We start from the raw sequence: 576,716 nt of genomic DNA, 5'->3' as shown, positions 1-576,716 counted from the left end.
ATCAAGTGGAGAGTATGCTTATACAATTTGTGATGACACTAAGGTGGAAGGGGTTGCAAGCACTTTGGAAGACAGGATTAGAATTAAAAGCAACCTTGACAACATAAATTGGTCCGAAATCAACAAGATGAAATTCAATAAAGATAAGTGCAAAGGACTAAATTTAGGAAGGAAAAAATATACAACTACAAACGGGGAATAACTGACTAGGTGGTAGAACTACAGGAAGGATCTGGGGTTTCTTTTCTTCTTATGTGGCATCTCCATTACTGTAGGAATGCAGCAATGGTAGCCCATTCTGTCTGATCCTCTGCTAACTTCTTTGTGGATAAATAATCCTTTTGATCCACCCAGGATACCATATTATCTATCCGAGAATTTTCTGCCTCTTGTTCTTCTGAAATCAACTTTCCTTTCCCTGGCCTGTAAACATGCATCACTGTAACTGAAAGTTACAGTGGATCAGAAATTGAACATGAATCAACACTTTCATGTAATTGCAAAAAAAAAAAAAGGCTAATATTTTGGAACGTATTAACAGGAGTGTCATGTAACACATGGGAGATAGTTGTCCCACTCTACACAGCAGTGGTGAAGCCTCAGATGGAATATTGTGTCCTATTCTGGGCCCGGATGCTGCATTTAAGGAAAGATGTAGATAAATTAGAGAAAACTCAGAGGAGAGCAAGAAAAATTATAAAGATTTAGAAAACCTGACATGAGGAATTATTAAACAAACTGGGCATGTTTAATCTTGAAAATGCAAAGTGATGGGACCCTGCAGTTCCAATCTGGACATCACTTAGTACTGGCAGACTGACAGTCTGTACCTCAGAATAGCACCCTGGCTCCCCATATTCACCATGGTGATATGATGATATGTTTTGTACAAAACATACCTTGTGATGTATCATTTTAAAGTCTTGATCTGCTGAACATTAATATCCTGTTGGACTTTACATGCAATCATTATATATGAGGGTATGAAGCATTGCTGTATGTGTCACTGAAATATATTGTGATGTTGGGAACACCCACAACCAGCCTTTCAGGTTCCATGGCTACTCCATGTTGTGAGCCAGACAGCGTTAAGGGCTCATCAACACCCGTCAAGGAAAGAATCCACTACCACAGAGGCTGTATACAATGGAGACTGCCTGATCCCCACATCAAAGAAAGATCTTTCCAGCATGCTGGAAGAAACTATAAAAGAGGGGAAGTGACATCACTTGGCCTCTCCCGTCCAAACTCAATACCTGGAGGAATGTCTGGAGGACAAAGACTTCGAACTGGGAAGTGTGGTTCCAGGCTGGGAAAAAAACAAGAGTCACAGCCTGTGTATTGAGGATCTGTAACCTACTTGTGCCATCTGTCAGGGTGAGATACTGCTTGATTCAAAGCCTGCTTAGTCTGTAGAACGTAGACTGCAAATTTATTTTTGTTTCTTGAGTAACCTAATCTGATCTCTATACCTGCTACTTATAATCACTTAAAATCTCTCAATAGTTAAAAAAAATCTGTTTTATATGTTACCTAAAACAGTGTGTTTTGTTTGAAGTGCTTGGGAAATTTCAGTTCAGTTTACAAAGGCTAGTGTATGTCCTCTCCCCTTTGAGGGATGAGTGAACTGGATAATAAACTTACACTAGCCAGGCTTCTGACCAGTGCAAGATGGTACAGTTCTGGGGTGTAAGGCTGGGAAGCTGGGGGAAGTTGCCTGGAGCCTCGCTATTGATGATTCACGAACAGCTGAGAGATCATGTAACACAGTTGGCTGACCCCTGCCTGTGGATGTCTGTGTAAGTGCAGTGCCTATCAGAGGTCTGTAGTTTGACATCAGCACCACAGTGTCAGAGGCAGTCTAGGTTGGTGGATTTGGAGAGCTCAGAAGTCCCACAGTCCAGCACCTCAGGGACCCCACCACAGAGAAAGACTGTCCAGAACGTCTGCTCCAGCTGACAATACACAGCCTTATGATCTGGAACAATCAATAACCATACATGTGAGCACAATAAAAGTGTTATGTGCTGTATCTCTAGGTATATGGGATGAATTGGAGACAAACATCTGAACATTATATCCTGCAAGCAGTGAAATAAGCAATAAGTAAAGGAGAGGGGGAAAAACATTTCTCACCTCCCTGCTCCCACTATAAAGTGAGCTCTCAGTGAGTCAGGAATGCTCCTGAGAGGGACACAGATCACGGTTACCACAGTAATAAGAAGGAAAATATTAGAACAAATACAGAAAGGGCACCTGGGAATGACCAAATCAAGGAGGAGAGCTAGAGAAATTGTGTTCTGGACACAGATGAATAGTAACATTGAAGAAGTGGTGAGCAGGTGTGGACTGTGTCAGAAATACAGAGATTCAGAGCAGAACGAACCAATTATACCCCATGAACCATTTGCAATTCCATGGGACAAAGTCAGAATTGACATGTTCAGCCTGCGAAGACATGATTACCAGGTTATAATGGACTGCTTTACCAATTTCCCAGAAGTAGTCACACTCTAAGATACCACAGCAGCTACAGTTGTCATACACATTAAATCTGCATTTGCACATCATGGACTTCTAAGAATTTTAATAACTGACAATGGGCCACAGTTCAAGAATAGGGAATTTCTGGACTTTGCTAACATGCTTCACTTTCAGCACGAGACATCTAATCCAGATATCTTCAACACAATGGATTAGCTGGATATGGAGTATATATAATGCAAAATATTACAATAAAGGAGCTTCCACAGTTAAAAAAACATTTTGTGAGAATTTGGTAAGGTCGGCACTAGCAGTCAAAGCTATAGTGCCCAAAGAAGAGTCACCTTGCTCATCCACAGTGATCACAGATTAAGGAAAATCTTACAAAGGAATCATAAGCATTGTGCAACATATCTGACAACTTGGCCAAAACAAGTGACGTGAAAGCAGACATACAAGGTGAAAACAGTTCACAAACTGACCTGGTTACTGACTGAAGAAAAGGTTACTTACCCTGTGCAGTAACTGTGGTTCTTCAAGATGTGTGTTCCTACAGGTGCTCTAATTCAGGTGCACGTGGGCCCCACATGCCTTCGATCAGAGATTTTCGCTAGCCAAAGAGACACAGCTAGCGAAAAATCTCCACTCAAAGGCATATGGGGCACACTTGCACCTGAAGCGGAGCACCCATAGGGACACTGCTCAAAAAAGAAATGTATTACAGACAGGGACTTACCTAATGAGGTCTTGCAATACAGCAGATCAGAAAGATTGCTGAAATGCCCTCAGAGACTGATTGAGACGTTAGGTTGTGTTTAAGGAACCTGAAGGTTTGCTAAGTCAATTATTTTGTCATAGTTTGTTAGTTCAATTTAATAGCGTGTTAGCTCAGTAAAGGGATCTAAACATAGGGAAGATGTGCTATAGAGTATGTCCTTCAGGAAGTGTAAAGGATGCCACACTTCCTGTACACTGTAGATGCAAAGAAGCTCAGGACAGGGTAGGCATAGGCAGCAGTCACACAGTGTAGTAGAAAGTTTCATTACCTCATTTCTGTACATAGTTCTATTCATAATAAAGGATTTATCTTGACACCCATGTGCTCAGCAGTAAAATACTAAAGTATAGTCAACCACAGCAACAAAAGCAGCCCACTGTAATTCTCAGAAAATGTGCCTATCCTTTGTTGCCATGGCTAGTGAACTGATACTGTGATTCACACACACAGACCCTCCAGTGATGAGGTGTGTCAAGGTTCCTTCCCCACTCTGAACTCTAGGGTATAGATGTGGGGACCTGCATGAAAACCCCCTAAGCTTATTTTTACCAGCTTAGGTTAAAACTTCCCGAAGGTACAAACTATTTTACCTTTTGCCCCTGGACTTTATTGCTGCTACCATCAAGCATCTAACAAATATATAACTGGGAAAGAACCCGCTTGGAAATGTCTTTCCCCCAAAATCATCCCAAACCCTACACCCCCTTTCCTGGGGAAGGCTTGATAAAAATCCTCACCAATTTGCATAGGTGAAAACAGACCCAAACCCTTGGATCTTAAGAACAATGAAAAATCAATCAGGTTCTTAAAAAAAGAATTTTAATTGAAGAAAAAGTAAAAGAATCACCTCTGTAAAATCAGGATGGTAAATACCTTACAGGGTAATCAGATTCAAAACATACAGAATCCCTCTAGGCAAAACCTTAAGTTACAAAAAGACACAAAAACCGGAATATGCATTCCATTCAGCACAACTTATTTTATCAGCCATTTAAACAAAACAGAATCTAACACATATCTAACTAGATTGCTTATTAGTTCTTTACAGGAGTTCTAACCTGCATTCCTGCTCTGGCAAAAGTATCCCAGCATATCCCAGCAAAAGCAACACACAGACAGAGAGAGCTCCTTGTTTCTCCCCCCTCCAGCTTTGAAAGTATCTTGTCTCCTCATTGGTCATTTTGGTCAGATGCCAGTGAGGTTATCATACCTTCTTAAACCTTTACAGGTGAAAGGGTTTTTCCTCTGGCCAGGAGGGATTTAAAGGTGTTTACCCTTCCCTTTATCATAGAATATCAGGGTTGGAAGGGACCTCAGGAGGTCATCTAGTCCAACCCCCTGCTCAAAGTAGGACCAATCCCCAACTAAATCATCCCAGCCAGGGTTTTGTCAAGCCTGACCTTAAAAACTTCTAAGGAAGGAGATTCCATCACCTCCTTCGGTGATTCATTCCAGTTTGTAAGCAGCCCAGTTTGTAAACTGAAATCTCAAAGCAATTTTTTTAATGAAGTCACAAAAATATTGGTGAGTAATTGCAAACAGAGAACAAATTAATAATTTTCAGAGTCCATTTAGCAAAGAGTACACAGAATAAAGTGTTTATTCTGAACTGTTTACTCAGCTACAGTCCCAGTAGTGAGTAAAGCTGGGTGTGACAGATTCTTGGTTCAATTTCTGCAAATTGCAGAAAGATAGAAACTTCATATGTAGCTGCTTCCTATTCATGCATTATTTCCAACTGCCCTGCCTACAAGTGCTGCAGCCCTGGTTCCCTTTAGGCAATTAAGCATGAAATTCAAAGCCAGAAGATACAGCAGTTTGAACTATCAGACTGGTCTCCATTTTGGAAACAAATGAAGGCAAAGGGGGTTTGGACTAGATGATCTCCTGAGGTCCCTTCCAACCCTGATATTCTATGATTCTATGATCCACATAAGAAATCCCAGAGTTCTAAGTGACCAAGTCGTTAAAAAAACCAACAATAAAAAACACTTAATAATCCACCAATCTGGCAGCAGCAGTTGGAGCAGTCAGGGATTGCTATCCTGATTTTCTCAGTATGCACTGAAACACGATTTGGTGGCATGCTTTGTGTGGCTATACATACAGTAGAACCTCAGAGTTACAAACACCTCAGGAACGAAGGTTGTTTCTAACTCTGAAATTTACATAACTCTGAACAAAACATTATAGTTGTTCTTTCAAAAGTTTATGACTGAACATTAACTTAATACAGCTTTGAAATTTTACTATGCAGAAGAAAATGCTGCTTTCCCTTTATATTTTTTTAGTAATTTACATTTAACACAGTGCTGTGTACTGTATCTGCTTCCCCCAATGCCCCTCTGCTGCTGCCTGATTGCATACTTCCAGTTCCAAATGAGGTGTGTGGTTGACTGGTCAGTTTATAACTGTGGTGTTCGTAACTTTGAGGTTCTACTGTAAAGTGGAAACATGGATAAACTGGGGGGGGGGAAATGTTGTAGTTGAGGCATAACAACGGTATTTGTAAAGCAACAGATGGTCAAATTAGAAACTACTTACACTAAGTCAGTTCTAATTGTTGCATAGATCATCATTTATCAACTGAACAATACCATATCTAAGATAGTAAGTGACATAAGGCAGAGTTTTAAGGAAAATTGGTTAGGTCATAATTAAATTGAGTACGTGTCTTTTCACACGCAAAAAGGGATAGAAAAAATAAACCAATATATCCTTAGACCATGTTAGTCACTGAGACTGTCCATAGAATGACAACGCTGCACAGGTTTACTCATTGATTTCTTATTTAGTTAAATGACAAGAAACAAATGGATTAGGCGTCACAGACTGTGATATTGTGAACAAAATCAGCAGCTGCCACTATTTACATATTGTAGACACAAAGTCAGATGCAGAGATTTAAACAGAGATGTAAAATGGAAATGCACATGGATAATGAACTGGATTAATGTAGCAACTGAAGTTTATTAAAATGAATCCTTGCTGGAAAATCAGAAAAAAATAGGAAATAAAAGTAAAGTCGGGCAAAGGAGGATAGTAAAGGAGGATGAAATAATACAAGTACAACCTTGGCCAAATTCTACGATTCTTATTCAAGTTAAACTCTTGTTGACTTCCATACTTTGAGTAAGGACTGCAGAGTCAGGATAAATCTGTTCAGACTGAATGGGAGCAGCAGCAAATCTGATATCTTTACCATTTTAAAAGTGATTTTTAGATGAAGGCTATGTGACTTGCACTTCATATGCTTTATGAAAATATGCTTATGAATGTGATTATGATGTACTAGAATATGCTTTATGCAAAAGGTCTCTTGTAAGGCATCATTACAAAGCTTATAATCTACTGAGTGTGTTCATCCTATTTGTTTGCATGCATTATTTCTATGTCTGGAATCAGGAGAATAAGATATATACTTGTATCACTGATGTAAACATTTTAAGTGGAAAGTATCAGAGGGGTAGCCATGTAAGTCTGTATCCACAAAAACAACAAGGAGTCCAGTGGCATCTTAAAGACTAGCAGATTTATTTGCGCATAAGGTTTCATGTTTCATAAAAAGCCACTTCTTCAGATGCATGGAGTGAAAATTACAGATGCAAGCATAAATATACTGGTACATGAAGAGAAGGGAGTTACCTTACAAGTGGAGAACCAGTGTTGACAAGGCCAATTCAATCAAACAGGATGTGGTCCACTCCCAATAAGGAGGTGTCAATACTAAGAGAGGGAAAACTGCTTTTTTAGTGAGCCAGCCACTCCCAGTCCCTGTTGAAGCCCAAATTCATGATGTTAAATTTGCAAATTAATTGTAGCTCTGCAGTTTCTCTTTGAAGTCTGTTTTTGAAGTTTTTGTATTGCAGAATGGCTACTTTTAAATCTGTTATTGAATGTCCAGGGAGATTGAAGTGTTCTCTTACTGGCTTTTGTATGTTACCATTCCAGACGTCTGCTTTGTGTCTATTTATTCTTTTATGTAGAGACTGTCCGATTTGGCCAATGTACATGGCAGAGGGGCATTGCTGGCACACAATGGCATACATCACATTAGTAGATGTGCAGGTGAATGAGCCCCTGATGGTGTGGCTGATGTGGTTGGGAACTCTGATGGTGTCACCAGAGTAGATATGGGGACAGAGTGGGCAATGGGATTTGTTACAGGGATTGGTTCCTGGATTAGTATTTGCTTCAGGTTGCGAGGACTGACCTGCCTCCCAAGGTCTATGACAGTGAGGGATCGTTTTCCAGGATAGGTTGTAGATAGTTGATGATGTGCTGGAGGGGTGTTAGCCGGGGGCTGTATGTGATGGCTAGTGGTGTTCTGTTATTTTCCTTGTTGGGCCTGTCCTGTAGTGGGTGACTTCTTTGTACCCATCTCGCTCTGTCAATCTGTTTCCTCACTTCCCCAGGTGGGTACTGTATTTTTAAGAATGCTTGATAAAGATCTTGTAGGTGCTTGTCTCTGCCTGAGGGATTGGAGCAAATACGGTTGTATCATAGGGCTTGGCTGTAGACAATGGATCGTGTGATGTGTCCTGGATTGAAGCTGGAGGCATGTAGGTAAGAATAGCGCTCCGTAGGTTTCCGGTATAGGGTGGTGGAAGCCAATAAGGTGCTTCAGAATCAGTGAACTGCAAATGGCTCTGTTTACTTGCAAGCCTTCCTGTGTACATGTGGGCCAGCCCAGGAAGAATGGAGGCCAGGGTCTCACAGGACATGTGACTATGTCACATGATGCTGGGAGCCATCTTAAATCTGGTACTTTTCCATTTAAAAGGAGGGGTGGGGACGCAGAGAGACAAAAGAGTCTCGCCTTGTGCCAAAGCTAAAAGGGGGTGGAGTAGGACAAAGAGGCTGGCAGTCATGAGAAACCTCTAAGATGTCTGCTGGAACTAACAAGGACTGTACCAGGGGAAAGGATTAGGCCCAGACTAGGAAGGAATCTAATCTGTGAAAGAAGCTTATTGGAACATCTCTGAGGGTGAGATATTACCTGTAATCAGTTTCTTAATGTATTAGGCTTAGACATGCGTGTTTTTGCTTTATTTTACTTGGTGACTTACTTTGTTCTGTCTGTTATTACTTGAAACCATTTAAATCCTACTTTTTATACTTAACATCACTTTTGTTTACTAATGAACCCAGTAAGTAAGTGTAAGTGTAGTAAGAGTAAGTGATTAATACCTGGGGGAGGAAACAGTTGTGCATATCTCTCTATTAGTGTTATAGAGTGTGGACAATTTATGAGTTTTCCCTGTATAAGCTTTATACAGAGTTAAATGGATTTATTTGGAGTTTGGATCCCATTGGGAACTGGGTGTGTGGGTGCTGGAGGCAGGAAACCTGAAGAGCTGTTTTCACTTAAAGCCCGCAGCTTTGGGGCCAAGGCCCAGACCCTGGGTCTGTGTTGCAGCAGGCTAGCATGTCTGGCTCAACAAGGGAAGGTTCTGGAAGTCCCAAGCTGGCAGAGAAAACAGGCTCAGAGATAATTCCAGCACTTCAGCTGACAGTCCCAAGGGGGTCTCTGTGACTGAACCCGTCACAGGCTATATAACATCCAGGGTAAGTTTCAGCAATGCAAAGAAGTCAAATACTCCACTGATTAAATGTTACATCCTTGGCTGATTTTGCACTTGAGAGGGAGACATGGATGGAGCAGATTGTGACATCCCAGCCCTGCAGTGCACAAGGAAAAGCTCCCCGGGAGGCTGTGCTTGTCTGTGGCTGGTCTACACAGTTTAAAGAAGTACATAACTACATTGGTTTAGAAACTAAGGGGTTGGATTGCTTTAGATACATTAGTGTTGATGTAGTTATATTGTTATAACTTCTTTCTGATAAAGAAACAAGCTATAACAATATAAGCACCTTCATTCTTGTATAGCTGTGTCCACAGTAGAGGGTTGTTCCACTTTAACTATATCTGTTTCTAAATCCATTCAATGCCCCCGCCCAAAAAACCCCCATAAACCCCTTCCCCTTACTGAAGCCCCAAACCCTTAGTCCCCAACTCCTCTTCCCCCTAATACTTCCCTCTCCCAGGAAGCATTCACATGTCCTTCTCTCCAAATGCTTCTGTAACCCTTCTGCCAGTCAGAGTTGGTAACAACAATGGTTGGGTTCAGTATCTAAGGGGTTCCTTATCAACAATATAACACAAAACCAGCTCGATGCCCCACCCAGTGACCTGGGACAATTACATACCACCTCCTTGGTGCCTCTAAAAGGCAATACTTCCCCTCTCACAAGCACAGGGTCTGAGTGTAGCAAAGAAACTTTTAATAAAGGAGGAAAGTAATCCAGCATTATTTGGGAAAATGCCATAAACAGGGTTCATAAACATAAACCATGAGCAAAAGAGCCACCCCCAAATAAGTTGCTAGTGTCCTTTTCCCTCAGGTTCTTAAGTCCAGCAACCAAAAATCCCTTTAACATGCCTGTCCCTTCTCTGCACCCCACTCACAGTTGTTGTCCTTGGTCATTGCAGACCCAGAATCCAAAGGTGCATCTGCAGAGTTCCCCTCCCATGCTGAGTGGGGTGGGAGGAGGAAGGCACCTTACTTGCTCTGCTGCCTGGACACTCACTTGTCATTCCTTTCTGCAGCCTCCCTGCTGGCTGATCATTGTGCTGCTCCTATCTGCCTGCCAGCCAATCACTATGCCTCTTAGCTGGTCTCCACTATGATCCTTTCTGCCTGCCACCCTACTGGTCAATCACCACGCCTCTCTGCAGAGCTCCACTCCAGTCCTCTCCACCAGCTACCCTACCAGCTGATTGCCAATCCACCAGGATGTCTTCAGGTCCCACCACTTAACACTCTCAGTGATTTCAGCAGTTAGTGGGGGACCCTCACTGCTGGTGCACGCTAGGTACTCTCTTGCATTAGAGACACTGTCCCAGAACAGGTCTAATGCTTAGATCTAGGTATCACTGATTTCAGCTCTACAATGTATAACAAGAGACTCTCAATTGAATCTTAATCATCACTGTTATTTCATAGTGGGACAGCCACCACCCACACCACCAGGTACAAACATCTTTTCCCCCACCAGGCTTTGAAACCCATGTCCCCTGCCTAGCGAGTGCCATTTAGTTGAGGGAGAGTCCCTCAATCAGGGTATGCCAAGCACTGTTCTGCTGACCTTAATGCACGCAACAAGGTAAACAACCTTTTATTACTCCTTCCCCATTAACAAAGAGACTCGGGATCCAACACCAGCCCAAAGTGATTATTTAGGCAAGCAATCCCGTCATGCTGAGTACTTAGGCAGGGTGGGTGTGCCTATGCAAACAAGATCAGCTCCTGAAGTCCTCTTCTACAGCTCATCACTAGATGTCAGGGGAGAGCTCATTCAGACTCTGCTTACACTTCTTACATTCTCCCTTCCCCCTCCCCCCAATAAAAAATTGCCACCCATGATTCAAACTGCAGCAACTTTCAGCCACTCAGTTCAAAACTCGTAGATGTGTTAACTGAAGGGTGAATTCACAATCAAGAGATCTATGATTCATCCAGCCATTATTACCTCTTAGTTTAACAGTACAAGTGAGCAGAAACCATTGGGGGGGGCTATAACCCAGGAGTCCCTTGGCTAAGTGACCCCCAAATATATGGGTACTGCCTATAGTATATTTTGAGAGCCAGTGCTCTTCTCTATGGCAAGCTGTAGATTGTGGTGGTGAGTGACAGAGCTCAGTACTCATTTAGTTAATTTACAATGCTCAATGTTCATTTTCATTCATGTCAAAATGCTGCATGTTTTTACAATTAAACACAAGCTAGAAAGAGATTGGTCATGTAAGCAGTGGGTGAGCCTTTAATTCCCTTCATCATGTGACAGCTGATTAGACCACAGTCCATTGTCCTTTCCATGCAATATATATCCTAAAAACACCCATGCTGAGTAAATGTAACCACATCCAATTCCTAAGGGCACAGAAAATGGCAACAATGATTACTGGTTTAAATAAATATAGCAACAGTGGTGGCAATTCAATCTATTCCCACAGTGAATGTAATTTAACATCCCCATTCAGACACTTCCTGTTATCCATCAATTACCAGATCAGCAAGAAATAGCATTCTCGAGCAGATCCACTTGTATAAATGTACTGTAGATGGTATCTATGCTTTTTAACCCAGCTGAGGAGTTGGATGGTTTAAAATCAGAAACAAGGCAAATGGTTTCAGCTTGGAAATCTTATACCTTAATGTCTCACAATGAGCACAGAATGATCTGGGTTTGTTTTTTTAAAAAAAAATCTGATTCACAAGAAGAGTTTCTAAAACTTATGCCTCATATTCATAAAAGTTGGAAACAGAAAAGACCAGTTAGGCCTCCTAACATAATACCATTGTAGTATTCTTGCCTACAGTGCTTTTAAATGAGTGCGTTATTTTGAATAGCCAAGTGACAGGGCTTCCACCGCTTGTCTTGTGTGTTTGTTCCATAGACTAACCCTGTCACAAAGCTTTGTTCTGGTATTTAATGTAAATGCCCCTTTTCTGAACTTCACCCCATTACCTCTTTCTACCAATTTAAATAATTCCCCATGTTCCTCTCACATTGGAAGAGTGAATGTATAGCCCCACTTGAGCATTCAGCTAGCTCTTTGCTGGTTGCTTTTTGAAAGGGAGTGGCAATTTTGTTGTGTGAGTTAACCAACACTCAACTAGCTGAAATCCTCAGCTGAACACAGTCCCCAACTAGCATCCAGCCAGCTGAACAGGCAAGCTTCCTTCTCTGAAAACATACAGGTGAAGAAAGTGGTCATGAAAAGTAGAAAATGGACAAGATGAGAAATCAAAAAGCAAAAACCTGGGACAAATATCAATCCCGTTTTCAATTAAATTGTTTCAGTGTGGGAGTGCTGGACATTTAGGGTACCTGCTGCTCCTCTTACACAATTCAATGGCCAGAGAAATGTGAGTCCTTTTGGCACATCCCTTTGGATAATCCTTACATATACTAACAAACACAGAGACCTATGGGAACTGAAAACAGTTTATAGATTTATCAGTTACATCTATTATTCTAAGGCCAGAAGGCACCACTGTGATCATTTAATCTGACCTCCTGTATACCATAGCTCATAGGTCCCAGAACTTGGGCTCCAGCCCAAGCCTGAACATCTACACCTCAGTTTTGCAGCCCAAGCCCACTGATACCAGCAGTGCAAGTAGAATTCATTTCTTACCGGTATGCTGTACCAGCTAAAGGGGGGGGGCATGACCTTCCCATGTGACTCCTCACATGACCGCCCCCCCCAAGTCTGGGCCCTGTGCTCTCCCACTTCTCTCCCCATGATCCATCCCATGTTACCTGAGAGGGGCGCTCTGTCCTCCTCCCACTTCACCAGAGACTTCTCAACCACAGGGCTCTCCAGAACTGCAGAGGTGAAAGGAACAGAAAGTTGGGCCATCAGGTGGCCCCATGCCAGCAGCTCCTCTAGCTGTACCACCCCCAGGGTGTTGTGGGGTGAGGCTAGGGGTGGTACTGCCATGCCAGAGGAGCACAGAGGAACTCTGTGGTTCAGAGCTCTCCTGGGAACCGCAGCGGCAAAAGGAGCAGAACTTGAGGCCAACAGCAGCTCCTTTTGTGCGGCTGTACTGCCCCAAGCCCTATCCTCTGGCGGGGCTGATGTACAGATCCCAGACAGGAGACACAGGCACACAGCTGCGTGGAGGGGCTGCCGGTGTGGGGCCGTTCTGCCCCTCCTGTGCCTTTCCAATATGCTGTACTGGCTATAAATAGTTTACTGGTATGGTGTACCAGACCATATGCCCTACTCGCACCACTGGCTGATACGGGTGTATAAATGCAGTGTAGATATGCCGTTAGTGAACATGTTACATAGAAATGGCCCAAACACCATCCAAGCAGCACTACAGTAGGGCCTCAGAGGAATGTAGGCATCTGAGTTCAGCCACCAACTATGTTTGAGACTCCAGGCCCAGATCCCTTCCCCATCCATGGAACCTAAGTACCTTTGAGGATCTGAGCCTAGATTCTTTCCCCATAGCACTACGGCACAATTCCACCTATCAAATTCCCCACTATTAGCTTCTGTATTTCAGCCAGTGTTTTACATTTTAAAAGCATGGTGGTGCTTAATATTTTACTGTAGCATACAGTGCAATCAGATCTTGCTTCCTTTTCTTTTTTTAATCCTTCTCACTTTGAGACATACATTGAGTTTAATCATTTTGTGACCAAGAGCCCCTCACTGCTCACATTTGCATTTCCATACAGGAATGTCTCAAGAATTTCTAGCCTGTCTTTTGCAAACCAATCTACTCTCTGCAGGACTAGAAACAGTTGTGCAAAACCCATCTGAAGATGACAGAAGTAAGACTAGAAAGATGCCATAACTTAGAAATCATAACATTATTCCAATAGCTGTTAGTTTGGAAGAGAGATATGTCCTCTCTCTCAAACCATGATTGAACCAAGGTTGTGGTAGCTCTGAGACACACTTATTGCAGAAATCTGCTCGGTTGAAAGTAGGGTTGGTAGCTAAAGCTAGCTCTCGGAACACATGACAAACTACTGGTGTGTGTCCTTAGGATGAACTAGTCTCCAGGGAGACCACTGCAATAAAGAGATGGTAAAACCAAGTTAGGACTCTTACCTGCACTGAATTCTAGTTAGACTTGCTTCCCCTCTGTTGCAAACTTCACATCCCTGGCTGTCAGCTGCTGCCTCCCCTCACAAGAAGCAAACATCAAAGGATAGGCAGCAGACGCCAGAGTGGGGGATTTCTAGCATGAAGCACCCATCTACTCACTCTGAAGCCAAGAGGAATTGGGGATGCTCGGAACATTCCAGAGTGCATTGTCATCATGAAAGGTTTTCCTCCTTTCCCCCCCGCGCTGCTGGTGAAGTTTCATCTTAAGCGATCTCTCTCCTTACAGTGTGTATGATAAAACCCATTGTTTCATGTTCTCTGTGTGTGTATATAAATCTCCCCTCTGTATTTTCCACCAAATGCACCCGATGAAGTGAGCTGTAGCTCATGAAAGCTTATGCTCAAATAAATTTGTTAGTCTCTAAGGTGCCACAAGTACTCCTTTTCTTTTTGCGAATACGGACTAACATGGCTGCTACTCTGAAACCTGTCATTATGCAAGGCACTGAATTTAGCCGTATAGAGTGGAAATCTGTCAACTTCATGAAAAAACTCGTACAGATACAGACAGACATCATCTTCCTCTCCAAATGCAAACAGATGGACATCATACCAAAAGGACTGAAGGTAAAAAATCCATTACAATCTACATACCACACAGACTATGCTGACAGCTTGTGCCACGCACTCTCAAAGAAACTGAGGAACCACCTGATCAACATCTTCTACAGCAAACAGGGAAAGATTAAGAATGAGCTCTCAAAACTGGATACTCTCATAAAGAACCAACCTTCCGCACAAACTTCCTCGTGGCTGGACTTTACAAAAACTAGACAAGCCATTTACAACACACACTTTGCTTCTCTACAAAAGAAAAAGGACACTAAGCTATCTAAACTACTACATGCCACAAGGGGCCACAACAGTGGTTCCCGTAACCCACCCAGCAATATTGTTAATCTATCCAACTATACTCTTAACCCAGCAGAAGAATCTGTCCTATCTCGGGGCCTCTCCTTTTGCCCCTCCACCCCCACGAACATGATACAGTTCTGTGGTGACCTAGAATCCTATTTTCGACGTCTCCGACTCAAGGAATATTTCCAACACACCTCTGACCAACATATTAACCCACGGAGACCTTCCTATCAACACTACAAAAAGAAGGATTCTGGGTGGACTCCTCCTGAAGGTCAAAACAGCAGACTGGCCTTCTACACAGAGTGCTTCCGCCGACGTGCACGGGCTGAAATTGTTGAAAAGCAGCATCACTTGCCCCATAACCTCAGCCGTGCAGAACACAATGCCATCCACAGCCTCAGAAACAACTCTGACATCATAATCAAAAAGGCAGACAAAGGAGGTGCTGTCATCATCATGACTCGGTCGGAATATGACCAAGAGGCTACTAGGCAGCTCTCCAGCACCACTTTCTACAAGCCGTTACCCTCTGATCCCACTGAGGGTTACCAAAAGAAACTACAGCATTTGCTCAAGAAACTCCCTGAAAAAGCACAAGAACAAATCCGCACAGACACACCCCTGGAACCTCTGGAGTATTCTGCCTGCTACCCAAGATCCATAAACCTGGAAATCCTGGACGCCCCATCATCTCAGGCATTGGCACCCTGACAGCAGGATTGTCTGGCTATGTAGACTCCCTCCTCAGGCCCTACGTTACCAGCACTCCCAGCTATCTTCGAGACACCACTGACTTCCTGAGGAAACTACAATCCATTGGTGATCTTCCTAAAAACACCATCCTAGCCACTATGGATGTAGAAGCCCTCTACACCAACATTCCACACAAAGATGGACTACAAGCCATCAGGAACAGTATCCCCGATAATGTCACAGCTAACCTGGTGGCTGAACTTTGTCCTCACCCATAATTATTTCATATTTGGGGACAATATATACCTTCAAATCAGCAGCACTGTGATGGGTACCCGCATGGCCCCACAGTATGCCAACATTTTTATGGCTGACTTAGAACAACGCTTCCTCAGCTCTCGTCTCCTAATGCCCCTACTCTACTTGCGCTACATTGATGACATCTTCATCATCTGGACCCATGGAAAAGAAGCTCTTGAGGAATTCCACCATGATTTCAACAATTTCCATCCCACCATCAACCTCAGCCTGGACCAGTCCACACAAGAGATCCACTTCCTGGACACTACGGTGCTAATACGCAATGGTCACATAAACACTACCCTATATCAGAAACCTACTGACCGCTATTCCTACCTACATGCCTCTAGCTTTCATCCAGATCATACCACACGATCCATTGTCTACAGCCAAGCTCTACGATATAACCGCATTTGCTCAAACCCCTCCGACAGAGACAAACACCTACAAGATCTCTATCATGCCTTCCTACAACTACAATACCCACCTGCTGAAGTGAGGAAACAGATTGACAGAGCTAGAAGAGTACCCAGAAGTCACCAAATGAAAGAATTGTTTAAGATTCCATGATTGAAACATACTCTACTCATGTGGAGACAAAGCTTGGCTGTTCATTGTTCTTCTGACAGCACATTGTGAAGACACATTCTGAAATCCAGTCGAGAGTTTCATTTCTCAAGATCTCTATCAAGCGTTCTTACAACTACAATACCCACCTGCTGAAGTGAAGAAACATATTGACAGAGCCAGAAGAGTACCCAGAAGTTACCTACTACAGGACAGGCCCAACAAAGAAAATAACAGAACGCCACTAGCCATCACCTTCAGCCCCCAACTAAAACCTCTCCAACGCATCATCAAGGATCTACAACCTATCCTGAAGGACGACCCATCACTCTCACAGATCTTGGGAGACAGGCCAGTTCTTGCTTACAAACAGCCCCCCAACCTGAAGCAAATACTCACCAGCAACCACACACCACACAACAAAACCATTACTCCAGGAACCTATCCTTGCAACAAAGCCCGTTGCCAACTGTGTCCACATATCTATTCAGGGGACACCATCATAGGGCCTAATCGCATCAGCCACACTATCAGAGGCTCGTTCACCTGCGCATCTACCAATGTGATATGCCATCATGTGCCAGCAATGCCCCTCTGCCATGTACATTGGTCAAACTGGACAGGCCCCATGCTTTGGGGGGGGGGCCCTGTGGGCCAGGGCAATTGGCTGGTGCGGTCGGTCCCAGAAGAGACTAATCCATCACTTCCACCCCAGGCCCTGCACTCCCCAAGGAACAGCTCTGCAGGCTGCCTACTAGTATCTGAAGAGTTTTCAATTGAATTCACAATATGTTTTTAAAAAATTCTACATTTTAATGTAAATTAAAATATTGTTTGGGGGAGAAACGAATGAAAGCCAATTGCAAAAAGGTTATTTTGGGAAGAGGGGAAGATTTAAGCTTGTTTCCTCATGTCACAAAGGCAAAACCTCTTCAAAAGACAATGGGCCAGGTTAAAAAAAGCTAATTCAGGCAGGTTTGAAAACAGACTCCACTCTGCACTAGTGTAGCCTCTTGCATCAAAGGGGAGAACGACTAGTGCAGACAGCAGATAGTAATTCTGAGCTGCCCTGCTGTGTATGGTTTCTATCATGGGAATAGGAATTTTATCAGTGTTTATAGGAAGAGTTTTGCTGCTGCATCTCTAAATACAGACATTTAATTAGTGCACTGACTGAGAGCCTTGATCATGTCCACATTTTAGGAAGCACCAACCACTTTTTGGCTGCATTGGACTCATATAATCTCCCTCCCACTCACTGAACATAAATTGTTGTGTGCCTCTGCAACATGGTCCCCCAATGTAGTTGTGGTTGCCATCTCTCTGCTGTTTGCTAGCATAAAACAGAAGTGAATGTGCTCCAATGGATTTATACTCTTTTCTACAGATTCCATATGTATCCTGTCTTTGCATCCACCAAAATGAGAATGCATGTTGCTTATGAGAATAATGCAGACCAGTGCATTTTAGTGCCTCTTTTTGTTCTGAAATCAAACATTTAAGATAGCTTCATAGTCTGGTCCTTTCTGCTACCTGTTTCCCAAGATTCCTTTCTCACCTATCCATTTGAAGTAATGGACAAGACAAAAATTCTCTGATAAGCTAACCCTTTTGCATAACTGACTCTTTATACTCAGGGCTGATTCTCTTCACTAAAGCCCCTTCACCCTACTCAGGCAATGTAAAAAGGCCTGAAAGTAGGTGAAAATGTGATTTATAATCATTTTAAAGCCCATTTATACTGATCTAGTGGTGTAAAAGGGTGTTAGTGTAAATGAGAATCAGATCCTTCCATAGGGATAAACCCAGGGATGAGCTGCCAAAATCTTAACAGGTTCCCTCCTCACCTCACAAGGGGGTTGTGTCCACTCCCACCCCCTGGGACTCCTGCCCCATCCAACCCCCCGCGTTCCTTGATGCCTCCCCGGATCCCTGCCCCATCCATCCCCCTCCCCTGTCCCCTGACTGCCCCCAGAACCGGGTAAGAGGGTCTTGTGGGCCACCGTAGTAGGTGCCCACCCTGCCCCTAAGAGCCAGAGGGACTTGCCGGGGGGTGAGTTGGGGAGTCCCGGCTGTGCTTACCTGGGGCAGCTCCCAGGAAGCATCCAGCAGGTCACTCTGGCTTCTAGGGGAGGGAGAGCGTAGGTAGGGTGGAGCAGGGGGAGTGGCCGCTCCCCCCCACTGATCACATCAAAAGTGGCACCTTAGGCACCGACTCTGTGGGTGCTCCGGGGCTGGAGCACCCACAGGGAAAATTTGGTGGGTGCAGAGCACCCACCGGCAGCTCCCTGCCCTGCGCCCGGCCCCAGCTCACCTCTGCTCCACCTCCACCTCCTCCTCCTCCCCTGAACTCCCCACCCTGTTCTGCTTCATGGCCCCCCCTGGCTTCCCGCAAATCAGCTGTTTCCCCCGAACCTTGAAGATGTCTCTTCTTACCAGCTCTTTTTCTCCCCCAAATCTTGTCCTCCTCCCGCCCATTTAGTTCCATTTATTAAGGAACCAGAAAGGCACTGTGGTTCTCCCAGCATGAGGACAGCGTTTGTAGTCATCAGCATGCTCCTGAATTTCAGTTTTTACCAGGTTACCAGTAATTACCATGCATCACACCACCCTGAGTGCCATTATGCAAATTTGTATATGGCTCGTCTGCACTGCTTAAACAAATATTTATCAGCCTTTAAAGCTTCCCTTGGAAAGGGGGAAAACAGAAGGTATGACATCCTGTCATATAATGTGCAGTGTGATTTGAACTGCAAATGGGTATTTCTGCATGTGCTCTGGTGGCTGGAGTCTGTGGAGAAACTTTTCTTGTTATTCTAGAAAACTAAAACATTGAAAGTCATCTGCTATCATTTTGTACTAACCATAAACCTAATTACCATCACATTTTACAGTCCAACAAAAAAATCCAGACTCCAGTTATTCTGGCATGATAGTGCTATCCCCTCCATTGCTGTGCAGGAGCACTCTGGAATACTCCACTGTTTGCCAGTGGTGCTCATATGCACATTACAAGCATGACAGATGCTCTTAGGAACCAGACCAAATAGGATGGTGACTCACTGCACAAGTGTTGCAGCAGTTTGATAAACTTTGTGTGTTTCATCAGGCATGCGCTGCATGAATGTTGGATGCTGACAAAGTCAAAGGTTGTGTCAGCAACTTCCTTTCAGATGGGAAAACTCCACCTCTGTTGTTTAGAATGGAACACTTATGTGAGGAAGGATTTAGATGTTAGTCTCCAAATAGGAGAGGTAGTTAGAGAAGGAAGAAGATTTTACTTGAGTCACTGCTGCAGATTGAATTGACTTATGGCTGCCTGTTATGTCATTTCAGCAGCCCTGCCTAGCCATACACAGTGTACTTCAAATCACTCCTCTTGCTGCTGGCATACCCCTATGCTGAGGGCTGCAAGGAAAGGATTGGCTGTATGCCAGCTGGGACAGGCCCTGGTGTTAGGAGGCAGCCCAACTGTCTTTTCTACTTGGGCTTTGGCCGCTGAATATCATCTGAGTCCTTGTACAGGGGTTGCACATAAGTCAGAATCAGGGCCTTTTATTCTCTCACAACACTTCCTGATTCCTCCCCACTAACTGGAGTTACAGCAGAAGTACAGGGCTTCTTCTCACAGACATGATACAGCCTGTAATCACTGCTGTACCACCACCTAACAAGAAGGGGGCGGGGGGAGAAGAAACCAGACTGACTGAGTTATAAAATATTTAAGTCTAATCTTATCTAAGACTCCCTGACCCCAGTACAAGAGATGAGATAACCAAGGAACAGAAGCTGCAAGAAGAGAATTTAACAACCTGCACAGGTTGGTGATCAAGATTACCTCAAATGAATGAAGCACAGGACACAATGGCAAACAAGTTCAGACAGAAAGTTAGGCTGCATTGAAGAGATTTTGGTCAAAGAGGTGAGGGGAGAAATCATATAGAGGAAGAAATCAGTAAAATATAGATTCATTCATTTTCTTGCCTGTTTTTCCATAATTGTCTTTTGTCACACAAAATTTACAACCTAGGTTGAATCAGACATAGGAGGAGGTAGTTAATGGCTCACATAAATCAGGTAAATTAGCTATTTTTACCATTTTTCTTCCTGAAAGCTTCTAAGATCAATTTGTGCTGTTCCCCACTTAGAAAAGAAATTTCTGTGCTGTGTGAGCCATTGTGATAAGCAGACTGGTGCTTGCAGCAAGGTTTTCTAATAATTTGGGGTTCACCCACTACAAGGCTAACAGATCCTGCTTGAGCCCTACACAAGGATACAGTAAGAGAAGTGGAATGTGTGTAAGACAAATTCAAAGAGTCAGGTCATTTGTGACAGGAAAAACTGGCCAAGATTTTCCAGAGTGACTAGTGAGTTTGGCTCCCTCCATTTTTGGGTTCCCAATTTCAAACTTGCTCACCACCTGCCATTTGGAAATCAGGCCCCTTTATAGTGTCTTGAGTTGGGTTCCCAAAAACTGTGGGACTCAAAAGTCCCTGGACAATTCTGAAATCTTTTGAGATTTCCCTAGGAGAATTTTTTTACCAAATAAAAGCTCCCAGATGTTTTCCTCATAGGAGAAAAAACAAAAACGTATTGCTTATATTTGCCTTTTTATCATCCAATGATAAGTTCATTTTATTCTTAATATTTGTATTGCAGTAGAGTCTAGAGACTAATTGGGGATCAGGATATCAACATCCACTAGATAGTCCCTTCCCCAGAAAGCTTGCGGTCTAAGTGCAGATGAGAGATAACAGGTGGATGCAACAGAGAAATGGAGAGCACAAACAGACTCAATGATCACCACAATGAGGAGCAATAAGTAGTAGTCAGGGAATTGTTACATTTCTATGCAGCTTAAACAATTGACCCGGGAGTGCCAAGGCATTACTATCATCTGATTGCAGAGAACATTTGATAAAGTAGGTTTATGTATAAAAACAAATGCTGAGCAACACCAACCTGGATGTGACTGATGTGCACAACCCACACTGAGGTATCCAAGTCTAGTGCCATTTCATATTTTTAGTATTAGTGACAAAAGAGATAAGCATGTCAAATTAAACAGTTCTTTGCAATACCTCCATCTCTCTGATATGGAGAATTGCCCCCTCATGCAGAAAGGGTTATAAACAGGCTTCGCAAAATTCAATATTTAAATAGAATTTTGACAGATAATGTTTATTTTAAAGCATTTTTTATATTTAAAGTTTGTGTTTGTGGAAAATTAAGAAGTGGGTCACACAATAGTTATTGAATGACACTAGGCAATGACAACATGAATTGTCAACATCACATGTCAAAATATACAAAGTAAATATCCTTACATCTAACTAATAAATAATTAAGCAACATTTCTTATTTTGCCTGTGTGTACATTTCATGATTATCAATGGAAATATTTTGTCTTTGGTTTGTGTGTGCAAGGTGAAATCAACATTATTGACATTTACTGATAAAAATCTAATCCTTTCAAGCCTAGTTATAATGCTGAGGAGTCCAGTATTAACTGGAATGTTTAGCTGTTGTCTATGGCCAGAAGGACACTGTTAGGGCAATCAGCATGTGTTCCATACCAGATCCAGGTATCAAGCCAACCCTAGAAAGGATCTAAGATTTAGCAGAGTTCAGCTGTTGCTGGAGCTGTCTCACCACCTGTCTGGCAATTGTATTGCCCAAGAAAAATTACAAACAGTGAAGTGGTCAATGAAATCACTGGTGTCAAGATCTTGTGTGAACAGGACATATGTAAAGATGGCTGTTAGTACTTGAGTCCACAATGCCTCCCTTGTGCTTTCACCATCCTCACAAGGCATGGATCAGTGTTGGATGTGACGACACAGATTTCCCTCAATTTCAGAACATCTGTTTGCATGACTGGGTCAAATTCCATCAGCAAGGCTGGTAAAACTACCTCTGTCTCTTCTTCAGAGCTGGAGAGACTGTTTCAAACTCAACCGAACTTCTCTGCGAAGTAACACAACTGCTCCTCACATCAGGAAGCAAAGGCCGTCCAGGCTGATTAGAAGTCTCACATTCTGGAACAATTCTGCTGGTAGAGACATGGCAGAGGAGAAAGATCTCTTGTCCTCCTTCATAATCACAGCAAAAGATCAAACAACTTCTGCCACAGCCCATCAGCTTTATGCTACCAGCATCCCAATTTCCCACCTGCTCCTGTTTCCATCTGTTACATGTTATAGCATCATCATGGCAATCTGTTTCCTGGAGAGTAAAACATGTAGGATCCAGTGTATCTATGACTGTGGACGAGAGAAAGTTGTAATGTTCTACCAGCCCAGTCCAGGAATCTATCTTAAATACTTAAAGATTGCAAGGCACTTGGGTTATGGGGGCCATGTACTTACCTACACACCACCTTGTGAATTAAGAAAATGCTATAATCTCAGTTTCTACAGATAGGGAATTGACAGAGAAAGAGACCAAGTGACTTGCCCAAGGTCATGTAGGAAATCTAGGGTGGCGGGGGCATTGAGCTCCGGTCTCCTGAGTTTCAGGCTAGTGTCCTAACCACTGGACCATCCCTTCTCTCCAAACCAAAATTAATCTGTTCAAGTTTTGCCAAACCGCCCCCTGCTTTTGCAGATCCATGGACTTTTATTGTAGGAGTGCCAGGGGACAGATGATGTCTCTCAAACACCTTATCACAAAGACAGCTTGAGCATTCACCATCTTCAACCCTTCCTGTTCTGAACATAACTTTTCCACACTAATTTTACCATGCAAACTTTCACAGGGCATGTAAATTATTTTACATAATTTAAAAATGCCTAGAAAGTGCTGTAGGGTGACTAATGTAAAAGGACATTAATGGTGACAGAATGAAAGATATTTTAGAGTTGTAGTGAATTCAGGTTGGAGGTTCTACAATAGATGTCAGCAGTTGCCTTTAAAGAATTGTTGTGGAGCTAAACTGAAGTACATGTTCCCAACAGAACCTTGAAGTCACTAAGTAGGAAAAAGAGTTCATCACACTCAAAATTATTTCTTGTGGCCAACAAGAAATTATTCAGGATGTGGAGGAGCTGTTGGCAAAATGATCTGTAGGTTAGTCTTCCACCACTGCAAAATGCACTAGAACAAAAATTAACAGCCATGATGGAGAGTTAGCTTTTCAGACCGAGTGCTGTAGCTCTCAAAACTCCACAGAGACAGAAAACTCCTCAATGTCTGCAGTCTACCAAGATCTAGGAAGCTGTTTCCTTGGCAACATGAGGACAATCATAATTATTCCCCAAAGGTGAGAAGTGGAAAGCGATGTTTTCATGCTTTTACATCATGTTTCCTGTTTTGATAGGCAGAATTTATTGTGTTAACATTCCTAGAAGTTTGGCTGGTACTTCTGGTACTGTGTGTTGTTTAGAAACAAGAAAAACAGTTTTAAAACTCCAAACGACTTGGTAGTTCAAGTTTAAGGGAATGGAAGTTATATTTCAGAGTGAAACTGGGACTACTTTAAAATCTTCTCAAACTTTAGAACAGTAAATAGTCTTTTCCAATTCTGTGTCATGGAAATGTATAAGGCTATGTCTACACTAGAGAGTTTACAGCAGCACAGCTATACCAATGCAACTGCTCTGCTGCAAGATCTCATGCAGCAGCTCTATGCTGATGGGATAGCACTCTCGTCAACATAATTAAACCACCTCCAATGAGCAGCGCTCACTATTTCGGCAGTAGAAGCTCTCCATTTGACATAGTGCTGTGCACGCTGCTACTTATGCCAGCAAAACATATATTACTCGGGAGGTGGAGAGGGTTCACACCCCTTAGCAACATACGTTGGCAAAACTTAAGTGGTAGTGTAGACATGGCCTAACTTTGTTTCAGAGGTAGCAGAATACCTATACATTTCATTAAGTGGAGCCTTAGTGTTGGTTAGTATTTCTGCTCATCCTGAGGTGATTATAATTTAACTTTCACATCCCTGAGCATGTTAGAAGTCTTTTATGACTCTGCTGGGATTGGATTAAAGGGTGCGGGCCTAATAATTAGTAGAGTCCTCCAAGCAAGTAAGCTTTGATATATTCAAATTCCTTTTGTAATTATGCCCTAGTATTTTCTTTCTTCTGAATAATTCAAATCTGGAACCTGTGAAGCAAGGCTGTTAGACTGAATCTGCAATCCACTATTGTGCTTATTAGAACTTTGAGAATACCTTAAACTACAGAGGCAGAGAGAGAGAATTAAGAAAACCCAATGAATACAGAAAGAAAGAAAACATGGCCTCCACTGCAGAGAGGTTTGAAAGTTGGTGCCCCTTTAAAAGGAAGTTGAATGTGTGCCTGCAGCTCTGGCACAAATCTATTTTACACTTGAAGAACGAAATTCCCCCTGGGTTTGGGCTGCTGAGAAATCACAAGTAGGTGAGAATGGGAGGTCAGTGATCCACATTAAGAATAAAAGTTACTACCACCAACTATAAAAGGCTCTATCTACATTATAGACTTGCAGCAATACAGCTGTACCGCTGCAGTTGTTCCGCTGTAAGGTCTCCTATGTAGCCGCTCTGTGCAAGAGAGAGAGAGAGAGAGAGAGAGAGAGAGAGAGAGAGAGAGAGAGAGAGAGCGCAATGCCTGCCAACAGAGAGCTGTTCACACTAGCACTTTTGTTGGTGAAACTTGTGTCAGTCAAGTTTATTCACACCCCTGACTGACAAAAACATTACCAACAAAAGTGCTAGTATAAACAAAGCCTTAATGACATAAATCCATGTCAGAATGAATGTCTGAGGATGGCATTGTAAAATCCCATTTCCTTATCAAGAGGTTTATTCCCATTGTTCTAACATTAATATGATACCCTATTTCTTTTTTAAAAACACAAACAGTACAAAAGTTAACTGAAAAAAAAACATAGCAAAACCCACAAGTTAGCAAGGTCTACATATGCTTACAGACATGATATACCCATTGAGACACCCATGTGACCCTCCTCGAGCCTCCCAGCACAGTTACTCCCTGTTATGTTTGTGGGACTGACGGCAGTTTGTGGGACTACACTTCTTCAGTTTAACATGTGAGCTACCCCAACACTTGTGTTTCTCACCATCACAGCCCCTATGAGGCTTGTAGCAGCTGAGAATGGTCAGGGCATGGATGTGCCTCTGCCGTGCCTCCATCCCATTCCCTCTCCCCTTTGGCTTCCCAGGGGCTTCTGCAGACGCTGTGCAGGGCTGAAGGGGCTAGCTTTGTTCTTGGTATTCAGACCCTGTGCCAATGCTATCTGGAGATGGGCCTTAGGACCACAGGCATACTGAATGCAAAGGGCAGCAGGGGAAAGGTGAATCTGGCCCTCAGTCTCCAGCTTAGGAAATCAGGTGCCTGATGGCAAAATTACCCTTGATAAGCCAACAGGATTTCTTGAGCAGAATGCTGACAAACCTAACCACATAGCCGAGGGGGTCTCTTGTTAAGAACTGCATAAACGAGCTGCACAGAAGAAGCCATTTCCAGTGCACAACACTCAAAGAAAGACTTAGTTTCTGTTCCAATTCAGGCTGCAAAGTTGAAATATCCAAAAAATTCCACCCAATGAAAAATTCTCAACAGTTTCAATTCAGAAATGTCAAAACAATGTCAACATATTTTATTAAAATAGAATGATTCAATGTGTTGAAAAACATTTTTCCATTTTGAGCTGACACAGAGGCAAAAAAGGTTGTTTTTAATCAGTTTCATTTTAAAGTGACGACTAGAAATGTTTTGTTTGATTCTCTTGAGCAGAAAATATTTTCAAGTCAGATTTGACATTTCCTATGGAAAAGTTTGACAAAGACACATTTTCTGGTGGCAAATTGAGAGAGACAATATTTGGCCAGTTGATCATTATAATATTATGGCACTTCCAATACACACACACCCCTTCCCCTCCCCTTTTGATTGAGCATTCAGGTAACCTCTCTGGCTCCATGAGAAAAGGTTAACTTTTGTTATGCCCTGTTCCCTGCAAGGTCCATCCACCCCATAGAAGCAGGTTTGCTATTGGTATTTTCACTGCTTCTTGGTACAGTGGGCATATCTGAGGAGTTAATTCTTGCAAAGAAAGGTATAACATGATTCAATGGCTGCAAGTTGAAGCTAGGCAAATTCAGAGTGGAAATAAGGCACACATTTTTAAACAGTGAGACTCATTAACGACTGAAGCAAGCTACTGAGGGTCATGGTAGAGTTTCCATCACTGACAATTTTAAAATCAAGATTGGGTGTTTTTCTAAAACATTTGCTCTAGGAATTACTTTGTGGACATTTTGTGGCCTGTGTGGTGCCAGGAGGACAGCCTAGGTGATCACAATGGTCCCTTCCGGCCTTGGAATCTATAAAATTGGAGCAATCAGTGATGTTTGTTGAATGTTATAGTGCTGGAACCCCACCCCTCACCCCTCCATTCCCCACTCACAGCTGCCCCAATCTTTCCCCTCACCTGTCCCTCCATTGCTCACTGGTGCTCCTCACTCCTGTCCCACATACTACTCACCCATCGGCATAGCCATCTGGTGAAAATATTCATAGGGGTTGCTGAGTAAAAAAACAAAAAAAAAACAACCACCCACTGTTCTCTGGTGTCTGTGTATGGGGGCAGAGGGTCACTGTGTCTGTCCCAGCCTGGTGTGGAGGAGAGGCCCCAGGGAAGGATGGGTTGGAGAGCAAGACCCCCCCACCCACTCACTCCCACAGTGGTGGCTCCTGTCCAGTGGTGCAAGTAGAATTTATTTCTTACCAGTACACTGCGCATTGGTGACTCGTGGGAGGGATACAAAGGGGGGCACCAACTAAAGGGGGCACCAGCTAAAGGGGGCGGTAGGTGACCCCCCCATGTGTCTTCTCCCCACCACACCCCATCCAGGGCCCCCCCCCATGCTCTCTCCATGCCATGTTACCTGTGGGGGCGGAGGGGCTCTGTCCTCCCGCTACACCGGATAGAGACTTCTTAACCCCAGGACTCTCTGGAACTGCAGTGCAAAAGGAGCAGAACATGGGGCCAGCGGGCAGCCACTCGCTGGTAGCTCCTCCGACGCAGTTGTACCGCCCCCAGCCCTGTCCTCCGGTGTGGCTGTACATACCCCAGACATGGGACGCAGCTGCATGGAAGGGCTGGGGAGGAGGGCTGAGGGCAGTTCAGCTGTGCCAGAGGAACTTCCGGCTTGAGGCCAACCAGCGGCTCCACGTTCTGCTTGTGTCTTTACAGTACGGCATCCCAGCAATAAATATCTTAATTGTACGGCCTACCTAACTGTACTGCTCTACTTGCACTACTGCTATTCTCTCATGGGGTTGGGCCCAACTCTGGCCTGGCAGCTCTAACCACTCACAGACTTGCTGTAGCTGACTCCTCTGAATGGGGGTGGGGATGAGCAGGGCTAGTCATCTGACCACCCCAAAAAAGCAAAGAATGGGAAGGTAGAAGAGGGGGAAAGGGCATCAGTTTCTAATGTGAACATGGGATGCTGATGCTAGGGATAAAGGGGTGAAGTCCTCGGTGGGGGTTCCTGGGTAAGCCATAGGGGACTGGAGAAACCGAAGTGGGGGCAGGTGCATCTAGGAGTTGCTAGCATTTGGGCTGATGGACTTGGGTGTCAGGTTTATCAGAAGGATCCTTGGGGGACTAAGGGATGGTGGAGAGGAAAGGGGAAGGGAAGTGGTTTGGGGACAGTGTGGACTGGGGGATGGGACAGCAGGAGAGGATTTAAGAGGTGGCTTCCTGGGATATGGGGCTGGGGAGCAGTGACAGAGGAGGTTTAGGGTGGAGATGTGGGGCTTTGAGGGTTATTTTTATGGGTGTGTTCATATGGGGGGGTTGTGTGACAGGGATGGGTTTATTTGGGGAGATAGAGGTTGGTGTCGCAGGGAGGTGGGATGGATGGGTAATTGTGGCAGGAGGAGTTTTGTGGGTTGGGGTAGCAGGGTTGGGTGGCTCTACACAAAAAACAAACAAAATCCACACACCCACAAAAACTTTTTGGAAAGTTGTCATTTTCCAGGGCTTATGTCTCCATAACCCCTAGATCAAATGACCCAAATCTGGGTCTTTAACCCTACTCTGCACCCTTCTTAGCCGTACCAAATTTCAAAGGGATCAACCTTCAAACAGACATCATGATGCAACTTTCACTATAGTGGCACGGCTGCACCACTATAGTTCTGGTGATAGAGGTATTACTTATGTCTCATTTTAAGCATAAGAATGGAGAAGGGCTCACCAGTCAATCACCCCCTTATGGCTGGGCATGATATAGCAGGCTCTCTTCCTGTGGTGCCAATGATGACAGCCGCTCTGCTCCTGTGGTTGTCAGGTTTTTCACATGACTCAGCCCTCCACCCATTTCATGTTCAGTCCCATTCCTTCTCAAGCAACAGAGTCCCACAAAAAAAGACTCCAATGACTTGACATCAGATCTCTGGACCAATTCTGGGGGTTTACACACCACCTGGCCTAGTGGCCAGTAGGAGAACCCAGCCCCTTCCTCTATTCTGGGTTCCAGTTAAGGTACCCTATAGCAAAGAGTCGCTCCTTCAGACATCTTCCTGGCTTACTTCCTACCTCAGCCAGTCGCTAAGGCCCTTTTCTTCAGCACCTTCTAGAACTCGCTCCTCTGCAGGCTCATCCCCCTTCCCAGCCTTCATAGAGTTCTTCCCAGTTCCTGTACTGAGCAATGCTTCCCAGAACTCTCTCTTGAAGCCTGGCTCCCATTTGTCTCTCTCAGGACTGTCTGTATCTGTCTCTTTCTTCTGGAAACCCAAACCGCAGCCTGCATCCCTAGAATCTGCCCTTTTCTCAATGCTCACCACAGAGGTTCACTCCATCCCAGTAGCTTCCCAATGTCTCTCCTGACCTACTGGCAGAGGTTTTTCCCTCTCAGGAGAAGACCCCCAAGGCCTACTCTCCCGTTAAGTCTTCTTGCATCTCTTATACTGTCTTGATGTCCTTCTTTTATTAGTCACCTTGCTCCTCTCAGCTGAGATTCATCTTAATTCACCCACTTAGTGCCTCCCCAGCTGAGCCTACTCCTAAATTTGACCTGGCCCATCCTCTAGCTGCAAATGAGTGCACTAATTGCTCTCTGGTTACAGTTATTTCTTTCTCTGCCAGTGTGAGCTATATACCCCTTCATAAGGGAAAATAGGGGGAACTGCTAATACATCTAAAGCCTCAATGAACATTTTAACTTTGCCCACTGTGTAAATTACCTGTGCCCCCAGGACATGTCGTGCTGAATCCTTCGAGTTTTATTTTATTTGGTTGTGGGGTTTTTTGCAAGACTAAAACCATGAGCAAAATAAAACCCAAGTAAATGTAGGGTTTGATTATGAAACAAAGGAGAAAAATGTCTCTTTTTCTAATTGAAGAATTATTACAGCCAGACTAATTATTTCTCTAACTTCTTGATTATTATTTAGAAAAAAAAACCTACAGATCAGGCCCTAACCAGCCAATGGATCTGTACTGAACTTACCTTCAGCCACCTCTGAGTTCTTTCTTTGATAGTCAGAAGCCCACAGCAAACACCTTGTAATCATATTCATCCTTCTTGATATTTCCGAAGAACATTTTGCCAATTAAAATTCTCTTCATGCCCCTTCTATCACTGGGGCTCTCCAGTTTTCATATGTTCATCCTTTGCCATTATTATGATATGGATATTTTTCAGGTGCCATTATCTCCTCTCACAGCACAGCTAAAGCATCTTGACTGAGCAATGGCATGCAGAACACAGAATGATTTGATTAGGTTCTCTTTTTAAAATCTGATATAGGGAACCACTTTTATATTATCCTGTAATGTGAAAACTAAATGAAAGGCTGAAATTAATAGGCTATGGAGAATTGCATCAGCTCCATGAGAGAGATGCTAACATTAGAGCATGCTATATTTAACCTTCCCCTTCTAAGGAGGAACAAGAACAAGTCAACTACATACAGTAGGCCTAGTAGTTGTTTTCAGTCTCATATTTATTCACAAGCCTCAGTAGGTTTAGGTACAATCATTTGTAATACACCAAAAATTTAAGTTAGGTGGACAGATTAGCCAACCTGGAAATCCTAGGAAAAAATAGCATTGAGCTCTAATAGAGTTTTACAGCAAGAAAGTGACAATGTTTCTGACATATGTGTTTTCCACTTCAAGATTGATATACTGTACATTAACTGTAAGGTTTCAGAGTAGCAGCGGTGTTAGTCTGTATTCGCAAAAAGAAAAGGAGTACTTGTGGCATCTTAGAGATTAACAAATTTATTTGAGTATAAGCTTTCATGAGCTACAGCATCCAATGAAGTGAGCTGTAGCTCACAAAAGCTTATGATCAAATAAATTTGTTAGTCTCTAAGGTGCCACAAGTACTCCTTTTCTATTAACTGTAAGGCGTAAGATATACGTCTCAAGATATAAAAGCAATACAGAGTGGCTTACTGCACGTGGAAGGAACTGAGTGAAGCATCACAGAGCTCTGTCAAGAACCAATGGAGATAGAATTTGAATTGCAAGATGATAAGATGGCAAAAGTATTGAGGGATGTACTACTTATTAATTATTATTTTTATCATCATGAATCTGATACCATAGATATGCTGCCCTAGTTACACCTCTGAACACTGATTTTCAAACCAGAGAAAAGCACAAGCTGTAACATGATGCTGGAAAAACACCAAACTATCTCGGACCATCAAAAATAATTTGTCACTATTTGACAAATGCAGAGGGTCTTCATTAAAGACTTAAACTTCATTGTGGGAGGAGCAGAGTTACCATGAATAAACAAACCAAAGTGTTTTAAAGGCAAACAAAAATGTTGTACCACTTAGCACAGTGGGATCAAAAATAGATCTTAAGAGGGGACTTCAGTAACCAATAACATGCTGGGGAAATGATTCATACAATGTGTGTTTCCTTGTGCCAGATAATAGTTGAGTCCCTACTGGTCTGGGGTAAACTGACCTATTAAACTATAGCACTCAATTAGGCCTGGGCAACAATAAATATTTGGCATTGAAGACAAGATGGACCCCAGGATGTAAAATGTTTAAGTTTACCCTATTATATTCAGATGCTGATGCAGGTGCAGACAAAAGACCTCAAAAACCAGACAGGGCTCTAAGAGTGATGAGTGAACAGCTGAGATTATAGACAGAGCTGACATCAAAAACAAAAATGCATTTATTCCTTTTCTAATCTACTTTGTTTTTTACAGCACACTTATCCCTGTGGGATCAGAGCCCCATCCAGTGTTAGACACATACCAGATGATCTGCTAAATGACTTACACCCACAAAATCAGGTTTCCTTAACTTTCTCGCCAACTGTGATAAGCAAGTTTTATCATTTGTACAAATCTTTATGTAAATGCTATTCAGTTCTGAATGCCTGTGTGGTGGAAGAAGTGAGTTTTGTGTTTGGACCTGAATGCTTATGGTCTTTCCTATTGCCTGCAGGAGTGAATTCCAGTCTGAGACCAGCTTCTAAGAAAAATCTGTCTCCTACACAAGAGTATCGCCTTAAACAAATGACTGAAGGATACCTTTGCCCCAGAAGAGGGCCAGAAGTGAGTGGGCATACACCATGCTTTGCATCTTCCCCTGTCTCCTGAAGATTTCACAAGAGTTGTATCCCATGTTTTCTCCACTGGGAGACAAAGGAAAGACTGATGATGAAACAGCACCAAGGAGAGCACATTGGTCAGCCTCCTAACTCCTTCAGGAGCTCAGCTGTGATACAACAGCATCTAAGTGTATATGTGTGCTATAGCGTGTCCTTGGGTTTCCTTTAGAGGTGCCCCAAGACATTACCATAGGCAATGGCACATGACTCCGCGATGCAGCATTATTTTTAACCTCCCCCCCGCCGCAAAGAACTATACTTTGTGAATGCCAATTTCTCCTTTGTGTGTTTTTCATTTCTTCCCCAGAGGTATATTTGAACAGTTACCCTGTCCTCAGGATCACTACCAGCAACTCAGTATTAACAGCGGTAACTCCTTTCTACACCCCCATCCGACATTTTTAGGGAACATTTTGCAAATACTTCCAAATGAATTGAAGAATCAACATTACATATAGAGAAAGCAATTTTGTACAGGGTAGGGGAGGAAGAAGTGTTAAGAAAATTGCAGAGCAGGGAGGTTAACAATACCTGATTTTGCACGCTTGACAGAATATTTGTGCTTTTGGGGGGAGGGGGGAAATGAGCAGCATTCAGCGTAGCTTTGCTGCAATTGTGGTTCAATGAAACCAGGAAAGCCATGGAACAGGAAGATAATGTTGGTGTAATCTGTGACTAGCAGAGACTGAATCCATTGAGAGTAAAGGCAGGAAAAATGCTAATATAATTACTTTCCTTTGGAACAATACAGTCTAAGTGAAAACCCATATCTTTATTTTTGGCAGTATTTTGTGTACAACAGTTATTAATATAGGATGGCAATGTGTTTAGATATTAGAAACATGAAGTTTTCTTTTATCATACTGAGAAAGCCCTGTACGATGCAGCAATCTGCTTTCTATATATATATTTTTGAAGCTGAGTTCTGCACAAAATAGGACTTGATTGTCATTGTTACTTTACAATCTAAACATTGGCTTGCATAAGGATGATGTAATACAGATGCCCTCATTGCTTACAGCTCCCAGAGGATGTCTCTCTTCCTTAGGAAACAATACATCTTGTGAAAAGCAGCAGCCTTAAGCTAATTATTTTAACACATTGTAAATCAACCATCAGCAGTTTTATAGATTTTAAGGTAAAAAAAGACCATTGTGATTATGTAGTCTCATCTGCTGCATAATACAGGCCACTGTTTGTAACCCAAAGCCAAACTTAGTAATTGTAGGTATCTAAAGCTAAATCAAACTGGCCTGATTTTCAGTGCGCTTATCTATACATCCGGCGAAACTGGCATTGCTGCAATCAATGCAGTGGTGTCAATTTAGCAGGTTTTGTGAAGACAACCTAAACTGATGAGAGAGTGCTCTCCCATAGACATCTGTACTCCACCTCCCCAAGATGTGGAAAGTAAGTTTGCGGGACAGCATCTCCTGTCGACATAAGCGATGTCTATACCGCGCTAAGTCCACCTAAGTTACCTTGACTTCAGTTATGTAACTGAAGTAGCGTAACTTAGGTCAACTTACAGCTTTAGTGTAGATGAGCCTGGTTTGTTGAGCATTCACTACTCCTAGTAAAATAAAGAGGAACTTTGAGTGCTCAATAGAGCTCATTGGAAAAATTCCAACAAAACTTTTTTTTTGGTCAGAAGTTGCCAATTCATCAAAATATTTTCTGGAAAGTGGCACAGGAGACATGGAACAGAAGACCAGCTGAGGTGACATAGGAACAGTTTGTCTGGCAGGACTTTGTTATCCCAAAAGTGGGGGACTACATGGATGGCCAAGTCATAAAAAGGGAACACCCCGAGTCACAGAGAGAGAGAGAGAGAGAGAGAGAGAGAGGGGCCATAGCATGACTATGGCTGGTGGCATAGCATGGCTGGTGGCACTAGATGTGGTGAGAGTGAATTCCCAGACCTAGCTACAAGGAATCACACTTGAAGTGAGTGGATTCCTTTACAGGGACCGATCCAGATCAGGATCCCATTGTGCTAAGCACTGTAGAGATAGAGCAGTAATCAGTCCCTAATCTAAAAATGTGGGCCCAACTATTGTCACATTTTAAATATATCCACAAGGTATTTGGTATTTTGTCAGAAACATATGGAACTAGGGAAGGGGGAGGAATTATAAATACAGTAGATAATTTACAAGTTCTATAAGATTTTTACAACTTTCATTTCTGAGCAAACAAGGTGAATGCACCAAGAAAAGAAAAGTGCCCAATAAAAATCATTTGCATTAGATTACATTCAGTTCACCAGGAAAAAAAACAAAGCATGAGCGTATTTTATCTTGGTGTGTTTTTCAAGGACACAGTATGTGTAAGTCACCTATAATAATGCTGGGTTTGCAAAAGTACATTAATTAATCAGCTTCACTGGCACAACATAGGTTTCTGATACTAATAAATTATATTCAAGCTGGTGATGAAGATGGGGCTTTTACTTTACATTTCAAGCACCCACTGTAAAATGATTCCTTTCCTCTCAGTGAATTAAGAACAAGCCTATACCGCACATCAAAGATTCATTTGCATACATTGCCTCATTATTTTACACCGGCTACAACCTCCTACTTTTTGTTTGCTGTGTGAAAGAAAGATTGAGTCCTTGAAAAAGCTTTTATTAGGCCTGTGAAAGGAAATAGCCTCAGGCCCATATTACTTTGAAATCAAAGGATAATTCCACAGTGTGTCCTGTATGAGACAAAGGAAGCTAAAAGTCTTAATTTAAATTTAAAAGTGTCAATAATGGGACTGCAACTTGCAGGAAGAACTTCTATTTTGTTTAAAGGAACAATAAATTAAATCACAAGAACCCAGATTTTGTCCTCCCTTAGCTCATTGTGAAATTCTACTGTGAAGACATTTAAATCCCAATCATGTTTTGGCTAAACTACTTTACTAGTAGCATAAATCTTTACCCATTAGCAGTTAGACACCTAAATACCTTGGGGGATCTGAGCCCAGCAGGTTTGGAATGTCCATGAATAGAATACCTAACAAAAATAGATAAATAAAACATGGACCCAATATAAATATACCCCAAACTACCAGGAAGGAAACCAGAACACAGATGTCCACAACATCTCTCTCTAATATAATGCTAAGGAAAACTGAAAGGGAACAAACAGGCCTTGAGCCTCAGCCTGATGTACTTGAGAAGGGTGCTGGCTAGGGGCTGCTCTAACTTAACTTGTGGCTGCCTACAGGCTATGCAGCAGTCCAGCATCCTACACAGCACTCAGGACCCTCTCTCACCCTCAGTGCACCTCTTACACCAGGGTTTGTAGGAGTGAGAAGTGGCACTGGGCCTCCACTGCTCCTTCATCTCAGCTGAATTCTCCCTACAGTCCCTATTCACTATCTCAGAGGTGTATAGGTGTCAAAGCAGGGATGCTAAACTGGTCACCTACCTCTTAGAATCATAGAATATCAGGGTAGAAAGGGACCTCAGGAGATCATATAGTCCAACCCCTGCTCAAAGCAGGACCAATCCCCAAATTTTACCCCAGATCCCTAAATGGCCCACTCAAGCATTGAACTCACAACCCTGGGTTTAGCAGGCCAATACTCAAACCACTGAGCTATCCCTCCCCCACATCTTTAGTAGATGCACTAATACAAGTTATGCTGTTCAGTGAGAGAGGGTTTTTCGCTCCCGGTTTTAGAGTGCTTTTCTGAATTGGAAATTGTTAACATCATCCAAGTCTGAATTTCCTTGAATGTGAGAACTCCTCCAGATGGTTCAATGTACTTTAACCACTGCTTGTAGACTTCCTGTTTCTCTCTTGCTCCTCAGACAACTCTCAGGTGAGGAGTGTTTGAGTCATACCCAGAACTTGTATCTCACTAAAATATGTATCACCTGACTACAGAACAATAAACATGGATTCCACCAACACTTTAACTGAACCAGGATAACCTCAGCTCCCTACCCCCGCATCCCCTCTGTTGCAGCTATAACCCAGGGCTAAATGTATCTGCAGAAAATTGTTTCTTCAGGAATTTAATTTCCCTGTTCACTAGTTTTATACCTATTAATTAAAAGCAAAATTTTAGTCACGTTTTCAGTCACAGCTTAATTGGCTGGGAGAAAATACCTTCATATACAAGCCTTTCTGAGTAAAAATCCCTTTTAATTTCAACACAGACCGCCTACAAGAACCTCTGTTAAACCAATGCTATCTACCTTTGTATCTAGCTGTGCATTTTTCTTGCACCCATTGCTGTAGTGTTTAGGTATCAGCCAAAAGGCTAAGATCCACAATACATTTTATCCACCTCACCTTTCCCTTGCTTTACAGAAAGAGAAGTTGGGTTTAGAATTGTTTTTATGATTATCATTCAGCACCCCCAGTGCTTTTTAGTATTAATAATGAGAACCTGGGTTTCCCAGGACAGGACTACCTTATTAGGCCCCTCTGATGCTTCACTAAGTGGGGAGGACAAATACTGCAGAAAACTTTTCACAAGCATCCACTTAAAATGTATTCAATTACTGCCATTCATCGGTATGAGGCTGCATAGGGATAATGCGCTGAGGATAATATTGCTTTTTCCCTAGTACTCCACTATCAACCATTGACAGAGTGATTGATGGTCAATGGAAATGGGAGTGGAGTGCAGTGGGGCAAAAGGAGACTGACCTAATTCAAAACCCTTTCCCCTCTCTCTCCATATATTCCAGGAAGCAGAAATAATTCCCCTGGTTATTTTCTGACATGACTCACACATGGAGCACCTACCAGCTAAGCTACCAGCCAAGTTTAAGTACCTGTGTCTTGTTGAGATGGTAAACTCATTTATCTCTGATCTCAAAATGGGGCCACAGTCACCTATTCACTACCACCAGCTGCTCATAAGCCCAGCTTTAGTTTCTGGTCATTTTTATGATCACTGATTAAATCCATGTCATGAGCCAGGATGTCAATCTCTGACCTGGGGTAGCCTTTCAGCCTCTGGTTGCCCGAGTATGTAAAGGTCCCCTTGCCAGCCTTCTCTTCCTCCCCAAGACCTACTAATTTTACAGGTTCCAGGTTGGCCTTCCCCGTGGCTCCTTCTGACAAGTGATCACTCCATGCTCTCAACACTTCTCCCAGGGGTTTCCAATCCTGGCCTTGGGTGTCTGGATAAGTGAGCTTCGGTTTAAGGCCTACCAGGAGAGGCCTGGTGTGCCTCCCTACTGTCAGTTCAGCCTGCTGGCTGGGGAAGGTTGTCACATCCTTGTAGACATGTTGTAAAAATAAAAGATATTTCCAGTAACCAGATATTTCCAGGACAGGAATACATTATTAGGCCCCTCTGATGCTTCTGACACTCTAATCTGATGAACTAGACTGGAATCTGTAGACCCAGCTACACCCAGGGTCCACTAGCCCCACTCCTTCTGCCCCATTCACCTAACAGGGACAATTAGTTTAGCCAGGCCTTGCTTGCAGGCCTATGTTTTGCCAGTCCACACGTCTGTATACACAGTCTATGGAGTTTCCCGTCATGTCTGTGGATGGTTGTATCACCTGCACCTTCTGCATCGGTCTCTGCCTGATAAGGATGGCTTGACTCCGCTGACACAGCTGTGCTATCTGCTGCAACTTTTGTTGTCTCTTTTGGAAATGGGTTCAGATCTATCTAGATTCTAGATGCCCTCTAAACCCTGTCAATGGGGTAGTATATATATTTAATGTCACATCTTTCATCAGGACTGGAAAGATATCCATATTCTCCACTACTTGTGGCAAAGTGACTTACCAGCTGGGTGCAGCATTTCAGGGTTTCATTCTCTGCCACCTGCCACCTTGGTTCTCTAGAGATCCCCTTTTGCCTTGTGACTCAGCCCTCTGGTTGGGTGACCTGTGGCCTCACCCGTTTTGGGATAAACTAAGGTTTTCCCCTAATAGTCCCAGGACCTCAAACCAGGTCAATGGCCTGGTCCAGGCCCTGGTCCTGTGTGTCTGGGGTCTTCCTGTTAGTTTTCTGGGGGAAGCTGTAAGGGACCCAGTCCCTCCTTCTATCCTGGGGTCAAGCCCAGGGACTCTTGTGGCAAGTGGTTAAGGCCTGTCTGGTCAGACCTCTTGCCTCTTCCCTGGACTACTTCCTCCAAGGCATCCATCTTCTCCTCAGAGGGCTTGCATTCTCAGGAAGGGTCTGCCCAAGGGCCAAGCCCCAAGTCTCAGGCCTCAAGGTAACAAAGGAAAAGAAACAAATGGTCAGAAATAAAGAATGTCTCCAGCTTCTCTGTTCATCTGGATCCTCCAGCCATCTGTCCTACTGCTCTGTCCAACTTACAGCAGGCTGGCTCTCTGCCATGTTTCTCTCTGGTAGCTGAGGATGAGAGAGGTCTGTCCACTGACCCAGGCTAGGCACCTTCTGAACTGAACTTCTCCCTTTTTAAGGCTCCTCCTCTAAGACTGGCATGCCTCACAGGTGCCACAGGGACCACAGCTGATCTTTAACCTTTTCTTGCCTGGTGCAGGGTTTGTATATCCCATCAAGGAGGGAAAATAGATGCAAGTGTTGTGAAGCCTAGTGAGAGCGTGTTTAGATGAGTCTCTTGAACAAAGTTTTCAATTTCATAATTGCTTTCTTACCCCTTAAGATGAGGCAATTTTCCCCCTAGCATCAGCAAGAATGGATCTTCAGCTGCACATCTGTATTCAGTGTGCACATTAATGAACATGTTAATCCTGATCTTCTGATTGTCTCTGAAAGTAGAGTCATTCCCAGAAATCAAATCAATATACAGACTTTTCCTAGATGACTTGTTGTAATGGTGGTGGCCACCTCTTGCAAGCATCCCCTGGTTGAGTGTGTGCAGTTTTTGCAGTTTTCTCACTTTCTCAGCTCATGGTGCCCTTGTTGGCCACTGCACTTTTCAGGTGGGTCTTTGGTGCATACTCCATGTGCAATCAAACAAAACAAACCCCTTCAGGGGTACACTGTCCAACCAGGCCTATCTCAAAGTCTCAGTAATGTCTTGTACTGGGATCAGTCTCTTCACAGTCCAACAGGGCCCATCATGGTACCTTTCCATTGACAATGTCTCTGTAGCCCTCCCCAGCCTCTAGTCCTCAATCTGACCAACAGGGCTTATCTCAGTACCCTAGTTGGCCAGCTTACGTGCAAAGGTTCCTGCTCTGGGATGGAGCAAGACTCCCAAGGGCTTCCTCCTTGGAGACTCTTCGCCTGTCCTTTAGTCCTCTGACCCCAGCTCTCCAGCTGGATTAGTCTCAGTTCAACCCCCTTCTGGGGGTGACAGTTCCACATACAGTCCCTTCCCTGGACCTGTCTAAACTCCCTTCTCTGAGGGCACAACCACCTCCCCAATGGCTGTAGGAGGGGACCCTTGTGCACCCACTACTCCGGGTCCCAGCTCAGGGACCCTCTAAGTAGCATCCACCTGCCACGTCCCTTTAACTACCAGCTTTTTCCTGGGCCACTTCCCCATAGCCCATCTTAATTGAGTCAGTTAAGCTAACCAGAAGCTACTGACTCGCTTCCCTGGTCCCTGCCAGCAACTACCTACCTTAGCCTTTGCAGCCAGCCACGAGCACCTCTTGCTCCCCTGGTCCCTGCTAGCAAACTGAACTCATTCTGGCCCTGCAGCTCCTTTTATATGGACCTGATGGGCCCTGACTGACTGCTCCCTGAAGCCTCTCTCATTGGCTGCTTCCCCTGCAGCCACTCTATCTCACTTGGAGGACCTCTCCACTGCTCCTGCCCTGGGAGGGTGTGACAGGACCCTGAGGCCTCCAACCCTGTCACACTTGTCCCTTACAACCAGAGCAAATTACTTCCATCTAAAGTAATGCAATATTCTCTTTTGGGTGGCTAAATTACATAGCTAATGACAGGCTTTGCCCCCATTCCTTTAGGAAAGTGCAATTATAAATAGAGAATAATTGTTTCCTATGGGATATAAAGGTAGTAATGCTAAAATACTTATACGCAAGGATGATGTTGAATTGCATAAATATCACCAAGGCATTATGAAAATGAAGAGTTTGACTAGACATTAATTTTTCTGGCCAGAGTCATACCAGGATACAGAAAGAAAATCAGTTGATGTATGTTATGCAGAAGCCTCCAAAACATCCAAGAAATTATTCTATGTCATCCATGAAAAAGGGCACTTAAGCCCTGGCAAAGGGCTTTTGCAGAAAAGGGTAAATAAATGTCTCTAGTTGTGGTTCATGCTTATGACAGGTGGCCAGAAGTAGGAGACCTCATGGAACCATCTGCTGCTAAGATTATCCAGACATTGTGTAATGTGTTCCCAATACAGGGGTGACCTGAAGAGATTCTCAGATGACAACCTTCAAATTTTTTCTGATGAAGTTCAAATAGTACTGTGCAAACAATTCAATAAATTACATTAGAGTCAGTGCTTAACATGAAGAATCACATGGGTTAGCAAAGAATTTGTACAGACACTTAAAAGGACATGAGAGAAAAATGGAAGTAAAATCCTTCAACAGTACACTGCAAACAGGTCTATTCCACACCCTATGACAGAGAAAAGGTTGAAATACTGGCCCCACTAAAGTTGATAGCAAACTCTTATTGACCTTGATGGGGACCAGGATTTCACTCCAGGATTATTACGTCTTTAATATAATACTTAGGCTTAAATTGGCAAAAGAAAAAAGCTCAGAGTGAGGAACCCCACAGGATATGCCTGACAGGGTTTCCTACTTAGACAATAGGGGTTTGATATGAAAATACAGGGGAGAAAGGAAGTAGGGGGAAAGGTGTTGTCAGGAAGTTATTTAGGCTAGGGGCTTGGTAGAAGACAAAAAAATGGGTACTTACTTTCTCATAACTATTATTTTTTGAATGATTGCATATGTACACTATGCTAGGTGTGTGCATGTCTCATGCACCAGTGCCAGAGTGTTTCCCCTAGAGTTTTCTTGTAGGGTTGGCCACCCTTGTGTTCTGGTAAATCTCAAGCTTTGAACCGAGGGTATAAAGGGCAGAGATGTCCCACCCATTCCTCAGTTCCTTTGAACTGGACTCTTGGGTGATAGTCTCTGATGTGTTAGGGAAGGAGAGTGAGTTGTATAATGGACAAATGCAACACATCTCCAAAAACAACAGTTACAAGAAGGTGAGTAGCCTTTGAATGACTGTATCTGTCCATCACACTAGGTTAGAGGTCCACAAACTGTGGGGCACATCCCCCCTAAGAGGGCACAGAGTGATGTTCAGGGTGTGTGTGTGCAATGAGCCTGGGCCAGCCCCCAAGCAGGGTGGGGAGGGACTGCCACCCTGCCCCCAGATCTGCTCCAGCCACGCACCCCAGCTGCAGCCCCAGCTCCCAGCCCCATGCCTGGTCCCATCCTCCAACCCGGTGCAGCTCTGTTCCTGGCCCAGGGCCAGAGCTGGGGGCAGGGTGGGGCCAGCAGCGAAGCGACACCTGGCTGAAGGCCCAGCTGCTGGCCCGCACTGTGGCCCAGTTGCAGCTCCGCTTCTGTCCCCACCCAAGACTCAGCCTCTGGCTGTGACTCCGTCCCCGGCCCATGGCCCCAGACCTACCTCCAGGTCCTGGCTTTGGGGAGAGGGGAGGACAGTGGAGGGGTCAGACAGGGATAAGGTGGCACAACCCCCAAAAGTTTGAGGACCACTGCACTAGGTGATGCCCAAGCAGTTTCCAGTGGAGATAGGGTTAGAAGTCTCCTGGAAGAGGGACTGCAGAACTGCTTTCCCTACATTTGCATCTTCCTTTCACGTGGTAGTAATTGCATAGTGTCTAGCATGGATGAGGACTGAAGATCCCATTGCTGCTTTGCAGGTGGCTGCCTTCGCTGAGAGTTGTAACAATGAACAGGAGGCTAACAGTTCAAAAGGGGGACCCATAAGGGCTGATGCCCATAGGGTTAGAGAATACAATCCTTCCCATAATATGGAGGATGAAATGCTGACATTGTGGCCAGCTGCATTTTGATGAAAACGATCAAACCTGAGTCTTCTATGTGGAACAAAAAATGCAAAATCTTAGATTGCATAGGAGACACATTGTGTGCCTCCTGTAGGTTTAGCCACTGAGGAACTAGGCCTTGAGGTATAATGACTGAAGGTTCAGATGCAACATCTGCCCATGAGTCTATGATATCAGGTCCTTTCCTAAAGGCAAAAAGAGTAAGGGTTCCCTGATAGAGAACCTGTGGAGTATAAGAACCCCAGATGCCTTTCCCAGGCAGGCACCATCAGTATCATTTTGGCTTCACTCTTGCTTCATGTTGAAAATTATCTTGGGAATCAGTAGCACTGGAGGGTTGGTGTAATGCATGCTCTTGACCCATGGGAGGCAAAATGCATCTAAAATGGACTAGGGCAGTGGCCAGCCCTGAAGAGAAAAGGGAATATTTCCTGTTCTGATGGGTTGCAAATAGTCACTGATGGCACTCCCACTACTAGAAATATTAAACTTAGAAGGGTTATGTTGAGTGACCATTCATGCTCTGAGCTGAAGGATCCGCTTATTTGGTCTATAAAGCCATTCTGGATCCCCAGTTTTATGATATTATGAGAGTCAGGGAATTTCATATGCAGAAATTCCAGATCTGACTTCCAACTAGCACAAGATGTTTGATCTGAGATCCCCTGTTTGCTGAAATAGAACACCGATGCAATATTGTTAGTAAGTACTGGATAGTCCTGCCCTGTACATGAGGCAGGAACTGGTGGCATGCTCTGGTGATTGCCCATAACTCTAGAATGTTTGTGTTTAGCCTGACCTCTTGAGTAGACCACAGGCCTCGAGCTTGCAGGTCTCCAGACGCACTCCCTATCCCATGGCAAAAGCATCTATTACCAAAGTCATAAGGATATAAGAATGGCCACATTGATCCATCTAGCCCAATATCCTATCTTCTGACAGTGGCCAGTGCCACAGAGGAAATGAACAGAACAGGGTCATTTTTAGTGATCCATCCCCTGTCATCCAGTCCCAGCTTCTGGCAGTCAGGGTCTTAGGGACACCCAGAAAATGAGGTTGCATTCCTGACTATCTTGGCTAATAGACATTGATGGACCTATCCTACATGAACTTATCTAAGTCTCTTTTGTAATTTTGGCCTTCACAACAAGTTCCACAGGTTGACTGTGTGTTGTGTGAAGAAGTACTTCCTTATGTTCGTTTAAAACCTATTGCCTATTAATTTCACTGGGGTGACCCTTGGTTCTTGTGTTATGTGAAGAGGTAAATAACACTGCCCAATTTTCTTTCTCCATACCATTCATGATTTTATAAACCTCTGTCAAATTCCCCTTAGCCATCTCTTTTCTAAAATGAACAGACTCAGTTTTTAATCTGTCCTCATTTGGAAGCTGTTCCATACCCCTAATAATTTTTGCTGCCTTTTGCTGTACCTTTTCCAATTCTATCTTTTTATGAGATTGGGTGACCAGAACTGCATACAATATTCAAGGTGTGGGAGTACCATGGATTTGTATAGTGGCTTATGGTATTTTATGTCTTATTGTCTCTCTCTTTCCTAATGGTTCCTAATTTTCTGTTCACGTTTTTGAGCGACATTGCAGATTCAGCAGATATTTTCAGAGAACTATCTATGATGATTCCAAGATCCCCTTCTTGAGTGGTAACAGCTAATTTAGAACCCATCATTTTGTATGTATAGTTGGAATTATGTTTTCCAATGTGCACTACTTTGCCTTTATTAGCATTGAATTTCATCTGTCATTTTGTTGCCCAGTCACCCAGTTTTGTGAGATCTCTTTGCTGTCAACTTTGGACTTACCTTGAGTAATTTTGTGTCATCTGCAAGTTGCGCCATCTCACTGTTTACCCCTTTTTCCAGATCATTTATGAATATGTTGAACAGCACTGGTCTCAGTGCATATCCTTCCATAGAGGGAGGAGATGAGGAAAATGGGAGTCTCCTGCAAATATTGTCATTTCATCCACCAATCCAGGGACCATAGGACCTTGTCTCAGATACATATTAGAATGTCCAGGTGATGTACCTGAAGGTGGTTACACTGACTTGAGCCAAGTCTGTAACTGTCTGAGATATAGCCTGGCATGGAGGAGTTAGATAAGTGCATGCTAACATATGCCCCAGGAGTGCGAGGCAGTTCCTCACAGAGGTTTGGGGATGGTCCTTGAAGGACACACAGAGGTCTTATAAAGTTATAAACCTTGGTATTGAAAGAAAAGCACTAGCTAAGGTTGAATTGAGGACTGCCTTGATAGATTCCATTCTCTGGTGGGATATGAGGATTGATTTCTCTTTGTTCACTTCCAGACTTAAGCATGAAAATAGGTAGAGTGTTCGATGAATACCTCTCTCCTCCTGCTCCAGCCCGCCATCCGGGTACGGGTATATCTGGATATCCTAGCAGCAGAGGTAGGTTGTTACCACCTGCCGAAAAGCCTAAGTGTGGATGTTAAGCCAAAGGGTAGAACTGTGAACTGGAAGTGGTTTCTTCTTACTGCGAATCATAGAGGCCAAGGTGGATTGCCACATGGAAATAAGTGTCCCCCTGGTAAAAGGCAACATACCAATCTCCCAGATCTTGCAAAGGAGTTATAGCTGTGCAAGAAGTCATATGGAACCATAGCTCTTGCTGTGCTTGTTCAAGTTCTGAAGGTCCAGAATTGGCCTGAGACCCACTCTTGCCTTGAGCATTAAATAGCAAGAGTAGAATCCCCTGCCCTTCTCCTGAGGATGCATTTCTGTGGCTTGTATTTCTCCCAAAGAACATGGAGTCTGCACTTCCTGCCTTAGTACAGAACAGTGCGATGGGTCCTGAAAAGGGACAGGAAAAGTGGGTGGGAAATTGGGGGGAGGGGGAGAGACAAGAAATGCAGGGTTTTACTTCGCTTTTTTACTGTGCTTAACACCCACTTGTCTGAGGGGATGGACAGCCACGCACTTAGGAAATGTCACAACCTGTTTCCAAAGGCAGGGGTAGATTCTCTATAGATCTGGCATGCTATGCCATCCTCAACAGGGGATGCTACTGTGAGGCATGAGGCTGCTTGGAGGAAAGATGGCATGGGCCTCATTCTTTGCCATTTGTACTTTAACCTATACTGATCTGCTGGAGGACAAAACTGTGTGTTTTGCGGGGGGCTGGGGTATACAGACCGAAGGACTTCAACACCGCCCTCTAATCAGTGTTTTATTCATCTTCGAGGAAAACAAGGCACAACTCTCGAAGGGGAGATGTGTGATCTGTTGTCCCTCTACAAGAATCCCTGATGACTGTAGCCATGACTGGCAGTTGAGTCTCCAACGTCCAAGTCTGTAGTGTGGAGCATGAGACCAGCTACACTATTCACCAGGAGAGACTGGAACTCACTGTTGGAGACGCTGGAGCAGCATGTCGAGGAATTTGGACAAAGCATTGCAATTAGAATAATCATAACAAGTCAACAAGGCCTGATGATTCGTTATGTATAGTTGTAATGCCTCAGTTGAAAATATTTTCCACCAAAGAGGTATAATTATTTTTGCACCTTTGTCTTTGGGAGTTTCTTTTAATCTAACTCGGTGTCTCATTTATTGCTGCCACTGTCAGGGAGCCCGGTGTGGGTACTACAACTAGTGGACAATATATAAAAGAAAGAAAATGGAAGAAAAGAAAAGGAGTCCAAGGAACAATAACAAATGCCACTAACAAAAAGAACTAATTTTAATGGCAAGTTCACAGAAGAAATGAGTGTCAGCGTGCTTCAACAACCAGCCAGGGACAGTAAGAAGAAACTCAGGGATTGTGGGAGAGGAGTGGCTACACACTTTATAAGTTTAGTTCGAAGCACGAGGGATACCAGAGTGCACGTGTGGCCATCCCTACAGGCACCACAAGGGAAAACTCTCTGGCAAAGGTGCAAGAGGCAATCACTTGAAGAAGAATTTGTGGAACAATTATAACAAAACAAAGGTTTAGAAAAGGCAGTGACCTGTACATTGACACCGAGGACAATTTAATCACCGGAAGGGAAAATGGTTAAGGGTCAGGGGAATGTTTCTGCAGAAGGATGAGGAACTAGAAGAGGAGCAAGTCCCATCTCTCCTTCCAGAAAGGCACTTTTGCCCACAAGAAAAAACATATAACAATAATTTAAAAAAAAAATAACAGGGGAGCACTGCGGAGCATGCAGCTGTGTAATAGGGAGGAAACAGCCATTTTCTTTTCCATGCAGTGAACCTATAAACATGAGGCATCTCTCTTTTTGGGGAGCAGAGAGGCCAGAGTTGTACTGAGAGGCAAGTCAAGATGAGAGGGTTTTACAGCATGGGTTTATTTTCAGAGATTTTATTATGAATTTGCTCTTCCTTAATTGGAAGTAAAAGCCATGTAGACCATAACTATGTGCTTTGCTCTTTGTGCATGGAAAAATATAACACCATATCTGGGATCTTGGAAGCCTTTCAAAACCTGTTCTCTTAGCTGGAGGTAGATGCCATGAGCTATAGAGCTTAATAAAACAGTCCTGACCCAAGGTTTACAACACTAAATTGCACACTAGAGGCTGCATTAGCAAAAACAGATGGGCAAGATGTAACATTGCATAGGGTAATTGGGCGCCCTGTTGGTGAGCACTTTCCATAATCGGGGGGGGGGGATAGCATGACATATGTTGATCTTTCCGCTCTTGTTTGGATACTGTTTTATTATACACACTAATAAGGCACTTGGTCATGTAGTTTCTGTGGTTTAAATCCTTATTTGGATGTTCACCTGCTGGGCACAACCTTTCATGGTGACAAAACAAAAATATTTTATCCTGACCGTCTGGAAACTATAATTATCAGAGTTATTAACATTTAGGAAAGTCTCTGCCTTGGCTAAGATTGGCTGCTGGACTGTTTCTAAGTGCTTTACTGAGGAAGAAAGGTGATGGCTGATAGAATGGCAATGGAATGCAAGAGCTTGGGAATGAACTCTCCCATGTGAAGGGCTGACTTTGTCAAAACCCCTCACATCTCCGTTTGAGAAGGCTGAAAAATTCCATTCGGTTTTTGCAGTTTTAAGCAACTCCACAATTCTGTGTCTGGGGCGTAAATGCTCCAGGATAGATAGAGAGCGTACTTGTTGTGTTTGTGGCCTGTCTCAGAATAGGTAATGTTGGAAATCTCATGAGAACCCGTTCGGATGAGATTTCAACCCCTAGAGTTTCAGATAAACAGCCAAATTTGTGGGAGATTATCAGAAATGAACCCAAACCTCCGAACCTCCTGAGATTTGTCCAGATGGACCTAATCCAGATGGACCTAATACTCAGGCAAACCTCTCACTGAAATCAAGAGCAGATGAGAGAAGGCTCAGCACCTTGCTGGGTCAGACCCAAGGGCTTCAGAATCCTAAAGCTGAAAAGTTTCAAAACTAACTAGTGACTTGGGGTGCCTCATATTTTTGGGTGCCCTGCATAAGGCACTTTGAAGGGCACTAGTTTTTTAAAGTGCTAGGCCACTGCCTTCTGAAAGTCAGGGCCTTTTAAGGTATTTCAAGAATGCCTTTTGAAAATGTAGGCCAAAATCTAAAAGGTCACATTATCATTTTTTCATTAAGAAAAATGAAATGAAACAGATGGGCCTTGAAGAAGCCACTGCAGAGAGATTACTCTATATTACCATCGAGCTCATAAAGGGCTAGACTGTAGTTTAATAAGGGAAAACACACAAGTACATTTGTCTTTCTTCTACAGAAGCATCAGGAGCATCATCCCAGAAGCAGACCAGAGAACGTATTCTGACTCAGAGTCAGATTCTTCCGCTTGCTTTGGGGGGCCAGTGAGTAACTTCACCCCTTTCTGTGGAGTAGCTTTCTCCTCAGTGCACACCTGATCAGCTGCTTTGGCTGATGAGTAGAGTGGGAGGAGTCAGGGCTCATCTCGCTTCTTGATCCTCCCTGTCCATTGCCTCCCACACTCAGGTCCTCACTTGTGGGAAGCACTGGGCAAGCAGCCTCTGAGTTCTGTCTGTGGGCTGGAAGCACAATTTGATCAGGGCAGTAAAGGAACCTTGCTGCCCTGCACAGCTGACTAAGGGCTTTAGGGCAATGATAATATAAATCTAAGGATCTGGTTCCCTGCATAAACAAACAAACCTCAGCAAGCTGAACAATAGTTGAGCACCCTGGATAGAGTGACTGCAATGAAATGTGTATTCACAGCATGCACCAACAGATAAATCCTGTCTCAGAACCAGGAATGCATTCCACACATTACATGTGCCAAAGGAATAGCATTTAGTGGGGTCATTTATGCTTTACTGGAGTGGAAAAAGGAAAAAAAACAGACCTTGTTGTAATGAATTGGGTCCCCTGGGTACTGCAAAGAGTCATCAGCTGGGCATCAGAGGGTAGAGAATCAGACAGGTAGTGAGCTGTGGGAGGAAAGTGAGCAAGGAGAAGCCTTGGAGGCCAGATGTGCAAAGCTAGGCACTGGAAGTACACACAAAATGCACATTACATCCTGAAATCCCTGCATTTAGCCTCACAAATGTGTACCAATGACAATCTCTTAAAGTAGACTTAGAGGAACCGTGAGGAATTTTATCCCACTCCCCCATAGCCCCCAAATGAAATGGTATTTTTAGAATTAGAAATATGCTACCAGTACAGTAACAGCTCCATTCTTTCTGATGGGTAATTCATTCACAAAATAATTGCTAACATTTACAGCACTCCAATGACCTTCTCTGAGGGATTACAGTGGAACACACCGACTCTGAAAACATCCAAAGGTTAAAGGAAAATCTATAGTATGTTTCAAGTGATGAATTTTAGCCATCCACATATTACCGAGATAAATTACCCTTGGATACAGAAGAATAACACTCTTACTCAGGATAAAATATTAAATGCTCCTGATGCTTCTGTAGAAGAAAGACAAATGTACTTGTGCTCAGCAGCATACATTTCCATACCAATGAAACCTCAGGATCAGATTCCACTGCATGCAAGCATTAGAAAAATTACCATACCTCCAGATATTCTGGCTCAGTTGGAATTCCAATCTACCCTTCTGAATTTACAAGAGACATTTGAAACTTGATTGTCCTATGATGATTTTTTAACTTCAATGTGGCAAAATGGCACAGTTTTCAATAGCACCAACATAAGCCTTATTACAGATGGGTCAAGGGACTCCAATCAAGGTGCAGGAGAAAACTGCATATTCATTAAGAAGCAGACTTTCTCTCTTAGCAAAACAATCTGTGCAAGAGGAAAGAACTAAAATCTCCAGTTGAGACAGACAGTGGGGTTAGTGGAAAGTGAAGTAAATATCTAGCAATGGCTTTTAAGAACTAGAATGATTTCCTGAGAAGCTGGACCTGGTCTGTAAATATGACAGAGAAGATTCTCTAGTGATAAAATCCACCTACTAGTTCTAGGTGATGAAAGAAAGTTCTATACTTTTTCCTAAAGACACCTGAAGTTAGGCAGGAGAAAAACGTCCCATTCCTCACAAGCCCTTTTTGAGGCAGGAGAACAAGAGGACCTTGTAGACTAATAGGCACAAATGGAATATTATCCTTATCAGTCCCCACCCTACAATACCAAAAGATCCTGAGCTGCTACTGTGAAACATAAACTGCAGGAATGCTAAGCGCTTCATCTAAACCCTCTTAGGAGTGAAGGAAGATTGTGTAGGGGAGTTGAGAGTTCATTTGGGAGCAGTCCAGGCCATTGGGAATAGGGCAAGGTAAAACATTTGGCCACATGGTATTCTGTGGACCAGCTTCAGCAATAGAGATGGACCTTCCACGACTTGATAGAAAATGGATCTTTCTGGGTATTTATCATTTGGGGCCCACAAAATTTCACAAAGAAGGAACCAATGATCAATGAACAGACATGAGAGGGAGAGAGGAACAGATGCTTCGAAGTGCAGCTGACCTGAGCTGTGTGAGATTTTTTTTCTCAAGACACCAGCAGGACAGAAATGGTTTATGAGAGAGGAGGAAGACAAAAGCAGAACTGTGCTGCCAGTCTGTATTAAATTGCAAAATTAGTCAGACATTAAAGGCCAAATTCAAATCTGTCATAATGGGACAACTCTGGATACCAAGACAGACATATTTGCAGTATGATATGGCCTATCTCCACAAACCAAAGACCCCTTCCCAACCCAACTGAATGCCGGCAGAGGACTTCTATCTCCAATGAGTTGACAGCTTGTCGTTGCCATCTCATCCCACCCCCACCACTCTTGTATCTTTAGAATATCAAGCCAGATTCTCTGGGCCTTGCTAAGCTCCATTCCTGCTGCTGCTGGACCTTGGATGCTCCTCTCTGCATAGGGAAGTTCTACTGGTATAATACAGAGAGAGAATTTAATGTGTTATACCAGAATAACTCCCCCCATGTGGGCACTTTCCCATTTGTAAAAGAGACAGAAGCTATAGTGGAAAAAGGCAATTTTACACCGGAATAAGAGTGTACACACAGGGAGTGATACTAGTATAACTATAGTGGTTTAACTATACTGGTATAACTGAAAAAAATATCTCATATAGACATGCCTTGAGTGAGGCAAGGGCTTTGTGCATGTGTAGATGGTTGGGGACTTGACAACAGAAGGGAGAAAGGAACAGTAAAGGCTGGGTGAGTGAGAAGTGTTTATGGCGGATAGAGATCAGGTGAAGATTTCCTCCTCCCAACACCCCTGGCCTCTGTGTCACAACACCCCCTAGAAGGACTCCAAAAGCCTTTAGGAAGCTGGCTATTCATCCAGATGTTTTACATGGTAGGATTAGCCAAGGTCCTAAGGCATAAGTGACTTGCCCAAGGATCTGCATGTCACAATCTTGCCTAGTAACCAGTTGGATGGTCACCAGTCTGTTGTGGTCAGACCACAATGGTCAGACCATTTGCTGGTTCCCACATGCTTCTAAGCCAGCTATGTCTGGGCAGAGACTAGTAATTGTTTCTAGCTCTAGGTCTATATAGGGCACACTCCCAGGATCAGATCTCTTCTCTGAAACCCTTTTTTGGGATGTGGGTCTCCAGCGACCCTTGTCCACCTGCTCCAGACCCTGCAATCTGTCAGACTTCCCGAGCCCCCTGTCACTTACACATGATCCCTCAGAGCTTCAGTAATCTGAGAGCACTTGGAGCTTCTAGTTTAACCCCCTCAGGTACAACATGGCAGGAAAATGAAGGAAAGGGGCTCAGTGAAGTAATTTCTTAATCACAGTGACTTCACACTGAAAGCTCTTGAGAGCTACAGCTCTTTGAAAAATAACAAAAGTCCTGAGACCCACTGTCACCTAGTCTATTCTCATCCTTCCTGTGAGTCCAAGGTTGGTCAGCATTTCAGGTAGGGCAGAGTCCCTTCTGTCCTCTCTTGTTTCAATGCTGTGATGGTTGTCTCCCTTACATCGAGTCTCTGTCTCTCTTGCCATGTGTTCAGCTGGAAAGCTCCAACCCCCTCGCCCAGTCATTCTGCCTTACCTGTGTAGAAAACAAATAGTTCCAAGGGGCTGCACCAGTAGTTGACAATCAGAGACAATGGCCTCAGACTGGAGTCTTGATAGCTTCTTCATACTTCTGGTAAGTTTTCTGTTGGGAAAGGCTGATTCAATGGAATTGAAACATTTCATGGGAATGTGTTGATTCCATAGAAAGTTTAACAGAAGCCAGGCAGGAAGGCTGGCTGTCCCTGCTGCCTGGTTTACTACCATCCCACCCAGCTACCAAGTTCTCTGGGCTGCCCAGCTCCCCATCTCCGAGGGTCCCTGGCTCCCCACCTAGCCACTTCCTGGGCTGATCAGTGGACTGACAGGGACCAGGGTTTTCCAGGGAGTTGGGCAGCCTACCAGGGTGCATATTACATTTTGGAAACATCAAAATATTCTTGCTTCCTGGGTTACCCAGGCAGCTGGAATATTTTACTGTTTTCAAAACAAAATATTTTAAAATTTAAATCCTGTGAAAATATTTAGATTTTTAATTTGTCATCCTGATGCGGGATTTAAACCTTTCAAAAACTGACAACTTTTCATGGGTTGGAAATTTTGTTTCACAGCCAGCTCAACTTCTATTATTCTTACTAATATTATTTTGTGTTACTGTAATGCTTAGAATCCTTAGTCATAGACCAGGACCTCATTTTGCTAAGGGCTGTGTAAATACAGAAGAAAAAGAAAGAGCTTATAATATAAATAAAAGACAAGATACAACAGATGGATACGGACAAATGGGAAACACAAAGAAATAAAGAGACAATATTGTCTGAATAGACAAGATAAGCACAGGGTTGGGGGAAAGGGTACAACAAGTAATAGGGCAGATAAAAAATAATTACTTAAAAATGAAAATTGATTTTTAAATATTAAATTAGACTCTTATTACTTCAATTAAATACAGGTTTATTTAAAAAAATAAACATATTTAAAATTAAATTTTAAATTGTCATCCTTTGTTGAGGCCTAAATTTATTATACTCCACTCCATTAAAATTAAATACAAAAAATAATGCTAAAGATTGCATGTTTGCTGACAAGTTTTAAAGAAATTTCGAACAGTAGAATGGTTTGAATCACAGGCTAAGCACCTGGCACCAGAATTGCAGAAATGCTAAACCAGCTTTTGACAGCATTAGCCTCTTCTGCAGGTTCAGAGAAAATATTTTCTTAATTTCAGTTTACTAAAACAATTCAGTGCAATGAGCAGTTCATTCAAAGTTAAACCAATTGGGATTGAAAAAGCAGGAAAGTTTGCTTTACTTGTCCAATCTATGAATAAAAACTAGATGTTAGAGGATGAGATCAACTATTTTAACATCTTGAAGAACATGGTGATCAGATATAATCAGTTCAATTCACTAGCTGCAGATAATACTTCCTTTGTTAATAAATCAGTTCATTTTAAATGCAAAACATGTTTGATATACTTTTTGATAAGCTTTTTTTCTTATGTATCCACCACATATAAAGTAGTTTTATTGAATTACAGAGAAATTAAAATTCTGGTTTTGTGTTTTTTAAATTTAATTTGCATTTCTATCAAATAGAGCTTGATACAAATTTTGAGTAAAAAATAATCATTTAGATAAGAACTGCAACTTTCACCATTTTCTAATGTAATAAGAAATGTAAAACAAGAATCTGAATACTGGTAAATTAAATTATATGTTTGCTTAAATTAATGTGCATATATATAAATGTATCCTCCTGGTTAGCAAAGAAAACAAAAACAAAAAGCAATATACACAGCACCAAATTTAGTGTGAAGGTATATTTAATTGTAAATCAACATGTTTTAATGGTTAGTGGCCAATGAGAAACGATCTTTCTTTAGGAAAATAACTAAAATGTACAAATGCAAAACACAACTAAAATTTCTGATTTAAATCAAGGTTTTCCACTTGCTGATGTAAATTGTGATTAAAATCAGTGATTTAGATTACTTTGACTTAAATCAACCCATCCTGACACTCAAGCAGAGTGAAAATGTGACAGTGGCAAACGTCATGTTAGTTCCATGTTTTTGTTATTTATTTAATAGGGAGGGCTGTTACTTAGAAGGGGATCAGCTAACTGGAAAGAAAAGAGAACAGAAGGTGATTGAGGGGGACAGGGTAGGAATAGGGTGAAGCTGAGGTGCAGAGACTGTGAGAGAGGGTGAGTGGGAAAGGGAGAGATAAAGGAGGGGGGAGCAAACTGCCAGTCAGCACATATCAGAGAAAGTCAGAACATTCTGCAGTTTTCACTGCAATGTCCAAAGTTCCAAAGGTTTGTGCTTTGGCTGCTCCTGGTCCTACTAGATAATATCTGTGTCTGGATCCTCTGTACAGCCCGCATGGCAGGAGGATGAGAGGTACGCTTAGGTCCTAATACCTCCGTGGTGTGGGAGGTCTCCTCTGAACAATTCTGGGTCTAGGGGGTTGCTGGTCCTTCAGCGAGGGACCCTTTCCTGGGCAGATTGGCTCTCTGATAGACAGCTGCAGCGGCACAGGAGCTAGCAAATAGAGCTCTAAACAAGGGAGTTTGAGTGGGAGTTTGCAAGCGGAGTTTGTATTGTGGTGCTTGTTTGGGGTTTGCTTTTGCTGGGGGGAGGTGGTCTTTTTCGTGTGGCTTGTGTTTCCCAGATTAACAGGATTTAGGTGGGAAGGCGATGACAGATACAGAGGCAACTGTGGGAGTGACTCCTGTAGTGGAAGACACATTGAGGATGACTGGATGTAGAAGCTGTGATATGTACATGATCCTGGAGGGGGGAACCGGTAAGAGTTTTTTCTGCATGAAATGCCGTCTGATAGAGCTGATGGAGGAAAAGATCCAAAGTTTGGAGATGCAGGTGGAAAGTCTCGTTGAGTTTAGGAAGGGGTTTGAGCAGATGATGGAGCAAAGATATGAGGTATCTGAAGGGAAAAGCTCAGACTCACGGATGGAAGCAGGGCTGGGGAATTTTGAGGGGAGTCTGGGTGAGGAAAGTGGTCAGTGGAAGCATGTGACTAAAAGAACCAGGCAGAGGAAAAGACGGGCTAGTGAAGGAGAAATAGAGCTTAGGAATAGGTTTGCAGAGTTGGGAAATGAAGAAGGGGCTCAGCAGGTACTTGTTGAAGGTGGAAGGGTAAGGAAGAAGAGAAGAGAGGCTAGTCCTATAGGAAAAGCGGAAGAGTCAAGGGAGACTACACCAAATATGAGCCCCAGGAGGATACAGGATGGGTTGAAGAGGATTATAAGGGAAAATAGGAATGGAAAGAACTTGCAGCCAGAGGGAACAGGGGAGAGACTGGAGAATAGCACCATCACCAGGAAAAGGCAGGTCTATGTGATCGGGGACTCTTTATTGAGAAGAATAGACAGGCCTGTAACTAGAGCTGATCCAGAGAATAGAAGGGTGTGTGGATACTAGTCTAATAGGTTATACTGGCTGTAGAATGACTGTGCCTAATAGGGTACAAAATGTGAGCGAGGCCAAACAGCAAAAATTAAGATGTTTATTCACCAATGCGAGGAGCCTAGGTAACAAAATGGAGGAACTAGAGCTACTGGTGCAGGAAGTGAAACCAGATATTCTAGGGATAACAGAAACATGGTGGAATAGTAGTCATGACTGGACTACAGGTATTGAAGGGTATGTGCTCTTTAGGAAAGACAGAAACAAAGGTAAAGGTGGTGGAGTAGCATTGTATATCAATGATGAAGTAGAATGTAAAGAAATAAGAAGCGATGCAATGGATAAGACAGAGTCCGTCTGGGCAAAAATTACATTGGGGAAGAAAACTAGTAAAGCCTCTCCTACGATAGTGCTTGGGGTGTGTTATAGACCTCCGGGATCTAATTTGGGTATGGATAGAGCCCTTTTTAATGTCTTTAATAAAGTAAATACTAATGGAAACTGCGTGATCATGGGAGACTTTAATTTCCCAGATATAGACTGGAGGACCAGTGCTAGTAATAATAATAGGGCTCAGATTTTCCTAGATGCGATAGCTGATGGATTCCTTCATCAAGTAGTTGCTGAACCGACTAGAGGGGATGCCATTTTAGATTTAATTTTGGTGAGTAGCGAGGACCTCATAGAAGAAATGATTGTAGGGGACAATCTTGGCTCAAGTGATCATAAGCTAATTCAGTTCAAACTAAATGGAAGGATTAACAAAAATAAATCTGCAACTAGAGTTTTTGATTTCAAAAGGGCTGACTTTCAAAAATTAAGGAAATTAGTTAGGGAAGTGGATTGGACTGAAGAACTTATGGATCTAAAGGTGGAGGAGGCCTGGAATTACTTCAAGTCAAAGCTGCAGAAGCTATCGGAAGCCTGTATCCCAAGAAAGGGGAAAAAATTCATAGGAAGGAGTTGTAGACCAAGCTGGATGAGCAAGCATCTTAGAGAGGTGATTAAGAAGAAGCAGAAAGCGTACAGGGAGTGGAAGATGGGAGGGATCAGCAAGAAAAGCTACCTAATCGAGGTCAGAACATGTAGGGATCAAGTGAGACAGGCTAAAAGTCGAGTAGAGTTGGACCTTGCAAAGGGAATTAAAACCAATAGTAAAAGGTTCTATAGCCATATAAATAAGAAGAAAACTAAGAAAGAAGAAGTGGGGCCGCTTAACACTGAGGATGGAGTGGAGGTTAAAGATAATCTAGGCATGGCCCAATATCTAAAGAAATACTTTGCCTCAGTCTTTAATAAGGCTAAAGAGGATCTTAGGGATAATGGTAGCATGACAAATGGGAATGAGGACATGGAGGTAGATATTACCATACCTGAGGTAGAAGCAAAACTCAAACAGCTTAATGGGACTAAATCGGGGGTCCCAGATAATCTTCATCCAAGAATATTAAAGGAATTGGCACCTGAAATTGCAAGCTCATTAGCAAGAATTTTTAATGAATCTGTAAACTCAGGAGTAGTACCGAATAATTGGAGAATTGCTAATGTAGTTCCTATTTTTAAGAAAGGAAAAAAAAGGGATCCGGGTAACTACAGGCCAGTTAGTTTGACATCTGTAGTATGCAAGGTCCTAGAAAAAATTTTGAAGGAGAAATTAGTTAAGGACATTGAAGTCAATGGTAAATGGGACAAAATACAACATGGTTTTACAAAAGGTAGATCGTGCCAAACCAACCTAATCTCCTTTTTTGAAAAAGTAACAGATTTTTTAGACAAAGGAAACACAGTGGATCTAATTTACCTAGATTTCAGTAAGGCATTTGATACCGTGCCACATGGGGAATTATTAGTTAAATTGGAGAAGATGGGGATCAATATGAACATCAAAAGGTGGATAAAGAATTGGTTAAAGGGGAGACTGCAACGGGTCCTACTGAAAGGCGAACTGTCAGGTTTGAGGTAGGTTACCAGTGGAGTTCCTCAGGGATTGGTTTTGGGACCAATCTTATTTAATCTTTTTATTACTGACCTTGGCACAAAAAGTGGGAGTGTGCTAATAAAGTTTGCAGATGATACAAAGCTGGGAGGTATTGCCAATTCAGAGAAGGATCAGGATATTATACAGGAGGATCTGGATTACCTTGTAAACTGGAGTAATAGTAATAGGATGAAATTTAATAGTGAGAAGTGTAAGGTTATGCATTTAGGGATTAATAACAAGACGTTTAGTTATAAGTTGGGGACGCATCAATTAGAAGTAACGGAAGAGGAGAAGGACCTTGGAGTATTGGTTGATCATAGGATGACTATGAGCTGCCAATGTGATGTGGCTGTGAAAAAAGCTAATGCGGTTTTGGGATGCATCAGGAGAGGCATTTCCAGTAGGGATAAGGAGGTTTTAGTACCATTATACAAGGCACTGGTGAGACCTCACCTAGAATACTGTGTGCAGTTCTGGTCTCCCATGTTTAAAAAGGATGAATTCAAACTGGAGCAGGTACAGAGAAGGGCTACTAGGATGATCCGAGGAATGGAAAACTTGTCTTATGAAAGGAGACTTAAGGAGCTTGGCTTGTTTAGCCTAACTAAAAGAAGATTGAGGGGAGATATGATTGCTCTCTATAAATATATCAGAGGGATAAATACAGGAGAGGGAGAGGAATTATTTCAGCTCAGCACCAATGTGGACACAAGAACAAATGGGTATAAACTGGCCACCAGGAAGTTTAGACTTGAAATCAGATGAAGGTTTTTAACCATCAGAGGAGTGAAGTTTTGGAATAGCCTTCCAAGGGAAGCAGTGGGGGCAAAAGACCTATCTGGTTTTAAGAATCTACTTGATAAGTTTATGGAGGAGATGGTATGTTGGGATAATGGGATTTTGATAAGTAATTGATCTTTAAATATTCAGGGTAAATAGGACTAATCACCTGAGATGGGATATTAGATGGATGGGATCTGAGTTACCCAGGCAAGAATTTTCTGTAGTATCTGGCTGGTGAATCTTGCCCATATGCTCAGGGTTTAGCTGATTGCCATATTTGGGGTCGGGAAGGAATTTTCCTCCAGGGAAGATTGGAGAGGCCCTGGAGGTTTTTCGCCTTCCTCTGTAGCATGCGGCATGGTTGACTTGAGGCAGGCTTCTCTGCTCCTTGAAGTCTTTAAACCATGATTTAAGGACTTCAATAGCTCAGACATAGGTGAGGTTTTTCATAGGAGTGGGTGGGTGAGATTCTGTGGCCTGCGCTGTGCAGGAGGTCGGACTAGATGATCAGAATGGTCCTTTCTGACCTTAGTATCTATGAATCTATGAATCTATATGCAGTTCAATAATCTGCCTTGGGCAAGTTCAGACATGTTCAGCACTGTGACACAAAGGCACATTGGTGTTCACTAGTCTGTGTCAGCAACCCTTGTCAGGCCTGACATACGCATTACACCTAACACACAGTTGTTATAATCTGGATATAAAAGTATCATGTAAGGTTTCATATATAAATGGGTAACATACTGGTCCTGAAAAATCATTGTGTGGTGCATGTGTGGGGTGTGTACAATGAGTTATAAATCTTTGCTAGCATTATGGTCTTAAAATGTGTTTGGCAAGCAATACATAAGCTTAGTCTGTCCTGGACAAAGGAATGTGTATTTGCTTGTCTGACCTGCCTGGTCATCAGGCAGCAACAATGAAAATACATTTGCATACAAGGTAGGCAAAGCCATAAGGCAAACCAGAATAGAGGATGGTCATGTGACACGCTCGGTGGGTGAAGGAAGCTGCAGCTCCAGAAAACCTTTCCACCGCCTGATGCAAAGTCGGGAACTTTGGAAGATACAAGCAAAGCCAGAAAGCCATTTTAGCATCCATCATTGGACAGACACACAGGCCAGAGCTCTTATAATCTGAGAAAGATAGACCCTTCAACTAAGGGGCCTGAAATCTCTGGGAACTGACTATAGGTGAGAAACCTGCTGAGACAAAGATTTTAACTTGCGGAAATTAAATTTGAGTTACTAGAAAGCGTGTTGTGTTTTGTTTGTTTGTAACTATTTCTATCTCAATTCCTTCTCCTTGGTATCACTGAAACCTGTGTCCTTTTCTTAATAAATTTAATCTTGTTTTATGACACAACCATCTCAGAGCAGTGTTTCAAACTGAAGAGTAAAATCATCAGCCTGACGAACAGACTGGTGCTGTGTACTGTCTCTTTAAAGGAGCAGTGAACGTAAAAAGGTTCTGTGAGTGCTACAGTCAGAGGGGCTGAGCACTGCAGAGAATGATATTTCTGGCGGGAGAACTCAGGGCTAGAAGGGTGGTTAAGTTCCCCCTCCAAAAAGTAAATGGATGGTGGAAGCTAGGGTGTGACCTGCATGCTTGTATGCTGGCTGTTGGTGTCAGGGCTGTGAGACACAGCAGGATAGTATTTAAGGCACGCAGAGTTTCAAAGCAGGTGTTGATGGAACCCTTACCAGCCTGGGTGAACCCCCAAGAGTCACAAGCACACAATACAAAATGGAGTTCCTAATTCAATATAGAGTTCAGAGCCTCGCGAACCAGCTGAGCGGCAGCGAACCAGCGGAGCAGCGGGGACAGCAGAGCAGCTCACAGCAGGAGTTTGCCTGGGACTGGTAAGTATCCGAGTGTGTGTGTTTGCTTGCTGAGGAAGTATCCGAGCGTGTGTTTGCTGGGAGGGCAGGGAGAGAGCCTGAGTGAGTGTCTGATTGGCTGCTAGCCTGCAGGGGGCGGGCATTAGGGTGTCTGTGTGTTTGCGTCAGGGAAGCCTGGCTGTTTGAAAATAGCCAGAGCCTCGCGAACCAGCTGAGCAGCGGGGACAGCAGAGCAGCTCACAGCAGGAGTTTGCCTGGGAGTTCGCCTGGAGTGAGCCCAGTGAGGCTTACATCTTGCCAACGTCTCTGAGGAAGCTCATAGTAGGTAGGTGATATGGAAGGGGGGGATTCAGCTGTTGTGACCTGCACTGGATGTGCCATGTTTGTCTTTCTTCCACAGGACAGAAGCGACTTTGTCTGTACAAAGTGCAAGCTGGTCTCCATATTGGAAGAGAAGATTGAAGGTCTGGAGCAACAGGTAACGACCCTGCGTTGTATACGAGAGACTGAGGATTTTCTGGACCAAACTCAGGATAGCCTTCTAGGGGCACAAAGCTCTAAAGATATAGAGCAGGTTGCACAGAGGAGCCAAGAGGCCAGTGAAGAAGCTTGGCAACATGTGACCTCCAGAAGAGGTAAGCGGAATGTCCGGGTTCCAGTAACACAGACACAGGTAACTAACCGCTTTCATGTTCTCTCCACAGGTACCAATGCGGAGAGTGGACCAGATGATATGTCTGGGGGGAGAAAGCGGAAGGAGACTCCGCTGGTTGGGAGGCATGAGATGCGATGTCCTGAGGTTGGGGGTTCCACGACCACCACTCCCAAGAGGAGAAGGCGGGTGGTGGTGGTCGGGGACTCTCTCCTCCGGGGGACTGAGTCATCTATCTGCCGCCCTGACCGGGAAAACCGAGAAGTCTGCTGCTTGCCAGGGGCTAAGATTCGTGATGTGACGGAGAGACTGCCGAGACTCATCAAGCCCTCGGATCGCTACCCCTTCCTGCTTCTCCACGTGGGCACCAATGATACTGCCAAGAATGACCTTGAGCGGATCACTGCGGACTACGTGGCTCTGGGAAGAAGGATAAAGGAGTTGGAGGCGCAAGTGGTGTTCTCGTCCATCCTCCCCGTGGAAGGAAAAGGCGTGGGTAGGGACCGTCGAATCGTGGAGGTCAACGAATGGCTACGCAGGTGGTGTCGGAGAGAAGGCTTTGGATTCTTTGACCATGGGATGGTGTTCCATGAAGGAGGAGTGCTGGGCAGAGACGGGCTCCATCTTACGAAGAGAGGGAAGAACATCTTTGCCAGCAGGCTGGCTAACCTAGTGAGGAGGGCTTTAAACTAGGTTCACCGGGGGAAGGAGACCAAAGCCCTGAGGTAAGTGGGAAAGCGGGATACCGGGAGGAAGCACAGGCAGGAATGTCTGTGAGGGGAGGGCTCCTGCCTCATACTGGGAATGAGGGGCGATCAACAGGTTATCTCAAGTGCTTATATACAAATGCACAAAGCCTTGGAAACAAGCAGGGAGAACTGGAGGTCCTGGTGATGTCAAGGAATTATGACGTGATTGGAATAACAGAGACTTGGTGGGATAACTCACATGACTGGAGTACAGTCATGGATGGTTATAAACTGTTCAGGAAGGACAGGCAGGGCAGAAAAGGTGGGGGAGTAGCACTGTATGTAAGGGAGCAGTATGACTGCTCAGAGCTCCGGTATGAAACTGTGGAAAAACCTGAGTGTCTCTGGATTAAGTTTAGAAGTGTGTGCAACAAGAGTGATGTCATGGTGGGAGTCTGCTATAGACCACCGGACCAGGGGGATGAGGTGGATGAGGCTTTCTTCCGGCAACTCACGGAAGCTACTAGATCGCATGCCCTGATTCTCATGGGTGACTTTAATTTTCCTGATATCTGCTGGGAGAGCAATACAGCGGTGCATAGACAATCCAGGAAGTTTTTGGAAAGCGTAGGGGACAATTTCCTGGTGCAAGTGCTAGGGGAGCCAACTAGGGGGAGCGCTTTTCTTGACCTGCTGCTCACAAACCGGGTAGAATTAGTGGGGGAAGCAAAAGTGGATGGGAATCTGGGAGGCAGTGACCATGAGTTGGTTGAGTTCAGGATCCTGACGCAGGGAAGAAAGGTAAGCAGCAGGATACGGACCCTGGACTTCAGGAAAGCAGACTTTGACTCCCTCAGGGAACAGATGGCCAGGATCCCCTGGGGGACTAACATGAAAGGGAAGGGAGTCCAGGAGAGCTGGCTGTATTTCAAGGAATCCCTGTTGAGGTTACAGGGACAAACCATCCCGATGAGTCGAAAGAATAGTAAATATGGCAGGCGACCAGCTTGGCTTAATGGTGAAATCCTAGCGGATCTTAAACATAAAAAAGAAGCTTACAAGAAGTGGAAGCTTGGACATATGACCAGGGAAGAGTATAAAAATATTGCTCGGGCATGTAGGAAAGATATCAGGAGGGCCAAATCGCACCTGGAGCTGCAGCTAGCAAGAGATGTCAAGAGTAACAAGAAGGGTTTCTTCAGGTATGTTGGCAACAAGAAGAAAGCCAAGGAAAGTGTGGGCCCCTTACTGAATGAGGGAGGCAAGCTAGTGACAGAGGATGTGGAAAAAGCTAATGTACTCAATGCTTTTTTTGCCTCTGTTTTCACTAACAAGGTCAGCTCCCAGACTGCTGTGCTGGGCAACACAAAATGGGGAAGAGATGGCCAGCCCTCTGTAGAGATAGAGGTGGTTAGGGACTATTTAGAAAAGCTGGACGTGCACAAGTCCATGGGGCCGGACGAATTGCATCCGAGAGTGCTGAAGGAATTGGCGGCTGTGATTGCAGAGCCCTTGGCCATTATCTTTGAAAACTCGTGGCGAACGGGGGAAGTCCCGGATGACTGGAAAAAGGCTAATGTAGTGCCCATCTTTAAAAAAGGGAAGAAGGAGGATCCTGGGAACTACAGGCCAGTCAGCCTCACCTCAGTCCCTGGAAAAATCATGGAGCAGGTCCTCAAAGAATCAATCCTGAAGCACTTAGAGGAGAGGAAAGTGATCAGGAACAGTCAGCATGGATTCACCAAGGGAAGGTCATGCCTGACTAATCTAATCGCCTTTTATGATGAGATTACTGGTTCTGTGGATGAAGGGAAAGCAGTGGATGTATTGTTTCTTGACTTTAGCAAAGCTTTTGACACGGTCTCCCACAGCATTCTTGTCAGCAAGTTAAGGAAGTATGGGCTGGATGAATGCACTATAAGGTGGGTAGAAAGCTGGCTAGATTGTCGGGCTCAACGGGTAGTGATCAATGGCTCCATGTCTAGTTGGCAGCCGGTGTCAAGTGGAGTGCCCCAGGGGTCGGTCCTGGGGCCCGTTTTGTTCAATATCTTCATAAATGATCTGGAGGATGGTGTGGATTGCACTCTCAGCAAATTTGCGGATGATACTAAACTGGGAGGAGTGGTAGATACGCTGGAGGGGAGGGATAGGATACAGAAGGACCTAGACAAATTGGAGGATTGGGCCAAAAGAAATCTAATGAGGTTCAATAAGGATAAGTGCAGGGTCCTGCACTTAGGATGGAAGAATCCAATGCACCGCTACAGACTAGGGACCGAATGGCTCGGCAGCAGTTCTGCGGAAAAGGACCTAGGGGTGACAGTGGACGAGAAGCTGGATATGAGTCAGCAGTGTGCCCTTGTTGCCAAGAAGGCCAATGGCATTTTGGGATGTATAAGTAGGGGCATAGCGAGCAGATCGAGGGACGTGATCGTTCCCCTCTATTCGACACTGGTGAGGCCTCATCTGGAGTACTGTGTCCAGTTTTGGGCCCCACACTACAGGAAGGATGTGGATAAATTGGAAAGAGTACAACGAAGGGCAACAAAAATGATTAGGGGTCTAGAGCACATGACTTATGAGGAGAGGCTGAGGGAGCTGGGATTGTTTAGTCTGCAGAAGAGAAGAATGAGGGGGGATTTGATAGCTGCTTTCAACTACCTGAAAGGGGGTTTCAAAGAGGATGGCTCTAGACTGTTCTCAATGGTAGCAGATGACAGAACGAGGAGTAATGGTCTCAAGTTGCAATGGGGGAGGTTTAGATTGGATATTAGGAAAAACTTTTTCACTAAGAGGGTGGTGAAACACTGGAATGCGTTACCTAGGGAGGTGGTAGAATCTCCTTCCTTAGAGGTTTTTAAGGTCAGGCTTGACAAAGCCCTGGCTGGGATGATTTAACTGGGACTTGGTCCTGCTTTGAGCAGGGGGTTGGACTAGATGACCTTCTGGGGTCCCTTCCAACCCTGATATTCTATGATTCTATGATTCACAATTTAATAGACATCTCTCAAGGCGTACTGGAGCCCAAATTAGTAGCGAGTGCTTGTCTTACAGTCCTGTGCTCATCCCAGTAAACCATACTCTTTCATAGCCAGTTGTGGACTTGACAAGCTAGATTTGTCTCGCAAGGGGTAACAGGCAGATGCTTTAACAGCTTCTCCTGCAGTAGCGAGGGAGACAAGAGAAAAAAATATGGTAGCTGGAAGGAAGCTGTGGGAGAAAATATATGACGCAAATTGTGGTCTTCCAAAGAAGAGTTGGTTACTGGACATCAATGTGACCATTCTGGTATCTTGAAGATGGGGGAACTTGCTGGGAGGAAGAGGAGAAATCAGGTCACAAATAGAAAAACACTGTATTCTTAGTACAGTACTGTGAATCTCAGTACCAGGAGAAAAAATGTTGAGTTTGAACACAGCTGGGATACTGTATGTGGTCTGGGTTCCTTGAGGCTCATGCACACCTGCCAGCCAGACATTAAAAGTGATAGCTCAACAATTGCCTACATAAATCCAAACAGGGACATGAAACTTACTAGTCTTCTTCTGTCTTACTGTCTTCTCAGTGCCAGTGGTTTAGAATAGCACATCTCAATCCTATCTAACCTTCCTATGTACTTATAATGTGTTCATCACTCTATCCCCTGAGTCAAGTTGTAGAATGAGGTAGTCAGCATTAGACTCACAAGACCAAATTCTGCCCTGACATTCTGCCAGTAGAAGCCCATTGAATTCAGACATCCTTTACAACTCACACAAGTCCAGGGAGTTCGGAGGGTGGCGGGGTGGGGGGGTATACAGGCTGTAAGTCTGGACTTGCATTTGGTCCCCGCGGTCTATTTCTGTAATACTGAATCTTCTTGAGGTGTATATTTTCAGCAATGTTAAATACCTATTTAATAACAGCTGTATAAAAAACACACTGATCATATTTTAAAGTGTCTAATGATGTGACCATTCACTGCTAAGGCAGCTTAGTTAAAGATCTTTATATTTAGGTGACCCGTTCACATAACCAATAATGATATTATGGAATGACTCTCCTGTTTGACTAAAGGGACAGCATGGGCGGAAACTACAATAAACAGAGGAAATTGTATATTTGTTCACAGCCACAGGAGCTCTGAGGCAAATCCTGTGCCTGGATTTTTAAAAAGGGCTGGATAATTTTATGATGTATTAACATTTGTAACTGTGCAAGTGAAGACAAGATATGGGCAATCACATTTTATGCTTCAGGATACTAGCTGATCACCTGTGGGCTTCAAGGAAGGCATTTACCTCCCCCACATCTCCCTAAAGAGCACTGACCAAATGCTTACATGCATTATGGGATTGTTTTGTCTGCCTCTGAAGCATCAGGCACTGCTCAGTGCCAGAAGCAGGATGTCACAGGCAGGGCCCAATCCTACAAACACTCATGTTTTACACCTGTGTAACCTTACTCAGGTGAGTAGCCAATGCTAGGTGGGCAGCCCACAAGGATTACTAATATAATTAATCTCTCTTATTTATATGTCACGATGTGATGGAGAGACTGCCGAGACTCATCAAGCACTCGGATCGCTACCCCTTCCTACTTCTCCACGTGAGCACCAATGATACTGCAAAGAATGACCTTGAGCAGATCACTTCAGATTATGTGGCTCTGGGAAGAAGGATAAAGGAGTTTGAGGTGCAAGTGGTGTTCTCATCCATCCTCCCTGTGGAAGGAAAAGACATGGATATAGACAATCAAATCATGGAAGTCAACAAATGGCTACGCAGGTGGTGTCGGAGAGAAGACTTTGGATTCTTTGATGATGGGATCACTGTTCCCTCCAAGCTGTGTGTGTGTGCATGCACGCACAGATCCTAAACCCCGCACACATGGAGAAACACAGCGCTCACAAAAATTTGCAGAGAAGCACAACAATTTGCACAGAAGACATTTTTTGTGCACACAGCCTGTCAAAAATTAGAGGGAACATTGCATGGGATGGTGTTCCAAGAAGGAGGAGTGCTAGGCAGAGACGGGCTCCACCTAACAAAGAGAGGGAAGAACATCTTCACAAGCAGGCCGGCTAACCTAGTGAGGAGGGCTTTAAACTAGGTTCACCAGGGGAAGGAGACCAAAGCCCTGAGGTAAGTGGGGAAGTGGGATACCGGGAGGAAGCATGATCAGGAGAGTGAAAGAGGGGAAGGCTCCTGCCTCATACTGAGAAAGCGGGACGATCAGCCTATACACAAATGCAAGAAGCCTGTGAAACAAGAAGAGAGAACTGGAAGTCCTGGCACAGTCAAGGAATTATGATGTGACTGGAATAACAGAGACTTGGTGGAATAACTCACATGACTGGAGTACTGTCATGGATGGAAATAAACTGTTCAGGAAGGACAGGAAGGGCAGAAAAGGTGGGGGAGTTGCATTGTATGTAAGGGAGCAGTATGACTGCTCAGAACTCAAGTATGAAACTGCAGAAAAACCTGAGAGTCTCTGGATTAAGTTTAGAAGTGTGAGCAACAAGGGTGATGTCGTGGTGGGAGTCTGCTATAGACCACCGGGCCGGGGGGGGATGAGGTGGACGAGGCTTTCTTCCAGCAACTAACGGAAGCTACTAGATCTCAGGCCCTGGTTCTCATGGGAGACTTCAATTATCTTGATATCTGCTGGGAGAGCAATACAGTGGTGCACAGATAATCCAAGAAGTTTTTGGAAAGTGTAGGGGACAATTTCCTGGTGCAAGTGCTGGAGGAACAAGCTAGGGCAGAGCTCTTCTTGACTTGCTGCTCACAAACCAGGAAGAATTAGTAGGGGAAGCAAAAGTGGAGGGGAACCTGGGAGGCAGTGACCATGAGATGGTCGAGTTCAAGATTTTGACGAAAGGAGAGCAGCAGAATACGGACCCTGGACTTCAGAAAGACTTTGACTCCCTCAGGGAACTGATGGGCAGGATCCCCTGGGAGAATAACATGAGGGGAAAGGAGTCCAGGAGAGCTGGCTGTATTTTAAAGAATCCTTATTGAGTTTACAGGAACAACCCATCCTGGTGTGTAGAAAGAATAGTAAATATGACAGGTGACCAGCTTGCCTTAACAGTGAAATCCTTGCTGATCTTATAAACAAAAAAGAAGCTTACAAGAAATTGAAGATTGGACAAATGACCAGGGTGGAGTATAAAAATATTGCTCCGGCATGCAGGAGTGAAATCAGGAAGGCCAAATCACACCTGGAGTTGCAGCTAGCAAGAGATGTTAAGAGTAACAAGAAGGGTTCTTTTAGGTATGTTAGCAACAAGAAAGTAAAGGAAAGTGTGGGCCCCTTACTGAATGAGGCAGTGAAGGCAATCTAGTGACAGAGGATGTGGAAAAAGCTAATGTACTCAGTGCTTTTTTACCTCTGTCTTCACGAACAAGGTCAGCTCCCAGACTACTGCACTGGGCAGCACAGCATGGGGAGGAGGCAACCAGCCCTCTGTGGAGAGAGAAGTGGTTCGGGACTATTTAGAAAAGCTGGATGAGCTCAAGTCCATGGGGCCGGATGCCCTGCATGCAAGAGTGCTAAAGGAGTTGGCGGATGTGACTGCAGAGCCATTGGCCATTATCTTTGAAAACTCATGGCGATCGGGGGAGGTCCTGGACGACTGGAAAAAGGCTAATGTAGTGCCCATCTTTAAAAAAGAGAAGAAGGAGGATCCAGGGAACTACAGGCCAGTCAGCCTCACCTCAATCCCTGGAAAAAATCATGGAGCTGATCCTTAAGGAATTAATTCTGAAGCACTTAAAGGAGAGGAAAGTGATCAGGAACAGTCAGCATGGATTCACCAAGGGCAAGTCATGCCTGAATAATCTAATTGCCTTCTATGACAAGATAACTGGCTCTGTGGATGAGGGAAAAGCACTAGACATGTTATTCCTTGACTTTAGCAAAGCTTTTGACAACCTCCCACAGTATTCTTGCCAGCAAGTTAAAGAAGTATGGGCTGGATGAATGGACTATAAGGTGGATAGAAAGCTGGCTAGATTGTCGGGCTCAATGGGTAGTGATCAATGGCTCCATGTCTAGTTGGCAGCTGGTATCAAGCGGAGTGCTCCAACGGTCGGTCCTGGGGCCGGTTTTGTTCAATATCTTCATTAATGATCTGGAGGATGGTGTGGACTGCACCCTCAGCAAGTTTGCAGATGACACTAAATTGGGAGGAGTGGTAGATATGCTGGAGGGTAGGGATAGGATAGAGAGGGACCTAGACAAATTAGAAGATTGTGCCAAAAGAAATCTGATGAGGTTCAACAAAGACAAGTGCAGAGTCTTGCACTTAGGACGGAAGAATCCCATGCACCGCTCCAGACTAGGGACCGAATGGCTAGGCAGCAGTTCTGCAGAAAAGGACCTAGAGGTTACAGTGAACGAGAAGCTGGATATGAGTCAACAGTGTGCCCTTGTTGCCAAGAAGGCTAATGGCATTTTGGGCTGTATAAGTAGAGGCATTGCCAGCAGATTGAGGGACATGATCGTTCCCCTCTATTCGACATTGGTGAGGCCTCATCTGGAGTACTGTGTCCAGTTTTGGGCCCCACACTACAAGAAGGATGAGAAAGCATTGGAAAGCGTACAGCGGAGGGCAACAAAAATGATTAGGGGGCTGGAACACATAACTTATGAGGAGAGGGTGAGGGAACTGGGATTGTTTAGTCTGCAGAAGAGAAGAATGAGGGGGGATTTGATAGCTGCTGTCAACTACCTGAAAGGGGGTTCCAAAGAGGATGGATCTAGACTGTTCTCAGTGGTAGCAGATGACAGAACAAGGAGTAATGGTCTCAAGTTGCAGTGGGGGAGATTTAGATTGGTTATTAGGAAAAACTTTTTCACTAGGAGGGTGGTGAAGCACTGGAATGTGTTACCTAGGGAGGTGGTAGAATCTCCTTCTTTTGAGGTTTTTAAGGTCAGGCTTGAAAAAGCCCTGGGATGATTTAGTTGGGGATTGGTCCTGCTTTGAGCAGTGGGTTGGACTAGATGACCTCCTGAGGTCCCTTCCAACCCTGATATTCTATGATACGTTACAGATATGCAACCTCTGATCCTGCCAAATGTTCACATATGAAGGCTATGAGACATGGATACTAACCCACCAGCATTGCTACTCTCCTTGTCCCTCCACTAGTCATTCTGTTGTGTAAGACACTTACTACAATGACAGAGAGTTTGTTATACCCACTTGCATCTCTTCCTAATGGAGGGTCTGATGCTGCAAGCCTTTACACATGAATTACTTTACTCATGTGAAAAGTTCTATTACATTCAATAGGACTAGTCACATAAGTCATGTACCAGTGTAAGCATTTGGAGGCTCAAGCCCTAAGATTGTTAGTACTTCAGGGCAGGGATTATCTACATACAATGAGATCCAGATCTGCTTAATAACTATATATAACTATATAACTATATATGGTGTATAAATATGGTGTATATGTATTATAATAGCCCTGTTGACTACCTGAAGTTACTCACAAACATAAGTGTTTGCAGGATCAGACCCTTACATGGAATAACAGTATGATTCATTATAGCAACTCCAGCGTGTGTGCGCATGTGTGTGGTATTGTGAACTGAAATAAAACGTAAAGGAAGATAAATTTTACTGGGATTTTCAGATCATTAAAAGACAATAACAGCCAGTTTCTGATAATCGGATTATCAGCCTGGTTGACTAGAACGCTCAGCTTCTGTGATTTATTGCTAGTTTCAAACAGCTGCTGCTCTTATTATGATCAGCATTAACAAATTAGGATCCTGTGAGCTGTGGAGGAAAAATATGTCCTTAAAGCACTGTCTGCATTCCTAATGGCCATTAATGTATTCCTAGATCTCGTTACATTTACATTTTTAACTGAATTACTGAGCCTGTTAATATGTGCAGCAATTAGATTTTTTCTTTCAAATAGAAATGGTTCCAGGAGGAATCTCTTCTTTTAGTATCCACTCTCACCATTGACCGGAAACCATTCTCTCACTCTTTCAAAAAGTCTGTTGCACTTTCGCAAGGACTTCACAAATTCAGCACCACTAAAATGGTACTGCTGCTTCTTGGATTAATGGCACCCATCAGATGGCACACAGGTCACCAAGACAAACACCTACTCTTACAAGAACAGCCAGTTTTTAAGGTCTTATATGAAAGACCACTCCACAATAAACTGCATGAAATTTAGTTTATCTGTAGTGGTTGCCTTTAAAAAGGCAACTGCAACAAACAGGAGGGTGCTCTTTAACAATTATTAATACTGTAATCACCCTTTCTAATAGTCACCTAAAAGCTTACACATACAGATCATTAAAAGACAATGCCAGAGCAAGGAGCCTTAAAGTCTCTCCTTGGACAGCACCTAAACCAGTATGAACAGGGAGGTTCAGAGAGAACTAGACTGAGGCCTTCTCTTCATGGCCAATTAAGGTGTATTTTTTAACCATGAACTACATGTGGGACTTTGCTATTGCTATCTATTTTCCATGGAAGATTCTCAGATACTATAGTGATGGGCAGCATAAAAAAAAAAATCTTAAGATAGAGAGATAGTGTCCATGAGTCCCAGTCTAAGAGTGAAGGAATCATGAGATCCGACCCTGAGATAAGTAGGGGTAAGATGCTGAACACCTGAGGTGGGTGCTTTCAGAGACACCAAAAAGGGGGCAGAGGTGCAGCTGGTCCCATAACTGTAACAACACACAAGACACCACACAAGACAGCACACAGTTACCCCCACCATCTCATATTCTAAATAGAGGAGAAAACTGTAGTGGCCTCAGACACCACTGCATGATAACCACTGTATACCAGATGCCTGAAAATCTTTCTAGAATAGCAGAGATGTTTTTGTCTTACTCATAATGGGTTTTAGAACAATTAATGCTTACCACTGAAGAGTGATCCTTTTCACAGGAGGAAACAGAAGAGCATGAGGGTCCAAAGTTGTCAGGGCTTTTTGCCATGTATCTGTTTTTCTCTTCTCATAGTCAAGCTCACACCAAAGGGTGGCAAAGTTATTTGAAAACATCCAGAAGTGTGTGAACAAACTGATTAGTCACTGTAAGAAACAAAGTCCTCCATTTTCCTGCCAGAGATGGAGACAAGGTTGGACTTTAATTGGGTGAGTATTACCTGGGTCAATGGAGTGGTATGCCCGTTCAGTCAGTCCTGGGTGGCCGAGAACATCGGCGCATAGCTAGTGCACAGCTCCTGGATCTGCTGTCGCTGCATACGCCCAAGGGTCATGGAGAGGTTCAGCTCTTCCACGCCACCAGCACTTTTCCCTTCATAGTAGACACCTTCAGGCAACTCAGCATCATCTCCTCCCTGGGCTGTAAACTGACAAACTTTTAATTCTCTGGAATAAAAGGGCTTTAGAGAATTAATATGATATACCCTAGGCTTTCAGTTGGAGGTGGGGAATGCTATGAGATAATTAACAGCTGCCAGGCACTCCTGGACCATGAATGGCCCTTCCCATGACGCTTCCATTTTATGGGCCTGGAGCGCTTTTAAGACTATGAACTGGTCTCCTACTTTGAAGGAACACTCTCTGGCATGTTTATCATACCAGGGTTTTTGCTCTTTTTGAGCATCCTGTAGGTTTTCTTTAGCAAGGGCTAGAGAGGTTCGGAGGGTGTTTTGTAGGTTGGTTACAAAGTCCAGAATGTTAGTTCCTGGAGAAGGTGTAAATCCCTCCCATTGCTGCTTCACCAACTGTAATGGCCCCTTAACCTTGCGGCCATATACAAGTTCAAATGGTGAAAACCCTAAACTAGGATGTGGTACAGCTGTGTAGGCAAAGAACAACTGTTGCAACACTAGGTCCCAATCATTTGAGTGCTCATTTATCAATTTACTTACCATGGCCCCCAAAGTTCCATTAAACTTCTCCACCATGACATTTGTTTGATGGTGGTAAGGAGTGGCAACCAAGTGATTTACCCCATGAGCTTCCCAAAGGCTTTCCATAGTTCCTGCCAGGAAATTAGTTCCTGCATCTGTGAGGATGTCGGAGGGCCAACCTACCCTGGCAAAAATGTCTGCTAGTGCCTGGCACACACTTTTAGCCCTGGTGTTGCTTAGAGCTACTGCTTCCGGCCATCGGGTGGCAAAATCCATGAAAGTCAGTATGTACTGCTTTCCTCTGGGTGTCTTTTTCGGAAAAGGACCCAGAATATCGACAGCTACTTGCTGAAATGGAACTTCAATGATGGGGAGCAGCTGGAGCGGGGCTTTGACCTGGTCTTGGGGTTTTCCCACTTTTTGGCATACCTCACAAGACCGGACATAGGTAGAAACATCCTTGCCCCATTCCCTCCCATTGGAATGACTTCCCCAACCGGTCTTTGGTCCTGTTCACCCCAGCATGGCCACTAGGATGATCGTGGGCTAAGCTCAAGAGCTTGACCCGGTACTTAGTTGGAACTACCAACAGTTTGAGGATGCCAGTCTGTACAAAAGTCCTCTTTCTACAACAAACCTGGATCAATTAGAAGAGCTGAGAGGCGGTGGGTTGCTCCGTGCCACCATCCAAGCTCTCTGGAGGTTTTCATCCACTTCCTGTTCAGCCTGGAACTGTTCCCTTGATGCTGGAGACTAATCCTCATTGGATTGTGGACGTAGGCTTGGTCCCTCTGGAAGCGATGTAGGGGATGGGGCTGTTTCCGTTGACTGTGAACCGCTCTCCACTGGTGCACTATGTTGGGGTTCAGGCTCCAGCTGAGCCTCTTGTGTAGGGTTATCAGCTGCTGCTGGTTCAGGTTCGGTACGGCCCTCTGGTTTTGGGGTTGCAAGTACTGGATTCAGTGCTCGCAATGGGTCTGGTGCTGGTTGTTCCACAGGTTCTGCTTCTGGGACTGTCTCTGTCTGGGTCTCTGGGACTGGATCCACTACTGATGTTGCACACATTGGCCTGGGGTCTGGGTCCATCACCTCTGACTGGGTCCTGGTAGAAGTTTCCAGAACAGCGCTAGGCGTGACGGCTGGTTTAGTCTGGCTGCAGGTGACCATTCCCACCCTCTTGGCTGACTTCACATGATTGGCCAAGTCTTCCCCCAACAGCATTGGGATGGGATAATTCTAGACTGCAAAAGTCCACATTCCTGACCAGCCCTTGTACTGGACAGGAAACTTGGCTGTAGGCAAATTGAAAGAGTTGGACTTGAAGGGTTGAATTGTCACTTGGATCTCTGGGTTGATTAAATTGGGGTCCACTAAGGAAGCATGGATAGCCGACATCTGTGCTCTGGTGTCCCTCCATGCGGTGACCTTCTTCCCACCCATACTCACAGTTTCCCTCCGCTCCAAGGGTATCTGGGAGGTATCCAGGCCTGAGGACCTCTGGTGTGATTCTGGTGCAATGAACTGTAATCTGTTGGGATTCTTGGGGCAGTTGGCCTTCAAATGCCCCGGCTCATTACATTTAAAACGTCGTCCAGCTGACGGGTCACTGGGGCGAGGTGGGTTGCTGGAGAACAGTGTGGCGAGATGATAAGCTGGTTGGAGGGTTCCTTTGGGGGTTGGAGGGGCCTTGGGCGGCCCCCAATAGTAGGGGGTGGTCTGAGGTTGTCCCTTCTGGTATCTGCTCCAACTGCGACCAGTTTTTTTCTTTTCTGCCACCTCCACCCATTTGGCTCCAATCTCCCCTGCCTCGATTACAGTTTTGGCCTTCCCATCTAGGATTTCTATTTCCTCAGGAACACCCTTTAAGAACTGTTCCATTTGCATTAGGAAGGGCAAATCTGCTGGAGATTTAACACTTGCTCCTGATATCCAGGCATCCCAGTGTTTCACAATGTGGTAGGCATGTCGGTAAATGACACGTCTGGTTTCCACCTTAGGGCTCTGAACCACCAACGAGAATGCTCAGATGTTAGCCCCATTCTGACTCTCGCCTTGGTTTTAAACAGTTCATACTTGTTCATGTGTTCCTTAGGCATTTCAGCCGCCACCTCAGCTAAAGGAAAAGGAGTACTTGTGGCACCTTAGAGACTAACAAATTTATTAGAGCATAAGCTTCCGTGAGCTACAGCTCACTTCATCGGATGCATATGCTGTAGCTCACGAAAGCTTATGCTCAAATAAATTTGTTAGTCTCTAAGGTGCCACAAGTACTCCTTTTCTTTTTGCGAATACAGACTAACACGGCTGCTACTCTGAAACACCTCAGCTAAGGTTCCACTGAGCTGTGGCCTCAGTTCTACCATGTATTGGTCTGTAGAGATGCTGTACCCAAGGCAGGCCCTTTCGAAGTTTTCTAAGAAGGCCTCAGTATCATCGCCTGCCTTGTAGGTGCGGAACTTTCTGGGATGGGAAGTGGTACCTGGAAAAGGATTGCTAGGGTTTGTTGGTATATTCTGCTAAGCCATTGTCTTTTCCATCTCCAGTGCATGCTTCCTCTCTTTTTTCTTCTCCTCCTTCACATACTTCCTCTCTTTTTTCTTCTCCTCCTTCACATACTTCCTCTCTTTTTTCTTCTCCTCCAGTTCTTTGGCCTGTGCCTCCCTTTCTTTGTCCTTTGCCTCCGTTTCTCTCCTGTGAGCAGCCTCTCAGTGTTGTTCTGCCTCTTTCGCTGCCTCCATTCTGGCTAACTCCAATTTGTGTAGTGTCTTGGTTTCTGTCATCTTTACCTCTCTGTTTTCTACTAACTTTGCACCTGAGAGTTAGAAATAAAACAAACAAAACTTGGCTTGTAAAATTTTGCTGTGCTGTAATAGGATACCTATATTCTCTGATAGTGATTGTCAGCCTACAGAAAAATCCAAAAAAAAACCCTAACACCTTTGGCTCCAGCCAAATAGGCAGAAAACCCCTCTAGTTGCTCTTAGGGGAAAAAAAAAACTTCAGGTCTGTGAAGACTTGTGAATTTACCTGCAGGATATTAACTATCCTGCCTTTAGGTAGAGAAAACTCGAGCTCACAAAAGACAATTCCCTTTTGTCTCTGCTCTGGCCCCAAAGCAGAGAGAAAGACTCCAACTACTTCCAGTTGGAAACCTGCTTTCCAGCAGCCCAAAGGAAAAAAAAATCCCTTTTAAAATCTGTGTTTCTGGTTCAAACAATCTCAAATTGATCTCAAAATGATTTCAAGTTAATCCCACCACTCTGCCACCATGTCAAGGTTCCTTCCCCACTCTGAACTCTAGGGTACAGATGTGGGGACCTGGTTGAAAACCTCCTAAGCTTACTTTTACCAGCTAGGTTAAAACTTCCCCAAGGTACAAACTATTTTACCTGTTGCCCTTGGACTTCCACTGCCACCACCAAACATTTGACTGGTTACTGGGAAAGCATTGTTTGGAAACGTCTTTCCCCCCAAAATCCTCACCAAAACCTTGCACCTCCTGCCAGGGGAAGGCTTGATAAAAATCCTCACCAATTTGCATAGGTGACCACAGAACCAAACCCTTGGATCTTAAGAACAATGAAACAAAAGCATTCAATTTCTTACAAGAAGAATTTTTATAAAAGAAACAGTAAAAAGAATCACCTCTGTAAAATCAGGATGGTAAATACCTTACAGGGTAATTAGATTCAAAACATAGAGAATCCCTCTAGGCAAAACCTTAAGTTACAAAAAGACACAAAGACAGGAATATCCATTCTATTCAGCACAGCTTAATTTTCTCAGCCATTTAAAGAAATCATAATCTAACGCATATCTAGCTAGATTACTTACTAAGTTCTAGGACTCCATTCCTGTTCTGTCCCCGGCAAAAGCATCAGACAGACAGACACAGACCCTTTGTTTCTCCCCCCCCCTCCAGCTTTGAAAATATCTTGTCTCCTCATTGGTCACTGTGGTCAGGTGCCAGTGAAGTTATCCTAGCTTCTTAACCCTTTACAGGTGAAAGGGTTTTTCCTCTGGCCAGGAGGGATTTTAAAGGTGTTTACCCTTCCCTTTATTTTTATGACAATCTCTTATTACCACAATGAGAGCAAAGACTCTACCCCTCCTCCCAGTTATCCTGTAAAACATCTGGTCCCTTGAAGATGATGTCAGGGAGACATCATGCATGATCATTTCCTTGTGTCATGTCCCAGGAGTGATGGCAGATTCCATTTCCTTGCCTTTCTGGTGACTAATAATCAGACAGGAATAGATTTAAAGGGAACATGAACCTCAAAATCACATACCTGATTGACAGCTCTGAACCACAGTTCAGCAAAGATCCACTGAAGAAGAATAGGAAGAAAAAAAGGGCCTATTGTGATAAAGATCCCTGCTTCTTAGGTAAATGGGGAAGGAACACAGAGACTCCAACATCACTAAAAAACATAGGGGCCCTGTTTCTATCCTATCCCCTGTCCTGCTGGAGCAATAGAGGGATTATCACAGAATTCAAGAGTTTTTCCACTGACCTAATTACTGCCTCTCAGAGAGGTGGATGTACTGCACTGAAAGAAGAACTCCTTCCATCACTGTAGTGTCTACACTACAGCAGCACAGCTATGGTGCTACAGTTATGCCACTGTAGCATTTCTAGTATAGACATACCCTGAGAATTTTGCTCTGTGCCACTCTAGAATGGTTGTGTAAGACACTTACTATAGTTACAGAGCAGTTTTTCCATCGCTGTAGTAATTCCACCACTCTGAGAGGAAGTAGCTAGGTCAAAGAAAGAATTCTTCCATCTACCTAGTGATGTCTATACCACGGTTTAGCTCGGCTTAACTACATCGTACTGACAGGTTTCAGAGTAGCAGCCGTGTTAGTCTGTATTTGCAAAAAGAAAAGGAGTACTTGTGGCACCTTAGAGACTAACAAATTTATTTGAGCATAAGCTTTCGTGAGCTACAGCTCACTTCATCAGATGCATTTGGTGGAAAATGCATCCACCAAATGCATCCGATGAAGTGAGCTGTAGCTCACGAAAGCTTATGCTCAAATAAATTTGTTAGTCTCTAAGGTGCCACAAGTACTCCTTTTCTTTTTACATCGTACTGGGCATGCATTTTTTCAAGCCCTGAACAATGTAGTTAGGTCGACCTAACTTTGTAGCGTGGACCAGCCCTACTTTGTATGAAGTCTGGATGATACCAAGCTGGGAGGTGTTGCAAGTGCTTTGGAGGATAGGATTAACATTCAAAATGATCTCGACAAACTGGAGAAATGGTCTGAAGTAAATGGAATGAAATTCAATAAGGACAAATGCAAAGTACTCCACTTAGGAAGACACAATCAGTTGCACACATAGAAAATGGGAAATGACTGCCTAGGAAGGAATACTGTGATCCACTATGCTCACTTTCCACAAGCTAAATGAGAGTCAACAGTGTAACACTGTTAAAAAAAACCCAGAAACAAACATCATTCTTGGATATATTAGCAGGAGTGTTATAAGCAAGACACGAGAAGTAATTCTTCCACTCTACTCCGTGCTGATTAGGCCTCAGCTGGAGTATTCTGTCCAGTTCTGGGTACCACATTTCAGGAAGGATGTGGACAAATTGGAGAAAGTACAAAGAAGAGCAACAAAAATGATTAAAAGTGTAGAAAACATGACCTGTGAGGGAAAACTGAAAAAATGGGTTTGTTTAGTCTGTAGAAGAGAAGACCGAGAGGACACATGGTAACAGTTTTCAAATACGTAAAAGCATGTTTCAAGAAGGAAGAAGAAAAATTGTTCTCCTTAACCTCATTGGATAGGACAAGAAGCAATAGACTTAAATTGCAGCAAGGGCGCTTTAGGTTGGACATTAGGAAAATCTTCCTGTCAGAGTGGTTAAGCACTGGAATAAATTGCCTAGGGAGGTTGTGGAATCTCCATCATTGGAGATTTTTAAGAGAAGGTTAGACAAACAACTGTCAGGAATGGTCTTCTAGATAATACTTAGTCCTGCCTTGAGTGCAGGGGACTAGACTAGATGACCTCTTGAAGTCCCTTCCAGTCCCACAATTCCTTGATTCTATGAATTATATAGAATCCTAAAATGTGCTAGGCTCTTTACAGACATAGACCCTCGGTTCATGCACAAAGGAGCTAAACAAATGGGATGTGGATTTTAATGGTGTTGCTGGAGGAGGAACGAAATGCATCCCCCTTTTCTGGCAGCTGACAATTAAGAATGGGGAGGGAGTAGAACCCTTTCTCACACTCCAGCCCCACAGGGCCTACCAGCCACAAAGAACAACTGGCCTTGTGCATAGCCAGTGTGCCTGATCATGAGTCCACTAGGCCCTTTACTGCTGAATGCACTGGCTTCCGGATTTGCATACCTTCATACTTCATAGCAGTGGTGGGCAACCTCTGGCCTAAGCCGCTTCCCACAGCTCCCATTGGCCAGGAACGGCAAACCACAGTCGCTGGGAGCTGCAGGTGGACCTGCCTGTGAACGGTCAACGTAAACACTGTCTCGTTGCCTGCCAGTGGATTACCCTGATGAGCCTCATGCAGCCCACGAGCCACAAGTTGCTCACCACAACTTCATAGATGCTGTTTTATGTGAAGAACAAGGGATCTTTAATGATTGTGTTAATTCTTTCAAAGAGCTGGGATATATATTTAGTGACTCATTTCAGGCTACCTTGATGGGATGGAGAGAATGTTTTAGAGAGCCATTTGTGAACAAGTTCTCACCTTTGTCCATTTGCACTAGCAATGTGTGATTATTTTTAAGGCAACTTACATTTCATGTTATTTTATTTTATTTTTGTATCTAAGAGGATTGCGAGGTAGTGCTGTGTGTTTCATTGAGAACTTGTTCTGTCACGTTCTAAATCAAAACATTTCTCCTAAAACTGTCTGACTTCCATAACCTTTATGGCAGCCTTGTTGGCTTTGATTATACAAATGGACATGATACCAGATGCCAAGAATTTTCTTGTCATCTCCATTGTAAATTCACTTTGGTATGCTTAATGGGCTACAGAAATCTGTCACACACTAATCTGCTTGAAATGTCAAGAAAGCCTGAGCTGAAGCCTTGATGTATGAATCTTCTATGCTGATAACTCTCTGCTGAGCTTTGATGAATGCATAAAGAGCTGGCAGATGAGTGGAGTTTTTGATTAACTGTGCTGGTCTATGCACACTCAGGCTTCAGTGAGATCATATATTGTCAGCCTGCTGTCTCCTGTGTGCGGAATTCTCTTTTAAGCTTTTGTATTTAGCTGGAAATTCATTCACTATGCAGTTTAAAATGAAGTTCAAATCAGACATAATTTACAGTGTTATAACAGCTATGTAATATTTTCTGTCTCTAAGTAGCTTTGAAATGGAATTACCATTAATGTTTATAACCTTTTGTATTCACATTTGCATTAATTCATTTTCCTTAACAAGATAAAAACATTTATCCTCCAAGCACATTTGTATGGCGTTATGCTCATGCATATTTTTGACCCACGTACCGTGCTGCTCCAGTTCTTCTGATTCTAACTTTCTTCTTCAACCAGCATCTCCCTTCTTCTGAGAGAGAAGGTTTTCTCTACACTGTCTTCCTTTGGAGAGCTCCACCCGACTAAGAGGAATACCTGCCCCACGCAAATTACAGGGCTCCTGGTCCCATGCCCTTAAAGAGGCAGTGTCCTGGGGTTCCCCTCCCCATTCAACTACTAATTCCCTGGGGCTGCTTCTTCTCTTCCGCTACAAGGCCATTTCTTGGTTCTTTGTTCATTCCAGCTTCCTGGAGTGGTATCTTCTGGCCCCTCTACTCTTAGGGGCTCATCATATACTTTTACAGTAGCTTTAACATGCCATTGTGTATTGTTTTATAATAATTATGGTAATACATTGTGTCATTACCATACACAGACTTCTAATCTATAATTCTACAAGGGATATTTTCTTTACATAAATGCTATTTTATTCAATTATTTGTGTAAGAAAATCCTCTATTATTTTAGTTGTGTTAAACAGAGCACAAAATGCAACCCAATGCAATATAAAACATCACAATAGAGCAGTTTGTTAAGGCAAGTCACAGCATGATACATCCAGGCATGTAGAAGCAAGAGCGAAATGAGGCGTATTAGGTTTTACCAGACACATTTAAAATATTTCATTGTACACTTTTCAGTTTGTATCCCTCCTCCGAATTCCTCTGTAGCAGTTTTCATTGCAGTAGGTAAGGCAGCTCTTACCATCCATAGGATTCCCTTGTGGCAGATATCCTTTACAAGCTACTCAAGACTCCAGTCAGTATTTACAGCTGAGGGTTGTTATCAGTGTTTTTGCTATCGTTCTAATCATGCAATATGCTGTATATTAATAATATTGAAAAGGCAGTAGTTTACTCTCTCCTTATATCCTCAACACTTGTTCTTATTAGAGGGACACTCTAGTGATTTAAAAGCAGAATGCTCTCCAGGATTGATATCACACAATGCTTTGGAAAGTCTATTGCCCAAGATCATCCTTAACTTCCCTGATTTACAGGACAGACAAGGTGTCTGAGGTAATATCTTTTATTGGACCAACTTCTTTTGGTGAGAGAGCCTGGCTTTCAAGCTTACACACAGCTCTTCTTCTCCGTGTAGCTCAAAAACTTGCCTCTCTCTCCAACAGAAGTTGGTCCAGTAAAAGATATTACCTCACCCACCTAATCTAATATCCTGGGGCCGACACAGCTACAACAACACTGATTCACAGGGACATTCCTATTTAAGACTAAGGGTGGCATAATGCCAGGGCTAAAAGTCCTAAGCAGACTATGAGAAATATATGATTTGGGGTTGAAACCTTTCTTTCTTTATAGTTAATATCTTCTAAATTCTGACTTCAAATGAGTTTGAAAAATCAGATTAAATATCATCTGAAACCACGGAATTTTGCCTGGTTTGAGATCAAAATGTTTATGTTCTACTCTACCTGGCAGCCAAAATTTGACCCATTTGCACTTAAGACTCAACTTGGGTTAACTGTAAAGTCCATGAAGTCTTAAATGGGACTTCAGAGAGACTAAAAGAAGGGAGAAGGGTGAAGCTGAAAACACCATATGTTTTGAGGTAATTCATGCTCCAATCTGCAATAGTTGAACAAAATCTAACATTCCCAACAAATAAATTTTAAATGTAAATACTACTTTTCATTTTAAGATGCATTTTTTAATTATCAAGCATTCCCGGAGATACATTATGATTTTGAGCTGTGCTGACGCACTTTTCCATCAGCTCTTGTGCCTGATAATACCCTGATTGTGCATTCCTACCATACTTATTTAAAGAGATACCGTCAACAAGAAATTTAGTTGATTTTTAAAAAATTTTTAGTTGATTTTTATGATTTGAAAATAGCTTCAGGTACTTCTTGCTTATTCCAAGTCGCTCTGCCATATTTTGTGGGTTTACAACCTCTTTTTTTCTGATATTTTCAAGGCCACAATTTTCACAAGTGACAGTAATTTTGGGTGCCTAAACTGACATGCTTTAAAAGAGCCTGTTTTTCAGAAAATGACAGGCTCTCTCTCTGATAATTGATGCCCTTCAAAGTGTCTCAATTTCGGCAACCATAATCCCTGGTCACTTTTGAAACCAAAATCCCTGGTCACCTATAAAACACCCACACAAATATCAGAAGAAACTAACTTACAAACTGAACTATTCAGAGTAAACAGTGAAAGTGACTGACTCAAAGTGCTGTCAAAGGTAGAAAAGAAACAAATAGAAGGAAAAAAAGAGGAAAATCTCTCTCTCTAATCTCTCTCAATTAGAGTGTCCTTGGGTGTTACTGGTAACAACAATAGATAAGAAGCTTTCAGAGAGAAGACTGACAGCATAACTTTAACTACAGAAACAATCAACAGGAGCTGCTGGCTGTTGAAAAACCAATGCACCTAGGGGAATGTCTTCGCTGGAGAGTTAACTCAGCTGATTGGCACCAAACTAAGTACCCAGATTAGCCTACCCAGGGTGTGAGCAGCCACACTGCAAAGCCCTGCCTTTTTAAACTGTGCCCTCACCTTTGCTGCACTACCGATGTGTGCGCTAAGATTTCTGGGGAAAATCCCACATTCTTTGTCCTGTAATAAGCTGATCAGCTCTATAATACTTTCCCATTGATCTGTGGAAGAAATTTCTGTGCACACAAGGGGAATTGTGGGAAGCTATTGGAGGAATATCAGCACTCGAGTGATTTAGCCTGTGTCTTCACTGCACAACGCGTATGAAAGCAGAACCTGGGCCTGGGTTCTAAGCCATACCCTCAGCCGTACCAGCTAGCCCAAGTTTAAAGCACCACTAAACTCAGGTGAGAATTTTTTGTATGTGGAGGGGAAGGGGCTTATTGGACAATATTTGGCTAAGAGACCGAGAACTCTGTAGCGAAGACAATACATAACCAAAGTGAGAGTGTAATGGTCCCTCTCTCTCCCATGGGGAGGGAGGCCACTCAGTCTGGTCCCATCTGGCCAGAACCAGAATGCACAGGTCAGTCAAGAGCCCGCAATAGGGCTGGGCGACCAACAGTCACAGTCAGGCTTTAGCCTGGGTTTGGGTGGCTCAATCTGCCAGCTCTTAAACAGAGTCTATACCTGAGCTGGGGCGTGGGCTTGAGGAGGCTCAGGCACCCAGCAACAAACAGTCTAACAGTGGGCGGGGGCCTGGGTTTAAGGAGGCTCAGGCTGCCAGCAAATAAACAGTCTTAAGGCTGGCTTTAGCCTGGGCGGGACTCAGGCAGCCAGCAAAGCAACAGTCTATAAGGGCGCTGGTAAGGGAGGCTCCTTCTTCAGAGCTAGAGTTTCCCTGCACAGTGTAGGGAGTGGGGTAAGGTGGCAGGGGGACATGGGCCCACCCTACTCCACCCTGTCCCAACCCAGGGCTCTGGCAGTGCCAGGATTGGCTGCCCCTGCATGGCCCCACCCTGGCTCTGCAGCCAGCTGCTCCATGGCTGCCTCTGGGCCACTTCCTGCCTCCCCAGGGTTTGGTACCTGTGGCCTCCAGGCCTCTTCCGGCTCCTTGGGATATACAGTGGCAGGCACTCCGGGCCAGCCCTCATTGGCATCTGGGGATCAGGAACAGCCAGGCGTAGGTTCCTCTCTGGGATGCTGCAGAACACGCAGAGCTTCCTTCTCCTCCACAGGCTCTGCCCCAACTATGCGGCCGGGCCTGCCTTTTATACTTCCAGCCACACCCCGATACTTCCGGTGAGGGGGCGGGGCGATCTAGGCTCTGCCCTCCAAGGGGAGTGTAATGGTCCTTCGATCTCCTGCTGGGAGGGAGGCCACTCGGCCTCACTACAGAGAGGTGTTGTGAGCTGAGCTTGTGTGAAAACTTGACCCTAAAAGCACATGATCGGATTTTCAAAATGCCTAAATCAGTGGAATTTATGCTTATGAGTTCTGCCCAATAACTGTCAGAGTCTAAAATTCCATCTGTTCATCTCCCAAGGATATATATTCGTGTTTGTGGTTGGACGTTTGATTATTATATATTATGGGAATAGAATGCAGTCATTGTACTATCTGGCTTTTGGATTTCTTTCAGTATTCATTGCGCCTTATTTTATAGTAATTTTGGTTTTAGCAAATTTTCCATTAAGACAGCCAGAGGCCTGTGGTAATTTGTAAGGAATGATTGTGTGATGAAAAATGATGGCATATACACTAATAAAAACAAGGGATACATTGTTGTCAAGGTTCCTTCCCCACTCTGAACTCTAGGGTACAGATATGGGGACCTGCATGAAAACCTCCTAAGCTTACTTTTACCAGCTTAGGTTAAAACTTCCCCAAGGTACAAACTATTTTACCCTTTGCCCTTGGACTTCCACTGCCACCACCAAATGTCTGGGTTTATTTTTTGAGAAAGAGTTGTTTGGAAACTTCTTTCCCCCAAAAATCCTCACCAAAACCTTGCACCCCCCTGCCTGGGGAAGGCTTGATAAAAATCCTCACCAATTTGCATAGGTGACCACAGAACCAAACCCTTGGATCTTAAGAACAATGAAAAAAGCATTCAATTTCTTACAAGCAGAATTTTAATATAAGAAAAGGTAAAAAGAAGCACCTCTGTAAAATCAGGATGATAAATACCTTACAGGATAATTAGATTCAAAACATAGAGAATCTCTCTAGGCAAAACCTTAAGTTACAAGAAAGACACAAAGACAAGAATATTCACTCTATTCAGCATAGTTTAATTTCTCAGCCATTTAAAGAAATCATAATCTAATGCATATCTAGCTAGATTACTTACTAAGTTCTAAGACTCCATTCCTGTTCTGTCCCCGGCAAAAGCAACACAGGGACAGACAGATCCTTTGTTTCTCCTTTCCTCCAACTTTGAAAGTATCTTGTCTTCTCATTGGTCATTGTGGTCAGGTGCCAGCAAGGTAATCCTAGCTTCTTAACCCTTTACAGGTAAAAGGATTTTCCATCTGGCCAGGAGGGATTTTAAAGGTGTTTACCCTTCCCTTTATATTTATGATAATTGTCATTTTACTTTGACCCCAAAAGGTAGTTCATCTGGGTTGAGGTTTCATGCTTCACATTGTAGGATAGTTTGAATGTCTTGCACTATGCATCCTAGTATCATCTTCATAAAGAATTTCAAATGCCATAATTTGTGGAATCATTTAATCAGAAAAACAATTTATCTAAGGGATGCCTAAAATTACAGTTACACTTTGGAGGAAAGGTTATGCCATATATACTCCATACGCATAGACTCTGCGGGCCTAATTCTCCCCTTTGTGGGTCCACTGGAGTCAACTGGAGTTGCATCCATGCAACTTGGGGGAGAGAATCATGGCTTTGTATACAATACCAACTAATTCCAGTGCAGTTTTATAGTACAATTTAAGACTATGTCTACACTGCTCTGCAGTTCATACTACAGGGGTATGAATAGCAGTGCTCATCAATGTGCTGCGTTGTAATACCCCCCGTCCCTCCATGTGCATGCTGCGGGTGCAAAGAGGAAGTTACTCACCTTGTGCAGTAACGATGGTTCTTTGAGGTGTGTGTCCCTATGAGTACTCCATTGTAGTTATGTCTGCGTCCCTGCACCTCTGATAGGAGATTTTAGATAGCATTGTCTGTTCGGCCTGCACGTGAGCTCTCCCTTTGCCTCAAGGATATCTAGCATTGCACAGGCAAACCACCCTCAGTTCCTTCTCTACACAGAGTCCTGTATTGAGAACTCCGAAGTAGAGGAGAGAAGGGCAAGTTGTGGAGCAACCATAGGGATAAACATCTCTAAGAACCATTGTTACTGACAAAGTGAGTAACTCCCTCTTCTTCCTCAATGTGTGTCCCTATGGGTGCTCCAGTATAGGTGAGTCTACAGTAGTATCCCTGATGAAGGGCTGGTGCTTTGGAGCCAAACTATTACTGATGACTTTACAATGGAGCTGAAGTTGGCATCAGAAGCTGAGTCTGATGTAATTGCATAATAGTGTTCTGAAAAAGTATGAGCAGACACCCAAGTTGCTGCCCTGCATATTACAGTTACACTTTAAGATGAGATGAGAACAAGCTGGAATAAATTTTGGATTAGGTCAGTCAAAATGTTTCCTTTCAATAATTTTGAAACATTTGTTTGGATTTCAATCTTTTGAATTCTTTTAACCTTTAAAAATATAAATTAACTAAAATTTCTAAACACAAAAGTATTTCAAACTGAAAAAAAAATTTTTTTCATTTGAAAATGTCAAAATGCAAAATGGGACAACTTTGAAACATTTTTCAAAATTATTTCAGGAGATTCATCTAAACTGACCCTTTTCCAAGAGCAGTTTTGGTTTTGACAAACCAGCATTCTCTGACGAAAAACCAAGGAAACCCAGGCAGACCCATCATACTGGCCGTGGCACTCTTACTGAAAGAATATTAGGAATCATAGAAACCATCTTGAAACCGCTCAATACACAAAGGGCCAGCTTCCTCCAAGACACTACTGATTTCCTCCAGAAACTTCACACCTTTCAAGATTCATGGATCCTACACATGCCAATCACAACATGTGGTGTACCTCATCCAGTACATCAAATAACCCAATAACAACTATGGGGGTGAAACCAGACAGTCACTACACTATCAAATGAACTCACACAGAAAAATAACAAAAGATAGAACCACCCTATGACTTGCGGGTGAACACTTTTCACAAAGCCATAACTCCATATCTGACCTCTCAGTCTTTGTCATCAAAGGAAACTTAAAAAACCAAGCCTGGAAACTTAAATACATAAAATGAAAAGGAGGACTTATGGCACCTTAGAGACTAACAAATTTATTTGAGCATAAGCTTTCATGAGCTACAGCTCACTTCATCGGATGCATCAGTGGAAAATATAGTGGGGATATTTATATACACAGAGAACATGAAACAATGTGTGTTACCATACACACTGTAACAAGTGTGATCAGGTAAGGTGAGCTATTACCAGCAGGAGACCGGGGGGGGGACCTTTTGTAGTGATAATCAAGGTGGGCCATTTCCAGCAGTTGATAAGAACATCTGAGGAACAGTGGGGCGTGGAGAAAAGGAATAAATATGGGGAAATTGTTTTACTTTGTGTAACGATCCATCCACTCCCAGTCTTTATTCAAACCTAAATTAATTGTATCCAGTTTGCAAATTAATTCCAATTCAGCAGTCTCTTGTTGGAGTCTGTTTTTGAAGTTTTTTTGTTGAAGAATTGCCACTTTTAGGTCTGTAATCGAGTGACCAAAGAGATTGATGTGTTCTCTGACTGGTTTTTGAACGTTATAAATTCTTTACATCTGATTTGTGTCCATTTATTCGTTTACGTAGAGACTGTCTAGGTTGGCCAACGTACATGGCAGAGGGGCATTGCTGGCACATGATGGCATATATCACATTGGTAGATGTGCAGACTCCAACGAGAGACTGCTGAATTGGAATTAATTTGCAAACTGGATACAATTAACTTCGGCTTGAATAAAGACTGGGAGTGGATGGGTCATTACACAAAGTAAAACTGTTTCCCCATGTTTATTCCCTCCCACTCCCCGCACTGTTCCTCAGACGTTCTTGTCAACTGCTGGAAATGGCCCACCTTGATTATCACTACAAAAGGTTATTTCCCGCCCCCCCCCCCCGCTCTCCTGGTGGTAATAGCTCACCTTACCTGACCACGCTCCTTATAGTGTGTGTGGTAACACCCATTGTTTCATGTTCTCTGTGTATATAAATCTCCCCACTGTATTTTCCACTGAATGCATCCGATGAAGTGAGCTGTAGCTCACAAAAGCTTATGCTCAAATAAATTTGCTAGTCTCTAAGGTGCCACAAGTACTCCTTTTCTTTTTGCAGATACAGATTAACACGGCTGCTATTCTGAAACCTATAGTATATGTGAATGCCTTACGTTTATCAGTCTGTCCCAACTTGTGTTTAGCTTAGACACTCTGATTATCTCTTCCAAACCTGAGGAAGAGCTCTGTGAAGCTCAAAAGTTAGTTGATTTCACCAACAGAAGTGGATCCAATAATTTTTTTTTACCTCTCCTACCTTGTCTTCTCTCATATCCTGGAACCCACATGGCTACAACACTATATAAAGAAGTCAGGAGCTTCTGTTCTCCCTGTCTCATAACACAAGAACAAGGGGACATTTAACAAAGTTGAAAGGTGGCAAATTCAAAACTGATAAAGGAACTACTTTTTCACACAACATGTAATTAGACTGCGAAACCCTTTCCTTCATTTTGTTTTCCTTCCATTTTAGCTTTCTGTATATTATTCAGACCCTTCTTGTCTTTCCGCTGTTCCGTGGTTTCTCGGCTTTCAGTTGTCACTTGTTTTTTATTTAACTTCAAAACTTCAATCCAGTGCATTTTTAGATCCTTTTCAGTTTCAAAGGCTCAGACCTTTTCAGTTCCATCAAATACAGTTGCTGAGCCCTGACCAAAAAAAAAAAAAAAAAAAGAGAGAGAGAGAGAGAGAGAGAGAGAAAGAGAAATTTTAAAAGTATTTGACTTTCTAAACAGGTAGAGCAAGTTATATTTAAAATGTGCTACACATGGGATTAATTTCTTTGGCACTTCAGACACATAAAAGGGTCAATCAGATTGGCCCATGGTAGTACAAGAGTTTCAAATCTTATCAGTGCATTCTTAGGGGCAGACATTCACATGGAAAGTGGCCAGCTTTGAATCCTCTGGTCTTTTTCTTGTGGTTCCCAGAGCCCATGAAGAAGTTTGGTCAATATACCATTGTTTGCATTATTTCCTAGAGAGATGTCCTCTCTGCCCCAGGCAACCCCGGGAAGCAGCTAGGATGTACAAGCTATTCCTTTATGTGAATAGGATTACATCTGCCAAGACAAAAAAGACATTTCATTCTCCACACGTAACTGCTACCTCACTTTAACAATTCCAAGCCAGAAGTAGCAGTAATATGGAGGCACATGAATCTCACCTTATCTTACTGAAAATGTCACTGTCTTTGTATTGATTACTTGAGAAAGTAAAGCAGTGTCACCTGTGAGTCCAATCAATCATTTATTAAACATAAGAAAGGCCATAGTGGGTCAGACCAAAGGTCTGTCTAGCCCAGTACCCTGTCTTCTGACAGTGGAAAATGACAGGTGTCCCAGAGGGAATGAACAGAACAGGTAATCATCAAGTGATCCATTCCCTGTTGCCCATTCCCAGCTTCTGGCAAACAGAGGCTAGGGACACCAGCCCTGCCCATTCTGGCTAATAGCCATTGATGGACCTATCCTCAAGGAATTTATCTAGTTCTTTTTGAACCCTGTTATAGTCTTGGCCTTCACAACATCCTCTGGCAAAGAGTTCCACAGACTGACTTGTGTTGTGTGAAAAAATACTTCCTTTTGTTTGTTTTAAACCTGCTGCCTATTAATTTCATTTGATGACACCTAGTTCTTGTGTTATGGGGAAAATATAACACTTCCTTAATTATTTTCTCCACACCTGTCATGATTTTATAGACCTCTATCATATCCCCCCCTTAATTGTCTCTTTTCCAAGATGAAAAGTCCTAGTCTCAATAATCTCTCCTCATACGGTAGCCATTCCATACCCCTAATCATTTTTGTTGCCCTTTTCTGAACCTTTTTCAGTTCCAATATATCTTTTTTGAGATGGGGCGACCACAACTGCATGCAGTATTCAAGATGTGGGCGTACTATGGATTTATATAGAGGGAATATGATATTTTCTGTCTTATTATCTATCCCTTTTTAATGATTCCCAACATTCTGTTCGCTTTTTTGACTGTCGGTCCACATTGAGTGAAGGTTTTCAGAGAACTATCCACAATGACTCCAAGATCTCTCTCTTGAGTGGTATCAGCTAATTTACACCCCATCATTTTATATGTATAGTTGGGATTATGTTTTCCAATGTGCCTTACTTTGCATTTATCACCATTGAATTTCATCTGCCATTTTGTTGTCCAGTCACCCAGTTTTGTGAGATCCTTTTGTAGTTCTTCGCAGTCTTCTTGGGACTTAACTATCTTGAGTACTTTTGTATGATCTTCAGATTTTGCCACCTCACTGTTTACCCCTTTTCCAGATCATTTATGAATATGTTGAATAGGACTGGTCCCAGTACAGACCCCTGGAGGACACTACTATTTACCTCTCTCCATTCAGAAAACTGACCATTTATTCCTACCCTTTGTTTCCTGTCTTTTAACAAGTTACCGATCCATGAGAGGACTGTTGCTGCTAGCAGGCTGGCTTACAGGACAACTGAAACAGTTGCTGGTAAAAAGCACTTTATTTCCCTTCCCACAGCCATATATATACAGCACTTGTTTATTCCTTTTCTGTAGTTTATCACCCAATGATCTCATCATTCTTATCTTTGGGTTCCATTATCTTGTGGTGGTAAAGACTCTCAGGTGCTGCTTATATCATTAGTCCTCAGTTCAGCCAAAGTTTTCTGGCCTTGTCCTTCAACTTGTTACCCGCAGCCCCGCCTCTTGTTCTGTTCTTTTCCATTACTTGGTACACATTTCTAAAACATCTGATACTCAGCATTTCCCACATCTCCCCCTTTTTGTTTAAAAGCAGCTTGAATCATCCGTGACATTCCCCAACGCATACATTGAATTATACATGGACCACACAAACAAATTATACAAATACAGATACCAATTAATAAAAGGGCATGCAATAACGAAGTTATCCAAACAGGCCATCCAAATCCCGACAACCAATCCCAAATAGGGTTGGTCTCCTTTGTCAGCTTATGAATATTTTGTTCTAATTTTGCAAGTAATTCATGAACAGAGTGCGAATGATCTGACAAATTAAAACAACACATACCCTCAAAATCTTCACATCCGTGTCCATGTGCTAATAACAAAAATTCAATTGCAGCACTATTGTATAAAACTGCATGGCAAATGCTATCTACATCGATTAATAACTCAGTTAATATTTCAAAAATTAGATTAAACTATTTAATACTCCAACACACTAATTTCTCTAAATTAAAAGCATTTTCCATAATAGCAACACCAGGGGCAAAAAACGCTGCAAATACCTTTGAAGGAGTGTCCCAAAAAGTCACCGTATCCTTACAATCTGGGGTAAAATCTTCCAGTGCCCTCTTGGTACGATTTGATTGTTGACTAAGTATTCTACGACTAGGGGCATAAAGTGTAAGCCTGCCCAAATAACATGGTCCGCCTATAGGGTAACTAGGAACACCTTGCCAGGCACGATTCCCGCAAATAAGGAAGGTACCCGGCGGTAAGGCCTTTGCAGACCCATTATTCCAAATTCCCTTAGGTGGTAGTTGAAGACCTATATTAGCCCCACCAGCGTGACAATAATTGCCTGCCACAAACGAAGCCATAGGAGTGAGATTTTGCATATTATGATACATTGACATATCCATCTTCCATCCATACTTGTAATATAATACAGGAAATTGCCCTCCAAACTCAATGCAACCCATCGAATAATTATTAGTATTATTAATCGTAGCTGGTAGGGACCCCAATAAGGTTAACTCTTGCGGGGGATTGTACAAAGTTCGGTTTAATGAGTTTATAATAGTTCCCTGTAGGAGTTCCCAAGCTATTCCCGGGCATAGTGCTCCTGGTGCTCCATTATACATTTTATAACACGTATCATTAATGTTAGTATGATTATAATTACTTGATTGTAAAAGAGTATTATTATTTACATAACCTCGGAACCTTTCCAGATTTATACTAGGGTAACCAATAAGGCATGTGCTAAAAGGGTCTGTTGGTGTTGCCATTGACAAACAAAATGACGACTGCCCCGTCTGATTTGCCCATGTTACCCACACATTCTGGCGTGGATCAATTCAAGTAGGGAGAGAAGAGGCCGGCCAAAACAGCCATAGGGCTATCAACAGGAACAGCAGTTTCTTTTCCCAGGATCTCTATCCAGGGCCGCACACACTTCGCAGGTATCCACCGAGGACCTACATCAAGGGAGACACAAGCATAACCCCGTCCCCAGGTTAGCAATTGTGCTGGCCCCTTCCATTGTTGAGAGGCATAGTCAAACCATTTCACCTTAGGCTTCTTCTGCTCATGTTCTATCCCAATACTTCCTAGATGTCTTTGCATTGGAACATGATTATTATCCGCACTACTAGGTTGTAACCAATTAAGGACATATACCGCCTTAGCTAAACGCCCAGCTGGTGTCTGAACTACTGCATCCTGTCCAGTTTGTGCTTGCTTATCCAACATTCCTTTCAAAGTACCATGAGATCGCTCAATAATGGCCTGGCCTGTCGAATTGCCTGGCACTCCTGTTTTGTGTGTTATCCCCCACATTTGCAAAAAGGTTGTGGTGCGCCTGGACACATACCCAGCTCCATTGTCTGTTTTTATCGATCGGGGCACCCCTAATGCAGCAAAACATGCCTGCCAATGTTTTATCACTTCCTTACTGCCCATGGACACGTGGGGTGTAGCCCAAATAACTCCAGAGAAGGTGTACTGACACATGGATGTATGTTTGCTTTCCGAATTGGTTATATTGGGTGACATCTGACTGCCATAATGTTAAAGCCTCTAGACCTCGGGGATTAACCCCGGCGGGAAAGGTGGGTGTCAACCTATTACATTCTGAGCAAGAGGCTACAATACTTCGGGTCTGGGATATAGGTAGAGAGAATTGTCATGTTAGGGCTTTCGCAGATTGATGGAAAAATCCATGAGACAGGCGAGCTTGCTCAAACCGATTGGGTACTACCACGGATCCCACCAGTGCATCCGCCTGATCGTTGCCCGTGCTTAAGTATCCAGGCAGGCCAGTATGGCTTCTTATATGGCCTACAAAATATGGATACCTTCTTCCATTGAGTCGATGCCAGAGGCGCAAGAGTATCTGTTGCAATGCTGGATTATGAACCTTTCCCAGCATAGCTCTCTCCAACCTATTTACTAACCCCATGGCATATTTAGAATCGCTCATCACGTTGAGTGATTCTTGGTTCCAGTGATCAAATGCCAAAAGTATAGCTAGGAGTTCTAATATCTGTACCGACCCCTCACTAATAACCTTCTTATGGGCCCAAGTATGTCCATCCCACCAGACTACCCCTGCTCTCCCTGTTCGCCCCGCCGCATCGGTAAATACTGTTATTCCTGTCACTGGATTCTCCTGTCTCATAAGGTGTTTTTCCAACTGCAACGGGGAAGAAAATAGGCTGTGGGGAGGGTAACGACAACTCAATTGTCCCTGATAATTTGCTAGGGCAACAGCGAACACAGTGTCATACATCAACAGATGCGTAATCATTGTTTTTGAAAATGGCAACAAAATCTGATGCAGATCAATTCCTGTCATTACAGTTACTCTTTTCCGAGCTTGCACTATTAGCATGGCTACTGCTTCAATTCTGGAAGTTACCATACGCACATTTTTACACGGTGGAAATATCCATTCCAAACCGACTAGGGGGTCTTTAGCCCTTGTATCCCACTGAAATAATAGCGCTTCCAATACTGCATCTAGGCTAAAGACCGCTACCACGAAGGGTAAGTTTTCCCGATATCTCCCGGAATAACCCTCCCCCACCTTCTGTCCTATTCGTTGTAATGCTTGCTTCTGTAGTACCGACAGTTGTCGTTTATCTCCAGGGGCTCTTCCTCCTTCTAATAAAGGAAGAAGAGGAGTTATATCCTGATTTGTGATGCCACAAAGGGGGCGAAGCCATTGCAGTTCACCTAGCAGTTTCTGTGCATCATACAGTGTGCGAACATGAGGAGAAATTTTCAACTGCTGGGGGCGTACGGTGCAGTCAGTGACCCGAAGTCCCAAATACAAAAAAGGGGCTTTAGTCTGAACCTTTTCTGGGGCCACAAACAGACCAGCTTCTGCTAACGTGGAGGTGATCTGTGTTATAACCATGGGTTCAAAAGCTACTGGTGCCGCAAATAAAAGATCATCCATGTAATGATATATTTTCCATTGGGGATATTTCACTTGGATTGGGCGTATTGCCCATGCAACGAAGAGCTGGCAGATGGTAGGGGAATTTTTCATTCCTTGGGGCAAAACCTTCCACTGATACCGTACGGAAGGTGCTTCACGATTCACCATCGGAATAGAGAAAGCAAAGCGCTCTCTGTCTCTCGGGTGTAATGGAATAGTAAAATAACAATCCTTCAGGTCAATGATTAGTAATGGCCACCCCGATGGGAGCATGGATGGGGCAGGTAAACCGGGCTGTAAAGCACCCATGTCGACCATAATAGCATTAATGGCACGCAGATCTTGGAGCAAACGCCATTTTCCTGATTTCTTTAGGATAGTAAATACAGGTGTATTCCATGGACTAACTGAGGGTTCTAGATGGTCAAGACGTACTTGCTCCTCTACTAGTTTTGTTAATGCGGCAAGTTTTTCTGTTGGCAGCGGCCACTGAGCAACCCAAATCGGCTCATCGGATTTCCATTCCAATGCCAGGGTTGACCGCTCCTCAGTGGCCGCTACTAGAAAGGGGGGGAGCTGATCACCACCCCCCATTGACTCAAGAAATCCCTCCCCAACAGCCAAATAGTTGTATCGACAAGGTAAGGGCGGACTGACCCCTTCAATGCATTATCGGCAGCATCAATAATGTCAATAAAAAATTCACTTAGCATGGGCTCACGCTGTCCGCCAATGCCCTGAAGAGGTGTGGTTACCGGTTGAAGTGGCCATGTCACCGTCCAACCCTGCAGGGGCAACACCGTCACATCTGCCCCAGTATCGATAAGGACCTGATGCTCGAAAGAATCACCATCTGGGCCCTTAAATTGAACTAATCTAGTGGGACGATCTTGTCCCACTGACAAAACAAATGCTGTTGTTAGTGGTGTGGGGTCTACCTGACTGGACGACCCGAAGCCCCCAGTTCCTCTTATCTGGGATGACTTCACAGGAACATTCGCACAAAAGGGTATTAATTGTGCAATTTTGGTTCCGGCCATTACTGTAATAGGCGGGCATATAGCTCGTATCATAATCCCAATGTTCCCTCTATAATCAGCATCAATTAGCCCTGGAAGCACAAAAAGCCCCTGTAAGGAGGCGGATGATCTACCTATTAACAATGCGCTTAACCCATACCCCAACGGTCCAGATGCTACCGATGGAACGAGCGTCACCCTATCATTCTCTAGGGAGACGTCGGCGGTGGTGGCCAAATCAACTCCGGCACTGCCGGAAGTTGCCCCACGGAGGCTGTCCAAGCAGCCGGCGTATTATTTGTCCTCACGCCCTGCCGGCTGGCGCTCCACGGGGCGTTTCCCGGCCCCGACAAAGGTGTCCCATCTTTTTTAAACCGGGAGTGACACTCAGTAGCTTTATGACCGAATTTTTCACATCGATTACATGTCCCGGGAAATGGGGAGGGAAGTGCATTGTTTTGTGCCTGACCTCTTTTCTTGGGGCAATCCCATTTTAAATGACCCATCTTTCCACACTGATAACACGCCCCCTCCCTTCCTCTACGCCAATTCGACTTGGAGGTATTCAAGGCTACCGCCAAGGCGCGTGCATGAATCTTTGCCTTATCCTCCTCCTCCACCAAGGGGGCACGAGTGCAGGCTTCAATCATGTCAACTAGAGAGGCCGATTTTGGTAAAGTCACCAAAATCTTCTTACACGTGGGGTTAGCATTTTGAAGGGCTAAATCTACCCCCAATGCTGATCTGGCGTCTGGTGTTAAATTAGGGGCCCTATCCAATGCCGTCCTTAGGCGGTCCAAAAAGAGGGCAAAAGATTCGCCCGCTCCCTGCGTGACCTTTAAATAAGGGGGTGAAGGGGTGCCCAAATCAGGGAGCTCTTTGAATGCCTCCAATGCTAGAAGCTGAGACTGTTGTAATATCTGGGGTATCAACCGTGCTGTAGCTGAGGCTCTTCAAATCGCCCCTGTCCCAACAACATGTCTATTGATGCCACCTGGAGAGGGTCGTCCCGGGGTCTATCTAAATTAAGCATTGCCGCGTGCTCAGCCTTTTTTCTCCATGAATCCTTCCATAATAATCTCTGTGTGGGTGTTAACAACATATCTGCAAATTTCTGGGCGTCAAAGGGACACATCGCTTGCCCCGAGAATATTTGTTCTAATAACGCTTGTACATACGGATTTTTCAAGCCGTAAGCCACAATAGCTTTCTGAGCCTCCCTCATCAATTTCCAGTCTAATGGCACCCAAGATTTAACCCCCTCCCTTGATACCGATACCGGGAAAGTAGCCGGCATGGCATCCAAAAATTCCCCTTCAATTATAGCATCCTTTATCAATCCATGCCAGCGCTTAATTGGGTCAGGAGATCCCGCTCCTCCCCCCCCATCCCCTGTTCTTCTTGCTCTCGTCCAATTGGAGAATACGTAGGTGGCAGAGGTTTCACTTTTGGTCGAACCGGTTGCATAGCGGGGGCATCAATTTTGCGATATTCTTCCTCTGCTGTCGGTCGTAACTCTCCCTCGGGAGTGAGGTGCTCCGTACAATCATAATACCCACACAACCTGCAAATATGGGGCAAACGTGAGGGGTCAGGTATGCCGTGCTCTTGAAGCTGTTGCAGCAAATGTGATCGTGACGATCCTTGCGGTCTGTTTTCCTTTCTATCCAGCTCATCCATCATCTGTTGAGCTGCAATACCTTCCTTATATAACCACCGAATTATCTGGTCCTGCATCAAGTTATCAAACTCTCCAGTTTTAGGTAAGTCAGTAATCCGAACTTGTCGGGGAGGGGCTGATGGCACAACCGCGGGCGGCAATCCTGACTCCCCTTGTAACGGGTTCTTTGGATTGCCCGATGACGATTCCCCCAACACCGCTGATCCACGGCCATCGGTTCGCCCCGATCTGAGTCGTCATCCTCCAAGGGCAACGGTACCTCACTGGGGTCCAACGGCGCCAAAGGAATCATAGGCATTGTTTTACCAAACAAGTCTTTCGCTCCTACCGTGAAGGCCCCTTTCGCTGATGATTCTAATGCCTCGCGTAATGCAATACGCGCCCCTGCCTGAGCCGCTGCGGTGGTAACGGCTCGATGAACAGTCCGCCAGATAGGGCTCAAGGCAGTAGCTTCTTTATTTTCGACCCCCACAGAGTCCCACATGTCCTCCCCCAATGTTTTCCACACCGAAGAGTCAAACACATTCTTTGCATTAACCAGGAAACCCCGTCGCTTTCCCCACCGAAGCAATTTTTGCAGAGCTTCTGGGGAAAATTTTTCTCCCTGGTTATTAAGCAGATTGCTTAAGACCTTAAACACGGCCTGCTCATCTGCCGATGCTGCCGCTCCCATTATGAGAGATATTCCCCACCGCTCACCTTTCAGTGGGAGCTCTCCCGCCTCAGTTGGGCATCCCGGTTCCTCACCCGAACGGAGGACACCGGCAGCGGCGGTCCCTGCTATTTCTTCCTCCGTCCGTGGTACCAAATTCACAGAATTCTATCACGTCGGGGTCACCATTTGTTGCTGCTAGCAGGCTGGCTTACAGTACAACTGAAACAGTTGCTGGTAAAAAGCACTTTATTTCCCTTCCCACAGCCATATATATACAGCACTTGTTTATTCCTTTTCTGTAGTTTATCACCCAATGTTCTCATCATTCTTATCTTTGGGTTCCATTATCATGTGGTGGTAAAGACTCTCAGGTGCTGCTTATATCATTAGTCCTCAGTTCAGCCAGTTTTCTGGCCTTGTCCTTCAACTTGTTACCCGCAGCCCCGCCTCTTGTTCTGTTCTTTTCCATTACTTGGTACGCATTTCTAAAACATCTGATACTCAGCATTTCCCACAGAGGACTGTCCGTCTTATTCCATGTCAGCTTACTTTACTAAAGAACCTTTGGTGAGGAACTATGTCAAAGGCTTTCTGAAAATCATTTCTTTTCCATCTTCAAGGAGGATCAATATTTCAGTATTTGAGATACCGCACAGGCACACGGGAGACAAGGAGAGGTAACAAGATAACCTATATCCCTTTGGAAACACTGGAGCAGAATTCTAGCAAGTTACTTGGCTCTCCCATCATAAAAGCACAAAAAGTTGCTGATCAGCTTTAAGTCAATGAAGTTGATGGAGCAATGATGATTTGAAGATCTGGATTCATGGCTTTGACTGGATGATCTGGCAAAGATAGTACAATTAATGTAGATTTCTGCTGGGTGTAGTCTGACATTTTTCTATATGGTGACAATATGTTTTGCTTGGAATTTGTATTTTGTCGAAGTTGGATAAAGCACATTTGGAACAAATCCTCAGCTGCTGTAAATTGCTATACCTCTACTAACTTCAATGGCGCTATAATGATTCACATCAGCTAAGGCTGTAGCCTTTTTGCTCACTGCAAAGACTTTCAAGAATTTATACGAATATTAAAAATGGTTGAAGGTCACTTGATTTACTGGCATTTTCTAAATTGGCCACCAAACCTCATACTGGGAACCCACCTGTAATCAAATATGGTATTTCCAAGCTCCCTAGCTACCCAGCTGAGTTCTGAAGGTACTCACCTCACTGCGTGGTTAGAGAGAGCCAGTTGCTCTCTCATCTCTTCCCCACTTTTCTGTATGGCTGTTCTTCTCAACCTTGGCTCCCAATATTGTTCGCTTTCCTCTGCTGGTCCCTAGCCTTAGGGAGGAGTTGGGAACTGGATACAGATCACCTCAGAGGCAAAGAGATGAGGAGGCAAGGGGGAGTCATGGGACTTCCTCCTCTCCAGAATCCCACCATAGTATCACCTCCTAATACCCTGTTCCTCTTCCCCCATCAACTGCCCACCTCTATAAACTAGACACTGAATAGCCCCGAGGTGTTAAACACACCTAGTTGGGGACTAGCCAGAGTCTGCAGAGATAAAACTAGAACTGATAGCGACTCCTCCTATCATCCGTTGAATGATAATCATTCCTATGCATGATTGTGGTGAGTCATCCCTGAGTTACTGCTGAGCCTGCTTAATCCTGAAGAGTCATCCCGAGCCAGAGAGAGGGATGAATCATCAGAGGCAATTACTTATTCCTACAAGTCTTGTGATAGGTCCCACGCTATTCAAGCAGGGTTCAGGAAATACAGAGGCAAAGGCCCACCCAAGTGATCTCAAGGCAGGTATACAGGCTCCTAAGGGACACAGTCTCTCTCATCTGCTCAGTGTCACTACCTGCCTGAGAACATTTCCTTTGCTGAGTAGTTCTGACAGTTTGCACCTGCTCCCGTCTGGGCCTATTTCTACACTAGCCAGTCCCTGCATCTGCTCCTTCCTCAGCTGGCCACCCAGTGATTCTGACAATGTCAGACGCCAGTATCACACGAACCTTCTTTGTCTGATTGGCAATATAAATGATAACAAGTGCATTGACTGACAGAATTTGTTTGGTATGAGCCTGGCTGGTCTCCCTCATAAGGAATATTTAAGTCAAGTCATGCTGAAAGCAAAGAATAAACCTTTCTTTAGAAATAGCCTTACACATTTACTGCAGCATTATGAACTGACTTACTACAGAAGTACAGCTTTGGGGAAGATTAACTCTGATGACATTCAGAACCATTCAGCTGATGAGTGCCTACTCCTGAGTTTGGTTATTGTATATGCATAGAAGGCAAGCAAAAGTTGGGTGAGCTGGTTTCTTTTCAAGTGAACTACCCCCTTAATGTATTGTTGCCCTTTGGCTGAGTGCTAGCATGATTCAGGGCCTTACAGGCCAGTTTCCCATTTGGAGCAGTATCAGTGATGGTCAGGGGATTTTCTCAATGTAACTTATTAATTTTCAGAATATACACAAGCCCTGCTTCCTTGGGCAGAGGTGGCTACACACCTCAAACACACTCTTCCCTCCTGCAGAAGCCTCCAGCCAGGCACCTCTGCTCTGTCCCCAGAAGCAGCTGTCCTGTACCTCCATCTCTCTCCAGGGCCTCGCACAAGTTTAACCGCTTAACAGACTGTACCTCTTTTCCTCCCTCAGTTCCTGCACTTTCCGCCTGGGAGGCCACTAGTCGAAGGTTGGTCATGGCCTGGAAGGTGAGCTTGGGCATCTAACACCGCTTGTGTGCATCTGCTTTGAGACATGATAGTGGCAGAATGTGTAACGGCCCAGACAAGAAAAATCCTTTAACCTGCACAATAGCCTTAATGACTCACTGAGTGCAATTACTGTACAGTATCTTTAACTACTTCTACACAGAATTTTCATCCTGGGTGCTTATAGGCCAATGAACCCAGTGGGCAAGTTGTTAGCATCTTTTTGCAATAATATACTAAACATGAAAGATGAAAGAGTACCATAAAGCACTGTAGTGAGGTGGACTGGCCCTCCCCAGACAGAGAAAGAGGGCAGCTCCACCCCCTCGTGGGCAGAGCCCTACCCCTATCTCCACCCCCCGCTCCCCAGAAGCCAGATCACCTTACTTCACTGGATTAGTAGGTACCCTGGGAGGGGGAGTGCGGAAGTGGCCCAGGGGTAGTAGACCCCTGTCTGGCTATAACGCTGGCAGAGGATGAGTCAGTGTGTTGCGGCTTGGATCCCCGCTGACCCCTCCGCCACCCTTAGGGCCCTTGGCCGGGATGCAGTGGAGTGGGAGGGCCTGCGTCTCCCCTGCCACCGAAGCGGTGGGTGGAAGTCTCCCCCTCCCTCAGGCTAGCAGAAGGAAAACCTGAGGTAACTGACTTTGGGTACAGGCCCAAGCTGAGGGACTTTGTTTTCCACCCAGCTCTGAACCAGAGCCTGGGCTTGTTAACTATTTGCAGCCCCACCTGAGTATATAGGGGGAGCTGAGAGACTTTGCTTATTGTCCCGCTCTGAACCAGAGCCTAGCCTAATTGACTATTTGCAGCTCCACCTGAGGGCAGGCTTGAGCCAAAGGACTGCAGCTAGCTCTGAGTGAGGGGTTGGAGTACCGGCTCTAGCTCGCCACTGTGAGAAGCTGGGTGAGGGACTGCTGATTCCCCCAGAAGTGGTGGAGATGATGGAGTTGGGGCACAGCCCGAGGGTTGTGCCCTGAAGAGGACGCCGGGGTCCGGGAGCAACATGGGCCCCCACAGAGAGAGGATACAGCACAGCAGACAACGGGTGAGTTACCACCCGCAGAGGGCGCTCCAGAGTTGGACAGAGTTAATTCCTGGAGCAACCAACCGGAGGCACCGCGGTGGTGAGCGCAACCTGTTACAAGCACCTTTAAAGAACCACTGGCAAATGTAAAGAATTCCCTGGGCAATTCTGCTGATATGTTTTCTGATTCTCTTTTGTTTTTGCCAAGGAGTTTATCTTGGTTCCTGGGTCTTGATGTGATTGTGTAATGGGATCTACAAACCACATACTGAGCACAGGCAGAAGTGGGAGGGAAGCTTCTCCTGCTTACAGGCAAGCAGCCTGACCACACCTCCATGAAGCTGCCGCAACTGCCAATCATGGAGGCAGACACCCTCAGCTTTAACCAATATGGAAAACAAGACCTGCTATAAAAGGAGAAAGCTTAGAGAAGAGGGAGGGCAGAAAGGCCTGGGACAGCAAAGGGGCAACCAATACACCTGCACCAGGTTGCCTCCAGAAATATGGCCCAAAGGGACTGAAGCAGACCAGTAGGTCTAATTAGAGACCAAGAACTGTGCTGAAAGGGGCTAGCCAAAGAAAGCCAGTCAGGAGGCAGTAGAGACCACCTGAAAGATCACATCAAGGACCGGTGACAACCTGGTACCAGAAATGGGGTTGTGCATCAAACTGTCCCTGAAGAGAAGGGAAACAAACAACAACAACAAAAACCTAATAATTTTTTTCTTCTGTCTTTCTTCTGTATATGTCAGAGAGTATGGAGGTGAATCAACTCCTGCAATGGCTGGCAGACTCACAAACCCAACAACAGAGGCAACAGCTATTCGAACAGATGGCAGCCCATCAGCAACACATGTTAAAATGGATGGCAGAGCTAGAACCAGCCATTACCCCTCAGAGTCCTGCCCCTTTTGGAAAATGCATCACTCTTAAATCAGGGAAATGCTCCAGCCTGACAGTCCCTAAGATGACAACAGACGATGACACAGAATCATTCCTGATAACCTTTGAGAGGGTAGCCACAGCTTTGCACTGTTCCCAGGCTCAGCGGGTGATCTCCTTTACCCCATTTCTCATCAGGGAATCTCAAGCTGCATAATGCGCATTTGAAAATATGGCAGCCCAAGACTATGAGCAGATGAAGGCAGCCATAGTAGACAGACTAGGTCTAGACAAAGAAGCCTACTGCCAGCTTTTTCTCCATGAGCGCTACCCCCACCCCACAATGTGTGACCTCAGACAATCACTCAAAGGTTTAAGAATTTCTGCTGGCACTGGTTATAACTAGAGACCCGATGGAACCCCAGCTAGTGGAAGTCATGGTCCTAGGCACCGGCATGGAGGACTATATGGTCATTCAAGTCATTCGAGGACTAGCCATGGAAAGAATGACAGCTGTAAATTCACTGCAGAAGGACCTAAAAGTGGTGGTCCGCCTTGAATAAACCCCAGGAAAGCTCAAGCAGCTGGCTGGCCAATGGATAGCATAAGAGCAGGGGCACACCTTAGGGTCTATGGGTAAAATTTCCCCACAACAACATACCCACGCCCTTACACACCTCACCAGCTCCTCGTCCCATACTTGCACAGGAGCAAGGACTGACTGAAACCCAGAAAAAAGGTGACACAGCCACTAGAAAACAAAGGACAGACGCAATAACCTGTTACTCCTGTGGACAACAGGGGCACTGATTTCTTTCCTGCAATTACATGGAGTGTAACTTCGGGCAGGTCTGGACTGGTGAGACTAGGGCCTGAAGGAAAAGTCCAGAGAAACTCATAATCCCAGTTGAAGCAGAGAGCCAACAGACTCTGGCACTCGTAGACTTGGGGTGTAACCAGACATTCGTCCGACAATGGATAGCTGAGATAACAGGGAAACCCGAGAAGGGAAAAAACCCTATTAAATATATCAACGGGGATGTTTTACAGTATCCCATTAGGACAATAAGACTGACTGTCTATGGCAGAGGTGGGCAAACTATGGCCCGCAGGTCACATCCAGCCTGTCAGACCATTTAATCTGGCCCTCAGCTCTCACCGGGTAGCGAGTTCAGGGGTTTGCCCCGCTCAGGCACTCCAGCCGGATAGTGGGGTCAGGGGCTTTTCCCGCTCCATGCAGCTCCCAGGAAGCAGCTGACATGAACCCCCTCCAGCTCCTAAATAGTACACAGAGGTGTGGCAGGCAGCTCTGTGCGCTGCCCCATCCGCAGGTGCCAGCCCCACAGCTCCCATTGGCCGCGGTTCCCAGCCAATGGGAACTGCAGAGGTGGTGCCTGCGGACAGGGCAGCGTTCAGAGCCACCTGGCCGTGCCTTGGAGCTGGAACAGGGACATGCTTCCGGAAGCTGCTTGCGGTAAGTGCTGCCCGCAGCCTGCACCCCTGAACCCGCCCCATGCCCCAATCCTCCGCTAGAGCCCTGATCCAGCCAGAAGCAGTGTAAGGATGGGAACGATTAATGCAAGTGGTTTGTTTCTTTGTTTGTTTATTTGTTCCAATAGGTGAAGGGGGCACTAGAACAGGGTAGCAACCTGTAATTCTCCATGCCATAGCCTGTGAGTTGATTTCCGGTCACATTCTGTTGTTGATTTACAGGCTTAGGCGGAAAAGCCTGGTTGAGTAAAAAGATATGTCAGAAGGACAGGGAACATCTGGAGAGAAAGAAAAGCTAGAAGTAGATTTGGATAAGATCTTGGCAGATTTCATGCAGGTGCATGATAATGGGATTTGGAATCCTGGGAGTTGTACCAGTCCCGAAGCATTCCTGAAACATTGTAAGCAGATGGTAGAGGTAAAGGCAGAAATAAAGGAGTTAAAGAAAGAGAAAATTAAGAAAGATAAAGAAATATCAAGACTGAGGGCAGCTGAAATAGTGGTACTGCAGAAGCAGGAGTGTGACAGCAAAGTGAACTACGATGCACTAGAGATCTCCCTCTGTGTGTGCTAGGAGGGCACAATCATCCACAAAGAGTGCTTCTCTTATTTGTAGTTCTGTTACTTTTGTTTTTGCTTTAAGCCTTATAAGATTGGAGTCTGAGCTGTCGTGTCTGTATCTGATGTATTTGCTTCTGTTGAGCCCGTTTGTAACATCGTTGAGAATTTGGGTGACGAATAGGTTGAACAGTACAGGGGCAAGGACACAGCCTTGTTTGACTCCATTTGAAATGGGAAAGGAGTCAGTGAGATCTCCATTAAAAAGTACCTGACCTTGGATGCCCTCATGGAATAAATGAATGATCTTTACCAGTTTTGGTTGGCAATCAAGTTTGCTGAGGATCATCCATAATCCTTCTCTATTGACTATCAAATGCTTTTGTCAGATCAATGAAGATGCTGAACAGATCCATGTTTTGTTCGATACATTTTTCTTATATTTGCCTGATACTGAAAATTATGTTTATGGTGCTACAACCAGGTCTGAATCTACATTGAGCCTCAGGTAGATTGGCTTCTGAAACAGATGACATCAGTAGATTGAGGAGGACACAAGCAAAGATTTTCCACAGTAGTTATCACAGACTGTTTTGCTGCCTTTATTTTTAAATAAAGAAATAATTGTGGCATTTGAAGTCTTGTGGCATTTCTGTGTTGTCCCAGATGTCAGTAAGGATCTTCTGGGATGTTGTTACCATCTTTGGATCAGCAGATTTATATATTTCTGCCAGTATTCCATCTCTGCCTGAGGATTTTTCTGAATTCATTATATTGATTGACTTTTCTGTTCTTCAAGTGAGGGTGGTGAGTCAAGGTGGTGTAGAATAAGATTTTGAGGTTTCTGGTTAATAGCACTTGTTTCAACTGAGGATGATCTGTTCACTAGTTGGCTAAAGTGTTCAACCTATCTCTGTTCCGTGCCATGTTTGTCTTTGACTGTTCTGCCATCAGCCATCATGAGTGAACCTGTGCCCACCTTTGAAGGTCCATAAACTAGCTTCAAGGAGGCAAATAACTTCTTTGTTTCATTTGTTTCCCCGTACATTAGAGTGTTTCCTGTTATATTTTTCCACCATTTATCTTCTAGTAAGCATAGTTTTCATTGTGTCTTGCTTTGCAGGTGTTTAAATCTGTCTCTGTTTGAGTTGGGCTGAATATCATTTGCCAGTTTTGGAAAGCCTAATCTTTTTCTTTCAAGAGTACTGTGATTTCCTCCTTGTTTTCATCTAGCCAGTCATAGTGAGCCCTTTTCTTCCATTTGAGGATGTCAGTTGTAGTTTTTTTGTAATGTCTCTCTGAATTCCTCCCATGAGACAAGGTTATCACCAAGGTTGGTTTCTAGTGCCCTTTCTAGCTTGTCTCGATAGGATGCATGGTTTAGTTTAGCAAAATCAGGGGACGTCTTGATTGTTTTGGGCCATTTCAGGTGTGGGGGGGTATAATATGTAGATTCAATATTGACCTAATCATTCTATGATCCGTCCAACATTCTGCTCCACGCATGGCTCTCGTGATCCTGACATGTCTTATGTCACATTGTCAGACAATGATGTAACCTATTAGATGCCATTGTTTGGATCTGGGGTGTGTCCATGTACTTTTATATTAGTCTGCCTGTCTGAAGATGGTATTTCTAATTGTCAGGCTATGTTCTGCACACTTGCTTAGGAGTAGGAGACCATTTTCATTCATTTTTCCAATGCCATGTTTTCGAATGACACCTTGCCAGTTGTTGTTATTTTTACCTACTCTTACACTGAAATCTCCTAGGATGATTAGTTTGCCACTTTGCAGTGTTGACTTGATGAGAGAGTTGAGATCAGAGTAGAACCGTTCCTTAGCCTCGTCAGGGCTTGTTAATGTGGGCATATACGCACTGATGATGGTAGCAAATCATGACTTATTTAGCGGTAACTGGAGTTTCGTGAGTTTTTTGTTGATGCCTATATTGCACAAGGGGCGGAGGGAGATGAGGGCTCTGGCTGGGGGTACAGGCTCTGGGTTGGGGCTGGGAATGAGGGGTTTCGGGTGTGGGAGGGGCTGAGAGCTAGGGCAGAAGGTTGGGTGTAGGTTGAGGGCTGCGGGGTGGGGCCGGGGATGAGGGGTTCACAGTGCAGGAGGGGGCTCAGGGTGGGGCAGAGGGTTGGAGTGTGTTGGGGGGGTGAGGCCAGGGAGCGTAGAGTGAAGCAGCAGGGCAGCCATCCGCTTGAGGCAGGGGTACTCTGGGGCCCAGGGGAGGTGCGCAGGGGCAGCAGGCAGGGCCGGAGGAGAGACCTGGCTCCAAAAATTGGTAAATCTGGGCCCCCAGGTCCTGAATATTCCTGGAGCCCGGGCACCACAGGCCCATATAACTCACTGCCCCTGGGGGAAGTGTCTGAGAGAAAGGGGGAGCTGTAGAGTCCAATGATTGACAAGTAAAAGCCTGAGAAGAAGATCTACCCTGGCCAATAGGAAGTGAAATGCCCACCTCCAGGAGCTCTGTCAGAGTGGAGAAGCTATTTCAGAGGAATCTAGAGCCAGGCACTGAAAAGGAAGGACTGGCAGTGTGGGCAGCTGGTGAGTCCCTGGCCTGCACGCAGGGTTCCCCCTAAGAACTGGCCTCGGGTACATGGAAGCAAAATCCCTCAGCTTGGTCCTTTCTTTCCCTCTTCAAGGTAACTTCCCAGGCTATAGAATTTGGTTAGGAAAACTCCTCACCCACTCAGGCTGGGTTAGCCCCTTGAACTAGCTTTCAGCTCCCTTGATGAAACTACTTACCAAGTGGCAAGTTCCGCTCTTGCTGCTAGCTCAGGGCTGCCTACCTGCTATGACTGTATCTGAGCTCTAGGGTATGAGATGAAAGTTAGGATTTTAGTAGAGTTATTATTATTTTCAACTTGAGCCCTGCATCCTGTAGTGGTGATGGGAAATCTTGGGAACAGAAGCAGTCTGATGCCTGCATGAAGAGCATGCTTGCCAACAGTGATCATCAGCCCTTCTGCAGTTGCTGAGGTGTCCAGATTCAGCGCTGAACCTGAGGATCATTCACAGAGTGTGAGAGCACCATATTTTAGTTAGCTAGTCAGGGAAATTGTTTGGGACCTCTCCTACTGCCTGAAACATGCCAGAAAATAAGGGTTTGGGGATTTTATTACCTGCTGCCTATTAAATCTGCTTCTGATCTTATCCCACTTTGAGTTTTGTGGGCTGTCCTGAACCCAGCCAGCCAAGTTGCTTTGTTGCTCCAGAAGATATAATTGTCATAGATCATCAAGGGCTCCTGTGAAGAATGCAAACCAATGGAACACTAAATTTTACTCTTGATCTATCAGGTCTGGGGGAATTCATGGGTATTATCAGTGTGGGCAAAGTGATTCTGAGAGTGGTATTTTACCCGTTATATTTTTACTTTCTGTTTAATATAATAACTGTATTGAATATATTGTATGTGTTTGTGTTATTTCTTGGGAGTCTCCACTTATCTGCAAATAACCTGTGTTATTTCTTGGGAGTCTCCACTTACCTCCACTTACCTGTGGTTAGAATTTTCCTTCCAAGCTGTCCTGGTGACCCTGCCAGCAAGAAATGAGGGGACTGGCGGCACCGCCAAATAAATTTGTATGGGAAGAAAATTAGGAAGTTATACCCTGCTGAGCTGGGTGTGGGATACAGATGAACCCAGGTCTGTCTATCAAAACCTGTAAGGGGATTGGCATTAAAGTAGATAACCAGGTGGATGAGGTGCTGTACTTATATTATAAAGGGTTGAAAATGTGATTGCAGTGTGTATGTGCTCATCACTCCTGCTCCTTATTCTTCAGGGGACTGTGACTTCACAAGAGGAGATGAACTAGTGAGATGCAGAGATCCTGCTTTCTTGCCAATGTCCTTTTCAACAATAAGGGTCAAACTGCAGGCCTGAGAAGGGAGTGGTGCTGTCTCTGCTTCATGAGGACTTTGGGGAGGAACTGTGCCTCTGGGAGCCTGATACTCCTTGGTCTGGCCAGCACTGTGGGAGAAGCCACTGCTCTCTTCAAACAGGAGAGAGAAAGAAAGAAACAGACTGGACACAAAGGGATGCAAGAAGACAGGAAGGAGAGAGGGCCCCAGAGAGAGGGTATATCCTGGGACACACTGTGTTCCAGATGCTCAGTGGCAATAAAGGTCAGTCTTTCAACCACACTCTTATGTGTCACACTCTTCTTGTTAGTGCAGTCAGGTCCGCTAAGCTACTTGTAAAAGAGTACAACTAAACACAGTAGGCCAGTGTCTGCCCTGATTTATACCCACTGAAATCAGTGGGGATGCCCAGTTGTCAGAATGGTTGGGGTCATCATTAGGATGTCTAATTTCTCCTGCTGCTGGGTGTTTTTTCATAGCATTCCCTAACTCTGCAGAAGAAGACTTCCTTGCACCCAGCTGAGTGTTCCTGGAACTTGCGTCTTCTCTGAATGGGCTCTGCTATAAACACCAGCATGTGTAGCTATACGTATTCCAGTTAATGAAGGAAAATCCCTCCTAGACAGATGATAGTCAGGGAAACTCTTGTCACGTTAATTTTGTGCTTTCCAACTTGAGTGCACCAAGGTTAAATGCAGCTTCTCCCTTTGAAGAACAGCTCCCAACAAAGAAATCCCACTGACAAAGCAATAAACTCTCTGAAAAATGACAGATATGGGTTGAAACTTCTGAAGTTAGAATTAATTCCCTCTCTGTTACCGCATGTACCTGCTCAGGGCTCGCTGTTTGTTCTTCCTTTCCCATATATCTGAATTCTTATGATACTAAGAGCAGAAAGTTACTGGTACAGTTGTTAATTGGCTAGCAGTTCCAGTATCTGATGCAGGGTTCCTGTTTAATCTTTCAGGGAGGTGTAAACCCTAGTAGAGATAGCTTGGCTAGTTCCTCCTTGTTTCCACAAAAAGAAAAGGAGTACTTGTGGCACCTTAGAGACTAACACATTTATTTGAGCATAAGCTTTCGTGAGCTACAGCTCACTTCATCGGATGCATACCTAATGTAATACATGCATCCCATGAAGTGAGCTGTAGCTCACGAAAGCTTATGCTCAAATAAATGTGTTAGTCTCTAAGGTCCACAAGTCCTCCTTTTTTCTTTTTGCAGATACAGACTAACACGGCTGCTACTCTGGATCCTTGTTTCCAGTAACTTTTATAGCCCACCTGATTCTTCTTTGCAACAGAGACTGAAGACCTATAGGAGCAGCTGGAAACAGGTAAAAGACCCAGCACTATGTGATCAGTCAGCTCCCTGTGGACTATGGAACACAATTTGTGTATCTCTGCTTTAGGCAGCAGCTGCAGCTAAGAAATGATTCAGGAAGTGAGGGAAAGGCAATAAACTGTTTTACTTCCAAAAAGAGCTACATCACAACTAACTATAAGCATTGCTCCAAGATTCATCTGCCTATGCAGTAGAGCTGCTCAGAAAATTCCTCTTGAAACAAATTTTTGATGCAAAGATGGAAACATTTTATATAATTTTTACATTTTTTTTTTTGCATTTTCTGACTAGCCCTTCTCAAGTCATTATAAGGCTCTATGTCATAGTACCATCTAGTGGCATCCAATAATATTACATTCCTCATCACAAAAACTCTTAATAGCTTGTGGAAATGGTTGGCAGCGTCAGCAGAGACATAATGGATGGAATGGATGTAGAGAGTGAAATAATCTCTAACCCTTAGAGGTGGTCTCTCTATGTCAGAGCTTAAACATGTTGATGGGGTAATGTGCAGGGAGTTCTGCTGCTACTGACTGATGTGCCTTAGGTAATTCGTTTGGCAGAGCTGTCTGTCTAGAACACTTCACAAGCACTATATTGCAGATTGCCTTTTCTGAAGAAGTGTGAAACTGATGAAAAAACTCTTAAATGCTGCTGTCTGCAAGAAATGGAGAAAAGTTATGAACCTAACAATGGAAAAGGAGATGCAGGAACTTTCCACCTGTGCTCCTAATATTTCTTTTTCACTAGATCCCAGCTTTTGACTTTTCCCTGAGAGATGGCGAGCGAGTGACTCTTCTGACAGGCTTTTACTTAGAAGCTGATCCCAAAAATATGAGATGCCAGGAGTGGACTTTACTTTACACATAACTGGTTATTGCTATTTGGATAAAATCCTAGATGGGACCATCAAACTGTAATTATCCCACCACAATGTTTTTCCACTGTAACTGAATCTTACAGATTCTCAGTTAACTTACGTCTTCATCAGAGCAGAGGAATGGAAATGTTTTTGACTACAAGAATGTAATAGCCAATTCTACATGTTTTAATATTACTTAATTGTCAACATTTGTTGCAGTAAATGGTCTCTAGGCATCTGTTTTGCACATAAAAGCCATTTTAGAAATCAGGCTGTGCAAAGATCCTGAACATGTGCTTTTTTAAAACATTGTAACTTGGCCAAATCAAAACAATTTTTCAGCAAAATGAAAGGTACTTCTGTGACCAAAGGATGCTCTGTCTGCCAAATTGCACCAAATTGTTGACGCTCTGGTGCTGTTCAAAAAAGAGGAACAATGGCTTTTATTTGTTGACCTTCCTAATCAACTGAGTGAAAATTTTGGCAATTATATAGCAATGTAAGTCTTTGTGTTTTCTGGACTTTATACATAGGCAATGCAAACAACATTCTGTTCTATGGTCCTCACTCAAACATCTTAAGTAGGGGGCATGGATTAGCAATTAAGAATTTTAAAGATGCAGGAGAGGATGTCCCAAATGCCATCTTTTTCTGGCTTCTGCTGTATTTAGCAGCCAGAAAACATTTTACTGGAAATTTTTCCTTCTAATAACTACACTTCACTATAAAACAAAACTAAAGAACAATAAAGGAAAACCCTACAACAAAGAGAAAACCCTAAACTAGAGGAATAAACAGCTGAAAAGCTAAGGAAGAAGGAGAAGAGGAATTGCTGCTTGGGTTGCTAGAAGGAGCTGAGGACACTACCTCCACGGAGCTATGATTCATCAAATAACTTTGTATGGATAGTTCGGGGCTTGAGGCAGGGATGCATGGCCCTCCAATACTCAGAGCTTCCCAAAGAGTTGCAGGCTTGTGTGGAGCATGCAGGTGCATTCCAAGAGTGGGGATCTGTACTGAAAGCATTCAGAGGAGAACAGAGTTTTATCAAGGACTCATTTATAGCCAGGACCTGCTGGGCCAAGGCTCTCACCTGTTCAGCGAGATTATTCTTCAGCTGTGACAGTCTTTACATGTAGTTTGAGTCTGTCCTTTACATCTGGCTTCTCATTCACATCTCTTGTCTTGTTCCCATGGGATAATGCAAAGGCTTGAACAGAATGTTGTGAAATTTTCCAAATATTCAGTGCTTGGCTGAGACCAAGGATAAGAAATATTAGTCCTAATGGTACATCATTTAAAGAAAACTATAAGCAACAGAAAATATTGGTGTGCACACTATCAGCCTTCATTATGCAACTAAGGGTATGTCTACATTACAAAATTAGGTTGATTTAAGTCAACATTGAGCCTTCGATTTAAGCAAGTCGATTTTGCATGTCCCAGCTATGCTCATTGTGTCGGCAGAGCGCATCCTCACTAGCAGGGCTTGAATAGACTTTTGGAGTGCCACACGATGGGTAGCTATCCCACACAGCAGAGAGCCACATGGAACATTGGGGTGGGCTTACAATGTCTCATGGGATCAAAACATTTGTGCGGGTGGTTATGGGACCATGGTGTGAGCCTCCCATGATGCATTTATCTCCCTCCCTCCCTGAAATCAATGGCAAACAAACCAAACCTTTTTTGCACCTTTTCCCCTAAGCCTGGGTTATCCCTGCAGATGCCATAGCACAGCAAGCATGGACCCTGCTCAGTAGTACACTGTTGTTGAGAGCATTACAAACACTTCGCATCTTATCCTGCAGTATTTGCTCAGCTGCCACAGGAGCTGCCACGTGAAACAATGTGATGCCACGGAAGCAGTCCTGCTGGAAGCCATGGGCCCGGGAAACAAGCACTGACTGGTGGAACTGCATGGTTGTGCAGCTATGGGATGACAAGCAGTGGCTGCAGAACTTTTGAATGCACAATGACAGAACAAGGAGCAAAGGTTTCAAGTTGCAGTGGGGGAGGTCTAGGTTGGATATTAGGAGAAACTATTTCATCAGGAGGGTGGTGAAGCACTGGAATGGGTTACCTAGGGAGATGGTGGAATCTCCATCCTTAGAGGTTTTTAAGGCCCGGCTTGACAAAGCCATGTCTGGGATGATTTAGTTGGGGTTGGTCCTGCTTTGGGCCAGATGACCTCCTGAGGTCTCTTTCAACCCTAATCTTTTATGATTCTAAGGACATTTAGATGGAACTGTGTGAAGAGCTTTCCCCAGCCCTGAAGTGCAGCAATATTAATATGAGAGCTGCTGTGACAGTTGAGAAGTGAGTGGCAATAGCTCTTTGGAAGCTTGCACTGCCAGACTGCTACAGGTCAGTGGGGAATCAATTCAGAGTGGGTAAATCTACTGTGGGGTCTTCTGTGATCCAAGTTGCCAGGGCAATCGATAGACTTCTGCTAAGAAGGGTAGTGACTCTGGGCAATGTGCAGGACATAGTGGATAGTTTTGCTGTGATGGGGTTCCCTAACTGCGGTGGGGTGATAGACGGAACGCATATCTCTATCTTGGCACCAGATCACCTTGCCAAAGAGTACATAAAGTGAAAGGGGTACTTCTCAATAGTGTGGCAAGCACTGGTGGATCACAGGGGCCATTTCACTGACATCAGCATGGGATGGTTGGGGAAGGTGCATGACGCTCATCTTCTTTAGGAACTTCAGTCTGTTCAGAAAGCTGCAAGCAGGAACTTTCTTTCCAGACTCCAAAATAACCGTTGGTGATGTTGAAATACCAATCGTGATCCTGGGAGACGCATCCTACCCCTTGCTCCCATGGCTCATGAAGCTGTACACAGGCAGCCTGGACAGCAGTAAGGAGCGGTTCAACCATAGGCTGAGCAAGTGCAGAATGGTGATGCAATGTGCTTTTGGTCATTGAAAAGCCCACCTGCATAGTTTGCTTACTAGGTTAGACCTCAGTGAAAGCAATATCCCCATTGTTGTTGCTGCGTGTTGTGTGCTCCATAACATCTGTGAAACAAAGAGAGAAATGTTTCCAGTGGGGTGGGGGGTTGAGGCAGATCGCCTGGCAGCCAATTTTGAGCAGCCAGACACCAAGGCAATAAGAAGAGCACATCGAGGTTCACTGCATCTCTGTGAGGCTTTGAAAACTAGTTTCATCAGTGACCCACAGTAATGTGACACTTATGGTGTTGTTCCTGTCCCCTTCATTGCATGTACTTCCCTATAAACTCCACCCCGGTAACCACAGTGTGCTGAACAAATAAAGAGCCTTTTCTTCTCAATCCATTTATTTTTATTATCCTCACAAGCACACAGACAGACAGCAAAGAAAAGTAAGGGGCAAAAGGGCTGATAACACTGGGGAGGGGGGAGAAACAAGGACAGCTTGCTTACAACTGCACTACATCAAAGGTGTGGGAATGGGCGCCTTCTGGTCCCTGTATCCTCCCCTGGAGTTGAGTGCAAGGGATACTTGACTTCCCCCCCATCCCCACATCCTAGGATGTCTGGGAAAGGAGGATGTGGATCTTGGCGACAATGCAGCAGGTTCAGCATTGCTGCAGCCGGACTCTAGCATCCAGCTGCTTTTCTTGAACCAGACACTCAACATATCCGATTGCTCCCTCATAATCTGAACCATCTCTTCCTGCGTGTCATGCTCTTATCCCTGCATGCTCTCCTGTCCCCGCAGTCATTGTGCAGGCTGTCGGGCAGTGCAAGCCTCCATGTGCTGAGCTCCGTCTTGTCACTTTTGGAGGCACGCATTAACACACTGAACATGTCCTCCCAAGTCTTCTTTTTCTGCCTTCTAATCTGGGAAAGTCTCTGTCCTGGTGTGGAGGAAGCACCTACGGACAAGGTTTCAGCTGCAAAGAATACAAAGCACAAGAAAAGGAGTACTTGTGGCACCTTAGAGACTAACAAATTTATTTGAGCATAAGCTTTCGTGAGTTACAGCTCACTTCATCGAAAGCTTGAAGTGGAAAATACAGTGGGGAGATTTTATATACAGGGGAACATGAAACAATGGGTGTTACCATACACACTGTAACAAGAGTGATCAGGTAAGGTGAACTATTACCAGCAGGAGAGAAAAAAACCTTTTGTAGTGATAATCAAGATGGGCCATTTCCAGCAGTTGACAAGAACGTGTGAGGAACGGGGGGGGGGGGGGAAATAAACATGGGGGAAATAGTTTTACTTTGTGTAATGACACATCCACTCCCAGTCTTTATTCAAGCCTAATATAATGGTGTCCAGTTTGCAAATTAATTCCAATTCAGCAGTCTCTGGGAGTCTGTTTTTGAAGTTTTTTTGTTGAAGAATTGCCACTTTTAGGTCTGTAATCGAGTGACCACAGAGATTGAAGGTTCTCCAACTGGTTTTTGAATGTTATAATTCCTGACGTCTGATTTGTGTCCATTTATTCTTTTACGTAGAGACCGTCCAGTTTGGCCAATGTACATGGCAGAGGGGCATTACTGGCACATGATGGCATATATCACATTGATAGATGTGCAGGTGAACGAGCCTCTAATAGTGTGGCTGATGTGATTAGGCCCTATGATGATGTCCCCTGAATAGATATGTGGACACAGTTGGCAATGGGCTTTGTTGCAAGGATAGGTTCCTGGGTTAGTATTTTTGTTGTGTGGTGTGTGGTTGCTGGTGAGTATTTGCTTCAGGTTGGGGGGCTGTCTGTGAGCAAGGACTGGCCTGTCTCCCAAGATCTGTGAGAGTGATGGGTCGTCCTTTAGGATAGGTTGTAGATCCTTGATGATACGCTGGAGAGGTTTTAATTGGGGGCTGAAGGTGATGGCTAGTGGCGTTCTGTTATTTTCTTTTTTGGGCCTGTCCTGTAGTAGGTAGCTTCTGGGTACTCTTCTGGCTCTGTCAATCTGTTTCTTCATTTCAGCAGGTGGGTATTGTAGTTGTAAGAACACTTGATAGAGATCTTGTAGGTGTTTGTCTCTGTCTGAGGGGTTGGAGCAAATGCAGTTGTATATGTGACCATCGCTTATTAGCACTGTAGTGTCCAGGAAGTGGATCTCTTGTGTGGACTGGTCCAGGCTGAGGTTGACAGTGGGATGGAAATTGTTGAAATCATGGTGGAATTCCTCAAGGGCTTTGTCATAAATATAAAGGGAAGGGTAAACACCTTTAAAATCCCTCCTGGCCAGACGGAAAATCCTTTCACCTGTAAAGGGTTAAGAAGCTAGGATAACCTCACTGGCACCTGACCACAATGACCAATGAGGAGACAAGATACTTTCAAAGCTGGAGGGAGGGAGAAACAAAGGGTCTGTCTGTGTGATGCTTTTGCCGGGGACAGAACAGGAATGGAGTCTTAGAACTTAATAAGTAATCTAGCTAGATATGCATTAGATTATGATTTCTTTAAATGGCTGAGAAATTAGACTGTGCTGAATAGAATGAATATTTTTGTCTTTGTGTCTTTCTTGTAACTTAAGGTTTTGCCTAGTGGTATTCTCTATGTTTTGAATCTAATTACCCTGTAAGGTATTTACCATCCTGATTTTACAGAGGTGTTTCTTTTTATCTTTTTTATATTAAAATTCTGCTTGTAAGAAATTGAATGCTTTTTTCTTTGTTCTTAAGATCCAAGGGTTTGGTTCTGTGGTCACCTATGCAAATTGGTGAGGATTTTTATCAAGCCTTCCCCAGGCAGAGGGGTGCAAAGTTTCAGTGAGGATTTTGGCGGGAAAGAAGTTTTCAAACAACTCTTTCTCAAAAAATAAACCCGGACGTTTGGTGGTGGCAGTGGAAGTCCAAGGGCAAAGGGTAAAATAGTTTGTACCTTGGGGAAGTTTTAACCTAAGCTGGTAAAAGTAAGCTTAGGAGGTTTTCATGCAGGTCCCCACATCTGTACGCTAGAGTTCAGAGTGGGGAAGGAACCTTGACAGGCTTCTTTTCCATGGGTCCAAATGATGAAGATGTCATCAATGTAGCGCAAGTAGAGTAGGGGCATTAGGGGACGACAGCTGAGGAAGTGTTGTTCTAAGTCAGCCATAAAAATGTTGGCATACTGTGGGGCCACGTGGGTACCCATAGCAATGCTGCTGATTTGAAGGTATACATTATCCCCAAATGTGAAATAGTTATGGGTGAGGACAAAGTCACAAAGTTCAGCCACTTGGTTTGCCATGACATTATTGGAGATACTGTTCCTCGGAGATACTGTTCCTGACGGCTTGTAGTCCATCTTTGTGTGGAATGTTGGTGTAGAGGGCTTCTACATCCATAGTGGCCAGGATGGTGTTTTCAGGAAGATCACTGATGGATTGTAGTTTCCCCAGGAAGTCAGTGGTGTCTCGAAGATAGCTAGGAGTGCTGGTAGCGTAGGGCCTGAGGAGGGAGTCTACACAGCCAGACAATCCTGCTGTCAGGGTGCCAATGCCTGAGATGATGGGGTGTCCAGGATTTCCAGGTTTATGGATCTTGGGTAGCAGATAGAATACCCCTGCTCGAGGTTCTAGGGGTGTGTCTTTGTGGATTTGATTATCACTACAAAAGGTTTTTTTTTCTCTCCTGCTGGTAATAGCTCACCTTACCTGATCACTCTTGTTACAGTGTGCATTGTAACACCCATTGTTTCATGTTCCCCTGTATATAAAATCTCCCCACTGTATTTTCCACTTCAAGCTTTCGATGAAGTGAGCTGTAACTCACGAAAGCTTATGCTCAAATAAATTTGTTAGTCTCTAAGGTGCCACATGTACTCCTTTTCTTTTTGCGGATACAGACTAACATGGCTGCTACTCTGAAACCTGTCATTATGCAAAGCACAAGAGTAGCACTGACAGCGCATACGTTGTTTCTGGTGCAGGTTAAATCTTTTTATAAAAGAAACATCCCTCAATGCACTTCCCTGCAAGTCACATCATCATCACAACTGCTGGCTACTGCAAGAGTCGGTTTGCTGCTCCAGCCATGGTGAGTGAGGCCACGAGGCATGGGCGATAGGTCTTGTGCTACAGCTTTTGTTAAGACACCCTTTGGATCAATGGTTCTGACCTCAGTACAGCCCCCTTTCCCATAGCAACCTGGTTGGTAATTGAAGACAAACACTAGCATAAAGCCCTACAAGTAGTTTGTTTGTTACAAAAATGGAACTGGGTTGGAGTGGAAGGGAGACAAACAGGAAATGTCGCCACCCCCTTCATTAAATGCTGGCTGCAATACGTAGGCAAGAGACAAAATGTGGGATGTAGGTGGTTTAGGGGAGTGGGGCAGGTTTGAAAGGAAGAGGAGCTTCCTTAAGAAAAGCAAACTGAATATGGTCAACCCTTTCCCACCCCCAAACAAACATCAATTAAGAGAGATATGGCCTTAATTTTAAAAAAATCGGTATGGGCTTATGCCAGTTCTACACTGGTGTATCTACATTGCCTCCTGACTTACACCAATGTAAAAGAGATCAGAGTCAGTCCTTACACTTTTCTTTGGGAACTATTTTTGTAATGCAATAAATTCATTCTTTTCTTGTTTTCTAAAATAATCTTCATAAAGTCATTCTACAACCATAATTAGATATTAAGATGAGCATCATGATGGGATTTTGTTATTCTTGGATGGTTTTGGCTCATCTCATTTGGCATTGTATCTAACAGCATACCCAAAGTATGGCACTATCCCAACGTGACACACCATCTTGTGTCATATTGCTTGGAGTGAATCAGTGTGCGTCAAACACCAGTATCCTGAACTGGAGTCACTTGATGCCAGGAGCCCATAAACACAATTATGTGTCTCTTATGTCAGCCCACTGCATGGTGAAGGTCTCTTCAGTCTGACTCAGTATTTTATTGACATCAATGGCAGCCCCTCTTTTAGACATATTAATAGATAAGGAAAATGCAGAGTTTTAAAAAAATTCTAATTTTGAACCCATTAGCATTCACATTAACTTGTTCTTTTATATCTACATTGTTTGAATTCCGTCCGGTTTCATAATTCTGTGTTCAGCCATTTCTGTGTGATAATTACAATGGACATAGGTCCCAACTCATAGCACACAAGGATTGCATGAATCTCATGTAATTTACTGATCATGCTCAAATAAAATGTGATTAGTTAAAATCATTACAGTACATTAAAAAAATAAAAACAAAAAACTTTCAATTTGTGCATAAAAAGACTGCTTAATCATAATAAGGCTCATCAACTACTTTTATTATATAATAATTGTAAATATAACATATCAAACAGAATACAGATATAAGATGCAAAAATAAGCACAACAAAGAAAACATATTTGATTTTCACTTCTGTTAAATCTCTGTGGGACTGCAATAGTCAAAATATAAGATTGCAACAAGTTAGAATAGAAAATAAATTACATTACAATCTTGAGAAACTGCCACTTGTGTGTCTGGCATTATAGTACGGCAGATCATTTTTACATCACCTCACAAAGATGCAATGTATTCCAATCCCAGGTCATCTTTTTCAAAGTTGTAAACATTTTTGGGCTTTATACACCTCTGTTTTAAAACTAATATTTAACATACAATAAAACCAAAGTCATTGATAGCAAACAGCTCAGATGTTAAAAAAACCTAACTGCACAAAGTTAGTGTACTTTCATCTTACTGATTTTTTAAAAATAATGCAGCTCCACATTGGATCCACTGGTCTTGGTTTCCTCCACAGGGTACATCAATATTAGTCACCACACAATCCCTCTCAGCACTAGTATAGACTGGCAGGGATATGCACTCCTCCGGAGAATACGGACCGTGTGCATCCTGTCAACAAACCACCCATTAGTTATAATTTAAAAATACAGTAGGTATATTAACATGACACAAGAACAGTCTTGGATGACACTGTATCCAAAGAAGAGTCAGAAGTTATAATGTGATAAGTGCAACCTTTGGTAGGTGTCAGAAGAATAATCTGTTGGCTAAGACTAGGAAGAGGGAGGAGAAAGCAAAGGTTTCAGAAAAAGTATTTTTCTCTAGACTTCTGACACAACTCACCATTTGAATTCTCTTTACTGTGTCTGTTGGATTTTGAAGAATAAATTGATAACATCTGACATCATATAACACCTGCACCAAAAATCTAAAGCAGGTTGAATTAGCTCCCATGAGCACAGCTCCAACACTTTCCACTTCAAAGATTTTTAAAGTCTGCTGCCAACCAAGTTACTCTTATTTAAGCCATTTCTGTCCAAAGAAACATTTACATATTTTAACAGTTACACACACATATTCTTGGTTTTTGACCTGCAGTGAGTAGAAAGAGACAAAGACAAAGTAGTCTTGTTTTAAAATTCCAGAATAGTAATTTCTAAATTCTGACATATAGTTCAGTCTGTGCAGGACTGATGTGCAGGGTTTTATAAGTGACTGAGTTCTTACTCATCCTTGTACTCACTGAAGTAAATGTCTTCAGCAGTTTCAGCAGGTGTATGATTGGGCCTCTGTAGTACAAGAGCTGCTGCAAAAGGGAAATGGTTATGAAGGAGAATGGGCTGTCCTGGATGATATGACTTGTCACACATTCTGAGATGCACAAACTGATGTGCAGCAGCCATCGTTTGTGTTTATTGTGACAAAGCTCTGTCCTCGTCTCCATGGGTCCCGCATTTCCTGGCAGATTTCGCTAGCCTCAGAGGCTCACTGTGACCCTCCACGTAACTCTTCTCTCTCTAGAGACGAGAGTCACAGTCTACTGAGCCATTTTCATCATAAGCCAGCGAGGGAGGTGAGGAGAAGTTATCCTTCCTTGCACAGTCTCTGTTGTCTCCCAGTCTCAGTGATTAATCAAGGAGCAAAGCAGGGGATCCCAGGCCCACCCTCTACTCCAGGCTCCATCCCAGGGACCCTAATAGTATCAGCTATGGTAGCTGACCTTTTAGAAATATGACACGTACAATTCCCTGGGCTACTTCCCCACAGCAGCCCCCACTTCCTCAAGCCCCACTTCACCCTTACCTCAGGGCCTCTTTCCTTGTGCCTGATATGGTGTGTACTGCTCAGTCTCTCCAACAGCACAACTTCCTCCCACAGCTCCTGACATCCACACTCCCCTGACTAACTGGGAGGCTTTTAACTAGTTTCAGCCAGCCCGATTGGCTTCAGGTGTCCCAATCAACTTAGCATTCTCCCTGCCTTCTGGAAAGTTCTTAATTGGCCCCAGGTCTTAATTGACCTCGAGCAGCTGCCATTTCACTTATCTTGGTACCAGGGATTTGTTTAGCCTGGAGCTAATATATCTATCTCCCACTACTTTTCTATAGACCGGCAGCTCCTTTATCTCCATCTGAGAGGTCTTCTGCAAGACCTCTCTGGGCTGCCGGTCTTCTACCAGGACCTCCTCCGGACCTGGAAACTCTTTACAATGACCAGGTCCGTGGCGGCCACCGAGGGGGCAGATCTCCTCACGGAGCCCCTGCTACACAACCCTCAGCTCCGTGTGCAGGTGGCGGAGTCCCGCTCGGTGCGCCAGAGTTTGGTCCTGGCAGAGGTCACAAGAGTCGGAGACCTCCTGGACTATGACCGGGGAGACTGGCTGGATCCCCTAAGCTTCGCTCAGCGCATGGGACTTTCCAGACTTTGTACTCCCCGGCACATACTTCAGGAGGTGAAGGCCGCTTTGCCGCCCGCTGCTTGGGTTTATCTCGACCGGGTCCTGCACGAGGGCACACCCCGCCCACCCGCTACCCCAGGCCCACCGGACCTTTTAATTAGACCCCTGCCCCGTGGACCCAACCGACCCCTTCATCCCTTCACTAGAAGCCGGCTGCACGAGATGCAGCCGGTCTGCTTTCAAACCGCGCCAAGAAAACATCTCTACATGCTCGTGCTCCACACCCTTCACGCCCGCACCCTTGTGTCCCGCCCCGATACAAAATGGCGGGACCTCCTGCCACCTTTGGAGGGTGAGGAGCCCCGGTGGGCCAGCCTATATTCCACCTTAGTCCCAAGGCCCGCCGGGGATGTCAGTTGGCGGCTCCTTCACGGAGCCGTGAGCACGGGCGTGTACTTGGCGCGGTTCACTTCAATCCCAGACACCTGCCCCTTTTGCGGCGTGAGGGATACCCTGGCACATGTATACCTGGAGTGTGCCAGGCTGCAGCCCCTATTCCGGCTCCTCACCAATATTTTATTACGTTTTTGGTTGCACTTCTCCCCTCATCTTCTCATTTATGCACTCCCTATCTGTGGCCCTACAAAATCACGGGATCTCCTGGTCAACCTCCTCCTGGCCCTAGCAAAAATGGCCATCTACAAAACCAGAGTGAGGAGGTTGGCCGATGGGAGTTTCCTGTGACAGTGGGGCCTATTTCCGATCCTCGGTCCGTTCACGTATCCGGGCAGAGTTCCTCTGGGCGGCGTCCTCTGACTCCCTTGACGCCTTTGAGGAGCAGTGGGCGCTATCCGGGGTTCTCTGCTCGGTGTCCCCGTCCGATTCCCTTCGTTTGACCCTTTGACCGCACTCCTGTCCCTGTTATTTTATTAGTTGTCCCCTGGAATTTTTTGGGTATCTAGGTCCTGTGGATCCCCCTTTTAGGCTGGGGGGGATCCTTTAGCGGTGGACGGGCTTCGCCTGCCCACTTCCCGGATCCCAATAAGACTACTTTTCTATAGCCATCTGGCCTTGCCCTGACACATTATGTATAAAAAAAATCCTCTTAATCCTGCCCTTGGGCATTGGGCAGAGACAGAACACAGCTCCACACAAATTCCCCTTCCCAATTGTTGCAGACTACTTTGAGGATTTTTAGTGTTTATTAGGGCATTGTTTAAACAATGAATTGTTACTAGGAGGGCTCTCCAGGCCACAGGGAGCTGCTTTAACTTATACCAGTGATTGACATGGTCCCCAGCCAGCAGCAGGACAAAGGGATTACAAAGTTCATAAATTAAGCCAGACCAGAGGATCTGGCCCACAGCGTAAAACCTGCCTACTGTTTCTTCCATGCTCTCTTTATAACAGACAGACAAGAGCTTAGATAGAAAGGGAATCAATCACAAGTATAAAACAAAAAAACCTTACATGCAATAATATTTAAAATGATTGAATATTAGTTAAAACAAGAAGGGTGGATGCTTTCCCTAGTCATATACAGGGAAATGCATTAACTCTTTACAGCAGTAGTCACTACAGCGGCATGTGGTGGTGTTTGGCACCTCTGGAAAATAGACCATTTCCATTAGGTGCCTAAATAGGGATTTATCAAGTTAACTTTAGGCACCCAGGTTTAAACAGTTTGAATGAATTTATTTATAATCAGATATTCAGATAGGCATATACTTACTTCATTACTGTGCAGTATTATCAGCATTGCTGTTACATGAATATTACAATTATATACTAAATTTTGTTATGGAGGAACAAGTGAACCAGGGGTTGATGGAACCATGGCTCTGCCTCCTCTTCCCCCACACTGACCAGTAGATCTGGATGTAGCCCAAGAAGTAAAATATTCCCTCCCCACTCCTAGAGCAAGAGGGAGCCAGGGAGAATTGTGGCTGATGCACTGTTCCCTCTGAGGGCTCCTCCTGGGGCACTGCAACTATAAAGGACTGAGTTTAAAGGCTCATTCTAGCCCCTACTCTTCTGTGGCATTTAACTCAGCCTTTAAAACACAATACAATAATCTGATTTAACGAAATTTGATAGAATTCTGGGCAATAAGTGCGGTCAGAAAACCATACTCCGCACAACACTCAAAATCTCATTTTATATTCTTGGAGAGGTGTCAAAGATTTTTGTGAAACAAACAAGCCATTTGACTTCTGTCAGTAAAGAATTGGAACAAATAACAAGCATGAGTGAGTTAAGTTTCATTATTAGAAAACATAAAATATCTCAAAACAGGAAAGTAGTTAAAGTGCAAACAACGACTGTTTTCTGCACTTAGACCTGAATGTCTAGCCATTTTTTAAGATTTTTACTGCTGTTGTAAGTCAACTTCCCTCCTCTTTTCAACACCAGGGGTGAAATCTTGGCTCCAATGAAGTCAGTGCGAGTTTTGCCATTACCTTCAATGAGGCCAGGAATGCATCCCACAGCTTTAAGTCCTAATAACTTCATGGGACAAACATATCACTCTTACTTTCCTCTTCTGGAGATAACCTTGTTTGCCTCATGCCCTGTTTTGTCGTCATTACATGTCTGATTAATAGAGCATAATGCATGCAGCATATCTATCTGTGTTCATGGCACCTGCAATTGCTAGAAGAGGAGGGTCCCCTTTAAAGATCATATTAATTCTATGCTTTGGTTCCACCAGTAACTGTACAAGGTAGATACGAACTTACCTTTCCACCTCCTAACGCTAAATAGGTCACCTCTGTTATGTTCCCAAACACTGGTGATCCTAATTTTGAAAGGCTACTTTCAAAATAAATTCTTTTGAACAAACCAATGACCAAGTTGTCTGCAGATACTCTTCATTCATAAACAAGAGCTTCTTGATTTTGAGATGTCTACCAGTATAATTTGTTTCTCAGGCTTAAATTTCATAGCAATGATGGAAGAAAGAAGATATGCCTAATGAGAATAAAAAAATATAATATGCTAACACGTAGACAGTGGCACACAAACTGAATATTGGTGTGCACTGGGAAGATATCACAGTGATGGATGTGTTGTAAGACTTTAAACAAACTATAATAGATTGAAGAACTGACACATGAGAACTGTATTCTTTGCATAGGTCTTTAAACCATATTTGGCTTATCTTTTCTGATAACTGCATCTGTTTCTCCATCAATTTAAATACTGCAATCTTAATAAGGCCCACCTGTGGCATGCATTATGCTACAGTATTTAATTCCAGGATCACATACTATTTTTTTCCACAGGGCCCCCAGTCAGTCTGTCACTGGATGGACCGTGCACAGGGACGGAATCAGGATTATGTAGTTAAATAAGGTTGTTGTCTGTAGTATCCCAGACTCATTTGTTACAGAAGCTGGAAGGTGTGTAGTGAATGAGACAGTGGAGTGCAGAAAGAAAAGGGAGCATCTCATGGTTAAGACAGATGAATTACACCCTGAACAACTGGATTCTGTTCCTGCTTCTGCCACAAAATTCCTATATGATGCTGAACAACTCATTTAAACCATTTCTTTTTAAACCAGTGGCCACTAATCGTGTGTTCCTGGTTTTCTGGGCGTCCAATTTCAGATACTTCAGCACAGGATTAACTTTAATACGTGGTTGAGTGCTTTGCTGAATAGGAATGGGATTACTCACAATATTGCTTAAGGTTAAGCATGTTGGGTAAGTGCTTTGCTGAATCGGAGACTCAATATAAAACAATCTATATTTTCCCCAGACTCAGTAACTCCTAAGTCTAGAATAACTGTATTTAGCAAAAACAGCACATTTTGGAAAGTTTAGGAACCTGTTCTTTTCATTAACAAAACAAGGATTTGTGAACTACTAAAGCATTTTTTACTTGGTGAACTGAAAACTGCTTCATAGCCTAGTCTATATTTTTTCTTCAAATTTTCAATCATTGTAGCATCATTGATGATAGCAATGGTGGGAGATCCAGTGTAGACCAGCTGCTAGCATTTTAACCACTGTGTTCTCTAACTAAACCTGGCAATTAGCCTATATTCATATTTGACCTGGCAATTAGTCTATATTAATGCTTTCACCATGGACATCACTAGTGTAGCAGCACTGGTGGTAGCAAAGTATTGGGACATTTTAAGAAAAAAGTCTAGTGTAGGTGCAGTTAATATGTTTCAGCTACAGAGCTTCTGTTTAATGTCTGTTTACAGATATTCAATTAGAGGCACTGTTACTTCTTGGTCAGGAAACAGAACATCAATAATAATGAAATATCTAATGTGATCCTCAACATGTTTAATACCTAGTACTGGCTAAATTTATGATTCCCAAAAAGCTAACTTTGTCTGAAGAGTTCACCAGGTTGACACATACCAAAAACAACCGTTTGCCACTTCCATTTGTTGTACAGGACTTTGTTTTCAGGATGGGAGAAAAAGTGACACAAAACAATGGAAAATAATGTACTGCTAATTGAATTTACTGTAATACAGAAGTGGAAAAAAATCCAGCCCTACCTATATAATTTCTATATATCTTCCATAGTTCTGTTAAGATTTTTAGTTTGCTTTTTAGCTACAGCTTTTATAAGCTTGTGATTTTGTAATGCTAGCCCATGCTTTGAGAAATTGCTATGTAAGACAAATTTCTTTGCAGCTTCTGATTCCAGTATTTAACAAAGATTATTATTGTAATTGGAAAATTGTACAGGTTACAATTCTGACTGTTTGGATTACTTATTTTGCTTTAATCTAATGCACTTCAATAATCACTGGAATTTATTTTTCATTAGGGCTTCATAAGAAGGACTAAGGGGTTTTTTTTTCCCTGCAGCTCATAAGATGTTCTTTACTTTAACTCAATTTTTACATTATATGGTGTTAAAACTCTAAGGGAAAAATTCTTTTTTAAGAACTTCCACATACTTTTATAAGTTTTATTAGATATAATTTTGAAAACATATGATCATATATTTGAAGCAGAGAAAAAAATAATAAAAGCTTTGATTTGAATACATTTCCTCTTTACAGTGTCTTTCTCTTCATTTGTTTTTTACTATTTAAAAAATATTGGCCAAAATGTAAATAAATCTGCCACGTTATACCTGACTGCGTGTTCTATTAAAACTGGGAGGTTTCAGAGTAGCAGCTGTATTAGTCTGTATTCACAAAAAGAAAAGGAGTACTTGTGGCACCTTGGAGACTAACAAATTTATTTGAGCATCAGCTTTCGTGCATCCGATGAAGTGAGCTGTAACTAATGAAAGCTGATTTCAAATAAATTTATTAGTCTCTAAGGTGCCACAAGTACTCCTTTTTTTTTAAAAAACTGGGAGGTGATTGTTTTTTAAAAGAAGAAACAAACAGGTTAGGAATATCATACTGGAAAGCTATTACACAGAAGAAACGAAACGATAAAAGTTTAGGTGACTTAATAATTTAGTACCTGTGGAATCCAGCCCATGTAACAAGGGAGAACTGATGACACACTGGGAGAGTCATGCTGGTTTTCTGAAAGTCGACGTCCATCAAAACTGCAACCTTCCAGTTGCAGGCCACTTATCTGTCATGGAAACATACAAAATATTCAGATATATATTAGAGCCTAAAATGTCAGTAATGATTATATTGTGCCTTAACAAAGGCATCGATAGTCCTCTCTATTGTGACCAAGTTCTAAATAATAGAAAACTAATCATCATAATGTTGCATGTGAGAATAAGAAATATGATTTAAAAAGAAGATCTAGACTATTCTTCAGAGTGAACTTCCTCTGGTTTGGTTTAACATTCTTTGAAAATGCTAGAGAACAATACCTGTAAATGTCATCATTTATGAAACTGCAGGTGCCCTGGCATTAGACATATAGTGGCAACAGCCAAGTAAACATTTATTAACAATGTCATAAAACAAATTTATAAAAAATAAAACTACATAACAATAAAAATACAACAATCACTGAAAAGACAAAGTTCTTGCTTGGAAGTTTGACCTAAGCTTTCAAAGAATGGAATAATCTCCTGTATGTTTTTTACAGAAGCAAATAAGACAATTTTCTACTTATATTACATTCAGAAATAGTATGTGGGGGTAGGGAATGAACAAAATAAATGTTAAGCAATACGAAATGAGATTTTAGGTTAAAGTGCTATTGGGTAAAACAAATTCTAACGGGTTGTCATAAACATAAAGGGAAAGGTACCACCTTTCTGTATACAGTGCTATAAAATCCCTCCTGACCAGAGGCAAAGTCCTTTTACTTGTAAAGGGTTAAGAAGCTCCGGTAACCTGGCTGGCACCTGACCCAAAATGACCAATGAGGGAAAAGATACTTTCAAATCTGGAGGGGAGGGGGAGGCTTCTGTCTGTCTGTGTGATACCTTTGCTGGGAACAGATCAAGGATGCAAGCCCTCCAACTCCTGTAAAGTTAGTAAGTAATCTAGCTAGAAAATGTGTTACGTCTTCTTTGTTTTGGCTTGTGAAATTCACTGTGCTGGAGGAAATGTGTATTCATGTTTTTGTATCTTTTTGTAACTTAAAGTTTTGCCTAGAGGGATTCTCTATGTTTTGAATCTGACTGCCTTTAAGATTATCTTCCATTCTGATCTTACAGAGTTGTTCTCTTATCTTTTTTTGTTCTTCTAATAAAATTCTGTTTTTTAAGAATCTGACTGGGTTTTTGGGTCTTAAAAATACAAAGCTGGTTTGTGCTCATCTTGTTTATTCTCAAGCCTCCCCAGGAAAGGGGATGTAAGGGCTTGGGGGGATATTTTGGGGAAATAGGAACTCCAAGTAGTCCTTTCCCTCTTCTTTGTCTAAATCACTTGGTGGTGGCAGCATATTGTTCAAGGACAAGACAAAATTTTTGCCTTGGGAAAGTTTTTAACCTAAGCTGGTAAAAATAAGCTTAGGGTTTTTTCATGCGGGTCCCCATATCTGTACCCTAGAGTTCAGAATGGGGAAGGAACCCTGACATGGGTTGAATGCATAAGTAACTATCTCCATATTGTTCTACTTGTAACATATTTTAAATGAATGATTTTAATAAATGATGATCAAATCAGCACTTTCAGCCTCTGAACTAAGAAAAACTATTTTGCATGCTTTAAACTGAATTTAAGCTCTGTGTGGATTAATGACAAAGGAGATCTAGTGTGTGTGGAACAGCAGTTCTAAAAACATTTCCTTTGAAGATCTACAGTCTTGGAGTTGGGTACTTTCCTTTACTGCAACATATGGGCAACTACAAGTCAACATGAAAAAAACAAAATTAATGACGCTGCAGAAAGCTCTCCCCCTCAAACAATGAAGTTAACCAAAACAGAGTAAAATTGTTTTACAGAGACATGGAGATTGATCCTAAATTACACATACCTGGGCCTCATAAAAAATCCATTGTGGGATTCAGACTGGCTGTATTACCATAACAAGAAAAAGCTCTGAAGGCTTTCTACGGTGTAAAGAAGCTGCACCACTAGGTAGCTACAACTACTGCTAATTCAACAGTATAATTAAGTCATTTTACATTGTAAGAATGAAGTGTGGAGCTCATCTTAATAGGTTATTACAGTGACTGGGATAAAACCACAATAAAAACTCAGCACCTGCAGTTCTGCAAACAAATGCTCCATGAACACAAAAACTCCAGCAACAGCAGCTTCAGACCAGAATTGGGCCAATTGCCCTTGCTAATCAACATGCAGAAAAAATATTCAACTCCTGGTGCCCTCTCGACCAAGGCATCAAATATTCTCTCTCGTGTGGCTTTGTTTGTAAAATGTGTGATTTTGGTATGTTTACTGAAAGAAGGCAGACTAATTCGAGGAAGTGGATTTTTTGTTTTATTCTGAGGTGCTCAAGTTCATGGTCATGCTGAACACCCATGGAAGCGAGTTCCACAGCAGTGAACTAGTGCTGAGAAAGCTCTATCTACCGCACTCAAGATTCACTCTTGAGCTTGCGTTCATAGTCATGCAAAATAATAAAATGTGGCCCTCAGGGAATGTGGGCCAATCTCAATAAGTACCTTGAAGATGAACACCAAAACCTTGAATTTGACTAAATCTTCAGTGGGAAGCCATTGAAGAAAGCAGCCCATTGGGGTAATGCACTTTCAGAGGTCAGTATTGTTAAACAAATAGTCTGTGATGTTCCGAACTGAGACTCCTGTACACCATACAAAAGTTGTGCAGAGGAGTTGCAATTAGTACAACAGCTCATGGACTGGAATAGCAGTCAGAGGAGGGGTTCACTGTACCTCTGCAATCCAGATCTAGGCCAATGGGAGGAGGAGACTGTGGATTTTACCTCCATAGTCCACTGGTATTTCACTCACACAAAGCATGAGTTACTTGTGTTATTTACAAGTGGAGCAGATTTCACCATAAATGAATAGCACCTTGCAATCTTTTGCATTTTATTACTTTCTGGCAAATTTGCTCTTGCATATTAGGGTTCACGTTATTTTAAATTAATTTATGGGAAGTGAGCTAATATCAAGGTTTAAAGACACTGTGTCTCCATAAGACCATGTTCGCCACAATAAACATTTCCTGTCTATTAAGTGCCATCACTTCCCACAGGACAATACAGATCTTAGCAGGAAACCAATTGTAATTTTCTCCACAGGCTGCATGGTTCTTGGTGCTTGACAGAGGCAAGCTGTGTAAAAAGTGCTTCCTATGAACTCTTTTAATGATATCTTTATAAACATCTGGAAACTTAGCTTTAATATGTGTTTTATAGCTTCTCTTGAGTGGCTGGATATAACATTCTTGCAATAATATTTTGTTTTACAGAATTTATATTCAGCTTTACCTGAATTCATAGCATTTACTATCAAAAAGTCCTTTACTATGCTTCTTCTGTTCTTGTCAATCATTTGGTTCCAAAATGATTGAAAATGGAGGACTTATGTCAAATCGGATAAGACCAGCTGATTTCAGATGTTGACAGACCAATCAGTGCAAACAGCAAATAGGGCAGGTATATGTGCGTAGCAATGATGATTCTCAGGTGAGAGCCAGACATTTTCAGAGTCTCTGTCCAAGCAATTCCAAGTGCCATTAAAGAAGGTGCCATTATATACAAATTGGTTCTGAATCAGGTATTTTTCACATCCCTACTAGGAAGGAACTGCTACTAATCATGCCTTTTTGTCATCTGACAAATTAATCATCCATTTCAGAGTTGGTAAAATTTATTTCTCCTCCTCTGTCACTTCCACCTGATAAATCCTCATCTTATTCAAAAATTGTGTGCATGTCCTTGAACTTTGCACTATGAAGTCTAATCTCATTGCTATTATCCAGCTTTCAAGGTTATCCAAATCTTGTTGCATGATTTTTCAGTCCTGCTCACTATTGGCAATATCTCCCAATTCTGTGCCATCTGAAAATTTTATTAACACACTCCAAATTTTTGTCTTAAGGTTGTTAATGAAAATGTTAAAAAGACTGATCCCAAGCGTGATCCTTGAGGACCGTCACTAGTAATCTACAGAATGATTTGTTGTAGTCTCCCCTTTAACCAGTTCCTCACCCACCTTTTGATTCCTGTATTAATCCTCATCTTCTCCAGTTTAACTAATAATTTCCCACGTGGAACTGTATCAACCGCTTTACTGAAATCCAGGTAGACTAGATATACTGTATTTCTTTTGTCTAGAAAATTAGTAGGGCTGTCAATTAATCGCAGTTAACTCAAGTGATTAACTCAAAACAAATTAACTCAATTAAAAAATCAATCATGATTAATCATAGTTTTAATTGCACTGTTAAACAATAACAGAATACAAATTTAAATTTATTATGAATATTTTGGATGCTTTTCTATATTTGCAAATATATTGCTTTCAGTTACAACACAGAATATGAAGTGTACAGTGCTCCCTTATATTATTTTTTATTACAAATATTTGCACTATAAAAAAGAACAACAAAAGAAATAGTATTTTTCAATTCACCTGATACAAGTACTGTAATGCAATCTCTTTAACATCAAAGTGCAACTTACAAATGTAGATTTTTTTGTTACATAACTGCACTCAAAAACAAAACAATGTAAAACTTTAAAGCCTAAAAGTCCATGGTCTGATGGCAGCATTGTCTCCTATAAATGTAAACAAACTTGTTTGTCTGAACGATTGGCTGAACAAGAAGTAGGACTGAGTAGGATTGCATGCTCTCAAGTTTTACACTGTTTTATTTTTGAGTGCAGTTATGTAACAAAAAATCTACATTTGTAAGTTGCACTTTTATGTTAAAGAGATTGCATTATAGTACTTGTATCAGGTGAATTGAAAAATTCTGTTTCTTTTGTTGATTTTTTTACAGTGCAAAAATTTTTTAATCAAAAATAATAATATAAAGTGAGCACTGTACCACTTCGTATTCTGTATTGTAATTGAAATACATATATTTGAAAATGTAGAAAAAATCTATTATTATCACACTATTCTTTAACAGTGTGATTAAAATTGTGATTAATTGCGATTATTTTTTTAATCTCATGATTAATCAGAATTATATTTTTTAATCAAGTGATTAAATCGCAGTTATTTTTTAAAAATCATTTGACAGCCCTAAAAATAAGTGCACCTCACCTGAAATGGGAGGGAACGTTGTCCAGGCTTGCCGAAGAAAGGCAGCAGTGCTTTATGGAGGCGGCAGGATGGGCGGGGGGGAAAGAAGGTCAGAACCTGCTGCAAAATGTGAGTGGTGGTGAGCTTTGTGGCGCTGACTCACCCCCTGGGAATGTGATGGTGAAAGGCTTTAAAAGGTGCAAGCCCTGGTCGTTGAAAGCCTTTTCTCCACACAGCAGGCAAGGCAGCATCAATGCTCCTTCCCTTTGAAATGCTAATATCCCGGTGGGTTAGGACCTGCTGTGGGCATTGCACTAGTCATTCCTTTTTAAGGAGGTTCAGAAGAAATTTTCCCCTCACCACTACGGAGTGAGTTTTTTTGCCTTCCCCACAGTGAGTGTCAGGGAGGACCTTTTCTGGTGAGGAGAAAAGGTGGTAGGCCATATGTTGCAACTTATTTTGTAAGTGAGGGGCGGATGTCTAGTACAGATACTCCAGAGGGAAGGCATCCAGTGGCCAGATAAATGGCCTGGTAAAGGACTTGAAAGGAGGTGCTGGATAAAGGATCGGAACGGGGAACTGGGGGTTGGGGAATCCTATGATTGGTACGGTAGGGGGCCAACCCCCCTTTCTTATAGCCCACCTTAACCCTTCTATGGAGGGAGGATGGTAAGGTCCAAGCCATGGATTGGTTGGGGGACCTGGATGGAAAATGAAGGAGTGCTGGTGGAAGCCCCAGGTAGTTATTTGAATAAACATGGATTTGCCTGCATTGTACACTTCATCTGCCAAGTAGTCACAGACATCTATACAATAAAGTTATGGCCTGATTAAATCCATATCAAGTGTCTCCTGTCCTTTCAGCATCCTTTTTTCTATTCTTTGTAGGCTCTCTCTTAATAACCTATTTGAGATGCTTGTTCATCCAATGTGGTCTGCGACCCTTCCTTATGAGTTTTTGCCTTTGTTAGGGATACAGGCTCCAGATAGTTTCTGCAACTTTGACTTAAAATAATCCTAAAACTCCTTCATATTCAGATACTTGAGTTCTTCACTCCAGTTAACTTCCTTAACAAGTTTCAGAGTAGCAGCTGTGTTAGTTTGTATTTGCAAAAAGAAAAGGAGTACTTGTGGCACCTTAGAGACTAACAAATTTATTAGAGCATAAGCTTTCGTGAGCTACAGCTCATTTCATCGGATGCATTTGGTGGAAAAAACAGAAGGGAGATTGATATACACACCCAGAGAACATGAAACAATGGGTTTATCATACACACTGTAAGGAGAGTGATCACTTAAGATAAGCCATCACCAGCAGCGGGGGGGGGGGGGGAAAGGAGGAAAACCTTTCATGGTGATAAGCAAGGTAGGCTATTTCCAGCAGTTAACAAGAATATCTGAGGAACAGTGGGGGGTGGGGTGGGGTGCGGGGGAGAAATACCATGGGGAAATAGTTTTACTTTGTGTAATGACTCATCCATTCCCAGTCTCTATTCAAGCCTAAGTTAATTGTATCCAGTTTGCAAATTAATTCCAATTCAGCAGTCTCTCGTTGGAGTCTGTTTTTGAAGCTTTTTTGTTGAAGGATAGACACTCTCAGGTCTGTAATCGAGTGACCGGAGAGATTGAAGTGTTCTCCGACTGGTTTTTGAATGTTATAATTCTTGATGTCTGATTTGTGTCCATTCATTCTTTTACGTAGAGACTGTCCAGTTTGGCCAATGTACATGGCAGAGGGGCATTGCTGGCACATGATGGCATATATCACATTGGTAGATGCGCAGGTGAACGAGCCTCTGATAGTGTGGCTGATGTGATTAGGCCCTATGATGGTGTCCCCTGAATAGATATGTGGACAGAGTTGACAACGGGCTTTGTTGCAAGGATAGGTTCCTGGGTTAGTGGTTCTGTTGTGTGGTGTGTGGTTGCTGATGAGTATTAGTCCCCCAATCTGAAGCAAATACTCACCAGCAACCACACACCACACAACAGAACCACTAACCCAGGAACCTATCCTTGCAACAAAGCCCGTTGCCAACTCTGTCCACATATCTATGCAGGGGACACCATCATAGGGCCTAATCACATCAGCCACACTATCAGAGGCTCGTTCACCTGCGCATCTACCAATGTGATATATGCCATCATGTACCAGCAATGCCCCTCTGCCATGTACATTGGCCAAACTGGACAGTCTCTACGTAAAAGAATGAATGGACACAAATCAGACGTCAAGAATTATAACATTCAAAAACCAGTTGGAGAACACTTCAATCTCTCTGGTCACTCAATTACAGACCTAAGAGTGTCTATCCTTCAACAAAAAAGCTTCAAAAACAGACTCCAACGAGAGACTGCTGAATTGGAATTAATTTGCAAACTGGATACAATTAACTTAGGCTTGAATAGAGACTGGGAATGGATGAGTCATTACACAAAGTAAAACTATTTCCCCATGTTATTTCTCCCCCCCACCCCACCCCACCCCACCCCACCCCACCCCACTCCCCACTGTTCCTCAGATATTCTTGTTAACTGCTGGAAATAGCCTACCTTGCTTGTCACCATGAAAGGTTTTCCTCCTTTCCCCCCCTGCTGCTGGTGATGGCTTATCTTAAGTGATCACTCTCCTTACAGTGTGTATGATAAACCCATTGTTTCATGTTCTCTGGGTGTGTATATCAATCTCCCCTCTGTTTTTTCCACCAAATGCATCTGATGAAGTGAGCTGTAGCTCACGAAAGCTTATGCTCTAATAAATTTATTAGTCTCTAAGGTGCCACAAGTACTCCTTTTCTCTTTCCTTAACAAGTTCCCTTAATTTTTTAAAACTTGCCTTTTTGAAATCAAGGATCCTAATTTTAGACCTATTTTGGTTTATCCTTCTATTTATCTTAAACTGAATTAACTCATGATCACTCAAACCAATATTGTCCTCTACAACCAGTTCTTCCATGGGGTCCTCGCTACTTACCAATACTACAATCTAAAATGGGATCATCTCTTGTTAGTTCAGTGACTATATGGTGAAGAAATCTGTCCTCTATCACATCCAGGAATATCAGGGCCCTACCATTATTACAGGTTTCAGAGTAGCAGCCGTGTTAGTCTGTATTCGCAAAAAGAAAAGGAGAACTTGTGGCACCTTAGAGACTAACAAATTTATTAGAGCATAAGCTTTCGTGAGCTACAGCTCACTTCATCGGATGCATTTGGTGGAAAAAACAGAGGAGAGATTTATATACACACACACAGAGAACATGAAACAATGGGTTTATCATACACACTGTAAGGAGAGTGATCACTTAAGATAAGCCATCACCAACAGCAGGGGGGGGAAGGAGGAAAACCTTTCATGGTGACAAGCAGGTAGGCTAATTCCAGCAGTTAACAAGAATATCAGAGGAACAGTGGGGGGTGGGGTGGGAGGGAGAAATACCATGGGGAAATAGTTTTACTTTGTGTAATGACTCATCCATTCCCAGTCTCTATTCAAGCCTAAGTTAATTGTATCCAGTTTGCAAATTAATTCCAATTCAGCAGTCTCTCGTTGGAGTCTGTTTTTGAAGCTTTTTTGTTGAAGTATAGCCACTCTTAGGTCTGTGATCGAGTGACCAGAGAGATTGAAGTGTTCTCCAACTGGTTTTTGAATGTTATAATTCTTGACGTCTGATTTGTGTCCATTCATTCTTTTACGTAGAGACTGTCCAGTTTGGCCAATGTACATGGCAGAGGGGCATTGCTGGCACATGATGGCATATATCACATTGGTAGATGCGCAGGTGAACGAGCCTCTGATAGTGTGGCTGATGTGATTAGGCCCTATGATGGTATCCCCTGAATAGATATGTGGACAGAGTTGGCAACGGGCTTTGTTGCAAGGATAGGTTCCTGGGTTAGTGGTTCTGTTGTGTGGTGTGTGGTTGCTGGTGAGTATTTGCTTCAGATTGGGGGGCTGTCTGTAAGCAAGGACTGGTCTGTCTCCCAAGATCTGAGAGAGCGATGGCTCGTCCTTCAGGATAGGTTGTAGATCCTTGATGATGCGTTGGAGGGGTTTTAGTTGGGGGCTGAAGGTGATGGCTAGTGGCGTTCTGTTGTTTTCTTTGTTGGGCCTGTCCTGTAGTAGGTGACTTCTGGGTACTCTTCTGGCTCTGTCAATCTGTTTCTTCACTTCAGCAGGTGGGTACTGTAGTTGTAGGAATGCATGATAGAGATCTTGTAGGTGTTTGTCTCTGTCTGAGGGGTTGGAGCAAATGCGGTTATATCGTAGCGCTTGGCTGTAGACAATGGATCGAGTGGTATGATCTGGATGAAAGCTAGAGGCATGTAGGTAGGAATAGCGGTCAGTAGGTTTCCGATATAGGGTGGTGTTTATGTGACCATCGCTTATTAGCACCGTAGTGTCCAGGAAGTGGATCTCTTGTGTGGACTGGTCCAGGCTGAGGTTGATGGTGGGATGGAAATTGTTGAAATCATGGTGGAATTCCTCAAGAGCTTCTTTTCCATGGGTCCAGATGATGAAGATGTCATCAATGTAGCGCAAGTAGAGTAGGGGCATTAGGGAACGAGAGCTGAGGAAGCGTTGTTCTAAGTCAGCCATAAAAATGTTGGCATACTGTGGGGCCATGCGGGTACCCATCGCAGTGCCGCTGATTTGAAGGTATACATTGTCACCAAATGTGAAATAGTTATGGGTCAGGACAAAGTCACAAAGTTCTGCCACCAGGTTAGCCGTGACAGTATCGGGGATACTGTTCCTGACGGCTTGTAGTCCATCTTTGTGTGGAATGTTGGTGTAGAGGGCTTCTACATCCATAGTGGCTAGGATGGTGTTTTTAGGAAGATCACCAATGGACTGTAGTTTCCTCAGGACATCTACCAATGTGATATATGCCATCATGTGCCAGCAATGCCCCTCTGCCATGTACATTGGCCAAACTGGACAGTCTCTACGTAAAAGAATGAATGGACACAAATCAGACGTCAAGAATTATAACATTCAAAAACCAGTTGGAGAACACTTCAATCTCTCTGGTCACTCGATCACAGACCTAAGAGTGGCTATACTTCAACAAAAAAGCTTCAAAAACAGACTCCAACGAGAGACTGCTGAATTGGAATTAATTTGCAAACTGGATACAATTAACTTAGGCTTGAATAGAGACTGGGAATGGATGAGTCATTACACAAAGTAAAACTATTTCCCCATGGTATTTCTCCCTCCCACCCCACCCCCCACTGTTCCTCTGATATTCTTGTTAACTGCTGGAATTAGCCTACCTGCTTGTCACCATGAAAGGTTTTCCTCCTTCCCCCCCCTGCTGTTGGTGATGGCTTATCTTAAGTGATCACTCTCCTTACAGTGTGTATGATAAACCCATTGTTTCATGTTCTCTGTGTGTGTGTATATAAATCTCTCCTCTGTTTTTTCCACCAAATGCATCCGATGAAGTGAGCTGTAGCTCACGAAAGCTTATGCTCTTATAAATTTGTTAGTCTCTAAGGTGCCACAAGTTCTCCTTTTCTTTCTACCATTATTAGTAGCATTTGTCCTCGAATCTGTGTCTGAGAAAATAAAGTCTCACATAATCACATAATTCCCAGTAGCACTTATTTCATTAAAGATTAAAGAGGTCTCTATCCATATCCAAATCAGATCCCATGGAATCTGTAGCAGACCCCAAGCACTATCCCTGTGGAGCCTGTTACCATTCTTTAAAGTTATTTTGACCCAAACAGATGCATTCCATCACATCTGATTTCTTTACATTCTATCTCACCGTTAATATGCAATGCTACGTTACCATCTTTACCTTTATTTCCTGAACAGCATATACCCTTCAATATCTGTCTACCAGTCATGACTACAATTGCACCATACTTCCATTATCACTATAATATCTCTTTTTTTCCCCTTGTGCCAGTGCTCTAGTTCCTCCATTTTGTTACTCAGGCATTGGCGTACAATACCAACATCTTAGTTGTTTCTGCTAAGCATCATCCAATTTCCTTGCCAGATTAGGTATAGTCATTTTATTGCTAATATTGCCTCCTGACTGTTACTGGTGTTTGTATTATCTTTACTCTTGTTGTCCATTCTCCTATTCTCTGTTGTTTCTTTCTCCATTGCTGTATCCTCTTTCACTTGATTTTCCTCTAGCTGAATATTAAAATCAGTGGTGGAAAATATATGAGCATCTCCCAACCATCTGCCCCACATTCCTAATTTAAAGCTCTTTTGATTAGATGTGCCAGTTTCCATCCCAGAAGTCTATTACCCTCCCTACTCAGGTGCAAACTATCCCAGAAGAAGTATCCTCTGTCTGTGAATGCCTACTAGTAGTCCAACATCCCAAATCTCCCCTTATAGAACCATTGCCTGAGCCATATGTTGATCCTCATAGTCTTGTCTCGCCTTCATTCTCCTCCTCTAGGGACATGAAGAATCCCACTGAAGATCACCTATGCTTCCATTTCTTTATGTATCTTCCCCAGACTGGTGTTGTCTTTCTTGATAGCATCCCAGCGAAAATCTAGCAGTGCCATTTTTTTCCCATGTGAAGGAAAATCAGTGAATTCTTTCCTGCTCCCATCAGGATCCTCTTCAGCCTGAGGTCCACATCCCATATCTTAGCTCCTGGTAGACAACACACTCTTCTGTTCTCTGAATCAGCTCTGGTGACAGGCCTGTTTATTCTTATTAAGGAGTCCCCAATTACACAAATCAGACTCCTTCTGGTGTTGGTTCTCAGGTCTTTCCATTTTCATAGTTTTATCCCTCTAATCTTATCTACCTATGATCTTATCCATCCATCCATCCATCCATCCATCCATCCAAGTACTTATATAGAATTTCAAATTAAAAACCACAACATTTTGAAATAAAAGTAACAGCATCCTTCTTTCTGTTTTCTCAATTGTAGAAAAATGAACTTGGTTAGATTATAGGATCTTAGTGTCTGTGTTAGTGTGTGTATAAAGAATTTATGAAGGAGAAAGCTAAGTAGAAGAAAGAATTTTGAAAGTTAGGTCTGCGACTTTCTTATCTCTAAAGACAGAGAGAGTGCCATAATCTTGAACTAACTCTTGTGAGAGTTCTGTCTCCTTTGCTCATAAGCCTCTCCCTGTTGGTTAGAAGTTTCATTATTCCAAAGGAATGTAGCCTTGAGAGCAGCAATCTCTCAGATAGTTTGGGTCAATTCCATGGGAAATACTGAGTTTCAGGACAGACACCTGGAACCTGAATCATAGAAATTAAAAAGCACTCTCATTTTAACAGTAAGGCAAGGCAAGGTTGAGCACACTGGTGGAATGATTTCAGGTAGCCTGTATTGCTGCCGCCTTGCTTTACATGTTTTATGCACTAACACAGGATTTCACTGTCCAAGGCTGTCAGTTCAGCTTCTTTCTATGAACACTAAATTCACAAGCACCTTCTTTAGAGAGAAGTTTCTAATTGTTATTTTAACATACAAGACAAAATTTTCAAAGAAGCCTCTGAAAACTTTGCACATGAAGATGCTCTTTTTTGAGTTTGTGGGAATTCTATACATGAAAACAGATGTCCACATTTGGTGGCATAGTTAAGGAGACTCAATGTCAATTTAGCCCAAAGTTTACAGAACTTGTCCAACTTGTCAACTGAAAGTTAGATTTGCATTACCTCCTCTCAGCTACTATAATTATCCACATAATGATGAAGAAGATGATTCTGACTCACTTACTACAGCTATAGTCTGGTATAAAGTATTTAGTCTTTAATTATGTGATACAGTATGTATTTTGGATCATATTTTATATAGTGTTTAATACACAATACATGAGATTCCTTTACAAAAGAATGCCTTAGATACTGATTGGGTACAGATTGTGCTGGCAATGTATCAGTGATTAGAGTTTGGATTTTAAAGAGGACTTAAAGAATTAGCTGCCCATTAAAAATCAACGAGATTGAGTTACATTATAGATACTGAAAGTCAATGGGGTTTAGAGACCTAACTCCTTTAAAAATCCCAGTTCAGAAATTCAGCAATTCCTTACACGCAGTGTTGGACATTAGAACCTGTTTTCCTAAAAAAGGAGATGTTCACCATGATGCTAAAGTTACTTATTTTTATGTCCCTTTACATGTCTTGTTTAATGTCACAAGGTCTTTAAGTATTGTCTGGACAACTGTTAAGAGATTATCAGACAGGGTTATAGTTTAAATTCTTGTTTGAATGACCATGAAGAGAACAGAAGAATAACAGTTGTAAGATGATAATTATAACTAAAAAAAAAAAGACACTCCAAAATTAAAACTAAAAACAAAAAACAAAATTGTCCCTATCCTCTCCTTTACCTCTGAAGAACATTAATAACAACATTCTACTGTACTAATATTTGTACCTGTAAATTACTGAAGATCCTTTGTATCTCAGGTATAGTACTTCACCTGGCAGCGATCTTTGTTGGAAAGATCCCTTGATTCAGTGAAACACCAGGCTTTGATTGCCACAATAAGACATTTCAGCAACACTTTTGTAACACCTATATTGTGATTCTAACCACTATTTTTCTGTTATGTATAAGCTCCAGAAATTCAGATGGAAATCTGAATGGGCATAGTACCTTAACTTGGAGTTTTGCTTCTTGTATTTGACCTTTCCACGATGCTACAAATGTAAGGTTGTCCACCGAACAGCTCATTACCCTAAGAGATAAACAAATATACCCTAAATGTCACACACATGTAATAGGAAATTCAAATATAAAAACAGGAATAAGTTGTTCACACTGTTTATTGCATCACATAATACAGATTTAAAAGAAAAACACATTTAGAATTCTACAACAAAGTAAAGGATTTTTTTAGCACTGAATTAACAAAGTAGCTATTTTACCCCAGTGTAAATAATAAGAAAATAAAATGATTAAGAACACTATTTTGAAGTGTAATATGTTAAGTGTGCTTCTTGACAATGAAGGCACAGTAATAAAAAATGAATATAAAGGGGAAAAATGGAACTGAGAAATGTGTAAATAGGCTGCTTCATGTCACGTACCTTGCAGTTTCCTGGCGTAAGGCATTAAGAAATGTGCCTGGATGGAAGAGCTCTGAGAGGTCAAGGGTGTCTGAGAGCAGTGTCTTTTTTTCTGCTTTATCTACCCAGTTCTAAAAAAAAATGTATTGCCCATTAATTGGGAGAACAATTAAACCAGTTATTTATTGCTTTGTCATCTAGCACTTTGAGTTGGTGCAAATTTGACAGCTATCTTTAATGCTAAATGTGTTAGTATAAATGATTAATGGTAAATGTATTAGTATAAATGTACTATAATCTTAAAAAGGAACACTGATTCGTGCTATTTGGTACTGGCAACCAGAAAATAAACAAAACCAAACAGCATTTATCATTTTGAAGACCGTAGTTTATTTTGTATGTCTCTGAAGTGACTCACCAATCTGAATAAACTTAAAAAGCCTTCCAACCTTTGTACAATGCAGCCCACTCATAGAACTCAGCTCTTTGCATACCAATACTGACTTTTTAGGGTGTTCTCTAGCATTTCTATTTCACCTTTGGTAACCATAATTTCTAATTAAAATTATTTCCAAATGGGGATGTGTGCCACAAAAATGCCATCACCATTACTGTTATTAGTTTATTTAGTTTGGATAGATTACTGAATTTCTTTCAATTTATGACCTCTGATTTTCTTTTGTGAAAATTACCTTTTAAATTCAGAAAGTTTGATTTTCGTGCTGCAGTGTGAAAGAAGTATTTTAAAGTATATTCCAGTAATTTCCCTTCAAAATATCTGGTATGATTATACAAAGAGTATCTAATTTTGATAGGAATTAGATTATATCTACATTATAATACAGAGTTACAGGATATAATGCTGGAAAAGAACTCCTTAGTCCTCCATTTCATCCTCTATCCAGAGTGCATGGTTTCCCTTTACTCTGAATCTCTTAATTTCATAACTAGTCTGCTCTAGTAATTAAAAATGATAGTTTCCTCAATGCTACATTGAGCACTTTCTTCAAGGATTCTTGAACTACTGAACGATGCAACTGCAAAATTATTTTGGTCATAAATCCTTGCAAGGCCCCTTTGTTTCTATGATACTCTATATTGCAGCATTTGAGGCTTATAAAGGTGTTATTGAGGTGGTGTTTCGCTGAGTCATGTTTGGTCATGATTTCTGACCATGGACCTAGTCTCCTTTATCTCAATTAGTAAATAATTGATTTGAGAACAAAATTTAATGAGATAAAGTATTGCCACAGTTACACACATATCTTCATCCCCACTGAAGAAATAAGTTTCCATGTGTATGACTCAGGGTAACATCTGGCTCATGGTTTCCTTGAGAATTGCAGATTCAGCATTTTCAACTGCAGGTTAAGCTCTAAACTTCTTAGATATGTCTTCTCAATGTAATTGGTGAGGGCAACTCCAGATACTTTGATAACTGGACTAGGGACATGAAATGAAAATTAAACTTCATAATCTCTGTCATTACAGCATTTAATTAAAATTAATAGTAGTTACCGCACCCCTGAAACTCAGGAGGTTTATTTAGGTGCCTAAGTAAACATGCAGATATGTAACTGTGGGCATCCAAGTTTGAAAATTTTGGTTTTACATTTATTGTGTTCTTAGACTATTCAACTCTTTTATGATCTGTTAGCTGAAGAAATGAGCCATTTCCTTCTGAGCTACATTCTCTGAACTTCCCACCATTATATCAATAAAATGCCATTAAGATGCAAGACATAACCTGTGTGTCTTACTTTTCAATCTTTACAATTGCTGTTTTCATTATTAATTATAGTGAACTGCTGAGCTGTGTCTCCTACTTTCCATTATTTTACTCCAAATGTTGTTAAAAGACACAAATACAAAAGGTGTCTGCAATCTTAAAAAAACATAGGCTATTAACTACCCTTCTAGATATTTTTCCACAGCAGACATCTCTTGAACATTTTACTCCTACTTTAATCACTCACTGAAAAGGTCTGAAACTCTTGCCAAAATCTAGCACACTAAAAAACATTTTCAGTGAAAACAGCTCACTATACATGAACCAGTGGAATTATCTTTCCTTCATGACTGAACATATCCTTGATCAGGAAATAATGGAACTACTCATATTCATAAAGTTAAGCAAGTGCATAAGTGTTTGCAGGACTGGGGCCTGAGCATCAAGGACCTATCCGCTGCCTGCAGTTATTCTAGTATTGCTTGTCTCTGACAAAGGAATAACAATTTATTTATATAAATATTACATTTCTGTTTAGGGTTTTTTGGTTTTAAGCTTTTGTTTTGTTCAGTACAATAATGCTTAATCACCGAGCACTTGCTCACATTGAGCACTCCAAGACCCTTTCCCTCTGCAATTTTAATGCCAAACCATACATTAACAACAATTTGAAATCAAGGAATCTGATATTCTCAAAATGTAGATATGAACTGTGAAACAAATACTTGCTGAACTGTGATCTTTCAGATTTAAAATTTACTCAACTTGGTCACAATGCTGTGTAATGTAAATAAGTCTTGGCCAAAAATGTCCAAAACCAGGATCCTAAAGTTAAGCTCCTGAATGAAAGGCCCAATTCTTGAAAGTACTGAGAACCCAGCAGTTTCCACTGATGTCAGTGGGTGTTGCTGGGTGCTCAGCACTTTTGAAAAAAGTTGCTAGTTGGTTAGGTGTCTGAATTAGGATTTAAGTGCCTTAACTTTTAAGATCCCATTTTTTAAACTCTGGGCCTTAGACTGTAAACCCTTCAGGACAGAGAGGATATCTTCATATTTGTTTACACAACAGGGCCTCATTCCTGACTGGCTTCTCCATGTTACAGTTATATAAATATTAAACAACAGCATACACTTCTAAATGTAGTTTAGTGGTGCAATTCTATAAATAGTCGCAAGTCACATATTTGTATACAGAAAAGTTAATGACTAATACTAAACCAATAAATACCAGCTCACAAATTCTTTATGTTATCACCATATAGAAAGGATAACAAGTTGTGCTCTTTGCTAAGTACCATAATCCGTGTAACTGTGCCTATGAGTCTATTCTGGATTCTGAGTGAATAAAAAAAGCTGTGAAACTACATAACTTTTGTAATTGCAGGTAGCACTTACCAGACGCCCACATCTTGCTGAAAAAAAGCATATTTCTCTGATTTCTTTAAATTGCTAATAGGCTGCTTCCATAAAATTAGCTTAGAAATGGAAAGTCATCTAAAATACATCTAAACTATCACTTAAATAATTGTAGTTTTTTCTCTGTCGAAGTGTCAAAAGAGATCTCCTTCATGTTTCTACCAAACTCAAACATTTAATTCAGTGACCTTTAAATCTGTCACAACATAGATTATGAGCTCTCATTCCAAACAATTATGACAAGTTAGTTTTTTTGCTTTCCATTTTCATTAGCTAAAGATATGCAGTTAATTGCTCTTGTCTGCACACTTCTTTTACTGACTCTAAATAACAGTAATCCCCTTTATTGTACAGTAATAATCGTGGATGATGATTATGACAGACTTTAAATTGCCAAGCATACTATGAGGCCACACAATTATTTCAATTTATATTAATAAATACATTTTATTAGTGTTTTCAAATAAACTTTTAACTGTTAATGAGATATATTGGCAGGAATATATATGCACATGTTTAATCTAATTAAAAAGGCCGGCACAGTTGACAATCAGATTTCACTCCATTAATGTCTGAATGAATATAATTAATTATGGTTGGGAAGACTGCAGTACCAAAAAGTTTTCACTAGATCATAGAAGTAAACATGAAATTGCTACTTGCATTGGTGTACAGTACAGCATGGGAGAAGGATATCCTTTATACTTTTAAATTAAATAAAACTTTTAAATAAAGATACAGGTAAAATACACTTATAATTAGGGCTGTCAAGTGATTAAAAATGAATCATGATTAATCGAGTGATTAAAAAAATCAATTGCGATTAATCATGCTGTCAAACAATAATAGAATACTATTTATATAAATACTTTTGGATGTTTCACATTTTCAGATATATTGATTTCAATTACAACACAGAATACAAAGTGTACGCTGCTCACTTTATATTTATTTTTATTATAAATATTTGCACTGGAAAAATACAATAGTATTTTTCAGTTCACTTAATACAAGTGCTGTAGAGCAATCTCTTCATCATGAAAGTTGAATTTACAAATTTAGAATTATGTACAAAAAAATAACTGCATTCAAAAATAAAACAATGTAAAACTTTAGAACCTATAAGTCCACTCAGTCCGACTTCTTGTTCAGCTAATCACTCAGACAAACAAGCTTGTTTACATTTGCAGGAGATAATGCTGCCCACTTCTTGTTTACAATGTCACCTGAAAGTGAGAACAGGCGTTCTCATGGCACTGTTGTAGCCAGTATTGCAAGACATTTACGTGCCAGATGCGCTAAAGATTCATATGTCCCTTCATGCTTCAACCACCATTCCAGAGGACACGCGTCCAAGCTGCTGATGGGTTCTGCTCGATAATGATCGAAAGCAGTGCAGACCAATGCATATTCACTTTCATCACCTGAGTCAGACACCACCAGCAGAAGTTGATTTTCTTTTTTGGTGGTTTGGGTTCTGTAGTTTCTGCATCGGAGTGTTGCTCTTTTAAAACATCTGAAAGCATGCTCCACACCCCGGTCTGATCTGATTTTGGAAGGCACTTCAGATTCTTAAATCTTGGGTCGACTGCTATAGCTATCTTTAGAAATCTCACATTGGTACTTCTTTGCGTTTTGTCAAATCTGCAGTCAAAGTGTCCTTAAAAAGAACAACATACTGAATCTTCATCCAAGACTGATATAACATGAAATATATGGCAGAATGCAGGTAAAACACAGAGCAGAAGACATACAATTCTCCCCCAAGAAGTTCATTCAAAAATTTAATTAATGAATTATTTTTTTAACAAGCGTCATCAGCATAGAAACATGTCCTCTGAATGGTGGCCAAAGCATGAAGGGACATATGAATGTTTAGCATATTTGGCACATAAATACCTTGCAATGCTGGCTACAAAAGCGCCATGTGAACATCAGTTCTCACTTTCAGATGACACTGTAAATAAGAAGTGCGTAGCGTTATCTTGCGTAAATGTAAACAAACTTGTTTCCCTTGGCAGTTGGCTGAACAAGAAGTAGGACTAAGTGGTTGTAGGCTCTAAAGTTTTACACTGTTTTGTTTTTGAGTGTATGATGTTCCCCTCTGGTGTTATCTGGACCGGTGATCTGTGAGGTCACTCCAATCCTTGACTCTGGGATCCAGCCTTACCCTGCTCTGCTGTGAGAACCCCTACTCCTGGGTGTTCATGCATAGGCTCTGGCATGTAAGCTGCTCCTTGGATTATGTAACTGAATGACACTAGCCAATATCTCCGGCCCCAGACACGACCCTAGGAACTTGCATCTCGCAGTCTCCAGTTATGCCCACTGGACACTGCAAGCTTATATGAGTTTGTCAATTTTACAAAGAGATCGATATGTACCAGGCTTGTTATCCCAAGGAGAGTCTTTGACATGCTTCAAACCAAACACACTGCTTCAGGTAGAATAAACAAACACATTTATTAACTACAAAGATAGATTTTAAGTGATTATAAGTCAAAGCACAACAAGTTAGATTTAGTCAAATGAAATAAAAGCAAAATGCATTCAAAGCTGATCTTAACACTTTCAATGCCCATACATATGTAGATGCTTCACACCACAGGCTGGCTGGTTGCTTTTCAGCCAGGCTCTCCCCTTTGATCAGTTCTTCAGTCACTTGGTGGTGATGGTGTCTGTAGATGGAGGTGGAAGAGAGAGGAAGAGCATGGCAAATGTCTTTCCTTTTTATCATGTCCTTTCTTTCCTCTTGGCTTCCCCCCCAGAGTCAGGTGAGCATTACCTCATCGCAAACTGACCAAAGGAAGGGGGGTGACTCACTAGAGAGTCCAACAGATATTTTGTTGTTGCCTAGGCCAGTGTCCTTTGTTCCTATGAGGCTGGGCTAGGTTTCTCATATACGTGTCCTGATGAGATATGAACTGCCCCTCTGCTTTTGGAGAGTTTTTGTCTGGGCTTGTGTTAAGCTTATGCTCAAATAAATTTGTTAGTCTCTAAGGTGCCACAAGTACTCCTTTTCTTTTTGCGAATACAGACTAACACGGCTACTACTCTGAAACCTGTCAAAATTTTCAACCTCATAACTATATACATGAAATTATAACCTATAATATTACTATAACATTACTGTAACAACAATTACTATAACATCACTATAACAACAATGCTCAGTGCATCATGAACCTTCCGAAGACACCCGACATGACAAACTTTGCATTGGATACCACACAATCATTTTATAAGGATGAACATGGGGCTGTATGGTGTTGCCCTGAGATACAGAACGTCACAGAGTGCAATTATGTAACAAAAAAAAAATCTACATTTGTAAGTTGCACTTTCATGATAACGAGACTGCACTATGGTACTTGTATGACGTGAACAATGCATTTGTCAGCTCCAGGCTGGAATACTATAAATGAGTATATCTGAAGCTGAATGTAAACACAATTATTAAATAATAGAAATGTAGGGCTGGAAAGGATCTGAGGAGGTCATCTAGTTTAGCCCCTTGCATTGAGGCAGGACAAGTATACCTAGACCATACCTGAAAGATGTCTGTGCAATCTGTTATTAAAAAATTTCAGTGACAGGAATTTCACTATCTCTCTCAGTAAAAAGAGAAGGAGTACTTGTGGCACCTTAGAGACTAACAAATTTATTAGAGCATAAGCTTTCGTGAGCTACAGCTCACTTCATCGTATGCATTCACTCTATACGGCTAAATTCAGTGTCTTTCATAATGACAGGTTTCAGAGTAGCAGCCGTGTTAGTCTGTATTCGCAAAAAGAAAAGGAGTACTTGTGGCACCTTAGAGACTAACAAATTTATTAGAGCATAAGCTTTCGTGCTTATGCTCTAATAAATTTGTTAGTCTCTAAGGTGCCACAAGTACTCCTTTTCTTTTTGCGAATACAGACTAACACGGCTGCTACTCTGAAATCTCTCAGTAAACTTTCCAGTACCTAGTTATCCTTATAATCAGAAAAATTTTCCTAATATCTAACCTAAATCTCCTTTGCTGCAAATTAAGATAAGTACGTCTTCTCCTTTCTTCAGTAGACATGGAGAACAATGGATCACCATCCTCCTTATAAACAGCACTTACATATTTGAAGACTATGATGTCCCCACCAAGTCGTCTCTTCACAAAACTAAATATGCCCAGATTTTTTTTTAACATGTCCCCATATTCAGGTTTTCTAAACCTTTTATTATTTTTGTTGATCACCTCTGGTCTCTCTGCACTTTCTAGAAGTGTAGCACCCAAAACTGGACACAATACTCCCCTGAGGCCTCACCAGTGCAGGGTAGAACAGACAATTACCTCTCATGTCTTCCATGACAACACTCCTGTTAATACTCTGCAGAATGACATTAGCCTTTTTTGCAATTGCATTATATTGTTGGCTCAAATTCAATTTGGGATTCATTGTAACCCTCATATCCTTTTCAGCAATAATTTACATTTGTCTTTTTTTGATTTCATGTTGTTGATTTCACACCAATTCTCCAGCTTATTAAGATTATTTTCTCATTCTGTCCTCTAAAGTGCATGCAACTCCTCCCAGAGTGGCATCCTCTGAAAATTTTAGAAGTGTACTCTCGACTACATTATCTAGATCATTAATGAAAATATTGAAAGTATTGGACCCAGGACAGGCCCATACAAGACCCAACTAGATGCAGACTTCCAGTTTGAGAGTGAATCATTGATAACTACTTTTTGAGAATATTTTTTCATTCACATTCAAGATGTGACCAATCTTATAGTAATTGCATTTAGTCCATATTTCCCCAGTTTTCATATTAGAATGCTGTGTGGGACTGTGTCAAAATTAAGATATATCGAGTCTACTACTTCCACTGTTGTAATAATTGGGCTTATAAAATTACCTTATGTGTAATTTAACTTTTAAAAGGTGAATGATAATTGATAAAATGTCACAATACCTTTAACAACAGATGTTAATGGGAAACGGTACAAAATAAAAACAGAGATTCAATTAGTCTCCCAAAGAGAGGCCTACTTATATAATTCAAGGACTGTGTTGAGATCATGCTTGGTAAACAAGTGTGGGACTGGAAATGAATGGACCAAAAACTTGTGTTAGAAATTAGGCCTAATTGGTGGACAAAATAATGAGGGTGTATGGGCTATTCCACCCATCACTCCCCTTTTGGGGCAAAAAGATGGCTACTATGATGCTGGCTGACTGAAAGAAGGGAAAAGAAGTGAGGTTCAACCATTGTGGCCATCGCCTCAGTATCCTGGGACCCTGGGATAGTACATGACAATGTTGCACCTTTGTCGTCCTGATCCTGAGAAATGTCCTGACTATACCAGACCAGAGATGGGACAGAGATGACACCGTCACCTCCACTGGCTCTGGCTAACTCCAAAGACCACCTAGAATGTGCAGCTTTGTCACCTCCTCTTTTCCCCTTTCAGTGTGTTCTTTTCCTTCCCTACCTTCTTTCTTTCCTTTCCTTTCCTTTCCTTTCCTAGCCCTCTCCTTTTTCCTTCTGCCTAATAAAAGTATGGTTCACCCACCAAGATGGTATATTTTGCAACTCTGCTGTGAGCCTGTGACTCAAAAGAGAAAGCTAAAAGCAGTGCCCTAAACAGCCCAATGCTGGTCCAAGTTTACCAGGTCTCAGAGTGGTTTATAAGACCATGTGCTGTACCTGTGTTTTTCCAGCAGTGAGATTCCTAGTCAAAATCAATACCAGAGGGAGAAGCTGCACTTTTCTTTCTTTACTATTCTTTTTTTCTTCCCTCTTGTATGTGTTTGTCTTGTTTTGTCTTTAGGAAACACAATCTGACTTTAACAGCAGCAGCAACATCAACGGCTTCAGTCCATCTCAACTAACTTTTTCTCTTTTCTCCAAAAGGGACAGTTACTACCATCGAACAGACAGTCAAATAGTGGGGTTTTCTTTCTAAAAACACTCTACAGATAAAGGGGAAAAGGAATGTTGTTAAAATGAAAGCTTTATTTAATGCTTAACATTTCAAATGCTCTTTTTTCATTTTAATAAAAGGTTAAAAGGACTTTTAATGGTATTTGCATCATGGTAGTAAGCAGGCGGAAGTCTCTGTATACCAAACCCCAGACACTATTTCATGTTGGACAATGACTGGGCTATGTTAGCCCATATATTCCATCTAAATTAATACAACAGCCTTAGTCACTAGACTAGTAACCCTGTCAAAGAAGGAAATTAGAATGGTTTGGCATGATTTGTTCTTGTCAAATCCATATTGGTTATTTCTTAAAACCCTATTAACTTCTAGGTGCTTACAAATTGATTTTTTAATACTTTGTTCCAGTATCTTTCCAGTTAGGATGTCTGGTCTACAATTCCCCGGATCCTCTTTTTTAAACATAGATACTATGTTTGCCCTTCTCCTATGGTGAATTTCATCAGGCCCTATCTAAATATTCCTTCGCCTGTTCTTTCTGACTTGTGTTCCTTATCCCTTGCCATAAATACTAATTGTGCTAAGCACCTGGTGACAATTAATCTTTAGTCAAGACTTAAACAACACAGCATCTTGATCTCGCCTGTTATTAGCTGTCCTTCCCTGCTAAGTAGAGAACGTACACTTTCCTTTGTCTTCTGCTTGCTCCTAATGTATTAATAGAACATCTTGTTGCCTTTTATGTCCCTTGCTAGGTGTAACTCATTTGGTGCCTTAGCCTTTCTGATTTTGTCCCTCCGTGCTTGTGCTATTCTTTTATTCTCATCCTTTGCAACATGTCTGTGTTTCAACTTTTCAGCAGGATGCCCTTTTTTGATTTTCAGGTCACTAAAAAACTCCTGATGAAGCCATCTTAGCCTCTCACATTGCTCCAGTTGGTACAGAATCTGGCTGCCTGACTCCTCCTCCATGACTTCGGCCACGAGGAGCACATCAGGCCTATGTTCAAGTCCCTCCACTGGTTCATAGTCAGTTTTGGATGCTATTTAAGATTTTGTCTTAATCTTTAAAGCATTTAATGGATCAAGCCCCAGCTACACTAAAGCTACATTAAAGACCAAATTTCATGACTGGTGTGTTCTCATAACATAAGAACTAGGGGACAACAAATTAAAGTAATATGCAGCAGGTTTAAAACAAACAAAAGGAAGTATTTCTTCACACAACGCACAATCAACTGTGGCACTCTTCCAGAGGATGTTGTGAAGGCCAAGACTAGAACAAGGTTCAAAAAAGAACTAGACACATTCCTGGAGGATAGGTCCATCAATGGCTATTAGCCAGGATGGCACGGATGGTGTCCCTAGCCTCTGTTTGCCAGAAGCTGGGAATGGGCGACAGGGGATGGATCACTTGATGATTACCTCCTCTGTTCATTGCCTTTGGGGCACCTGGCATTGGCCACTGTCGGAAGATAAGATACCGGGTTAGATGGACCTTCGGTCTGAACCAGTATGGCCATTATGTTCTTCTATCTATGAATTACTTACACAGTTTTTTCCCTCTGGGACAGACAATACAGTTTATAAAGCCCAGCATGAAGTGTGTGAGAGCTGGGATCAAATCATTATTGGTTGACAGCGTCTGACTATGGAATAAAATTCCAGAGGATATTAGGTGACTCCAGAGCCAAAACATCTTTAGAAATGTTGAAGTACCTTCCTCTTAAAAAAAAAAGTCTCTCTATCATAGCAAGAATGACACTTGTAACTTTGAATCTCCCACATACCCAAACACATTCCCCACAAAAATAAAAATAAAAAGTTGTAAACACAACTCTATACAATTGTTGAGATAAGCACTACTTTCATATTTTTCTAAAACAATGTTAGATTTCTTATTGCTGTGGTCAAACCAGCTTTTAAAATATTATAAAAAATAGCCTGTTGTAGATTAATTTTGCATATGAGGGTTACAAATATAGTATGAAAAATAACTTGGCAGACACATCAAAAGAGCTTTGCAAAGCAATTCCTACGAGAATATTTTAAAGCTTTTCATTAATCTGAGTTAGCAAAGCAACACTTTCATTATATTATAAATATAAGATTTTCTTTTTTCCAAAATAAATCTCCTAGGATAGTCTCAGTTGGTTCAAGTTAACATCCAAAACGTGTATTTTCCATTTTAAAGAAAAAGCTTTCCTTAGCTTCTACACTCCCCAAGCACTCCCCAAATGAACAGCAGCCACCATATTTGCACATTATCATTGATACAACTTTAGGTTCATATAACTCCTTTACAGTATAAATCAAACACTTCCCCTCTTAAGTTTTGACTAATTACAAATGTATTCTCTACTATATTATTTTTACCCTTTGTCTGATCCCCAAGGGGTTTTCTGTTGAAGTAGAAAATGATATAAAACTACAGGCTCATCTATACTGGGAGTTATTCTGGAATATATATTACTGATTAACTCCATGTATGGAGGCTCTTATTGAGAAATAAAGCACTCTTATTTCAGAATAAGAGCATCCACACATAGAATTAAGCAGCAATAGCTAATCTGCTTTAAATTCACACCCTATTTTATTCCGGATTAACTTTAATTTTCATGTGAAGACAAGTGCAGAGGAAGTGAAGCAATTTTTTGGTAACACTGGCAACTGCCTGAAAACACTACAGTACAATTCTGTTTTTCCAGTGGTTTCAGAGCAATTCAAAGCCTTTAGAAAAACAGAAATTTGGGTAAGCAAGGCAGTAATGAATGATAAATACTGCTGTTGGAGGACAGGTTGGTATCCAGCTGTGCAGGAGCTTAGGTTAAGAGAAGTTCAATTAAGCAGTTATACTCTATTTCCTTTTTCTTCAAAATGCAAATTTCAGAAAGGATAAATGTACAACAGTTTAAGAGTCAATATTTACTCTCAGACTCTAAGATACTTCTGTTATTTCCTTCTCTAAGTACAAAAAATATGAAATATTTCAGATATATGATAAACTGTGGGAAAATAACTCTTTAATGGCAACCACTAAACTTGTAATTAGAATTTTCTGAAAAAGTGTACTCTTTTTGAATATACATTAGAGGGCGTGCAGCAAGCACTCCATGAACTCACCTCTATACAAGGACACAGGTGGGTGTATCTCTCCATCTCTGCTCACCTGACCCAGGTCTAACCACACGGAAGCTAATAATTTAGGTAAATATGTATAGTATACTAGGGTTGCCATTTTCAAACCTGGGTGACCAAAGTTAGACACATGTGCACCCCTAAGGATTAAGCCTCTTTTACTTAGCTGCCTAAATATGGATTTAAGGGATCCAGGTTTGAAAACCTGAGCTTCTGTCATGTGTGAACAGGTGGATATGGTTCTTAAACTACATGAATTAAGCTTTTAATATGACTGCCTTATACAAAGGGACTTACTGAGATATCAATTGCTCCCTCAGTGCCATCTGTGGAGTCTATATAAGCTAGAAGGAACACATACAGAATACTAATCTTTAGGCAAAAGGCCATCCCTGAGGTCAAATCATATACTAATCATATTTTGAGACCTAAGACAATGTAATTCTTTTTATCTTCTTTCCAATTTTGCCTTTGATTTTTTAGTGTCTAGAGACTAAAATTACTATTCACTGCTTTCAAATAAAACACCATTTCCCCATTTCACTTTGACATGCCTCAGAAACCATGTTTGTACAGTAAGGAAATCTGAATAATAGCACAGAGTTTGAGCATAAAATTTCTGAGTTCATTAGGATCAACATGCTAGGTAACAATGTGCCAGAAGCAGATATGCAACAAGGCCTAGCTGAGCAAATATGATCTAATTTCAGCTGCAGTGGTAATTTACTTTTATCAAACCAGAATCAACTTTCCATGGGTTACTGTTTTCTGATATTTAATAAGAATAACACAATGCTGAATATAGGTATAAACTTTAAATGTTAGTGAACACATTCATTTTAAACATCCTAAAACAAGTTGAAGATTAGAATACACCTCTAAAAAGATACTTTGGGATATTTCCTCCATCTATTGTCATCAGACAATGTATCCAGACAGCATTCTTACCCTATGTTTTACTAACCTTTACTTTCTCTGAAGCTAAATACACTAGACATACAAGACTAGACTGTGTCTGCAAGGGGGAAGTGGAAAGAAAGGGTAGTGAGACACCATTGTATTTTTTCTTAACAGTTGCAGGTCCTAAAGAGTGAAAGGAGCAGGGAATGGCAAACTCTTCTAGCAACTTAAGTGGCCCCCAGAAAGGGCCATGTTCCTGCTTCTCAGCCCCAACACCAGCAAGAGTGCAGTCATGAACAAAAACTACTCCGTTCCTACAGGATTACTGGTAAATACTGCATACCATGCTCCCTGGGAGAAATTAAAACAACCACAGTTATACTGACTTCTTTTGCAGTATTTTGAAGTGTGAAGTGCTTCCCTTTTCCCCATGATGCACATCAAATCTATTTTGTGCAATTACCCTACATGCTGTGAAACAAGATTTAAAGTAAGGAGGAAGCAGCAGGGAGGTCAGCTCCTTCTTCTCTGTTAACAGAAGAGAGAGAATAACTCTGAAGGAGGGCAGTTCTCCTAGAGTGCCTTCTTCTCCAGCAGCAAAAGCTGGTGCCTTGCTGGAGAAATGCCATGGTTCCCACCCTTCTGGCAACTAGATGATGTGACATTTAGGCACCTAATCCTTTTGTGAACCTAGCCCCTGAAGGATATTTTGAAACCCAAACCACAGATGAACGGCACAGATGTCCACAGTGGATTTCCACTGCTCACAATAATACCCTGAGCTCATAGGTGAATAAAGCGTACTCAATATATCAAAATGATCAGACCCGTAAACATGCTTTTATGCATGCTCCTTCATAAAAATGCAAAAGGTCTATTCACTTGACTGTTTATTTAATCTTATTCATTTGAATAATTTAATCTCATCTTACCTCACGTGTTTTCCTGTAACAGAGAACTCTAGTCTGAGACTGACTGAAGGGTTAAAAATAGGCCCAGAAAGGCACAAAAACAGCTTAAACTGTTGGTCTGGGGTGGGCTTCCCTAGGTCATTCTAGATGTGACTCATGCCACATTCATATAGAGCAACCTTTGAATAGTATGAATTACGCTGTGTTTTTCTGTCCTCTTTACAAGCAGGTCAGTTAGAATAACCATAACTGTAGGAATAACCACCCAAAGCATCTCATTTCCTTGTGGCTATGCCCCTTTTTCTCCACTGTTGTGCTTGCTGAATAACTCACTGGTGTTGACTGCACTATGAAGAATTCTACACAGGTAGAGAGTCATACCACTGCACACTATGTCTCATCACAGAGCCTACTCAAGGTTTAAGGCAGGTTCAAAGTACCTTAATGCACCAAAGATCTGAGACATGCTAAAATGTTAATGTGTTCCGACCAGTCTTCATTTTAATGTGAATTCCCAAGAGTAAAATTATTCATAAACAAATACTTGTAAATAAAAAATTAAAATACTTCTAATTATAGATATTGCTAATGCAGCATGACTTATCCATATGAAATTCTATGATGCCTTACTGCCTTTCAATTACAGTATTTATTATCACAATTGATTTCCTTTCCCTAGATCCTCTCAAGTCTACATTTTGTAAGACCAACTTACAAAACTGTATCTGCTTTTAAAATTTTTTTCACAGATACAGTCTTCATACATTTGCAACTCATGCATCCTTTGTGGAAATTCAAGTTACAACTAGGGCTGTCAAGCGATTACTAAAATTAAAAAATTATTTGTAATAAAAAATATAAAGTGAGCACTGTACACTTTGTATTCTGTGTTGTAACTGATATCAATATATTTGAAAATGTAGAAAAACATTCAAAAATTAATAGCAATTAATCGTGTGATTAATTGTGCTGCTAAACTATAACAAAATATCATTTATTTAAATATTTTTGGATGTTTTCTACATTTTCAAATACATTGATTTCAATTACAACACAAAATACAAAGTGTACAGTGGTCACTTTATTTTTATTACAAATATTTGCACTGTAAAAAACAAAATAAATAGTATTTTTCAATTCATCTAATACAAGTATTGTAGTGCAATCTCTTTATCATGAAAGTTGAACTTAAAATGTAGAACTGTGTACAAAAAAACCTACGTTCAAAAATAAAACAATGTAAAACTTTAGAGCCTACAAGTCCACTCAGTCCTACTTCTTGTTCAGCCAATCACTGAGACAAACAAGTTTGTTTACATTTATGGGAGATAATGCTGCCCGCTTCTTATTTACAATGTCACCTGAAAGTGAGAACAGGTGTTCGCATGGCACTGTTGTAGCTGGTGTCATAAAATGTTTAGGTGTCAGATGTGCTAAATATTCATATGTCCTTTCATGCTTCAACCTCCATTCCAGAGGACATGCATCCATGCTGATGATGGGTTCTGCTTGATAACAATCCAAAGCACTGAGGACTGACGCATGTTCACTTTCATCACCTGAGTCAGACACCACCAGCAGAAGGTTGATTTTCTTTTTAGGTGGTTTGGGTTCAGTAGTTTCCGCATTGGAGTGTTGCTCTTTTAAGACTTCTGAAAACATGCTACACACCTCATCCCTCTCAGATTTTGGAAGGCACTTCAGATTCTTAGATCTTGGTTTGAGTGCTGTAGCTATCTTTAGAAATCTCACATTGGTACCTTTGCGTTTTGTCAAATCTGCAGTGAAAGTGTTCTTAAAATGAACAACATGTGCTGGGTCATCATCCAAGATGCTATAACATGAAATATATGGCAGAATTTGGGTAAAACAGAGCAGGAGACATATAATTTTCCCCAAGGAGTTGAGTCACAAATTTAATTTACACATTTTTTTAACACATGGAAGCATGTCCTCTGGAAGGATGGCTGAAGTATGAAGGGGCATGTGAATGTTTAGCACATCTGGCACATAAATACCTTGCAACGAGGGTACAAAAGTGCCATGTGAATGCCTGTTCTCATTTTCGGGTGTCATTGTAAATAAGAAGTGGTCAACATTATCTCCTGCAATGTCAACAGACTTGTTTGTCTAAGTGATTGGTTGAACAAGAAGTAGAACTGAGTGGACTTGTAGGCTCTAAAGGTTTACATTGTTTTGTTTTTGAGTGCAGTTACGTAAAAAAACCCTACATTTGTAAGTTGCACTTTCATGATAAAGAGATTGCACTACAGTACCAGTATCAGGTGAACTGAAAAATACAATTTCTTTTATCATTTTTTACAGTACAAATATTTGTAATAAAAATAATGTAAAGTGAGCACTGTACACTTTGTATTCTTTGTTGTTACTGAAATAAATATATTTGAAAATGTAGAAAAATATCAAAAAATAGTTAATAAATTTCAATTGGTATGCTTGGTTTAAGAGTGCAATTAAAACTGTGATTAATCGTGATTTTTTTAAAAATTGAGATTAATTTTTTTTAGTTAGTTGCTTGAGTTAACTGTGATTAATCAACAGCCCTAGTTACAACCTTTCTTGAGTTAAATAAATATTCTGTTTATCCAATGTAAGTATGGTCAATGCTCTCAAAGAGTACTCCATCTACATTAGTCCTTGGTCTCCTCTTATTTGAGTACGGCATGCAACATCTGGAAGAATGTTTTGAGTTCTTTGATCAATGATCTTATAAATGAGGATTTGATTTCCACAAAGAACCTCTATGCTGTATAATAAGTATGTTGTGAACCCAGCACCAAGAACATGTATAAATCCCAACAAAAAATACTAAATCAGGGACTCTGCTTCCGACATTCATGTTCTGAAGTTAACTACATTCATCTTCTATTCATATGAGCTCAAAATATCCCTCCCAAACTATTCTCCCTAGAGGTCCCACTTTTAAGAAAAGACTAAACAGGACCAAACAGGTACTTAGGTACACAGGTGATTTTCTCCTAATGTAAGGTGCTAGATGATAGTCCTGGAAACTGAAGACTTCTCTTTATCTATAAAAGAGGTACTATATGGGTAGTGGCAGTGCAAGCTTTCTATACACTCTCTCTCCTACATGACTCAAATTCCACTAGAAAGGAGCTTCTTTACAGAGGAGAGTATAGATTGGTTTTGCCAGAAGCTGGGAATGAGCAACAGGGAACGGATCACTTGATAATTACCTGTTCTATTCATTCCCGCTGGGGCACCTGGCATTGGCCATGTTGGAAGACAGGATACTGCGCTAGATGGACCTTTGGTCTGACCCAGTATGGCCGTTCTTATGTTCTCTTTTTATATTATTAAATTCTTGTCCTCTCTGATGAGGTAACAAGAGTGCTAACTAGCAAGAAGTGAGCTGTAGCACATGAAAGCTTATGCTCAAATAAATTTGTTAGTCTCTAAGGTGCCATAAGTATTTCTTTTCTTTTTGCGAATACAGACTAACACGGCTGCTACTCTGAAAACTAGCAAGTGTGTTTTTTTGTAATATGGAAACTTGTTTCTATTACAAATTGGATGTCTGTCTTTTTTCACATATATATACCAGTCTTGATTTCATAGACCTCAATCATATCTCCCCTTAGCCGTCTCTTTTCCAAGCTGAAAAGTCCTAGTCTTATTCATCTTTCCTCATACGGAAGCAGTTCCAAAGCCCTAATCATTTTTGTTGCCCTTTTCTGAACCTTTTCCAATTCCAATATATCTTTTTTGAGATAGGGTGACCACATCTGCCCACAGTATTCAAGATGTGGGCGTACTATGGATTTATATAGAGGCAACATGATAATTTCTGTCCTATTATCTATCCCTTTCTTAATTATTCCCAGTATTCTCTTTGCTTTTTTGACTGCCACTGCACAGAGTGGATGTTTTCAGAGAACTATCCACAATGACTCCAAGATCTCTTTCTTGAGTGGAAACAGCTAATTTACACCCCATCATTTTATATGTATAGTTGGGATTGTGCTTTCCAATGTGCATTACTTTGCATTTATCAACATTACATTTCATCTGCCATTTTGTTGCCCAGTCACCAAGTTTTGAGAGATCCTTTTGTAGCTCTTCGCAGTCTGCCTAGGTCTTAATTATCTTTAGTAATTTTGTGTCATCTGCAAATTTTGCCACCTCACTGTTTACCCTTTTCCAGACCATTTATGAATATGTTGAATAGGACTGGTCCCAGAACAGACCCCTGGGGGACACCACTATTTACCTCTCTCCATTCTGAAAACTGACCATATATACCTACCCTTTGTTTCCTATCTTTTTAACCTATTACCAATCCATGAGAGCACCTTCCTTCTTATCCCCTGGCAGCTTACTTTGCGTAACAGCCTTTGACGAGAGACCTTGTCAAAGGCTTTCTGAAAATCTAAGTATATTATATGCATTGGATCCCCTTGGTCCACATGCTTGTTGACACCCTCAAAGTATTCTAGTAGATTGGTGAGGCATGATTTCCCTTTACTAAAGCCATGTTGACTCTTCCTCAACAAATTATGTTCATCTGTGTATCTGAGAATATTGTTCTTTATTATAGTTTCAACCAATTTGCCTGGTACTGAAGTCAGGCTTATAGGCTGGTAATTGTCGGGATCACCTCTGGAGCCCTTTTAGATTGATATCACATTAGCTATCCTCCAGTCATCTGGTACAGAAGCTGATTTAAATAATCATAGCATTCTTACATATAGCTGCTAGATACATGTCACTTTAAAGTAATAAATCTGAAAAGATGTCATGATAAAATATTAATAAAAGTTGTGCATTTAAATTGTTAAAATTTAATTTGCAGACTGTTCAGTTTTGAATCCAGAAGAGCTATTGCTGGGAATACAATCATAGCCTGAATTAATAATAATTCTTGTATCTCGTATTACTTTCAATTCTCTCTAGCTGTGGCAAAGTCCTTTCAAGCTTGCAAACAATAGAAAAGCACTCATGAGAAATAGGGCAATCTCATCTGTCTCCCTTTTTCCGGACCTAGCCGTCCTCAGACTGATCATCCCCACTTCAGAATGTTAACTTGTATTCTTGCCGTTTTGAAGACTGCTGCTCCTGTCTCCCCTGTGGAACAGAGTGAAATTTCTTCTGACTGTTAAAGGTCATTCAATTCAGTACCACTCTATGCAGCCATCCAGCCCATCTTCCCCATCCTCTTAGTGTATATGTTAGCAACTGCACCAGTTCAATCATTACTAAATTCTGTTTTGATACTTTAAATAAATGTTCTTCCACCCAAGAAATGCAAACAGCCTCTGAAATGCCTCAGTGAATATTGGAATTTTGCCCATATTTTTGTGACTACCCACAATACATTTTGTTAGGAAATAGGGTGCTATGATGACCTGCAATAGATAAGGCACAATGTAAAACTGATAGTGTTCTCTGACAAAAGCTGAAACGATAGGTGAATTTTAACGTATGCGGTAGAAAGGAATTATGTGCCATTTGCATATGAAAATGATACCTCTTATGTTATGCTTTCAGATTCATAGATATTAAGGTCAGAAGGGACCATTATGATCATCTAGTCTGACCTCCTGCACAATGCAGGCCACCTAATCTCACCCAGCCACTCCTGCAATAAACCTCTTACCTATGTCTAAGCTATTGAAATCCTCAAATCATGGTTTAAAGACTTCAAAGTGCAGAGAATCCTCTAGCAAGTGACCCGTGCCCCATGCTGCAGAGGAAGGCAAAAAACTCTCAGGGCCTCTTCCAATCTGCCCTGGAGGAAAATTCCTTCCCAACCCCAAATTTGGCGATCAGCTGAATCCTGAGCATGTGGGCAAGATTCACCAGCCAAATACCCAGGAAAGAATTACCTGTAGTAACTCAGATCCCACCCCATCTAACATTCCATCACAGGCCATTAAGCCTATTTACCATGAATAGTTAAAGATCAATTAATTGCCAAAATCATGTTATCCCATCATACCTTCTCCTCCACAAACTTATCGAGTTTATCAGTATTTATCCCTCTGATATATTTATAGATAGCAATCATATCTCCCTTCAGCCTTCTTTTGGTTAGGCTAAACAATCCAAGCTCCTTGAGTCTCCTTTCATAAGACAGGTTTTCCATTCCTCGGATAATCCTAGCAGCCCTTCTCTGTACCTGTTCCAGTTTGAATTCATCCTTCTTAAACATGGGACACCAGAACTGCACACAGTATTTCAGATGAGGTTTCATCAGTGCCCTGTATAACTGTACTAATACCTCCTTATCTCTACTGGAAATATCTCGCCTGATGCATCCCAAGACTGCCTTAGCTTTTTTCACGACCATATCTCATTGGCGGCTCATTGGTCAACCAATACTCCAAGGTCCTTCTCCTCCTCCATTAATTCTAATTGATGCATCCCCAGCTTTTCATATTGATCCCCAGCTTTTCCAATTTACCTAATAATTCCCCATGTGGCACGGTATCAAATGCCTTACTGAAATCTAGGTAAATTAGATCCACTGTGTTTCCTTTGTCTAAAAAATCTGTTACTTTCTCAAAGAAGGAGATCAGGTTGGTTTGGCATGATCTACCTTTTTTGTAAAATCATGTTGTATTTTGTCCCATTTACCATTGACTTCAATGTCCTTAACTACTTTCTCCTTCAAATTTTTTCCAAGACCTTGCATACTACAAATGTCAAACTAACAGGTCTGTAGTTACCCAGATCACTTTTTTTTCCTTTCTTAAAAATAGGAACTATGTTAGCAATTCTCCAGTCATACGGTACAACCCCTGAGTTTACAGATTCATTACAAATTTTTGCTAATGGGCTTGCAATTTCATGTGCCAATTCCTTTAATATTCTTTGATGAAGATTATCTGGGCCCCCCGATTTAGTCCCATTAAGCTTGTTTGAGTTTTGCTTCTACCTCAGATATGGAAATATGTACCTCCATATCCTCATTCCCATTTATCATGCTACCATTATCCCTAAGATCCTCATTAAAGACTGAGGCAAAGTATTTGTTTGGATATTGGGCCCTGCCTGATTATCCTTAACCTCCACTCCATTCTCAGTGTTTAGTGGTCCCACTTCTTTCTTTGTTTTCTTTTTATATGACTATAGAACCTTTTACTATTGGATTTAATTCCCTTTGCAAGGTCCAATTCTACTTGACTTTTAGCCTCTCTCACTTTATCCCTACATGTTCTGACCTCAATAAGGTAGCTTTCCTTGCTGATCTCTCCCATCTTCCCTAGTATGGGAAGCATACTCCCTGTATGCTTTCTCACAGGTTTCAGAGTAGCAGCCGTGTTAGTCTGTATTCTCAAAAAGAAAAGGAGTACTTGTGGCACCTTAGAGACTAACAAATTTATTAGAGCATAAGCTTTCGTGAGCTACAGCTCACTTCATCGGATGCATTTGGTGGAAAAAACAGAGTAGAGATTTATATACACACACACAGAGAACATGAAACAATGGGTTTATCATACACACTGTAAGGAGAGTGATCACTTAAGATAAGCCATCACCAACAGCAGGGGGGGGAAGGAGGAAAACCTTTCATGGTGACAAGCAGGTAGGCTAATTCCAGCAGTTAACAAGAATATCAGAGGAACAGTGGGGGGTGGGGTGGGAGGGAGAAATACCATGGGGAAATAGTTTTACTTTGTGTAATGACTCATCCATTCCCAGTCTCTATTCAAGCCTAAGTTAATTGTATCCAGTTTGCAAATTAATTCCAATTCAGCAGTCTCTCGTTGCAGTCTGTTTTTGAAGCTTTTTTGTTGAAGTATAGCCACTCTTAGGTCTGTGATCGAGTGACCAGAGAGATTGAAGTGTTCTCCAACTGGTTTTTGAATGTTATAATTCTTGACGTCTGATTTGTGTCCATTCATTCTTTTACGTAGAGACTGTCCAGTTTGGCCAATGTACATGGCAGAGGGGCATTGCTGGCACATGATGGCATATATCACATTGGTAGATGCGCAGGTGAAGGAGCCTCTGATAGTGTGGCTGATGTGATTAGGCCCTATGATGGTATCCCCTGAATAGATATGTGGACAGAGTTGGCAACGGGCTTTGTTGCAAGGATAGGTTCCTGGGTTAGTGGCTCTGTTGTGTGGTGTGTGGTTGCTGGTGAGTATTTGCTTCAGATTGGGGGGCTGTCTGTAAGCAAGGACTGGTCTGTCTCCCAAGATCTGAGAGAGCGATGGCTCGTCCTTCAGGATAGGTTGTAGATCCTTGATGATGCGTTGGAGGGGTTTTAGTTGGGGGCTGAAGGTGATGGCTAGTGGCGTTCTGTTGTTTTCTTTGTTGGGCCTGTCCTGTAGTAGGTGACTTCTGGGTACTCTTCTGGCTCTGTCAATCTGTTTCTTCACTTCAGCAGGTGGGTACTGTAGTTGTAGGAATGCATGATAGAGATCTTGTAGGTGTAGAAATACCATGGGGAAATAGTTTTACTTTGTGTAATGACTCATCCATTCCCAGTCTCTATTCAAGCCTAAGTTAATTGTATCCAGTTTGCAAATTAATTCCAATTCAGCAGTCTCTCGTTGCAGTCTGTTTTTTACAGACCTACAAGATCTCTATCATGCATTCCTACAACTACAGTACCCACCTGCTGAAGTGAAGAAACAGATTGACAGAGCCAGAAGAGTACCCAGAAGTCACCTACTACAGGACAGGCCCAACAAAGAAAACAACAGAACGCCACTAGCCATCACCTTCAGCCCCCAACTAAAACCCCTCCAACGCATCATCAAGGATCTACAACCTATCCTGAAGGACGAGCCATCGCTCTCTCAGATCTTGGGAGACAGACCAGTCCTTGCTTACAGACAGCCCCCCAATCTGAAGCAAATACTCACCAGCAACCACACACCACACAACAGAGCCACTAACCCAGGAACCTATCCTTGCAACAAAGCCCGTTGCCAACTCTGTCCACGTATCTATTCAGGGGATACCATCATAGGGCCTAATCACATCAGCCACACTATCAGAGGCTCCTTCACCTGCGCATCTACCAATGTGATATATGCCATCATGTGCCAGCAATGCCCCTCTGCCATGTACATTGGCCAAACTGGACAGTCTCTACGTAAAAGAATGAATGGACACAAATCAGACGTCAAGAATTATAACATTCAAAAACCAGTTGGAGAACACTTCAATCTCTCTGGTCACTCGATCACAGACCTAAGAGTGGCTATACTTCAACAAAAAAGCTTCAAAAACAGACTGCAACGAGAGACTGCTGAATTGGAATTAATTTGCAAACTGGATACAATTAACTTAGGCTTGAATAGAGACTGGGAATGGATGAGTCATTACACAAAGTAAAACTATTTCCCCATGGTATTTCTCCCTCCCACCCCACCCCCCACTGTTCCTCTGATATTCTTGTTAACTGCTGGAATTAGCCTACCTGCTTGTCACCATGAAAGGTTTTCCTCCTTCCCCCCCCTGCTGTTGGTGATGGCTTATCTTAAGTGATCACTCTCCTTACAGTGTGTATGATAAACCCATTGTTTCATGTTCTCTGTGTGTGTGTATATAAATCTCTACTCTGTTTTTTCCACCAAATGCATCCGATGAAGTGAGCTGTAGCTCACGAAAGCTTATGCTCTAATAAATTTGTTAGTCTCTAAGGTGCCACAAGTACTCCTTTTCTTTTTGTATGCTTTCTGTTTTTCTTAATCACCTCTCTGAGATGCTTGCTCATCCAGCTTGGTCTACAACTCCTGCCTATGATTTTTTTTCCCCTTTCTATGGATGCAGGCTTCCGATAGCTGCTGCAGCTTTGACTTGAAGTAATTCCAGGCCTCCTCCACCTTTAGATCCATAAGTTCTTCAGTCCAATCCACTTCCCTAACTAATTTCCTTAATTTTTGAAAGTCAGCCCTTTTGAAATCAAAAGCCCTAGTCACAGATCTATTTTGGTTTATCCTTCCATTCAGTTTGAACTGAATTAGCTCATGATCACTTGAACCAAGGTTGTCCCCTACAACCATTTCTTCTATGAGGTCCTCACTACTCACCAAAAACAAATCTAAAATGGCATCCCCTCTTGTCGGTTCAGCAATTACTTGATGAAGGAATCCATCAGCTATCACATCTAGGAAAATCTGAGCCCAATTATTATTACTAGCACTTGTCCTCCAGTCTATATCTGGGAAGTTAAAGTCTCCCATGATCATGCAGTTTCCATTAGTATTTACTTCATTAAAAACATTAAAGAGGGCTCTCTCCATATCCAAGTTAGATCCCGGCGGTCTATAACACACCCCAAGCACTATCACAGGGGGAGCTCTAGTAGTTTTCTTCCCCAATGTAATTTTTGCCCAGACGGACTCTGTCTTATCCATTGCATCGCTTCTTATTTCTTTACGTTCTACCTCATCATTGATATACAATGCTACTCCACCACCTTTACCTTTATTTCTGTCTTTTCTAAACAGCACATACCCTTCAATAACTGTAGTCCAGTCATGACTACTATTCCACCATGTTTCTGTTATCCCTAGAATATCTGGTTTCACTTTCTGCACCAGTAGCTCTAGTTCCTCCATTTTGTTACCTAGGCTCCACACATTGGCCGATGTTAAATTCCAACCTCTAGATACTGCAAAAGTGGCAGTAAAGCATACTAATGTAACAAATTGCAAATACAATCCACCAATCGTTTCATTTTACAATATATATTGATTACTATAACTTTTATTCTCCCTGCCGCTAATTACATTGAGTTTGATGCTAATAGGGGATCTATTAATGACTGCCAATTTATTCAAAATCATTTGTGATAAAGTAAGTTGTTGTGCTTAATTTATTCCTTTATTTTCATAACCAGACATGCCTGTCAGATATTCTCTCATTTTAGAGTAGTGACTCAGGTATTGCTAAAGAGAAACTGTTTTTATTGATTTTATGTTTTGTACTATGGACACTTTGGTGGGAATTGGATGGATCTGGGGAACTGGCAATGGTCAAACAAACATTTTACTTCTTGGCCACTGGTTATAATTTCCCTAAGTCAGAGGTGATTCAAAGTTACCATCATTTGACAACTGTTTATTTGCCTATGTGAAATATATAGAGAATGTACAGAGAAAGTAGATAAGGAAGTGTTGTTTACTACTTCTCATAACACAAGAACTAGGGGTCACCAAATGAAATTAATAGGCAGCAGGTTTAAAACAAATAAAAGGAAGTATTTCTTCAGACAACACACAGTCAACCTGTGGAACTCCTTGCCAGAGGATGTTGTGAAGGCCAAGACCATAACAGGGTTCAAACAAGTACTAGGTAAATTCATGGAGGATAGATCCATCAATGGTTATTAGCCAGGATTGGCAGGAATGGTGTTCCTAGCCTCTGTTTGCCAAAAGCTGGGAATGAGCAACAGGGGATGGATCACTTGATGATTACCTGTTCTATTCATTCCCTCTGGGGCACCTGGCACTGGCCACTGTTGGAAGACAGGATACTGGGCTAGATGGACCTTTGGTGTGACCCAGTGGGAACATTCTTATGTTCTTATTGGATCAAATAAAATACAGCAACTGCAGCTTTAAAACAGACATATATGTACAATTTCTAATAAATTATTGTAGTGGTTCTCAAACTTTTTTTTCCCCACGGACCACTTGAAAATTGCTGAGGGTCTCAGCGGACCACTTACTGATCTTTCCAAATGTTATTTGTACCATTAGCTAACTATTGTAAAGTAGTTTGGATAAAAGTGCTATATAAAAAAAACTGAATTAACATGTTTTGTTCTACAAATAAAAGCACACAACTCATATTTTAATATCAGTGGTCTTACCTTTCTAATGTGATGGATGTGCCCTCTCTCCCTTATGTTCTTAAGGCCTTGTAGTTAAAGGCAGGTCACTCAATAGCAATGAGCCTTGAGAAAAACTTCTCCAGTCAGGAGGTCGGAGACACTGATTTCCTTAGCTAACTGTTGTGTATTGTGTGCTTTATAGTAGAAGTCTGTAACCACCTGTTTCCAATCATCATTTGAATCTCTTTTCTTTCATAATAAACTTATTCTTGTTTTCATTGTTCTGTGTGTTAAGTGGAGTGGTGATCCTAAATTAAAACTAGTAAGCTGGTGTGTGCTATTCCTTTGAGAGCAGAGAATCAGAGTTCTGTGAATGTTCAGTGGATTAGGGGCTGGGGACCTTAGATGGATGTTCGGAGGACTTGGGAGTGGTGTGTGTCTATTCAGAACCTGTACAGAGAGAGCAAGGCTTGCAGAGGCCTAGAATGGAGTGCTTGTATTGCCAGAGACTGGTGGAGTCAGGGAGCTAATCCACAGCAGGCACAGACAAGACTTTGTCAGGCTAAGGGCAGGTGGTAGCAAGGTGCTTCACAACCCTCGGTAGTGTCACATGTGCTCTATTACCAGAAAAGATAAAAAAGGATAAAGGAATACATAACACATTTAGAAGTAAAACATATGAAATGTAACCAAATAAAGATTTGTAACAATTGGTATAATTATTTTTAGCTGAAGCCTGCACACAACCAGTATTCATTAAATAGTTCATGGTCCATGACTCTGAAAATAATCTTCATGCTTCAGATGTTCACCATATCTAAAGTTGTCTCTTGATTGTCAATGGGGATTAATTTTTAAATAAATAGTCATCTGATCATAAACACTATTCCAAAAAAAAATGCCTGCTCTGTTTTATAAGTTACTCCAAAGCTGGAATGATCAAAAAAATTGAATGAAATATTTTATTGTCAGAAAGTGGAGTTCTTTTGAAATCAAATTTTCCATTGGGAAAACCCATTTAGTTTTGGGTCAACTTGAATCAAAAATTTTTGTTTCAGTCTGCTGACCCTCAATGAAGCATTCTGTTTCATGCCAACATTAATCTTTGGCTGAGCTTCTGCAATGCCTCATGAGAGCTGAAGTTCTGGTCCTTCTTCCCCCCATTCTGCTTTATGGGCATCTCCCTACATCTTCTCAGAGGGACTACATTTCCTATGGTACACCGATACCTGTTGTGGAGCTGCCATGATGCGTTATGACAGGGAAAGGTTGTGATGAATAATGGGTAGGCTTGAAAGGATTAGATTTTATTTTTGTTTATGTTGATTTCACCATATACACACAAACCGATGAAAAAATGTTTCCATTGATAATAATCAAAATGTACACAGAGAAAATAAGAAAAAATGATTCCTGAAAACTTATTAGCATTTGATTTACTTTGTATATTTTGACACATGCTTGACAATTTGTGTTTTAATGGTTATAAAGATTTAACTTTTTGAATCTCAATGTCCACTATTATTAAATAATTATCGGACCCAACTTAATTTCCTGCAACTGAAAATTTAGAATGACAAAAATTAGAAAAAATAAACACCGACATTATGTGTCAACATTATAAAAAAATAAATATGGGCTTTTTCCTAATCATGGGAGATGTAGTACAGCTGGGGAGCTGCACTCATATGGGAGACTGGGGCGGGGAGGGGAGGCATGAGGGGCTCAACTACAACTTTCACAACTAACTGTTACAGCTCAGGCAGATACATCGTTTCATGTTGACCCAACACAAATATTTCAGGTCAATAAACTGTAAAAAAAAGTTTGATTTGGGTATTTTGTAATGTTTTGTTTTGAGTGAAAATGTCTATCATTTTCATCATACCACATTAAAATTTTTCAATATATTGATTTTTTGCCCCATGTCAAGACAAAAATAATGTGCATTTTGATCAGCTCTATTCACTCTATAATGTCTTGATTGATAAATTCTTTTGATTGGCATGGATTTTTTACTTTGGCATTCAGTGAGTGTATTCAGATTAGAGAAAATGAAAACATTACCTTAGTAAAATCCTTTATCTGGGTTTTTGTTGTTGTGCACTGCTCTACAAACTTTGTCATGTTTGTGTAAATCCATCCTAAATGTGACCATACCACCTCAACCATCAGGCCTATGGTTCTTTTCCTAAGAGGATTCTTGAAAAATATGTCTAAGTAATGTGGGTTGTCTTTACTAGTTAGTGCATATCCAATAGTTTGGGCAGCAAATCTCCTAAGGATACAATTAAGCCTGTATCCTTAGTATACATATATTTTTAGTAGGAATCAGCTTTTACAATATCTCACTCCTCCTCTTGAAGAATACCTCAATCAAAGCTGCTTTTGTCAATAAAAAAATCTGTAGCCAGACAGATACAAATAGTTAAATTACAGTAAAAAAAAAAAATGTTTAAGAGCAAACCAAAATTTCTTTTCACCAGAATACCAAACCAGAGGGCCAAATCAGCAGAAGAGAAGGATGCCGGAGAGGCACGGGAAAAACTGAGTAGTAAGACAGAGATGGCATATTAAAATTATCACAAAACAACACCTTTATTAAAGTATAAATCTGAAGATTATTTTTCACAATGCTGATGATGGAAATCTATGAACCTTTATTAAATCTGTGATAGTTTGCAGATGGAAGGAACCAATGATGAGCTAATTTTATTAAATTAATAATGAAAATTTACAGAGAAGGAAAGTTCATTAAAAAGCATTTAAGGATAATCAGAGTCTCAGCGTAATATGCATAAGCACACATTGGGGTCAAAGTTGAGGAAAAATATGTGCAAAGTGAAATGCACACTTTCAAATAATAAATGTCTGTTAAATCCATAAAAAACAAACAAAAAAGTTAATTGGAGTAGCATTTGTGGAGGGGTTCTCACTAGGATCCTGGGGAACAGGTGTGTCTTTCTGTATTGTTATTTAGCCATATTCCAAATACAAGAATATTTTATATTTAACATTCTAAGGTCATTTAAAAAAAAAGTAAATTTTATCCAATATTCTATCATCCATCACTATTCTCTACAGTCATTGACAACATAAATGGAGGTTACTTATCTGTAACTGCAGGTTCTTTGAGATGTGTGGTCCTTATGTCCGCATATGCATAGCTGTTTTCCTTGTGCTCTGAATTGAAGGTATAAAGGGCAGCATGACACCTCTTGTGACAGAATGTACCTGAGTCCATACCCTACAAACTAGTGTAATAATCTTTCTACAAAGTATGCCTTGTGAGGTATCATTTGAAAACTCATGATTTGCTGGTAATTATTGTCCTGGTGAAATGTGTGGCAAAACTGTATGGAAATTAAAAGATTTTCCTGTATGATGTTATTAAGATATGTTCCAAACCACAGCCCTACCCAAGCAGAAGTAAGCGAACAGGTCTGTCCTAAATAAAGGAATGTGTGCTCTGCTTAATTTACATTTAAATAGTAAACAGAGTCATCAAGCAGGCAGGAGGGACAAAGGAGGCTCAAACAGGTGAGAAAAAAGCATCAGGAAACATCCTTCCACACAGACTTTTTGTCTCCTGATACCCAACTGGGCATGTTTTTCAAAAAGGGGACAAACTATAGAAAGGAGTAGTAAATATCCACGACACCCCTCCTCCCTGCCTATCACATTCACAGCACCTGAAGCAACAAAGGAAGCATTCATTGGATTCTGGGAGAAGGGTTTAAGAAGTTTGTTCAGTAAGACTGCTAAAAGCATATGGTGAGAAAACTTTGCTTTGAATTTAGCAGTTTGTTAAGGAAGGCACCAGTTGCATTTTATCTTTACTTTTCTTGTGACCATTTCTGATTTTTATGCTTCATTACTTGTATTCACTTAAAATCTCTCTTTGTACTTAATAAACACGTTGTTTTACTGTTTTATCTAATCCAGGGTGTTTAAATTGAAGGATCTGGGAAACTCCATTTGCGGTAGCAAGTTGTGTGCATATTATTTCTATTAAAGAAATAATGGACTTTATATAAATTTATATTGTCCAGAAGAGATCTGGGTAGCATAAAATATACACATCGGGGGGGGGGGGAAATCTAAGAATGGGAATGTGTTGGGGGTATCCTGCAGTATCACCAAGGCAGAGCCAAGGCTGACACACAAACATAGCCGGGAGTGACTTGCATGCTGTAGGCTGTTCCTGAGCAATCTAGGCTGGAGGCTACAGCAACAAAGCATTGTAAAGGGCACTCCAGATTAGAGGGCAGTGACAGAGTTAGTCATTAGTCTGCTATGTCTGGTATGTCACAGCCTCTCCAGTTCCTTTTCTGGCTGTGAATCTGGTCATGATCTGCAGCAGAAGGGATGGAAAGTGGGCAGCGGAATACAGATAGGGACCACAAATCTCAAGGAATCTCCAGTTACAGCTAAGTAACCTCCATTTCTTCTTTGAGTGATGGTCCCTAGGTGTATTTCACATTTGAAAGATTAGTAAGCAATAATTAAACAAGAGGTGGGTGTGAGGATGCAGATGGTATGGATGTCTGTAGTACTGCCATCCCGAAAGCTTTATCTGTAGAAGTCTGGAACAATGCATAATGTCTTGTAAAGGTGCGTATGGAGCTCCAAGTCACCACTCTGTATATATCTAGTAAAGGTACATTTCACAGAGATATCGTAGAGTTTGCTTGCACTTTGGTGGAGTGGGCTCTCATCCCCTCTAGGGGGAATGTGAGCTAGTTGGTAACAAAGGATGATGCAGCCCGAGATTCACTTAGAGAGTCTTTGTGAAGATAGACAAAATGGACATTTAGAGAGGGAAGCCTTCTCTCCTCATCAGAAGCATGATGTTTTGGGAAAAAAATACTGGTAAGTGGAGGGTTTGAGTCATGTGAAACTCCAAAATGACTTTAGGGATGAATTTCTGGTGCAGGCAAAGAAAGATGGTATATGTCTGATCTGCCCTGAGGGCTTCTTGCTCACTCGCCCTCCTGGCTGATGTGATGGTTAGTCATCAAGAGATGGGATACAGAACAGATAGCTAATGGTTTGAAGGGAGATTTGGTGAAAACCTGAAGGATGAGATTGAGATCCTATTGTGGTGTTGATTTCACCACTGGTGGAAAAGTTCTAATAAGTCCCTTCAGGAATCCAGTCATCGTAGGACACGTAAGCATGGGCAATGTGTAGTACAGGCAGGGGAAGGCTATGTCTCCATAAACAGCCTGGTGTGGCCCTGCCCATACTCCGCCCTCAGCCCCTGCCCCACTTCAGTTCCCTTCCCGCTGGTGCTCTTCCGTGGCCAAGAGGCTGGCTGGGGCCAGTGCAGATAAGTCCCAGAGCTGAGGGCACTGGGGCTGAGGCCATGCTGTGTCACCCATCAGTCCAGTGCTGGGGGCACTGGGACCACGCTGCTGGGGGCGCTCCAGGGCAGGGGGCACTCTGGCCGCACTGCCCGCCTGCCCAGTACTGGGGCTAGGAGAGCTCTGGCAGCCCTGCCTGTCCAGCATTACAGGGCTGGGGCTGGGGGAGCTCAGGCTGCCCCGCTTGCCCAGTGCTGCGGCTGGAGGCACTCTTGCTGCATCGTCCGCCCAGTGCTGGGGCTAGGGAAGCTCCAGCCATGTCGCCCACCCAATGTGCTGGGGCTGGGGGAACTCCGGCCGAGCTGCCCGCCCGGCCTGCTTGGTCTGCCTGTCTGGAGCCAGTTGTTGAGATATGGCAAGACAGTAAAGCAGTTTCTACTCATGCAAGCCACCATTGAAAGTTCTTTTGTAAAGATGATTGGTGCTGTATCTAGTCTGAATGGAAGGACTCTGAATTAGTAGTGATCTTACTCAGTGAGGAACCTGAGAAACCTTCTTTGGGATGGATGAAGGTCTATGTGAAAGTAAGCATCGTTCACATCAAGAGCTGTGAACCATGTGCCCTCTTCTATAGAAGGGATTACTGATGCCATTGTGACCACATGGAATTTTAATTTTCAGGTGAATACATTTGGTTGGCATAGACTGAGGACCAGTTCCCTTCCCCCGTTCTTTCTGGGAACCAAGAAATATGGGGAGTATAATTCCTTCCCTTGATGCTCAGGTGGCACCAGTTCTATACACCCTTTCTGGAGAAGAGAATTTACCCATTGAGATGGATCCAGGAAGGGCTTTCTGATGGAAAGGTAAAATAAATTTGAATGTGTAGCCAAAGTGGATGGTATCTAGTACCCACTTGTCTGTCACTGCCCCCCCAGTTATGAGCAAAGTGGAAAAGGCAGCAATCAAAGGTCCGGAGGCCAATAAGGCATGACATTTTCAGAATGTGAGCATGCCATCAGAAGAACCCTTTGGATGATGGGTGGGGCTGGACGGCAGTTGTAGAGGTTGAGGAAGAGTTGGAGGATCTTTGAACCCTTTGTTGTTTGCATGGAGGTCTGGGCCTGTAGATTTGCTCATGGTGTTTCCTCTTCAGGACTGGAGTGTAAATGCCCAGAGAGTGCATAAAGCCATTAGACTCAAAGAGAAGGTCCTCGATGGTATTCTGGTGCTCCACTGGAGAACGCCAAAGATTTCAGACACGAATCATGCCTCATGACTTTAGCTTTGAAGATGGCGCTAAAGGCAGTGTCAGCTGTCTCTACTGCCACTTTGAGTGATTTCTTAGTCACTAGCCTGCCTTACTCTGTGAGGACTTGGATCTGGGTCCTCTCTGCCTAAGGAAGTTTGTCTTTAATGTCTAGAAATTTTAAATTAATCAGGAAATATTTTGCTAACAGCACCTGGTAATTAGCAACTCTGAATTGGAGACTAGCTGATGCAAATATTTTCCTTCCCAAGAGCTCAAGGTGTTTACTGCTTTTATCAGTTGAGGTAGTCTTGGGGTGCTGAGTCCTGGACCACACTGTGTGCCCCGGACCTCCTTAAGAGGTATGTGGAGCTTGACTGCTACTCTCTGTAACAGCTCCTGGTACTGCCTGTGGTTGTTGGGCTAGGAGGGAGATGGTTTAAGTGTTTTATTCTAGAGTTTGTGCTTTGAGGGGTACTGCTTGCAGTCTGAGGCTGCTGTAGAGGGGGGCTCTCCCTGACCTTGATCCAAATGGAGCCTCATGGCCTACTCCATGAGGTGCTTCTGCAGACAGATCTCTCATCCCTTGTGTGTTTAGAGAGAAGGAGCAGCAGATACAGCACTTGGTGGCGACATGAGGCTCCCCAAAGCAAAAAAAGGCAGTGCTGGTGTTCGCTGCTGATGGAGAAGCAACGGGGCAGGAGACACAGTTCTTAAACCCCAGGACTCCTGGCATAGTCTCTCTCCATGAGCAGAAGCCCCTCAAGGCAGAGCGAACTAAGCTAATTATGCTGACTATAAAAACACTAAGTCTACACTCTAAAAACTATTTACAATTTATATTTGCAGGTATTAAAGTAGAGAAAGATTGAAGTGGACATAGAATTCTGACTCAGACCATGCAGTGGTAAGAAATAACTGGAGATACACTAGTCTGCACTGCCCTTTACAGCCTTGGTTCAGAGCATGAGGAGGACCACTGCATGTGTGTGGACCAACAGACCCTGTTTAAAAATTTACAGGCTTAGATGCATAGTGCGCATGGGTATCCATGCGTGGAATACACATAGGGACCATTGCTCAAAGAATTATGGAATATGTTCATGTCTATAGACTTTACTGGGTGATGTTGTAGTTGGAGCTCTGCATTAATGTTCTGGCCTAAACTCTAGGAACAATGTAAACAAGTTTGTCTCTCTTCTGTGTTCAATTAAGCATTTTTGCATTCCCAACAGTTGTTACACATCACAAGCACATATAATGAGAGGTAGTATCTGTCAAAAATAAATAATTAAACAGATTAACAGATTATAAATCCAGAATAGACCACTGGGATCATCTATTCTGATCTCCTGACACCCTGACCGCATCTTTGACATAGCAATCTAGCACTTTAGCCAGTGATAGACCATGGCGATATACTGAAATGGAAACTTTTTTGATACATTTACTGGAAAAAGCAGGTAGTCTACTACTTCTGCCAAAAACGAAGTTGCATTTTAAAAGTAAAGTTCCTTTGATAACTATGATTAATGATAACGACCAAGCCTGTCTAGTTCCAAGACCCAAGTTATGTCTGTACATAAAGTACTAATTTGTGGAACTGAAATTTTTACATTGTATCCTCTGCTAATAAAACTTATTCTGCTATTAAAGGTACACATCTTATCTCTTTCTAAAAATAAACATTTCCTTTTAATATGGCTATTTTAAGATTATGAAAGGTTATTAAATTAAGGTTATGAAAGGACATTAAATTGAGGTATTTCACACATTCCCTCAGACCGGCCTCCCCTCTCACAATCGAAACTAACTAAAACCACAATTTAAACCTACTCTACCATTTTCCTTTAACTTCAGTTTTTCCACCATGCACCTGAAGACCAGTTCAAAATAGATATTCAGATATTATCTAATCTGCAATTCCAATTTTTCTCCCTACAGTACAATAACTGCTCAAGGAAGTTTAGTATTCCTTGCATTGTCCCCTTTCACATACATTCTTCCCTCCCCATGTAGGGTCTTCAGATTTTCCCGTGTTCACCCACTGCAGCCCTTTCCAATACTGTTTAGCAGGATACAACTCTGCCCATGCCCATCTGACCGAGGCCATGAGTGTGACACTAGGTTCCACAATCTTCTTACCCTTCAGCACCTTTCTCTAGAGGATGAGGAATTCTCATCTCATTTGGGGCAGTCTGTGTGAAATTACCCAATACTATAGTAGTCAAACATAAATCTTGGCTTTAAAAAGACAATTGATGAATTAGGTAGTTAAAATAAGTTAAATTAGAGAGAAAATGTTAGTGAATCAAAATAAATGGTTTGCATAACAAACCTCTTCTGAATAACTTGCAAAGCCCAATAATGTAAGCATCCCTTAGCTTTATTACAAAAAAGAAAGAAAGAAATTGTATGTCTCTAGAAATCAAGTCCATCTCTGAACATTTCCTGTTCAGCCTGACAGCCACACTATGATGTCCAGACAAATCTTCCTGTGACAAAGGGACTCACCAGTTAGTGTGCCGTTTTATGGCCAGGAATGATATTGCAAGGTTTCATTCTCTCTAATCCTGCCAACCTACCTTCTGACTTGGCCCTCTGGACAGGTCAACTTTGGTCTCACCCCTTTTGAGGGAATCCAGGATTTTCATCTAGTAGTTCCAGGACCTTACACCAGGTCGATGACCCCAATGCAAGCCCAATAAACCTTCTGGCACTTTGCATCTTGGGTCTTGCTGCTCGTCTACCAGATGAGGCTATACAGGAATCCAGTCTTTCCTTCTAGCCTCAGCCCAAGGATCCTTGTAGCAAGTGGTTAAGATCTGTGTGGTCAAATCACTTGATTCTTCCCTGGGCTACTTCCTGCATTGGCCCACCTTCTCCTAAAGGGGTTCATATTCTCAGCAGGGTGGGGATTCTGTCTGGAGCCCAGCCTCTAGTTCCAGTTCTCAATGTATTGAAGGAAAAGAAACTAAATTTACAGAAATAAAGAGCAGCACAGTTTCTCTGTCCTATCCAGATTCTCCAGCCACCTATACCACTTTGTGCTCACAGGTAACCTCAGGTAGTTTGGCTCTCTGCTTTTAGAGTAGCAGCCGTGTTAGTCTGTATTCGCAAAAAGAAAAGCAGTACTCGTGGCACCTTAGAGACTAACAAATTTATTAGAGCATAAGCTTTCATGAGCTACAGCTCACTTCATCGGATGCATTTAGCTCACGAAAGCTTATGCTCTAATAAATTTGTTAGTCTCTAAGGTGCCACAATTACTGTTTTTCTTTTTGGCTCTCTGCTGTGCTCCTCTTTGAGAGCTGAGGACTCTCTGTAAGAGACCTCTGTAAGAGGTCTGTGTCTGCCCACAGATTCCAAGTACAGAAGGGACTATTATGACCATCCAGCACTTCCCCCACCTCACTCGTAGAATTTCTTCCAGAAGCTGCATTAAAGCATATATCTTTTAATAAAACATATAATCTAATTTTAAAGTGATGGGGAGGCCACCACCTCCCCTGGTAAAATGGATATATCCAGTTTCTATTTTAGCTGATCAAAGAATAGCATGGATTTATCTCTTTTAAATGTCCTCTAATCAATTTTCTTTTACCATGAAATATAAGTTATTGTCAGACCCCAGGTCCTCTTTCACATAGCCTTTTAGAATTAGAGATTATGAATAAGATTAGAGAATATGAATACATTTTCTCTGTTTCAAAGCAAAGGACAATTTTCTCTTATACACTGCTCTCATCAGAATTTTCTCTCTCTTTTCTCTCCCCTGCCCATTTATATATATATATATATACACACACACACACACACACACACACACACACGTGTGTCCATTAATCTGTGTATATGCCTCTATAACTATGTACCTTCACTTAGCTATACCACATCTGTCTATTCTTTCATTAGCTATGTCTAAAATCTGTTTGTCAGTTTCTTCTAGATATTTCAAGAATAAAATAACTATCTTTCAAAATGGTCTGAAATTTAATGTGGATTGTGAAAAGTGGTTCTGTAGATGAGATGTAAACAATTACCTTTACTGGAAGTAATAATATTATTCATGTGCTGGAGCACATTCGAGCATATGGTGAAAACTGGGCTCCTATACAATGAAGATGAAGTCAGGTTAAAGAGAAAAGTGCACCCAGTTTTCCAAGCAACAATTAGAATTATTAGTATGAAGTAAGGAAGCAATGACCCACAGGAAATTATTCTCTAATTCTAAGAAAGTATGAATTTTAAAAAATTGGCAAATTAAGTCAATCTAGGAGGGAACATAAAGATGGCTCAAGTCTCTAGACCTAAGATTTGAAACAGGAACAAGAACTCAAGATGAATATCACAAATAATATTTGACAAATGTTTAGCAAAATATCCAGGATACTTCTAGTTCTAAGATTTTACCAAAATGAATTTCTAAATTTGTAATAACTGATGCTAGGGTGACTCTTTCAGGTTAACTGAACGGAACACAGCAAATGTTAACAGATACCATATTAGAATAATAGAAATGTAAGAATGGAAGGGACCTCAAGATGTCATCTAGTCCATCCTCCTGGTGCTGAAGCAGGATTAAGTATACGTAGACTATCTCTGACAAGCATTCTCTAACCTGGTCTTAAAAACCTTCAATGACTGGTTTCCACAGCCTCCCTAGGTAACCTGTTCCAATGCTTAACTATCCTGATAATTAGCAAGATTTTCCTAATACCTAACCTAAATCTCCCTGGCTGCAAACTAAGCCAACGACTTCTTGTCCTACCCTTAGTGGATTTGATCACTGTCCTCTTTATAACAAGATTTTACATAGTTGAAGACTGTTAAGATGTCTCCCCTTGGCCTACTCGTCTCTAGACTAACATACCCATTTCTTTCAACCTTTTCCCACATGTCATGTTTTCTAAGCTTATTTTTGGTTCCTCTCCCATAGACTCTGTCTAGGTTGTTCACATCTTTCTTAAAGTGTGGTGCCCAAAACTTTTTCCATCTGATGTCTCAGTGCAGAGCAGAGCGGAAAAATTACTTCCTGTGTCATATATAAGACTCCTGTTAATACATTCCAGAATGACATTTGCCTTTTTCTCCCAACTGCATCATACTATTCACTCATCTTTAATCTATGACCCACTATAACTATCAGGTCTTTTTCAGTGGTATTACCATCTAGCCAGTTATTCTCCATTTTTCATTAGTGTATTTCACTTTTCCTTTCTCAGTGTAGTATTTTGCCCTTGTCTTTACTGAATTTAATCTTACTGATTTCATTCCAATTCTCCAATTTATCAAGATCATCTTGAATTTTAATCCTGTCCTCCAACATGCTTGCAAACCCTCTCAGCTTGATGTCATCTGCAAATCTTATAAGCTCACTCTCCACTCCATCATCCAAGCCGTTAATTAAAATATTGACTCGTATTGGATTCAGGACAGATCCCTGCGGAACCACTTGATATGTTATCTCAGTTTGACAGCAAACATATTGTATATAAGCCATAAATTATGTTCCTATTAGAATAAACAATACCAGGTATTCTCTTTTGTCCTAGGAACGACCATACAGCCCTCACCAGAACTGTGCCAATTAGTCATAAGGATCTGAATCTGCCAAACAATAATGTAAAATGGATTTCTGTTGCAGTGACAATAGCAACCATGTTAAATTGAGAAAATGGAAATCTTAAGCTTCTATAATGAAAGACCGACAGGGTGAAATGTAAAACAAAGCATTAATGGAAACATTAAAACTATTTGGGTAAAAAAACCTAGAAAAATACATCAGCAGATAGGATCAAGTAGGAAAAAAGTGACATGCATTGTAATAGTATATGTTTGGAGTATACCTGTTCTGACAGCCTCTCTAATTTACCGGTAAATTAAGATGGTTATTACACTGTTTGATCTCTTATGATTAACTAGGATATAAAAATATCTCACTTTCTTTTTCACATGTATTTATGAGAACAATGATTAGATACTGTTGTCAGAAAGCTAAGCCAGACACTATTGGAAGGTTGGTATTAGGCCCCTTCTTGGAATTGCCTCCTCCCCCTGTGATCCCTGATATATATGAATAATTTTGCCTGGGAGTTATATTAATGATAAAGACTGCACCCCCGGCTATAGGGGAAGTTGATGCCTATGGTGTGCCCTTCCCCCAGCCGTGGCAGGTTGGCTGGGGGGGGGGTTCCTGAGCAGCTGCACAGCGGACCATGGAGCTTACAGGGAACTTAGGTCAAGGTGGTATTTTATTCACAACCGTGACTGACAAAAGTTTTGCTGACAAAAGTGTTAGTGTAGACAAAGCCTAACACAAGTTAGATGTCTTCAGGTTGGGAGGGCCTGATGAAATACATCTTGGAATGCTTAAGGAATTAGCAATTGTCTTTGAGAACTTGTGGAGGATGGCAGAGATCACAGGGAATGGAAAAGGGCAAACTGAGTAATTATTTATAAAAAGTAGGACAGTCAAATGATTAAAAAAACCTTAATCACGATTAACTGCAAGATTAAAAAAATAGTTGTGATTATTTGCAGTTTTAATTGCACTGTTAAAGAATAATAGAATACCATTTATTTAAATATTTTTGGGTGTTACTTACTTCTGTGCTGCTGCTGTGCGTGGTGGTGCCTAGCAGTCAGCTTGCAGCTCAAGGCAGGCTCCATGCTGTTGCATAGGGCTGCATCTTGCCAGAGCCCATAGCCATCCACATCCCTTTGACCACTCTTGGTTCACCATGGGCACCATTTCATATTTTGGTTTGGTGTGTGTTTGTTGGTGTGTGTGTGTGTGTTTGTGTGTGTGTTGGGGGAGTGCTGTCTCTTTAAGCAGAGCACTCAGAGAGCTGAAAGCATTTTCAGCCAGCAGCAGCTGCTGCCGGCAGCACTCATTCCTGAGGTGGCAACAGCAGCAGACAGGCTGCCTCTATTCCCTGACCTAGCTCCGCGGCAACTGGGTACATGGGCAGGGGGAGGGGGACATCAGCCTTTCTGCCCCCGCTCTGCATGGGTCCAGAGCAGCTTAGCCAGTGGCAGCTCCAGGGGGAGTGGGAGAAGGTGGGAGCAACAGTGGCGCAGGGAGGCGGGAGAAGGGGCATTCTTGTCCCGGAGGAATGCAGCAATGCTCCTCTGCACATGCTTGTTAAAAAAAAGCGCATTAATTTGTTTTGAGTTAATTACACGCATTAACCACCATTAATTGACAGCCCTAATAAAAAGGGGAATAAGGACAACCTGGGGAATTACAGACCAGTCATCTTAATGTAAGTATCCGGAAATGAAGTAAATGATCAAACAATCAATTTGTAAGCATCTAGAAGATAATAAGGTGATAAGTAACAGTCAACTGGGATTTGTCAAGAACGGATCATGTCAAACCAACTATCTCTGACAAGGTAACAAGTCTTGTGGATGGGGAAAAACAGTAGATGTGACTTTGGTAAGACTTTTGATACGGTCTCGCATGTCCTTCTCATAAACAAACCAGAGAAACATACCTTAGATTAATCTATTATAAGGTGGGTGCACAACTGTTTGGAAAACTGTACTCAGAGAGTAGTTATAAATTCTACACAGTAAATCTGGAAGGGCATGTTGAGTGAGGTCTTGCAGGGATTTATTCTGGGTACGGTTCTATTCAGTATCTTCATAAATAACTTGGATAATGGAAATAGAGAGTATACTGAGAGTGACAAAGCTCTGTCCTTGCCTCCGTGGGTCCCGCGTTTCCAGGCGGATTTCGCTAGCCTCAGAGGCTCAATGTGACCCTCCACGTAAGCCTTCTTTCTCTAGAGACGAGGGTCACAGTCTACTGAGCCATTTTCATCATAAGCCAGTGAGGGAGGTGAGGAGAAGTTATCCTTCCTTGCACAGTCTCTGTTGTCTCCCAGTCTCAGTGATTAAAAAGGGGGCAAAGGTGGGGGGAGCCTGGACCCACCCTCTACTCGGGGCTCCAGCCTATGAACCCTAATAGTATCAGCTATGGTAGCTGACCTTTTAGAAACATGACATGTACAATTCCCTGGGCTACTTCTCCCACAGCAGCCCTCACTTCCTCAAGCTCCACTTCACCCTTACCTCAGGGCCTCCTTCCTTGTGCCTGATATGGTGTGTACTACTCAGCCTCTCCAACAGCGCAACTTCTTCCCACAGCTCCTGACATGCACCCCCACCTGACTGACTGGGAGGCTTTTAACTAATTTCAGCCAGCCACTGATTGGCTTCAGGTATCCCAATCAACCTAGCCTTCTCCCTGCCTTCTGGAAAGTTCTTAATTGGCTCCAGGTATCTTAATTGACCTGGAGCAGCTGCCATTTCACTTATCCTGGTACCAGGGATTTGTTTAGCCTGGAGCTAATATATTTATCTATCTATCTATCTCCCACTACTCTTCCATAGCCATCTGGCCTTGCCCCGTCACAATACTTATAAAGTTTACGGATGATACCAACCTGCGAGGAGATGCAAGCACTTTGGAGAACAGGATTAGAATTCAAAAAGATCTGGAAAGCTGGATAAATGATCTGAAATAAATAGGATGAAACTCAAAAGACAAATGCAAAGTATTACACTTAGTACACTTATGCAATCAACTGCACAAGTACAAAATGAGAAATGACTGTCTAGGAAAGAGTAGTGCAGAAAAGGATCTGGGGGTTATTGTGGATCACAACCTACATAGGAGTCAACAGTGTAACACTGTTGCAAAAAAGCAAACATCATGTATTAGCAGGAGTATTGTAAGCAAGATATGAGAAGCAATTTTTCCACTCTACTCAGTACTGATAAGGCCTCAACTGGACTATTGTGTCCAAAACCAGGCACCACACTTCAAGAAAGATGTAAACAAATTGAAGAAAGTCTAGAGGAGAGCAATAAAAATGATTAAAGGTCTAGAAAACAAGACTTTGGAGGAAAGATTTGAAAAAAAAGGAGTTGTTTAGTCTGGAGAAGAGAAGACTGACGGGGGACATGATAACAGTCTTCATGTATGTGAAAAGTTGTTATGAAGAGGAGGGTGATAAATTGTTCTTCTTAAACACTATGGACAGGACAAGAAGTAATGAGATTACATTGCAGCCAGGGAGATTTAAGTTAGACATTAGGAAAAACTTCCTAACTGTCAGGATAGTTAATCACTGCAAGTTATTACCTAGAGAGGATGTGGAATCTCCATCACTGGAGGCTTTTAAGAACAAGTTAGACAAAGTATCTGTCAGGGATGGTCTAGAACTTAGTCCTGCCTCAGTGCAGGGGACTTGACTAAATGATCTATCAAGGTCTCTTCTACGCCTACATTTCTAGGATTCTATATATATGTGTATATAAATCTCCATACACACACTTTTTTAATCATGTCCAAGAAAAGGAAGATTCCAAGGTATTTCTCTCTATGCCCTCCTCTAAGGGGATTTGTGACGGGATGGGTCACAGAGACCCCCTTGGGACTGCCACATGATGTGATGAGACCTCTGAGCCTGTTTTCCCTGGCAGCTTGGGAGTTCAGAACCCTGCCTTGTTGAGCCAGACATGTCAGTCTGCTCCAACACAGACCCAGGGTCTGAACCACATTCCCTCAAAACTGCAGACTTAACTGAAAACGACTTAAGAAGTGCTCCTGTCTCCAGCACCCAGATACCCAGTTCCCAATGGGGTCTAAACCCCAAATAAATTCGTTTTACTCTGTATAAAGCTTATTTAGGGTAAACTCATAAATTGTTTGCCCCCTATAACATTGATAGAGAGATATGCACAGCTGTTTGCTCCCCAGGTATTAATTACTTGCTTTGGGTCAATTTGCAAATAAGCAAAAAGTTATTTTATTAAATATAAAAAGTAGGATTTCAGTGGTTCCAAGTAATAACAGACAGAACAAAGTAAATTATCAAGCAAAATAAAACAAAAACATTCAAGTCTAAGCCTAATACAGTAGGAAACAAAATGCAAGTAAATCTCACCCTCAGAGATGTTCCAATAAGCTTGTTTCACAGACTAAACTCCTTACTAGTCTGGGCCCAATCCTTTCCTCTAGTACAGTCCTTGTTTCAGTTCAGGTAGTAGCTATGAGATTTCTCATGACTTCCGCCTCCTTTGTTGTGTTCCACTCCCTTGTACAGCTTAGGCACAAGGTGGGAATCTTTTGTCTCTCTGGGTCCCCTCCCTCCTTCTAAATGGAAAAGCCCCAGGTTTAATATGGATTCCAGTACCAGGTGACATGGTCACATGTCCTGTGAGACCCCCAAGCCTTCATTCTTCCCAGCCTGACTCACAGGAAAGCTTACAAGTAAACAGAGCCATCTATAGTCAATTGTCCTGGTTTATGGAAACCATCAAGATTCCAAACCACCATTAATGGCCCACACTTTGCATAATTACAATAGGACCTCAGGTTTCAGAGCAGCAGCCGTGTTAGTCTGTATTCGCAAAAAGAAAAGGAGTACTTGTGGCACCTTAGAGACTAACAAATTTATTTGAGCATAAGCTTTCATGAGCTACAGCTCACTTCATCGGATGCATCTGGTGGAAAATACAGTGGGGAGATTTATATACACATACAGAGAACATAAAACAATGGGTTTTATCATACACACTATAAGGAGAGTGATCACTTAAGATGAGCCATCACCAGCAGCAGGGGGGGGAAAGGAGGAAAACCTTTCATGGTAACAAGCAAGGTAGGCTATTTCCAGCAGTTAACAGGAACATCTGAGGAACAATAGGACCTCAGAGTTATATTTCTATTTTTCTAGTTTCAGATACAAGAAGATACATTTATACAAATTGAATGACCACCCTCAGTAGATTATAAGCCTTGTAATGATACCTGATAAGAGACCTTTTGCATGAAGCATATTCCAGTTACATTATATTCACACGCATTAGCATATTTTTATAAAATCATATGGAGTGCAACATCACAGGATTCTTAGCTGTCATTTAAATATAACAATTACATTTCAAGCCTGGTTCACGGCAAAGATAATCTTGAAACAGTCAACTGATTACTAGTGTTGAGTGCTTGTGACTATGGTTTCTGTATCACCTGCGATCATGGACTAATTCAATGCAATTTCATCGGGGTAAATTTAACCCACAAATTAAATGAAAGCAGATAATAGAAAGCATGCCATCAGTATGGTGTCTAGATTACATCGCTGTCAGGATATGAATAGATATGGGACAGGAAGAAGAGTCAATGCAATTTTCTCTGGTTTCTCTGCAGTCATCACTGAAATCTAAGAACATATCTGTGTGATACTTTTCTTTAGAACTGTGTGACCTGGTTTCTCTTAGAAAGCAATCCTGTAAGTATGAGATGTGCTGGTTTGTTTGAGAAAAAGAGCTAGGGAAATATTGGCCTAGAACACTATACTTAGTATTAGAAAGGTTGTATGGTGACATGACAAAGGTGGGGACAAAAGCCAGTGAAACCATCTGTGTTTTCTCAATATTATAATAAACTTCTACTTCTACTCTATGACTGCTCCTTTAAACTGAGTTACCCTCATTTTTCTTGGCCTTAATATTTGTCTCCAAAAATGCATAAGGAAGAACATTTTATGTGCTTTATAATAAGTATAAAAATATCCCCAGACATTCAGACCACAGATATAAACGCTTAAGAGATAATATTCTGCTAAGGAACTCAGTTTGATAGCTAGAGAAAGGTTCTTTCACTATTTCCACTTTTAAACTTTGAAAATGATTGCCATACTTTTGTTTTCAAAGAAACCTGAATTATTGAATGGATTATATAAGGTTTCAGGTATTTTCATAATGTTTGAAATTTGTATTCCTCAACTTAATAGGTTTACAATTAATTATGAAATGCTAACATTACGATTATTGGGAGAGTTTCAAAAGACAGTTTCCTTTTATTAAAGAATGTATATACAATTGCATTTTATTGAGGCGCTTTCAATAAAAGCAATCCTCACAAGAAAGGAAATATTTACATCGATGAAGTGAGCTGTAGCTCACGAAAGCTTATGCTCAAATAAATGTGTTAGTCTCTAAGGTGCCACAAGTACTCCTTTTCTTTTTGCGAATACAGACTAACACGGCTGCTACTCTGAAACCTTACTTTGCTTTGTCTCTCTTTGAAGAACTGCTTGCTGAAGCAGCTTTTTCTTTGGAGGATTTTCTATTTGATTGTTTAATTGCTGGGGTTACATGTCCTAAAAATATGCATGTACATGTATCTAGTGACTTCGATGGTACCACCTGATGCTATGCACTTTTCAAAATGGGGAGAATGTAGGCATCCAAATCTAGGGACTCATTTTTAAAAAAACTGGTGGACAACCTTACTTTTATACATGATATTGCTTTTGATCCCCAAGTGCTGTCTGAATGAAAACTTATATAGGCATAAAGGGTAGGATTTTACCCTTTACCCAAAGCACAAAAGATTAAGGAGCACAAGCCCTACTGAACATCAGTGGGGCATATTCTTCTAAATCCCTTCACGACTTGAGAAAAATCTCTCCCAAAAAGCAATACTTTCTCCACCAGTTACCTGTATTTTTCAAAAATGTCCAGCCACAATACAGTTTAAACTAGAAACTGAAACTGCAGGAGAAATTTCACTGGAATTTGGCCAAGATATGGATTTATACCTTTAATTTTATGAAGCGTTTCTAAGTTTGAATAACAATATAAGGTATATAGAATTATACAACTGTAAATTATACCCTTAGTAATTTTTGTCGCCATTTAAGAGAGGTTGAAGCTCAAATAGCTTATCAGATTCACGTACAGTATTAGTAGGTGGAAAAAAAGATATCAAATATGATACATTAAGTATGAATCAGCAGCTAACTATTATTAAGGTGACATGACATATACAAATAAATGTATATGGAAATGAACTTTATATAAACACCACTATTGATTTCAAGAGTGCTACAACTGGAATCAATGAATGCCCAAGCATATGCTGTGTCAGTTTCTTCATTTGGATAAGTATTATTTCACTTCTCCTCTTAGGATTGTTATTTATAATGTATGCAACATAGCTCAAAATGCTCAAAATGTTTTAGGCAATGCTATCATACAAAGAGATACCTCATAAACAGAGCTCCATGCAAATCTTGATAATTTTTCATTTTATTTTTTTTTAATTTCATTTCATTTTGTTTTATCCCCCGTGGGAGGAGGTTAGGTCCTGTCCCCAGGAGATGGGAGTCCCTGGGTGGGATGCTCGAGAGTAAACCCACCTTGTCCCCGTGAGGAGGGCAGGCCCCGAGGATGGATAGTGTTGGCGAGCAAGCCTGCCCTACACTCACCCACAGTGTTGGTTCCTATACCTCTGGCCTTGGCCTGGCTTCCTGCTCTGGGCATTCCAACCTGGTGCAACCATGGGGTTGCAGTGTAGCTCAAGTTTGATCCTGCCATCCTTCTATCAGCATGGGGCTGCTAGGCCAAATCTGAGCTGCTCTGCAACCCTGTGTACCATGTTGCAAAGCCACTCACTAAAATTTGGCCTGGCCACCCCCTTGTTATCACGGAGGAGTGGCAAGGCCAAACCTGAGCAGTGCTGCGACCCCATGTGCCAGGTCACAATGCCTGGAGCAAGAAGCCAGGTGCAGCCCTGCAGGACAGGAGCTGCTGCTGTGGGATGAGTGCATTTTATTAAATTTTATTAATTGCTTTTCTTTTTCTTTTGTTTTATTCATTGTTTTTCATTTTATTTCATGTTACTTCAGACTTGCAGAAAGCATGGGGCTCTAACTATAAACAATATTGTTAATTCCCTACCTAGCCTTATGAAGTGTTTGAACAAAAGCAACAATACCTAAACATACCAACCGTCTAGACAACAAGAATAATGTATCAAAAAAACTTATGGAGTATAAGTAATAGTAAACATTCTGTCAGAGATTTATACAATATCTCTAAACTGCAAAACAAGACAGGAAATGATTACTGACAGTGGGAAGATGCTTTTCTCCAGGTATACGTATAAATATACATGACCTTACATATCTGTGTACACACATATATTTCTATTTTCTTAGACTTACAGATTTGAATCTAATTTTTACATTGCTCCTCCTAAATAAATGATATCTCAGTCATCTGCTACCTGAACAGACAACAGCCATATCTGCTTTTTGCATGAGACATGAAAGTGGAGTAATTCATGTTAGCATTTTAGTCTGAACGCACTTCTCTACAGCCATATGCCATTTCAAATACATGCTAGACCATATGGTACAGTCCTTTAGAAAACAAATTCTGTAAAGTCATCTCATAACAAGCATTAATTCAACAGACTGAAGAACAGCATTTATTGTCCAATTATATTTTTCCTTGCTGTTTTTCTCAGAGCAAGTTGCACAGAAATTAAAGACAAATTTGCAACTAAGTAATACATTCAGGAAGACACCTAGGACAAACACATGTAACCATCCACCCTATTCCATGGAATAAAACAGTGTGTCTTCAGAAACTCACTTCATTTAAAAAAACAAGATTATTGGATTGTGAAATTTATTTCATGCTTTGATATGATTGTCTAATTTTACTTTTTTATCCTCCTGTCCCAAACTCCTTTCCCACAGCTCATTCACCCAGTTCTCAACTTATGAAGGAATTTTAGTTTGCATTCTAACATAGGAACGCCACCTTCAAACATAAAAGTTTTCGATTTTTCAAGAATGTTGTAAAACTGCATATCAAACCATACCCTAGTTTCACTGGCAACTATAATGAAGTCTCATAAGGGACCATCCTTTCTACATATAAAGGTTCAGTTTTATTTCAGAGAGCATGGCATTTAAAAAACAACAGGAGTTCTACAAAGACAGTAAGAAAAACAAAGATCTTCCTTCCTTCTCCACAGATCCTGAGTTAAAACTTTGATTGAAATTCAGGACAGGTTAAAACTGCAGTAAAAGTGAACAGCAATGTTGCTGCACTCTGAAAATAAAGTTTCAGGGTTTACTGGGACAAAAATTTGAGGTACTTATGTTGTACCTCCATGTTTATGGTTTTTAACATTTAATTATTTACACACAAGTTCTAAATCTCTCTCAGACAGCAGCTTGGAAGGCCCTACTATAGAGAAGTATACAGTATATTATGGTATAAAAAGCAGTAATGTTCTGAAGTTAACTGAGTCTTCTACTTTACCTGGATAGCAAGTGCTCGAGCTACAAGCCCTCTGAGGTATTGTAAAGGATCTTCTGGGCCTTCCCACTTACTCTGCCATGTGAGGGGACACTGAAATAAAAACAGATTAATTGGTTATGCAGTACAATTCAAAACTACAGATATTACTACTGTTTTAATGCAACTATTTGTATTACATTTAATTATCTGGAGACCAAGTGTAGTTTAAAAAGAGAGCAAGTATCATGATCTGAGCATACAACTATGAATTCCCAGCTCTAATGCAAACTCCTTACATGGTGCACAGACACAATGGTGACGGAGGCCATAAAGAGACTCTGTTTAACAGATAAATGTGACCTACCACTAGCATTATCCTTTTACAGTAAGGACAAAAACATTAACAGTACCTACTTGACAGGAGTGAGGTCAGTATTAACCAATGCCTGTAAAGTGGTGTGGGTCTTGATTCTGCAAGGTGCTCCCCCTTAATTAAATGGAAGTTGAGGGCACTTGGCATCAGACAGGAGGTACTAAGCACCTTGAAGGATCATGCCCTTGAAGATTAAGGGCCAGATTTTCAAAAGAGCTCAGCGTCCAACAGCTCTCATTGAGAACAGCATCAGCTACTGCATGCTGATGACATTTGAAAGTCTGGCCATTAAAGCATATAAGAAAGGATGACATTCGAAGTGAACTAAACAGTGCTAACTTTCACTGAATAAACTTCATCTTAATACAAATAATAGAAAAACTTTGGGTCTAGAGACTTTGGTATCATTTAAATAGACCAACAAACAAAAACAAGACAAAGAAAATAAAGAAAAAACATTATCTCTGTGGACGCTTTTGCTTAAAAAGCATGACTTCTGAAAGAGAGTTATAAAAAATAGTTACTTGCCCATTTTGTAACAGTTGTTCTTTGAGATGTGATTGCACACATGTATTCCACTTAGGGATGTATGTGTCTAGCGTGCCAGAGCCAGAGAATTTGCTGCAGCAGAACCAGTCAGAGCAGCATATGTGCCCTGCACACTGCTGTGGCCCCTGCCAAGATTATAAAAAGGTGGCAATGCCCTAACCGGGCTTCAGATCCTTCACATCAAAACATAGAAAAATGGGATCCAGAGGGGATGGGTCCTGGAAAACCTGTATGCTACAGCATCTCTAAGAACAACAGCTGAAAAGGTTACTTATCTGACTTATTTCTTCTTCAAGTGGTTGCACAAGTGTGTTCCACTCAGGTGACTCACAAGCAGTACCGTTAGGTGGTGGGGCTCAGTGTCCACTTAAACATGGCCTTCCCAAAATTTGCATCAATCTTTGAAGCAGTCATGATGGTATAATGATGAATGAAGGCACAGAGGACCAAGTGGCAGCCCTATAAACATCCAGTATTCAAACATCCTTTAGAAAAGCCACCAACGCAGCATGAGCGTTCATTGAACGAACCAATAGTCTTTGTGGCAGAGGGGTGTTTGCCATGGTAATACAGGAATTAATCCATCCAGAAATTGTCTGTGCAGGAACTGCTTGACCTCTCATTCTATCAGCATAAAAAAATAAATAGCTGGGGAGAAAGCTCTTAGCTTAGCCCTGTCCAGATAAAAGGTTAATGTTTACATTCCATTCAAAGTATGTAGATATTGTTCATCCTTATGTGAGTGTGATTTTGAGAATAAAACATGGTAAGTATATTGTCTGGTTCCAATGAATAACTGATACCACTTTGGTTAAGACCTCCAGATATGGATTCAAAGCCACTTATCTCTGAAAAATACCACTTATGGCAGGAGTGGCCAAAGTTACTGACCCTCCGAGCCACGTACGATAATCTTCAGAAGTTCCAGAGCCGGACGCACCTACCAGGGCTTGGGGCTTCTGCCCTGTGGCAGGGTGGTGGGGCTAGGGACTCTCACCTGCAGGCACTGCATCCTGCCCCCCTCAGTTCCCATTGGCTGGAAACCAGTGCTCAGGGCCAGGGCAGCGTGCGGAGCCCCGTGGCCCCCCTGCCTAGAAGCTGGACCCACTGCTGGCCACTTCCGGGTCACAGTGTGGCATCGAAACAGGTAGGTGCTAGCCTGCCTTAGCTGGGCAGCACCACCGATGGGACTTTTAACGTCCCGGTCGGAAGTCCTGACCAAAATGACTCAGTGCCTGACATGCTGTGATCCTGTACTGGGTCGTGACCCGAAGTTTGAAAAATGCTGATCTAGAGAGAGAGGCTCCATGTTTCAGAGCAGCTCAAAGTTATCAGATGCAGCAGAAGGGTCCAGGATGCCCCAGAGGCCTCTGATCCCAGTGCAAAGAATGCTTTGTAGTAGTGTGGAAACTGAGGCTGCGAAATGTGTTTAGGGTTTATTATTTTTGAATAGATTTGTGTATTTCTCATGCTATTAAGTAAAGAGCAATTTTTTTCTGAGTCTGTGTGTGTTATGTAGTACAGTAGTTCTCAAAGCCAATCCGCCGCTTGTTCAGGAAAAACTCGTGGCGGGCTGGACCAGTTTGTTTACCTGCTGCGTCCGCAAGTTCGGCCGATCGCGGCTCCTACTGGCCACAGTTTGCCGCTCCAGGCCAATGGGGGCTGCGGGAAGGGCAGCCAGCATGTCCCTTGGCCCGCACCACTTCCCGCAGCCCCCATTGGCCTGAAGTGGCAAACCGCGGCCAGTGGGAGCCGCGATTGGCCAAATCTGTGGACGCGGCAGGTAAACAGACCAGTCCGGACCGCCACGGGCTTTCCCTGAACAAGCGGCGGACCGGCTTTGAGAACCACTGATGTAGTATACCTATCATGTGCTCTTAAAGAGTTAACCATTGGATCCAGAATGTCCAAACTGACAGAGTTCTGGCAGAGAGTGTGTTTAAACTTCGGGGAAGTTTGGGGAATCAGCACTGGTCCAAGGAACTAGATTGCAGAGGTCTCATCTCTCAGGAGGGGGTACTAGAAAAAAGATCCCAAGCTAGGGGCAAGGCATGGATTCTGTTCAGACTCAAGGTTTAAAGCACATACAGATTCAGGATCTGGATCAGTCTTCTGAATATCCAAAGACAGATTGTGCGGGTACATTTTCTATTTTTTAAGGCACACAAAATTGTAAACATTTGCTGGCCAAATCAATGTATTACATTCTCTACTCTGTGTATTAAAAGACAGACTCTACTTTGCAATAGTATCATATTCTTTTAGAGATGAGTCAAAACAAAATCTGTGATCTGGGTTTAGAATAGAATTTGTAACTTCACTCCCTTTTATAATGTGATGTATTTGAGTACCTCAGACATCAGAAATATTCCAGTCCACAGTTAAGAGTTCTGCCCATTAGAGAGACATGAAGCTTGGGTTGGGCTTATTTTTTATTAAATATGCTCCACTTTCACTAGTCAAGTTGCCCCTTTATTCTTCTTAATGGTGTAACTAAAGCAGCCACAATGGCTGGTAAAAAGCAACTCACTTCTGAATTTTGATTTTTAAGTTAAGCTCCCCCTTGCATTCATCCCCAACCCAGTGTCTGGTGTCTTCTCTTCTTCCATCATATTAAGTCTTATGCAACCTGGACTGGAAATTCCTTGTGGCAGTGACTACAAATCACAATCTGATATCACTTACACTGGTGAGAATGAGTTTTACAACGGAGATGAAAATTGTCTGTGTCTTATTTGCCTGTATAGTGTCAACAACATATTTAATACTATTTACATTAACTACTACTACTATTACTACTGCAACTAATAGCAGTAAACAATTAAATATTCCAGAGTTTGCCTTTATTAACAGGTCAAAGCATATTCAATTTATAAGTCATATTCAGATAATCTCTTAAATTACTTAGCAAGGAATTCTTACATCTCTGTAAGATATTATACATTTTAGATTTAAGGTTTTTATGAGAAGTGGAGACAGACTGGACTCATCACACATTGCCCTGGGTATTCAGCTGCAGTAACTGTGTTGTCTTCTTCAAATGACATCTCTGATGTGGACATTATCAACCATCACCTTCCATCTTTTGAAGTTGTAACAGTGTTGGAAAACTTCCACTCTCCTTTGGATATCAGTCCGTATCATGACATTTCTGACATAACTGGCACTCTTTCTTCCTCTTCCTGGTTTGCATGTGATCTTTCCTGATGGCATGAGTGCTGGAAACATGTCACTTTGTGATCGGCAAGCTATGTGTCCAAAAAAGAGGTTATTCTTTTATCTAGGGTCTCAAGTAATTGTACTCTTTTAAAATTTATCCTTCTCAGCACTTCTTCATTTGTAGTTTTAGTTATCCAGCTAATTTTTAACATTCTTCTATTACACCAAAACCTGAATGTTCTGAGTCTCCTCCAAGTGTCCTTTTTAAGCATCTGGCTCTCACATCCCTACAGGAGAGTTGATCATATGTAGCACTTCAGCAATCAAGTGCAAATATGCAGTTTTAACTTTCAACAACACAGAAGTCTTTGAAAGTTGTTCTTCGTCATATCTTCCGTTTCTTGTTATTAGACTCCCTAAACAGGGGAACCTATTCACTTGTTCCATCATTCAACCATTGAGGTTTAGATGTTGCCTACCTTTTGCTTAATTATTATAAGACCTTCTCTTCCTAATGTTGATCCTCATTCTGTATTTCTTGCTGACACTGTTTACAGTAATACACAAGTTCTGAAGTTCTTCCTTAGTTGAAGCAATGCAAACTAGGTCATTAGCATATCTTATGTTGTTGATGTATACGCCATTGACATGTATGCCCTGGTTGGTGTCTTCTAAACTTTCCCTCATTATAGTTTTTACATATACGTTAAATAGTTGTGGAACTAGAAAGCAACCTTGATGGGCACCTGAAACTGCAATACTCATAGTTCATAGTTAATTTGGATTGCGGTTTTCTGTCTCTAGTATAGGCTTTTTATTAATTGTATATCTTGAGAGTCAATAATACATTCTTCAAGAGTAAGAATAAACGTGTCATGTTGGAATTTATCAAATACCTCTCATAATCTATGAACCTTCGCACGTCTCCCATGCTCACAAAAGATCCTCAAGGAAAGATTGCCTCCCTCTTGCCTATTCCTGGGCAGAAACCAAACTGACTACCACTAATTATGTCTTCAGATGGAGAGGTATTTATGTGCCAACAATTTTCAACAAAACTAAGTGTGTGGCTTATCAAGCTTATAGTTTGCAGTTGTTCACATTCTCTAGCATTAACCACCTTTGGTAGAGGAACAAAGACTGACCTCTTAAAGTCCTCCAGAAATTCTCCTGGTATGTATGTTTAAAAAGGCGTTCTAGCATTTCAATTGCAATACCATCCTCCCCAGCCGCTTTTCCTCAGTTTATGCTTTTTAATGTTCTTTCTGGTTCCCATATTGTAAAATGTTTGCTTTTTCTTCTCCTCTTTTGATGTCTGTATGTCCTAATTTTTCAAAATCATCAAAAAGTTCCTTCATGTATTCCATCCACATTTCCAGAACGATGATGTTTTCATAGCATGGCCTGCCATCCTTAGTTCCACTGAATTCCTTCAGTTCTTTTCTTGACTTCTTTATTTGTCTCAGTTTTTTGTGGTGTGATGAATCTTTGTAGTTCTTTCTGGTTTCATATTCTTTGATTTCATCACATCATAACTATGTACAACCTGCTTTTTTACCCTCTGACGGGTTGCTCTACTTACCTTCTGGTGATGCTGGGGATTAGCTTGGTCATGAGTTTTAAAAGATATATACCCTTTAATTACACAACTGAACATAAAGGTGAGGAAAGGGTCTCAGGTAGTTAGCTAAGCCAGTGCAGAAACATCAACAGCTAGTCAGCTCAGTACTTAAGTTAGGGAAACCAACAGTTTCTAGTTTTCCTTACAATTTTTTCTATACTATGTTCTTTATTACTGTCATGATTTTATGCTATTTTTAAAACCAAACTGCTTGCAAATAACAGTGGCAAAATCTAAATGTCAGACATCTACAATTCTGAATGTGGGATCAATGTAACTTTCCTGTGTTAGTATGGTACGTTGACCATTTGTGAATGCTCGCTATTTATCCAACCGATAACAGGCCTTATGCAGCTGTTACAGTAGAGCATATTTATATGCACAGGTTTCAAGAGTCATTTTAAAAACCTTTAGGAGTGAAAATTCTCCTCTATCTGTTTTGGAACATGTACTAAGCACCTATACTTTACAGTTCTCTTTATAAAACAAACAACAAGATACTACATATCACAGAAAAAACTGAGGAAAAGAAAGTAATTTGGGATGTCTATGTATAGAAAGTGAACCTATTTAGATTCACAGATACTAAGGTCAGAAGGGACCATTCTGATCATCTAGTCTGACCTCCTGCACAACGCAGGCCACAGAATCTCACCCACTCACTCCTACGAAAAACCTCACCTATGTCTGAGCTATTGAAGTCCTCAAATCGTGGTTTAAAGACTTCAAAGAGCAGAGAATCCTCCAGCAAGTGACCCGTGCCCCATGCTACAGAGGAAGGCAAAAAACCTCCAGGGCCTCTTCCAATCTGCCCTGGAGGAAAATTCCTTCCCGACCCCAAATATGGCAATCAGCTAAACCCTGAGCATATGGGCAAGATTCACCAGCCAGATACTACAGAAAATTCTTTTCTGGGTAATTCAGATCCCATCCATCTAATATCCCATCTCAGGGGATTAGGCCTATTTACCATGAATATTTAAAGACCAATTAATTACCAAAATCCTGTTATCCCATCATACCTTCTCCTCCATAAACTTATCCAGTTTAATCTTAAAGCCAGATAGACCTTTTGCCCCCACTGCTTTCCTTGGAAGGCTATTCCAAACTTCACTCCTCTGATCGTTAGAAACCTTCGTCTAATTTCAAGTCTAAACTTCCTGGTGGCCACTTTATACCCATTTGTTCTTGTGTCCACATTGGTGCTGAGCTTAAATAATTGCTCTCCCTCTCCTGTATTTATCCCTGTTATATATTTATAGAGAGCAATCATATCTCCCCTCAACCTTCTTTTAGTTAGGCTAAACAAGCCAAGCTCCTTAAGTCTACTATACTAGTTTCTAAATCAATTTAGTTAAATCAGTGCAAATCCTGTGTTTGAATTTGTTTAAATTAAAATTGGTTTACGTTTACTTTATAATGACTTCCCTTAATTCATAAACAACCAAACAGCTTCAAAACATTGAGGAAAGTGAACTGTCAGTTGGTCTTAATAAGCCATCCAACCTAGCCCAAATCCATCCTGGACTGTTTGTGTTGATGAAGACTGGTGGAAGCACAGAACCTCCAAAAGAAGACAGAAAGTAACCGCTACCACTATAAAGTTCCCAAAATGTCTCGTGGAAAAGACAAAGACTAAATTATGCCTCATGGTCTGATAATCCATGCTCAATTGGCACTGAGGTAGTGCTATTCTAATATGTGCATTTGGGGAGACAGATACAACAGGTTATGAGCCAAAGTAATCTTGGGGGTTTAGATCTGGAACAGATGGGTCCTAACAGATTTAAGCCTGGAATAGAGTTTGTTATGTTCTGTTTAATACTTCTGATCATAAAACCAAATCCCAGAAAGGGGGTAATGTTCAATTTATACAAAGTATACACTGCCTTTTGCTGTAGCAGGGACGGAGACTCCCCCAATGTACAGGAATTCATTTAACCAAGTAATAATTCCAAATATTTTGAATATTAATGGACTGTACGTTGTAATGCAAAGCGCCTGACAAAGCTGGCTGAAATTTTTACTGAGCATTAGAATTGCTCTAGATTAAAAAAAATTTCATACTGCTTATGGACAGCAATGCAATCTGCACTACATAAGCAAAGGGTGCCGATATATACAGAAAACTGTTGTATTTACCACTGTGAAACAGCAAAAAAATAGAGAAGCAGCAGCATTTTATACTAAAACATATTTCCTAGGATATCCTATTAGCAAAATTATCTCCAATATGTTTTAGTTGTAAATGCAAGTTTCACTAAAAGGGGTGTGATGCTCTATGGCTGAAATACGATCATTTATATAATTAATATTGTCACTGTTTAGACAACTGCAACAAAATTTGTACAAAGTATATCATGTAAGGTGTCAACAGAAGAGATATGATTTTCTAACTAAAATTATCCTGTTTAAATTCATGTATCATCAATGTAGATGAAGTTATGAATATTGGCTATAGATCTGTATCCCAAATGTGTTTGTTCTAGGGTAACACTCACCAAGTATAATCTACAGTGAAGCCAGACCTCTTTGTATTGAAGGCCCATGAAAGACTCTCACAATGGTCCATAGAAGAAACTCATTCCGCCCAAGATGGCTCTTCCTGCAGACCCTTTGGCCTGCAAGTGACCAATGGCTACCTCTGGGAGTCAGCAAGCCATGTAAGGGCATGTGACTTGCTCATTTGACTGTGCACTCCATCTTGTGCCTGTGACTTTCTACAAGTAGACTGTGAGCTTTGTTTGGGACAGTAAAATTCCATTCACATGGCAAAGGATATAAAAGACCCCGAATCATCTCCTCTTTTCTGCTCAGATTCTCTAGACTATGACTTACAACTAAAAGGAGCATTCAAATCTATGAACTGAGGACCTTCCAAGCTTTTGGAAGTTACCAAAGACTTTAGAAGCCAACAGTCTGTAACATCACTGCTACAAACCTGAGATAAGAACTTTGCAATTATTGTAGGTATATGATCTATTAACCATTTTAATGGTCTTCTTTTCACTTATAAATAAACCTTTAGATTTTAGTTATTAAAAGATTGGCAGCACCGTGATTATTGGATAAGATCTGAGTTATATATTGACCTGGCTATGTGGCTGATCTCTTGAGATCAGAAGAACCCTTTGTTTGATAAAATTTGTTTTCAATAACCACTCATCATAAAGTCTAGTGTCTGTGTGGTGAAATACATCCTGGAATGCCTAAGGAGACTGCATTTTTGACTTCTTGTTAACAAGTGTGATGAGACAGAAGTTTACTTTTGTACTGGCTTGGTATATCTAATCATAGAATAATCACTAGTTTGGAGTGGGTCTGCCCTATTTCTCAGCAGTTTGACCTGAATCTGGCATCCTCAGCTGTGACCCACTGAGGCACGTTGATGGGGATGGAAAACGATTCATATATTTTAAGGGATAACATGAATGATTTAGTTTGTGAGATATTATGAGATTTCAGCTGGAAATGCTATTCCAGGATCATTAATTCTACCATCTTTGTATATCCTTCATAGAGAAAAATCAGCTAATGTGCATAATATGCTCAGAAGCCCACACTGATTCTTAAAGCCAATAATTTTTAAAGTTTTCATTCTGAAAAGCCACAGTTATGTTTTCCTTAAAATAGTAATATTTGTATATTTTAGGATAGTTGAGTAGTTTGCGGGTTTTGTTTTACTATTTATCCTAATGTCAATAAAGAATTGTGCATACTCAGCACCTCTCAGTCCTTAGTACTCATCAAAGGTGCCAGAGTGATAGCACTTAAGGTAGAATTCATTTTTCTGGGCATGATGGCTGCACTGCCAATGTCTTTAAACTTCTAGGTATAAGAAAGTAGCTCTGTTTTAATTCTTGGACTCTCTCCTTATCCTACTACTTAAGAAAACCAATTAACAGAGCAGTTGTTTGTAAGGCAGATAGCTAACCACTAAGCAACAGATCGACAATTTAGTACAAAGGGCACTAACAGCCTTTAAATGGTAACAACATTTGGTGCTAAAACCCTGAACCAGTTTTGAACTATAAGTGACCAGACGGTGAAAGGTTCCTTATTTGATTAGGAATCCCCTGAAACATCTAATCTACCCTTGTGACAATTTTAAACAAACAAACCAAACCAAAGGTGAAATGTATATATGTATCTGAATTTAGCCGACTTTTGTTCAATGTCATAGTTACAGAGTAAGGATTTATAATGCTTAGTTAAGTGCATAATTTCTTTTTTCAAATATTAACTTACCTTCTGGTTTAATAAAGCACTTGCTAGACTTTGTACTCCAGAACTCAATAGTGAGGTGCCTCTGATGACTTTACTGAGAGCTGCAAGTGACTGATGGACACTTTGCACTAGGAGAATGGCATTGAATTGTTCAAGAATAATGAATGATAAGATTGGGGATCCTTGTTGCTCAGTAGGAGGAGACACCTTCTGATGAATCAGGTTGGAGTTCTAAAAATAAGAAAGTAGAATGCTCAATTAATAAACTCAAAGTGATAACTATATTATTATCCTACATATTGTTTTCTTTATACTCTCATTCATGATTATTTACTATTTGTAGTATAGAAGTCCATAGTAGTATTGTGCTAGGTGTTGCACAAACACAATAGTAAGAACAGTCCCTGCACTGAAGAGCTTACAATCTAAACAGACAAGGAAGACAAAGACTGGAAAGAGAAACAGAAGCATACAATAACTTTCCTAAAATTACAGTAGGCCAGTGGCCAAAGTAGACATACAACTTAAGTCTCCTGACTCCAAGTCTAAGGTCCTATCTGCTGGACTTCTGTGTCTTTTTAATGTGAGACAGGATGTACAGGACATATATTCCATTGTGTATATACAGTCCTATTAATATTTTTCTCTTCAGTATTTTTCTCTGTCACTGTATCTTTATTTTTTATAATACAATGAAAGGTTTTACTATGGAGATTCTTTATGACAATGTTAAAGTGGAAGCACTAATTCAGAATGGAATATGAACTCCGTTTTTAAAATTAATGATACAAGTAGTGAGACTGTTGGGTTAAGTAAAGAATATTGTGCAGATCCTCGTTTTTCAGTAAGAAAAGATAAAAATATCAGGGTTTTTTTTAAATACATTACTTTAGACAACTGCCATTTCAATCAAATAAAACATGCAATTTCAGGCATATTGTCACTTCTTTTATAGAATTCAAAGTCTATTTAGTGAAGTAGTGGGGTCCTGGTTCCAGTAATACAATTTCTAGTGCTTACTGGCCCATATGTGCCTCTCACTGAAGCACTGTCTTTTATTTAATATAGTTATTACACATATACAATGACTGTATATGAAGCTTTATTTTTCTAAATTGTTTATAGCATTTTTTTCTGCAAGACAACCAATTTTTCCCCATCAGGACATTAAACTTTCTACTAAATAATAACGGAAATACTGTTTTCATTGTTCTTATGCTTTCTTTTCACCTTCCCTGTCCATGCTCACTTCTCCCTCTCTTCCGCCCCCCACCCTCTGATTTTCATTTTCAATGGAAAGTAGCTCAGAGACAAATGACACTGCCAGAAGAAACTCATGGGGACTGTGGAAAGTCTGCTGGCATGATCTCCTTCACTCCAGGGAATGGGATGTTCCTGGCAGTGCTGGAAGAATCATGATCCTGCAGAAAATAGTCAGGAGAGAGAAATCAAAGATACTGGTTTTCCTTGTGTATTCCACATTCAATTGAGTACCCATACCCTCATGCTCCTTTTACAAGCTTCTTTCTTCAGAAGTATATCTTCTTTCATACCTTGTGCTGGATAGTTGTGGGAAGGTTAGCAATTGTTAATGGTTTATACAAATGTTCAGTTTTCTAGGGGTTTTGTTGCTGCTGCTTTTTTTTTTTAATTTTATTTTTCTGTTTCACCAACATTGGAGTTGTAGTGAGCGCAACATGGATGTAAACATTGTTCTTTTTTCTTTTCTACTATTAACAACGCCAAGATCAGTCCAACAAATGAAAGATGTATTACTCTATTCAGAGATTCCGAAGCCAGAAGATTGGTGAAACATCCAATTATGATTTTAAAATTGTCAGTGATGGAGAATCCACCACTTGTTAAATGTAAATCTTATTTCCAATCTGAATTTGTCTAGCTTCAACTTCCAATCATTTGATCATGTTATACCTTTCTCTGCTAAACTGAAGAGCCTATTAAATATTTTCCCCCATGTAGATACTAATAGACTGTAATCAAGGCACCCATTCTCTTTGTTAAACTAAACAGATTGTGCTCCTTGAGTCTATTAGCTAAACTGAAGTTAATTAAACTAGGCTGATTTACACAAGCTGACGATTAGGCCCAGAACTTTTATATCTTATGAAAGTGGAACTTTCAGTCACGTCTTGTGAAGCAGAAACCTCTTTCACGTGGCTAATAAGTGGTACTGGTATCAATTGCCCCTTCATTGTAAGAAAAGCTTCATGGGGAGGGTATTAATCAAACAACAAAGGAAAGAAGAAAAACTCGGAGGGATAAAATAAAACGGGGAAACATATATGAAAGTGTATTTATAAGGATAACAAGTAAGTAAAATAGAGGTATTCATATTAAATCTTGCCAGTCTATTTCTTAGTACAGTGCTGTAAATATACTTAACAATATTTAACTGTATGTTGGGGAAAGAAAGGGTACAGGCTGGGCTGATAGGTACTGATTCTCAGCCTTGAAGATGTGTTCAAGATGATCATGATATTTAATATAACATAAGTTGGGGGATGCTTGGATCTGAGTTTTTGGATTTGGATCATTTTAACTATAGAAGCCACTTGCAAAGTTCAGGTCTGGGTTCAGAATTTGAGTAACCTCAAAATTCTCTGGTATTTGCAACTGGGATTTTGATGTTGGTCCATCCCTAAAAATCATGTTTGGCCTTGAATGATCAGAATCAGAAAATTCCACTTCTGTGAGGAAAGTGAGAAAATTGAAATTCAAATAGGCTATAGTAAGAGAATTACATGGTGTAAATCTGTAATACAGATTTTACTAAAACAAGGTTTTAATGCTCTAATTTTAAAGCAACTAATTACCTCTTCCTCTTCAATAATGAATGCTCTTAACTTTTCACAACTTTGCAAATCACTCTTAAGTAAAGCCATTAACAGAAAATTACTTCTGACATAATTTTCTAAGGATCTTGATTGTTTAAAAATGATGCAGTGCAATGATATTACTAATAGATAATGAAATAGAAAATGGAACCAGCAAGAATAAAAGACTCTTCTTAAACCATTACTTTATATCAATCAGAATTTATCATTCAATATGTAGGCATAGAATAAGATTAGACATTTAACTAGGTGGTATAGTGTGTGATAACTCTAGATGACGTATTCTGATTTTCATTGTGCTTGGGCACTAAAATAAGGACATAAAATTAGGTTTATTGAGTTCTCAAGATCAGTTATGTACCATATGAAAAAGTGGTTTTCCTTTCCAGTATATTTACTGCATGATTTCAGAAGATATATCAATCTTGTTATAATTACAACTCTAATGAATACTAATAATATTTTATTTTTATCTTAAACAGTTTCAGTTTTATAGTTTAACCTGTGCTATACAATCTACCTACTACATTATGCTGAAATATTTGTAGCGTTGTGTTTTATGGAACAAGGCACAAACTAAGTTACATGTCCAAGTAGTTATCTCTCTCCTAGAAGATGAAAAAGTAGGTAAACTACATTTGATTTTACACTGACCTTCCCTACAAAACACAGAAGGAGAGCTAATATTCTGGTATTAGTTTTTCACAATTTAAATGTAAAATGAAAACTCTTAAGAGATATTCATGTTTTCAAATACCCACTGTCATCTTTATTTCACACTTTTGTTTTGAGTTTATTTTAGAGCTATTCACAATTCAAATTTATTCATCACTTGACTTATTATCTTGAGGTATATTACCAGTTTGTAAATATTATTGTACATGCAGATTATTACCCAATCCATATTTCTGAAGCAACTGTTCTGAGATAACAAACTCAACTCATAGTAACAATATACTGTATTGAATCTTAATCATGCGATGAATACACTTTATAAAATATGTTCAATAAGCCACATATACCTCAAAATCACTATTTTGCTAATTTGCAAAATATTTTTGTTCACATGATCATTTTCCATTGATTTCCTAAAGGTAAAAATCAGAGAAGTACCCACGGTGAAAGTGACTAAAGGCCCTGGCTTTATTTAAATTAGATCAAATCAACATCTAAATCTGCTTTGCAGTTCAGGTGACGGTCTACTTTTCTATTTCATCTGTGCTCACAAGGAGCTGTAGCTCACAAAAGCTTATGCTCAAATAAATTTGTTAGTCTCTAAGGTGCCACAAGTACTCCTTTTCTTTTTGCAAACCACCTTGTTATCACATCTATTCTATCCGTATTCTAGTGCATCACTAGTGAATTTATAGCAGCAATGTCTGAGAACTAAACAGCTCACCAAAAGAAAATAGTGTGAGCAACCTGTTTTCCCTTTCAATTTTCTATTCTTTATGACTACTCACATGGGGAGGAGTCAGAAATGCATATGAAAATTAGACATGAGAGATGAAGTGGGGAAGTGGACTAACTTGGAAAGAACTGCTGAAGTTAAGTGTGCTCTTTCTAATCCAAAACAATTAGGGTATATTTGTACCTTTAACCTCAAATACCATTTTATGTGTTTCATAACCAACTGTGCATCATCAACCTTTCTGTCCATCTTTGATACCTGCAACATTGCTTCTATTTCACCTTTGCTGAAATCTCCACAGTTAGAGGGCCTTCCCTTCACCCTCTCTCCGGTTCTTATCACGCAGACAGAAAGCAGAAGATCAGAAGTCCAAAGTAGGCAATGCAATGTTTATTGGGGTTAGTTTCAAGCAAGTATATCCACAGCTCTGATGCCGCAGAGCCTTGTTTTCCAGTGTACCATTTACCCCCCTCCTTAACAGGCCTTAATATAGCTGTAATACACGCTCCGGTCCTACCTCTTTCAATTTATGGTCATAAAGGGTTCAGTTTTGTGGGGTCGTGAGTCTGCGGTCTTCATACCACCTCTTTTGTATCCCTTGGGATGGGTAAGGAGTAAGTCTGTGTTCTGGCCAAGGCCAGGCTTTTCTTTGGCTTTTAGTGTTTCTTATGCCTCCCCCCCCCGCCCCTGGTAACTGGTTGCTTGATCTTGGCTTGACAGAGGAGCCAGGCAGCTTTTCAGTGTTTGCTTGTATATTACACTCCCACCATGCCGGTAACACTTTAAGTGTTCTTATTTGTTAAACATGTTAACTGTTCTTATCTGTTCCCATTATACTAACAAACACATCTGGCCAGGCAAAACCAACACACATAGTGTCTTTGTCCTTTGTTGACACATATTAGTATAAAATATAAAAGTATATACATATAAAAATATCAAAAATCAAATGGAAAACACAAAATTCTATCTCAATAAAAAATACAGGACTGAATCTTACATTATTACTAGCACTCCTAACATCCACCTAGACTCCATATCTTTTCATCTAAAACTATTCCAACTCCTCTATCACCTCCCTTCAGCTATTCTTTTTCAGATGTGTATGAAGTAGGATAATGAAATTGCTTCCTTTCCCAAATAACTTCACTGGCTCTGCACTGGCTTCAAGATCTAATTTATATTTTTTTCTTATTTTTATAACTTAACATCGACATATTGTAATTCATAGAATACATAGAAATGTAGGGTTGGAAGGGACCTTGAAAAGTCATCGAAGTCCAGCCTCATGCACTTTGCAAGGACCAAGTGAACCTAGATCATTCCTGACAGGTGTTTGTCCAACCTGTTTTCAAAAACTTCCAATGATGGGGATTCCACAACCTCCCTTGGAAGCCAATTCCAGCGGTAAATTACCCTAATAGTTAGAAAGTTTTTCCTAATATCTAACCTAAATCTCCCTTGCTGCAGATTAAACCAATGACTACTTGTCCTAACTTCAGTGGAAGTTTTTATAACAGCCCTTAATATATTTGAAGACTGTTACTAGTCAGTCTTCTTTTCTAGCTCTTTCCCTGCTAAGTAGAGGACCTATTTCCCCCATCTTTTTCTTACTCCTAAGTCACATAGTACTACCCCCAAATAGATAGGGTGACCATATTTCCCTATGCTGAATATAGGACACTTGGTAAAAGTAGTCGGATTCAAGCGAGTTCAACAGCAATCAGTCAGAACTATGCATTACAAATGTCAAAATTAACATCAAGTTGACTGAGCCTCTTTAAAAAGAAATACTGCGCAGTTGGATTCTTTTTATTTGCCTTCTTATTCTTTAAGGCTTTAGGGTTCACATGGGAAGAGGTGACACACACACCCCACCCCTACACACACAGGGAGAGGTGACACGAACACACTCCCGTACACCTGTCTCATATGGGAGCAGGGGATGGGTTGACTGACAGACCTGACTCTCTCTGTCTAGTGTTCTTTGCCCTCCATGCCTGGCTGGGTCCCCGGGGCAGACGCACCTCTCCTGCTACCTAGCACCGTGTCTTCCCGAGGCAACATGTGGTGGGGGCATGCAGGGTCACATGCCCCCCCCCAGATTTCTGCCAGGGTTCACACCACAATGTGGTCAGCAGCAGCCTTTTGGCACTGTGAGGAAGGGAAGGGACAGGAGCTACATTCAGCCGTGGGGGAGGTGGGGAGGGGAGGCATGACCCGGCCCATGTCTCTGCAGAGCTCATCCCTCCCTCCCCCACCCCGTCCCACTCTGCTGTGGCTGGAAACAGCTTGTCCCTTCCTGCCCACACAGTATTGAAAGGCAGCTAACACCCCCAGGCTGTTGCTGGTCACTGACATAACCCAGCTGCCTCCTGTCCCATGGTTACAGCACAGGCAGGAAGGGGTTAAGCCTGAAGGATGCATTGTGCACCAGGGCCCAGGGAACATGACTGCAGGGGCTTCAGTGAACCTGGCCAGACAAGCTGAAGCTTCACCCTGCCACCAGCCTTGCACACCCACAGGGTTGGCTATTGGATCCCCCCCTCCCACCACTAATGGGTGGGTGGCTGCAAGCCGGGATCCAGCCAGCAGCAGGACCCACCAGTACTGATGGGGGCGGGAGGGAGAGAAGACAGAAAATACGAGACAATTTGCCCATTTTTAAGAAAAAGTCAGGACATCTGCAGGAAGGCTTAAATACTGGACTGCCCCCTTTAAAAACAGGATGTCTGGTCACCCTATAAATAGCTCAGTGGTTTGAGCATTGGCATGTTAAACCCAGGGTTGTGAGCTCAATCCTTGAGGGGGCCATTTAGGGATCTGGGGCAAAAATTGGGGATTAGTCCTGCTTTGAGCAAGGGGTTGGACTAGATGACCTCCTGAGGTCCCTTCCAACCCTGATAGTCTTATTTTAGTGGGGAGGGATAGTGGTTTGAGCATTGGCCCGTTAAACCCAGGGTTTGCTACCATGTCAGAATCTAAGATCATGCAGTGACTTAACAATGCCTATTACTCACAACATACACTGATTCTTCACAAATTTACATACTAGTTTACTAGTTTCATTTAAGAAGTGCAAATAAATCCTATGTGAAATCCTGGTCCCACTGAAATCCATGGGATTTTTCCCATTGACTTCAATGGAACAAGGATTTCACACTCTAGGACATTACATCAGGCATTATATTAATCTAACTTTGTTCATGTACTATATATTTTTAAGGAAGAAATGTCTGCTTTTTGGCAGATATAAAAAAGAAGCTTGGTGCTCAGAGAAATATGACATCAGTAGTAATGTATTGTTTAACAATCTACAAAATGTTAAGATAATCATGGCATGGAGATCACATGTGCACACTTGTAGCTTGTGAATAGTTATCACAACCGTTATTTCCAGGACAAACACATGTCAACTGGTAATTTTTATTATGTTCTGGAAGCATCACCACTTTTGTAATGAATAATTATTGTCAAGGCATTTGTAAGTTGGACGGAAACAAAATCCCTTTGGACTAATATTTGGTTCTTTTTCTTGACAGACTATTTTTAAAAATATGATTTACAGTTAATCTTGGTCTGGATAATAATTTAATTGGCTTCTGAAGATTTTTGCTCCTGGTGTCAGGGGTGGGTGCCAGTAGTCCAGCTCAGTGGTTAAAACAGGGCTGAGGGAAACAGGAACCAGAGCCGGGGGCCAAGGGTCATGCCAAAGTGGGAAACCAGAAACAACAGCCAGGCATTGGAGCCAGTCACAGAGCCAGGCATTGGAGCCAGGAAGCTTTCTTTGACAGGCTAACAAGCCTTGTGGATGGGGAGCAGAGAGGGTAGATGCTGTATATCTTCACTTTAAGAAAAGGAGTACTTGTGGCACCTTATGATGGTATCCCCTGAATAGATATGTGGACAGAGTTGGCAACGGGCTTTGTTGCAAGGATAGGTTCCTGGGTTAGTGGTTCTGTTGTGTGGTGTGTGGTTGCTGGTGAGTATTTGCTTCAGATTGGGGGGCTGTCTGTAAGCAAGGACTGGTCTATCTCCCAAGATCTGAGAGAGCGATGGCTCGTCCTTCAGGATAGGTATCCTTGCAACAAAGCCCGTTGCCAACTCTGTCCACATATCTATTCAGGGGATACCATCATAGGGCCTAATCACATCAGCCACACTATCAGAGGCTCGTTCACCTGCGCATCTACCAATGTGATATATGCCATCATGTGCCAGCAATGCCCCTCTGCCATGTACATTGGCCAAACTGGACAGTCTCTACGTAAAAGAATGAATGGACACAAATCAGACGTCAAGAATTATAACATTCAAAAACCAGTTGGAGAACACTTCAATCTCTCTGGTCACTCGTTCACAGACCTAAGAGTGGCTATACTTCAACAAAAAAGCTTCAAAAACAGACTCCAAGGAGAGACTGCTGAATTGGAATTAATTTGCAAACTGGATACAATTAACTTAGGCTTGAATAGAGACTGGGAATGGATGAGTCATTACACAAAGTAAAACTATTTCCCCATGGTATTTCTCCCCCCCACCCCACCCCCCACTGTTCCTCTGATATTCTTGTTAACTGCTGGAATTAGCCTACCTGCTTGTCACCATGGAAGGTTTTCCTCCTTTCCCCCCCTGCTGTGGGTGATGGCTTATCCTAAGTGATCACTCTCCTTACAGTGTGTATGATAAACCCATTGTTTCATGTTCTCTGTGTGTGTGTATATAAATCTCTCCTCTGTTTTTTCCACCAAATGCATCCGATGAAGTGAGCTGTAGCTCACGAAAGCTTATGCTCTAATAAATTTGTTAGTCTCTAAGGTGCCACAAGTACTCCTTTTCTTTTTGCGAATACAGACTAACACGGCTGCTACTCTGAAACCTGTCTCATATGACTTTCTCATAAACAAATTAGGGAAATACAACCTAGATGGCGTTACTATAAGGTGGGTGTATAACTTTTCCCTCTGTTGCAGACTGAAGATTTATGCGTGTTAACCAAAGCAGTAATCAACTCATCTTCTGCATTTCCAATTCCTATATTTTTATTTAATGCTTGTGGAGCAACCTGATGTTTTTCATCCAGTGATAAGTGGCGAAAGGAATAGAAACCATTTTTTAATTTCTTGGGGTTATTTCTTTGTGTTAATTTTTGTATATTTGCTGGGGAAAGAGTGCTTTTAATTGTGAAACTGTGAAGCTCAAAAACATTTTAAATTGTTTCTCTTCAATGGTTAACCTACATTTGAATTGTTTAAAGGGCATAAATTCATTGTCCTGAAAGCAGCTAATGATCAAAGCCCTTTGATTGTCCGCTCTCTGAAATATGCTTGAAACTTATTTATTGCAAGACAGCACAAGATAGGTTGCAATGTACTATACTTAAGAATTTCGGTGCCATTTTTGAATAGGAACAGTAAGAAGCTTAGATTTTGTCATGGGGTGGTTCAGAAGTGGCACTGGTCGGTAATGTAGATAAAGTAATAGGATGTACTGTATGTTGTTCTATGGAAAGCCTTTCAGGTTTTCATTGTAAACGTGGAATACAATGACTTAATTACAGTGGTATTCTTAGTTGACCAGCAAAACTGTGTAATTTTCATTTAGGATGGAAAAGTTCTCCTTTTTCATTAGGCAACTTCATTGTCAGAAGATTAGTCCTTATTTGTTTCTCTTCTACAAAAGAATGTTAGATACATTTATCATATATTTTTATATGGTGGTGAGAGGGTGGTTTATTTTCATGAGGTGGATGAGGCCCTAGAATGAGGAGTGGGGAGATCCTGCCTTTTAGCTAGACCTTTTGTAAGAGAAGGAAAACGTTTTGAAAAATCTGTAAATTCACTGAGACATTAAATCCTGAATATTTAAAACCATTTGGGACAACTTAAGTTCAAAGTCAGGGTGTAGACTTTTCCTGGATACTTACACACCTTATTTACGACTATTTCAGATTTTCCCCATCACTTCAATAAGTTATTGAGATGGGAAAGTGAGGTATGAATGGAGTTCAGATAACATCACTGCAAATAAGGATATTTTTTGTTTAAGTGATCCAGTTTGAATACCACGTCCATCTGGACTAAATTGGATGGTTATTGCTGATACCCATTACAGAGGAAAAGGGATAAGATGCCTCTAGGTGTGTTCTTCTGTTCCTATAGTTCCTATATTCCTAAAAGTTTGCAGTCACATTTAGGAGTGTGAATGATCTATAAGAAGCACACTGTATAACAAATGCACCAGAGATTTTTCAGAGTTTATTTTGGGCACACTGCCTACTGGGAAATTATCAAAGCAGAATATGGGTTGTGTTTGTGTTTTAAAATTCTGATCTCACTACTGGCTGCCCAGACATTGAAATTTGCAAAGGCTCTCTGCTATAGGCAGTGGTCTTCTATTTCTTTTGTTACCGTATCCCTTTCCCTTCCAAACCATTCAGTGTCATTCAGGATGCTTCAGCAATTGTCTCACAAATGCCTGAGAAGTCCCATAAATAGATTAAGGTGAATAGCTAGTTATTTTTTAGAAGTGCTAATAGAGTGGCATTTCACCAATGTAGCAGAAATAGAATATGAAGATATTCTACATAATATGGCCATAATTTTCAAAAGTTTGGAAAAATTAAAATATGGCTTAACTTTGAGTTGGGCACATAAAGCATTTTCAAGGCCATTGTCTAGCCACACCTAAGTTGCTAGAGCACAGAGTGCTCAGTAAAATGTTCAGCTGTGAACATGCAGATTTTTGCATGTTCAAAGCTGAATGGAAATCCTGACTAGCTGAACACTTGATATTATAAATATTTCCCAATACTTCCCATTATAAATCTCTGTTTCTAGCTGCTTATAACTGTGCCAAAATTTAACAATTAAGGCTGAAATTTTACGTTGTGAGTATCTGCCTCAGGATGAATTTGTTTGAAATTTTTCCTTTTTTGTCATCTAGAAGAACCAAACTGAATAAAATTACACACATGTTCTTGCAAGGCAATAGTCAGTATATCTATGGACATACATATTTTAACAGCACATATTTAAAAGAATTACAGCAATGTAAAAATTCTGTCAGTTCAGGAGAGACAGTAAAAGCATAGATAAAAGGTCACTAATGTCACATGATAATTAAGTTCTTAAATTCTGCAAAAATATTCTCCATCATGAATGTGATTGAAATGATTGAGAATAAATAATCCTCTCTTTGATGGACACTATTCAAAACAATGTCAAGTATGTAAAAGCAACATATGTATGGGGATGTCAATGAAATCTATAAGGAAACAGAACAACGAATGTGGCAGTGAATGTTCAGTGCGATAATCCAAGAGTGTTTTGTCCCATTGCTGCTTTTATCGAGGAACATAAGAGTGAGGTACAGCTTTCCTAGCACTTATTTTGAAGATATAATTAACAAAAAGGCTACCACTAATTAGATGTAAGAACATAGGCCTTTAGAGAAATATGGGATAGTTTAATGTAGCTGGTCATTCCATAATCCTAATTAAATTATATAACAAGTGTGTTGTCAGTAGAATGCTGATAAAAGGGTTTTAAAATCAATAGCATTACCAGAAGATCTATCCCTATTTTGAATTATGGATACACACTGAACACACATGAGTGAACAGACAAAAACAGTACATACACCAAAAATCTTTTCTATAGTATTTGGGGTGCCAAAAAAATCCTAGATTGTTTGGCAAACAGTGTTTATTTGTGTTCCAATAAACATTTTCAACTGCTAGACAGACAAAAATAAAAAGTAATTTACCAGATAAGTGATGAAGACTGCCTAGTAATTAGCCTTCCTTTTAGCCTAACTGGGAAAAATTAGTCAAGACATTTATTGGAGTATCCTCTTTTGCTCCCTTAGACTGTTCCATGTAGGTAAAACCTTGTATTGCAGGTTGGTGCATAAATAACATTATGCATAAGGGAAATTGCATAGTTTCCTTGGCTGTAATTTACTTCCAATTACTTTTAAAAAAATAAAAACATTTTTAAAAGCTGTATTAGTGTATTTCACATTAGTGTAAAACTGAAATTGTAAGCCTTCATTTATCTAAGTAGACTTTACTTAAATGAATACTCCATAGATGTCAATGGCATGCAGGCAGCGTGCAGAGCCCCCGTGACCATCCCTGTGCCCAGGAGCTGGACATGCCAGCCACTTCCAGCAGCTATGCGGAGCCAGAGCAGGCAGGCTCTGCCTTACCCCTGCTGCGCCACCGACCGGACTTTTAGAGGTTGAAAACTTGGCAACCCTAATTCAAACAGAGAACCACCACAAAACACACACATGTACAATTTATGACGAACAGTCAAATGCAAAAACTTTACATTCACCCCAGCCAAATAACATAATGTGATTAAAAGACATAGGTGTAGTGTAATATCCAAAAGAAAACAGGATATTAGTGTTAGAATATTGCATTTCAATGCTGCTGCCAGGAATTGGATGTATGTGTTTTGAGTAATTCTATTTAAGAAAAGACAGTTACCTTTTCTGTAACTGGTGTTCTTCAAGATGTGTTGCTCATGTCTATTCCACAACAGGTGCGCGTGCTCGCCATGTGCACCGGTGCCGGAAGATTTTCCCTTAGCAGTACGTAGGGGGGAGCGCCTCCCCCACCGCAACCTCTGGAGCGGCCCCTAAGGAGGGCTGCGCTCCCCCCACCCCCAGTTCTTTCTTGCCAGACAACTTAAACAGAGGGGAAGGAGTGTGGGATGTGGAACAAATATGAGCAACACATCTCGAAGAACACCAGTTACAGAAAAGGTAACTGTCTTTTCTTTTTCGAGTGATTGCTCATGTGTATTCCACAATAGGTGATTCCAAGCTATATCTGTTGGAGGTGGGTAGGAGTTCACAAGTTCTCGGGACAGAGTACCGCCCTGCCGAACCCGGCATCATCCCTGGCCTGGGAGATGATCGCATAGTGCGAGGTGAACGTGTGAACCGAAGACCACGTGGCGACCCTACAAATGTCCTAGATGGGGACGTGGGCCTGCTCCTGAGTCGAGTATGCCCTCACAATAGGTGGCGGGGGGACCCCCGCCAGCTCATAACAGAACGGATGCACGAAGTGATCCACTTAGAAAGCCGCTGAGTGGAAATTGACTGACCCTTTGCACGCTCAGCCAAAGCGACAAACAGTTGCGAAGACTTTCTGAATGGCTTGGTCTGCTCGAGGTAGAAAGCCAGAGCTGGAGGGGCCTCATTCTGAGTCTGGCATGATGGACCACATATGTGCATGCAGACATGTAACCCAGCAGTTGCAGGCAAGCCCTGGCCGTCATCATTGGAACCTTGTAACTGAGTCGATGAGCCCTTTCAGGGTCTCAAACCTGTCTGGTGGGAGAGAGGCCCGGCCGACATTGCGTCCAGTAGCGACCCGCTAAACTCTATGTGTTGGATTGATACTAACGTGGACTTGGTGTTGTTTATCAACAAGCCCAGGGCAGTACACGTGAACAGGAGGAGCGAGTGCCACATGATCCCTCACCTGCCACCGGGAGGTGCCTTTGATTAGCCAGTCATCCTGATATGGGAATATCTGGACCCTCTGGCATCTGAGGTAGGCCGCTAAAACCACTATACACTTTGTAAAGACCCTGGAGGCAGTGGACAGACCAAACGGTAGGACTGTGAACCGCTAGTGACTCTGTCCCACCACAAGACAGAGGAAACATCTGTGCCCCTTGAATACGTGGATGTGGAAGTACACATCCTATAGATCGAGGGCAGCGTACCAGTCCCCAGGATCCAGGGAGGGGATGATGGAGGCCAGGGAAACCATGCGGAACTTGAGTTTCACCATGTAGTGGTTCAGGCCTTGCAGGTCCATGATGGGCCTGAGCCCCCCCTTTGGCCTTCGGGATAAGGAAATACCGGGAGTAATACCCTTTGCCAAAGAAGTCCTTGGGCACTGCCTCCATAGCTCCTAGGTCCAGGAGCAGCCCCACCTCTTGCTCGAGCAGAGCCTCGTGAGAGGGGTCCTCCAGGAGGGACAAGGGCAGAGGGCAGTTGGGTGGGGAGGAGGTAAACTGAAGGGTGTAACCTCGGGAGATGGTGTTGAGGACCCATCAATCAGAGGTGAGCTGCAACCATTCCAGGAGGAAAGCACACAACCGATTGGAGAAAAGGAGCTTTATTGGGGGTAGGTCCCTGCTGAGAACTGGTGGGGTACCCCTGACCATCAAAAATGCCTTTTCCCTGCCTGCCTGCCCTTAAAAGACCCAGGCTGGGGGGCAGGCTGGGATTGCCGTTGCGGGTGCTTTCTATAGGGTTTTGCTGGAGGAGGGACATAGAGGCCAAGGTCTGGAGGGTCGTGTGGGAGTCTTTCATGCCATGCAGCCTTGTGTCTGTTTCCTCAGCAAACAGAGCCTTCCTGTTGAAAGGGAGATTCTCCATTGACGACTGTGCTTTGCTGGAGAGCCCAGAGAGCAGAAGCCATGACGCCTGTCTCATGGACACCGCTGAGGCCATGGACCGTGCTGCCATGTGCGCTGCATCTGAAGCAGCCTGCAGGGATGCGCTTGTGGCTGCCGCCCCTTCCTCCACGAGCGCCTTCTTAAACTCCTTCTTATTGCGCTCCCGGAGGGAGTCCTCAAACTTGGGGAGGAATTCCCAGAGGTTAAACTCATAGCGACCCAGGAGAGTCTGATGGTTTGCTACTTGTAGCTGAAAGCTTGACGACGAATAAACTTTTCTCCCGAGAGTATCCAGCCTCCTAGAGTCTTTGTTCTTGGGAGTCGGGGCTGGTTGTCCCTGCTACTCCCTGTGATTGACTGACTCGACCACCAAGGAGTTGGGCTCTGGCTAGGTATACAGATACTCGTGTCCCTTTATGGGTACAAAGTACTTGTGCTCTGCCTTTTTAGAGATGGGGGCCAATGAGGCTGGTGTTTGCCACAAGGCATTTGAAATTCTTGCCACCCCTTCATGGAGTGGCAAGGCCACCCTGCCCAGTGCTGAAGGGGACAGCACATTGAACAGCGAGTGTGAGGGCTCTTCCATCTCCTCAGCCTGGAGGTTGAGGCTCGCTGCCACCCTTTCTAGGAGGTCTTGGTGGGCCCAGTAGTCCTCCTGTGGGACGGAGAGGGGCAGGGCCACAATCAGCTCATCCGGATGGGGCGAGGCTGGTGCGGTGCTTTGGGTGTCATCCATCACCCAAGGATCCACCACCTGGTCGGACTCCGGGCACGGTACCGAGGACACAGGTCCGCCCGACCTTTTTTCTGGCGGTTGAAAGATGGACGCTGATGGTGCTTTGAGGCCCCAGCCACCAAGTAAGCTCCGACCGGGGGCTGCGCCGGAGGCCACAGTGCCCACTGGTACCACTGGGCTGGTATGACGCTTAGTGCCATTGCGCTTGCTGAGGCACCAGCGGGGCCGGCTGTTCGGGCTGGCTAGCTTGGCCTGTAGATGGGCAGTTGTGAGGGGAGGCCATGCTGGCATATGATCCGCTGCTGCCTCTGGACTGGGAGTATCAGCGGTGCCGGGATCTACATCGGCCGCGGGACTGCAAGCTTGACACAGAGGAGTGGCACTGACAGTAGTAGCTGCTCCGCTACTACGGCCTCGATGGGCAGACCCACGTCGGTGAGATGCCGGCGATCGACACCTGGGGTTACGGTGCCTTGATGGGGACTTGGAATGGGAATGGGGACTCCGAGCGAGAACAGCGTCGACAATCGTGTTGCAACCAACTGTGGTATCTCCTGCGAGACGAGGACCATTAGCGATGTCCACCACAGTCCCATCGGTATTCGCTTCGCGAAGACGAGTGGTGCCGGGAGTCCCAATTGGATAGCACCCATCCTGACAGTCTGGCCGGCGTTGAAGGCTATCCAAATGGACTGATCCCTGAATGGTCGCTGGGCAGTGAGCGGTGTCGGGAACATTTCCTCAACAGAGACCGATACTGGGCTGGTGGCGACTGCGATGATCCCAGTGACGGCTTGCCTCTGGAGAGTGGGGCTGACATTGGCGGAGCTCCAGGCACTGGCACGGACATGACTTTCCTGGCTGCCTGGAGGGCTTTCAGCGTAGATGGCATCCAGACATCTGGAGAGGCCTGCTCCAAAGGGGCTGGGCTACTCCACTCAACGTGAGTTGGAGGCCTAGAGCCCGATGGGGATCGAGGACTACCCGACATGGGCCTAGCCTCTGTCCCAGACTTCTCTCGGTGCCGTTGCGAAGAGGGAGTCTTTCCGGTCCTCTTGGCGTGCCCCATGGACAGGGAGTGGTGCCGACTGGACAATGGTACCAGAGGGTCTCCACGTATCAACGTCGCGGTGCTGGGTATTGGTTCGGAGCACCGTGCCTGGGTCAGGGCCAGTGCCAACTCCATCAGGATGGCCCGGAGCCTAATGTCCCTTTCTTTTTCGGTCCAGGGCTTGAAAGACTTGCAGATCTTGCACATTTCGCTGATATGGGTTTCTCCCAAGCAGTGCAGACAATCCATGTGCAGGTTGCTCCTTGGCACAGAGCACCAACAAGAGCAGCACGACTTAAAGCCTGGGGCGTGGGACATGCCCTAACCCGGGCTCAATGACTAACTAAACTAACTGAATTAGCTAACTGACTACAGGTACTATTGAACAAACGAAGAGTTCTGGGGACAAGCTGCAGCAAAGCTGGAGCCGAGCAGTTCTGACGCACCTTCACTAGTGGTAAGAAGGAACTGAGGGTAGAGGGAGTGCAACCCTCCTTATATCGTGCCAGACAGGCACCGCTCCAGGGGTTGTGAGGGGGCATTCCCCCCTACGGGTACTTCTAGGGGAATAACTTCCGACACCAGTGCACGTGGCGAGCACACACACCTATTGTGGAATACACATGAGCAACCACTCGAAGAAGAACTGAAAGTGGTTTATTGTGCAATACAAGGTCCGTGAATGAGTTTTGGTAGCAAAAAAAAAAAAAAAAAATCACAGAATCATAAAAAATAGGGCAGGAAGGGACTTCAAGAGATCACCTAGTCCAGCCCCTGGTGCTGAGGCTGGACCAAGACCATCCCTGTCAGGTGTCTGTCTAACCTCTAGTGATGGGGATTCCAGAACTTTGCTTGGAAGCCTATTCCAGTTCTTAACTAACTTTATAGTTAGAATGATTTTACTAATATCTAACCTAAATCTCCCTGACTGAAGATTAAGCCAATTATTTCTTGTCCTACTTTCACTGGACATGGAGAACAACTGATCACTCTCTTTATAACCTCTTTTAAGATATCTGAAGACTGTTACTAGGTCCCCCCAGTCATCTTTTCTCAAGACTAAACATGCTTGGGTACCCTGAAATGGACACACTACTCCACTGAGGTCTCACCATGGCAGAGAAAAGTGGGATAATTGCTCCCATGTCTTAAATAAAAGATTCCTGTTAATGCAGCCCAGAATGATATTACCCTTTTTTGCAATTGCATCCCGTTGCTGGTTGGCTCATATTCAATTTGTGATCCACCCATATTATTTTCAACAGTACTATCACCCTCCGTTGTAGTGGCACATTTGATTTGTTCTTCCTAAGTATAGTACTTTGCACTTGTCTTTATTAAATTTCAACTTGTTGATTTTTGATCAATTCTCTAATTTATCAAGGTCCTTTTTCAATTCTAATCCTGTCCTTAAAAGTGCTTGCACCCTCCCATCTTGGTGTCATCTGTAAATTTAATAAGCATATTCTCTACTTCATTATCCAAGTCATTAATGAAAATGATTAAAAGTATCTGACTGAGGACAGACCCTTGCAGCACCTCACTAGACACCTCCTCCCAGTTTGATAGCAAATCATGGATAAATACTCTTTGAGTACAGCCTTTCAATCAGTTGTACTCCCACCATATAGGAATTTCATCTAGATCACATTTTTCTAGTTTGCTTATGAGAATGTCATATGGGACTGTATCAAAAGCCTTTCTAAAATCAATATATATCTCATCTACTGCATCCCTCATCCAATAACTTGTTAAAGAAGGATGTGATGATTATCAGGGTCACTTTTTTCCCTATGCTGCCTCCAGTAAGAGGGAGTCTTGATAGTGCTTAACTGGGTGTCAATTCCCTGACACCTCCAATCTACTCACCACCCAAAAAATCTCCTCAAGGCTATGCCAGCCCTTACATTTTCCTGCTGGTTAACCATAGGTGCATCCCAGTCTCAGAGCCCCTTTGAAGCATTCCCCCGTGATATCCAGCCCTGTCACTGGCTACTCACAGAAGCTATCCCCAAGGTGACAGAGTACAAACTAATCTGATTGATTCAACGGATATCAGCTCCTGTATAACATCACTTCACTGAGATATATTTACCACAAAAACAATCATAAGTTAATTATCAAAAATTAAGATTTAAGAGATAGTACAGATAATGGAAACAGAAAAGTTACCTATAAAACAAAATCAATACCCGTTTTCTAAAGGCTAATCTTAATAGACTAACCTTAAGTCTAAAAGCAGTCTAATCTCACCTAAATGTCCTTTACAGTGCTTCCAACCAAGACATGTTGGGATCCCATTTTTATGAATATATTCACACTGTCAGAGTACTTCTTCAGGTGCAGGATAAAGGGGTATCTTATGACTTTTCCTTATATCCCCACAAATTCATTGTTTGTTCCAAGAAGATTTATTCACAAGATTTATTCCCTGTTGTGCTGACTTCATGTTGACTTCACATCCTCATGTTGACTTTGAATGCAAACAGGGTTTCCATTGTGTTGGCTCACAATGCTTAATTTACTTGTGAACTGAGGCACACAGATGAATATATATCCTTTGTCTGGTGGAAACTTGTGTCAACCTTGCCTTGATTCAGACTTTTTTTCAGTACTTATATCCATAACTTCTTACATGGTATTTGTATGTACATTTCACAATAATCTTAATGACCAGTGTGTCTCTGGCTTTTATTAACGCTCACACATGACTTTCTTCTTTCTTTATGGATAAGTACTATGAAAGCACTGTGCTAGGTGTAATTAGTTTGTTAGACCTGTCAGGAGTTACTGTTTTAGAACTGTTTCGGAGTAGCAGCCGTGTTCGTCTGTATCCGCAAAAAGAAAATGATGAAGTGAGCTGTAGCTCACGAAAGCTTATGCTCAAATAAATTTGTTAGTCTCTAAGGTGCCGCAAGTACTCCTTTTCTTTTTGTTTTAGGTCCTCTTTGTTCTCCTTTTTAAAGATAGGTATTATGTTTGCCCTTCTCCAGTCCACCTGTCGTCCATGAATTCGCAATGACAATGACTAATATTTTGGAGATTGCTTCAGTTACTTCCTTAAGTATCCTAGGATGAATTTCATCAGCCCCTAATGGCTTGAATACATCTAATTTATCTAAATATTCTTTAATCTGTTCTTTGCCTATTTTGACTTGTGTTCCTTCCCCCTTGCAGTCAGTATTAATTGAGTTGATATCTGGTCACCATTAACCTGTTTAATGAAGACTGAAGGAAAATAGGCATTAAAGACCTCAGCCTTCTTGATGTGCATCAGTTATTAGCTCCCCTTGCCCGATAAGTAGAGGGCCTACACTTTCCTTTATCTTTCTCTTGCTCCTAATGTATTTATTGCCTTTTATGTCCCTTGCTAGGTTTAACTTATTTTGTGTATTAGCCTTTTGATTTTGTTCCCAGATGCTTGTAATATTCTTTTGTTCCCCTCCTTAGGAATTCCTCTCTGTTTCCGCTTTTTGTAAAATTCCTTTTTGATTTTCAGGTCATTAAAGAGCTACTGATGGAGCCAAATTGGCCTCTTACTATTCTTCCTATCTTTCCTTCACATAGTGATAGATTTCAGAGTAGCAGCCGTGTTAGTCTGTATCCGCAAAAAGAAAAGGAGTACTTGTGGCACCTTAGAGACTAACAAATTTATTTGAGCATAAGCTTTCATACACTAAGCTCACTTCATCGGATGCATACAGTGAAAAATACAGTGGGGAGATTTTATGAACATGAAACAACGGGTGTTACCATACACACTGTAACAAGAGTGATCAGGTAAGGTGAGCTATTACTAGCAGGAGAACGGGGGGAGAAACCTTTAGTAGTGATAATCAAGGTGGGCCATAACCAGCAGTTGACAAGAACGTGTGAGGAACAGTGTCAACTGATGGAAATGGCCCACCTTGATTATCACTACAAAAGGTTCCCCACCCCCCGCCACTCTCCTGCTGGTAGTAGCTCATCTTATCTGATCACTCTTGTTACAGTGTCTATGGTAACACCCATTGTTTCATGTTCTCTGTGTATATAAAATCTCCCTACTGTATTTTCCACAGCATGCATCAGGTGAAGTGAGCTGTAGCTCACGAAAGCTTATGCTCAAATAAATTTGTTAGTCTTTAACGTGCCACAAGTACTCCTTCACACAGAGATAGTTTGCTGTTGCACCTTTAATACTATCTGTTTAAGAAGCTCCTTCTTCTCTTAGATTTTCTTCCCAGGAGACCTTGCCTACCAATTCTCTGAGTTTCTTAAAGTCTACTTTTTTGAAGTCCATTGTCCTTATTCCACTACTCTCAGTCCTTCTTTTCCTTAGAATCATTAAGTCTATTATTTCATGATTACTTTCATTCAAATTGCCTTCCACATTCAGACATATAACCAATTCCTCCCTGTTAGACAGAATCAAGTCTAAAATGGTTACTCCCTAGTTACTTCCTCCACCTTCTAAAACAAAAAACTGTCCCTATTAAATTCTAAGAACTTATTGGACATTTTGTGTTTTGTTGGAGTACTTTTCCAACAGATGTCTGGGTAGCTGAAGTCCCCCATTATAACCAGATCTTGTGTTTTGGATATTTCTGTTAGTTGTTATAGAATTGCCTCATCCACCTACTCCTTTTGATTTGAGTGTTGAATGGATGGAAAGCCATCTAGGGATATATATATTTTCTCTTAGCTGGTCATTTCCTTGATTTTTAGTGATTGTGCCTGTGGAATTTGCACTTGAGCAACAACTGTGTATCAATAAAGGTTTTACATTTGGAGAGTTTCCCAGGTTTTTAAAACAGTATATCTCAATGTTGATATTTAGTCACATAAATAATTATGAACATTGATATCCTCGCTGTTCCGCCCTCAAGGAGTCCCGATGTGCCTCCCTTTCTTAGCCCTACTTCCAAGACCTTGTAGAGTTGAACTCCTTCCCTATATACTCCTTGCACAGCTTCTTTTCTCCTACACACTGTGAGGCAGATAGGCATGCATAAAAAAATTAAAACTCCAAAATTGTGACTTTTAAGAGAAAAATATATTTTACTGTGAATTAAAGTTAATCTGTCTCCCATATTTTGTATGTTAAAAATGGAGTTCAAAATAGCCACTGAGTAACAAAATATAAAGGAGAATTATGCGCATCTGTCTATAGAACAGGAACTGTCCCTCCCAGGACATGGCTGAATGAATGTATGATTGGCGTATCCCTATGATTTCTGTTCCAGCTTTACATTTCTGAAATTGTTCTTCAGACAGGACTTTTTATGATGGTTGAGATAATGCCTGTGAATTGACCCATGACCTCAAATATCTCAAAATACCTATGAACCTGCTGATGGATTGGGTATATTTTTGGATCATGGACTTTCCAAGCACAAAGAAATAGAGGTTCTTCTTTTGCACAAAGGTGACCTTATTGGACGCCATTTTGTGACACCAGTGACTTCTGAAGAGAAGTGTCCCTTTCTGATTTACTAAGAAGCTCCTGAGAGGAGTTCCAAGGGGGAGAAACCAGCCAGGCCACCATCTTCAAAACGGAAGGAAGGGAAGAGGTTTTTTCTGCTGCTGGCTTGCCTACTTCTGGCATGTTTAATTGCAATGGCTGCTGTGGCCATTGGTTGCTAGTTTCTGGCCATGGCATAACACCATGCCTGGGAACGAGGTTTGTGCTTCCTCCAACCTCCCAGTTGGCCACTGAGGGAGAAGTTGAGAAATGGGAAACATGTAAGCTTCAACAGACATCCAGCAAGTCAAACAGAATTAAACTGCTAATTTTTTCGAACAGGTGTTAGAGGGCTTTCCCTTCACCCTCTCCCCTGGTTCTTTTCACAAAGACAGAAAGCAGAAGACCAGAAGTCCAAAGTGCAGGCAATGCAATGTTTATTGGGGGTTAGTTTCCAGCAAGCATGTATACCATAACTCTGATGCTGCAGAGCCTTGTTTCCCAGTGTCCCATCCTCCCCACAACCCTCCTTAGCAGGCATAATTATACCTGAAATGCATGCCCACAGTCCCATAAGTTACAACTTATGGTCATTTCGCTGGCCTTTTACTGTTTTACACTCCCCGCAATCCCTCCTTGCCTGTCCCGACTGGTTGTTTGACCTTGACTTGAGATAGGAGTTGAAGCAGTCTTAAAGTGTGCGCTCATATATTAGATTCCCACCATGCCCAGTAACACTTTAACTGCTCTTATCTATTTCTATTATACTAACAAACCCATCTGGCTAGCCAGAAGCAGCATACACAGTGTCTTTGTCCTTTGTTTACCCATATTAGTTAGCCTCCTTTTGTTCACACATATTAGCAAGAATGTATGTGTATCAAAAAAATCAAACAGGCCTGCAAAACCCAAAATACTATCTCAGGCAAAAACTCTGGCCTAAATCCTACATTGGCACCAGCACTCCTAACAACACGTATCAGCTTCACGAATTATAGGTCACAACAATCATCCTGCATAAGTATCAATCTTTTGAGTTTTATTCTGCTAACCAATCTATTATTAGTAGAGGGATGTCTCTCCCTCAGCATTCTTGCACTTGATTTTAATTCCAGCAGATGGCTGGTCATTTGTGTGTCCGTGTGTACGTATATGCAGGAGTATGCAGGACTAGAACCCACAGAACTTATCTGAGAACAACATTTATACAATAATTCCTCAAATACTTAAAACAGCCCTAGGTTAAACAATTTTGCTGTCTAAAAGATCAGACATAGAGGTATTTCATGGATTAGCAGTTGCATGTTTAATCCTGAGACACCATGTCGAATACAGTATGCATAATAAATGGTGGGATTTGTTATAAGTTTGAATCAGAGTATCTTTCAAGATAACTGTGTTAACTTACAATTAAGATTCCCAAGATATTGATCAAGTATTTGAAAAAAATCATACCTAAATATAAACATGACTAAAAAACCCTGTAGTACTAAAAAGTTAGAAAGTGCTATGCTAAAATATACAAAAACACTGTTTACATGTCTGTTACACAAATAAAGTAATTAAAAAGAAAACCCAGAACTTTTAATTGTCCATGTGTCATGTAAATATTAGAGTAAACAATAATTAATGTAAAATTGTATCCATTTATTTCACTGTTATGTGTATAGTGTTTTGAGATATTACATTTTTGAATATAACATACTGTATATGTAAATGCTTTTTAAGTGCTTAGCAGGTGAAAAGTATCAGACTTTTGAAACTCTAAGAAAAATCCTTTCCCTCCCTTAGAGTGATCACAACAATTTTCACATAGTCATGACTAGTATTGCAATTAATTCAAACATTACAGTGGGTGGTATTGAGGTGATTTGCCAGTTTCATGCAAAAGAGCATAATGTGCATAATGTTGATGTGTTTGAAGGTAATGCAGATCTAGGGCCAGATTCATCAGTATGCTCTTGCTTGCTCAGGCTGATTGTGCTGTAAACCCATTTTAGCTGGCCAACTAACCCATGTTTATAGCTCCTGTACTTCAGGTGTGATTCAAAGTAGTCAAAGTATCCTGATGAATCTGGCCCCTAAACTTTTTCCAGATTATAAAAATAAATCAAGTTAAGGTAGTTGTAAAAGATAGCATTATTTACAACTTCAATTATGAATTTTTTAAAAAATTACTAATTCCTTACAAAACTACCGTTCTGTACTTTGGCAATATTACACAGAAAAATCAGTGTCAGTGCTCTACAAGCATCTCATTTACATACATCTCAAATAAATTTTAATAATTATATCTTAAATAACTTGAGACACATGGGAGACGAGAGTGGGGAAGAGTTGCATAAAGTGTCAGTGGTTTCTTAATTATAATGGCAATGTTTTAAAATCTAAAATAATCTCTACTAGATGCCACAGAAAATGAGCAGATGGAGTTTGAGACTTACACATTTTACTGTAGGTTTCAAAGCCACATAGGAGATCTTATTCACACACTTTGGGACTGTGCAGTCACATCAATATGAAGAAAAGACTGACAGTGAAGATGATTATCATCCTGAATGTGTACTTTATCCGTAATCCAACTGTATGTATTCCTTATGATACTTCTGATTTCAAATACATTTCATTTACATTATTGTTGTAGTGTCCCATTATTAAAAAAAACATATCTTAAAATTTATTATGTACTTCTGAAGAGAAACAGCAGTATTTTTAACAAGCTGTTTTCTTACCTGATTAAGTTTCTTCCATAAATTGAGAACAGGAGAAAGCTCATTAGACCAGATTTCTCTGTCAAATTTGCAGCCAGCAGTTACTGACCTGCTCAGGATTCGAAGCTGTGAAATGACCTGAAAAATGAGAAGATAATATATAAGGAAGGCCATATATATATGCCAATCTTGAACAGGATTAGGAATAAGATCAATAAACAGAAACTTACTCCTTTATAAAAATACAACACAGAAGCAAATGAACTGAAATATGTCCAGACTACAATTTTGTGTACAATTAATTTTTAATATTGTGATCTAAGCCAAACACAAATCATCCCTAGACCCAGTTATGCCTATTATTTGAGCCCTATTCATTACAAAATAATCTTGGCAATGTCCTTACCTCTGTCACATTCCTGGTGTCCAGTTATAACTTATACACTAATGAGGTTTGTAATTAATTAAAGCTTCTCTTTTTCCTAAAATATACAACAAGGTGCAAAATTCTGACCTTAACAGAACTCTGTCTGTGCTAATGAAGGCAAAATTTGGCCATATATATATATAAACAAACTCTCAGGTATGCACATCTCTGAAGGGACATAAAGTCAATTAAAACTCATTTATTCTTATTTCACATTGGAGCTCTGTTGTTTACTTAGTTACCCACACCTGCTCAAACTATTCTCCATTTATTTTAAGGAAAGAGAAAAATAAAAATGTTTATGATAATATGGATGATGAATTGGAGTTATAATTTAGTACAGGAATAATGTAATGGAGTTCTGGAAAATTCAGCCTTGGCCCTTCTGTGTTTGTAAATATCCAGAGTGATTTCTTGGCCCCACTGAAGTCAATGGCAGAACACCCATGAGTGTCAGTGGGGCCAACATTTCATCCCAACTTTCAGGATTCTTCACTCTTACAGCACAGCTGTTGAATTCCCTTTAAACATGTTTTTGTAATAAATCTTCTTCGATGGCAATACAGTGTGCCTCTGACACTATACGTAAGGTAGCAGTTTTGCTGAATATGCCAAATGATCTTCTGTTGATATGTTAGTTTAGACAGTCAATTCCTTTATTGTTCTCAAATCATGTGATTCTTGTTTGGTTTGACTTCAAAGAACTAAAGTTTGTAATAAAAAGTATATTAATCTTTCAAAATGACTGGACTATATAATTGTTAAGCATTCACAATCATGCACTTGAATTCAAGTTGTTTCTGCATTTTTGATTGATTTTCTAACCTTGAAAATGTGTAATGATGCAGTGTTTCATTTTCTTTTGTTTCCCTGATAAATTATTTTCATTTGCTTTGGCTGAACCAAAACAGCAGGATCTAATTTGTCAGCCTTGCTACAGCATAAGGCATCATTAATTGGTAGAGTATGGAAGTGTTATTTTAACTTTTACAATATTGACTATCATTTATTCTTCTTTTAAATTTGCCAAACATGACAGAAAATGAGTAAGAACTTCTGAGAAACATACACAAAATGGCAAAGGCTTCATATTATGTTTTTTAATTAGGCTAAAAAAGGCTTTAAATTTTTGTGAAAAATTCACCATTTTATTTAATGTTAATGTTTTATTTCCTCAAAAATTTTTGAAGAAAAGTAAATCAAAACAACATTTTATCCCTTTTGCCTGTATAGTAGAGAGCATAAATGAGGAAAAATTGTTTTTGTTTCATTATTACCTTGATAAGGAATTGTAAAAACACAAAGTCCTACGGAACACTGTTATCTGACAAGGGTCAGAGCATGTCACAATAAAATACATTGGTCCCGCATCTTACAGTGGAAAGGAGACTTACTCACGCACAGTGGTCTGCCTGCGAGAAGCACACTACAGTGCTCACCTCTTACTGCTTGCCTACATTTAATACTTAGGGTAAATGGTTTGACTAAATGTATCTGAAAAAGTACAGAACTGAAAACTACCACTTTGTTCTTAATGCCTTTTTAACTGAAATCATCAATATGTTTTCAAATTCAATGAGTATGTACCTAACCAAGAAAAACTTCTTATTTAATTAAATATTCTTGAAAATTGTCTGCTCCTATTTTTCATCACTTCCATCTTTACAGGAATTCCCTATTTTTGCTAATTTTCTTTCTTAACATTGACTAGAGATTATTTTATTCTGCTACTATGACTTTCATTTAAACCATTCTCTAGTCTTCTAACACCAACACCCTTAAAAGATGCTTTGGAATGTCTAGTTAATTTTATTAAAAAAGAAAAGATTCTTGTTTAACTCAGCCAAACTGATTTTTTTCTGACTACAGTAAAGGCTGTTTTATCTTGGCATCTTGGGGGAATGTGCAGAAAGAATAGCAAATATGGCAGGCGAGCAGCTTGGCTTAACTTAGAAATCTTTGGTGAGCTTATAAAAAAAAGGAAGCTGACAAGAAGTGGAAACTTAGAGAGATGACAAGGGAGGAGTATGAAAATATTGCTCGAGCATGCAGGGGTGTAATCAGGAAGGCCAAAGCACAATCGGAGTTGCAGCTAGCAAGGGTTGTGAAGGATAACAAGAAGGGTTTCTACAAGTATATTAAAAAGAAAAGGAGTACTTGTGGCACCTTAGAGACTAACAAATTATTAGAGCATAAGCTTTCGTGAGCTACACAAGTACTCCTTTTCTTTTTGCGAATACAGACTAACACGGCTGCTACTCTGAAACCTACAGGTACATTAGTAACAAGGAGGTCAGGGACTTCTTACTGAACGTGGGAGGCATCCTAGTGACAGATGATGTGGAAAAAGCTGAAGTACTCAATACTTTTTTTGCCTTGGTCTTCACAGACACGGTCAGCTCCCAGACTGCTGCACTGTACAGCACAGTATGGGGAGGAGGTGAGCAGACCATTGGTGAAAGAACAGGTTAAGGACTATTTAGAAAAGTTGGACATGCACAAGTCCATGGTCCAGATCTAATGCATCCGGGGGTGCTGAGGGAGTTTGGCTGATGTGATTGCAGAGCCATTGGCCATTATCTTTGAAAACTCATGGCAATCAGGAGAGGTCCCGAATGATTGGAAAAAGGCAAATATAGTGCCCATCTGTAAAAGGGGGAGGAACGAGAATCCGGGGAATTACAGACCAGTCAGCCTCACCTCAGTCCCCAGAAAAATCATGAAGCAGGTCCTCAAGAAATCCATTTTGAAGCACTTGGAGGAGAGGAAGGTGATCAGGAACAGTCAACATGGATTCACCAAGGGCAAGTCATGCCTGACCAACCAGATTGCCTTCTATGATGAGTCAAGTGACTCTGTGGATATGGGGAAAGCGGTGGACGTGATATATCTTGACCTTAGCAAAGCTTTTGATATGATCTCCCACAGTATGCTTTCCAGCAAGTTAAAAAAGTATGGATTGGATGAATGGACTATACGTTAGATAGAAATCTGGCTAGATCGTCGGGCTCAACGGGTAGTGATCAACAGCTCTATGTCTAGTTGGCAGCTGGTATCAAGCAGAGTGTCCCAGAGGTCGGTCCTGGGGCTGGTTTTGTTCAACATCTTCATTAATGATCTGAATGATAGGATGGATTGCACCCTCAGCAAGTTCGTGGATGACACTAAGCTGGGGGGAGAAGTAGATACATTGGAGGTTAGGGGTAGGGTCCAGACAAATTGAAAGCCATTCATTGATTGCCCTGGCTTCTGTAGAATCTAAGACCACTTCCATAAACCCTATTCTCTGAACAGGTGAGAGGATAGATTTTCCCTCACTGATTAGCAATCCCAATGAGCTGAAAGTGGACTGGATCTTAGCCACACTGGACACAACCTGGCTCTTGGATTGGAGTCTCACCAACTGGTGATCCAGGTACAGAAACACTTGAACTTCTGATTTCCTCAGGAACACAGCCACCACTGCCATGCATTTTGTAAAAACACACGGGGCCACAGAAAGGCCAAAAGGCAGGATGGCAAACTGATGGTGAGATTGTTGACCATAAATCCAAGGAATCTCCTGTGTCTTTTATGTATTGCCACATGGAAGTATGGGTCCTTCAAGTCAAGGGCAGCATACCAATCAATAGGATCCAGGGAAGGGATTATGGAAGCCAGAGTGACCATGCAAAACTTTATTTTCTTTATGTATTTGTTCAGCCCTTGCAGGTCTAGTATGAATCTGATACCTTCCCTTTTGCTTTTGGAAGTCCATCATGAATAAAACCTGTTTCCCCTGTGTAAAGGAGAAACTTCCTCTATGGCTCCCAAAAGACAGAGAGATTGTACCTCCCAAAGGAGAATTTCCTCATGAGTGGTCCCTGAGAATGGATGTGGAAAGGAGATGTGGAGGGGTTAGAAATTAAAAAAAATTAAACTAACAGATACAAACTTTAAAACTCTAGAATATAAAATCTATTTACATATATCTTAATATATTTTCACAGATAAGGAAGAAAGCGGAACCTCCGGACACTGGAGGTTCTGATCCTGACCATACAATGGTGAGAAGGAGCTGGATAGGTGGTCAGTCTGCCTCTCCCTTTATCTCCTTATTGGGAGGCACACAATGAGCCAGGGCTCATATGCAGACTTATGGACACCACTTTTAAAATTCTTGGGCTTCAATTGCATGAAGCACATACATAACCACGGTGGAATACACACAGGGACCAGCACTCAAAGAAGGAAGTCAATTGTAGATAAAGAAAACTAGCACCATCCATGGCCTGATACACCTGAGACATGAATAAATAACACTGCCAGTCTTGTACTAGCATACCTCATCCCACTGGGACACATGGTACAGCAAAACCCTGTCAAGGTGTACGTCAATGCCTACCCCCTAAAACACACCACTTGGATGTGTACAAGCAGTGTACAAGATACAGGACAAGTCCAATATGGTCCACCCTTTTATATTACTGATTGACATCTCCACTTGTTTCATATTTGAGTGTCAAAACCTGTTAGGCTCACCTAAATAACACCTTAAATAAAAAGCCTGAAGTCTAACGTCCAATATGAGTAAGCCTCTTATCCATTTCAACACAAAGGAAAAGAAAAGATTCAATATATAATGAATCATACTCAATAATAATCAAAAAAAGAAAAGGAGTACTTGTGGCACCTTAGAGACTAACACATTTATTTGAGCATAAGCTTTCGTGAGCTACCGCTGTAGCTCATGAAAGCTTATGCTCAAATAAATGTGTTAGTCTCTAAGGTGCCACAAGTACTCCTTTTCTTTTTGCGAATACAGACTAACACAGCTGCTACTCTGAAACATAATAATAATCAACTCACCTCCCAATCTTTTTTCTGATAAACTACACAGATTGAGGTCTTTAAGACCATCGGTATAAGGCATTTCTTCCATATCTCAAATTATTTTTGTGGCTCTTTTCTGCACCCTCTCCAATTTTTTCATCATCCTTTTTAAAATGTGGACAACACAATTGGTTGTAGTATTCTGTTCACCAATGCCACAAACAGAGGTAAAAATCACCTCCCTACTCCTATTCACTACTCCCCGGTTTATACGTCCAAGGATAACATTAAGATAATATTTTCAAACGTACTAAGCATACACCATCTCCTTGAAGCAAATACAACCTTATTTTTATGAAGAGATGGAACAGTAATCAGGATATTATGATTTTTCCTTAGTCTTTTGAGAAGTGCTGTGGGACCTTTCATGTTTACCTGGACAGTCACGAAAGATGGCCTTAAGAGTCCTCCTATTATTTCATCTGAAATATAGCTTCTCTTACAGTAAATACATTTTATATTGTATGACAGTGTCAGCAGTGACTGTGAATCAATGTCCTGGTGCAGAATTTGAATACAGGAACTTTTGCATACAGGCATATCATAACTGTCTTGATCATAATGGTCCCTTTTGGGCGTAAAATCCATTAACCAAATATTAGAGGCAGAGATGGTTATCACCACCTTGTAAGGTTCTCCAACACTTCCCATTATAAGACCCCATTTTTAGTTGCCTAGTGATATTTTTAAAATCACCTAGGAGCCTAACTCATATAGGTATTAGAGGACTGGGCTTTCTTGAAAAATCATACACTAAATATTTTTAAAAATCTGGCTCTAGGGCTGGCACTGTCAGGAGTAAGCTAGCCTGCTTACCTGCTAGTTTAACTCCCAGACAGTCTAACAAGCACAGCTGGGCCCCAGCTGAGCCACCTGACTGGCCAAACCACCTGATCAGCTCTTAAGATCAGTAGCAGCTGAGGATACTGGCTACTCAAAATATTCACCTTTGGCTGAATTAGCTTCTTTTCCTGTCTTGTTCCACTTCTGATCCTGCGTTGCCTCACCTCAGGTAGCCTGACTCTGACCTTCCACTCTGATTCCTGACCTTGGCTCCAACCCCTCACTCTGGTATCTGGCCTCTGACTTCAGCTCTGACTCTCGGCTCCTATTCTTGACTTCAGTTCTGATCCTTGGTTCTGATATTTGGCATCTAACTCTGGTTTAGAGCTTTGGTCCCAATTCCTGACTTCTGACTCCACTGTGACCCTTGCTCCTATTCCTGGCTACCAACGCTGGTTCTAGCCATTACGCCTGCCTCCTGCTCTAATCACTAGGCACAACCCCCCTTGTCCCAGTTCCCGACACACTAAACATAGATAAAACAATGCAGAATGCTGTTCATTAACTAAGCAATGTCCATCCTGTGCACTGAATGAGAAAGGGGTCCTGTGGAAAAAATAGTATATGATCATGTAATTAAAGACCATATCACAATGCACATGCTCAAGGGGGACAAATTAAGGTTGCATAGGCAATGCTAATTCTGGCATCTCCTAACTTCTGAGTGTTTGACTTTGCAATCTTGAAAATATTCTTTTAACATAGTTTTTTTTGTGTGTGTAATAATATTATATGCCATAGTAATACAGTCCAAATATATATGCAGTATGTAAATTACTACTCTTCAGTATAAAAAATCTGCCATGACTAAAAGCAAGAGAAGGAAAGAAAACAAGGTAATCCAAATATAAAAACTGCCAACAATAATAATAATCAGTTTTTAGCATGGTGAAAGGATAATACAGAACCATGAGAATTTTCAAATAATCAACCTGATTTATATATGGAAAACTAGGCAAAGCAGCATTTATATTAAAAATCAAAAGAGAAATTTATTCATTAATAGCTCATCTAATATATATGGAAACTACTGAGAACTTGCTATGTGATTGAAGTTTTCCATTCTCAGTGAAACCATCTCATATATCAGATGTACCATCTTGTTCTTGACTTTAGGAAAAGTGAAATGTACACATTAACATAATTAGTAAAGGTATAGTGATCAACTGAAGAAAGTCAATATTTACCTATCCACAATTATCAAAATTTAACAGTATCTGAGATTCTAACATTACTGCATATTCTAATTATGAGAGCACATTCTAGCTTAATATTGACTACTGCATTACATTAAAAGAAAATAAATTCTGGGGAATTAAGAAATGTAACAGACATGATGTGATGGGACAAAGTATTAAATCTGTAAGGGGAGGAGGCTTGACCTTTGTAAAGATGTAATTTTTCCTTTGAAAAAGAAAAACACAAAGGATAGTAAATAGTCTAATGTGGCTTCACATGGAACTCCTCACATACTTTTGGATTTTAAAATGGAAAAGTGGGATGGAAATAAAGAATAGTCAGGGCTAGATCATTGCTTCCCACGGAAAACCCATAGACAAGGAGTGCTGGGGATGGGAAAGCTCCGAAGTTTGCCCCTCCCTCTACTGACCCACACAACAAACAGGAGGATCTGCCCTCAAGAACTTTCAGTTACAGCAGAAAATACTGTTTCTCAAATACATATGTGATCATGTGTTACAGGTTGAGTTAAACCTTCTAATGATCCGGGAGTAACCACTGCCTTATATTCAGGATAAAGGTAAAGAAGCCATTGTAAAGAATTCGCTGAAACAACAGTAGTGGCAACCGAAACACTGGCACATAAAAAAGCTTGATTAGAAGTTGAACTAAGTTGCCCAAGGGGTTTCAAATGCCAGAGCTAAGGTTTGGATTGGTGGAACTGATTTTGTCTGTATGTCAGAGAGAGAAAGAGAGAGAGAGGAGGAGAAGAAGGGAAAAGACACACAAGAGACAGAGTCAGAAGGAGCAGAAAATGAGACAGCCTGAACAAGCATCTGGTACCACAACCTCGAGAAAAGCATGGAGAGCGAACTTTTGTCGGTTATAGGATGACAGAGGTCTGGTGCCATGACCAAGAACACTGTCTTCTGTTTGGTTCCTCTTGTGTTCAGAGAAAACAGGACTTTGTATATTCTTCATAAATAAACAAGACTGCATCAAAAGTACCAGATTCCTTCACCAATTTCTCCTCCAAACTGAACAACCTATAAGACCCGGAATTTTTGGCTAGCCGTTTGGGTCCAAAGGAGCAACACATGTAATAGGACTATATTGTAATTCAAAAGAAAAGAGGTGCAGAGCAAATGTAGCAGACACATTACCTGAATTTTGTGCACTTAATGAAGCAACCGTAACATTCTTTTAAGACATTTTTATATGAAATAGATGTGCTTATTTTTCCAATTACAGAAAAGCAAGAAAATACATAATTTTATTGGTCATTTTTTGTAATGATTCAAAGAAAAAAATTAGCATAAAAAATTGCAGTTAGGAAATTAAAAGTTTGTAAGAACATAAGAAAATATATGTAGTCTAGTAAATTATTTTTCCCAAAGAACTGTTATGTAATATCAACAAAAAGTAATGTCCCCTACAGCTGGTTATGCTGAATAAAGCAATATACTCATCTTGATGTACAGGGAATGCAATTGGATTGGCAGGCATTTCTGGGGTTAGGTTGATGTCATGGCCACTTTAAGGCAGGTTCAAAAACTAAGTAGGAAGAGAAAATTAAATGTTTCTAGACTCAGTTTTGGGAAAGCAGCACAGTCCTAAACTACAGGTTCCAAATCAAATAAAGCCATTGCAGGGCAGTTTCCTTCAGACCTATGAAAGCCTGTCTCTCTCATCAACAGAAGTTGGTCCACTGAAAGATATTGTCCTCATCCACGTTGTCTCTCAAGTATCCTGGGACCAACACAGCTTCAACAACACTGAATACAGACTATGACATTACCATCTATCAAAGAAAAATGCTAAAATTATGTTTCATTAAAGCTTATAGAGGACAATTTTCTCAAAACCCCTCTGAAAACTTTTTAAAAACTAGGAGAGAGAGAATAGGGATTTTTATTCTGCTCTACAAAAATTAATAACCTTTTAAAATCTGTAAATCTACACATATACAGGCAAGTACTCTACTTCCATCTAACAGATTTAATGTAGAAATATATATCTTTAGCACAGGAAAGCTCTTCCTACAGGTTTAGTACATCAAAATGAAACTATAAATCTCTTTACCATGTTGTTTTGACACAATTTTACAGCTCTAAATAAAATATGACATTCTCAGAATGGTCTCATTTACTATTTCTATAACTAAAATTATGGTATATATCACTTAGTAAGTGCCTCTCTAATCCATGCATGGAGAAAGAGGGTGGGGAAGGAAGAGTCCTTTCAGCCACAAATTTCTTCTGTGGGGAAAAGGGCGTGATCCTCCCACACTGCAGTATTCATCCACTTCCCCTTAACCTCAGAGAGGACTCTTTAAGGGTCTTGGGATCTGCACAGGTGGAAAGAATGAAGAACAGATGGGCCTAGAGTGCCACACATTATCTCTGCACTGGGCTTGTTGGGATTCCAGCTGCATTCTCTTTCCAAGGACGACATCTGTATTAAGGATCCTCCATTATAGAGATCATCAGGACAGCTGTTGGCTGGAGAAGCACTAACAGCGCAGTTCTAATGAATACACCCTACCAGGGAGTAGGGTTAGCAGGAGGTCCCAGCACTGATGAGGAGGCCAAAGGCGTGGATAACCCTGGCCAACTGTGAATCTTGGGGAATTCAAGAAGTTTTGGGGGATAAACTGCAGCTTTTTCTGGGAGGAGGGCTAATTCACTACCCTCAGGTGAACAGCATCATTCTAATGAAAATTAAAAAGGATACTTGAAGTGCTGCTTGGTGACAGTTCAGCCACAAAACAGACTGAATTCTCCAAGACTACTGTGGTATGGTAAATTTCTTTTATGTTGTACTCGTGGAGTATGAAAACTAGGTATGGAATACTTTCTGCATTTTTAGGATGCTAGCTCGGCAGAAATGTTCAGGTTGCTCATTAACTGATTAATGTTACCCACAGCTGGATATTTCACAACCCATCTAGCTCTATTAAAGCCTATTAATCATATGTACGTGATGGCAGATTTGTTAAATAAATGTCATCAGTGAATATTCTTTCTAATAAAAGATTCTGTACAATTTACATAAGGGTAACAAGCTGGCTAAATTCCTCTTAAAGGAATAGTGCATTTCTTAGTTCTAATACTGTCAATAGTGTTATCAATATTTATTTAACAAGATATAGGAATGTTTTAAAATTGTGCACTTTAAAAAATACCTGTTACTGTTTTAGTGTCTTCGTAATTGTGAAGAACACTGTCTTTCAGTAAATGCTTCCATTTTTTTGCTATAGTAATTCTAATCAGGAAGTGCTCAACTCCAACACTGGACTTGATCCTATAAACTCTTAATACCAGAGGCAGACCTTATTCCTCTGAGTAGTCCCATCATTGGGATGCAATGTTGGAATTACTCACAGGAATACACCCTACCAGAGAGTAGGGTTAGCAGGAGGTCCCAGCACTGTCGAGAAGGCCAAAGGTGTGTATAACCCTGGCCAACTGTGAATCCTGGGGAATTCAAGAGGTTTTTGGGGATAAGCTGCAGCCTTTTCTGAGAGGAGGGCTAATTCATTACCCTCAGGTGAGTGTTTTAATGAATGTTTGTTGGATTGGAGCCATAATTTTGAAAAAGGAAACTCTAGTCTTCAGAAAAATGAATGAGAGGCTATAGACTTACTATTTATATTACAATAACACTGAGAGAAGCCCAAAAAATAGGGTCCCACAAAGTTTAGCACTACACAAACACATAGTGAGGCAGCTCCTGAACCAAAGAGTTTACAATTTAAATAGACAAGACAGACAAAGAATGGGAAAGAAAACAAAAGACACAGAGGTGAGTGTGACTTGCGGTAAGTCATACAGCAAGTCAGTGACAGAGGTGGAAATAGAACTCCAGGTTAAAATTTAGCCTAATGAAGTCAGTGGCAATACTCCTATTGACCTGAATGGGCCAAGATTTCACCCCAGGTTTCCTGATACTCCTTTCAGTGCCCTGAGCACTAGACCACTCTGTCTTACCCTGCTGCTTTAAGATATCCAGTATTCACTTGACTAAAACAATTATTTACTATACAAATAGTATTCATAATAAAGCAGTAGTAAGTTTAGCAAACAATACATGCTAATAACTAACTAGTTAAGATTACTATAAAAATCTCCAGCCTGTCTTATGATTTAAAATGCATGGATACAAATGCTAAGTATTGTACCACTTTCTGACAGGCTTCCTATCTGTTAAGTAATTTTAACTTTGATCTCTACTTAGTAGCTGTATTAAAGATCTAGCCTTTTTGACATCTAAAGTGATTATATATGTTATAAAATAATTTGCAGTTTTCCTTTAAGCAAGAACATCTATAAAAGGAATGTATCTAATATACAGCTCCATGTAGCTGTAAGGTTTGCATTATGTGTAAAATTAAACAGCATATTCTTGACTGATTTTGTGCACCCAGCTCCTATTGTCAAATTCTTTTTCATTTATCATTATTTACTTAAGTCACCTTGCTGTAATATATGAATGCTATCTGTGTCAATATCAAGTTGATGTTAGGAAAGGCAACAATACAAATTTCCAAACTGTTCAGATGCCATTCGTGGCATAAAGACACAAAATACAGACATAGGATAAGGACACAGATTACTTCTACTTGCTTTTAAATACTCTTTCTAAAAATATGCATTCTAGTCTTGCACATGTCCAAATTGTAATTTGTGGTGATGATTTGCAAGATAAGATTTTTACTACGTATCAGAAGTAAAATGCACACACTCTATCACTCTATACTATGTAAAGCAGGGGTTCTCAAACTAGGGGTCGTGACCCCTCAGCGGGTCACGAGGTTATTACATGGAGGGATTGTGAGCTGTCAGCCTCCATCCCCTAAACCCTGCTTCGTCTCCAGCATTTATAATAATGCTAAATTTATTTTAAAAAGTGTTTTTACTTTATAAGGGGGGTCACACTCAGAGGCTTGCTGTGTGAAAGGGGTCATCAATACAAAAGTTTGAGATCCGCTGATGTAAAGGAACCACATCCACATATTTTTCAAGGGAATTAAATCTTTAAAGCTTGAATGGAAATCACATGAAACCTGTTAGGTTATGCAATATTAACTTAATCAAATTAAGAGTGAACCTCTCCATCACTGAAGCACATTCTCGTATTGCCATTTGTCAATGTGTCTTCAAATTTCAAAACGTACTACTTATTTGTGTGTGAAAGGCCATATACCTCACTATATTAGTAATACAGTTAAGTAACTGAGGGCAAAATTCACCACTGGTGTACATGGGAGCATCTCCGCTGATTTACATAATATGGTGATGGGCACTCTCAGAATATTTTCTATCCAGGATTCAAAATCCTTTGATGACACATAGCATGCTGGGGTGTGCTGGGTTGCTTTTCCTCTCACTTCCTCATATACTGTATTCTGCTGAAGGTTTGGGGGAGGGAAGAAGTAAAAATATTTCCACTTTTAAGTGTAACAATCATTTTCATAGTATGCTGAAGAGGCCAATTGCCCAGGAAGAGTGCCTGGTGTATTGGAGACACTTCATGGGAGGATAGAAAGAGGCAGCAATCAGCCACTAGCATTCTAATTTTGGGTCATGTCCATGGATTGAGAAACAATGAAATCAGACAGAAGCACCTGCTTACACCATCAATTAATTCTAATAATTTAAGTGTCTGAGAGCAACATGGGAACAGTTGCGAGCAGTAGACACAGGAGCAGGAGTCTGGAGAACCTCAGTGAGAACACGCCGCCCCTCTCAGGTTCTAGCAGGGTTTGAGGAACCCCTCCTCCCCATCCTGGGGACTCAGCAGCCCTCCCCTATTGCTGGGGAAATCAGAACAGGGTCACCTAGTAGTAAAACTTATCCTGGGAGCAGAAGAAATAATCCCAATAACCGCAGTGTACAGTGAGGCCCCTTCATAGCTCCCAGGCACCAGTGCTGTCTGAAGATTGATTTTAAAGTCGTCACTCTGGTTATTTGCTCTGAGATCATCCCTGCCCTTTCCCTGAACCACTGTTGCCACATTTGCTCTCCCTAAGTTCCAGGATTGTCTGCACCTTTCTGTCTTCCATCTATTTCTCTTCTCTGCCCTCCTATTCAACATCCTTTTCCCCCTTCTTCCCACTCCTTTGCCCATTTTTTTTTTACATTTCATCTGTGATTCTCCATCTGTTGCCTCTCCCATCATAACAAAATTGAAAAAAGAAAATAAGCTAACAAGACATTTTCTCATCATTACCCGGATCACTTTGCTTATTCACAGCATCTCTTTCCTATAAGATTTTTCTGGAATTTTGAGTCTTTATGAGAAGATCTTCAGGATAGGGGCCATGGGTGGGATTCACAAAGAGGACTTAGTCTGAGCATTACAACACCTCGCTTCTAGGTGCCCGGCTCCCAAGTGGAATTCACAACCCCTAGTTAGGCACCCAGACACCTTACACAATACATGGGGAGAATTAGGGGCCTAAGAATGGGATTCCCAAAAGCCAGCCCACTGAGCAAAAAGTAATCTAAAATAGCCAGTCAGAAATGCCAATGGAAGGAGTGTGAGCTAAGCTCCACCCAAGGAGTCAGACACTTAACTCCAAGCCAGGGAGTTGAACCCAGGTCTCCCACAAGAGTGCCCCAACCACTTGGCTATGGAGTGGCCTGGGGTGTGTCTCAATATCTTCTGCTGAAGCTGTTCCACTTTGTATAGTTAAATAGTCATTGCAGCAGGGACTTCAACTAGGGTCTCCTATATCCCCAGTGAGTATCCATGGGGTTATAAAGTCAATTTCTCTCTGGCCCAATGACTATTTAAGTATTTTATACAAAGTGGAACAGCTTCAGCAGGAGAGATGTGGGGGAGAGAAAGAGAGAGACACCTCCACCCCCACAAAACCCCACAGCCATGCTGTAGGGCAGTATCTCAGCACGTGTGCCAGATCATGCCCCATTGGTGAGATGGCAGGGGAATGCCTACTTTGTGAATACCGCTGGGGCTTAGGCATGTGTTAGGTGCTGGGCTGCTTCGCAGTGTCAGGACTGAGGCAGCTGTGTGCATACCCAGCAGCAGAAATGTAGGTGCCATAAGGATTTTACCAGTGGAAACATAGATGCCTAGGGTGTTTAGCTGCCTACAGGATTAGACTGTAGTTGAATAGGGGTTTTAAAGATCTAAATTTTAGACTCAGGTGCCTAAAGAATGCTAAGTGACTAAATCTCACTTGTAAATCCCATTCCATATCTTTATTGCATATTTGAACATTAGTCAGCACAGTGCCAACCCAGTCTTAATTGGGGCTTCTGAGTAAGACAGTAATTCTACTACAATCATTGTCTTTCCATGTGTTTGTACATCATCCAGCACAACAGAGGTCATCCTCCTGACCAGGTCCTTTGGGCACTCCCACAATATGGCAAACACTAACTTGCTCTGTGGAGCAGATCTTACCAAGCTCACTACTCTGTGCAGAGGATGGAGAATAGGACATATGCAACCACTGCCTTCCCTCTGTGGAGGTAAATGGGGATTGGGCAAAGACAAAATGTAGGAGAAATAATCTGTCTGGTATAGGGCTGGCATAGATTATGGCTCCCCCACAACCACGGGAGAATCTTGGAAGAAACTGTGAATGAGTTAAAGTCCATTTACTCTGGAGTAAATAGACACTGTTCCTTATATGGGGGAAGACAAATGTTCAATATTGCTGTATATCAAAATCATCAAGACTTGTTTTTAAGCTATGTTTTAATTGAAGTATAAAACTAACAGTTAAATACAATAAACCATCTCTCTGTCTTTATATTGCCTACAAGAGACCATTATTAATTACACAGCAAAACACACAACTTAGTTAATATACTTCAGCCTTATTAATTGTCCAGATCAGAGAACAATAAATGGAGCAAGTAATAACACCTACTAAAGAGACAGGAAGGGAATATTTTCTTAATTATTATTGTAAATAGTCTTTGCCATTGGAGAGCAAGGACTTAAGCTTTAGTAAATTAAAATGCTTTATAGCTTTTTGCAAAATGAACAGAATCTAGCTGTTTATCATCAGGGTACTGGAGATATTAATTCAGAGAAATGTAAGTTATATATGTGGGCAACCTAATTACATATTTTTTATTTTAAATAGAGAGCTAAATTCTTGGTATTAAAATAGGGACAAGTACAAAATGAAGACTGATCATAATCAGAGCATCCACTTTTTCAATGCTGTAAAATTTTATAAAGTGTGAAAACCAAATACAGAACTAGTTTAAAGTAGAATAGCAGTATAAGATTTTATAGTATTCCTAAAGCAAATAACAGAAAATAGAAGTCTAAGGTGATACAGCATTGTGTGCACTAGAATGTAACAAGCTGTAAGTCTCAGTATCTACCCCCTATTGAGTTGTTAGCATTATGACAGCCCATTACAAAATTCCCATTTTGCTTTGTCAGCTTTTATAAGCCTCTTCAAAATGTACATGATACCATGTACATGATTTTGGAATTCTTTGAAGGTACGTGGGCTATAATCACCACTAATAGTCTCATGCTGATAAAAGACATACAGGGCAGGTACTGTATAGAAAGTGAATGAGGAACAAATCTGAGGATATTCTGATGACATTTCCTGACAGGGATGTGCAGGCAGGAATCAGTAAGAAATAAATTCCTGGTGAAAATATGGCTGGCGTCAAGCATAAGGTCTCTATCTGGAATCTTGCTTCTTGATTCTGCTATTTAGATTATTCATGTAGAGGGTAGCTCTGATCATTGTTTCATGTTCTCTGTGTGTGTATATAAATCTCTCCTCTGTTTTTTCCACCAAATGCATCTGATGAAGTGAGCTGTAGCTCACGAAAGCTTATGCTCTAATAAATTTGTTAGTCTCTAAGGTGCCACAAGTACTGCTTTTCTTTTTGCGAATACAGACTAACACGGCTGCTACTCTGAAACCTGTCCTATGGCTCTATTTTTCATAATAAAAATATGTAGTATTTAAGCATTGAGATCTTTTCGGAAGATCTAGAATTCCCTTCCTAGAATATCTTTCTTTGTTTTGGCTACAAAAAGGACTAGTGGAGCTATGAGGTTCCTGAATCTGAATAAATTACAGGTTGTAACAAAGCGGCCTTTGGCAGGACACTACTGAGAGTATCAATTCAGGACAAATTGCTTAGAGAAGGGCAGTCACAGCCCAAAGCTGGGGGTCCTTTGCACACCAAACCAGCCAAACAGAGAGGACTTCGGTTTTACCCCACATAACCAGAAGTCATACACGCAATTCCCTTAGACACTCCAGCTTCCCAGTATCACCACCAGCACCACTCCTTATGGGGATGAATGGTTATGAAAACCAATACCACAGTAAAAGAAAAAAGGTTCTCCCGATCCCAAAGGACCATGCCCCAGACCCAGGGCAATATACAAGTCAGATTTAATTCACAAATCACGTTGTTGCCAATCCTTTAGAATCTAAAATCTAAAGGTTTATTCATAAAAAGAAAGAAATATAGATGACAGCTGAAATTGGTTAAATGGAATCAATTACATTCAGCAATGGCAAAGTTCTTGGTTCAGGTTTGTAGCAGTGATGGAATAAACTGCAGTTTCAAATCAAGTCTCTGGAGTACATCCAAAGCTTGGATGGGTCATTCAGTCCTTTGTTTAGAGCTTCAGTTTGTAGCAAAGTTCCTCCAGAGATAAGAAGCAGGATTGAAGACAAAATGGAGATGATGCAGCTACCTTTTACAGTCCTTTTGCCATGTGGCTTGTGCTTCCTTTGTTCCAAATAACAAGCTACCCAGCACATGGCATGGAAAAACCTTAGAATTCTGTCCAGAGGCATGTCCCTGTATGCCTTGCTGAGTCACAAGGTGTATCTGCTTTTTCTTAATGGATCAGTTGTATAGCTGATGGTCCTTAATGGGCCATCAAGCAGGCTAGGCAGTGCTCATGCCAGATTGTCTGGGGTGTCACTCAGAAGCATAGCACAAGTTTGAAATACAGACAGTAAAGAGCAAATACTTATAACTTTAAATACAAAAATGATACATGCATTCAGATACCATAATCATAACCACCAAATCAAAAAACTTTTCAGAGACACCTTACTTGACCTCCTTCGTACAAGATTTGGTGCCACTATATGACCTGTGTTGCAACAATGGTTTATACGTCACAGTTCATGTCAATAACGTCACACAGATATTGACAGTAAAGTCTTTGTTTTATGAGGCTATTCCCACTCTTAGCTGGTAACCTCTCTGAAATAATGATGGAGAGGCACATTTGCATTTAAAGAACAGATACTTGCTAGGAAGATCTCTATGCACCTATTTCTCCATGTTGGATGCCTATGTCACTAATGACTCTTTCAGATGTTCTGGAGAAGGAAAAAAAAACTGACAACTTTGTTTTGTTGAAGCTCTTCCACCTCTGAAGCAGACCATTCTCTCCCTTTGAATTAGATGGGAAGGAGGGGGAAGAAACATGATGCTTTGATATCTTTTTAACAGATATATATTTCTTTGAGTATTAAAGGGTACAATGGGGTTCACATAACATTTTTAGGAATCTCCTTTTTCAGCAGGGACAGAGCATATGTTTAAGGTGACTTAAGAAGGAATAACCCTTTTTCTTCCTCATCTGTGGAGAAGGGACAAAGGAAGGTGACTAGTTCTGTATTTTTGTGCTTCCAAAGTACTTGATAGGTGGGGAAAAGGGTAGGATGCCAACTTCCTTTTCCAGAGATCACGTACATAGATGTTATGGAATATTAGAGTCCAAAATGGTCACTTACCCATATCCAAAGAGTCCTTATACCTAGAGATCACAAATATTTTTGGATTTAAAAGCCTGAGCTGTGGTGAGACTACTATCTGTGTGCCGTTGGGACCCACCATCTACCCAGACTCTGACACAGCAATGCTAAGACAGGGCACTTGTCATCCGTAGAAACCCTTTCCCAACAGGGCACATTTCTCAGTTGTAAGGCATATGAACTTCACATAAGAACCCAAGAATGCCCATAATGGGGTCAGACCAATGATCCATCTAACCCAATATCTTGTCTTCCGACAGTGGCCAATGACAGATGCTTCAAAGGGAATAAACAGAACAGTGTAATCATCAACTGATCCATCTCTTGTCATCCAGTGGAAAGCTTCCAATATTTTGAAAAAAAATATAGTGGGTGAGATTTTTCAAAGCATTGATTTTTTTTCAATTGGGATTTGTGCCCCTAAATTCAGAGATTCTGAGGCCAAAAGGAATCACTGCCATCATTTAGTCTGACCTATTGTATAACACAGGCCAGCAAGCTCCCCCAAAATAATTCCTAGAGCATATCTTTTAGAAAAACATCCAATCTTTTTTTTAAAAGTATCAGTGATGGAGAATCCACCATCACCCTTGGTAAATTGTTTCAAAGGTTAATCACCCTCACTTTTAAAAATTTACTCATTATTTCCAGTCTGAATTTGTCTAGCTTCAATTTCCAGCCACTGGATCATGTTATACCTTTCTCTGATAGACTGAAGAGCCCATTATCCAATATTTGTCCCCCAAGTAGATATTTATAGAGTGTAATCAAGTCACCCCTTAACCTTCTCTTTGTTAAGCTACATAGATTGATCTTCTTGACTCTATCTCTATAAGACACGTTTTCTAATTCTTTAATCATTCTCATGGCTCTTCTCTGAACCCTCTCCAATCTATCAATATCCTTCTTGAATTGTGAACCCCACAACTGGACACAGTATTCCAGCAGTGGTCACACTACTGCCAAATACAGCGATAAAACAAGCTCTCTACTCCCTGTAGCGATTCCCCTCCTTGTGCAACCATGAGATCACAATAGCCCTTTTGGGCACATGTTCACACTGGGAGATCATTTTCAGTTGACTTTCCACCATGACCCAGAAATCTTTTTCGGTCCCTGCTTCCCAGGATAGACTTCCCCATCCTTTAAATGTGACCTATGTTCTTTGTTGCTAGATGTCTACATTTACATTTAGCCATGTTAAAACACATATTGTTTCTTTGAATTCAGCTTACCAAACGATCCAGATCACTCTTTGCCACTGACTTGTCCTTCATTATTTGTCACTCCTCCAATTTTTATGTAATCTGTCATTTCTCAGTAACGATCTTATGTTTTCTTTCAGGTCATTAATAAAAATGTTAAATAACATAGGGCCAAGAACTGATCCCTGCAGAAACCTACTAGAAACATACCCACCTGAGACTGATTCCCTGGTCAGTTACATATTGAGACCTGTCAGTCAGCTAGCTTTTGATGTTTGCCATATTAATTTTATATTGTTTTAGTTTTTTAATCAAAATGTAATATCAAGTCAAATGCCTTACAGAAATCTAATTATATACATGAACAACCAAACTTGTAATCTCATTAAAAAAAATCAAGTTAGTTTGACAGGATCTATTTTCCATAAACCCATTTTGACTGGCATTAAGTATATTACTCTCCTTTAATTTTTTATTAAATCCCATTATCTTGCCTAGGATCAATGTCAGACTGACAGGCCTATAATTACCTGGGTCATCATGTTTACCTTTTTTTAAAAATTGGCACACCATTAGCTTTCTTCCAGTCTCCTGGACCTTCCCTAGTGCTTCAAGATGTATTGAAAATCAACAGTAACAGTCCAGTAAGCTGCTCTTTTAAAACTCTTGGATGCAAGTTATCTAGACCTACTGATTAGAAAATGTGTAACTTTAGTAGCTGCTTGTAGCGGGGTGGTCACCCGCTCCGGCCTTAAAGGGCTTAAAACAGCCCAGGAGAGGGCTGTGGCTGGGAGCAAGCAGTTCCCAGGCTGATTGGGGAAGCAGGTGCAGCTGTGGCCACACCCCAATCAGGGCTCAGCTGGCCCTTATAAGAGGCTAGTGGGCCAGGAGCAAACAGAGTCTCCTCTAGCTGTGGAGGGAGATGGGCCTGGCTGCTGGGGAGTGTACCAAGTACCTGAGGTGGAGCAGGGCTGGGGGAAGGCCAAGGAAGCCTGGAACCCCGCAGGCTGCAGGCCTAGTGTAAAGCTGGATAGGTACTGGGGTTGCAGGGGACAGCCCAAAGGTAGGCAGAGGCAGCAGGTCCAAAGCCCCCTTGCCTGTGATGATTGGCTTATACACTGCAGTCCGCCCCAGTGTGCGGGGGCTCAGTGGTGGCAGTAGCCAAAGACTGAGGTGAGGTGGGGATAGTGGGTGGGGGTCCCCTAGGGAGGGGAGACCCAGAGACTGTGGGGGTACTTCCAGGGGACAGCACCCTGGGTAAAAGAGGCACTGTGGTCTGGGAGGGACACGGGGGCCAGCGGCTAGTGGGACACCGGCCTGCAGAGGGTGCTCCGGAGGCTGGAAGAGCTAATTCCCTGAGAGACCAGCAGGAGGCACCACAAGGGTGAGTCCTGCCCCCGTTACACTGCTGTTTAAAATCCTCCTGAGAAATCACTTAGGCACTCTTGAAAATCCCTCACAATATAAACAAACAGAAAAACACAACCAACTTCTGAATTAGCAGAACATTTTTAAAACTGTTAAGCACAATGTCAATTCTACTGCTACCACTAGCTGGTAGGATAAGAACTCTTGAAATGCATGTCATACCAATAGTTTGACTCCTTTTCCAGTACCTATACTAGACATTTCTAGCTTAGTCCCGGGAAAGAGAAGAGCAGACTCAAATATCATCAAGACAGCCACCTAAAATATCTAATACACTTGATACCAGAGACCATAAGAGAACTTGTATGTTCATGGAATCATGTTCATGGAATCACATCATATTGCTATATCACTGCAATTACACTTTTCCAGACTACAGATATCAAACAAAAATCTAGACTAACATGTAGGTTAAAACACACACCCAAAACAAAACCCAATAGATTGTCAAACCTCAGCATCAATCCAGTATTACACAAGCACACATGTACCTGACATCCTATATCTTGTCCTTGGTTTCTTCTATGAGATTCAAACTAGTTTAAAGTAGAATAAATTGACTTAGATTGACAATTATTTCAGACTTGAAACTATTAAAATAACTCTCTTCAATAATATATCCAACCAAGATATGGTCTCCAAACTAGAATGGACTGGAGAACAAATATGTGAACTAATGTCAAAATCTGAAAATGAATTGCATAAATTCAGAAAAGCAGGCATATCAAAAAATTGACATCCTCTAAATGGCTCAGAATAGTGATGCTAGAGAAATAACAAAGCATAAAAGAAAAATAAAAGAGAAATATGAAACAGAATTTCTGGGTATAATAAATATCTTCAGGCCAGATAAGATTAAAATTCACAAAGCACGACATCTCTTACAGGGAGATAAATCCAATGGAAACAAAGCCATCAACACCCGAGAAATCACCAACAAAATGAAATCAACCTCCCAAACTCTGCAACTAGACATATCATACTTTTTTTGGTTGGAACACCCATATTTTTTGTCATACGTAAAAAAGTTATAGCAAATATTTGACATATGATACATTGATTAAACCCCTACCTATTATCTAAAGAGACATTTTCCACAAAATTAAGAAATATTTATTCAGAATATCAATAGGAGGAAGAAATATGAATCACCAGACTACCGAGAAAGGTCAGCAGTTACTTTGCTAAACAGAAGTCAAGAAGTTTATGGAATAGATAAATATTTAGGTTTAGATATTTGGAAGTATTTGTCTTTAGCCAATAAGACACTTATAAAAGTGATTAATCATCATAGCAATAGTGGTTCTTCTAGATTACTGCTTGTGTGGACCCTCACTCTTGGGAGCTGTGCTCCCATGACATGCAAACTTGGAATCTTTTAGCCATACATCCTTTGGGATTGCCCATGAACCCTCCCTTATGTCATACACTAAAACCTGAGGGTATAAATGTATGTGGCCCCAACTGTCCTAAAACTCCTTTCAGTATTTCAAGAATCCACAGTCAATACAGTAAAAAAGCAGAGAATGTGGGCCATTATATCCTTATGAAATACATTGTACTTCAAAACAGGTTGTCTGGTTTCCTTAAACCTGAGGAGGTCTAGGAGACCTGGATAGGGTAGAAATTGGGAGAGGATAAGGTCCTCTACTGTTATATCCAATAGAGGTGGCTGTGTCCAAGTAGCAAGGGACCTTGAATCAAGACTCATTCATGATGGCAGTGAGACCGTCTCCTGGTCCCTTAGGCCATATCTCTACCAATAGAGGTTCTGGTGCCAAAGACAAGCATGAAAAGAGAAAAGGATTCCTGCTAGGGTCAACAAGGAACGAAGAATAACATCACATAGGTGTTCAGTTCTCCCTTGGGTTAGAGGACGTACCAAATGGGGTCATTGCTGGAGCCTCCACATCCCTCAGTGCTGAGGGTACTGTTCCAATTTCTGGTTTCAGAGTAGCAGCCATGTTAGTTTGTATTCGCAAAAAGAAAAGGAGTACTTGTGGCACCTTAGAGACTAACAAATTTATTTGAGCATAAGCTTTCGTGAGCTACAGCTCACTGTTTGCCCTGGAAAGACCTGGACACAGAACCATGACTCCCCAGTTGTTCAGCCCTGATTATGGGCTAAAACACTCTTCATTGTGCACTATACAGAAATATTTCATTCTCTTATACAGGGTTCAATTGTGCCTTGAAGTACTCTCCCCTGAACAGGGGATAGTGTGGAGACACAACCAGCCAGTGGATCTCAGGAATTGCACAATGAGCTTGGTGACACATACGGTGTGAGCACTCATTTACAGCATATTCACACTTGTGTCCTTGGTTAGGTCGACTCCATGTTTCCTCCCTGCCTCCTTTAGAGTGTCTTGTGTACAAAGGGAGTTGTCCCAGCAGGTACGAGGAAGAACTCAGGGACCGCAACTGTGCCCAAGTAGTGTAAAAAGGAGTCAGAGGGTGGGAGTAGCTATTTACAACCCTCCACTACTTACATAGCCATAGAACAACAGAGCATGATCTGTACCATATTGAATAAATAATACCTGCATGCCTACCCAAGGCTAAAAATTATGTCCAAATACCTAGGTACATACCCACTTTATGTATAAAAACCTTAACAACTACTTGTGGATTTATCAGTTTATAGCAATGTAACATTGTATAAAATATTTGTGTTCTTAATTGTATAATTGTATAACCTTAATATCTGTCTAAAACTTTTTTATGAGTACTTTTATGCAGGGGACAGTATGGAAGTAGAAGTGAAATTCATTTGCAGTAAAACAGCAATACTTAGACAATACAGATTTTCAATGTCTTCATTATTATTTCTTTATTATAAAAAAATGTTATGGTGTTCAGTTTAACTCTGTAACCTTGCTGATGTCCAATTAATCCTCTTTATTTCCTCTTCCCCCAACATACACAGATGCTACACTGCTTACCCTTGGAAGATGTTATACATTATCAGAACTACACATGGCTTCCTTTTGAGCCCATCAATGCCATTCCTTAAATTAATACGAACATTTCCTCATCTCAGGAGCTGAGAGCATTCCCTATGCAGCACTACTGGTCCTTGCCAATAAAGGGAATGAGAAAGAGGTTATAAAAACTATTAAATGCTCAGATTGACTAGCAATATTGAATATGATCAAAACTACTCATATACCTCAAAAAAGAGAAATTTAATGTTTATATGAAAATGCAGCCTTTACTTTTGAAGTAAAGCTGCTTAATGCCCTATAAATCACTTTCTTATATAAGCATTAGTAATATAATAGGACATTTATAGTAAAGATCCCTTGACTGCAGTATGCTGCATTGGGCTGCAGCAAATCTCTATCTTCTACATCACAAAGTCATGCTGCAGCACTAAGAACTTTCTAAACTAAAATATACTAAGGTGTAAACATTCTAAAAATGACTGAGTGATATTCACAGAAAGCCAACATAAAGCCAACACTTTTATTAATCTCCTACATGTCCTGGCTTTTGTTAGAATGAGAATTTTATAAAATACAATTAGATACCAATTAGCTCACAGACTCACTTCCATATTTACTGTTTATTTAATAAATTACAATATTGTACTGTCTTAAATACTTGTTTAAAAAAGCTCTGAAACAATGAAGCATGGGATATAACAATTTCTGATTTAAAAATCAGCCTAGAATGAAGACTTTAAAAAAAATCTTTTACTTAAATCAACTGGCAACAATTTTGACATTTCTCTTCTATTAAATCTAAGTGATTACAAAATACCTCATTTAAGAAAAATCCTGCCCCCCACTTAAGTGGACTTACACTTTGGCTCTCTTCACAGCAGGGCAGAGGGATGTTGGTGGAAAAAAAACAAAGTAAGAAGCAGAGCAGGAGTGTTAGAAACCACTACTCAGCATAAGGCAAAGAAATTGTGTATGAAACTCCAACTCATTTCTGCAGTGAAAATGAGGTTAAGGGACTTTCATCTTTCTGCAGTTGATGGTAATGGCAAAATGGCTAATCCAGATGGTTGCAGAATCTTCTGAACTTCCTCATTTTTATGCCTCTCTTACTCCATACTAAAAAGAAAAGGAGTACTTGTGGCACCTTAGAGACTAACAAATTTATTAGAGCATAAGCTTTCGTGAGCTACAGCTCACTTCATCGGATGAGCTGTAGCTCACGAAAGCTTATGCTCTAATAAATTTGTTAGTCTCTAAGGTGCCACAAGTACTCCTTTTCTTTTTGCGAATACAGACTAACACGGCTGCTACTCTGAAACCTGTTACTCCATACTTTAACTCTGGAGTGAGTACAGAAGAGAGGCTGTACTAGAGGTCACTTTCAGTTTGGTAGGCATACAACCAGCAGCTAACTTCACAGCTGCTAGTTATAGAAATTGGATAGGATTTGGGTCAGTGTGATAACCTGAAAGGTCTCAGCGTCCCAGGGATGCCAAAGGGACCGGAGTGGGTAAACATCCCTTTTTAGTAAAAACTCCTATTTGGACTACTTGCACTTCCCAAACTAGAGGAGCCAATATGATGAGAAACAATTATATGTTAATCAATGTTGATCAATATGTTGAAGAAAACAATCTTTTTCCGGTAAGATATACAATTGTTAGAAATTCCCTATATTTAGTGGCTCAGCCAAAGATGACACAACTATTCTGAGATGCTCTGGTTGTAAAGATCTGCCAACACAGGATATTCAAAAGGGTCTGTTGTCATAAAGTGACATTGAACAAACTGTTCAGAATCAAAACTATAATTAGAATGCAGTCAACCAGGGGGAAAAAAAATCTTATGTTTGCACATCTTTCCTCAAGTATGCTAAAAATAAGACTACCATATTCTGCTTCCTGTAGAATGGGAACAGATTTCTAGTGAAGGCCTAATCATGCTATGAATATTAATGACATTTTGAAAGAACTGTATTTCAAACATGGGTATTTTACAAGATATGTTTTTTTATTTCAAAAATATAATTATTTCCACTTATAGACAAGGAAAAGACAAAGAGCCAAATTCAGTCCTGGTGCAAGTTAACATCGATGCCTAATTTGGACACAAGAATTTGGAAAATATGATATTATAATTTGGGAGTTCCTGAGCTCAATCCACTAGATTATATACTTCTCATATACCTATTAAAGCACTCTTTTGCATTTTATTGATTGTAACATGCTTACTTGAAAAGAACTGCTTTAAAATGTATGTATACCTAGATGTGATCACAAAAGGGATTAAATAAAAATTCTTACGTTTTAAAGCCATTCCTGCAGAACCCAGGACATAGACCACCAATGATTCCTGCATCAAGCCCATAACTTCTAGCTCAGCTACTGCACATCTTTAGAAAGACATGGAATCCTGATTTAAAGACTTCAGATTATAGAGAATTCACAATGTGCCCAGGTAAACTGTTCCAATAGTTAATTACTATTAAAAATGTGCCTTATTCTAATCTGAATTTTTCTAGTTTCACTTACCAGGCACTGAATCTTGTTATGCCCTCCAATATCAGAAATCTTACAGACCATGATCAAGTCATCTTTTAATGTTCTTGTTGATAAACTGACTACACTGGACATTTTTAATCCCTCACCTGATTTCCCAATCTTTCTTGTAACTTTTTCTGAACCCTCATTAAAAAAAGGATGTTAACCATTTGAAGGGTAGAAACCAGAACTGGATTCAGTTTTCCAGTAGATGTCTCACTAATGCCATATATAATGTTAACACCTCCACACATCCATATTCCCCTTATACATCATAGTCACCAAATTGCATTGAAAGGCCATGTTCAGCTGATTACCCACCATAATCCCTATGTCCTTTTTTGAGTCACTACTTTCCAAAACACAGTACCCTTCATACGTAAGTGGGGACCTAAGTTCTTGGTTCCTATATGTGTACCTTCACATTTAGCTGCATTAAAACACATATTATTAGTACTAGTATATGAAGTATGGTACTACAGAGGGGCCAACTGAGCACGGGACAGTTGTTTAATGCAGCTAAATGTGAAGATACACATGTAGGAACCAAGAACTTAGGGGCTAGGCACTTTACAGCATAGTAGAGATGCTGTTCATGTGAATCCAGTTTACCGTATGATCCTTATCTATCTACAAATCTGACCTGTCATTATTTACCACTCTACTAATTTTTTTTATCTGCCAACTTTACCAGAAATCGATTGTTTTTTAAAAAAAATTGAAGTTGTGACAAATATTGCAACCATATGCAGTATCTTTGGGGACAATATTGTATTTTATGTTTAAAGCATTAAAACCTTTATATATATGTTGAGAACCTTTATATATATATATATATGCCAGACGGTATAAGACATGGAAATATTCATAGCCCTTTGTACCAATACAGGTGATATCTGTGTGTATGTTCCTGACACACTGGGAGGGCTATCTGCAGAAAATTTGATCATGAAGAGGTGATTAATGCAAAATCCCAAGGTTAGCTACACAGACACCCAGCCTTTGAAGCCTGACCATCAGGAGAATAGGGAGAGGTACAGTTTTACCTGTTTTCAAGAGGCTGAGAAGAAAAGGGCTTGGGATATAAAGGCTGAATTCAAACAGACTCAGGATCTTTTTGATTCAGCAAACTGATAAGATCCTTTTGTCCACAGGGAACCCAATCCTGCTTGAAGGTTTGGAAGGAGTAGAGCCTACCACAATCACATATGGAAGATGGGCAATTTCTGTTAAGTTTAGTGTGCATGTAAATTTATTATTTTTATTGTTTCTATATGCTTTTGTATTGAATGAATGCATTCTGCTTTGAAAGAGCTGTGTGATCACTGGCAAAAACACTGTCCTTGTCCTTGGAGAGAAACTAAAGAGAGTCGAGGGCTGGTGGTTGTCAGATCTGCTTGGAATAATCATAGTGAATTGCAGACTACAGAGGGGTTATGAGTCCCTGCCCATAGAGAGGTGAAGGTTACAGGTCTGAGATCTGAAGTGGGTGCCCTCGAGGAGGCAAGGGTGTGTGTGTCAAAGATGAAGTTAACCCCAAAACTGTGTATTGCATTCCAATATCTGACTTCTCATCCAGATTATTTTTTTGAATGCTAAAACAATGAAAATGCATATTAATTACCTCTAATGATTAGGCTGAAACCACCAAATTGATTCCATTTGTGAGATTAAACCAGTTTGATCAATGCCTTCAGAGATGATGGATATGGGCACCCCATATTTGGAGCCAGGAATAATCAACCTAGGCATGTGCCTAGGGTCCAATTCTTGGGTGAGGGAGAGAAGGGAGCATCCTCAGGGGCACCACCACTGTGTGTGCCAGGTTGCAATGAAACTAACACAAATTTGGCTCCCCCCACCCCCCATGATGATGGAGATGTGAGGGCCAAACTTGAGTGGGCAGTGAAACGACCAGCACTGCTCCTCCTTTCCACAGCCATGGGGCTCTCTCCACTCTTCCCTGGGGCCTGCCTGACTTCACCTTAGCCTGTATCCCCTCTGCTCTGTCGACAGGACTTCCTCAATGATGTCTCAAGGCTAGCTACAAGTATGGGGAGCTGTGTTGAGTGCTTGCACAGGGGAGCTGGCTGGGAGGTGGAAATGAGGGGTTTTGCTTAGGGTTCAGTGATGGGCTAATCCAGCCCTGCCCAAACTACAAATTGTTTTTTAAAAAAGGAGGGTGACCTCACTTCCCCCGTCTACCAGCATAACCTGCTTTCATCCAGGTTGAGGCAAAGCCACCTTTCATCCAAAGCTTCATTCCAGAAGACATTGGGGAAAAAGTGCTCCAATGAATTATAGAGTAATGATCATCAGCTGCATACTGCAGGTAGCAAGCACACACCACTTCACTATCTCCCTTAGTAGTCTGACAAAACAGAACTTTGTTGTTCTTTCTCTAGCTAGGTATAAGAGAGCATACTGATCAAGTTTGCAGATGACACCAAATTTGGGGGTTAAGGGGTTGCCAATAGTTTGGAGGATAGAGCTAAAATTCAGAGGGATCTTGATAAATTGGAGAACTGGGCTATAGACAACAAAATGAAATTCAGCAAAGACAAATGTAAAGTGCTACACTCGGGGAAGAAAAACCAAATGCACAAAGACAGAACGGGGGGAAACTGGCTTGGCAGCAGTACTGCAAAGAAGGATCTGGGAGTTGTGGTGGATCATAACCTCAACATGAGTCAGCAATGCGATGCTATTGCAAAAAAATTAATGCAATATTAGGTTGCATTAGCAGAGGCATAGCATGCAAGTCACAAGAGGTGATAGTACCACACTACTTGGTGCTGGTTAAGCCTCAGATGTAGCACTGGGTCCAAATCTGGTCATTAATCTATAGAAAGGATGTGGAGAAACTGGAAAGGATCCAGAAGTGAGCAACAAAGATGATCAGAGGGATGGCATGCAAGCAATATGAGCAAAGTCTTAAGAAACTGGGTATGTTTAGTTTGGAAAAGAGAAAATAAAGGGGGATATGATAGCAGTCTTCAGATACTTAAAAGGCTGCCATAAAAAAGATGGAGAAAAGTTGTTCTTTTTTTGCCATAGAGGGCAGGACAAGAGAAAATGGGTTAAAACTATAGCACAGTAAATTTAGATTAAATCTCAGGAAAAATTTCCGTTGTCCTATTGTTCTTACAGTTAGGAATGGACTGCCTTGGGATGTTGTGGAAGCTTCTTCATTGGAGGTTTTCAAAAGGAGGCTGGATAGCTACCTGTCTTGAATGGTTGAGACACAACAAATCCTGCATCTTGTCAGGGGGTTAAACTAGATGACCCTTGCAATCCTTCTAACCCTATAATTCTATTATTCCATGAGAGAAGCCTCAGGGCAGACAGACACAAATTTCTGTGCTCTAGTTCCTCAGAAAAACAAACAAACAAACCAGAGCCGCTTGGGAGAAACTGCTAATGCTACCATTTACTACAGGTATAGCACCAGTATCTTGTTGTTGACAATGTTACAGGCAACTGATAGATCTAAAAGAAGTAGTGTTTGTACAACACTTAGCACAATGGGTCCCCCACCACTGTACTAAAAATAAGTAATCAATATTTGATTTTTGTTGATAACTAGAAGGACATAATTGACCAAAATCCAGTTCAAACTCTAAGATGTATCCAAACCTGAAATTACACTGATAGAGGTCAATGAAAACGGTGGATTCCACTATTGCCACAGCTTTCTTGCAACAACTACTGCAAATAAACTGATCTTTTTTTGTTTGCTGGCCAAACTGAAAAATCCAGAAAAAAAGTGTTTAGCTTCAAACTAAAACTGTATTTTCAGTTTTCTCTTGACAAAACAATCAGTCAAAAAAGTATCTCTGGAGGATGTTAAATAGAAGCCACTAAAGATGGACATTTTAAAACCAGCAGGTATCCAACAGCTTGCATCCAAGAGTTTTTAAAGAGAAAAGCTGAGAAGTGGCTGAGAATCTCACTGGACCATTGGTGTTGCTTTTCAATAAGTCTTGGACACTGGGAAATTCTAGAAGACTGGAAGAAAGTTATGTTGTGCCAATATTTTAAAAAGGTAAATGGAATAACTTGGGTAATAATAGGCCTGTCAGACTGGCATTGATCCTGGACAAGATAATGGACTAGCCTATGCAGGACTCAATTAATAAAGTACTAAAGGAAAGTAATGTAATTAATGCCAGTCAACATAGATTTATGGAAAATGCATTGTGCCAAACATTGAATGGGGTGTGTTTCTATTCCCACGGGGATTGTTTCTTCATCCTGCACTATTAAATGTTATCATCAATGACTTGGAAAGAAATATAAAATCATCATTGATAAAGTTTGCAGAGAACGCAAAAATTGGGGAAGTGGTAAATAATAAAGAGGACCTGTCACTGATTCAGAGTTATCTCGATTGCTTGGTAAACTGAAGGCAAGCAAACAATATGGCTAAATGCAAATATATACATCTAGCAATAAAGAATGTAGACCATACTTACAAAAGGGGGACTCTATCCTGGGAATCAGTGACTCTGAAGAAGATTTAGGGGTTATGGTGGATAATAAGCTGAACAAAAACTCCCAGTGTGACACTGTAGTCAAAAGAACTAAAGCGATTCTGGGGTGCACGAACAGGGTAATCTCGAGTAGGAGTAGAAAGATTATTTTACTTCTGTATTTGGCACAGGTAAGACCACTGCTGGAATATTGTGTCCAGTTCTGATGTTCACAATTCAAGAATAATATTTGGAAAGGGTTCAGAAAAGAGCCATGAGAATGGTTAAAAGATTCTGGGAGCATGTGCAATTCCATGGGCAAGTTAATGACAGAAAGTCAGGAAGGTGCTATTTGAGTCATAAAAAATTATAGAATCATAATTTCAATGGTATCATGATCTACGGCATGGCTGGGGGGGACTCACTGCCCACCCATGACTTCCAGCTCCAGGTCCTTTAGATCAGGGGTTCTCAAACTGGGGGTCAGGACCCCTCAGGGGGTCATGAGGTTATTACATGGGGTGTCATGAGCTGTCAGCCTCCACCCCAAACCCCGCTTTGCCTCCAGCATTAATAATGGTGTTAAATATATTTAAAAGTGTTTTAATGTATAAGAAGGGTCACACTCAGAGGCTTGGTATGTGAAAGGGATCACCAGTACAAAAGTCTGAGAACACCTGTTTAGATAATACAATGTCATAAAAATGGATCAAGTTGTGTATCATTCAAAAGCCCTTTCTCCCACCAAAAACAAAGGTAGCAAACATGACAAACCTAGAATAAATATGAAGATATATATTTGAGAAAATGTTTAAAAATAAACATTTTTAAATTATACTTAACACAGCCATGCCAAAAATACAGCCCCCACAAAGACAAATTGTGGCCCTTGACTGACAGTACTGTTGTCAGATAATGCTCAGAACATTATACCTGATTAATTTTTTTAATGTTACACATTATTATAAATGGAAGGAGTGCTTCAAGTTAATTGGCCATTATCTGCACGCAAAAAAAAGCGGTTCAGGTGTATTGATTATCTACTTTATTTATTAACCAGAAGAGTTTTAATGAGGCACTGGTTCAAACATCAGCATCCAGCCAGAAATTGCTGGAATCCATCTGCAAACTAAATGCACATAGTTACATAACATAATTAATTACAATCCCAAATTAATTTCTCACAAAATCTTTATTTTTACGTATATCTTGATCATTTTAGGCATCAGTAGGGAGAGAGAGTTCCGAGATTAGCTGAATCTTTGGAGAATACTACTGGGGAGGATTTGATTAAACATAATGCTCAGTGGCACCTTATATACTACAAGAAGTGCACCCATAAACTGAATCTGGCAAGGCTGGAGAGGAACTACATTGAGTCACAGGAAAAAGTTGAAGAGGCCGGGACAAGTGCCAGCTGTGGGCAAGACTAGTTCCATACTCCAGTGTACATTCCTCTCTCAATGACCTTTTGCACATGATGGAGAACTGCAATATCACAGATCAGATTAAGCAATTTGGTGAGAATGAATTGAAAAGAAAGCACAACTTTCAGGATATTGTGGCAATACATGAAGATGGTTGAGTCTTTGCTATTCTTTATGCGATCTGTCAGGACTGCTAATTGAAATTTGCACTTCACAGCAGTGGAAGACTTAGTGAAATACTTTTTAGTTTAGATTTAACCAACTGTTCTGTGGTGATTGCCTTGTACCTTGCTGAAATAAGAGGCATAAAAAAGTCTGATCTTGACATATTGGAGGAATTGTGAAAAAAGAAATTGGGTTGTTAAAATGTCACCAGTTCCCTTCTATGCATTTTGTGCAGATGAAGCCCTAAAATACCACTGCTCTATACTGGGCATAAGTCTATTCTTCCATTTTTGTAAAATCATGCATTTTGTGATCATTGCAGCTCTCAAGAACCAAAGTCTTTTTGGTGGAGTTAAATCCAATTTAGCGGGTAAATAACCTAGGATATAATTTTCGGCTGAGGTTTGGTTGCTTAACTGCTTCCACTTCAACCATTGGGACTACTCTTGTAAATACTATTCTTTGTGAGTAAACGTTGTAGAATTGGGCTCTAAATTCTACTGCAATTATATGGCAGATAAAAGTTAGGTCAAATTTTTGGCCTAAACTTTAAAAAAGTGAACATTTAAATAGCTGATAGTACTCTGACTATTATGGAAAAAAGCTGTTTTATTGTCCTTTAGAGATGTAATGTAAAATAAAATGAAAGCCAAATTATACATACTGCAACATGCTACAAGTACTTAGATATTTGTAACAAATACTTGAGAAGGAATAATAAAACACCAATGCTTACACTGGTCTGCCTTTCTGCTGTTAATATTGTGTTTCAAAGCGCATGCAACAGTCCCTTAATTTATTTCCTATATGGTACATTGAAGCCTGGAAATGAAAAACTCATAAGTAAAACTAAAAGTTCCTCACCATTTTCATGATGAATTTGCAAGCCTACAGTAAATGAACACTGGGTAATTAGAAAAGGAGTACTTGTGGCACCTTAGAGACTAACAAATTTATTAGAGCATAAGCTTTCGTGAGCTACAGCTCACTTAAGTGAGCTGTAGCTCACGAAAGCTTATGCTCTAATAAATTTGTTAGTCTCTAAGGTGCCACAAGTACTCCTTTTCTTTTTGCGAATACAGACTAACACGGCTGCTACTCTGAAACTGGGTGATTAGTCACAGTACTAATGGGATTACTAAGTAACTACTTTTCAACATGAATAAGAGTTGCATAATTGGGCACTAAGAGTAAGAGAAGCACAAGAATTTTGTTTTTATGTCAACTCTAAAAACGTCTGGTTATCTCTGAAGCAGCAGTTAACAACAATCACTTTCAACTCAGTTGTGCACAATCCTCTATGTCAGTCATACTCATGAAAATGTTGTTGGCATATGCTTAATTGAAAACAGAACAAATGCTGGGTGAAATACTCTGCGTGTGTGTTTGTATGTGTGTGTGTGTGTGTGTGTGTGTGTGGTGCTTACTACAGTGATTGTACTACAATAGGTAGTAATAATGATAAGAAAATATATTTCACTTTCAAGTTTGAATGCATTACCAACAATGATTAAAAAGCACAATTTAGTGCCTCTAAATATGATGCAATACCAAATATCTCTACTTTTGTGAATAATTAGTGTTCATTTAGAATTGTCTTGCAAATGTATCATGAAAATTTACCAACCCAGGTATGAAGTCTACTCAGTCACCTTGTCCCATTATGGTGATAATGAAATGGGAAATTTCTTACCCTGTAATTTCTTTTCTGCTAGCTGTGTCTCATACAATTTTGTGATGACTGGACTGTTCCCCTCCTCTCTGCAGTTCTAAAGTTTGTTCACTGTTGCAGCACAGCTCTTTTTGGCCACACCCCCTTTTCCAGTTTGCCACCAGAACAATTCATATAATATGCAAAAACTTAAAATATAATACCAATAACATTAAAGTCACCAAGTGAACTATGTGCAGCTGACTAACTGGAGACATATAAAAAATAATGTTGTTCCTTGGCTAATGAAGCCATTCCAGGTTGGATACAATTTTGAGAGATACTGCTAGCAGAAAGGAAATTTTCCCTAGTACAACTAACTATATATCAGTTCTGTGATGCATGGGAAGTATTGAGCAGTAAAAATTAAACAGGGAGGGATAAAGAAAGACAAATAGAGAAATTTTCCCTTGAAAGTAAATGCCTGAATGACAAGTTACTTTTGCAATAGTGCATGCACCACCTTTGTTCAGAAGGAAGCATCTTCAGAGGACAGAAAATCCACTTTGTAATGTTTAATAAAAGGTATTGCTCAAAGATCATATTGCTGCCTTACAGATTTCTTCAGCTGAGGCACAAGTTTGTTCTGCCCATGATATCCCCAGAGATCTTGTATAGTGTGCCTTGATTCCTTTTAGGATAGGCTAGTCTGATGGCTTGAATGCCTCCACTATGCACAACTTAATTCTTTTGGCCAGAAATAGCTTGGATGCCCAAAGACCTTGGCACTTTTGGTGAAAGGGCACAAATAAAGAGCCTAATCATCTCATCAATTCAGTGCGCTTCAGGTAAATCTTTAGTGCTGTACATACACCCACATTATGGTACATGTTTTCAGTAGGATGCTGTTGATCTGGACAGAATGATAGAAGAATCATGCAAGAAATGGAAAGAGGAATTCACCTTTGGTAAGAAAGACTGTGGGAGTCCTTAGAACCACTATGTTATCATGAAGCACATCATGTGGCTCTTGCATGGATACAGCTGCTAACTCAGATTCATCTAGCTAACATGATAGTGACCATAAAGTAGATTTTGATAGATAAAATGGTATGACCATTGCCTACAGGATAGGTTGTTAGGGCTTTTAGTACCAATAGTAGATCCTACTTAGGAAAGACTGGTCTGCCTTCAGGTCTAGCCAGTCTGACTGCTCTGAGAAATCTTGAGACTTTAGGATATTTGGCTAAGAACCTCAGAATCCTGCTTGTAAATCACTGATTATGACTGCTTAAAATGTTATGGTGCTGAGTTGAAGACCCTTGTCCAAACCATCCTGAGGAAAATCCAGAATAGCTGGAATTGCAAAATTCTTGGGGTTTGTTTTCTTTTTGGCACCATAAGCTGAACCACTACCAGATTGAGAAGGCTTTTAGTGTGGAAATCTGTGTGGAGGTCAGCAGAGTTTCAATCACTTTGGAGGATAATCTGAGTGCAATTGATGCTTCACTCCCAATAGCCAACCTGTGAATTGGAGAAAGCCTGGATCTGGATGGAGAATGGGACCTTGATGAAGGATGTCCTTTTTCACTGGTACATACAGGGGAGGTACAAATACCATGTCTACTAAGTCCAAAAACTATGATGTCCTCTCCTGGCATGGAGCTAGAACTATCAGCTTTGCTTCCCCTTGCCTTATCTTCTGAATCACCATCTCTAGAAGTCGATGTGGTGGGAATGTATAAAGCAAGCCCTTTGGCCACCTGTGTGCAAGAGCATCCTTCCCCAGTGACCTAGGATATGCTTCCCTGCTTCTTTGCCATTCGCAAGAACAGGAAGTTGCCAAACAGTTTGAGTGCCAGAATGCCAAATTTGTGGCCAGCACAGAGCCTAAATCCGAACTCTTTCCTTTCTCAGTAGAAAAGTATTTGTCTGAGGATGACTATCTCTTAGATGTTTTATATATTTTTTCTTCCCCTTTTTGTGCTTCCTATGGTGTGTGGTATTTTTTTTGGCAGCGGTGGGTGGGAGGGTCTGCTTTACAGGAATCCCTGTATGAGTGTAGCCATGGTAGGGCGTGTTGCATCTCTTTTTATAAAAAGCCTTGACTCCTCTAGATATTCTTCCTTCTGTGTCCTCACACTCGGAGTCCCAGTGCCACTGCTTTTGGAATGGGGTCTCATTCTGAGAATCCCAATTCACACTGGGAATTAGGAAGCTGTGTAGGAGCCCTACTATTTCCCCAGGGATCTGAGGACCCACTTTAAGGGGTTAAAGTTGGATCACTTAAGAGATTTTTTCTTCTGGCTAAGGTCTTCAGGGTAGGGAAGAGGGACCCGACATGCTAGTCTGTCTCTGAGCCCTGTGCCCTGGCAGTGTGAGAGTCAGCTTGCTGTGAACAGCTAGGACATAGTTCACCCTCTGAAGAGTCTGTAAATGTAGCTGTGCATACAGAGCACTGCTCTGATTTAGCTAGTGTTTGTGGGACAGCCCTGCCATAGCCTGGGAGTGGGGTGATAGAGGATACCAAGATGGGTAACACTGCAGCGGTGGATCTGGGAGGCTGAGACACCTTTGTGCCAATTACCCAATCTGGTAGAGGAGGAGGAGAAGGAAAATAGCTTCATTGCTCACTACTGTCTGAAAAACAAATTAAAAGTAAAGTGGCAAAGGAAACAGTGTCTGTTTGCTTTGCTCCTGACTAGCTACTACCGTGGAGGCAGTTCTGGTCTCAAGTCGAAGAAGGGGGATAGCCAGTGTGGGGTATGCTGTAATGTTGAACTGCCTCCAGAGCTGCAGAGAGGGGAAAAGACCCTACTTCACAAAATTGTAGGAGATGCTTGGCCATCAAAGCAAGTTATTCGTTCTAAGTAAGTAGTATTTCAAATGTTTACACTATTTAAAACATTAAGTAATGTCTCACAATTAACTCCCACCGCAGAATAGAACTCAAAACTTGTGAAGTGACCCAAATAAACATTTTACTTGTATTACCAAATAATTGCAGAAGTTATTTTTAAATACTTTCAACATTCTGAATTTATAATGAACACTACACAAAAATTTTCAACATGTAACAGGTAACAAACTAAAAATGTCTGAGTGCGATTTGATTTTCTTATGGAAATGCATATTTATGAACAGATGTCTGGTCTCCTGGGCTGGTCATATTTCAGATAATACTAACAAGCAGTGCAAAATTTAAAACTTACCAGGGAACTGATCATGCGTTGAGAAGAGCGTGCAATATTGGCAGGCAGGCCAAAGAAATCGGGTTTATCGTTTTCTGGAAGGCTTTCAATAATATCACGGTAATCCTACAAAAAAAAGGTAGAAAGAATACAGATAATTGTAAAAGTTTTCTGTGCAATCACAGCTCATGAAAATCATCAGTATATGGTCAAGAGAATTCCAGCAATATATTTTCAAAACATAAACTCTCATTTCATAGGATTTATAATTAATTGAATAACAGCATTTTGTGGACATCACTAAAATAGTACCAACTCTAAAATGAAGAAATGACTTAAGCATATGAACATATGACATGATATACCATAGAAGCTGCTAATATTGAAACACTGTAATGAAATAGAACAGAAATCCCCAATTGCTTCAGTTTACAATCAACAGACTACAACTCCAATAACAGTGAAGTTGTGACTTCACCAGACAAAGGCTCTCTGCAGAACAATTACAAGACTTCCACAGATCAGTTTGATGTATATCCTACATTGCTATTAACACCACTTTTAAAGTTTTTCACTATTTGGAATTTGAATTTGGAACTATTAGTCATGTCCTTTTTCGTGTTGTAGTCCATGGCAAGATGCTTCAACTTACATTTAAATTTTTGATAAGCTACCATTTATTATACAAAGTATGAAATGTGTGGCATTAAAAGATATGGTTATATGGTGATAGGAGGGATAGAGTAGAACCAGCTCTGTGTCTAAAAGACACTCATGCTACTGTTGTGGTACAAGGCATAAAGGCTCACTATGGGTGAGGCTGGAAGGAAAATGAAACAGCGTATCTCTTACTACCTCTTACTATTAGTGTTATAGGGCATAGTCCTACAGGGACTGAATATCCTTCAGCTCCCATTAATTTCAGTGGGATTGAAGTGTACTCAGGAATCTGCCTTTAATTAGTATGTTCATTTGCTAATTTAGTACTGTAAGAAAAAGAACAAGATTTGGCTTCCATGTCTGATAACAAGGCAAGCATACATACCAAAATGCTGCAGGAATTGGGTAGAGAGATGGAATATGGGAAGCTGATCATCTTCTTGCCCCTAACATTTAAACCTCCAATAACTCTGGAATTAAAAAGCTGCTCCAGATAGGTCCGAAGGACTCTCATATCAAAGTAATTATCTATGCGGCCTCCATAAATAGCATTTTCAAATAGGCCATGCACAAATTCCCACTGAAAATCTTTGGAACCTGTAAATTACAAAATATTACTATCACATTGACCTTTTTTTTTTTTGCATAGTGTGAGGAACATTTCCTCTTATTATAGTTAACCTTCAGAGAAACAAGGAAATACAAAGAAACCCAGTCAAGTAATACAATCATTACTAAGCAATTTACTTCATAACTCTAACCAAAAAGTAAAATAAAATAACTGTAAAATGTAAAATATTAAATGTTCCAACAGCTGTATTGCAGATGTTCTCAAATATATTTTCATGTGATAAGAGTGTAATTGATGTGTTTTAAATCCTACTGAATGATATAAATATTGCAGATGTCTTGGGGAACTTTTTATCGTAGACCTCACACATATCAATCAACCCTATTTAGTTGGAGAACAAAAGCACCTTCTCACTAGAGGCTATTCCATATTCAATTGTGGCCTCCTACCTCCTAATCCTTTGTCATCAACCTGTTCAACTGCCCTACCTCCAATGGATCTTTAAGTTTGTTACAGCCATATCACTTTGTACAGTGATCTCATCAGGCCTCATAAAATAAGCAGGGTGACTGAATAATTCTACCATGCCAAAGGAAGACATTGTTACTGAGATGCTGGCTTTCTTATGTGATGTAAAAAGAGGTCCAGGTCATCTGTGATAATAAAAGATCACACAACACTGTGTTTAAAATTAAGGATGTTAACTTTGGTGTTCTGACCAAATGGTATTCAATAAATTACATTCTGCCCACTTAATTATATCCTACGGTTTCAAATAAAATGTCTTTCCCCTTCACTTCTTTGTCCCAAACTACAGAGAAGGGTTAAATCAATGCCACATTTCATCCAATATGTGATTGTTCAGCATGGGTGAAGTAATGATGGTGGAAAAGAACCTTGAGATTCTTCAAATGAAAAGGTGTGGTATTACACTTAAGTTATTAGTGTTCACACTCACACTCCAACTACTGCAAGAAAAACTACCTCAACACAACAGTTAATATCCAGAGCCCAAAGTCTCTTGGTAATATATTCAAACTGTTAAGTCTGCATGTACACAGAATGAATTCCAAAAGATCTAGCCACATATAAACCCCATTTAAATCAATAGGAGCTAGAGATATTGAACCCTTTTGAATACTGGGTCACTAGTTTTATTGGGATTTGGAACTTAAAGGCCTTACCCAAAAAAACCTTTATATTTTTCATTTAAGTGAGATAAACAGAGGATCCAAATTAGAGCTGGTTGGAACTTTTTCAACATAATGAAATTTTGCTGAAATATGCTGTTTTGTGGATGTGTATCATTCAATCAGGGCAGAGGGGTGAAAAGAGACACACACACACTATAGCCTGGTAGCTAGGGCACTGGGATGGGAAACACCCAGATTCAAGTCCCGGCTTTGCCTGATTTCGGGTCTCCTACATCCCAGGCCAGTGACTGAACCCACCAGGCCACATACAAGCACACACGCTTACTTCTGTGATAATGTTCAGAAGATTTTGTTTTTGATCCAGAAACAGAACTGTAGTGGGGTGGTCACCCGCTCCTGCCCTGAAGGGCTTGAAATCAGCCCTGGGAGAGGGCTGTGGCTGGGAGCAAGCAGTTCCCAGGCTGGTTGGGGGAAGAAAGCTCAGCTGTGGCCAACCAGGGCTCAGCTGGCCCTTATAAGAGGGCAGTGGGCCAGGAGCATAGAGTCTTCTCTAGCTGTGGAAGGAGACGGGCCTGGCTGCTGGGGCGCGTACCAGAGTATCTGAGGTGGAGCAGAGCTGGAGGAAGGCCAAGAGATCTAGGGAGCTCCGGCCTGGAAACTCCCCAGACTGCAGACCTAGTGTAAGGCCAGATAGGTACTGGGGTTGCAGGAGACAGCCCAAAGGTAGGCAAAGGCAGCAGGTCCAAACCCCCCTTGCTTGTGATGATTGGCTTATACACTGAAGTCCACCCCAGTGTGTGGGGGCTCAGTGGTGACTGGCAGTAGCCAAAGACTGAGGCGAGGTGGGGATAGTGGGTGGGGAGACCCAGAGACTGTGGGGGTACTGCCAGCGGGCAGCATCCTTGGTAAAAGGGGCACTGGGGTCCGGGAGGGACATGGGGTCCAGCAGCAAGCGGGACACCGGCCTGAAGAGGGCGCTCTGGAGGCCGGAAGAGCTAATTCCCTGGGAGACCAGGAGGAGGTGCCGCAGGGGTGAATCCTGCACTGTGACAAGAACAAAAAAAAAAAATTAAAAATCTCAACAGTTGCCACGAAACAGAATTTTCATACCCCACTCAGCACTAACTGAAATAGCCAAATAATTAAAAAAATAAATCATTCTATGATCTGCTAATTTTATAAAGATCTTAAATGGAAGACACTCAAATATTGGACTAGGCAAAGAAAGGAATCCTTAAGGAGTAACATACCATCAAAGAGTCCATCAATAACGTCATACCCTGCACGGAGATCAGATAAAGAAAATTCATAAAACTTGGTCCAACCCTATCATTAAAACAAGCAAACAAAAAGTTAATATGAGTTATGAATCAATGAGCATTAAATGAACATGAAAAAGTAAACAAAAATAGCTGCTTACAGAATATATATAATACGTAACACCCTGAGAAAAAAATCTACATCACTGGTTTGAAGCCACCTTTCTAGGCTGCTGCTCAGAGATACAGAAACAGGCAGCAGAAAGACAATATGAAAAACATCTCTATCAATGTGTTTAATTTTACATAGGCATACAGGCTAGATGCCATCAGGTGTATGCCTACTTGTGTAGCAACTGAGAGTTTTTCTATAAAAATAAATATATTTTAAAAATCCTAAACTAACCAGCAAGGCTTCTGGAAAATGATGGACATGAGCATACAACTCTCTCCCTTCCCTAACAGTGCTTGTTGCAACAATGACTCATTGAGAATTATGACTAGACACTTCTCTTGCTTACTCTCAATGGCTTTTTTGAATTTCATTTTCCTTTCGGACTTTGATAAGTATGTCTGCTTCTTTTAACCACTGCCTATAACACATGCCAACCATTCTACTCTTCATCTTATTTTACCTCTATATTAAGAAAAAAAAACAGAAAAAAATGCAGCAAGCCATCAGCAAGCAAGCAAGCAATGATGCCTTCAACATGTACGTTCTTAATCGCTGGCCCAGTCCTAGATCCTTATTTATTGGTAACTGTATTATTCTTTGTATAGTATTAACATATACTAAGTAATTTACAAACAGGTATAAAGACAAAACGTACCTGTCCCAAAATGTTTACAAGACAAAGAGGCATATAGGCACAAAGGGAGATATACACCATATATTAAATAAATTAAAAACTAGCTGACTCGTAAATCTCAAAACATAAATTGTTAATGGAGATCAGCAGCAAATAGCAGTGTTTCTGGTGGGGGTTCTGCAGGGACCTATTCTCACTTCAACACTATTAAAATTTCTAAGTTAAATTATCTGGAAGAAAATATAAAATCATTGCTGATAAAGTTTGTAGATGCGACAGAGACAGGTGGGATGGCAAATAATGATGAGAACGGGTCATTCACACAGAGTAACCTAGATTACGTGCTAAAATGGGGGCAATCAAATAACATGCATTTTAATACAGCAAATGGAATGCCCTACATCTAGGCACAAATACTGTAAGCCATACTTTCCAGAATGCAATCCCGCATCCTGAAACAAGAACTCTGAAAAGGACTTAGAGGTCATTAGAATCATAGAAGATTAGGGTTGGAAGAGACCTCAGGAGGTCATCTAGTCCAACCCCCTGCTCAAAGCAGGACCAACATCAACTAAATCATCCCAACCAGGGCTTTGTCAAGTAGGGCCTTAAAAACCTCTAAGGATGGAGATTCCACAGCATCCCTAGGTAACCCATTCCAGTGCTTCACCACCCTCCTAATGAAATAGTGTTTCCTAATATCCAACCTAGACCTCCCCCACTGCAACTTGAGACCATTGCTCCTTGTTCTGTCATCGGCCACTACTGAGAACACCCAAGCTCCATCCTCTTTGGAACCCCCCTTCAGGTAGTTGAAGGCTGCTATCACATCCCCCCTCACTCTTCTCTTCTGTAGACTAAACAAGCCCAATTCCCTCAGCCTCCCCTCGTAAATCATGTGTCCCAGCCCCTTTATTATTTTTGTTGCTCGCCGCTGGACTCCCTCCAATTTGTATGCATCCTTTCTGTAGTAGGGGGCCCAAACTGGACACAATACTCCAGAGGTGGCCTCACCAGTGCTGAATAGAGGGGAATAATCACTTCCCTCAATCTGCTGGCAATGCTCCTATTAATGTAGCCCAATATGTCATTGTAGATAACAAACTGAACACAAGCTCCCATTGCAAACCATCTTTCAATATATAAAAGGAATATTGAGCAAGAATAAAGAGGTAATATTACTTCTATGGTTTACTAGTGGCACCACTACAGGGATACTTGTTCAGTTTTAGTGCCCACACTTAAAAAAAATATGCTGAAAAAATCAGACAAGGTTCAGACAAGTGCTACAAAAATGATTTGGGTTCTGGAAAATATGCTTTAAAAATACAAGACTAAAGGAGCTCTGTCACAGAGGTTGAGAGGTGACTTGGTCACAGTATATTACCCACAAAGGGAGAATATAACTGCTACTAGAGGTATCTAATCAAGCAAAGATATAACAAAATTCAATGGCTGGAAGTTCAATTCAAAAAAATTCAACCTGGAAAAAGATGAAAAATTTTAACAAGGAAGGTAATTAACTAGTCATCCAAACAAGTTACTAAAGGACTTGGTAAATTCTCCATCATTTTGAATCTTTAACTCAACCTCTGCTCTCTTTTGAAAAGATATGCGATAGTGTCAGCCAGAAGTTATCAGGCAAGATGCAGGTATAACAGAGGAAATTACTTGTGTCAAGAAGGAAGTGAAACTAGACGAACATAACTGGTCCTTCTGGCTTTAAAATCTGAGTGGTGAAGTTAAGCATATTTTTTATTATTTCCATGATTTCTGTGAGGACTGTTCTAATTTGAGGTTAAATTTTACGTCTTTTGGTAAATTAACACATCTCTGCATAGAAGTCTGCTTTTAGAAGTCTTTATGGACAAAGTACATTTTGAGAAATGACTTGAAGGAGGAAAGTGTGGAAGCATGGCAGATTGGAACAGGTGGTAGGTTTTAGCTTTGGGAGCCAAAATCAGAAAAGGCTCACAGACAAGAGTGAGATTTCATAATGATTAAGTGGGGGTAGGGATAGCTCAGTGGCTTGAGCATGAGCCTGCTAAACCCAGGGTTGTGAGCTCAATCCTTGAGGGGGCCATTTAGGGATGTGGGGCAAAAACTGGGGATTGGTCCTGCTTTGAGCAGGGGGTTAGACTAGATGCTCCTGAGGTCCCTGCCAACCCTGATATTCTAAGTGATCTTAATTTATATTATACTGTTTTTAACAAGAAACAATATTCTATATTAATCATATTTTTTTCTTTTTTCGTGCATCTTTCCATGTTCTGGATCAGAAATTTTTATAACCTACTTCCCAAACTCATGATTGTATGCCTGGTTGTCCTGCAAATTGGATTATCTAAGGTCTGCTGATATCCGGTTCATGTGCCAAATCTTTGGCCTCTCCCTTGGACTTTTCTGTCCATGATCATTGCAAGGGACATCCTATCTATATAACACTCAGGTCTCAGTTGGATATGTCCACACCAAAGTACCTTCACCTCCTTCAATTTCCCTTCAACTGGAGCAAGCTGCATTAGCCCTTACCCTCATTTTATTTCCTGGAGTGGCCAGCCAATTGACCACCTCAATATCTTCATTTCCATAATGGAGAGTATGCTTATTTCTTTGCTTATGGCAGGCCATGTCTCCGTTCTGTATACATCTGATCAATGTTATTTTACAATATCCTCAAGTGTTCTATTGTTTGGATGACACATTCAAAACCAACTTCCAGTCATAATATTACTGCAAAAAGAAAAGGAGTACTTGTGGCACCTTAGAGACTAACAAATTTATTTGAGCATAAGCTTTCGTGAGCTACAGCTCACTTCACCGAATGCAGCCGATGAAGTGAGCTGTAGCTCACGAAAGCTTATGCTCAAATAAATTTGTTAGTCTCTAAGGTGCCACAAGTACTCCTTTTCTTTTTGCGAATACAGACTAACACGGCTGCTCTGAAACCTAATATAACTGCAGTGACCCTGTAGGTCCTTCAACAACACCATCAGCCACCTCTGCAGTTAGGGTCATAGTCCCTTTAAACAATGACCAAAAAGAAAAAGAAAGCAAAAACAAAAAAGACACCAATCATTCCAGCCTAAATCAAAGGACAATAGAACAGTCACGGGACAGGTTCATTTGGCCACGTGTCCAAATAAAAACAGACCAAATGCAGGGAAGCTTCCTTTTCTCTAGTCTAAGTGCTCACAAACCATGCAGGGCTGCTCCCTTCAGCCAAGGATCCAGTTGGAAAACAAACAAACCAGGAAGTTCTTACTATGGTTATAGTCTCTAGGCTTCAGTATAATTCTTCTCAGTACAAGCCAGATAAATAATTCCCCAATTTTATCTCTCCCACCCAGGATCTAGGTTCAGGAGGAGACCAGACATCACCCTCCTTGCCTTGGAAAAGCCAGTTCGTCCCTCCAGGTTTGCCAAGTTGGTGATCTTTAAGGGCTAGTTTCTACCTTTCTGTTTGGTGAAGAGGCTTTTAATGCTTTCTTGAATCATGCAAGCAGCACATACACTTTGTCACAGGGCCCCAGACGTGTATCAGGATCAGCTAGGTCAGATCTCTAAGCCCATGAAGAGTGCCACTGGAACCAATGGGACTCTGAAAAGCTGTAGGTGTCTGTGCTGTTAAGCCCCAATTCTGTACTGAGGCCATATCCAATCATTAAGATCTCCAAATTAGTAGCCACCAAAAAGTTCCACATCAGTAGCTATTGTGACAGGGTCAGGCCAGATGGCTACAGGAGAGTAATAGAAGGCAGATATATTAGCCCCTGGTTAAGTAGGTCCCTTTTCCCTGCGTAAGGTAATAGGGAAGGTTCCAGAACAATCAGGAACCGTCTGGAGACAATTAAGACAGACAGGCTGATTAGAACACCTGCAGCCAACCAAGAAGCTGCTAGAATCAATTAAGGCAGGCTAATCAGGGCACCTGGGTTTAAAAAGGAGCTCACTTCAGTTTGTGCTTCGTGTGTAAGGAGCTGGTAGCAAGAGGCGCTAGGAGCTGAGAGTAAGAACGCATACTGTTGGAGGACTGAGGAGTACAAGCAATATCAGACCCCAGGAGGAAAGTTCTATGCTGAGGATAAAGAAGGTGTTGGGAGGAGGCCACGGGGAAGTAGCCCAGGGAGTTGTAGTTGTCGCACAGCTGTTCCAGGAGACACTCTAGACAGCTGTATTCCACCGGGCTCTGGGCTGGAACCCGGAGTAGTGGGCGGGCCCAGATTCCCCACAAATCTCCCAACTCCTGGTCAGACACAGGAGGAGTTGACCTGGACTGTGGGTTCATGAAAAAGGCCAAACCGAGGGCTGCCGTGAAGCTCCAAAGAGAGCAAATCCACCAATAAGCACAAGACTCACCAAGGTAGAGGAGGAACTTTCTCACACTATATTTATCACTTCTGCATGCCCCAACATACAAAAAGGTGCATATTTTATTTTAAACAGAAAACTTAAAAGCTGGTAAATATGAAATGATTTCATTATGAAATGAAAGAAAATATTTTAGTAAACCGAATATTGGCAAGAAGTTACAGTACTTACCTGAGGGATATAATTTCTTCTTTCTTGGCATGCAGCATGAAACCATGCCAAACTAAAGAGTGCATGGGCTCGAGACAAATTGCCATTTTTACTAATCTGCTCTGGACTCCATGATTCATAGGTTCTCATCAAATTCTTTTTTAGGCCTGGAGGGGCCTAGGTAGACAAAAACAACATAGTTGTGCGTGTGTGTGTGTGTATGTATATGTGTATATACAATATAGTATATATAATATAGTTAAACAACAACATCAACAACAGCACATATTTATACACATTTATACATATAACATATACAAATAACACTAATTATTTCCTAAATCTTCAAAATTAACTTAATTAGATTTGGAAAATAAGACAAAAGGCTGATTAAAAACATTGTAGTAGGTGGCCTAATAATAGAATCATCTTAGACTGGAGATAACGTTGACTCACTGAAGGGAATTCTGAACAGAACAATAAACAAACTGGGGGACTGAAGTGCAGTATAAGAAAGATTAAGGGAAGGCCATCAGCTTGACATATGTTAATTTAAAAACAGACTGAATACAAATTTGTTCAAATATGAATCAAAGAGTTTCTTGTTTTAAAATCAGTATTACTACTTATTAGTTATGTTTCAATGAAGCCTAGTGGTCTTGATCAAGGATCAGGGCCCTCTGTGCTATGCATATAGGCATAGTACATACATATGATAAAAAGATACAGTCTCTGCTCAAAAGTACAATTCAAGAGACAACACACAAACATAAGATGTGGGAAGCACAAGGTAACAGTGAGAAAATTATGATTACTGCAATAAGAAGGTAACACTACGTAACAATTGCCAATCCATTATCAAGCATAAAAAAACTACAAGAATGGCCATATTGGCTCAGATCAATGGTCCGTCTAGCCCAATATCCGGTCTTCTGATAGTGGTCAGTACCAGATGCTTCAGACGGAATGAACAGAACAGGGCAATTATGGAGTGGAGAAGTGGTGTCAAAGGGAGTTAGGTTTAAATCTTTTTAAAGATTTTTTTCCTCTCCTTTGAAAAAGAAGATTTTTTGGCTAATTTCTCTCACTTACAGCAACCTTAAGGTTACTTGTAACAGTGGCAAAATATTTTCTGACTGTTTTTTTTAATAAGTTGGTGATTTGCCTTAAATAAATATGTATATCTTGACCAGATGATGATTAAGGGGCTTTGACAACCAAATAATAATCACCAATGAAAACAAGCCAAGTGAACAACTAGTGTCCTTAGTAAGAACAAGATGTTGGGCTTACAAGAAGAGATAAGGAAAAGAATCAGTGCAATTATATCACTGATTTTAGATGTGGTGGATCCAACACCACCAAGGAGCTAGAGCATCAGGAAAGGGCCTAGAATCTCAGAGAGTCTGTGGCTAGTGTGTTATTAAGGCACGCAACATTGGTAAGAAGGAGTCCCTATCCTAAGTGCCTAAAGTAAAAACTCCACTCAGTATGGAACTGCCAACATTTTGGAATACAGAACACAGAGCCATCAGACTTTGTAATATGGAGCTGCTGGGGTCTAACTGGAGGAAAACTCCTGAGCACTGTTGGTTCAGGTGTTCCTGAGAAGAGCATCTGCTCTGTCCACTCCTTGAATTACCTCCTTTCTGTGGCACAGGACCATCTGCTGTCAGAGAAGAAGAGCTAAACAGTGTAAGAAGCACCAAGGACAGCAAACTGCTATGCTCCAGTAGGTAGCCTTAGATCACCAAAGACATCAGTGAAGCATGCTCTGAAGATATGGTAATCCCACAGGTGCCTTGGAAGATAGCTCAATACACTGGAAGCTCTGTCACTATTCTAGGATAGCTTGCAGCTATAAACTGACTTGGGCAATAAAGTGTGATAGCAAAAACCTGAACAGGTGCCAGTGCTCAGAAGTGTCTTTCCAAATTAAAGCATCAAGGGAGCCCTTCTGTGACAGATGCAGTCAAGCAATTTCCTTTCAGTGAGTACCATCAAACAACGGAGGGTAACTAATGCTCAAATATCACCCCAGCCTTCTTAGCATCTAAGGATAGGGGACACCAATATCTTTAAAGCATCTCCATGCCAAAGTGTAAAAACTTGGGGTATGTCCAAGATGCCAATGCCAAAGAGCTAACTTCTGGTGGACCTTATCTACAGGTCTGATGGTTGAGATCTCACCTCTGAAGCTTGTGTGGTTAGATACCTCACCTTCTGGCAACTATACACCAGCATGAAGTGACACCTCACCTTCTTGGCACTCACGCAGCAAGTTTAAAGCACTGGCATGATGAGGCACCTCAGCGATACGCAATGCACCTCACTTCTATATGCTAGTGAGCTGCCTTACTCCAAAGATGCACTAGGGTGCTTTATCTGCCAATTGTTAAGGTATTAGTGCCAATGTGCTGAGGTAGGGATGCTGAGGCACTTTTCCTGACTGGTGCATCCAGGCAAAGATGCTGATGCATTATATTGCGTATTCTACATTGAATAGCTAAATCTGAGTCTCCTTTGACTGGCATCAATGTATCCACGCAGAGGTGTAGAAACAGAGTGTCACCCCTACCTCAGACTGATGTAACGAAGTTAAGGCACAGATAACCAATTGCCTGGAGCTGATACCTCAGGTCAGATATGCAGGAATGCCTCTTCTGCATGTCAGATTTCTGTGTCTTCAAGTTTCTGGGCTCAAGAGTTCCTGCAAGTCTTGACCTCAACACAGAAAGATAAAGCATCTACAGTCTCTAGATCCCTCCCAAGCCCTTAAGCTGGACAGCATGCATTAACAACTCCAGCCAGGAGTAGAACTGGAGATTTTATTAGTCTTGTGGCAGGGACCTAAGAGTTTGCCATCCAGAAAGTATCAAAGGAAACCACTTAAATGTTGTATTGTGAGGTACTGGTGAAAGGAATTTTCATTTGAAATGAACCCTTGAAAAACAAGATAGGAGAAACACAAAAGAAAACAAAGATTCAAAAACTTAACCTACAATTTGTCTGATAAATCAAGTGCCCTCAGTCCGGAAAGGCAGACAGATACATCAAGGGCAAGCAACTGCCCTAAGCTGTCACAGGCAGATAAACTTCTAAAATGAAGGTACTGCTCTGTGTTTCAATTGGTAGAAAAGAGCAGGAAGCGGCTGCATTGAACTGCAGATTTACTCCAGCTCACAGAAAACAACCAAAGCTTTGCAAGAAGCTACCAGTTAAGCCTGAGACAACAGGTTCAGCACCAATTGAAAACTGATTACTTGGCATGACTGAAAGCTAGAGAGCAATAAATGATATTGTGAAACTACCCAAAGTCAAACTGCATGTAAAAAGAGCTGAAGCAGCAAAGCTAAAGGTCTGGCAGGCGACTTCTGTGGATCCTACCTTGACTGACTGAGATTAGAAAAGAATGAACTGAAAAAGTGTTAACAGGGAGCTGTGGCATTGGCAGTTGGAGTGGAACTTATATTTTCCACCTGATGGGTTTTAGATGAAATACGCACCCTTGGGCAGAGGCTCTTAACTTTAAGTATGGCTGCCATTGTTGCCTTTTCCATTACAACATTTTCTTGACGCAAGAATTTAAGATATTGCAACAGGCATAAATCCCACCTATTCACATTGATTTTGGATATAAATGTTTATGTAATTTTTTATATTCTAAGAAGAGGAGACTCCTAGAGAGTGAGAAAAACATCATCCTACCTAACAGAACCAATTCAGAAGAAACCAGTGTCTGCACTGTCACAGATTGAGTCATAGAAAGATTATCATCCCTGGATACTCTGAGAGATCACTAAATAGGAACTAAATCACTAGACTGCAGACTCAGAAAAAAAACATATTATGCAAAATTATGTAAAGCATGATACAGAGATTCAAGAGCAGCTTATAAGACAGGAACATTAGGAAGTTATCACTCTTGCCATAAAATATAAAAACAAAAAAGAAATTCAGAAATAAATCTTTCATTCTGTTAACTCTTCTGTTTGTGCTTAGACTCTATAGAAACTTCCGTATGATCATGCACTGTTCTGAGGCAACGACATTACCCAAGCATAGTAGGACGCAATAAGGATAATGTAACAGCCATAAGTCTGAATTTCCACATTTTTGCTTGCTTAAATCAGCTACGATTTTAAACATATATTTGACATTGTAACCACTGATTCACTATGCTATCTTTTAATAAAGTTAATTTTTCTAAGTCCAATTTGGGGAAAAAAATCTGGAAGTCTTTTAAACAACTATATTATTTCATGGATCAGCAAGTTCTCATACATGATCATACAAATGATCACTACAAATATCCTAAGGTAAATGAATACCAATGTGTTTCATTCATATTTTAAAAAATGACAAAATCTAAAAAAAATCCCCATATTCTGTATTAATTACAATTTGCTGAACTTTCTTCTATAAGACATATGCCTGTTGTTTCAGCTCTCATGAGTACTTGTTTGTAGCTATTCAATAAAAACGTTCCTTAGAAATCTTACCTCATATGTTATTTTCAGACTTGACTGAAGCAAAATCGGAGTAAATTTTGGATGAACTTCAGCAGTAAGCCAGAGACGAAAATTAGGTTGGGGCTGAAGAGTATTCAATTCCTATTTAAAAAAGGAGATGTACTATATTAAAATTATGAATATTTGATTTTTCAGAACAGTAAGAGTTTAAAGGAATACTATCAACTTAAAATCATACTTCTGTTTGAAAACACCTACTGTTGTTGCAAGCAACATCTGGGATTACATTAATTGACAGAGATTGGAGAAAATCATTTTTTTCAGGTTGGTTTACTTTGTAGATTTCACAGCACTTAGTATATAGCTATTTCACTATTACACCTTTATATCAGTTTTCCCCTGTCTGTGTGAGTCTTTCACACAACATGGAAGAGTATCTTTTTGTAAATATAGGAAAATATGATTACAAAACAACAAAAAACAGCAGGAAGACTCAGGGGCAGGTACAGTACTTAACTAATTTAAAAAAAAACTAGATTCTGAGCTGATGCTGTTGCTTTAAGCAATACACATTCTCAAGCATGTATGGGTCACAATAGGACTCCTCAAATAATTAAGTACTAATTCATCATATGGGTGGCAGAATAGGGCTCTAAGGAAATAGTTCATTTTCTACAACTCAATAAAAATTAAAGTAAAAAACACCTCAAACGAGGTGTGTTTCTCTTTGATTTCAAACATGTAATCACACTGGTGACTAGGAAACCTGTAAATTTGTGTTCCAAACCCTTGTTTTCCGGTCGTCAACTTTGCATACTTAGAATAGAAGTTGCCAGATGTTTCTGAAATAACGCAGATGACTCTGATGCAATTATCCTCACCTTTTCCAAAATAGGAAGCCAAGATACAACAAGGTGCAAGTTCTTCAAACAAAGCCATTCTCCATTGCGTGCACATTCTTTTAGAGTTTGAATGGCTAAGTCAGCTTGGCCTTGGCCCATGGCAACCTGCAAAAAGAAATACATTTGTCTTGGGAATTTATTATGCCTTAATATTTTGTTCAATAGTGAAAACAAAACACTAACTAGAATTCTCTGAATGTTTTGCTTTTGAAGATCCCCATTGTAGGATTAGAACAAACTGCACGAATCTCCCAAACACTGCAAACATCTGAGTGTTAGGGAGCGTACACGCATCAACACACAGAACTGAGCATTCTAGACAAGATGAAAGGGATTTGATTTAGGTGGTACATCCTTTATGATCTACAGGAACCATTGGTCTAATGTAATTATGATGGGATTAAAAAGGAGTCTGTTGCCACATAAGGATGAAAATGGAGATAGGTCTTTGCATAAGATTGGATTGGAGCTCACTAGCCAAAATATCAAAATCAGTGCTTGGTACTGAAAGAGCTGATGATGTTGGGTGATGGCAATGTTGTTTCCCTTTTAGGTTGACATACAAATTGCTTTGTTAGACACTGAACTTTGATAGTGTGACACTGCTGGTACTGAGATTACTGATGCCACCTTTGGTAGCAAAAAAGATGGACTTGATTCTCTTCTACTCACATGGATGTAAATTAGGAATAACTATATTGAAGGTAATGGAGTTACATCAGTGTAAAACTGGTAAGGGATAGGAGAAACAGCATGTTTTCTTTCTATGAGAAGAGTGGGGAGATACAAATGACCTAACATAGGACCTTGTCTTCTTCATTTTCTTAAGAGTGCTGTCTGTTCAGCTGCTAAATAAATTAGGACTTCCAAATGGAAAATCAAAAATCTTAAACTGAATTTTCTGAGGAATGATGTATGAAGACAAGATTTCCCTTTCCCCATCTCAGTGAAATTGCTGAGTTAGTGGAACAGGCATCTGTGTCAGATGCACTGTACGCTACTCAACAAATATTCAACCAAGCTCCCCTACCATCTAACAGAGACTGTCAAATAACAAGGAACTTGGTGCAAGATAGGTTAAGAAGATGCTCAAGTGCTTCTGAGGGAGCTACTAAAGTCTGTCTTGGCTTATCACTGATGAAACAGGTAAGGGGAACCATGACTCTCTGGCTAATTCCAGTAGACAACTATTGATGGAAAAGTAGTTGTGCTTTTTATCCTTGAGTTCGAATAAATCAAAGAGTTTGAGGGCCTTCTCTTGGACTGGTGATGCAGGGATGTCCAGTGTATAAGCCAAACATCTGATACCTCATCTTAGAATGCTTTTGAATAATCAGGAGGAGATAAGGAAAAGGTGATCAAGTTATCAGGTGAGGTGGAAATAGATGCTAAACCCTCAGTGGTCTGTTCCCTATCTTTTACCATTGATTCAGAATTACCCTGTCAGCTTTCAGAGATGATTTATGAGATAAATAAAAAATCAGATGTTCTGTCTCCTGTGTGGAATGTTTGGGGAAGATGATTTTGGAGACTTAGTGCTTCTCTTCTAATATTTTTAAATAGGACAACCTCCAGTAGATTTACCATAAGGATGTCACTCTTTGTCCAGGTTTCAGAGTGGTAGCCATGTTAGTCTGTATCATCAAAAAGAACAAGGAGTACTTGTGGCATCTTAGAGACAAACAAATTTATTTGAGCATAAGCTTTTGTGGGCTAAACCCCACTTCATTGGACACATGCAGTGGAAAATACAGTAGGAAGATATATATATATACACACAGAGAACATGAACAAAGTGCGTGTTGCCATATTCACAAAAATGAGAGTGATCAGTTAAGGTGAGCTATTATCAGCAGGAGAGAAAAAAACCCTTTTGTAGAGATAATCAGGATGGCCCATTTCCAACAGTCGACAAGAAGGTGCGAGTAACAGTAGGGGGAAAAATAAGCATGGGGAAATAGTTTTGTGTAATGACCCATCCACTCACAGTCTTTATTCTTGCCTAATTTAATGGTGTCCAGTTTGCAAATTAATTCCAATTCAGCAGTTTCTTGTTGGAGTCTGTTTTTGAAGTTTTTTTTGTTGTAGTATTGCCACTTATCGACCTTTTGTTGTTTTGCAATCATGTTTTCCTATATTTACAAAAAAGATACTCTTCCATGTTGTGTGAAAGACTCACACAGACAGGGGAAAACTGACTATACAGGTGTAATAGTGAAATAGCTATATACTAAGTGTATTCTCGATTACAGACCTAAAAGTGGGGTGTATATATCTATATCTATATCTATATCTATATATATCTGTCTTCTTACTGTATTTTCCACTGCATGCATCTGATGAAGTGGGTTTTAGCCCATGAAAGCTTATGCTCAAATAAATTTGTTAGTTTCTAAGGTGCCACAAGTACTCCCCTTACTCTTTGTCCTTATATCATTCCAAAACATTATATGGGATGGCCAAGAGGGAAGGAACATTCTTGGAGCTAATCACACAGAACTAATGTCAGATGTGTCAGAAGATGAAGAGTGAGAAAGCTGCCCTTGTAGATATTAATAACAAGATGGGATCCCAGAGAGACTTGAATCTTTAGAGTATGAGAGGAGGGACAGATCACACTAGCGTTCAGTAGAGAAAAAGGTACAAATTCAAAGACTGCTGAGAGGCAAAATTAAACTGCCCCTATCCTGTTATGCTGTTATCAGAGGAGTTGAGGAAGATTGCTTCATATCCAAAGTGGAGTACTTCATATTCAAATACCCATTGGGGACGAGTGCATCAGTTTTATGGGAAGACCTTAAAGGTTAACTGCTATCAGGTTACACACATATCATGGACCCAATTGTAGCTAATCTTGGTCAGCTCTAAGCAGCTACCTTTTGAAGATGAGTCCTTCTCATCCTTACTGGGCATCTTTTTAAGAGCTGCATTCAGTGGTACCAAATATTATCTGTACTTGAAACCGAGAGGCTTAGAGAAGGTAGGAATCTTCTGTTTATTCAGATGCAATCCAGAGTCAGGCTATATTGTGCTGATGGATGGGCTGATGAGACCTGCTCTTGAAAAATGATCTTCAGACTCCTTTGTCAAATCAATTGACCTTTTGTGATTAAATGCAGTGTAGAGCAAACAACATGTGGAGACCTTTTCAGCTTTCACGCAGGCAGGAAAGCATCTGTTGTGCTGGTCAGTGATAGACTTCATGCTGTCACAAAACATGCACCTCTTAAATCTAAGTGCTTCCCCAGAGAAGCCATCTTGAATGATCTACAGGGCAGACCTGAAAGAGTAAAGTACTGTACAAAAACTATCAGCTATCAATTAAGTAATACCTAGTTTTTAAGATTCTCAAACTATTTTACAGAATTTTTCTTAAAGAAAATGAAGATCGGTAGTACTGAACATTACTTTAAATTTCTGATTTAACTTTTTCAGTTAAAAATAGAAATTAAAAACACTGCTATGACCGTTGTAACATTTTAAACACAAACATTATATTGTATCATTTTGCGTATCTGAGACCAACCTGGTGGTAGCACTCTCCATTTCTTTCCACACTGGCAAGTTCTTGTAGTTCTTGAGAAGGATCAGCACCAGGAGAAATAATTATCAAGATGGGCTCAATTTCCAATGTCTCTTTATACAGACGTTTTAGATTCAGAGGTGGTGGGGACAACTCTTTTATTCCTGCAATTGGATAAATATTAAGAAAATAAAGCAACAATAAAGAATAGAATGTTCCTGAGAAATAAACTTCTTCTACTCAAAGATAAACCAGCTACATATATAGCTGGAAGAAAACATCATTTCCTAAAAGACTAAGGTTTTTTTTAAAAAATTTCTGATTCATACAAAAGACCCACTTTGGTATATAAAATAAGGTACTGTAATACAACAAATTCATATTTCAAAATTAAACAGAAAGACAAATAAGACAAAAATAATGAGGAGTCCGGTGGCACCTTAAAGACTAACAGATTTATTTGGGCATAAGCTTTCATGGGTAAAAAACCCGCACTAATACAGACTAACATGGCTACCCCTCTAATACAAATAGGACAGATGCTATTATGGATATGGGACTGCCTTAGTTGCTGTGATTGAATTTAGTGATCACAAAAATGTGCCTGTGTTAGAACCACATTATCAATAGCAATCAATTGTTTACACATTTATACAGATATCACATATGTTGGGGGGATCAAATCTGAAACCTTCAGAACTAAACAAAACAAAACAAAACACCACCACCCACGGTAACAATAGGAGGAGATAAAGAGAGATGAAATTTACTTGTAGATGATAAGCAGAAACAGTGCTTATCCCAAGTGCACCCTAATATTGGGAAAAGATTTCTTCAAAGTTCACAATCTCAGGAAATGATGACATGTGACAACCCTTTAATTGAGGCCAAAATGAAATTGCTTTGATTTCAGAGAATAACACTTCCTTGCTGAACTTTGAGAGACTGCACTTCCTTAGAGCATTCAACATCAGTATTTGATAAGGTATCATGATCTACCTCACCAAGCATAGGGACTCTTCAGTTATTTGGATAGAAAATATTTGGTCTTACAATGAGAAAGATCTGGGGGCACAGGAAGAAGCTCTCATGACCCATCCATATGATCCAAGCACAAAATTGATGCTCCTAAACTGGATCAATGAGAAGTACAAGAGTGTTGTGTCTCCTTATCTTCCAGGTAATATATAGAAAGAGAAGAATTGGAGTAAAAGAATACAGGAAGTTTTGACATAGGCTCAGGTTAACTCCAGTGTGGCAGTACCACCATACAAACCTTATGGACTTGTCTTGCTTGTGTTGAGGGCCTAAGTGATTAGGATGACCTTGCACAAGCCTGCTGCACTAGGATAAATTTCATCCATAATTTGCTGCAGCATGTCACTTTGATGTTGAGCACTTTGACCTAATTCAGCAAAGCATTTAAGAACATGCTTACAGTTATATGTATAACTGAAGACTCACTGATGTAAAAAGGATATAACCACATGCTTCAGTGATAATTCTGTGCTTGGAAACCCTGCATTTCTCTCACACATCTTAACCACTTGAGGAAAACTGCCGCTAAGGTGAGGACACACAACAACTTTCTAAGCAAACTGGCCAGCACTTCTTAGGGAACAAACGCTCAAACTACCCGATCATCCGTTTTAGCCTACTGTTACTCTGCACCAAAATACAATGCTCCAATATAGCTCCATTCAACTCACGTCAAGTTGGTTGACACAAAACTACGTTTAATCGTGTGCATTGTAACTGGGATGATTAGACCCACACTAGTACCATGACTCCCCATGTTAAGCAAAATCACTCCTCCACACATTTGTTGTGAGAGTGCTACAGCTAGAATGGTTGAGAAGATCAGGGCAAATCCTACTACCACGAGCCTACCACTACACACAGACCTCTTCAACCACACAAGAGCGCACTTGTCATCAAGGCACCCACTGTGGGCCCACTTGTCCTGCCCAGATTTCTCTGTGAAGTCTATGCAGTATGAAGAATGGTCTGCAGCTGACGTCAGAAACCAGTCTCTTATAACTGTCCTGAGCATATGTGTACCTGGCTTTGATTTGCTATGCCACTCATCAAAACCATTCTTAACTGATTTTGATTGGGGAAGGGTTAATATGCAGACAACCTGCACACTTTGGTCCAACAAAAGGATCCCTCATTCAGCTGGGGCCAAAGACAGACAATGTCACAGACCGATGACTGCCCTCTGACCAGATTTGATGGTGGACTGAGGGCTCTCTACACTTTGCTGATGAGGCTGCTGCAAATTGGCTTTGCAAATTCTGCATCTTGTAAGAAAAACTGAACTGGACTTAAGATACTGAGGTGTTACGTGCTATAGAAACCCTACGATGACAAATCAACAGATATGCTCCATGTCAAACATTAAACCATTTTTAAAATGTATTTGAGTTTAAATAAGTGGGGCAAATTTTTAAACATATTTACCTCATTTTAGTCGAGAAGCCTATATTCTATAGTGCTTTAAATTGTTAAAAACAATTTTACTAGACACTCCAGAATATACATTAAGGTCCTGTAACACCAAATTTGGGCAGCCTCCCAGCTCTCAGTTCAGGTGCCAGACAAGGCCTCGTTTGTAGCAGACCAGAGCTGCAATTGCAGGGAAAGTCCTGCTCAGCTGCTGTTGCAGTGTGCTCAGTATAAGAAAATGAAAGAGCAGAGGCTTATCATTGGAGTGAATGACAGAATATCAGGGTTGGAAGGGACCTCAGGAGATCATCTAGTCCAACCCCCTGCTCAAAGCAGGACCAATCCCCAATTTTTGCCCCAGTTCCCTAAATGGCCCCCTCAAGGATTGAACTCACAACCCTGAGTTTAGCAGGCCAATGCTCAAATCACTGAGCTATCCCTCCCTCCTCAGGGATAAGCTTTTGATAAGCACTGTGTCAAAGTGTTTGAATTCCATATTCAACAACTACCACAATTTTCTCCTATACAGTGATTTATAGCATATGACTACGGACACACTCATTTCTATTGGTTAATATTCTCCACATCTACTCATACAGAAATTCAAAAATTACAATGAGTTATAGTCTTTTTTCCCTATAAGCTATATCAAGTTTTCAAAACAATAACGTAACTGGGCCTAATTATCAGTGGTAGCCCACTAATCACCACCCTTCTTGGAAAACCACTCTCTGCTTTCAATATTCAAGCCAGCTCTTTTTTGATACTGACTTTTCCAACATTACCTTTCAGATCAGGAACTATGTTTTATTCTGTGTTTGTACAGTCCCTAACACAATGGAGCCTTGATCCTAACTAGGCAAACTGGGCAATAATGTAATAGAAGTAATAAGCAGTGTGAAGAACTACGAGTGCAATATGGATATATTCCTAGTTTCCTAGAGATCCCATTAGATCATGGGAATATCTCATGTGTTCGCCTTGAGTGAAGCATTCCTGTAAGATTCAGTTATTCTTCTAGCTCACAAGTCAGCGGCTGCATGACATGTACCAAAACAAAGCTGGCAGAGATAATTTCAGGCTTACCAGCTTTGATAGAGTTGCTTTTAAAAAGAAGAGGTTGCTAGGAAACAAAGTTAAATAAATCACTGAAAAAGAACGTGACAGCTATTCATGTTCAGATGATGACAAGAAACAGAAGTACTGAGAAGGTATCTTAATTAGTATCATCAGAATACCTTAAATGAAAGACACAAAGCTATCTCATTTCTCAAAGTGGGAGCCTATTTCTTTCCTCAGAATAGATGAGAATTAAATGCTAAATAAGTAATAATTACCTAGGCTATTGTAATAAGCTAAAATAATTCAATATTAACCAAAGGCAGTTTAATACACGCTGTACAAAACTCATTCATGGAAACAATCCATTTAAAGTGTACCCTCCCACCAACTTATTGTAAAAACCTTAGAAAAATATATATTTAAAAATAAAACTTAAAAAGTTAACCCATCCTGTATGTTTTCATCTTGTAAAACATGCAAAAGTATGTGAAAGAATGATGTTTGGCAAATCATTAGCCTTCAATATTATTTTATCACTTTTTGCTAATTAAATAAAACAAAAACAGCACTCCTACAATTACAACTAACCTAATGGTAGACATTTCAATGAGTCTACCTGAATAGGAAACAAGAAGACACCAGCCAAGGCTCCACTACAATGTTCAAGAGCTGGGAGAACCAAGGCATCCATATTCACCTGGGGTTATCAAGCTTGGCATTGTCTGCTTTTCTTCAAAATCCTTGAAATAAGGCAGGGAAAGTGGGAATAGATATTCTATTCCCAATTCCAGAAGAAGGCATCCCAGTCCAGCGCTGAAGGGTCAAAATTTTAGGGGGAAAATGCAAGGAAGCTTTGTATTATTTCTTGATGTGAGAAAAATCTATTGACTGTATGCTGTGCAGATGATAAATTCAGTGAAAAACTTCAAATGCTGTTCACCTGGGGCCAACGACCGATGGCTAAGAAATTCATTGTGACAATTTTCTTCATTGAAGATCAACAGCTCAGAGAAGATCATTTAATTTCTCCCCAGGAACATATAGCTTTGCCTTTCAAAGAAGTAAATTGCTTTTCATTCTTTGCTTTCCAGCAACATACACCACTTCTGTGTGATTTGTTAGCTTTGCAAAAGCCCACCCGATAGATCCAAAAGGTTGAAGATACGCTTTTACTTTTGTTAAGACCAGGTGTCACAGCATGAAATGTTACTTTAGATGTACTCTCCACTCCTGGAGACTGGCATCTATGGGATTTAGGGTTGGATTCCAGAGTTCTGGAGAACTGCAGGCGCTGGTCAAAAAGCAGTGCAAAGACCACCAGCTCAATTATTACCAGAGCTTGGAAGCAATGCAAAGGGAATTCTACCAGGACTGAAGACTGATTCACCAGTTGAGAAGGAAATTTTACATATACTACGTAAGTGTGCTCAGAAAAGCAATACCCGCACAGGTTGCACAGTGACCGAGTCAGCAAGGAACAGACCTGGTTGAGGTTGTATGGCTGCCTAGGACAGATCAGTTCCAATGTTCTAGGCCTTTTTTTTGAACCAGTCACCAGGTTGATGAGTATTCACAATAGTATCAAATTGGACTTTACCAGATTCTTTATGGAGACATGTTGGTTTAGGCAACTCAGGACCCTGTCCCTGTACAATCCCCAAGTGAACCATCCCTTATGAAGGTATTTCCAAATGGATTCACTCCAATGATAAGCCTTAGCTCTATCATTTTCTTACACTGTGCCAATCACAATGGCATTCAACAGAAAACAAAAATTGGAGAATATAATGGGAATCGGGGAAGAGTGTGTCATTTTTGGAAATGTGCTTTGTGAAGTAGTTCAGTGTCTCCTGATAGGAAGAAGGATGCACTCCAGGAGGTACACCTACAGCCCACCACAGTGCTTTTTAATAGAATAATGAACGATGGAGGTACCAAAAGATCACACTTTGATGTGAGCACTATCAAATGCTGAGTCAGAGGATAAAACTGACACCTGAAACAAGTAACATATATGACCCATCACACTGTGGTGAGAACTAAGTTCTGAAATTATAGTGTCAAATGGGTGTGGCAAGTTGAGCTGCATAGTTCTGGAAAGAAGGCTAAGTGAATGGACACCATGAGAAACTGGGCAACAATTTCAAACATCCAATAGAGGGTACAATTAACTATCTTCATGGTGTTATGAGAGATGGCCATAGAGTTGGAAGGGGGTACTGACCAGGAGGTGAACTGAAGACCTTTGTATTCACCTTTGGAACCTCACAGGATTCTTGTAAGAGGTTGCTTTAGAGAGAACTCAATTTGTTCCCATTCATAGCTAGTGTCCTTGAAAAAGACTGTATTAGTTTTTACAGGTTTCAAGAAGCAGAGAAGGACATTCCAGGAGCCCAGAATCTAAGACCATCACCAGGTTAATAAGTCTTTGCAAAAGTTTCAAGTGCTCAGTTTGCAAACGTGACAAAAATGGAAAGAAAAACTGGAATTTGGAGTTACAGTGCTGAAGGATTACATAGCCATTGTGAAGTTGTATGATGATCAGAGGAAGTACAACAAAAGCAAAAGTAGCATACGGAACCCAAAGCCCATAATACAGATCTGCCTGTGGTGTTGCAGGCTGAGGCAATTAAAAGTTCCAAGGTCAAGAATACAGAGCCATTATCTCTGAAAAATTGTCCCGAGTATAGAAAAAACGGGAGGAGAAAAAAAGTCTGACGTCTAAACACAACAACATCCAGATATAACGAGCCAAATTCTCTGCTGGTGGAAATTGGTGTGGGTCCAGTGAAGTCAATGAACAATTTTTCAAGGCAGCTATGTTTTAAAGTTAATGCAGCTATGCCAATTTATGCCAACAGTAAGCATGGCCCAATTTTTTTAACCCTTTTTATCAGGGGTCTGTGGGTAGTAATGTTAACACTATACAACAGACTAACGTTATTTATAGTTGCAAACAGAAATAGCAGATTTAATTATATTTGTTTTAGCAAATAATTATGATTTACCTAGATGCAAGGGGACCAAATGAATTCCAATGTGGTTCAGTTTTAGGAAAGTGCTTGTGATAATGAAATCTGATGTGCTGCTTAGCATACATTTTATTTTATTACTGCTTTCTTAAAGAAAATGAAGCTGTAGATAATTAATGTCAAGCCTCTTTAAAAATTGTATTTCCATTTTAGACAGATTTTTTAAAACAATAAGTCACCCCGAATGTGACCATTCTACTAGTGGTCCTGGACTATCTGTTGACTCTCAAGAAATCGGGTCTCTCTATCAGCTCGTTAAAGGTTCACTTAGCAGCAACTGCAACCTTTAATCTTTAACCAGCAGGTAGAAGAACAATCAATTTTTTCTCATCTGACCACAAAGAGGTTTCTCAAGGGCATACTGAACCCCTTTACCGAACCCAGACTTCCCACTCCTCAATGGGATCTCAACCTGATGTTAAAAAGACTGACTAGACCACCATTTGAATGCATGGCCACTTCTTCATTAACTCATCTTTCAATGAAGACCGTGTTCCTGATCGCCATGACCTCAGCAAGAAGGATATGGAGAGAGAGGCCCTGATGGTGCATCTCCGCTTCACTGTGTTCTTCCCTGACAAAGTCACTCTTACACCACATCCGAAGTTCACTCCCAAGGTGACTTCAGCTTTTCATATAAATCAGCTTATTCAACTTCCAACCTTTTACCCTAAACCTCATCAAGATAATAGGGAAACCATCCTACATATGCTCAACGTGTGGGAGAGCCCTGGCATTCTATTTGGACAGAACAAGAGTTCTGAAATAAATCTCTGAGACTCTTTTTTCTGTTGCAGATAGATCAAAAGGTGCAGTGATTTCAGCTCAAAGGCTCTCCATATGGGTCATGAACTGTATCAAGCTCTCTTACCATTTGCATAATGTAGCACCCCCATTTTCAATATGCACACACTCTACGAGATTGGTTTCCTTTTCTGTTGCATTCTCCAAGGATATCCCTATATCAGCAATCTCCAGAGCAGCTACCTGGGCATTTGCACATATCTTTGCAGAACATTATGCGATCCTGGGAAGTCACTGCTGACACCAGATTCAGTGCCATGGTACAGATAGCGTTGGTACCGGAGGTGGTTGTTACGGCCAAAAGGCTTGCACTGATGGGTTCAGAGATGCGGACCTGGCAGTGAGGTCTGCTGGTGCCAGGTGCACCAGAGTTGGTACCAATACTGATGGCCGTAACAACGAAGCCTTCCCCAGGGAAGATCCCTTATGTTTTTCGCGCCCCCATGGTACTTGTGCTTCTTTGCCCAGACCCATCAGATATTTGGGCAGCCCAAACTTGCTGTGTGTGCTCGGTAGTGTGCATGTCCTGGGCACCAGCTTTAAACAGCTTCGGTGCCATCAGTACCGATGATACTGATGGAGCTATACATGGGGACTCACAGACCTTTTCTTAGAGACCTGGTGTGAGTGGCTTGTCTCTCTGGGCTCACCCCCCTTCGAAGTACAGGGTTCTGGTGAGAGTTCCCACCGGGACTCCAGGGGTTGAAGGGCAAACTCCATGAGTAGGATTTTGAGTCTCTGCTCTTTGTCTTTCCTGGACCTGAGCTACAGTTGTTGACATATGCCATACTTTTGTGGAATGTGTTTCTCTCCAAGGCAGCAAATGCACTGCAGGTGTCCGTTAGTCACTGGGACAGATTAGTTGCAACTGAGGCACTTTTTGAAGACCGGGGAGCCAGGCATACCTTTGTCCAGGGGGTTCCCCCGACAGGTGTTGGTAGGAGGCAAGCCCTTTCTTCTTTTATTTTATTTATTTATTTATTTATTTAAAGGCAGGACCAAACAACAATACAAAGGAAGTAACAAATAAAAAAGGCTTCAATGGAAGCTAAAATTAGCAAAGGGAGTTAACGATGGACCGCTCTAGCTCAGTCTCTAGCCAGGGGCGGTTAGAAGGAACTGATGAGGGATTTCCCTGCACGCTGTGTAGCCTCTTGAGGGGAGCAGAGCAAGCACAGGTGGGATGGACTGATACCAAATTTCTCCAATCAGCAGCACAGGGACGCAGACACACCTACATCACCAAGGATCTACAACCTATCCTGAAGGACGACCCATCACTCTTACAGATCTTGGGAGACAGGCCAGTCCTTGCTCACAGACAGCCCCCCAACCTGAAGCAAATACTCACCAGCAACCACACACCACACAACAGAACCACTAACCCAGGAATCTATCCTTTGCAACAAAGCCCATTGCCAACTGTGTCCACATATCTATTCAGGGACACCATCATAGGGCCTAATCACATCAGCCACACTATCAGAGGCTGGTTCACATGCACATCTACCAATGTGATATATGCCATCATGTGCCAGCAATGCCCCTCTGTCATGTACATTGGTCAAACTGGACAGTCTCTACATAAAAGAATAAATGGACACAAATCAGACGTCAAGAATTATAACATTCAAAAACCAGTCAGAGAACACTTCAATCTCTTTGGTCACTCGATTACAGATCTAAAAGTGGCAATTCTTCAACAAAAAACCTTCAGAAACAGACTCCAATGAGAGACTGCTGAATTGGAATTAATTTGCAAACTGGATACAATTAACTTAGGCTTGAATAAAGACTGGGAGTGGATGTGTCATTACACAAAGTAAAACTATTTCCCCATGTTTATTCCTGCCCCCCATACCCCACTGTTCCTCACACGTTCTTGTCAACTGCTGGAAATGGCCCACTTTGATTATCACTACAAAAGGTTTTTTCCCACCTGCTCTCCTGCTGGTAATAGCTCACCTTACCTGATCACTCTTGTTACAGTGTGTATGGTAACACCCATTGTTTCATGTTCTCTGTGTATATAGATCTCCCTACTGTATTTTCCACTCAATGCATCCGATGAAGTGAGCTGTAGCTCACAAAAGCTTGTGCTCATATAAATTTGTTAGTCTCTAAGGTGCCACAAGTCCTCCTTTTCTTTTTGCGGATACAGACTAACACGGCTGCTACTCTGAAACCTTAAAAGAATATGACACATAAGCAAGGAATTAAGAGTTTTCAACTCTTATGCAAGCTAATGTCTAGTCTAAACTGTTTAGCATGCTAAAGCAACATAAGGCCAAATGCTAATAAGAGTGAAAAATGAAAAACAAAAAAACCCCCAGCATTTGTACCTGCAAATAGACTTACATGAAGAAAGATCATAAAAATATTTTTTCAGGCATCACTATTGAACCTTTTAGTCAAAATTTGGCCCATCAAATCTAAGCAAAATCAAGTTCTAGGTCAATAAAAAAATGAAAATTGTTAAAATACTGGTGTAAGCCACAATGGTGAGTTTTACCAAACTCAAAAGACAAGAATATATTCCCTCAAATCCCCAGGGCTGGCATAAAAAACTGAGACATAACTGTGTAGTAGATGAGACATTATACACACGGAAGAAGAATGCTAATTTTTGACAAAATATGGGACCTTTGCAGTATACTAACTATGCCAAGCTGTTCTTCATAATCTAAAAATGTTACAGGTTGAAACAAGCTGTTGTTGATGTGTATTGTCAAGGTTCCTTCCCCACTCTGAACTCTAGGGTACAGATGAGGGGACCTGCATGAAAGACCCCCTCAGCTTATTCTTACCAGCTTAGATTAAAAGCTGCCACCACCAAAGTGTTACACAAAGAACAGGGAAAGAGCCCACTTGGAAAGTCTTTCTCCCAAAAATCTCCCCAAGCCCTACACCCCCTTTTCCTGGGGAAGGCTTGATAAAAATCCTCACCAATTTGCATAGGTGAACACAGACCCAAACCCTTGAACAAGGAAAAAGAAATCAGGTTCTTAAAAGAAGAATTGTAATTAAAGAAAAAGTAAAAGAATCACCTCTGTAAAATCAGGATGGTAAATACCTTACAGGGTAATCAGATTCAAAACATAGAGAATCCCTCTAGGCAAAACCTTAAGTTACAAAAGGACACAAAAAACAGAATATACATTCCATTCAGCACAACTTATTCTATCAGCCATTTAAACAAAACAGAATCTAATGCATATCTAACTAGATTGCTTATTAACTCTTTACAGGAGTTCTGATCTGCATTCCTGCTCTGGTCCCAGCAAAAAGCATCACACAGACAGAAAGGACCCTTTGTTCCCCCCCGCCCCGAGCTTTGAAAGTATCTTGTCTCCTCATTGGTCATTTTGGTCAGGTGCCAGCGAGGTTACCTTAGCTTCTTAATCCTTTACAGGTGAAAGGATTTTTCCTCTGGCCAGGAGGGATTTAAAGGTGTTTACCCTTCCCTTTATATTTATGACATGTATTAATAGGCAATAGGCCTTTCACAGAAACTCAGAAAACAATGAAGGGCATTGCTGTATTTTTTAGATATGGCTCAACAGCTACTGGACTGACATTACAAACTGCTGATTACCAGTCCATGCAAAATGCCAATCTACAAAAATGTTGGCAGCATCATGTCACGCCTCAGCCTTTGAGTCCCTTTACCAGCTCCCTTTTACCTTCACATTAGACAAAAACTCTAGTCCTTATTTCTAAATCTTTCACAATTTAGCCCCTCCCTGCTATTTATCCAATTTCTTATCCCACCATTCCGTAAACTGTTCTCTTTCCCCTACCAATAACAGCAGCCTTTTTCATCTGCTTATCTACTTCCCTCACAAACACTTTTTTCCATGCTGCCTTTTATGTATGGAACAACCTGCACAAATGGGTTTGCACCGCCACTGCCCTGGTGTTCATTCAAATCCCTTCTCAAGGCCTGTTAGTATTGTGACACCCAGGTAAACTGCCTAGTGATAACAGCTAAGGAAGTAAATTGACTGTTAGAGATTCACTAGCAGTTCATCCTCTTTTCTTGTTAATGAAAGCTTTGAAGACTCCAAACTGTACACTTAAGATTATATGCAATTTTGTGTTCCTGCTTCTGTCACCACTCCCATCATTGTGTTCTATATCACATATTGCATCTTTTCCCTATTTAGAGTGTAAGCTTACTAGGGCAAAGGGTGACTTTCACAAATATACAGTGCCTAGCATGGCAGCCTCAATAATAATGCCTCTTCTGTGTGTATACCTTGACTGGTTGTCAGACTCCTAAAGCAAGTCTTGAATGAGCTGTGTTGCAAGGCTATGAATTTGCTGAGTTTTATATGTCAGAAACAATGACTATGACATGTCTCAGATTCAGACATACCTGAGGCCTGGTCTAAACCTAAAACTTAGGTTGACCTAGCTACATCACTCAGTTTTGGAAAATTAAAGCTACAGGAAAATACTGCAGAATAAAACTGACACAAAATCAGCTGCCTTCCCCTCCAAAGAACCTGTAGAAGTACAGTAATAGTAAAGAAGAGCAGAATAAACAAATTTAGTAATTAAATTTGTAGCTACTGTTTTAAAAACACAGTATAAACAAAAAAGTAATTATTAGCCTTTTGTATTAAAAAAAACCCCCTATATACTAGAAAGAAATAAGCAAACCTAAATCCTACTGTGCTCTTAAGTTCTAAGATTTAAGACATAGATTGCAACTTTAAAATAAAAAGAGCACATATTTTATACTGCAGAAAAAAAGACATGCTACAAAAGCCATCAAACTTACCTAGGGCTTTACATGCAAAAACGGCCATTGAACTCTGAAGTCTGTCTGGTCTGACAGCCTGGACCACAAGGACCTTAAGATAAAGTATATTCAGTAAGAGTCAAGTATATTAGAAGAGCTATTAATACATAGTACCAATTCTAAACCTGAACAGCAGGCTTACAATAATATAATAAAATAAAATCTTTTGGGGGAAGAGGGAAGATTCTTCTTAAAATAACTGAATTTTAAATGTTTTTTCGAGAACAGGTTTATCGACTTTTGATATATAATTATAAATCATCTAGTAAAACTATTCCAATTCAAATATAAACAGCTAACATAACTGTTCCTTTTGGGTGCAATTCATCCCTGTGTAGACAGCTGCAGAAGCACTATGGATCACCTAAATTCTCCCCACACTAGCCCAGAAAGGCTTAACAGGCTCAGGTAACGTGTGAGGACACATCTGAGAAAGAATTAGGGTTGATAGGCAAGCTTTCATTGAGAATGGAGCCCAGCTGGGCATATGCAAGTGGGACTAGTATAAGGCCAAGAAACAAGGACAGAAGGGGCTGCAGTGTGGAAGCCTTCAGTCACTCTCTGGGTTTAGAGAGGGAAAGGAAGAAACCCAGGGAGCCAGTAGAAGCCTTGGGATCCTAGCCCTGAAGGAAGAGTTTACCCAGAAGGGTGATGGAACAGAAGCCAGATAGAGACATAGTAGGAAAACATCCAGGGAAACGACAGCAAGCCTCGGGACAGTGGATACCTTGGTTTCTGATTTCAGGGTCCCTGGGCTGGTACCCGAAGTAGAGGGCAGGCCCAAGGTCCCTACCTGCCACTGGATAAATGGCATTGTCTTGAATTGGAGGACTGAAATCATACCCAATCAGCCAGTCCAATGAGATTTTTATGGAATGGGAAAACTATAGTGAGCTGGCTAGAGGGCCAAGCCACAAAGAGGGAGCATTCTGAGTCACGAAGGAGAAGCACTGCAACTCTGGAGTGTGAATGAAACATGGAAAGGGGTATCAGACCAGGCAGAGCTATTCCCCAGATGCAGTCACGAGGAGGTGCCCTAATGGTGTATAGTGAACCCCATTACACACCTGAAAGGCTGGAACTGCTTGTCCAGTAAAGAGAGTGCATTATGTGCGTAGTTAGAGTGACAAACTCCAAGATTAGCCTTACTTTTGCTAATTTGCGCATGAAATATATTTGTCTTCTTAGCTGCTAATGTTAGCATCTTGCTGCCCTTTGATTTGTTAGAGCAGAGTTCAGCATGCAGAGGTAACTCACCTTGTGCAGTAACTGGATTTCTTCTATATGCGTGTCTCTAAGGGTGCGCTGTGTCAGGTGCACGTGTCCTCCATGCCTCTTTTTGGAGATTTTTTGTAGCAGTGCCTATTCAGCCCACATATGTGCCCTCCACCTCTTCATGCCCTATACCAAGGATATACAGGGCTATGTGGGCAAACTGCCCTCAGTTTCTTTTCTACTACAAAGTCCCACAGAGGAAACTCCAAAGCAGAGAGGAAATGGGGCTGGTAGTGGAGCACTCATAGGGACACATCTCAAACAACTATAGTTACTGCATAAAGTGAGTAACCTCTGTTTTTTCTTCAAGTAGTCTCCCTCTAGGTGCTCCACTTCAGATGACTTCCAAGCAGTATTCTCAGCAGAAGGAGGTGGCTTCCATTACTGAAGACAATACTGCAGTCCTGAGGACAGTATCTGGTTTAAGAGAGTGAACTAATGCACAATGCTTGGAAAAGATATGAATTGAGGACCAAGTAGCCACCTTGCAGATCTCAACAATGGAAACGTGTTTAAGCAGTGCTAGAGAGATGAACAGAGATCTCATGGAATGAGCTAACACCCTAGAAGGAGGTTGTACATCAGCAGATTCATAACAAGAAGTTATACAACTATAAATCCACCTCAGAAGTCTTTGGGTGGAGATTGCAGCCCCTTTATATTTCTCAGCAATGGAAATGAACTGGCTAGTAGACTCTGTAAATGATTTTGTTCTGTCGAAACAGAAGGCTAATGCCCTCCTGATGTCCAATGTATGGAAAGCTGCATCCTCCCTGGTATGGTGTGGATTTGGGGGGGGGGAAACAGAGAGTTGAATAACTTGATTAATGTGAACTTCAGACTATACCTTGGGTAAAAATGTAAGATGCAATCATAATGAAACTTTGTCTTTGAAAAACAACTGTAAAGGGAGGGTCTGCCATTAAAGCCCTTATTTCCCCAACTCTTCAGGCAGAAGTGATGGTCACCAAGCAGGTTTTCTCATTGATAGGTGAAGAAGTGAACAGGTGGCCATCAATTCAAAGGAAGGTTTCATAAGGCACTTAAGAAAAAGTTTAAATCGCAAAGAAGCCTCAATCCTTTAATGAATCTGATCACTGTGGGGTTAGCAAACACCAAATAACCAAAAAAATGGAAAAATGGAAGGCCGTGAAAGCTGCCAACTGTACTCCAATTAAACTCATCTGGTAATTCTAACAGATAGTCAAGAACAGATGAAAGGGAAGAATGAATGGACAAAATATGTCAGAGGATAAACCAGTGGTTGAATCTTCCATTTCTGAAGGTAAACGGAACAGGAAGTTTGTAATCCCATGAGCCATGGAATAATCAAGCCTTGAGGTGAAGAAATCCGAAATTCTGATGGAGAGCATGAAGTGGTGTCTTGAAAAGGGAGGTGTGGAATGGCAAGGTGAGTCCAATAAGGGTACCAAGACTGTCTGTGCCACATTGGAACTATTAGTATGAGATTGGCTTTGCTTTATTTGATCTTGTACATCACTTGCAACAACAGGGATGGAGCCATAGACTGGGGCTAGGCTTCATGGGTCTTGGGTAAGCAGTTGGCAGCAGGCTGCCAAGTAGAGGGTTTGCGTGTGACTGCTCCTGTGAACCCTGTGGACTTTGGTTGAAACCCGTGGGTCATGACACTGGAATTGCTTGAAGTCACTAGACAAGGAGGATGAGGGAGATATCACAGCCTCACCTTAGTATGATGAGATATTGGTTTGTGGAGTAGTCTCTTTATCTGCTCTGACCTCTTGCTCCTCAAAGCTTTCCTCCTGCATCTGAGGTGGTTGAGGAGGAACAATAGGAACAGGAAACTGCCTGTCCCAACAGTCCACATGAGAAAGGCTAGGGGCTCTTGAGAACTGTTGTGGGTAGGCAGCCGAAGTGTCCCAATATTGGCCATGAGGGTAGTGTATGTGTGGGGGAAACGGGACCATAAGGCATTGGAGGTGACACCCATTGATGCTCATACCATGGACGAGAGCACAAATATGTCTGACTTGTGAGAAGTCCTTCTCTCTGTAGGAATCAGTAGGGAGCCATTATAATGATAGGTAGGGGAACCTTGGATTGAGATATGCAAGCCAGATGAGTTATCCTCTTCAATCTCCAGAGAGGGAGCCCTACCTGGCTTCAAAAGTGCTGGGGAATCAAGCCGTACTGGAGAGATCTATAGTTCCAGCAACTGTGACAATCTTGGTATTAAGAGGCACTCAATACTTTTAGAAGGGGAGACTCTGGTTCATTGGAGACATACAGATGTTTTGGAACATCTAAACTCCTGCGGCTCCTGATGAGTCAAAGAAGACAGAAAGGAATCTGCTTCACTGAGTCCCTTCTGGACTTTGGTACTGATGATGCAGACTGCCTGGAAGAGGGTCTAGTATGGAATGCTTTCATTTCTATGATACTGAGGGAGTCATATGTCTCAGTACAAAGGGTTGTATAGTTGGTATGGCCTTGCTCATAGTGGGGTGTTTTTCCTTGCGGCCTCGATCATGCTCAGACAGAATCAACGGTGGTTTAGGCACCAAAGTATGCTTGGAGTTGTGGCTCCTAGATAAACTCAGGATTTTGGAGGCAGTCTTGGTACCTGAGGAACCTGGAGCCCCAATGATACCTGACAAAAGACCCGAAAGCTCAGAAATGGTCAGTTTTAGTGGAGACTGAGACTTCTTCAAAACAGGCTCTGTGTAAGGAGAAGTAGAACTCCTGTTCTTAGAAACCATCCCAGTACCTTCTGATGATTAATCCTATGAAGGTCTGGGAGAATATGGTGCCAAGGTCAGCTCCCAGATTGCTGCACTGGGCAGCACAGTACGGGGAGGAGATGAGCAGCCCTCAGTGTTGAAAGAACACGTTAAAGACTATTTAGAAAAGCTGGACATGCACAAGTCCATGGGGCCGGATGCAATGCATCCAAGGGTGCTGAGGAAGTTTGGCTGATGTGATTGCAGAGCCATTGGCCATTATCTTTGAAAACTCATGGAAATCAGGGAAGGTCCCAAATGATTGGAAAAAGGCAAATATAGTGCCCATATTTTAAAAAGGGAAGAAGGAGAATCCGGGGAATTACAGACTGGTCAGCCTCACCTCAGTCTCCGGAAAAGTCATGGAGCAGGTCCTCAAGGTATCCATTTTGACGCACTTGGAGGAGAGGAAGGTGATCAGGAACAGTCAACATGGATTCACCAAGGGCAAGTCATGCCTGACCAACCAGATAGCCTTCTATGATGAGATAACTGGCTCTGTGGATATGGGGAAAGCAGTGGACGTGATATACCTTGACTTTAGCAAAGCTTTTGATATGGTCTCCTACAGTATTCTTGACAGAAAGTTAAAGAAGTATGGATTAGATAAATGGACTATAAGGTGGACAGAAAAGTGGCTATATCGTCGGTCTCAACGGGTAGTGATCAACAGCTCGATGTCTAGTTGGCAGCCGGTGCCCCAGTGGCTGGTACTGGGGCGGGTTTTGTTCAACATCTTTATTAATGATCTCGATGATGGGATGGACTGCACCCTCAGCAAGTTTGCGGATGACACTAAGCAGGGGGAGAAGTAGATCTGCTGGAGAGAAGGGACAGGGTCCAGAGTGACCTAGACAACTTGGAGGATTGGTCCAAAAGAAATTGGATGAGGTTCAACAAGGACAAGTGCAGAGTCCTGCACTTAGGATGGAAGAATCCCATGCATTGCTACAGGCTGGGAACAACTGGCTAAGTGGCAATGTTTCAGAAAAGGACCTGGGGATTACAGTGGACGAGAAGCTGGATATGAGTCAACAGTGTGCCCTTGTTGCCAAGAAGGCTAATGGCATATTGGGCTGAATTAGTAAAAGCACTCCCAGCAGACTGAGGGAAGTTATTATTCCCCTCTGTTCGACACTGGTGAGGCCACATCTGGAGTATTGAGTCCATTTTTGCACTCCCCTGCCCACTACAGAAAGGATGGGAGAAATTGGAGAGAGTCCAGCAGAAGGCAATGAAAATGATTAGGGGGCTGGGACACATGAATTAGGAGGAGAGGCTGAGGGAACTGGGCTTATTTAGTCTGCAGAAGAGAAAAGTGAGGGGGGATTTGATAGCAGCCTTTAACTACCTCAAGGGAGGTTACAAAGAGGATGGAGCTAGGCTGTTCTCAGTGGTGGCAGATGACAGTGGGGGAGCTCAAGGTTGGATATTAGGAAAAACTATTTCACTAGGCGGATGGTGAAGCACTGGAATGGGTTACCTAGGGACGCTGTGGAATCTCCATCCTTAGAGGTTTAAAAGGGATGGCTTGAAAAAGCCCTGGCTGGGATGATTTAGTTGGGGTTGGTCCTGCTTTGAGCAGGGGGTTGGACTAGATGATCTCCTGAGGTCTCTTCCAACCCTAATCTTCTATGATTCTACAGTGGACAGGGCATTAAACTCACTTGAAGGCTGATGTTCCCTGGCCTGGATCCAAGGCAAGTCAAAGAGAACACTCCATCATGAGGAGTTTCAGCCTGATCTCTTGATCTTTCCTGGCCCTGCCCTTGAGAGCTGTGTAAAAATTACATTTTGAGGAATGTGTGTGTGTGTGTGAAGAAGTTTACCAACTCTGCACTGATTAAAGAGTTGCTCTAGTCCCAAGAAACCACACCCCTTCACCTCTGCTGGGCATGCTTCAAGATGAGGGAGCATTTTAAAGGGAGTGACTCAGCTCAGTCTGGGCCGAGCGTGGAGGAGAGCAGTTAGGTGCAGCAGCTTCCTGCCAGAAAGCCGCCAAAGCTCCACATTGCCAGGACAGAGCCTCATAGCCAAGCCAAGCAAGTTCAATAAGTGTGGGAGCTGAGCGTAACAATTCACTGGCGCCAGCAGAAGAGATTCCAGAGACAAATCAGAGGGGAATGCAACAGACACCCCGAATCCAACTCTATGACGCCAGAGAGACTGAAACAAGGGTAGGAAGTGACCCAGGGAGCATGATTAGGGGTATCAGGCCCTGAGCCCTGTGTGAGGGCCACTGTTTCAAAGGACCCTGGACTGGAACCCCATGGAGTAGGGTGAGCCCAGGTTTCTCTATCATCCTCCCACTCTCAGCAGTATCCTGAATCATAGCCACTGAGCAAGGTGGTCTTTGGACTCTTGCCAGTGGGCAACTCTACCCCGAATCATAACTACTGGGTAAATCAACACTTGGACTCGCCATTAGGCGTTATGCCCCAGAGTATTGCCATTAGGCAGTACTGCCAGCTTGGACCACACAGCCGACCCCCATCAGCATGTGTCCCAGACAGCTAATACAGCTGACTGTTATAGCGTCCCAGCAAATAAGGGAATGCTTGAATCCCAATTATGCTGGCATACCCCTGCAAGGGAGAAAAACAGCACCCTCTGGAGGGAAGTTAGGGGAAAAGAAAAGAAAAGAAAAGAAAAGAAAAGAAAAGAAAAGAAAAGAAAAGAAAAGAAAAGAATCAAAACACTATACTGAATTAAACTACACACTAATAAACAACTAAACTAGACTAGAAGGCAATTAACAGTTAAGCGGACATGGTAGATACTCTGTCTGAAGCGAAGGCAGTTGAGAAGGAAGTGACGGAAGGTTGCCCACGTAACAATATATATCCTTGGCACAGGGCATGAGGAGGTGTAGAGTGCAGGGCAAATGGGCACTACTACCAAAAATCTCCAATCAAAGTTGCACAGGGTGCATGCACACTGAAATGGATAGAGGGACACTTGAATTGGAGCATCCATAGGGACATTAGTTGAAGAACTATGTGTTTGTCATGAAAAACAAACTAATATCATAACTGTATACCATCATTTCCTGCAGCTGGAGTTTAGTGGAGCACACCTCCTCTGTTGGGTGAATTTTTAACAGATATAAAGCTATGTATGTTAGTCAGCACTGACTTTGTTATACTAATGTGCCTGTTCTCAATGTGTTTTTATACTAAAATAATCAATTTTGAAAGCATCTCCGCTTGGTTTAAGATAAATAGCACCTGTAATCTCTTTATTCTGAGATACTTCAACTATGAACCTCTACATTACACAAATGTTTTTATTACCAAAAATACCAAAAACCAACCCTATAAAGCACATATAGTTGATTCACCCAGTCCCCTTGTCTTTCACACTTAGGCTGTGATGCATATCAATTCAGTCCAAACCAACAAAGGTGTTTTAGGTTCCTAATTCCAATGAAATCAATGGAAGTTAGAAGCCTAAATACCTTTGAGGACCTGAGCCTTCCCTACTAACTATCCTCATAAGGATCTTTCACAGGTAGCTTCCTGCATTCATACATTATGATGTATGCTTTAAAGTTCTCTACACTGGTGGCTCTGGGACAGACTGTCAGCCACGCCCAGTTCAGTTTATAGTTCCTTTCCTCAGGGCTCTGTTTATTCTCCAACACAAAACAAAAGGAAATGTAGAATAATAACAAAAGCAATAGCCTTGTTCTTGGCTGAGATTGGGGAGCCCTCTGGCCTTTGGTAACTAACTGGTCTGGACCTCACTGGCCTAGGGAGGCCCATGGGACCTCCTTGCAGCCTTCTCCTTGTCTCTGTCTCCTCCTTCTCACCCCTGTCTCCCTCCAGTGGAGATGGGACCCTCGTTTATATCTTCCAATTAGGAATCAGGCCCAATCACTGGGTGCTCTTCAGCTGATTTCCTCCAGAACAAGGACAGCTGTTCATTGGAGCCCCTGGCCTTTAAAGGGCCAGTCCTCACTGTTACAGTTACATGTACCCCAGGAATTCCCAAACTGTGGTATGTGGGGTACATGAGACATCTCGGGGCGGGGGGAGAGGACTTGGGAGAAATTGTGCAATGGTGGATTTTATTTATTAATCATTGCATTTTCATAATAGGCTGTTCAGACAATGCTTTAAAACTGTGGGAATTTGTTATATAAAATATGCTAGTTAATTTACTTCATGATGTATCAATGAGAACAGAGATACAGAGAGACGCTGATGTACAGAGCCCTCAACTCCAATCACCATACAACACAGGTTCAGTTGTCCAGCAACTGTCCAGTTTAGTTGACCTCAGAACTTAGTCAGGGTTTTGGGGTTTTTTTTTCCAGCTGCACTATAACTATATTTGTACATAACAGTGAAATATAGACAGATGGCTAAAGACTGGCAGTATTAAAAAGAACACACAAAGTATCAGTGATGAGAAGAGTAGGGATACACAGACAACTGGTAAATCTGGAAGGGGGTAAGCAGGCAGCTGGCAGATCTGGAAGGGGGTACATAATAAGAAAAGTTTGAGAACCTCTGCCCTAAGGGTGTATCTACACTGCAATCAGACACCTGCAGCTGGACGATGCCAGCTGTCTCAGGCTCATGGGGCTCAAGCTAAAGGGCTGTTTAATTGAGGTCAGAGGGTCCCAGAGCTCAGGCTGCAGCCCAAGCCCAAATATGTAAACCACCATTGAACATCCCCTTAGCCTGAGCCCCGTGAGCCTGAGTCAGCAGGCACAGGCCAACTGCAGCTGTCTAACTGTAGTGTAAACATACCCTAAGAAGGATACACTATTTCTTAAAAGATACATCATGCAAGAAGCTAACCTCTGAGTGGGGCTTAAATAATTCTGTGCACATGGTTCCTCCCATCACTGTTGCGATACATTTTCACTACGTTCCAAAAGACAAAGATACCCTTTACACTCATCATACTGGTGTTTGAGGGGGTTTTTTTCTTTAGTTTTTTTTTTTAATCCTCTAGAAACTGTGATGAAAACACAATGGGATCATATGAAGTATTGTTCTGAATGTTATAGAATGAAGCGTGTTACTCAGATAAGAGCTTTTGTAAAATGGTTTGTTTATAGTTTATTCATAATTTCTGTGAATGCTGTTAAAAAAGTTCCCTTCTTCTTCTCTCTTTTTTTTTTGTGCTAGATACCTGGTGGCTGTTTTTTTGAAAGATGAATTCATTGAGATACTTAGGGAAAGCTAAGTGATTTATGTGCTCTGGCAGTAATTGCAGGATGTTTAATTTGTCAGAAGTACCCGACCATGGTTTTGAGAAGTAAGAGGCCTTTGTCATTCCTGCTAATCAAGTTTCTGTTGTTTACTGTGCATAGCAACATCTGGTGGCAGCACAACTTAGAGGAATTGGAAATAGAAAATCCATTGTAATCAAGTTTTCTATTTTCATTTGTGTTATATATAGCCTGTATATTTCTAAGGCACACAAGATTCCCTACATGCAGACTTCTGTATCCTGGTCTGGGTGGGAGGGATGGTCTTGGCTCTTAAAAATATTCTCAGCATACTTTACACAGAGAAGTCATGCACACTAGTGTACTGGCAAGCTCCCCAGGGCAAGGGCCATGTCCTATATGTCTGTATAACATTTACCACAATGTGGCCCTAAGATCTATTTGAGTCTCCACCTCCAGACACTACCACAATACAAATAACATGGGGACCAATAGGCAGCCAAGTAGATTTTGTATATTTGGGGAATCATAGCAATGGCTGAGCTGTTGAATGTGTTCTGTATGGTTCTTTGCAGAGGGTTACAGCTGACTGTGCTCTCCACAATGGCTAACTTTGCTTAAGGAGTTATCATAGATTGGGAAGTGGTGTGCCTTTCTTTAGGCTAAAATGGTTGCTAAGCCCCTTATTTTCATGCTAGGATCAAACATAACTATCTGACTCCTTATCCTTCTCCAAGTCCACTTCAACTCCATCTACCAGAATGCTTACTTTGGGAACTTGTCACTCTTCGTATGTGTTCAGAATCTCACTGGCAGTGCTTAGCATCTCACTGCATTGAGCTCTGCAGTTTTAAAACATTAAACCTTCAGACCTAAGCTACAAAAAATATTTCAAAAACACAATGAAGAGGGGTTGGGGAGAGATAATGAAAAAGGGCAAGAGGACCTTCTATAGGACAGGAGGCATTTATCATATAACTGTACACCTACAAGAATAGAGCCATTGCAAAGTATGAAAATAAATAATACACACTGCTAACAAACACTTTAGCAAAGCTTTGCTCAGCTGCTACCTAGTAATCTAGAAGTGCACACTTTATTAATGATGTTGATAGGCACCATCTAACTTTTGCCAGATGATATCTGTTGTTGTAATTCTAGAAGTGAACGATTTCCTCTCCCCTCACCCTTTAAAAATCTTTGGAAATTAAATGCAACTTCCCAACAAAAAAACCCACCCACCCTATTTCAATATAATATTAACACTGTACATTAAACATTTAAAAGTCTAGAAAAGCAAAAATCAAAGTAAAAATTAATGCAACGTTAACTCTGTCTCTTCTGTATGTACATTATAATATGATCATATGTTATTGTAGATACATAAAAAAACTCTATATAAGGTTGTAGAAAAATTTATATATAATCCTATTTTATCATCTGAAAACTAATACTGACAGCAGCATTATAATATTTAGCACTTACAGGATTTTTTTTATCATACTTTAAAGAACTTTTGCAGGTGAAAAAGTATCATCAGCTCCATTTTACAAAGAGGAAGACTTGAAGGGTAGACAGTTGAGAGACAGATGAAATTGTGAATCAATGACAGAGTTGGAACTAGAACCCAGTTCTCTTGACTGTGAATTCCATGCTCCTATTCACTGGATTGAATTGCCTCCCTAATGTGAATTCAAACTATATAAATAAAGATTTTTGTGCAAAAATGGGCAGAGTTCATGTTGCATGTTCAACCTTAACTGTTGCATTTCCTAACCTTTCAGTACTTAATTTGCAACCTTAATGTTGCATGAATGTAGGAGATTTTACATTTAATGTTGGGGTAATTTAATTATATCCGGCTTGACAGGCTGATAAATACTGCAAGAAGGCACCAGTGACAAGGAAAGGAGAGTATCACCTGTCTGGAAAATGAAACTTATACGTTTTTATGAACAATCTCCTATCCTAAAGCAGATGCTCAGTTTGAGTACTAACCCACCACCACATACATTAAAGACCTTGGTACAACGGTAATGGACATTAAAAATAAATAAAATTAATAAATAAATAAATAAAAAATGGACATTAAAATAAATAAATAAAATTTAATTAGCTAAACTAATCAGGATCCCGTTGAAGACAACATAATTTTAGTCAATGATTATTGTTAAACCAGGATTGAAGTCTAATCTCTTAATCGTGAAGTAAAATTGAGTTTCAACACTGAGAGAAGTATTTTCAAAACAATTCAGTATTAAAATATTACCTGTTGAAATAGGGTAATATTCTTTGCAACAATGGATGGAAAATCTTGTTCACACGTAGAGCTCTGAGAGAAAGTACGCCACAGATCTGCATCTTCAAAGCAGAGTGTCTGATATAGAGCTGGGATAGAGATCTACAAAGCAAATAGTGCACATTTAACAGTAAAAAAAAAATAAAAGCAAAAAATAAAAGCAACAATTTATAGCCTGACACATTCTCTGTATTATTTTTATTCTCTCTTTTTAAAAATATTTTTCGTTCCTTTCCCTTCCTCCATCCCAACTCAGTCCTTTCCATCACCAATGGATAATTTATTTCACTCAATGCATTAACTGTTCTCTGTCCCAACTGCTCCCATACCTACCCCCAATTGCTTTTGATCCCTACAGAAGGGAGGAAGTGAAAAATAACCAACATTGAAGTATCACAGTTCTAGCGTTCTGAAGCTTGTTAATTTATCTCCCTCATGAACTCTCAGCCCTTCCCTTCTTGCTGGTGAGCTTTATGCAGTAGGAGAGTAGCCCTAGATCAGCACTTCAGAGATTGTTACTTTTATTTCACCCCTTTCAGCAGGGAAACAGACTGTCGTAAGAGACATCAGCCCAAGAAAATGTTGGGACTTCAAATTAATATGAAGCTACCCAATCTGACCACTAGGGACCTCAAACAGGCCTCTAATGTTTGCATGGAAATTTAATATAGCTAGCCAATTTATGCATGCAAAATTGTAGATACTAATTTTTATTCTACTTATGAAAATACAGTCTTGCATTCTAGAAATGTGTATGTCAAAATGCTAAGTAATTTTTCTACTTCTAATTTTGAATATAGTTTAAAATAACTAAAACTGCAGTCAAGTTGGAAAATATTTAGTTTATTTTCAAGTCCATTTTAATACTTCCGAATAAATCAAGACCTTTCAAATTGATTTTAAATCAGATAGACAATACCTTCAGAGATGCTACTGCCCAAGTTCGTTCCTGTTCTATCCAAGATGGAATTTGGTCACGGATACCTCTTTGTGAATCCTGATAAAACAAAGCAAGCTATATATTTGTAAAATTCAAACCTACAAGTTGTTTAATAACTAAAGTTTCAAAATGAAAACAGATATGAAAACACTGGAAACATCCTTTACAAGAATCTTGTAATGGTGTTTTATTGATAAATTTATGAATAGTGTAGTAATGTTTGTTTATTATTTTTATTTTATAAAGTTATTACATTTTACTTATACAAGAAGCACCTCAGACTTGACTAGATTTAGTCCTCCCCCTTCCATCTTCACAGCAGATGAGTACTTCTAAAATATTGAAATCTAGATACTTTAATAATACATTAAAATAAACTTTACAATAATGTTTTATTGCCTCGTTAAAGCACAGTCATGATACACATGGACTCTTACGAGGCCACTGTAGAAGAATCCACAGGATTTATCTCAATTTAGGGCAGACTGCAGGAGATGTCATACTGAGAAAGGAAACAATCTAGTCAGAAATGTTCCAGTCTGGATCTTGACCTTTCTCTAAGACATCTGGTGTATACAAAGCAGCAAAAAAAAAAAAAAAAAAAAAAAAAAAAAAAAAAAAAAAAAAAAGATTCATTCAGGAACAAGATTTCTAAAATGTTGTATAGTTGACCATGTAGTGGGACACCATTACATGATCATGTAATGATATGACCCCCATTTCAATCAGGAGATGGATAACAAGCTCCTCCGTGCTCAACTGTTACCAGATAGACACACCTGCAGAGCCTACTCCAGCTGGAGGATGCAAGCTTTAAAAGAAGATGCTTGTCACAGGAAGGCACGGCAACTAGGAAGAAAGCTGCTGAGCCTCAGGAATAGATGGTCCTTGCTACAGAATGAAAGAGGAAAACAGTTGGCAAGCCTCTGTTGCCCACGAGACCTTTATAAGATACCTTATAGCATGTCCCCTTAAACAGGAGGAGGACCAGAAAGGGTGGAATAAAGCTCCCGAACAGGAAAAGGACTCTTAAAGGGGAAGAGACTCCAAAGTTTATGATCCAGATAAAGACCCAGCCTATCACAGTCCTTGCTACAGAATGACAGAGAGGAAAACAGTTGGCAAGCCTCTGCTGCCCACGAAAGCTTTATAAGGTACCTTATAGCATGTCCCCTTAAACAGGAGGAGGACCAGAAAGGTGGAATAAAGCTCCCGAACAGGAAAAGGACTCTTAAAGGGGAAGAGACTCCAAAGCTTATGATCCACATAAAGACCCAGCCTATCACAGAACACCATTTGGAGCAATTAGCTGCCGAAGGAATTTTTCCCTCCAGAGGAAAGAAGGTTTGACTGTAGTACTCAATAAAAGTGTTGATGGATGATCAGGTGGCAGTGTTACATATTTCCTCTGAGGTGACTCGCACTCTTTCTGCCCACCATAGCACCACAGTATGTGCTGAATAGATTCTGCTCCCTTTTTGGACTAGTTTCTGTAAACTTCAGTACTTCACAGCACGATCCACCTGGCTATTAAGTATTTAGAAGCTTGCAGACCTAAGCACTTTTAGTGAAAGGAAATAAATAAAGATGATGTTTAAGTAAATTCCATCTTAATGTCTCCTTCCACATCAGGAAGATGAGCTTCCTTTGGGCAAACCAAAGGAAAAATAATTCCTGGTAATGTATGGAGAACAGCGTTTATCCTTGTGACAGATGATTCTGAATTTGGAAGAATCTTCTCTTCATGGGCCAGTGTGTTTTAAGAGCATACATTTTGAAGATATTTCTGGCTGTTCTGCTTGTAACCAGGAAACATGGCATTAGAAGCCATTAGTTTGAAATATTTGGTTCTGACAGACTTTAGCCCTCTGGACAGATCCCAGATAGGGAAGACAAGATTTTGGTTTGGACAAATGCTGCACAAGGACATTTATTATTCTTGGATGATCTGCCAGAGATTTAGATGAGCCCTTGCGTAATATGCTATTTAGTGTTGGGTCATCAGCAATGATGGTGGAAGGTCTTAGATTAGGTCATTCTGTAAAATTCCAGAAGAGCTATAATGCTTGTTTTCTTGGGCTTGACTATCTTGACACCAATGGAAGGACACTGTCCAAATTCTTGCACAAGCCAATGGATAGACAAATGGATTCTTGCACAGGCCAATGGATAGAAACTCTTTGGAGTATCTATGAAGCTATGAAACACCATTATTTTGGAGGAATCGATTATCTTGTTTAGTACCCGTCATTACATAGCCAATATGTCACTCAGTCTGGATTAAGATGCAGTAGCAGGGTATAACATAGCAGATGGAGTGGAGATCCTTTATGACATCTTCACTAGGTCCAAATACCGTGGACTTCTTGGCTGATTTTAGAGCAACAACAATTGCAGTTCCCCCTCCCTTTTTAAAACTTCTGTAAGACTCATTCTAGTAGTAAAAGGGGGGAAGCATAGACAAGCAAATTCAGCTGTTAGTGGATGTTACTGTATGTTTCCAGTTATCTTGGGTGAAGAAAATCATTGGTTTTTTGGTGTTCTGACTGAATACAAATAGGTACCCTTGGTGACGGCTTAGCTCCCTGGATATGAGCTTTTTAGCTTTTTGGACTGTCTATCTGCTGAAAGCTTACCCAGTCCACTTGTATCATCAATATGCCCCTTTTATACTGATCGCTATTATTAGGTGAGGTGACCTTCTGCCCAAGAAAAAAAAGTTATTGTTTGACATTTAGATTTGCATTTCTTCTGCCCTATTCCTGATTTATATATTCCATGGTCATTGTGAAGTCTCACTGAACAAGAAAGTTCTCCTTTCTCAAGGGCTCCTGGAATTCTGATGAGCCATGCTGACCATCTCTAGGAAGTTGATACTGTTGAGAATTTCTGACGTTGATCATGTTCCAGGATGTTGTCCCACGTGTAATCCCCATCCTGGAAGACTGGCATCTGTGGTCAGGGTTTTGGACTCAAGATTTTGCAGTAAGAATGCTACCATACCATCCTGTTTCCACCCAGTGATAGGCTGAATGTTATCTTTATTTTCCTCTAAATCTCTAATTTGGAAATGGTTCCAGGTTTTTAAGAGTAATCCCAAAAACTCTCTCATGTGCAGTCTTGTCCACAGAATAATGTTTGAGGCCAAATGACCAAAGAGCAGCAGGTAAATATGGATGAAGGATACTCTGTTCCATAACACCCCGGACATCAGTGCCTTTGTTTTGTTAAGTCTTTCTTGTGTAGGAAATGTTCTGGTTCTCTTTGTGTTTATCTCGACTCCTCAAATACCTATGAAAATCCTATACTAGTGTAGCGGATAGGAGGGAAGCAGTAGATGTGATAGATCTTGATTTTAGTAAGGCTCCCACATGACGTTTTCTTAACCAAACTAGGGAAATGTGGTAGAGATGAAAATATTATAAATTAGGGGCATAACTGGCTGAAAGATTATACTAAAAGAATAGTTCTCAATGGTTCGCTGTCAAACTGGTAGGACATATCTAGTGGGATCCTGCATGGGTCTGTCCTGGATCTGGTACTTTTAAACACTTTTAATAACAACATGAATAATGAAGAGGACTATGTTTATCAAATTTGTGGCAGACACCAAGCTTCGGGAGGTTGCAAGGACTTTGGAGAACGGAGGAGAATTCAAAATGACCTTCTCAAATTGGTCTGAAATCAATATGATGAAATTCAATAAAGACAAATGCAAAGTACTACACGTAGGAAAGAAAAATCAAATGCCCAATTACAACATGGGGGGTAACTGGTTAGGCTTTAGTGTTGCTGAAAAGGATCTGGGGCTTATAGTAGATCACATATTTACTAAAAGCCAAAAATGTGATGCAGTTGTGAAAAAGGCTAATATCATTCTGGAGTGTATTAATAGGAGTGTTGTATGTAAGACATGGGAGTTAATTATGCCACTCTACTCAGCAGTAGTGGCACCTCATTCAGAGTACTGTGTCCAGTTTTGGACTCCACACTTCAGGAACGATGTGGACAGAGGAACAAAAATTATAAAAGTTTAGAAAATCTGACCTAAAAAGAAAGGTTAAAAAAAAAATGGGTACATTAGAACCTTATTTATCCAACCCTCCCTTAACCAGCCCTCCATAGTTACCAGACAACCAGGACTTTGGGGCCAGAAGTGAGTGATCTCTCCTCTGGCCACTAGGTGGCACTGCAGCATCACATTTTCGCACTCTCCGATTTACCTGGAATTAGGATTATCTGATCTGGCCCTGATCCCAATTAGATCATATAAACCGGGATCTACTGTAAGTTTAGTCTTCTGAAAAGAAGACTGAGTAGGGATCTGATAACAGTCTCCAAATATGGTAAGGGCAGTTATCAAGAGAATAACTGCTTAACTGTCCTCCATATTGGGCTGCATTAATAGGAGCATTGCCAGCAGATCAAGGGAAGTGATTATTCCCCTCTGTTCAGCACTGGTGAGGCCACATCTGGAGTATTGCGAGCATTTTTGGGCCCCCCACTACAGAAAGGATGTGGACAAATTGGAGAGAATCCAGCAGAGGGCAATGAAAATGATTAGGAGGCTGGGGCACATGAATTAGGAGGAAAGGCTGAGGGAATTGGGCTTCTTTAGTCTGCAGAAGAGAAGAATGAGTGGGGATTTGACAGCAGCCTTCAACTACCTGAAGGGGGGTTACAAAGAGGATGGAGCTAGGCTGTTCTCAGTGACAGCAGATGACAGAACAAGGAGCAATGGTCTCAAGTTGCAGTGGGAGAGGTTTAGGTTGGATATTAGGAAAAACTATTTCACTAGGATGGTGGTGAAGCACTGGAATGGGTTACCGAGGGAGGTGGTAGAATTTCCATCCTTAGAGATTTTAAAGGGTTGACTTGAAAAAGCCCTGGCTGGGATGATTTAGTTGGGGTTGGTCCTGCTTTGAGCAGGAGTTTGGACTAGATGACCTCCTGACGTCTCTTCCATCCCTAATCTTCTATGATTCTACGTACACTGAAGGTAGGCCAAGTAGTAATGGGCTTAATCTGCAGCAAGGGAGATTTAGGTTAGATATTAGGAAAACCTTTCTAACTGTAAGAATAGTTAAGTACTAGAATAGGTTTCCAAGGGAGGTTGTGGAATCCCTTTTATTGTCTAACCTGTTCTTAAAAACCTCCAAACACCTGTCAGGAATGGCCTACGTACATTTGGTCCTGCTTTAGTGGGGACGAGAGGGGAAGAGGGACTGGATAAGATGACCTTTCGAGCTCCCTTCCAGCCCTTCATTTATGATTCTATGAGATATTTTCAACAATCTCTTATTTAACTTTATTACAAATAATGTGATTGGGTCCTATGGGTCATTGGCTACAAAGTCCCTGGGAATGACGCTCTGATAAGTGTGCCATCTAAACCATGCGTCAGATGAATCCCTGGACTGATCAGCTGCTTTATTACCATTTTCAATAGCTTTGTCAACATCCTGGTGGAGGACAACACATAGTAATTGTGTTGATTTTCATAAACAAAAACAAAGAAACTGCAGTTGACAGAACCTTGACTTTGCATATAAGTCTCTGCCTATTCCACCTACATTAAAAGATCTTCTTGATACATAGCAGCAACAATAGAAGCTGCTCTCGCTATCCTCAGTTTTGTCTTCTTCAAGAACCTCACAAGCCTTGTGACATTTAGGATGATGAAGACTTCTAGAGATCTTTTTCTTACCATGAAGATTATTGAACGAAACTCTGAGAAATTTTGGTTGACGGACAAGTTCTAAATCTCAAGGAAATGGGAGAACTTCTGCAAGACAATTTTTTTCTTCTCATCATCTCTTGAGGTTGAAGAGAGAATAAAAAAGGGATGTGGAGGAGTCTGAAATTCCAGAGAATATCTGTATCACTTGTCTGAAGTCAACCGGAATTATGTCTGAAAACTGGGAAATTCTGCTTGTTCGGCCTATTTCTGGACTGAGACAGGCACTGCTGCAGTCAGAGTGATAGCTTGGATTGGAAGGAGAGACTGAAAGCATTCTTTGATGTGGGCTTCCCTATGCTATGCCAGGTCTTACCCCTGCAAAAATAAAAATCCCTTCCCTTGGTCCATCATTGTGAGTAACAACAAAAGAGCTTCTGACTTTATATTACAGCTGACAGTCCACCTCAATTTTGGGGGAGGGGCTAGAATTTGTGAAAAGAAGTGAAGATCTGGAATGCTTTGGGACTTTTTTTTCCTTTTGAGTTTGGCTTTTTGGGTTGTCCTTGGGAGGTGATTTCTCCATTGAAGGACTGGTCTCTTATCATGTGATGCTGTTTTGCCCCACAGCCTACATGGGGTAGGATCTTGAACCCCATATTCATCATCCAATATATAATCAGAGAAGAGGCCCAAGAACTTCGCTAAGAAATCCTTGAGAAGAGGCAGAGTCCAAAAAGACACTAAATTCCTTGACAAGTCAATCAATTATCCACATAAAAACCTGGGAAAGACCTTAGCCTTTGTTCCTTTAGATGTGGATTGGACCAAATGGTCTGGAGGGTTGGACTTACCCTTAAAGAGTCCTTGCTGGGTGAGTAAGCCCAGTTTGCTGAATCCAAGGACTGAAGTTGACTGACCAGCCCTTGCAGAGGTGTCTTTGGAGCAATCTCTACTGATGTGAGGATGACACAGAGGCCTCAAAATCCATTTACCATCCAAATCCCTTCCCCTCTCAGAGCAAGGTTAGACTCATAGACTTTAAGGACAAAAAGGACCATCATGATCATCTAGACTGACCTCCCACACATTGCAGGCTACAGAACCTCGCCCACCCGCTGCTGTAATAGACCCATAACCCCTGGCTGAGTTACTGAAATCCTCAAAACATGATTTAAAAGACTTCAAGTTACAGAGAATCTGCCATATATACTAGTTTAAACCTGCAAATCACGCCATGCCCCATGCTGCAGAGGAACGTGAATGTCCCTGCCCCCCGATCGGCCCCAAGGGTCTCATTAATGTGACCTGGGGAAAATTCTTTCCTGACACAAAATATGGTGATCAGTTAGACCCTGAGGAGGTACAAGACCCAGCAGCCAGACACCTGGGAAAGAATTCTCTGTGGTAACTCAACCCTCGCCCCCATCTAGTGTCCCATCACGGGCCATTGGAGATATTTGCTGACAGCAGTCGCAGATCGGTTACATGCCTTTGCAGCAGTCTCTTCATACTGTCCCCTCCATGAACTTATCAAGCTAAGTCTTGAAGCCAGTTAATTTTTTTCTCCGCTGCTCCCTTTGGAAGGCTGTTTTGCATTTGTATTGTGAGCAATAATGGCAGAGTTTCCCTTCTGTGGGTGAGAGTGTTCAGTTTCCTTTCTGCCTACACAGTCAGAGACAGAAAATCTAAGGTCGGGAGGAAGGGTTATCAAAGTCTCAGAGCAATGTGGACAAGGTCTGATTGCCTCTGGTGTTTTTAAAAGAGAGATGCATCCAAAATATTTTGTGCTGGGGAGAAGTCAGAATCTAGAATTCCCTATTTTAGAGAGGGTGGATTTACTGCATTTAAATATAGTTAAATTTACATTTGGGGACAGTACTGCAGTCACACAAGGAAAAATGATACAACTTTATCAAAAGTAAAAAAAAATACTTACTATGTTCACATATTTTTAAATATTTCTATTGCTATAAAATAGCTCATCTGTTCATACTATACATACATACATACATATATTTATACAGTAAATAACATACAATACATTTGAGCATAATCTTTTAGGATTCTATCAATGCATTCCTTATTTCAGAATAAATAAATAAATAAATATAGCTTACTGATTTTCTTAACATGTCTCCAATGATCACACCTGTAAAAGTATCCCATTCCTATGGAAAAAAAATCAAATAAAACAACTTAGACAAGACATAGGGATATCTTAAAGCACACAATATAATAGTTACAGGTAAAGTAAAGGGAGATCTGAGAATAGTAATAACAATTATGAATGGATTTTTAAAGGGGCCTAAGGAGTCACCCAGCTCCTGCTGATGTGAGTGCTTAATTCCCTTTGTAAATCCCAAATAAGGTGTTGGAGGGATGGATTTATGAGAAAAAATAAAAGAAGCTAAACACACGTAACTTGACTAATCAAAGTATAGGATGTAGGGGCCATGATATACATTAAAGCCAAGAACTTAGTAGGATTCAAACAGGCACTAGAGATTTCTATGAATAATATGATCATCAAGAATTACAATAGCATGTACTAAAAAACAAAAACAACGTCTACAACAAAAAAGCCTCCTAAAAATTATCAAAGGAATATAAACCACCATGCTTCAGTACATAAGCCAACTGAAAGTTTTCCTGTGAGTAATTTCTTCACTCAGGAACCTATTTTCAAAGGTATTTTAGGCACCTTAAGATGTGTGTAAATCAACGGGAATTATGCGCCTAACCTGTTCAAGGAATTTTGTAAATCCCACTAGGCACCTATCTACATCTTTAGGCATTTACCTAATTACTTTTGAAAATCTTACCGCAACTGCCTGCTTCTGGAGTTCTTGCATTTTCCTCTGAAGCAGCTAGTACTAGACTGATCTGATCTGCTTCCTATTACCATTTTGCAGTATTTGAAAGGTATAATCACCAAAGAGAGGGTTTATTTACTGTCATACACTGTGACATAACAGAGTACTCTGACTAAATTAAGACAGGAAAAAAGTAGATACAACTTCTTGATGGCAAGATCTATTAGACTGTGGTATAGTCATCCAAGATGAGTACTTTGGGTCACTGTAGCTTAGGCCAGATATTTTTAAAAAAATATTTTTGCTGGGCACAATCCTTCAGGTAGAGAGGAAAGGGGTAGACCAAATAACTTAATAGTATAGGTATTTTACATCTCTAGTATCTATGATTCTATGGCCGGGGCTAATTTATTATATTTTAAAATATATATTAAAACAATAATCGATGAAGTGAGCTGTAGCTTACGAAAGCTTATGCTCAAATAAATTTGTTAGTCTCTAAGGTGCCACAAGTACTCCTTTTCTTTTTTAACAATAATAGAAGTTTTCTTATTTAAGGAAAATAGCATTTCTCTGACTTCAAGTAGGTCAATCCACACATCCACTGGGCTTTTGTCTGTGACATTACACAATCAAAAGTCAACAGCATCAACAACATAGCAGAGCAGTTCTATGGATGCTAGAGCGTTAAATATTGATGCCATTCCATCTCTCCGAAGATTCTTTACAGCCAGTGACTTAGCTAATTAGAAGCAAATCATTTATAACCATCCAAACATAAAAAGGCATATACATATACACATAAACCAGATGCAGCAAGAATCAGGCTACAAAGACTAAGAGGGACTATTTCTTCCTCTACAAGTGTGCCCCACTCCCATAATAGATGTGTTCCTCTTGAACCACAAAACTGTTGACCAGTAAGGGAAGACTCATGAACACATGAGGCAGAATTTTTACACTAGCAGGACCTATGCTATAGAACTCTCTAGCAAAAGAGATGTAACTTTTAACTTTGCCACATTGAGAGCTAAACACAAAACATCTCTTTCACTTTGATTTCCATCAATAAATTTGTCTCACAAATACTCAACTAATCAAACAACTTACTTCTAGCTGAAGGGAAAGAAGAGAAATATAGATACTAGTTACTTGTTTTAAATCTTGGGAAGTACTTGGATACTACAGGAATGTGCACCGTATATGCACTGATGTTAGACAGGCAGAAATTCTAACAGCTAATACAAGTGCATAGTAAACATATGTAATCAAGATATACATTAGTATATCTTAGTAAAAAAGGGAAGAAGGAGGATCCTGGGAACTACAGGCCGGTCAGCCTCACCTCAGTCCCTGGAAAAATCATGGAGCAGGTCCTCAAAGAATCAATCCTGAAGCACTTAGAGGAGAGGAAAGTGATCAGGAACAGTCAGCATGGATTCACCAAGGGAAGGTCATGCCTGACTAATCTAATCGCCTTTTATGATGAGATTACTGGTTCTGTGGATGAAGGGAAAGCAGTGGATGTATTGTTTCTTGACTTTAGCAAAGCTTTTGACACGGTCTCCCACAGCATTCTTGTCAGCAAGTTAAGGAAGTATGGGCTGGATGAATGCACTATAAGGTGGGTAGAAAGCTGGCTAGATTGTCGGGCTCAACGGGTAGTGATCAATGGCTCCATGTCTAGTTGGCAGCCGGTGTCAAGTGGAGTGCCCCAGGGGTCGGTCCTGGGGCCCGTTTTGTTCAATATCTTCATAAATGATCTGGAGGATGGTGTGGATTGCACTCTCAGCAAATTTGCGGATGATACTAAACTGGGAGGAGTGGTAGATACGCTGGAGGGGAGGGATAGGATACAGAAGGACCTAGACAAATTGGAAGATTGGGCCAAAAGAAATCTAATGAGGTTCAATAAGGATAAGTGCAGGGTCCTGCACTTAGGATGGAAGAATCCAATGCACCGCTACAGACTAGGGACCGAATGGCTCGGCAGCAGTTCTGCGGAAAAGGACCTAGGGGTGACAGTGGACGAGAAGCTGGATATGAGTCAGTAGTGTGCCCTTGTTGCCAAGAAGGCCAATGGCATTTTGGGATGTATAAGTAGGGGCATAGCGAGCAGATCGAGGGACGTGATCGTTCCCCTCTATTCGACACTGGTGAGGCCTCATCTGGAGTACTGTGTCCAGTTTTGGGCCCCACACTACAAGAAGGATGTGGATAAATTGGAAAGAGTACAGCGAAGGGCAACAAAAATGATTAGGGGTCTAGAGCACATGACTTATGAGGAGAGGCTGAGGGAGCTGGGATTGTTTAGTCTGCAGAAGAGAAGAATGAGGGGGGATTTGATAGCTGCTTTCAACTACCTGAAAGGGGGTTTCAAAGAGGATGGCTCTAGACTGTTCTCAATGGTAGCAGATGACAGAACGAGGAGTAATGGTCTCAAGTTGCAATGGGGGAGGTTTAGATTGGATATTAGGAAAAACTTTTTCACTAAGAGGGTGGTGAAACACTGGAATACGTTACCTAGGGAGGTGGTAGAATCTCCTTCCTTAGAGGTTTTTAAGGTTAGGCTTGACAAAGCCCTGGCTAGGATGATTTAACTGGGACTTGGTCCTGCTTTGAGCAGGGGGTTGGACTAGATGACCTTCTGGGGTCCCTTCCAACCCTGATATTCTATGATTCTATGATTAGTACTCACAAACATTTAAGAAGGCTGAGTAGCCAGGCTTTACTTTAGTCAGAAAAATACTATTTGCAAGTACTTGCCCTGTAGAATTTATAATCTAAAAGATTAAACAGAAAAGTCAAAACCTTCTCAAAAACTGAGAGAAGGATAAATTTGAGTCACGGCCTTTAAGTTGGTGAGTGTATCTTTTAAGTCTTCATACCCTAACCTTGCAACCTTTGTACAATCACTGTCTCCACTATTTCTTTCAACTTTCCTGTCTTTTTTCCCTTCATTTATTTCTCTATAACAGTTCTATAATTCATCTCTCACTCTCACTACTTCCAACACCCTTGTTCTTGCCTTGGTAATCTTCCACCTCCTCCCTTCTTTCTGGTCTGAGTCACATCTTGCATGCTAAGGGTAGATCTATACTTATGGCAGCGCGTAGAATATAAACACTGCATGCCAGTTAGTATGGGTATAAATAGCAGTGTAGACAGTGAGGCACTGCTTAGGTGAGCAGACAGCAGACATGTCAGAACCCTAGGGTTTACTATCATAGAAGAGTAGGACTGGAAGGGACCTCAAAAGATCTTCTAGTCCACTTCCCTGCACTCAAGTATTAACTAGACCATTGGTTCTCAACATATTTACCATTGTGGGCCACATATGCAGCTCTCTATGTATTATGTGGGCTGCATCCTCACAGTATATATACTACCTCTATAGTCCTGAGGATGTTATATGGGCCGCAGCTTTGTGCTGATTGGGCCACAAGCAGGCTGTGGTTGAAAACCACTGATCTAGACCATCCCTAACAGGAGTTTGTCTAACCTGCTCTTAAAAACTCCAACGACAGAGATTCCACAACTTCCCTAAGCAATTTATTCCAATGCTTAATTACCCTGACAGTTAGGAATGTCGAACCTAACCCTCCGTTGCTTCTTGTCCTATTCGTATAGGTTAACAAGGACAATTTTTCTCCCTCCTCCTTGTAACAACCTTTTATGTACTTGAAAACTGTCATCATGTCACCACCTCAGTCTTCTCTTGTCCAGATAAAACAAACCCAATTTTTTCAATCTTTCCTCATAAGTCATGTTTCCAGACCTTTAATTGTTTTTGTTGCTCTCTCCTTTGGACTTTCTCCCATTTGTCCACATCTTTCCTGAAATGTGGCACCCAAACCTGGACACAATACTCTAGTTGAGGCCTTGTCAGGGCAGAGTAGAGGGAAAGAATTACTTCTTGTGTTTTCTTGTTTACAACACTCCTGCTAATGTATGATGATAGCTTTTTTTGCAAGAGTGTTAACTGTTGACTCGTATTTGGCTTGTGATCCACTATGATCCCTAGATCTCTTACTTCAGTACTCATTCCTAGGCAGTCATTTCCCATTTTGTATGTGTACAATTGATTGTTCCTTCTTAAGTGGAGTACTTTGTATTTGTCCTTATTAAATTTCATCCTATTTACTTCAGACCATTTCTCTAGTTTGTCCAGATCATTTTGAATTTTAATCCTATTTTAATCCTCCAAAACACTTGCAACCCCTCCCCGGTTGGTATCGTCTACAAGCTTTATAAGTGTGATCTCTATGATATTATTTAAATCATTGAAGATGATATTAAACAGAACCAGACCCAAGATGGACCTCTGAAGGCCATTTGATATGACTTTCCAGCTTGACTGTGAACCACTGATAACTACGCTCTGGGAATGATTTTCCAACCAGTTATGCACCTACCTTACAGTAGCTTAATCTAGGTTGTATCTCCCTAATTTGTTTATGAGATGGACTTGCGAGACAGTGTTGAAAGACTTACTAAAGTCAAGATATATCACATCTACTGCTTCCCCCCTTATCCAGTAGGCTTGTTACCCTGTCAAAGAAAGCTATTACGTTGATTAGACATGATTTGTTTTTGACAAGCCATGCTGACTGTTACTTATCACCTCATCATATTCTAGGTGTTTGCAAATTGATTGCTTGATTATTAGCTCCATTATCTTTCTGGGTACTGAAGTCAAATGCTACATGGCTTTCTACATGCCCAAACAGTGCCTCCCATACCTACACTGCCTTTTTTAGCAGTGAATTGTCCCGCTTCCGGAGCCTTTCCCTGCTGCCTCTCCACAGCCAAAGCCTTTTCTTATCACATGTAACTAGCCACACTGCAGTGTAGATGCAGCCTGCCTTTCACTGCATCATGTACTATACGTACCTTACACACCACCACAAGCTAGACAAGGCCTAACAGTTTATCTCAAATGCCATTACCAAACTCATCTTTCTCTCCTGCTGCAGAGGCCATCTCACTTCTTCCAATCCCTTAACCTTCTCAACATATATTTCCACATCAGATTCAAACTTCTCATCCTCACCATCACCCTACATCATCTCTGTTGTTTTCCACCTCTCTCCTAATTGGGATCTGCACGCTAACTTGGATCACCTTCCTGTCAGAGCTTTCTCTAACAAACACACTGAACTTTCTTCCATTCTCTCTACACTCCCACATGTTCATCCTGGTCTTGGAAGCCATGCAGCTGCCTTCTCCTTAAAACCCCTCTTTAAAATGTACTTTTCCACAATCTCTCCAACGATGGCCTATATTTCCAACCTAATACAATTAAAGTTAACACCCAAAATAAGAAACAATTTAAAATTATCACACAGAAATACAAGTACATAAATACAAAAATAACCACTGTATATTTACTACACCAGGCCACTACGCAAATGTATGAATCCTAATTTACATTTATTTGGCTGTTTTAAGATCAAGGAAAACACCTGGATTTGTTTTTTTACTGTACTTACGTTATCTTGGAAAAGTTCAGGGTGCATTCCTCTTACAAAATGCAAAGCAAACATTAGTTGATCAGCCTGAAATAAGAGCAAGAAAATGGATAAATACATTTTTCAGACATCATCATCCTGCTTTTCTAATTTTACCTCTGAGTAAAGCTAGCTAACAGAACCTCAGTCACTAAGCACCTATCCTGATCAGTACAGCAGCAAATGTTTTAGTTTAAGTAACTGGTGACATGGAACATCACTCAGATACACTATATATCACCCCAAGATAGTTAACTGGAGACAGACTCAAACCACAACTCCAGATCTGAATACACCCAAATTTTGCAGGAAGAGAGGGGATGGAGTTTTAACCAAAAAATACACATTATTTTAGAAACAATAAAAATTAGAAATGTTTTGAAATAATGTGCTCTGCTGACGCAGGAGGTAGAACTTCCAGCAGTAGCTCAATGGGATAAAGGAAGCAGATATCTAAGCCAAGATTTTCAAAAACAGATGTCTAAAGGTTGTTATGGTCATATTTAGATTCCTGAATAGGCAGTATGTTATGCAAAGATTGTGAGCACCCAACAACTCCCACTGTAGTCAGTGGGGAGATGCTGGAAGCTCAACACTTTTGAAAATAATATATGCATTTCTTTACTTTCTAAATATGAACTTAGAAGCCTAACTCTAGGTCCCCATTCTGAAAAATCTGAAACTGGAAGACTCTTTTCACCAGACTACAAAAATTTCCAGGTATGGTAAACTTTGGGATGAATGCTTTTCTCCACTAGAGAGGGGAGCAGGCACAATAAATCTGTTCCCTCATCTCCTGTTTGCACCTGTGAATGTTACAGGTAAACTTCCTTCCCATCAAGTCCAGCCGTTTGGATTCTTTATTTGATGAAGAGGGCCTAGATTGAATTTGATGGTTCCTCTTATTCATAACCTCCATCACAAGAGAGTTCGGATTAAGGTGGGAGAAGAATTACCCTATTCCTTTGTGTGGGATGTAGTATTTCTTATTTACACACTTACATGTTGGTGGAATTGTGGCAGGTGTTTGCCTCAGGGCATGTGCAGGAGATAAGAGTGCCTCGCTGACAGGCAGGGCAACCTTTCCTTGGGGATTGATGTTCATGATATCAACCAGGGAATGTTTGGACTCTTGCACCTCCTCAAGTGGGACTTGAAGGGAGTATGCTAGACTTGTCATCTACCTAGAAGGGTGGTGGTGGTGGCATTACAACCTTGTCTGGAAATGAACAGGACTTTCCAGATGAAGGTGAGATCTCCTGAGACTCCTGTTCCTCTTGTATATCTTCCAGTACCTGAGAAGTGTGAGTACTGAGGTGTGTGGTGCCAATGTTCACTTTATTATAGGATAGTCTGTAGGAGCCAGTCATTGCTATAGTACTGGTGGTTACCAGTGCTTTCTCTTAGGCATCCGATGGAGTTGGTTGCCAAAGTGGCCCCACGGGTCCCTGTAACCTCACTGAGGAGGTGTACAAGGGAAGGGACCCCAATGATAATCATAATCCCTGGGTCTATGATGTCTTGTAGATTACCCAGAAGCAACTTTATGAAAGGGGATACTGGGGATAAGGTAGAATGCTACCAGGATGGATCCCTGTACCAATCTCTGAGTCAGAGGAATCTTCCCCTGCATTAGAACATCCTCTGATGTTCTAATCAGTACCGAAGGCCGGAGTTTTAAATCAGTCCCAACATGCTGCTTTTGTAGCTGTAGTGTGAAGGTGAAGCTGATAGATCCTCCCATAACTGGAGATTCAGGTTAATGAGAAATAATGAGATACTCTGAAGAAAGGAACCTGGAAAGGGGTGGATGACTCTGATATCCTTCACCCGAAGTCAGAATTAGGATGGTGAGATGGAAGCTGTTGTGGTACTGAGATGATTGAAGGGGCATGTCCCCTTTCAGAGGCACTGCAAGATACCATTACTAGGGCATGAATGGTAGCCCTGTCAGTGTCTCTCGGAGCCACAATGGATCAAAAGGTGCCACTGTGGTAGTTGCTCTTGTGTAGGCACCTCTGAGCACAGCTGCTTCCTCAGTAGTGATGCTATGGTACCAGACTCAGCAGGAGACTGTATCCTTACAGAGATGAGAAGTCTTCCAAGAGTGGGTCTTATGTGATGATCTGCCTCTCTTCTTCATTTCCATGCTGAGGGAGGTATGGTTCCTCTTTTTTGAACTTAAATTGGCTGGGGGTTCAGACAAAGCAGAAACAGTGACCAACGGTGTCTGTGCCATAAAGGCCGATGTATGGGGAGGGCAGCAAGCGGACACCTCAGGAGCTAGGGCATATTCATTAGTATGTGCTTAAGTCTAACCTCTCTGTTGTTCTTGGATCTGCTCTGAAAACCCAGACATTTGGCAGGGGAAAAGGACCTGCAGCAAGTCTCACAGGTCTTAAACCCTGGGGTCTTCAGCATAACAATTATGCTCCAGCACATAAACTTGGAGAAAAGGAGGAGCTGCCCCCTCTCTTTGACCCACAAAAAATAAAGTGAAATAAAGGTATTGTGAAAATAAATAATGCAAAAAGAGAAACAACTAAACCAAATAAATAAAACAGTCATTCACAAGTTAAGGCAGGAAGCTGAATACAGCAGGCAGAAGAACTATCCATCTCAAGCTGCAGGTGACTGAGAAGGAACAGAGTGGTGCCTACCTATATACTCTCTTTCAGAGCACGAGGCACCATTCTGCACAGGCACAAGTCCCCAAATACTACTTTGCAGTCTTCGCTTGAGAGTGCACAGGCAGGCACAAATCCTCCAGTGGAGTATCCGTAGGAACATATATACAAAGAATAACAAGGGGATAATCTCTCATCAATCCTGCCTGTAAGAAATCTAAGGCTTGTGTCGGTTATGGTCTGAAGTCTTTCATGTTACTGTCCTTCCTTAGGTTGTGCTGGCTTTGCTGCCAACACAAGGATAAATTCACATCTTTGTTCCAGGTTGACTCTCAGAGCATGAACCACTGGAGTAGTCTGGAGTGACTCTGTGCTCAGAGGTCCTGGCCATTGCATCGAACCCTTGTACCCAAAAGAGAGGGGACAAATCTCATTAGGGTGGCAAGGTCCAAAATACAGGGGTCACTAGCTGGTCCAGTTTCTGTAATCTCTCCTCTTATAAGAAATCCCTTCTCTGTTTTTGGTGTTTATCAGAGGCCCATATGGATCACTTCCTATGAGGGGATGAGAACAGGCTTCTTGTGGTTCAGATCAAAGAATGTACACCTGCATTCCAGCCTGTCTCAGGTCCATACTACTTGAGTATGCCTCTTTTTAATGATGTATATGTAGTATGTGTTCATTTTTTAAAAGTCAAAACTAAATAATGCAAAGAATGTCTGACTCATTTAATTTACCATGTATGCAACTGCTTTTGTTTTTATTGAAAACATCCTTTACTTAGAAATCATTACATATAGAACAGTTTAGATGTTAAGACATCAGGCAATGCCACAGTTCAGCCGGAAATCAACTTACGAACTTGTTCATTTCTGCACCAAGCCACCATATAAATGTCAGTTTTTCCAGTAAATTCACATTTAATGCTAAATTATAGCATTTTAAATTCATCTATAAACCCTGACAAATCAAAGGGTCGGATGTGGTAACATCAATGATCTCACAACAAAAGTAAATGATAATGATTCATTTTCAGGCTGGAAAGTGGTTGAGAAGTGCACATGAGGAAAAAAAAAGTCTGATTAATGATTTGCTGAGCTTCTCCTTAACAACTGCAAATTTCTATAGCTAAATGAGATAGAGGAGAAAGTAAGTAACAACAGTGTTCCACATTCAACTGGGATAAAAACACCAATAACAATTACTAGTTTCTATGTGTGCCTCTGCTTCTTTATTTGAAAGCTTGGTGGCTGGGCAAACAGCTGAGGCAGTGAGCTAGTGCTGAAGATGGGGTGTGGGGGCAGACATAAAGGCCTATGACTTGGTGGAAGTAAATAAGAGAAACAGGAGAGTTTTGATGGACTTACCAAGAAAGTTCTAAGAAAAGGAGTTTAAACTGCTGACCCTGATAACAGCCAACAATGAAACTCAATTCAAGAAATAACTTAACTGGATATAGAACTAATTTCAAAAGAATCAAGGTCAGCTGAGGTGGAAGCTGCATGAAACTTTTTCAGGAATGAAGACTAGGAGAGTTACATTCAAATCAAACTAAAACTGATGTCCTTTCTGATTGGAAATTAGTACATGGACTCTGAGTAGCAAGTGAACTTACTAAGCGAACACAAGAAAGCAGTCATATACAGTACAAAGAGTCAAAAGCATCCCAAGGTGAAACAATACCTGTGATAACATTGAAGAAACAAGAAAGTAAACTGTGGCATACAGGAAAAACAGTAAGAGCAAAGGGCAAACATCTGTGGAGCCTTTTGACCCAGTCACCAACAACAGATATATTACTCTTGGGAAGAAAAAAGAAGGGTGCAGAAAAATAACAAAAGGGAGCTAGAGAACTTAAATATGGACAGAAAACCCCGGGGATGATACTGGACAGCAAATTACATAAGAGTTGTGATTCAATAACACAACAACAAAAGATGAATATAATTATGTAGCAATATGTTGCTAAGGAGATAGGTAATATTCCTGTCTTTATACAGTTCTGCAGTATAGCATTCAATTGTGTAAATCTCAGAAATATATTGACATATTGAAGGCAGTGAACTGAAGAGCAATTAGATAATCAGATAAAATTAAGACTTTGAAAATTTAGGCTAAATATCAGGAAAAAACTGCCTAACAATGAGCTCTATTACTGTTTAGAATAGTTTCCCAAGAGAACTGATATAAGATGCATTGCTTGGGACTTTTCAACAAAGTCTGGATGAAATATTAAAAAATGTATCACAGGGAACATTATCTAAGTGTACTATAGGAAAGAAGATGAAGTATGTGACCTAAGACATCGATTTCATCTCCCACATCTATGATTCTAATAAACGGGATAATTTAATTTTACTTTATATTAGTTGTGTTAACCAATATTGTATGCGATTAATAGAAAAACAAAATATGCTCATTGGCTTTCTTATACAGATTGTTTTGCAAGCCTGATCTGGAGCATTAGGTATTTATAATCAAAATATGTTGGTATTTACCAATGAATGAGTCTATGTCACAAGATGAAACTGTTACAACAATAGATATGCTAATGCTGATATTTAGGAAATATATACTGTAATATGCCATTTAATTCCATTTAAAATACTTTTGGGATTTTTGCAGACATTCAGAGTCAGCAGTGTATTTACCACAAGTTGTTATGGTGATTGAGGGACATAAATGTTAATGAGTATAAGATGAACTAACAAGTTAACCTTTGAAAAACGGCGCACCCGAAATGTAGTAGGGTGTGGAAGTATAGATAAGGGAAAGGAATTGAAATTTTCATAACTATGTCTGAACCTCAATGGGCATCAGCATAACAAATTATAAAAGTGTATTCCAGCTTGCATGCCTTGGGACACACCAGCGTGACAACCATTGCTGATGATGACAAGGATGATGACGAGGAAGATAATGACTTACAATCTGGGTTTCCCAAGCAGGAGATGTGAGTGAGGGCTGAACATTTTGTACTATTGCTCTATCTGCTGTTGTATTTCAGGGCTTGTGGGATTGTTCATCTGTTTGGCAGATTTGTTAATCAATGGACTGGTGATAAATTGCAAGGGTTTCCTGTGTGATCTTCAAGTCTCTCATTCTAACAATATTAATAATAATAATCTTCCTGATGCTGAGGAGACTGAACCCTTACCAACTACTTTAGTTTAAGAGATTCATCAATAATCAATACACTAATCCATCAGTTAGGTTAAAACACTTCAGCATGTTCAAATGTCAGATTGGTTAGTCCATTTTAAAAAAAAAACAATGTTATTAAAAAGTCTACTGTTACAAAAGAGGTCAATGATTTTTCAGTGTCTTTTCACTTCCTTTTCAGTCCACTGTGTCTAGCATACTAACATATAAAATCTTACTTTCTCTCTATTCTTAGATAGTCCAGTGGTGTCATATTGCTGTCAATTGACACAACAGAAAAATTAACAGTGAGGCACGCTCAAAGCATGCCTAAGCAAATATTCCTTTAATGACCTGCAACAACAGAGGAAAACTATTATTCAAGCTAAATAGAAAAAACAACACTGCACATAAACCAAAAAGTGTATAAGGATGCTCGAGCAACTCAACCACTTTATCTTTCTTTGTGTGCAGTAGAAGTACCTTAGGTTGCATCTACATTTCCAAATGTATTTCTACATTTTATTGCAGAATCTAATCATCAGGGTGCTTTTAAAAAAGCCCTAAATATTTATAACTATTAATATTAAATTTTCTGATTCTATGCCACACTGTGTGAAGTACTATTCAGAATAAAATTCAAGCCAGTGAATTTTGTGTGTGTGTATGTTTTTTTAGTTGTGTAAGTATTTAGTTATTGCTGGTATTACTGTGGTAGTGCTGAAGAGTGAAAAGGTTCCAATTAGAGATTAGGGACCTATTATGTGGGACACTGTACAAGCGCACACACATAAAACAAAAAAGATTCAAGAAGCATAGAGAGCCAAAGCTATTTCTGCTTCTTCCTAAACAAGAACTATGTGTTTGATGGGGACAAACTTGTATCCACTGCTGCAGTTCTGCAGAGGCTAGTGCAGCCTCAGCACTGAAAGAACCCCATGATCTCTGCATAGGGTTAAAAGAGCGACAGTACATGTAGTAGATTGCTGATGGGGCACAGAGGTCATTTTTTCTTCTAAAGCAGCCACAAAGCTGCTCTGTTTTAGTGTATTACCCTGCTGGAGAACAATTACATGATACAAAGCCAGCTCCCAAAAGCTAATGCACCCCATCACTCATACACACCCAGAATTTAGCATTGTAGTATATACAGTGATCCAAAATAATGCATATGTGAAGCAGGCCAAGTTATGGTTGCTGTGAGAATATAGTTTCACATTTAGTACAGAAAAGAGCAAAGAAAATGCATCTTACCTTAAACAAGCAGCGACAGACGTATTCATACACCATATGTTTTAATGAGCTGATAAGAGACATAATTCTTTCTTCAGTATTTTCTGAATCCTAAAAAAAAGTAGTTTGAACATGAAAAGTTCAACTGGACAAAAACATGTATATATGTGCAAATACCTAGAGTGCACAATGGGCACTTAAGACTGAGGATCCAGACCATGTGTTTAAAGTCAGACACCTAAATAAAAGGCCTAATTTTCAGAGTTGCTGAGCACTCAGATTTCCTACTGAGCTCACTTGCAGCCCCCACTGACTGTATTTATGTCCCACAATATAGATTTAGAGGTCTAAATTCATATATGAACATTCTGGCCTTAATCATGGAAATCAGGCTGAATATTCAAAACATCTGTGACAAATTCCAAGGGATCTGAACCTGCAACCATTTGCACATAAACTATTACGCTTCCCACTGCTCTACTCAGATACTACACCAAGGAAAATAGACTAAACTGACAACCCAGGAGACTGTTTCTCTAAACCACAGACCAGGTACATCGCAGGAAGCGATAACACAAGTTACTCCACACTGCCCCACCCATGTTTTATCCTGGCCTTGGAGGAACCACATTCAAGAATGAAAGAATAGTTAATTCTCCATACTCATTAAATCCTTGGTCTCTAACAGCCTTCATACGCTGATAGCTTGGCCTCACTACTGACTTATTAATTATTATATTATTTATTATTATTACACATTTAAATTGCAGTTGCATATAGACACTCAAGCTGGGCTGGGCCACACTGTACCAGGCATTATACAAAACATATAGAAAGTGACAGTCCTAGCCCCCAAAGCATTTACTATCTAAAAGACAAACTTAGCAGGAGGATGAAACAAACTAGGTATCAGGGTGAGGGTAGAGGAGATGGTGAGTGTAATAAAAATAATAGAATCTGTATAGTTTTTGGCTAATCTGCAGCAGTAAGCACAATTTGCACATGCTTAGCCATTATCAGGTTGCAGTGTACTATAAGCATTATGAGGAAGGACTTGAAGAAGGATAATGTGGCTTTACAGATTGACTTGATGGGAATTTTCCCACATCTATAGGGCAACACAGGAGAAAGCTTGAAGACACTTGTAAGAGAAGCAGGTAATCAACTTTACAATAGGATATTAGGGTGGACAGGTAGTATGATGCTAAATTGTGAAAGATTTTGAAAATAAAGACAAGAAGTTAGTGTTTGATGTTATGGAAAGAGGTGAGGCCAGTGGAGGATTGTAGGGAGGGGGATTTATATAGTCAAAGTAATGAGCCAGCAAAATGATTTTAGCAGCAGCATTTTGAATGGCCTTGAACGGGTGACGGGAAGTAAAGTTGAAATCATTGAAGCCAGAGAGATTACAGAATAGAGGTGTGACACAATCAAGGTTTGGACAAGAGTTTTGGAAGTGGGGTTGGGGGTGGGGAGAGGGCAGAGAGAAAAGGTCCGATCTTGGAAATGTGGTTCAGGAAGAAGTGGTAACATTTAGTCACAGCCTTAATTTGTGGGGTTAATGAGAAGGCTGATCTGAAGATGAATCTGAAGATGAGCAACCGGGAGGATGTTTGTATTATCCACTACAATAATGGGGGGAGAGAATGGGCTTGTGGGGACAGGAGCAATATTTTGGTCATGCTAGATTAGGTTGTATTCAAACTAGTGAAAGTTTCCATTTCCTCTTACTAAACTACTGAAACATTTAGAATCCCAAGCCTTTGTTTCTTTCCTTATTCTGTCCCTTATGGGTAGCATTTGCTTTATTCACAGATTAGCTAATCACTGAAGAGCCTAAAATTAAATAAATAAAATCTCAAGATTCCCTATATTCAACCTTGCTTTTTCATATGTACTGTAATCTTAGCCAAAGAGCTTAAACTACAAAAAAAGAGGTTACTTAGGTGGTGCAGTAACTAGAGTTCTTAAAGATGTGTCCCCTTTAGGTGTACCTGCACCTATGCTTTTGATCAGAGATTTCTGGTAGCAGTACCCATTCAGCCGGTGCATATGCCCCACATGTCCTTGTGGCCCAGACTGAGGCTACATGGGACTCTGTGGGTGAACTATCCTCTGTTACTTTTCCACTGCAAAGTCCCACAAGGGAGGCTCCGAAACAGAGGGGAAGGAGGACAGGTAGTGGAGCACCCACAGAGACATCCATCTGAAAAAATTCCCATCACTGGAAAAGGTGAGTTACCTCTCCTTCAGGTGACTCACAAGCAGTACTCCACTAAAGAGGTGGGAGGTTCAGAGCGGAGTCCAATATAGAAGAATTGCATTGCCTACATCAGATTCTGATCTTTCCCCAGGCACTACGGCATAATGATTAGAGAAAGTATGAACAGAGGAAGTTGCCACTCCACAAACGTCTGCAATTGGTACATCCTTTAATATGGCCACAGATGTAGGTAGTGCTCCTGTGGAATGTGCTATCACTCTCAAAGGAGGCTGAACATGAGTTCTGTTGTAACAGATCTTAATACAACCAGAGATCCACTTTGATAACCTCTGTTTTGAAATTACTAAACCCTGTTTCTGTCAGCAATGGATGCAACTAATCTAGGAGATCTTCTAAATGGTTTGGTCTTATCTACATAGATGGCTAATGCCCTCCTGACATCTAGGGTATGGAATATGGCTTCTTGACTAATCTGATGCAGTTTGGGGGAAAACACAGGAGATGAATGGTTTGATTAATATGAAATTCTAAGGACACCTTAAGTAAAAATCTTGGATGAGTCCACAGTGACACTTTCTGTCTGGTGAATAACGTAAATGTTGGTACTGCCATTAAAGCCCCCAATTTTCCAACCCTTCAGGGAGAAGTGATACCAGGAAGGCTGTCTTCAAGGACTAGGTTCAGATCCCAGCTAGGAGTAGGATCTCTGACTTTTGGGGAGATATTTGAAAAACCTCTTAGGAATCTTGCTATAGTGGGGTGAGCGAAGAGTGAAAAACCCTCTAGGGGTGTGTGAAAAGCTGTTTTTGTTATTAAGTGAACATTAATGGAATTCAAAGAAAGACTGGATGTTTTCTAACTGGTAATCCAATACCTTGGGAAGAAGAGAGCAAGTTGGAAAAATCTGATGATAGTTACATCAAAGATAACATTGTTTTCATTTCTGGAGGTAAGTATTCCTTGTAGATTCTTTTCTGCTATTTAATACAAGGTGTTGTACTTCTGACAAACAGGATATCTATATTCCTGAGAACCATCAAGGATCCATACGTGGAGCCCTAGAAAGATCCTGTTAACGGGGGTGAAATGTTCGACTTGCATCCTAAGTCACTAGGCAAGGACCAAGTGCAAACTGCTATTAAGAGTGAGAGGTCAGTCTCACTAGACAGGAATACCAAACCTGTCTTGGCCATGTTGGTGCTATTAATGTGACTCTGGCCTGATTTTGTTTGATTTTGCTGAGAACCTTTAATGGTGCTGGTGGATACATGTAGAGAAGTCCTTTCATCCATGAGATGAGAAAAGCATCCCTCAGGGACTAGGGAATAAGACCTCCTCTGGAGAAATAGGTTTCAGAGTAGCAGCCGTGTTAGTCTGTATTTGCAAAAAGAAAAGGAGTACCCGTGGCACCTTAGAGACTAACAAATTTATTAGAGTATAAGCTTTCGTGAGCTACAGCATAAGCTTATGCTCTAATAAATTTGTTAGTCTCTAAGGTGTACTCCTTTTCTTTCTGGAGAAATAGCTGATGCAATTTGCATTGGCTGCCATGGCAAACAGAGTGATCTCCAGGAAACCACAAGCTAAGAACATCTTGTGGAAGCCTTGGGAGTTGTTCCCATTCATAATATAGAAAGAAATGAGTGCTGAGGTTGTCTGTCCTGGTGTTCTGAATATCACAGAATCATAGAAGATTAGGGTTGGAAGAGACCTCAGGACGTCATCTAGTCCAATCCCCTGCTCAAAGCAGGATCAACCCCAACTAAACCCCAACTAAATATGTGTGAGGTAATAAGCTCAGATGACTATCTGGTTGGCTATGCACCAGTTCCAGACTTTGACCAATTCCACACAGAGAGAAAGGGACTATTCTCTTCCTTGACAGTTGATATAATACATTTAAGCCACATTGTCTGTCATTATCCTTACTGACTTGGATCTGATAGGTAGCAAGTGTATGCAAACTGTGACAAAGCACTGTCCTTGCCTCCGTGGGTCCCGCGTTTCCTGGAGGATTTCGATAACTTCAGAGGCTCACTGTGACCTTCCACGTAACCCTTCTTTCTCTAGAGACAAGGGTCACAGTCTACTGAACCATTTTCATCATAAGCCAGTGAGGGAGGTGAGGAGAAGTTATCCTTCCTTGCACAGTCTCTGTTGTCTCCCAGTCTCAGTGATTAAACAGGGGGCAAAGGTGGGGGGGGAGCCCGGGCCCACCCTCTACTCCGGGCTCCAGCCCAGGGACCCTAATAATATCAGCAATGGTAGCTGACCTTTTAGAAATATGACATGTACAACTCCCTGGGCTACTTCCCCCACAGCACCCCTCACTTCCTCAAGCTCCACTTCACCCTTACCTCAGGGCCTCCTTCCTTGTGCCTGATATGGTGTGTACTACTCAGCCTCTCCAACAGTGCAACTTCTTCGCACAGCTCCTGACATGCACACCCACCTGACTGACTGGGAGGCTTTTAACTAGTTTCAGACAGCCCCGATTGGCTTCAGGTGTCCCAATCAACATAGCATTCTCCCTGCCTTCTGGAAAGTTCTTAATTGGCTGCAGGTGTCTTAATTGACCTGGAGCAGCTTCCATTTCACTTAACCTGGTACCAGGGATTTGTTTAGCCTGGAGCAAATATATCTATCTCCCACTACTTTTCTATAGACATCTGGCCTTGCCCCATCACAAAACATATAAGTGAGGCCACCTCTAGTGCCAGCAATGGATTGTGACAGGGTTCCCTGAAGAGCTATGGGGAAGATGAATGAATAGGAGGGATAGACTTGAAATCAATAGTGTAATCAGATGTTATGACTCCCAAAACCCATTTGTCTGATGTTACATTCTCCATGCAGCCTGAAAATGGGAGAGGCAGCATCCATAAGGAGGTGGGGGGGGGGAGGGGAGGTATGATGTTGCAACTGTAAACCCTGTTGATTGGATGGGTGTGATTCTTGACCAAGCCATCAAAACGGTTGCATGGAAGTTGTAGATGGCTGAGAAGATGTAGCTATAGCTGAAAGAGGTTCAGATGGTCTATGATAAGTTGCATATGGGGCTGGGTGTGCTCTTTGTGTTATCTGAAACCTATTAAATCTCCTCTTATTTACAGGAGTATACATACTTTTGGATCACAGCAGGGTTCCTGAGTCCTTTAAAGTGTGGAAAGATCTATCCATCAAGTCTTCAAAAAGCTTGCAATTGCAAAGGGGAGGTCTTTGATGGTACTCTGGACCTCTCTGGGGAAGCCTAATACCTGGAGCCCAAGACACACTTCTCATAACCAGAGTAATAGATATAGACCATGTGCAGTATCTGCAGCATTCAAGGAGGTCTGGGGCGATGTCTTTGCCAGGAACTGACCACATTGTATAATGGCCTTTAATTGGTCATAATGTACCTCTAGCAGGTGTTCAATAATCCAATAGAATTGGTTGTAATTTAAATAGTCTTATATGGGTCTGAGTGCGTAATGGTTCACTATTCTGAAGGGTGGCTCAAGAGTAAGATTTGTGTCCAGAAAGATCAAGCTTCCTGTGATCCTTAGTGTACAGGGCAGGCTTTGAGCTATGTTGTATGCCTTGTTCATTAATGGTCTCAACTACTAGGGAATTCAGTACACAGTAGACTCCATCTCAGGCCAAAGGTGGCTGAAAAGGAACTGAGGGCAGTTTACCCACGCAGCCGCATGTAGCCTCGGAGTGGAGCACAAGGATGTGGGGGGCACATGCACAGGCCCAATGGGCACAGCTACCAAAAATCTCTGATCAAAGGCACAGGAGGCAAGCACACCTGAAGTGCAGCACCCACAAGCATACTACTCAAAGAAGAATGGATGTTACTTGATTTTGAGTGTTGCAACAAGGATATGACTCCTACATACTGAAAGTAAATACATATATTTGGAATGTATAATGTATACTAGTACAACCTGTTCCATACTAATGTTGTGTTATTCTTTAAAAACATCTAGAGCACTTATGAATTTTTAAAAACCACAAGCGTATTGATCCCTCTCCTGAATTCACAGCTGGAAAAAAACAGGACATACCTGCTTGCTTTGCAAAGCCCGTTGGAAAAGTCGTAGGAAAGCAGCCAAACTAAAACGGTACATGTTATTAATTTTGGACAAGTCAGAGATAATAAAGTACATCTTGCTGGCACTCTCAGCTAGAGGGAGATAGGCATCCCTCTCCTGTGGATAAAAATTAAAAATACTCAGGATCAGTACTCTACTGCCATCTAAGGGTCACTGAATAAATACTTGTTCAACCTAGCAAAAAAACACTCAAATGCATTCTACAACTTCAGAATATACCATATCCAATCACATTAAAATCAAAGATATTTTGGTTCCTAACATACTTTAAACTCTACTACACTAAAAAATTAATCCACATACAAATATGAATTAAACAAGTTTGTTTGTGTTTCTAGAGTTAAAATTATGTTTGCACTCTTATTATAGGTTTCAGAGTAGCAGCCGTGTTAGTCTGTATTCACAAAAGAAAAGGAGTACTTGTGGATGCATCCGATGAAGTGAGCTGTAGCTCACGAAACCTTATGCTCAAATAAACTTGTTAGTCTCTAAGGTGCCACAAGTACTCTTATTATAAGCCCTAATGCTTTAATTTATAGTATTCTAATTATAACCCCCCCAGTTTTAGGGCATATAATCCAGACCCTTATATTAGTTCCAGTTTGAAATTTGGCATAAAACATGTTAGTTCAAAATTACTTTTCTATTCTTTTCATTTTAACCATTTTTTTATTTTAAAACTATTGTTTCAGTTATGTATTCATTCAAGAAGTGTAAAACAGATAAAGTGTAACACTTAAAAATGCTTTTGGTGCTTGTATATCTGAAAATATACCTTACTTCAAAGAAAGAAATAAGCACAGCACTACCCATACACATGGAGATGCATGCATGAAATCTTGGCTCCATTTAAATCAATGGCAAAACTCCCACTGACTTCAGTGGGACCAGGATTTCACCTCTGATTTGTTCATGTCCATCTTTAAACATCAGACACAATAAGTGCTCTCATTTTAGCATTAGACATGTAGCTAAATAGCAAGTATAAATAATACAAAAATAATAACTGACCAACTAAAGCAGAAAATAACGTATGTAGGAGATAAACCTACATTGCAGGGCTGGTCCATGGACATCAATAGGATTACACAGGAGCAATAATGTTATTTCTGACATTGAAAAAATAATAAAAAGAAACATTTTAAGAATAGACATCACCTGATCAAGAGAAATCTGAAGTTTGTGAGACTCAGCAAGAGATTCTTGGATGAGTGCACTACTTGCTTTGGTCTGATTCAAAGATTCAATCAGATCCTTATTTTCAAGTAGGTTGCCTTGTGATGTTGCAAGAGTCTGAAAAAAATTAAAATTAACTTGAGTAATAAATTAACTCATAAGTTTACACTTCAGGAAACTGTGCAGTATATAAATGGAATATGATGCTGATACCAATACCAAAATTTATCTTGAGAGAGAAATTACTTTTATTTTTGCAGGTGCCTCTAACATGTTTGTTAGTCTTGAAACAGATAAAAAAGCATATTGAAGATAAGATGGTCAGTCTGAAAACTGAAGTGTTATGTTAGTGAAGCAATAAAACACATGAACAATCTACAAAAAAATCGAGAATGCTCAGTTTGGAGTTGCTAGCTTTTATTGGGCTTATAGAAAAAGATAGCCTCATAGGCAGAGCCTTATCCACCCCCCCCCCACCCCAAAAGGCAGATCTGAGATTCAGATGCAGGAATTATTTAATAGCTTTCCTTTTACAATTTTAACCTGCAGTTGGCTGGCTTTTATAATCTTGCAGATTATAAGGAAGTTTCTACCTAGCTACTTTCTCTCTAAAGACACTCAAGTGTCAACCTCTAAGATTTACTCCTCCTCTTTCCCAACTGCAGTTGCTGTGATTTAATACCAACTAAAACTATCCCAATTATACAATCAGAACTCCTCTCTGAAATCCCAATGACCATTCCATAATTTTTTTCTGAATTTTCTTGTACAATTCTCTTTACTTCATGTTAATCTAGAAAGTTTGAATGCAGCACTATTATTTGGGGTTGGGGGGAGAAATACCAAATGATTTCTTTTCTGGGACTAACATTTTCCCGAATCTGCCTTCTGATGGGAAGTTAGATTCCTGATGGTCAGATGAATGCATAACATTATTTAAGTCAGGACATAGTGACCTTGGCAAATCCAGTAGGGATAAGGAGGTTTTAGTACCGTTATACAAGGCACTGGTGAGACCTCACCTAGAATACTGTGTGCAGTTCTGGTCTCCCATGTTTAAAAAGGATGAATTCAAGCTGGAGCAGGTACAGAGAAGGGCTACTAGGATGATCCGAGGAATGGAAAACTTGTCTTATGAAAGGAGACTTAAGGAGATTGGCTTGTTTAGCCTAACTAAAAGAAGGTTGAGGGGAGATATGATTGCTCTCTATAAATATATCAGAGGGATAAATACAGGAGAGGGAGAGGAATTATTTCAGCTCAGCACCAATGTGGACACAAGAACAAATGGGTATAAACTGGCCACCAGGAAGTTTAGACTTGAAATCAGACGAAGGTTTTTAACCATCAGAGGAGTGAAATTTTGGAATAGCCTTCCAAGGGAAGCAGTGGGGGCAAAAGATCTACTTGATAAGTTTATGGAGGAGATGGTATGATGGGATAATGGGATTTTGGTAAGTAACTGATCTTTAAATATTCAGGGTAAATATGCCAAATCCCCTGAGATGGGATATTAGATGGATGGGATCTGAGTTACCCAGGAAAGAATTTTCTGTAGTATCTGGCTGGTGAATCTTGCCCATATGCTCAGGGTTTAGCTGATTGCCATATTTGGGGTCGGGAAGGAATTTTCCTCCAGGGCAGATTGGAGAGGCCCTGGAGGTTTTTCGCCTTCCTCGGTAGCATGGGGCATGGTTGACTTGAGGGAGGCTTCTCTGCTCCTTGAAGTCTTTAAACCATGATTTAAGGACTTCAATAGCTCAAACATGGGTGAGATTTTTCATAGGAGTGGGTGGGTGAGATTCTGTGGCCTGCGCTGTGCAGGAGGTCAGACTAGATGATCAGAATGGTCCCTTCTGACCTTAGTATCTATGAATCTAAATCAAACAGTGACAAGCAATGCACAAAGGGCAGTTTTGAAATCCCTCCTGAAAACACTCTAACTTTCTATCAATTGGTCTTTGAAGAAAAAAATTCCCCCTCTGAGGAAATGACCATGTCTATTTCTAGGGAGGATATGGTCCTGTTGGCCTTAAATAGGGCCAGGATGGTATCCTTTGATTCCTGAATCTTAGACAACTTCAGAGCCTGCTTTCTCAGGTGTTTTTATTTGTATGGGTTCTCACATTCCTCCCTTAAGACACTCTTCAAGGACAGATGGAAAGGAAATGCAGACTCTGCTTGGGCATTCAAAGATACCGGGGTTTGTCTGCAGATTCCTCCTTTTCTGGATGATTCTCTATTGCAGCCACCACTTTTTTACACTTGTTGGCAATTTTTTTTGTTTACTGGTTCAATTGTGGTGCCTGCTCTTGATCAGACTGAAAAAGCTCTCCTTCTTAGACTGAGAAGCTGAAGGAGGAGTGGGGGAAGCTTTGCAGTGCTTCCTAGGCTTTTTCTTTCCCTTTTTTGGCTTCCAAGGGTGAGCAAGTTCTCTTCCCCTCCTTGATGCAATTTGACACTCTTGGTGGTATCTCTCTCAGACTGATTTCCATAGATTTCTTGGAATTCATCCTTAGAGGATAGGTAGATTGGCAGGATGACAGCCTACTTTTCCAAGGACAATAGCACCCATTTCAAGAAATGGCAACTTCAATGGCCTGGGGAGCCACAGTTTCACCAGTTCCATTCCCTGGAAGTAACAACATCAGTGGTCTGAAAGTAGGCAGGACACAGTCTATCTTCCACTGAGCCTGCTAAGCTAACCTCACAGATGGTGCACTTTTTGGCCTTGTCTATGTTTCTTAGGATACCGAACCATGAAAGGGAGATGAGAACCAAGCAGGAAGGATGTGAGTGGTGAACGGTGGTTGGATACTAATGTGAGGGAGACTAATGTGAAGACCCATGCATAAGAATTCATTTAGTGTCTCTGCAATGGCCTTATCTTCCTTGAGTGCTCCCTTGATCATCCAGTGACTCCATTGAGTGTTTGGCAAGCTTCCTGCTTCTGGTGTACTTTAAAAAAAAATCTGTTAGTTTTTTCGCCTTTGGCTAGGTGGTCTTCAAATTCCTTTTTGGACTGTGTAATTATATTATTACACATGACTTGCCAGAGTTTATATTCCTTTCTATTTTCTTCAGTAGGATTTGACTTCCAATTTTTAGAAAATGTATTTTTGTGTCTAACCATCTCTTTTACTCTATTGTTTAGCCATAGTAGCATTTTTTGTCCTCTTACTGTTTTTTTAATTTGGGGTGTATAATTTGAGCCTCTATTATGGTGCTTTTAAAAAGTTTCCTTGCAGCTTGCAGGCATTTCACTCTTGTGACTGTTCCTTTTAATTTCTGTTTAACTAAAATGTACTAATGGAACCATAGTATACTGATATAATCTCATGTCAATGAACAAGTGAGACTTCCATATAAATCCTTGTACATCAAGATGTACAAATACCTTTAACAAGGGTATGCTGTGTCACTGATAAGCCCCACAGTTTCAGGGAACAGCTGCTTCTCTCCCCTGCCCTCCAAAGAACAGCAACCAGGAGGAGAAACCCCTGAGGGTGGAGAGGTACAAGGGAAAGAAAGGTGGAAGGGGAGGGAACCCTCAAGGAAAGAAGAGTCCTCCAAAAGAGCCAGTGGAGCAGGAAGATCAAGGATGGGGAGAAGATGCCCTTAGTGGGGCACTTTATGGGGAAGACCAGGAAAATTAACAAAAAAGTGGGAAGTGAGTGCGACTGACCATGGACAGCAAGCACAAAGAGGTGTAAGGGATACACAGAACACATATGCCTTCAATATTAATAACTACAAATTCCTTCTGGCCTTCAAAAAGTATGAATAGCTATCCACCTTTGTTTATCCCCAAATAGGATCTATCTAAGAAGTAAAGACAATTTTTAAAATGTTTCACATAATTTGAGACACTTTCTCTAAGGACCCACAGGATAAGCCAAAGTTGGGAGTTCCTTTCCCAAGAATAGAAACTAAAATGGCTAAGAGTATTCTTAATAACCTAGGCAAAAATCTCTCATTATTTGCATATGGGCAAAACCGCTTTCTCACTCCCAACCTCACTAAAAAGAACTCCAAGTTACCAACCAACCGTCACACCCTGTTTTCCTATGTAATGTGGCCTATTGCACCTTTTGACTGGCTCAAGAGATGGGTGGGGAAGCTGCAAGTTAAACAAACAAGAAGTATGGCTGCAAGATTGAAGGGCAAACTGGGCAAACTGCCTGTCATCCCAAGAAATCCAAACCATGTTTTCATCCCAAATTATGAACTACACATCATTTTCCTTATTAATCAAATATACCAGGAATAATCCATCTTTCACCTCAAATTAGAAACTACAGATTTGTTTGTGTTGAAAGTCAGATCTACCTCATTCTATATGTGGAAAATATCCCTTGTATTGTAAGTCCTAAATAATGTGAAATGCTTATGTACAATCAAAGAATCTAAAAACAGTAGAACAATGGAACAAATTGCCTAGGGAAGTAGTGGAATCTCATTCACTGGAGGTTTTCAAAAGTGGATGGATAGCCATCTGTCTTGGATGGTTTAGACACAATAAATCCTGCATCTTGACAGTGGGTTAGAATAGATGACCCTTGCGATCCCTTCTAAATCTATGATTCTACGAATGTACAGAGTATATCCTCCAAATTAGAAGATTATAAGAAATATTGTTAGTTTTCACTGTAAATAATTGTTGTACTCTAGAAGTAATAGGATTTGTCTGGTACAAGGAAGAAGAAATGTTAGAAGATATAAAAAAGGATATAACCTTTAAATATGAAAAGAAATTACTTGGGGGAGGGGAGTACTCCAACTGACAGTGGGGGCAAATAATGAAATACAATCCTTTGAAATGAATCAAACTTAAAAAGCCTCTGATAAAAAAAGATTGAAGAAATTTGTTATACCTCATCACCATCTCCTGGATACCAATGCAAACAGCAGAAAAACTAAGGATATGTCTACAATGCAACGTAAGTCCAGAGTTAGGAGAACCCAAGTTAGCAGACCCTGCATTTGTTAGCCATGGGCTTGATTGTCTACACTCATCTGCAAAGTTAAGGTTAGGAATTGCTGAACCCTGGGTCCCAAGCTGGGACTCCAGCATCTTACACTGCATTATGCCAGCTCAATTCCAACCACCTACACCCCTGACTTCCCAGTGCCTTCCTAAAATGTGGTCGCTCTAGCCCTTTGTTTGTGCTGCAGTGTGGGAAAACTTGACTGAACACAGGACAAAGAAAGTCAGAGCATGAGATTGTGGAACACTTTTGGCAGACTCCGAGAGCACAAGTGCAGTGAGGCTGCATCTACACTGCAAAGCAATAAGGCTTGAACCTGGGTCCCAGCTTGACTCAGACTCAGACCCTCCCCACTGTGGGGTCCTGGGACCCTAGGTCCAAGCCCTGGGTTAGCATGATTTATATGTAGACAGAAGGGGTTAGGCATGAACCCTGAGTTTGAATCCTGGACTTACACTGCAGCATAAATATACCCTAAACTGAAATCTGAGCACCCACTTGGCATGTGTCCCATAAGAATAAGAGAATGGGCCTCTCCAAAGAGCCCATAAACTCTAGTATCTAAAACTGAGGTCACCATGTGCTCAAGAAAATTGACTGAACCCAACAAGAAGCTGCAGAATCTTAAGAGCAACTGCCACGCAGAAAGGACTCTCCTCCATCCCAGGGTGAACAGGAAAAGAAGTGGTGAGGTTTCATTTCAAAGACTATTTCCCCTTCTATTTTTTCACATAAAAATAACTGTAGGTTATCTTGATAAGTCTACACACACTCTAGTAAGACCTCAAGTAAGCATATATTAGTTTTTAACTCCCTTCTATGTCTAAGCAAATTGGCCTAGAGACTGAAAACAATAACTTTAAGCAATTGTTTTTAATATTCTAAACTTGTCCACTTTTGGATCAATCTAGTCCAGGGGTCGGTAACCTTTGAGAAGTGGCATGCCAAGTCTTCATTAATTTAAGGTTTTGCATGCCAGTAATAAATTTCACATTTATAGGGCCCCCCCCCCGATGGAACCCCAGACCAGCAGCAAGGTGAGCGGGACCAGAGGCTGGTATCCCAGGCCGGCAGCAGTCAGAGCAGGGCTGATGGCCGGGATCCTGGCTGGCAAGGGGCCAGTGGCCAGAACCATAGACTGTCAGTGGGCTGACCAGGGTGGCAGACAGAACTTTCTGCCGGTCTGGGGTTCCGTCCGCCTGCTCCTGCCAGCCAGGGTCCTGGCCACCAGCCCCACTCAGCCTGCTGCCGGCCTGGGGTTCCGTTCGCTCAGGCCGGCAGCAGGCTGAGCGGGCTGGCGGCCAAGACCCCAGCTGGCAAGGGACCAGCGACCGGAACTCTAGACCGTCAGCAGGCTGAGCAGGGCTGGCAGACAGAACCCCAGATCGGCGGCGGGCTGAGAGGCTTAGCCCACTGCCGGTCTGGGGTTCTGTCTGCAGGCTCCTGCTCAGCCCGCTGACGGTCTAGAGTTCCGGTCGCCGGCCCCTTGCCAGCTGGGGTCTTGGCCGCCGGCCCTGCTCAGCCAGCTGGGGGTTCCATTCACCCAAGCCGGCAGCGGGCTGAGTGGGGCCAGCATCCAGGACCCCGGCTGGCAAGGGGCTGGCAGCTGGAACCCCAGACCGGCGGCGGGCTGAGTGGCTCAGCCCACCGCTGGTCTGGGGTTCCGTCCACCGGCTCTTGCCAGCCGGGGTCCCGGCTACCGGCCCCGCTCAGCCTGCTGCCGGCCTGGAGTTCCATTCACCCAGGCAGGCAGCGAGCTGAGCGGGCCCAGCAGCCGGGACCCTGGCTGGCAGCAGCGTGCCAGTAAAAATCGGCTCGCATGCCACCTTTGGCACGCATGCCGCAGGTTGCCGACCCCAAGCTAGTCAAAGAGTACTAACCACAATCAGTGCCTTAAAGACAAGTGAATCATTGAAAGTGTGATCAATGTGTTAGGAATTGAGAATTTATGATCATAAGTAAATGTAATAAAAAATCTTGATAATTTGCTTTGTTCCTTGATATAACTCCTGAGCCTCAACTCTAGTCTATGGTAATTGCTTGCAAGACTGTACTGTGTGTGTAATACATGCCTAGAAGATTGGTATTATCTACACACGAGTTGTGAACTGTGGCTGATACTAATATGGTTCTGGATAAATTAATACTTTGTTGGTTGGTTAAGAATAAGCTAGTGATAAGAAATACTGTTCGAGTTAAAAGCTGACTGAAAAAGAACCTAGTATGAAAAGTAGCAACATTCCCTGGACTCAATAAAAAGGGGTTCTTCTATTAATACTTATCCAATTGGCAAACAAAGTTTGTTAGATTTCAGCTTGAAAATCTAACTAGCAAATTCATAAACTTATTCCCCTTTCCTGCTTACAGAGGTAAGTAAATGGACAGTGGAAGGATATTATTTACTTTTTTTAAAGAGAAAGTTACTCACCTTGTGCAGTATCTGAGGTTCTTCGAGATGGCTGTCCCTGTGCATGCTCCACTTCAGGTGTCTTGGTGCCCTGTGCTTGTAATCAAATATTTGTAGTAGCAGTGCCCTGGTTGGCCGCTCATGCATGGCAGCCGTCTCGTGCCGCTCCAAGCAGCTACCTAGCATGTGCAGCCTACCATCCCCCAGTTCCTTCTCTACCCCAGAGGATCAGTGTGAAATTCTGAAGTAGAGGGGAGGAGGTGGGGTAGGGAGCACCCACAGGAACAACCATCTTGAAGAACCTCAATTACTGCACAAGGTGAGTAACCTTCTCTTCTTCTTCAAGAAGAAGGTGACTGTTGAGCAGTGCCCCTCAGTGGAGGGGAGGAGCTTCAGAGTTGGTTTATGTATGGTGGATAGCACCAAGAGTCCAAACGGAGCATCTGCAGTTGACTGTTGTTCTAAAGCATAGTGTTTAGTAAAGGTATGGGCTGATGCCCAAGTAGCTGCTTTGCAAATGTCCACGATGGGCACATTGTTGAGAAAGGCCATAGATGTCAACATTGCTCTGGTGGAGTTTGTGCATACTCCAGAGGGAGCTGTCAGATTGTGGTTTTGGTAACACAACTGGATATATGTCAGTATAGATTTGGATAGTCTTTGTCTGTATATAGTTTGACCTTTTGATCATTCTGTTGCGGAGACAAAGAGTCTGGATGATTTTCTAAATGTTTTTGTTCTTTCTATATAGAACGCTAGAACTCTGTGGACGTCCAGAGAGGCCTCCCTGCTATCAGTGTGTGGTTTCAGGAAGAATACAGGTAAGTAAATGGGATGATTTAAATGGAACGTTGATACGACCTTGGATATGAATTTAGGATGTGGTCACAGAATTAATTTGTCTTTGAGGAATGTTGTGTAAGGTGGGTGTGCCATTAGGGCATCTAGTTCCCCCACCCTTCTTGCTGATGTGCTAGCTACTAGGAAGGGCATCTCCACAGATAAGTGTAACAATGAACAGGTTGCAAGGGGTTCAAACAGTTTCCCCATGAAAATGCGGAGAACAAGGTTGAGGTCCCACATAGGAGTCAGGTCTCTTAGTGTGGGATAGGTGTTATGCCTTTAAGGAAGCATTTAGTCAACGGATTAGCAAATATGGTGAGTTCGTCCACCTTGGTGTGGAAGGAGGTGATGGTAGCCAAATATACTCTGAGAGAGCTGTTTTTTTTCCCAGATGTTTTAAGTGCCAGTATATAATTGAGGATACGGGGTAATGGGGACGACTGCGGAATAATATGGTTGTCTTGGCACCAAGTACAGAATCGGTTCCATTTATGCGTATACATCTTTCTTGTTGTTAGTCTGTGGCTGTTCAGTAGTACGTCTTGTACTTTAGTAGAACATTCCCTCTCGAGTCCTTTCATCCATGGAGTAACCAGGCCTTGAGGTGGAGTACGGCAATGTTGGGGTGACCGATACATCCCGCATCCTGTGTCAGCAGATGAGGCACTAGGGGAAGGGTTCATGGTGGTTTCACTGTCATCTGTTTCAGGTATGGAAATCATGTTTGTCTGGCCCATATTGATGCAATGAGAATGACCCTGGATTTGCCTAATCTTGTGAAGGATGCGACTCAGCAATGGGATTGGAGAGAAGGTGTACAATAGTGGAGCTTCCCATTTCGGAAGGAAGGTGTCACCCTGGGAGTTGTGCCCCAGTCTGGCCTGGGAGCAGTACTGTGGACACTTGGCATTGTGGGCAGTAGCGAATAGGTCTATTGTGGGGAATCCCCATTGTCTTAATACGGCTTTGAGGATTCCGGGAACCATCTCCCACACATGGGTTTGGAAGAAGTCTCTGCTTAGTTGATCCGCTGTTGCGTTCTGGCATCCGGGCAAATAGGATGACAGAATGTGTTTGTTGCTGGTGATGCACCATTGCCAGAGCCGAACTGCTTGTAAACAGAGGGGATAAGATCGAGCCCGCCTTGGCGGTTTATATAGTACATAGTTGCTAGATTGTCAGTGAGAAATATGGCTCATAGGCAATCGGTACCTTTATACTAATGGTAGAGTATTAAAAGTGAGAATCACATTTTCTGAATTCATTTTCATATTTTAATTTTTTGAGATCTTACACATTTCCTGTATTTATTTTCAGAAGGCACAAAAGTAATACACAACTCAGTCTCTATACATCCTAGTGGATTTTATTTTTAATTTCTACATTTCAACATACATATCTTGATTAAATTGGGTACATACCCTTTGTGACTGTCTCCTGACCGAAAATATGGCAATTTTTCATCACTCAGAATAAGAGAAGTAGTATTTTCTAAACTAATAAACATTTTCCGTTTTTCAACCCACTTCAGTAAGAAGTGGTAGCCTGATATATGAACCTCTCCTACATCCAGCCACGCAATTCAAGCACTAACTGGATATTTGATCCTAATGTGGCTGTGATAATCTCGAATGTCCTGAAATGCTACAATTCACCCTGGAATTACACATTTCCTTTCCCCATCCCTCCAAACAAATTCTTAAGCTCATTATTGCTCATAATTTTAGTATCTGGCTTTTAAACAGATACCAGTATTAGATCTACTATGTTAATCTGAAATCAGTAGGACATATTTATTTTACCTCCAAAAGAGATTCTTCTAGTTTAGCTAATTGTATCTTCTTCTCCTCTTCTTGTTGCAAGAGTTTTGTCTTCTGGTCTTCCAAATCTGGTTTTTCGTGCTGGATAGTTAAAGCTAAAAGCTAAGAGGAAAGCAACGTATTCAACAAGGAGAATACTAACCTCAGTAATATATATGCATCAATTTTGGCCATGTACATTACCCAACATTTTTAACACATGCTTAAACACTAGACTCTAAGTCCAGTATCGTAGCCCTTGTGTATATAAAATACAGTGATGATAAATGGAGTACATTATGAGAACAGGAGAAAGAATGGACTTCAAAGACTACATCTACACTCCAAGCTAGGGGCGTGCTTCCCAGCTCGTGTAAACTTACTCATGCTAGCTCTCTGATTTAGCAAGCTAAAAATAATAGTGTAACTACTGATGCACAGGGAGCAGTGGCAAGGGCTAGCCAGATGAAATACAAATGCACCAGAATACCATGGGTACATATTTGTGGTGACTAGTCCATACCACTGCTGCTGCTCCTTGTGCTACTGCAACTGCACTACTATTTTTACTGTGCTAGCTCAGATGAGAGCTAGCACAGGTATGTTTATCTGAGCTGGGAAGCACGCATCTAGCTCATAATGTAGACATAACCAATAAGTAGATCCAATAAGAAATAATGGTAATTTCTTACCTGTTTATTTGGCTTCTTCCAGCAACTTTATGCTAACTCAAACAGCCCTCCTACCAATGCTGCTCAGCTGTTTTCCTGTTTTCAGCAGGCAGAGATGAATTGTATGTCTGGTTAAGCTAGATATTTAGTGTTTTACCTTTTTCTCCAATGTCAAATTTTATGTTTGTTAGTTTTGAATAAACTAGCTTCCCAATGAGTAATGTTTTGAAATGATGAGGGGTTTTATTTTCTAATTCCTCATTTTTTCTAGTGACCCTCTATTTGTCCCATTTCTCTCTAAATGTTATAGACCAAACTCTCAGCAACTCCCTGCAATTTGGTGGAAGACCTAACACATTCAGTCTTTAGATTTCATTGACCTCTTCTTCACCACAAGGCAAAGTATTTTGAGACCAGCAGTACAGTTTGGCAAGGATAGAAGTCTGGAGAACTGTTTTGCTAAAATTTCAAAAGCACCATGAATGCGCTTACAAATGTAACTAATAATTTAGGGCTTAATCTGACTCAGTTAAAGTCAATGGAGAACTTCTACTTATTTCAGTAGGTGTAAGATGGATGAAGACTTACACCTGCCAGTCTATGATTTGATTGTAAGGTACATAAAAAAAAAAAGCTACAATTTTTAATTTAATTTAATTAATTATTTTAATAATGATTTTATTGTTTAAACTTTTTTGATGCATTATAACCTCCTACTCCTTACAACATATCGGAGATTGCAGCTATATTCTGTCAATGGGGGCCTCTGTCAGGTCTATGTTGTCAGAAGTCAAGGTGTATCCAGAGATGAATGCAGCCCAATGTCTATTAATTATTATTATTTTATTATAAGAAATGTTAAATGCCTACCTGTCCTCTTAAACCACTTCTTGTTGTAGTAAAGTTAACTTCAGTAATAATAGAAGCTGCATCAGGTGGAATAAAGGGATTTGGGTTTCGCGTTGACAGAAATAGGCGAAATTCTTCATTATAGTCAATAATTTTGTCACCTATTTGTACAGCATATCGTGGTCCTATTAAAAATACATACATATTATCCTAAGTTTGATTAGGAAATTCCAGAATTGTCTGAAAATAAATACCTACCGTGTGAAAAAACTTAAGAACCAAATTTTAGGTTTAGTTTAAAAGAAATAGTCTTATAAAACTAACAAAACCATGTTCATAAATATTATAAAAAATAAATTAAAATATTTTTATGAGATTAACTTTCCCCTATATTGTTGGAAATAAAAATACAGCAGCATTGTAGAAGTGCATTAGAACCAGATACTAAAAAGACTCAGATCAGTCTGCTTTAATTATCCAAATACAAAAAAGTAAATGAAAAGCATAAATGGCAAAAAATTACATTAGAGGTAAAGTAATAATAATAATAGTCAGAGCCTCAGCCAGGTTAAATCTTCTTTGAATTGCTGCGAATGATGCAAAGTGTACTTAAAATCATTCCAAGTTGCACAACTGGGGATTCTTTCTACAAAAGAGGAATCCTCTGGTGGTTTATATTCACTGACTCATCATCCCAAACAGGAGGCATTTGGGACACATTGGAGGGCAGGTGGGGGCATAACATGGGCACTCTGCCTACCCTGGGCCCCTGAAATGCTCACAGCTGATGTAAATTAGAGCAGCCCTAAGGTTACTGTAACTTGTTCTAGGGGTCATTCTCCTCTTCCTTCCCACCCACCCCCATCCCCGCCCCGCCCCCCATCTGACCCAGGATCCCTTCCTTTCTTCCTCTGGTGCTGAAGCCATGTTCAAAAGATCCTACAATTTGAGGCACATTACTTGTAACAGTACTGAGATATGCACCATTCTAGAAATGCACAGCAGGTATAAACCCAGCTTAATTGGCTAGTTAAAATGGGTTAATACTCATTTTGTGTTTCTGGGAGTGCTGGAAAGCATTAGGAGTTTAGCAGTGAACCTGGCCACATTGTCTGTGGAAAGTCTTCATGTGAAACCTATTGGTGTTGTGTAGTATTAGTAGTTCCAATATGATTTCACCACTCTCTGTTGTACATTTATGCCAAAATGCACAGTTTGAAACTAAAGATGCTGTGCTACCTAATTATCAGACTATGAAGGTAAGAAGTATTCCATTAATCACTACAGGTGGTTCTTTCACTAAATATATTTAATTTAAACACAATGTGCAAGAAACAGTTAATTAACGCAGCTGTAAATGTACATTACTGAAATTTCTGTCTATACCTAAACAATCAGAAGATATGCCTGATATAAGATCCAATTGTGGACCAGCCTGATGCGGCCACCCAGAGAAAAGAGGGGATATAAGGCTTATCACTATCTCACTGGCTAGCCTACAGATCATCACTTTGGATGTGGGGAGAAAGCAGATGTAGTGTGACTTCTACTTTCCCTCAGAAGCAGGTGAATAAGGAGAGGGCACAGTGGGGCAAAGACTTGATTTTGCCATGAAATGCACAAATCAATGGATTTGGCAGGGTCTATGGGAAGGGAAAAAAATCTACATCTGGTAAAGGGATTGCACAAATTATTCCCTTCTGGAAGCAACAGAGGAGCAGGGAAGGAATTGTGATGGGACAGTACACTCAGGTACCTCTGTATTTTCAGGGCTAGGAGAAAAGGGTCAAAGTAGCCCTAAATAAGAATCTGTTACTAGATTGCTGTTGGTGATGGCTGTGTTTAGATTCTTCACCAGGGACCAACATAACTTTCAGGCCTCTGTTTTAAAAATGTCCAATCAAAAATACAAGTACAAAGTAAGTGCAATATATCAAACCACCTTTTTTTATTAACAAGTAAAGAAAAGTTGTAAATCATTCCTTTAAACTGAATCAAAACAAACCACTATAAGAACATATGAACAGCCATACTGGGTCAGACCACAGGTCCATTTAGCCCAGTATCCTGTATTCCGACAGTGGCCAATGGCAGGTGCCCAGAGGGAATGAACAGAGCAGGTAATCATCAAGTGATCCATTCCATTGCTCATTCCCAGCTTCTGGCAAACAGAGGCTAAGGACACCACTCCTGCCCATCCTGGCTAAAAGCCATGGATGGACCTATCCTCCATTAATTTATCTAGTTCTTTTTTGAACCCTGTCATTGTCTTGGACTTCACAACATCCTCTGGCAAAGAATTCCACAGGTTGACTGGGCACTGTGTGATGAAATATTTCCTTTTGTTTCTTTTAAACCTGCTGCCTATTCATTTCATTTGGTAACCCCTAGTTCTTGTGTTATGAGAGGGAGTAAATAACATTTCCTTATGTACTTTCTCCACAACAGTCATGATTTTATAGACCTCTATCATATCCCCCCTTAATCGTCCAATCTTATTTATCTCTCCTAATACAGATGCTGTTCCATACCCCTAATCATTTTTGTTGCCCTTTTCTGAACCTTTTCTAATCCCAATATATCTTTTCTGAGATGGGATGACCACATCTGCAAGCAGTATTCAAGATGTGGGCGTACCATGGATTTATATAGAGAGAATATGATATTTTCTGTATTTTTATCTATCCCTTTTTATTGATTCCCAATATTCTGTTAGCCTTTTTGACTGCTGCTGCACATTGAGTGGATGTTTTCAGAGAACTATCTACAATGACTCCAAGATCTCTTTCTTGAGTGGTAACAGCTAATTTAGACCCTACCATTTTATATGTACAGTTGGGATTATGTTTTCCAATGTGCATTACTTTGCATTTATCACCATTGAATTTCATCTGCTATTTTGTTCCCCAGTCACCTAGTTTTGTGAGATCCTTTGCAGCTCTTCACAGTCTGCTTTGGACTTAACTATCTTGAGTAGTTTTGCATCATCTGCAATTTTTGCCATCTCACTGTTTACCCCTTTTTCCAGATAATTTATGAATATGTTGAATAGGACTGGTCCCAATACAGATCCTTGGAGGACACGACTATTTACCTCTCTCCATTCTGAAAACTGACCATTTATTCCTACCCTTTGTTTCCTATCTTTTAACCAGTTATCAGTCCATGAATGGACCTTCCCTCTTATCCCATGACAGTTTACTTTGCTTAAGAGCCTTTGGTGAGGGACCTTGTCAAAGGCTTTCTGAAAATCTAAGTACACTATATCCACTGGATCCCCCTTGTGCACGTTTGTTGACCCTCTCAAAGAATTCTAGTAAATTGGTGAGGCATGATTTCCCTTCACAAAAACCATGTTGACTCTTCCCCAACAAAATTATCTTTATCTGTGTGTCTGACAATTCTGTTCTTTACTATAGTTTCAACCAATTTGCCTGGTACTGAAGTCAGGCTTCCTGGCCTGTAATTGCCAGGATCACCTCTGGAGCCTTTTTTAAAAACGGGCATCATATTAGCTATCCTCCAGTCGTTTGGTACAGAAACAGATTTAAATGATAGGTTACATAAACCAGTTACCTACCTTTCGTAATTGTTGTCCTTCAAAATATGTTGCTCATGTCCTTTCCATTTTAGGTGTGTACGCGTCCATGTGCACAGTTGCCAGATATTTCTGCCTTAGTGTTATCTGTAGGGCCAGCTGTGGCGCCCCCTGTAGTGGCGCTCCCATTCAGTGGTGTATCAGGCACTGCCAGACCTGTGCCCCCTCAGTTCCTTCTTGCCAGCAACTCCGACAGCGAGGTAGGAGGGCGGGAAATGAAATGGACATGAGCAACACATCTCGAAGAACAACAGTTATGAAAGGAGGTAACCTTTTTTCTTTTTCGAGTGCTTGCTCATGTCGATTCCATTTTAGGTGACTCACAAGCAGTATCCACAGAGGTGAGCTCAGAGTTCACAGTTTAGCAGCTTGCAGTATTTCCCTGTCAAAGCCAGCATCCTCCCGGGCTTCTGGGTCAGCGCATAGTGGGACGTAACGGTATGGACAGAGGATCAGGTGGCTGCTCTGCAGATGTCCTGGATAGGCACATGGGCCAGAAAACCTGGTGAGGAGGCCTGTGCCCTGGTAGAGTGGGCCATGACAATCGCCAGAGGCAGCACGTTCACTTGGTCATAGCAGAAGCGAATACAGGCAGTGATCCAAGAAGAAATTCTTTGAGTGGATACAGGGCAACCTTTCATCCTGTTCCTGATCCCTGGAAGGTGAGCGGCTACGAGATGGACATTGTGCTCCAGGCAAAAATCCCAAAGCCAGAAGGCTTCCTGGCAGAGGGCATGATATGGCTCCGCCCTGCCTGCTGATATAGAAGACTGTAACCATATTGTCCGTCAGGACCTGAACCACCCAGTCTTGAATCTGAGGAAGAAAAGTTTAGCAGGCCAGTCAAACCACCCTGAGCTCTCTGACATTGATATGTAGAATGCGATCGCGACTGGACCAGTGACCTTGAGAGCTGAGAGAGCCCAAGTTCGCTCCCCATCCCAGGTCTGAGGTGTTGGAGACCAGGGTCACTGACGAGGCCAGGGTCGCAAAGGGAACTCCCTTCAGCACCGACGCAGGATCCTGAAACCAGGCGAGGGATAAGAGTATTTCGTCCGGGATCCTGACCACCTTGTCCATGCTGTGGCAGTTGGGGACATAGGCTGACTCTAGCGACGCTTGAAGGGGTCTAAGGCAGAGATGCGAGTGCCGGACCACGTAAGTACATGCCGTCATGTGGCCAAGCAGTCTCAGGCACATATGGGCGGCAGTGAGCAAGTGGGCCACCCCAATGAATTCTATGCATTGTACTGGGTTTAGGGTTGACTTTCTCATTTATAATCAACCCCAGGTCATGACAAGTGGAACATACCAGGTCACGATGCCTCCGTATCTGATCCGGGGACTGTCCCTTTAACAACCAGTCATTGAGGTACAGGTATATCTGGACCCCTCAACGTCTCAGGTAAGCAGCCACTGGCACTATGCATTTTGTGAATACCCTCGGGAATGACGAGAGACTAAAGGGCATAGCCGTAAACTGGAAATGGCACCTGCCCAATGTAAAATGGAGGAAGAGCCGGTGCCCGGGAGATGGAGATGCAAAAGTATGCGTCCTTCAATTCTAGGGTGGTGTACCAGTCTCCCAGATCCAGGGAGGGAATGATGGAGGCTAGGGAGACCATGCGAAACTTCAGCTTCTTGAGAGACTTATAGAGGCAACGCAGGTCTAGGCTGGGTCTGAGGCCCCCTTTTGCCTTCGTAATTAGGAAGTAATGTGAATAAAAGCCTCTGGCTTCCATGTTCCACAGGACTGTTTCCATTGCCCCCAGGTGTAGGAAGTTTTCGACCTCCTGTACGAGAAGTTGCTCATGAGAGGGGTCCCTGAAGGGGGATGGGAAACCGGGGGTGGAAGGGACAGTCGGCTGCAAATTGCAGGGTGTTGCCTGAAGAAACCGTGTCTAGCACCCAACGGTCTGAGATGACCCGGGACCAGACCGACTGGAAAGGGCAGAGGTGGTTGAGGAAAAGGAAGGGTGGATGCGGTGCACTGGCTGGGGCACTGTCCTCGAGCATGTCCACAAAATGATTGTTTCTGGCCTCCCTGACTCTTGGGAGGGTCAGGCTGCGCAGATGAGCGAGAGGCAGATAGGTAGCACTGCTTAGGCTCTTTATCTTTGTCCTTCCTCCTGTAGAAGCCAGATCTGGGAGCTTCCCAGGACCGAGACTGCATCAGAGGAGGAGGAGGCGGAAGGCAGAACAGTTTCCTGGACTGCTGCAGGGTGTGCAAACCCAAAGAACGGAGGATGGCTTGGGCGTTCTTGAGCCCATGGAGCCTAGAGTCAGTTAGCTAAGGAAAGAGCCCCAAACCCTTGAATGGCAAGTCCTGTATTGTGGTCTGTATCTCCTAGGACAGCCCAGAAGCTTGCAGCCAAGCGCTGCGTTGCACGATCACTGCTGTCCCATCCCAGGCCATCTGGAGGACTCCGGGGGCTACTGCTGTGCCTTTGCTCAGCAAGGTGGAGCACTCTTAGGCACGATCCTATGGGAGGGCCTCCATGAACTTATTTAGGGAGTCCGACAGGTTAAAGTTATAACCCCCTAGCAGAGCTTGGTGGTTGGAGACCCAGAACTGTAAGCTGGCCTTCGAATAAACTTTCCTCCCAAATAAGTCGTCTGTCTCTTTGCCTCTTTATTTCTGGGCGTTCTGCTGGGGTGGCCCTGTCTGTCCCTTTCGTTCAGCGCGGACAAGACCAGGGATGCCATGGGGTGTGGGGGGTGAGTATACAGATATTCAAAGCCCTTTGCAGGGACACAGTATTTCTTTTCCGCCTTTTTGGAGGTAGGTGGAATAGATGAGGGGGTTTGCCACACAGACTTGGCTAACTTGAGCACCTCTGGGTGGATGGGCAAGGCCATCTTTGCTGGAGTGGTGGCTGAGATGACATTGAAGAGGTCGTCTATTTCTTCAGTCACCTCTTCAATCTATAGGGACAGATTCTCCGCCATCCGTTTAAGGAGAGCCTGGTGCTTTTTAAAATCGTCCGGAGGACTGCTAGGATGGGAGGGACCGGCCACTGCCTCGTCTGGGGACAACAATGATTGCACTGCCTCCGGGAGGGTGCTGTCCCCCTCTTTCTCAGTGTCGGGGTTTGGTGCGCTGCCTCGGCACCACACTCTGACAGTGGTGCTGGTGGTGCTGCAGTCAGCTTGTCCGATGCGGCCAGGGACAGTTGAGAATACTGAACCGGTACCATCAGCACCCCACACTAGTCCCAGTACTGCCACTGGGGAGTCTACTGTCCTTATTGCACTGGCACCAATACCGGTGCCACTCCGGACTCCCCAGTTGGTGGCAAGTTGACCCTTTTGGGCGATGGGCTGAAGTTTCGGTCTGATCCCAACCACTGCCCCTCTGGAGACAAGGGCGGGGCCAATGAGGCCTGCATCTATCTGCTGACCCTGGTGGACAAACGCTGGGGCGATGAGAAGTAACGCCGCTTGTCTAAGGACCGGTACCAGGGCGAATGAAACCGGCGCCAAGACCCCTAACGGCCCCTCCTAGATGATGACCAACATCGAGGGGACCGCTTGGACGAGGGCAACCGATGCCTGAGACTCTAACTGCTAACTAACCATTATACTTAACAGCTACTTGACTAACACTATCAACTAACTATTTACAGAAGGCCCTAAGGCATGAAGTTGGACAAGAAGAAAACCGCTAGCCCTTGCTACGCAAGGAAGGTGCTCTGACTAACCACCACGGGCAGTAAGAAGGAACTGAGGGGGGCACAGGGCCGCCGGCGCCTGATATACTGTAGCATGGGAGCGCCACTACAGTGCCCTACGGCTACCGCTAAGGCAGGAATCTCCAGCAACTGTGCACATTGGTGCGCGCTACCTAAAATGGAATCGACATGAGCAAACACTCGAAGAACCACAATTAGTAGTTCTGCGATTTCACATTTAAATTCCTTCAGAACTTTTGGGTGAATACCACCTGGTCCTGGTGATTTATTACTGATTAATTTATCAATTTGTTCCAAAATCTCCTCTAATGACACCTCAATCTAGGACACATCCTGAGATTTGTCACTAAAAAGAATGGCTCAGGTTTGGGAATTTCCCTCACATCCTCAGCCATGAAGACCAATGCAAAGAATTCATTTAGTTTCTCTGCAATGGCCATATCGTCCTTTAGTGCTCCTTTAGCATCTTGATCGTCCAGTGGCCCCTCTGGTTGTTTAGCAGGCTTCCTGTTTCTGATGTACTTAAAAAAATTCTTGCTATTACTTTTTGAGTCTTTGGCTAGTTGCTCTTCAAACTCTTTTTTGGCCTTGTCTATCTTCTTGAATATACTATGAAATGTATATCAATTTTTCTTGCACTTTATCCCATCAGCTCACTGGACCTCACAGCCTGTGGATAACTATTTTACCGCTCCATCCTCATTTTGATGTTTCTCTTTTTCTGTAGTTATCTAATAAAATTAAAAAGAAACAGCAATACTAACAATCTAAAAAGCTGATTTCCAGCCCTAGGTTAAGACACTTAAATTTTTGGACTCTGTAAGGGTTAGCGATCCCAAACAAAAGCATGTACTTCAAAGTACGACTTGGAAATCAACTTAAACTTTAAAATGATTCAATGTACCTTGTTTTATCCTATTTGAGAGAACTTTAACTATACTTAAATATTTCCAACACAGATCACACATTACATGAGTAGCGGAAGGTCAACATAAAAGAGCAAGATCCTAACCAACATTAATGTTTCTATAAAGTAGTAAGTTAAAAATTAGATTCTGTACTAGGTACATTGATTTAATTCACAGATATCTAAAACAGCTCTCCCGCAAACTGTCAGGCACTTACCTTGAGCAACAAGATCTTTTCTTAACAGCGGATAAAGAACTGGCTCTACTCCATCCATCTCCTGTAGAATAAGTGTTTTCCCAAATCTCACTGCCAGCTCAAGAACAGTAATGAAACTAGCATCCTGTGTAAATAAAAATTAATGCCTATTAATTTATTTAGTTTCTTAATATTAATATATTTTAGTCAATTGTGGAAATACTAAAAATTGTGCAAAGAATCTATATCTCTTTAAGGATGCACACCGTAAGATGCTTTTGTCAAAAAAGTATTATAGTTACCCGTAACTGTTATACATTAAATATATTTGTCTCTGCATTCACATTCTAGGAATAACATGTCCTGCCAAGCAAGTCACTGAAGAATTTAAAGCAGTAAAACTGATATGCCAGGGACATCAGATCAAGTGATCTGCAACCAAGACCACAAAACACATCTTCACTTAACTATATTTTGGTACCTCTCTACTGCCAGTGTCAGGGATATATACCCCATGCAGGCCCAGCAATCAAGGGGTTAATTCAGATACTGCAGCCAGACAGGCTTAAGGGTCTTGACTTGGAACCCAGTGGAGTGAGCAGGCCTGACTTCCCCTACCAACCCCTGAGAGACTTAAGAACTGAAGGAGTTTCTAGACCCCCTAAGCACTAGACCAGCTGACCCAACCAAGTATAAGGGGAAAACCCACATACCCCAGGGGGACTCAGGCAACAGGAACTGACTGACTGCCCCACCAGAGGGAGCCAACTCCGAGGCAATGCTCCATCTGATCAAAAGCGGTTCGGTTGTATCAATACACCAGCTCACAACCAGGAAACATTATTAATAGTCAAAAGCAGAGAAACAGTGTATTTGGGAATAACTATTATGTAGTCTTCTTTTCTCCTTTGTGAAGTTGCGTCTGTGGCTCTCCACTGTAGCAGTCCAGCAGACATTGACACTGTTGAATAGCGGAGATACTACCTATTCAAGAGAACAAGGACTGCTCTCCCAAAATGAGCATCTGCTCATGTCTCAAAATAAGAATAATGCTAGAGTGACATGAACTTGACATGCTATCTTTCCAATTTCACCTTTAGACATATTGTAAAGACAAACTGTAGAAACTGTTACTACTCTAGGAGAATGGACCCTGAGTCTTTCTTGCACACTCAATCTGGTGAAGCTGAGATAGTTTCTGCCCCAAAATAGCAAGCTCTTTGGTTCTCTTTCCAACACCACAAAACGGCTTTTAAGTATAGTTCTCAGGATCCCAGCAAGGACAGTCAGGGCACAGGGTCAGAACTGAGTCAAACCAGAGGCTGGGAGCAGTGCAGGAGTTCATAGTCAAGTTTCAGGACAGGGTCAATACCAAGATTCAGAATCTGAGTCAGGTTTCAGGGTCCGGTTCGAAGGCAAAGTCCAAATCAAGCCAAGGTCAAAGCCAGGAGCTCAAGAGCAAGGAACAGGAATGGTCATGAAAGCTAGAGGAGATCCACACTGTTGCCTGGACATTCCTGGAATGCCCACTGTGTTTATATAGGGTGAGGAGCCCAACAGGAGCAATGAGGTTGCTGCCTGTCAGACCCCTTAAGGCAATACTATCCATAGTTTATGTCCACAGCAGGTCATGAGCAGTGGAGCACGTGCTGATTACAGCTGTTGCTGTGTGGCAGCATAGCGATGTCAGCAGCCTAGCAGATCTACAGGTCTCAGTTCTAGACCCAACGGGGCCTTACAGTAAGTAGTTCTTCATGGTAACAACCAATAGCCTTTTTTACATCTAAGCTATGAAACATGGCTTTGTCTGGTAAATCATAGGACTTTGGAAAATCTTTAGTAAAGAAGAGATTAATTCAGATTAAAAAGACTGAGACTACTTTAGTCAAAAATTTTGGATGTGGTCCCAAAACACCTTCTCTTTATTTAAAAAAATTAAAAGAGCATGAGAAAAGTTCACCATAAGAACTTGCTGCTATGAAATCATTCTGTGTGGAAGGAATATAAAGCAGGTGACAGGGTAAAGGATCTGGCCCTATAATTTTAAATAATCTGATGTCTCTGCTACTCAAGTCAACCTATCATCACTATTAAAACTGTAAATACGAATAATTTTATTTTTAAAATTAGAGCACCAAATTTGTAACAAGTAAACTTGTAACAAGTTTAACAAGTAAACTTTTTAATGTTAAAAGTATGTAAAATGTTAATTGAATTTGCCAATTTTACATAATCTTTTGGTATAATATATATAGTAAAAGGGCTTCCCAGTAGTTTTAGAAAAAGTGAGCCAGCATATGTAGTTATTTCTTCCTAGAACATTGTGTGAAATGACATAATCCCAAGAACCTGGCTCCATTATCAGTGAATACCATCACACTTCCCCTCAATCCACACTGTGGGGTCCTGGGGCCAGCAGAGCCCAGCCAGAACTGAAGATCTAGGATTAAGAATAAATACTGGACCTGTTGGTTAATAACTTCCAAGCGAGATTCTTTCAAATGTGTCTTCAACCATTCTGTAGCCCTTGAAGAAGGATCGATCAAATAGGGACAAATTCGACTCTGAAAAAAAAATTATTATATGCTACAATCTGGTTTTAGGAAGAAAATATGAAATTAACATATTTCTTCATTTCCAAAAAATATAAATAACACTGAAGAGTCAAAAATTTCAACAGCTGTTATTATTACTGAACTGCTTGATCAAAGGAGGCAGCCTAATAACAGAACCACAGCGACTGAATTTGGCAAAAGAAGACAAATATTTTGTAATACAATTATATTCCCAGATGGTGGGTCCACTGAAGTTCAACACATCTGTTCCCTCTCTCTCTGCACTATTACTATATTGTCATTTACATCCACTACTACCACCACTTTGTGCCTTGTTAGCAGTATGTCTTCTTCTTTCAGCCCCACAGTTTTCTTTTCTCTCTGACAAAAATATAGCCCTTTTCATCTGTACATCTGAGGGCACTTTACAAAGGAGTATTATTATGGTCATTTTACAGACAAGGAAATAGGTAAAGACTGTTGTTTGCCTATAGTCACAAAGAAAACCAGTGTCATAATCCTGCAGACACTATTATGTGTAGTATTCTGTATTATAATTAGTACCACTAAGTCATCATCACATTATAACCTTCATATTAATGATGTGGTAGGCTTTCCTTTTAATAAAAACTCATTTAACTAATAGCTGGTGCCCCAATGGAAAACCATTCATTATCTATATAAGAATGAATCTTATATATACACAGAATCTGGATAATAATAAGCTGTGTTAGCGATTAGTAAGCTGGAATGTATATTATGACCAGGTCTGCCATGCTAGAAGGCTGCAAACAGATGTATGGGATATATTCCAAACACTGAGATTTTAACCCTTACTACATTGTCTTATACTTAAGTGTTCAACACCTTAATTGCTGGTCATTTCCTAAGTATACAGTGACCATTCAAAGAGTGCTGTTGTGCTAAGTGGAAGGAGAGTTTGTGGCTGCTGAGAGGTACAGCCAGGTTTGGACTCCTGTCTTCAAAAAGTCATGACCAGCCCCATTTCAACCAGCTCAAAAAACTCTTCCTTTCTTAGACTGGTCTGTTTTAGACAGGATTACAGGAGGAAAGAATCTAGCATATTGCCAGTAACATGTTTGTATAAAACCAAGTCTTCAGTATGAGGCTCTCTGACTACATCCCACTTTGGGGTCCGATGTAGTGAGAAATGTGGAGTTTGAAGAAGACAAATTAACAAGAAGAAAGGGAGACAGGGATTCTGCCTTGGTGAGATAAAGAATACTCGGCTCCTGTATATCATCTTAAAAACAAAGGGCCAGATTGAAAATGAACCTTGATGCACACGTCCAGTAGGAAGGTGAAGTAGCCAGATTTGCCACGGTTACTTGACCCACAAAACAGCCAGTCATAATTTCAATTGTAGAGGCAGAAATGCACATTGCTTTAAAGGGGATGAAACTACTCACTAGAATAACCTCAACACATGAGAGATAATATGTGAGAGACTATCCTAGAAAGCAGTGATTGAAAAAGCAGCAACTCTGAGAAAAAACAGGAGTCATAGTGGAAAAACAACTCAACATGAGCTACCAGTATGATGCTGTGCCAAACATCGCTAATGTGATCCTTGGATGTATAAAGAGGGAAGCAGTGATTCAGAGCAGGAACATGATTTTACCTCTGCTGAAATACTCTGTAGAGTTCTGGTGTCCACACTTTAAAAAAATGATGTTGAAAAACTGGAGAGGTACAGAGAAAAGCCACAAAAATTATTCCAGGGCCAGAAAAAAACCTACAATTAGAGGCTTAAAGAGCTTACTCTGTAAATATGATCAAAAAGAACACTGAGATCTGACATGTTTACAGTGTAAAAATACCTTCATAAGAAGAAAATAACAGGTACTAGGAGGCTCTTTAACCTAGTGGGAAAAGGCATAACAAGAATTGATGGCTGGAAGTTAAAGCAAAACAAAGGCAAATTTGAAATAAGGCATAGATTTTTTTTTTTAAACAGTGAGGGTGATTAACCACTGGAACTACCAAAGGAAGTGGAGAATTCTCCTTTTCTAGATGTCTTCAAGTCCTCAAATCAAGAGCAAATACCTTTTTAGAAGATATGCTTTATCAAGCACAAGTTATTGGGCTCAATACAGGAGTAACTGGGTGAAATTCTATGTCATACGTCTCATATTAGATAATCTAATTGTCCCTTCTGGCCTTAAAATTATGAATTTATAAATCTATAAAAGTGTTTGCAGGATGTGGCATTTTTTATATTTCTTGGCAATCAAAATGACAAAAATGCACATTTACAACTCAGTGGATAATTCTCAAAAGATTGTAATAACGCTAAAGATAACTCACGTTTGGCCTAATTTGATAGACAGAGAGCCTTTCCTTTTGGATTTTTAGATTAAAATGATAAAAGCAAAAAAGCAAAATGCATAGATGATGGAACAGTTTTGTTCCTTTCATTTTAGACAAATCAGAGTTGTATATATAAACAAGTAGCATAAATATTTTATTTCTGTAATGTCTGTGCCTTCAGAAGTACTAACAAGATAATAAAGATTGAATGAGGTTATCAAAGAACCCAGAAAAACAACATGCTTCAACCAGTTACAGAGAAAATGTCTCCAAGAAAAGAAACAAAAAATTCAGAACTGTTTACCTGCAAGATCACAAGAGCATTTTCTATTGAAAGGTCATCTGAGGGTAAACCTTCACTTTTCCAAATTAGTTGCTCACTCTCTGTGCACAGAAACCGCCTCATATCAAATTCTGGCAAATTAAAGATGGATTTGTTAATTATATACCATGTACCTGTGCTGACATTTATATTCTGTTTGTATTATATGTCCCCAGTCACAAGAGATTCTGTATACAATACAGTTCTTTATATTTCCTTCATAATTTTTTTTAAATTACTGATATTTGCTATATCTCTGATGTTATAGGAGAGTGTTATTAATACATAAAGGATAAAGAAATGATTGCCATCAGACCATCCCTCATTTTTGGGATAAGCAAATTAACAATATTCCACCAAGTAAGAGGATCTATACTTTCCACCATTTATTTCTCTGCAGTGATTGTGTGCCTATATGCAATCAAAAGACATTACAGTCTGTTCAGGTTTATGTTGTTGTGAATTCTTGGGAAGACATACACCTGGAAGAAGAATTAATCTTTGGCATTTTCCCATCCGGGATAGCAAACTGAGATCACTGATGATTGCCACAGTTGTGCCTACATGTAGCTAACATACATAAGAACGTAAGAACAGCCATACTGGGTCAGATCAATGGTCGATCTAGCCAAGTATCCTGTCTCTGACAGTGGACAGTGCCAGATGCTTCAGAGGAAATAAACAGAACAAGGCAATTTTGAGTGATCCAACCCATCAGTCAGTCCCAGCTTCTGCAAGTTGCAAGTTTAGTGACATACAGAGCATGGCTAATAGTTTTTGATGGACCTGTTCTCCATTAACTTACTTCTTTTCTGAATCCAGTTATACCTTCACAGCATCCCATGGCAATGAGTTCTACAGGTTGACTGTGCACTGTGTGAAAAATTACATCCTTTTGTTTCTTTTAAACCTGCTGCCTATTAATTTCATCAGTTGACCCCTAGTTCTTGTGTTATGTGAAGGGGTAAATAATTTCTATTCACTTTCTCCATACCATTAAGGATTTTAAAGACCTTGATCATATCCCCCCTTAGTCTCCTCTTTTCTAAGATGAACAGTCCCTTTCTTTTTACTCTCTCCTCATATGGAAGCTGGTTCATACCCCTAATCATTGTTGCCCTTCTTGGCTCCTTTTCCAATTCTAATATTTTTTTTAAATGGGGCTACCAGAACTGGATCTGGTATTCAAGGTGTGGGCAAATCATAGATTTATATAGTGGCATGATGACATTTTCTGTCTTATTATCTGTCCCTTTCCTAATGGTTTTTAACATTCTATTAGCTTTTTCGAATAAAGCTGTACACTGAGCATGAGTGTCTCCAAAGAATTATTAACAATGATCCCACGATCTGTTTCTTGAGTGGTAATAACTAATTTAGATCCCATTATTTTGTATGTATAGTTGGGATTATTTTTCCCAATATGAAAGTAGTTTTATTAATCTGTCAAAGCATTATGAATTTCCAAAAATTATAAACAAAAATATGTATTAGAATTATCAATATCTCTCACTTTGTAAAATTAACAATATCTCTCACTTGTCTTCATGTCAAAGAAAACAAAATACGTACTTTCAAGACCAGCTGATTTTGTCCATTCATCCAAACTAATTTTTCGCTGATCCTCTGGAGCAGCAGAAAGATAAGTAATAAATGCAGCAGCCAACTGAGCTCTTTTAGGCAGAGTAGTTAGTTCATCTGTGATCTCTGAAACCTTTAAAAAAAAAAGGTATGTAGTGGATTAATGACAGATGGCACCGTCAGAGACAAATGTATGGAATGATGACCAACTTGCCACCCTACAAATATCCAGACTTGGCACTCGAGCCAGAAAAGCCACGGAAGACACCATCAACCTGGCCCAGTGAGCCACCACTTTATTAAGAAGTGCAACATTGGTCAATCAGTAGCATAAACAAATACAACCAGAGTTTGAGTGGTAGTTCTGCTGGAGGAGAAGGAATTTGTACAGGCTTGTTTGACTTTGGATAAGACTTTGGGCAGGAATGCAACTGGAGGGAGGATATACAAAAGGCCTCTTGACCAGGCACAAAAAAAGACGACATTTTTTGTTTTCTCTTGTTGCAAACAGATCCACTTGGGGAGTTCCCTACCCCTGGAAAATGAACCTGGAAATGTCCAGTCGAAAAGACCATACATAGTGGCCTGCAAACAATCTGCCAGAGTGTTCTGAGCTCTGGAAGGTAAGCAGCTTTCAGGTTGATGAAACTGGTGATGCAGAAATTCCACAGAAGGTTTGCCTCCTGTCATAACTTTGTGGATTGGGCCCCTCCTTGCTTGTTTACATAAAAGCATAGATGCTGTGTTGTCCATGAGCACCAATAACTTCCTCTCTCTGATGTGTGGAAGGAATGCCATAAAAGCCATAGCCATATGGATGACTCATAGCTCCATGATATTTATATGGAGACTTGGATCCTGGGGAGTCCAAAGGGCCTGAGTCTGAAGGTGACATAAGTGAGCTTCCCAAACTAGATCCAATATGAGGCTATCCAACCATGTAGATGTCTGATATAGATGTAGATGCAGTCTTAGCATGCTGCACCACATAGATGCACACTCCCATGTATCCTAAAAGTTTGAGACATTTCCAAACTGTGATGTTAGGGTGCACCTTTATATCTAGAGCAATGAGTTACATTGTTTGGAACATCTTCTGTGGTAGGAAAGCCCTGGCCTTTGTAGAGTCCAGGACTGCTTTAATGAATTCTATTATTTGAACAAGAGACAGGATGGACTTCTCTGTATTAATTAGTAGCCCTAGCATGTCAAAAGTGGATTAAATAGTGGCTGAAAAGTACCTGAAACCTGGATCGGCTTCTGACTAGCCAGTCATCCAGGTAAGGAAATACATCCAATGAAGTGAGCTGTAGCTCACGAAAGCTTATGCTTAAATAAATTTGTTAGTCTCTAAGGTGCCACAAGTACTCCTTTTCTTTTTTGCGAATACATGGAGTTCTGACTTTCACAGGAATGGCACTTCTAAAGCCATACATTTTTGTGAAAACAAAAAGCGCTGCTGATAGTCTGAAAGGCAGCATTGAGAATTTGTAGTGGAATCCGTTTACCATGAACCTAAGAATTTTTCAGTGGCTCTGGTGAATTCCCACGTGAAAATAAGAATCTTTTAAGTCAAGAACAGCATACCAGTCCCTGGGTCTAAGGAATTGATAATAGACACTAGAGTGACCATCTGGAATTTCAGATCTAAAATAGGCCTGAAAATCCCCTTCCCCCCTTTGCCTTTGGGATTAGGAAGTAGTGGGAATAAAATCCCTTCCCTCTGAATGACATGGGAACATCCTGTATGGCCCCCACAAGGAGAGACTGAACCTCCTGAAATAGTATGCTCCCGTGAGAGTGGTCCCTGAAGAGAAGTAGGAAGGGGGAGAAGAAATAAGAGTGTATCCCTGTTCTACTATGCTTAAGGACCCTCTGATGCAGGTCCAAGCACGTAGGAAGCATGATAGGTGGCTGGTAATAATAGGGGTCGGGAAAGATGAAACAGTGGGGAATGCATCCGATGAAGTGAGCTGTAGCTCACAAAAGCTTATGCTCTAATAAATTTGTTAGTCTCTAAGGTGCCACAAGTACTCCTTTTCTTTTAGTGGGGAATGGTACACTGCTCTCAACCAGTGGGTCGAAATGACTGCTAGATGATCCACGTTGCCTAGAAGAGTTGGCAGCTGAAGAGAAGGATGGAGGAGAAGGATGAATCTTGCAACCCTGCCCCTCTTTTTGGACAGGTCCTGGGAATGCAGCAAGAATAGCTTGCACTGTTAGGAATGCTGTGGAAGGAATGGCTTTCTTTTTGCCACCAGTTTATAGATCCCCAGAGACTCAAGGGCCGTCCTTGAATCCTTAAGGCTCTGAAGCCTTTCATCAAGTTTTACTGGAAAACAGCGAGAGGCCTTCAAATGGGAGGTCTTGAATTGTTTGTTGCACCTCTGGGGAGAGGCGTGACTCCTGCAGCCAAGATGAACATCACATCGTGATGGCAGAGGCAATAGCTCAAGCTGCGGAGTCTGTCACATCCAGGCTCACCAGCAATGTTGTTCTGACAACTAATTTGCCTTCCTCCACCTAAGCAGAGAACTCCTGCTTTGCCACATCAGGAATCTTGTCTTTGAATTTCAGGATATTACACCACAGGCTGAAGTCATAACAACCCAGCAGAGCTTGCCGGTTCACAATCCTGAGCTGTAAATCTCCCGTGGAATAAAATTTCTGGACAAACAGATCTAGTTTTTTTGCTTCCTTTCCCTTTGGAGTAGAGGCCTGGTGTCCTTCCCTTTCCATTTCATTGGCAGCCATGACCACAAGAGAGACGGGAAGAGGGTGTCTGTAAGAGTGCTTGAATCCCTGTGAATGGACATAATATCTCTTCTCCACCCTTTTGGCAATGGGAGGCAGAGAAAAAGGAGTCTTCCATAAAATCCTGACAGGCTCCAGAATAGCTTCATTTATAGGAAGAGCTACCCTAGAAGGTCCTGCAGATGCTAAAATGTCCACAAGCCCGTGTGACCTTTCTTGTACCTCTTCTGACTGGATATCTAGAGTTGCAACAAGTCTTGATGAGCTCTAAAGCCATCAAGAGGTGGGAAGGTAGACTCAGCCACTACTGCCTCATCGGGAAACAAAGAAGGGGGATGACTATGAGCCGCCAATGTGATATGACCATGAAAAAAGCTAATGCGGTCTTGGGATGCATCAGGCGAAATATTTCCAGTAGAGATAAGGAGGTGTTAGTACCATTATACAAGGCACTGGTGAGACCTCATCTGGAATACTGTGTGCAGTTCTGGTCTCCCATGTTTAAGGATGAATTCAAACTGGAACAGGTACAGAGAAGGGTTACTAGGATGATCCGAGGAATGGAAAACTTGTCTTATGAAAGGAGACTCAAGGAGCTTGGCTTGTTTAGCCTAACCAAAAGAAGGCTGAGGGGAGATATGATTGTTCTCTATAAATATATCAGAGGGATAAATACCAGAGAGGGAGAGAAATTATTTAAGCTCAGTACCAATGTGGACACAAGAACAAATGGATATAAACTGGCCATCAGGAAGTTTAGACTTGAAATTAGTTGCAATAGGGCTGCAAGAGTAGAAGTGGCCAGTACCGAGTAGTGCTCTGGGTCCGCAGGAGTGTGGGTTCCAATATCTGTTCCATGCAAGGCTCCTGAATCATGGGAGAAACCAGTACCAACAAGTTAAGCAATTCTCTGGTTGCCTCAAAACCCTTGGATGTTGACGGCATTGGAAAGGGCTGCCAAGCCTTCAGGGATTATTCTCAACAGGCCCTTCCTGGGTTCCAGAGTCAGCAATCTCTGCTGGCTCACAAATTGCTTTTGGGGGATATGACCCAATGTTTGGGATGTTTGGAACATCCCACTGAGACCTTGTGAACACTCAGTGCCTTCCTCTTCGAGGGTCCCAGTACCAAGTCCTTAGGAGACTTATGAAGTCTCTTCTTAAGCACCAGCAATGTAGATCTGCCTGAGGACTCTGTCAGAATGGGAGGAAGCATTCCTAACATACTTGGATGTGCTCTGTACCCATTCAGAGCAGGAGAGTTCTGATGGAGGACAAAGCGCAGACTCCATGAGTAGGTACCTGAGCCTGGCAACCCTGTACCCTTTTCAAATGGGACTTGAACCCTCTACAAATGCAACATTTGCCACTGACATGCACCTCTCCCAGCCACTTAAGGCAGCTGGTATGTGGGTCACTCACTGGCATAGATCTGTTACATGAACAACATGCCTTGAAGCTAGGAAAACAGGGCATCAGTCCAGTATCACACCCAGTGTCCAACTAGGCACCAGTAACTCCACACTAAAAAGATAGCACATTCAAAACTTAATCCTATAACTATAGATATACCATACAAGACTAAAAACTAATGCACAGCTACTATTTACACTAAGGGAGGGAAAATATGAAGAAACAAAGATCGTCGCTCCAACAACAACCATCACTAGTGATAGAAAAGAACTGTGGTGGGTCGGGGCAGTGCAGCCCTTCATACTTGTGTGCCGTGGCACCAGGCACCGGAGGGAGCTAACACTTCCCCGACAAGTATTGCCAAGGGAAAAATTTCTGACAACTGTGCATAAATCACATACACATGCCTACGGTGGAATGGACAATTGCAATCACTCCAACAACTATAGAAATGTGACATTTTCATGAGTAGAAAAGCCAGAGGATCACTTTGGGGGCTAGATTCTCTTCAGCGCCCAGTTTCTGCTTAGTGTAGCTGATGGGGCATCTCCAAAGAAGCTAGTTGCAGCTTCACGATTCTAGAGAAAAGAAATCCTTAAATGAGGATTAGCACGGATGGCTTGAGAGAAAAATATTCTTTTTTCTCCCCAGTGTCACTAATTACCAAACTGTGATAAATCACATATGCCAAGATTTCATAAGTAATGCATGATTTTGGGTGCCTCAATTTCTGAGTTCCCAATATGAGACACATCAAAGCTCATTTTGAGAGATTTCTGAAAAATCAAGCCTGTTCAAGATGTCTCAAAATTGGGCACCCAAACTCACTAGACACTTTTGATAATCTTGGCCATAAAACTATCATGTGACTGCTGAGACTCAAAACAGTTTTACATCAGAGAAATTATAATGCATTTTGTGCACATTCAGACCTTATCTGCCAAGAAAAGCTAAATAATCGAATAGGAGAAAGCTTCAGAAGAAATTTAAAATAAAGCTTTTGAGTGGTGACAACAGCTTTTAAATATAATGGAATAAACATTCAGAAGCTACAATAGAGTGCCACATAATTTATATTCCATAAACACATTGTATGATCAACAATTGCCTTCAAAAAAAGAGAATATAAAGTATTAAATCAAGTTTTTAAACAGTAGCATCTATTTTATTAAAGTTTCTGCAACAAACCTGTGTGTTCCATCTCTTATGTTCCCTATCAAGTTGATTAATCAGTATCTCTGCAGCTTTGAGTGTTTCTTGCGCTTTAACTACTTCTGCTTCAAGGTTAGCCGCTTCAGCTGTTCTACTCTGGAACCTGTAAAAAAACTATACTTTTAAATTATTGTCAAGAACCAATTGGTATACTTTTTAAAGTCAAATTGAAAGGCTTTTTTTAAAAAATGGAAGGTTTTGTTTAAGTTTTGAAATAATTCATCCCACAAATCCTGATCTAAATGCCTAGTCCAAATAACTAAACTGGTAACTGTCCAGACAGAGGGAAAGAATCCTCCACCCCCGACTACAGAGCAAACCCTACTCCACAATGTTTGATGGTAGGTGGATCCAGGCAGTGGTAGATGCACTGGCCCCAGCCCAACTCCCTTATGTGACAGCAGACAGGCAGCACCCACAGAGTTGGACTCCACATCACACAGAAGTTGTGTATTCCTACACAAACTCCTGGAATCCTGCTCTTACATCTCTGAAGAACAGAACTGTATTTCAGCCCTTCTGCATCTGAATGGGAGGGGGCATCAGATTTTCCCCAATGTACACAGTTGACATTTGCAGATAGAGTAAACACACTATATAACATAATATATGCAAATCATTTCCTCCTTTACTTAACAGTTGATACCTGACTTGATCAGTTTATGATTTTAAGCCTGATTCAATGCCCACTAGGTCAATGAGAGATTTTCCATTGACTTCGGTGGGTATTGGATTAGCGCCACTCTGAGGGATAGGAAATGCCAGCTCTCTGAATTTCTGTTTATATTAGTAATAGCATCAAACATAACAGGGGAAATAGCAAAATACTGAAGTCAAGTCTTGGCAGGTAACAGGCTTCTCTAATCTCCTTAAAACTTGTAAGAAAGGCTACAGACACAAATTAACTATTTTGGCTAAGAAATATCTCATATGGGAACTGCATACACTTTGAAATATGGATTAAAAAGTTGTGTAATTTTGCCATGACTTTTATAAGTACCACTGTATATATTTTCTGCTGAAATACACTTTACAATACCTTTATAAAGGAATTCTCTTTGGTAAATGTCAGTGAATAACTTTATAGAGTAGAATCTTGCTAACTCACACTGGTGACTCCACTACAGTGCAAAACACTGAATTTTGTGAATTACTAATGAAAAAAAAACCAAACTCCAATCAAAAATCAAGGTTAATACTTCACAAAATGTAGGTGTTCATTTAACTGTGCTTCATAATATGTGCTAATTATACATCCAAATATGCTAGTAAATTAAATGCAGTATATTTTGGAAAAATAATACACAACTTATTTGTAAAATAAGAGACTTCACTGAATCATCTAGTTTTAAATCTGTGCTAAGTAGTTGGGAGAAATCACCAATATTTTTGTGCAAATGATGTAGTGGGGTTTAGTAACATCCAGATTAGTGAGGCTTTAATGTATTTCTTATTGTAACGGGACATAAATAGCATCATTTTTCCTTTTTTCTAATGAAGAAACTATCTTCATAAAAGCCCTTACATCAGATATTTCCCTCTCCCTCTTTGCATGGTGCTAGTTACACTTGGAGCTGTGTGCACAATTTTGGGTATTCTGGGTACAACAATAAAAGGTTTGTTTAAAAATGAATTTGAGTAAAGAAATTCCACCATCGATTAGAAAAAAAGGCCATTCTGTGCCACTGTGGAATAAGAGTTCCTGATGGGATGCTACAAAGAAAAAAGGGAGGTACTGTCACTGGTTGGTCCCAATAATGAAAAATTTCTTACGAATAAATTTCCTTTCTGCTAACAACATCTCCCACAATTCTGGATTTCTAGGTTGCTCTCCTGTCTCTGGTTTCAGAGTAGCAGCCGTGTTAGTCTGTATTCGCAAAAAGAAAAGGAGTACTTGTGGCACCTTAGAGACTAACAAATTTATTAGAGCATAAGCTTTCGTGAGCTACAGCTCACTTCATCGGATGCATTTGGTGGAAAAAACAGAGGAGAGATTTATATACACACACACAGAGAACATGAAACAATGGGTTTATCATACACACTGTAAGGAGAGTGATCACTTAAGATAAGCCAGCACCAACAGCAGGGGGGGAAGGAGGAAAACCTTTCATGGTGACAAGCAGGTAGGCTAATTCCAGCAGTTAACAAGAATATCAGAGGAACAGTGGGGGGTGGGGTGGGAGGGAGAAATACCATGGGGAAATAGTTTTACTTTGTGTAATGACTCATCCATTCCCAGTCTCTATTCAAGCCTAAGTTAATTGTATCCAGTTTGCAAATTAATTCCAATTCAGCAGTCTCTCGTTGGAGTCTGTTTTTGAAGCTTTTTTGTTGAAGTATAGCCACTCTTAGGTCTGTGATCGAGTGACCAGAGAGATTGAAGTGTTCTCCAACTGGTTTTTGAATGTTATAATTCTTGACGTCTGATTTGTGTCCATTCATTCTTTTACGTAGAGACTGTCCAGTTTGGCCAATGTACATGGCAGAGGGGCATTGCTGGCACATGATGGCATATATCACATTGGTAGATGCGCAGGTGAACGAGCCTCTGATAGTGTGGCTGATGTGATTAGGCCCTATGATGGTATCCCCTGAATAGATATGTGGACAGAGTTGGCAACGGGCTTTGTTGCAAGGATAGGTTCCTGGGTTAGTGGTTCTGTTGTGTGGTGTGTGGTTGCTGGTGAGTATTTGCTTCAGATTGGGGGGCTGTCTGTAAGCAAGGACTGGTCTATCTCCCAAGATCTGAGAGAGTGATGGCTCGTCCTTCAGGATAGGTTGTAGATCCTTGATGATGCGTTGGAGAGGTTTTAGTTGGGGGCTGAAGGTGATGGCTAGTGGCGTTCTGTTGTTTTCTTTGTTGGGCCTGTCCTGTAGTAGGTGACTTCTGGGTACTCTTCTGGCTCTGTCAATCTGTTTCTTCACTTCAGCAGGTGGGTATTGTAGTTGTAGGAATGCATGATAGAGATTTTGTAGGTGTTTGTCTCTGTCTGAGGGGTTGGAGCAAATGCGGTTATATCGTAGCGCTTGGCTGTAGACAATGGATCGAGTGGTATGATCTGGATGAAAGCTAGAGGCATGTAGGTAGGAATAGCGGTCAGTAGGTTTCCGATATAGGGTGGTGTTTATGTGACCATCGCTTATTAGCACCGTAGTGTCCTACCTGCTTGTCACCATGAAAGGTTTTCCTCTTTCCCCCCCCCCCCGTTGTTGGTGATGGCTTATCTTAAGTGATCACTCTCCTTACAGTGTGTATGATAAACCCATTGTTTCATGTTCTCTGTGTGTGTGTATATAAATCTCTCCTCTGTTTTTTCCACCAAATGCATCCGATGAAGTGAGCTGTAGCTCACGAAAGCTTATGCTCTAATAAATTTGTTAGTCTCTAAGGTGCCACAAGTACTCCTTTTCTCCTGTCTCTGAAGCTTATGCCAAGGACAGCTCTTCAGGACAGGTTGGACAAAGCGGACTGAGCAGCTTGCTCCATGGTATCTGCTATTTCTATGAGGAGGTGTTTGTGGCTCCAATCTTCTGGTCTCCCTCCTGAAGTACAGCAGACCATCCAGGATTTGCCATTCGAGGGTCCTTCCCTCTTCTCAGAAAAAGATGGACAATAGGCTGCATAGCCTAAAAGATGCTAGGGAAACACCGAAGTCGCTTGAAATTTATACACCAGCAATAAGAAGAAAGCAATTCCAGCCCCCAGCAGGCTCACAAATATGAGAGCTTAATACCTTATCCCCAAGACCCGCTGAGAAAAACGAGCAGGAATTACAGAAGGCAACCACCTCCCCTCATCACATGCGACAGCAGGATCCTTTTGACCAACAGCTAACTCTAAACATGCATTTTGATAGGCTTTGAGGGCAGCATACCACTGCTTGCAGATTAATTTGTTCCTACCTATACCTTTGCCAATCATGCATCGCACTTCCTTGGTGCTTGGACTCACATCACATCAGATCAGTGGGTCCCAAGCACAATGGATATGGGATATTCCCTTCTATCTATATTATAGTTTCATCACCCCACATCTCCCCCATCCTTCTTCAGGGGTCACTCTCATGAGATCATCCCTCAGCAGAAATGAATAGTTACTGTATGACTATCTTCTTTGGTCTAATGTACATAGTTATTTTTTCTCTCTAGAATGTTTGTTAATAATATTATGCAAATTTTACATTTTGGGAATAACTCATCTGACAGCAAGCAAAAGCAAACAGGGCACGGCCGTGTGGCTGTATAATGAAGGTGCTAGCTGTAGACCAAATAACTGCTTTGCAAATTTCTGAAGTGGACGCACTTGCTCATTCCACCTCAATCCTTTCTGGGACAGGAGCCTCTGATAATTTGTAGGCTTCCACAATACATAGTTTAATCCGTCTAGTGATGGAGGACTTGGACGCTCTGAGGTTCTGGCAGTTTGGGTGGAAGGACACAAATAAGGAGCCCAATCTTCTTGTGGATTCTGTGTGTTTGAGATAGATTTTCCATCCTCTTCTGACCTCTAAGGTGTGCCACAGCTTTTCTGTTGGATTTTGTGACTTTGACCAAATGAAGGAAGCATAACTTCTTGGGGTGTGTGGAAGGAGGAATTTACCTCAGAATGAAGGGATTCTGGTGTCCTGAGTACCAGCTTGTCCTTATGGAACATGCAGTAAGGCTGCTAGCTCCAACACTCACCGGGTGGATGTGACTGCTACTAAAAAACAAGTCTTAGTGGAAAAACGGAAGGCCAACGCTGAAGATCAGACTTGTTCCACTCATCCCTAATCACTTGTTTGAAGAAGCAGCAAAGGGGTACTGCAGCCTCAAGGGAGGATTTTGAGGGGAGACATTTACTATGAGGCTTACTCTTTGGTACCTGCTTAGATTTCAGAGGCAGACAGCTCACCTTCCTCAGTGGAGATAGCAGAAAGAGGAATCTGAGGACTCATATCTCCAGGATTTTTTTGTGCTTTTTCTTTCCTTTTTTAGCCTTTTCAGATTTTTTAACATTTTTAGCTTGCTTTGGGAGTGCAGAAACGCTGCTGTGGCTTTGGTGAGGACTTTTGTGACTTGCCTTTCTTAGGACCTAGAGCATTTTAGGGAGGTCTGCCTCACAGTCCTCCCCCAGTGGGTCCCATTCTCCCTGGGAGAGGGGTGCAGAGTCTTTGTCAGAGCCCTCCTGGTTGGCTTGTGAGAAAGGAAGGCTGAATAGAAGCCCTGCTTCTTTTCCCAAGGTGCTCAGGATCCACTTTAAGACTTGTGGGGGAGGGGACTTGTGGCCCCGCAAGCCTCCCCTCTTTGTTTTGAACAGGTCCCCTAGGTTTTATTGCGAGTCAAGTGGTCAGGGTCCTCCTCACTTCTGGAGCCCCTTCCTGCTTTGCACTGGACCATTTTCCCTCCATTGGAGTTGCAGCTGCCTCAGTGAGTACAGGACCCAACCTGCCTGTCTGACCTGCAACCCCCAGACCTAATTTAGTTAGGACTGGAAGGCTGGGTGCAGACTGGGCAAAACTCTACATCTGTTGATCCTGGGAAGGCTGCCTCATATATAGAGTATGTCCACACTGTAATTAAACAGCTGTGACTGGCCCATGTTAGCTGACTCAGGTTCGAGCTGCAGAGCTATAAAACCGATGGATAGACATTTGGGCTCAGGCTGGTGTCCAGGCTCTGGGACTCTGCAAGACGCTTTACTACAATGTAGGCATACACACTTGGTTTTGACTCAGTGCTTTCTTGGCTGCTTGGCTATACCTCTGAGGGGCAGAGGAGCCAGCAGAGAGACGCTGCAGCAGAGGCTCAGGGAGCGTTAAACACCAAGTTGTTAACCAACCCAGGAGAAGGAGGAATGCCGACGAGGAAGAACATAGCTTCCAATTGCCCAAAGAACTGGGCAGAAAAGTTAAAACAGAAGGAGGAAGGGCAGAAACAAAAGAAATTGCCACTGTCTGCTGCTGCAGAGGAAGAGAAAACTGGCAGCAAACAGGTGATGGGGGGGGAGGGCGGACCAGAATACGTGGCTACAAAATGCTAATCTGCCTCTTGAGCTGCAGGGAGAGGAGAGCAAGGCATATGTCCAGAATCACAGGAGACAATGGGCTGCAGAAAAATAGAGCAGTGGATTAGACAGAGGATGACAAACAGTTCTAGCTGAACTTTTCGTAAGCCTCAGGGAGACATCTCTAGACATTTCAAGAATAAGGACTAATCAACACAACCGTATTTTTGCTGTGAAGCCTCTTCTGTTAAAGTAGAATTAAAATATTAAAATCAGTCAACAAAATTATTATGAAAACCATTCAAAAGACATGTAAGTAAAACCAACGTACTTATCTTTTAATTCTGACACTTTTTGACCGACAGAGTTAAGCAGATCTTCTAGTTTCTGTTTTCTGTCTTCAGTTTTCTTTAGGTTACTAAAAAACAATTTTCTACTTTATTATTGATATAGATTCAGATTCATACCAACCAAAAAGCAAAAACAATAAAAAATATTTTAAAAAATATAATAGAGGAGACAGCATTTAGGATCTTAGCACCCAAAGACACAGGCCTTCCATGATCTTTGTGACCCATAAATTTCAAAGATAGTCTCAGTTTTCACTTTAAAAAATTTTTCTAGCACTGTTTATTATAAAAACAGCCTTGAAAATGTAAACCAAACACTAATATTGAAAGTTTGTCACTGTGATTCTTCATGAAAATCAGGGGCATGCTAGCTCTCTCCTAACACTCAATCAGGACTGACTTTTGGTACTTTGGAAAACCATGGCCACAGGTCCCTCAATTTATAGTGATCCTAAGACTAATTCACTGCTGTGGAGACCCAGTAGCCATGATTGTGCTAAAACCACCCTAAGATCTCTCCTAATCAGCTCCATGCAGAGAAAGAAACTATGCCTCTCATAAAATAGCAGGAGTTTCATTGAAATCACCTAACAGGCTATATTGGGTTTAGGTTCCTACATCCAATAAAGTAATGTGTGATACAACATGACCAGAGGGCAGCAGAAGAGTATTAGAAGGGTGCCTTATTCCCTATGGGGGAAGAAAGTTTGCTATAAATTAATTAAAGCACCTGAAGCCCATTAAAGCACCTGAAGTCAGTCACACAATAAAAACTCCCTGTTTCAATCAGACAAGAGGAGAAGTTGAAGCAGAGTGGATTGGTGTTGGAGTAGTTTGGAGGGAAGCAGAGGAGAGTTTGGAGAATTGTTGAGGTGGGCTAAGATGACCAAGACCCTAGGTAAAGGGACACCTGATTTGTACAGAGGGAGGACAGGAAGTCCCACAAACTGAAGGGCAGGAGAGGGAATTAGCCCAGGGGAAGGAACTGCTAGTTCTAGTCGTTTACCACTATCCCTAGGGCCCCTGGGCTGGCCCCTCTCCTCCTCTAGGACAGTGGGGCAGTGAATACCCCAGTTCAGGGGCAAGAAATGGTGCCCTGAATCCTCCCCCCTCCCCAAGAAGAAAAAGTGCGAGACCCATCATAGTAGTGCTGGCAATTTGCCACAAATGATTATGCACTAGTATGTGACACTTGCATTATTTCATAGTCACAGAATTTAAGGCCAGAAGGGACCATGAGATAATCTAATCTGACCTCCTGTATATCACAGATCATTAAATTTCAGTCAGCTACCTCAATATTGAGCCCAATAACTTGTGTACGGCTAAAGCACATCTTCCTGAAGGAAGACATCAAGATTTGAAAACATCAAGACATGGAGAATCCACATCTTTCCTTGGTGTTTTGTGCCAGTGGTTTATCAAACTCACTGTTAAAAATGTGTGCCTAATTTCTAATTTGAATTTGTCTGGCTTCAGCTCCCAGCCTTTGGTTCTTGCTATGCCTTTGTCCACTCAATTAAAGAGTCCATTTGTACCCAATATTTTCTCTCTGAAGGTACTTGTACACTGTAATCAAGTCACTTCTCAATCTAAACAGATTGAGCTCTTTAAGTCTCTCACCATAAGTCATTTTATCCAGCCTTTTTATACATAATTTTTAAAATATGGACACCAGAACTATATGCAGTATTCCAGTATCAGTCTGACCAACGCCACAGACAGTGGTAAAATCACCTTCCTGCTTACTACTCCCCTTTTTATACATACAAGGATCACAGTAGCCCTTTTTGTCTTAGCATCACACTGGGAGGTTATATTGAGCTGTTTGTCCAGTATGATCACTAAAGACTTTTCAGAGTCACTGCTTTCCAGAATACAGTTCTCCACTCTGTAGGCATGGGCTGCATTCCTTGTTCCTAGATGTATAACTTTGCATTTGACTTCACGAAAACACATTTTGTTTGAATGGCCTTAGCTTACCAAGTTATCCAGATCACTCTATGACTTTTCTGTCATCATTTTTTAACATTCTGCCAGTCTTTGTCTTCCACAAATTTTATAAAGCTGTTATTTTATATATACTTCTAGATCACTGATAAAAATGTTGAATAACATTGGGCATAATACCAATCCCTGCAGAACCCCCTCAGAAACATTCCCATACTATGATGACTTCCCATTAAAAATTACCTTTTGAGTTCTGTCAGCTATCTAGCTGTTAAGCCATTTAACACAGGCTTTACAGATATTGTATAGTGCAATTTTTTTTATCAGAATGTTGTAGATTAAGGTAAATGCCTTATAAACATCTAAGTATATTACATCTACTCAGTTACCTTTATCAAACAAACTTGTAATCTGATCAAAAAATGAATTCATGTTTGTTTGACAAGCCCTATTTTCCAAAACAAAGCAAAAAAAAATAAAGTGGCATTAATTATATTCTTATCCTTTAATTCTTTATCAATTGAATCCTATATCAGCTTTTCCATTATTTTGTCCAGGATTGATGTCAGGCTAAACAGCCTATAATTACACAGATCACTCCACCTGGTCTTTCCGAATAGTGGCACAATATTAGCATTATTCCAGTCTTCTGGAATTTCCCCAGTATTCCAAGATTTATTACTAATTAACATCAGCAGGCCAGAGATCTCTTCAGCCAACTCTTTTAAGACCCCTGGTTGCAGGTTATCCAGGCCTGCTGATTTAAAAGCGTTTATCCCTAATAGATAATGTTTAACAGCCTATTTAGTTACTAATGTATTGGGAAGTACTTCATCATCCTCATGTGATATAAATACATCATCCTGATTCCTCCCAAGTACTGAACAGAAACATTTATTGAACACTTCTGCCTTTTCTTCATCACTATTAACAGTTTTAGCATCTCCAGCTATGATACAGACCTATGCCATGGATAGAAATTATGTAGTTCCTAATATACTTTAAAAACTCCTTATTTTCCTTGCCTTGTCAGCAATGGATTTTTTCCCTGGTGTCTTTCACTTCCCTTATAAATTTTCTGCACTTCATAACTTCTAATTTATACATAATCTAATTTATACATAATCTATAATTTATACATAATCCCCATCTTTCCATTTGTTATATATATCTATATCTATATCTATATATCTGCTGTCATAATTTTGCTATTGAACCAGCATGCACTTTTGGGCAAAGTTGTGCGAAGTTATGTACTATCACTGTACAGTATCACTTTTTAAAAAATATTTAATTAATAACACTACAGATATCTTTGGAATGCAGAACAACTGCAGAATAAAATGCATCTTACTCACGCTTCCAATCCTGTCTGTTCTTTTTCCAGAGGCTGAATTCGTTCCAAGACATAGGAATACTGGACATTGGCCTTAACCCAAGCTGCAAGTGGAGCAGCTGCAGTACTAGCTCGTTTAGCATTCTGAAAAAAAAATCAATACAAATTATAAAAAGGTCCTTACTGAATTTCAAACACAAGAGAAACTGCATAGTGGACTTTGAGGATAACTCTCCAGGGGAGGGAACTCCAATTATTAGGAAGAGACAGGTAATAGTTATGGGAGATTCGATCATTAGAAACATAGCTGGGTTCGCGATGACCGAGAGAACCGCATAGTGACTTGTCTACCTGGTGCGAAGGTTGCAGATCTCTCGAGACATCTAGATAGACTTACATATAGCGCTGGGGAGGAGCTGGTGGTCGATGTACATGAAGGTACCAATGACAAAGGGAAGAATAGAAGAGAGTCCAGGAAGCCAAATTTAGGCTGCTAGGTAAGAGATTGAAAGCTAGAACCTTCATGATAACATTGTCTGAAATGCTTTCAGTTCCACATGCAGGGCCACTTAAACAAGCAGAACTGCGGGGTCTCAATGCATGGATGAGACGATGGTGCACGGAAGAGGGGTTTAGATTTATTAAGAACTGGCAAAACTTTTGGGGAAAGGGGGAAACTATACAGGAAGGATGGGCTCCACCTAAACCAAAATGGAACCAGATTGGTGGCACTTTCAATTAAAAAGGTCATGGAGAAGTTTTAAACTAAGGACTGGAGGAAAGCGGACATGTGGTTTGGATGGAAGCATCCCCTAGGGGAGGATCTATTAATGGAGACTCTGTATGTGCTTGTAAAGAGGAGAGAATGGAAGATCATAAAATACAGGTAGGATCTGATGAGAAACAGTCAAATGAAAAAGAATCCCATTCAATTACATCCTGTCATGGCAGACAGTTAAAAAATGACAAGTTTTTGAAGTGCTTATATATAAATACTTGAAGTCTAAATAATAAGATGGGTGAACTAGAGTGCCTTGTATTAAATGAGGATATTGATATAATAGGCATCACAGAAACTTGGTGGAATGAGAATCAATGGGACACAATATTACCAGGGTACAAAATATATCGGAAGCACAAAACAGGTTATGCTGGTAGGGGAGTGGCACTATATGTGAAAGAAAGCATAGAATCAAATGAGGTAAAAAACTTAAATGAACCAAACTGTACCACAGAATCTCTGTGGATAGTAATTCCATACTCTAATAATAAGAATATAGCAGTAGGGATATATTACCAACCACCTGACTAGGATGGTGATAGTGACTGTGAAATGCGCAGGGAGAAAGGAGAGGTTATCAAAATAAAAAACTCAATAATAATGGGGGATTTCAACTATCCCCATATTCACTGGGTACATGTCACCTAAGGAAGGATGCAGAAATAAAGTTTCTTGACACCTTAAATGTCCTGGAATCCATAAGAGGAGAGGCCATTCTTGATTTAGTCCTAAATGGAGCACAGGATCTGGTCCAAGAGACGAGTATAGATGGACCGCTTGGTAATAGTGACCATAATATAATGAAATTTAACATCCCTATGGCGGGAACACCACAGCAGCCCAACACTGTAGCATTTAATTTCAGAAAGGGGGACTACACAAAAATGAGGAAGTTAGTTAAACTGAAATTAAAAGGCATAGTGCCAAAAGTGAAAGCTTTGCAAGCTGCATGGAAACTTTTTAAAGACACAATAATAGAGGCTCAAATTAAATGTATACCCGAAATTAAAAAAACATAGTAAGAGAACCAAAAAAGTGCCCCGGAGCTAACCAACAACGTAAAAGAAGCAGTGAGAGGCAAAAAGGCATCCTTTAAAATGTGGAAGTTAAATCCTAATGAGGAAAATAGAAAGGAGCATAAATTCTCGCAAATGAAGTGTAAAAATATAATTAGGAAGGCCAAAAAAGATTTTGAAGAACAGCTAGCCAGAGACTCAAAAACTAATAGCAATTTTTTTTGAAAAAATACATCAGGAACAGGAAGACTGCTAAACAACCAGAGGGGCCACTGGACGATCAAGATGCTATAGGAGCACTCAAAGATAATAAGGCCATTGCAGAAAAACTAAATGAATTCTTTGCATCAGTCTTTACGGCTGAGGATGTGAAGGAAATTCCCAAACCTGAGCCTTTCTTTTAGGTGACAAATCTGAGGAACTGTCCAAGATTGAGGTGACATGAGAGGAGGTTTTGGAACAAACTGATAAATTAAACAGTAATAAGTCAGCAGGACCAAATGGTATTCACCCAAGAGTTCTGAAGGAATTCAATTGTGAAATTGCAGAACTACTAACTGTCATTTGCAACCCATCATTTACATCAGCTTCTGTACAGGATGACTGGAGGTTAGCTAATGTGACACCAATTTTTAAAAAGGGCTCCAGAGGTGATCCCGGCAATTACAGGCCAGAAAGCCTGACTTCAATACTGGGCAAACCAGTTGAAACTAAGAACAGAATTGACAGACACATAGATGAACATAATTTGTTGTTTTCAAAGTAGCAGCCGTGTTAGTCTGTATCCGCAAAAAGAAAAGGAGGACTTGTGGCACCTTCGAAACTAACAAATTTATTTGAGCATAAGCTTTCGTGAGCTATAGCTCACTTCATCAGATGCATTCAGTGGAAAATACAATGGGGAGATTTAGGTACACAGAGAATATGAAACAATGGGTGTTACCATACACACTGTAATGTGAGTGATCAGGTAAGGTGAGCTATTACCAGCAGGAGAGAGGGGTGTGGGCCACCTTTTGTAGTGATTATCAAGGTGGGCCATTTCCAGCAGTTGACAAGAACGTCTGTTAGTCTCTAAGGTGCCACAAGTCTTCCTTTTCTTTTTATAATTTATTGGGGAAGAGTCAACATGGTCTTTGTAAAGGGAAATCATGCCTCACCAATCTGCTAGAATTCTTTGAGGGGGTCAAAAAGCATATGGACAAGGGGGATCCAGTGGATATAGAAGATTTAGATTTTCAGAAAGCCTTTGACAAGGTCCTTCACCAAAGGCTCTTAGGAAAAGAAAGCTGTCATAGGGTAAGAGGAAAGGTTCTCTCATCGATTGGTAACCGGTTAAAAGATAGGTTTCAGAGTAGCAGCCGTGTTAGTCTGTATTCGCAAAAAGAAAAGGAGTACCCGTGGCACCTTAGAGACTAACAAATTTATTAGAGCATAAGCTTTCGTGAGCTACAGCTCACTTCATCGGATGCATCTGATGAAGTGAGCTGTAGCTCACGAAAGCTTATGCTCTAATAAATTTGTTAGTCTCTAAGGTGCCACGGGTACTCCTTTTCTTTTTGGTTAAAAGATAGGAAACAAAAGGTAGGAATGAATGGTCAGTTTTCAGAATGGAGAGCGGTAAATAGTGATCGAACTGCTTCCATATGAGGAGAGATTAATAAAACTGGGACTTTTCAGCTTGGAAAAGAGACAACTAAGGGGAGATATGATAGAGGTCTATAAAATCATGACTGGTGTGGAGAAAGTAAATAATGAAGTGTTATTTACTCCTTCTCATAACACAAGAAATAGGGGTCACCAAATGAAATTAATAGGCAGCAGGTTTAAAAGAAACAAAAAGAAGTATTTCTTCACACAATGCAGAGTCAACCTGTGGAACTCTGTGCCAGAGGATGTTGTGAGGGCCAGAACTATAACAGGGTTAAAAAAAGAACTAGATAAATTCATGGAGGATAGGTCCATAAATGGCTATTAGCCAGGTAGCGGGGGGTTGAGTGCCCCTAGCCTCTATTTGCTAGAAGCTGGGAATGGGTGATAGGGGATTGATCACTTGATGATTACCTCTTCTGTTCATTGCCTCTTGGGGCACCTGGCATTGGCCACAGTCAGAAGATAGGATACTGGGCTAGATGGACCTCTGTACTGACCCAGTATGGCCGTTTTTATGTTGTTATGTTAATCACAGACACTATATCAGGGTCTACCAACTAGCCATTTTGTGCTATTGAGCTGATCTTTTAAATGAAGGGTGGGAAATTGTTATAAGAAGACCCATGCGCCCATGTCAATCCCCGGGGAAGTCAATTGGGTTTGGAGAGAAAGCCAAGTCCACTAGCATGAGTCTCCTATTTGCAAGGTCACATCCTTATACTCTTCCTTTTAAAAAATAAGGAACTAATGTTGTAAAATTCTTTTATATAACTATTGCTGTCTTGATTTATTTAAATTAAGCTTTAAAGGCCATTAACCCATTAGGTTACCTTAGTCTCTTTTGTTAACTAAAATTAGAGGTTCTGACTACAGGGAGGTCACAGGGAGCAGGTTGCGGTTCCCAGATTCAGAGCTGCTTGGCTCCACCACAATCCTAATTTATGCCATCCCTGAAGCCTGTAGTTTATCACACCCCCACTTTTCCTCGTCTCATCCATGTCCCACGTCCAACTAACCCCCTTACACTCAGGATGGTGAGGAAGCTGGGCAGAAGGCAGTAGAGTCTTCTCTGCCAGATTTTCTCTCTCTGTTTCTACTGATAGGCTTCCCCTCTGTTGGAAGAATTCTCCACTGGCTACCCTCTATCAGATTGAGTCCACTTTACACTGTGTCCATAGTGCACAGTGATCCTGGTGGACCACAGAAGCTAGTCCATTTTTTTTTATGTAATGCAAAAAGAGTTACCTTTGAATCGAAAGATGCCTTGTTTTTAGACAGAAGTTCTTCTACACTCTCTCGTATTTCCTTTGGAATGTTATGGGCATCAAAAGTTGCAATGTCTTCTCTCACTCCTCTTTTGGCAAGGAAACTGCAAATAGTATTAAATAATTAAATGACAAAGCATTGATAAAACAAAGTTACTCAGTGTAAAGTTACTGGAATTCAAGATGAGTTGTCCACAGGCACATTCCACTGATGGTACGCATGCACCTTGTGTGTCAGAGATCAGAGTCTTTTTGGCCAGCAGTACAAAGGGAGAGCATATACGCTCTTCAGTCCTCATGCGGCGGACCTTTCCATCTTATGGGATTCTGGGCAATCTACCAGACCTCGAGGCAATGCAGATCAATCGAGTTTGACCTCACCTCTCTGCCAATGAGAGAGCCAGTGCCAGGCTCTAGAACTCCACTTGTATTGTGGGGAATCCAAACATTTGTGGCAGGTTGCCTGCCCAAGAACCAACGCCCCCCTGCCCTCCCCCAACCCCTCAGGCTGGGAAATGCCAGGACCCAGCCCCAGAAGCAGAGCCAGGGCTGGGTTAGTACTCCATTCTGCCCCCACAGTGAGCTGCTTTGCCATGGCCCTGCCAGAATCCTGACAACCCCTAACTAGCACACCACTCCACTTTGTCTTCCCCTCCACTTCCGGCACCCTGCAATGCCCAACCTCTGCTTGGAGAAACTGGTTGACTAGGGTGTAAACAGTAACTTTATCAACCAAGAATTTGTCAAGAGTCATCAGATTCCTACCCTGCACAAAAACTCCCCCAAGCTCATTGAGACCATTGATGGGTCACTCCTCTCTTTGGGGCTCATCACATATCGGATGACACCCTGGAGGTCATCACCAGTGGCAGCCACCATGGAAATCATGCAGTTTTGGAAGATCCGCTCGTCACATTTGCCAGTCATCCTTGGCACCCCTTGGTTTGTCACCTACAACCCCTTAATCAGCTGGCAATCAAGGACATTGTCCTTCCGCTCTCTGCAGTGCTGACATGAATGCCTCCTTAGTCCAGGTTCACAACTGACCACACTCTGTGGTGCACTCCAACCCTCAAGACTCCCAGAGAGAAGAGTAGCAGGTCCAGCGACACCTAAGATTCCTGTCAAATATCTGGAGTTCACCAGGATGTTCAAAAAACAGAAGGCAGATACCCTACCACAGTTACGACTCCCCCACTGAACTCTGCCAAGGGATGGAGATTCCCTTCAGACACACTTTCTTTGGAAAAAGACCTACAGGCCCTCCAGGAGTACCCAGAGTAAAACCTGTGAAGGGATTCATTAATCTCTCCCCAGCTAGTGCCCTATATTCTTTGTAACCAAGAATGATGGCTCTCTCTCCAATTCTGTGTTGATTACTGGGCACTAAATTATATCACAATATGCAATCAATAACATTCTCATCTTCTGTGAGAATGAAGAACTCCATGACCACCATTTACATATCATTCTAGATCGGCTTAGCCAGAATCAACTCTATGCCAAGCCCCAAAAGCCGCATATGAGACTTGTGAGCGATCTCCATCCCTTCCCACATCCCCAAGCCCTTGATCTACCCTCTCCATGGACTTCATTGTGGAGCAGCCCCACTTCCAAGGGCATTCAGTTGTTCTGACAGTGGTGGACCTCCTGATGAAAATGTCCCATTTCATCCCCTCTCATACCCTTCCATCAGCCGTGAAATGGCATGGGTTTTCTTGGAACACATCTTCCAGTACCACGGCATACCAGAACACATCATTTTTGATTGGGGCACCCAAATTGCCTCCTGGTTTTGGTTGGAATTCCTCTGCCTTCTCAACAACATGCCCTTCCTCTCTGCCTACCCTCAGACTGACAACCAGATCAGAAAAGTCAGTCAACCAGACATGGGAACAGTACTCCAGCTGTTTCCTGAATTTTCACCAAAATAATTGGGTTCCCCTGTTGTCTTTGGCCAAATTCACTTACAAAAACAAAACACATGCTGCCACCAGCAAAGTCCGCTCTTCATAAACTTTGGCTTTCATCCCATTTCACCCCAAACTATCAGAAGGCCCCTCTATTCTGGAAGCCACAGACTCAGTCCTGTATGCTGCACTAAGAGCACAGGACCAGTAGAGTGTGTGCAGCCTAGGGCTGTCAATCACAGTATCCACTGTGTGACCTTTGTGGATCTGTACATGTTGAGAAGGGACTCCTGGCTTGAGTAGTGCAAGTCTCAAAGTTCTGTTATGGTTATGATTCATATGAAGGGTACTAGTCTTACTCTGCACTGCAACAATTACTAATTTACCCAGCAACAGTTCCTGATTTGTTAATCTGTTTACCTATTAATAACTTCCTCGTGCTTTTTATTGATTGATCAATTGCTAATCTATATACTGTTACCAGTTCTTTGGCATTATCTGGCTAGGCATTATCTGGTGTGACAAAGTTCCTACTCTGCCTTGGTGGGTCCTGTGCTTATTGGTGGATTTGCTCGCCTCTGAGATTCACGGCAGCCCTCAGTTTGGCCACTTTTGCTAGTGGCTCAAACCTGCCGTCCACTCAGCTAACCTCATCACTGGCCAGCATGGGAAAAAGGAAGGAGAACAATTCCCACAGTCTCTGCTGGTCCACCTACTGGGTTGGGGGACAGGCCAGGGACCTTCCTCTCTGGTGGGACCCACAGTCCAGGTCAACTCCTCCTGTATCCAACAGGGAGTTGGGAGGATGGGAGGAACCTGGGCCCACCCTCTATCCGGGGTCCTTTTTAAAACCAGGTGCCTGATTAGCCTGCCTGTCCTAATTGATTCTGGTAGCTTCTTAATTGGCTCCAGGTATCCTAAGTAGCCTGCCTTAATTGGTTCCAGCAACTTCCTGATTGTTCTGGAACAGCCAATTATCTTACTCCAGGAAAAGGGACCAGCTTAATCTGGGGCTAATATATCTACCTTCTATCACTCTCCTGCAGCCATCTGTCACACTGGAGAAGAATTAAGCAGTTATCTGGCTTGGCATTATCTGGCCAGGAGTTTTATCTGCTAGCCAGGTTGCCTCACTGTGACTCTGCCTGACCAACAGAGCTCCAGTGTTTATGATTCTCACAATGCACAGTCAACCCATGGAACTCCTTGCCAGAGGATGTTGTGAGGGCCAGGACTATAACAGGGTGCAAAAAAGAACTAGATAAATTCATAGAGGATAGATCCATCAATGGCTATTAGCCAAGATTGACTGGGATGGTGTCCCTATCCTTTGTTTCCCAGAAGCTGGGAATGGGCGACGGGATGGATCACTTGATGAATTCCCTCTGGGACACCTGGCATTGGCTATTGTCGGAAGACAGGATACTGAGCTACATGGACCTTTGGTCTGACCCAGTAACAACTGCAATCCAGTGGCTACTCAAACATTTGCCCACAGTTGCAATAGGTCCTGTGCCTGCTTTGTTCCCATCCCCATTCCTGCCTTGGTGCCAGCCTTGCCCCTGCCTTGCCTCACTCCAGGCAACCTGGTTCTGAACCTCCACTCCAACTCTTAGTTCCTGACTCTGGGTCGGACCACTGGCTCTGGCATCTGGTCTCTGACTCTGGTTCTGACCCTCGGCTCCAACGTCTGGCCACTGACCCCTGTTCTATCCATTAGGCATGACTCCTGCTTCACTAGGCACAAATGCTCATGTCCCAGTCACTTGACAGTTGGTTGATGCACCAGTTCCAAAATTTGACTACTTCCTGGCAGAGAGGGGAAAACCTGGTACTGCCTTATTTGTTGATGTAAAACATAGTGGTCATGTTTTCATCATGATTTGAACTGACTGTCCTGTTAGGTGGAGGAAGGACTCGCAGGCCTTCTGTACAGCTCTGAGTTCTAGGTGACTGATGTATATTCTCCTCTTTCTCAGAGACCACAGACCCTGTGTTGTTAGTTTGTCCATACAAGCACTCCATCCCTGTAGGGATGCATCTGTGACAATAGTCTTGGATGGTAGGGATGCCATGAAGGAGACTCCTCTGCATGCACCTATCCATTTCAGTGAGGACAGGACCAATGGAAGGATGACGAGGGGTGTGTCAAGGTGATGTCTGGAAAGTGTGCAGACCAACTACAACCAGCCCTGCAAGCAGCAGAGGTGAAGTCTGGCATGTGGCATCACAAATCTGCAGGTGGCCATTTGACCTAGGAGGGCAAATCATGATCACACATCAGCGTTTGGGTTTCTTTCTAGTTGAAGAATTAGGGAAGCAGGCCTTGGACATGGAGGAGTCCAGGATCATGCCAATGAATTCAGTCCTTGGAACTGGATGGAGAATCCCTGTGTTATCACTTCCATGGCCCATTGATCAGTGATGTTAAGGGGCCACGCATGCCTCAGTTAAGCTAACCAATTTCTGAAGAGTAGGTTGTTGATTTTTGGAGTTGTTGCTGGCAGAACCCATCTCTCAACCATCCCACCACAATCACTGCTTCTGGGACTGGAAGACTTTGTAGTTTGTGATGGAGCAGTGGGTTGTCTTCTCCTGTGAAAATGCTGCCATTTCCTGGGTGGTTCTGAAGATTTTTGATGGTGAAAGAGCAGCTGGTTTGGTCTCCATGAGGAATACTGTTGTTTCATTTGTTTCCTCTGAGGAACTGGTGTGTACACTCCAAAGGAACACAAGGTAGCTTGTAAATCCTTTAGCGTATAGAGGGCCTCGTCTATCTTAGAGCTGAACAATTCAGTTCCTTCAAAAGGCAAGTCTTCCACCATCATCTGGACTTCTCTTAGGAAACCCAAACCCTGAAGACATGATGCCTGATGCAAAACAACAGCCATTGCCATTGATCTGGAAGTCATATCCGCCCCATTGAGCACTGCTTGGAGTCCCATTCCAGCTACAAGTTGACCTTCATTAATAGTGACATAAAGTCCTCACAAAGGCCATTGGGAAGACAATCCTCAAAGACAAGCAGTCTCTCATGTATGCAGAAGGCATATATCGCTAATATGACCTGATAATTGGCCATACAACTGTAGACTTAATGAGGAGTAGGCTTTCCAGGCTCAGGTATTTCCCCAACTCCACCAAAGATGCAAATCAGTCTGTGCAACAGCACTGCCTGGCCAGGAACGCTGCTGCTGCCTCATAGTGCAACAGACTCTCTAGACTTCCAGCCTGCTCTTGATCCAGTTCCTGTTTCTGCCCCATTCTTGCCCAAGCCCTATTCCAGCCGCTCCAGGCTTGTCTTTGCCCTACTTTGATCTTGCTCCAGCCCTACCTCCACCTCCTGACTCCCCCCGGACCCTCAGACTCTGACCACCCGGCTTCAATCTTTGGCCTGTATCTGGACCCCCGCTATGGTACTGATTTTGAATTGTATATGGACTCTGATCTTGGTTCCGACCAGAACATGTTCCCAGATCTGTTTCAGCACTGCCCTCAGCCCAGTCCCGACCCTATCTCTGGCTTCGATCTCTGCTCCAACCACTAGGCCCGACTACCGTAAGGCAGTGCCTGACACTTGTGATCTATCTGAGGATGATGCTGTCATTGTAGTCATGATTTGAGTTCGGGTTCTCTAAGGCAAAGAGTCTGTGCTTTGAAGGTCCCTTTACAGGGTGGTCTAGACTTTCAGATCTATTGGGAATGTGCAATTCTCCCAGGCAATTCAGTCATTTTGAGTATCTGTTCAAAGCTGGGACAGCTCCCTTGCATGAGAAGCAGAATTTGAATCCAGAACTAAAAAACAGCATACCAGATGAATAAAAGTTCTAACAACTAAAAGTTGCAACAGGCAACCAAAAAATAAAATTACTAAGACTACACTATAAAACTAACTGTACAACTATTAGCTAAAGCCATTAAGAGGGCTTGGTGGTCTCTCGGACCACCAGGCTCCATCCCTAAGCCGGGAGGCAGTGAGAGAAACTGAACTGCCAGAGCCATATCTCATTCTTGTATGCCCTCAGAGTTGAACACAAGAACTGAAGAGCGCATGCATACCCTATGGGTACTGCTGACATATGTGACACACATCCATCTAATCTCTGGCATATGTGCCCTGTCAGTGGAATATGCATGTGGACAATCCCTCGAAGGAGAACAAATGTTAAAAAGGTCTCTGAAACTAGAGTCGTAGGAGTATTTTGCAGAAAATGTATCAGTTTCATCCATAAATAGCTATATGTTATCTATTCATTGTTAAGAATAAAATTATTTTCCTTCAAGAAGATAATTAAAAATTACATCCAAACCTTTCGAGAGAGTACAAAAGAATTTTCCATTATAAATTACTGCATTAATGCTTTAAATAAAATCCTCAACTTACCTCTTCATGCTCACCCATGATGTATCAAAAATCCCCATCAGTCGTAAAACACCTTCTAGTATATCTCTGATTATGTCAGGTGGCATTCGTAGTGACCGGATTTCTGACAAAGACTCTGGCTTTATATTTCCAACTGCTAATTTAGCTTCATTAACCAGTGGCTACAAAAAATAAAAATAACTGTTTTATCAACAGGAGACACCAGAACATTTATGTCCTCTCAGTTTTCACAGAACTTGGCTTTATGTTTCACCTTTAGCATTTTATTTTCCTCATTACATCCAACTTATCTTTTAAATTGGCATTAACTTTTCAAAGTTTAATTTTTAAAAGGTGAAGTAAACAGGTATTTACCTATGGCAAGAATTTATTTTCATATTACGCTATATATTATAATCCTAACATACTCTCAATTTTTATTCAGCACAATCATACAAAAATATTGTACAGCTATTAAAATGAAACAATTTACTTATATTTTTGATCCCTTTTGCTGTTGGATACTTCAGTTTTATAAAGAATACATAATGAGTCTTATTAAGGAAGATCTACACACCATGGGCCAAATTAAGGCTGTCCTTATGTAGGTATATGGGAGTGGTGGGCCACAAAAAGTCTTCTCTTCATATGTAGCTGCATCCGAAGCTAAGTACCAGCCCCAATTGCAGCCCCCATGCACAGAGCCATAAAAGGAGCGAGGCTGAAGAAGCAGACTATTGCATCCTAAAGGATTACACATCTTGCACAACCTCCATATGCACCAGGGAGCATGAAAAGGGCTGCACCTGCAGAAGTTCTACACAACTCTCAATACAGGACTGTGCCTAACCAGCACAATCAAGCCCTAATGTATTTTTAGATTAAATAAAAGTATTAATCTGCCAGAATTGTTATCATTCTCTAGTAGAATTTTTACAATGGCTTGGGTGAAAAGCAGAGATCTCAATAACTGAAGAGATCTATTCCAAGTAATTATCTCCCAAAACATGCAAACTTAAGGGCTATAAAACCTTTCTATCAATCATACAACTACATCCCCACTACTCCACACCCCAGGTTGCACAACCTTAAAATACTTTTTACAAAATACAGTCTTAAAGTTTAATAATAAAATGTTTTAGTTTAACATTAAGAATTAATTGTAAAATAATCCTCCACCCATATATCTCTGCTTTTTAAGCTAATTGCACCAACTCTATGGTATTATCACCTCCTAGGGATAATATATTTGGATCTTTAGAGGACAGTAATAATTCAGAAGTATTCAGTCATATCTGCAGGTTTTTGTGAAAAAGAATTGGTTGTGGTTCTTCTAGATGTGTGTCCCAATGAGTGCTCCACTCTAAGTGCACTAGCACCTCCTGAGCCTTTGATCAGAGATTTCTCATAGCAGTGTCCTTTCAGCCCGTGCATATGTTAGTCAGTCTCATACCCTGTCCCATTGTTATACATCACTGTGTGGGCAAACCAAACTCAGTTCTTTCTCTACCGCAAAACTTGATAGCAAAAATTCCACAGCAGAGGGAAGGAGGACAGGTAGTGGACCACCTGTAGGGACACACATCTCAAAAAACCACAGTAACCATTTCTTCTTCTTCAAATAGCATCCCTCCGGATGTTCCACTCCAGGTGACTACTGACCAGTACCCTTTAAGGCAGAGAAGGTTTCCGAGTCGAGTCCAGTGTGGAAAAAAGTACAGCCAAGCCCAACACAGTATCAGAAGCAGAGTTGTGAGTTATAGCATAATGTTTTATGAATGTATGTATAGATGCCCAAGTAGAGGCTTTACATTTGTTAATAATGGGCATGTTCTTGAGGACGGCCATAGAAGTGGCAATGGACTTCATAGCATGAATGCATATATTTGAAGGTGGCTGAATATTGTGAGACTGTACCTTTTAATTTCTGTTTCACTAACCTCCTCATTTTTATGTAGTTCCCCTTTCTGAAATTAAATGCTATAGTGTTGGTCTGCTGTGGAGTTTTCCCCGCCACAGGGATGTTAAATTTTATTATATTATGGTCACTATTACCAAGCGGTCCAGCTATATTCACCTCTTGGACCTGATTCTGTGCTCCACTTAGGACTAAATCAAGAATTGCCTCTTCTCTTGTGGGTTCCAGGACTAACTGCTCCAAGAAGCAGTCATTTAAGGTGTCAAGAAACTTTATCTCAGCATCCCTTCCTGAGATGATATATACCCAGTCAATATGAAAAGATCGTTGAAATCCCCCATTATTATTATTGAGTTTTTTTTATTTTAATAGCCTTTCTAATCTCCCTGAGCATTTCAGAGTCACTAACACCATCCTGGTTAGGTGTCTGTAATATAATTACAGCAGCAGCCAATTATCCAGGTAAGGGACTACTAAAGTACCTATCCCACAGAGCTGTGCTGCTATTACCAACATGAATTTCAAGCCAAAGGGGAGCACTTGATAGTGAAAGTGGTCCTTGCCAACTGTGAAATGTAGGAACCATTTGTGGAATGGGTGGATAGCAATATGGAAATATACATCTTGAAGGTCAAGGGCTGAGAACCAATCCCTTTGCTCTAGTGATGGAATCATTGCTGCAAGTATCACCATTTTGAATTTTTGTGCCATCACACAGGTGTTAAAGAAGTCTCAAATCTAGGATGGGTCTCCAACCTCTACTCTTTTTTTATGCCGGGGGGGAGATAGCTCAGTGGTTTGAGCATTGGCCTGCTAAACCCAGTGTTGTGAGTTCAATCCTTGAGGGGGCCATTTAGGGATCGGGGGAAAAATTGGGGATTGGTCCTGCTTTGAGCAGGGGGTTGGACTAGATGACCTCCTGAGGTCAGTTCCAACCCTGATATTCAACGATTCTATGAAGTACCTTGAATAAAACCCCTTCCCTCTGTGCTGCATGGTTCTATAATTCCCAAGCTATAAGAGAATGTCTAATTCTTGAAAAAGCAAACTTTCATGAGAGGGGTCCCTGAAGAGGGAAGAAGGGGTGTGTTGGTGGGAGTGTAGTCAAATGGATGGTGTATCCTGTGGCGATGATCTCCAAAACCCACTTGTCTGTAGTAATGGACTCACAAGCCTGCCTGAAATGGTGAAGATGATCACTGAAGGGAGCAAGGTCGGTGAATCGGTGCAGCTGAAGAAGACAAGGATGGCAATTCAAGCCTTCAACCAAACCATCAAATCTTCTGCCTGGAGACAAACAGGTGCAAGGCGGGAGGCTGAGAAATGGACCGTTTCCTTGTCTGGAATCTGCCTCCGTTAGTGAGGTTCATATAACCTCTGGGAGGTAAGGAATTGGGCAGGGCAGGATCTCTGGGCCATTTGGGACTTGCTGAGCTTCCTCTTGTATATGGGCATTGTGACAGAGTCGGGCCAAATGGCTACAGGAGAGTGATAGAAGGCAGATGTATTAGTCTCAGGTTAAGCAGGTCCCTTTTCCTTGGGTAAGGTAACAGGGGCAGTTCCAGAACAATCAGGAACTTGCTGGAACCAATTAAGGCAGACAGGCTAATTAGGACACTGGAACCAATTAAGAAGCTGCTAGAATCAATTAAGGCAGGCTAGTCAGGGCACCTGGTTTAAAAAGGACCTCACTTCAGCCAGTGAGGGGCGTGCAAGGAGCTGAGAGTGAGAGGGCGAGCTGATGGAGGACTGAGGAATACAAATGCTATCTGGCATCAGGAGGAAGGTCTTGTGGTGAGGATACAGAAGGTGTTGGGAGGAGGCCATGGGGAAGTAGCCCAGGGAATTGTAGCTGTCACACACGTGTTACACGAAACACTCTAGACATCTGTGATCCACAGGGCCCTGGGCTGGAACCCACAGTAGAGGGTAGGCCCGGGTTCCCCCCATCCTCCCAACTCCCTACTGGATACAGGAGGAGTTGACCTGGACTGTGGGTCCCACCAGAGGGGAAGGTCCCTGACCTGTCCCCCGACCCACTAGGTGGACCAGCAGAGACTGTGGGGATTGTTCTCCTTCCTTTTCCCTATGCTGGCCAATGATGAGGTTAGCTGAGTGAACAGCAGGTTTGAGCCACTAGCAAAAGTGGCCAAACTGAGGGCTGCTGTGAATCTCTGAGGCAATCAAATCTGCCAATAAGCGCAGGACCCACCAAAGCAGAGGAGGAACTTTGTCACAGCATGTAATTTCTAAGAGAGAATAAGGTAGGTTTCAAGTCCTTTAATGTTTGCAGAGACTCGTTGGTGCTATCTGCGAACAACTTACACACATCTAAAGGAAGGTCCTCTACTGCACTCTGAACCTCTTTTGCAAATCCAGAGTGTTGAAGCCAGGAAGCCTTTCTCAAAATACCCCTCTAGCGATCAAATGGGTAGCAGTATCAGCGGTGTCAAGGGAGGCTTGTTAGACACTTCTGGCAAGCAGTTGACCCTACACAATAACTGCCTTCTGCTCTGTCAGTAGGTCATGTACAAAAGAATTCAGCTTAGTATAGTGCATTGTACTTCGCCATTAACATCTGATAATCGGTGATTCTAAATTGTAAGGAGGCCAAGGAATAAAATTTTCTTCCCAAGAGTTCTAGACACTTACGGTCTTTTTCATGAGGCATGGTTTTAGTGTGGTCCTGCCTTCCACATTGATTTACTCCGTCAACTATCAAGGAATTAGGTGAAGGATGGAAAAATAAAAATTCTGAGTCTTTTGCCAGAACATAATACTTTTTATCCACTCTCTTTCATGTTGGTGGAGTAGAAGTCAGATTCGGCCAGATGATCTTTGTGGGTCCAAAAGAGCTTCGTTAACAGGCTTAGCTATGCGATCCACTGATGGTGAATGGAGGATATCTAACAGCTTATGATAAGGCTTGTCATAAATATAAAGGGAAGGGTAAACACCTTTAAAATCCCTCCTGGCCAGAGGAAAAATCTTTTCACCTGTAAAGGGTTAAGAAGCTAGGATAACCTTGCTGGCACCTGACAGAACAGGAATGGAGTCTTAGAACTTAGTAAGTAATCTAGCTAGACATGCATTAGATTATGGTTTCTTTAAATGGCTGGGAAAATAAACTGTGCTGAATGGATATTCCTGTTTTTCCCCAGCAAAAAGCATCACCCAGACAGACCCAGACCCTTTGTTCCCCGCCTCCTCCAGCTTTGAAAGTATCTTGTCTCCTCATTGGTCATTGTGGTCAGGTGCCAGGGAGGTTATCCTAACTTCTTAACCCTTTACAGGTGAAAGGGTTTTTCCTCTGGCCAGGAGGGATTTTAAAGGTGTTTACCCTTCCCTTTATATTTATGACAAAGCTCTTTCACATCCTTGAGAGAAATCTGTAAGGAGACTGCAACTCTCTTCACCAGATCCTCCACCAGGGATGGAAAAGGAGGTATGACTGCTTCATCCAGAGATGAAGAGAGGCTGAATGGTAGGAGAAACATCTTCATGTGCTCTAGCTTCCTGATCCTCGAAGAATTCTTCTTGAGGGTCAGGTCTTCTGGAGGGAACAGGTGATGCAGGTTGCCCCTCTCTGTGGTGGGTGGTGCTGGATGCTCTGGAAAATTGTTGGTGATAGGCTGCCCAAGGGTCCCAATACAGCCAAGGAAGATGTGCATAAGGCATAAGAGGAGGCACCCACAGGTGCTCAGACCAGCAAGATGTTCATGGTAGTTGTGGGTCATGGGTAGTTGCAGGTTCACCTGAGGCTACTGGAAAGGGGCCTCTACAAGAGTGAGGGGGAGAACCATGAATTGACACTTGAGATACCAAGGCAAGGTCTTCATCAAAATCCTCTTCCTCAAGTTGACCCTAGAATGATGGAGAGCCTGGAGAGATCTAAGGTGAAACCGGCAATACCAGAGAAATCTCAGGTGATGTCTACGTTCTCGGTACTGACAGCACATTGGAGCTGAGCAGAGGAGAACTGGGCATGTGAGATACAGCAAGGTGCCAGGAAATTTCTGTGGTACCGAGAGTGTTATTGGTGCTGAGCCTATAGTCTGCACTACAGTAATCACAGCCAAGGGCGCTGATGGTATTGTAGGTCTCCAGCACTTGGAAGTAAGCGCAGTCACTGACCGTACCAAAGGTCTCATGTACTCTGAAGAAAGTGCAGTCAAAGCCAAGCAGGCTTCTTTGGTACCGAGAAAGCAGAGGAAGATCTCTTCTTATTGCGTTGGTCCATCAATGGTACAGATGATCTCTCCAGGCCCAACGCTTTGCCATCTTTCGGTATAGCCATGGCCTGGGTACCTGAGGAACAAGCATCCTCATGGGTATCTGACTGGAGAGCTGATGGCACCGGAGTAGATGAAGATATCGACAACCTGAGTTTTTTAGAGGCAGATTCTCTACCTGGTAAACCAGGGCACGTTCCTTTGAGGGCTTATGAGAGGAGTCCTGGGTCTCCCTCTTAGATGCCCTGGAGGCGTGTGTGACGGTGCCCCCTATAAGGCTTTATGGAAGTATGCTTATAAATTATATATGACATAACTGGAATATGTTTTATGCTACTTATGCCATGTAACACATCTCTGTAAAGGTTATCATCTACTAAATACATTCCTCCTATTTGTATGCATGTATCATTTTTGTACTTGAAGTTATGAATATTGGCTGTATACTTGCTTGATTTCTAAGTAACCTTTGTAAGGCATTTGGTCAGCTTCTTTAGAAAGGAATTTGCAAAGTTAAGTGGCCAATCAAGAAACACTTAAGGAACAATGGATCTTGGAACATTTCAATCCATATAAGAGGTCTACTTGAGGATGTTCAAGGTAGCATATGGACCATGGCTGCTATCTGTAGTTCTGAGTCATGCAGGGTCATGTGACTGGCCCATGTGACTCCAAAACTCCATATTGTAGATGGGATTCTACACAGGCGTAGGAAGGGGTGTCCACCCACAAGAGAAAGTCTATTTAAACCCTGGGGAGACCCCTCCATTTTGTCTTCAGCTGGCTAAAGAGAGAGCCTCTCCACCCCCAAGGATACCTGAAAAAAACTGGAAGAACAGTAACGACAGGGAGTGTGAGTGATTGCTGGACCTAGACTAGAAGGAGACTAGTCTGTAAAAGGAAGCTTACTGGGTGAGGATTTTATCTATATTCAGTTTTATTACGTATTAGACTTAGTCTAGCATATTTTATTTTACTTGGTAATTCACTTTTTTCTGTCTGTTACTACTTAGAACCACTTAAATCCTACTTTCTGTATTTAATAAAATCACCTTTTACTTATTAATTAACCCAGAATATGTATTAAGACCTGGGGGGGGGCAGGCAGGGCAAACAACTGTGTATATCTCTCTCTGTCAAGTGTTATAGAGGGCGAACAATTTATGAGTTTATCCTGTAAAAGCTTTATACAGGGTAAAACAGGTTTATTTAGGGTTTGGACCCCATTGGGAGTTGAGCATCCGAGTACTAAAGGCAGGAACACTTCTTAAGTTGCTTTCAGCTAAGTTTGCAGCTTTGGGGCACGTGGTTCAGACCCTGGGTCTGTGTTGGAGCAGACTGGCGTGTCTGGCTCAGCAAGACAGGGTGCTGGAGTCTCAAGCTAGCAGGGAAAGCAGGGGCAGAAGTATTCTTGGCATATCAGTTGGCAGTCTCAAAGGGGTTTCTGTGACCCAACCCGTCACAGCTTGGGACTCCGATGTTGTGGAAGACTTGCTCAGAGACTGGTGTAAGAGACAGTGAGGATCCCTTGGCCTGGGTCAGAAGCTGGGTGTATAAAGCTCTCCATCATTAGGAGACAATGTTTTAGCTCTTTCGTTTTCTCTGGCTCTTCATTTCAGTGCCAGACAAAAGTTGCACTTCTGGGCAATGTGCAATTCCCCAAGGAAACAGATGCAGCGGGAGTGTCTGCTGCTGACCGAGGTCGCCTCCCAGCATGACAGACAATGTCTGAAGCCGGGAGAATAGGGCATAACCTCCCAGTAAAGAAAAACTGCTAACTAACTAGTATCTATCTAAACATAATGCAAGACAAAATAAAATAAAATGTTTTTTTTTTCAAAAAAGAAAAGATAAAAAGCTATACCACTACTATTTACTAACTACAGAAACTAACACAAACACCATGACTAACCATTAATAAAAGAAGAGGATAAAGTTGAGGAAATCTCAACAGGACAACCACCAAAACTCTATCTCAGGCCAAGGTGGTTGAGAAGGAACTGAGGTCAGTTCGCTTATGAAGTGCTATATAACTAGGGCCCTACCAATTTCACGGCCATGAAAAACATGTCACGGACCATGAAATAGGCTCTTCCCCGTGAAATCTGATCTCTAACAAATCAGCTGGGTTGGAGAGGGGCAGGACTTGTCCTTCCCCTGCATGGCTGTTATTGGAGGGAGATCACCACCTCCACAAGCTGCGCAGAAGAGGGTACCACCCTCATTTTGGGCTGCTGTCCCCCGTGGCTCTTGCTGGACTCCTGCCCAGGCTTGAGGGGGCTGCTGCCACTGCCCGCAGCTCCTGCCGTGGCTCCAGGCTGCTGTTCCCCCGCTACCCCAGGTCCTGCTGGGGCTGGGGGATGCCCAGGCTCCAGCCGGGGCTTGGGACTGCCAGCCCCCGCAGCTCCAGCCCCTGAAGCTCCTGCCCAACTCGTGGCTGCCACTCTCCCCGCCCCCGCTTCCAAGTGGCTCCTGCCCGGCCTCCAGACGTTCAAGCTCTGGGGATTCTGCTCCCTCACCCCACCACCCGACTCCTGCCCGGGCTCTGGGCTGCTGCATCCTCCCTCCCCTGTCTGACAGCTCCTGCTGGGACTCAGGGCTTCCACCTCCTGCAGCCCCTGCCCAGGCTCAGGGACTCGGGCTCAGGGACCTGGGCTGGGGGCTACCACCCCTGCAGCTCAAGCAGGGACTTAGGCAGGAGCTGTGGGGGACGAAAGCCCCGAGCTCCAGGCTTCCTCCCCAACCCCCTGTGGCTCCTGCCTGGGCTTGGGGCTGCTGCCCCCCACGGCTCCTGCCCGAGCCTCAGGCCACTCAGGCTCGGGGCTTCTGCCCCCTTTCCTAGCTCCTGCCTGGGCTTGGGGCTTCAGCCCCTGCAGAGCCTGCTGGGACTTGGGGCTTCCACCCCCTGCAGCCCCTGACTGGGCTCAGGGACCTTCAGTTGGGGTCTGCCCCTCCATGTAAGTCCCACCAGGATCAGGGACCTGGACTAGGGGCTTTCCCCCGCTCCCCACAGCTCCCACCAGGCTCAGGGACCTGGGCTTGGGGATGTCCTCCCCGCGCAGCTCCTGACAGGCTCAGGGACCTGGGCTGGTGGCTGCCACTCCTGCAGCCCAAGCCAGGACTTGGGGCTTTCGTCCCCCACAGCTCCTGCTTGAGCTCCAGGCTTCCGCCCCCCTTCCTGTGGCTCCTGCTTCGGGCCGCCCAGACCCGGGGTTTCTGTCCCCATTCCTGACTCCTGCCAGGGCTTGGGGCTTCAACCCCCGCATCACCTGCTGGGGCTCAGGGCTTCCACCCTGTGGCTCCTGCCAGGGCTGGGGCACCATTTTTCAAACTGTCCGAGGCCCCTGGGCACAGGCCCCATAGGCTCATGCATTAATCCACCACTGACTAGCAGCTAGGAGGACCCCAGTTGGGGCACTCCCAGAAGCACTGGGGAGATTGGATCCACCTCCACCTCCAGGAGCCTCCTTCAGCTGCAGAAAACTCCATAGCTGCTGCCTTAAGAGCTGGGCTCTGAAGGAAGCACAGAAGTGAGTATGGCAATCCTGCAAACCTCTTCACCCCCAACAGCATCTCCTTTTGTATCAGGACCCCCACGGTTACAACACACTATGAAATTTCAGATGTAAACATCTGAAATCGTGAAATTGACCAATTTTAAGACCCTGTGGCCGTAAAATTGACTAAAGTGAACCGTGAATTTGGTAGGGCCCTATATATAACAATGGCACAGGGCACAAGAATGACTAACACACATGTGTGGACCAAAAAGACAATGCTATGAGAAATCTCAGATCAAAGGTGCAGGGGGCACTAGCACATCTAGAGCGGAGCACCCAGAGGAACACTCGAAGAAGAACAGTAAGTTTTTATTGCTTTTTACCTCTTTTAGCACTGGAGACCAAAAACAGCTATTGGAGAATAATTTCATTCTTGTGCATTAACAGAATAATTGGAATTTTGTAAATAAATTATACTTCTCCAAACCCACTTAAGGCAGTAGGTTAGCACAAGGGTAGCGACTGAGGGCATGCTTTGGCCTGAGAAATCTTTATTGTGATAGACAGAAAATAAAACAGCTTGAGTCCAAAATCCCAGACTGATTGTCAGGGCTGGCAATTAGAGTATCCTGAACATATTTTTAATATAAATCATCGAGAGAAAATATATATGAAACTCCATGGAGATTTTTTTTTCAAATCTTGCAGATTAGAACTGCAGTCAAAGTCAAATAGGATCAGTTTTACCTATTCATTTTCCTTATCAGTTCTCACCTGAACCTCTTTTAGTTCATCTTCAATTTTTCTTTTTCTTTCTTCAATTTTTACAACTTCTTCTGCTATCTTGTGTTTAATTTTTTCCATTTCTGTCTTTTGCTCACTGGCATCCTGTAAGAAGAGAGATTATGCATGAGGGAACCCACTTTCCAAACTTGATTATGTGGTATTATTATACTTTTGATACTCATGTTTCTTTAAATCTTCATTTTAATTTAAAAATACATTTTAATTTGTATATTATTGTTCATGCTAAAGTAGTAAAAAAGACTTGACACTGAATTACTGTTTATAGCCCTGAGTCAGGAAGACACTTGAGTATGTTTAACTTTACATGTGTTTAAGTCTCACTGACTTCAATGGAACTTAAGCATGAATTTAACTGCTGTCTTGAAAATAGGAACATTTGCCTGAATTGGAGCCTATGTAAGCTAATACACATATTTCTTCAACAGGCTGGTAAGGAAAAAAAGAGAGATATTATTATTGTTATGTCTATTTTAAAACATTTGAGAAGCGCTCAGATACTATGGTTGTGGAGGACATATAAATAAATAGATATGACCAAATTAAGGAAGTGTATACTGTAACCTGGACATCATGTTCGATTTGGACCTGTCTCTAGCTCCTCACATTCAGGCTATGTCTAAATCTTGCCAATTCTTTCTGCATAACTTCTCTAAGATAAGACCTTTCCCATCCATTCAAAGAACTAAAACTCTCATCCATGCTCTGATCATCTTGCATCTCAAATACTGCAACATGCTTTTCTCTAGCCTTGACAAATTCAATCTTGCCTTGCACATGTTCATTCAGAATGTTGCTGCAAAGATGATTTTCATAATCTGCTGCTTTGAACACATCACCTCTCTCTTTGCATTCTTCCATTGGCTCTCAATTCTCTACCACATCAAACATAAGCTACTTGTCTTCATTTTCAAAGTCCTCCATGGCACATCTCCACCCTACCAATCATCTTCCATTCACAAATGAGATGTTGATTCCTGCCTCCAATCAGTCCATGATGCCAGCCTCTTTCACCTACTTGTTTAATTTCAAACAAGCATCTTTGTGTTTTCTCTCATGCTGTCCCCCCATGTGTGGGTGGAGCTCCCCATAAACATCTGCAAATCCACCTCATTATCGTCCTTCAAAATCCCTCCTTACAACTTTTCTTTTCTATGATGTCTAGTAAAAACATTTACAATGGTTAGAAGGCTTGTGCTGTGACCACTGCTTAACATGCTGACCAATACTGTCTCATTGTTTCCTTGAATTTCTTTGTCTGTCTGTTGATATCCATCTGTTGTCTTTTGTCTCATGCTTAGACTATAAACTCTTTGGGACACGGGCTGTCTTTTTGTTCTGTGTTAGTGCAGCACCTAGAACAATGGAGTCCTGATGCATAAGTAGGGCACCTAGGCATTACAGTAATACTACTACTACTCAACAATAACAACAACAACATAGCCTAGAAGTGTTGAGCACATACAACTGTCACTGAAGTTAATGGGAGCTGACAGCGCTTAGCATCTTTGAAAATCAGGCCAATAATGTATAATACATGCACCCCACAAGTAGCAACAATAAATGTGATAGCATGGGTTAAAATACAGGCCACATTTTGGAATGGAAGACTGAGCATAGAGAACAAGGCATAGGTCAAGAAGAAGAAAGGGGAACAAGTAGTGATCTGAGTTAGGGTAAATTGAACATAAAGAAACTGTTCAAAATTCTGGAAACTCCATGGAAGAATAATCTACCCTACACTGCATAGAGAAAGAGATGGAAAGCAAAAGAGTGTTAACACCTAACTAGAGAACAATGGTGAAGGATACGTCCACAAAGGAAGAGATCACTTTGGTGAAACTGAGGTAATCAAGGAGGCATAAGAAATGGAAGGTCAGAGATTCATGTGGATTGTGAACACAGACGTTCATATCTCCAGTTATGATTATGTTTGAAAAGACAAATTCATGAGCATTAAGAGAAGCAAAGTTAATATCTGAAGTGATATAAGATTCCAGGAACTGAGGCACTTGTACCCTGAGTTGAAGTGATAGCAGAAAACAGTGGCTACGTATAAGCAGCAGAAATGAAGGATGAGATTTGTCTGTTATAGCATTTAACCTGAAAGTATCTGCATTTACAGAGATAATACTAATATATTATAATGATATAGCATTAAGTCATCCAAGACTAGGTAAGTTGTTTCAAGCAATGCAAATGTGAGTATATCACAGGTAATTAAAAAAAGTCATAATCTCGGTCACACATCAAAATCACTGTTCAGAGAGAGCATCATTAGCATCTTGTGAGCATACGTTAGAGCCCGCTGCACCAACTCAACTGGTTCCTTTTCAAGTTTCTTTAAAATATCAGAGGAACCTTATGATTCTGGAGTGCTGCTTACAGGATGTTAACCTCAGAACAGTCAGTCCTGTTAGCACACCTCTGATACCACAGAGCATATCATGTTTCACTGCTTTTGGTTCCAATTCCTATTTTAGCCTTACCAAACATCATTCTGGAATGTATTAGCAGGAGTGTTGTAAGCAAAAGAAGTAATTCTTTTGCTTACTGTGTGCTGATTAGGACTCAACTGTAGTATTGTGTCTAGTTCTGGGTGCCACATTTCAGAAAAGATGTGGACAAACTGGAGAAAGTCCAGAGAAGAGCAACAAAAATTATTAAAGGTCTAGAAAACATGATCTCTGAGGTAAGATTGAAAAAAATGTGTTTGTTTAGTCTGGAGAAGAGAAGACTGAAGGGGAATATGAAAGGTTGTTACAAGAAGGAGGGAGAAAAATTGGAGTATAGGACAAGTAGCAATGGGCTTAAATTGCAGCAAGGGCAGTTTAGGCTGGACATTAGGAAAAACTTCCTGTCAGGGTAGCCAAACACTGGAATAAATTGCATAGGGAGGTTGTAGATTCTCCAGCATTGAAGATTTTTAAGAACAGATTAGACAAATACCTGTCAGGGACGGTCTAGATAATATTTACTCCTGCCTTGAGTGCCGGGTGAACTGGCCTGGAAGACCTCTCTAGGTCCCTTCTAGTCCTACAATTCTATGATTCTATGCCCTACACGCATACAAGGGGATTTATGAATAGGGTAACAGCCAAGGACTTTCAAATGACTTTTGGCTTCCAACAGTCTTCCAGCTGTCCTGGGGAATACTGGTTAAAAGTTATCTTTGCTACAGGGAGCCAACACACATAGGTAATCCATCATCCTAGCTAACATTCAAGTACAATAGATACAGAATACATAAAAAACACAGAAGACTTGATAAAAATTCCCTCAAATCTTCATGATTTCACAGATTCCATAGGATAAACATAATGTATGTAGCTGTATGGCCAAGTATTTTTCAAGCCAAGTATTTTGAGGTGCAGCCACCTGGTGGTCTACTATACATAGGAAATCTGTTCTCTTAGACCTCATTTACAGTTGGAAGTGTTATTTGTGCCTGATCTGCTCTCATTGAAATCAATGACAAAACTCCCGCTGATGCCGACCAGAGTAGGATCACCCCATTATAACCTTCTGTTTCTGATCTTCAGAGTCACATGTATATCAAATACTAATATCCACAATCCACACAAATTGGAAACCTTGCATTTCATAGAAGAATCATAGAATATCAAGGTTGGAAGGGACTTCAGGAGATCATCTAGTCCAACCCCCTGCTCACAGCAGGACCAATCCCCAATTTTTGCCCCAAATGGCCCCCTCAAGGATTGAACTCACAACCCTGGGTTTAGCAAGCTAATGCTCAAACCACTGAGCTATCTCTCACCGCAGGGAAGTGTCACTAAAGAAAATGGCTTTTTCCAAAAAAAAAAAAAAAAAAAAAAAAAAAAAGAGAGAGAGAGAGAGTACTTCTAAGCCAAGGGCTAGCGGTTCAAAGAGTGGTCTATATAATAAGCTTAAAATCAGAAATCTCAGGAAATCCCTACTTTCAGCTAGATGCAAAAATGCCACAGAAGAAATTTACAGAACTTGGCACTTAAAATACTACAGATAAAATAAACAATTTTTTTGAAAATTTTAAATTTCATTCTCTAACCAACTCTATAAAGTAGGTTTCAGAGTAGCAGCCGTGTTAGTCTGTATTCGCAAAAAGAAAAGGAGTACTTGTGGTACCTTAGAGACTAACAAATTTATTTGAGCATAAGCTTTCGTGAACTACAGCTCACTTCATCGGATGCATTTGGTGGAAAAAACAGAGGGGAGATTGATATACACACACAGAGAACATGAAACAATGGATTTATCATACACACTGTAAGGAGAGTGATAACTTAAGATAAGCCATCACCAGCAGCAGGGGGGGGAAAGGAGGAAAACCTTTCATGGTGACAAGCAAGGTAGGCTATTTCCAGCAGTTAACAAGAATATCTGAGGAACAGTGGGGGGTGGGGTGGGGTGGGGGGAGAAATAACATGGGGAAATAGTTTTACTTTGTGTAATGACTCATCCATTCCCAGTCTCTATTCAAGCCTAAGTTAATTGTATCCAGTTTGCAAATTAATTCCAATTCAGCAGTCTCTCGTTGGAGTCTGTTTTTGAAGCTTTTATGTTGAAGGATAGCCACTCTTAGGTCTGTGATCGAGTGACCAGAGAGATTGAAGTGTTCTCCAACTGGTTTTTGAATGTTATAATTCTTGACGTCTGATTTGTGTCCATTCATTCTTTTATGTAGAGACTGTCCAGTTTGGCCAATGTACATGGCAGAGGGGCATTGCTGGCACATGATGGCATATATCACATTGGTAGATGCGCAGGTGAACGAGCCTCTGATAGTGTGGCTGATGTGATTAGGCCCTATGATGGTATCCCCTGAATAGACATGTGGACAGAGTTGGCAACGGGCTTTGTTGCAAGGATAGGTTCCTGGGTTAGTGGTTCTATTGTGTGGTGTGTGGTTGCTGGTGAGTATTTGCTTCAGATTGGGGGGCTGTCTGTAAGCAAGGACTGGCCTGTCTCCCAAGATCTGTGAGAGTGATGGCTCGTCCTTCAGGATAGGTTGTAGATCCTTGATGATGCGTTGGAGAGGTTTTAGTTGGGGGCTGAAGGTGATGGCTAGTGGCGTTCTGTTGTCTTCTTTGTTGGGCCTGTCCTGTAGTAGGTGACTTCTGGGTACTCTTCTGGCTCTGTCAATCTGTTTCTTCATTTCAGCAGGTGGGTATTGTAGTTGTAGGAATTCATGATAGAGATCTTGTAGGTGTTTGTCTCTGTCTGAGGGGTTGGAGCAAATGCGGTTATATCGTAGCGCTTGTCTGTAGACAGTGGATCGAGTGGTATGATTTGAATGAAAGCTAGAGGCATGTAGGTAGGAATAGCGGTCAGTAGGTTTCCGATATAGGGTGGTGGTTATGTGACCATCGCTTATTAGCACCGTAGTGTCCAGGAAGTGGATCTCTTGTGTGGACTGGTCCAGGCTGAGGTTGATGGTGGGATGGAAATTGTTGAAATCCGGGTGGAATTCCTCAAGAGCTTCTTTTCCATGGGTCCAGATGATGAAGATGTCATCAATGTAGCGCAAGTAGAGTAGGGGCATTAGGGGACGAGAGCTGAGGAAGCGTTGTTCTAAGTCAGCCATAAAAATGTTGGTATACTGTGGGGCCATGCGGGTACCCATCGCAGTGCCGCTGATTTGAAGGTATACATTGTTACCAAATGTGAAATAGTTATGGGTGAGGACAAAGTCACAAAGTTCAGCCACCAGCTTAGCCGTGACAGTATCGGGGATACTGTCTTTGTGTGGAATGTTGGGGTAGAGGGCTTCTACATCCATAGTGGCTAGGATGGTGTTTTTAGGAAGATCACCAATGGACTGTAGTTTCCTCAGGAAGTCAGTGGTGTCTTGAAGATAGGTGGGAGTGCTGGTAACGAAGGGCCTGAGGAGGGAGTCTACATAGCCAGACAATCCTGCTGTCAGGGTGCCAATGCCTGAGATGATGGGGCGTCCAGGATTTCCAGGTTTATGGATCTTGGGTAGCAGATAGAATACCCCAGGTCGGGTTCTAGGGGTGTGTCTGTGCGGATTTGTTTTTGTGCTTTTTCAGGGAGTTTCTTGAACAAATGCTGTAGTTTCTTTTGGTAACTCTCAGTGGGATCAGAGGGTAATGGCTTGTAGAAAGTGGTGTTGGAGAGCTGCCTAGTAGCCTCTTGTTCATATTCCGACCTATTCATGATGACGACAGCACCTCCTTTGTCAGCCTTTTTGTTTATGATGTCAGAGTTGTTTCTGAGGCTTTGGATGGCACTGTGTTCTGCATGGCTGAGGTTATGGGGTAAGCGATGCTGCTTTTCCACAATTTCAGCTCGTGCACGTCGGCAGAAGCACTTTATGTAGAAATCCAGGCTGCTGTTTCGACCTTCAAGAGGAGTCCACCCAGAATCCTTCTTTTTGTAGTGTTGGCAGGAAGGTCTCTGTGGGTTAATATGTTGGTCAGAGGTGTGTTGGAAATATTCCTTGAGTCTGAGACGTCGAAAATAGGATTCTAGGTTACCACAGAACTGTATCATGTTCGTGGGGGTGGAGGGGCAAAAGGAGAGGCCCCGAGATAGGACAGATTCTTCTGCTGGGCTAAGAGTATAGTTGGATAGATTAACAATATTGCTGGGTGGGTTACGGGAACCATTGTTGTGGCCCCTTGTGGCATTCTTATTAACTACTGGAAATAGCCCACCTTGCTTGTCACCATGAAAGGTTTTCCTCCTTTCCCCCCCTGCTGCTGGTGATGGCTTATCTTAAGTAATCACTCTCCTTACAGTGTGTATGATAAACCCATTGTTTCATGTTCTCTGGGTATGTATATCAATCTCCCCTCTGTTTTTTCCACCAAATGGATCCGATGAAGTGAGTTGTAGCTCATGAAAGCTTATGCTCTAATAAATTTGTTAGTCTCTAAGGTGCCACAAGTACTCCTTTTCTTTCTATAAAGTAGAATAGTTAGATACAGAAAGATCTGGAGGACCTATCAGTCTGAACTACAGTAGTAAGTACCAGTCAGCTGCTAAATCCCTACTCTACTTGGTCGACCCACACATGGATTAAATTCCCTTATAAATAATGTGTTAATCTCCTCAAGTTTCAAAGGTTCATGTAACTTCCTAAGCCAACTGCTTTGAAATATTTTCAGGTTTTTCAGCCCTCAATATGCAACTCCAGGTGTGGGAATCTGTAGAGACAATTTCATGTAGAAAAAAAAGTGTGGAAGGGGGATTTTATTTTTTAAGATTCTGTTGTGACAATCAACATTACCTGCATAGACACTGTAATTTCTTGGAGTGCAGCATCAGCTTCATCTTGCTTAGTTTTGAGTAATATGCTTTGTTCTCCAGCTTTTCTGTTCAGTTCATCTACTAGGGCTTTGGCTTCATTCAGCTTAGACACTCCTGCCTACAAATACATATATATTTAAATCTGGTTAGCAATAATTAGTAGACAAAGATATCTTCCCCGGAGAGAAAGTCTGGTACAGACAACCTTGGAAGGACTAAAAAGTGACCTATTTTGACAATGTTTCCATTCAGGAGTGCTGGAACAATTTTTATAGTGGGGGTGCTGATTATGGAAACTATGTATTTGGTATTTGTTCAGCACCCCAGCACCCCTAGTTCTAGCACCAGTGATTCCATTTTAAACTTAATTTAAATTTCTTTATGTTAAGGAGTACATATTCCTACCCTCACTTCCCTAAAATCTCAATCATTTCTCATTCAGGGGAAAAGAAACACACACTTGGCTTAATGACTGTTTCGTCATCAATAAATCAGGGTACATGAACTATAACCAAGATAGGATTTGATTTAGTTACCACTAAAGTCAATGGCTCCACAGTACCCTAACCGGCATCTTGTGAGCTTTACACTCCTTTGTGCATGATTTTCTTAATGTATTTTCACCCCTAAAAGTGGATTCCTCAACTTCTCAAGGAAGATCAGTATTAGGACTCTCAACCTTAATGGTTTTCTTTCACTATAGTGAAAACCTGTAACCTAATACCAAAAGTAGTAAATGTAATTTTTAATAAAAAACAATTATTGGGATTTAATCTGATTGCCATTAATTCAATTACATCTCAGTAGCTAGAATAATTATATTCGCTCTGAAGTAGGGTGACCAGACATCCCGTTTTTAAAGGGGCAGTCCCGTATTTAAGCCCTCCTGCAGGTGTCCCGACTTTTTCTTAAAAACGGGCAAACTGTCCAGTGTTTTCTGTCTCCTCCCCATCAGTACTGGCGGGTCCTGCTGCTGGCCGGATCCCTGCTTGCCAGCCACTGGCCCACCAGTGGTGAGTGGAGGGGAGGGGTACAGTGGCCGATGATGGGGGTTGGTGTGCAAGCCTGGTGGTGGGACAAAGATGCAGTGTGCGGGGTCGGCCACTCCCCATGCTGGTCCTTCAGCACAGCCCCTACTGTGTGCCGGTTCTCGGTCACCAGGGCCCCGCCTGAAGTCCCGTTTACGGCTGGCACTGCCTGTGCACTGCGAGCTGCGGTGGTTGGTGAGTGTGGGCCGGTTACGTGTGACCTCTGCTGCCCACCCATCAGCCTTTCATGTGCTCCCCCTATCACTATCCTCCCCCGGATTTGCCTCTTTGCCCCAACCCCAACACTCCTCAATATCCCCCACAGCGGGGCACATCCTGCTCCCAGAGCTGTGCGGGAATACTCAGCTCACCAACAGCCTGGCCGGCAGACTCCTTCCTTCCCCCACTGCCTCTGGCTGGGACGGCACGCCAGGAAAGCCCAAGACCCTCTGACCCAGGGCACTGGCCAGGAGAATCCGAGCCCTGCACGTGCCAAAGCCTCGCACAGCGCTGGCACAGGGAAGCCTCGCCACCCCTCAGATAAGCTCTGGAGTGGCGGAGTGGGAAAAGCGATTTCCAGCCTGTTCATGCCCCAAACCTGCAGGCTCTACAGCAGCCCCCAAGGCAGGGGCTTAGCACCCTCTTCACCTGCCCCCCCCCAGGGTCCATGGGGCTGCTCCATCTCCTAGACACCCTCTTCTACTGAGTCACCTCTCTGGTCAGGTTCACTGAAGCCCCTGCAATCAAGTTCCCTGGGCCCTGGTGCACAGTGCATCCTTAGAACTTAACCCCTTCCCGCCTGTGCTGTAGCCAGGGGACAGGAGACCGCTTGGTTTTGTCAGTGGCCAGCAGCAGCCTGGAGGTGTTAGCTGCCTTTTGACACTGTGGGTAGGAAGGGACAAGCTGTTTCCAGCCACACAGGAGTGGTGGGGGTGGCAGAAGAGATAATCTCTGCAAAAACACAGATCACAAATTTGGAAATATTTTGCCAACTCATAAGTAGAAAATGTTATTAATTACATACCTGCAAATGGCTTTGCCTTTTTAACAACTCTGCTCTTTTGCTGCTATTGATGGCACTATACAAACGCAGGAAAGTCATATATCTGCTTGGAGTTGCTCCATATGCTTTACATGACTCATGGATCACCAAAAAAGACTTCAAAAAATCAGAATCACCTATACAGCAAAATACATTATTTACAAAACAGCTTTATCATTCCTACTGCACCCAGAATAATTTAGGATGAGCAATGTGATACACTTTTAAAATCATGAATTGAGGACATACACAGTATCTAAAAAGGCAGAGTTCTGCAGGGTTCCACGAGAGAAACGAAGTAGCATTCCACTCTAAAGATTTGCCCTTCAGAAGGCAACACTCTGTTCTTGTTTTAAAGCCATAAAAGTTTTATACTGAATTGAAAAAGCATATGAGCATTGCCAGAATTAGTTCCACATCACTGAGGGCTTGATCCTAAGAGGTGCTGAGTACCTTCATTTCTCACTGATGTCAACAGAAATTGAGGGTGCTCAGAAGCTTGCAGAACATAGACTTGAGTGCTTTTGGTGTCACTGGTGCTGCATACAATACATATTTTTTCTGGACATTATAGCTTCTACAGCTTGCTAAATGGAATTTTTGTAAATGAACTCAAGAAGACATGAAATAAGCTATGCAACACTACAAACAAGAAAAAACACTAAGATATGTATACGTGAAGGAATGTCTGGAAACAGCATCAAGGTAAACATATAGAAGTATCTAGAATTATGAGTCGTTGCATGGACCTTAACCCTATAATCAGAGTATCACTTCAAAGGTTTGAGTATTTTTATATTAAAAAATGAGGCAACATAAGAAATCTAGCAGGAAGCATTTAACATTTGGTTTTCTCCTTATCACTAGGATTTCTGCATATAATCTTATTTAAAATTATGTTTTATACAGTAATTTGAGAAAAAAATGATTTTTCAAACCAGGATGAGTGTTGATTTTGTGATTTAGACTACTCTTGCTACAATTTTTTTAATGAATAAATGTCCAGTTTAACACATAATCTGATCTAATCACTTAATAATTTCCTGTTCTGAAAACACATTGTATTATTTTTAACTATTACAGACAGTTCTAATTAATCTTTCTATTTCTTATATTATAACCCTGTTCCTCCTCTCTCTCTCTCTCAACTCTTTACCACCAGACACTTTCCTCTCACTCCTCTATCTCATCCACTATATGACTTCAATTCTTATTTGTACGGTGGTGGCTTACAAATTTACATCTTCACTCAATTCATTCCGTTATGGCAAAGCTAACACCAATCATCTTTCTGATGTACAATTGTGGCTGTTCTACTAGCTCAACAAGCTTTACAACCTCAACATACAAACTATTAGTTCTCATACTTCCCAAATCCTGTCCTCTTCCTGCCTTCTTCAAAGCTGTCTACAAAACCACCATCCTTCCCATTTATCCAGGCTCACTCCCTTCTATTCTCACAAACCTGGTTGTCACTGCCATTCCTTTATCTACAAGATATTTAAAATCTGATCCTTTCTCACTAAATGTCAATGTGACAGCTAAAGTGCATATGTCCTTCTCTCTGAACTCTCCATTTCCCATCTTAGTCCCACTCCAGTATATGTGGTCATGAATCAGCTTAACTCACTTTCTGTTTTCTGCTTCCACCATCTCACACTTCTTGAATTCCTCCACTATTTTCCCTTTTGTCTACCTACTCAAGTTTAAGATCTTCATCCTCACCTTCAAGGTTCTAAGAAACACCCACCCTACCCTACCTATATCTCTCTTCATCTCAACTCCTTGCACCACTTGTGATGTTAGAGTCACCATCCTCTGTGTTTCTTTCTCCAGCACCACTCCCACACTGTATATTTGATGCCAATCCTGAAATTCATTGTGCAGGGGTGCTCTGCTCTGCCCTTGTGGAGCCTCACTGAAATCAATGGAGCCCTTCTTACGAACAGGAGTCTGCCTGTTCCTAGATCTACTTGCAGAATGCAGACCCTTATTTGTGCCTTGTACAACATTGAGCAAATTAATTAACAATAAATAAATAAATAAATAAATAAATAGACAGACAGACAAAGAAACAACAATAAAATAATCATGTTAAAAACACAACTTTAATCAAATTCCACCAAAATATTACCAGAATATTTTTTCTTAGGTTCTTTATGTGCTCTACCAGTCTTTTCTTGTTCATCCAAATCAGCAAATAACATTTCAGGTATCTAAAATAAAAAGCATTTTTTGTCAAAAAGTGAAAAAAACGAACTTTTAAGTAAAGATAAAAGCAAACAAATTATTAATAAAATGGCAACAACCGTTATAAATGTCAAAACGATTTGAAAACAGCAGCTTTGTTCAAGAGCCCTTTACTGAATAATAAATAATAATAATAATTAATAATATATTAATATCAGTTATTAGTACTGATTCCCTGTTCTCTCAAGCAAAACAATCTTTCACTAACTCTAAGGAAACAGCAGATAATACCTTTACAATTATATAAATACCAAGGAAGTATCAAGGTACACAGCCTTATTATAAAATTCAACATGAATTCAGAAGACCTAATAAAATGCCTTGTTTAAGGAGGCATCAGGGGAATGAGCTTCCCTCATGCAGTGCAAACTTTCTTAACCTCGATCTACTGTAAGATTTTCAAGTCTTCTACAGGATCTCATGAATTTCACAATGGTAGACAATAAACACTATATGGAAACATGACTACAGGACCAAATCCTGGGTCCTTACTCAATCTACACTGAAGCAAATTCTACTGAGGTCACAAAAATATCCTAAAAAACATTTTTCAAACCTAGACAACTACAATTTCATCAAAAAACCTTGTTTCATCGAAGCCGAAACATTTTGCAGAGACATATGGATTGTGACAATGTTTTTGTCTGGAAAGTTTTTAAGGTCTAGGACTCTGATAATTTCTGATCCAGAAAGGTATGAAAAAGAGAGAAACCTGAACCAAAAACTTGAGGTTTCTTTAATCTGAAAACAGCTGTTTGACACAATTCTGTTTCACAAAAACATTCAAAAAGTTTTGGTTTTGTTTCAATGAGGAACAAAAATACATTTTGAAACCTCAGAAGTCACAAAACCGAACCGTCATCCTCTGACAGCTCTACATACAGTCCTATATATCTTTCTCAAAATGATGACGCTAACATTCTGCAATAGGGATAGCTTGCTGCTATAAGGTGTTCAGTTCCCTGGCCTCAGTCCAGCAAAGCACTTAAGCATGTGCATAATCCCACTAAAATCAAAATTTAAATTCTGTGTTTGATCAAAGGAAGAGTGATCAGCCCACAGTGAGATATTAACATGTTACTGTTGGTGAATTATCAAATCATAATAATATTTAACTTTTCTAAAGCTCTTTCTATTTTTAAAGCACTGTACAAACATTAACTAAGAAAGCAAAATATGTCAGAAGTTCCTTAAACACTTTAATTAAAACCAACTTTGCATCTCTTTTTTAGAGCTGAATAATTTGGAATTGAGTCATTTAACATGAACAGATGGCATTTTCCGCATGCAGCAATTTTGAATTACTGATAATCTCAACAAAGAAATCTTATTCAAACATGATGCAAGGGAAGTACATTGGACTGAAAAAATGTGATTGCTAGCTTTCCTTAGCTTTATAAAAAACTAAATATTTGGCTAAGAGAAGATTACATCAGCATGACAATTTGGTCTGATAAAGAAGCAAAAAATAACCTAATAGAACAGAAGAGAAAGCGGTACAATGACATTTACAAAATAAATGCTCACATTTAAATTTTGCTTTGTTTGTTTTCTATACTTACCTTTTTCATACTGCTTTCAGACCAGCTTTCCATCCATAACATCTGACATTTTTTATGGAGTGCTGGATTACTCTCACAATTTATTGTGAAATTTAAATTGGTAGAATCCATAATCAAGACAATGTGCAGGTTCTGCTGAATCCCTAAAGGAAATACAACATATTAAAATATTAAGCCAATTGAATTCTAACTACCCAATGACAAATTTATTGTAGATCCAATACTGTATAATTTTGACTGTCCTTCATACATTGTATCACAGAAAGAGACAATAACAATAAAAATAATTAAGGGATACCATTATCTTAAAATGTAGCCAATTCTAAAACAAGTCAGAAGTAATGTTAGTGCCCTGGATTTGGCCTGCCAATTTCTGTGTTTTTTCAATCATGCTTTCCAATTGAATTTCCTTGTTTCTATGTGAAAGACCCACACAAGCTAATAACTAAAGCCTCTATCTTGCAAACATTAACTTCATTACAATTACTCACTCATGTGTGGAAAGTTCTTCATGTGCATAAGTGTTTGTAAGATTGGAGTTTTTACTGACTGTAAAAGGGAAACACTGGAATGTGCTATCAAATACACAAAATAAACAAACTGAAAAGAGAGACAAACATCTTCTTTCCTATAATCACTTTCAGTTATAGGATTCTTAGATGCTATTTGAAACCATGAGTGTGAACACAAATTCAGACAGAATGTGATTTTTATGTTGTGTTCCTTTAATTAAACAGAAGTATTGATTGTTCCTTACTGTTTTTTAAATAACTGCATGATTCAAAATGTACTTGAAAAGTAACACCCCTTTGCATATTTTATTATTTACTCATTTTGATAGCCTTTCAAAACTAATCAATTACAAATTATGTAGTCCAATTCACTTACTGTATGTAAAATAGTTGAAGACTGGTCCTGTAAATCCATCTTGGGAAGCTTGATCTTTCAGAGGAGACAGCAGTGGTTCTAATTCTTCTATAGTGTACAGTCCAGGAACCTCACCTATGTTAGGAACAGTTTCAATCAGCTATAAAATGTGTAAAATGAATTAATCTAAATAAAATTGATAAAATACCTCTGAACATTTTGTTTGGTAAATTTGGATGATACAGAATCTATCTACATATCAGCATTCTTATATGACCTTCCTTTTCAAAACAACAAAACCAGTACTGTTCACAATCTCATTTTGGATGAAGCACCCAGTATTGTTTGCATCACTGAGACATGATTCAGTGCCTCTTCCAATCGTATCCACAGAAAATAGAAAGACGAGGCAGAATCCTGTTCCCTTCCAACTCAGATTCAGAAGACGCTCCACTCCAGAAACAAAAATATTTGAGTGCATACATATGACCTGTGAGCTGAAGGACAAGAGAAACTTAGGTTTCAGAGTAGCAGCCATGTTAGTCTGTATCCGCAGAAAGAAAAGGAGTACTTGTGGCACCTTAGAGATTAACAAATTTATTTGAGCATAAGCTTTTGTGAGCTACAGCTCACTTCATCGGATGCATGCAGTGGAAAATACAGTGGGGAGATTTATATACATAGAGAACATGAAATAATGGGTGTTACCATACACACTGTAACAAGAGTGATCAGGTAAGGTGAGCTATTACCAGCAGGAGAGCAGAGGGCGAAGGGGGGGACCTTCTGTAGTGATAATCAAGGTGGGCCATTTCCAGAGAAATTTAGGAATTCTAGTGGTATACAGGCCTCCAGATGGAAACCCTGTCAACCGGAGAAACTTAGAGCTTCTGCCCTGCGTGGTACAAGAATGAGACATTACTTACCTGATAATTCTCTTTTTGTTAGCAGCTTCTCTCCTTCATCACAAATGGGTAATAGCTCCACAAATGGATAGAATTAAGAGACAGTCTAAAGATGTTGCTGAAGGCCCCAGCAGTAAGCCCTGCCCTTCAACTCAGAACAAGAGTTCTTCTCAACATGATGAAACATACCAGCATATAGATTATTAGCATTAAGATAAAAAAATTAAATTATATTGATCAACCTTAAGGCAATGATATGTTTAAATCTTCCTTTAAAGAAACATTTCAATTTGTTACAATTTGTTTTCTGATCATTTGCCACACTACCAGGATGGGTTGAATAAGGAGAGAAGCTACTAGCAGAAAGAAAATTATCAGGTGAAAAATTTCTCATTCTGTTGCACAGCTTCTCTCATTCATAATGAGTGAGTCTCAGAATTCAGGGAGGAAGAGGATGGGAGGAAAATGAAGAATTTTAATTATTATTACAGTTGATAATATGTAGAAATGGACGTTCCACCTATAAAAAGCAAAAGCTTTGTAATTTAAGGAATTATTTAGGAACCAACCCAGTAGCACTTTTCCTACCAAAGGATGCATTTGCAGAGGAATTGGAATCTACTTTACAGATGTTCCTCAAATGAGTAGGGCCCTTCCAAATTCACAGTCCATTTTGGTCAATTTCACGGTTACAGGATTTTAAAAATCATAAGTTTCATGATTTCAGCTATTTAAATCTGAAATTTCACAGTGTTGTAATTATAGGGATCCTGACCCAGAAAAAGAATGGGGGGGGGTCACAAGGTTATTGTAGGGGGAGTTGCAGTACTGTTACCCTTACTTCTGCGCTGCTGCAGGTGGAGGCACTGCATTCAGAGCTGGGCAGCTGGAGAGCAGTGGCTGTTGGCCGGGAGCCAAGCTCTGAAGGCAGAGCAGCCACCAGCAGCAGTGCAGAAGTAAGGATGGCATGGTATGGTATTGCCACCCTTACTTCTCCACTGCTACTCACACGGCTCTGCCTTCTGAGCTGAGCACCCAGCCAACAGCCACTGCCCTCCAGCTGCCTACCTCTGAAGGCAGCAAAGTAAAGTTGGCAATACCACGACCCCCCCAAAAATAACCTTGCAATTCCCCTACAGCACCCTTTTGGGTCAGGACTCTCAATTTGAGAAATGTTGGTCTCCCTGTGAAATCTGTATACTGTAGAGTAAAAGTACACAAGAGACCAGAGCAGATTTCATGGGGGGGCAAGACTAGATTTCAGTCCATGACACGTTTTTCATGGCCGTGAATTTGGCAGGGCCCTACAAATGAGGCTCAGACTTTTTCTTTCTACAATGCCATTAAGTATGTTGTACAGCAGAGGTTCTCAAACTGTGGTCCATGGACCACCAGTGGTCCGCAAGCTCCATTCAGGGAGTCTGTGGATAGTTCCCTCTAAGGTGCGCGCCTGGGCAGTCGCACACAAGAGAATGAAAGCCAACCAACCTAATTAGTGGAGCTGCAGAGGCGTCGCTCCACTAATTAGGTGCCTGGACCCTGGAGAAGACGCACATGTAAGGTGAGGTGGTGCCCTTGGGGGGAATAGGAGGTAGGTGAGAGGGGGCAGTGGGGTGAGAAGTGTAGGGGTGGGGGAAATTTGAGACGTGCAGGGCTGCTGCAGCCAAAGAAAGAAGCTGCGGCTGCTGGGGAAAGACAGCCCTCTTTCCCAGCCTCAGCTCTGTGGCTGCCGCAGTGGGGGAGAGAGGGCACATCCATTGCATTAGAAAAACTACTGATATTAAAATATGAGTTTTGTGCTTTTATTTGTAGAACAAAAAAAGTTTAATTATTATTACAGTTTATTTATATAGCACTTTTATCTAAAGAGCTTTACAATAGTTAGCTAACGGTACAAACAACATTTGGAAAGATCATTAAGTGGTCCCCCGAGACCGTCAGCAATTTTCAAGTGGTCTGTGAAAAAAAAGTTTGAGAACCACTGCTGTAGAGAGAACTTTGATTACCTCCATGAATAGTTTCCCAGATGCTTAATATAGCAACTTCTGCAAGATTTTAACATCTTGCCTGCAGCAACTCTGAGGCCCTAAGGCCCTGGGCATTTTGAATGGAATTAGATGAATAGGGTACAGCTGGCATGCGTATTCTGTATGTTTGAACGGAAAAATTCTTACTAATAATTTCCTTTCTGCTAGCTGTGTTCTGGGCTGCTCTCCTCTCTCTGCAGCTTAAGGAAGTGGATCAGCATTTTGTACATTAGACCAAGAAAGACAGTCAAATAGTAACGTCTCCACTTAATATCTGACTCATGAGCCATTCGGGGAAGAAAGAATTGTGATAGACACTGCTAGCAGAAAGGAAATTATTGATAAGAAATTTCCATTCTGCATCTCCCACAATTCTAGACATCTTGGAAGTAGCAAGCCGTGAACAGATGGATATGAAACAAAAGTTTGGTAGGAAGGAAGTACTAACCCCTTCTCCCCTGTTTGCTCAACTCATTCAAGTCTGTATTATTTCTGCCCACCGCCTGCTGCAACCTCCTGCCAAAGGAGGTCTCTGCAGAAGACAGGTCCATCTTGTCATGCTCAATGAAGGTGTTAGCTGTAGACCAAGTAGCCTGCTGCCATTCCAGTCCGACCCAGCACACCCCCTTGGATGCAGGCATAGTATTGCTGATGAACCCTTACTTGATTTTCCCTTGACCAGGATATCAACAAGTCCAAACAGCCAACTCTTAACTCTTTAGTTAAGTGCTAAAGAGCACCTCCTTGTGGTGGGTCTCTTTATTAATGGAGAAACCAAAATAGAATATACACAAAACTTTCACCCCAACATTCCAGCATGTCGACTAGGTCATTCTTAATTCATGTCCCCTTCTGAGTCCAGTGTTCATCTCTACTCAGGCTTTTCCTCCAAGGTTCTCTTAGTTCCAGTCTCTGTCTCTGATGTTATGCCTCTTGCCCCAACTGGAGTACTTCCTCCTCTGGAGTCTGAGGTCCGGAGAGATCTCTCCACTGCAACTCTTCTCCAGGGGCAGAGGGTGATCCTTTACAGGCTGGGCTTTTATCCAGTATCTCAGGGACCTCTGACTGAGACCAGGTTCTCTTGAATGCCTGCTGGCTGCAGCCCACTATCTAGAGGGCTGCCCTCTCCAGGAGCTCCTCTTACAGGCTCCCAGTCCTGGTAGGTACCCTAGAGACCTGATCTTCTGGATTCCCTGTTCAGGCTCTGGTTTCACTTGGAAGCTCCCCTCTACATGAGCCTCCCATCTCCCTTTGGACTTCCCTCTAAAGCCTTGTCTATACTACACAGTTTTGTCGACAAAAGTCACCTTTCATTGACGAAACAGTGGTGGTGTATACTGAAATGCTCCTCCTGCCGATGTAACTCCCGTTTGCCACCTTTATTTGCCACCACCTTTATGAGCAACATAGAGCTTTTTGCAACACAGTTAGAGCAGTGCAGCATCAGTGTAGACATGAGTTATGTTATGTTATGGTTGTGTTGCACTAAGTGGCCTCCAGGAGGCATCCCACAATGCCCATCCTGACCATTCTGGTCAGTACTTTGAACTCCACTGCCCTGAAAGTACTCAGGTATGCTCTCCCATTTAAAGGCATGGGAATTTTTGAAATTCCTCTTCCTGTTTCCTTGGTGTGCACAGCATCTTCCCAGCTGACCATGCTGGCTTTCTGCAACAGATGCTCTCCCGCATGGAGCACACTGGAGCTGTTGGATATGCTGAGTTTATGGGGAGAAGAGGCTGTGAAGTCTCAGCTTCACTCCAGCCATAGGATACCTATGGGCTGATTGCTAGTGGCATGCAGGAGAAGGGGCACGAGAGGGACATACAACAGTGTCATGCCAAGACCAAGGAGCTGAGGCAGGTGTATCAGAAGACAAGGGAGGCCAACCATTGCTCTAGTGCAGCACCGAAGACATGCCATTTCTATAAGGAGCTGCATGCCATCCTCGGGAGCGACCCCACCTCCACTGCCAAGAGCCCCATGGATACTTCAGCCAGCGATTAGAGGCAGCAGCCAGTGGACCCAACCTCAGTGACGAAGTGGTGGACGAAGAAGTGGAGCTGAAGGACAATGTGAAGCAAATGGCAAGGTCTGGTGGTGCGATGAGTTAGGACCTCTTTTCCAGTTCAGAGGTTCCTAGCCAGTCCCAGTAGTCCAGTTCTGGTGTGCAGGATGCAGGAGAGGGAAACTCCAGTAAGTGCTCACTTTGTTTTGGTGAGAGGAGTTTGAGCTCTCATGTATTTTGTTATATGGTAGAGGAAGGATAAGGGACAGAAATTAACAACGGAGCCTGTCCATTTACACTGTGGGTCCACGGCAGAAAAGTTTGTTAATGTTGGTGGGGATGTTCCTGGAATCCTCTGTAGTGATGTCTAGGAAACTTTCCACTAGGTATTCTGCAATCCTCTGCCGAACGTTCCTTAGCAGAGGGTTCTTGTTTCTCCCGCCACTGTAGGAAACTTTGCTGCATCACCCGGCAATTATTTCTGCATGGACCAGCACACAGGCGAGAAGCATACAGAGCTGATCTAAAGCCACACGTGTGCAGGAGATGGCTCCTTGCATCCTAGGTAACCCTATGAAGTGAGATATTGGGTTCAATTACCCTATCCTGTGGAAAAGTGTACCTATATTCAGAATAGTCTCCCTAGCTGCTTGTAGTAACCCCCTTCGTGAACCACACTTTGTCCATTCTTGCCTATTGCCCCTTGCCACCACCAGCATCCCTGAACTCATCATATTTGAAACTCACGCCAACCTGTGTGCTAGCCCAGGGACAGTGAGAGGGTGGCTATCCTTCAACAAAAAAACTTCAAAAACAGACTCCAACGAGAGACTACTGAATTGGAATTAATTTGCAAACTGGATACAATTAACTTAGGCTTGAATAGAGACTGGGAATGGATGAGTCATTACACAAAGTAAAACTATTTCCCCATGTTATTTCTCCCACCCCACCCCACCCTCCACTCTTCCTCAGATGTTCTTGTTAACGGCTGGAAATAGCCTACCTTGCTTGTCACCATGAAAGGTTTTCCTCCTTTCCCCCCCCCGCTTCTGGTGATGGCTCATCTTAAGTGATCACTCTCCTTACCGTGTGTATGATAAAACCCATTGTTTCATGTTCTCTGTGTGCATATATAAATCTCCCCACTGTATTTTCCACCAAATGCATCCGATGAAGTGAGCTGTAGCTCACGAAAGCTTATACTCAAATAAATTTTTGAGTCTCTAAGGTGCCACAAGTACTCCTTTTCTTTTTGCGAATACAGACTAACACGGCTGCTACTCTGAAACCTGTCATTATGCAAGGCACTGAATTTAGCCGTATAGAGTGAAAATCTGTCAACTTCATGAAAAAACTCGTACAGATACAGACAGACATCATCTTCCTCTCCAAATGCAAACAGATGGACATCATACCAAAAGGACTGAAGGTAAAAAATCCATTACAATCTACATACCACACAGACTATGCTGACAGCTTGTGCCACACACTCTCAGAGAAACTGCAGAACCACCTGATCAACATCCTCTACAGCAAACAGGGAAAGATTAAGAATGAGCTCTCAAAACTGGATACTCTCATAAAGAACCAACCTTCCACACAAACTTCCTCGTGGCTGGACTTTACAAAAACTAGACAAGCCATTTACAACACACACTTTGCTTCTCTACAAAAGAAAAAGGACACTAAGATATCTAAACTACTACATGCCACAAGGGGCCACAACAGTGGTTCCCGTAACACACCCAGCAATATTGTTAATCTATCCAACTACACTCTTAGCCCAGCAGAAGAATCTGTCCTATCTCAGGGCCTCTCCTTTTGCCCCTCCACCCCCACGAACATGATACAGTTCTGTGGTGACCTAGAATCCTATTTTCGATGTCTCCGACTCAAGAAATATTTCCAACACACCTCTGAACAACATATTAACCCACAGAGACCTTCCTACCAACACTACAAAAAGAAGGATTCTGGGTGGACTCCTCCTGAAGGTCGAAACAGCAGACTGGACTTCTACATAGAGTGCTTCCACCGACGTGCACGGGCTGAAATTGTGGAAAAGCAGCATCACTTGCCCCATAACCTCAGCCGTGCAGAACAAAATGCCATCCACAGCCTCAGAAACAACTCTGACATCATGATAATCAAAAAGGCTGCAAAGGAGGTGCTGTCATCATCATGAATAGGTCGGAATATGAACAAGAGGCTACTAGGCAGCTCTCCAACACCGCTTTCTACAAGCCGTTACCCTCTGATCCCACTGAGAGTTACCAAAAGAAACTACAGCATTTGTTCAAGAAACTCCCTGAAAAAGCACAAAAACAAATCCGCACAGACACACCCCTAGAACCCCGACCTGGGGTATTCTATCTGCTACCCAAGATCCATAAACCTGGAAATCCTGGACGCCCCATCATCTCAGGCATTGGCACCCTGACAGCAGGATTGTCTGGCTATGTAGACTCCCTCCCTCAGGCCCTACGTTACCAGCACTCCCAGCTATCTTCGAGACACCACTGACTTCCTGAGGAAACTACAAGCCATTGGTGATCTTCCTAAAAACACCATCCTAGCCACTATGGATGTAGAAGCCCTCTACCCCAACATTCCACACAAAGATGGACTACAAGCCGTCAGGAACAGTATCCCCGATAATGTCAAAGCTAACCTGGTGGCTGAACTTTGTGACTTTGTCCTCACCCATAACTATTTCACATTTGGTGACAATGTATACCTTCAAATCAGTGGCACTGTGATGGGTACCCGCATGGCCCCACAGTATGCCAACATTTTTATGGCTGACTTAGAACAACGCTTCCTCAGCTCTCGTCCCCTAATGCCCCTACTCTACTTGCGCTACATTGATGACATCTTCATCATCTGGACCCATGGAAAAGAAGCCCTTGAGGAATTCCACCAGGATTTCTACAATTTCCATCCCACCATCAACCTCAGCCTGGACCCAGTCCATACAAGAGATCCACTTCCTGGACACTATGGTGCTAATACGCGATGGTCACATAAACACCACCCTATATCGGAAACCTACTGACCGCTGTTCCTACCTACATGCCTCTAGCTTTCATCCAGATCATACCACACGATCCATTGTCTACAGCCAAGCTCTACAATATAACCGCATTTGCTCCAACCCCTCCGACAGAGACAAACACCTACAAGATCTCTATCATGCATTCTTACAACTACAGTACCCACCTGCTGAAGTGAAGAAACAGATTGACAGAGCCAGAAGAGTACCCAGAAATCACCTACTACAGGACAGGCCCAACAAAGAAAATAACAGAACGCCACTAGCCATCACCTTCAGCCCCCAACTAAAACCTCTCCAACACATCATCAAGGATCTACAACCTACCCTGAACGACGACCCATTACTCTCACAGATCTTGGGAGACAGGCCAGTCCTTGCTTAAAGACAGCCCCCCAATCTGAAGCAAATACTCACCAGCAACCACACACCACACAACAGAACCACTAAGCCAGGAACCTATCCTTGCAACAAAGCCCATTGCCAACTCTGTCCATATATCTATTCATGGGACACCATCATAGGGCCTAATCACATCAGCCACACTATCAGAGGCTCGTTCACCTGCGCATCTACCAATGTGATATATGCCATCATGTGCCAGCAATGCCCCTCTGCCATGTACATTGGTCAAACTGGACAGTCTCTACATAAAAGAATAAATGGACACAAATCAGACGTCAAGAATTATAACATTCAAAAACCAGTTGAAGAACACTTCAATCTCTCCGGTCACTCCATTACAGACCTGAGGGTGGCTATCCTTCAACAAAAAAACTTCAAAAACAGACTCCAACGAGAGACTGCTGAATTGGAATTAATTTGCAAACTGGATACAATTAACTTAGGCTTGAATAGAGACTGGGAATGGATGAGTCATTACACAAAGTAAAACTATTTCCCCATGTTATTTCTCCCCCCACCCCACCCCACACCCCACTGTTCCTCAGATATTCTTGTTAACTGCTGGAAATAGCCTACCTTGCTTGTCACCATGAAAGGTTTTCCTCCTTTCCCCCCCCTGCTTCTGGTGATGGCTCATCTTAAGTGATCACTCTCCTTACCATGTGTATGAAAAAACCCATTGTTTCATGTTCTCTGTGTACGTATATAAATCTCCCCACTGTATTTTCCACCAAATGCATCCAATGAAGTGAGCTATAGCTCACAAAAGCTTATACTCAAATAAATTTGTTAGTCTCTAAGGTGCCACAAGTACTCCTTTTCTTTTTGCAAATACAGACTAACACCGCTGCTACTCTGAAACCTGTGTAACTTTTGTGATTCACGGCTGTGAGTGCACTTATAATACTGTTTCTGTTCTTTGTTTCTTTGGTAAGGAGGATATGTTTCGTGAAGTGCTACAGTCAACAAAGGCAGCATATAAAGAAACAAGAGCATAGAGGGAGACAATTACTGAAAAATTGAGACTGAATAGCCTGGAAAGGACTCAGGGGCAGGAGCCGATTATGATGCTCCTGCAGGGCCAGACAGAGATGATGAAGTCCCCCATTACCTTGCAATCTGAGTACATCCATGCATGACTCCCTGTAACAGGGTGGTTATCCGCTCCTGCCCTGATACACTGCAGTCTGTCCCAGGGAGCAGGGCTAAGCGAAGACTGGCAGTAGCCAAGACTGAGACAAGGTGAGGGTAGTGGGTGGGGGTTTCCTGGGGAGGGGAGATTGTTGGGGTTTACTGCCAGGGAGCAGCACCCCAGTGGGAGGAGGCGCCTGGTCCTGGGAGGGACTGGGGCCGGCAGTAAGGCGGATCACCAAATGGCAGAGGGCGCTCCAGAGGCTGACGAGCTAATTCCCAAGGACAACCAGCAGGAGGCACCGTCGGGTGAGTCCGGCTCTATTACACTCCCCTGCAGCCACTACAGAACTCCAGTCCATGCCCTCCCCAAACTCCCCCACCGAAGCCCTCGCAGTATCCCATGCACTCCACACCTAGGGACTGGTTTCCCAACAAAAGCTGGAGTTACAGCTGTGAAAGCCCTAAGTGTGAAATTGTTCCTCATTGTCATGTCCCCTGTTTGACTAAAAAATTGTGTTTTGTCTTGTTAAAGCAACTTGATTGTCAACATAAGTCAACTTAACTCTGTAGTGTAGACATGGCCTAACTGAGCTTGGGTAACCTTTATTAGGTCCAGGTACTTGTTGACTAATCAGCCAGCTGGGACAGTCAATTACACCTCTGTGAGGCATTCATAAGACAGTCACAGGCAGACTGACCCTAGCTCCCCATAAAGTGCAGCTGCCCAGAGACATGGCCACTTTGCAAATTTCCAAAGTGGATGCCCTTTCTCATTCCCCCCCATGAGGCTGCTAAGGATTTCATGGAGTGTGCCTTGACAGGACGATGATGATATGTAGGCTTCCACAATACATAGTCTAATCCATCTAGTGATACAGGACTTGGAAACTGAATCCCTGCAATTTCATTTGGAAGGACACAAACAGGGAGCCCGATCTTCTCGTGGATTCTGTATGCTTGAGATAGAATTTCAACCTCTTCTGACCTCTAAGGTGTGACACACCTTGTGAAGTATTTTGCCTCTTTGTATTCATAACATTCATGAACAGGTCGGTTGAAGGGAGACTGAACGCATGGATGATGAGATAGAAAACCTTCTGATTCAGGCACCACTCGGCCTTCTTGAACCTGTGCCTTCTGAGCCAGTCTGCTTTTTGGTTCAGCTCCCCTTTGATGTGGATCACTCTGAAAGAAAGGAGGAGCATTCCATCTGTCTCATTATTTACACTGCTTCCACAAGGAGCACCAGACCCTAGTTCCCCCTTTAGTTGTTTAAATATGTGACTATTGTTGTGTTGTCTGATTGAACCCAGAATATGGTTCCCCCTTAGGTTGGGCTGCAACCTTCACAGAGCTAACTTGATCGCTCTAAACTCTAGGATGTTTACACTGTGAACCTCTTCCTCCTCACTCCAGAGGCCCTCACTCCAGAGGTTGTTTGGGTCTCCAAGTAAGCTCCCCAGCCCTCCAGGCAGGCATTGGATGTGAGGACTAAAAGATCTGGAAGGCACATGGGCATGCCTTTCAAGATATTGTTGTGGGCTGATCAACATTGTAAAGAGTTAAACATCTGTATTAGAACTCCTACTTGATTGTTCACGTGTCCGGGGAGTGGTGCCACACCTTTAGTATGAAGGCTTGAAGACTTCTGATGTGTGATTGTGCCCATGGAGCGATCCCCATGAAGGATAGCTGAAGTCCTAGAAGTTGGGAGGCATAGTGCTACAGTAGGCCTCCTGCAGCTCTGGAACAAGAAAAATTCCTGGATGGAACTAGAGAACTTTTCTTGGTAATGATGATGAAACCGTGTGCCTAGAGGAGATTCAGTATTTGAGACATGGCCCTGTGTGCTGCTGACTGTGATGGAGTTCTAATCAGGATGTCATCCAGGAAGTGCATAGGTGAGTTCCCTGTGACCGGCTATTACCAGCACCAATATTTTTGTAAAAAACCTGGAGGCTGAGGACAGGCCAAACAGGAGTGTTCATTACTGATAATGTTTCCTGAGGTAGGAAAACCTCAGAAGTCTGCAGTGGCACAGGTCTGTTGAGGATATGATGGTATGCGTCCATTACATTTACTGAAGTCAGGAAGGTCCCCCAGGACAAGGATGACATCTTAGAGGCCAGGGTCTCCATCTGAAACTTCATTTTGAGGGTCACCTTCTGGATATGGAAAGGAAAAATAGTGTTCATCCAGAAGTCACTATTGCCTTTGGCTCCACTTTAATGAAGGTCTCCCTACCACATTTGTAGTAGACATCTTAATGGATGCTGTGATAAATGAACTGGGGGTAGCTCCCTTTTATGGATACCCAGTCAGCCAGTTAGCTATAAAATTCCTCTTTGTAGCTGTTCTCTACTTGCTTTACCTGTAAAGGGTTAACAAGCCCACAGGTAAAAGAAAAGGAAGTGGACACCGGACCAAAAGGGCCAATGGGAAAGTAGAACTTTTTTAAAATTGGGAAAAAAAAACTTTCCCTTTCTCTGTCCTTCTCCGGAGAAGGAGACACGGACCGACAATGCTATAAGCAGGAATGCTGTGTAAGGTTTGAACCAGGTATGAAAATTCATCAGATCATAAATAGAATTACTTATTTGAAACCCCCCAAATATGTAAGTAAATTAGGAATGTTTAGCTAGATGCCATCAGGTTTACTTCTTTATTTTGGCTTGTGGATCTTCCCTGTGCTAACCCCAGATGCTTTTGTTTGCTTAAAGAAAAGGAGTACTTGTGGCACCTTAGAGACTAACAAATTTATTAGAGCATAAGCTTTCGTGAGCTACAGCTCACTTCATCGGATGCATTTTGTTTGCTTGTAACTTTTGAGCTGGACCCCAAGAAAGCTATTTTTGGTACTTAATTTTTGGAATTGCTCTTTTAAAATCTAGCAAAAGCCTAAGTTCCAGATGTATTTTCTTCCTTTCTGTTTCTTATAAAATTTACCTTTTTTAATAACAGGATTGGATTTTTGGTGTCCTAGGAGGTTTGTGAATGTTGTTTGATTAGCTGGTAGCAACAGCTAATTTCCTTTGTTTTCTTTCTCAGTTCTTCCCCAAAAGGTGGGTGAAAGGGCTTAAGGGTACCCCACAAGGAGGAATTCCCAAGTGCTCCTTTCTGGATTCAAAAAGCCTTTTTTTTTGCATTTGGGTAGTGGCAGCGTTTACCAAGCCAAGGTCAGAGAAAGCTGTAACCTTGAGACTTTAATATAAGCCTGGAGTGGAAAATATTAATTTTTAAATCCTTGCGGGTCTCCACCTTTTGTACCTGAAGTGCCAGAGTGGGGATTCAGCCTTGGCAGATGCAATGAAGCTACTGGCTTCCAGCTCAGTAGCTGAAATGTGGATACTCACTCTAAGCAGGTCCTATGCACAGCTAAATTTACAAGCTCCCTCCTTCTTGGAAAAAAGCTGGATAAGGTGGTGGCTGACAATGTGGAAGAATCCAAACAGTCTTCTCCCTTCCCCACTAAGGGCCGTGAGGAGAGAATACAGACAAGCCATCACACAGAGGCACTCCTTTCACGCCTTGTCCTCACAGAGGCACGAGTGAAGGGACAACAGATTACCTAATGGAAAGCATTGGAATCAAGGTTCAGGGAGAAAGTCCATAGAAACCTTAGCTCCCAGCCCCATTCCACTTTATGACAGAGATCACACAGGCCTCCTCTCAGAGCTGATGGTAAGGGGCAGGATTTTCCATTTTCTGGAAGCTTACTCATACAGGATAGGTTTCAGAGTAGCAGCCGTGTTAGTCTGTATTCGCAAAAAGAAAAGGAGTACTTGTGGCACCTTAGAGACTAACAGATGCCACAAGTACTCCTTTTCTTTTTGCTCGTACAGGATAGCTGGCAGTGATTTACATGGTGGAGGTAGTGTGTTAGTAGACCAGGAGTGGTTGCTCTCATAGTGAAGCAGGGTAAAAGGCACCCCAGAATGGAAAATTGCAAGGACACCGCTGTCCATCAGTCCAAACTGTACCCTAGATAATGTCACATTGTCTGACTCCGAGCCCTGGGACGTAATGGAGTTAGAAACAGAAGGCTGGGTACAGGCTGGGCACAACTTGCCATCTGCCAAGCATGGGAAGGCTGCCTCACCTAGAGCACCAATTAGATTTAACTTGGTATTTTATTGGCTGCTCTGCCATGCCTGTAAGGAGCAGAGGAGCCAGCAGGGAGATGCTGCAGAGGAGGCTCTGGGAGGATTAAGCCCCTGAGGGGTTAACTGATCGAGGGAGGAGGAGGAGGAATGCTGAGGAGGCAGAACACTGCTCTCCACTGCCCAAAATACTGGGAAGAAAAGTTAAAATAGGAGGAAGGGTAGGAGCAAAAGAAACCACCGTCTGCTACTGCAGAGGCAGAGAATCTGGCAGCAACCAAGAGTAGAGGGAGCATGACTAGACCACATAGTGCCAAAAGTTGATCTGCCTCTGTGAGCTGCAGACAGGAGAGAAGCCCAACATCTACAATTTTGGGAAATACTGGGCTGCAGAAATACCTCTTTAGAGCTCAAGGAATGGCAGTTTATGCCACACCTTCCCAATGGAGTGATAAAGACTGGAACAAAATAAAGGGGGAACTATTTCCCAAGAATTGTGGAAAGAAGAACTTACCTTGGGCAGAAAGGATTTTGAAGCTATAAACAAGTTTCTTACCTGCTTTACAACTGTTGTTGTTCAAGGTGTCTTGCACAAATCTATTCCACATCTATTCCAGGTGTAAGTGTGACCAGTGCACTCAAGCCAGAGAATGCTGTGTAGAAGTACCTGCCAGGATGGAGCATGGATCCTGCACTTCGTTTGGCCTCCAGGTGAGGAAATACACTGCAGAGCCATTCCAGCCCCTCTTCAGTTCCTTCACATCAGAATCATGTTGGAATAGACTCCAAAGCAGAGGAGGGGGAGGGAGAGGGAGAGTCATGGAATAGATGTGCAATGCATCTCCAAGTAACCATCCTTTTTTCTTTGAATGCTCAGATATATCTATTCCACTTAGGTGTCTCCCAAGGGCCAAGATGTGCATTATGGCGGTGGGGCCAGGAGTCTGAAAACAGAGTGAAGGACTGCTCTCCCAAAGTTCGAGTCAGCTCTGGAGGCTGTGGTAACTGCACAATGCTTGGCAAAAATATGCACCAATGACCAGGTCACATTTGCAGATGTATTCTTTAGGCACACCTCTCAAAAAGGCAAAAAAGTTGCTTGAGCCCGGGTGGAAAGAGCTAACACTTCTGAAGGAGGTAACATGTTCACTATCTCTTAACTTATACACAAGGTTACGCAGTGAGATGTCTCTGAACTGAAACCACCTATCCTTTCATCCTGTCTCCATAGGATACAAATAAATGTGGAAATGATCTAAAGGATTTGGTCTTATCTATATCAAAAGAAAGGCCATAGTGGAGCCTTTCCTCATCCTTATGTGTATGCAGCTTAGGAAAATAGGTATGCAAATGGATAGTCTCGTTAATGTGGAAGCTGGACACAACTTTAGGAATAAATTTTAAATGTGGACTCATGGAGACTCCATCTTTAAAGAATATGGTGTTTGTGGACCTATCATTAGAGTCTGCAGCTTACCTACTCTATTTGCAGAAGTACTAGCCTCCAAGAAAGGAACCTTTGCTGACTGCTGGGTCGCATAGGTTGCTGGAGGCTCAAATGGAGGTCCCAATAAAGCTGACAATACAAGATTCAAGTCTCAAAAGAGAAACCTGCCATCTGATGCGGGGATAGATTCTATTTATCCCTTTAAAGAACCCAACCACTTTAGGGTTAAAGAACACCAATCATCCTTGGATGAACTGAGATAGCAGCAAAATGTCATTTTAGCAAGCTAATAAAAAACTCCAAATCCTTAAAATGAAGTACTTGATCTAAGATGTCCTGTATCTTTCTATGCTGTGGGGAAGAAGTTATGATCCTGTGCCCTACAAAAAACACTTCCATTTATACAGGTAAGTATTTTTAGTAGATGGTTTCCGGCTGTTTAACAGAATATTTTGAGCAGCTAAAGAACAGCCCTTTTCTGTATTGTCCAGCCAGTCAACAGCCAAGCTAACAGGTGAAGGCTGTTGAGAATTGGGTGAAGGACTTTAACCACAGTGAAGAACCAGTAGGTCTCTGCAGGAAGCTGAACAGTTATAGACAGCTAAACAGACAGACCGTGCAAGTCAGAAAACCAGTGTTGCGTCAGCCAAGCCACAGCTATCTGAATCCTCTTTGCCCAATCTTGCTTCAGTTTGAGGATGACCTTGGGAATGAGTGGTTTTGGAGAAAAACCATAAGTCAGAAGTGAACCCCATGGAAAGAGGACTGCATCTGTGAGGCAACCTGGACTGTGACCTGCTCTGGAACAGAACTGGTGACATTTTCTGTTCTGTCATGTTCTGAACAGGTCTATGGTAGAAATACCTCATATGCTGAAAATGAGTGACTATGCTCTCCTTCAACGACCACCTATAATCTTCCTGAAAGGTCCTGCTGAAATGGTTTTCTAGGACATTCTATGATCCTTGAAGATGAGAAGCTGTTAGAGTGATTTTGATCTAGATACAAAAAAATCCATAGGTTGATAACCTTGCAACACAACATCATGGATCTAGAAACCCGCCTCCCTGTTTACATAAAACACTGCCATCATGTTGTCCGTGAGTACTTGGATGGTCTGACCTTTGATATGAGAAAGAAAGGCTTGACAAACCTTGTGTATAGCTCGGAGCTCAATTGTATTGATATGGAGAAATGACTATTTCTTCAATAATGGAATCTATGTCTGTAGCTCCTACAGATGGGTTCCCCACCCGGAGCTGGAAGCGTCTGTAGTCAAAGTCATGGATGGAAGAGGAGTAGAGCAGGGCACACCCCGCAAACATTTGTCAGAGTCCTCCTCCAGTTCAGTGAGGAAACAACCATGGCAGATATCCTCTGGACATGCTAATTCATGTGTCTGGTTGAACAATACACAGGCGTCAGCCATCCTTGTAGGCATCCGAGGCAAAGCCTGGCATATCGAATCACGTAAGTGCAGGATACCATGCATCTTAACAAGCCTGAAGCAAGACCTCACTTTTGTGTTGGAGTTAGATTGTAGACTGTAGCACAGGTCCAGGATAGCCTGAACTCTGTCCTGGACTGATAATCAGTTGCAGTTCAAGAATCAAGTATTGCCCCAATGAACTTGATTCTTTGAACAGGTATTAAAATCAACTTCTCTGTTTATTGAATGGAAATCTCTTAAATCTCAGGGTAATGCTGTAACCAGTGAGCCGATTATCCTACTCTTACTATTTTTTTTAAATCTTCTCTTTTTGCCTTTCTGAAAATGTTAAATTCCAAGGACAAACCTTTCATCTCCCTGTAAGGCTCCTCTGTCTTTTCCTTCTCACTGCCTGATTGCTTAAATCATTTGAGGTGTGTAGGATTAGCAGTTTTGTTTTGTTTTTAAAGAAACATCCCTGACTTGAAGTGTGATTACTGGGAGGGCAAGCGGCAACTTTTTAATTATTGCTAATGAGGTAGATTCTAAATCTAAATAGAACCTATATAGAAATTGCTGTGTCCTTCTACGCATTTGCTGCTTCATTCAGAGAGGGCACAAGAGCTTATTAAAAATCATCATGAAGAAGCAGTTCTTCTGGTATCGAACACTGAGTGGAACAAATAAAAGACAATAAAGAGTTGGAAATATGCTCCTGGAATGAGAGTAATAAAGAAACCCTACATGATAGTGGAATCACCTGATGCTGCTGTGATGGTAACAGCTAGAATGGTGCTGGCAGAGCTGGGGGATTTTGGGATCTTCTATTAGAACCTCTTCTGAAGACCAGGAAGGTCAATGGAAAGGCTCCAGTGATGGCCCTTGGCTTTGGATCAGACCCTTGAGGAGAAGGACAAATTGGGAAATGGAGACTGATTCCCCTTCCCTGAAGAATACACTATCTCAGGAGAAAAATTGTCTGTTGCTACGGTAACAAAGTGGGACTCTGGAAGGGAAAAGATTCTCCTCATTATTATTAGGTCTTATAACAAGCTTGAAGAGTCTTGCAAGCTCAGGATAACAATTACATCCCCCTTATATGGTGTTCATAATAAAAATGAAGGTCTGGGTATCAAATCTGGCTCAAGTCCTTGCTGTGCTATAGACTCCCTGTGTGACCATGTCACGTAGTCTGTCTGTGCCTCTCTCTGTACAATGGGAATAATAATCCTTCTTCTATATGTCTTGTCTTCATAGAGTGTGAACTCTCTGGGTCAGGGGACTGTCTTTTACAATATATGTGTGCAGTGAATGGCATAGCTAGGCCCTGATCTCAGCTGTGGCCTCTAGGAGCAAGTGTAATACAAATAATGATAATAGAAGATGATACATTAGAAATACTCAATATACAAAAGGTATTTACAGGTTTAACGTGAAACAGGGTTAGTGCAAGAACAAGTTCAAAACTGGAATGTCCATCCTGTGAAAAACTCTGCAGTGTAAGAATTTGTTTTTGACCTAATTGGGACAAAAAGAGAAAATATCTAATTTTTTTCATGGAATAGAAGATTCAGAAAAAAAACTGATTTGAAGCATTTTGACATTCCTGACATTGATGCTAGGCAGGTGCTTAAAACATACTTTAATCACACTTTGAAAATTCTGCTAGCCACCAGTAAAACATGGAGATGTCCAGTTTTAAAGTCTTGAGGCTTGTCTATACAGTGACTTAGTGCACAATAAGGACCCCGCTTCCACATACTAAAACCTTCCTAATGGGCTTTGATGTACTTAGCAGGGTCCACAAGGCAACTGAGGGAGCAACAAGCTGGTGTGCTGTAGCTTCACACCTTGGCTTGCTGCCTACTAAATCGCCATGTAGACAAACCCTTGAAAAATCCCAACCAGACTGTAATGCAAGGACTCTCCAGCTGGTCTGAGCCTCCCATGGCAATGGCTGTACCTGCCTGATCATTTCTCTCACCCTCCATGACCATTGTTAAGTGTTGATGTAAAGAGCTACATGTTCAGTTGTTCTCTATGTCCACTGAAGACAGGACAAGAGGTAATGAACTTAATCTGCAGCAAGGGAAATTTAGTTTAGATATTAGAGAAAAATTTCTAATTAAATTGTAAAGGTAGTTAAACTCTGCAATAGGCTTCCCAGGGAGGTTGTGAAACCCCCATCACTGGAGGATTTTAAGAATAGGTTGGACTAACACCTGATGGTCTAGGTTTAGTTGGTCCTGCCACAGTGCAGGAGGCTGGACTTGATGACCTCTCGAGATCCCTTCCAGCCCTACATTTCTGTGATTCTGTGATTACTAGGCCCAACTGAGCATATGAGGAGTGAATCTGCTGCACATTGATCTCCACTTGATGCCTGGAACAACCGCAGACCAATCAGTCATCCAGGTAGAGGAAGAACTGGATGCCGGCTCTCTTGAGGTGAGCCGCTACTACTGCAATGCATTTGGTAAACACCTTTGGGGAAGACGACAGGTTGAAATGTATTGGTAATACTGCTCCACAACTAGAAATCTCAGATATTTTCTGTGGTTCAGGTGGATTGCCACATGAATGTAGGCATCCTAGATACCAAGAGCAGCATATCAGTTGCTGCAATATAGAGATGGTTGCTTCCACGGAGACCATGCAGAACTTGATCTTTCTGATTAAATTTAACTTCTGCCTCACACCTCCTTCCCCCTCCGCCTTCTTTTGGGAATGAGGAAGTAGTAAAAATAAAACCCCTTTTCCTGGGAATGAAGGGGAACTTTCTTGATAGGTTCTAAATGAAGAACCTGCTCTTCTTGATTCTTGCAAACTCATGAGAGGAGTCCTTGAAAAGGGATGGGGAAGGTGAGAGGAGGCAAAGTATAGACTGAAACTGGATTGTATAACCCACTTGCACGGTGCTTAGAACCCACTAATCTGAGATACATAGATACTAAGGTCAAAAGGGACCATTATGATCATCTAGTTCGACCTCCTGCACAACGCAGGCCACAGAATCTCACCCACCCACTTCTGCAAAAAAAACCTCACCTATGTCTGAGCTATTGAAGTTCTCAAATCGTGGTTTAAAGACTTCAAGGAGCAGAGAATCCTCCATCAAGTGACCCGTGCCCCATGCTACAGAGGAAGGCGAAAAACCTCCAGGGCCTCTTCCAATCTGCCCTGGAGGAAAATTCCTTCCCAACCCCAAATATGGCAATCAGCTAAACCCTGAGCATATGGGCAAGATTCACCAGCCAGATATTACAGAAAATTCTTTCCTGGGTAACTCGGATCCCACCCATCTAATATCCCATCACAGGCCATAGGCCTATTTACCATGAATATTTAAAGATCAATTACCAAAATACTGTTATCCCATCATACCTTCTCCTCCATAAACTTATCCAGTTTAATCTTAAAAGCCAGATAGATCTTTTGCCTCCACTGCTTCCCTGGGAAGGCTATTCCAAAACTTCACTCCTCTGATGGTTAGAAACCTTCGTCTAATTTCAAGTCTAAACTTCCTGGTGTCCAGTTTATATCCATTTGTTCTTGTGTCCACATTGGTACTGATCTTAAATAATTCCTCTCCCGCCCTGGTATTTATCCCTCTGATATATTTATAGAGAGCAATCATATCTCCCCTAAGCCTTCTTTTAGTTAGGCTAAACAAGTCAAGCTCCTTGAGTCTCCTTTCATAAGACAAGTTTTCCATTCCTCAGATCAACCTAGTAGCCCTTCTCTGTACCTGTTCAAGTTTGAATTCATCCTTTTTAAACATGGGAGACCAGAACTGCACACAGTATTCCAGGTGAGGTTCACCAGTGCCTTGTATAATGGTACTAAAACCTCCTTATCCCTACTGGAAATGCCTCTCCTGATGCATCCCAAAACCGCATTAGCTTTTTTCACAGCCACATCACATTGGCAGCTCATAGTCATCCTATGATCAACCAATACTCCAAGGTCCTTCTCCTCTTCCGTTACTTCTAATTGATGCGTCCCCAACTTATAACTAAACGTCTTGTTATCAATCCCTAAATGCATAACCTTACACTTCTCACTATTAAATTTCATCCTATTACTATTACTCCAGTTCACAAGATCATCCAGATCCTCCTGTATGATATCCCGGTCCTTCTCTAAACTGGCAATACCTCCCAACTTCGTATCATCTGCAAACTTTATTAGCACACTCCCACTTTTTGTGCCAAGGTCAGTAATAAAATAATTAAATAAGATTGGTCCCAAAACTGATCCCTGAGGAACTCCACTGGTAACCTCCCTCCAGCCTGACAGTGCACCCTTCAGTAAGACCCGTTGTAGTCTCCCCTTTAACTAATTCCTTATCCACCTTTCAATGTTCATATTGATCCCCATCTTTTCCAATTTAACTAATAATTCCCCATGTAGCACGGTATCAAACGCCTTATTGAAATCTAGGTAAATTAGATCCACTGCGTTTCCTTTGTCTAAAAACTCTACTTTCTCAAAGAAGGAGATCAGGTTGGTTTGGCATGATCTACCTTTTGTAAAACCATGTTGTATTTTGTCCCATTTACCATTGACTTCAATGTCCTTAACTACTTTCTCCTTCAAGATTTTTTCCAAGACCTTGCATACTACAGATGTCAAACTAACAGGTCTGTAGTTACCCGAATCACTTTTTTCCCTTTCTTAAAAATAGGAACTATATTAGCAATTCTCCAATCATACGGTACAACTCCTGAGTTTACAGATTCATTAAAAATTCTTGCTAATGGGCTTGCAATTTCAGGTGCCAATTCCTTTAATATTTGGATGAAGATTATCTGGGCCCCCCGATTTAGTCCCATTAAGCTGTTTCAGTTTTGCTTCTACTTCAGATATGGTAATATCTACCTCCATATCCTCATTCCCATTTGTCATGCTACCATTATCCCTAAGATCCTCTTTAGCCTTATTTCTTTAGATATTGGGCAATGCCAAATTATCCTTAACCTCCACTCCATCCTCAGTGTTTAGCGGTCCCACTTCTTCCTTCTTTGTTTTCTTCTTATTTATATGGCTATAGAATCTTTTAACTATTGGATTTAATTCCCTTTGCAAGGTCCAACTCTACTTGACTTTTAGCCTATCTCACTTTATCCCTACATGTTCTGACCTCAATAATTTTGCTGATCCCTCCCATCTTCCACTCCCTGTATGCTTTCTGTTTTTCTTAATCACCTCTCTGAGATGCTTGCTCATCCAGCTTGGTCTACAACTCCTGCCTATGATTTTTTCCCCTTTCTTGGGATGCAGGCTTCCAATAGCTTCTGCAGCTTTGATTTAAAGTAATCACAGGCCTCCTCTACCTTTAGATCCATAAGTTCTTCAGTCCAATCCACTTCCCTAACTAATTTCCTTAATTTTTCAAAGTCAGCCCTTTTGAAATCAAAAACCCTAGTTGCAGATTTATTTTTGTTAATCCTTCCGTTCAGTTTGAACTGAATTAGCTCATGATCACTCTAACCAAGATTATCCCCTATATCCATTTCTTCTATGACGTCCTCACTACTCACCAAAACCAAATCTAAAATGGCATCCCCTCTAGTCGGTTCAACAACTACTTGATGAAGGAATCCATCAGCTATCGCATCTAGGAAAATCTGAGCCCTATTATTATTACTAGCACTTGTCCTCCAGTCTATATCTGGGAAGTTAGAGTCTCCCATGATCACGCAGTTTCCATTAGTATTTACTTTATTAAAAACATTAAAAAGGGCTCTATCCATATTCAAATTAGATCCCGGCGTCTATAGCCCACCCCAAGCACTATTCTAGGGGAAGCTCTAGTCGTTTTCTTCCCCAATGTAATTTTTGCCCAGACGGACTCTGTCTTATCCATTGCATCACTTCTTATTTCTTTACATTCTACCTCATCATTGATATACAATGCTACTCCACCACCTTTATCTTTATTTCTGTCTTTCCTAAACAGCACATACTCTTCAATACCTGTAGTCCAGTCATGACTACTATTCCACCATGTTTCTGTTATCCCTATAATATCTGGTTTCACTTCCTGCACCAGTAGTTCTAGTTCCTCCATTTTGTTACCTAGGCTCCTCGAATTGGTGTACAAACATCACAATTTTTTCCTGTTTGGCCTTGCTCACATTTTGTACCCTATTAGGCACGGTCATTCTACAGCCAGTATAACCTATTAGACTGGTATCCACACTGCCCTTCCTCCTTATATACATTCTTCTACCCACAGCTCTATCCTTTCTCACTTCATTTTCTTCCCTCTCAATGCTAAAATCCGGCATGGAGATTACCTGGACATCTCCCAACCATCTCCTAGTTTAAATTCCTAGTTTAAAGCTCTTAATCAGTTGTGCCAGCCTCCATCCTAGAAGTCTATTTCCTTCCCTACTCAGATGAAGTCCATCCCGAGAGAACTGTCCTCTGTCCGTGAATGTCTCCCAGTGGCCATACATCCCAAAGCCCTCCTTATAGCACCACTGCCTAAGCCATCTGTTGACAGTCATAATCTTGTCACACCTTTGTTGCCCTTCTCTAGGAACAGGCAGAATCCCACTAAAGATCACCTGAGCCTCGATTTCCTTACGCGTCTTCCCCAGCCTAGCATTGTCTCCCTTAATATTTTTCCAGCGAGAATCTAGCCATATCATTTGTTGCCACATGAAGGATAATTAGGGGATTCTTTCCTGCTTCCTTTAGGATCCTTTTCAACCTCAGGTCTACATCCCGTATCTTAGCACCTGGAAGACAGCACACCCTTCTATTCTCTGGATCAGCTCTGTTTATTGAGAAGAACAGACAGGCCTATAAGAGTCCCCGATCACATAGACCTGCCTTTTCCTGGTGATGGTGCTATTCTCCTGTCTATCCCGTTCCCTCTGGCTGCAAGTACTTTCCATTCCTGTTCTCCCTTATAATCCTCTTCAACCCATCCTGTATCCTCCTGGGGCTCATATTTGGTTTAGTCTCCATTGACTCTTCCGCTTTTCCTATAGGACTAGCCTCTCTTCTCTTCTTCCTTGCCCTTCCACCTTCAGCAACTACCTGCTGAGCCCCTTCTTCATTGTCCAACTCTGCAAACCTGTTCCTGAGCTCTATTTCTCCTTCACTAGCTTATCTTTTCCTTTGTCTGGTTCTTTTAGTCACAAGCTTCCACTGACCACTTTCCTCACCCAGTCTCCCCTCAGAATTCCCCAGCCCTTCTTCCATCTGTAAGTCTGAGCTTTTCCCTTCAGATATCTCATGTCTTTGCTCCATAATCTGCTCAAACCCCTTCCTATACTCAACCAGACTTTCCACCTGCATCTCCAAACCTCAGATCTTTTCCTCCATCAGCTCTATCAGACGGCATTTCATGCAGAAAAAACTCTTACCAGGTCCCCCCTCCAGGATCATGTACATACCACAGCTTCCACATCCAGTCATCTTCATTGTGTCTTCCACTACATGAGTCACTCCCACTGCTGCCTCCGTATCTGTCATAGCCTTCCCACCTAAGTCCTGTTAATCTGGGAAACACAAATCATACCAAAAGACCACCCCCATAGCAAAAGCAAACCCCAAGCAAGCACCACAACACAAATTCCCCTTACAAACTCCCACTGAAACTCCCCTGTTTATAGCTCTGTTTGCTGGCTCCTGTGCTGCTGCCTGACCGGCTGGCTACCTTTATAGGACCCCTCGTCAGAGAAGCCTCGCCCCCTAATCAGGGCTCAGCTTCTCTCCCAGCACAAAGCCCCTACAAGCCTCTACACATACAAAGACTACAAATAAATACAAATACCTTCTCCTCCAACAGAACTCCCACTCAAATGCCCCTGTTTATAGCTCTGTTTGCTGGCTCCTGTGCTGCTGCAGCTGTCTGAGACGATGGACTCCCAAGCTCCAAGGAAATTGTGGGGAAAGAGGGTAGGTCTAGCACAGCTGGAATGTTGCTCACAAATGGGCAGTCAAGTGGGTTGTTTAGAAACTAATGGCGATTGTTTAGAAGAGGCATAAGAGATATGCCTTTTCCTCAGAGACATGATTTTTTTGGAAGGGTTAGGCCATCTAGGCTCATAGTAACTTTGCCATGGTTGTTGCTGCAGCTTGTATTGCTTCCTTCAAGGAGCTGAGGAAACGCAGTGCCCTTCTTTCTTATGCAAAAAAAGATTTCATCCCTCAAAGGGCAGATCTTCAATAGTCTGTTCAACTTCCGTAGGTATGTCAGAGTTCTGATGCCACAAAGCTCTCCTCAGGGTGACCATTATAGCCCTTACCCTAACTGCAAAGTGACCTGAAGATTAGAGCTAGCTACAAGATGCCCTTCAGATAAGAAAGTCTTAAATTCATTCTTCGTATCTTCTGGGAGCTTGTCCACAAATTCACTCATTGAGTCCCAGTTGATGTAGTCATATTTAGATAGAAGTGGCTGGGGGGGTTGAAAATGTGCATCTTTAGACTTGAAGTAGAGTATGATTTTCTGCCAAATAAGTCTAGTTTCTTTGGCTCTTTTTCTTTTGGTGTGTTGCGAAAGTATTCCTGGCATGATCATTCACACACCGCCTACACTGGATGTGAATAAAACTACTCATAACCCAAAGAGGGGAACTTATAGCGTCTGTCAGTTCTTTCTGCCATCAGTGTGAGGCAAGCTGAAGTCTGCCACATGATTCTGGAAGGATCTAATAAAGCCCCATTAACAGGCAGCGCAACTCTGCCTGTTATGTCTGTAAAATATCAACAACCTTGTGGGTACTTTCTACATTGTGGTTATTGATTAGTCTGGAAGCTGTGGGAATAGAGGACCTGTGCCCAGGGGAGAGGAAGGAAGGCTTTGAAAAATGTAACCCTAGTTCCATGTGAAAACTCTTCTACAGAGGGAGATCAGAAGTCTGCCAGGTATGCCATTCAGAAGCAGAGAATTCTGAAGAGTTCTCCCTGTGGGATGGCCCTAAATCCACAGAGCAAAGATCTGGTCTCCCTCTAGTTGCCATGGAGACAAGGAACACCCCACAGTGAAAACTGTCTCACACAGAGGGGACTGAGAAATAACAGGCTTCTCAGTGTTTGCCCAGATATGCTGCAGGGTGTAGTAAAGGTAGTAAGCTTCACACATAGCACGGAGAGACAGCTTCTGCATAGGATAAAAGTCCCAGCAAACACTCCCTCAGAGTGGGAAGGAAAAGGAGAAAGGGTTTAAACCCAGGTTTTTTTATGCCACTTACACATTAACAATTCAAATTACTTCCTTACAAAGGGGATGTTTGCTTTTCTCTTTTTAGAATCTCAAGCCTCTGGACTTTGCAAAACTTACTCCTGAATAGGCTGTGAAGGGATCCTCTATCATTGGGAATCATCATGCCCCTGCTTAAGCTTTTCTATAACGAAGTAATGGCTATGGGAAGGGAGATAAGGCTCACCATATGTGTTGCCAAATGAGAGCCCAATGCCCTGCCAGAGCAAGGAACAGTGGCTTGTGGTAGAAAGCTTCAGAAAAGCTTTGTATAGCATCTCTTGGACTTGGCTTTATGCTTGGAGGGCTTCTCTGCTGCTGTGGTGAGGGGCAGAGAGAGCTCAGTTAAAAAGTGCTCAAGATGTTAGTCCTTCAGTGCTCCAGTGATTCCTCAGCTCAGGAGAGCAAAGCTAGAAATTGAAATGAAGTTGCTGCTACATGAAAATGGATAAAACAAAGTGGGCAGGGGAAGCCGAAACTTAATTTGTTTCCCCTAGAGGCAGAGATTCTGGTGGTTTATGTCCAAAGGTGGGGCTTAGTCCTGGAGCCCCCAGCAACAATGGACTGTTTCTGATTTCCATAAGTAAGAGGCATTATCCATTTGTCATGAATTAGGAAAGAAACACTGCAGAAGAAAACATAATATAGGATATTTATACTTACAAAAACTTCTTTAAAAGAAAGTTATTTAGGTTGCAAAATCAGGAAATGGCAGTTATATGGTTGCCAATGCAATGTCAATTCTGCCCTATTGTATGTCCACCCTGTGCACTGAATTAAGGGAGGGTCATGAGGAACTATAAGCTTTTTGTACTCCATCTCACCTGATGACAATAGACTGTTGACCATCTCAAGGAATGTGGAATGGACAAACTGATAGTCTTCGAGCAGCAGTACAACCTGCTGTGCTTCGATACCAGCAAGCTGCATCACCTAATAGTAGGGAAGTAATTTTTAATCGAATTGAACAGAATGTGTACATTCTTTTATAATAGAATACTAAATCTTTAAATTTATTTTATATATTTATCTATTCCCCCACACACACGTTCTGTATTACTACATTTGCATATTCTCAACAGATTTTGATTTTGATCATTTGTCAAATATAAAGATAAGGAACAGTCTACATGGAAGAACTGATTTCTAATTAGAAAATAATTAACATAAATACTTTGATGCTTACAGACATTAAGGACCAATTTTTCCAAATATGACCTCAAACTGTACGCACAAAACAATGCAGTTGGTGCTCCCTTTGTTGTATGCACTATATCATGGAGTTTTCTTGTGCAATTTTGGAGGCCACTTTGGGAATTTTGACCCTAAAAGTTTTGTTATCTGTTTTAATTTTATGTGTACATCTTTGTAAATCACTAGATTTTTGCTTGATAAAGTATATTTTACTGAACTCACATGGTCCATACTAAAACAGGATACCCTCTAACCTACAAATTCACATTCTAATAAAAATAAAAAGATGGAACAGAATTTTAAATATATATTTTCAGAAATGGGGGATGTGATTCTTGAGAAAAAACTTTCAAATCAGGTTCTGATCCTACAAATTACTCATAGAAGCAGACCCCTGCACTTGGAGAGAACCCTAAAGAAATCAGTGCAGCTCTAAGTAAGTGCAGGTGTCCATACACACAGAACAGCTTGCAAGATCTGGACCTGAGCAGGAGACTGTATTTGTGTCTTTACAGTGCCTAAGGGCTTGTCTTCACTGCCGGGGGCAAGGTGCTCAACGCTGCTGCAGCGGGTATCGATTTAGCAGATCTAGTGAAGACCCGCTAAATCACAGAATCATAGAATATTAGGGTTGGAAGGGACCTCAGGAGGTCATCTAGTCCAACCCCCTGCTCAAAGCAGAACCAATCCCCAACTAAATCATCCCAGCCAGGGCTTTGTCAAGCCTGACCTTAAAAACTTCTAAGGAAGGGATTCCACCACCTCCCTAGGTAACACATTCCACTGTTTCACCACCCTCCTACTGAAAAAGTTTTTCCTAATATCCAACCTAAACCTCCCCCACTACAACTTGAGACCATTACTCCTTGTTCTGTCATCTGCTACCACTGAGAACAGTCTAGATCAATCCTCTTTGGAAACCCCCTTTCAGGTAGTTGAAAGCAGCTATCAAATCCCCCCTCATTCTTCTCTTCTGCAGACTAAGCAATCCCTGTTCCCTCAGCCCCTCCTCGTAAGTCATGTGTTCCAGTCCCCTAATCATTTTTGTTGCCCTTCGCTGGACTCTTTCCAATTTTTCCACATCTTTCTTGTAGTGTGGGGCCCAAAACTGGACCCAGTACTCCGGATGAGGCCTCACCAATGTCAAATAGAGGGGAACGATCACATCCCTCGATCTGCTGGCAATGCCCCTACCTATACATCCCAAAATGCCATTGGCCTTCTTGGAAACAACGGCACACTGTTGACTCATATCCAGCTTCTCGTCCACTGTAACCCCTAGGTCCTTTTCTGCAGAACTGCTGCCGAGCCATTCGGTCCCTAGTCTGACAAAGCACTCTCTGGTCAACTTTGGTACTCCAGTTCCCAGAGAAAAGTAAGGTAAGTCAAACAGAGAGAGTGTCTCCTATCGACGCAGCACAATGAAGACACCACAAATCTACCTAGGCTATGTTGACTCCAGCTACGTTATTCACGTAGCTGGAGTAGTGTAACTTAGGTCGACTTACTCCAGTAGTGAAGGCAAGCCCTTATACAATGAGGCACTGATACTAATAATATATATAACTGTCAAAAATAAAATGCATAAGGAAAGATTTTATAATCTGATTAGTATCACAACTGGGGCCAGATTTTCAAAAAAGCTGAGGACCTTGCTGCTCTCCCTGAGAACAACAGGAACTACTGACTGCTGAGCTCTTTTGAAAATTTGGCTACTTCATTTAAGTTCCTAAATGGGTGCTCAACTCTTTTGAAAGTTAGATCTGCAGGAAACATTTTTATTTTGTGTCTTTTAAAGTTCCCTTAACTATTCAATTTTTTTCCCACACAAACAATTTAAATAAACTGTAAAATAGAAGACTGTGAGTGACACACCTGTTTAAGATCATTTTTGAACTGCTTCAGTTCATAACCTCTGGAAATCTTGGGAGTAATCAGAATAGATCCATGCATGTGACTAACTAAAGAGGTAACTGTCCGACGACCCACACCACTACGTCCTGCTAAAAGAAGTGATCCTCCAGGAAAACTCAGCACTCTGTCTATCCTGGACACATAATCAAGAACTTCTTGGAAAAGTAAAATCTCTATCTCCTTGTTATCTCGTCCATAATGAATAATACCCTATATAAAAATGAGATAAATTAATATTTGTGTTAATGATAAATGCAAGTGTAACTATAGAATGCAATAATGTCCAACATTTTAAAAAGTTAAGAAACTGAGGGTCAGAAAACTTAAGAGATGACACTGATGTTCTTTACAAACTGAACTATTTAATGCAGTAGAATTTTGTTACCTTACTGTCCCTGTTCCAGCAGTGGACAGACTTCAGAGTCCTAATAAAGAAGTCACTTAAACCCAAGCACAGACCCAAATATGGTATACCCTGGAGTAATGCTTACAGACTAAAATATATTGAAACACGAACAAAAGAACATACCAAGGGATGAATTTAAAATACATAATAGGCCAAAGCGACAGGTCCAGCCAAACTGTGCTTGAAGCCACCTTTTTTAGGCATAGAATCATAGGACTGGAAGTGACCTTGAGAGATCATTTAGTCCAGTCCCCTGCACTCATAGCAGAATTAAGTATTATCTAGACCATCCCTGACAAGTGTTTGTCTAACCTGCTCTTAAAAAGCTCCAATGATGGAGATTCCACAACCTCCCTAGGCAATTTATTCCAGTGCTTAACCACCCTGACAGGGAGTTTTTCCTAATGTCCAACCTAAACCGCCCTTGCTGCAATTTAAGCGCATTGCTTCTTGTCCTATCCTTAGAGGTTAAGAAAAACAATTTTTCTCCCTCTTCCTTGTAACAACCTTTTATGTACTTGAAAACTTATCTTGTCCCCCCTCAGTCTTCTCTTTTCCAGACTAAACAAACCCAGTTTTTTCAAGCTTCCCTCATAGGTCATGTTTTCTAGACCTTTAATCATTTTTGTCGCTCTTCTCTGGACTTTCTCCAATTTGTTCACATCCTTCCTGAAATGTGGCCCCAGAACTGGACACAATACTCCAGTTGAGGCCTAATCAGCACGGAGTAGAGCAGAAGAATTACTTCTCATGCCTTACTTACAACACTTTTGCTAATATATCCCAGAATGATATTCGCTTTTTTTGCAACAGCGTTACACTGTTGACTCATATTTACCTTGTGGTCCACTCTGACCCCCAGATTCCTTTCCGCAGTACTCCTTCCTAGGCAGTCATTTCTCATTTTTGTATGTGTACTCCCTTCCTAAGTGCAGTACTTTGCATTTGTCTTTATTGAATTTCATCCTATTTATTTCAGACCATTTCTCCAGTTTGTCCAGATCATTTTGAATTTTAATCATGTCCTCCAAAGCACTTGCAACCCCTCCCAGCTTGGTATCATCCGCAAACTTTATAAGTGTTCTATCTATGCCATTATCTAAATCATTGATGAAGATATTAAACAGAACAGGACACAGATTTTCTCCCTTATCTCCATCATCTGATTTTTGGCCCTGACCAGGGACCAAATTGGCCACTGGCATAACTTAGAACAGCCTTTAGGCTCCTATAAATTACAACAGCTAGAGTGGTCACCTACCAAACCTAATCTGACCTCAGGTTTTAGGACTAAATTCTGGCCCTATCATACTTCACAGTACTGAGCTGGCCACAGCTTTGAAATCCAGCATTGCTGTGCAGTCATGGAGCACTACACACTTGACAAAGAAACTCCCAGAGTTTTAAGGCCACCAAACCTTGTCCCTACCCACTATCCTCCATGTGCCCCACATGGGCAAAGTAAAGGAGAAAGAGCTACTGAGGACTACTTGGAGTTGTGGGGAGTTGATTTGCATGAGTTTCCCATCTCCAGGCCCTACTACTCAAGTAAGCAAGGAACCCTGCCATGCTTCCTTCCACGGTGGCCTGACTATCCCCAAAATCAGTCAGACCAATTCAGAGCCAGCACAGTGCCTCTTTCTTCACAGGTTCTGAATTTGTCCTTTATTGCTTAAAAGCATGCCAACTTCTGTTTCTAAAATAACTTGTATCTCCCTTTTAGAATACAAATTACATGTATTATTCTAACCAAAAGAAAAATGTCTGACAACACAGTTCTGGTTACTTTAAACAATGTACAAATATAACTATAGACTTTTGAAAATATTTTCTTTTGTTATTATTCCTTATTCTTGACGCACCTTTTTGATAACATCTTTTAGGTCTTCTGAAGTTAATTTGCCAAGTGGCTTCCCATGAGGTGGTACTACCTGCTCTGGTGCTCTGAATGCTCCCACCTCATGACGAGCTCCCCATGTTACATAGAAGCTATCTGTGAAAATATAACCATAACTGTGATAAGAGCCTACATTCTCAAGTGTTAAAGCATATTATCAGGTATTTCAACAAATCTTATTTAATACATTTTATGTGTTTTACCTGCCATATTCTCCAGGATGTCTGAGCCCCAGTCCCCTTGAAACACTTTCATTAAAATATTATCAAATATGAGGAGTTCTTTAGCACCAACAATCTTGTCACGGAAGAGGCGACGGGCTTCATAAGCAACAATTTCCAAAATGTAATCTAGTGTGTGTGTTGATGATCCTGCAAAGTATATATATATATATGTGTGTGTGTGTGTGTGCTGATGACCCAACGATAGATAGATAGATAGAAAGATAGAAAGAATACAATTTCAAAGATTTGAAATTTTGCATTTCAAAATACAATCAAATTGAAAAAGAGTAAATCAGATTACATACCAGCACGAACACATCAAGAGGGAAGAAATAAAAGAAAAAACAAGCATTATCAAATTTTTTAAATCTTATGGGTACAGACAAGATAAAATTATACAAGAACATAGAGAAATACATACTTTAAAAACAAGTTTTCTGCAAAGTACACTATTGTTTAATAATTGCTCAGTGTGCTCAAGATACTGAACACAGAATAAAAACAAATATATTGTAATAAAAATAATAAAATACTACACTCTTAAAATATAATCCTATTTAAAAAGCTGGGTATCCAGTTTTAAAAGGGGAACAGAAAGGGACTGGTAATAAAGAACACAAGAATATAAGAATGGCCATACTGGATCAGACCAATTGTTCATCTAATCCAGTATCTTGCCTTCCGACAGTGGCCCATGCCAGGTGTTTCAGAGGGAATGAACAGAAGAGGCAGTCATCAAGTGATCCATCCCATCATCCACTCCCAGCTTCTGGCAATCGGAGGCTAAGGACACCCAGAGCATGGGGTTGCATCCCCTACTATCTTAGCTAATAGCCATTGATGGACTTATCCTCCAGGAACTTATCGAATTATTTTTGAATCCCGTTATTCTTTTGGCCTTCACAACAACCCCTAGTAACAAATTCCACATGTTGGTTGTGCATTGTGTGAAAAAGTACTTCCTTTTGTTTGTTTTAAATCTGCTGCCTATTAATTTCATTGGGTGTCCCCTGGTTTTTGCGTTACGCAAAGGAGTACATAACACTTCCCTATTCACTTTCTCTATAAAATTATGAATGGTGTAGACCTCTATCATATTCCCTCTTAAGTGAGCTGTAGCTCATGAAAGCTTATGCTCTAATAAATTTGTTAGTCGCTAAGGTGCCACAAGTACTCCTTTTCTTTTTTCTAAGACAAAAAGTATCAGTCTTTTTAATCTCTCCCCATATGAAAGATGTTCCATACCCTTAATCATTTTTCTTGTCCTTCTCTGTACCTTTTCCCATTCTAATATATCTTTTTTGAGATGGGATGACCAGAACTGCATGCAGTATTCAAGGTGTGGGAGTAACATGGATTTACATAGTGGCATGATGATAGTTTCTGTCTTATTCTCTATCCCTTTCCTAATGGTTCCTAACACTGTTGGTTTTTTTTATCTGCCCCTGCACATTGAGCGCATGTTTTCAGAGAACTATCCACAGTGACTCCAAGATCTCTTTCTTGAGTATTAACAGCTAATTTAGATCCCATCGTTTTGTACATATAGTTGGGATTATATTTTCCAATATGCATTTATCAACATTGAATTTTATGTGCCATTTTGTTGCCCAGTCACCTAGTGAGATCCCTTTTTAACTCTTTGCTGTCTGCTTTGGACTCAGCTACCTTGAGTAATTTTGTACCATCTGCAAATTTTGCCAACTCCATGTTTACCCCTTCTTTCAGATCATTTATGAAAATGTTACACAGCACTGGTCCCACTATAGATCCCTATTTACCTCTCTCCATTCTGAAAAATTATGATTTATTCCTTTCCTTTGTTTCCTGTCTTTTAACCAGTTACTGATCCATGAGAGGACCTTCCCTCTTACCTCATGATTCCTTACTTTGCTTAAGAGTTTTTGGTGAGGGACCCTGCAAAGGCTTTCTGAAAGTCAAGTACACTATATTCACTGGATCACCTTTGTCACATGGTTGTTGGCAAGAATTCTAATAGATTGGTGAGGCATGATTTCCCTTTAGAAAAGCTGTATTGAGCCTTTCCCAACAAACTTTATTCATCTGTTGTGTCAGATAATTCTGTTCTTTACTACAGTTTCAACCAATTTGCCTGGCAATGAAGTTAGGCTTCCCAGCCTGTAATTGTCAGGATCACCTCTGGAGCCTTTTTAAAATTGGTGTCACATTAGCTATCCTCCAGTCATCTGGTACAGAAGTGGATTTAAAGGATAGGTTATATACCGCAGTAGTAGTTCTGCAATTTAATATCTGAACTCCTTCAGAATTCTTGGGCGAATACCATCTGGTCCTGGTGACTTATTACTATTTAATTTATCAATTTGTTCCAAAATCTCCTCTACTGACCACTCAAGCTGGGTCAGTTCCTTAGATTTGTCACCTAAAAAGAATGGCTTAGGTATGGGTATCTCCCTCACATCCTCAGCAGTGAAGACCAATGCATAAGAATTCATTTAGCGTCTCTGCAAAGCCTTATCTTCCTTGAGTGCTCCTTTAGCACCTCAATCATCCAGTGGTCCACTGGCTGTTTGGTAAGCTTCCTGCTTCTGATGTACTTTAAAAGAATTTGGGGGGGGGGGAGCTCTTAGTTTTTTAGCCTGTGGCTAGTTGCTCTTCAAATTCTTTTTTGGCCTGTCTAATTATACTTTTACACTTGACTTGCTACTATATATATGCTCCTTCCTATTTTCCTCAGTAGGGTTTAACGTCCAGTTTTTAAAGGACATCTTTTTGCCTCTAACCACTACTTTTACTTTGTTGTTTAGCCATGGTGGCCCGATTTTGGTCTTCTACTATGTTTTTTAATTTGGGATATACATTTAATTTGAGCCTCTATTATAGTATTTTTTAAAGGTTTCCATGCAACTTGCATGCATTTCACTTTTGTGACCGTACCTTTTAATTTCTGTTCAACTAGCTTCCTCATTTTTCTGTAGTTCCCCTTTCTGAAGTTACAATAAATAAGTCCAAAGCCAAGGCAAAAAATAAATCCAAGAACAGATAGTGGTTACCTCTGGGAAAAATAATGTTTTAACATGCTTCTTATGAGTGAAGAAGGGACAAGATGAGATGGATTTCAGGTGGAGCAAATTACCCAATACATTGCTCATCACAGAAAAAGCACACTCATCCACCAACTTCAGATATAATAGTGGAATCCTTAAACAGGGATAAATCCCCACTTGGTGTAAGTCAGTGTATTTTCACTGGACTTAAATGAAGCTATGCTGATTTACACCACCTGAGGATCCAACCCAATGAGTCGAGTGTAAGTACAGATGCTTATCAGTTCAATGCTACCAAAGCATGTCTCAAATTTAGCCATCAACTACATCTCCACTAATGTCAATTTAAAACCTAACTGGCACTTTTCAGGCAGACAAAGTAAAAAACACAGGAGTGGGTCTGTAAATGATCCCATAAAAGTTCAATTATTAGCACAAAACTAATACAATATGATTATTATATGATTATTCATGACCCAGTAAAATATCAACTCTAAAGGAAAGATAAAAGTTAGACTAGAAACCAGCCTAAGCTGTCAGAGTACCTAAAACTAAGTTCCCTTCAGCTTATCAGGAAAAGGAAAAGTTTAAGGAGAAGGAAAAGTTTGAGAATAAGTGGTCATTAGAAAGCACTTCAGCATCATCAGAAGGATTGGTCACACCTTTCCTTTGTTAAGCAGCAGGATAATGCTCCTCAGTAGTGGCAATGCTGCTACACCCAGACACATTTTAGGCAATTGATACAAACTAAAGTCATTCATGGCAGGCTGCTGTGAGTATGTCTACACGGCAAGGTAAGCCCAAGGTTCGAACTCAGGCTCAAGCCTAATCCCCCTTTCATCTACATGCAAATCACTCTAGTACAGAGCTTGAACCCAGGTCCCAGGACTTCACAGAGATGGAAGGTTCAAGCCTGAGTCGAGCTGGGATCCAGATATCAAGCCCTATTGCTTTTACAGTATAGATGCAGTCCCACTGGACTCATGCTCAGGAATCCACCAAAAGTACTTCACAATTCTATAGGCCGACTTTCTTTGTCCTCTGGACAGTTAAGGTTAGTGGACAGTCAAGTTTTTCCACACTGGACCCTAAACAAAGGGCTCCAGCAGCCACATTTGGGGAAGGCACTAGGAAGTCTGGGATATGGGTTATTGAACTTAGGCCCACATAATGCAGTGTAGATGCTGGAGCCCCAGGTTGGAACCCAAGATTCAAAAATTCCTAACCTGGGGTTACAAATAAGTGTAGCCACTCAAGCCCTACGTTAACAAACTTGGGGTCTGCTAACTCGAGTTCTACTAACCCTGGGCTTACTTCACAGTGTAGACATACCCTGTGAATGCAGAATACATGAGACATCCTCATCAAAAACCAGATCAATTGCAGAAAGTGGAGTCCACAGATTTCATAATCAAAATGACTAAAGTGAACAGCCCAGGCATATTTATCTTCTTTAAACTCAGGATAGTTCCCACCTATATTTTAAAAATCTCACACTATTTTTCAAAATTAAAAACAACAACATAACTTTTCATGGAATGGAACTTTTGTTTTTCAACTGACATTAGAGCCAATTCTGCAAACTTTCCAGATTTCAATGGGGGTTCAGCATATGGAGAGTTTGCAGAATAGGTCAATAATAAAAAACACATCACAAAATATTTGGGTATTCTAAAAATGTTTTCTCTTTTGGAACAAATCAGGGTAACTCACCTCCTGTTAAATCATATCTGAATAAGCCAAGAACCCACTGAGTAAGAATGTATGGTGTAAAGAGGTAATGACTATGATCATCAACTGTGAATTTTGCTCGTACCTGAAAACATAAATTATTCACAACACAATTTATATTTTAATTTCAAAGATTTCTTGACAATTTAGTTCAACAATTTTCTATGCTTTCACCAAGTAAATTTTCTTCACGTGTACAGGTTTATATATTTTGTTAACTCATCTGAAAAATACACAGCTTGTAGTGTTTACATTTTGCTTTCAGACCAAAAAAGCAAAATATCTCATTTCTAAAATATTTATTCTATATTATTTCTGAGAAAAAGGTTATGTTGGAAAAATTAGTTCCCTATTTCTTTCATAGGAGCAATCTCTCTACCAGTCTAAAACATCTATAGTTGGGTTGATTTTTTAGTTTGGCACCAGGAGAAGAATTTTGTCCAAATTCTTGAATAGACCAAGAGGGTGAAAGGCCTGTGCAAGGTTAGGAGGACATCCCAAACACATTTGATATGTATACAACACATGCTTTCAAAGAATCTGTGGTCAGACAAATCACATGTATTAAATATGACTGTATTTGTGTAGTGTTGCTTATGTATGGTACATGATTTGTCTAGGGCCAAGGTGTATTTCTGGATAGAAGATGCTATACAAATGTAAGGTATAATGAATAAAATAAATTAACAACAATGCATATCATAATTTGACTGACTGATAATGGAAATATTAACTATTTACTGATATCTGAAAACACACGATATTTAACTCATGGAGTAACTGCATAGCTTTCTTTGAGGATGAGGCAATTATCTACACAGATTTATACTAATATCTCATAAAATATATAGATAAAGAATAGGCCATATGAAAAGCATGCAAGGCATGAGACTGCAGGTATTTACCTAAAGGATAACAAATATTTTGATCTGATTCTCCTTAGACTATTATATGTAAGCTATTGATGTTCAAAATGTGTAGAGTCTCAAAGGATAGAAATGTTGTTACTATTCAATACACAGGTAGTGTTTCTTTAGTATGTCTGTTCTATTAAACCTGCCAATTGAGGTCTGAAATGGTTTATATGTAATACAATTCTCTGCATGGTGAGAAATGGCCTAGTTATTAAATTTTCAAACTTGGCTCTACCTCCACCACCACCTTTTATCATCATAAAGATTCAGCCTTCCACTAATGGAAAACTTTTGGCTAATCTAAGTTTCCTTAATCAAGATTTTCAAACATCTATTAACCTTGCCTGACCAGAATGACACTTGAACACATTTCTTTGAAGATTTGAATTATGTGACTAGTTGGAGGCTGTGCCCTTGCTCCATCTGTTTTTAAGGATATGATCATTCTACCTAGACGTGTGTTAAGCACCTGGGTCCCAATCCATGTAATTAGTGCTACTAAATCCAGCGAGACTATGTTTAAATGCTTAATGCGATTATATTTTTGGCTAGGACCCTAAAATTTTGAGTGGTAAGTTAAAAATGCATTTGTGTGTCTAAATGTCATGTTTTAAAATAGTACACTATTTTGAATAGTTAGTCCTATGTATGGCCCCCATCATCATACAAAAGCATAGTATCTGAGCAACTTGCGATCTTCAGTGTGAAGTTGAGTTATCCTCATTTTACAGATGGGGCTGAATCCACTATTTACTAGTGTAAATGGTATGTTCTCCAGAACTTGAAATCTTTAAATCCTGATTGGAGGACTTCAGTAACTCAGCCAGAGGTTATGGGTCTATTATAGGAGTGGGTTGATGAGGTTCCGTGGCCTGCAATGTGCAGGAGATCAGACCGGATGATCATGATGGTCCCTTCTGGCCTTAAAGTCTTTGAGTCCATAAGTTACTTGTCCAAGCACACACAGGAAATTTGTGGTGCAGCAGAGAATTGTACCCCCAAGTCTCACAAATCCTAGACTAGAGTCCTAACCACTAGACCATCCTTTCATGTCCATAAGCACATACATATACCCTTCACTTTAATTCTGAGATCAACATAAAAAATAACTTGCATTTAGATTTTAAATATGGTGAAACATTGTATAATCTATTGTTACTGTCTAAAGCCAGAGATTAAAAGACACGGCTGCGTCTCAATTTTTCACCTCCATTTCCCAAAAAAGAAATCAAAGCACTATACCTGCTCATATACTTGAACCATTGATCCTGCCAGCTGATGTATTTTTGGTAAGGAACCCCAAACAGAGTGATTCTTTAGGTTTTTGTGAAGCACAGGCTCTAAATATGCACTATAAATTGTTTGGAGTTGGTCTCTTTCTGGATAGCTAGAGGGAAAAAATTAGAGTCCAAGGAAATTGTGATGTACCAACATACCAAAAATGGTTTTAGATTTATAACTATAATTTACTCTGAACCTTCAATAAATAGAGCCTTAGAGTCCAGCAGTAACTTAAATGCATTTTGGTTTTATCTGAATATGCAACCCTCAGAGATTTTCCATGTGTATCTTTAAATATGTTTCAGAGTAGCAGCCGTGTTAGTCTGTATTCGCAAAAAGAAAAGGAGTACCCGTGGCACGTTAGAGACTAACAAATTTATTAGAGCATAAGCTTTCGTGAGCTACAGCTCACTTCATCGGATGCATTTGGTGGAAAAAGCAGAGGAGAGATTTATATACACACACACACACACACACACACACACACACAGAGAACATGAAACAATGGGTTTATCATACACACTGTAAAGGAGAGTGATCACTTAAGATAAGCCATCACCAGCAGCAGCGGGGGGGAAAGGAGGAAAACCTTTCATGGTGACAAGCAAGGTAGGCTAATTCCAGCAGTTAACAAGAATATCAGAGGAACAGTGGGGAGTGGGGTGGGAGAGAGAAATACCATGGGGAAATAGTTTTACTTTGTGTAATGACTCATCCATTCCCAGTCTCTATTCAAGCCTAAGTTAATTGTATCCACTTTGCAAATTAATTCCAATTCAGCAGTCTCTCGTTGGAGTCTGTTTTTGAAGCTTTTTTGTTGAAGTATAGCCACTCTTAGGTCTGTGATCGAGTGACCAGAGAGATTGAAGTGTTCTCCAACTGGTTTTTGAATGTTATAATTCTTGACGTCTGATTTGTGTCCATTCATTCTTTTACGTAGAGACTGTCCAGTTTGGCCAATGTACATGGCAGAGGGGCATTGCTGGCACATGATGGCATATATCACATTGGTAGATGCGCAGGTGAACGAGCCTCTGATAGTGTGGCTGATGTGATTAGGCCCTATGATGGTATCCCCTGAATAGATATGTGGACAGAGTTGGCAACGGGCTTTGTTGCAAGGATAGGTTCCTGGGTTAGTGGTTCTGTTGTGTGGTGTGTGGTTGCTGGTGAGTATTTGCTTCAGATTGGGGGGCTGTCTGTAAGCAAGGACTGGCCTGTCTCCCAAGATCTGTGAGAGTGATGGCTCGTCCTTCAGGATAGGTTGTAGATCCTTGATGATGCGTTGGAGAGGTTTTAGTTGGGGGCTGAAGGTGATGGCTATTGGCGTTCTGTTGTTTTCTTTCTTGGGCCTGTCCTGTAGTAGGTGACTTCTGGGTACTCTTCTGGCTCTGTCAATCTGTTTCTTCACTTCAGCAGGTGGGTATTGTAGTTGTAGGAATGCATGATAGAGATCTTGTAGGTGTTTGTCTCTGTCTGAGGGGTTGGAGCAAATGCGGTTATATCGTAGCGCTTGGCTGTAGACAATGGATCGAGTGGTATGATCTGGATGAAAGCTGGAGGCATGTAGGTAGGAATAGCGGTCAGTAGGTTTCCGATATAGGGTGGTGTTTATGTGACCATCGCTTATTAGCACCGTAGTGTCCAGGAAGTGGATCTCTTGTGTGGACTGGTCCAGGCTGAGGTTGATGGTGGGATGGAAGACAAATCAAGGATCTACAACCTATCCTGAAGGACGACCCATCACTCTCACAGATCTTGGGAGACAGGCCAGTCCTTGCTTACAGACAGCCCCCCAATCTGAAGCAAATACTCACCAGCAACCACACACCAGAACCACTAACCCAGGAACCTATCCTTGCAACAAAGCCCGTTGCCAACTCTGTCCACATATCTATTCAGGGGATACCATCATTGGGCCTAATCACATCAGCCACACTATCAGAGGCTCGTTCACCTGCGCATCTACCAATGTGATATATGCCATCATGTGCCAGCAATGCCCCTCTGCCATGTACATTGGCCAAACTGGACAGTCTCTACGCAAAAGAATGAATGGACACAAATCAGACGTCAAGAATTATAACATTCAAAAACCAGTTGGAGAACACTTCAATCTCTCTGGTCACTCGATCACAGACCTAAGAGTGGCTATACTTCAACAAAAAAGCTTCAAAAACAGACTCCAACGAGAGACTGCTGAATTGGAATTAATTTGCAAACTGGATACAATTAACTTAGGCTTGAATAGAGACTGGGAATGGATGAGTCATTACACAAATTTCAGAGTAGCAGCCGTGTTAGTCTGTATTCGCAAAAAGAAAAGGAGTACTTGTGGCACCTTAGAGACTAACAAATTTATTAGAGCATAAGCTTTCGTGAAGTGAACTGTAGCTCACGAAAGCTTATGCTCTAATAAATTTGTTAGTCTCTAAGGTGCCACAAGTACTCCTTTTCATTACACAAAGTAAAACTATTTCCCCATGGTATTTCTCCCTCCCACCCCACCCCCCACTGTTCCTCTAATATTCTTGTTAACTGCTGGAATTAGCCTACCTTGCTTGTCACCATGAAAGGTTTTCCTCCTTTTCCCCCCCCTGCTGCTGGTGATGGCTTATCTTAAGTGATCACTCTCCTTTACAGTGTGTATGATAAACCCATTGTTTCATGTTCTCTCTGTGTGTGTGTGTGTGTATATAAATCTCTCCTCTGCTTTTTCCACCAAATGCATCCGATGAAGTGAGCTGTAGCTCACGAAAGCTTATGCTCTAATAAATTTGTTAGTCTCTAAGGTGCCACGGGTACTCCTTTTCTTTTTTTAAATATGTTCCAACTTATAAACCCTTCTTCACAAAGTATTTAATCCACTAACCAACCAGCACTTTAAAATAAGACTGTAAAGCTGTAACCTACTAGAAGCAAATAATCCTACTTGAAAACTTATTTCAGATACTTCGGCACAACAAGGTGAATTAAAATAATTATATATTGCTTTTTAACTGGTTTTAAACACTAAGAGGTAGCAACAATGATACTATGTGAAGATTCTACATTATTAGGAAAGATTAGAGGCTTGACTAGCCAGACACAATCACATTCCATGTTTTCAAAAGTCTCACATCAAGAAGGACAGGCAGAGGCAAGCAGACCTGCAAACTGAATCTGAAATCTCAAAGTCAAGTAGGTTCTTGCAGACACTTACTCAATTGCACAAAGACGAACAACAGAAGTAAATCTGGATGTAAGTTTATGCCTTCCTAATGTTCCCCCAGCAGACATGGATGCCACAATTTGGATATTTTCTAAACCAACCCATTCAAGATTTTCATCGTAAAATCCCTGGTATGTCAGAATCTTTAATATAACAAAACAAAATATTTTTGTAAAATTAAATGAAAAATAGCAAGGTACCTAATGAAAACAATAGATTAATGATGAGTCTCTGGTTGCTATTATTTGTTAAATACCAACAATATACCCATCACTAACATTTTCCTCAAAAGTGTCTACAAATTACTTTTAAGCAACTATGCAGCACTATAAACAAAAATTAACATGGCGCTTTATAAAATCATAAATCAGGCCAGAATCTCCTCTGTGACCCAACAGCACAAAGGAGCTGGAATCCAGGTGTAACAGCTGACAATTCCTCCTGGAGGGAGGTAGCTCTGAGCTAAAGTAAAGCCAAAAGCGTTGGTTCCTTCCCTAACCTCCCCAACGTCAACCAGAGTAAAAGGCATGTCATGCATGGAAGGGGCATACTGGAGCTTCATTCTGCCAATTCTCAGCTCCTGTGTGGTCCCTTAGAGACCAGGAGCAGCTGAAGTAAGTTAGGGCAGCCCTTAGCCCACAGTCTTTGTCCCAGGTAGCTTGCAATGTAAGAGAAAATTAAACCAAAGAGGGAAATATTTCAGTAAAAGGAATAATGTAGTAAATTCATTGTTAAAAATCAACATACAACACAAACGATTGTGTTTGTGGGGGGTGGGGAAGTGGGTTTTAAGAAGGAATTTGGAGAAGGAGAACGAATGCATGATGGACAGAATGTAAAAATGAGGAAAAAGTTATTTTTAAAATACTGTAAGCATTACATTTCAATTTCCAGTCTCTGAGGAGAGAATAATTATGAAACCCCATAAACTTACTCTGTTAACTACTATAAGTTTTTGGGGACAGAGACAGACTTTTGATTACATGTGTGTATAGTGCCTAGCACAAATGGGACCTTGATACGGCATCTCTATATGCTACCACACTACACATAAATATAATGATAATAAACATGTAAGTTGTTAACTATTACGATCACCAGCATATTGTAAGGCGTTCAATTCAAAATACAGTACTCTGCCTGTATATCAAATGATTTGAAATAGGACTCTAATATGTATTTATTGAATCATAATAAATCATTTCTAGTCTATAATTCTGAAGATAATTATTATCAAAGTCATATATGTTCACCTGTTGCAGGAAAGCCACTAGAGTGCTGGTTCCCCATTTATCAGGTTTGGGCAGGTTGATTTCCTTCAAATATAAAACCAGCCTTTCACAGTCTTTCGGTCTGTATACTCTCCCAGTATTTGTACTGATTACCATGCAAGTCTGATTTAACTTTTGGAGAAGATGTCGAGATGTAGTTTGTGCACTGCAGTGAACTGTAGCTATCTGAGTAGATCGGAGTTGGGAAAAGGCATAACGAAGCAACATTCTAACAAAATAAAATACATAAATATATATTTTATATACACAGAAACTTTTAAAAAGCAATTTAAACACTTTAAAACTGTCAGCACACTGTTTAATGTACTGCATATAATGTACTGAATCTGTTTTGTTGAACTAAATATTCTTGATTATAAAATCAAATTGTATCATTTCACATTTATGAAGTTCCAGAAACCTACTTATACAGATTTTTGTAAGAAACAGCTAGTTGGTGAGCAATGAAATATGGCCCCAAACCTGCTATTTACAACACATAGGCAATGGAAGTCAATAGGGCTCTGCAAAAATTCAGTAGTCCTCTCTTGCAGTATACATTGCAGGATCAGAGACTTTGCACATGAGGATAAAGAGAAGAAAAAGGAAAGTTGAATATCTTTTTCTTTTAGGAATCGTATTTGTGACTGAATTTTAAACAGTAGAAATAGCATTAGATTGTTGAGAACAAACCAGTAAAAAAAAGAATATAATCTATTTGCAAATCAACAGAGACACAGAAAAAAACACTTGGGTTCACACTTATTACCATTATTAATTATTATTATTATGTGAGGAGTATGCCCTCACCCTATTAAGGGGGAAGTTAACAAGCTCTGCAGGACTCAGCCAGCAATAACTAGACACAGCTGCAAGGCTTGCTCTTTGAGGGAATCAACAAGCATATGGATAAGGGTGATCCAGTCCATGCGGTGCATTAGGACTTTCAGAAGGCCTCTGACAAGGTCCCTCTCCAAAGGCTCTTAAGGAAGTAAGGAGTCATGTGATAAGAGGGAAGGTCCTCTCATTGATCAGTAGCTGGTTAAAAGATGGGAATCAAAGGGTAGGAATAAATGATCTGTTTTCACAACGGAGAGAGGTCAATAGTGAGAGAGTTCCCTATAGTGGAACTTGTGCTGTTCAATATATTTATATATGTTTGGAAAAAGGGGTGAACAGGAATGTGGCAACATATGCAGATGATACAGAATTACTTAAATAGTTAATTCCAAAGATCACTTTGAAGAGTTACAAAGGAATCTCATTAAACTAGAGTGATTGGGAAACAAAATGGCAGATGAAATTCAGTGTCAGTAAGTGTGAAGTCCAGGCTTGACATAAGTAACTTGTCTCATTTCTTAGTAGGCATAATTGGTAAGGAGAATGGAAGGTTAAGTTGTAAATAGGGGCTTGACAAACAGTATGCTGGAGTGATGCTAAGGACTATGGCAAGATAAACCTTGAAGGTAAAGATCAGGTTCCACGTGAACAACACATGGACAGAGCATGGTGTACAGGGACTGGTTCCTGCACAGTAACAAGCCAATCCAAAAATGTATGATTGAATATAAAGCAAATCCAATGTAATGTGTAAATTCATATATGGGAAGAGATTGTCTGTGTAACTTTGGATGTGTGGTATGTCCTATACCCATCCCCTACACTTGAGTCCGATCAGCTCAACATAGCTTTGCTGAATGCCAAATAAAGGAACCTGAGTGAAAAAATCCAGAGTCAAACAGTGTTCTGGATCCCAGAGAACTGGATTAAGTGTTCTCCTAGAACTGAACGAGGTGTTCTTGATAAGCCAAGTGGAAAAGCTCTCAGAGGGAATCCCAACAAAGTGCAAAGTAATGCACATTTGATAACTTAATTCCAACTATACATATAAAATGATGGGGTCTAAATTAGCTGTTACAACTCAATTCATTGTGGAGAGTTCTCTGAGAACTTCTACTCAATGTCCAGTAACAGTCAAAAAAGCCAACAGAATGTTAGGAATCATTAGGAAAGGGATCGATAATAAGACAGAAAATATCATAATGCCACTATATAAATCCATGATATGCCCATACCTTGAATGCTGCATGGAGTTCTGGTCACCTCATCTCAAAAAAGATATAATAGAATTGGAAATGGTGCAAAGAATGACAAAGAAAATTATTAGGATATGGAAAGTTCTCATATGAGGAGAAATTAAGAAGACTGGACTGTTCATCTTAGAAAATAGATGAGTATGGGGGGATATGATAAAGGTCTATTAAATTGTAAATGGTGCAGAGAAAATGAATAGGAAAGTGTTATTTACCCCTTCACATAACACAAGAACTGGGCGTCATCTGCTGAAATTAATAGGCAGCAGGTTTAAAACAAACAAAAGGTAGTGCTTCTTCACACAATGCACAGTTATTGCCATGGGATGCTGTGAAGTTCAAAAGTATAACTGGGTTAAAAAAAAGAATTAGATAAATTCATGGAGGACAGGTCCAGCAATGGCTATTAGCCAAGATAGCCAGGGATGCAACCCTATGCTCCATGTGTCCCTAAACCTTCAGCTGCCAATAGATAAGACTAGATAACAGGAGATAGATCACTCAAAATTGCCCTGTTCTGTTAATTCCCTCTGAAGCATCTGGCACTGGCCACTGGCAGAAACAGGATACCCAGCAAGGTGGACCATTGGTCTTACCCAGTATGGTCATTCTTATGTTCTTATGGAATCTGAGGGATGGTGTGAATGGCTAGCTATATGCAGCAGCAGCATGCGCTCAGCAACAGCAGTTCCAGCAACAATTGCTGTGGCAGTGAACCACGCACTAGCAAGCTCAAACAATGCAACAACAGCAACAGCGGCTGAGGGAGTTGATGACCTACCAGCAGGAGTTCCACAAGGAGGTGATACAACAGATAGTGCTGACCTTACGATCACCACAAGGGCAGCCTTCTGTCAAAGTGGATCCCCCACCAATACCCATGAAGTTAAACAAGATGGGGACAGACAATACCCTAAGGCCTTTTTAATTACCTTTGAGAGCAGAGCACTAATCTCCTGGTGGAGTAGGCTTTGATTTGGCTCCATACTTGATGGTTCTGGCACAGATGGTCTACCACAACCTAGACCTGGAGAAGTCTAAGAATTATAAACAGTCAGCCATTGTGGACAATTTGGACATTTCTGAGGAAACGCATGTCAATGACGGTGCCAGTCGGACTACCAAGCATCTCAAGCAACTGAAGTCGGACCTGCAGAACAGGGGTCAGCCACTACTCCACAGCTGAGTTCGCCCCCAACTAGGAAAGATACTGTTAGTGCCAGCCCAGTGATTTGCTGCTCCTGTGGCCACACAGAACACATAAAAGAAAAAAACGCTCTCTTAAGGAATGTGATTATGCCCAGGGCTGGACTGCAGAAACTCATTCATGGAAAACACCATTTCCCAAGTTGATGATGCTGGTGATGGTCCAAGGGAAAAGAGTTCAAGGACTTGGACTCTGTCTGTAGTCAGACAGTGGTCCAAGTCTCCTTCACAAGAGATGACGACACCCTCAAAGGCTGATTTCATCTACAGTGTATACATGGCAAAGTGAAAACCTATCCTAGCCAATGTTTACAGCTGACTGTGGGGACATGTACCAAGGTGACAGCTGTACCACTGGTGGAGAAATTGGAGTATCCCATAATGGGAGACCGGCACTGGCCATTTTTTTAGCAAGTGATTAATGAACAGGCTGGCCCAGCAAACAGGGATCCTAGTTGATCATTACAGAGTGACCCGAAAGCCTAGTAAACCTTTGGGAATTGGAAGACCCTGAGGAGGGAATAAGAATATAAGAACGGCCCTACTGGGTCAGACCAAAGGTCCATCTAGCCCAGTATGCTGTCTTCTGACAATGGCCAGTGCCAGGTGACCCAGAGGGAATGAATAGAACAGATAACCATCAAGTGATCCATCCCCTGTCGCTCATTCTCAGCTTCTGGCAAATAGAAGCTAGGGACATCATTCCTGCCCATCCTTGCTAATAGCCATTGATGGACCTATGAAGTTATTTAGTTCTTTTTTGAACCCTGTTATGGTCTTGGCCTTCACAACATCCTCTGGCAAGGAGTTCCACAGGTTGACTGGGCGTTGTGTGAACAAATACTTCCTTTTATTGTTTTAAACCTGCTGCCTATTCATTTCATTTAGTGAGCCCTAGTTTTTGTGTTATGAGAAGGAGTAAACAACACTTTATCTACTTTCTCTACACCAGTCATGATTTTATAAGACCCCAATCATATCTCCCCTTAACTGTCTCTTTTCCAAGCTGAAATGTCCCAGTCTTATTAATCTCTCCTCATAGAGAGGCTGTTCCATACTCCTAATCATTTTTGTTGCCCTTTTCTGAACTTTTTCCAATTCCAATATATCTTTTTTGAGATGGAGCAGCCACATCTGCACACAGTATTCAAGATGTAGGCATACCATAAATTTATATAGAAGTAACATGATTTTTTCTGTCATAAGGAAAATAACTGTCATCCCCTTCAGGAGAGGAAGAGGTTATCTGGATGTGGACGCACTCCTACAGGATGGGTATTTTGTGCAGGCATAGAAAAGGGACCCTACACTGAGCCATGCATATGACCAACTGGTCTCTGTAAATGGGGAAGTAATGGAGCCTCATCTGGTCAAGCAGTATCCACACTTCGTGCTTGAGAAAGAGCACCTGTACTGAGCTGAAAGAGATACATAAACAGGGTAATAATGTTTTGTTAGTCACAAGGAGCAGGGGAAAGGAACTTTTAATTAGAGAGAGAGAGAGAGAGAGAGACACTCTTAAACACCCTGAGTACACCCCAAGCAGAGGAAGGACTCTGTTAGAGTCAGAGAAGAAAGTAACTTAAACAATGTTCTGGTAGTGAATAAGTGGGCCCCCACCAACCACAAGTATGTATCATTTATTATTTGCATTCCATTAGCACCAAGCTCCAATCAGAACCAGCATCCCATTGTAATAGATGCTGGACAAACACACACACAGACTGAGATTGATGTTACTAATTTTTTAGTGACAGATGTGTCAAAGAACATTTCAAATGGTTCTATTAGTATTTCATCTAAAGAAACAACTTTATCAATTGAGCAGAAACCTTCACTATGCAAAAATGTTCCAAAACTTATCACCAAACTTAGAAAAATTAGATTAAAACAGTTAAAACAAAAAACAAAACAAAACAAAACAAAACTTACCCCTTTCCACATCCTTCAGGCCCAACAAGAAGAAATGGCTGCTTATTGTCAAAGTCTAGCCATGGTCTGAAGTAATCTAAACCTCTCTGCATGCTTGGGGTTTGAATGACAGGAAGTGTTCGGGGATTACTAAAGTCATCAGCAGTCAAATGTATAGGTTTTTTCAGTTGATATGACATTAAATGTCCAGTGTCAGCATCATAATATGTGTCCAGTGGCTTCCTGGGATCTGGCGGAGATTCTCGTGCCCAATTAAAAATCTTTACAAAAATTTTAAAAGAATAACAATTAAGCTGTTAAAAATCTGCATTCCTAATAACAAAACAATAACTATAATTACATCCAAAAAATTATGTTAAAAGAATAGTAAATTTGCAAAGTCAAGAACTCAAAAATTAGGAAATGCAAATATTAAGGTTGCCTATGCAACCTTAATTCAATCCCATTGTGCGTATACATTGCATAGTTAGTGAATGTGTGCTTATCCAATATTTATTTTTCATTCGATGTGTGGCGCTAGACCTCATGGAATAAATTTCCTCATTCATTTCCTTGAGACACTGAGGGCCTGACTTTACAAAGTACTTAGTAGGTTCAAAATACAGTTCCTACTGACTTCAGTTGCAGTCATAAGAACTCATGTAGCACTTATGAGCACACAAATGTAGCCACAGACTTCTCACACTGAGTAGAGAGAAAATGAAGCACACACAATTAGTAGTCAACTGTAAACAAAACTTAAAAGTTAAGAAATTCCAGAATTAAGGCTGCCTGAAGAGGTAACTGTTTCTTTCTTTTAAAGTAACTTTTTTCTTTTTCTTATTTTGCGGTCTGGTAGGAACGCCTACCGCTCACAGTCATCGTTTTTGTTCCTAATACTTTTAAGATATGAATGAAACTGTCTCTCTGTGTGTGAGGATTTACTTAGAATTTATACAATCTTAAATCACTTCATGTTATCCTGGGCTAAAAAAATGTGGCTGCACAAACTATACTGTCCTAACAAGGGGAATTATGGGCTGTTAAGGGAAAGTCCTGCTTAGTATCACAGCCTTGGGCTGCAGCATGCCCAGTACACACAGAATCTTCAGCAAATGTATCTGCAAATTCCAACAATTCTCTCTCTATTGAACATGAGAACCGAGATATTTTGGAGGCTTACAGTTTGGCCAAATTTGGGCAAATTTTCATGGGGATGACAAAAGGCACATCCCTGTCATCAGGGTGATGCCCCTTGCCAAATTTCAAGTCATGGAAGTAGTAAGTTTAGCGGTATTAGGCCTTATTGAAACAACTGTAAGAATGATTTTAACATGGAAAAAGACACATAATCTCATCCTCAGAAATGACGGAATTACTTTAGCTGAAACTTTCCCACAAGAAATCAGCCTTAGACAAACACCCAATACCGAAAATTTCAGGTGATGTTTGTCAAAGATAAAAGCAACTGAGTTCTGTAATAGAAAATGTTAGGCAACTTTAAGGGTAGGTGATGAACCAGCTCCACCTATAATAAAATGGAATATGTTTGTGATAAAAGAAATGGAAATTTAAGGAGGAATGGGACTAAGAATGTTTTGAAGTATGTACATATGGATAAACTCTTTTGGGAGGCAACAGTATACCCACTTATTTTTTTAAAAGAAATTATGATCATTTCCACATGTTGAAGGGCTGGGAGGAATGAAATATTTAATCAGCAGTTCGATATCCTATGGCCCCAGTTTGCCACAAGTGATGTTGTGGCAGGTGCTTCTGTAATGCTCCTGACTAAAAACCTTCCTCATCTTCCAAAAAATACAAATGCATAATTTGTAACAAAACTATATAATATCATCAGAATTAATTTAGGGCCCAATTTTGTAAGCACTTATACACATGAGAAACTTTACTAATATGAGTAGTCTAATTAACATCAATGGGACAACTCGTGAGTTAAGTTACTCATGTGCATCCATGGCTAAATTTCAGAACCTGTGCTCCTTATTCATCCTCCTTGACCTCTCAGTGGCATTCAACATCCTTGATCACTCCCCAGTTCTAGAAATTCTATAACCCTTTGTCTTTTGTGAACTCATCCTCTCGCAATTCTCGTCCTACCTCAGTGATGGCACCTTCAAAGTCTCATTGGATGGATTCTCTTCCTCTTCCGTTCTCCCCATTTCCATGGGCTTCCCACAGGGCTCCATCCTTTGTTCCCTTCTTTCTTTGCACCTTATCTATAAGTTATCTTGGCCACTCTCATGGATTTGACTACCATCTGTCTACCAATGACACACAAATCTGCCTCCCTATGGTTGATCTATTTTCCTCCATCCAATCTCAAATTAGATTATAAACTCAGTAAGGGAGGGACTAACTCTTATTGTACTTTTATACTCTTAAACCATAGCAAAATCAAAATTTCTGTTTTATTCATCTAGTAGTTTGAGATAAGATAGAAAAAAAGTATTACCTCTTTTGTAAATTCTAGTCGTGATTTCATGTTGAGATTTCCACCAAGACCCCGCATTAAGCTAATAATAAATTGTCCACGATCAGTGCACCCACGGAGATGAGACAACCCATTCATCACAGTGCCAACTAAACTTGTTTCTACCACATAGTCATTCTGTAAATTTGAATTTATAATAGTGTATAATAATTTATAATAATAATATAACTTTAAACAAATTTCTACCAGTAAAATAAATAAGTTATGGTGCAAGTAAATATGTCAGTTTCACTGCTATTAGGAGCCACTTTTAGACTTTTAAAATTGGTAGAAAATTTGATCCATTCAGGTCTAGAAGAGGTGATCCATTTGCAATCACATACTTTTAAAATATTTACTTCTGACTCTTATGCCAAACCAACTTACTATTTATGTTCAGTCATCCTTCTGTTACAGATGTTATTAGCCTACTGACTGCAAAGAAATGTGTACAATTGTGCAATGGAGATATGTGTCCAGAAGGGACCCTCCATGTGTGAATCTCACTCTCCCCCACAGAAAGGGGTGGAGAAACAACTGTTTCTCAACAGTGTCCCCCTTTTCCTAGATCCCAAACAAGTGTAGAAATCTGCATGGAGGAAAGAGACAGCTATGGGAGAAACACATCTTAATCCCCATCAGGCTATGTAGATTCTCCAAGGAAATACAGCAAGATTGCCTCTCAGCACTGGGGAATCCCTCTTTAAAGGAAGTTCCGTGGAACAGAGGCCAGCAGCACAAGGCCTGCATGGGTCCGTTGTGAGGGGTATGAAGCCAGGGAGGGATGCTGGAGCCATAGGAAGCACAAAGCAAGCACAGAAACACCATAAAGTGGTCTATATGCATGGTCATAGACTACCATCTGGGATCCATGGGTTTTCAGGACATCCTGCCCATTTCCCTTTCCTGCAGATAGCACAAGTGAAGGGAAATCTCTGTAAGGAACAGCTTGCAGAGGTTCCAGCCTATGTAGAATTATTTAATGACTTATAACTTTGTTGTTAAATTTTCCTCAAGCCTAGCAAAGCACATGCCTTCCTGTTAAGGATTTTGGGCAGAAATTTCAAATTTTATGAGCCTAAACTTAGATACCTAAATCCATGATTAGTCAATGAGAGCTCTGGGAACTGAAAAATCAGACCCCTTATTTAGATGCCTAACTTTAGAGACCACATTTAAAAATTCTGGCTGATGTCTACACCAAGTTCAGAGGTTTGAACGCATTAAAAAATTCTGGCTGATGTCTACACCAAGTTCATAAATTTGAATAAAAGCCAGAAAGGTATTAAAACTTTGTGAGTTACTCACCTGTTTTAGAATCCAGTTTAATGCCTTTTCAAAATAGTCCCCAATCCAATTTTCAAGGTTATGTCTGCATTCTTCAGGCTGGTTTCTTAGCCAAGATTTTATCAAAGAATTAAGATCTGTATCTTCATCACTAGAACAAGACATACTTCAGATTAAAAAAAAAACAAAATAGTCATGTTCTCAGCTCTCCCAATGATCCACTGTATGACTTTAGGAAAGTCATTTAACTTCTCTATATTTAAATTTGCCTTTCAGTAAAAAAAGGATAAGAAAATTTATGCTCTTGAATAAAAAACATTAAGATATGCAGAAAAAGGATGTAAACTATAAATAGAGTATTTTGAATATTACTGTCAAATTTCAAAATAAGGCTCGAATACTATGAGAAACTGATTGAGTAGCTGAAGATGTGTGCATTTACTTTCAGATTTCTGTAATTACAAGAAAAGGACAATGGTTTAATTTTGATTCAGTGCAATTTTCTTACATTTTTTCTAATAAATTGCATTTTCTTTAAAATATTTGGGGGTCTTATGGTGTTTAGGGGCAATTTAAAGCAATCCATTCTCTAAGTCAGGGAAAGCAAACTTCTGACCTTTGTTGAGAGAAAGAAAGGGGAAAAAGATATGACAAGGGGTACTTGGTGAAAGGTGTAGGGCAAAAAACTGCCCTTCCCTAAGAGGCTTTACGGACCATAGTCAGTAAAGTGCAAAGAGAATGACTGGAGACATTTAGGAGTCTCAAGTACAGTGGTAGCTTACAAGGTAACAGATGATTTCAGAGATAAATAAGCAAACACAGGTAACATCTATACAGACAGCTCCACCTACTCAGAGTAAATGAACATTTTCAGAAGTTAGCATTACAATGAAATCACCAGTTTTATGATAAAATAAAATAAAATGCCATTCATTAAAAAAACATTGAGGAGTCCTTGTGGCACCTTAGAGCCTAACAAATTTATTTGGACATAAGCTTTCATGGGTTATAACCCACTTCATCATATGCATGGAGTGAAAAAAAGTAGGCAGGTATAAATATACAGCACATGAAAAGATGGGAGTTGCCTTACCAAGTGGGAGATCAGTGCTAAAGCCAACCCCTAAAATACATATAATTTGTTAGTCTCTAAGGTGCCACAAGGACACTTAGTTGTTTTTGCTGATACAGATTAACACGGCTACACCTCTGAAACCATTCATAAAAATTAATTTAAAAAAGGAAATTACAGACTTGTCAGCCTAACTTTTACACCTGGAAAGATCATAGAATCATAGAATATCAGGGTTGGAAGGGACCCCAGAAGGTCATCTAGTCCAACCCCCTGCTCAAAGCAGGACCAAGTCCCAGTTAAATCATCCTAGCCAGGGCTTTGTCAAGCCTGACCTTAAAAACCTCTAAGGAAGGAGATTCTACCACCTCCCTAGGTAACGCATTCCAGTGTTTCACCACCCTCTTAGTGAAAAAGTTTTTCCTAATATCCAATCTAAACCTCCCCCATTGCAACTTGAAATATACTGGATATACATACATGTATACATATACAGATATACTGGAACAAATTATTAAACAGTCAATTTGTGAGCACCATGAGGATTATATGGTTACAAGGAATACCCAGTATGGATTTGTCAAGATCAAATCATGCCAAATCAACCTCATTTCCTTCTTTGACTGGGTTCCTGGCCTAGTGAATAAGGGGAGAAGCAGTAGACATGATATATCTTGATTTTATTAAGGCTTCAGATACAGATGTCCGGAAGAGAGCAGCATAAATGATAAAAAGGTTTTAAAACCTGACATATGAGGAAAGGTTAAAAAAAACTTGGCACATTTAGTCTTGAAAAAAGACTGAGAGGGGATCTGACAGTCTTTAAATATGTTAAAGGATGTTATAGTGAGAATGGGGATCAACTGTTTTCCATGTCTACTGGAGTTAGGAAATGAAGTAATAGCTAATTAACTATAGTTAATTAATTAATCTACCACGCAGGAGATTTACATTAGATATTAGGAAACAGTTTTATCTGCAATGGTAATTATGCTCTGGAATAGGCTTCAAGGGAGGTTACTGAATTCCCATCAGTGGAGGTTTTTAAGAACAGGTTAGACAAACACCTGTCAAGGACAGTCTAAGTCTATCTGGTCCTGTCTCAGCGCAGGGCATTGGACCCGATGACCTCTTGAGGTCCCTTCCAGCCCCACATTTCTATGATAATATCAATAAATAAATTAATAAGCACAAAAAGGTGCAAAGCTACCATCATAGGGCCTAATCACATCAGCCACACTATCAGAGGCTCGTTCACCTGCGCATCTACCAATGTGATATATGCCATCATGTGCCAGCAATGCCCCTCTGCCATGTACATTGGCCAAACTGGACAGTCTCTACGTAAAAGAATGAATGGACACAAATCAGACGTCAAGAATTATAACATTCAAAAACCAGTTGGAGAACACTTCAATCTCTCTGGTCACTCGATCACAGACCTAAGAGTGGCTATCCTTCAACAAAAAAGCTTCAAAAACAGACTCCAACGAGAGACTGCTGAATTGGAATTAATTTCCAAACTGGATACAATTAACTTAGGCTTGAATAGAGACTGGGAATGGATGAGTCATTACACAAAGTAAAACTATTTCCCCATGGTATTTCTCCCTCCCACCCCACCCCCCACTCTTCCTCTGATATTCTTGTTAACTGCTGGAATTAGCCTACCTTGCTTGTCACCATGAAAGTTTTTTCCTCCTTTCCCCCCCCGCTGCTGGTGATGGCTTATCTTAAGTGATTACTCTCCTTACAGTGTGTATGATAAACCCATTGTTTCATGTTCTCTGTGTGTGTATATAAATCTCTCCTCTGTTTTTTCCACCAAATGTATCCGATGAAGTGAGCTGTAGCTCACGAAAGCTTATGCTCTAATAAATTTGTTAGTCTCTAAGGTGCCACAAGTACTCCTTTTCTTTTTGCGAATACAGACTAACACGGCTGCTACTCTGATACATACATATATATATACATATATATAAAAAAGTCATATACTAACTATCACAGCCAAACATAGCTGACACAATAGGGTTTTAAAAAGCTAATAACTATTTATGGTGATAAATAAATTATGTAAATTTCAAATGCCCTTGTGTCTCACCTCAAGAAGATCATTCCCATTCGTGAAATTGTGGCAGGAGAGGCACAACTCAGATCATGCGTTTCAAATACAAAGTTTACATTTGGGCCAAACTGAATTCTTTCTCCACTGGGCATAGTGAGTAATCGATTATCATCCAGAACAGAATTCAAAGACTCAATCCACTCAGGGTCGATGTCACCATCGCAGATTATCCATGAGTTAACATCTACTTACAAATAAAAATACAAAACAACAAATCCACTGGAAAAACTTAAAGAATATGAAGGCTTGCTAAATTTCTAACCATTTTTCATTCTCTATGACAATTATAATTTATTATTTTTATACGCTTCACATATAACCTTTTTAAATATTCCCTACATTCTTCACCTTCTGATGCATATTTGCATGCCATTTATTTCATATTACACTAACTTGGAAATTACAAACTGAGGTTCTTGACAATGGTATTGCCATAAGCCTTTTTGATCTTACACTGGCCACTTTCAACAATTTTAAATTAGCATATTGTCAAAATATGAACAAAAAAAAGAAAGTTTATTTCAATACGTTGAGCACAACACAGACTTCTGGATAGACATACCTTGCGGTTCTCGTACCACTTGTCGAGCACTGCTTGTAAGCACACCATCAAACCACTCCCTGGTATCCATGTCAATGTGACCTAGTAACTGATGTCGAGGCATAGCTTTGGGATTCATGGTATACTGTTTCACCACTTTGCCAGTTTTACCAAGTGCTGTCCTTAACATCTGCCAAAGTGTTGATTTACCTGCACCACTCGGACCTACAATTACCACACCCATTCTCTGACATAGCTGTTCATACAATTCCAAAGCCTTCTTGATCTGTATAAAAAAAGAAATAGTGGTTACAGGAGGTTAACAGCATTAAATCAAATCTGTTCTCTAAACCCAATTTCACACATTCCTGTTTGGTTTTGTATATTCTCATTCTCTTCCCTTAATTTAAATTTATTTTAGGAACTTGTAGGTGCAGAAGCAAAAAGAGTAAAAAAAATCTCTGTATTCAAGCAAATCAAAGGCTCACGTTATAAACATTAAAAGGTTGAAAGTAACTAAATCAAAATGAATAGATTAGTAACACAAGCCTCACTGACACACTTAATTCAGAACATCTAAACTTGGCTTATATTTCATATTTACCTGGGTGTTTATAATTTCCAAATTGGTTTCCTCAAAGGCTTGTTGTAAAGCAGTGGTTAATTCAGCATATTCTACATCCTTAAAATCAATGCCAGGAAAGACATCTTTAACCAATGCATCAAACCGTGCACAGTCTGCAAATGTAAGCTTTGACATGGTATTGAGGCGCAAAGCTTGGACCACAATATGTCTTTCATTAACTGCAAAAGAAAGTTCAGTTTACATTTATTTCCACAGCTGGGATATTACCACCTGACATCATAGTGGCAATATGCCAGGTTGTTTTTTGGCATCACAAAGGATTATGATTTTAGGTGGGAAATTAGCATTAGTAACATATAGAACTTCTAAATCTTAGGTTACAAAAGGACAGACTCTAAGTGCACCCATCTCAACTTTTGTATATAACTGGGTTCTTGAAAATGATAATGAATGCCAGACTTGAGTATATATTATGGGAATTTCTAGATGTCCTAATATGCGGAGAGGCTCTATCCTGACTGGTTAGTAGTCAGCTAAGAAGGAACTTTGAAGGGGATATACTCTAAAATATGTTGTCGGTGTGTTTTCAACTGACAGATGAACTCCTGAAGTTGATTATAAGTTGTTTGTTTGCTATTTGCTTTTTATATCTAATGGGAAAACAAGGGTTGTCTCTGATAATCCCAGGAACAGTCAGAGCAGATCTGTCATTTCTTAAAGCATCAAAGAAGGAATATTCATATCCCAAACATTTAAACTCCTCATCCACGCTAAACCTCTGCTCCCAACTCTCCCACAGAGAGAAAATCACCACCCACTCAAACACACTTTTTTAAAATACACAACATTCCCATCCCATAAAATTCCATCCTGTATCTGCTCTGGTTAGCAATATTCAGTCAGAATCAGATATGGTAGCCCAAGAGTAATTAAGACTTCATTTGCAAGAGCTCTCTCCAAATTTTCAATGCTGCAAATTATGTGCACTGAGTTTCTGTGGGTTACTTAGTTAGTTATTTTTATTTGGGAAGGCTTTGATTAGAAAGAGCTTTCACAGAGGATTATCCTTTTGATTAGTCTAGCTTCCTATACTTCCAGGGCATATCACCTGGTACTTGAATGAACAAGAAGGCTGTAGATATTTATTTCAATATAACATCTTGATTGATCAAAAGCAAACCAACCCAAGCTTACTTTTTTCCTTCATTCCATTTTTCTTCAGGTGACGAAGGAGATTGCCACATCCTCGCAGAGCAGTCTTCAGTGCTCTTAAGCCCCAATCATAGTGTTGCTGGGGTGTCAAAAGCTCCCTATGTTTTTAAAATATTAGTATTGTAATAGGTTGTAACAGCTGCAACTCCAGTACTTGTAGCTGATCATTGAGGAATTGACATTATACATTTTTTTGAAGTTTCAGAGTAGCAGCCGTGTTAGTCTGTATTCGCAAAAAAGAAAAGGAATACTTGTGGCACCTTAGAGACTAACAAATTTATTTGAGCATAAGCTTTCGTGAGCTACAGCTCACTTCATCAGATGCATTCGATGAAGTGAGCTGTAGCTGACAAAAGCTTATGCTCAAATAAATTTGTTAGTCTCTAAGGTGCCAAAAGTACTCCTTTTCTTTTTTGACATTTTTTTGAAAATCAAAGCCATTAGAGAATAATATAATGTCCAGATGCAGTACCATTTTTCTTGAACTTCAGAGATAGATACACATGAAATTGAATGTTTCCAAACTTTCAGAGAAGCAGTTTCTTCAAAAGCTAGATAATAATAATATTTTTTTAAAAAATAGGACCTCTAATAGGTCCCTTGGTTTTTGCGATATGCACACAAATGAAAAAGTGCCACTGTGGTTATCTGGATGGAAGCTACTCCCCCAAAAATCACAAGTGCATGATCTTTATGAAGGCACTGCACACTCAGGAAAATAATGATGTGTTCCCATTCAGACAAACAAATGGGAAGCAGAAGAAGAAAAAAAGCAAAGCAAAGAGAGAGAGAGAGAGAGTGTGTGTGTGTGTGTGTGTGTGTGTGTGTGTGTGTGTGTGTGTGTGTGTGTGTGTGTGTGTGTGGCAGTGGCAGAGACAAATTAATAAAAGTATCATATATGAACTTGAAAAATATTTATTTTAAATACTTTTATTACCTATTAAAGAGAAAATTGCATTTATTTATATTCCAGATGCCAAAAGAAAGGAAGGAAACAGTCAGGGTCTTAAGAAAGCAGTATTTTCCCATATAACTGGAGTTCCTGTATTCTTACATTACTTACATACAAAGCAGTGCATCTCAATAAAATTCAACCTATATTTTGTTCTTACAAATTTAAATATTATTAATTTTGGAGAACTGTGTTTGGTAGCATTCAAATACAAGATATTCTTGTTCAATGTAAAACACCTTAAGGAGACTATAGGCCTGAGACAGCAGCTCTACGCTGCTTATGGTATATAGCTTTACGAGGGTGATTTCTGGAGTGTCCATTTCATAAAGGTCACAGTAAACATACAGGAACAATGTCTTAAAGATTTCTATAGCAATCTTGTCAAGGTTTGGTACTGAATGGACTGAAATGGAAGGAAGGTACAGTGACATAACATGAGGGGGAAGTACTACACATCACAAAAGACAAAAGATATATATTGACAGAAATATGATTAATGGAACAGAATGTGCTTACCTGGCTAGATTAAAAATAGCCACCAACTTTCTGCCAAGTGTTTTAGCATCTTTAAAACCTTCTGAATATAGAATAACTTCCGCAATGAGTTCATTGTCTGGACGAGTCATAGCAACTGGCCTAAAAAGCTGTTTGAGGTTATCAGGCAGTTTTTGTCTTCCTCCATAACCTTTTCCAGCAGGATTCATAGTGATGAAAATTCCAGAATTATGATCCATTTCAACCTGGCATTAAAATCAATATATTATCATAAAGATAATATTTTCATCTCTATGTCCTTAGGTATGAAATAACTCATGTACTTAGAACACTATAAAATATCACTGTATGCTGTGGTGGTATAGCCTTGTCAGTCCCAGGATAGTAGAGAGATTCAGTGGGTAAGGTTATATCTTTTATTGGACCAACTTCTGTTGGTTGAGAGAGACAAGCTTTCAAGAGCTCTTCCTCAGCTCTGGGAAAGTTACCCAGGGTTTGTCTACACTACCGTGTGGGGTCGATCTACAATATGTAACTTCAGGTACATGAATAGTTAGCTAAAGTCAATGTACTTAGATCTACTTACCGCGGTGTCTTCACTGCGGTAAGTCGACAGCTCATGCTCTCTCGTCAACTCCACTTACACTTCTCGTTCTGGTGGTGAAACGGAGTCAACGGGAGAGCACTCAGCGGTTGATTTATCGTGTCTAGACGCGATAAATCAACCCCCCACTCAATCGATCACGGCCCGCCGATCCAGCATGTAGTGTAGACAAGCCCTCAGAGTGTCACAGCTAAATACATGATCAAACAGATGAATTATGTGCTAAGGGGTCATTCAAGGTGAAATGGCCTGTTAACATCCCAGTAGTCATAGGACAAAAAGGAGGGTTAGTGGGTTACAAACTGTTGTAATAAGCCATGAATCCAGTGTCTTTATTAAGATCATTTTAGTGTCTAGCAAAGCTATGAATCGAAGCTCCCAGACTCATCTTTTAATGGTGGTGCGCAGGTTTCTTTTGAGGATGAGGACTGATAGGTCAGATACAGAGTGATTGCTTTGTGAAAGAGTGCTTACCCACAAGTGATATGGTGTTTTGTCTTTTTATCATTTTCCTGTGTGAGTTCATCTGAGAGCATAGTAATTATCTGGTTCCACCCAGAGTTGTTATTGGGGCATTTAGTGCACTGGATGAGGCATGTGTAGGATCCATGGATCTTAAAAGGTGTGTTGTGGGGGTTGTTGATCATTGTAGAAGTGGAGATATCTCTGCAGGTTTTGCTTCTGTTATTCTGGTAGGGTCTGGTGCCACTTTGAGTTGGTACGTCCAGGTCTGTGAGGAGCTTGATTCTGATGATGAGGTAGAAGAGGCTAGGAGGTTGTTTGAAGGCCAGAAGAGGGGATTCAGGAAAGATTTCTTTCAGGATGGGGTTCCCATCGAGTCTTGGTTGTAGTTGTTTGTTTGTGTGTGGTATATAAACAACTACAAGCCAGACTTCATAAAGCATTCACTCTATATCTGACTTGTCAGTCTTCATTCTCAAAAAAATCCCTGCACAAAAGGTTTCAAGAAAGAAAACTTTCAAAAGACAAGCCTGGGAGCTTAAATTCATAACTTTGCTAGACACTAAAAATCATGGTCTTAATAAAGACACTGTATTCATGGCTTATTACAATAATTTATCCTATGATTACAGGAGTGTTAATGGGCATTTCACCTTGAATGATCCCTTAGAACAGTGGTTCTCAACCTTTTTGGGCTCAGGACCCATTTGTAAATGCTTATGGCCTGTCATTACCCAATAAATAGTCTGGTGGTGGAGGCCCTGGGGCAGAGACAAAACTAGGCATTTTAGTGCCTGGGGCAATCAAGCATATTTGCATCCCAAACCAGAGGTGATACATGGGGGGGGAGAAATCACATGGGGTCACATGCCCACCTCCACCCCCGTTTCTTAGGGTGCGTTTCCAAACCCAAACAGGCTGGGTGACCCGTTAAGATGAGTCAGAGGGTGGAGGTGGAGCTCCCTCTCTGAGCACTGCCATGCCGGGCTGGCCTCACCTGCCGCGTGGGGCTGACCAGAGCCACCCACTATGGGTTTGCACCCTGGGTCACTGACCCACTCTGGTTACAGCCCTGCCTTGGGTGATTATGGTTGGATCCTGCCCGCACGCAGTCAACAGTGGCAGCTCCTGCAGCTCCTGTGCTGTGGGGCTGACTGGGCTTGGCTCTCCACTCCAGGCACTGCAACCTCTGGGGTTGCAGCGCTGCTCAGGTTTGGTCCAATCCCTTGACTGGACCAAATTTGTGTGAGTGGATTTGTGACCCAGCTCATGCAATTGCAATGCCATTCACACAAATTTGGCCTACCTGGACTTCCATCATCATGAGGGCTGGGCCAAACCTGAGTGGGGCTGGGACCCCAGAGGTTGCAGTGCTTGGAGCAGGGAGGCAAGCCCACCTAGCCTTGTCAGACAGGAACCATAGGAGCTGCCACACAACCCTTTGAAACATTCAGGCAACCCAGACACACGGGCTGAGAAACCCTGGCTTAGAATATGTGTTAACTACTTATGTTAACCTATCTGTTCAATGTTATATTTAGCTGTGAAACTCTAAGTACCTTTCCCAGACCTGAAAAGCTCTGTGTAGCTCAAAAGCTTGTCTCACTCACCAACGGAAATTGGTCCAATAAAAGATATTACCCTCCTTGTCTCTCTATAAAATAATATTAGAAATTTTGGGCAAAGATCTTCTTTATGTATGTGGGATTTATATATTGGACCTAAAACTTGTATATTTGTTAATAATACAAGGGTTCACAGGGTTTTTAGAAGACACTTGATATTAGTGACAATAGCTGAACAGTTTTCAACAAGAACAAAAAAAAATGCTGTTCTATACCTCCTTGCCAAGCAGTTCACATACAGGTCTATGCTTCTTCAAAGCATGCTGAATTGTCTGAATTTGCATGGACACTGCAGACAAAACTGCCTCCTCCAGTCTATTGAACTCATCAAAACATCCCCAGGCACCACACTTCACCAAACCAACAAAAATACGACCCATCGACTTCACATCAATGCCCTTAAAATAAAAGAACATTGTTTATATGTTAAATACCATGAAAGAAAGATTTTCTTCCTAGTTCTGCTATGAGGTCTCTTATTGCCATTGCAAAGATCCTAACATTTCTATTTGATTATAAATGAAAAACTCTGTTAAATTTCACTAAAAGTTTTGTTTTAAATTGTTCTTTAAATCCATATTGCATAGATACTCATCTCCTAAAATATATAAATATGTACATTAATTCACCTCATCACAATTAAAAACTAAAACTTGTCTTCCAAGAAGTCCACCCAAAGCCTTTACTGATTCTGTTTTTCCAGTTCCAGCTGGGCCATAAGGATTTCCTCCGAGGCCCATCTTCATAGCCTGAGTAAGAGTTAAGTAGCACTTATCTGTCAATGGTGTATAAACAAGTTTCGGGGAATTACCCTGTAGAAACAAAAAAGATATATTGCATGGATTAATACACAGAAACAAGGTCAATAAGTTAGCATTTCACTCAGTTTGGACATAACGAAGATAACACAAAATTCCAGATTACTAGCTGCCCAAATTTGAGGACTACACTTGGGGACATACAATTTTTTTATTTATATTCATAAAATCTGTTAGAACTACTGCCGAAGTGTTATGCAATCCTTTATGAACCACGGAGAGAGGCTCAAACAAGGGAAACACCTCTATATTTTCTCTCTCATAGACTTCAACAAACATTGCCCTCATATACCCAAGAGCATAATTTGTTCCATATTGTTAATAAAACATTTTATTCAATATAAATACATCTCAAAATTTCTTTCAAGTTATCATTTTGTCCGCATTTGGCATTTTATCTAGCGTTGACATAAATGAGAAAGTAAGAATCATACTATGCTCTGCACTTTAATATAAAAGCCGTATAAATCCACTCAAGAATTCAGTATCATGGGTATTTGGAGATAAGAAGCATCTCAAGATTGAAGAAACACTACTACATCATTTTTCAGTATTTTCTGCAAAACAACATCGTAAAATGGCAACTGACAAAACGGAAGCCAGGTGGAAGCAATTGTGGAGGTAAAGCTGCATCCCGGAACTGAAAGGTGAGCACCTCACACGTTTAAAAGCCAACAAAAATAGAATTAAAAAAACCCATACCTGATATTCATAAGTATACTGGAGCTCAGCATCTACCATTTGAATGTAACATTTTTGGTCTTTCAGATAGAATCTGAGTTGTTTCTTCCAAGCCCAGTCATCAACACTATTAATCTGGGCTTGATTTAGCTGCTTCACCACATCAATGTTATGAATAATATCAAGAATCAGTGCTTTAAGCTTGAGCTCAAGGATTCCAGAATCTGTAAATAAATACAATTATTCACAAAAACACCATAAAGAAGATTGTCCTTTAGCCACTTTCAAGTAGTTTATGTTGCTGTTTACAATCATAAAATCATAAGGTTTGATGGGACCATAAGGGTCATCTAGTCTAACCCCTTACCAAGATGTAGGATTTGTTGGGTCTAAACCATCCAAAACAGATGGCTATCCAGCCTCCTTTTGAAATAGCTAAAAAACTAAAGCAATCAACATACAAATGAGAGGTTGATACAGTTACTAGATAAAAGCTTAACAGCCAATACACTTTAATCTAGAATTCAGCAGTGACCAGATGCACAAGGATAAGTATTGATGGACAGTACACATTACAATCTGCACATCATATTGGTACTTTATAGGCTTGTAATGTTATATTTAAGTCAAGAAATAACTCCAAAATCCAATTAAATAACATATTCTAAGGGGAAAAAACACCTGGATTTATAGAGAATGTGTAGACATGGTACCATGTCTATCCAATAATATCTGGCTAGTTCCAGTGAAACATAACGTTAGAGATCAGTAGATGAAGACAATCATACAGAACCAGATTTTGTAATGACAAATTATTAGTAAATATATTAAACAACAAGAACATCAAGATAAAGGAAATGGATAAAAATTGAAAAGGAAACAGATTCAAACTACCTAATAATGTTAAATATAGAATAAACACCTGGAAAAGAAAGGACATTCACTGTGAAATATTAAATATCCCAAACCTGGCCATTACTGGTAGGTCACTCAATATCATTTCTAGCTCAGCGGAATGGATTGCTTAGCACCTTACATTTATTTTAAAGAATTATACACTTACGATCATTTTTCATACCTACTCTCCCTGGACCTTCCATACTAGTATCTATGCTAGTATAATGTTCCAGTTTAGCCATAAGTTCTAACTCTATCTGCTGCAGGTTATGCTCTTTGATAGCAGTTTCAATATCTTCAGTGAACTGAATTTGTTCTGCCAAGGAAAGAATCTATTGATAGAAAGAATAAAGTAAAGTTTTAGAAATAGGTAACCAAAAAGGACAAAAGATTTTCAACTCATTTATAAATTCTCATGAAAGCTTACTGTTTAAATAAATCTTTTTAGTGTATTAAATTTTATCATGCCAATACTACACTATCCCTTAAAAAAAACCATAGTTACTCTAAAGGTGCCCTCAAGAGCAAATATAATTGTATTTAAAACTTACTAAAATATAACAAACAGCTGCAAAATAATTTAGGATAGCTACTGCCTTCGGTGCTATATTACGATTACTGTACATTCACTATAGCAGCCTATTGTCTGAGTTGTGACATTTCAGCAAAACTCGTTGCTTAAGGGAGATCTGCACAGTACTGAAAAACTGTTCATGAGTAGGAAGCAATATGGATTTGTTTCACCAATTTCAATAATACTTTGTAAATCTGTGTGTCTCTCTCTTTCCTTCCTTTCCTCCCTTTGATTCCACTCCCGAAAAATATGCCAGAGGTGAAAGAGAGCTACTCACTGCCAGTACAATATTCTCCCCTTATTCACACCGAACTTCAATGCCCTCTGAAACACGTGCCCAGAGTGAGGAGCTCAGTAATAATCAGAAGAACAGAGAATCAACATATTGGCCAAATCTGGGTATTCCTCGACTATAAGCATGGGGGTTCTCAGGACAAATTTTTTGGTGGCCTCAGAGTGCGGCCACCAACTCTTGCTGGCGGCCACTCTCACACTTTTTTCTAAAATACTTAATTAGCTTTAGGAAAGTCAAATAAATATGCATATATACACGTCCAAATCATTGTAATTTATTTATTGCTAGCTAGTAAGTCTGTTGTCAAAAGTGATATTAACAAACATACAGGTATCACTTTTCACAGCAGACTTACTCCGCCCTGCCAAGCCTGGGAACAAATTAAGCCCTGGATGGAGGGTCAGGGGAGACAATGGGAGCCAGGGGAGATGGGGATGAGGGGCTGGGGGAGACAATGGAGGGCTGTAGCCTGAAGCCCTGTGGCTAGAGCTTGGTGCCCTGCTACCCCAGGGCTGAAGCCCGAAGCCTGAGCCAACTGCTCCACTGGGAAGGTGGAGAACTCACTGGCTGCCTGCTCCTATAGCACTGTGCCCCAGGCGACTCCAGAGGGAGGCAGGGCCAAACCCCTGCTGGTGGCCACAGCAACTAACACCAAGGCAGTGCATCCAGGAGCAACAGGAAAAGGGAGGGGGTGCTACTTTCCCACCCCCACCCCATCACAGCCCAGGAGGCTGTGGCTGAAAGAAAAGCCCCTGGTGGCCGCATGAGGCCACAGTGGCGGCATTTGAGAAACATGAGCTGTAATGGAGTCACACATAACACATGCTGAACTACAGGTTCCACTTTCATAAGTTAAACAGAATAGGAACTCTCTTCTCAACAACATTCCACTCTTTGCTTTAGCTATGTGATTCAGGTAAAGCAGGAAAAGTTAAACACTGATGACATAAGGAGAGGGGCAGACCATGGAGTACCGCACTCCCATACTCTCAACATGACGAAAGAAGGCAGAAGATTGCAATGGTTTACCCAGATGAAGGGAAGATTTATTTCAACTAAAAAGCCAACACAGGCAGCTTGCTGCACCTACATGAACCCCATTAACATCAACGGGGTTTCACATGGACACAAGGATCTGCCCACACATATCAGTCAGCAGGATCACAGCCTAAATCATTAGAAAAGGTTAGTCTGAATGAATATACATTCTTAGGGTCATATTGATAATAACTCTCTGTGTCTATAATTTTTACATTTAAAAAAATGTATATATTATTTGCAAATATTTATTAAGTCAGGATTGGTTCAAGCAATATAAATTCAGATTAATAGTGTTAGCTAGTGTTTATATTATATTTTTCTTCAACCTGTCATTAGTACATTCTCTTTCACTAGCATTTTCTACCCAAGTTATGCATGAACTTCAAATACTGTTCTAATAATGCTGTTTTGAATCAATAGCAGGAAACAGTGTCTGCATCACTGATTAGCCAGGGACCTGATTCAACATCAATTGAAATCAGTGGAAAGACTCCCATTGATTTAAATGGGCACTAAATCAATCTCCCAAGTGAGCAAAGAGTTCTATTCTACAGATGCTTATAACATTGCACATTCTGAGTAATTTCTATCTACCTAAAATCAAGGCATACATAAATCAACTGATTTTTCAAGTCTGTATATACTTCCAAAGCAGACCTGTCCTTAGGATCATTCAGAAATTGAGTTAATTATATTTCAATGCTGAGACTAAATCAAGATGAGATTGTGTCACCCACTACCTGGGAAGGAAAGAGTGATGGATCAATTGAACCTTGTGAACGTCTTCCAGCAGTAACACAGTCAAGCAATAATTGTTTCAATGTGTCCTTCATCTCCAAAGCCAAATGATTTAACCAAACCTGGCAAATAAAATATAAAGGGGAGAAAAAAAAATCACAAATCACATAGCAAACATATTTACCACAATTGCTCGTAATACATGTGGACCTGGTTCTCTTACCTCAACATCATTTGACAGACGAATTTTATTTTTAAAAGGCACAACTTCTCCTTCTAAAGATTTCATTGCAATTATGTTTTTAAAGTCCCCATCAAAGCTGACACTATTAATGCCTGTTAATCAGAAAATAACAGTATCTCTATAATTAAGCTCAACAAGTGATTAAATACAAACTAGATGATTTACGTAGAATTCTTGAACACTTGTTTCTTGAAAAAGCAGTTACTTAGGAAATAGCCAAAAAAGTCAAATCATTTATTTTTGTACATATAATACAATCTTTTTTTATAATTAAATAGATGAAGATAAAAAGTCCCTCAAAAGTTGATATTTTGAAATATTTTTTTCTTTTTTTGCCAAATAAATGATGAAATATCAAAAACATTTTCCTTTTCTAAGCTATGTTATGGTAACAGAAAGTAAAGAAAATTTCTAGAATAGGTTCTTCAGCGTCAAATGACTGTATTTCTGAATAAGTACATTTTACAAATGATGACTGATGCATTATGAAAATACTAATTTAGTTTACCAGCAAAAAGTTTCTTAAGATGAGACTGAATTACTGAAGGATTAGTGGACTGTCCCAAGATTTCTAATAAATCATCATCTCCAATGAAATAGAATCTAGGGAATGCTGAACGCTTTTCCTGTTTAAAAAAAAAAAGAATTGTTGTTTTAAGCACTAAAGTATTGCCTTTTTATAAAATTATATATTAAAATAAGAAGTTGTACCTCCAGAAATTCATTCAAGGATTTTTGACATCTCTGAAGCTGGTCAAGTATGGTAATCAACGCATTCCTCATTCCTGTCCGAGCATTCAGTGATGTTATTCTATTGTCCCTCTTGAGATCTACCATTATGGATCTTTAAAAAAATATAACCTTAATTGTAAATCTACCACTGCACTTTGTTCAAATATTCTCTTTTAAACATCTGATTAAAACTCAAGAGACAGATAAGTAATATTAAATATTCAGCATCTGAATGCAATATCTGAATGTAAAAATTGCAACATTTATGTCAAATTTCTTCCAGTTAAACATTACCTAGATCTACTCCTACTATACCTAGCATACTGTTTCTGATCATGACTCTTCCTTTACATCAAGACCCCTCTATCCAAGAAGTCCCATTAAGTTAAAATTTTGACCATTTTTTCTTCTAAATGCCTCCATCTCTGTCATTTCAGCTCTATTTTTAAGCTCAACTACCACATCTAAACTAAAGAAACTCATTTGTGTGTATCTTTGGACACCTCTAAAAACTACTCCCTGTTAATTCTCTCTGCATGTCTTGATCAAGTAAAGTTGTTTCATCTCAAATTCCTTAGGTGTAATTTTTTTGGAAAGAGAAGTGCTTCTCTTCGTCAAGAAATCTTTTTTCAAAATCCAACATCTCCTCTATTTCCTTTCTCAAATAAGACCTTCTATTTGCCTGCATTGTTCATAACCCTGGCCATCATACTTGACTCAGAACCTTTCTTCTCTTCCCACATATCCCATATCAATAAATCTTCTCATCATCCCTTTTGCAACACTAATTCTTTCTATATCATTGCCTCAATGCAACCTTTGCTGAAATCATTATGCATGCCTTCATCTCCCTGTAAATCCTGTTTGTTTTGTATTAATTCACTTTGAATCTTGGCTTACAGCTGTGCAAAGGACGTGATACAAAATTATCATAAAATATAAAGGGAAGGGTAAACACCTTTAAAATCCCTCCTGGCTAGAGGAAAAACCCTTTCACCTGTAAAGGGTTAAGAAGCTAAGATAACCTCACTGGCACTGACCAAAATGACCAATGAGGAGACAAGATATTTTCAAAGCTGGATGGGGGAGAAACAAAGGCTCTCTCTGTCTGTGTGATGCTTTTGCCGGGAACAGAAAAGAATGGAGTCTTAGAACTTAGTAAGTAATCTAGCTAGATATGCATTAGATTCTGCGTTTTGTTTAAATGGCTGAGAAAATACGCTGTGCTGAATGGAATGTACATTCCTGTTTTTGTGTCTTTTTGTAATTTAAGGTTTTGCCTAGAGGGATTCTCTATGTTTTGAATCTGATTACCCTGTAAGGTATTTACCATCCTGATTTTACAGAGGTGATTCTTTTATTTTTTCTTCTATTAAAATACTTCTTTTAAGAACCTGATTGCTTTTTCATTGTTCTTAAGATCCAAGGGTTTGGATCTGTGTTCACCTATGCAAACTGGTGAGGATTTTTATCAAGCCTTCCCCAGGAAAGGGGGTGTAGGGTTTGGGGAAGATATTGGGGGGAAAGATGTTTCCAAGCTGGCTCTTTCCCAGTTATATATCTGTTAGACGCTTGATGGTGGCAGCAATAAATTCCAAGGGAAAAAGGAAAATAGTTTGTACCTTGGGGAAGTTTTAACCTAAGCTGGTAAAAATAAGCTTAGGGGGTTTTCATGCAGGTCCCCACATCTGTAGCCTAGAGTTCAGAGTGGGGAAGGAACCTTGACAAAAATAAAGTTGCGTTTAGTAACACTGACCTGAAGTCTTCATCAACTCTGTTAAAGCGTGCCTGCTCTTTGGGTAGAGCTCCACGACCAAAAATGGGTTCCAAATACACCCACTTCCTTTGAATCTGGTTTAAATTCTGCAGGTACTCATCTAGCTCAGCAAGTTTTTTTTCCCAGATAGACACTTTATCCTCAAAGCCTTTGTAATATGGAGAGTCCTTTAGGGACTGAAGAAGACAGCGATAATCTCCAACCTGGTTAACTATGTCTTTCCAGTCTTTAATTAGTTTGATAGTCCTGCTCTGGCTGTCTTCATAATCTGTTAATGTAAAGACTGCTCCAACACCCCAGAGCTCAAGCTCACGTAAGGCCTCTCTGATTGTGACTTCACCTTGCGCCCGACTATTCAAATCCTATTTTAAAATATAAAACACAAAAAAATTACTACTTATATAATAGAAAACATATAAATGAGCAGAGGAAAACAGTTTTACTAGAAAAATACACAACTTCAGTTTCCAAAAAGGAATAAAAACTTATAGAACATATGGTATAAAAAATGAATAGCATTACTTGTGAAGTAATTCATACCTTAAGTGCTGCTGCTTTTTCTACAATTACATCTGCCACTTTGAGTAGATCTCCAAATAACAAATTCTCTAGACTAGTGCCTCTAGGGAGATCAAGAAGACGAAAGAGGTCCAGCCAATGATCTGGAGACAGGTGTTCTCCTCTAACATATTTCAGGACAGGAAGTGTCATCTATGGAAAATAATGCAAATTGGAATATATCAAGTTTTTACAATAACTATATCTATTCAGTTCTACTGCCATATACTGTCAAAACATAACCAAAATATATTTTTCCCACTATGTATTGAAAATAAATATGTTTAAATTGAGATCTGCTTTGTATTTTCAATATACTGGTATTATGCCATTAAGGTTGTTTTATTACTAAATGTGTCTCAAACACATTGAAAAAAACTGTAATGATTGTCCTGTTCACTGGAAGTAACTCAAATGTACTTTGAAATGAATGATATGTTTAAAAATAGTTGCAGGAGATATTTTGTTGAACACAAAATTTCCTTAAGGCTCACTATAATACACAAACAGACTTCCATGTAAATATACAGAGAGAAGCATATTACCCAGTAATACCAGAAAGCATTTTGCTTTGATTTCCCCTTGTATAATGAGGATCTTACTTTGTATTTGTCCACTTCTTTTTGCAACTTCACAGTCATTACAGTGTGTTCTTCCATCTTCCTCAGCTTGTCATGCCAGTTCAATAAGAATTCCTCAAACAGGTAAGTCTTACTCCTGTACAAAAATCAAATTTTAAAAAGAGCACAATAACACAGTACTGCAATAACCAGTAATTATGCATAAAAGTTTAAAAACAAAATCAGACCTAAAAGTAATCCAGTCTTCTTTGGCTTTTTCCTGAAAACCTTGATGAAACTCTTCATATAGTGCCCATACTTCTGCACTGTTCTCAATATCTCTACATACAGCTTTTGCCAAAGAGAAATCAGGCTCTTCTAATTCAAAATGATGGCAGTCCTCGCTGAATAAAAAAGATCATTGCATTGTTATAATATTGCATATTGAAGCTATGATCCTGGACATGCTGTCATAAATGCTTAACTTTACTCATGTGAGTAAGTCCATTGACTTCACTGTCCAGCAGAATACATGATATTGCATTCCTCAAGCAGAAAAAAATGTAGCATAAGAGACAATTATCATATGCAATGGACTTCCCTAGCATTCACAGTTTTCTTCTCCATATTTTTTCATTCCTTTGTATTAAGAAAACAGTACTAATTTGTCTCCAAAAAACTTAAAGGAAAAAATGAATTATCTTTAATTGTTTTTCTCTGTAAGTAGTATCCTATATAGAATTACATGCCATTTAGTACATAAATTCAGTTGTTTCAAAGCCTAACAGAGTTTCAGAAACTTCCACTTCACAAACGTCAGTTCAGAACAGTCAAGTTATATAAAACAATGAAGTAAATCCCTGAAGATTAAACTATATATTGAAATATAATTAAAATAGGATTTATTAAATTATCTTTTGTGTTCCTTTTTAGTTAATTAGTTAATATATTCTGGTCCAGCAAAGCGCTGCAGCTGCATGATTTACTGCAGAACATCCATAAAATAACGTGCTATATACAAAGAAATATACATACATCAGTTTTTTTTTTGTGGCTTCAAGTTCATCAAACTCAATTTTCTTTTCCTTTATGGTCTGAGCACTTTTCTCAAGCATATCCTGATGGCCTGTTTCAATGATATCATCGTTGGGCTTTAGTTGATCCCATCGAGCTTTAAACTTTTCTAGTTCTTGAAGATACACATTAACACTTGACATCACATTTCCTTTCATCACTTCAATCTACAAACCAAAAGAGTTTAAAAAAATAAAATGTATTCCTTCAGTAATTTATATCTACAAAGTTATACCTAATTAAGATCAAAATAACCAACAACCTTTCAACTTGTTTTCAAAAAGGAGTACTATTTTTTTTACTCTTTCCCTTAAAATATTTCAAAATTTAAGAGAATCTGGTATGGATATGCATTTCCTGATCTTATATTATATAATTTTATATCCACTGTAGTTACATATAATATTTACATCTGTTCCTCACTAGTTTATCAGCTACCTTGGTCTGAAAAGCAGTTTTTCCTTATACCCACATTTTTTATTACAGGTCTTAGTGGTAAAAAATAGACAATAATTATATTTTTTTAAATCATCCACAGGTTCAAAATATAGGTGATAATCATGGAATCAGCAGCACACAGGAAAATTATTATGGCTGCATTGGCCCCATTGAGCCCCAGCAATTCACCTGCATGTTGTCCACTGAAGGGTTGCAGACATAATATTTAACATAAATTTTCAGAAAAATTTAAAATATTATGCAACAATATTAATAAAATTTATAGTAACATGGTAAAGATGACAAATGTTCATTTTTAAACTATTATATTCTTCTCATTTCAGTTAATAAAAAGAAACCCATGAGATGAGATATTTAACATAGTTGTGATTCTAGAGAGAGCACCTGCACCGTACTCTAGCTGATTTCACTGGTACTTTGTAGGGGCTCAGAGATCATTTTAGAATCAGGGCCTACAGCAGTATCACCTGATGCTAGTAATCTTTCCAGTAGTTTAGATGTTCTTTCTATACAGGCTCAAATTGATGCCATTAACCTTGGTGCCAATACTAAACTGCAATATCTTTGTGTGGGGCTTAATCCAGGAGAAAAAATGTGTCTTCTAACTAATTCAAAATGAGATCAGTGCATTTGAGTGAATTACTAAACCTTCATTCTCACCTGTTCCTTAATCATAAGTTGATGACTTTCCATCATTAATTCAAATTTATCCCACATAGCTCTCAGGTTGCTGATTGTGTCTAAACCCCCACCAGCCACAGTCCGCAAAAGCTTGTTTTTATCTTCAGCTTCTTGAAACTGGACAAAAATCTAAAGTTGAAAAGATATTTTATACATGTATGAAAAAATTTCAATAAAATGTGGCATTTTTATTCAAACTTGTTTAAATAAAGACACAATGGTAACTAATCGAGAATATTTATATATTTTTATATTTATATTTAATTCCGTTAATATTTATCACAGTAAAACTAGACAAAGGTAAATATGGGAGACAATACAGAGCAATTAATATATGTATGAAAACAGCAAGCAGGAGGAGAGAAGTTGAGAATAAATGGGAAATCTATTGATATATTAGAAGAAGAATGCATTTATACTCTGAAAATAAGGAGAAAAATTAAGTCATCTGATTGTTTGAGATTATTTTTTCATACACTAAAAAAACCCAATCAAGTTAAAAATCACTACAAAAATGATGATTAAGTAACACTACAAAAGTCAAAAAAATTGAAGTAAAAGAAGACGACATTAGTGAATATGTCCCAAAATGCCATACTTTGTGAGCATTCATTTCAAAATGAAGTGAAGACAACAGGTACTGAGACTCAGGGACTGTATTGCTCTGTGGATTATGGAGGCTTAATCCCCTCCAATATCCACCACCTCCACAAAACAATTTCTTCAGAATTTAAACATTCATTTGAAAAATATATATATATATATATATATATATATATATATATATATATATATATACACACACACACACATACATGCATAATTATTTTTAATTAATTCACTGCCAATCACTTCAGCAGAATCAAATTCATCCAACATTCTTAGATGCAGTAGCAAATGTAAAGGGGAGGTGATCCTCCCATCATTTTTTTTAAAAAGTATTTTTTTTTAAGTAGCAAAGCCCTGCAATTTTGTTTGCTCTCTCTCTTACTCTCAGCACCTTGGTACCTTCCTGGTGAGTTCAATCCCTGCATATGTGTGGTCTGCAGAAGAAAACTCAGCTGCCACTAGGCCTTCCCATTGGTACCTCACTTAAATATGCATCATATTAGAGAAGCAGGGATTTTTAAAGATGAAGCTAACATTTAATCACAAGATTTTAAGATCTTCCCCTCCCCCATATTAATAGAAGCCAAATGTTATCGTCATAGTCTAAAGGTCCTGAGAAACCACTCTGGTTTGAATTTGCTGTGTAAGTGAGGCGTGGTGACATACAATAATTGACAGATTTCAGAGTAGCAGCCGTGTTAGTTTGTAATCACAAAAAAGAAAAGGAGTACTTGTGGCACCTTAGAGACTAACCAATGTATTTGAGCATAAGCTTTCGTGAGCTACAGCTCACTTCATTGGATGCATTCGGTGAAGTGAGCTGTAGCTCACAAAAGCTTATGCTCAAATAAATTTGTTAGTCTCTAAGGTGCCACAAGTACTCCTTTTCTTTTTTGCAAATAATTGACAGAAAACACAAGGAAGAAGCAAGAAAAACATTAAAAGCAACAACAACAACAAACTGTTGTATCAAACTCTACTAATAATACTTTGAAAAGTATTTTGCTCAGGCATACTAAAACATGACTATACTTTTTGCCTAGATATTTTCCTGACTATGATCAAATAAAATCCTACCTCTGTTTTTTTTTTTTGTAAACTTCCATACTTTAAATTATCTTCTCCAATTTCATCTACAGTCTGGGGCCTAACTATTAATGCTTCTGTGGCATCCGTAAGAAATGAAGAAATATCATGTAGATGAGCTATATAAAGAAATATTGGAAAACAAATTTATTACAAACAAAAATATCCATGATATCAGTCTTAAAATCAGATAAATGTGTGCTAGACAGTCACTTGAACTACATGAAAGATGGTCCAGTTGTTACAGGATTAACCTGGGACCATGGAGACTCAGGTTAATTCCCTATTCCACTTACTCACTCTGTACTTCAGTTTTCCAATCATAAAGTGGGGACAATAGCACTTCCCTACCTCACAGAGCTGTTGTGAGGATACATAGATCTTCAAAAAAAGGTTATGTGGCACTCAGATATTAAAGGAATAAAAGTCATATAAATACCATAGATAGATAGATAGATAGATAGATAGATAGATAGATAGATAGATAGATAAACAGGGCAATAAGGGGGAATAAGAATCACCTCTGCACAGGAACCTACACTATGGGTCCAGACTATGGGTCCCAGAGCAGGGGAGCAGGAAGGAGTGGGAGATGGGCAGAGACCTGGCGCTGCCTCCCAACACACAACAGCCAACATTAATAAGCTCTCATGTAAATTGCTGCCAGTAGAGGCTTACTGCTCGGGTAGTGTAGTTTATGTACACCCTTTACTTGTAGCCATGCCTAAAGGATACAATTTAGCCCACAGTAAAGTGCTTCTCAATATGAGTCAGGGTGGAATAATTGGAAACTAAGCCTACTATTATTTTTAAAAAAATAAACTGTCCAAGCAGGGCTAATAAGCTATGCCAGTGTATGTCACTGAAAACTACAGGAAGACTGCAGCTTGTCGCTGTGGACAACTTAACCGTGCAATGATACTCTGGCAATTGAAATACAGACTTCATAATGTCGGTATTGCAGAGTCTATAAATCCCAAAAGACTTATGGGCTAGTTCAGTGCTTCTCAAATGCAGCCACCATGGCCACATGCAGCCACCAGGGCCTTTTCTTTCAGCCACAGCCTCCTAGCAGTGGAGGGGAAATTGGAGGGAAAGCAGTGGCCCCTCCTAACAAGCCCGCTCTGGAGACACAAACATTGGAGGAGCAGACAGCCAGTGAGTTCCCTGCCTTCCCAGAGGTGCTGGGGTCATACTTCAGCCCTGGGGCTTTGGGCCCCATCCCCCAGGCACGGGGCTTCAGGCTCCCGTCCCCTAGGTTCAACTCCCCGCTCCCATTGCCTCTGGCCCTGTTGCCTCCCTATCCACCTCCCCATCAAGGACTTAATTTGTCCCTGGGCTTGCCATGGCTGAGTATATCTGCTGTGAAAAGGGATATTTGTATTTGTTAATACCCCTTTTCACAGCAGACTTAGTAGCTAGCTGGGAGGCTGTGAAAAGTAATGTTAACATACAAATATCACTTTTCACAGAAGGAGACTTACTAGCTAGCAACCAAAAAAGCAAAATAAACAACAAAAAAGACAAGAACTTGCAAAGCACCTTATTTGTGTTTTTATTCTGTTCAGGTCCAGTAAAGAATAGAGACAATTGTATATTTTTATTATTGAGTCTACAAAAAAAAACCTTACATAAATAAATTACAATGATTTGGACACGTGTATGTGCATATTTATTTGTTTGTCCTAAAGCTAATTAGGTATTTTAGGAAAAATTGTCAGTGTGGCCACCAGCAAGAGTTGGTGGCCGCACTCTGAGGCCACCAAAAAATTTGTTGTGAGAATCTCTGGGCTAGATTGTGCCTTAAGGCACAGTACTATACATTTGGTGATGTGTAAGCAGCACAGCATCTAGGAGCAACACCATTAGACACTGTACCTCAACGACATCCCTTCAAGACACAGTTCCCCCCCATCCCTCTTGCTCCATGGTGGGCAGTAATTTGCTACTGGCCTATACCATTCCCCTGTACCACTGTAAGGATGGAGCAGGAGTTCTGTCCATTCCCTATCCTCAACTACCCTCAAACTTTCAAGAAAGCTTCTCTAGAAGAGTAATACCCAAGAAATTTCATATAGATGTGGTTATTTCTGGCATAGCTTTTGGCCAAATTAAGTTTACAACATCTTATCCAAAGCCCAAAGAAGTCAATGGAAAAGATAAACATTGACTTTGAAGGATTTTGTATCAGGCCCTTAATGGAAAACTAAAAACATACTACTTTTGCTCCAAAACAACTTTGGTACTTCAGTATTCCCAAGGATAAAAGATAGTTTTAAAATAAAAAGGTTACTATATATAACAAACACAACAAAAGCAAAAGCAAAAAAACCAAAAAAACAAAAAAACCCACCACCAACGAGCCACCACTTATTTACCTTGTATGGACTTTCTTAAAGATAGGACAAGAACATCAAAAAGCTTCTGTATAAGATCATCAATCACAGTCTTCACAGGATTGCAATTAACAATTAAACAATCTATCTTGATGGTGCTTTAATATTCAATATAACAAATTCCAAAATATAAAAGAAAAAGAGAAAAAAATTAAAGGTAATATGCTCATCATGATACTTATTATATAATAAACTTCAAAAACTGTCATTTCAATACTTTATACATTATCTTCAATATTTTCATAGTTTTACAACTTAATATTTTACTAAGAAAACTGTTCATATAGAAGTGCATAAATAAATGTGTCTTAATGTGTGTATATGTAATTACGTTCAAATACTACAATAACTGTATATACAATTTTACTGGAAGCAATTATAAGCTAAGACCCTAACCCTGCAAATACTTATACATGTACTTAACTTTACACATGAATAGTATCACTAAAGTCAAAGGGGCTACTACACATGAATAAAGTAAATTTCATTCTTAAGTACTGGCAGGTTTGGGGCTTTAGATCTTGATCCTGCAAGAGTATCTGCTCACCCAGACTTCTGCACTCTTGCAGCGCACTGACATCCATGTGGATGGGAATTCACAGGTACAAGGGTCCACACTGGCATATCTCAATATGGGATCAAGGCCTCAGGGCCCAATCCTACAAATATTCAGGCATATGTATTACTCATGAGCATAAGTGTTTTCAACATCAGGCCCTAAAGGCCCCAAGTACTTATTAACTGGAATAGTACTTCATGAATTCAACTGTTAAGAGCTGCAAGCGCTATGCCTGATGTATGTGTTTGATCAGGCCTTCATCTATAAGGGCCTGACTCAATTCCCATGAAGTCAATGGGAGTCTTTCAATTGATTTCAGTGGGAGTTGGATTGGACTCAAAGTCATAAAATTCTGTAACACTAAGCTGAAGAACAAGGAGTTAAAAAAATTATAAAAGGTACACAGACGTTAAAAAACAGTGCTGAAATTCTGCCTAATTTTTTTCATATAGAACATATATTTCTATTACACTATTTCCACTACAGTGATTGGCCAGTGAAAGAGTCCATTGTTCACACATAAAAATGTTTAGATAAACTGTACCTTGGAAGGCGTTCTACTTCTTTCCCTTTCCCTTTTAACGCTTTAAAGTTTTTTTCCCAGTCTTGTTCACCAGAAAGATGTTTTTCCACCAGAGTTTCCATATCTACTTGTCCAATTATAATCCATTCCTTTTCAACATTGTATTTGATTATGAGGAAAATAAGTAAGATGTTAAGATTGTGAAACATTACTTGACATTAATATTAATAAAAAGAGTAATCTATTTTTATGTTCTTAATCTATCATTTGTTAAAATATTTTGCACCTTTTCCACTCAATCATTTTAACCATAACAACTGGAGGTTCTCTTCTTCACACAAAGATACTTTCCATTAGTCAGTGCTCAAATCAGAAGGCATAGAAAGGTACGACATGGCCACACTTTTTAATGATACTGTAAAACAAACCTTGAACAAGGAGTGACAGTCTCTTACAATATTAAGATTTCAATGGGAACTACAAATATATTTCAAGGTAGGCATGTGCTTAAGGGTTCTGTTGACTAGGGATGGACTTACTCATATGCTTAAAATTAAGCACATGTGAAGTGCTTTGCTAAATCAGGACCAGAATGTACAGAGACCGGGGTGCTGGAACAATTTGTATAGTGGGAGTGCTGAGAGCCATTGAATGATGCTGTAAACCCTGTATATAATGGAAACTACTTCAAGCCAGGGGATGCTGCAGCACCCTCAGCGCCCCTAGTTAAAGCACCTATGACAGAGACTAACAAAAATCAATGTTCCACTTCTTCTAAAATGATTCATCCCTAAAATAATTGTAATTAGGTCTAAAACGATAAGTCTTAATCAAAACACTGTACAAACCTTAAATTGGTTTGAAACTTCTGCTAGTCTTCTGAACAAATCCTCTGCTTTATTGAAAGTAGTCAGAAATCCACTTGCATTTCTTTCAGTCATAATAGTGAAGATGGACTCCTCTTCTGTTTCACTCACTCCTCTAAACTGATTTGGAAGGGAGATGAACCTCTTCATTTCTCTGTAGTATCTAGCTCGTACTTCTTCAAAAGGAGGTTTGAATTGTAATCTTCCTTGTCTAGAAAGAGAAACAAACCATATAAAAATTAATATTTTAGTCAATTTCCAGCTACAATATTTTAACAATAGGAAAAAATATCTTACTTATAAGTTAAATCAATATTTATTTCTGGTAGATTCTCATTGAGTGCCTCCAAACCCATTTGATATTGATGCTCCAGAGCTTTATAGAGTTGATGATTCCAGTGTTGTCTCCATGCTTTCATATCACGAGGAAGGAAACCCTAAAATGTAATAACATTTATTTAATTTATATATCTTTCCTCAGTGCATAATTAGACTGTGGAACTAGTGCCACAAGATGTCATTGAGCCCAGGAACTTAGTAAGATTCAAAGAGGGACAAGATGTTTATATGGATAATAAGAAAAAGTGTTATAACACTTAATGCAAACAAAGAGTTTTGTTAGGGATAAAAATATCTCATGCTTCAGGGCTTAAGACAAACTCTATTACATGTTAGGATGAGGTCTTTATGGAAGCACATTATCCCACATCTGTCTACTGTGGAGTGCCTGCACCTTCCTCTGAAGTATCTGGTACAGGCCACAGTTGGAAATAGGATACTGGACTAGATGAGCCATGGGTCTGATCCAGTGTGAAAATATCTATGTTCCTATGATTTAGAAGCCTATCTTCAGATACCTGTTATTGAAAATCCTGTGTGATTTGAAAAATTAGTATTACTTAATAAATAGATTTTAGATGATGTCTCTCAAAGCAAGGACATTAGTCACTGAAGACAGTTTCTACAGGAGGAAGAAAGCACATTAGCAGGAGTGATTAAAGAGAATTTTACTGGAATCTGTTGTATTGCACTGTGAGGAAGTCTTCAGCTATAACAAGCACTTCAAAGTCAGTAAAAAGTTACTTTGTAAACCAATCACACGACTGCAGCAAATTTTCAAAGGACAAAAGGAACGATAAATTTCTTAACTGATCATTCTTCTTCTGTTAACAGTTTCTCTCCTCATTCATCAAAAATGGATTATTCCTCTCACCTGTGGAATTCAGACAATCTAAAGTTGTTCCTGAAGTCTCCAGGTCTGAGCCCCGCCTTTGAACTAAGGCCCCCAGAGGAGTTCTTCCAAAGCTCTAGAAATACTCCATCAATTAAGAAACCAATTTAAAACTGTATAAGGTAACCTTAAGGAGGCAATTATGTTTAAGTCCCTCTTTAGAGAAAAAGTTAACATATTACAAATTGCATTCTGGTCATTTACTAGACTACCAGGGTGGGGTGAATGAGGAGAACTGTTAACAGAAAGAACATTATCAGATAAGAAATTTCTCATTCTGCTGCATAGCTACTCTCCTCATATATAATAAATGGGAAGTAGTGAACAGTAATTCACAGAAGTGGAAGGAGAGGACAAAGCAGAATTGTAATTATTATTACAATAGAATAATAAGCAGAAATGGAAGTTCCCTCCACCTGATGCAAGAGCTTTGTAATTTAAGGAATTATTTGCAGCATCTTTCTACTAAAGGATGGTTCTGCAGAGGAATGGAAAGCCACTTTGCAAATCTTCCTTGGATGAGGCTCAGACTATTTCTTCTCACAATGCAATTAAGTATCTTGTAAAAGGAACCCCAATTCTCTCCATGAATGGTTTCCCAAATGCATAGCATGTCAGCTGGTACAGGATTTTAACATCTTGCCTGAATAGAGTCCCTAAGACCCTGCCATTTTGGATGGAATAAGATGAACAGGGGAAATTGGTGTGTATACTCTGTATGCTTTAGAGCTCTAGGAATTCCCATTTCTGCCACAACCTTTCCAAGAGAGTGCCAGGTTTGGAACAAATTATGATAGAACTATTTCCCAAGGACTGTGGAAAGAAGAATTTACCTTGGGCAGAAAGGTTTCTGGAGCAGTAAGACATTTTCTCATGACAACAGCAGTTTGGCTCTTGAAAAGATAATTGAACTAATTTCAAAACCTGTCTTTTGGAGGTAATGGCAACTAAAAAGGCTGCCATAGGCTTGTCTAATCTATCACTCTGATTAATTTTGACATGTGATACTCAGTTGGGGAGTCTGATATGCCTGTCAAACTGTTATCCTGTTATGATGTTTGGTTTTAGGACCCCCACAAAATATCCTGAAGGGACTCTAGTGCAGCTGAGATCACCAGAACTTTCTGATTCTTTTAATTATTTGTTAGTATTATGGTAACATCTACAGGCCAGGGACCCATTGGGCCAGGGTCCCATTTACAAACAAGAAACCGTCCTTTCCTCTGAGAGTTTTTTGCATCCCTTCACACCAGAAATGAAACCTGACCAGATCAATAAATGAAATTTCCTCCATGAGTTCAGTCTCGATACCAAAATATATCAATGAGATTAACAGAGAATTCCTTCCAAATTATTCTTCTCTTTTAATACCCAGACTGTTAACTGTTAACTATTGCTTCAATATGTCTGGTCTTTGTGCTGATGCAATGGATGTTCCTTGGTTCTCTATCAAATGCAAAAACATATGCATTCTATGTTAGTGGACTAGAAGGACTCCAGCTCTCTCTTTTTCCTCATTTATGTATCTTTTATTTGAACTGTCTTGACAGGAAGCAGATTATTAGGATGGAAGACCAATGAATTACTAAACATGGTTACAAAGGAAAGCCACTACACTGCCACTACAAAGCAATCGTGTCGTTGCCAAAAGCTTCAGTGGCATGATGAGAATACCTATGATGGACATAAACTGAATATCCAGTCAGACCATCTCAAGAACCTAGCTAGAGATCGATCCAGGTGGTACTCAATCTGCAAGGACGGTATGTCTCTGTGAGATTTGCCAAGACAATGACGATGATGATGATGATGATAATATTCTTCTCTGCCCACAACATTATTTCCATTGACTCTGAGAGAAGCTTTGCCCTCTATTACTCCCTGGTTTTGGAAGCCAAATAAACATTCAAGTTCAGAGCATAAGCCAATTTCTAACTAACAGATAGAAGAACAAAACTTTTCTTGGGGGCAAGTTATTCTATAACTGCCCATATAGAGTTCCTTGCATCTTCCTTTGATGCAACTGGTATTGGTCTCTCTCACAAACAATATTGGACTCAATGTACTGCTGGTTTGCTCCGGTAAGGCCATTTCTATGTTTTAGAACTGTCAAAGTAAATTAAAAGGATGTGTACTCTGTGCACCTTACAGATTTTTAGCATCTCGAAGTGTGAGGTTAAGGGAGTAGATGTTCTTCTTTTTTGAGAGAGAGGGACCATAACCCCTTGGTCATCTTGTCTTCCAGTATGCTACCTATCCTGCAGGTATGCTTCCCCTGCCCACTGCAAGTAAGAAAGGGTCTAGAGTAACAACTGGGTTGGCTTTCAGCACATTGTCTGTACTTACCTGCCCAGAAAGGGGCATTTGGATGTGATAAAGGAATGATGCCTAATTCTGCATTGCATCTAGTGAGTTATTCCGTATCTTCAGAAGGAATTTCCAAAGGCACATTTTCAGAAATCCCATTCAGGGAATGAAACAAATGCATGGCACCAACTATCCTGGCTGCTGGAGATAACTAGCTATGCATGACAACTGCCAGAAAATGACTGATGCAATGAAGTTTTTGATCTGAGAGAATCTTTACCATAGTGGTAAAATTACAGACTGAGACATGTCTATTTTGACCCCTAGATGAGCAATTTTTTGCTTTGTGTTGAAAAGGCTCTTGTTGATTTCGAAGAACTGGTGGGTATGAATCCTTTCCAGCAGCTAGCATGTTATGTGTGGGTCTGTTTCTCTGGACACGGCGCTGATTGGGCTGTTGTTCAGGAACAGGTATATATTTATGACTTTTGCCTGAGCCTTGTTGTTACTACCACTAGCCAAAGTGTCTGGGTGCAGACAGTATATCAAATGGAAAAATACTGTGCAGCAATTGCAAACTTTTCCTGCATGAACACTCATTTCCTCTAATTATGAGGATTTTGTTGGTTTTGGAAGAAAACTTAATTTGGTCTTCCTGGGGAGCTTCTGCTCCGGATTTTTCTTTCTGATATGGCAATAGTCTCCTTTTGAATACACTTGGTGTTGGTAGCAACCAGTAGACTGCTATGCTGGATTTGATGGTGAGGCTTGAAACCTCTCTGCATTCTCAGCTACTAATTTCTCTAATGTTTTCTCAAACATCCTTAAAGTTAACTACATCAAGAAAAAATTGTCAAAAAAATAATACTGAAATCCAGTACCACTCAAGGCTTTACTCAGTAAACCAGGACCCATTTTGAACATCTATATATCTTAGGCATATATGGCTCCCATTATCATATCTGAGTGCTTCACAATCTTTAATGTATTTATGCTCAAAAAATCCCTGTGAGGTAGAATGCTCCTATTATTCATATTTTTACAGATGGGGAACTGAGACGCAGAAAAGTTAAGTGACTTGCCCAAAGTCACACAGGAAACCTGTGGAGGATCAGTGACTCGAACCCAGGTCTCCAAAGTCCTAATCTAATGCTTTAATTACTGGACTCTCGTTCCATCTTTTCAAATGCTTCTACATAGAAATGAATAAAAAATAAAATTATAGATCCAAGTGATCAAAAAAAAAACAAACCACCAACTTGTTCCACCACTAGGGGAAAAAATTCCGGTGAGCTGAGTTGAAAGATGGCCTTAATTCTGGAGCCTCCATCAACAACACTTGACTACCTCTGAATTCCACAGGTGACAGGCATTACCCATTTGCGGAGGAAAAAAGCTGTTCAGCAGAAAAATGTTTTTCTTTTAGTTCATTTCCCTAAATATTACAAAACAGCACACAAACAGCTTTTACAAGAATAGTGAAATTAAACTTTTTAAAAAAATATTGACTTCAAGGTAATGTTGCAAAGCTTTAAAAATTGAATTTATAAAAAACAGTTAGAAAACAAAAGTACTAGCAGAATATGTGAAGAATCAAAAATGTGCTTAGTTTATTTCAGTGGTTCTCAAACTGTGGATCGGGCCCAAAGTGGGTTGCAACCCAATTTTAATGGGGTCACCGGAGCCAGCATTAGACTTGCTGGGGTCTGGGTTTGAAGCCTGAGCCCTATCACCCCAAGCTGAAGCCAAAGTCCAAGGGCTTCAGCGCAGGACAGCAGGGCTCTGGCTCCACACACCCCCTCCCTCGCCTGGGGTCATGTAATAATGTTTGTTGTCAGACGGAGGATCGCGGTGCAATGAAGTTTGAGAACTGCGGGTTTATTCATTATTCATACTGTGCAATTCAGGAGTTGGTAACAGACATTGCAAGCTGAATATTTCCTTTGCCTACCTGCAAACACCTGACTATAGTATTCCAGGTTTGCTAAGGATATCACAACCATTTAAGAATATAATCCCATAACTGCTGATTCATAGATTCATAGATATTAAGGTCAGAAGGGACCATTAGGATCATCTAGTCTGACCTCCTGCACAACGCAGGCCACAGAATCTCACCCTTTCCCTCCTGCGAAAAACCTCTCACCTATGTCTGAGCTATTGAAGTCCTCAAATCTGATGTCAATAGAAAAACTCCCATTGACTTAAATGGAATCTCAAAAGAAGAGCATTCCTTGCTGTGGCTTATGTAGTAGCAGTGTCACCAACTCTTATTGTTAAAATATGATACTGTGTAATTAGGACTTGGCAGGTAAGGAAAGAAAAAAAACCCCTCATCATTATTTAAAACAGTGGACACCAACTGGTCGATCACAATCTCCATCTGCACAGTGGGGCTGCCACTAAGATAGGCTCCTGGCTTGCCCTGGCCCCACACCGCTCCCAGAAGCGGCCAGTGCAGCTCCACGGGTGGGCGGAGGCAGGGGTCTCCCTACGCACACTGTTCGTACCTGTAAGCACCACCCCCCGCAGCTCCTATTGGCCAGAGATGGGGAGCTCTGGCCAATGGGAGCTGCAGAGGCATTGCTTGGAGACAGGGGCAGTGCGCCGAGCCAGGTGCCACCACCCTCACCCCAGGGCCACAAGGGACATGTTGCAGCTTTTCAGGAGCCGTGTGGGGCCAAGGTAGGCAGGGAGCCTGCCTCAGTGGCAGCCACACTGCACCGCTGACCGGGAGCCGCTGGAGGTCCATGCAGCCCGGCAGAAGGCCATACCCCAAGCCCCAGCCCTGAGATCCTCCCAGAGCCAGCACCCCAAACCCCCTCCTGCACTCTCAACCCTCTCTTGCACTCCAGCACTGAGCACCTCCAGGAGCCAGCACCCATACTGTCTCCTGCACCCCAATCTCCAGCCCTGACCCCCCTCCCAGCGCCAGCACCCTGAACCACCTCCTGCACCCCTCACCCCCTCCTGCACCTCAGCACCCGCCCCAGGCTCAGCCCAGAGTCCCCTTCCACACTGTGAACCCCTCAGCCCGAGCCCAGAGCCCACACCCCCTCCCAAACCCCAACCCCTTACCCCAGCCCGGTGAAAGTGAGTGAGGGTGGGGGAGAGACAGTGACAGAGAGAGGGGGAGATGGAGAGAGTGGGGCGGGGCTTTAGGGAAGGGCTGGGGCCTCAGGGAAGGGGCGGGGTAAATTCTGGATTACCCTTAAATTCAAAAAGTGATCTTAGGTGTAAAAAGATTGGAGACCACTGATTTAAAAAATAAATGCATGTCTAAATTTAAAGTCTACACATATATCCTTTGCTGCCTTGGGATCTTAGGGTTTTGGAACAAAAGCTTTGTAGTTCACCTTTGCATTTTTATTATTAATTCTTCTTTGTTACTGAAAATTCCATTTGAAATTACTTCATAGCCTACAATACAATAATTAAATCATGCCTGTGACTCAAGGCTGGCGAAACCAGATCTAAGTTCCTGTAGTCCATCTTTCCAACGCTGCTGCTGCCGCAGAAGATCAATATTCATGAGAACTACAACCTATAGAAAAAAGAATTTAGAATGTGCTAAATATTGTACTATTAATTTGTCATCAATGAAAATGGAAGAAAGTATGGTCCAGAAAAGGTTATTTCAGTTTCATTATTAAAACATACCTTTTCAATGAAGTTAGTATGCCACTTTCTTAGTTTTCTGTTTTCAGTGGAAAGCCGTTCAGCAGCAGCTTGTAGTTTTTGAATATATGCTTCTAATTCTTTAGGGTTATCCCATGTTATTTGTGTCTTTCCCCGAGAGCCAGCTTTCGAATGCTTGGGGGAAAAAATAAAAAAGCAAATGTTGCAAGGTTGAAAGATAAATATAGAGCTAAATCATCAGTTTGCAATCTAGGCCACAGTAAGGGACAGCTTCAGAAGGAGATTGTGACTTTGAGTCAATCTTTCTCACGGTCTCCCTACAGCTCCAGGAAGGAGTATATTGTCGCAGCATATGCTCTGTAACACATCAGTGTAACTAAATCAGTGACTGGGTTAAGGGGGAGGAATCAAAGCTCTACCCATTCCCCTCCAGCCTGACAGAGATGCCTAGCCACTATGCACAGCCTGGGACGGCACAAGTATGCCACATATCCCCTCTACTCCCTTGCATCTTTGCTCAAAGTGAACCATGAACTGATCCACAACTAGTTACTTCTCCAAATTTACACATTCTCCATGGAAGTAGTAACTGTTTAAAAGTACATTGTAAAAACTTCTATTGTCATACGATCTGACTTGCAGTTTATGTGGATGACATAGACATTTTTGTATTTTTCCTTGTTTGTTGGAACATATCTTGCTAAGGTTATATTTTAAAAATTACAGAAGAAGGGCTATGCTTGTGTGAGATTTTGAATACATTCCTGACTTAAGAGATGCAGCACATGATCTGCAGCCCAGGGAGAGGGGGGCCATAATGGCTTTAAGCCATCTTTATGCCCTCCAATCCTGGGCCATTCTGGGAGTTGGAGAGACTCCACTGCAACCTACTGTTAGTCCTGCAAGACTGTCTAAGTTATAGCAGCCTCCCCAGACTGCTCTATGAGCCACAGTGGCCTCCCAATCTCCGCAGCACTGCATGCTGTGACCCCACCCCAACATGTCCCTCCAGTCCCCAGCTATGCCAGGGCTTGTGAGAAGTTCTCTGGAGGCCCTGTTCCAGCTGCCTTCAACAGTGCTTGCACTGGGTAACCTTCTTTAATTAGATATGGGGCTCTTAGAGCCTCTTTGCAGCATTCATGCCCTTTACACAGCATAAAGGGGCCCAAGCAGAACAGTGGATCATACCAGACTATACCCAGGAAACAATGAAACTCATGATGTACAGAATGTTTGTCAATGAATAAAGTAAATAAACAGCAAAAATAGAGGAAAACATTCTTCAGTCTTTCTCTTATAGTAATCTCAAGAGTTATCTGTACCAATGCTATGTTAAATAAATTCAGACAATAGGGTAAAGTTTTAAAGTGATAACATCCCTTTAAAGTAGGGAATGAGAAGGAAGAAAAGAAAAACATACATTAATGTCACCAATTTGGACACTTTCTAAAAATCTATATTTCAAACTCCTTAAAATAAGGTTCTAGTACTTCCTTTAAAAAATGGTGAGCTTCTTCTTAAATGACTGTAAACCAACACCTTTTTGCATATAGAGAATTTTTAATTTTTCATCTAAAATTATAAGCTGTTTATTTTCAAACAGTCCAAAATAGTCTCAGAAATCATAAACCTAAAGAGGGAGAGAATTCCAAAAGCCACATTTTTTGATGATCTACGTTTTTAGAGACATAAGAGCTAAACTATTCCTTTTAATTAATTTCATTTCAAGAATAAACAACATATATATCATATGTACTATATAGACAAAAACTGTTAAAGAAAGGGGTTGCAGAAAATTAAAAATAATAAATTAAAATTAAAAATTAAATTAAAATAAAATAATATACATGATTTGTCAAGATATAACAAATTACACTTTTACCCCAAGTTGGTCCTTATAGGCGTCACCTGCAAGCCTCCCCACCACACACATACACACCAAGCAAAGGCCTCGGTAACTATGTGGACCTTACAAAATGCCCTAAAGGGCAACAAATTCAAGCTATTTTGAGCTTACAGGAAGAGCACTCATAGGCCTTCAAGAACAGTAATCTGCCTCCAGCCCCAAAATGTTCAAAGCTGAGGCCTGTCCTCAGTTGACCTCAATAGTCATAGTGATAAATAGAGAGCCTCTTGGAAAACCAGGACCCAAATCATATAGTGCTTTACAGTTCTTGAATTGCACCTGAAAGTAAATAGGAAACCAGTGCAAATTTCTGAGAACTGTTGTAATATTTTTTCATATCACCACCATTACTGAAGCACACAGCCACATTCTGCCCCATCTGTAGCTTCCAACTGGTCTTTAAGGATAAAAAGCACATTATAATAATCAAATATGGAGATAAAAAAAGCATAAGTAACTGTGGAAAGAACCGTATCTGAAAGAAATGGTCATAATTGTCTAGCTAAGTGCAGATGAAAGAGACGTTCTTGGTCACTAAAAGCTGCAGTTATAAAATCAATAGGCTAATAAATAATCACAAAAAGATAACGGCACATGAAATACAATGCCAAAGTTTAAAGCAACAAAGAAGGATTCCTTTACCTTAATTATCTGTTCAAATGCTAAGGCAGACTGTAACATCATTGGCTTCTGACTCTGAATCATTTGTTGATCAATTGAATTGTAAAAATGTGCCACCTATAACACAACGGGATTTACTATAAGCAGCATATTTCCATTTATATGCCAATAGTTTTCAATACTTATAATATATTCCTGAAAGTATTGCCCAATTCCAATATTTTCAAGACTTACACTTTATCAATATGATTTTTAATAAGATATTTAACAAGTATATATAGCACGCCTTTTAGAGCATGTGATCATGTCTCCCTTTAGTAGCTGGCCCTAGCAATTATAAGTTTGTACCTAAAGAGGCTATATTTACCTTAAGTGGAAAATTGCTAATGGCTCTCTTTATTATAATGTCTCATAATCAATTTCAAAAACAGGTTAATTTTTAATACTACACTAAACATTTATGTGTGTCTATTTCTTTATTTTTGTTCAGTTTTTAGGATTAAATTTATTTCCAATATTATCATCATTCAATGTTTTTAAATTGTTCAAGAAACACTGTAGCTTTAATAAAGATAAAGGGTTATAGCAGAAAGCTTATTAGCCTGATAATCAAATGACAATATAATGGTCTGGAAATACTCTACCATTAATGCATAAAGATCAGTACAGATAGTGGTTATGGTTTATTATCTCATACCTGCTTGAGGATAACTGCTTGCTTGCAGAATTTTTGTGCAGTGTTTGCAACTTGTTGTATTTTAGCAGGAATAACAAAGCCAAGTGCAGATAATTGACGTACTTCTCTTAGGAGAGTCACCAAACGATCTGAATAATGTATTTTTAATTCTCCATCACAATGATCCAGCTCCATAATACGACTACTAGCTTGCATGCTAAACCAAAATTAATATTAAAATTTACCAAGTATAATTTGTCCAGGATCCTTTCCAAAATGCTGGATAACATTTACTTTTTTCTGACTATTTTTTATTTTGAAGTTGTTCATTCTATGATTCTATATGTTAATCCAGTAACCTCTATTACTATCCAAAACCTCTGAAGATTAGCAACAAGAACAAGACATAACAGAATTTCATTTTAACCTTTGTTTTTACTCAGAAGTTTGTCAGGCACATTGTTTCTTTAGTTCCCACCCAGGGCTACTCTGAGCACTCTTTGGATTCACAACCATGCAAGGGGACTTCCAGTCTGAATCTGACAGGGCTCACGTGACACTCAGCCATGTGAGGTGGAGGAAGAAAGAAACTCCAGGACAGAACCAATTTGAGGATTAGAAACTCAGACCACCAGCAGATACAGAAACATTTGCATCAGACACAGCAATACTGGTGGGGGAAGAAAAGATGAGCCACAAATCCCCTACCCCAAGAACTATGCAAAGAGACCTCTCCACCTTTGGGGACACCAGAGTTCCTTCAACAAAAAAACTTCAAAAACAGACTCCAACGAGAGACTGCTCAATTGGAATTAATTTGCAAACTGGATACAATTAACTTAGGCTTGAATAGAGACTGGGAGTGGATGAGTCATTAAATAAAGTAGAAGTATTTCCCCATGTTATTTCTCCCCCCACCCCACCCCCCACTGTTCCTCAGATGTTCTTGTTAACGGCTGGAAATGGCCCACCTTGATTATCGCCACAAAAGGTTTTCCTCCTTCCCCCCCCCTCCTTCCTGCTGGTAACAGCTTATCTTAAGTGATCACTCTCCTTACAGTGTGTATGATAAAACCCATTGTTTCATGTTCTCTGTGTGTGTATATAAATCTCCCCACTGTATTTTCCATCGAATGCATCCGATGAAGTGAGCTGTAGCTCACGAAAGCTTATGCTCAAATAAATTTGTTAGTCTCTAAGGTGCTACAAGTACTCCTTTTCTTTTTTGCAGAGTTCCTCAGTCATTTTTGCTCATGGAATGGAGAGGGCCTTAAGGTCTATTACTCTATGAGAGCCAGCCCAAGGGCAGGAGACTCAAGCTAGCAGAAGCATTTGCAGCATACGGTCAGACACTAATAATGGCATCAGACTATCTTCAGTTTTTGCACTGGACAATCTCACTCCTGTGCTAACTGGCTGTTTGTATCAACCCTCTCCCAGCGCTCCTCAGTCATTTCTCTTCAGCTTTATTCCTTCTGCCCTCCATGCTCCCCTTCCTCCTTTTCTCACCCTCTTTCCTCTGCCTCATTACCCTTGCCTCCCTCTCTTCAATGCCTCCTCTCTCGTTTTCAATTTAGCTAATCCTCTCTCAACAAACCCATTTTAAAAAAAGCCTAACAAAAAGCAAAACCTTGCCAGGCATCACACTATTTATCTGGCTTCTTTGTTGTAACTCTTCACTGTTGCCAACTCTCATGTGAATACCGGTATGCAAGAATTTCATCTTTATTTTTTTTTTAAATTAAGTTGGTAGCCCTCATGTTTGCAGAGGAAAGCTTGAAAGAGTAACCCAAGTGTGTCTTAAGGGTTCAAAAAAAAGAAGGTAAATAAAAAGAACTGGATACCCCAACATTTTTTTTAAATCTCATGATTTTAAAGATAATCTCATGAATGAGTATTTTAACGGCTTTCCTCAATTCATCTTCTGTCTGCCTTGTCTATCTAGACTGTGAGCTATAAGGGACACTGACTACCTGTTATCCTATATTTGTCTAACAGCTAGCACAATGGGACTCCAATCTCATTCAGTCTCTAAGAACTACTGTAACACAAATAACAAATAAAAATAATAATAAAAATGTTCCCAAACATATTTCATTTTGCTTTACCAACCAAGTCTGATACAATCCACAACATTGAAGTGGCTGTGAACTGCCTTATTTTATTTCTCTTATTTATTCTCTCTTCTACACCAGAGCATCACTGTATAGGTCTTCATCAGCTCTTTTTAGATTACACTGTAATACAGACTTTGGTATTAGTTCTTACTGCATACAATATTTTATACTTACCAAAGTCCTGACCGGGGATTCGACAAACCTGACTGAATGTCCCTGGACCAACCATCGAATTGTTCTTGTTCGTAAACCTTAAACTGTTCTAAAAGATCATCTGCATTTTGACGGAACGTTTGAAATCCAGACAAGTCAAAAAGAAGAGCCTCTGCAATCTTGATGGCGTCATCCACCTTAAACACAATCCCATTTGTCAAAGATGAAAGGGGCATAACTTTTGGATTGTATTTTTATTTTAGACACATGATAATAAGTACAAAGATCATTATTTGCAAAACACAAAACATCTAAAGACCAATTGTTATAAAAGGAACTCTCCAAAAAAGGGATCTTTTGGTAAAGCACGTGATTTTCAAGGAACATTTGTGTTCTCTCTTTAAGAGCCAGATATTGTATGTCACAGTCCCTAACCACAGGTCCTTTTCACCCTTTACACTAGTTCTTTTTGAATCTAACATGAACATACTGAAGTCACTTACTCTAGTATAATCTCCAAACACTGACCATTAAAAAACAAACATTAAAAGATATCAACACTACATATTTCAGAGTAGCAGCCGTGTTAGTCTGTATTCGCAAAAAGAAAAGGAGTACTTGTGGCACCTTAGAGACTAAAAAATTTATTTGAGTATAAGCTTTCATGAGCAACAGCTCACTTCATCGGTGAATGCATCCAATGAAGTGAGCTGTAGCTCATGAAAGCTTATGCTCAAATAAATTTGTTAGTCTCTAAGTGCCACACGTACTCCTTTTCTTTTTGCCAACACTACATAGAAAATTTCCATTTACAAATTTTAAAAAAGAATACAGCTGCAGTTACCTAAAGACCTCAATAAACACTCAAAATCTTAAGGAACAGGATTTTGTCAAAATCAAGGGAACCTGCCAGTAGGCTTTGAAATTTGCACTACAGGCCCAAGCACAGAGTACAGTGAAGAGGTGCAGATGGTGGACTGTAAGGAAGGTTAGTACAAGCCCTTTAATATTGGTGTAACATGGTGATCTACCCCTATTTGATTATCAGATCCAGCTAGGAAGGGGTGGGCGATTCCTATAAAGAACTGAGATGGCTTAGTTGGAGGGGAGCTTCAGGAAGGAATTTGGTTCCTGGGGCTGGTCCTAGAACAGGCGGAATGAGACACAAGGGGAAAGGCCTTTGGGCCTCTGCAGCTTGTTTTGGTCAGGGAAATAAATGAAGGTAACTTACTTGTAACAGAGTTCTTCAAGTTAACTCTGCATATTCACTCTCTGGGGACCTGCACCAACCCTTGCAGCAGGACGGTAGAAATTAGTAGCAGTGACCACTAGGTGACCATGCTTCCCCACCCTTCTGCCTAGTGCTCAAGTGTATTTTGAGCATATCAGTATAAAGGGGGTGTGGCACCATTACCACCTCAGTTTCTTCCATCGTTAAAGCGGAAAACCACTGATATTTTAATATGGACTCTGGAGGAATGGAGAAGATGGAGGGGGTATGAATATGCAGAGTCCATCTCAAAGAACTCTGGTTACAAACAGGTAACCTTCATTTCTGCTTTGAGTATTCTCTACATATTCCCACTTTTGGGGTAGTTTGGCAAGCAGTGCAGTAACCTGGATGGAAGGGTGCAGAGTTCTAATTAAACAAGGATTGGAGTAACACTCTACCAAACTGGGCATCCAACTTGGATGCCATATCCAAAGTGCAAGGCTTCACAAAAGTGAATAGTAATCTACGTAGCAGCTTTGCATATCTCAAGGGAATGTGTTTATAAAAGCTGTAGCTATTGTTACTGCCCTAGTAGAATGAACTCTAAGAGGAGTAGGAATGGAAAGAGAAGCCCCTCAGTCTATAATACTCTTCAATGCACTGTCTAACCCACCTAGACAGGAACTGAGATGAAATGTCTTTCCCTTTGATTTACCAGCATATGAAACAAATAACTTAGAAGACTTAAAACTCCTTGTTTTATCTAAGTAGTATGATAGTACTGTCTTGACATCCAACAATTGTAACCTGTCCTCCCTTTCAGATGAATGAGGCTTTGGAAAGAACACCAGTATATTAATAGTTTGATTTACATGAATCTCAGAAACAATTTTAAGAAAAAATTTAGGGTGTGGTCTAAGAAACACTGTGATACACTGTACCTCATAATGACACCCTGTAACCTGCATATTCATTATTCATATATGGCTGTGATATTTCATACAAAGCATGCCGTGTAAGGTATCATATGAAAGGTCATGATCTGTTGAAATTGGTTGTTCTGTCTCAATATGCATATCATTAGTGTGTATAAAGTTATGAGATTTTGCTGTATGGTTTTTACTGAAATATGCTGTAAGTTTGCTAGTGGCATGCAAAAGATCCCTGCCCAGGTGGGGTGTTGACCATACATTAATCAACTGTGTGACTCAGCTATGCAAGCACCACACAAAGGGAACTGATCTTTCACTGTGACTCAGCTTATGACTCATGCTTAGGCTAATGTCTGCCAGGCACATCGGCAAAGGGTATAAAATAAAGGACAGTTGAAGCAGACAGGGGCCTTTCTCCTCTAACCACCTACATTGGAAACAACCGGGATGCCAAGAAGACTAAGATCATCTGAGAAATTTTTTCCAGACTTCAGGAGGGAAGTCTGTGCACTAAGGACTGTAACATCCAGTAGGGTGAGAACAGTGCCTGATTCAAATCCTGTTTAGTTTAAAAATATGCATCCAATCTATATTCCATATTTTCTTTCGTGACCATCTCTGTTCTTTTATGCCTACCACTCATAACCACATAAAATCTATCTTTCTGTAGTAAATAAACCTGTTCTATATTTTACCTAAAACAGTATATCTTGCTTGAAGTGCTTGGGAAACCTCAGCTCAGGAACAAAGCTGGTGCATGTCTTCTCCACATTGACAGAGGGGCAGACTGGGTTACAAACTTACAATTCTCAGACTTCTCAAAGTAGGACAGTAGCACACCTCTGGAGTCCTGAGCTGGAGAAAATTGGTTGGAGCCTCTCTGTTGCTGCTTCATGAGAAGCACTCAAATAACTTGGCTGGGTGTGCCCCTGCCTGTGAATGTCTGTGTAAGTGAAGTACCTGGTGAGCTTTGCAGCTTGTTACAACATCACAGTGTGAAAGGGAGGCCAGGTTGGGAAGCCAGAGGTCTCAACGGTATCCCAGTTACAGGTTGCACTAAGGGGAACACGTCCCAACCATCTTGTCCTTACAAAAAGTACTAAAAGGGTGATCTATCACCAATGCATGTAATTCACTAATTCTTCTGGCTGAAGTAAGTGCTATTATAAAGGACATCTTCACAAATAAATGGAACAAAGAGCAGCACATTATAGGTTCAAATGGTTGTGACAAGTTGAATCAAAACCAATTCCGGTTCCATGGAGGGACAGGGTCTCACACAGGGGGACACAGGTTCAATATCGTTTCAAAAAGTTCTTAACCAGCATATACGAAAAACAGATTTGACAATTACGTGATAATGGTATGCTGCTATTGCTGCTAAATGAACCCTTAATGGAGGGCAGAGACAACCCATTTATTTTTAAGTGTAACAGATATTCCAGAATAAGTTGCACTGGAGCTGGAACTGGGTCAGCACCTTTTCCAGTTGTCCATAAAACAAATCTTTTCCACTTTAACTCATGTTTTGTAGTAGATGGCTTTCTGGAATTAATTAAAACTCTAGGCATCTCAACCAAGCATGATCTTTCTTACTCTGTCAAAGGCCTATCGCTTATGCTGTCAAATGTAACAACCAGTAATCTGGATGTGATACACAGGATTTTGAGCTGCTCTATTTTGTTTCCAAGCACAGCACTGAAAACACTGCTTTGCCGCTATTAACTGAAAAAAGGGGAAAAGCCTACATGAAATTAATTAAATTGCTAAGAAATAGGGTGGCTGCAGTAGACCTTAATATTAAGATCCATAAGATAACAAATAAGTATATATTAAAGAAATAATGTGATTTATAGTTTAAAAGGCTGGTAATTTAAGTGGGCCATCAATGTTGGCACAAAGCCAAGGACAGTGAGATGGCAGTTCTGAGCCGTTTAACCCAGTGGTTCTCAACCCATGGCCCAGTCAGCACACAGCTGTGGCCCATGTGACATCCTCAGGGCCATACAAGTAGTATTGGATGCAGCCCACATATATGGGTTGAGAACCACTGGTTTAACCTATGGCTGGTGTGTTGCTGGGCAAATATGGACTGAGATTAGGTAAAGGTCATTCCAAAACTGCAGGGAGGGGTCAGTCAGACATACTCAGTCCAAAAACATGGGAGGGTCACCATAAATTTAGCAGTTATGATTGGTCTATAAATATGGACCAATCAGAGAGGGTCTGAAGGTGACTGGAGAATAGATATGGGAATGATAGAATTGAAAAATAAGCTAATCAGAACAGGCCAAAAACTGTATATACGGCAGAGAGCAGGCAGGCAAAGGTTGGAACAGGAGAAGGAGAAGATCACAGAAACCTAAAAAGAGCAAAGAACAGCAAGGAAGAAGCAACTGCAGGGTGGCGGCAGCAGTGGTGTTGCTGAGTCACAGCAGAAAGACCCTGACAGAACAGAGGGAGACAGAAGCCGGTGGAAAGTGAACAGGCCAATCATAGTATAGGATACAGAATAAAAAAAGGGTTAATTAATGTGTATGCTTGGGATAATAAAGTTGGATGTCTGTCTTTGTATGTTTGTTACTATGTATAAAGTTTAGAATTTATTAAGATTGTTTTCTGTGTCCTGCATATGACTGATCACCATGTGCAGAACATAATCACTTAAGCCATTCCAACTGTATTACATTACAGTATTGGGCACTTTAACTTGTATACCTGTACTAAGGTATTTATGTTTTAATTCAGGTTTAGATTAATTGTATTAGGAAAGAATGGTTACACTAAATAAAGAAAACACTTTGTTTTGGAAAAGTATTGCCTGGGTGTCAATCCTTAGAGTGGAAGGCTGTATCCATGTCCTCCCAAGGGAGAGCAGATATAGTCTGTTCTGAAAAGTTTCCTGAAGAGCATAGGGAGATCTCTGGTAAACCCTGGAAATTTCACTAGGACAGGCCCCCTCCTTTCACCCTGCAGGAACAGAATAATAGGTTAACATTTGGGGTATGCAGAAGTAAGCAACAGAAGGGCTACTCTGGGACCCCTGAGTCTGTTCTTGGGGTAACAGATGGAAGACCCTCCCCCATTGCTAGGGTAGCAAATCCATTGATAACAGGAGAATTTTGTGATTCCCCTTGGATAAACAGAGTAACTCAGTGTACCATTATCTCGGCCACACTGGATCAATAAGAATCACCCTATTTGAACCTTGTCTTCTTTTCTTTAGGACTCTGGGAATGAGGGGAAATGGGAAGAAATGCATTCATCAAAACCTCTCCACAATCTAGGAGAAATGCATCTGTCAATGAAGTCTGTTTGAGCCTGCTCTTGAGCAGAAATGGGGACATTTTGTATGGAATCTAGTTGCAAATAGGTCTATGTTTGGAAATCCCAAAGACTGAAAATATCCTGAATCCCCAAATCTTTTGGAGTCCATTCTTGCATCTGCAAAGAATCTCTGCTCAGTCAATCTGCAATCACATTATATTGACCCACTACATGTAGAGCAACAGGGTATATATTATGCTGGATACACCAATCTCGAAGCTGAATTCTCTCTTTGCAAACTTGAGACAACAGGAGTTCCTCCTTGCTTTTTCACATAATATACTACTACCAAGTTGTCTGTGGCCACTTGAATTACCGCATTCGACAACAGTGAGAGAAATACTCTGAGTCGGACTGCCCTCCGTTTTGAATACATTTATGTGCAACAGAGATTCTTTGTCGTTCCAAAGGCCTTGAATGTACAAATTGCAAAGATGCGCTCCCCACCTTGTAGGTATTATTAAAAATGGAGAAGGTGGGTTGAACAAAACTCCCTTGAGGACATTTTGAGGTTCCAGCCACCATGTTAGAGAGAGAAAAACCTTCTTCAGAACAGTGAGTACTTTTTGCACACTGTTCATAATGGGTCTGAAATTCCTTAGTAATTAGTGCTGAAGAGGTCTCATTCAGAGCCTGGCATATGGAATCATATAGGTCATGGATGCCATGAGATAAACTACCTGAATGCATCCGATGAAGTGAGTTGTAGCTCACGAAAGCTTTTATGCTTAAATAAATTTGTTAGTCTCTAAAGTGCCACAAGTACTCCTTTTCTTTTTGCGAATAACATGGCTGCTACTCTGATACCTTTTGTCAGGGATATTGAAGCATATGGTAGTTTTTAATTTTTAAAACCTCTTCCTTTTATGGAGTTAAGAATCACACCAACGAATGGAATCTTCTGTGAGAGTGAGAAGAGACATTTTTGTTCACGAGAAGACCAGAGGTTACAAATAAAGAATGAATGACCAAAATGGCTTTCTGTAATTTTTCTTTTGAGAAAGCCTTCAGAAGCCAATTGTCGCCATACAGAAATATAAAAATTGCCTTCTTCTCAGATATGCTGCTACAGAGCCATGCATTTGGTAAAGACATTGGGTGTGGCTGAAAGGCCACACAGTAGGACTCTGTACTAGAAATGGATTCTGTACTGAACCAATAGAAAAACAGGGATATTTTCAATATGAGGTTCTTACTGAAAGATGAATCTTTGAGATTGAGATCACCAAACTAATTCAAAAGTGGACGGGAAGGAATAATTAATGCCATACTCACCATCCTGAACTGAAACTTCCTGATGAACATGCTTAAAGCTCTGGAGGTCTAGAATTGGTCTGAGGCCTTCATTCTTCTTAGGGAATTAGAAAATAGCATGAATAAAATCCCTTGTGCCTGGAATCTAAAGGAATTTTTTTCTGCAGCCCCTGCTTGCAGTAGAGCTTGGGCTTCTACCCTTAACAAGTTCTTGTGAGAAGGGTCCCTGAAAAGACAGTGGACAGCAGATGGATCACTTGATCATTGCCTGTTCTCTTCATTCCCTCTGAAGTACCTGGCATTGGCCATTGTCGAAAGACAGGATACTGAGCCAGATGGATACTGGGATAGATATAACACTTTGTCCTGCCTTGATTGCAGGGGACTGGACTTGAAGACCTCTCAACATCCCATCCAGTCTTACTATTCTTTGAGTCCATGATTTTATGGACCTTTGATCTGACTCGGCATGGCTGTTCTTATGTAAGGAAAGTGAGAGGAATGGATTTGAAGATAGATTTGACCAAGAAGATTTTCTGGTTGCCAGAGACCTTCCAATATAGGCAATGACACCTTATTCTTTGCAATAGAACACAAAATATTGGACGTGTAGCTCCTTTCAAAGCTACTGATGTAATATTAAAGTTGATGCCATCCTATCCACTAGCTTATGAAACTGAACGCTGTCCTAAGAAGGAGACATTGCTGTAACTACATCCACATTTTCCATATCTGGTTGTTGAAATTCCTGTAGAGAAGATGTTGTCTGATGCTCCTCCTCAAATAATGTCTCCTGTGGTAAGGTTAGGGAACGTTCTCTAAGTGTCGGATCCTTACCCCTCAGATCCTCAATCCTCAGATCCATCAGTTCCAGTGAAAGATGTAGTGGCTACGAAGATTCATGCTTCCTGGAGTGATAGTGGTAAGTAGGAGTTGGCCGATATGTCCCAAGGCAGTATATGCCAATCCTGCCATTACCCCAATACTGTCTCACATGCCTTGTTTGGAACATAGGGTGCCATGGAGGGAAATTCTGATCTGAAAATGGTCAGATCATAGTCTTGCTTGTTGAATCCAGCTCTATATCTGATTGCAGATCCAATACTGAAGCAGCAGGTGAAACGACCACTGTGGGGATCTGGGTCATGTAACATGGTGACAAATCTCTTCTTAAAGTTGGGATCTTAGGTGGTGGAAGAGAGACTGGAGAATCTCCATGTTTGGTGTCCCATCTCAGTCTTTTATCATGTGAACCATGAGAAATAGCCAGATCTGTTAGTAGATGTGAGTCCAAGTGAATCTGTACTATGACAGTTAAAGTATGCTGCTGAACTGATGTGTTCAGATCTGATGATCTTTCCTTCGGATTCGTATCTCTAGAATGGATCTACAGATCTACAATCCTTTGGTCTCAGATTCGCATGTGAACAGTCTGACATATTACCAGGTATGATTTAATTTAGCTTTCCGTTTCCTCTGAAATGAGGCAGCCAGTTCTAATAAATTATTTGGACCTGTAGGATGACTGTCTGAATTGGGTATTAATTTTGGAGTCGATCCAAAGGCTTAGGAACAGTCATATCTGCCAATCTGGAACTGGAGCTCAGTGCCAAGATGGAAGCATTCATTCTTGCAATTTTCTGGAATCTAGATGTACTCAGAGCTGATTCAAGCCTCCTATCCTTATTTTCAGATCCTTCAGAGTTCTCAGATCCCAGAGGCTTGACAGACAAAGCCTCCTGTAATAAAAGAGCCTAAACAGTGCTTAATTTGTGCCAAGGCTTGCCAGGGCTGAGCCCTTGCACCACTAGGCTTGAGGGTTCATAGCCCCTCTGGGCTTGCTGCATCAGTTATGAATGTAAAAAAGTCACCTGAGCCCCGGAACCTCTCTTCCATGAAAAGTTAAGAGCTGGGCCTGAAGACTATTTTGTCTTTCCTTCTGGGCCCGAGGTGTGAAAGTATTACAGGTAGCACAACATGCTGGGGAAAGGTTCTCCCCCAAACACTTTAAACACTGAACATGTATGTCAGACGCAAAGAGGACTAATGGGAAAATGTGCACCACCTGAAGCCATGTTTCTTCATACTGGGATCATCCATACTGAACTATAAAACTATACCTTAAAACAATGATGTAATCTAAATCTGGCCTAATTTATCCTAAAACTAAGTATAGACTACTAACTAATATGAAGGCACTATCAATCAATACATCTTTGAGATCCAATGGTTCACATCCTTTCACTGCTGCTGTTGGAAAGAACTGAGGCTGCAGTGGCACCACTGCTCCTATATATTCATGCTCTTAGAACACCCTCAAGCACCAAACGGGGAGGATGGGGGAGCATGGGCACCTGTCGGGCACTGCTACCAGAAGCTTCTGCCATCTTGCTGTACTAATCAGCAAAAGTCCCAAGAATGGCACTATGCAGAAGACACTTGAAAAATGTTGTGGTACTTGGCAAGTTTTTTTATTTGAAGAATAAAACTGCCCTGAAGAAGGACCTGAATTGATTTCTGGGTGTAGCATGAGTCCTTCTTGGGCTGGGGGAGACAGGCCAGCAACTGGATAGTCCAAAAAGCTATCTAGCAACTTTATTGTGCTTTTTGCTTAGAAAAGAACATAGCCTCTTTGAAGCCAGCTGGTGCCTTGTTAGTTAGTGTGCCCTGGATCGGGGGACCTGGAGCACAAAGAAGATTACAGTACGATCATGGAGGACATTATAAAGCTTTGGTTAATCTGAATTTGGTAAATCAGTAAAAATTCTATTTCTCAAGATAATTATGTTGATAGATTCATCTCAGTAAGCTGGAATGAGGTATCTATTATACAGTCAAATATATTAGGAAGCAGTGTTTCTCCCAGGATCTTAAGAAAATGAGAAGATGAATTTCAACTGAGTGCCAAAAGCATAAGGAAATATTCAGAAGGTCTGAACACTTTTTCCCATCACTTTTAAAAATACTTTTTTATGGCATGTATGTTTAAAAAAAATGTGCCTATTCTCATAATTGTGTCACAAACAGCAATTTAAGTAAAAAGTTTAAAATACTAAAATGGCTCTGGTGTTTTTAGAAGGAAAGCAGAGTAAGTAAGCCTTTCTCAAAAACCAAAAGTATGCCATTGGCAAAAACATAAGTGTATGTATAAAGAAGCGATGGTGCATATGTTGCAACAGATGCTACCTTCTGAGTTCGATTTTAGAATGTCTAAAAACTTGAAATGTTTCCTCTAAAGTCAAATTCATCAGGACATTTGAATCTAGTGCATGAATCTGTAAAAATCTTTCCATTCAACTAATCTATTTCTACCTGCCTATTCCTTATTCAACTGTCTAAATGGGCCATCTTGATTATCACTACAAAAGTTTTTTTCTCCTGCTGATAATAGCTCATCTTAATTAGCCTCTAACAGTTTTATGGCAACTTCCACCTTCTCTGTATGTGTATATATCTCTTCTTACTATATGTTCCATTCTGTGCATCCGATGAAGTGGGCTGTAGCCCACGAAAGCTTATGCTCTAATAAATTTGTTACTCTATAAGCCGTGTTAGTCTGTATTCGCAAAAAGAAAAGGAGTACTTGTGGCACCTTAGAGACTAACCCTAACCCAATTTCCACCAAATGCATCCAATGAAGTGAGCTGTAGCTCACGAAAGCTTATGCTCAAATAAATTTGTTAGTCTCTAAGGTGCCACAAGTACTCCTTTTCTTTTTACTTTATAAGGTGTCACAAGTACTCCTGTTCTTTTTGCACTTAAATATGTTACACACTGAAAACCTTAAAGCATTTCTTTAATCTCAGAAACCCAGTTATATAAGAAATTATAAATGTGATGATAGCAAGGCACAGATATTGTTTGATATTATTGTGTGAATACAAACTAATCAAAGGCAGGAAATTATAACTGAGCAAATACCTTTAACCCACCCAGTCGTGAAGCAGAAAACACTAATGTACAGCACCCTGACTTTATGACAAAGAACCAACAATTCTGCTTTTTAATATGATACTGGGAACTCTTGCTTGCACTGGTGAGCACTTATTCACACGAGAAATACCACTGATTTCTGAAGGACTATTCATGAGTTACTACTCGCTACTGAGAGTAAGTGGGTCACAATCTGGCTCATTGTAAGCCTTTTATGGGAACCACATGTGCACACTTGAGGAAGCAATCTGAGCCAGAGTGTCTACCACTACTGTAGAATTCTGGTCTTTCCCAGTTTTTGTAATACTCTAAAATATTTTGTAATAAACTGTTTTTAAGACATAAGAATTTTTCAATGTATTATTTATCCAAGAAATAATTTTTGTGTATTGAATAAATGAAAAACTATTTAGCAAGATAGAAGAGCTACTGAAGAGGAGATTTGAACCTTTAACTCCAGTGAAGTCAAAAAGTGTTACAAATGTTGAGTACCCCTGAAGTCTTTTATGCCACATTTTTTACTGAGAAGTCAGTATGCAGTGTCTCAATAAGAATTTAAACTATTACCTTCAACTGCAGCTGCCGCACCCAAACAATATTATTGACAACTTCAGAAAGATTTTTGCCTGAAAGTGGCCCAGATACATCACCAGGAACACCATGACATCGAGCTTCAAAGTCTGTTCGAAAATCTGTATCAATCAAACAAACTGTTCATGTTAGACCCACAAAGCAACAGAACCAGTTCGTAATAATGAATTATAGCTACAAACAACATACTCGTCTCTTACCAAAAAAATGTGTTGCAAAATACTAATCTCAAAAGAAAACAGACAAAGTAGAGAGCAATTAAAACATTTCCAAAAGTACAAATTGATTTTGAATTCTCTATGATACACTTTTACCTTTGACAGAGTCCTGAAGTCTTGCTAGCAAAGTTTCCCTTTCAAAAAGCAATTCTTTACTAATGCTTGGGCGTTTTACCAGTTCCTTGTATTTCTGAAATGCTTGAAGCAGCTAGCATAAGAAAGAAAAAAGGTTATTTCTACTCAATAAATTGAAACACATTCTTAGGCACCACTGTTCATAAATCCTGTATGTGATCATAAATAACTATTTCTTTGTTTTAAAATGACTATTTGAGAATTCTGCAACCTGATATATAGTAAAGCCTTTGTGTTATAAAAATATTTTTACCTGTTGCGGACTGTCTTGAATTTCTGAAATAAATGTTTTCAGTTTGCTTGCTACTTTCTGTTCCACTGGTGCAACAATTCTCTCATATTGAGACACTGCAGCTCTCCATAAAGGCTGCAGATAATGAATAGCTGAGTTAGTTTGAGATATGTTAATACTCACAATAAAGTCACAGAAATTATGTATAGAAAAATAAAAAATAAACATTATACCTCTGTGTAGGGGTTATAGTGCACGGGATTCAGACAAGCGAAGGGTTCAAACACCTGAGCAAGTTGCAATGTTTGTTGTTCTCCCATTGGTAAAAAATATGCAAGTTTTTCATGAAGTGTTCTAATAGTCAGCACCTAAAACAAAGAAGTAGTATTTCATTTATTGTAATGGGATTTTTAAGTGCCCATCATCATGATGCCTGGGCACATAACTTACATTAAAAGCAAGAAACACAATACACAGTACAAACTCCCTCATCTGTACCATACCACCCCATCACAAATAAAACTTCCTTAGCAATGAGCTATAGTCAAATAAACGTTAAACCCAAATATGTGTATTAAACCGTACTCTGATTATAAAAATGATGCAAATATTACACATTATTAGTTTTATTTACAACTAAAAAAACCTCTGTAGTTTTGTTTCCAACAAAAACAAATCAAAATTCACCAAACTCATACCTCATCAAGACGTTTGCCAAGTTTGTCTAACGATTCAGGAACATATTTCTCAATTTTCCATGGATATGGTGTATACCGTTGCCATAGTTGTCCAGTAAGGTGATCACAGGCAGCTACCCACTGTTCACAAATCATGATACCAGCCTTCAGATTTTCTTTCACAATGTGAAAAGCATCCTCCCACAGATTCAAAGTTTCCATCTTTTTCTGAACAAACCTACCAAGAGAGCCACCTAAAACAGCATAAAAACATACAACAAAGTATATAAATATAACAAGTATGTTTAAAATCCTCTCTTTATCTTCCTCACCACAGTGTATTTACATTTTTAAAAATTATTGAAGAGATATTTTAATACTAAATGAAAATCTCATAAACAACTATTCATTTAGTGCCTGATTCTGCAATCCTTTGCTCATGAGTAAGAGCTACAGAACTGGAATCCTTAATAAATTAAATTATATACATATTGTGTAAGACAACATATTTAAAAATAAAAGTCTCACTTTTCAGTAGGCTGTATTTTAACAGATTTCATAGTTTTCATGGAGTTTTAGGCCAGAAGAGACCATTAGATCATCTAGTATGACCTGTATATCAAAGCCAAATAAATTTTGCTCAGTTGCCCATGTTGAATCCAAAAACTTGGATTAGCTTGAAGCATTTCAGTCCTCAGAAAACTAAACTGTTGTATGCCACAGGCAGAGAACAGAAGAGACTGAGGTCAGGGTGCCACAAATGCCTGAGGCCCCTGCAATGTTCAGATAATCCTAGCAGCTGATCCAGGCTCTATGCTGCAGAGGAAGGCAAAAACAAAAACAAAAAAAAACCCAAGATACATGCCAATCTTCCCTGGGGGGGAATTCCTTTCCATCCCCAAATCTGGAGATCAGTTGAACCCTGAGCAGGTAAGCAAGAAACACAAGCGTAATACTGTACCAAAAAATGAGAATTCTCTATGCAATTTTACAGTAATGATCTACCCCATCTGGCATTCCGACTCCAGCTATGATCAATCCCTAATGCTTCAGAGCAAGGTTAAAAAAAAAAAAACAAAAAAAACCCAGAATATATTTGGCCAGTTGTACTGGGAATATATAAAGTCCTTCGCAGGGGTGAAGCCTTGAAGCAAGATTATAGTCATTATCTTAATACACAGTTGCATGTGTTATGAGCAGGTTGACGACAATGCAGAGTTTCCCATCCTCTCCATGGCCTATGAAGGGAGGAATGAAATGAGGATTCATAGACTGCCAGGCCAAAAGAGACACTATGACTATCCAACCTGACCTCTACATGCATAGGATATAGAATTTTCCCCAGAAGCTGAATTAAAGCACACATTTTAGAAAGATATCTAATCTCGTTTTAAGGACTCCAAGCAATGGTGAGTCCACCACCTCCCCGAATAAGTTGTTCCAATGTTTAATTACCCTGATTGTTAGGAAATTGAGACTTATTTCAAGGCTGAATTTGCCTAACTTCAACTTCTACCCAATGGATCTTGTTATGCCTTTTTCTGTAAGACTCTCCAGTATTTCCACATCTTTCTTGAAGTGTGGAGAACTGAACACAGTAGTCTAGTATTGACCTTAATAACCTGCCTTTCTCTTGATTTACTACCCTCTCAGTCTTCATGTCATCTGTAAAGTTTACCAGCAAAGATTTTATATCATTATCTAAATCTTTGATAAAAAAATATTGAATAGCATTGGATCAAGAACTTATCCTGAGGGACCCCACTAGAAATGGCCCTGCTCAATGATTTCTCCCCATTAACAACCACGTTTTGAGAGCTGTCAGTAACCTAGGTTTTAATCCATCCAATATGTGCTCCATTGGTTCCATATAATGCAAGTTTTTTGGTCAAAATGTCATGTGATACTGAGTCAAATGCCTTGGAGAAATCCAAGAATACTATATCAACACAGTTGCCAAGATAATAGGTTTGACAATACCTGCTTTTCATAAAAATATATTGACTGGTATTAATTATATTTTTAGCCTCCAATTCTTTGTTGATAGTCCCAGATTATTTTGCTTGGGAATGACATCAGATTAATCAGTCAAAAGTTCCATGGGTCATCCCTTTTACTCTTTTTAAATAGTGGAACTATTTTGCCAGTCCTCCAATCCTTTGGATTTTCCCTGATTTTCCAAGGTTTGTTAAAATGAACGTTAGTGGTTCAGAGAGCTCCTCAGCTAGTTCCTTTAAGACTCCTGCATGCAAGTTATCCAGACCTGTTGATTTGAAAATGTATGATCATTTCTACCCACAGTTTTACCTATGATATCCAAAAGATTTTGCATGCGTGGCTGTGGAAAGGGATCATGTTCTGTTTGTCTCCATACTTCGTCAACAGTATCCCGCGTAGTCTCCACTAAGTCCACAACTTCAAATAAAGAGAGACTATCCAAATTGTAATAATCCTAAAATAAAATATATTTTAAAATAACATGATTGTGCTACTGATGGATTAGAAATATTTACATTCTTTAGAATATATTCAAATATGTTTGTTAACTGAGGCATTTTCTTGTTTACAGATATGTCAGGTCTTCATTTTAACTTAAAAATATAAGGCATAATCTTGCAAAAAAAATAAGGATGTGAGTAACTTTATTCATGTGAATACTCTCACTGACTTCTGTGGGACTATTCATGTGAGTAAAATGATTCAAATGCTTAACACTTTGCAGGTCAGAGTCCATAATCATCATCTGTGTGTTCATTTATTTTATTATTTATCATCATCCCATTTTCAGCTGACAATCTTTTTACCATTCCTTTATTAATATTAATCTCTTTAAGCCTAATTTTAGGATTGAAGGGGCCAAATTCTGTTCTGATTAAACTTGAGCAACCCCCACTAAAATCAGTGGGAGCTGCAGAAGAGAAATTGCAAGAAGAATTTTGCCCCAGATTTTGTACTTCTGAACATCTCATACCATTTCACAAGTTGAGTAAATTGTTTACTAACTTTGATATAAATACATCACTGAATAAATAAAAGAAAAAACATACTCTTGCAATTACTTCAAACAGATCTTTAAAATGAGAGGCTCTCTCTTTGCTACATGATTTACTTCCACGATGAGCACGCTCTATCCAGAACTGAAACTCATCATTTGGTGTAAGTATTGCTGCAAATACAAAATAGAAATCACTTAAATACATTATTCAGATATAATGCATAACAAAATATCTTTAGGCAAAACACACTTTAAAATGGAAAATTTTACCTTTGTATTATTTCATTCTGCTTCAACTTTTGGGTGTAGGTGTGATATCTGCTTAATATTAAGGCACCATACACTCAATCCTGCTAGACAGTGGGTGCCCTCAATTCCTAACTGGTAAGAGTATTCACAACCTTTCAAGGTCTATTCTGTTTTATTTAGGTTCTTAAACCACTCACATCACAGTGATAGAGACATGAATTCACAAATCTAATGAAATATTCAATTTTAATTTCAATTGTGTTGTAAAATAAGTAATTGTAGTACACACCGTGCACATCATCTTCACGGAATTTGGTTCCTGAGTAATTAGGATCTGATCTTCTGAGGACAGTGCCCAAACCAATCTCTAGCTCACTGAGAAGATTCTGGAGTTTGGGATCAAACTCCCTACTCCATTTCTCATCCTACAACAAAGATTCCAAGCAATAAAAATCATGTTCGAATTCTGCATCATTTTCCTATTATCTTCTTTTTTTTTTTCAAAAATAAATAATTGATGAATAACAATTATTCATTTGATGGGGGGAAGAGAACCGGGAATGTACTTAAATTCAGGGAAGGACATCTTATTCTTTTACAGATTGGACAAATAAAACACTGAACCATATCATGCCAATCATTTTTTGAAAAAAACTCCTTACTGATTTCAACATGGCCTACAGCTCAAAAATTGATTGCAAGACATGAATTAATATTTTCAAAACGATGCTGCAAACAGATATTCTTTCATCATTCTCTATTAAGGCAACCAGGTTTGGAATTTACTCCTGTGCTGGAAATTACTGATTAAAATGAATAATGAAGGTTATTGTAATCTTCTGGAATCACTCTAAGAATATGACAGAAAATGAATTGGGGCTTGGAAACTATGAAACACTGAAATTTATTTTGCTAAAATAAAGAAATGTAACCATGATTTCCCTTTGTTTGTGAAAAACTGAATTAAAAAAAAATCTTCCTTATCACAAAATAGGAAAAGGAGGTATCATTTTAGAAGATATTAATCCTCAGTTTAGCTTTTACATTTTCACATGTAAGATACACTGCTCCCTCTCCAATCCCTATGCCGAATTCTGCAGTCCTCAATTAAGCAAAACTCTCAGAATTTAGCCCTCTGTGATCAATTCTCCTATTGACACATGGTGGAATTTAAGCAGGCAAAACCTATCAGCACAATGGAAAACAGAGTCAAATAAGTCAGGTTAGGAATCTAGCATGCCTATTTACCATATAAAATAGCTATAGTGGTTTGTGCATTCCTGCCATTGAACTTAAAACAATATCTAATACACATTTTAAAAAATGTAACATAGACTTATGTAAAGGTTGCTGTAAGGTGCCTCCTTTAACTTGGAAATGAAATAAAATATTCATTCCTTAACCTCTGTAAATATTTTAATTTTAAAGCTAACAGAAAAGCAAATTACAATAAGTCTCAGAGAACAATTAACATGGGATGGGGAAGATTTATAGTGAAAATAGAGGAAAGTAATCTGTAAGTACACATTTTTTTTGTATAAAAATATCTGTAATGGTATATTACTCACCTTTAATAATACTGGTGCAAATACCTGTCGTACTGCTTGATAAAGTGTATTAATAGGTGAATCTAACATAGATGACACAAGAATATTACTATGAAGATTATCTTCTGTAATAACATCAGGTCGCAGCTTAAAGAATACCAATACTTTATCTTTTGAATCACCAGCTTCAACCTACAATGATCAAAAAACACAAGGATCAAAAGAGAAAGAAAGAAAGAAAGAAAGAAAGAAAGAAAGAAAGAAAGAAAGAAAGAAAGAAAGAAAGAAAGAAAGAAAGAAAGAAACTGCAAATCACAAGATGTTTTTTCCCCCAAATGCACTTTCTATACAATTTAGAGTAAGGAAATAATTAATTACAAAATTTCATGTTACTTGACTTGTGATAAACATTCTGTTCATATCTGATTTGTTATAACTTCAAAACTTCATGTGATATTTATATTGGGCTGAATAGGAATCTGAACTGTAATACAAAATCAAATACTTAAAATGGCCTCTGCATTACAAAATGCTGGGCAAAAAATGGTTTGAATGGTTTGGATAAAAAAGCATTTTGATAAAAAATCCAAAACCAGTTCTAACTTCAAGTAACCATTTTACTTATATTATGCCGGCATTGAAAAGTACACTCCCGCCACACCTTTCAGTGTCAAGCACGTGGAGTGCAAGTGGTGGAGTGTAAAATATCACATGCTGAAGAATTTAAGCTTTCATTTTAAAAAATTAGTTTCTACCCTTCATATTTTTGAAGATAACTTTCCGAATGTGAATCTATGCAATCTTCATGGTCTGCAGACAGCTAGCTCCAAAACCTTTGCAGCTACTCATAGACACCTCAAGCAATGGCTGAGTGAAATTCATATGAATTTCATCAGTTTTAATGTTGTGGCCCAGTACAGGATGGGCAGAAGTAGAAACACAAGAGTCATGTCAATTTCACAGTGCAGCTTGTTGGCAAAGCTACAAGTAGCAGAGGCAAGCACTGAAGCTATTCACAGAAGAAGACACATAAAACAGAGGCTGGGGAAAAGCAGACTAGCAGAGATCCCAGCTTCTGCACACCAGCCAAGAGTCTAGGTTTAGGAGGGGAAAGAAATCTTTTTCTCCCTTCCAACAGGCAGAGGAGGATCATGGAAAGGAGGTTTCAAATTTATCAGACGCCTACTAGACAGAGGTTAAAATGAAAATGGAGCATCTCAGCAGGATCCACTGACAACAAGGAGTTTGCCTCTGAACTCCAGTAGTAGGCCCTCACCTCATATTTCACGTTGGCTTCTGGTTATAGTAAGTTCAATCTTTTGTCCAATAACTAGAATTTTCAGCTCACATGCTATGGTTCCCCCTGCATTGAGGAGAACCTTCCCCAACTCCCCAATCCATCCCACCTGGTAGAAACTCCTGTGTTTAAATAACAAAGTTTCTACCAATCCAAGCAAAACAAGACAAGAAGAGATAAAACTGTCTGTCTATTCTAAAATCTTATCATAAAACAGAGGGAAAAGGTCTACAATCACACTGAAGAATGAAGCGTTAGCAATAACATGCAGAACACTGACATTCTGCATAAAGCACAAAACTCTGTCACTCCATTTTCTTTTCCTCATGTACAGTACAGTAGATACCCTTTTTACACAATCATGTATGTTACTTGTTTCTCAAGATATTATAGTGTGCAATGTTTTGGATAAAATTAACTTTAAATGCTCTGTCAGCGGTACCCAAATTTTGTACAACTGAGGACAACAAAGGCAATTTGCCAATAGTTCAATGTTGGCAGGAACTGCACCTAATTTACATAAAACAGAGCACTCTACATACAAAGGTATTACCTCTACACAAGTATCTCTGAACATCAAAAACTAGGTCTCTCATGTTCACAGATATTCAGATCAAACCATGTGTCCAGCCCCAAAACCTACATGGAAACCTGCACTGACACAACGTGATGCACACCGCAGATACAGAGTGTACTGGGCGGCCTGGTCTGCAGATACTTTCCATTAGTTAGCATGCCATACACTGGGCTCAGTGGTCTACACAAGCCCTAGGAGTAATGTGTCGCATACTGGATCATATGGTCTGCATGCACTTCCACCTGGACAGTGTACTTCACACTAAGCCCCATGATTTATACAGACATAATAAAATACCCCCCCAATAGATGTTTCCTCTGAGACAGAACACTGTACAGTGAGTCTTGTGGTTTTTGTACACACTGAGACAGCACGTCACACACCAGACCTAGTGGTCTGCAAACTCACACACAGTGAGACAGGATGTATATATGTCACACATTAGGACCTAAGTCTCTGCTAGAACTCGAAGGGAAACAGCATGTAACATGACCTGGTCTCCAAACATCCTAGTACTGGGGCAGCATGTCACACACCAGAGCCCATGGTGTGCAGGGACATGCACACCAGAATGGTGTGTCACACACCAGAGACCACAATCTATATAAATATAAAAACATAAGAACGACTATATTGGGTCAGACCAATGGTCCATCTAGTGTAGTATCCTGCAGTGGCTGGTGCCAGATGCTTCAGAGGGAATGAACAGAACAGGGCAATTTCAAGTGATCGATCTCCTGTTGTTTAGTCACAGCATCTGATAGTTGCAGGTTTAGGGACACCCAGAGCATGTGGTTGCATTCCTGATCATCTTGGCTAATTACCACCGATGGACCTATCCTCTGTGAAACTATACTTTTGGCCTTCACAATATCCCCTGGCAACTAGTTCCACAGGTTGACTGTGGGTTGTGTGAAGAAGTACTTCCTTTTGTTTGTTTTAAACCTGCTGCCTATTAATTTCATCGGTGACCCCTAGTTCATATGTTATGTGAAGAGATAAATAAACACTTCCCTATTCACTTTCTCCATACCATTCATGATTGTATAGACCTGCATCATATCGCCTCTTTGTCATCTCTTTTTCAAACTGAACAGTCCCAATCTTTTTAATCTCTCCTCACACGGAAGTTGTTGTATACCCTTAATTTTTTTGCCCTTCTTTCTCTGCACCTTTTCCAATTCTAAAGTTATATTTTATGAGATGACTACCACAGCACTCCGACAAGACGTTTTGAGAGAACTATTCAGGACGATCCCAACATTTCTTTCTTGAGTGGTAACAGATAAATTAGACTCATTTTGTATATAGAGTTAGGATTATATTTTCAAGCATGTATTACTCTGCAGTTATCTACACGGAATTTCATATGCCATTTTGTCACCCAGTCACCCTGTTTAGCAAGATCCTTTTGTAATTCCTTGCTGTCAATTTTTCTCTCAACTATCTTGAGTAAGTATTGTCTGCAAATTTTGCTATCTCACCGTTACCCCCTTTTCCACGTGAGCTATGAATATCTTGTGAAAACTGACCATTTATTCCTACTCCCCTTTGTTCCTATCTTTTAACTACTGATCCAAGACAGATCTTTCCATCCAATCTGGTGACAGCTTCGTTTGCTTAAGAGACTTTGGTAAGGGACCTTGTCAAAGGCTTTCTAGCACCAGGGGGGCACGTCACACATCAGAGCCCATGGTGTGACGCTCTCACCGGGATGGCGTCTTGCACACCAGGCCCCGTGGTCTGCACGGATGCCCACCCCAGGACCAGGACGTACCTTGTTGGACACGGTGAGCTGCGTGCCCGAGCGCTGCACACTGAGGAGGAACTCGTTGCCGTCGTCCAGGAAGCTGGCCAGCTGGGGGCTGGCAACGAGCGCACTGCACGGGTCGGACGGATCGGCCGACGATGCCAGGCCGAAATAATTTGCTGCGGTGACCGATATGAAGCGTTTCCTCTTGTCTCCCTCCCCGGCCAGAGACATGATGGCGGCGCGGGGTTTCGGGGCAGGAGAGCTCAGCCCGGGGGGGCAGGTAAGCGAGGGGGGCTCATCGACAGGCTCGGTGAAAAGCCCGACAGCGGCTGGCGTCCCCGGGTTGCCAGGAACCGTCACTATGGCGACCGAAGATGGCGGTGGCGGTGCCGCGGGACGCGCGCGTGCTCGGCTGGGCTGCCGGGAACGCGCCGCGCCTGCCGCGGACCTGGGGGGCAAGGGGAGGATCGAAGAGAAGATAGGCGCTCGCTAGCCGCTCCCCGATAGCATCGATGCGATCCCCGGCCCGGCTCCGCAGGGGAGGGGCAAGGAGGGGGGATCCTGAGGAGGGGTTCGCCCTACTATGACCCAGGCGCGGCGCGCGCAGATCAGCGGCCCCGCTGGGGTGGGGGAGCGCACGCAGGCCGCAGCGCCAGCCCCGGCCTTGCTCTCCGCCCCCCCCCGGGATCCCCCAGCGTCCCAACGCGCCTGGCCTGCCCCTCTAGCAGCCCCTCACCCTTCCACAAGTGCCATCGTAGCCCCTGCATCACCCGCCTTGCTCTGCAGCCTGTTCAACACCACCCGATGAAGTGAGCTGTAGCCCACGAAAGCTTATGCTCAAATAAATGTGTTAGTCTCTAAGGTGCCACAAGTCCTCCTTTTCTTTTTTCAACACCGTTAAACTGTTAGGTCTCCATCTTCCACATTCCCCCTGCTTCCTCCACCCCCGCACTTCCCCACCCAAGCCCCTACGCCCCTGTTACAAAAGTGCTGCCTGCAGGAGTGATTACCTAGTATTTTCCACTGAATGCATCCGATGAAGTGAGCTGTAGCTCACACAAAGCTTTATGCTCAAGTACATTTATTGTTAGTCTCCAAGGTGTCCACATGGTACTCCTTTGCTTTTTACGCTAGCCCAGTCACCCTCAACCTGACTTGGTTTGACACCACCACTAAGTCCATCAGTCCCGCATACGCAGGGAGACAGGTGTGGATGAGGTACTTATTATCTGTTATTAGACGAACTGAATTAGACCGGTTCTGTTGGTGAGAGACAAACTTTGGAGCCATACAGAGCATTTCTTCATGTCTGGGAAAGATACCCTGACTGTCACAGTTAAATGCAAAGTGGAACAGATTATTTAGCATAAGTAATTAGTACATATGCTAAGGGACCACTCAAGGTAGAGTGGCCCATTAACACCTCTGCAATAAGCCTGGGAGTTTAAATGCTAGCCACTAAAAATCATGGACTGAACAGAGACACTGTGAGCTGTAGCTCACAAAAGCTTATGCTCAAATAAATTTTCATAGATTCATAGATACTAAGGTCAGAAGGGACCATTCTGATCATCTAGTCCGACCTCCTGCACAGCGAAGGCCACAGAATCTCACCCACCCACTCCTACAAAAAACCTCCCCTATGTCTGAGCTATTGAAGTCCTTAAATCATGGTTTAAAGACTTCGAGGAGCAGAGAATCCTCCCTCAAGTGACCCATGCCCCATGCTATAGAGGAAGGCGAAAAACCTCCAGGGCCTCTCCAATCTGCCCTGGAGGAAAATTCCTTCCCGACCCCAAATATGGCCATCAGCTAAACCCTGAGCATATGGGCAAGATTCACCAGCCAGATATTACAGAAAATTCTTTCCTGGGTAACTCAGATCCCATCCATCTAATGTCCAATCTCAGGGGATTAGGCCTATTTACCCTGAATATTTAAAGATCAATTAATTACCAAAATCACATTATCCCATCATACCATCTCCTCCATAAACTTATCCAGTAGAATCTTAAAGCCAAATAGATCTTTTGCCCCCACTGCTTCCCTTGGAAGGCTATTCCAAAACTTCACTCCTCTGATGTTTAGAAACCTTCATCTAATTTCAAGTCTAAACTTCCTGGTGGCCAGTTTATACCCATTTGTTCTTGGGTATCACTAGTTATGATACTATCTTTATGTGGTCACCTGTTATGTTTTTCCACAGGACCCCTGCCTCATCTAGTGTGCAAAGAACCGGGCACCGTTGTGTGATGAATTCATCTGGGGTTAGGGTGACCAGATATCCCGATTTTATAGAGACAGTCCTGATTTTGGGGTCTTTTTCTTATATAGGCTCCTATTACACCCCACCATTTGTTAGTCTCTAAGGTGCCACAAGTACTCCTTTTCTTTTTGTGAATACAGAGTAACACAGCTGCTACTCTGAAATATGTTTACACTGCGCAGCTTACAGCACCACAGGCATGCCACTAAAGCCTTGCCGCTGCAAGGCACGCAGTGTAGCCGCTCTTTGCAAAGGCGGCAGAGCCTGCCCAAAAGGGGAGGGGTCAGGGCCCCCGACCCTCCTCTCTGCCCGAGGCCACACATCCTAGCCAAGCTGGAAGCCAGAGCTGGGTGGGAGCTGTGGACCCTCCACCTGCCTGGGGGGTTGGGGTGTCAAGAGCAGCTCCTAGCCCATGTCCCTGCCCCACAGGCCCCCCGCCCAGGACAGGAGGGCCCGCAACTCCACACAGCTGCTCCCGCCTCTTACCTGTATCAGGCTCCAACTGAGGAGTCACCGCCCACCCATGGTAAGAGCCGCACAGGCAACTGTGGGGAGCCGTGCCGCGAACCGTCCACCTGCCCTGGGTGAGGGGGTCAAGAGCAGCCCCCGGCCCGTGTCCCCGCTCTGTAGGCTCCCCACAGCTGGCCCATGGCAGGCCACAGGCCCGCAGCTGGAGCTGGGTCTAGGTAAGAGTGGGGGCTGAAGGGCGGGGACACAGGCCGGAGGCTACTCTCGACGCCCTCACCCCAGGCAGGTGGAGGGTCTGGGGCACCCGACAGTTGCCCAGTCTCCCCAGCTGGGCTCCAACTGCCAGCCTGGCCAGGGGGGCGGGTCCTCCAGGGGAAGTTGAGGGTTGGGGCCCCTGCCAAAAAGTGAACGGGCCAGGTCCATCCACTTTCAAAAAGTGGGAGGGCCCTGGCTCTTTGTCGCTGGAAAAAAAGCTCTCCCCCCAACACAATAAAACCACCCCCAGCGACGGGGGTTGGCCAGGGGTGCTGGAACAATTTTTATAGTGGGGATGCTGAGAGCCATTGAACCAAACTGTAAACCCTGTATATAATGGAAACCACTTCAAGCCAGGGGGTGCAGCAGCAGCCCTAGTTCCTGCACCTATAATGGTAGCTTCATCAGCAGGAGACAAAGCACTGTCCACACGGGCACCTTTTGTCATTCAGGGTTTTTTTCCCCACATCCCTGAGGAACAAATGTTTTAACAACTTAAGTGCAGTTTAAGCTATGGCTACACTAAGAGGCTTTTAGGGACACAGCTGTGCCATTACAGCCATGCGGCTAAAAGGCACGCAGTGTAGCTGCTGTTTGTCAGCAGGAGAGAACACACCTGCCAACAAAGCACCATTCACACTAGTGCTTTTCCTCAGTAAAACTTTTATGGTTGGAGCGGGGTAGTGTTTTTTAACACCCCAAAGGACAAAAGTTTTCCTGAGGAAGTGCCAGTATAGACAACTTATTATGACATTCTGTAACCCACTAACCCCCTCTTTTTGTCTTATGACTGAAAGGTGTTAATGGGCCACTCTGCCTTGAATGCTAACTACTTACGCTAAAAGAAAAGGAGTACCCGTGGCACCTTAGAGACTAACAAATTTATTAGAGCATAAGCTTTCGTGAGCTACAGCTCACTTCATCGGATGCATTTACGCTAAACAATCTCTTCCACCTTGCATTGTACCTTTCCCAAACCTGAAGAAGAGGTCTGTGTGGCTTGAAAGCTTTTCTCTCTCACCAACAGGAGTTGCGTCAATTAAAGATATTATTTCACCCATCTTGTCTCTAACACCAAATGACATTACTTTCCACTTTTGTTAATGTTGTTACTACTCAAAGGAAAAATAACACACAAAAGCAAATAAAAAAAATAAAGCTGGTTAGGAAATGTTTTTTTCTGCAAAAAAAATTCTGATGAAAACATTTTTCTTTTTTTCTTTACAATATTCCACAATAAAAATGGGGAAGTGTAAAAATATTCATAAAACAAAAAAGGGTTTTCAATAAAAAACAGAATAGTATTTATTTTTGAAAAAAAAAACCCACTTCATTTTTCACAAAACTCCATTTTCCAAATAAAAAACTTTTACCTCTGAAAAAAGGGGTTGAGATTAATAATAATGGCTAGGCTAGGTAAATGATAAGTAACAGGAGAAATAAATGTCTCTCTGATTTAAAAAAAATCTGCCTTGACCTCTAATTTGTGCATTAATGTTGATCTCATCTACTACAGTCAACTGTTGTATCCTGTATTTAATCTAGACAAATTCTCAGAGAAGGGACTGGTTTCAGAGTAGCAGCCGTGTTAGTCTGTATTCACAAAAAGAAAAGGAGCACTTGTGGCACCTTAGAGACTAACAAATTTATTTCAGCGTAAGCTTTCGTGAGCTAAAGCTCACTTCATCCGATACATTCAGTGGAAAATACAGTGGGGAGATTTAGAGAATATGAAACAATGGGTATTACCATACACACTGTAACCAGAGTGATCACTTAAGGTGACCTATTACCAGGAGGAAAGCAGGGGAGGGGGGGAAACCTTTTGTAGTGATAATCAAGGTGGACCATTTCCAGCAGTTGACAAGAATGTCTGAGGAACAGTGTGGGGCGGGGGGATAAACATGGGGAAATAGTTTTACTTTGTGTAATGACCCATCCACTCCCAGTCTCTATTCAAGCCTAAGTTAATTGTATCCAGTTTGCAAATTAATTCCAATTCAGCAGTCTCTCATTGCAGTCTGTTTTTGAAGTTTTTTTGTTGAAGTATTGCCAATTTTAGGTCTGTAATCGAGTAATTAGAGAGATTGAAGTGTTCTCCAACTTGTTTTTGAATGTTATAATTCTTGACGTCTGATTTGTGTCCATTTATTCTTTTACGTAGAGACTGTCCACTTTGACCAATGTACATGGCAGAGGGGCATTGCTGGCACATGATGGCATACATCACATTGGTAGATGTGCAGGTGAACGAGCCTCTGATGGTGTGGCTGATGTGATTAGGCCCTATGATGGTGTCCCCTGAATAGATATGTGGGCACAGTTGGCAACGGGCTTTGTTGCAAGGATAGGTTCCTGGGTTAGTGGTTCTGTTGTGTGGTGTGTGGTTGCTGGTGAGTATTTGCTTCAGGTTAGGGGGCTGTCTGTAAGCAAGGACTGGTCTGTCTCCCAAGATCTGTGAGAGTGATGGGTCGTCCTTCAGGATAGGTTGTAGATCCTTGATGATGCGTTGGAGAGGTTTTAGTTGGGGACTGAAGGTGATGGCTAGTGGCGTTCTGTTATTTTCTTTGTTGGGCCTTCCTGAAGTAGGTGACTTCTGGGTACTTTTCTGGCTCTGTCAATCTGTTTCTTCACTTCAGCAGGTGGGTATTGTAGTTATAAGAATGCTTGACAGAGATCTTGTAGGTGTTTGTCTCTGTCTGAGGGGTTGGAGCAAATGCAGTTGTATCGTAGAGCTTGGCTGTAGACAATGGATCATGTGGTGTGGTCTGGATGAAAGCTAGAGGCATGTAGGTAGGAACAGCAGTCAGTATGTTTCCGGTATAGGGTGGTGTTTATGTGACCATCGCTTATTACCACCGTAGTGTCCAGGAAGTGGATTTCTTGTGTGGACTGGTCCAGGCTGAGTTTGATGGTGGGATGGAAATTGTTGAAATCATAGTGGAATTCCTCAAGGGCTTCTTTTCCATGGGTCCAGATGATGAAGATGCCATCAATGAAGCGCAAGCAGAGTAAGAGCATTATGGGACGAGAGCTGAGGAAGCGTTGTTCTAAGTCAGCCATAAAAATGTTGGCATACTGTGGGGCCATGCGGGTACCCATAGCAGTGCCGCTGATTTGAAGGTATACATTGTCCCCAAATATGAAATAGTTATGAGTGAGGACAAAGTCACAAAGTTCAGCCACCAGGTTTGCCGTGATATTATCGGGGATACTGTTCCTAACGGCTTGTAGTTCATCTTTGTGTGGAATCTTGGTGTAGAAGACTTCTACATCCATAGTGGCCAGAATGGTGTTTTCAGGAAGATCACCGATGGTTTTCTCAGGAATTCAGTGGTGTCGCGAAGATAGCTGGGAGTGTAGGGCCTGAGGAGGAAGCCTACATAGTGTGACGAAGCTCTGTCCTTGCCTCCATGGGTCCCGTGTTTCCTGGCAGATTTAGCTTGCCTCAGAGGCTCACTGTGACCCTCCACATAACCCTTCTCTCTCTAGAGATGAGGGTCACAGTCTACTGAGCCATTTTCATCCTAAGCCAGCAAGGGAGGTGAGGAGAAGTTATCCTTCCTTGCACAGTCTCTGTTGTCTCCCAGTCTCAGTGATTAATCAGGAGGCAAAAGTCGGGGTGGGGAGCCCGAGCCCACCCTCTACTCCAAGCTCCAGCCCAGGGACTCTAATAGTATCAACTATAGTACTTGACCTTTTAGAAACATGACATGTACAATTCCCTGGGCTACTTCCCCCACAGCAGCCCTCACTTCCTCAAGCTCCACTTCACCCTTACCTCAGAGCCTCCTTTGTTGTGCCAGATATGGTATGTACTGCTCAGTCTCTCCAACAGCACAACTTCCTCCCACAACTCCTGACATGCCTACCCACCTGACTGACTGGGAGGCTTTTAACTAGTTTCAGCTAGCCCCTGATTGGCTTCAGGTGTCTCAATCAACCTAGCCTTCTCCCAGCCTTCTGGAAAGTTCTTAACTGGCCCCAGGTGTCTTAATTGCTGCCATTTCACTTGTCCTGGTACCAGGGATTTGTTTAGCCTGGAGCTAATCTCTCTCTCTCTCTCCCCCACGACTCTCACATAGCCTTCTAGCTTGGAGGGAGGTGGGAAGCTGCTACTCCTGCTGCTCCAGCTGCTCTCCTGGCTGGGCCAGACACCCCGCCCCCGTGCTCTGTTATCTGGTTGCTGGACCCCCCATTCTCGGGTGCTGCTACTGCAGCCCCGGGGTGGGGGGCTGCTAGCCCACTCCCCAGAGAGGAAAAGTGAGGGACCCCAGCCACTGCTGTTGTGGACACCACCACCACCACCTGAGAGGGGTCCTTTCTGCCTGCCTGGACTACCACCTGGAGTTCCTGGAGCTGCTGCTGCTGCAGAGGCCGCTGCCTGGAGCTGCTGAAGCCCGAGGAGGAGAAGAAGAGGATCATCTACCAGTGGGGAACACCTAGATACTTTGCAGACCACCGTGGAGGGGACCTAAGACTGAATAATTTTCAAACTGTGCTCTTGTGGTGGGGGTCTTGACTGTGTTTCCAGGGACACAGGGGGTGTGGTGTGGAGCTGCCCCCCGATCTATCTGTGTGTCCCCTCCAACCCCCACCACTACTATCACCACCGCTGCCCCCTCCACCACCCCCACTGGCTGTATACCACCTGCCTCTGGACTCAGCTGCTTGCTTGGCTTGCCATGCCCTATTTCCACCCTTTGGGCCAGAAGCAGCAGCCAGCTTAAAAAGACTTGTGCAAGCGCATGTGGGTGCACGTGCCCCCTCCCCAGACTGTCTACCCCCCACCTTGCCCTTTACTACCTGCCCCATTTGCCACTTGTAGCTTTGCCCCCCCTTTTGTCCCAGCCCCCCATACTAGCTTCAGTTTGTTTGCCTGCCCCGCCCATTTCTTTCTGCAGCCTTTGTTTGTTTGCCCCGCCCCAGCCTCTGAAGCTAGCCCCTTGGTTTCCCTGTTCTACCGCCAGACCGCTTAGCCCCTCGCTCCGTGTGCCCATGCCCCCTCCCATGCGCTTGTGCAATTTCCCATTTTAGTTGCAACCCTCTTCACTGCACCCTCAATGTTGTTGTATCCCCCCCTCCCCTAGTGCACCAAGAGGAGCCGGAATTCCACCTTGTGTCGGTGACTGACCCCTAAACCCTGATTGCCCCGCGTCCAGCCCACCCCTTTTGACGCCCTCCTCCCCTGCCTGCAGCCTAGCGGGGAGGAGTGGACGACCTGCTTCCCCTCTCCCCTCCTCCTTCTGGTGTCACCCCTTCCCTCCTTGCTCATGATGGCGGGGGATGAGACGGGTAGGACCCCTCCAGCAGCCCGAACTCCCCCTCCCCCGCCTACTCCTCCATCACCCCCCCAAGCTTCTACCTCCGCTGCCGAACCATCTGCCACCACCCCCGCTGGGACACCAGCAGCGACGGGCAACGGGGTGACCTCCACTGCTGCCACGTCTCACCCCTCCTCAGATTCAGGGGGAGCCCCCCCAGCCGGCAGGAAAGGCCAGGGGAAGAAGAAAGGGAAGGGCCCTACTAAAAAGACAAGGCCTTCCATGGCAGGGGCTGCCCCCAATGCTCCGGCCTCGCCACAGCTTCGGGCGAGGAGTATGGCAGGGGTGCCCCCTCTTGGGCCAGCTGTACGCTCTGGCGATCGAGCCCTTCCTCTGTCTCCTCCAAAGGAGGTTGACAGGGTTGGTGCTGCGGGAGCCGGAGCTGCGGCTGGTCCTGTCGGCGTACGCTGATGACGTGCTCCTTGTGGTCCAGGACCCGGGCGACGTGGCGCGGGTGGAGGCTTGCCAGGCCATCTATTCGGCAGCCTCCTCCACGCGGCTCAACTGGGTCAAGAGCTCTGGCTTAGTGGTAGGGGACTGGTGGCAGGCGAGCTCCCTCCCACCCACGCTTCAGGCCATCCGGTGGAGCACGGGTCCGCTGCTCTATCTGGGCGTTTACCTTTCTGCCACGCATCCCTCTCCGCTGGAGAACTGGCAGAATTTAGAGGAGGGGGTGAGAAAGCGGCTCCAGAAATGGACAGGACTACTCCGGTGCCTCTCCCTTTGAGGGAGAGCACTGGTGCTTAATCAACTAATCCTGTCCATACTCTGGTACCGGCTCAACACCCTGGTCCCGGCCCCGGGTTTCCTGGCCAACCTTCGGACATCGATTCTGGAGTTCTTTTGGTCAGGACTGCACTCGGTCCCTGCAGGGGTTCTCCATCTACCTATGGAGGAGGGAGGGCAGGGCCTAAAAAGTTTGCTCACTCAGGTCCATGTCTTCCGCCTCCAGACCCTGCAGAGGCTCCTTTATGGTGCAGGTAGTCCGGCGTGGAGCATACTGACACACGCCTTCCTGCGCCGCTTCCGAGGGCTCCGATACGACCGGCAGCTCCTTTATCTCCATCCGAGAGGTCTTCCGCGAGACCTCTCCGGGCTGCCGGTCTTCTACCAGGACCTCCTCCGGACCTGGAAACTCTTTACAACGACCAGGTCCGTGGCGGCCACCGAGGGGGCAGATCTCCTTGCGGAGCCCCTGCTATACAACCCCCAGCTCCGTGTGCAGGTGGCGGAGTCCCGCTCGGTGCGCCAGAGGTTGGTCCTGGCAGAGGTCACAAGAGTTGGAGACCTCCTGGACTAAGACCGGGGAGACTGGCTGGATCCCCTGACCTTCGCTCAGAGCATGGGGCTCTCCAGACCTTGTACTCCCCGGCGCATACTTCAGGAGGTGTAGGCCGCTTTGCCGCCCGCTGCTCGGGTTTATCTTGACCGGGTCCTGCATGAGGGCACGCCCCGCCCACCCCCTACCCCAGGCCCGCCGGACCTTCTAATTGGACCCCTGCCCCGTGGACCCAACCGACCCCTTCACCTATTCACTGGAAGCCGGTTGCACGAGATGCAGCCTGTCTGCTTTCAAACCACGCCAAGAAAACATCTATACACGCTCGTGCTCCACACCCTTCACGCCGTCACCCTCGTGTCCCGCCCCGATACAAAATGGCGGGACCTCCTGCCATCTCTGGAGGAGCCCTAGTGGGCCAGCCTATATTCCACCTTAGTTCCAAGGCCTGCCGGGGATGTCAGTTGGCGGCTCCTCCACGGAGCCGTGAGTACAGACGTGTACTTGGCGCGCTTCACCTCAATCCCAGACACCTGCCCCTTTTTCGGCATGAGGGATACCCTGGCACATATATACTTGGAGTGTGCCAGGCTGCAGCCCCTATTCCGGCTCCTCACCAATATTTTATTACGTTTTTGGTTGCACTTCTCCCCTCACCTTATCATTTATGCACTCCCTATCCGTGGCCCTACAAAATCACGGGATCTCCTGGTCAACCTCCTCCTGGCCCTAGCTAAAATAGCCATCTATAAAACCAGAGTGAGGAAGTTGGCCGATGGAGTCTCCTGTGACCGTGGGGCCTATTTCTGATCCTTGGTCCGTTCACGCATCTGGGCAGAGTTCTTCTGGGCAGCGTCCTCTGACTCCCTTGACGCCTTTCAGAAGCAGTGGGCGCTGTCCGGGGTTCTCTGCTCGGTGTCCCCATCCGGCTCCCTTCGTTTGACCCTTTAACCACACTCCTGTCCCTGTTATTTCATTAGTTGTCCCCTGGAATTTTTTGGGTATCTAGGTCTTGTGGATCCCCTTTTTAGGCTGTGGGGGATACTTTAGCGGTGGACGGGCTCGCCCGCCCACTTCCCGGATCCCAATAAGACTACTCTTCCATAGCCTTCTAGCTTGGAAGGAGGTGGGAAGCTGCTACTCCTGCTGCTAGGCCCTCAGCTCTCCCTGCTGCTCCAACTGCTCCCCTCGCTGGGCCAGACACGCCCCCTCCCCCGTTCTCTGCTACCTGATTATGGACCCCCACTCTCGGGTGCTGCTACTGCTCCAACTGCAGCCCCCGGGGGGGGCTGCTAGCCCACTCCCCAGAGAGGAGGAGTGAGGGACCCCAGCCACTGCTGTTGTGGACACCACCACCACCACCTGAGAGGGGTACTTTCTGCCTGCCTGGACCACCACCTGGAGTTCCTGGAGCTGCTGCTGCTGCTGCTGTGGAGTCTGCTGCCTGGAGCTGCTGAAGCCCGAGGAGGAGAAGAAGAGGACCATCTATCAGTGGGGGAGCACTTAGAGACTTTGCAGATCACCGTGGAGGGGGCCCTAAGACTGAGTAACTTTCAAACTGTGCTCTTGTGGTGGGGGTCCTGACTGTGTTTGTAGGGACACAGGGGGTATGGCGTGGAGCTGCCCCCCGATCTATCTGTGTGTCCCCTCCAACCCACACCACTACTGTCACCACCGCTGCCCCCTCCACCACCCCCACTGGCTGTATACCATCTGCCTCAGCTCCTGCCTCTGGACTCAGCTGCTTGCTTGGATTGCCACGCCCTATTTTCACCCTTTGGGCCAAAAGCAGCAGCCAGCCTAAAAAGACTTGTGCAAGTGCACACGCCCTCCCCCCCAGACTGCCCACCCCACAGCTTTGCCCTTTACTACCTGCCCCATTTGCGCTCTGCAGCTTTTGCCCCCCTTATGCCCCAGCCCCCCTTACTACCTTCAGTTTGTTTGCCTGCCCCACCCATTTCCGTCTGCAACCTTTGTTTGTTTGCCCCGCCCCAGCCTCTGAAGCTAGCCCCTTGGTTTCCCTGCCCTACCTCCAGACCGCTTAGCCTCTTGCTCCGTGTGCCCATGCCCCCTCCCATGCGCTTGTGCAACTCTCCATTTTAGTTTCAACCCTCTTCACTGCACCCCCAATGTTGTTGTATCCCCCCCTCCCCTAGTGCACCAAGAGGAGCTGGAATTCCACCCTGTGTTGGTGACTGACCCCTAACCCGATTGCCCCCCGTCCAGCCCATCCCTTTTGGCGCCCTCCTCCCCTGCCTGCAGCCTAGCGGGGAGGACTGGTCGACCTGGTTCCCCTCTCCCCTCCTCCTTCTGATGTCTCCCCTTCCCTCCCTACTCATGATGGCGGGGGATGAGACGGGTGGGGCCCCTCCAGCAGCCTGAGCTGCCCCTCCCCTGCCTGCCCCTCCGTCACCCCCCCAAGCTTCTACCTGCCGAACCATCTGCCATCGCCTCCGCTGGGGTACCAGCAGCGACAGGCTCTGGGGTGACCTCCACTGCTGCCACGTCTCTCACCCCCTCAGATTCGGGGGGAGTCCCCCCAGGTGGTGGGAAGGGCCAGGGGAAGAAGAAGGGGAAGGGCCCCGCTAAAAAGACCAGGCCCTCCATGGCAGGAGCAGCCCCCAATGCCCAGGCTCCACCACCAGCTAGGGCATCCCTCCCCGCTGTTCCCTCCACCAGTTCTGCGGGTGTCCCTCCCCCAGTCCCCAGGGCATACGCCCAGCTCGCGGCAGCCCCCCCGCCTGCCATTACATCATCTCTCCCGCCTCCACTACCATCTATAGCAGCCGGGGCCCCTTTCCCACCATGACCAGGAAGCACGGCGTCCGTTGCCTCCTGGTGCCCGCCTCGCCCCACGTGGAGACCTATGTTCGGTCGTTGGCGAGGGTGGTGGGGCCCACGGCCATTGTGGCGGCCTCCAAAATGTATGGCAAGGTCGTCTTCTTCTTAGCATCGGAGGCCGCCGCCCAGGAGGCGGTGGAGAAGGGCCTGGCGGTGGGGGGCATGTTCGTCCCCTTAGAGCCGCTAGAAGACCTGGGCGTCCGCCTGGTCCTGACCTCCGTCCCTCCCTTTCTTCCTAATGCCGCCCTGTTACCCGCCCTTTCTACCTTGGGGAAGCCCATCTCTGTCATCAGCCCTCTCCCGTTGGGCTGCAAAGACCCCGCCCTCCGTCACGTCCTCTCGTTCCGCCGGCAAGTGCAGCTTCAACTGCCGCCGGCGACGCGTGACGGAGAGGTGCTGGAGGGGTCAATCCTAGTCCCCTACCAGGGGGCCCCATTACTCCACGGGGGAGACCCGGTGCTACCTCTGCCGGGCGATGGGGCATGTCTTGAGGGACTGCGCCTTGGCCCGGCAAGGAGGGGCATCTGAGACCCCCAAGCCCCGGCAGGTCACTGGCCCCGACATCGCCGGCGCCCCTGGCTGCCCGGCGCCTGAAACCACCCCTCCTCCTTCCCAGTCCACCATTGCTCCCGCTTGGTGGGGTCAGTGGCTTGCCTGGCCATGAAGCCCAGAACCCCCTCCCTCTACAAATGAGGGACAAAGGTATTTGTACCTTACAGGTCAAAGTTCGTCTGATTGTCTGCCTCGACCTCAAGATGCTGGATCCGGACCTACCACTGTGCAAAAGACCACCAAACTCAAACAAAAGGGTGCCAATGTTCCAAAGAGAAGGGTAGCCAAAATGGCTGCTAAACAACTACTAGACACCATTCAAGATGGTGATTTTAACAAAATTTTGACATTTCCATTTTCCAGGTAAATAATACAAGATACCACATCGACATAAATCAAAGCATGAAAAAATTAAAACATCAATACATGAATAATACCATAGAATCTGATCCAGAAAGTAGTTCCTTGTAAAGAAAATGTTACTTTCCTATGTGACATTCTTGGATGTATCACAGTATTCTTGACATTTTTGTGTGACTTTGTCTAGCGCAATGGTTTTTAACCTATTTACCATTGTGGGGTGCATATGCAGCTCTCTATATGTTATGTGGGCAACACAATATATATGCTACCTGTATGGCCCTGAGAAAGCCACATGGGCCACAGCTGTGTGCTGACTGGGTTTAGAACCACTGGTCTTGCGGTTTCCTGTTCCCTTAATCTTACCACTAGCATCCTGGTTTTCAACCTGTGGTCCGTGGACTCCTGGAGGTCCAGACAGTAGGTCTAAGGAGTCCACAAAAGGCTGTCGTTACCACAGAAAAGTGGTTTGCAACCTGTGGTCTCATTTCCACAGGGGTCCACACCTCCATTCAAATTTTTTTAGGGGGTCTGCAAATAAAAAAAGGTTGATAACCACTGCACTAGTAGACCCTCCGTGCAGGGCTGTCAGCTGGAGCAATGTGAAGGATTTCACCTTTTCCAGTTTCTCAGTAACTCTTGGAGCATAAGCTTTCGTGAGCTAGAGCTCACTTCATCGGAGGCGGATCCTCCAGGAGGATCGCTGCTGCTGGGTGTCAGGGCAGCAGAGTAGCTCTCGGAAGGGACGCACTTCAGGGCTGAGAACAGGGACCGGCTGTGGCAGAGCTTGAAGCGTGCGTTTTAAGGGGCGGAGGGGGGGTCCACGCACGGAACTGGCTACCGCTGCTGGCCGGGAGGGTGAAGGAGGCAAAAAGACTCATCACGGGCCGGGGACGCCCCACAGAAAGGGAGCGTCTCACGGGGCCGGCCTTGCGGGGAGCAGCTCTGAGGCAGGGTACCCGGGGAAGGCGGCCCGCAGGGCGCGGCTCGCCCCGCCCGCGTGGGGCGCTAAGGGAGAGGGGCGCGTGCGTCGGGCCCCAGCCTTAGACCCGCCCCTCGCTGTGAGTCCCGCCCCCCCCCCCGCGGTTCTGTCACTTCCTGCTCCCGTCCGGCCGTCTGTGTCCGGGTCGCGCTGCCGGGTCCCTTCTTACCCGCCCGTAGCGGGACACGCACTTTCCCTGCCGGGGCAGAAGCGGCCGCCAGCGGGCGGCGTGTGCGGGGAGGGGAACACGGGGCTCCTCTCCTCGTCCCCAGGAGGCGCCTGGGGCTGTGCCCTGGGGGGAGGCGCCTGAGGGCCCCGGCTGCCTGCAGCGGGGCGGCCCCTCCCGCTCCCCGAGGCAGGAAGATGCCGGTGAAGAAGAAGAGAAAATCCGCGGCGGCGGCGGCAGCGGACGAGACCGGCCTCAAGAAATGCAAACTGGGCAGGTACCGTATCCCCGCCCCCCGTGGTCCCTGCTGCGGCGTCGCTAGGCGGCGGCGTTGCTGGGCAGCGGGCTGTCAGCGCCGCACGGTGCCTCTGGGCACGTGTTGGCGCCCTAGGGCGGGTGACACCGAGACCCGCTGTCAGGGTGGAGCCGAAGCGCCTTGTGGCTTGGCGACGCGTGTCCTCACGTCGCGACATCAGTTGGGGCGCGACATGCCATGGTGGGTCACGGCGTGTTGTTGGCACACGCCGTCCCGTCGCTCTGCTGTGGGGTGTTGTATCGCAGCAGGGCGGCACAGCCATGCCGTGCAGCGCGCAGTACAGTGACAGCTTGACACAACGGAACGGGGTCCCAGACACAGCTTGCATGGTGTGGCATGGCCTCCATGTTTGGCTTGCTCAACAAGCTTGAGGGGACTAGCTTACAACCCTGCCTCTCCTTCCTCTTCCATTTTGCATAACTGTGCCATTTATTATAGAAAGAAAAGGAGGACTTGGGGCACCTTGGAGACTAACCAATGTATTTGAGCGTAAGCTTTCGTGAGCTACAGCTCACTTCATCGGGTGCATCCTTGAAGTGAGCTGTAGCTCACGAAAGCTTACGCTCAAATACGTTGGTTAGTCTCTAAGGTGCCACAAGTCCTCCTTTTCTTTTTGCGAATACAGACTAACAGGCCTGCTACTCTGAAACCATTTATTATAGAGATTGGGTTGCTCCCAGTATCTGTCTCCTTGTTCAAACCCACTGCATCACTCCCAGCATCCCAGATCTACAAAACAGCAGGTTTCATATTACCCATAATCTCCAGGTTAGGTTACAGTATGTGTAGCAGAATGGGAGTAGGGCAGCAGGATTCATAACAAAACAAGGAAGCCTAGAATGCCCAAAACAAGTGAGAAGCATCTCATCAAAATGAATGAATATACCAGAGGTCTGCTGAATATATAAAGTGGTCCCTTTTCAAAAACCAGTTGTGCTTCACTACCAGGTAAACAGATTATAGCAATAGTTAAACATTATAAAACACCCATTTTAACATAATATGATAGGTACAAACCAGTATAGTTTCTGTAAAGGGAAATTGTGCCTCTCTAATCTGTTAGTATTATTTGAGTGTGTCAGTAAAACAGTGAGTGGAAGAGAACCAACTGACTGAAGTTACCAGGACTTTCAAGAAGCCTTTGAGAAGTTTCTCACAAGAGACTATTAAGGCAAATTAATAGTTATAGGGTGAAAAGCAAGGGGTTGTCATGGATAAGCAATTTGCTAAAAGACAGAAAACAAAGAATATGAGTGGAGTAGTCAGTTTTCACCATGGCAAAAGATTAGCAATGGAATGCTCTAGTGTTCTGTATCATGGCCAGTGCTTTAAAAAAATTTAAATATATTAAACTGGAAGAATTAACCAAAACTCACTGTATGGCTTTGTTTCTTCCTAATTATTTACATTTTTAATCTCAAATTGATAGATGCTTTTCTGCAGCACAGCGTTAAGTGCAGCTTGTCATTTAAGGCCTGATTTTACAAAGTGCTGAATGTCCTGAACTCCCAGTGAATTTTACAGTGCTTTATTAGGTGATAAATGTGCTCAGCACCTCACAGCATTGGAACCTTCTTTTTTTGTTTGACATGTCTCATTTTAAAGTTGCCATGAAGGAATTGCATAATTCCAAATCCTCTTTTACTGTCAGTTTTTATCTCATTTTTACATAAACTAATAATTTTAATAATCTGAAAGGATGTCATCTAAATTTGAAAAGAATTTTCTAAATTTCTAAAGGTGTTATAGTTTGTTAAAGATGATCTGACCACTTTTAATTGAAAAAAATGTAGGTTATAAAGTGTAATCTATGTAGAATGATGGACTGTACAGATTTTACCTCATACGCATTTGCATGTTACAGTGAAGTCGTTGGGGTTTAGTGCACATATGTAAGGGCAGAAGCTGATCATTACTGTCTCCATATTGTGTGTGTAAAATTAATGGATTTACCATGGATTGTTTATTCTTACTATTTTCTCTGGCCTCCAGACACACTGTGCATGCCCATTTATACGATATGTGATGATATAAACAGATGTTTACATTAGAAAAAGAGAACAGATTTTCAAATTTATATATGTAAATAAAAATAGTGTGACTCTCAAAGGTGCTGAACTCGGTGGTTCCCCTTATGGGGGATTTGTGGGTGCTCAGTGCTTCTGAAAAATCAGGCCCTTACATTAGGATGCTTAATTATGGATTTAGAAGCCTAACTAGGCACCCAGGTTTAAATATTTGGCTGACAACATAAGAACTATTGCTGTTGCATTGATCTTTTGACAGGCCACATCCTTTTGTGCTCTTGCAAACTAGTAGTATTTTTAAATATCAAACAAGGAATATTTGTAATAAACTTGGCAATGTGAGAAACTGTCTACAACTCTTATTAATGCATAGAACTTAAGTGAAGTACTGTATCAAACTGCTGCCACTAAAACAAATTTCTGTATATGCTCATTTGTTCATGAAGACGTTTTTTGGTTTAGTTCTGACTAGTAATGAAGTATTTGGAACTTAATAGAAAATAGTCATTTCTAAAAAATGAGGAACAGTGAATGTATCATTTTAGGCATCTTTGTATGTGTATTTTTATAAGCTATTGCAGATCGCAAGCCTCTGGTAAAGTGATAAGTGGAGAGGAGCATTTTTCAAGCAAGAAGTGCCTGGCTTGGTTTTATGAATATGCAGGTATGGAAGTAACTACAGACATGTTTAAAATCATATGGCTTTGTTTGTAATTAACAAGCTGCTAATAAATTAAAGGAAATTAACACTTGTTTTTTCACATTAATGTTTTTCTGAATAAATAGGCCATAAGACATACAAATTGGTGTTTCTTGTACAATTGTGTTTCCAGCTAAAAAATATCCCTCTAACTTCTTTAGAATTCACCTCTTTCCCAACTCCTCCTCCTCCCCCTCTTCTATTTGATCCGTACTCCTAAGGCTTATTACTTACTGTAGCCTTATTTAAAATAATACAACGGTGTTGCATAGTACACAGTGCTTATCCAGAAGCCATACAAGTGTCCTTCCTATTGATTTGGGGAAAACAAAACACAGTAAATCCTCATATTTGTAACAGTTTCAGGATTGAATGCTCAGCTATTAAAGATATTCCATGTGATTGTTTCTGCTCAGGAAGACCAGGTACTTGGACAGCAGTGTGCTACCTTGTACTAGTTCTATAAACCAGTGGTTGTGCTCTGCAAAACAGATTCACTTTCCCATCTGCCAATAGCACACATTACCTGAAAAGGAAGTAACTTTCAGTATTCAGAATTGTCTGTGGCTCTCATTCCATTAACCAGCAGAATTACCAGATTTTAAAAATGAGTTCTAATTCAGGATCATAGCCAGGATACTGCTAATTTACGATGGCTATAATGCATGGAAAATTATATGTCTCACTCATCCCCTCCAACGTTATCAGTGTACCCCCAAAAGTAGTAATTTGCAAAATTACCATAGTTGTCCCAAAAACATAACATGCACCCTTTTGTAGTTTGGTAACATGCTGTTTTAGCCGATACCTAAGTAATTATCCAGGACCTCGCAAAATGGTATGTAAAGTAAATAGACCTTACAACAACATGTGGCCATCCAGCTTTGTTAATAGCCCAGTTGGAGTAGTGGTTGGAACAAACTCAGCAGAAATAACTGAAGTACCAGGGAGAGGTTTATAGCAACAATGTAATGGATAAACCTCAGAATATGTCTGTACGTGTTTTTTTTAATATGATGCCAAATTTGCTGCTTGTCAGAGGCCTTATTATACAAAGGGGCAGCATATAGCATAAAACCAAGCATAACAATCCCAGCAGGCTCATCCTTAGATGCTATGTAATACATTTAATGTTACTACAGTATTATTATTTATTATAAAATTACATCCAAAATGCTAAATTATCAGCTAAACTGAGGCTATGGACAATTATTAACTGATAAATAATTTCATACAACTTGATTCCTCCCCTGAAAATTTAGGCTTAAACCATAATGTCAGCTGTACTTAAAAATAATAATAAAAACAATAGCTACTTGGCCTCAGTGAATGCTTTCCTTGACAAAATAGCTGTTGGGCTTTGTTGACTAGGTCAAAGCATGCTGAAGATGGCTGAGTTATCAAATAGTCTTTGAGGATACTTTGTAGGTGATAACTGGTACTCTTTGCTTTTCATCTTCCCCCGCGTTACAGATAGGGTCATTTTCTACCACAAAGGCTATTGATACGAGTAATGTTGTAATTCTATGTCAGTTCTTAAATGTAATCTTTTATTTAATATTTCTTGTTTTTATGTATGTAACCAAAATTAGCAATGATTGTAATTTTAATGTTATATATAACTTCGACTGATTTCTTTTTGGTTTTGAAGGTCCTGATGAAGTTGTAGGGCCAGAGGGAATGGAAAAGTTCTGTGAAGACATTGGTGTTGAACCTGAGAACGTAGGTTTTACTGCTCAACATTAATGGAAATTTAAGTAAATAAATTGATAGTTTTTTTTCATAAGACTAAATTTAAACTTCAATAAGTGAAAGGGGAAAATGTTGTGGCTTCTTAATTATGGGGGCTTTTTCCTGTATTCTCAAGGTTACAACTGGGGAGGTTTGTTTTTTGTTTTTTTAAGTGTGTCAATTAAGTTTATTTTTGAAAGAACAGATATACTTTATTTTCTGAAATGTAGGATTAGGGAAAGATTGTCACACAGAATTCAACTAACTTAGTTACATTTCACATTTTGGAATCCTTTAAGTCTGTAGCACAATCACTTTAATTATTTGAATGTTTTAAATGTTCTTCATAAACATCTAGGTATCCATTTGTAAATTATAGTTGTGATTATTGTTTTCTTTGTATACTGACATTTTGCTTTCTTTTTCCCCTCAGATTATTATGTTAGTTTTAGCCTGGAAATTAGAGGCTGAAAGCATGGGATTTTTTACCAAGGAAGAATGGTTAAAGGGGATGACCTCGTTACAGTAAGAGCTTTTTATACACGATAGCATGTTCAAATTTGTGTTTGAGGAAGCAGATATTAATTACCCTTCTCTCAATTTCTGGATAGTATGCAGGAGTGACGATAAAATATAGCACCTTTTGCTCGTAGGTCTCCAATTCAAACCTGGCCCCAGTCAGTCACTGGGAGTACCAGACATGCCATCAAATCGTCAATTTAATGATTTCTCTTAACTGAATTGGGGTCTTGTTTCAGACCCTAATAGACTAATGTTCACTGAGCAAAAATCATATCTTGAAATGTCATCCTAGTCAGCAGACACACAAGTGAGTGGATATGGAGATATACCAGTGTTGAAGTATACTGGTGGGCAGTATGGGGAAATTTGCATTAGTGCATCCTACACCAACTCAGTGGATAGAGGATTTCAATATCCAATCTCTATTGCTGTCAGTCATCTTTATTATTATAGGCGAGGGGCTGGAAATGACACCTATGTTTAACTTGCCTAATGCTTTCCACTGTAAAAGATTCTTGGGACCATTCTTTGAGAAGCTCTCATATCTCCATTGTTCACAGTCTTTGATATTGTCAGTGGGAAAGCCCTGAGGCTAGAGAAGTCTTTCCTTTCTCTCATGAAATTCCATCTAGCTTTTTGCTGAGATACTAGTGAAATCATGATTTTCTTTCTCTCTCTCTCTGTTGCTCAGGAAACTTTTGACAACATGCCAAGATAATAACTAAACGTGAATATTCTAAGGCTGGGCTGTTACAGCTACAAGAGCACACACTGTAATGGAGATGCTAGGAAGGTGCCAGAGCAGCTGTAGTTTGGGGAAAAGAAAGCTTGGCTCACCCCCGATCTGGCACATGGCCCCAGTAGCCTATGCCCCCTGCAAGGGCGTCACATGGGGCAGGATTCTCCACTTCCCAGTGAGTGCTAAGGAAGAGAGAGTCAGACCGGGGTCCACTCTGTAAACCCTCCTGGATCCAGCAGCTCATTTTCCCCCTCCACCCTCAAGGGCCCCCCATGGGGCAGGAACCCTCCTAACTCCCTCTTTTTTGTTTAAACGTTTTTTAAAGAACTTTTTAAGAAATTACATACAAAAACCTGTCAAAAGAATGTTATTTAGGTTGCAAAGTCAAGCACTCAAGTTAGGAAATGCCAGATTTACAGTTGCCTCTTCAACCTTAATTCAGTCCCCTTGTGTATATGTGTTCTGATACAGTCTTTAATTACATGATTACATACTATTTTTTTCACAGGACCTCTGCCTCAGTCAATGCACAGGATGGACGCACAAGAGGGCAAAATTAAGGTTACTTGTGCAACTATACATCTAACATTTCCTAACTTTGGTGTGATTTACTGTGCAACCTAAATAATAATTTTAACGCATTAGGTTTTTTGTATGCAATTACTTATATTTTGTCCAAAAGCAGGCTTTGTAGTTGTGCAAGACGACAGTTTCTTGCCTCAGAGATCTTGTATTCTACCTAGAAGTTGACATGGAAGAAGAGGAATTTAAATCTGGGATTTTAATTAAATTTAATTCTGTATGTAACTGTTCCCCTTTTTAACTCTGTCTCTTTTTTTTGTTTTTAACCATAGCTATTTTAGACCTTCCCTTTTTTTAATACTTCGATTGTTGTTTTAATGGAAACTTATTGACAACTCCTTTCCTTTGAATCGTTGGTTCTCCTTTTTTCCTTTATAAATAAAACAATAAGAAGTCACCAGGACCAGGTGATAGTCAGAACTACTAACTGTGATATGTAACTTGTCACTTAAATCGGTCTCTGTACCAGATGATAGCTAATGTAAAACTGATTTTTAAAAAAGGCTCCAGAGGCAATCCTGGCAATTACAGGCCAGTAAGACTAATTTCAGTGCCAAGCAAATTGGTTAAAACTATAGTAGAGAACTGAACAATCAGACCCAGAAGAACAAAATACTTTGGGGAAGAGTTAACACGGCTTTTATAAAGGGAAATCATGCCTTACCAATCCATTAGAGTTCTTTGAGGGTTTCAACAAGCATGTGGAAAATGGTGATCCAGTTGATGTAGTGTACTTGGACTTTTTCTGAAAGTCTTTGACAGGGTCCTACACCAAAGGCTCTTAAGCAAACTAAGCAGTCATGGGATAAGAGGGAATGCCCTCTCATGGATCAGTAATTGGTTAAAAGATAGGATACAAAGGTAAACAGTGAGATGGCAAAGTTTGCAGATGATACAAAATTACTCAAGATAGTTAAATCCAAAGTTGACTCCAAAGAGTTACAAAGAAATCTCACAAAACTGGGTGACTGGGCACCAAAATGGCAGAGGAAATTCAATGTTAAGTGCAAAGTAATGCACATTGGAAAACATAATCCCAACTGTACTTACAACATGATGGGGTCTAAATTAGCTGTTCCACTCAAGAAAGAGATCTTAGAGTCATTGTGGATAGTTCTTTTTAAAAACATCCGCTCACTGTGCAGGCAGTCAAAAAAAGCTAAAAGCATGTTAGGAGCCATTAGGAAAGGGATAGACAATAAGACAGAAAATATCATCATGCCACTATATAAATCCATGATACACCCACATCTTGAGTACTGTGTGCAGTTCTGGTAATTCTATCTCAAAAAATATATATATATTATTAAAAGTGGAAAAGGTACAGAGAAGGGCAACAAAAATGATTGGGGTATGGAACAGCTTCCATATGAGTATAGATGAAAAAAGACATGAACTCTTCAGCCTAGAGAAGAGATGACTAAGGGGTGATATGATAAACCTCTATAACATCATGAATGGTGTGGAGAAAATGAATTAAAAAGTGTTAATTTACCCCTTCACATACCACAAGACTCAGGAGTCACCAAATGAAATTAATGGGCAGCAGGTTTAAAACAAATATAAGGAAGTACTTATTCATATGACACACAGTCAGCTTGGGGAATTTATTGCCAAGGGGTGTTGTGAAGCCTAAAAGTATAACTGGTTTAAAAAAAAATTAAGTTAGTTCATGGAGGATAGGTACATCAATAGCTGTTAGTCAAGATGGTTCAGGGAGACAGCTCCATGCTTTGTGTGCCCCTTAACCTCTAACTGCCAGATGCTAGGATTGGATGATGAAGAAGATGAATCAATTGAAATTGCTCTGTTCTGTTCATTCCCTCTAAAGCATCTGGCACTAGCCACTGTCTGAAGACAGGGTACGGGACTAGATGGACAATAGGTCTGACCCATTATGGCCATTCTTATGAGAATCATTTAACTTTCCTTCCTGCTTATTTCCTCCCCATCATCACCTCTCCTTCCATTCTTCTATGGCCCAACAGAAAGTAGTAAGTTTAATGTAAATAAACCTTTCGCCAGTTATTTCATTCAGTTGATCATCTGACATTGTGGAACCTCTAGTGCAACAAAGATGTGCTTCTCTGCTACTCCCACTGCAGCTATACTGTGTCCATGGTCTGAGGCACTCTATAAGCTGTCCACTGATAATTTGGAAGAAGTTGAAGGGACTGCCTCTTTACATGACTGGAGAAATAGGCAGCATGGATTCAGTCCTCAGTGCACTTCTACTCAGTTGAATCAACCACAGTACAATTGGAGGTGGGAGCTGTAGAGAGGCCTTGCAGATAGGGGGGAAAAAAATGGTTCAAATAAAGCATATATATGTCAGTACTATTTAAGTCTTTATGATATGGGTGGTGTTATTTCATTTTGTGGGAGTACTAGACACACTACCATAAAGCTTTGGGTTTTGGTCTTTTTTTAAAAAAATCTGGTAGATAAGTAACCAATGAGAACTTGGTGACAGACTGCTTTGTCCAAAAATTCAGGTTCTCCTCTCCATGCCAGGTGTCTACCATCCTCTGACACATCAGGTATCGCTAAAGGCAGGATACTGGGCCCGATGGACAATGATTAATCTATTATGGCATTTTCTATGTGGAGTCTGCCTTACATAGACCCCCCTAAAATAGAAGTCAAAGTACCACTCATTCCTGGCATTGTATTGACTTAGATCATGCATACCTATATGTATTGCAGACATATTTTTGTATATCAGTTAATGTTGGGACAAAGGTTCCAGCAATGAAAGAGACATGCTTGTTATATATGCATCTTAGTTTTTTAAATTTAACTATACTGTATTCAAATTTAGGGACAAGTGTCCAGAGTGAAAGTTGACAAATACATGGTTCAGGGTGGGAGGATAAATAAAAACTGAACTAATTTAGATCTTGTTATTATTTATGAAGGGACTCACCATATTTTAGAAAACAAATAAGGCAGGGTTGAGGTTAACACGTGTTAAGTGTAAAACTAATAATTTTTGTCGTGTATGTATAATCTAATTAGCTGATTATTTACTGAGCACTGATCTTCTCTGCACTCTACAGATTTGGCCCAGGGTCTGTGCCATTTTGTGTAGTTGCTAGTGCCCTCCACAAGCAGCAAAAAGTCTGCCAGGTAGAAGTTGTGACAGAGCAAAATGTCAGCAATATTCTTCCCCTGGGAGGCATAGAGTGAGCCAACTCAACCCAAAGTAGGAGATGCTGGTTGGGAAGGAAGCGAATCATCTCAGCAACATGCACTGCAAGACTCCTAATGACCTGTCTTTCATGTATAAGCCCTGCAATAGAACCCCAATGGAGTGAAGAGTTAATATAACCAACTACTCTTCTTTGAAGTGAATCCCTACAGTTGGTGAATCTAGCCCATACACTTTTTTTTTTAAGAGCCATACTAAGAAAAATATTCCCAAAGCTATTTTTAAACAGAGCCAATTTCATGAGCAATAATTTTTATACTTATAAATTCTGTTCTGTAATTTGTGAACCATTTTTTCTACCAGTCCCAGTTCAATGGGCACTAAGCAGTTCATGCTGTGGTATTTGCTCTCAACTTTCAGTTAAATCATATAAAAGAGGCTCTAGGATATTTTGCATAGTGCTTGAGCAACTCTTACATTTGGATAACTAATGAAAATTTTGTATATGCAAGGTGTGCAGCATAGGGTCTTTACTTACAGCTAGATTTTGCTGCACTTACTGACACTGAACGGTACCTTACTCCATCAGGCTTGAAATACTTGCAGAGCAAGGTACTACTAAACAGAAATAAGCTGGCAGAATCTGGTCCTTAGTAATTTAAAAGGTTGTACTTTGAAAAGTACAAGAAGAGAATTTAAACTGTGTACTTGGTAAACGAAAGTCTGTTTACATGGCTTGAGCATCCCTAACGTCAGTGACTTGTGAACGCATCTAAAAAACAGGCCTATATTACCCACTGCAAGCATGTTTATAATAGGAGCAAACTTGACCTTTGCATATAGGGATTTTTTTTATTAACATTATTTGTTTGGTTTTGTTTAAGGTGTGACTGCACAGAAAAGTTACAGAGTAAGTTTGATTTTTTGCGGTCACAACTGAATGACATTTCATCCTTTAAGAATATCTACAGATATGCCTTTGATTTTGCAAGGGTAAGTCTGTCCGATCATTAGAACATTTGAGTATAAGTTCCTTAATCAATTTTTCCTAAGTGCTCCTTTCTTTGTAATTTTAGGATAAAGACCAGCGAAGTCTTGATATTGATACTGCAAAATCTATGTTAGCACTTCTGCTTGGAAGAACATGGCCACTGTTCTCAGTATTTTATCAGTACTTGGAGGTATGTACTCTATTATTGTTTTAAAAAATAAGTTGTCTCAGCTGTCTGGAGGGTGACATTACAGTGTGCTGCAGTTAGAAGAGGTTGTGAGGCTTGTGCACCTCTGTGTGAGGGTACAGCTATATTGCTCCTCCATTTCACCTTTATTGACACATTTATGAAACAGTAATAACTTCTATATATCTCAGAGGAGAACTTTTTTCCTATCGTCTGCACCCTCCCAAGCCAAAGGGAGCTGTAATATAAGAAGCTGAAATTTCTTTTTTCTCATATCGAAAAGGTAAACTTGGAGTTAAATGTGCCTCTCTACCACTTAAGCCACTACATGACCCAAAGTGAGTATCTTTGGGGACTCTACTTTAGCTCATAACCTGGAGGGAAGGAGAATCCCTTGCTGAATTTGATTCAGGACAAGATGTAAAACACATCCTTTTGTCCAAGCTTCCCAATAACAGCCACTAGATTCTCCTGATATTTTATTTTCTGGACACTATTCACAATCAGTTTCCTCAGAGAAACTCTCTGGCTTCCGCAGAGGGTTGCAGAATATATTCCTCCCTAAGCTTCTGTTTGTTTTTTCAGCTGGTGTTATATGCCCTGAGATACCATTTTGATGGGCATCTTGTGAATTGATGAAATAATGGATGTCAGTATCCAGTAATGGAATTATGTACATCCGGGAAATAACTCAAGATGACTCTAGAAATACTAAAAATTAAAGAAATTTTTATCAGCTTCCCTGATTAAATATTTTTTATTTTTCTTAGCAATCAAAGTATAGAGTTATGAACAAGGATCAGTGGTACAATGTGTTAGAATTCAGCAGAACTGTGCATGCAGATCTTAGCAACTACGATGAAGATGGTGCATGTAAGTGTTCATAACATTGTTTATTCAAGTGTAGTTTCAATATTTCTAGTTCCAGAATGGAGGAATACATTTAAGTTCCATGAAAAGAAACTTTACTTTAAAGTACAAAATATAATTTAGAATAAATCTAAAGAAAAACTGGCCGGATGGTTTAAAAGCAACAGGCCAGATCATCAGCAGTTGTTAATTGGTGTAGCTCCCTTGAAGCCCATAGAGCTGTGCCAATTTACAGGAGCTGAGGATTTGATCCATTGTGTTCAGCTGCTACTTGACACCCCGTGTTTGGACACAACCTCTCTTTTGAGCCAATGAATGTTGGGCTCCAGTTAAACTGAAGCAACATAGTTTCCCATCCTTGGGGAATGATCTGTGGTTTTCTTCCAGCCAGAGCTAAAGTACAGTCAAGTATATTATACTTTTATTGAATAAGGCATCATATTGCTCCTTATTCTAGACAATTGCATGCAATTTTGAAATCTTTAGCAAAAGGGAATTCTTTAGCCTGGTTTGTAGTATAGCGCTATTAAGATGTTAATGCAATATCATCTTACTACTTCAATAAAATCTACTCAAACTGTCAAATGCTTTACTTTAACAAAACAAACAAACAAACAAAACTTCACCTTCTCCAGCCCCCAAATACAACTCTAATTCATCTGTTTTTGGTGTGGCATAACTTTAGTCACCTTAAGTTCTTCATAAACATTTGATCATAATAATTGACACTGAACACTATCTAGACTAAAGGATTTAGCCTTTATAGTTCAAGAGGGCACTAAAAAGTATTTTTTAAAGGCTTTGCATCTTGTAATTTTGAACATTGCTATTTCCAGGGCCTGTTCTCCTTGATGAATTTGTTGAGTGGCAAAAAGTTCGTCAAGTGTCATAGCAAGAACTTGGAAGAAAATGCAGAATTTTTTGATGCCCACCTCTATACAAACTAATGAGACAAAACCAAGGGTTGCATTTTCATGCTTATGAAAGACTTTACAGTGATTTTCTTTTCCTTTTTTTTTAAAGGAAGTTTTCTTGTTACATGTGATATGGGCATTGAACCACACCTCTCCTGAGACTGAAAGTTGGAGTTTGTTTTTGAGTCTTGTGTTTATAGCATTTATTTCAGAACAATAAAGATCCAGATTTGTGACAAAGGCCTAAAAGTGAAGGATGTCCCTTGAGTGTGAGTGTGGTGTCTATTTTTGAAATTCAAAACTTTTAAGATTTTTCTTTCTCAGAAATGCCCTTTGCTATGAGTTGTGTGGGGTTTTTTTAAATGTGCTTAACTGGCACTGTAGTTTGCTGATGGTATGATTGTCTTGTGCGATACAAGTTAGAAGGAATGACTGTTGATCTTAAGCTCCGGGTGGTATTTTATTAGTTGCATACTAGTATCAGACATGGGTTGTGCCACAAATTCATCTCCAGGTGGAGACAAAGGCCTTAAAAATTCATTTTTCTCCGCTACTCAGTCAGGGCTGTATCATTTAAAGGCATGGCCATTTTTAAAAAGTCATATGTGCATGGCTCCATATGTTGTATGGCTAGATAATAGTCACTTGTATATCAAATGGTACTAACATTAATACTTTTTGGTACAACAAAATAGCTGGACATTCTTACCACAATTTAGTCTCTGGATTGCTTTGAATGAAACGTGCAATTTATATTTTAAAAGGGAAAGCTGGGAACACCCGATGACTTGACTACAAGGCTAATTTAGGTTCTTATACATTGGACTAGACGCATTCACAAAGGTGATCCTCTTAACTGTTGCTTCCTGAAGTTTTTTTTGATAGTTTAAGGCCAGAAGGGACCATTAGATCATCTAATTTGACCTCCTATATATCACAAGCCATTAAATTTCCCCCAGTTACTCCTGGTCTGATCCCTATAACTGCTTTCCATTGCCTCATTTTGGCATCTGATACCAGCTCACAGCATTTAAATCTGGGGAGATGGTATTGATATACCTTCCTATCAGTGAAAATGGATGTCACATTGAAGTCTTGGCATACTCGTGAAGAAAAGGGAGAGGAATTTAATGAGAAAATGTGGAAGTCTGGGATGAATGAGGGAATGAAGCATTTGTGACCCCTGCCTTATTATATTATTACTTATACTGTAGTAGAACCACACAACTCCAATCAGTGATCAAGGCCCCATTGTGCCAAATGCTGTAAATGCAAAAAATAAAAAATATAGTGTGCTCCTTGGGGCAGGGACTACACTAGATGTGACTTGAAGATCTTTGCCTCAGGGAAGTGATAGCTGTTTTGCATACATACTATCCACGCTCAGGAAGACAAGGAAAACTCATACCTGATGTAAGTTTTTTTCCTGGCTTCAGTAACTAATTTACAGTAGACAAAAGGGGGGGAAATAGTAGTGTCTCCATGTTCTTGTTGTTCTACAGTAGAAAAACGTTACTACTCTTTCTAGATGTACCTACTGTTCAAGGTGCAGGAGACAATGACTGCCAGTGCTGTCCCATGAGCAGTCTTATAGGGGTCACTTTATACTGTAGATTTACACTTTTTATGGTTCTGTCCAAGTGTAGAAGCATTGCAAAAGACATTGAAACACTTTGAGCTTGCTATGCTTATACAATGGCTCTTGTCCACACATACATACTACAGCTGTCCTAAGCATTTTTCAGGCCTTTTAGGAAAAAAGACCTTTGCTTAAGTCCAGCTGATGTGTGCAGTCTACAACATTGTCTCCCAAGTATGAAAGCCACACATTCTGTATTTGCTGGTATTTCTAACTTCATCCACAACACAGTGCCTTTTGTTTGGAAATTTACCCTATATCTCCTGCAGAGAAGCAGTGCCAAGTCCTTTGAGAGTTATTTCAGCAGTCAGAATGCACTGACAGAGCAAGGGTCATAAATATGTGAGATGAGGATGCACCAGAAAAAGTTCTAAGGAAGAACAAAAACTGCTATGTGGGTGCCTTGAACTGTTGGAAGAAGCAAAACATGAAATGAATTCTTGAAGTTAAGCAAGGATATCATTGCCGGGAGTGTGTTCAGACCCTGTGAGGCTCAGAAAGATTAACTCTTTTTTCCAAAAGTCTTGGAATACAAGTTAAGACATTAAATGTTTGTAGTGTTAAAAAAATTATCCTTGTAAGTAATTGGGAACTGTTGTGAATTCTATTTAAACAAGATGGTCCTAGGAAGTGGTAATAGTGTGAAACAGTTGGAGTGATGCATCTGCCAATGCCCAGGTGTTTAAATACTTAATGTTGAGCTACAAATGATATATCAGAGTGTCTTTTATATCTCTGAAGTTGTTGTCAGTATTCCTATAATAAATCCATATTTCAGGGATTTATAATTTGGTTGTGCGTGGTTAAAAATCATATGAATTACTGTATAACTACTTAGCCTGGGAATGAATGTATTTAGACTATTAAAAAATCAGTATAATTTTTCAAATTGAATAAAACAGAAGCAGGTTTTTAAAGTTGTTTCTGTGCTCATAACTGCAGTCAGGCTTGTTCTTTAAATGTGAACTACTGGCTTGCACAGTTTAAATGTGGACTTGTCACTTTAGCTGTTTTGTTGGACGGGAGAGTACTTAAACCTCTCTACGTCTTATTGCAGATAAGTGCCAAAAAGGCTACTAATGTATTTGCTCATTTGTGTGTCCATGTCCACAAGCCAAATCTGAGTTTATCTGAATGCTTTAGCCTCAGAATTTAGTTTTGCTTTGCTCAGGAGCATTTCAGTGGATGGATTAAAATAGCTACAACAGCTTTTTCATTATATTAAAAAAAATTAAAAGATAGTTCACAAGTAAAATGCATTGTCACATTTATGACAATAAAAGCAAAGAAACGTAAGTGGAATAAAATATGTCTTCCAAAATCTGATGATGATGGTGTCTCCTCTGTGGTATTATAAATAGAAAACTCCCCCTCAGTTCTTATGTTTTCAGATAGTTCCTTTTTATATGCCTTGTGTGGGTAATGTACAATTTTCCTATTTCATAACCGTTCATATTTATTTATTTTTGAAAAGAAATGTTCATGGTGAGGATGGCAATAGTTCATCTATTTAAAGATTTGACCCATTATTTAAAAGGCATAGTAATTAAAGGGTTAGCTATATGTTCATATAATGCAAATACTTATTCACATACCTAACTTTGTGCTTGTGCATAAAGTTCACTTACTTAAGCATAAAATTAAACATGCATATGTATTTGCAAAATTGGGACCTATATTAGCTCTTTGTATCTTATTTAATGTTACCATTTAAGCATCTAATCCTTTCCTAATATGACTTTGTAATTTCACATGTTTATATGGTGGAGTTGTTTACATTAGGATTTGATTAATACAGATACAAACTTGGTATAGGTCACATTGTCAGAAGGGGGTATGTCATAGTCCATATTTGAACTGTTTGTTATTTCTTGGATATCCTTGTTTCACCTTTCCAAAGTCTTTAAGCAGAATTATTGGTAGTGATGACAACATGCAATTTTCAACAGGGACCATAAATTTAACTGATGTTTCTGATGTATTTTGTTTTCAAAGCTAGTGAATAGTTTTGTGCAAAATGTTAAGTTTGGCCTTGTTAAAAATGAAGAATAAAGATAACTTACGTACTAGGGCAAAAAATCTGTTCCTGCTTCTGTCATGGTACCTCTTTATCAGTTATTAATTTGTGTATATTCTATTGTGTTTTAAAATCAAATGTACAACATCATGCTAAAACACAGCTCTACTGAATAACTTCTCTGTCTCCGCCTGAGTTGCTGGCAAATAGTGATTTGTTCTCAAATAAGAGCAGCAAAGTGACATGTCATCTTCTATAGCAGGCACTTAATCTGAGCACACAGTTACTAGACAAAAATTATTGTCTCTACGAGTGCTGCTAATAATCATCCCCTATGTATCAAATGCTGGATGAGATACTTTTTGCAACAAGCAGCTCCAACTTCCACCATGGAAAAGGAATGCTTCATATGATTACCACTCTATCGTGCCATGTTTTTCAATACACTTTCCCATGTACCCTTTTAGTGTCTTCTCCAAGGAGGAATTGAAACAAGGATCCAGCCAGCTTGCTGAGTTAGAAACATTTGATTATCTGCCTCCTCAAGATTCTGACCAAATTGTACATAGATTTTCAAGAACAAACTTGGGGACAACAAGGACCTCGCATAAATAGCACATTCCTGATGTATTTTTTGGGTTGGCACCTTCATTCTGTCTTACAATGGACACTTGCATATTGCTTAAGGTAATGGGACATAGCTGGGGCTAGACATATATTGACCTCCAGGAAAAATTCTGCACAGCTCAATAATTCAGTGACAAATTGTGGCTGTCAAGTACACTACTGCCTCCCATCCCCTGGCACCCTATCCAAATTGAAATTGGTGAAGTATTTCTTCAGCCACTCATGTTTCATCTAGGTTGTTTTTGTTTAAATATTTAACATTATCTTCTAAAAGTCTTGAAGGCAAATATTTTGTAATTATGACTCCATACATAATCAAAGCTACTACATGACCTGTTTACTCAATGGAGTGCGTCAAGAACAATTTGCTGCTTGACTGACTGCAGAGCCAAGGGCAAGAACTCTCTGATACCAATGCTCTTTACAAGACCTTTCTCAGCTATTAAACAGGATCCATACCACTAACCCCATGTTCTTCAGCCTCTGTGCTGGGGTGGGAATTTTAAGGTATCTCAAATTGGTGGAAGCTGGTCTGTAAAACTAGGTATGTCAAACATATTGTGATCAGGCAATATTACATCCAGAACTGTTTACCCTTTGCATTTCTGTAACCTTCAGGCATCAGGCTTTCTCTATAACCCTTACTGATTTCAGGTACTCTCTTGACAGTACCCTACCACAATGGCCACTATTCTAGCCTACATTTTAGAATGAGTGCTCCAGGTTAAGTACCTCTTATCCCACTCTACATTTCAATAAAGGTCAGCAGTTTGTGGTGTATGAGAGTAAAGGCTGCAGGACCTGCCCTCCAAAATGGCCAAAATCCAAAAGTATTGTAAAGAAAGCAATATTCATTAAAAAATCCAAATCAAAGGCCATTAGTAGGAAACCATATTTAGGCTAAAAGCTGCATATCAACCCTCATGGATGGAGTAAAACCTTTCATCCAAATAATAAAATCCTTCCTTACTTAGTTTATGTATATGTCTCAGTCCTAAGTGTTGATAGGTTCTTTCTGTCTTGTCTTCTGTGGAAATTACACTGTCAGATCAGTATATTTTTAGGTGTCAACCTCCTCCAAATATGGGATAGACATGAAATCATCTTTTCTACCAAACATATAGATTGATTTACTGTCTACAGTACCATAAGCTTATCACTGCCGCCTTTAAGGCGCATTTCCCATTAAATGGTAAATATCCTAATCTGCAAGTGTGAGAAATAGCTCAGATTATAAATTGTTTACTTGCATCAAAGAGTGGATGTACAGTAACACTACATTTAGGTGTTTGTTGATGTCTTCCCTAACAATGTACTCTCCACAGCTGTTCTTGTTTCCAAAATTAAATGTTGGTCTCTCAGGGTAGGTTATCATTTACCCAGGCCGCTATGTAATCTGCTTTCCCTTGTTTAAATCTGTTTTAATCACAGAATGGCATGCCCCATAGATTAATGTCCCCTTATTTGTTATATTAATTTATTAGAATTTTCTCTTGGATAACGCTATCATAATTGCATTTTTTGGGCTTCAGAGTAACAAGTAAGGCTACAATTTAGTTACGGGTATTTTTAGTAAAAGTCATGGACAGATCACAGGCAATAAACAAAAATTCCCAGCCTGTGACCCGTCCATGACTTATGCTAAAAATGCCTGTGAATAAATGTGTGCGGGATGGTGGAGGCACTGGTGGGGAGTGGGGTGGCCACTCCTGGGGAGGTGAGAGGGGACCAGCATCATCAGCTGCCAGGGGCCGTGAACCGCAGCTGCTTCAGCTGGCCCACCACAGACTGCAGCTGGGGCAAGCAGACCACGACCGCTCAGCTGGCCGGGGACCTCTGCCCGGAGCTGCTGGTGTGGCTGTCCCAGTGGCCACCTGAGCAGTTGGTCCTGGAGCCAGCTGATTGGGTGGCCCTTAGTTCAGCCACACTGGCCCCTGCAGAGGTTGCAGAAAGTTACGGAATCCATGACTTCCATGACCTACGTGACAGACACGTGACTAGTAATAAATACCGGCATGTTAATGATTCTGTCCACAGTTGTAGACCATACAGATTGCAATGGGCAGAAACTGACTTCAAGATGGTCTGGGCACCTTTGGTCCCAGCAACTTTTTTGACTACCTCAGATACTAGATTGCTCAGCTACAAATAACCCATAATAGGAACTGCAGTATCACTGCTATTGGTTAAATCTGGGGACAATTGGTGAACTTGCTCAGAAGTCAGACAGCCACTCGGATTCTGACTGAGCATTATGTGTGACTGACAAATCTACTACAAAGTCATTGGGGCATCTCAATTGCATGTAAATGAAACCAGCTTGGCTCTACGGTTATATGACCTCATTCCATGAATGTCAAGCAAACCCCTGAAATCTGTCAAGGGAAAAGAATGATAGTGGTGTGGTAGCTTTACACCTGCAGTACCTACATTTGACTAAGGCCAGTTCTATACTAGAAGCTTTTGCCACTATAACAATATCAGTTAGGGATGTGATTTCTTTTTCATTCTTTCTATATCAGCAAAAGCTCTACTGTTAATGCAGTTACAGTGGCATAAAAGTGCTTTTTGCAATATAGCTTATTTTATTTGGGGAACTGGAATAAACTATGCCGGTAAAAGCATTTTTTTTTGCCAGAATAAACTGAGCCTACGCTAGGAGGGGGTTTACCAGTATAGCTAAACCAGCAAACTGTTCTAGTGTTGACAAGGCTGAAAACAGTGGAAGTGGAAGTTTTAGTTCACCATCAGCTGGTGGTTCTAAAATTAGGGTAAAACAGTAGTATTTCAGCAAAACTCTGTGTCAGTCTCTCCTAATACATCAGTGATCTTTCAGTTAAAGATTACCAGAGGAGGAATAACATTTGCTTCTTATATTTAAAATGTAGTGTGTGTAGGGAGGGTATCTGTTATTCTTTCAATACGTGCATGTAACTTTCATTTTTCCCCAATTTTTGGCCAACTATAGAGATGATTGAATTTCAGATTTTTAAAAAAAACAGGTAAACATTTTTTTATATAAGTTTGTTAAATATTTTTTCTTTTTTTGGACTGGATCTACATCTCTCTCAAATTATTGATGTTCAGAAAAAGGAGGGTGGAAAATTGAAAACATATAATTTTAATCTTGTCAAATATTTAAAGAATATAACATTTTCAGCTGATCTGAATTCTGCCTCATATAATACTGAGGTATTTATTGCTCTTCATCGCCTACATATTTGTAATACTTCTAATGGGAATTATTCCATAGGTTGAATTCAGCAACGTTCAAATGTACAATAAGTGGAACAGCCAGTATGGTTTGTGGTTATTAAGGACTTGAAGAAAAAAAAAGAGTACATAATTTTTAAAGTGGAATTCTGCTTGCAGGAAGCTTCGTACTGTGAAAAGAACACAAACAGCTCCAATACTCAAGAAATTTCAGCTGAAAGTGTTGTTTCTGCAGCTAATTTAGTAAAGGAAGTGTTATCCCTTTTGTGAAACACATAAGAACTTTAAACAATACCACTGAAAGAAATTCTCTAATCGATACATTTCTTAATTTAGCTGAATTTACCAAATATTTTAATTGAAAACAGCATTAAACTATGACACAGTATCAATGTAGAAATAATAGTATGATGATGTAGGAAAAACTGGCAAGAATCAAGGTCAAATAAGCTTAGTCCTAGGGTTTTAGAAGTTTAACTTTCATTGTGCAATACTAATAGCAAAGGATCCTGAAGTCCTCTATCCATGGTGGAGGGATGAAAAATAAATTCAACCTCTATGCCCATTCAGTCTTTGGCCTCCATGAACGAGAATATTAATTATGGTGATTCTTGTAATGGGCATACCTGTGCTCTTGGAACTGAACAGAGATAACGAACTCACTTTTTAATAACTGAAGAAAACTATTGTTCCATTTTTCTGAACAAAGCTTGTTCAATTCTCTCTTGAAGAAAGCCTACAATTCTAAGTAATTTTGAAAGAGAACAAAAAAAAATAAAATCATGATTAAAACTCAGAACTAGGAGGCCAGCAATCCATCTTTGGCAGCAATTCCCTCTTTGGCTTTCAGCAAATCACTTTTTCCTTCTGCCTCTGCTCTCCCACCTGTAAAATGAGGATAACATAGTACCGACCTACTCCATTGGTATATTGTGAGAATATACTAAATATTATTATTTCTGAGATTGCAATTCATGCTATCCAGTGTATCTGGCCAAAATGTACTGGCATAGAGATCTATGATAGATGATGATTCTAAGGAAAATGACTGAAATGGATTTATTCCAACCCGTACCATTAATTTGAACTTTTGTGGCATTTTGCACATAATCAATGAGGCGCCTTTGGCAGTTATGTGCTGATCTCTACAGCTCTGCTCTGATTAATGGAAATGACTTAGAATCTTGGGTAAAATTCTAGCTTCACTGAAGCCAATGACAATACCTCAGTAGACGTCAATAGGGGCAGGACTTCACCCCTGATCTTCACATTCCTTGTGACAGGCTTATCGTACTGTTGGAGGCTGTACAAATAACAATATGTACATTTTGCTTTAACCTCATATATCTTATGCACAGGAAAGAACATTCTACTATAATGTACATAGCAGGTAGCAGCTCTTAGTTGAGGGACCCAATCCTGCAATGGGCTTATGTAGGCTGATCATTGCACCCAGGCACAGCCCAATAGGGTGCGCAAATTCACGGGTGTATGTTATTTTTTAACAAAGTATGTTAGTTGTTTTTCTCTCTCTTGGACAGTGAGGGTAACAAGAAATAAAAAGTGTTTTGCATCCTCGTGCCATGCATGTTTCTGATTATTTACCTATATGTGTGCTAATTGAGGCACTGATCTTGGAACTGCATCCATGCAGGTGGACTCCTGCAGTCACACAAAACCCTATCTAACCTAATGGGGCTCTGTAAAAATGCAGCCATACAGTTCTCAGTTCAGGATCAGTGTCTGTTCCCAGAGGAATAGAACTACAGGTTGCTGTTGCAATGTGAAAACCAGACAGGAGGACTTAGATATTGACAATTCAAACCCAGCAACCCTTTTCTCATTTTTTTAATTCAATTATTTTTTAAAATTTTTTGTATTGTAGTAGCACCCAGAGGTTCTGAGGAGTCTAAACAAAGTATTATGCCATGAGGTTCATTACTCAATTTAGGGACAATTTTGTCCTCACCTCTGATGCAGAGGGCCCTTTGGCTACAGAACCAGTGGTTTTCCACAGTACAATGGATGGCAGAATTTAAGATCTACTCAAGAGTGTATACACATCCTATACAGAGTTTAGCTGCAAGGGGAACAACACATGGGGTGTTTGAAGGTGGGGAGAGCACGAATTGAGATCAGGAGATTTGCATTATGTGAATGTTCCCTTCTTCCCCCCTATAGAAGTAGTACACTAGATGCAGAGGCTGCCCTAGCCATCTATGTAGCCTGGGAGGGAGAGGGAAGATTCCTTCCCCTGGATCTTTCCAGGGCCCAAATGGACCTTGTGCATTTGCCCCTTAATGCAAATTGGTACTTTTCCTGTATTTGAATGGTTCTGTAACAAGATCTGGTTTATGGTTTTAATAGTATTTTGTGATGTTCATTCTCTAACCCCTGACTTAAAATGCCTTTTTTGCTCGGATGGGGCTCTCTGACATAAGGACTACACACTGAGCTGTGGAAAATGTTGTCGTGGAACCAGTGATGGCAAAAGTAACAGTACTCTTAGGAAGATAATAATTATTACTGACATGGAATGAACTACCAAGATATTTATATGCCAAAGCCCTTTACCAATGTTTCTGCTTCATGAAAGAATTGTGTTTATTAGTCCAGGGTTGAGGGGGGAGTTTTTTGGGTTTTTTTAAACATATACGTAACCTTTCTGCCAGGTGGAGCCAGTAGCAACCAGGGCTGGGTTCAGTATCTAGGGGTTCCTTTCAACAATATAAGACAAAACCGTCGCGAGCCTCCATCCAGTGATCTGGGACAATTACACATGACCCCCTAGGCACCTCAAAGAGGCAATACTTCCCCTTTCACTAACACAGAGTCTGAGTGAAGCAAAAACTTTTAATAAAAAGAGGGAAGTAACTCAGCATTAATCTGGAAAAACACCGCAACTAGAATTCATAAAAATAAACCATGAACAAAAGACGCAACTCCAACTAAGATGGACATTGTCCTTTTCCACATAGGTTCTTAAGTCCAGCAACCCAAAAGTCCCTTTAATGTGCCCGTCCCTTCTCTGCACCCCACTCACAGTTGCTATCCTTGGCCAGTGCAGCCCCAGAGTTCAGAGGTTCATCCACAGAGTTCACCTCCCACCCTGGGTGGAAGGGGTGGGAGTAAAGAGGCACTTTACATGCTCCACTGCTCAGGCACTCACTCGGCCCACTGGCCAATTGGCACGCCTCTCTGCAGGGCTTTGTTCTGGCCTTCTCCACCAGCCCCCCTAGCTGGCCACTCACCAAGATGTCTTCAGGGCCCACCACTTAACACAACTCTCAGTGATTTCAGCTGTTAGTGGGGAGCCTGACTGCTGGTGCACACTGGGCAGCCTCTTGCAACAGAGACTGTCTCAAAGTAGGTCTAATACTTACACCTACGTATCACTGATTTCAGCTCTGCAGCATGTAACAAGATCCTCAATTGAGTCCAAATTAGCTTTTTTATTATACCACAGCAAGAGGAAGGATCAAATGGTGTCTAGGACCCTCAAACAATACCCACACCACTAGATAAAAATTCCCCCTCATTGGGCTTTGGAACTCATGTCCCCTGCCTAGCAAGTGCCATTCATTTGAGGGTGAGACCCTCCATCAGGGTATGCCAGGTACAGTTCTGCTGCCCTCGGTTCACACAACAAGGATAACAATGCTTTATTACTCCTGCCCCAATAAAAAGGAGACTGGGGATCCAACACCAGCCAAAGTGATCATTTCAGCAAGCAATCCCATAATGCTGAGCACCTAGGCAGGGAGGGTGTGTCCATGCAAACAAGATCAGCTCCTGAAGTCGTTTTCCACAGCTCACCACTAGATGTCGGGGACAGCTCATTCAGACGCTGGTTACATCTATATAGGATCTTGTAGAGATGTAGTTCATGTAAGGGCACACATTCATCATACTATAGAACAGTAATGCATGTCCTCTAAAATCAAACATGTTTTAAACTGAAATGCATTATATTCTATATATTTAAAATCAAAGGCATACTTTCTCACTGGAGGGCATAAGATAAAAGGCACAAACTTTGTCCAAGTGTTAATGTAAAACAAGTAAACCCTGGAGTGAAGAACACAGTGTATACTATGTTTTAAAACACAGTGGCTACAATGCTTTAGCTAAGTGGAAAATCTCTCCTGGAATGAGAAACCACAAGATACTGTAAGTCCTTTCAGAGTAGCAGCCGTGTTAGTCTGTATTCGTAAAAAGAAAAGGAGTACTTGTGGCACCTTAGAGACTAACAAATTTATTTGAGCATAAGCTTTCGTGAGCTACAGCTCACTTCATCGGATGCATTCAGTGGAAAATACACTGGGGAGATTTATATGCATAGAGAACATGAAACAATGGGTGTTATCATTCACACTCTAAGGAGAGTGATCACTTAAGATGAGCTATTACCAGCAGGAGGGGGGGAGGAAGAAAACCTTTAGTGGTGATAATCAAGGTGGGCCATTTCCAGCAGTTGACAAGAACGTCTGAGGAACAGTGGGGGGTGGGGTGGGGGGAAATAACATGGGGAAATAGTTTTACTTTGTGTAATGACCCATCCACTCCCAGTCTCTATTCAAGCCTAAGTTAATTGTATCCAGTTTGCAAATTAATTCCAATTGAGCAGTCTCTCATTGGAGTCTGTTTTTTGAAGTTTTTTTTGTTGAAGAATAGCCACTCTTAGGTCTGTAATTGAAGTGTTCTCCGACTGCTTTTTGAATGTTATAATTCTTGACGTCTGATTTGTGTCCATTTATTCTTTTACGTAGAGACTGTCCAGTTTGACCAATGTACGTTCTTGTCAACCACTGGAAATGGCCCACCTTGATTATCACCACTAAAGGTTTTCTTCTTCCCACCCCCCTCCTGCTGGTAATAGCTCATCTTAAGTATCACTCTCCTTACAGTATGTATGATAACACCCATTGTTTCATGTTCTCTGTGTATATAAATCTCCCCACTCTATTTTCCACTGAATGCATCCAATGAAGTGAGCTGTAGCTCACAAAAGCTTATGCTCAAATAAATTTGTTAGTCTCTAAGGTGCCACAAATCCTCCTTTTCTTTTTTTGTAAGTCCTTTCTGAATTGCCATAATGATTTGATCAGCAATTAGCCTCGCCACAGTGAATTGATCAGTAATTAGCCATTTATGTGATAGCAAATGAGTTAAGGTTACAAAACAATGTCAGTTTAATATCCTGATTTCTCTTGCTCAAAAATTTCAAAAAATTCCCCTTTGGGAATGAAAGCATCTGTGCTTAGGGTGGGATTCAAAAAGGTGCTTACGCATCTAAATCTGGGGTTTAGGCACCTAAATCGCAGTTTTGGGTTCCATTGCAATCCACAAAACCTCCACCAAACTCTGCAGGCGCCTACACTCACTTAGTGTCTAAATTTTCAGGATAAAATTTCCCTCATTGCCTAAGTTCCTACCTCTGGGAATGTGCACTGCTTCCTCACTCTCGGCATCAGACTGCTAGCTCCTGTCAAAGTGCCAGAGTAATCCGCAAACCGGGAGACGACAGGCACTCACCTACCTATCTCACATACAAGGCCCTTCTGGTAGGTGTGCTCACAGGCTGATGACCAGATCGAGCCCCATTCAAAACTTGGCTGTAGGTGTTGACGGCAGCAGCAGGGGCAGCAGTCACCTTATAATTTTTAGTTCAGTGGGTAGAGCACTCGCCTGGGATGTGGGAGACCCAGCTTCAATTCCCCTCATCTCCCTGAGGGGAAGAAATGATTTGAACAGGGAGAGTACTCTAACCAAAGGGCTATGGGTCATTCTTATGTGGGGCTGCCTCTGTCTGTTCTGCAGAAGCTGTTCCACAGTGGATAAATAGTTAAAAAGTCATTGGAGCAGGGGGACTGGACCCTGGATTTCCCATGTGAGTGCCCTAACCACCAAGCACAACAGATCTGATTCTTAGAGTCACAAAGTTTGAGCCAGCAGGGACCACTAGATCATATAGTCTGACCCCCTTTATATCACAGGTCACCATAATCATCTAGCATTTGCACACTAAACCCAATAAACAACATTAGATAGTGCAGAGGAGAGCAGGCAATTATGCGCCACAGACAGAGATTAGGAGAAACTAACGTGCACCAGTGCCCGAGGCCTCCAAAATGGTAGGGAAATGATTAAGTGAGATAAACAAACCTATGAAGGTAAGGGAGATTTCGTTCTCTTTGGTCAGGGCTCATGCAATCTCAAAGGTACACTAGAGACCTTCCAGCAGAAGATAGCTGCCCCAGGGCTAAGGGTTTCTTGGGTAAAAATAAAAGCTAGAGTGTAGGTGCAAAAGTTCTGGTACAAGACATCAATGCTTCCAGAGTCAGACAAATCATATAAATAGTGGATGTTTTTATCTATTTAGGGACTAAACTATCAAACAGAAGCGGCCAGCCAGACATCCTAAGGAGAACTGGTTTAGCAGCCTTAGCCATGGAAGACCTGAAGAGGGTCTGCAGTCAAAAAAAGGTGAAACAGTATATGCAATAGTATGGATTTCTCAAACCTGTATAATTCTGATTCTCTTAAATGGATCTGAAACTTGGATGTTGCTTAAACAACACATCAGGAGACTGGAAACATTTCAAAAGCATTGCTAGTAGCGACTATTGGGTATAAGATAGTTTGATTTTATCCGTAACAGGGATGTATCATTGAGAACTAGTCTTGAGAGGGCTGAAGTCATCATTGGCCACTGCCGGCTAGCCCTTTTTGGCCATGTCCAATCATGGATTGGTGGCTGTGATTAACTTGGCTGCATTAGCTCAGTACTAACCCTGTGGAGCTCTGAGATGACTTGAATAAAACCATACAGTGTGGTCAGGGACACTCAGCATTGTGGACCTCCACTTTCTAAGTGTATTGTTGTTGTTGATATACTCAGATAATCCTGGCAAGGGACCCATACCCACATGCTGCAGAGGAAGATGAATCCCCAAGTTCACTACCTGTTTGACCTGGGGGGAAATTCCTTCCTGATCCCCATAGGCAATCAGTTAGATCCTGAACATGTCAGCAAGAACCAGGCAGCCAAGCACCCGACACAGAAAATGCTCTGTGAAACTGTAGAGCCCTGGCCCCACCTTGCCCAGCCTGGAGAAGTACAGAACCAGATTAATAGATTCATACATTTTGAGGCCAGAAGAAACCATTAGATCATCTAATCTGGCCTCCTGTATAGCACCACTCAGTTCCATTCCATTTCTTCTGTATTGACCTCTATTACTTGTGTTTGACTAAAGCATATCTTCTGGAAAGCCATCCAGTCTTGATTTGTAGATGCCAAGAGATGGAGAATCCACTACTTCCCTTAGTAGTTTGTTCCAATGGTTAACCACCCTCACTGTTAAAAAATTATGCCTTACTTCCAATTTGAAATTTTCTGGCTTTAACTTCCAGCAATTGGTTCTTGATATGCTGTTCACTACTAGATTAAAGAGGCCTATATTGCCTGGTATTTTCTCTCAGTTAAGATACTTAAACACCATAATTAAAACACCTGCCAATGTTCTTTTGATAAATGAAACAGCTTGATCTCTTTAAGTCTCTCACTGTAAAATATTTTTGCTAGTCCTCAGATCATTTTTGTAGCTCTTTTCTGCACCCTCTCCAGTTTTTCCATATCCTTTTTAAAATGTAGACACCAGAACTGGACACAGTATTCCCATATTGATCTCACCAATGTTACAGACAGAGCTAAAGTCAATTCCTTAGTCCTACTCTCTACTCCCCTGTTTAAACATAGAATCATACCTTGAGAGGTCATCTAGTCCAGTCCCCTGCACTCAAGGCAGGACTATTATGTAGACCATCCCTAACAGATGTTTGTCTAACTTGCTCTAAAAAATCTCCAGTGATGGAGATTCCACAACCTCCCTGGGCAATTTATTCCACTGCTTAATGACAGACAGTTAGGAAGTTGTTCCTGATGTGCAACCTAAACTGCCTTTGCTTCAATTTAAGCCCATTGCTTCTTGTCCTATCCTCAGTGGTTAAGAGGAACAATTTTTCTTCCTCCTCCTTTTAACAACCTTTCATGTACTTGAAAACTGTTATTATGTCCCCTCTCAGTCTTCTCTTCTCCAGACTAAACAAACCCAATTTTTTCAATCTTCTCTAATAGGTCATGTTTTCTAGACCTTTAATCATTTTTGTTGCTCTTCTCTGGACTTTCTCCAGTTTGTCCACATCTTTCCTGAAATGTGGCACACAGAACTGAACACAATACTCCAGCTGAGGCTTAATCAGCGCGGAGTAGAGCGGAAGAATTACTTCTCGTATCTTGCTTACAACATTCCTGATAATACATCCCAGAATCATGTTTGCTTTTTTTGCAACAGTGTTAAACTGTTGACTCATATTTAGCTTGTGGTCCACTATGACCCACAGATCCCTTTCCGCAGTGCTCCTTCCAAGGCAGTCATTCCCCATTTTGTATGTGTGCAACTACTTGTTCCTTCCTAAGTGGAGTATTTTGCACTTGTCCTTATTGAATTTCATCCTATTTACTTCAGACCATTTCTCCAGTTTGTCCAGATCATTTTGAATTATAATCCTATCCTCTAAAGCACTTGCAACCCCTCCCAGCTTGTTATCATCTGCAAATTTTATAAGTGTACTCTGTATGCCATTATCTAAATCGTTGATGAAGATATTGAACAGAACCAGATCCAGAACTGATCTCTGTGGGACCCCACTTGTTATGCCCTTCTAGCATGACTGTTGTAACCTTTCTGCCAGGTGAAGCCAGCAGCAACCAGGATCGGGTTCAATATCTTGGGGTTCCTTTCCATCGATATAAAACAGAACCGGCTCGAGCCCCTACTCAGTAAGCTGGGAAAATTACTCTGAGAGGCAATACTTCCCCACGCACAAGCACAGAGTCTGAGTGTAGAAAATAAACTTTTAATGAAAGGAGAGAAGTCACCTGACATTAATTAGGGAAAATGCCACAATCAGGATTCATAATCATAAAACTGTGAGCAGGACACCCACCCCAGAGTGTGAGGGGCAGTGCCTTCTGCCTCATGTTCTTGAGTTCCACAATCAAAATTTCCTTTTCTGTGCCCCTCTCTGCTCCATACCCCACTCATAGTGGTTGTTCTTGGTCAGAGAGGACCCAGAATTCAGAGGTGCATCTGTGTGAGTTTACCTCCCACCCGGGGAAGAAGGCACCTTGCTTGCTCCAGCATCTAAGCACTTGCTTTGGCTGGCTGCCCTGCCAGCCAAAGCTCCTTGCTACCTGGCCACTCCATCAGTCGCTGCTCCTCTCCGTTGGCCATTCCACCAGCTGCTGCTCCTCTCTGCTGGTTGGCCCCCCAGTTGCAGTTCCTTGCTACGTTGACAGCCACTTGTTCACCAGCTGACTGTCAGTCACCTGCCTCTCTGCTGTGACCTCTGCACATCAGTCTCTTAGTAATTTTCAGTTCTTTGCAGGCTAGGCAGAAACATTACCCCACCACAACTGATTTCAGCTCTGATTAAGCATTAAAAATAACAAAGAGGCTCCTAATGAAGCCTCTTTAGCTCTTTCTTTGAACAGTGTAGAGGAACCGGTTAAACCAGTCTGGGGAAGAACCCTTAGGGAGGCTCTACATCTCCTGGCTAGGACACCTGTCCCCACCCCTCTTACTTTCACAGGGCTATGGCATTCGAGCCCCTAGCTTAACTAAGTCCTTTCAGCTGAGGGTGACCCCCTCATTTGGGGCAGGTTAAGTACAGTTCTGTTCCCCTTTAGTTATACAATAATGACAACATTGGTAACAGCATTTCACTAACCCTACATTCAGTACTAAAGTGATTTGTAACCAAACACTAGCCAAAGTTGATCACTTTGTACAAACACACTGGTCTGTCTGCTGGATATCTAAGCAGAGTATGTGTGTTCATCTAAATACAGTTTGCTTGTGAAACCTCTCCCCCTCCCAGCTAGCTGTCAGAGAAGAATTCATTTAAACCCTGCTTACACTGTGAACCACTGATAACCACTCTGTGGGAATGGTTTTCCAACCAGTTTTAAACCCACCTTGGATGCTCCATCTAGGTTGCATTTCCCTAGTTTATTTATGAGAAGGTCATGTGAGACAGTATCAAAAGCTTTACTAAAGTCAAGATATATCATGTCTACCACTTCCCCCCATCCACAAAGCGTGTTACCCTGTCAAAGAAAGCTATCAGGTTGGTTTGACACAATTTGTTCTTGACAAATCCATGCTGACTGTTACTTACCACCTTATTATCATCTAGATATTTTCAAATTGATTGCTTAATTATTTGCTCCATTATCTTTCTGGGTACAGAAGTTAAGACGGCTGGTCTATAATTCCCTGGGTTGTCCTTATTTCCCTTTTTATAGATTGACAATATATATGCCCTTTCCCAGTCTTCTGGAATCTCTCTTGTCTTCCATGACTTTTCAAAGATAATCGCTAATAGCTCAGGTATCCCCTCAGTCAACTCCCTGAATATTCTAGGATGCATTTCATCAGGCCTGGTGACTTGACCACATCTAACTTGTCTAAGTAATTTTTAATTTGTTCTTTCTCTATTTTAGCATCTGATCCTGCCTCATTTTCACTGGCATTCACTATGTTAGACATCCAATCACCACCACCCTTCTTGGTGAAAACCAAAACAAAGTAGTCATTAAGCACCTCGGCCATTTCCAAATTTTCTGTTATTGTTTTCCCCCTCCCCATTGAGTAATGATGTCTTTGGTCTTCCTTTTGCTTCTAATGTATTTGTAGAATGTTTTCTTGTTTCCCTTTATGTCTATAGCTAGTTTGATCTCGTTTTGTGCCTTGGCACATCCAAGGGTCTCATTAGCCCTTTTTGCCACAGAAAGATTCAGTTTCTATTGTTGTGGCTCAAGAACATCTATGATTTCAATTGAGTTGCATGACTATCATGGGCCAAATCTGGCCCTTTCAGCAATAAGTAACACAAAGTTTACTTTAGACATTTTTAGATTTTGAAATGGTCAATCCATATGTTCCTTCCACACCCCAAAGTGTAGATTTTTAAGTACAATCTATTTATAAGTAAAGAGAACATGGTTAGATAAACTTCTCTCTTTAATTACCAGGTAGAGAACAGAAAGAGTTGCTCATGTTAAATCAAGTTTTTGCTAAGTCTATGTGCACATCACTTGTTTAGCATAAAGTTTTTAAATCCTAGTCTGTGAACTTGGCTGTATTTCTGCTAAGTGAGCAGTTTTTTGCTTTAATGTGGATAGTGGGAAGTAAAGATTGCTATATATATGAACCATCTGGAAAGAATTAGAGTTGCTGGGGTAATTCATATGCCAGGCTGCAGAGAAATGTGAGGAAATCTACAGTGGTGTCTGGTGATGTCTGGGACATTTTTAGACTTTTGACTGGAATCTCACAACAAAACTCTCAGGTCCAAATTTTCAAAAGTGGCCTCTAATTTTGGATGGTTCAGTATTTGTGTGCCCAATGTGCTAGACCAAGGAATTGTATGTCAGAAGTCCTGAGCACCTGCCACTCCCATTGACTGCAGCTGGGGTTACTGGTGTTGGCTCCATTGAAAATCAGGCATCAGGATCACAAATTACAAAAATGATCCACATTTTTCCAATATATCATATGTCTCTCAAGCTGAGGACCCGAAGCTTAAGGCACACATAACTAGAGGGTACTTTTGAAAATGTTGGTCTACATTTCTTGCTTTCTGATCTTAATGATACTTAACTTTCTTCTTAACTTCCATTGCTCATGAGCTCAGTCATTTTAACTGGCGCATTCTCTGTCCCATCCTAGTCATGTTGTGCTGTTCTGGAGGCTCTAAGGAAGGGAATACTTCTCACAAGCCCCTTGCTGGAGATTCTCCAGTGTGAAGGAGTCCACAGTGGGTGTGGGATCAGTAGTGCCATCACTGATACCACCCTTCTTGCAAACCCATTACAGGAATCATGGAGGGGGAGTGGCCAGAGTATGATACACTCTGGCTACCTGCAGCTGGCATATGGTTCCTAGAGGATCACAGCCAACTGCCATAATTTAGAATAGCCTTTAAACCAGTGCTGAGCCAGGGCTGGGGTAGGGAATCAAGGAGCTATGCACCCAGCAGAAACTGTCCCAGAATGTGTACAGAAAGTATGTGAATGCAGAACGTTAACATTTGACAGCTAATCAGTAGGGGGAAATTTACAAAAGTCATTTCAAATTGGATGTATAATATGTGGTTGCTTAAAGATCCTGAAGGTATGACTAGAGATTAGATATATCCAGTTTTAATAGACTTTAACAAGCCTATGTGCCTAAATTGCCATTTACCAGCTATAATACACATGGCCCATGCAGTTATATTTTTTATAAAGTTAGCGAAATTGTTTTTAACTGAAAATATTTTGTTATGACTCACTTTGTAAACAATGTAGTGATCAGAGCTTCATATAGCAAGACAATGTCTGTGAAATACATGCTTTGGGAAACAGATGCATGCATTCATTCAAAACTGTCTTTGTCTTAAGAGTGTGGCTCGAGTGGTCACACTTGTTTGAGCTTATGCTTGAACCTAACAGTAAAACCATAACTCATGTTGGTGAGCCACCCCACTGAAGCTAATTGTGTCAGTACTTGCCAGTGTGAATAAGAGTTGCACAACTGGGTCCTTTGAAATTATTGAAGCAATGCTTCATGCAACACCAAAAAGCCAAGGGAACTAAAACTGAGAAGGGATTGTGGCCACAACACTAAATTTATCTTCTTATCTCTTCAGAAAGTACATGGGAGCTTTAAACTTGGAGATCCTTGGGTGAAATATGATACCAAGTATATATTTATTATTGCTGTTATTACATTTCATTATTTTTGTCACCAGCATAAACACTGCAAAGTCCCAGCCTTGGTGAATTAGTGATTTCTCAAAAAAAAAATCCATATTACCTTTTTAAAAGTTAAAATATATCACTTTCTTCCTGAAAATAAATTAATGCTTGAATCTAAACATGAGGCTTTGCAATATTGTCTACTGTTATTCAAGCTTTCTTTTTACTGGAGTTTTGAGACAGAGAACAGGAAAAAATATTGGGCAAACCACAGTAAATTAATACAAAAAAAAAGTTTTAGAATGTTTGTATATTTCAGATATGTAGCTGCAGCAGAATAGAAAAAAATCACCAAGAAGCATGTGAGAAGTGCAGAAACAAAGAGAAACATCAACTCATGACAGGAGGATTTTATTTTGTTTATCATGTGTGATGGGATGTTAGATGGGGTGGGATCTGAGTTACTACAGAAAATTCTTTCTTGGGTATCTGGCTGGTGAATCTTGCCCACATGCTCAGGGTTCAGCTGATGGCCATATTTGGGGTCGGGAAGGAATTTTCCTCCAGGGCAGATTGGAAGAGGCCCTGGAGGTTTTTCACCTTCCTCTGTAGCATGGGGCACGGGTCACTTGCTGGAGGATTCTCTGCACCTTGAAGTCTTTAAACCATGATTTGAGGATTTCAATAGCTCAGACATAGGTGAGAGGTTTATTGCAGAAGTGGGTGGGCGAGATTCTGTGGCCTGCATTGTGCAGGAGGTCAGACTAGATGATCATAATGGTCCCTTCTGACCTTAATATCTATGAATCTATATCACAGTGTGACTTAATTGGAAAATGACATACTTTCAAACCAGCCTTCAGAAAGTTATCAGTGAATAAGCTACAACATTACAACCAATATCACACTTCAGTCTGCTGTAGCGCTCTATGGAAAGTTAGACATGTAAAGTGAATCTTGCAAATTCTGTTGTGTTTCCAGCCAGGAAATAGTCAGGAGAAGACCCTACTATACCCTATTCCTTGCAAGTAAAGGTATGAATTCAAACTAATTACAAAAGCAGTAAGAGAAGAAAAACAAATGTTTCAGCAGAAACATATCCTCAAAATTACAGCACAGATCTGATTTTCTTCCTCCTTCTCAGTGGTCCAGAAATCCATTGCAGAAGTACAAATCCAGAACAAAATGACTGTATTTCCTCAAAGATCTCAGACAAATCTTACCTTGGAATTTTCTATCTAAATTGCATGGATACAGTTTAAGTGAAGATGTCTCAAGTGTGAGGGAACAGAGACAGCTCTTGCAAGCCAGAAATGGAAGGCAGGGTGAAAGAAGTGGGTTTTAAGTAGAGGTGAGAAAACAAAAAATTTTCCTGCAAGAAATTTTGAACTAAAAGTCTACATGCTAGACTTTTCAGTCAAAAGATGTTAGTTTCCACACAGGAGATTTTGAATGGATGTAAAGCAAAAAATTTTGTTCCAAATTGTTTCAAAACAACTCCAAACAACTGAAACAAAATGATATTTTAAGTAAAAAAAAAATGTCATTTTTTATTACCAAATGACATTTCATCTTAGAGTCATTTGGTTTCATGTTTTTAAACAAACAAACAAAAAAAATGAACTGACATTTTATGTCAAAAAGAAAATTTTTGTTTAGTTTAAAAATGTTGATTCAAAATGAAAGTTTTAATTAAAAACCTTCCTGCAGGAAGTTTGAATTTTTCTCACTGGAATTGACATTTTCCCATTAAAATTTTGATGAAACCGTATTTTTCACTGGAAAAACTTCCTACATGAATAATTTAAGGATGTGGAGGATGCTTGGTCAGTAGAAAGCAAAAGCCAAGTTCCAAACACAGGAGGCAGTATAAATTTAGAAACTTCTGTCTTAGTTTTTAGTTCTCTTTTCATCTTCCTTCCTTCCTTCCTTCCTTCCTTCCTTCCTTCCTTCCTTCCTTCCTTCCTTCCTCTCCCCCATTCCATTCAGCTACTCAGCTCCCGCCATGCCTGAAAACTCTTCAAACCCCATCATTAGCTTCCCCTCACCTTTCATACAAATTTAAATTCCTTATCCTTCAAAACGCAGTACAGTTTAGCTCTTGCCTACCAGCTCTCTTTATTCCCCACGTCACCTCATCACACCAGCCATCCTGAACATTTAATATCCCAATCTCCTTTCCATGCCTTCTTCCATTATTCCCCCAGTGCCTGAATCACTCCTCCAAATCCTCTCCCCTCTCCATCATCAAGTCCCTACTCACAGCACACTTTTCACTTGAGGCCTATGAACTTTTGTCCCCTCAAAGTGCTAAAAAATACTGTAAATGATAAAAAGGAAAGTAAAACAAAACTCTCACTTTTGATACTAACACGATTCATGCTACACTTCACCATCACTTGTTCTTGACTTTCATCAATGCTGTTGTGTTCACAGGACACAGAGAGAAATTTGATAAAATCATAAAATACACTTGCTGGAAGGCTGCAATGTAACACTACTTTATTTCTTTGAATTCAGAACAATAACACAAAAGAACCCATAAACAGAAAGAGACAAAGCAGAGTGGTCCATAAAACAGAAGCACAACTCAACGCACCTTACTCTAAGCTGGTTTTCTCCAGACTGATTTTGATTGCATGCTTCCCTATAGAGTCCCCAGCGCACAAGCAGGACCCCAGGAAATTTCCTTCCCCCACTCTTAAAGCGATAGCATGCAATTCCAACACAGTTCTCAATACACCACTAATACATTGTCTTAGGGTTGCCAACTTTCTGATCACACAAAACTGAACACCCCTGATCCCTTCTCTGAGGCCACATTCCCCACTCACTTCATCTCCCCTCCGTCCACTGCTCACTCGTCCCCACCCTCACTCACTTTCACCGGGCTTGGGCAGGGGGTTGGGAGGTGGTAAGGGCTCTGGCTGGGGGTGGAGGCTCTGGGATGGGACTGGGGATGAGGGGTTTGGGGTGCAGAAGGAGGCTCCAGCCTGGGGAAGAGGGTTGTGGTGTGGGGGGATGAGGGCTTTGGCTGTGGGTGGGGGCTCTGGGGTGGGGCCGGGGATGATGGGTTTGGGTGGCAGGAGGGGGCTCCAGGCTGGGCCAGGGATAGGGTGAGGGGGGAGTGAGGGCTCCAGCTGGGGATGGGGGCAGGCATGGGGGTTTGGAGTGCAGGGGGGGCCTCTGGGCTGGGCCAGGGGGTGGGTGTGTGTGTGTGGGTGGAGGGGTACGGGATCCCGGCGGCACTTACTGTGGCTCTGAGGAACTGGCTGCCAGGTCCCTGCAGTATCTAGGCAGAGGCACAGCCAGGCATCTCTGTGCGGTGTGTGCTGCCTTCATGCTTGCAGGCATTGCCCCCTGCAGCTCCCATTCGTTGCAGTTCACAGCCAATGGGAGCTGTGGAGCAGGTATTCAGGGCAGGGGCAGCATGCGGAGCCTCTCAATTCCTGGCCGCCCCAGAGCCTACGGGCTGCAGGGACCCAGTGGCCACTTCTGGGAGCTACGTGGAGCTAGAGCAGACAGGAAGCCTGCCTTAGCCCCGGGTATCCACTGCGTCGCCAACCAGACTTTTAACAGCCTGGTCGGCAGTGCCAACCGGAGCCTCCATGGTCCCTTTTTGACTGGATGTTCTGGTTCAAAACCGGATGCCTGGCAACCCTATCTTAGGGGCTGATTCTGCAAACGTTTCTGCTGCCATGGAGAAACTTGCAGGATTGGGGCTTAGATGGCAAGATCCTGGGAGAAGGGCCTAGTTTTATATTCATCTGTAGAGCGCTTAGCAAGTTTTGATGAAATACAATAAATAAATAATAATGTTCAAAAGTTAATCTCTGATGTAATCAACATGAATCAAAAACAAACCCTAGCCACAATAAATCACCCAGAGAGAGAGTGTGTATATAAAAAGCAGAAATCAACAAGATCCTCCAGAGTGTTTATATAAACCTTATTCTTTCCTGAAAAGGATGTGTGAGCTGGGTTACTAGAGTGACTATCAATCAGAAAATTATCCCCTTAAAGCACTCACAGATGTAGCAGCTTAATGCTTCTCACATTATCGTAAAAGATTCCAATAACAAGTCTTTAGCAGCTAGGTTTCTTAATGCCCATTTTGTGGCCTATTAATGCAGGCCACTCTGCTTGAGAATGTTATGATACTTCATTACAGTAACTGAATTTGTTAGTCTCTAAGGTGCCACAAGTACTCCTTTTCTTTTTGCGAATACAGACTAACACGGCTGCTACTCTGAAGAGTTAGAGTTGGTGATTCTTACCTTTTCATTACTAACGTGTTGTCTTTTTTTTTTTTTGGCCACATTTATGTATTAGTTTGAATCCAGCTTCAACATTTGGTGCATTAACATTGGATATTAAAATCACTTATCAAAACGCTGTCAACTTTTAAAAAATCTTGAATATTTCTCTTGTTTTGACAAGTATTATAACTAGGCCTCATAATCTATGCATAGAGGCTAAATTAATCTTTAGTGTAACTCCAGTGAACTCAGTGGTACACAAGAAACAAATCTGGCCCAATACTACTACCTTGAATTCTGCATCTGGCATTTATTATTTCTGACATTAGTACAACCCAACACTAGCACTAAACTATAAATAACTCTCCATATTTTCTCTTTCTGTAATGGATGCAATCAAAACAAATGGTCCATATTTTAGATGAATACAACATAATAGCTTCTTTGCAGTATTAACCAAAATGGATGATTAGAATCAGTTAACAACCCAATATAGCAAGAGTACCTGCAAGAAAATCTGATGATAAAATTGGAATGAACACCATCTTCCCCTTCCCAATTGATTGAATGATTAAGTAACTGAATTCAATGAGAATTTTGTCTGAGAATAAGCAGCAGATATGTCCCACTGCATTTTTTTCAGGTGCCACATGATTGTGATTAGGCCTCGTTAACTACTGGATCATACAAAGGTTCTGATCTACAAATCTCCGCATTAAATAGATTCAGTCTGTCTTCCAGAGTGTCTCTCCTCCTGGGAGCCACCAGAGCAAGCTATAGCTAGCACTCTTTCCAAAGGAGATCAGAAAAAGTCCTACCCTTGCTAACAGAAAATAAGTTTAATTAAATCACAAATCCTGGAATATGCCGTGGATGAAAAATTTCAAAATCAGCCTTTAAAAACTCTGCAGATCATGGCTAACTACCCAAATTGAATGTGCATCTGTAGAGGCTGTGATGATGATGCCACTTTGAAATACTAGCCCTGTCAGCATAGTGCCATATCTGCACAGAAACATTTAACAGAGCAAAATGAAACAAAGATCTTTCCCTGCAGTATTTGCAACCAAAACATTTTTACACCTTCCTCTGGTTCCTTGGTAGACAAGTTAAAACAATGTAGGGTTTCTTAGACATCAACAGAATGAACATAAGTAGATCTATAGGAGTTTAAGTTAGTGTAAGGGCAACATAGCACCTCCAAATTTGGCTTTCTGAGTTTAAGAACATGCAAGAGACAGATTCTCTGAACCACTTCATCCCCTTTGCCCCTCAGGTTCCTACTCCACCTCCCCACAGCCCCCAGCACAGGAGACACATCAAGGGTAGGAGGGGAAGAAGTGGCTGGAGTACACTGTGGCCTGGCTATATGCAGCTGGTAGATGGTTGCCAGCTGGAGCAAGGTAGACCCAAGACACCATGACAAGGGCTAGGGCAGAGAATCAGAGTGCTATTACCAGGTCCCTGATGCCCCCTGCTCTGCTGTGATCCAGAAGACACTGAGCGCAGCAGCTAATCTCTTTCTGTATATCTAAGTACATCTAAAGGAGTCTGGAAATAGTCTAAGCTGGCATAACATACTGTGACATTCTGTACCTCGAGGGAATACCCTGCACCCCCATATTCATCCTTATAAAATGATTGTGTGGTAACCAATGCAAAATTTTTCATGTTGGGTGTCTTCGGAAGGCTCATGATGCACTGAGCATTGTTGTTATAATAATATTATAGTAATTGTTGTTATAGTAATGTTATCGGTTATAATTTCATGTATATAGCTATGAGGCTGAAAATGTGTCCTCATGATTTAAAACAAGCCCAGGCAAAAATTCTCCAAGAGCAGAGGGGCAGTTCACACCTCATCAGGTCATGTATGGGACAAACCCAGCCCAGCCTCACAGAAACAAAGGACACTGGCCTAGGCAGCAATAAAGGATCTGTTGGACACTCAAGTGAGTCACCCCCCTTCCCTTGGTCAAATAGGGACTAAAATGAGGTAATGCTCACCTGACCCTGAAGGGGGAGGAAGGCAAAGCCAAGAGGGAAGAAAGAATATGATAAAAGGGAGACACATTTGCCATGTTCTTCCTCTCTCTTCCAACTCCATCTACAGACATCAACACCAAGCGACTAAAGCGCTGATCAAAGGGGAGAGCCTGGCTGTAGGGCAACCAGCCTGTGGTGAGAAACATTTAAATTTGTAAGGACACTGAAAGTGTTAAGATCAGCTTATAATATGTTTTGCTCTTATTTCATTTGACCAAATCTGACTTGTTGTGCTTTGACTTATAATCACTTAAAATCTATCTTTGTAGTTAATACATTTGTTTATTTATTCTACCTGAAGCAGTGTGTTTGGTTTGAAGTGTGTCAGAGACTCCCCTTGGGATAACAAGCCTGGTATATATCAATTTCTTTGTTAAACTGATGAACTCATATAAGCTGGCAGTGTCCAGCAGGCATAATTGGACACTGCAAGATGGAGGTTCCTAGGGTTGTGTCTGGGACTGGAGATATTGGCTAGTGTCATTCACTTGCACAATCCAAGCAGTTTACATGCTAGAGGCTGTGCGTGAACATCCCAGGAGTGGGGATTCTCACAGCAGAGCAAGGTAAGGCTGGCTCCCAGAGTTGAGAATTGGAGTGGCCTAGCAAATCACTGGTCCAGATAACACCCATGGAACATCACACATACATTACACACATTGAGGAGACCAGAAGAAAGTGTTTGTTTCACTAACTTTGACTCCCTATAGATTAAACTCATCTCTTAATGTGGCCCAGAATGTGTAAGAGGAATAACATGGATAACTACAGACTGATTCAATCTTGTCTTTTGGTCCAGTGAGTGGACAAGATCTAAATCAGTGACATTGAAAATTCACCAGAATTTAGAGACATCACACACAGGAGAGTAATTTTATATTTCATCTGAAAGATGTCACCTCTAGGAGTACAGTAGGCTGGAGCCTTTGGGTCAGCATTGACTCAGAAGAAAGACCTGTACAGTCACTTCATTAAGCACCTGGAATTTCCCTGGAGGTTTGGCCCAGCCCAACCCAGTTTACTGTAATTTAAGAGATGACAGCCTGAGGCTGTAGAATTGCTAGTAGGAATTCATAAATTGTTATAAAACTGGGAATAGCAGATTAAGGCAAACAATGCACTGGCACTGCAGGAATAATGGACTGAGAAGCTAGGCTGTTAGGGAGAAGGCATTTGTGTTTTTAATAACAGCAAAAAGAGCTTGGCTAGATACATTTGCCTATGTATTCATCTTTTTAAGTTTAACTTCAGTTCTCTTTTTAATATTTTTTAAAATATTCAAAAAAAGCCTTCAGGCTCTTTATCTTATTTTTCTATGGCTTATGGAAGAGAATAATGAGAGTAAACCAAATTCATAAGTGTGAATTTTACTTGCTGTCTAGGTAAGATGATGTGATAAATAGTCCTATGACTTCCTCATATTATCAAATAGTAATGAGCTGTTTTCAGTGTAAAAGAAATTTTGATTTCATGCCACTCCTCCCTTTGCCCTCCTAAAAACTCTAAGAGCATTTCACTTACAATGTTCCTCACCAGAAATAATTCTCAAAAGCACAAGTTGCTTGTCCTCTGTTGATAACACTGGTTTCTCTCTCTAAGGGCATGTCTACACTATGAAATTAGGTCGAATTTATAGAAGTCAAATGTTTAGAAAGTGATTTTATACAGTCGATTGTGTATGTCCCACTTAAAACCATTAAGACCATTAAGTCAGTGGAATGCGTCCATAGTACCAAGGCTAGCGTTGACTTCTGGAGCGTTGCTTTGTTGGTAGCTATCCCACAGTTCCCACAGTCTCCACCGCCCACTGGAATTCTGGGTTGAGATCCCAATGCCTGATGAGGCAAAAAACATTGTTGCATGTAGTTCTGGGTCTATGTCATCAGGCCCCCATTCCCTCCCTCCCTGCGTGAAAGCAACGACAGATGATTGTTTCATGCCTTTTTTCATGGGTTACCTGTGCAGATGCCATACCACGGCAAGCATGGAGCCCACTCAGCTCACCGTCATCGTACGTCTCCTGGGTGCTGGCAGACATGGGACTGCATTGCTACACAGCAGCAGCTCATTGCCTTGTGGCAGCAGATAGTGCAGTACGACTAGTAGCCATCCTCATCATCTCCTGGGTGCTCTGGCCAGCCTTGGTCAGGTCGGTCAGGATGCCTGAGCTGACGTAGGTGCTGCTGGCAGATCTCGGTAAGGTCTGTCAGGGGTGCCTGGTCGGACATGGGTGCTCTTGGCGGACCTCAGTAAGGTCTGTCAGGGGTGCCTGGTCTGATATGGGTGCTCCTTGCAGACCTCAGTAAAGTCTGTCAGGACGCCTGCATGTAAATGGGAGTGACTCAGGTCATTCTCTTCTTTAAGTTTTGTCTAATGGAGAGTCAGTCCTGCCTGGAATATTGGCAGAGGGATAGCTCTCCCAGCCAGCAGCACTGTCTGCTGCCAGCCTACCCCTCCCTCCCTCCGTGAAAGCAACGGCCAACAATCGTTTCATGCCTTTTTCCATGCGCGTGCCATATTGCTGTCAGCATCGTCATCCACCCGCTGCTTCCACTGCCACTCTGCTCTCCTGCTCACGACATACCACGGCAAGCATGAAGCCCGCTCAGATCACTGCAGCAGTTGTGACCGCTCTAAACACCACGCATTATCATGCAGTATATGCAGAACCAGAACCTGCAAAAGCAGGCAAGTAGACAACGGCAGCGTGGTGAGGAGAGTGATGAGGACATGGACACAGACTTCTCTCAAAGTACGGGTCCTGGCAATTTGGCCATCCTGGTGGCAATGGGGCAGGCTCATGCCATGGAACACCGATTCTGGGCACGGGAAACAAGCACAGACTGGTGGGACTGCATAGTGTTGCAGGTTTGGGACAATTCCCAATAGCTGCAAAACTTTTGTATGTGTAAGGGCACTTTCATGGAACTTTGTGACTTGCTTTCCCCTGCCCTGAAGCACCAGAATACAAAGATGAGAGCAGCCCTCACAGTTCACAAGTGAGTGGCTATAGCCCTCTGGAAGCTTGCAATGCCAGACAGCTACTAGTCAGTCGGGAATCAATTTGGAGTGGGCAAATCTACCGCGGGGGCTGCTGTAATGCAAGTAGCCAATGCAATCACTGAGCTGCTGCTAGCAAGGGTAGTGACTCTGGGAAATGTGCAGGTCATAGTGGATGGCTTTGCTGCAATGGGATTCCCTAACTGTGGTGGGGCGACAGACAGAACGCATATCCCTATCTTGAGACCGGACCACCAAGGCAGCCAGTACATAAACTGAAAGGGGTACTTTTCAATGGTGCTGCAAGCACTGGTGGATCACAAGGGACATTTCATCAACATCAGCATGGGATGGCCGGGAAAGATACATGACACTCGCATCTTTAAGAACTCTGGTCTGTGGGAACGGCTGCAGCAAGGGACTTACTTTCCAGACCAGAAAATAACCGTTGGGTATGTTGAAATGCCTATAGTTATCCTTGGCGACCCAGCCTATCCCTTAATGCCATGGCTCATGAAGCATGGACAGTAGTCAGGAGCTGTTCAACTATAGGCTGAGCAAGTGCAGAATGGTGGTAGAATGTGCATTTGGATGTTTAAAAGCATGTTGGCACAGTTTACTGACTCAGTTAGACCTCAGCGAAATCAATATTCTCGTTGTTATTACTGCTTGCTGTGTGCTCCACAATCTCTGTGAGAGTACGGGGGAGATGTTTATGGCGGGGTGGGAAGTTGAGGCAAATCGCTTGGCCGCTGATTGTGGGAAATGCTGAGTATCAGATGTTTTAGAAATGTGTACCAAGTAATGGAAAAGAACAGTACAAGAGGAGGGGCTGCGGGTAACAAGTTGAAGGACAAGGCCAGAAGATTTTGGCTGGAC

General features: G+C 41.4%; 2 protein-coding genes across 6 annotated transcripts; one reads left to right on the top strand and one right to left on the bottom strand.

Moving 5' to 3' along the window:
- Window positions 1-117,412: 117,412 nt before the first annotated feature.
- DYNC2H1 (dynein cytoplasmic 2 heavy chain 1) lies at window positions 117,413-519,627 on the bottom strand. Of its 3 annotated transcripts, none has more exons than XM_038380308.2 (89): window positions 519,030-519,627; window positions 515,400-515,570; window positions 514,121-514,256; window positions 513,635-513,753; window positions 512,895-513,039; window positions 510,609-510,841; window positions 510,144-510,278; window positions 509,932-510,045; window positions 509,640-509,751; window positions 509,302-509,426; window positions 498,097-498,272; window positions 495,827-496,022; window positions 495,151-495,246; window positions 492,624-492,776; window positions 492,409-492,507; window positions 485,723-485,862; window positions 485,408-485,636; window positions 484,581-484,708; window positions 483,460-483,575; window positions 481,073-481,200; window positions 479,366-479,515; window positions 478,208-478,413; window positions 477,421-477,576; window positions 477,215-477,329; window positions 476,595-476,765; window positions 476,034-476,416; window positions 474,257-474,389; window positions 474,054-474,171; window positions 473,525-473,637; window positions 473,304-473,423; window positions 470,835-470,985; window positions 469,778-469,980; window positions 468,887-469,069; window positions 468,473-468,655; window positions 465,588-465,811; window positions 464,099-464,214; window positions 462,923-463,122; window positions 462,340-462,604; window positions 461,754-461,961; window positions 458,602-458,731; window positions 457,276-457,431; window positions 454,821-455,080; window positions 449,572-449,818; window positions 448,310-448,461; window positions 445,069-445,213; window positions 442,895-442,997; window positions 438,135-438,302; window positions 437,897-438,027; window positions 435,590-435,838; window positions 433,345-433,453; window positions 406,809-406,922; window positions 405,921-406,063; window positions 404,243-404,324; window positions 402,091-402,245; window positions 400,019-400,156; window positions 392,737-392,850; window positions 382,334-382,494; window positions 376,020-376,143; window positions 371,347-371,468; window positions 368,020-368,106; window positions 361,676-361,802; window positions 356,313-356,454; window positions 354,723-354,832; window positions 351,998-352,096; window positions 349,554-349,677; window positions 341,160-341,323; window positions 339,622-339,741; window positions 329,564-329,698; window positions 328,358-328,501; window positions 322,103-322,192; window positions 315,063-315,128; window positions 308,875-308,925; window positions 301,057-301,134; window positions 300,108-300,239; window positions 288,599-288,671; window positions 276,470-276,630; window positions 272,923-273,048; window positions 272,072-272,182; window positions 267,591-267,746; window positions 262,231-262,306; window positions 259,641-259,852; window positions 258,617-258,721; window positions 221,471-221,587; window positions 196,834-197,043; window positions 186,905-186,994; window positions 139,427-139,536; window positions 138,993-139,074; window positions 125,246-125,362; window positions 117,413-118,008 (listed from the first exon to the last, which is right to left on the bottom strand). In XM_038380308.2, exons 1-89 carry the CDS (start codon window positions 519,234-519,236, stop codon window positions 117,850-117,852), a joined length of 12,933 nt encoding a protein of 4,310 aa, XP_038236236.1. In that variant the 5' UTR covers window positions 519,237-519,627; the 3' UTR covers window positions 117,413-117,849. The 3 variants fall into 3 exon arrangements, with proteins under 3 accessions (XP_038236236.1, XP_038236246.1, XP_043360135.1); XM_038380318.2 differs by having other exon boundaries at window positions 438,135-438,281; window positions 519,030-519,528; XM_043504200.1 differs by lacking the exons at window positions 492,409-492,507; window positions 492,624-492,776; window positions 495,151-495,246; ... (10 more) ...; window positions 515,400-515,570; window positions 519,030-519,627 and adding an exon at window positions 486,639-490,006.
- Window positions 519,628-533,044: 13,417 nt separating this feature from the next.
- DCUN1D5 (defective in cullin neddylation 1 domain containing 5) lies at window positions 533,045-546,820 on the top strand. Of its 3 annotated transcripts, XM_038376225.2 has the most exons (8): window positions 533,045-533,775; window positions 536,414-536,505; window positions 538,193-538,263; window positions 538,706-538,797; window positions 544,151-544,259; window positions 544,343-544,447; window positions 545,215-545,317; window positions 546,151-546,820. In XM_038376225.2, exons 1-8 carry the CDS (start codon window positions 533,696-533,698, stop codon window positions 546,204-546,206), a joined length of 708 nt encoding a protein of 235 aa, XP_038232153.1. In that variant the 5' UTR covers window positions 533,045-533,695; the 3' UTR covers window positions 546,207-546,820. The 3 variants fall into 3 exon arrangements, with proteins under 3 accessions (XP_038232153.1, XP_038232154.1, XP_043360134.1); XM_038376226.2 differs by lacking the exon at window positions 545,215-545,317 and having other exon boundaries at window positions 533,420-533,775; XM_043504199.1 differs by lacking the exons at window positions 533,045-533,775; window positions 536,414-536,505 and adding an exon at window positions 540,042-540,094 and having other exon boundaries at window positions 538,187-538,263.
- The last annotated feature ends 29,896 nt before the right edge of the window (window positions 546,821-576,716 follow it).

Source organism: Dermochelys coriacea, chromosome 1 (assembly GCF_009764565.3).
Source record: "Dermochelys coriacea isolate rDerCor1 chromosome 1, rDerCor1.pri.v4, whole genome shotgun sequence".
Classification (NCBI taxonomy): Eukaryota; Metazoa; Chordata; order Testudines; family Dermochelyidae; genus Dermochelys; species Dermochelys coriacea.
The sequence above is the reverse complement of the archived record's forward strand: the minus strand, read 5'-3'. Positions and strand labels throughout refer to the sequence as shown.

Excerpts from the sequence above, each read along its gene's own strand:
- DCUN1D5 (XM_038376225.2), top strand. The coding sequence starts at position 533,696 with ATGCCGGTGAAGAAGAAGAGAAAATCCGCGGCGGCGGCGGCAGCGGAC. Across the intron at positions 544,448-545,214 it reads TATTTTATCAGTACTTGGAG|CAATCAAAGTATAGAGTTAT; the intron begins GTATGTACTCTA and ends TATTTTTCTTAG. Across the intron at positions 545,318-546,150 it reads CTACGATGAAGATGGTGCAT|GGCCTGTTCTCCTTGATGAA; the intron begins GTAAGTGTTCAT and ends TGCTATTTCCAG.
- DYNC2H1 (XM_038380308.2), bottom strand. The coding sequence starts at position 519,236 with ATGTCTCTGGCCGGGGAGGGAGACAAGAGGAAACGCTTCATATCGGTC. Across the intron at positions 509,752-509,931 it reads TTCAAGACAGTCCGCAACAG|CTGCTTCAAGCATTTCAGAA; the intron begins GTAAAAATATTT and ends TTCTTATGCTAG. Across the intron at positions 259,853-262,230 it reads TATTGATGGACTCTTTGATG|GTTCCAAAGATTTTCAGTGG; the intron begins GTATGTTACTCC and ends TGTAATTTACAG.